The sequence below is a fragment of the Halichoerus grypus genome, chromosome 6, assembly GCF_964656455.1.
Source record: "Halichoerus grypus chromosome 6, mHalGry1.hap1.1, whole genome shotgun sequence".
In the NCBI taxonomy this organism is placed as follows: domain Eukaryota; kingdom Metazoa; phylum Chordata; class Mammalia; order Carnivora; family Phocidae; genus Halichoerus; species Halichoerus grypus.
The window spans coordinates 101,425,145-102,001,860 of NC_135717.1; the positions used below are offsets into that span (position 1 = coordinate 101,425,145).

A 576,716-nucleotide genomic window follows, 5' to 3' on the forward strand; every position below is an offset into this window, starting at 1 on the left:
CCAACTTGCTTTAATTATCTGGGGACCTAGCACTCAACCCTTTCCAGCCCACAGATTACATGTGGGCCTGTGATGGAGAATATCTGAGTGTTCTTCCTGGTAAGCATTAATTGCACTCCCATTGCCTCTCATGGAAAACTTGCCAGGGGCCCAAGCCAATATTTAGACTATTGACATTAATTCTGTTCCTCTCCCTCTCTAAGGTGGTATACAATAACTTCTAAGATCAAATTGTTAGACAAGCAAAAACATTTTCAGATTTCTGATAATTTTATCTTTCATTTTATGCCAAAGATATAAATTTACATCCAGCATTTGCTATAATCACATGGCCCTCCACAGCTACCCAAGCAAGCAGCCAGCAGAAACAGGAAGTTTAATAAAACCCTATACTTCCATAAAATGTAGGCTGAAATGTGTCATGGACCTGGGCCTTCCCCTTCCAGAGTGATAAACTAACATTTTATTTTTTAAAGTTGCCGATTAAAATCTAAATATATTTGAGTCTTTAAATGACAAAAGGGAAAGACACTTCCAATGGTTATAGTCTTTGATATGAAAATATATGTGGACATATGTTTTCATCACTAATTGCCATGGTGTTTCAAAATAATACATGTTTATATCAGCTTCCCAATTTCGCATAAGCATAACTTTGTATGATGATCTTTATGGTAACATGTATATTTTGGAATGAACTGTGACATTTCATTTATGTATTATACATCATCATGTTTGCTGCTTATCATAGAGAAAGAGTTTTTTCACAATTTCACTGTGATCTTTCTATGGAACATATAAAATTTTCTTAACTGCAATTCTATACTAAGCAGTGATAATTTAGAAAATTAATATGATCCTGAAATATATACCAGAGGTTGTAGATAAGGCTCTAAAGTAAACTGCTCTTTATGCTTTGTAGGGACTATGCCCTTTATTTCTAATATTCAGTTGTACAGGATTGAAAATAAGTTGTAGATAAAGAAAGAAATGAATGTGACTAAAGAGTTAGAAATGAAAGCAGTGAGGAATTCAAAGGAAGTATTTAAAAGTTATCTGCCATAGACACTCTTTAAAATTTAAATACAGAATGTGCAGTTTTTAACTGGATTAAGTGGGGGCACATGGCTGGCTCAGTTGGTAGAGCATGAGACTTTTAATCTCAGGGTCATGAGTTCAAGTCCTACCCTGGGCACGGAGCCTACTTAAAATAAAAATAAAATAAAATATTTAAATAGATGAAATGAAGAAGATATTCTCATCCTGTCTTCTTAGAAATTACACAAATAAACAAGAAGAATAGGAAATAAAAACCTAAAGCTCAGTTCCATGACACTAAGAGATATTTTTAAGTCTGAACCCTGATAAGAAAAAGGCTACCAAATCTTTTGAAACAGGGATGCAAGAAGATGCTTAGGGAGGGTCTAGAGGCTGTGGATCTTTTAACTGAAGGTAGGCAAAGCCCAACTCTTCATTGGGACAAAATAGTTAGATGAATTGTCTAATAGCAAAAGCCTCCTTGGACAAGGAGCCTCCTTAGACAAAGTTTGGTAAAAAGAAAGAGAAGGTAGGGCTGGGTGAGGAAATAGAAACACAACGAGAAGCCATATTATCAAAAGCAGTTTCTTGGTGAGGCAGGGTAGAGAAAAAAGAATGCATTGTGAGAAGCCCTGAAATATCAATCTCTATCAGCTGGAGAGAGTAGCTCATTAATATTCACAGACTAGTATTATCAGAATTCCTTATGGTCTAGAATATAGCCCTAGTCCCCTTCAAACATATCACCCTACAGATAGATAGTTCTGGAAGAAGTAACTTCATTCAAATAGGAACTTTTAAAAACCTGCCATAGAACCATCCCAATATATTCTATATAATTATTTAAAAACTGAACAATGTTTGCCATGAATTTTAAAATGTTAAGAAGTTATTGCTTCCATTAAATAGGAATTCTAAGTATAGACATGAGAGGGTAGGAAAAATAAGGTGAGGCAACAGAATGTAATGTAGTTTGGATTGGCAAGCTCAAAAGAAGTGGAAAAGAAAACAAAGCCATCACAGAAATAAAGACCACACTGGATGCAGCACAAAAGAGAATAGATTATACCGAAAACACAGGAAGGGATATTAAATATTGTAAAAGGAGGGGCACTTGGGTGGCTCAGTTGGTTAAGCCTCAGACTCTTGATTTCAGCTCAGGTCATGGTCTCAGGGTCGTGAGATGGAGCCCTGCGTCAGGCTCCACACTCAGTGCGGAGTCTGCTTGAGATTCGCCTACCCGTTTACCCCTCCCCCTGTGCACACTCTCTCACTCTCTCTCAAATAAATAAATAAATAAATAAAATCTTAAAAAATATATTGTAAAGGGAACAAAATAGAATAGAAAGTTAAAAAGAGATTAGAAGAATTAGAAAATGTTAGACCTGGAAAACAAATATGAAAGATCTAATAGAATATCAACACTAGAAATAATGTTGTCCCCAAGAATGAAACATAAATTATGAAAGAATAAAAATACTTAAAGATATAATTAAAGAGAAGTTTGTAGCAATAGAAGTAGCCTTAGATATTTAGATTAAAGGGTCATGTATAACATGAGCTAGGAAAAATTGTCTTAGAAAACAAACAGAAACACACCCTGATAAATTTTCTGGATATTAAAAATAAAGAAAAAATTATTTGAGTCTCTTGTCAAAAAATAATAATTAAGGTGAACTACAGGAAAGTTTATAGAAAGAATAAATGCTAGAACACAGACAAGAAATAAAAGTGTAAACTAAGAATTTTATATCTGTCCAAATTTATTCAAGAACAGGTAAAGATAATCTTCTAGAGGAAAACATTCAGTGAACCAAGAACTGAATGGAGAAAAAAAAAAGTAGTGGAATGGTGCATTGAATCCATGTAATCGTTAAACTCAAACATAAAAAAACAAAAGAGAGAGTTTATATTTTGGAGGATATAAATATTTTAAAAACTGACAATGTAGCGAATAAGCAATTCACAGATAACAAAAGACAAATATGCTTAAACACCAGAAAAAAATGTTCAGTCTCATGAGAAAAGAAATAGAAAGTTGGTAATGAACAACAAAAGACTCCAAACAGCCAAAACAGTCTTGAGAAAGAATAAAGCTAGAGACATCATACTTCTTCACTTCAAACTATATTGCAAAATTATAGTAATGAAGATAGTATGGTACTGGCATAAAAACAGACTCATAGGCCAATGAAACAGAATCAAGATCCCAGAAATATATCCATGTATGTACGATCAACTAACATTTGACAAAGGAGCCAAGAACTCTCAATGGAGAAATAATAGTCTCTTAAATAAACCATGTTAAAAACCTGAATATTCAAATGCAAAAGAATAAAATTGAACCCCTATCTTCCATCACTCACAAAAATTAACTCAAAGAGTGTTAAAGACTTACATGTAAGACCTGAAAACATAAAACTCCTAGAAGAAAAAAAGGGGAAGATCTTCTTGACATTGGTTGTGGTGATGATTTTTTGGATGTGACACCAAAAGCACAAGCAACAAAGCAAAAATAAACGACAAAAGGATTGTATCAAATTTAAAAAACTTCTGGCGGGGTGGGAGGGTGGTGCCTGGCTGGCTGTCAGTGGAGTGTGTGGCTCTTAGTCTCAGGGTTGTGGGTTCCAGCCCCATGCTGGGTGTAGAGATTACTTAAAAATAAAATCTTAAAAAAAAACCAAAACACTAAAAAGCTTCTGTACAACAAAATAAACAACAAAATGAAAGGGAACTTATGCAATAGGAGAAAGTATCTGCAGATCATATATCCAAGAAGAAGTAAATATCCAAAACATAAGGAACTCATGTAACTCAATAGTCAAAAAGCAAATCAATTTAAAAATGGTCAAAGAACATTAGACATTTTTCCAAAGAAGGCATACGCATGGCCAATAGGTACGTGAAAATGTGCTTAACATCACTGATCATCAGGGAAAAGCAAATCAAAACCACAATGAGATATCAACTCACACCTGTTAGAATGGCTAGTATCAAAAAGACAAAAAGTAATAAGTGTCGGCGAGGATGTGGAGCAAAGGGAACCCTGTGCACTGTTGGTGGGAATATAAATCAGTACAACTACTATAGAGAACAGTATGGAACTTCCTTAAAAATTTTGAAATAGAAATACCATATGATCCAGCAATTTCACTTCTAGATATATATCCAAAGAAAATGACATCACTGTTTTGAGGAGGTAAGTGCACCCCTATGTTCATTGCAACATTATTCACGATAGCAAGACATGGTAACAATATAAGTGTCAATTGTCAGATGAATGGATAAAGAAAATGTGATACACACTCACAGGAATATTATTCAGTCATGAAGAAGAAGGAAGTCCTACCATTTGCAACAATATGGGATGAACTTGTGGACATTGGTAAGGACAAAATATTGGTAAGCAAGATATAAAACAGGTCAAAAAGTACAGGTCAATGATGCAAAAAAAAAAAAGGGAAAAAAAAGACTTAGAGCATATTAAACACAAGATAAACATCTCTGTAAAAAAACAAATTCAATAGAATGAAAGGGCCTGAAGACTTGGTCGGCTGGGTTCCAAAATAGGAAGCACATGCCAGGAGGTGTCATAGTTTAGCAGTTGGGAATGTGGGCTTTGGTATAGAATTGCCTGGGTCAAATTTTAGTATTTTGCCTGTTAGCCACATGACCTGGAACAAGTGTCATAACTTCTTCATGCCAGGAATTAAAGATATGGTAAAAGATATACCATACAAATATTAAGCAAAGCTGCTATATTAACATTAATATCAGACAAGATAGAACTGAAAGCAAAAAGCATGATTAGAAATGAGATTATACAACTCATAACAAAAGTAATGATCCATGAAGAACATATATCATGAGCTTCGAATTATATTCAATAGACAAAAACCAAAAGAGTTATAGAAGCTTTAAATAAAATTGACATAGCTATATACCTCCAATAAAAATATACATTTCTTTCAAGTACATATGAAATTTTTTTTTTTAATTGGCCATGTGTTAGGACACCCAGGACATCTCAATAAATTATAAGAAATTAATATATATAGACCACATTCTCTGACCACAATGCAATTAAATAAGAAAACAACATTAAAAAGTAGTTTTAAAGAACCCATATGTTTGAATTTTAAAATATTTCATGTGTTAGGCAAATATTTAAATATAAATAACAATAAAAGTAATACTATATAGAATACCTGAGGGATATACGAAAATTGGTACATGGTGGCTAGAGTAAAGCCTTTAACATATTTAAAATAAAAAAGATTTAAGCAAATCAGTTAAACATTCAATTCAGGAATGTAGGGAAAAAAAGGAAAACAATAAAAATAGTACACATGATAAGGAAATAATAAAGATAAGAGCACAAATTAAGTAGAGAGTAAAGAAATAATATAGAGAATCAATAGGCCTAAAAATTTGAAGTTTGATAAAAAAATTTATAAGTAAAGAGTACATATAATTAATAATAGAAAGGAGACATAAATATAGACACAATACAGATATAAAAAACAATAGGAATATACTAAATCAATTGAAAATTTAGATGAAACAGTAATTTCCTAAAAAAATTTAAATTAGCAAAATTCACTGCAGCAAGAATAGAAAACATGAATAAACCAGTAACTATTAAATTAATAGCAAGAAATCTCTTGCTCCAAAGACACCAAGCCAAGCCATCTTTATAGGTGTGTTTTAATAAACTTTCTAAAAACAGATATCTGCTACTTTATATAAACTGTTTATGATAAAAGTAAAAGAAGAAAACCTTGCTGGCTCAATCTATGAAGTTAATTTGCTGTTAGTTAATTTGCTGTTGATACCCAAACTAGTCAATGACTTTATTAAAAAAGGAAACTACAGACTAATTCCTAAATGGACATAAAAATCCTAAATAAAATATTACAAATTAAAATTAAGTTTATTAAAACTACACATTCATCATGTTCAAATAGTATTTATTCCAGGAGTACAAAGCTGTTTCAGTATCAGAAAAATCTTATCAGCCCATACTAGCACATAATCAAATCATAGATACAGGAAAAGGTAACAATACTGATACATTTATTTATTTAGTCAACAGATACTGATTTAGCACCTACTTTGTGTTAGGCATTGCCCCAAGTCATAGGGAATATCACATAAACAAATATTCTCTGCCTCGTGGATTTTACATTCAAGTGGGTGAATCGAAAAATAATCAAACCGATAGCTAAATTGTATAATGTCATGACATAATAATTGCTACAAAGAAAACCAAAGCAGGATAATGAAATAGAATGTGATGAAGAGTGCTGTTTGAGCAGGTACTTGGATGGAGTGAGGAAGTGAGACAAAGTTTTTAGTGAGAGAGCACATCAGGCAGAGGGAACTGTGAGTGTGAATGCTCCAAGATAGGAGTCTGCTTGGATCAAGGATTAAGGAGGAAGATTTAGGAGCATGCTTGGTAGGCATAAGAAGAAATAACTTGGCTGGAGCAACTGAGCAAAAGATAGAAAATGAGATTGGAGAGATTGCTAGAACCCTGATCGTATATGGTTTTGTGTGCCAAAATAAAGACTTTGGATTTTTTCTAGATGTAATGGAAGAACCTTGGAGGGTATTCAGAAGAAGAGTGACAAAATCTGATTTCTGTTCTAAATAAGCTCCCTGGCTACTGTGTAGAGAATAATCTATACTAGTGCAAGCATAATTTATGTGAAAGCCAGTGAAAGGGGATAAACTATTTCCAAGAAAATGGCTGTACCCCAGATGAAATGCATTTGTGGGTTCTACTAGCGTAGTTGCAGTGGTGAGTGTGATTAAATTGATTCATATATAAAATCTGGTAGCAAATGTATTGGTTGGGGTTTTCCAAAGAAACAGAACCAATGGGATGTATCTGTGTTTTATCATAAGGAATTGGCTTGTGCGATTATGGTGGCTGACAAGTTTCAAGATCTGCAGTTGGCAAACTAGAGACCCAGGACAGTTAATGGTGTAGTTCTAGTCCAAGTCCAAGGGCCCAAGAACCAGGAGAGCCTCTGATATAGTTGCAGCCTGAAGGCTGGTAGGGTCTCAAGCCAATGTTCCAGTTTGAGCCTGAAGGTAGAAAAAAAACTGATGTCCTATCTTGAAGGCAATCAAGCAGGAGGCGTTCCTTTTTACTCACTGGAGGATTAGCCCTTTGTTCTATTCAGGGTGTCACCTGCTTAGATCAGGGCACCCACATTAGGGAGAACAATTTGCTTTACTCACTGTTCTGATTGAAATGTTAATCTTGTCCTGAAGCAGTATTGTAGACATACCCAGAATAATGCTTCACCAAAAAGTGTAGGCACCCCGTCCAGTCAACTTGACACACAAAATTAACCATCACGGCAAACTAGGAATAGTCTCTAGTAAAGAATATCTGTGAAAAACCTACAGATATCACTCTTCAAAGGTGAAATTTTAGAAGTGATTCCAGCAGTAAGACAAGGATATCACTATAACCATGTATAGTCAAGAGCGTGTTGAAGGTCCCATCCAATGCAATACAAGAAGAAAAAGATGAAGTGGTACAAAATTTGAAAAGGAAACAAAAAACTGTCCTTATTTGTAAACTATGTGATTTTAAACAAAGAAAATCCAGGAGCTCTTCAAGCTACTAGAATTAATAAGCAAGTACCATAAGTTTCCTGGACTCAAATCAGCATGCTAAGATCATTGTCATTTCAACAAAGCAGCTAGAAAATTAAATAAAGAGAAAAACATATAAAATCTGTAGTAATAAACCTAGTACATGATAGTTAAGGACTCTAAGAAGAAAATTAAATCTATTTGAAGAACAAGATTTAAATACAGTTATGCACTACTACATTCAAGAATTGTAAAGATGTCGATTTCCCTTCAAAATACTCCATGAAGTTAATAAAATTCTAAGCAAAATATGAGACTTTATGGAACTTGACAAGCCAATCTTAAAATTAATATGGAAGCACAAAGAATCAAGAATAGCCAAGATAAATTTGAAGAAGAGTAAGTTGGGGGGAGGGGGAAATTTGTCAGAGCAAATAAATCAAGAATTTATAGAGCTATAGAAAATGAGACAGTGTGGTATTGGCATAGGAAGAGTCAAATAAACCAAAGGAACATAATAGGGAGCCCAGAAACAGATACTTGCATATGTGGAAACTTGAACTATGACCAAGGTGGCACTACAAATCAATGAGAAAAGGCAGGACTGTTCAATAAATGGTACTGGGACAATTGGTTAACCATATGGAAAAAATAAAATAAAATTGGATCCCATTCTCACACCATATACAAAAATAAAGTCCAGATGGATTAAAGATCTAAATGTTAAAAGCAGTTTTTGGTAGAAAATATGGAATGTCTTCATAACATTTAGATGTGGAAAAACTTCTTAGACAAGACATAAAAAGTAGAGCCAAAGATTGGTAAATTTGATGACACCAAGATAAATTAAAAAAAAACCTCTTATGTTTAACAAAGACACAAAAACAAAGTGAAAAAAGAAACCACAGAATGTGAAAAGATATTTATAACTCATATAAATGACAAAGGAATTTATTTATTTTTCTAAGTAACTGAATAGAAGAATGAACAAAGTCCATTATCGGGCAATTCAAAGAAAAAGTACCCTAATACTAAACATATGAAAAGATGCTCAACTTACCAATAATTGGGTGGGGGGGAATAACAGTTAGACGTCATGTCAAATTGGCAAAATTTAAATAATGACAGTACCAAGAGTAACAGTAATTCTCATAGACTGCTAGTAAGCCTGTGAATTGGTACCACTACTTTTGAGAGCAATTGTGAAATATCTCGTAAAGTTGACATCATAACTCCAACTTAGCAGTTCTACTGGTAGGTATATAACTTGGAGAAAATTTCACATGTGTGGAAGGAGATGGGTGTAAAGATATTGCAGGTTTCTAATGAAAACAATTTAAAAGCAGAAATGTCATTCAATTGAAGAGCAGATTAATAAATTGTGATATAGTCATATAGTGGAATACTATATAGCATTTAAAAAGAACACACTAGGGGTGCCTGGGTGGCTCAGTGGGTTAAGCATCAGACTCTTGGTTTTGGCTCCGGGGTTCCAGTCGTGATCTCAGGGTCATGAGATCAAGCCCCACATCAGACTCTGTGCTGAACACGGAGTCTGCTTGAGATTTTCTGTCCCTCTCTCTCTGCCCCTCCCACTCCTGCTCTCTTTCTCAAATAAATAAATAAATCTTTAAAAGTAATGAAGAGAATGCACCAGAGATACATGTGTTAAGATAAATTATCAAAAGCATAGGTTGAAACACAAAAAGCAAGTTGTGGGATGATACGTACAATAGCATACCATTTAAGTAAACTTTAAAAACCAGTCAACATTGCCACATTATGCAGTATTACCTATATTGATGAATACATGAATACTGAGTGAAGATATAAATTATACGTGGGATTTATAAAACATTAAATCTGTGACTATGGTAGGAAGTCATAAATTATATATATTTATATACAATTATATTTGTTATTATTTATATATTGATTATATATCACATTTATTATATATACATATATCAAACACACCACACACACACACACACACACACACACACGATACTCCCCTGGCATGGTTTCAATAAATTAAGAACTGATTGGGAGTGGTTATTAAAGCACACAAGACAAGAGACACACCACTTCTCAATACAAATACCACACAGGATCCCTATCTTCTAGCCCCTCACTTGGCATGTGAAAGGCCAGGACCATTTCACATTTGTCTTTTTATCCTCAGCATCTGAATAAATGAATAAAGGAAAGCTTCTCAAAGTATCCTCTACATTTAGAATGTGAGTGTTCACAGTCTGCCATGTTTCCAGGGTGAATATCAGAGTATATCTGAGAAACCTGAACTATCTTTATAGAAGACGATTTGTTAGCAAGTCAGATGCTGCAGTTTTCAAATTAGATATATTTTATTTTTTATTTTTTTAACGTTTTATTTATTTATTCATGAGAATCAGAGAGAGAGAGAGAGACAGAGGTAGAGGGTTCGGAAGCAGGCTCCCCGCCTAGCAGGGAGTCCGATGCGGGACTCCATCCCAGGACCCTGGGATCACAACCTGAGCCAAAGGCAGACGCCTAACCATCTGAGCCACCCAGGCGCCCCTAGATATATTTTAATTAAAATGATTTAAACTGGAAGTATCAAAGTCCTAGAACAATTTGCTAGAATAACTTTTTCCCTCTCAGCTGGAAATAAACTTGGAACGTAAGGCTTATACTAAAATGAAGGAGAAATTTCAGAGTCTGAAAATAAATGAGCTGAACAGAGTTCTCCTTTGCTCAACTTCTGAAGACAAACTCCAGCTTTCATAAAGTACAAACTCATTACTGGAATTCACTGAGTTGGTTCTCTTTGCCCCTGTTTACTGTGTGGCATCAACTTGAGAAGCTTGATTGAAACCGTTGTGTCAGAGGCCTTGATGAGTTCATGCCCAAATGGGTTTTAAGGTCTTAATTCTTCATTCAACTAGTAATTAAAATCCAAAGCTTAACTCAGCTAAGACTTTTTTTCTTCCATTGAACTGGTAACATGCTTGTCGTGGCAGGGGGTTTCTAAAGTCTTTAAGCCCTGATTAAAATATTTTTACAAACACAATACACAATCACCTGATAATATGTAGTTGGTTGTTTTTTGTTTTTTTTTAATCTTGTGGTAAAAATGTAAGCTGATAACAGCAAATTTTTCTTTTCTACTAATTTAATTCTACCAATTAATTTTACTGAAGATTTATTTCAAAAAAGTGATTCATACTATAGAAAATTTAGAAATTCCAGAAAAGTAGAAAGTGGATAATAGATTAAAACTCCGTAGTCCCCTCACTTAATGATAACTCCTATTTTAAAGTTGATGCATTTCCTTTACTTTCAATTAACTGTTTCTGAATGTAAAACCCTTTTGGTTTGGGTTTTACATCATTATAACACACCACAGCATCATTTTTGGGTTTTGTTTGTTTTGTTTTTAAGGAAGTGATACAGCTTAAGACTTTCAGTCCAGTAGGGCTTACCTGATTTTTTTTTCTTGAAGCAGGATAAATAAGTCAGACTTTGGTTGCATTTGCTTTGGCGTGATTCTTGATTTGTTTCGTTAGCTCATTCTTTAGCTGTATGTTGTGGCAGAAAGAACAGGGACTTTGAAATCTCACCAACCTGGGTTTTGAATTACAGTTTCACCTCCTGGTAACTATATGTCTTAGGTGTGTTCTCTGTAACAAATATGTACATGGGCCATTTGTGTGTGTGTGTGTGTGTGTATGATAGACACATTATTCAATCCGAAGCAATGTATTTAAGCTCTGGGCACCCCTATTCTTTATTCTGTAAAATGAGAGTCACGCACCCTCTCTTGCAGGGCTAATGAAGGTACTAAAGGAAATGTATGAGTGCATCACCAAGTCTAAATTTCACTGCATAATGCCGATTTTAGTCACTTAGAAAAATCTTCATTGATTTTAAACACATTAGCTTCAAATTAAACACACGAGCACTGTTAATGACAGACATAAATGTAGTTAACTCCAAAGGAGCTAATTCACTTTGAAGAAAGTATTTTAAGTAAATCAATAAAAGGGTTTCTGAAAGATTTCACATTAGCTGCTCTTTGCTCAGAAGATCTGTAGACCAGAAAGCTGAGACAAAGAGGAGGAGGAGGAGGAAGAAGGGAGGGAAAGAAAGATGAAGAGAGATACAGAGAGAGACGGAGAGACAGAGACCCAGGGAGAGAGCGAGAGAAGGAGGAGCAGGAGAAAGAGGAAGAAGGAAGGACAGGAGGCAGGGAGAAAGGAAAGAAAGAAGAACGGATTTGACTTTAATAGGGAGACTAAAGAAGTGGATGCTGTATGACTTGATTAGAAGAAATGCAAGTGTCTATAAATAGCCAAAAGATGTAAATCTTAAGAGAAGAGGAACGAACATCAGAAGAGAAGGAAATATTAAAGAATAGTTGCATTGGCTGGTGGTAGTAAAGGATGAATTGGGTTCCACAGCTAGGTGGGGTGGTCATTGTGATTGTATTCCAATACACAAACCTTTAGGAACAAAAGCGAAAGGCGAATTGCCCTTTCCTGGCATGGAAATCTGGAAAAAGTTTGTGTTACCTCAAGTCCACTGGGTTAAATGCCTTCTGGGCATAGTCTAACCCTAGTGACAGCCCATCATTCAAAAAAGTCCTAAGGTTGGCCAAACGGTCACACCCCACTCCCCTCCTCCATCTCATTGTTTTCCCCAGAACACCACCTCTGACCTGAAAAGGAGCTTAGAGCAGGTGAGGAAGGGAAGCAGCTGTCTGCCTTCCTCCCACTGAAGTAACTACCGATTGCAGTGAAATAAATAACCTCATCATTGGATCTGTCTTTCTGATCTTTTCAATAAACAACGAAAAATACACATTTTATAACAAAATATATTTGTTCATCAATACTCAGTGGCATTAACTTGGAGTTTTATTTTCTTTGCTGTTTCTAAAAAAGAGCATATAAAATGGAAGGGTTAAAATGCACACAGTGTGCAAAGGCTAACAAAGAGGTGAAGGTAGGGGCTTGGGTCTGGAGGCACACAGGCTTGCAGGGATAGGATCCCGTGGATCAGAGACAAGACAGCCGGTACTCAGCAGCTTCTCCTCAGGTCCCTCCTCACAGAGGCAATGCCGCTTCTACTATAAAGAAGTGGAAATTCTTATGATAAGGTTTTCAATGTAACTATCAAACCGCATGCTTGGTACTCCTTGCCTAATTCTCTGATTTTGTGAGTTTCGGTTTTATCTCTTCAAGAGGATTGCCAGCTCTTGATGGCACATTTGAATATCTTCTATTTTCCTTCCTCTTCCTTTGCCTTCCTCAGATAGGGTTGACTTGGTTTTAGGGAAAGAATGGACCCAAATCATGACTTTTCCTATCCCTTAATCAGTTATTTTCACCAGTTGTAAGTCCAGGCTATTATTTTGTTTTTTCTGAAATGTGAAAAGCTTCATCTTTACTTAGAGGACTTTAATCTGAAGTAAGTCTCCCATATATTGTAAATTATTTCCTTTTATGAAATTTGGAAAAGAGTTTAAAAGAAGGCATTGAAAATAAAAAAATTTAAATATACAGAATCTTTAAGTATAGCTAAAATAAAATTACATTAGTAAGAAAGTAACATTAAAACAGAAAAGCAATTTCTGCATGAAGCCAAAAAAATTTTTTTAATATTTAAATGCAAAAAGGTTCAAGTAGGAATGTAAACAAAAAATGAAAAAAAATGTGTAAGAATGGAATACATTTAGGGAATGATAACTTTTAAAAGAAATATATACAAGAAAAAGGCAGATATCATAACAGTAGTTTGGGGATGCCCTATTTCTAAATGTTTTCTTTAAGAATGATTAATTATCAAAGGAATGTTTAAAATGAATTATTGCATACATGTATTACTTTAAACAATCTATTGTGAATACCATGTATCAATCATTCCATACCTTTGAAGTTTATACTTTGACATCCTTGAAGGGATGAAGAAAAATCAAATTCAAGCCCGAGGGTATAAACGGGAACAGGGAAAGGTCAGGTTGAATTTTTTTCCATGTTAATGATGGTGAGAGTGGGTTTAATTCTTTATTGAACAAAATGGACCTTTGTTTTGATACAGTTTTTCTCCTTTAGAAAATTGGATGAAAACAGCCGACTTAACAGCAGACGAGAGAATTTCTTGCTGTAAGGAACAAATGTAATGCTTAATCAAATTAAGAAGTGCCACAGAAATCCACACAGATAGGATAGAACGCCAACTGGCTTGGGCACAAAGCTCCCAGCTTTGTTGAAAACATCCAGATGCAGTGAAAATATGACATTTCTTTAAATATCTTCCTCTCTCTTTTTTGTTGTATTGCAGACATTTTGGTTATGGGTTCCCCCACCATGCTCTCTCCCCAATTTACTAATAGCATACAAATATTATAGTTCTAAATTCTTTGGCCTGTTACGACTGGCATAACTTGTTTATTCTTCTTCCAAGAAATATTTTATGTCTAACCTTTCTTCATATTCTGATGCATACTGATAACAAAAGGGTCTCCAGTACTTTTTGTTTCAGATTAGAAAAGAAAAAAAAAAGATATCACACATCACGTACAGTCCAAAATAAACAGAACTGAAAGACTTTCAAGCATCTGGTTTGCTCTAGCTTTCAAAGTACTGAGACTTTAAAGGAGATTCTTTTTAAAAAGCGCTTCAGTAATGGAGTAAATTAAAGGAATAAAGATTTCTATCATGAGGAAAAAAACAATTTTTTGAACATTTCCCTTTTTTAGTCACTTATGTTCAGTAATTTTTTTTTCTCTATTCTTATTTAAAAACTTGTGAATAGAAAGGTCTTATTTCAGGGGCGCCTGGATGGCTCAGTTAGTTAAATGTCCCGACTCTTAATTCCGGCTCAGGTCATGATCTCAGGGTTGGGAGATCGAGACCCTCCTGCTGGGCTCCTCGCTGGGCATGGAGACTCCTTGAGGTTCAAGATTCTCTCTTCCCCTCTCTCAGCCCTTCCCCCGCAACTCTCTCTCTCTAAAAGAAAAAGTTCTTATTTCAAATTATTGCAAAAATGTTTTTCCCTGATTAATTAAAATGGTTCTCTAGATTAAAAACTGATGATGATAGAGTTTATTGATTTAACACTATTTTTAGCTTTCAATTGAAAAGTAATATATCATTAGTCTTAACTATTTTGTGACATAGAGATGTAGCACAGGCATTTTTTTTCCCTTACGGTCATTTTTTCCCTTCCCCCCCCTCCCCAATTTCCAAATTATATTACTGTGTTAATTATGAAGCACTTGGTTTTTTTTTTTTTTTCCATTCCTGTAAGGAAAAAATTGCAACATCCAATTCCAAGATTTATAGATTTCTCACTTTTAGCAGAAATAATTTTGAAACAAAAATTGAAATAATCCAGATCTCATTGCATAAATAAAAATACATTATTGTGTGTCAAGAGGTCCCTCAATTATTTTATTTCACTTTTTGAAACTAATCACTAAGTAACATAGGACTTTCCAGTAATTGTGGGTTCTTCAGATTTTAGTTGCTGATTACACTGTTTTTCAAAAGTTTGGGTAGCTATAATATTGTGATAGGCATTCAATTAAGAAAGAAGAAATCAAAAAGTTTTTATCTTCTAAGCATCTTATAGATGAATTGCCATCATTAATCACAAAACAAATTGATACTGAATTTTAATACTATAATAAATGTACTCTTTGATTATAATTTTTATTATTATATGTAGAAAAGTTTTATCTTACTATACAAACCCTTTGCTAAGTTTCATGGAGAATTTATCTTTGTGTCTGCTGTAACACTCAGGTGCAGCCATGTATATAGTAGGTGCTTAATAAAGAACTGTTCTTTGGAAGAATGTAAAGCCAATATCATTTCACATAAAATGATCTCATGCGAACCTTCCTGTTCACTTCCCAGAAGAAAGATTTTTTTTGAATAACTCTTGTCTCCTCCTGGCCTTATTTCAACTGTAAACACTTCCTTTGGCAGCCTTCAATGTAGATTTTTCTGCAACTTTGCTTGCTGATGAATTGACTCACATTTAATGTTTCCTTAATTCATGCCACCATGCATTCATTCATTCCCTATTCCTCCTGAAGATACCATTAAGCAGGTAAGGACGATTGTCTGTCAGATTTATACCAATGATCCAAAAACCAGTATCTTTTACTTTCCTCTGCTTCCCTAACGCTGGAAGAAATTAAAACAAGCATACTCCAAATGTGATAAAGGCAAAAATTACGTATTTGTACCTCTTTCCTCTTAATATCTGATTTTTTCTGAAATGAGTAAGTGGTTTCCAGTATAAAAAAGTACCAAATGCTTTGCACCACCACATCTTTTTTTTTTTTTTACATAATACTTTTCATTAAAAAATGCTGCAGAATTCTGAACTCTAAAGTAACTACATTTCTAGAACTGAAATTCTAGAGTTATGGAAGAGAACCCCTGCGTTTCATTGTGCAGTACTCACTCCGTGCCTCTGAGAACTAAGTAATGATTGAGGCCAATGGTGGGAACAGCAAACACCTATTCCTGCTGTCACCCCGAGGAGAGTGATAGTGTGCTGATCCGGTAAGAACCAACGCAGAGGAAAAAGCCATTCAAATGTCCTGGCATTCACCCCTACCCCTCCCCACTCCCTGACTCACTGCTAACTTGGGTACACCTAGCTATTTCAGGCATCATGTTATTCAAATGAAACTGCTAACCAAGGGATTTGCTGATCACCTACCTCACAGAAGTATTGTGAGCTCAGCTATTAAGCTATGGTGAGGCAATCTAGAAACAGAAGATGCTGCATAAGCATTAATGGTACTGACTCCATGAGGAAAGGGAGCACGCTGCACTTTACATCTGAGGCATTGTTTCCTTCTTTCAGTCTTTTGTGGTCATTTCCTGAAGGAAAAAAAAAAAGGACCTTTCCAGGGTTACCGGGTCTGAGGCTGCTCCTGGAAGGTCACTAAGGGAACTGAATTTAAAGACCATAAAGCCATGGACGATATTACTTTCTTAAATGGGGAAATAGAGTTGTTTTTTTTTTAAGATTTATTTATTTTAGAGAAAGAGAGAGTGCATGTGAGGGTGGGGGGAGGGGCAGAGGGAGAGAGTCCCAAGCACACTCCCTGCTGAGCTTGGAATTGGAGCTCCCTCCCACGACCCTGAGATCATGACCTGAGCTGAAGTGAAGAGTCGGAGGCTCAACAGACTAAGCCATCCAGGTGTCCCGTTTTTTGTTTTTTTTTTAATTAATAGAATTTTTTTTTTCAGAGTATTTTTAATTTCCCAGAAAAATTGATCAGAAAGAACAGGGAGTTCCTACCCACACACAGCACAGGGTTTCCCCAATTATCTATGTCTTGTAGTAGTGTGGTATGTTTATAATATTTGATGAACTGATATTAATACATTTATTGACTAAAGTCTATAGTTTATATTAGGGTTCCCTCTTTGTGATGTACACTCTATGGGTTTGAAAATCAATTTTTTGAGTGAGCTAAAATGGGGGAGGAATGCAGTTGAAATCGCACAAACAATATTTGAGGAGACAATGACAAATGAGACCACAGCTGGGTTTTAGAATGGAGACTGCTTTACATGATTCATTTATACTGTAGTGGAATATGCTAGAGAAGAGGCGGAAAGGCTGGAATGAGAATGCATGTCATCCTAGTCAGGATGATGCAACAAAATATTGAAAGAAATTTATGATGAAAGAATATTCTTCTGGGGAACGTGGAGTCCTACAACATTTATTTCGAGCAAATGAGTTAGAAGTCCTTAAAACTCTCCCTTGCAAGGGGTCAATAAAAACCTAAAATCAGACTTAGGGTGAGCATTGGAAATATACCAGGGTCACAGAAAAAGGAATTTAAAGCAAAGAATATAGTAGGGTAATTTTGAGAGTAATACATATCTGTCAAAAATAAGAGCTTAAAAATATTTGAATTGTGACTTTATGAAGCTAAAAGAAATCTTTGAGAAAAGAAATGTTCACCAGCATGCTGACTTTCTTATTTGGGTACCATTTTTCTTGTACAGAACCAGCCTTAATCTGTCCAGGGCAAACCCTTCACCTATTTCCCTCCATGAAATATCAGCTTATGATTTATTGTAACTATCAATGAAATAGAAAGCATTGTGAATGAAAAGTGTTTTTGTGAGAATTCTCATTCCTCAAGTTCATGTAGGGAGCTTACTTGCTATTAAGTTAAAAACAATCTTGAAGGCTGTAATAATGAGATCACACGAGAAAGAATAAATAGACAAAATGCCAGGCTTTGTTGGATATTAAGCAGTCATCACCTGTAAGAAGCATTATTATCTTATGCATCACCAAAGAAGAGAAAGCTTTCCCAATTATAATTGTAATAAGAATCTTTATTTGAAATGTGTAAATATGAAAAAAAATTGCCCTAGAGTTGATGAAATATAGCTTATGGAGTAATCTGGAAGAGAAAGAACTTGATTCTTTCAGACTCCGTTTAGAAACGTATTCGATTGCGGGTAACATATTTAAGGGACCCTTAAATAGTTTTGCATTTAATCCTCCACTACAGTTTTCTCTCTTTTTTTGCCATTATATTTGATCCTATTAAATATTAGTTATTTGCCAAAAAGAACATCAAGTTGCTCAATTTTGAGATACCCTTCTTCTCAACAAAATTTTAGTTTGAATCAGTATCAGTTTCACTTAATTTTCAAGTTCCCTGAACTCATTAAGCTTTGGTTTTCCAATCTGTAAAAAAGAGTATCAAAATAGTGCTTATTTTAAAGGGTTATTATGAGGGACAAAAGAGCACAGTGCCTGGCATCTCATAAAAAATAATAATATTGCAATTATTACTTGGCATACAGGAACCTTCTTTCTCTACCATTTTCTAGCCATATTAACTTGAACAAATTGATTATTCTCTGTGCCTCAATTTCTTCATCATAAATGAGAATAATGACACTGGTCTTTCAGGTTCCTATAAGGGTTCAATGAAGTAACTAAAACACAATATATCACCTTCCCTACGCGACGCCAGCCATATTCTCCTGATTAATTCAAAATGGGATACTAGTACATGACATCTATTGAGTACTTACGTGTTCAAACACTGTATGGTCATTGACTCATTTAATCCTCACAGTAATCTTAGGAGGTGGCTACAATTATCCCCATTTTACCGGCAAGGAAACTGAAGAACAGGGTAGTTAAGTAACGGTCACACGGCTTTGGCAATGCTGAGCATGGAGTCCAGGCAGCATGGCCCCAGAGCTTGTATGCTGCTCGAGCTACTTCCTCACTGGCTTTGACTTTACCATTGGGAATAATACAAGGGAGCCTTATGGGACGAACAAGGCCTTCTGCCAGGCTAAAACTCTGGGGAAATAACAATAAGGCAAGATATGAGTGGCCACCACAGATGTGCTTTTCAGTGGAAGGCAAAGGCAGGGCCTAGGACACCCTGTTAAAAGAGGAGGATTGCTCACAGCTACAGCATTTGGCATGAAGCTAAAGTTGAGTCACTGAGAGCTCTGCACAACCACATAACCTGGGGAATAACACGGAAGGTATTTAACAATCTGTATGAACACGTAAACCCAGTGTAATAATGAGCAATCCGTGCCTAAAGTTAACAAAAAGAGAAATAGTTCTAGGCAAATCTGGACATTTATGAAGATAGCCATGTTTCAAGATGAAAGGAATGTAATACTTGTACTTGGAAATATTTAATAGACAAGTCAAATGAAGTTCAAGGGAAAGCAAGCAAATCTGCTAAAATGGTATAGGGAGATGGAAAGATTTAACAACCCAGGGCTCTGAAAATGACAAGAGAGCTGGTAAGAATGGCAGAAGTATGAAAACTGGAAAATCGTGTTAGCTTATGAACTCGGACCTCCCATTGTGCTTGTAAGTCATAGTGCAGAGTTTTCAGCTTCCATGTTTCTTTGTTTCCTGGGTATTTATGTGGGTTCCTAAGCAAGATTGTAAACTCTGATGAGTTCTGCGATGTTGTGGAAAGCCCACTAACTTTGGGATCAGAAGAGAGTTATCCGGGGCACCTGGGTGGCTCAGTCGTTAAGCGGCTGCCTTCGGCTCAGGTCGTGATCCCAGGGTCCTGGGATCGAGCCCCGCATCGGGCTCCCTGCTTCGCGGGAAGCCTGCTTCACCCTCTCCCACTCCCCCTGCTTGTGTTCCCTCTCTCGCTGTGTCTCTCTCTGGCAAATAAATAAATAAAATCTTAAAAAAAAAAAAAAAAAAGAAAGAAGAGAGTTATCCAAGACCTGGCCTGCCTCCCCAGCCAAATGCCCACAGACACACACTTCCCCTCTGGCTGAGTTTTCTCCCTGAGAAATGAAGATAAGAATATCTACTTAAAATAAGAATGCATGTGGAAGAACTGTATAAAACGTGTACTCTGTCACAAAAACGAGGTATACAGAAGCAGGGAATCCAACCACAATGACAGGAGATTAGAAGAAAAACACTTGAGGTGTGAGGGCCTGAGGTCACGACTTTGTCACTCGACAGGTCCGTGACTTTGGCGCAGAATAATCCAATGATGCCACTTCACCTCTCTCCACTTTCTTCCTCATCTGCAGACCGAGCTCATGGTACTTTACTTCCGGTGGACGTCTGTGAGACATACACCAACCCTACACAGTAGGTAGGGCTTTCTAGCCAAGAGAACTGTGAAATAGTGTTTTTTTCTGTCATCATTGTAATGATTCCCATAAAGTCTGTAAAAGTTCTGGACAGGAAACAAAAATCAGTCCTTGCTGGTTGATGAATGTAAGTGCATAATTATCTTAGCAGAGGAGAGCCATATGTCAACTAGAGAGAGGATCTCTTATCTACCCAAGAAGTGCATGTGATAAAATGCCTTCATGGGGTGGTTGGTCCAGATGATCTCTCGATGTCCCTTACAATTATTTGGTTCTGGGAAATTGAATAGAGACTGAACAAAGAACATAACAGCAGAAATGAAATTACTGCTTTTCTGTAGACAGTGCTATTTGTCTGAAAATTGTAAAATGTAGATGGGAAGGAGGAAATAACAGGTCTGTGATTCATGACACTAAATGCTAAGAAAAGGTGGGTTTTCTTTGTGGCTATAAAACAAACAAAAAACTATATAAACCCAGTGTTTAAATGTTAATTTGCTACAGCACATCATATGTTTATAGCAAGAATTTGATAAAAGCATCAGATTGAAAAGAAATTAAAAAAACAACAATCCCTTTCCCATTGCTCCGTGCTTATAAAGAAGACACCCAGCCATCTCCAACAATGCATATTTACATTTCTGCAGGGAATACCCTGACCGCTTTTGCTGTAGGGACCATGAGACAATGCTTCCATGATGGGTAATATGAAATATTTTAAAACAAAGGAAAACTTTGTGGTTTCTTAGATAAAGAAAAGGATACCCTATCTTTTTTTTTTTTTTTTTTTTAATTTATTTATTTGACAGAGAGATAGAGAGCACAAGTAGGCAGAGCGGCAGGCAGAGGGAAAGGGAGACGCAAGCTCTCTGCTGAGCAGGGAGCCTGATGCGGGGCTCGATCCCAGGACCCTGGGATCATGACCTGAGCCGAAGGCAGCCGCCCAACCGACTGAGCCACCCAGGCGCCCCAAAAGGATACCCTATCTTGCATTTCTTATACTTGCTGCTATGTGCTTGGTTTATCTATTAGCCAGCATACCCTGGGTGCTTTATAAACTGGCCTTCAGACTTGCTCAGCTATCCACATTGTAAAGCAGAAGTTTGAAAATACAAAATGCTTAATATGGTACCTTAGATGTTACAGATTTTAGGGGAAATTTGGCAAACAATTAAATTAACAAGGTATTGATAATTCATCTGAAATAATATCCAGGCACAGGGACTGTTTCTCCCCAACCTTTCTTTCGCCAGACACACTTTTATCCACTTTGAGTTTACCTTATCCTGTAGCATAAATCAGAGAGGAAAAAAGAGCTCACAAAATTCCATAGCATTCCATTTTACAAACTGTAATAACTAGGCTGTTCTGTAAAATGTCTGGTCAGGGAAAAGGCTGAAAGTACTGACTAAAATGAGGTCTGAGTTTCTTCTGAGAATTAGAATTCCTTGGGCTCTTCCAAATCCTAGATGACATAGATAATGGAAAATTAATTTTAATGCTAATGATATGCTTAAACTGGCAAAGATCAGTAGTTATTATGGCCTGGTTTTTGTTCATGTCTTAATTTTGCCATTCTAAAAGTTTGAGCAGGTTTTAAAGTACTTAATACAGCACTCCCAGACTCCAGTGTTTACCTTCCTCCAAAAATCCATCTTTCATGATTTCACTTTCCTTCCATATACAGAAGTTAAGTAAGAGGGCTTTGGAGCAAGACTATAACTGAACTCAAATCCCAAGGTTTTTGCTAAGCTGTGTGACTGGGGGCAAGTTATTTGACCCCTCTGTAGAATGGGATAATATCTCACAAGACGGTCATTTTATGAGTGAGTGAGGAGGAAATGAGACGGGATATATAAGATGCTCTAAACAGTGTCTGGATTAATTTAAGGTTTCTAACAGATGTTAGTTATTATTACTCCATCTCATAAATGAAAGTATGTAAACATTTAAACTTTTTTCTAGCAGATGTTAAAAGTACTTTTGAGTTTTCTCACTTCTGGATTATAATAAAAGTTGGCCTATTACAACTATGTGAAACTGAAGAACTCCACCCAAAGGAAATAAATTATATATGCAAACTAAAAAATTTTTAATGGAACACAAATCTGAACAACTTTAGTAAACTGTTGGATTTTTTATTTCCAAACTCTTTTGTAAACAAGTCTATAAAGCATGCCTTAAAAACCCTTATAGATACCTGAGTTTGGAATTGATTTTGGCAGTGGTGGTGGGAAGGACACTTTTGAGTAAAATAGAATTTTAGAATTGAAAAGGGCCTTAGATGTGCACGTATAACATGGACCCTGGACTTGGGACTGCCTGGGTGAGAACCCTGACTTACAAGCTTTGAGACCTTGAACAAGTTACTCAACCCCTTTGTCACTTAGTTGTCTCGTCTGCAAAATGAGGATATTATTAGTATCAACCTCATGGTGCTACTATAAAAATTAAATGAGCTAACATATTTGAGAGTGGAATAGTGCCTGACATCTCCAGTGAGTTCCCACTAAATATTTGCTATTATTATTTATTATTATTACTATTTTACAAATGGGGCTCTCAAGGTCGAGAGAGGAAGTGAATTTCCCAAGGTCATTTTTAGTTAATGGTAAGGGGTAGTGTCCAGTATTTCTGACTTTCTGTCTGTTGCTCTTTTCACTCTAATGTCAATTTACTCTTCATCTTGGCCTTGCCTCTAGATAGGCTTCAGTTCTCCCACTCTTGTCATCTGTGGCTTAGCCAGTGCAGATCTCGTCATTGATCTTTATTGCTGGTGATGTCCAGAGATTGACTTTGGACAGTGAAAGGGCCAAGGTCTATACTAGATAGAATTTGAAATTTCTGCTCAGTTCCCATTCATGGCCTTTGCTTAATCATGAGATATGAAAACAAACAAACAAACACAAAAACCAATACTGCAGCAAAGCAAGAGATGAGTATTAAGAAAAATATTCAAGAAGAAATACAAACTGTAGCTATCCCTCAAAGAATTCATGAGGTACTTGAGCAGACTACTTAGACCTCTCCCCGAACCTGCTCAACAGGGCACACAATAAGAGCATTTGCGGTGTGGAGGAGCTGGGGGAAGGGCCTGTTTGCAGTTTCCCCTGAGGAAACTTCTCTGTAGGAAATAAGCGGCAAAGAGAAAGGGAGGCAAGAAATATGTTAAACCTCATTTTCTGTTTATCTCTTTGCACACCCTCACTTCACCACCCACTATAGCTCCTACCTGTTTAATCTCCTATGTCACAATTCCAGGTGCACTCATCAGCATGCAGAAAAAACACATAAGAAGGTGGATATATTTGCATATGAAGATGGATAAATCAAATCTGAAAATGGATAATGCTATGAGCAAGTCATCAGTGTATGTTTGTAAACAACTTTTCAGTTAGACCTTGAGAACAAGGACCATGATAGTCTTTCTAAAAACTAGTGTGGCTTTCTTTTTTTGAAGTAAGTTTTTTTTTTTTTTTTAAGATTTTATTTATTTATTTGACAGAGAGAGACACAGCGAGAGAGGGAACACAAGCAGGGGGAGCAGGAGAGGGAGAAGCAGACTTCCCGCGGAGCAGGCAGCCCGATGCAGGCTCGATCCCAGGACCCCGGGATCATGACCCAAGCTGAAGGCAGATGTTTAACGACTGAGCCACCCAGGTGCCCCAGTTTTTTGGTTAGTTTTGAGCAAATTTCCTGAATTTATTTGGAATGTTAGAAATTGGGTGTCTGCTAATAGGAAGTTGCTTAAGCTTGGATGTTTGTACTAAGATTTCTTTAGCACAACTTCTCCAACTTTTTCACCAGAATAAACCTAACCACAGCCAAGAGTGAATACCAACAGTTAGGGACAAAACCTGAAGAGCTCAGCCAGAAACAGAATTTTTTTTTCAAATTTCCCATATGTATAACATAGACGTTAAGAATATAGATTCTTGAAGCCAAATGGTCTGATCTTGAATCCTTGGGACACCACTTATTAGCTCGGTGACCTTGAACAAGCAGCCTATGCTTGTTCTGCCTCAATTACTTTATCTGTTAAGTGGGGGTATTTTTTTTTTTTCAAGAGTTTATTTATTCGAGAGAGAGAGAGAGAATGAGTAGTGTGAGGGGCAAGGGAGGAGCAGGCTTTCCACTGAGCAGGGAGCCTGATGCGGGGCTCGACCCCAGGAGGCAGACACTTAACGACTGAGCCACCCAGGTACCCCAAGTGGGGGTATTAATAGTACCCTCTCCATGGGGCTGTTATGAGGATGGAATGAATTAATTCAAGTAAAGTACTCACAAGAAGGCCTAGCATAAGGTGAGCACTCAGGAAATGTTAGCTCTGTTTTAAAGATAATCACTTGCATTGTATGCTATGATATACTCTGGTCTGTTTAAAATAAAGATAATGGATTCCTACCCTCAAAAATTGTCAAGTAATTTATCCATGTATTCAAGAAAAATATATTGAGGACTGATGCAATGCTAGGCATTATGAGAGAGACAAAAGATAAATAAAACACACAGTTGCTCTCAGTGAACTTAAGGTCCTCTAGAGAAAATGCATGAAGTAGAGAAAGGTCCAATAATAAAAATAAATATTTATTTAAAAAATATGTATTGGGGTGCCTGGGTGGCTCAGTTGTTAAGTGGCTGCCTTCGGCTCAGGTCATGATCCCAGGGTCCTGGGATCAAGTTCCACATCAGGCTCCCTGCTCAGCGGGAAGCCTGCTTCTCCCTCTCCCACTCCCCCTGCTTGTGTTCCCTCTCTTGCTGTGTCTCTCTCTGTCAAATAAATAAATAAAATCTTTAAAAAAATATGTATTGACCAACTACTACATACCAAATTTTGTGTAAATTAGCTAGACTCTAAAACAGTCCTGCATGGTAGATATTATTTTCACCATTTTACAACTGGAAACAGGAGCTCAGGGAGGTCAGGTAACATGCCCACATCACATGATTTGCAGGTAATGTCGCAGGTAATTTGCAGTCACATAATCTGCACAAAAATTTGAAATCATGTCTCTCTGTCTGATTTCACAGCCTGTGCCTTTTCTGCTGCACTTCCATAATTCCAATTCGTTAAATTTGTGGTCTTGGCTTGGAAGTTGGAAGCCCTAGATAATGACTGGTAACCAAGGAAGGGCCGAAATGGGAAACGTGTAGGGATGTTTAGAAAATGGGAGGAAAAAAAGATCTCAAAAGAAAATCCAAATCCTTGGCTCCATATTGGAAAGCCTAAACCTGGGCAAGGACAAAGGAGAGAGGTGGGTTTGGTGGTGCCTGCTGGGTGGCATCTGCTGGGGACACTGGGCAGAGAAGTGGTACTGATCACCTGGACTCAATGTGGGGAGGGTCTTGTCCAATCAGCAGCCTTCTGTGGGCACAAGCGTGGGGGGTGGCAGCGTGGTATCTGCAAGTTCCAGCCTGGGGTAAACAGTGAGCCAGAAAAGCAATTAAAGCAGAAACAGATGAGGATAATTAGAAGGGACAGCTCCAAAGGGTAGAAGGAGGCAGTGAAACTATAACAGAGGATTGAGCTATTTCTGTCCATCCCTTGATGTCTGGAAAAATGGTCTTTTTGGTCCAGACTATGGTACTACGCCCTAAATAACACTGCAGCTGTTCTCAGCACTGTCCCCCTAGTTTGGATTCAGTGGCGTCTCCTGGATTCTGTTCCCATATTGCCCCGAACAGGACAATGGCCTTTTGAGCATGTGGATGTTCCGCAGATCCTAACTCTACTGCGTCAAAATTCAGCTTCTCATCTCTTCACACAAAGCCTTCTCCTTTCTCAGTATTCACCATTTTAATTTAATGGCACCAAATCAATCCACTCATCTAATGCTGAAGCTAGTTCTATGTTTAAATAATAAAGTGCTTCTCTCAAGCTTTCTGTTTCTGTGTATATGCTCCCCCTCTCTTCTCTATCCAAAGATCAAGTGAGTCGATTCTCTGAAGATATGTCACTGCCATTATGGGGGTGGGTAAGGAGCTGTTGGCCCACAGCGTCCCCAGGAGGGCACTGCTGGCGTGTTACACCAAGGCCAGGAGCTTGCCAGGGTTCCTTCCCCATAACTTTATAACAATCTCGGAGGAAATACTGGAAAGGCGTCTTTTGTGAGAGAAAAGAGGGTCAGAAAAATTGGGGACATCCAAAAGGTTCCAAAAAGAGAAATGAAAAGGCACTAAGAAAAATAAATACTTCCCTCTTTGTGATTCTGGGTGGAGAGCTTGGTCATAAGGAAATGGGCTTAGAAACTTTTCCACACTGGCTACAAAAAGGTGAAAGCTGAAAATGCAAATTGGCCAGTCCTTTCGTCTTTCATTCTGCTGTCCCCCCTACTCCTTTAACCTCTTAGATGTGTATCTTCATTAGACATGACAGGTCATAATTGCATAATTTGGCTTTTCACTAAAGCCCTTATAAATTGAACTTTTACTGATGTAGCCCCAAAGCTTTGGCGCAATATTTATATTATGAAGGCCTTGACATCATTTCATATAATTTAGTGTTCTTGGCAGACTCAAGAGCCAAGAACAAAACCTAGGGTGCCATAGGTCAGGCCGGAAGTACGTTGGCAGGGCTGTCTGTGGGAAACTTTTTGTGTATCCGATCAGGTGAAGATTAAAGGTGCTACAAATTTCTAAATTGCATTTTCCCCAAGTTTGCTGAAGGTTTTAAAGGTTAAATCATACAAGTCAGAGTGAGAGACCCACCCCTGTGAAATAAGTCGATATATGAGTTGCCCTTTTGAACTATGTTGCTCTATTAATATATTTTTTTTAATTTGCCACAGTATCCTGGGTAATTTATGTCAGCTGCTCCAAGCTGTAGTGTCCTCAACCTGTGTAGCGGGGGCAACAACATGGCCTCATTCCCTCACCATTTTGAGGATTAGACTAAGCAATCCTAGCACATGGTGTATGCTCAAATCACATTAGTTGGGTGGGCGCCTGGGTGGCTCAGTTGGTTAAGCGACTGCCTTCGGCTCAGGTCATGATCCTGGAGTCCCGGGATCGAGTCCCACATCGGGCTCCCTGCTCGGCAGGGAGTCTGCTTCTCCCTCTGACCCTCTCATGCTCTATCTCATTCTGTCTCTCAAATAAATAAATAATAAAATCTTAAAAAAAAAAATCACATTAGTTGGGTAATAATAATAATTCTACCAGTGGACTACTCATTTTGAGACAAAGGAAAGAACCCTTGGAAAACTCTATTTCTGCTATTACAGGAAGGGGTAGGGAAAGAATATCTGCAAAGTTCCCTTCATAGAAAATGCTTGGGTTTTGCCTTGTCTTTCTTAGCCACCCGTTCTATTCCTTTTAAATCAAAGTACTTTTTTTTTTTTAATTTAACAGGGTTTTTTTCTATTTATTTTTTTTATTATTATGTTATGTTAATCACCATACATTACATCATTAGTTTTTGATGTAGTGTTCCATGATTCATTGTTTGCGTATAACACCCAGTGCTCCATGCAGTACGTGCCCTCTTTAATACCCATCACCCGGCTAACCCATCCCCCGACACCCCTCCCCTCTAGAATCCTCGGTTTGTTTCTCAGAGTCCATCGTCTCTCATGGTTCGTCTCCCCCTCCGATTTCCGCCCATTCATTCTTCCCCTCCTGCTATCTTCTTCTTCTTCTTCTTCTTCTTTTTTAACATATAATGTATTATTTGTTTCAGAGGTACAGGTCTGTGATTCATCAGTCTTACACAATTCACAGCACTCACCATAGCACATATCCTCCCCAATGTCTATCACCCAGCCACCCCATCCCTCCCACCCCCCACCACTCCAGCAACCCTCAGTTTGTTTCCTGAGATTAAAAAAGTACTGTAGGCATATAATCTGAAGAGTCAACTAGGACTTCTGGAATGATGGTGGAAACAGCAGCTCCCTGCGTGATCTCCTCGCCACCCAAATCACGCTCCCCGGGTAATCCTTTAACTGTTTAGTTCTGGCACTACTAAATTACATGCTGGTGGTGGTATTTTTCTCTCTTTCCTTATATTTCAGTATTAGAATGTATCCATTGGCTTCTAAGTACAGGAGACAAGATGGCTGCTTTTTAAATTTTACACACACACAGACACACACACACACACACACTTCTCCTTCTTATCTATTAGGAGACTTACATTATATTTAGCATCTCTGTTTTTCCATTTTGGTCACCATTGAGCCATATGATGTGCTGTGATTACATTCGCCTTATTACACAACATTTTAGTTGTCCTTAGAGGTAAAACATACCACGTTTTTGGCTTGTTTGTTCTTCTTTGTTTTCTAGGTACCTATTATTAATGTACACTCAAATTCTCAGCCTTATCTCTCTATAAGACTGCTGTAAATACAGTCTCAAACATATCGGGTAATTTATCAATTCCTTTTTTTACTCTGAGTCATGTCCCTGTCACTCTCTGCTTCTCTGCTCCAATCTAAATGGGTTGCCCGTTGGGAGTACTACCTAGCTGCTCTTGGAATTTCCTTGGCCATTATCCTGGAATTTCTGTCTTCTCTTGGAGCTCCTTGTTGTGGACCCCACATCTTCCTTGTTTTTATTTTGTTCCCTGTTTTAGTGGCATATATATATATATTCAATATATATATATATATATATATATTCCAGTAGCTGTCTAACAAAGATGCAGGCAAGGTATATTGTTTGAGCCCTTACAAGGCAGAAACTGCTGGTTGCTACCAATACTTCTCTTCTCTCAGAGTGATAGAGGATTTAGCTGAGCCCATGACTAGCTGCCCAGCATGAAGACTACATTTTCCAGCCTTGTGAGCAGTTATGTGGGAATACTGTGAATAACTCCTGGAGAATAAACTCGGAACAAAAGCATAGGGACCTTCCATGAGAGAGAGCTGGAGTGCACCCTTTTTCATCCCTAGAATGTGGGTGCCACCCTGAACCATGGGGACATAGCTCAAATCTAGGGATGATGGGGCAAGAAGTTGTAAGGAGTCTGGGTCCCAGAGGGCATCATAGAACAAGGCCTCCATGCATAACTCTGTGCTTTTATATAAGAGAGAAATAACTTCTATCCTAAGGAATAACCTGACCCTACGATTACACCTTTCATGTAAGAACATTTCTTTATCTTTACACTTGACTGGAAATTTGGTTGAGTTTAGAATTCTAGGTTGGAACATTGTCCCTCAACATTTTGAAGTTTTCTCTAGCTGCCTTCTGGCTTCTAGTATTGTTGTTGAGAAATCTGTTGCTATTTTGATTCTTAATACTTTCGATACAAGCTTCTTATTTTTAATCTCTCACTCTGGAAGCTTTTATGCTCATTCTGATATTTCATGATGGCCTGCTTTGATATGGGTCATTTTTCATTTGTTGTGAAGAGAATTTGAGGGCCCTCTTCAAAATAGAAATTCATGTATTTCTGTACTGGGAAACTTTCTTCTCCCTTCTGTATCTATTTCTGGAACTCCTATTACCTGGATATTGGACTGTTTAGATTGATCTTCTAAATTTCTTCTATGCTTTTCATATTTCCCATCTCTTTATCTTTTATAAATCTATATTCTTACCTGTCACCCTTCTATTGAATTTTTATTTCTTCAATCATTTTTCATTCATAATACATTCTTTGTTCTCTAAATATATCCTTTTCAAATAGCGACCTATTTTTTAAGGATACTGATCATTTTTTTAAATATATTTTTTCTCTTTCCTGAATTATCTGTTCCCTCTGAATGTCTTTTTATCTTTTCTTTGCTTTGGTCTCTGTCTGTCATGCTGGAGCTTTCTTCAAATATATATTTGGCCATATGTTCATATTTAAGAATGATCTACTAAGAGCAGACTCTGAAATCTGTGTGTGTAGGGTTGGGGAATAGGAGTTTCTCAGAGCGCACAATGTAGGCTTTCACTTACATCTCCTATTTTAAATATGATTCCTCATCCCTGACCACCACCTGGCCTCCTCTCAACCCGAGTCTCTGTTCAATTTCTCCAAAGACTAAACTTCTAGTTTTTCTCCAAGTTTGAAAAAAAACTAATCACCTGGTCAAATGAAATTAGAGGGGGGAGTGGGGATCTAATTTCTCTTATAGGAATGTCAACTGATCCACTGCCTTCGTTTTCAAATCTACCATCTACCCACTTCTTCTGTGGTGCCTCCAACTTCAGAGAATTTTCAAGGGTTCTGCACTAGGTTTCCGCTTTCTCTTCTCTATTAAGTCAGTTACCTCTCATAGAATGTTTTCTATTTTTGAAAAAAATATGTATTGACATTCTGTGAGCCACTGATTGACAATGAATAGCTCTGCCCTCTGAGAGCTTGTGTTCTAGGGGAGGAGACAGATAGATAGTAAAAACATCAAATATGTCTAATGGTACTAAATGCTAAGGAGAGAAATAAATTAGGGTGAAAGAGAGAGAGACAGAGTGACGAGAATGTTATTTTTATATGGAATGTGCAGAGAAGATCCTTCCCATGAGGTAACATTTGAAGAGAAACCTGAAGAAAGGGAAGGAGATAAGGAGATTATCTAGGGGAAGTAGGTTCCAAGCACAGAGACATTCAAATGTAAAGCATCTGAAGTAAGAGCTCTCTTACTTAAGGAGCAGCAAGGAGGTCAGTGTGCTGGGAGAGGAGGTGATGTCCGAGACTAGCAGTGAGTGTGTGGGATCTTGTAGCCATGGCAAGAATGGTAGACTTTATGTCAAATGGTGGCTGTTGATGGGTTTTGAGTGGTGAGTTCTATGATTAAACTTGCACTTTATACCCAATGTCATCTCCTCTCCTGTTTTCTTGGTCCTTGTGAACTTTTTATTCTTTGTGATTTTCATGAGGTATGCAAGAGTTCAATCCACATACTTGACCAGAAGTCCTAGCCTCCTTATTTTAAGAATCTTTTATTTTTTTTAAAGATTTTATTTATTTATTTGAGAGAGAGCCTGAGAGGGGTGGGAGGCAGAGGGAGAGAATCTCAAGCAGACTCCCCGCTGGGCACAAAGCCGGACTCGAGCTTGATCTCATGACCCTGGTATCATGACCTGAGCCAAAATCAAGAGTCGTTGCTTAACCAACTGAGCCACCCAGGCGCCCCTTAAGAATCTTTATAACTGGGAGTTATGTCAAAAGTGGAATGACCTGCGTTGAATGTCATAAGCACAGATGATCACAGCCATAGCACAGATGATCTAAACCAAATGGATTTTGCTTCCTGTGAGTCCCTGTGGATCATCATTGTGAAAATGAGCTAATGAGACAAAGTACATTCTTGGAATGTCTCACAGTCCAGTGGTTCTCACCTGGGGTTGGACCTACCCTCAAGGGGGCATTTGGAAATGTATCCACTCATCCAAAGGAGGCATTGGAAAAGTGTGGAGACTCTACAGTTTTCTTGCTAAATGGGGGTTTCCCTTCCCGCTGCCATGGTTGTGCCACAAAGAATTATACTGCCCCTAAATCCAATAGCACGCCTATTGAGAAAGCTTTCGTCCTTCCCCCAAGAAGGAATCCAAGAATCCCAAACTCCTGTATCATTTGAGGATGTGAGTGAATCTGAGGTGCCTGAATCTGGCTCTAAGCATGTGGTTCCTTAAGTGTATTGTTTTACACGTGGAGGTATACTGGATTGTTACATTTGAGTTCAAGCCTTCACTTTCTCTAAGTCAGACTGTGAGCTTCTTCAGGAAAAACAAGTGGGTCTTGCATTCACCATGGTTGTAGTCACATAGTTTCTGAATAAATACTTGTGGGTAAACCTGAGCTCTGATACTAATTTTATCACTGAGGTATATATCTTTAATTTTGCCAAATCAGACTTCTCTAAATTAGCTTTTCTTTTTTATTAAATCTTTTTTTTTTAAGATTTTATTTATTTATTCATGAGAGACAGAGACAGAGAGAGGCAGAAGGAGAAGCAGGCTCCTCACTGAGCAGGGAGCCCAATGCCGGACTCGATCCCAGGACCCTGGGATCATGACCTGAGTCAAAAGCAGACGCTTAACCGACTGAGTCACCCAGGCGCCCTATAAATTAGCTTTTCTAATGAAAAATCAGTATGGCACATATTACTCTAGCTCACATGTAATAACACAACCTGCCTTCTGTCTCCAAACTCTGTGAGGAATAATTGCCATATGACTACAAAGCACCATGAGAGTGTGAAATATTATGTCAGAAGGAGTTGAGGTAGGTCGTTATTACATAATGCAGTTCTTCCTATCATGGCTTGGCTGTAATATGGAAGGCCTTGGAGGTGAGCCGCAGAGTGCAGACCGTGTCATCAACACACATCAACTCTAAATAATGAAAACTCACCACTTATAATCATAGATACAGCTGAGCCCACAGGAAATACCTAATCTGCAATCAATCTCCTCCTCGCTGTGGTCTGGCAGGACAGGTGATACCTGTCTTCATGAATTTTTGTGTGGGGAATTCATTTTTATTTCAGCATCAACATCACAAACCTTTATTGGCCAGTTGGAAACAGGTTGATGGTCTGTCATACTTTATTTGTTTTTATAACAGCAACAGACCATCCATGGCCCTGCGATTTGTTTATATGACAGCATTTTTCGTGTAAAAAGTTATTTTCTTTTAAAGTACTTTCACAATCTTTCACTTGTTCATCTTCCAACGGTATTGTGAAAGGGTTAGTAAAAAGGGACTAGATTTTATGACAAATGGAGATTGGAAAGGCCAGGGTGTTAAATAACTGGCTTACCAATATCACAGGGAAGTGGATAAATAAATGGTTAACAACCTTATGGCAAACATCACAGTAAAAACATCACATTCTTTGTGAGATTACAGTGCCATTTCTTTGCTAGAATATAAACATTTGGTTTGGTTTGTCAGTCTAGCCATTCCAAAAATCCTTATCAAGGGCTTGCAACATGCCAGTGCGTCAGGCACTGTGGCAAACCAGGATGTGGTTTATGCTACATTTTAAATCGCTTCTGAAATAACTAGACAATCCCTACCATTGTGTAAAGTATCTAAAAACAGAATAAGTTAATTACCTCCATATTTTAGAAAAGATATAGATTGTGTGTATAATTAATAGAACTCACAATTGATAACAGAAAGAAGAGGAAGTGTTAAAGAAATGAGGTAAAACACTGAATTTTAATAGCACTAAATGAATAAGAATAGTAAATGCAAAATGACTCGTTTCAGTATCAATATAGTGCCCGTTTGGACTCTGTTGAATATTCAGAAATTAAGGTGAAAATATTGCAGAATAATGGTTATTTAAAAAAGAAGCAAGAATACCTAAATATATTCCAGATTAATTAAAGATTTAAGTTCATATCAGAAGTGATAATATTAATAGAGGTAAATTGCTTTATAATTTTGAGTCAGGGATGCCAACAATCATAAAGGAAAGGATAAATAGATAAGTAGATAAGCATTATAAATTTCTATGATCAAAAGAACACCTACACAGACTAAAGGCAGACTGCACGTAAGTTTCATGTTGGCCTAATATGTGGCAGTCATTAATACACCTAAGATATGAAAAGCATTAACAAAGTAATAAAAAGATGTATATTCCAATAGAAAGGTAAGCAAAGACCCTAAACAGGCAATTCACCAAGCAAGAACTATATATGATCAATAAACGGATGAATAGATATTTTCCCTCATTAGTAACCAAAGAAATGCAAACTTAAATGACATTTTTCATGGATTAGATTTGCAAAGGTGAAAAAATTTGAAAATATCCAGTGTTGAGGAAATTGTGAGAAAATGGACATGCTCATCGGTGGGAACAAATCAATACATTCTTTTTTTCAGACAGCAATCTGAAAATAGATTCCAGATATTTTTAGATGCATTCCCTATGCCTATTCCTTATTAGGAATTCTAAAGACAAACAAGTGCATTAAGAGATAGTTACGTTAATATTCAAAGCAGCATTATTTATAATGTTTTAAAAAGAGAAAAGTCAAGGGGTGCCTGGGTGGCTCAGTCAGTTAAGTGTCACTCTTGATTTCAGCTCAGGTCATGATCTCCAGGTCATGATCTTGGGGTCGTGAGATGGAGCCCTCCATCGGGCTCGCGCTGGGCATGGAGCCTGCTTAAGATTCTCTCTCTCCCTCTCCCTCTGCCCCTCCCCTACTGCCTCTCTCTCCCTCTAAAAAAAAATTTAAAAAAAGAGTGAAAAGTCATGCAAAAGGAGATTACTTTAAAAATTATTAAGTGGCCATTAAAATGATCTTCTATATTTATATTCATCTTTTCCAAAATAATCTTTTTGTTGCACAGAACTCTCTATATTCTCAAACAATTCAAGAGTGAACATGCCCCCAGTACCCAAAAGCTCCGGAGATAACTCCTATTAACAGACATACAGCCTTTCAGGAGATTTTATGTAAATATAAATATGTCATTAACACAAATGACAACCTGTTGAACACTCTGTTCTGTAGGCTGGTTTTTTACTTAAATATGTTGTAGACATCTTTCTTTGGCTGAATAGTTAATATATGGTCATTAGTACAGAAAAATGTTTACAACATAAGGAGAAAAAAAGATTACAAAATAGCATCAAAGCAGTGATTCTCCAATGGAGAGGTGGAAAAGGTGGGAGAAATGACTAGATCATTGATTCTTCTCTGTCTTGCCTCAAAAATTTGATTTGCCTTTGCATGAGTCATGTTTGAGTAAGGTAGGGAACCATGTGTACTTTGAGAAAGATCCCCACATGGCTCTGAATCAACAGCCCCATCCCCTCTTTCCAACACAGACTCTTCCCAGGTTGAGAATTGTGGCTGTATTTATTTTTTTAGGATAATAATGTATATGAATACAAGCACAGAAAAAATATCCAGAAGAATGTTGACTGCAATTATCTTTGCAAAGAAGATATTCAGGTGATTTCAGGGTTTTTTTTTTTAATATTTTTTGGATTTTGTATTTGTTGGATTTTTAATAAAAAATACGATTTTCATTTTAAAAAATGAAGCAAACAACTTGAAGTGCTTGAAAACCACTGCTGGAGAAATCAGGTGACAGCAGCCCAATATGCAACCACAATCAAAACAAGCTAAAAAAAGTTCCTAACAATGGATATCCTTTGTACTAAACCATAATTACATGTTTTAACCCAAGAAGCTAGATAAAGTCAAGTGTATGGCATAAATGATCTAAAGGAGCAGAAAAAGTTTAAGAATCTACAGTTTGAAGATGATGATTGAATGTAAAAAAAAAAAAAATGTAAGTTTCTAAAATCATGAATCCTATTAAAAGCATATAATCATCCTATTAAAAGGGGGAATGTCCCCATAAAATTTGTTAGACAGGAATTTAGAAGAAAAACCTGTATTTTATATGAAGGACAGAAAACTTGGAATTCATTACTTCCAGAAGAGAATGGAGACTACATACATAAATGGGTTGAAGAGAGAATTATTGCATGATAAAATTAACATTAATTAAAAGATAATGGAGAACTGGAGCATATGACTCTAAATACTTTGGTTTGAAATTAGGAGATTCAACCACACAATTCTCCGTGATATATCTCTTACTACTCTTGCCAGAGACAGAGACCTGAATCAGATGAATCTGGGACTGACCAAAGGCTTTTATTTTTCATTATAAATTCCAAATTAATGGAATATAAATTAATGATAGCTTACCATTTATTATTTGTACTTAAAATTGGTAATTTAAGGATGCAAGTGAAAATATTAATGGGATAGTTTTTTATAGCTGTGCTAGGAAAATTAACATATAATGCAAAGGCAATGCTCGTCTATTTTTTCTTTTCTATACATGTGGTGTTCAAGTTTGACTTGCTGTTAGTAGAATTCGACTATGCTGTGCCTGGTGTTTCTGGTTTCTGGAATTGGCAAAATCACTCCAAATAAAAAGAGCAAGTGACCCCAAGTAGAGAGAGAAGAATTATCAAGGAAGTTCTGAGCAACTATTACAGATAAAGGGGAAAGATAGGGTTAAAAGTGGGGCATGGCAAGGGAGGAAAATGGAACAGTGTAAAAAGTGTTTGAGAGGGAAAGATTTGGCCAGGCCTATGGCTCATGGAGGTTCCTTTATTTCTGTTTCCTATTCGGAGAACTATTCTTCCAGCTTGTCACTGTTTTTTTCAACCTGACATCACCTATCATCCAGAGAAGGAAATTTCTTAATTTAAGTGGAAATGTCTTTTGCAAACTGATCCTAATCTTCACTTTTGACTATTCTTCTTCTCCCCATTCCCGTCCAAGAATTAGTAGAAATCTTCTTCCTGAAAGATATATCCGTCATTACAATTACCCAGGTATTGGGCTGTTTAAGTTCCTAATTCTTTGCTCCAATAGTTCCCAGAATTATGACAAGTCATTCTTTTGTTCGCATGCTTCTTTCCTCGTTCCCTTTTTACATGAACACACAAATGTCTTTTCCATTTAGAAGCTCACCCGATCTCGGCTCTGTTCCCCCACAATCCCCACCCCTGTTGAAGTCATAGGTTTCTGAATATGACCCGGTAGTCTAGACACACTGTTGATGTGTTTATTGTCACGTACAGGATCTTATAAAATCAGAGACGTGCGTGTAGATGCAGGCCTGCTGGAGGATTTTGCAAGGGAGACGGTGACGCACGCGTCCGTGTTTTGTTCACTGGCCAGAATTGACCCCACAGGCTGTGAGATTGCTTGCTATTTTCCAAATATTTCTAGTGGAAGAATTAACAATGAGAAAGCCGGGCCTAATTGCTCTTATTTCATCAGTTAGTAACAATAGGGCAACATTTCTTTTAGTTCATATTCTTGTCTTAAGAAACCATTTCTTTTGTTATAAAGGAGTCTGGTTTTTAAATGTTTACTTTATTATGCAGTTCTCTGTTTCTCTGAAACTCAGCTTTTAAAAGACTTAAGACAACTGGTCCGTAATATGACATAGAGTCCAGATGGCACAGGAAAGGGATATCAACCACTTTCAGCCAGCTGTTCTCTCTCTAGTCATTGTATTTACTCGTTATTCATTCAACCAACATGCACTGAGCATGTATTACACACCGGGCGTAGTTTAAAACATCGAAATAAATGGGGCTCCTGGGTGGCTCGTTGAGCGTCTGCCTTCAGCTCAGGTCATGATCCCAGGGTTCTGGGATTGAGCCCCACATTGGGCTCCTGGCTCGGCGGGAAGCCTGCTTCTCCCTCTCCCTCTGCCTCTCCTCCTGCTCATGCTCTCTCTCCTCTCTCTGTATCTCTGTGTCTCAAATGAATAAATAAAATCTTAAAAAAAAAACAAAAAACCACCGAAATAAAGACATTCCTCAGGGACCTCAAGGATTAACGGAGCTGCCCACATGTTACAACCTAGGACACAGTAAGAAAAATGGGAATGGAGATGTGCTTCTGTGCTTAGGGATGGGGAAGGTCACAGGAAGATGCACATGCATGTAGAGGGGGGTGATGTTTAAGGAAGTTTCAAATACTCAACAGGAATTTGCCAGGTGCACGAGAGGGGAAGAGCATTCCAGGCAAATGCATCAGCCTGTCCAAAAACTTGGAGATGTGAAAGAGATGGGCATGTTTGGGAAACTGCCAAGAGGCGGTTAAGGCTGAACCATTGTGAGTTAGGGCAAGTAGGCAGATAACGATTCACAGGGGAGGGAGCAACCAGATTGTCAAGGGCCTTTTATGTTCATCAAAGAATGGAGCAGATATATCTTTTTTTTGGGGGGGGGGGGAAGTCAGTGAAAGGTGTTAGGCAGAGAAGTGTCATGATTAGTTTTGTGCTTTAGATAACCAGAGGCAACCGTATAGAATACGGATTCTGGAGGAATGGAAGGTGGGAAAGCCTGCAGGCAGGGAGGTCAGATTGGAGGCTCCTGCAACAGAATAGGTGAGAAATGATGAGAGTGTGAAGTCAGACAGAAACTGTGGTCATGGAGTGGATTCCAGAGATATCCATAGACTCAGCCAGACTTAATGACTGACTTGGGTAAGTGAGTAACAAAGAGGAAGTGATCCTGAAGCTTTTAACTTGGATATTAACTTAAATGAAATAGAGCAGAATTAGAAAGAGGATAAAGGGGATTTAATATTGGATATGTTCAGTGTAAGGTGTTGGGGATATATCTAGATAGAGGTCTGTTAGGAGCTTAGGAATGCAAATCTGAAATTTAAGGGAATGGTCTGTGCTAAAGACAAAAAGTCAAGAGTCATAAATCTATGGTACTTGGTGTTACAGGAGTGGATGAGACTCCCATGGGAGTGTGCGTAGAGACTAGGCAAGAGCAAGGACAGAATCCTGGAGGAAAACCAGAGTGTGAAAAGACCTAATGTAGAAAAAAGAAGCCAAAGGGGGGTAGGAGAGAGAGCAAATAGAGACAGAGATAGAAGGTGGTGAAGTAATTACCACATAAAGAAAGGCAAGCTTCAAATGGAGTTTGATAAATATTTTGAATTCTATGAAAAATCTGTCGCAGTAATAATTGACAAGCAAGCGCCCATTATATTTTGCAACTACGGGGCCTCAGAGACCATCACAAGAACAATTTTCTGAATGAAGGAGGGAGAAGCCAGATTGCAATGGATTCACGAGAGGAAAGGAGGGAGGCAGTGGTAACGTCAGGGTGGGTTACTATCAAGAAACAGAGGTAGATTAAGGCGAGCTTTCTTTCCCTCTTCTTTTCTCTTGTTCTTTTTCTCTTCTCTCTTTCCTTCTCCTCCTTCTCCTTCTTGTTCTCTCTTTTTCTGAGAAATGAAAGACTTTTAGGCTAAAATAAAGGAAGAGGTGCTATTCCAAAGAGATGCTCTGTTTTGGGGAGGCTACTACAAACATCTGCTTTTGAGGACAATTCTTGCATGTTAGGTTTTTTCTCATCTATAGTTATGTTTCCAGGAGCACTGAGCTGTAGAAAACCAGCCTGTATGTCAATAGCCCTTTGTCCTAGAGCAAGATTCTGCTGTATTTACAGAGAAGACTATGTGGAGTGAAGCCAGCCGCTAGAAATTCCAAGAATACTGAAATTGACAATCACTCAGTAAAATTAAGTTCTTTCAATTCAATGTGTAAGAGTGTAGTACCTATCATAGTATTTTGAATTATTTTCTTTATTTAGTCCACTTGATAGATCAAACAGTACTTCTAAAGCTACTCAGTAAGGATTTATTTTGTACAAAGTTGAAAGTGTTATGGGTAATTTTATGACAATTATGTGTAACACACTTGAGTCTCTTCTCAGGTTTCTTACATATGTAAAAAGAGACGAAATGCATAAAGGGATTTGAATCCATATGGTTCTTATATTTGGGAAACTTAAAACTTCTTTCAGTAATCCTCACAGATTTTTAGGTTATTTTTTTTTTTTCTGAATTCCCTATCATCACTTCAGGTGGAAAGTAAGATATGTGTCATTATGACAAATTTTGCCTCTATCCCAGGAAACCTAGCTTTTGCAGACAGGTTTGGCTGACTGCATGGTTTTCTAAGCCCCACTAAAATGAACTACTCTGTTAACTGCTTTTCTGCTCACAGCCTCGATTTTACAGGTGAGGAAAAGTCTGTGTATAGCTTCGCAGAATTTTAGGGCAGAGAGCAATCTTGAAGATTAGGACTGTTTGTTGCTAGTAACCAAACAAGGAGAGTCACAGGAACTGGTAACAGAAAGGGTGTCTTTGAATCCAGGAAGTTCCTATCACTTATCTCTTGTCTCTGCTTCATTCTTCTTTGTCCAATTCTGCTTCCTCTGGATCCCGGTCCGTAAGGTAGAACACATGCCACAACATGAAATACTGAATCTCTTTCTCTCCACCACAGTTACAAAGCCCTGGGGAAGAGACACGGATTGATGCTCACTCACAGTCCAACCAGCTGTGGGCTGGACGTGATCACATTGTCTAAAATGGCTTTCAGGAGTATACCCCCGTAGTGTGGAGTGGGGTGGGAGTTAGTGAAGGGGATGGTTGTAGGCTCAGCAGATATTCCAGAATGTGCCCATCAGAAAAGCTACTCCCACTGTGCCCACACCCCCTGCCACAAACACACCATTTTATAGGTAAGGAAACATTTCCCAAAATAGTATTTGGCCAAGGTTATAAAGTGAGAATTCCCAACGCAGTGCTATTTTGGTATGTGACTTAACTTTGACAGTAGATGTATTGGTACTATACCAAAACACCAGTTTGCTTCTCTCCGTATCACTCTGAAATCTCCTTGTCCCCTTTTCCTTGCTTTTTCCTATTTGTTTCTCTCAAAGAAATTAGAGAAAATGCTGCATGTAAGTTAGACAATTTTTCAAAAGATCTAACCCTGGTAATATATTGATTTATCCATTCATTTTTATGCTCAACAAGGCACGTTTTACATACAAGAGGGAGAGGGAGTGATCTCTAGAACATTGAGGACAAAAAAAAACAAAACACATGACCTTTTTTTTCCTGAAATAAATTTTCTAAAGAATGGAGAAAATAGATCTGCATATGAACAAAATAGAGAGCACAAGCAAATATATAGTAATGTAAGCCAAACTGTGTATAAATTACTGAAGAAACAGAAAATAAGGACAAAGGATGGAAATCTTCAGTAAAACTTTCTGAAGAAGGCCAGTTTTTAACAGATCTTGAAAAAGATAGTGATCATACCTGAGAGGTGGCCACAGGTCAAATCAGGTCTATTTCTGTTTTGTTGGGCCAGTGTAGTACTTAAAAAAACAAAAAACAAACAAACAAAAACCTTAAGTTGTAATACCTTTTCATGGGACCAGCTCTTTCCAATTTAACCACACTCTGTACCACTCCTTATATTTTATTCCATCCTTTGATGAAAGAAATGGGCAAATCCTTTATTCTTGGGAGATCGATATATACAAAGGCAAGGAGATGCGAGCTATGGATATGTGCACATAAAATAGGGACATAATAGAAACTGGCCTGCATGAAGCTAAGAGACTATGTGACCATCCGCGGAATTCTATAAATGAAAATGCATAGTTTCGGAAGGACCTGGTGACTAAGGCCCTTAAGGACTAGGGTCAAAGAATTTAGATTTTTTTTTTCCATTCAGCAGTTGTCTGTCACTCTAAGTTCTTGAGTTACCTGAGTGATTTGAGAAAAGGTACTTGACTACTGTCTAATGGTTAAACTTGAAGACAAAGGTATGAGCTCAAAACCTTTTCCGTCATCTCGGTAGGAAATAACAGTTTGGGACAAAGTGATTGTTCTGACGGTAGAAAGCCAGAAAGGAGAACTAGCAGGTAAGAGACAATGGAATTAGACAGGAACAATACAGGAAAAAGAAGTTAAGAGGCTGCAGTTTCCACAGAGGGGAAGACAGATGGAGGGCAATGGCAGGATATAACATTCTGTTACCAAAGTGATGAAATAAAGAAAAGCTGGTCTTCATACGAGCACACAGCAGCTCTCAGCCCTGCTCGTGGGTCTCTTTCCTGCCAGCACGTGACTCGTGGCTCGAGCTACTTGACTCTGCCGCTTGTCAAGCAAAGAACAGGCAGCCGCATGGGGTCTTCTGTATTTTATTCATTACAGCTCCTTTTATTTGTTGTTTTAATGTATTTAATTTACTAAATGATTACAGATGTTTTATATTACAATGCTAATAAGAAAACTATGAAAAGATGCCCAACTTCTTTTAAGTCTGGTAGAAGTGGAAACATTTTTCCTTTTGCCTGTTCAAGTTTCAGTTGATCCTTTTTGAAAATGCTGACCAAAAATGGAGGGTCCCTACTGATTTTAAGTAGAGGGAAAGAGGAACAAATTTTATGTGACCTTTTGAAGAAGTCATTATAGATTCTGCTTAGAGAAGGTTCGAGACGTTGAGAATTCAAAAGCCCTGTGAAGACGATCACACAACGCATTACTATTCTTTTCTGGGATCTTCATTACTATCTGAGAATTTTAAATATAAGGGAAATGCTTATAACACGCCAGCATTATTTGGTGTTAGTAGTTGTCGGAGTGTGTGAATATCTTAGACCCAGCTTTTGTGGGCAGTACACTTCATGTTGAACAAAGGGAAATAGTCTCCCCGAGAACTGTATTTATGTGTGATTCATATATGTGGATTAGAACACTTCGGGAAAAACTCAACAAAGAAAAGCAACTTTCCCTCCGGGCTTCATGATTTACACAAATTAAATTTGTCACTGTTAAGACAGATAGAGCAGGCTCACTTAAGATTGTGCGCTCCAAACCCTGGGCTGATTAAAGCTCATGAGAGAGCCACAGGTAACTACGTTAGATTTTCTTTGAACTCGTCTTCTAATTGGAGCCCTGTCACTGCAGAAAGCAACTGACATTTAATTAAGGGACAGGAAACTCCCAAGTCTAGTTTTGTCCTGGAGCTGCTCTGTGGGTTGTCTCTCAGGACTCGAACAGCTGTTCAGTGAAGGTTTTGGTGCAGACGCTGAAGGTTACCCCCGCGAGGCACCTCCCAGTCACGATACGGCCCAGTGGCTCATTTCGAGGTAGGCTCACTCTCCACCTTCATAGACGCTGTGTTACACTGGTAGACCCCTGCTCGCTTTGATGCAGTTTTTAAGGGCACCTTCAAATAAGGGCCCAATTTAATCATGAGAGAAGTTACGTACTTTAACACAGAACTCAATTTTTCTTTCTGCTCTTCCAGTTGTAAACTTCCTAGTTGTTTTTGATACTAACTACCCCAAAATAATCAGGTCATCTGAACCTAGTGGGGAAAGCTGAAATGCAAATATCTTTGCAAAGAGTGAGGAAAATATAAGATGTTATCAAAATACTCTCAACAAAAACAAAGTGCTCCAGACACACTTATAAATTTCTGTAAGATTCATGCCAAGAGGATAGCAGAACTGCGCTTCTTCTAACGGCTCCTTGGAGCAGGCCCAATGTGCTGTCTTAGACGGGGACAAGTATTCCCTCGGTAGCGGATTTCTTTCAACCGCTCTCCCATGCCTGAGGAGGATCTTTTACCCCCTGATTGGCTTAGATTACATGGAACACATCTGATTTTTGGCAATCCAATATACTAATCTGCAGAGCAGTGTGCTGTGTAAATATACCTACTGGGCAGTGCCTCCAGGTCATAATAAAAACATCGTGTGAATCTTTTCATAATACGAAAAACTTAATTGACGATGAATAATTTCTACTTTGTCATATGATCTAGTGTGTTTATGACTACTTGCAAGTTGAACTGGACTAAATTTTTGGAATGGCTAAAATCCCGAAGGTTCGATTCAAAATGACAGAGTCACGCGGTGGTCACAGCGTGGGTTTCAGACTGAATGATGTCAGGACTACCCTTCAGGTATGAAGCAAAGATTTTGAGGGCTACTCTTGTTGGCTTGCCTTCAAGAGTACATGTGCTGATGGACATAAAATGGAGCAGAGGAGAAAGGTGACATATCACCTCTAACATGTAAGAAGCCATCAGACAGCTGAAAGGGATGTTGGGTGCCAGCACTGAGCTCCTTCAACTGTTCCATTCTTTGGGAAATATAAGGGGGGGTGGGGTGTTGCAACGGGAATCATTTTGACCAGATTGTTGGCGGAGGCTAAGAGCTTCACGCTGTACCGACATGGGTGACTTGCATTACCCACGGATATTCAACTTTTTTTTGGGGGGGGGATATGTTTGCATATGGAGTAGATATGATTAGTCAATATCCCCAAATCACCAATTCTGACCTTCTCAACGTGACTGATGCTTCTAAAAAACTGGATATTTGACTTCAAATAAAGAAACTGGGATAATTCACTCTTCTTCCTAATATGTTGTTTTAAGTAAATGCAGCTTAAGAATCTCTCTGACATATTGTTACCATGTTCCTGTGTGCTATAAATGCAACAGACTGGTTCAAGACCAAGTCCTAACCGCAACCATGTATTTCCTTTGTTTTATATATTTAGGTCAGACGCTAAACATAGCTTTAACATATTTTCTTTGTGGTTTAATTTCCTTTGTGATTATTTCTTTTATTTAATGAGAGTGTAAAAGTGTCCCAAGGACTAAAAACAAATTGCAGCTCGTTTTTAACATAGGCATTGAGAGGTAACTCTGTGAGTTTGCCTTTGGGTCAAACTTTCAGGATCATTTCGGGTTAAAAATGCAACAGTGAGACATTTACATTTTCTTAACAAAACATAGGGGACTATATTCATGTGGCATTCTTTCATACCCCCTTGGGCCTAAGTCTTATAACAAACAAGGAATGAGAAAATGTGGGCTCCACAGTGACTCTCAGTGTATCTCTGGTCTGCGCCTCCCCAGAGATGCCCAGGAGGCGCCTGCACGCGGCACCACCCCGCAGTTCATAATGACTCCCTGGAGATGTGCAGGGATTCCTGGACATGTAAGAAGGAAAGGCAAACTAAGTCATCAGGGCAGCACCCCAGGACCACCGTGAACTTCATAGCAGTGCAAAGAGTGATGTGTGTCCATCTCCTAAGTGTTAAAGCTGCAAAGAGGTTTTTCATTACTATCCAGTTTATTAATGTGTGTTTGCTTCTGGCACTTCATTCAGTTTCTGCCCCGATAGTGAACACGTCTGTTTTAATGGTATGTGTAATTCTTTCTCAGTAAAGGTGTTGAAATATTTGCTTCTTAAACAAGACAGAAGCTTTCTTTTTCTTTTTCTTTTCTTTTCTTTCTTTTTTTTTTTTTTTTTAAACATTCACTTACCTGTTTGGTGAGTAGCAGAAATACATGTTTTTTATACTTTGGCCTTTATGAACATAATGTAGTCATCAAATCCTAAAAGGCATCCCTAATAGAATATCCTTTGATTCTATCCACAACTTAATATATTTAACACCTGGATAAATTTAGAGTTCTTTTGAACTAAATGAAATCACTGAGAATCTAACAGTTACCAGACAGCTGTTAATAGTTTTAACAACTACTTGCAGTTGCCCAGAGGGAAGAAAATGTGGTCCATTTCAGGTCCTTATATAAAATACAGTAAATTACAATGGGCACAATAGTTTAACTTTAATAAAGGGGAGACCTGTTTATTTTAATAGGACTAGTATTTCAATTGTTAAAAAATTAAAAATTATCATTTTAATTTCCTTGAATTAAAAATAAGAACCCTGGAAGAAATAGGCCCATGGAAAAAAATGGTTGAAGAATATATTTTGAAATGACATAGATATGTGTATTTCTAAAAATGTATTTTATTTGAATCACAAAGTGCAATTTTTTCTAAAATTGCTGAGAGTCAATATTATGTTAAATTAATGGCAAAAGTAAACAGACAGACAATTTTAAACAGTCTCTGTCTTTTTCTAGGAAGATGTAGGATATTTGAGAAAAGGAAGACATAATTATTAAATGAATATTAGTCCAAAGTATACAAAATTATTAACCAAAATCAGGCACTCACATAGCTTATTTTTCATTTTAATATTAATAAAACTTTCCTAAATTCTTGTTTCTTCATCCAAGAAAGGTAGAATCCACTGTACCACTTACCTAATTTGTGAAGATGTCTTTTTTTATATGAACAAATAATTGCATACAAACATGATTACACAGATTTCATTCACAATGCTTAAGACTAAACCATGCTGATTTTAATAAAAATATTTCCCTAATAAAATCTTATTACTAAACTTTTTTCATGAAACATGTGTTTCCACGACTTCCAAAGACCTGGTAATCGTTCATGCAAATGAAAAAAAAAGTGTATGTTTTCCATACATGCATAAGTTGTTCCACAAACATCTGGTAACGAAACTTTGCAAGCTGCTAGATTATGAGCCAGCCCAGGTGTTCACTACAACATCTCTAGAACTCAGCAGTTGCCTGCAGTAATTTGTTGCAACTCGTATTGGCATTTTTACGGTTATGATGAGGCAAAGGGTGATGACATCATGTTCTAATGTTACGAAGGTGCTGTGAATTCAGGGTGAAAATTCCATCAATGAGTGATTGTTATGGAAAGGGACTACATTGGTGGCCATCGCGTTTTGCCAACTGAAACATCTGGGCACAAGTTAGTAGTGGCGCACCTTGTAAATAACTTAATTGAAATTAATAGCCAGAAGTTTGCAGCACCCTAGGTAGTTTATAAGTACCAGTTCTTATTCTATGGCAATGTTTTGCGCTTGAGAATCCTATATTCTCAGATTCTGTTTTAGCAGCTTGGGATGAAAGTGAAAAGTATAGAAAATGCATGATGAAACAGCAGGACTGCAAGGAAAGTAACGTTATACGCAGAGAAGAAAGCATTGCTATCTGTATACCTGCTTTCACCGATGAAGTGTTTTCTCACAGGAGTAATTTTCAAATTAATGTATAGAGCAGCTTTTGAAAAGAGGGCAGTTGAGTTATTAGATATAGGTCTCTATTTCTCCAGAAAGAAACATCTAGTGTTTTGCCCACGTTGTAAATATTAAATGCTTATTGTGTTGATACAAACAGGAGAAATTATTATATACTATAAAACCACATATTTGAAGAGACAAAGGGGTTGTTCTGTGGAAAAACTAGGAGACTGAATAGGAAATATGGGTCCTGTTGTTGCTGTACATATTCTGAAGCATTTAGAATAATTTTCTAAGTTATTCACAGTTTCATGCATCATAAATCCAAGGAAAGATAACCAAACAATTACAAGGATACTCTAGTCAACAAAAATGAATTAGTCAATAAATATGGATGTCAAGTCCTTGCTTCTTCCCTTCTTAACTCCTCTTGCCTTTGAATTTTTGCTTTCTAAAAAACATTCTGCAAAAGTAAAGCTGTTTAAAGATTTTAAATGTTGACAGTTTAAAATTCACATGAAAACCCAATTAGTAAACTAAAGTATGCTTTTGCCTTGAAAGTACCACAACTTATATATTACGATATAAACTTCCATAATGCCTCAACATTGCAAAAACTTTTATAAAATCTGTTTTAAAAAATAACTATTGTTTTATTCTGTATGTTCAATATGAAGTTCTACATAATTAACTTTTTTTAGAGTTTAGTGCGGGAAGTTTTTCTAACTAGTGTGATATTTGTTATTATTTAAAGAAAAGCTGTGTAACTCATATATTCTCTATCCACCCACCTTGGCTGCCTAGAAGGTTAAAGCTCATTTTTTTTTTTTTTTTTGATAAATCAGTCGTTATCCTGAGCCCACACTTTCTGGTACAACCAAATTGCTTTTTCTGCCCTTTTCCCTTTTATATTTCTTGGCATTTGTACTCTTATACTTGCTTTGATAATCAGATTTATCTATGTTTTCTATGTAAATTAAAGTAGATAGGGTTTAGATAATACATACTCTAGAATATTTAGGACTATCAGTTGGTATTCTTTCATATAAAATATTTACAATTCAAAAAATCTATTCTTCCTAGAGCTGTGGGATATTTCAAATTTGAAATTTTTTCTCCTTATAGCTCACTATAACAAAAATTATACTTTATATAACAATGTTTTACTTTGTTTTTGGTAACAGAGACCCTTATGTTCACAAATGAGCTTTTGATATAACAATACAACCTAGCTATTCCCAAAAAAGATTTGAATTCTTTTTTTGAACGGAAAGAAAAAAAATTGTATCTCTATACTTATTCATAAAAGTAATCTTGGTGCTTTGTCATAATGGACATATTGTTCAGGCAGAGTGAGTTCAACGAGCTATCCAAACGCAAGAAAGAATTCCATTTAATCTTTGCTTTTGTTAGGAACAAGCGTGGAGAGTATGGGCAAAGAAGCAGCTTTAACTTATGGTTTTAATCTTAAACGTTTGAATCCCTGTAAGTTTCCCTGAGGTTAATATTTTAATGGTATCAGATCAAATTAAATAGAGAATATATGGAAGGAATGGCAGGCAATTAAGAGAGCCATACAAAATCAATGACAGTTGTTTTTTAATCAGATTTCCACTCAGCTGTTTTTCACTACAAATGAATGTATTTTACAATAAAAATGTATAAATCTTTGGAGCGATAGATAGAGCTATATGATCTTGGGATTTATCTTTACAATTTAAGGGATAAAATAACTCCCCGTCCTTAAGGAGTTTGCTATTAATAACAACAGTTACATTTATTAAAGCTATAAAAGAGCCTGAAGTAGAAAAATGAGTCAGGGATTTTGCTAACGAGTTGCAGAACTGACAGACTTTTCAAGAAAGTTGTTAGGAGGCAGTCCCGAGCAGTGCTAGAAATGAACAGAATGTGACGCAAATACTGAAGGAGCAGGCAAGCTAAAAGAGATCTCTCAACTGAAAATAAATGAATAGTTTTAATTCTTTGATAAGGCATTTTTATTGCCATATTCCACCATTGTTTTGTTTTTTTTTTCCCCCCCAGACATTGTAGTAAGAGGATGATTTCAATCCAAAGCAGTTGCAATGGCCCTGAGAAGGTCATAGAACATTTGGGGAGTAGGAAGATTAGTAGCCTTGCAACTGATTATGAAGATCTAGTCTTTCATTCAATTAATTTAGTGGCACCTATGATGCCTCAGGCCCTCCCCCTGCTCTCTGGATATGGAGGCCAGTAAGGCTACTGCCTTATCCTGTGCTTTGTGATCATTATAACTATCCTAAGTTATTGAAGTATGTTAGATTAGTTACATTTTATTTTAAAAGACAGGTAAGTACAGAGACAATAAAGCTGATCTACAGTGTTAGATGTCAAGATAATAGTTATGCTCAGCAAAGAGGGGAGATGGGTAGAGAAAAGAAGGATATACAAAAGAGGCCTTTGGGATTCTGGTAGTTTGCTTCTTGATTTGTATGTTGGTTCTATGAGTGGTTCCATATTCACTTTGTGAATATTCATTGAGTATACAGTTATGATTTGTGCACTTTCCTTAAGTTATATATTAGTAAAAATTTACATGGAATTAAGGAGAAAAAGAGAATTGTTTAATACATATTTAAAAGATATGCCTTCCTTTTCTTTTTTTTACCAAGCTTTCTTATCTTTTTGTTACTACTCATTCCTCTACAACATTCTAGTACACTCCATATGATTGGGCTCTCTATAAGATTGTTAATGACAGAATCACCATCTCTTATGGCTACTCTTCAATCTTTACCTCCTGTGATGGTTCTGGTCCTTTTGACTTTCTTACCATTCTTTTCTCTAAATTAGAATAGTTCAAAAAAATTATTTTTTTCTCCTAATTTGGCTTTTGTAACACCATACTCTCCTGGTTCTTTTTCTAATCATGAGATTGTTCCCACTTAGTCCCCTTCACTAGATTTTCTTCTAACCATTCCTTAAAAATTGATGTACTGTTTTCTCAATCTTTTCTCCTTGCTCTACCTTCTTCCAGGGGAATTTGATTCAGAGATTTTGTTTTTGTTTTTGTTGTTTTAACTATAGTCTATTGATAATGCTCAAATCCTTATCTCCACCACCAAAAACTTGGTATCTAGTTCCATATTTTAGATTGTCTACTTGGCATTTCCACCTGGTTTTCATATAAATAGCCCGAACTAAGTAAGTTCCAAACTGAAATTATTGTCTAAACTCCAGAAGTCTGATTTTCCTCCTTTATTTCCTGTCTCAATTAGCATTTCATCTTTAAGCCAGTCATCCAAGGTAGATATTTCTGAATAATTCTTTATTCCGTCCTTTCTCTCTTTCAACTCCCACATGAATAAGCCACCGTGTTTGTTATTAGTACCAATTAAATATTTCTCAAATTGAACCTCTCTTCTCAATTCCATTGAAATAGGTAGAGTCTGGACCCTCATTATCTTTTCTCCTCCCAGAATATTTTTATATCCTCATAAGTAGGTCCCCTGCGTAAGGTGTGAACATCCTTCGTACCTGCGTTTCACATTGCTGCTGCGGTCGTCACACAGGTCTGATGGCTGTATGCGGCACCATTCAAAGGGCACTTCCTGCAGCCATGGCAACAGGGCACAGCTGGCTAACTCCTCTTTTAACAAGTTCTTTTTGAGATGCAAAAAAATTGTTAATCTCAGCAACAGCACAGGAACCTATGAAAGAGTACCATTCACCTGTCATAACATTCAAGAGATTTCCATTGGTTATAGTGCAAGTGTTGCCATATTTTAAAAAAGGACATCTCCTATGTATTTTAAATAAAATTCAGGAGAACCTGATCTCTCTAAAATAACAGAAGAAAGATCAGAGAGCAAGTCTGTAAACTGAGACAAAGAGAGGTAATTAAAAAAAAAAAGGACAAAATTTCATAGTGGAATTAGAAAAAGGGGGATTTAATAAATTAAAAATGCAATGGGATTTTTAAAAATCTTAATAAGAAAAGAAGCAACATTACAGAAAATAAAATTAGTATTTACAAAACAAATATAGAGGGGCACCTAGGTGGCTCAGTCAGATAAGCATCTGCCTTTGGCTCAGGTCATGATCCCAGGACCCAGATCATGATCCCAGGGTCCTGGGATCGAGCCACACATGCCTGCTTAGTGGGGAGCCTGCTTCTCCCTCTCCTCCCTGCTCGTGCTCTCTCTTGCTATCTCTGTCTCTCTCTGGCAAATAAATAAAACCTTTAAAAAACAAAACAAAACAAACAAACAAATATAGAGAGCAAGGCATGGGAGTGAAGATGATAGATCTATATATTTTCTTTCTAAACAAGAGTGTAAAGACAAGTCTTGCGTATTAATCTTTGCATGTTATCTCCTTGTTCCTTGGAACAAATTTCTAATTGTATAAATACTGGGTCATAAGGTATGAATTTAGAGAAGTTTAGAATGTGCTACCAAATTATCTTTTTTTTAAAAGATTTATTTATTTATTTTAGAGAAAGAGCACAAGTGGGAGGGGCAGAGGGAGAGAGAATCAAGCTGATTGCAAAGCCAATGCGGGTCCCAGTTCCACAACACCAAGATCACAATGTGAACTGAAACCAAGAGTCAGACGCTCAACCCACTGTGCCACCCAGGTGTCCCCCAAATTATTTTATAAAATGATTAGATTATTATTTTACCAATAGTGACTACAAAAATAAATTGCCTCATGTCCAAGCTCATACAACTATTACAAATCTTTTAAAAAAATCTTTGCCATGCTGTTTTAAATCCCATTAATGATTACCTTTAATCTTAGAAAATATTTTATATTAGACATCTCTTAATAATGTTTTGACATTTGCACTAGTTTTGCGTCAGTAATTCCAACAAACATTTAAATTTAACGCAATGTTGAACGGTCATTGATGCTCATTTCAATTCTTTTTTATTATAATTTCTTCTCTCTTTTATTGTTCATTTTGATGCATTTCCCATTGGACAGGAGCATATCTTTGAAAATGTTTTCATTCAGAAAATTTAGATGGTACACTTTCTGAGCCCCTGCATATATGAGAACGTCTTTCTGTTGACTTGTATGTAAAAAACAGTTTAGCTGAGTTTAGAACTTTTGGGTAACAAAATGTTCTCTCGAAAGGAGGATACGTTGTTTTCTCTTTTTCAGTGTTATAGTCAAGCCCAAGGCCAATCTGATTTTTACTCCTTTACAGGCAATCTGTGTTGATTGGCTGCTATGTTGTAGAATATTTTCTTTTGTCTTTGAAATTTAAAATTTTTATCCTACTATGTCCATTTTTTATTAATTTAGCCTGATCCAGCTATTGAACTATTTCCATTACAAATGTACATGTTTCTTCAGCTTTGAAAAGTTTATTCATTTCTATTATAATATTGGTTAAATTGAGAAGAGCACAGATCAGTATTGACTCATAAAATTGGGGGAGGAGTATTGGGCCCAGAAGTTTTTGTGAGTTGTTTCTAATTATCAAGCAATAGGTAATTCCCATGTGATAAATTTAAATTCTTTCAGAATACAAGAAAAGATAGAAATGTTCTCAATTTATTTTATAATGCAAATATAATCTTGGTAGCAAAACCAAACAAAGATACCATAATACAATATCACTGCAGAAATCTTTTATAAATATAATACAAAAAACCCAACTAAATAAAATAATTTTAAAGTTGACAGTATGTGACAAAATACACCAAAATGAGGTAGGTGTTTTTTTTTTTTCAAATGTGGCTTAATGCTATAAAACCCATTCATATAAGTTATCACATTAAAAGAAATTAGATGTTCATTGCAATAATGCTGATCTTAAATTGGACTGGATAGTTGTTCACTTGGCATTACTTCTCTACCCTTTTATTGCAGAGGAGAAGCCAGAGACTACTAATAAGAAGCATTGACATGAGATTTATAGGGCACAAGAGAAGGAAAGGTCATTATTCTCTGGAGGCAGTTGCAAACTGACAAATGAGCAAACATGAGATTTATACTGGCTTTCTCGAGAATTCTTGAGAACCACCTGCTGTGGTGTGTTACAGGCTGAGATCTTTACTTTTGAACTCCCTGACCTTTGTGTCTCCTGCTCTTCAAAGAGAAGTGTAAACCCAATTCCTATATTAAACTCTTTGTACCTGGATTACATGAAGTGCCTTCTGTGTTCCTGGTTGATCCCTGACTGATATAATACAGATAAAATTCAAAATCCAATGCTTAATCAAACTTATATAATATATATTATATAATATACCAAACTTAACAATATGTAGGAAGTACATAACAAAATTAATAAAACTTTTCATAGAGAGATAAATCTTAACTAAATGGAAAGTACCTAATTCTTGGATGTTGAAGATTCAATATTATGAAGATATCAAGTGCCTTCAAATTAACTCATATATCTAATATGATTTAAATGAAAATTCTCATCAGAACTTTTTTTAAACTTGATAAAAATGTCATAAAGCTTTCTTGAAAAAATAATGAGCAACATTAAATTATTTATGAGAAAAGAATAATGCATAATTGGCCTAATGAATATTAAAGCAAATGATAAAGTTATAATAATTAAAAATGTAATATGGTGCCAACCATGTTACCATAGACATAGATCAATAGAAATAGAATAAAAAACACATAAATAAAACCTAGTATACATAGGAATTTAATAATAACAAAACTGTATTTAAATTTTTTGTTGTCTCTTACACCAGATTAGTAAACTCTACTGCTTGTGTTTCAATTTTTTAATTGACAGCTCCAATCTTTACTCCCTCATCTTGGAGCTTGACATTTTGGGTGCCTAGAATAAATTGTTTACAATTCCTTCATCCAAATAAATGGGCTTTTTAGATATGGTCCTTGTTCTCAGCCTTAAAGATATATTTGAAATTGAAAGACTTAAGAGACTATGGACTCTGAGAAACAAACTGAGAGTTCTAGAGGGGAGGGGTTGGGGGGATGGGTTAGCCTGGTGATGGGTATTAAAGAGGGCACGTACTGAATGGAGCACTGGGTGTTATATGCAAACAATGAATCATGGAACACTACATCAAAAACTAATGATGTAATGTATGGTGATTAACATAACATAATAAAATTAAAAAAATGCAAAAAAAAAAAAGGCTTAATATTGTTAAGATGTCCATACTACCTAAAGTGACCTACCTACCCAACATGATCAATATCCTATCAAAATCCCAACAATTTTTTTGAAGAATTAGGGAAAAAAACCCTTAAATTTATATGGAATCTCAAGGGACCCTGAATAACCAAAACAAAAGGAAGAACAAAGTTGGATGTCTCACACTTCCTGATTTCAAAACTTACTACAAAGCCATGGTAATTAAAAGAGTGTAGTAGTGGCATAAAAACAGATATATAGACAAATGGAATAGAATGAAAACTTCAGAACTAAACCTTTCCTTATATGGCCAAATGATTTTTCACAAGGGTGCCATGACCATTTAATGGGGAAAATGACAGTCTTTTCAACAAATGGTGTTGAGATAACTGGCAAGACACATACAAAAAGAATGAAGTTGGACTTTTATCTTACATCATATACAAAAATGAACTCAGAATGGATCAAAAACCTACATGTGAAGAGTTAAAACGATAAAGCCCTTAGAAAAAAACATAGGAGAAAGTCTTTATGACATTGGATATGTCAATGATTTCTTAGCTATGACATTAAAAGCACAGGCAACAAAAGAAAAAATAGATGAATTGGACTACATAAAATAGTGTGTAAACTACATAATACTACTGTGCATCAAAAGACATGATAAATAGAGTGAAAAGGTAACTTACAGAATGGGAGAAAATATTTGCAAATCATGTATCTCACAAGGGGTTAATATTTAGGATGTATAAAGAACAACAGCTCAACAACAAAAAACCCCGAAGAACCCAGTATGACAATGGGCAAAAGACTCAAAAGATATTTCTCCAAAGAAGCTATACCAATGGCCAATAAGCATACGAGGAGATGCTCAAAATCACTAATCATTAGGGAAATGCAAATTAAATCCATATGAGATACTACCTCACACCCATTAGGGTGGCTACTATCAAACAAACAAAAAATAACAAGTGTTTGCAAAGATACAGAGAAATTGGAACCCTTCTGCACTGTGAGAATGTAAAGTGGTACAGTTGTATGAAAAACAGTACAGAGCTTCCTCAAAAAATTAAAAATAGAATTATCATATCATCCAGCAATTCTATTTCTGGGTCTGTATCCAAAAGAATGGAAAGCACTTCTTGAAGAGATATTTGTATAGCCGTGTTCATAGCACTATTAATCACAATAGTGATTGGAAACAACCCAAGTGTCCCCTGACAGATGAAATGATACACACAATGTGGTATATACATTCAATAGACTATTATTCAGCCTTAAAAAAGAAAGGAAGTTTTGAAACATGCTAAAACATGGGTAAACTTTGAGAACATTATGTTATGTGAAATAAGCCAGTCACAAAGAAACAAATAGTTGATTCCACTTCTATAAGTTAGTTACCTAGAGTGGCCAGATTCATCCAGACAGAAAATGGTCATTTCTAGGTTCTGCGGGGAGGAGGTAATGGAGATTTGTTGTTTAATTGGTACAAAGTTTCAGTTTTGTAAGATGAAAAGAGATCTAGAGATAAATAATGGTGATGGTTGCACAACAATGTGAATGTATGTAATGCCACTGAATGGTACACTTAAAAATGGTTAAGATAGTAAATTTTATGTGTATTTCATCACAATTAACTAATTATATGCATATACAAACAAAGATATATTGGAGAGCTATCTATAAAAGGGGAGACCAGAGATGTTTAATTCTCTTACACTTTCTGATCCTTGGATAATAACTATAATCTCATTTCCTGGTTACTTCCCTTTTTTCCCCTTTAGCAGAATACCAGCCAATATTGTGACCTTTCCCATTGCCAAAAGTCTTGGAACTAGTGGAGTTTTCCACTCCCTCCTTGTTTTCTAACAAGCCAGGGTGCTCAGTGTGCTTTTTAAACCAGACACCATCCTTCCCCTCATATGGCTTACATTCCAGTTGGGGGTATATAAGCAGCAAAAGGGGCGATCATAACAAAATGTGGTGGTGTCAATTTCTAAAAAGTTCACCTGAAGCCCTGGTGGTATGAATTCCAAAGGGCTTCCTACAGTGACTTAGTACATGGAGGTGACGAAGCAAAGTGGTGATAAGAATAGCATAAAGCCTTGAAGCTCTAACTTGACCAGACATACACTAAGAAATATCATGTACAATATTCCATCAAGATAAAAGGCTCATTTTTGTTTTAAATTATATAAGCATGAGAGCAGGGTGGAGAGGACATGATTAACATGTGAAACACTCCTTTGTGGTTGACATGGAAAAAAATTTAAAGCTGTAGGGTCCAAGTATGGACAAGAGCTATTTGATTAGCAGGTGTTTCAAGGGGTCAAGAGTGAAAGATAGGAATATGGAACTCAAGTGTGGGAAATTTACTACTAGGATTTTTTTTAGTGGCTAAGAAAAAAGTCCATGACACTTATGATGTCATTTTATTTGAGTAGGAAAAACTAACAGATGAAATCAAGGCAACTACAAAACTTCCTGTACGATTGATTGAAAAATTTGTAACAAAAGCAGATGCTTCAACTGGAAAAGTTTCTTTCACAGCTTCCTCTCCTGGTTTTGTAACTGTCAACCAAGTTGGGCAAAAATATTACAGTGTATTTGGGCAAATTAGACTCCACCATAGGCTTTTCAGTTAATACATAAAAAAAAATTAAAAATATTAAAGGAAGTCATATTTAGTTCTCTTTGTTTCTTCACCAAGATTATTATTGATTCCTTTAAATGTTCTATCATATTTTTTTATTAGAAAGAAAAAATGCACAGAACAGGACTGTATCAGTGAAAGCCTGCAATTCTTTCCTTTTTATTAAGCACAAATTCACCATTTGGTAAAATTAAGGTATTCTTAAATTTTTAGCCACAATAAAGTTCAACAAACCTTATTTTCCTCAGTGGTGGAAGAACACCTTGAAGTTCCTCCCATATAACACAATGATATAATGTAAGTCTGTTAACTGTGAGTGCTCAATAAACTCTTAAAATTTCACATTAAAAAACTAAAAACATTTTAAAGATTTTATTTATTTATTTATTTATTTATTTGACAGAGAAAGAGAGAGATAGTACAAGCAGGGGGAGCAGCAAAGAGAGGGGAGCAGCAGAGAGAGAGGGAAGCAGGCTCCCCGCTGAGCAGGGAGCCCAATGCAGGGCTCGACTCCAGGACCTTGGGATCATGACCAGAGCTGAAGGCAGCCGCTTAACTGCCTGAGCCACCCAGGAGTCCCCAAAACTTCAAAACATTTTGATAAACAAACATTTATTGCTTGAGTAGACTTTTGGTGTTTCAAGAATAATGAGTCCTCCAAATTCATCTGAATTAATTTGGAAAAACAAAGAAGAGTATTTAGCTTCATAAAGATTTCTTTTTAAGATTTTATTTATTTGAGAGAGAGAGAGCATGAGCAGTGGGGGGGAGGGGCAGAAGAAGAGGGAGAAGCAGACTTCCCATTGAGCAAGGAGCCCTATGAGGGGCTCCACGAGGGGCTCCATCCCAGGACCCTGAGATTATGATCTGGGCTGAAGTCAAATGCTTAACTGACTGAGCCACCCACGCACCCCTAACTTCATAAAGATTTTAACTAGGATATTCTATTTAATGTTTTTGGTAATATATCAATTTTTTTCCTAAACCTGCTTTTCCTGGGTCCTGTATTTCAATGAATGAAGTCATCATCCTCCCACTTCAGCTCAAAATCTCAAACTCTTGTTTTGACTTCTTTTTCTCTTTACTCCACCCCATCTTCTTAGTTTTTACTCATACCAATTTTACATTTACAGACCCTCTTGCTTGCCTCATTTTCAATCTCAAAGTATGCAGGATTATTGAAATCGCCTTCTAACTCAACTCCCTACCTTTGGATTCTTACTTATCTAATCCATCCTACACAATACTGTCAGATCAATTTTCTTAGTATACAGCTCAAATGCTGATGTTCTGCTCCTACAACTTCCCATTGTCAGCTTAGTTTTTGGAGTATCCTATCTTGATATTCAATACTCTCAAGGACCTATTCACAACATAGCTCTCTAGCATTGTTTCTACTACTATCTCTTACATTCTCTGAGCTCCTAGGTCCTTTAACCCACTATATCCATAATGTTTCCTTTATCTAGGATGTGCTTTTATCACCTTCAATATGTCTAAGAATTTTGCCTCAGTTGCAAGACTCAGCTCAGATTCTGAACCCTTCCTAAAAGCCTTCATATCTCCATCCTCTGAATTTTCATAGCACTTTATATGTATCTCCCACTTTGTATAATTTTGATCATGTCTTTAATTTTTCATTTACACTTTAATCCCTTGATAGATTTCAAGCTCCTTTTGAGCAGGCTTTATAGGTGCTTTATCTTGTTATATCCCACACTCCAATTGTTCAGTAAGTGTTCAACTGAATTATTTAATTAATTGAAAACCCTTGAGATTTCAGGTGTGAGATGTGTTAAGGAAATTTATTCACCTTTGAATAATATTATGCATTTGTAAGTCTAAAGAGGAGAACTGAGTTTAATAATTCCAAAACTATTGTCATAAATTTGAAACTGTAACACAGGGTTTACTGGAAACTTATTTTAAAAAGTTATATCTCAAAAAAAAAAAGTTATATCTCATGTGGTGATTGATTAATTTCTCAATATTAAGAATTCCATGTAGGGGGCACAGATACAACAAATCTAACAAAACAACTTCCATAATCTATTATCTTGCCTGTTTTCTGTTTCTAATGATTTGACATTGTCTGTTCCAAAGGAAACATCCAATATAGGAGGTAGTAGAGCCGATTACTGCACACTGCCCTCTGGTGAGCCACAAGGGTAATCTAGAGGGGAAAATTTAGGGTTGAGAGTATAACTCATTCTCCATGTCCAGGATGCCAGCTGGTGCCAAAGAATGATGTCACATTTTGTGATGTGATCACTTCTCTCAGTTGTGCTCTCCTGAGTCTACCAATTCTTTCCATGTAGGTCATCAAACGGCCATCAGCTGGTAAAACTTTCCTCCTCACTTAGCCAAAAATGGATCCAGAATCGTTGTAATGAGTCTTACTAAACCAAGAATTAAAAAAAAAAAAAAATTACTATTACTTCCACCACGACATTTCCCTGCATCTTCAAATATCGCCAAAGCATTGAGTGAAAATAATGATAAAAAATATTCTCCTCAGTTTGTAAGGAAAATGGACTCCTAGTAATTGCCATGCTAAATTCTATGTTCTCATTAACAAGTCTTATTTTATATATAAAAATATAGAGCTTTCTCATTCTTAAAGAGAAGGCCAAAAACCAAATAACCAACTTAACAGCACTAGAAGTACTGTTTGACTTGGAAGGACCACAAGCATATCTGGCTTTTGACCATATTAATACTACCATGCTGGGTGATATTCATTTATTCATTACCACCTGACCAAATACCATCCATGACTAAAGGGATAATTAAAAGTTTCAGAACAGACATGGAACTGCTCAAAACTCATATTCTAGAAAGGATACAAATAACCCAGTGACCAATGAAGTGTTTCATTGGCTTCTGCAATCAACTGTATTTACTGTTTGTATTCAATGACGTTTGTTATTTTCTTGTCTTATTCTCAACTTTAGGCAACTACATTTTGTATGAGTGATACCAGTAATGGGTAATCTTCAAATAAGTGGAAATTTCCTTTCTGAAGAAGAAGGAAAAAGACTTGCAGAAACATGGAATAAGTGGCATCTTGTTTTATGGCATGCTAATGTTTAAACAAGAAAATTTCCCTTTAATAAAAATTTTGACTCTTCAAACTCCAAGAAACTGACCTTGCTTTAGAAGCATATTCTAACCTTCTAAAATAAAAGTGTGATTTTTCCTTATGTTCTTTATTATGTAAAGTTTACATTATACTCGAACTAAAATCCTTTTTTGACTCTCAATCTTTTCATTTTCTGAGTCTGTTTACATGCAAAGTCAGTAAACGAGTTTTTACTTATTGTTAATTTATTTTACTTTCAAGTAAAAAAAAAAAAACATTCTGTGGGAGGTTTTACACTGGTTTCTGCTGAGTTGTTGCTTAAATGTAGGTAAAGGGATTCCTGAATTCAGAGAGAAGTTTAAATAAAATAGCATGTAAGTTCCTTTAACCTCCAAAATTTTATGTTTCCAATGATATCATACACTGGTGAACAACTGTTTTAAAACTTTAAATATTAATTATATATGTAATATGTATTTAAACCCAATCTTTGTGCTGTTGTATATTATGTAACTGAAAAAGTACCATGAGGAGAAATGGTATAAATAAAATTTGTTTTTCACCACAGAAATAATGTTACTCAGGCTTTGATTAAGTAACTACCAACTCTGTGTGTAGTGACCGTTTAATCAAACAGGATATATCCTGTATTTTGCATTGTAGTAAGTCTACTTTCTAAAATAAACTAAATATTTATAAATCAAGTAGGGAAACTGATAGCATTGTATATGAATCGATACAATCTTACAATCTATTATATAAAGTTCTCCTTTTGCTTTTTCTTGTAACTATTTGTTTTTAATGGATACCAACCAAAAAGTGAAAAAGAACCACCATGGTCATAGAATTTAAAAGACTTATTTAAAAATGACTTTGATTATTATGATGCCATTTATGATGTTGATACCTTTTCTTCATATAGAGCTTTCCGATTTAATTTAATTTTTTTTTTTTTTTTTTTTTTTTGATAGAGAGAGAGAGTGTACATGGGAGGGGAGGAGCAGAGGGAGAGAGAGAATCTCCCCTCATGGGGCTGGTGGGGCTCCATCTCATGACCCTGAGATCATGATGTAAGCCGAAATCAAGAGTCAGATGCTTCACCTGCTGAGCCACTCAGGCACCCCAGGGCTCTCCAATTTAAAAAAATAATAATAAACTTTATTTTTTAGAGCTGTTTTAGAATCATAGCAAAATTGAGTGGAACGACATGGAGTTCCCATATCTCCTTGTCTCCACACATGCATAACCTCCCTCCTATCAACATCTCATACCAGAGTGGTATATTTGTTATAATCAGTAAACCTACATTGACACATCATTATACCCAAAGTCCATAGTTTATATTAGTCACTCTTGGTGTTATAAATTTTATGTGTTTTGACAAATGTATAATGACATGTATCCACCATTATAGTAACATACAGAGTTTACTTATTTATCTACTCACCTTCTAAAAGACATCATGGTTACTTCCAAGTTTTAGCAATTGTCCATAAAGTTGCTATAAATATCTGTATGCAAGTTTTTTTGTGTGGACATAAGTTTTCACTCCATTTGGACAAATACCAAGGAGCATGGTTGCTAGAATGTATGGTAAGAGTATGTTTAGTTTTGTAAGAAACGGCCAAACTGCCTTCCAAAGTGGCTGCCTTATTTTGCATTCCCACCAGCAATGAATGAGAGTTCCTCTTGCTCTACATCCTCACCAGCATTTGGTGTTGTCAGTGTTTTGGATTTTGGCTATTGTAATAGGCATGTAGTGGTATCTCATTGTTTTAATTTACAATTCCCTAGTGACATATGAGGTTGAAGATCTTTTCATATTCTTATTTGCCATCTTCTTTGGGTCATGTTTTTTAATTGAGTTGCTCATTTTCTTATTGTTGAGTTTTAATAGTTCATTGTATGTTTTGGATAACAGTTCTTTATCAGAGTGTCTTTTGCAAATGTTTTCTCAGACTGTGGCTTGTCATCTCATTCTCTTGATATTGTCTTTTGCAGAGTAGAAGTTTTTAATTTTCATGAATTCCAGATTTACAGTATTTATTTCATGGATCATGCCTTTGGTGTTGTATTTAAAAAGTCATCACCATACCCAAGGTCACCTATGTTGTCTTCTAGGGGGTTATAGTTTTTCATTTCACACTAGGTCTATGGTCCATTTTGAGTTAATTTTTTGTGTGTGCAGGGTGTAAAGTCTGTGTCTCAGTTCATTTTTTTGCTGGATGTTCAGTTGTTCCAGTATTATTTGTTGAAAAGCTGTTTTTGCTCCATTGTATTGCCTTTGCTCTTGTCAAAGATCAGTTGAATATATTTATGTGGGTCTATTTCCAGGCTCCATTCTGTTCCACTGATTTGTTTTTCTCTTCTTTCACCAATACTGTTCTGTCTTAATTACTGTAGCTTTACAATAAGTCTTGAAACCGGGTACTGTCAGTCCTCCAACTTTGTTATCCTTCCATATTAAGTTGGCTATTCTTGGTCTTCTGCCTCTCCATATAAACTTTAGATTCAGTTTGTCAATATCCACAAAATAACTTGCTGGGATTTTGACTGAAATTGCATTGAGTCTATAGCTTAAGTTGGGAAGAACTTACATCTTGACAATATTGAGTTTTTTCAACCACGAACATGGAATATATCTCCATCTATTTAGTTTATTGATATCTTTCATCAGAGTTTTGTAGTTTTCTTCATATAGATCTTGTACATATTTTGCTAGATTTATATTTAAGTATTTCATTTGAAGGGGTGATAAAATAAATGTTAAATGTATTTTTAATGTCAAATTCAACTTGTATATTGCTGGTATATAAGCATGCGATTGACTTTTGTATATTAACCTTGTATCTTGCAACCTTGCTATATTCACTTATTAGTTCAGGAGTCTTTGTTGATTCATTCAGATTTTCTATGTAGACAATCATGTCACCTGAAAAGACAGTTTTATTTCTTACTTACCAATCTGTGTCTTTTTCTTGTCTTATTGCATTAACTAGGACTTTCAGTGTATGTTGAAAAGCAGTGGTTGGAGAGGACATCCTTGCCTTGTTTCTCATCTTAGTGGGAAAGCTTTGAGTCACTCACCACTTAGTATGACGTTATTTGGAGAAGTGTGGTGGAGCATGGATTTTAAAGTAATAAGACAGAAGACAGGGAGACCACCTAAGAATTTGTCCAGAAAACTGGAGGAATACCTGAATTGCCATAAATATTAGAATGGAGAAGACAGAAAGAAGATATAGCTGAAACTATTTAAAAAGTTAAGTGATCAGAATTTGGTGAACAGTAACAATGAAGGCAAAAGGAGTTTTGGGAAGCTCTCAGTTTTCTACCTGGGGTACTATGTAGCACGATCAAAGAAGACAGAAAGTCTAGAATAAAAAGCAGGTTTGGGGATAAAAAAAATTCATGCATGCCCTTTTGAACATATTGGTATGTAGAGTCTGCGATGTCCTGAGGCAGTCGGAAGAAAATGTCTGTCAGTCACTAAAATATATGAATGCAAGGCTTGGGGAATTAGTCTGAACTGAGTATCTAGATTCTAATGTTACTACCTAGTCTGTCATTAATTTAAAATTGTGTAAAAATGGGGTGCCTGGGTGGCTCAGTCAGTTAAACGTTGGACTCTTGATTTCAGCTCAGGTTGTGATTTCAGGGTTCTGAGATTAAGCCCCACATCAGGCTCCATGCTGAGCGTAGAGCCTGCCTAAGATTCTCTCTCTCTCCCTCTCCCTCTGACCTACCCCCCCCCACCCCCGACTCCTCTAACTTGGGCTCTCTCTCAAAAATAAAATAAATGAAATAAAATAAAATAAAATAAAATAGAATTGTGTAAAAATGCAATAGAGAAAAGAGTTAAATATTTTGGGGCCTAATTTTTACATAGGAGATAGGAAAATGGATAAGGTAAAAACAGTTTCTCATTTATTTAGGAAATGTTTATTTAATTATTTCTTTTGTGAAAGACATTGTTTTAGATGTTAAGGATACAAAAATGAAACAAATAATCCTTATCTTCAAAGAGTTCACAAAATATTGGCAAAGGTGTAAGTAAATTATTGAGATATGAATATATAAAAATATATATAAAATATAAACATATAAAAATAATATATAAAAATATAGCTTGAGAATGGCTATAATAATGGCATAAATAATATGTGATCAGTCTTCAGAGAATGAGCAACTAATATAGCCTGAAAATTTCAGATTTCTGAGGAGGAAGAGTATGCCTGGAAGAGGAAACAGCATGTTCAAAGGCACAAGGATGAGAATGCTTCAGCCATTGGAGAAAATTGCAAGTGGTTGAATGTGCTAGATACAGAGATGCACTACCAGGTTTTCTTTCAAGGAGGACTTCTCAACTGTGGGAAGTACAGCTAGAAATCTATAGCTGTCAGCTCTTTTAGAATATGCTCAGGTGCGGAGAGCTGTCTTTCCAAAGGTTGTACCTTTCTCAGGGCAATCTGCATCTGTGACTGAGAGAAGTGGTATTACAAAGATCTGGTCATTTTGACTTGATGGAGAACTCTGAAAGGCATATTTGTTCCAGACCTTCCTTTTGGGTTGGCTGAAGCTCTATTATGTCTTCATCACAGTTAATCTTCTCCCTCTGCCCAATCCTGCTTCCTTTTCTCTTCTTATTAAGGTATGACCCCTAATAATTCTATAATAATAAATTCTATCCCAGCTTATGCTTCCTGAGGATGCAACCTGATACATTTAGTACCAAAAGTTGTCCAAGAGAGATAAGATAGGATTTTGGCCTGAGCCATTCCTTGCCTTCTGGCAATAAAAACCTTATCAGTGGTGGTACATGGAACACAGAGAGCCCTTGGCACGAGGTCCAGTTGTTAAAATTTTCAGTTGGTGAATTGTGCAAATGAATCAGCTATTTGAGATGTATGGAGAATATAGTAGCTTAGAAAGATAATAAGATTGGATGGCTATTGTTAAGCAGCTCTACAGAAGGATAATGATAAAAAACTGGGTGGAAAGTTAAGGAGGCCTCTTTGGTTGCATACAAAGAAGCTCTCATTTCCTGCAAGGAGAGGCTGCAGAAAGCTCAGGACCAAGACCAAGACTTTATAGTCAGAGTGGCTGAATTACAAAGACGGTTAAATGCCAACCAAGACAGATGGTCCATGTTAAGCAAAATTGAAATGCTAGGATTGCCATGACGGAAGGGTGGTAAAGGGGGTAAAGGCTCAGGAAAATAGGCAGGCTGGAATGGATACACAAATATGGCCAGCAGTATGAATATGTTCATGGGAAGACCCATTGGACATGCAACTTACCAAGGCCATAAAGAATATGCTGGTGAGAAAAGCACCAGCGTCTCTAAACAGTAGATTGGTGATGCCAGAGTTGATAGTAGGAGAGGTCATTATAGAACTTGACTCACTGATGGCAAAGGAGATGATTGGACTCTGAAACAAAGAAGCCAGGAAGTGGCACTTAACTGCCAGAAGCCAGAGGTTTTCAATGATTCCAATGACCAACAAGGTCAGAATGGCAGCCAGGACTCACAGGGTTATGGAAAATGTTAATAGAATGTGACAACCCTAGGGGCAAATAGATGGGCAGTAACAGTGGAATCACTCAGCATGTACTTGTGGAAGAAATCAAGGATGGATACCTGGGAGGCTGAGTGGCCACCACAATGTAAGTATCATAATCCCTAGCCCAGGTTATGGATGAGTCAGTTTTCAGACCCAGAATCCATTAATCAAAATGGCTAGGTCCCCATGGAGATGAACCCTGTTATACCATGGCAATATACCTGGTTATGATTCCCATAGTTTTTCTCAAAAGAGATCAAAGTCTATTTACTCAGGAAAATATGTACCCAAACGTTTCAAAAATAGTTGGACACTGAGTCTTAGTTGACTTCCTGATACCAGGCAGCCTAACACATCATCAGGGCCCCCCAATTAGAGTAGAAACATATGAAAGGCAGTTAAAAAGATGGGAGTTCTGTCTAAGGTTTAGCTTATAGTGGGTTCACTGGCTGCAACAGAGACTGCATGGCCCACAAAGCCTAACTATTAAATATCTGGTTCTTTACAGAAAAATTTGCTGACCCTGGATCTAAAGGATGCATGAGTGGTGGTCCCCACTGGATGGGTCCTGGAAGAAGACCATAGACCATCTCAAGCTCAATCTGATCACAGCTACTGATAATGCCAGATGTGGTATCTTTGTTAGAGTTAATCCACTTTGTTAGAGTGAATTAATACAGCCTTAGGTACACAGAAGGTAGCCAATGGTTTGGTGAATGCATTTTTTCCTAACTCATTCAGATTATAGGATCAGAAACCAACCAGTGTACATTCACATGGGAAGAATAAATACATATTAACAAGCAGTAGCAGTAATGAAATAGAGGAGAGAGGGTTAAAGGGTTTCTTACCGTACTGGATGAGAGAGGGATTGATGGTTGTTTTCCAGTATAGATTATCCCCCTCCTCTTTTGTAATAGAATCCCTGAGTTTTAGCAGGTCACAAAAACTGCCCAGCTGAAGAGGGCATTTCTCAGCTTCCCTTGTAGCTAAGCATGGCTATGTGGCAAAGTTCTAGTCAATGGGATGTGAACTGAAATGAAATGTATGTCTTCTGTGCCCTCCACTTAAAAAGTAGAGGTATTACCTTCCCTTCCTCCTTTCCTTTTTTCTTCCAGGTAGAATGCAGATGTAACGGCAAGAGCTGGAGCATGTTAATTAGACCACACGAAGAAAGCCATGTGTTAAAAATGGGAGCGTAACAAGATGTAAGGAGGGTCAGTTGGATCTCTACGGAGCCACCATACCAGCCCTGGGTTACTATGCTTATGTTTGCATGTGAGATAGAAATCAAGACCTCTCTTGTTTAAGCCATTACTATTTTCCAGGCTTCATTAAAATTGCTGAAACTTAGTGTCCTAACTAATGCAGATTGTACAAAAGCAATTAAGCAAGGTTGAATAAAAAGGTTTTGTGGAGAATGGATAATGAGTTTGTTCTGGAACATGTAATTTGCCTGTGGGACATCTATGTGCATATCCCATAGGCAGCTGTAAAGTGTATTCGGACCTCAAGAGATAATTCTGGGCTGGAGAGTTAAAAAAACTTCCATGGTATCAAAGGTGGATAATACGAATGAGTTTTGTGGACATGTAGGATGTATTAATGTAGACTGAGCAAGAAGACTTTATACAGAAGACACCAGTGTATTCCAGAATCATTTGTATTAAGGAGACAAAGTCTGTGGAGAGTAGAAACAATTACCCACATAGAATGGCTAAATCTGAGTGAGAAGAGAACAAAGGATGGAAACTTGCAGACAGCTAACTGAAGAAGAGGGTAAAGGAAGAAGACTCTATGAATTGGAATGAAGACCACAAGAATGGTCTGAAGAGTCAATCAGCAGAGAATAATTTTGTTGAGGTTGATGGGGGAGTGAAATTTTATAAAGAGACAGTGACTGGTAGTCTAAATGCATGTATATTTTATATACATATAATTGGGAACTATTTATCTATCTATCTTACACTTACATGTAGTGATTGTAAGGCATATTCATGTCACTACAGATTGTTAACAATAAGTCTTTATGCTATTATAAACTTGGGGAACATGTTGCGTATGCAATAGATAATCACATAGACATCAAGGATTCATAACATTTTACTGGAAAACATTGCTCATACTTGTAACAGGATTCATACAATCCATATTTTACTCAGGAGCCTGATTATCAAGTATTTTCATAAGAACCTAGATTTGGGGTATCTCATAAACCGAATTTTACAAAAAAAATAACTTTGTTAAGGTAAAAGCTAATTTTATTGTTGCTTAATCTTTAGGTAGTATTATTATCTAAAGGCATTATTAAATTTGTTACATTGTAACTTTTGGTAGAAAAATTAGGCAAACTATTATAATTATGTTGGGGTTTAAGATACACATCTTAATTGGGCACCTGGGTGGCTCAGTCAGTTAAGCGTCTGCCTTCGGCTCAGGTCATGATCCCAGGGTGTTGGGATTGAGCCCTGCATTGGGCTCCCTGCTCAGTGGGGAGCCTGTTTCTCCCTCCCCCTCTACCCCCACCCTGTGCACGCTCTATCTCTCTTGCTCAAAAAAAAAAAAAAAAAAAAAAAGATACACATCTTAAAGATTCTGATAAAGGTATTACAATCTTAAAATCATACAAAATCTTATAATATGAATAACAGGCAAAACAATGCCTTAGCTTTTAGTGAATTCACCTTTCCCCCCGAAAAGCAGTGGGTTTGTGGCTTATTGCCAGAAACAGATTTAGACACTGCAGGTTTGATACACCCTGTACCTTAATATCCTTATAACTTTATATTCTTATAACTGTACTTTTGAACTTAGAAAATTATTATCAAAGCAAAAATTGACTAGTGTCTTATTTATTTATAATTTACATTGCTGCCAAGTACTCCTGAATTGACAATATAAGAAATGCACAGGCAGAGTCAGACTCCACTTATGTGCCCTCCACTTAAAAAGAAGAGGTATTACCTTCCCTTCCTCCTTTCCTTTTTTCTTCCAGTTAGAATGCAGATGTAATGGCATTCTTTCAGATGTTGGGATGATTTTTCCCTCCTATGCTAGGTTAAAGTTTGGAATAAGGACATAAAATTTTCTTTATCATTAGAATTATTTGATATCCAAGACTTAAAGGAAGAAAAATAAATGGAAGAGTCTTCCACTGTTCATATGTAATACTTGGCTTTTCCTGGTCAACTTTAGTGATCAAACTCTCAGGAGAATGCTGAGTGGGCTTCCATCATGTTCTTTTAAACTCCATTTTTCAAACTTCAGAGTTTTCTCATGATATGTTAATTTTGTGATGCACCAAAATTTTTGAAAAAGTTTAATTTAAACTCAATTTATCTTTGCTGTAGCAGCTCTTGCATGGCTTTTTGCCCAGAGTATTGCTTGCTCCATCTGCAAAAGTGGTAGAGTAACTTCTAAGGAAGCAATATAATGGTTTAATATAGACGCAAAACCTAGCTCACGTTTTGATTTTTCAATATCATCATAAAAAGTAGTGTTTAGCAGCCAGAGATGTGACATGTAAGCACTGGGAATTATGTGAATAATCTAGGTGTTAGAATTAATCCAAATTATAAAAAATATTCCAGCATTGATTTTTAATGTTTTTAGGAGGTTAAATTTCACTGACTTTTTTTTTTTAAGGATATAATGAAGAGTAAAGGAAGTAGAGTGGACACATGTGCTTTCCATCTACAGTCACCCCATCTCTGAGTAATTATTTTGAGATCATAGTTAAAGGCAACTGATCATGTAAATTAGTTTTTATCAATTTATTGTAATGATTATATGGATGAAATGATGGCTTCTTTTGTGTCTCTTTCTGGCTTGGGACTTCTTTTGTGTGTTAGGCACTGAGATAATAATAGAAGCAGTTCATATTTTTTAATGACATATAGTTGACATACAATATTATATTAGTTTCAGGTGTACAACATAGCGATTGAACATTTATGTACATTACAAAAGAATCAGAACAAGTCTAGTTACCATCTGTCACCATACAAAGTTATTATAATATTATTGGCTGTATTTCCTATACTGTACTTTACATCCTCATAACTTATGTATTTTATAACTACAAGTTTGTATCTCTTTATCTCCTTCACCTATTTAGCCCATCTCCCCACCCCCAACCCTCTGTCAACCACCAGTTTGTGTTCTATATTTATGAGTGTTCCTGTTTTGTTTTTTAGATTCCATATATAAGTGAAATCATATGATATTTGTCTTTTTCTGTCTTATTTCATTTAGCATAATGCCTTCTAAGTCTATCCATGTTGGTGCAAATAGCAAGATCTCATTCTTTTTTATGGTTGAGTAATATTCCATTGTATATGTATATCACATCTTCTTTATCCATTCACCTATTTATGGACACTTAGGTTGTTTCCACATCTTGGCTGTTGTAGATAATGCTGCAACAAAGTGGGGCTCCATATATCTTTTCAAATTAGTGTTTCTTGGTTTTTTTTTCAGATACCCAGAAGTGGAATTGCTGGATTATATTGTACTTCTATTTTTAACTTTTTGAGGAACCTCCATACTATTTTCCACAGTGGCTATACAAATTTACTTTCCCAAGAGTGCATGAAGGTTTCTTTTCTCCACATCCTCACCAACACTTGTTATTTCTTATCTTTTTGATACTAGACATTCTGATAGGTGTGAAGTGATATTTCATTGTAGTTTTGATTCACAATTTTCCCTGATGATTGGTGATGTTGAACACTTTTTCATATGTCTGTTGGACATCTGTATGTCTTTGAAAAAATATCTAATCAGGTCCGCTGCTCATTTGTCAATCGTATTTTTTTTGGTGTTCAGTTGTATAAGTTCTTTATGTATTTTGGATATTAACTCTTTATTAGATATATCATTTGCAAATATCTTCTCCCATTCAGTAGGTTGCCTTTTCAATTTGTTGATGGTTTACTTTGCTGTACAAAAGCATTTTTTTTTTTGAAAAAGCTTTTTAGACATTAAGGGAATGATTCTTGCCCAGTTATTAATCAAGCCAAAATGTGCAAACCAAAATGGTAGCTAATGACAATGTGCAAATGATTGTGAGGTTAGGGATCATGTATCTCCTATATAATGGAGATTTCATAAATGGGTTAGATGCTGCATAGAATTCAAAGGAGACCTGATTAGAGGAGGGGGCAGTAAGGTGCTTATTAAAGACTTTCACAGTTTACTCTTTCCATCTTTTATATGTAATGTTACAAATACATATTTGAAGTAGTTTCCATTGGTTTAATGTGAAAGCTGAGTATCATATGAATCTTAAAGAACTGCTCTCAGGGACAGTATATCATTTTCAATCTCACTCTGGCATGAAAACATTGACAAAGGGAAAGGGAAGAAGGCAGAAAAGTTCTCTTCCATTTTAGGAAAATGACAACTCATTTTCTGACATTTAATATGAAGCTAGAGATACAAAATCCTTCTACGAGTTAAAACACTTGGGAAAACCTAATTCAAACTGGATTAAATAATAAATGGAAATTGTTTAGATAAATGAAAAGTCCCATGGAGGTGAGAGAAACTTTAGAACTGATTTAATCAAAGCTTCAGCTCCATTTCTCTGAATTATATCAGCTTTGTTCTACAATCTGTATCTGCTTTTATCCTCAGACTGTTTTCCTTCATGGTCACAAGATGACTGTTAAAAGCAGTAGGAATTACATGCTTCTTCACTTACATCCTCAGGAAGATAGAGGGTTCCTTCTAACAAGCACTGAACAATGGTCCTGAGTTTTGTGCTTGTTGGATGATCCTTGATTCTTATGGTTAGGGTAATGCTATGATTGACTTAGGACTGGGTCTGCGCACCGCCCCCCTAACTGTGGCATGGTTGGGTGTAACTTCTGGCTTGAACTGATCAGGAATAACATTAGAAAAGTTTAGGGCTAATCTCACCCAATATACCTGAATACTACACAATGGGGAAAGAGTGAAATTCATGTTTGGATAACAACTACCACGTCCACTGTAGTGTACCCTTTTCTGACCAAACACTGTAATTAGTAACTGTAATTATTGAACATCTTCTTTCTGTCTCTCCAAAATGTTTTAGCTTCATCTGGAGTTCCTTATGTTCTAGCAACCAGTGACAAGTTACCTACTCCCAACAAGTGCAAAATGCAATGGAAGAGAAAGGACAAAGTAATTACAATGAAAACTTTCAATTATAGAGAGTATATCTGGGGGGCTCCTGGGGGGCTCAGTCATTAAGCGTCTGCCTTCAGGGCTCAGGTCATGATCCCAGGGTCCTGGGATCAAGTCCTGCATCGGGCTCCCTGCTCCGTGGGAAGCCTGCTTCTCCCTCTCCCATTCCCTCTGCTTGTGTTCCCTCTCTCGCTGTGTCTCTCTCTGTCAAATAAATAAAAAATTTTTTTAAAAAGAGTATATCTGGAAACATTACATAGTAGTCACTGATCCTTGTTATATTCTACAGACAGGAATAGTGAGGGCTCCTGATGGCAGGGGTATGGGTTCTCTGGACAGGTACTGTTTTGCTCTCAGTGTCCTTTATGGCCCCATCTGAGCTGGTCATTGGGGAAGATGCTCTTTTTAAGAGGTCACACTATTTTGGCAGCTCATTTCCTATTAGGTTGAATGTAGAAGTCTGAGGATTGTCTTCAGATTAAATAGTCACAAGTTATTATCAGTCAGGCTTGAGGTTTATTTAACAATATATTTTCCCATTCATATTAGGTTTTTGAACTATTTCCTTATTGTTACTTCTATATGCAAGTGACAATGGCCAGAGACCATGTGTAGTCCAACTTTTGTATCTTGGAATTTCTCTTTCCTAGTAGCCCTTCATACTCTGCCAGTCTGAATTTAATTTAATGGCCCATCCTGAGATCTCAGTTTAATAGCATCTGTGTTAGGAATATTCTAAATATGAACTTGCAGTGGGGAGGAAAAGGCACAAATAATTTATTCCTTATCTCCATAATTAACATGATGTCTGCAGTCACCTCCATAATGAACATGATTCTCCCTTCAGTTAAGCAGAAATTAAACTGTTCCATCTTTGGCATACTGAAGAGTATTAGGAGTTTAGACATCTTTGTTTGAGGTCAGAATGGTGCTGTTCCTAAAAGTGCAGGCTACAGAGTTTACTTTTTATAGCCTTGGTCATGCAAGATAGGGACTATCTCTGAAATATTTTATTCAATCTATATATCATGAACACCACTGGTTCCTCAATGAGAGTCATTACACTAAGAGAAAACCCATAGTTTCACTTATGAAAACCCATTTATAAGATCCATTGATTAGCAAAGCCTCAGGTGTTAATGGAAGATAGTGATACCAGAAGCATTTATTGTTGCTATGTTTGGAATGAAGACTTTCTGATTAAACGCCAGCTGAATACATCTAAAGTGCGAATTCTAGGTTATGGCAACTGACAACCATTAGAGTATAAAGTAAGGTAAGTAACACATATGTGCAATTTAAAATTCAAATAGACTTAACCAACATTTCAGTAGCAAAAAAAGTCAAACTCTATGTTGATTTGATTTGAAGGCTCACATAATGGAACAGTGTAGTACAGGAGGAGAAAGGGGCCAGAAAAATGCTTATTTAAAAATTTCACAGTTTGTACTTTACATCCTTTTGCTTATATACAATGGTATAGATCTTTATTTATTTGATTAGGGTTTCAGCTCCATTTCTCTTTCATTTTCTTGGTCAAAAGATGACTGCCTTCAGCAACAAGGATCATATGCTTTCTCATTCACACCAAGAGGGAGAAAGGGAGGCACATCACACAATTTTGGGGCAAAAGTTCTAAGACTGGTGCTCAATCCCAAACCATTTGTGGCCAAGGGAACATCATGGGTCAGAATTAACCTGATTGGATTAACTTTGGGATAAGGGTGAGGTTAATTCGACCCAAACTGCTCAGGTGTGTGCTGCACAATATGGGAAGAGGGGAACAAATTTTGAGAAGGTAAGTGTCCACTACAATAATTTTCAAAGCACATAAAGACATAAAAATTATATTATTTTCTTGCTGGAGTAAACAAAACAAAACGAAACCTAACCCTAAACATAGGTAATGAAGACTTTGATTCCATAATTGATGTTTAACGGTTGACAACTTTCAAGCCCTCATCATTCCCTCTTGCCCCACATCTGGGCAGGCTGATAAGAAAGCCCGGGTGCTCCCTTCTTTGGTGCCAGTGGTAATTCAGGCCACACAAGCCCTGGCTCCTGTGTAGGAATTTTCACCCCAGTATCATGGCCCTAGCCACCATAAAAACCATAAGGGCCAGTCTTTCTCCCAACCTCCCTGCACCCCCTCCCAGCCATTTTGGACTTGTTTGGGAAGTCTGCCCTGCTCTTCCTAGAAAGTCTCATTATGTGACTAATAAACCTTCTTACACCCTCTTGGTGCATGCATGGTATCAGAAATCTTGAAATATGAACCAAATTTTAGGTGGGCATCCATCTCATTTCTGTGGGTGACTGCAACAGCATATCAACTTCAGTAGTAGTAAATTGTAGTGTTTCACTATTCTTATCAGCAAGTGTATCACCTGCCTCCTGAATCCCCTACCTCTTTGAATAGCATTGGAAACCTGGAATACATCGTCAGTTCTTGCCTATATTTTTGCTTTCAAATCCTTTTTGCCAATCTCATGGCGACCTACCACCTCAACTCAGGCTCCCATAATTCTTCATCTTAGTTATTTTATCAGTCTTCTAACTGGCTTCTCTGTTTTTCCAGAGAAAAACCTGTTCCCTATCTAATAATCCATCCCGTGCACTGCTGCTGAAGTAATTCCCCCCAACCTCGCTTAAATAATCCATTAATCTCCATCCATCTTGACGTATCTACAGTTCCCACTTCTCCTGCCACATTCCCACACATCACCACCTTTGCTTCCACTATACCTACCTACACACTAACTTACCTCCACAGTTCGTAGGCAAGGAGATACATACCAAGGTACATATGCCTTTGTCTGGAACATACTTTGTTTCTCAGCTTGGCCAATTCCTACTGATCCTTCAAGATTCATCTTGAGCTTTACATTTTATGAGAAGTACGTCCTGTTTAATGCAGGTTGAATAAAGTGCTCCTCCTCCATATTTTAAAAATAAACTTGATTTCAGTGCTTGTTATTACTCTATTTGATTGTTGATATCTTTCTCCAAACTTGATCCTCTTGAGGGCAAGGAACCATGTTTCTCAGCTCAGAAGGTCACAGTCTATTAGGGTAATGGGCCTGCAGCCTGCAGATACATACATAACAAAGATAAATAATAATACAAGATGGCTTATGAAAAATACCCTGACAAGTAATAGAGCCATCAGTTCTAATATACTTAAGTTCTAAGGAGATAAGAGGCACTATGGAGAAATTAGGACCTTCACACATTGCTAGTATACTGCCACTTTGGAAAACAGTCTGGCAGTTTCTCAAAAGGTTAAACATAGAATTAGCATATGACACAGCAATTCCACTCCTAGGTATATATACCCATGAAAATGTTATCTTGACACAATAAATGCTTCCTATGAATGTTCATAGAAGCATTATTCCTAATAGCCAAAAAGTGGAAACAACCCAAATGTCCACCAACTGATGTATGGATAAATGAACTTTGAAAACATGGTGCAAAGTGAAGGAAGCCAGCCAGAAAAGACTACATATTGCATGATTGCATTCATGTGAAATGTCCAGAATAGGCAAATCTAAAGACATAAAGTGAATTAGTGCTTGTCTAGGCCAAAGGGGCAGGAAATAGGAGGAATGGGGAGTGACTGACAAAGGGTATGAGATACCCTTTTGAGATGAGAAAAATGTTCTGAAGTTGATTGTAGTGATGGTTGCACAATTTATTGAATACCTTCTAATCACTAAATACTGTGATATTGCTGCATATACGAAGACAAATGAGTAGATTGAGAGAGATACAAATGAAAAGCGGTCTTAGTGGTGTAGTAGATAGGTAAATAAATTTGGGTAAGGAAGCATCATATCTGCTATAATAGAAACCTGTTCACTGTGCACACGACAATGGTGGACAGAAAAAGTGGGTGTAGAAGAGTGACATTTGTGCTCAGTATTGGAGCTACTCACTAACCACATAAGCCTGTACTAACTGGAGAATTGTTAGGATTACTTGCTGACGTTTTCCACATTCAGTACACAGCAGAGATTATTAAAGGCTTGAACCAATTTTGTTCAGTGGAAAGATGAGAAAAATAACATCCAAAATGTTAAAGAATGCCTGTTATATGATGGTGGGAATATTCCAGAGACTTATGCTCAATGTTCCCAGATTACTTGTCTGTCTTTCTCACTCTCACTAGACTGTAAACTCCTTGAAGGCAAACATCTTGAATGTATCCAGTCCATTTTCTCATTGCCAGCAGGCCAAGTATACATTTAATAAAAAATTGTTAAATGAACGGTCCTCAAATCCCTCCCCTGTCAAAGATGGAAGAATCTTTAACAGGTGACCAGCTATTTGACTGTTTAACAGTTACTGACACTTTGAAATGGACAAAAAAAACTATATAATCATGCTTCCTTTCAAATAAAACCCTGATAGTTATGTCATTCTCTTTTCTTTTTCTTCAGGAGACATTATTTGACTGAAGGCTTGGCAAAAAGTGGGTGGCTTGGCAGCTGAAAATAAACTCTCTCTGAAACAGAGATGGCATGTATAAATTGCTATGATCTGGAGTTGGGGCGAAGTACAAAAATATTCTTGAGCAGTCTTTGACTGATGTCCTATGGTCTGGAGAGGGTCTGGGCTTAGGTGCATTCCCGCGCTTGAGAGTTCAGATACGCGAAGATGAAATGGAATAGTTGTCCAGTCAACTGTTTCTTGAGTACTTACTGTCAGGCATTTGGCTAAATTCGTTTTTACTGAACTCTGCCTGGAAGTGGTGAAAAGATCAGGCATGGCTCTTCTCAGGGACAATCCTACAGAATCCCAGATGGGAGTATCATTTTGGGGATGGTTTTATTTGCATGCATTAGGCATCGAAACTGGGCCTGTCACTCACGAGGAACGACAACTTATAACTAACAGGAGGTAGCTCCTGCGTCATCCCTTTTCAGAAGGCAACCCCCGTGGACTAGTCAAAGCCATTGGAGGCGTGGCTCTGAAGATGGGGCCCCCCTCTCAGCTCGGGCCACGTGACGCACGTGAGGGCGTTGAGTGACAGCCGCAGCTTTGGGCGGGCTTTGGAGGAAATCAACTTCCGGGGGCAGAGGTGTTCGAAGCCGGGTGGTGCGTGGGCTAGCCCAACTTGTGTGGCTGGGGTCGCGGGCCCCCCCCCCCCCACGGGTTTGGGGTCGTGCCCCGGCTGTGCGCGTGAGGGGCCGTGTGCTGGGTGGCTCACCTGGCAGCGTGGGTGAGCGGCGCGGCGGCGGCAGCGGCGGCAGCCAGAGCGGGGAGCAGGTAAATGGACGCTCGCCTTCCGGGCCTGGGTCTGGGGGCCGGGGCCGCGCGAGGCCGGCGGTACGCCCCGAGGCGGCCTGGGCGCGGGCGGGGAGCGCGGCCAGGCTTCCGCCTCGCGCCGGCTCCGGCCTCGCCCCCGGAGGTCGCCGGGACCGGGAGTCGGAGGCGTGACCCGCCTCGGGCTGGGACGGCACCGCGCTAACCCGGCCGCTGGTGCCGACCGGTACTTGCTCTGCCGGCTGGTTTCGGCCCCTGCACGTTCCAGAATCGAGTATTTCCGAACGTCTACGGACAAGTACACGTGATTATTGTGTCACCGAACCTCCCACCGAACGGAGACTTAGATCCTTGCCGGGTTTTCACCGATGGCGCCTGATTTATGTTTCCCCCTCTACTTTGCTTTGTACACCGGCGTAACGTCCGTCTGCAACGTCCGTCAGCCACATTTCTTTTGTAGTTACCCTCGGCCACATGTTGCAATACAAGTGGCGTTTTGGGATTAAGGCCGGAGCCAGTAACTTTCCAAGTGGTGAGGCATCCTTCATCCCTCTAAGTGCGCCCCCTTCCCCACAATAAAGATGTTTCTTCCGTCTGCCCATGGTGTGTACTGTGGTGGAAAGCTTTGGACGTGAAACCTATTTCTGGCTTCACTTTAAGGAGTGGTAACACTATTAAAAGCAGTGCTGGATGTTTTTTTGGTAGGATGATGTTGCTGCTGCTTCTCTCACTTGCTTCCGTGGTGGGAGTTGGGGCAGAGCCTGATTTCCTGGAGGGTGAAGTCCTGGCCACAGCTGTAGGTGACTCAGCGGCCCCTTAAGAATTCCGACTCCTTTCCTTCCCTTCCTTTTCCGAACTGTACAGATACTGATGCCACCTTCCTCTCCAAATATTTATCCGGGCGGTAGTTGGGTGATGGCTTTTGGGAGTAGTGTTTGCATGTTCCTTGGTGGAGTGATTGGAGTGGGCTAACATTTCACCTTACGGTTTAAGGCAAAATACCCAGAATATTTAGCTGGGTGGGAGAACAGGGAGTGACAATAGATTCATTTTGTTCTCTGACATCAGAGAGCTCTATGCTTCTAATCATCCTATTTGCCCTGTGCTACAATTTCTGTTGCAGTGAAGGAATTGGCGATGCTTACTGTACCTGTTAGGTGAATGGAGAACGGGGGATGCCAGGGAGAGAGCACCTTTGTGGTGCTGGTGAGCCAGAAAATTATGTGGTCCACAATCGCCCTGGTTACAAAGTTGGCTGGCTAGGAAAGTTGTTCCGTGGGCTTGGAAATCTTACTATGAATTGGTATCCTAGCAACAGTATAAGCCAAATGGAATAAACATAAACAGTGATGGAAGTTACAATTTACCTCTTTTATGACATGGAAAAATGTATCTTCTTATTGGAGTCATAAGCTCAAAACTTCTTAGAGCTTTTTGTAATCATCTTAATACTTAATACCAGTCAAAAAGAAACTGCAGAGTCATCACAGAGGGACAGCACTTATTTAATATTTTTTTTGGTGACAGTAAAAAGGAAAAGGAATTAGCTGATCTGGAGGTTAAGTGGTTAAATAGGAATTTGCCTAGTAAGAGGCATTTTTATCTTGTACCCCTCGCTGTAGATGTATGATTTTTAAAGTATGTAGGATTGTTATAAATAAAGCTGTTTGAAGGTTTATTATATTTCTTTTTTTTTTCTGTCATTTCTTTTTTTTTTTAATTTTATTATGTTATGTTAGTCGCCATACAGTACATCATTAGTTTTTGATGTAGTGATCCACGATCCATTGTTTTCGTATAACACCCAGTGCTCCATGCAGTACGTGCCCTCCTTAATACCCATCACCGGGCTAACCAATCCCCCCTCCCCCCTCCCCTCTAGAACCCTCTTTGTTTCTCAGGTCCATAGTCTCTCATGGTTCATCTCTCCCTCCGATTCCCCCCGCCCATTTTTCCCTTCCTTCTCTTAATGTCCTCCATGTTATTCCTTATGTTCCACAAATAAGTGAAACCATATGATAATTGACTTTCTCTGCTTGACTTATTTCACTTAGCATAATCTCCTCCAGTCCCATCCATGTTGATGTAAAAGTTGGGTATTCATCTTTTCTGATGGCTGAGTAATATTCCATTGTATATATGGACCACATCTTCTTTATCCATTCATCTGTTGAAGGGCATCTCGGCTCTTTCCACAGTTTGGCTATTGTGGACATTGCTGCTATGAACATTGGGGTGCATATGGCCCTTCTTTTCACTACATCTGTGTCTTTGGGGTAAATACCCAGTAGTGCAATTGCTGGGTCATAGGGTAGCTCTATTTTTAAATTTTTGAGGAAGCTCCACACTGTTTTCCAAAGTGGCTGTACCAACTTGCATTCCCACCAACAGTGTAAGAGGGTTCCCCTTTCTCCACAACCTCTCCAACATTTGTTGTTTCTTTCCCTGTCCATTTTTGCCATTCTAATTGGTGTAAGGTGGTATCTCAGTGTGGTTTTGATTTGGATTTCCCTGATGGCTAATGATGATGAACATTTTTTCATGTGTCTGTTAGCCATTTGTATGTCTTCTTCAGAGAAGTGTCTGTTCATCTCTTCTGCCCACTTTTTGACTTGATTATTTGTTTTTTGGGTGTTGAGTTTGAGAAGTTCTTTATAGATTTTGGATACCAGCCCTTTATCTGTAGTGTCATTTGCAAATATCTTCTCCCATTCTGTGGGTTGCCTCTTTGTTTTGTTGACTGTTTCCTTTGCTGTGCAGAAGCTTTTTATCTTGATGAAGTCCCAAAAGTTCATTTTTGAGCTTTTGGAGATGTATCTTGAAAGAAGTTGCTGTGGCCGATGTCAAAGAGGTTACTGCCTATGTTCTCCTCTAGGATTTGGATGGATTCTTGTCTCACATTGAGGTCTTTCATCCACTTTGAGTTTATCTTTGTGAGTGGTGTTAGAGAATGGTCGAGTTTCATTCTTCTGCATGTGGCTGTCCAATTTTCCCAGCACCATTTATTGAAGAGACTGTCTTTTTTCCATTGCATGTTTTTTCCTGCTTTGTCAAAGATTTTTTGACCATAGAGTTGAGGATCCATATCTGGGCTCTCTATTCTGTTCCATTGGTCTGTATGTCTGTTTTTGTGCCAGTACCATGCTGTCTTGGTGATCACTGCTTTGTAATATAGCTTGAAATAGGGCAACGTGATGCCCCCAGCTTTGTTTTTCTTTTTCAACATCTCCTTGGCGATTCGGGGTCTTTTCTGATTCCATACAAATTTTAGGATTGTTTGTTCCAGCACTTTGAAAAATGTCATTGGAATTTTGATCGGGATGGCATTGAAGGTATAGATTGCTCTGGGTCGCATAGACATTTTGACAATGTTTATTCTTCCGATCCATGAGCATGGAATATTTTTCCATCTTTTTGTGTCTTCTTCAATTTCTTTCATGAGCGTTTTGTAGTTCCTAGAGTATAGATCCTTTACCTCTTTGGTTAGGTTTATTCCGAGGTATCTTATGGTTTTTGGTGCTATTGTAAATGGAATCATTTCTTTAATTTCTCTTTCAACAGTTGCGTTGTTAGTGTATAAGAAAGCAACTGATTTCTGTGCATTGATTTTGTATCCTGCCACATTACTGAATTGCTGGATGAGTTCTAGTAATTTGGGGGGGGAGTCTTTTGGGTTTTCCACATAAAGTATCATGTCGTCTGTGAAAAGAGAGAGTTTGACTTCTTCTTTGCCAATTTGAATACCTTTTATTTCTTTTTGTTGTCTGATTGCTGTTGCTAGGACTTCTAGTACTATGTTGAACAACAGTGGTGAGAGTGGGCACCCTTGACGTGTTCCTGATCTTAAGGGAAAGGCTCTCAGCTTTTCCCCATTGAGGATGATATTTGCTGTGGGTTTTTCATAGATGGATTTTATGAGCTTGAGGAATGTTCCCTCTATTCCTATACTCTGGAGAGTTTTAATCAGGAAAGGATGTTGTATTTTGTCACATGGTTTTTCTGCATCAATTGAGAGGACCATATGGTTCTTCTCCCTCCTCTTATTAATGTGTTCTATCACATTGATTGATTTGCAAATGTTGAACCACCCTTGCATCCCGGGGATAAATCCCACTTGGTCGTGGTGGATGATCCTTTTAATGTATTGTTGGATCCTATTAGCTAGGATTTTGTTGAGGATTTTGGAATCCATATTCATCAGGGATATCGGTCTGAAATTATCCTTTTTGATGGGGTCTTTGCCTGGTTTGGGGATTAAGGTAATGCTGGCCTCATAGAATGAGTCTGGAAGCTTTCCTTCTGTTTCTATTTTTTGAAACAGCTTCAGTAGAATAGGTATTATTTCTTCTTTGAATGTTTGGTAGAATTCCCCAGGGAATCCATCAGGTCCTGGACTCTTGTTTTTTGGGAGGTTTTTGATCATTGCTTCAATCTTTTTACTGGTTATTGGCCTATTCAGGTTGTCAATTTCTTCCTGTTTCAGTCTTGGCAGCTTATAGGTTTCCAGGAAGGCATCCATTTCATCCAGATTGCTCAGTTTATTGGCATATAGTTGTTGATAATAATTTCTAATAATTGTTTTCTATTTCCTTGGTGTTAATCGTGATCTCTCCCCTTTCATTCATAATTTTATTAATTTGGGTCCTTTCTCTCTTCTTTTGGATAAGTCTGGCCAATGGTTTATCAATCTTATTAATTCTTTCAAAGAACCAACTTCTAGTTTCATTGATCTGATCTACTGTGTTTCTGGTTTTAATTCATTGATTTCTGCTCTAATTTTAATTATTTCTCTTCTAATGCATGGCTTAGGCGTCGTTTGTTGCTTTTTCTCTAGTTCTTTAAGGTGTAGAGTTAGTTGGTGAATTCGGGATTTTTCTATTTTTTTGAGTGAGGCTTGGATGGCTATTTATTTCCCCCTTAGGACTGCCTTTGCAGTATCCCATAGGTTTTGGACCGATGTGTTTTCATTCTCATTGATTTCCATGAATTGTTTAAGTTCTTCTTTGATTTCTTGGTTGACCCAAACATTCTTGAGCAGAGTGGTCTTTAGCTTCCAAGTGTTTGAATTTCTGCCGAATTTTTTCTTGTGATTGAGTTCCAGTTTTAGAGCATTGTGGTCTGAGAATATGCAGGGAATAATCTCAATCTTTTGGTATCGGTTGAGACCTGATTTGTGACCCAGTATATGGTCTATTCTGGAGAAAGTTCCATGTGCGCTCGAGAAGAATGAGTATTCTGTTGTTTTAGGGTGGAATGTTCTGTAAATATCTATGAGGTCCATCTTGTCCAGTGTGTCATTCAAAGCTCTTGTTTCCTTGTTGATTTTCTGCTTAGATGATCTGTCCATTGCTGAGAGTGGAGTATTGAGGTCTCCTACAATTAACATATTGTTATCAATATGACTCTTTATTTTGGTTAACAGTTGGCTTATGTAGATGGCTGCTCCCATGTTGGGGGCATAGATATTTAAAATTGTTAGATCTTCTTGTTGGATAGACCCTTTAAGAATGATATAGTGTCCTTCTGTGTCTCTTATTACAGACTTTAGTTTAAAATCTAATTTGTCTGATATAAGAATTCCTACCCCAGCTTTCTTTTGAGGTCCGCTGGCATGGAAGATAGATCTCCATCCCTTCACTTTCAGTCTGGATGTATCTTTAGGTTCAAAATGAGTCTTTTGTAGACAGCATATGGATGGGTCCTGTCTTTTTATCCAATCTGCAACCCTGTGCTGTTTTATGGGAGCGTTTAGGCCATTCACGTTGAGAATGATTATTGAAAGATATGAATTAATTGTCATCATGTTGCCTGTGAAGACGTTGTTTTTATAGATTGTCCCTGTAAATTTCTGTTGTAGATCACTCTTGGGGTCTTTCTCCTTTTATAGAACCCCCCTTAATATTTCTTGCAGGGCCGGCTTAGTGGTCACATATTCTTTCAACTTCTGCCGGTCGTGGAAGCTCTGCATCTCTCCATCCATTCTAAATGAAAGCCTTGCCGGATAAAGTATTCTTGGCTGCATGTTCTTCCCATTTAGTACCCTGAATATGTCTTGCCAGGCCTTTCTGGCTTGCCAGGTCTCTGTGGATAGGTCTGACGTTATTCTGATGTTCCTCCCTCTGTACGTAAGGAACCTCTTCCCCCTAACTGCCCTTAAGATGGTTTCCTTGGTTCTAAGATTTGCAAGTTTTACTATTACATGCCGGGGTGTTGGCCTGTTTTCCTTGATCTTAGGAGGGGTCCTCTCTGCCTCTAGGACTCGAATGTTTGTTTCATTCCCCAGATTAGGGAAGTTCTCAGCTACGATTTGCTCAAATATATCTTCTAGCCCTCTCTCTCTCTCCACTCCCTCCGGGATTCCAATGATTCTGACATTGGAACGCCTCATGGTGTCACTTGATTTCTCTGATTCTATTTTCATGGATTCTGAGTTGTTTTTCCCTGGCCTCCTCTTTTCCCTTTTTATCTATTATACTGTCTTCCAGATCGCTTATTCTCTCTTCTGTCTCAGTTACCCTAGCTGTTAGATTATCTAGATTGGATTGGATCTCATTGATAGCATTTTTAAGTTCTGCCAATTCAGCTTTCATTTCTGCCCTTAGAGACTCTATGTTGCCATTAATTGATTTCTCCATTCTAGCCATTGTCTTCACAATTGCTAGCCTGAATTCCATCTCCGACATCTTGGTTATATCTGCATCCATTTGTAAATCTGCAGCATAAGTCATAATCTCTGAGTCTTTTCTGTTTTGGGGGCTCCTCCTCCTAGTCATTCTGTTGATGGGTGTTTGAGGGAATGTATAGAGTCCAAATTATTGACCAGAACCCAAGCAAGATGCACCTGTTTTCTTGGGACCTTAGGGTTGCTGGCCTCTTGTTTTCCCAGCCTGTCTTCTGCGGGAGGGGCCTGCCGCGCTGTTACCCAGGCAACCCTGTTTGGGCGGAGTTGCCCTGCGCCCCTGTGGTGGGGGATGGGCTCAGTGGGAATCAGTCTTTGGGGCTTTTGTTCTCTGGCGCCTTTCCCTGGCGGCTTTCCGCGTCTCTTCCGCGAGTCAGAGCAGAAGAGACCGTTTCCAACCCTCTGCCTCAGAGCAGAGAGACCGCAGTCTGTTCTTCAGTGAGCCCTCCAGGCCACACCATCTCCATTTCTGTCCGTGCTGCTATAAACTGCAGCGTCCTGGGTTGTGCGCCCCTCCGCAGCGCTCCCAGTCCTGCCTCCAGGTCAGGGCACAGTCTCTGCCCTTTGTGCTTCTAAAACCACCAGCCGCTCCCAGTTCGCGCGCAGGCACGCGACTCTGCCGCTTGGGGTCCTGTCCCGGGGACTGCAGTTCGCGTGTGCGCGACCCCGCTGCTCGGGGTTTCCACCCCGGAGGTTGCAGTTCACCGGCACGACCCCGGCACACCAGGTTTCCATCTCGGAGGCTGCAGTTCACGTGGGCGCGACCGTCGCTCCGGGTTTCTGTCCAGGCAGCTGTGGTTTGCGTGCGCGCGACCCTGCCGGTCTGGTCCTCCACCCCAGGGGCTGCCCTAAAGTCCTTTCCCGATGCTACCGGTCTGTGAGTCTGTGCCCCTCCGCAGCGCGCGAGGCTGTCACTCACTGGCGGTGTAGGATCCCCACATCCACGCACCCTCCCGCTGCCATTTATCCTCCGATATCTGCCCGCGGAATCACGGCTCTCCCCTTCCTACCTCAAAACCAACCGCCTGTGATATTCTGTTTGTAGAGATCCAGATCTTCTTACATCTCAGGCTGGTTTCGTGGGTGCTCAGAGTGGTCTGGTAGATATCCAGCTCAATTCCGGGGACCAGTTGAAATAGGGTCCCCTACTCCTCCGCCATCTTTCCCCCCTCCTATTATATTTCTCTTAATAGAATTTGGGGTGGCAGTGCATTGGACTGGGTGAGAGTATTGACATTAGTAAATTGGAAGGGGAGTGTTAGGTAACTTGTTTCCAAATTCTGGCTCATAATCACAGTGCTCCTTTATCAGATAAGCCTGTTCCTTGTGACTTTTGGTCTTTCTTGTAAGCTCATCAGATTTTGTTACTTTCTGTCCAAACAACCAGAACTTAATGAAAAAGGCAACTCTCTTTAGATTAATTCTTTTATCAGTGTCTGTTTCTTCTTACTGATAAATCTTGATGATAAGTTGGTTTTTTTGATTTGCAGTATTTCTAAGGATATTTTGGTTTCCTCAGTCTCCCCTATCCCCAAACCCAGTGAGATGGGTTTAGCTCATTTAATCTGATGTGTATTTTTCAAAAGGGCATGTCCTATGTCCTTTAAAATTTAGGTTTATTGAACTATATAATTTATAATTAAAATTATCATTCGATCAGAAGTTATATGCAGATTTTTGACATGAGGGGGTTGGCACCCCTAACCCTTGAGTTGTTCAAGGGTCAGCTGTATTTAATTTTCCTGTCTGACTGCACTGGCTAGGACCTCCAGTATGCTGTTGAATAGGGCATGTAAGAGCAGGCATCCTTGCCTTGTTTTTCATCTTGGTGGGTAAGGCATGCAGTCTTTTACCATTAAATAATTAGCTGTAGGTTTTTTATAAACAGTTTTCATCAGCTTGGGGAAGTTTTCTTAGCTTCTAGTTTGCTGAGAGTTTTTTTTTTTTTTTTAATATGACTATTGTATTTTTTTTTTTCATTGTGTAAATCATAGTTGTATGGAAGAAAATTGGGAAATAATCCAATGGAAAAAAGCTAACCCATTTCTGTTAATATGAGATAACCTCTGCTAATATTTTGCTGGCTTTTCTTTCAGTCTTTTTATTTTACAAACATTTAAAAAATAGAACTGTAAATATTGTTTTATATTTTTCCCTTTACACTCAGCATTATAAGTGCTTACTATGTCATGAATTTTTTGAGAACTTGATTTGTAAGTTCTTGATTTATAGTTAAGATAGTTAAGTTTTCCCAATTAGAATTAACATGAAACATCTTTTTGTACACAACTCTGGTAAGATTCTTTTAATCGATTTTTAAAAATGTGGTTATTACTCAAAGTGCATGAAATTTTTTCAGATTCTTAATATACACTGCCTGTTTCATTTGATGTTCTTAGAATTTTTCCTCTGGGTTATTTATTGTAATAAATTTTGGAGCAAAATTTCTGGGCATCACTTTAAGGTAGAATTCTAGAATTTTAGAAAGTCATGTCTAGTTCAAACCATTTCTTTTATAGGTTTAGAGTCTAAAATAATTAAATGATTTTTCCACCAACATTGTTATTTTGTTGCCAGTGATCTAGATAGAATTCCTGATGCATTTTGTGTCATGTGAAATACTACTCACATTCTACTTTTGATAAAAATTATAGTAGTCTTTGAGTCTAGCATCATGCAGAGACTCTATGTTGTTTTATTGAATTCCAACCAGTACTTTTTGAGGTAGGTAGTATTTTTCCCATTTCATAGCCAGGGAAATTGAGTCTCAGACAAGTGAGCAAACTTACCCAAGGTTGCATTAATAGTAAGTGGTAGAGCTGGGGTTTGATCACAGGTCTTCCTGAATCTTGTTTTATTCATAGACTACCAACACTAAGTTCTTGTAAGCTTTTTGTATATATTGTGTTTATTCTGAATCTGTCTTAATTTTGATGCTTAAAATAAACTAATTAAACAAATTAATAATTCACCATGAGACAGTATCAGTCACTTCTAAAAAGTTTACCCAAATTTATGTCTTTTTATGTTTTTAAATTTTAAATTTAGACATTTCTTTACCTGTACCTCCTTTCCTTCTCTGTCAGATCCTCAAAAAGTGGTACAAAGACTTTTGTTAGCTATATGCCATAGAATCCTATTAAAAAATTAGGGATACATTACGGGTACCTGGGTGGCTTGGTCGGTTAAGCGTCTGCCTTCAGCTCACGTCATGATCCCAGAGTCCTGGGATCGAGTCCCACGTCGGACTCCCTGCTCAGTGGGGAGTCTGCTTCTCCCTCTCCCTCTGCCTCTCTTCCCCACTCATGCTCTCTCTCTCTCTCTCAAATAAATAAATAAATGTTTAAAAAAAAAGAATTAGGGATACATTTAATGTTACTAGCAAGGGATATCACAATTTGTAAAATTTTGAAATGGAAAGCATTTTTTTAAATTACAGGTTTAATAGATGAAGAATAGAGATGATGCTACTCACTTTAAGATGCAGCATATAATAATTCTCATAAAGCTGTTTTCCTTAGAAGGATATGTACATTTCGGTATTTACATAATGCAGTCCAAACATAGAGTCATATAGACTAAGTATATGAATGAAGTAACCACTATTTTGTGAAGTGTGAAATCACTTTTTCCTGGTATTCAGAGACAACGTTCTTTTCCCTTTGCCAGCCTTGTGTTCATTGACCGTGTGCATCTCCTACCAAAAGTAGGCCTAGATAATGGAGAGACCAGCCAAATCACCTTTTATGTTGTGTCCATCCTGTGGTAGGAGAGGGTCTGCATGATCATTTCAAGATGCTTGACTTCTGTATTACGAGAATTCAGAACTTCTACAGTTGTAGTAGACAGTGTTGCAGTATTATGCAAGATCCATTAATCTCTGCCTGTGCTTCAGTGATAGACAGGGGCTTGCATGAATAATACTAAAAAGCTACATCAATACAAGATGGTTAAAAGTGAGAGTAAGGATCATTATTTTAATTATGAATTTGATAAAGACAACCTTTATTCACAGTTTGCCCAAATTAGGTATGAAAAATTGAAAATAAGCCTATAATACCTGAATGGCATTAAATGGGATACTTGCCATGAATCACAAGACAAATTGAAATGGGTATTTATTTTATTTTCTGCAGAATGGGAAAAAAGTGTTTATTAACTGCTGATGGTTTTCATGAGGCATTTAGGTATTTTAGGTTTCTTTTGTCTGTTATGCAGAAGAGGTACATTTTATTAATTTCTTTTTAAGACTAGCTTCTGCTTAAAGTGACTGGTGTTGTAAAATATCTCTTGCTTATTTAGTTTATTTGATTTTTTTTCCTCCAGTCAGATTGGTTAAGGGTACTCGTGTGGTACTTTTTGTTGCAAGAATCTTTTGTAGGAGACTTTATCTTCATTGATGCTTTGAGTTTATTTTCTGTAGTTCCAAAGTTAGGTGTTAATGATCTTGCTTCTCCTGTTATCAACAGGAGAAGAAAGTAGTGCCGCAAGGTTATTCTCAGTGTCACAGTCATGAACATAAAAAGTGATTTCCATATGACTGATGAGAAGTCCTCTGACCACTTAGAATCTAGTCAGATTGCAAAATGTTTTATCATGTGATTCCTACAGAATACTTTGTGTGATTCCTACAAAATCAAAAGTTCTACTTCAGAGTAAAAAATCTTATGAACAAGTGAGACAACACATACATGAAATTTTTGGAGATTTTTTCCTCCCACATAGAAGGGCCATGGATATTATCATCATAGTTACTTTCATCTGATCAAAATAATTCAGCAGGTTGTTCAAGTGGTGGATCGGGAATCGTAAGCCTGGGATCTGATTCTTTAATCAGCATATACTTTTTTCCCACTTTATAAAATGTTTCAGAATCCATCTGTTGGTGACGTGTGTGTGTGTGTGTGTGTGTGTATTTTGGGAAGTACACTTTGGGAAGTACACTTTGGGAAGTTTTTGGCCATTATTTCTTCAAATATTCTTTCTGCCCCTTTCTCTCCCCCTTCTTCTGGGACTGCCCGTAGTGCATATGTTGGCATGCGTGATGGGTTCCCACAGGTCTCTGAGGATCTGTTCATTTTTCTTCATTCTTTTTTCTTTCTGTTCCTCAGATTGGTTAGTCTCAATTGAGGAAGCCCAAAAATTGGCCTGTGGGTTGGTTTGTCTATCACCTATTGAGTGTATTTACTGGTGTCTAACATACCACGTTAGACATATGGAAAAGAAACAGGTATTTAGAAGGACAAAGAGCGATCAAGGAAGACATCAAGACAAAAGCTTTACGTAGTAACTAAGTTGGGCATTACAAAGGAGGAGTTATTGATAGACTGAGAAAGAGGGGTTGGGATACTAGAAGTTTCAATAGATGTGAATGGCAGGTTCAGTGGGAATGATAGCCTACTATTAATAGAAGGATACAAAGTTGTACTAAGAAAGTAAATTTTAGAGGTTAAGATCCTGGAATTGAGGCAGTTATGTCAGTATCACAAATATAGTGACTACCTGTGTTTATGGACCAATTACTGCAATGATATATTGTGATATATAGAGAAATATATAATAGAGGCAATAATAGCCGCTGTTTTTAAGTATCTGTAATGTAGCAGGTACTGCACTGGACACTTTCAAACATTTTTTTAAACACTTCTTTTTGGTTATTTTATTTTTTTTTATTGAGGTGAAACTCACATAACGTAGAATTAATCATTTTAAAGTGTATAACTATTCACAATAGTGAATAGTGCTGCTATGAACATTTGTGTACCAGTATTTGTTTGTGTACTTGTATTCAGTTTTCTTGGGCATATATGTAGGAGTAGAATTTCTGGTTAATGTGGTAATTCTGTGTTTACCATTTTGAGAAATTGCTAAGCTATTTTCCCAAGTGGTTGTAGATATTATATTCCTACCAGCAATGTATGAGGATTCCAGTTTTTCCACATCTTCATCAGCACTTGGTATTTTCCTTTTTTTTTTTTTTTTTTGGTTATAGCCATTCTAGTGGATGTGAACTGCTGCCTCATTGTTTTGATTTGTATTTCCCTAATGATGATATTAAGCAATGTTTTAAGTGTTTTTGGTTATTTTTATATCTTTCTTGAAGAGGTGTTTATCCAGTTCTTTTACTAATTTTAAAATTGGGTTGCTTGTCTTTTTGTTGTTGAGTTTTAAGAATTCTTTATATATTCTGGATACTAGACCCTTATTAGGTGTATGATTTGCTAATGTTTTCTCCCATTCTGTAGATTTTTTTTTAAAGATTTTATTTATTTATTTGAGAGAGAACAGGCAGGGGAGGGGGGCAGAGAGAGGGAGAGGGAGAAGCAGACTCCCTGCTGAGCAGGGAGCCCGATGCTGGGCTCTATCCCAGGACCTTGAGATCATGACCTGAGCCGAAGGCAGATGCTTAACCAACTGAGCCACCCAGGAGTCCCTGTTTTCCGTTTCTGGATAATGCCCTTTGATACACAGAAGTTTTAAATTTTGATTAAATTCAATTTAGTGAGTTTTTCTTTTGTCGCCTGTGCTTTTGGTGTCATATCTAAGAATCCATTGCCAAATGAAGGTCATGAAGATTTGCCCTTATGTTTTCTTCTAAGAGTTTTATAGTTTTAGTTGTTGTACTTACGTCATTGATCCATTTTGAGTTAACTATTGTTTATTATGTGAGGTAGTGGGTCTATGAAATTTTTTTATTAAATATTTTTGTTAAATATTTTATGTATTTTGCTCCTATCTCCTTTATTTACTCAGTAAAACGTTTATGAAATTTATCCATGTCGATACATATGACACTAGTTTTTTCATTTACACCGCTTTATCATTTGAATGGCTTTTTACTAATTATTAATTTCATCTCTCTAAATGGACTTCAACATGGCAATGAAGGAATTTTTCTAGGGTCTGCCGTAGCATTTGCTGGTTCTTATGGTAAGAACATCTTCAAGTTAGATACTACTAAATTATTCTCTAAAGCCATTGTTCCCATTTTGCTCTCACTATTAATATCTGAGAGTGGTTCTTCATCCTTGCCAATAATTGGTATAATTACTTTTGTATTTTTTGCTAATCTGATGGGTATAAATCTCATTGTCACTAACATACCTCTGTCCCTGATTACTAGTGAGATTGACTAGTAAGATTACTAGTCTAATTACTACTAATTACTTTTGTATTTTTTGCTAATCTGATGGGTATAAATCTCATTGTCACTAACATATCTCTGTCCCTGATTACTAGTGAGATTGACTAGATTTTTCCACATATTTATTGATCACGTGGGTAATTCTGTGAATTGCCTATTCATGCATCTGTCATTTCAGTGGCATTTTAGAAGAGAATGGTAGTAAACATGGATGCTCAGTGCTCCATATTTAACTGGAAGTGCCTCCTACTCATTCTGGCTTCGGAGGCAAGTACTCAAGCCTTCTATTTATTAGGAAACCTTACCTGACCTTGCAGAGAAGTTCAGATTCCTTTTTCCCCTCAGTCTTTGCAACACCTATGTGGTTGCATATTTTTTTACAGCTTATTTCTCTCTCTTTGCCAGACTGTAAGTACAATGAGGAAAGGACCAGTTTTGCTTACCATTATATCTTTAGCACCTAGCAGGGGTCTTGAACATCAAAGGTGCTAGTTAATATTTATCGAGTTAATGAACAGAAGGGAAAATGAATGATGAATAAGGGGAGCTGATAGATAAGACATTCTGAAGAAGGATCCAAGGCATCGGAGGAGATGAAAGCATGGGGATGGGCATGAGATCTCAACACTTTTAAACTTTATTGTAGTTTACATTATCTATTGATATTTTCTTTCTTAATCTAAGACAGTGGCTTTATTGATCATTATATTCTTCAGTAGCATGTAGTTGGTTTTCATTAAATAATTATTGGGTGAATGAAAATGAGATCTTTGACTTACAGATTTATTTCTTTATTTGAGAGAGAGAGCACGAGCATGGAGGGGAGGGGCAGAGGAAGAGGGAGAGAGGATCTTGAAGCAGACTCTGTGCTGAGTCCAGAGCCCAACGTGGGGCTTACTCTCATGACCCTGAGATCATGACCTGAGCCAGAACCAAGAGTCAGACACTTAACCAACCACACTACCCAGGTACCCCTGGGTATGTATATATGTATTACTCATTTTTTCACAAAGGGGTGTCAGGTTAGGTATTTCCAAGCTGCATCTCTCTATTTTCTCTTATTCCTCTTATTATATTTGAATTGTGTAGTTTTGGGCTAGGTATTTATTTACTTATCACCAGACAGATATGCCATGTTTGGGTAGTGTATATTGCTGCTGAAGGCTCACCATAAAGTTGTTGAAGGTGATAGAGTGGGTTTCTAGAAGTATAGCTAATTCTTCTGTGGTGTCTAGTTAATATAAAATATAAAAATACCAACCAAAAACATCTATATAGAATTAAAGAAATACTTATGTGCAGTTGAATGAACTTAGTAAATAAAACTTAACTAATGTCAGTGCCATCACCCAATAGCTAGCCTTTTTTGGACTTGATTATATATTTACTCATAGAGAAGTAGCATCAGTTGACATTTCTGTAGGATTCTTACAATGTGGCATATAAAAAATGTTGGTAGTACTTAGATTGCCCTATGGGAAAGCCTTGGATTTTTAGCTAAAATGGTGAAGAGGGAAAGTCCTTCAAATATTGCTCATAAGGATTCAGGTTTGTCAGGGATATACTCAATTTAAGTGTGCTTCAGACATGAGGATTATTTTTTTCATTAACATATATTATGTTTTTCTGGAAGAATTAGAATCTCTATGCATTACCAGTCTTTCATAGATAATTTTTTTCTCAATTACTAAGTATTGGAAGTGAAAAAATTATAGGTGATTGATACTAAAGTCAGGATCAGATGAAAAAAATGATCTTGATGATAGTGGTACTTTCATTTCAAGAAGAAATTAAAATTAGCGATTAGAACAAGCTTTATATCATCTTGGAAAAAAATGAGCAAAAGAGTCCTTTATGTGTTTCCCTTGGTAAACATGTCTGTTTCTGTTAAAGGGCACAATTAGCAGATTAAGACTTTTGATAAATGCATAAACATGGATTTAACAACTGTCAAAACTGAATTTATAAAAGTTAAAATAATGGACAAGGGGGATGTGTTGAGAAGCAAAATTCAGTTCAGTAGAAATGTTTATTGAGCCCTGACTATATTTTAGGTACCTGTACTAGCCACTGGAGGATACAGAAATAAATGTTACTTGGTCTTCAAGAATCTCACAGTCGAGTAGATGAGAGTAATATAAACTAATAAATTGTAGTGAGGACATAAATTGGGAAGGAATGGGTTTCTGAAATTTGATATAGGGGCATGTGGGAAGACCCTGATGAAGCTGGAGATATTGAACCCTTAAATGCATTCCTCATTTGGGTGTGTTACTCTGGCCCATTTACTGAGTGACTCAAAAAATGAGTTTTCAGTGAGACCCGGAACATTTAATCTGCAATAGGTTCAGGTTTCTGTGCAAGCTGCTCTGTTGCTAGGGTCATATGATCTAGAGATTCAATGGTGTTTCAAGTGTCAGTGGTAGACAGGGATGCTATTTAGAGCCTTTGGCAGGCCCCGATAGGTAAATCATAGTGCAGATCCTTAGGATTTAGACCAAAGCCTGCCCTTCTCTGCAGATAACTATGCCTTTATAAAGAAATAGCTGTTGGTTTGCTGCTGGGTCTTAGATTCTGCTTAACTGTGGGCCACCAAGTTACTATGTGACCTGAGCTACCCAGTACTAAGTGGGTGGTTATCTGACCCACCGGGCCATAAAGTTGGGCATGCATAGCAGTACTCCATTGTCAAATGGAAGCACTATGTATCTAATCAGGCCTGAGCAGGCCCTGAAGACACAATGCGTTGCAAGAAGAAGGGGCTCAAATTCCCATAGTCCCTGCTCTGCTAGCATCTTCCTTTTTCTGAGACTGCACCTATGGCTTCATGGGAAGTTCCCTAAGGTTAATTGACAGGAAGAAAAGACTCAGATGTGGTTTACAGATGGTTCTTCATGATATGCTGGTACCACCTGAAAGTGGGCAGCTGCAGCCCTGTGGCCCCTCTTTGGGGTATCCCTCAAGGACAGTGGTGAAGGCCAATCCTTTCAGTGGGGAGAACTTTAGGCAGTGCACCTGGTTGTTCACTTTGCTTGGAAGGAGAAGTGGCCAGATGGATGATTGTATTATTTCATGGGTTATGACCAATGAGTTGGCTGGATGGTCAGGGACTTGGGAGGAACATGATTGAAAAACTGGTGACAAGGAAATTTGGGGAAGAGGTATGTAGATAGACCTCTCTGGACAAAAAATGTGAAGATGTTTGTGTTCCGTGTAAATGCTTACCAAAGAATGACCTCGGCAGAAGAGGATTTTAATAATCAAGGGAATAAGATGACCTATTTTGTGGATACCAGTCAGCCTCTTTCCCCAGCCAACCCTGTTATTGTCCAGTGAGCTCATGCATAAAAATGGCCGTGCGGGCAGGGATGGAGTTTACACATGGGCTCAGCAATATAGACTTTCACTCATCAAGACCTGTGTGGTTACAGCCAATGCTGAGTGCCCAATCTGTCATCAGCAGAGAGTAACACTGAATTCCTTATATGACCCATTCCCTGGGGTGATTAGCTAGCTAACTAGAGGCAGGTGGATTATATTGGAGGGCCACCATCATGGAAGTGGCAGTGATTTGTTGTTACTGGAAGAGACACTTACTCTAGGTATGGATTTGCCTTCCCTACATGCAATGCTTCTGCCAAAACTACCAATCTGTGGGCTTACAGAATGCCTTATCCACCATTATGGTATTCCTTACAGCCTTGCTTCTGATCAAGAAACTTATTTCAGAGCAAAAGAATTACAGCTTGTGGAATTCATTGGTCTTATGTTCCCTACCATCCTGAAGCAACTGGCTTGATAGAATGTTGGAATAGCCTTTTGAAGACTTAAGTTACAGTGCCAGCTAGGTGTGTCAATTTCTTGCAGCACTGGGGCGAGGTTCTTAAGAAGGTTGTATATGCTCATAATTAGTATCCAGTTTCTCCCATAGCCAGGATTCGTAATAGGTTCAGGAATCAAGGGGTGGGAATGGAAGTGACTCCATTCACTATGACTCCTACTGACCCATGAGCAAAATTTTTAGTGCCTATTTCCATGACTTTATGCTGTGCTGGCCTAGACAGAGTTCCAAAGGGAGGAACGCTTTTACCAGGAGACACAACGATTCCATTGAACTGGAAGTTCAGACGGCTGCACTGCCGGTTTGGACTCCTCATGCCACTGAATCAACAGGCAAAGCCACTACTGGCCGGGATGACTGATCCTGACTACCAAGGGAGAAATTGGACTCCTACTTCACAATGGAGGTAAAGAAAAGTATGTCTGAAATACAGGAGATCCCTTAGGGCGTCTTAGTATTACCGTGCCCTCTGATTAAGGTCAATGGAAAACTAAAATAAGCCATTTCAGGGAGGACTGCTGATGGCCTAGACCCTCAGGAATGAAGGTTTGAGTCAGCCCATCAAAGAGTCATGACCAGCTGAATTGCTTGCTGAAGACAAAAGAAATTCAGAATGGGTAGTGGAAGAAGGTAGTTCTAAATACCAGCTATAACCATGTGACCAGTTACAGAAACAAAATCTATAATAGTCATGAGTATTTCCTTTCAATTGTTATGAATATGATTGTGTGTATGTATGCACACATATGTATGGCTACATATGTAAAATATCTTTGTTTTTTTTCCTCTCATTTCCTTATCATGTAGCATAAGATGCATTGAGTGTATACATAGTATTTTAAGTAGTGTTACTTTTCCATCATAGTATATAAAATTTGAGGTATCAAGAAGAGTAAACCTAATTCAAGGACTTCTCCTCTTCTGGGGAAGAGGTTAGTATGTTTCCAGGTATACACAGGATAGTTGTATCATCTTAGTCATAATTAAGACCTTGTTATTGTCTTTATTTGGAGATTAAGTGTGGTTTAAGGAGATGTATACAGGTACTAAGTTGACTAGGGATGGACTTGTGATGGTTAATTTCATGTTTCAAATTGGACCGAGGGTTTTTATTGTTTCCTGTCTCACCTTTAGGTCTTTAATCCATTTTGAATTTATTTGTGTGTATGGTGTAATAAAGTGGTCCAGTTTCATTCTTTTGCAGTTTTCCCAAAACCATTTGTTGAAGAGGCTGTCATTTTCCCATTGGATATTCTTTCCTACTTTGTCGAAGATGAATTGATCATATAGTTAGGAATCCATTTCTGGGTTTTCCTTTCTGTTCCATTGATCTATGTGTCTGTTTTTGTGCCAGTACCATACTGTCTTGATCGCTACAGCTTTGTAAGATAACTTGAAGTCTGGAATTGTGATGTCTCTAGCTTTGCTTTTCTTTTTCAAGATCACTTTGGCTATTTGGGGTTTTGAGATTCCATAGAAATTTTAGGATTGTTTGTTGTAGTTCTGTGAAAAATGCTTTTGGTATTTTGATAGGGACTGCATTAAATGTGTAGATTGCTTTAGGTAGTATATGATATGGAGAACAAAGGTCAAAAACTGAAATGCAGATAAAATTAAATTTACTTATAACCTGCAGCCTATTGACAAATACTTGAGGCTGGCAGAGTGTAACTTTCCTCCAGGATCTCCCAATCTTTTTTTTTTTAAAGATTTTATTTATTTGTATGTCAGAGAGAGAGAGAGTGAGCACAAGCAGGGGGAACGGCAGGCAGAGGGAGAAGCAGGCTCCCTGCTGAGCAGGGAGCCCGATGAGGGACTCGATCCCAGGATGCTGGGATCATGACCTGAGCTGAAGGCAGACGCTAACCCACTGAGCCACCCAGGTATCCCCAGGAACTCCCAATCTTAATGTTAATGCTTTGCTCATGGGAAAAACAACCTTAGCTTGACAATAGGTAGGCCTCCAGGATCCTATGAGTCTTTAGCAGATGAAAATCTATTTGTAAACTTCCCTTTGTATTTACTTCCCCCAACTCCAAAGTATAATCAGTTGCTTCTCACAATCCAGGGACAACTCTTTTCTGCCCTTGGGTCCTGTCCCTGTGCTTTAATAAAACCACCTTTTTGCACCAGAGATGTCTCAAGAATTCTTTCTTGGCCATCAGCTCTGAACCCCAACATCTCCACATCAGTATAGACGTTTTAACAATATTTGTTCTTCCAATCCACGAGGATGGAATGTCTTTCCATTATTTGGTGTCATCTTCATTTCTTTTCATCAGTGTTTTGTAGTTTTTAAAGTACAGGTCTTTTAACTCTTTGGTTAGGTTTATTCCTCAGTATTTTATTATTTTTGGTGCAGTTGTAAATGGGATTGTTTTCTTAATTTCTCTTTCTGTTGCTTCATTTCTGGTGTATAGAAATGCAAAAATTTCTGTACATTGATTTTGAATCCTGAGACTTTACTGAATTTGTTTATCAGTTCTAGCAGTTTTTTGGTGAAGTCTTCCAGGTGTTCTGTATATAATATCATGTCATCTGCAGACAGTGACAGTTTAACATTTTTCTTAATGATTTTGATGCCTTTTATTTCTTTTTGTTGTCTGATTGCTGTGGCCAGGACCTCCAGTACTATGTTGAATAGAAGTGGTGAGAGTAGACCTCCTTGTCTTGTTCCTGACCTTAGGGGAAAAGCTCTCAGTTTTTCCCTATTAAGGGTGATGTTAGCTGTGGGTTTTTCATGTATGGCCTTTATTATGTTGAGGTATATTCCCTCTAAACCTACTTTGTTGAGCGCTTATATTATGAATGGATGTTGTACTTTGTCAGATGCTTTTTCTGCATCTATTGGAAGGATCATGTGGTTCTTATTCTTTCTCTTACTGATGTGATGTATTAATTATGTTGATTGATTTGCAAATATTGAACCACCCTTGCGAACCAGGAATAAATCCCACTTGATCATGGGGAATGATTTTTTTAATGTATTGTTAGATTTGTTTTGCTAGTATTTTATTGAGGATTTTTGCATTTATATTCATCAGGAATATTGGCCTATAGTTCTTTTTTTGGGTTGTCTTTATCTGGTTTTGGTATCAGGGTAATGCTGGCCTCATAGAATGAATTTGGAAGTTGTCCTTCCTCTTGCATTTTTTGAAACAGTTTGAGAAGAATAGGTATTAAGTCTTCTTTAAGTGTTTGGTCCAATTCACCCATGAAACCATCTGATCCTTGACTTTTGTTTGTTGAGAGTTTTTTGATTACTGACTCAATTTCTTTGCTGATAATCAGTCTGTTCAAATTGTCTATTTCTTCCTGTTTCAGTTTGGGTAGGTTGTATTTTTTTTGGAATTTATGTTGGTATGTAGTTTTTCATACTATTTTCTAAAATTGTTTATATTTCTGTGGGGTTGCTTGTTATTTCTCGTCTCTCATTTGTGATTTTATTTATTTTTATTTATTTATTTTTTGGTCCTTTCTCTTTTTTTCTTGATAAGTCTGGATAGAAGTTTATCAGTTTTATTGATGTTTTTAAAAAAGACTGCCCTGGCTTCCATTGATCTGTTCTATTTATTTTTTAGTTTTTATATCATTTATTTCTACTCTAAACTTTATTATTTCCTTTCCTCTGCTGGCTTTAGGTTGTTTGTTGTTCTTTTTCTAGCTCCTTTAGGTGAAAGGTTAGGTTGTTGATTTGAGATTTTTCTTGCATCTTGAGGTAGGCCTGTATTACTATAAACTTCCCTCTTAGAACTGCTTTTGCTGCATCCCAAACGTTTTTGGACTGTTGTGTTTTACTCTCATTTGTTTCCATGTACTTTTTTATTTCTTCTTTTATTTCCTGGTTGACCCATTCATTATGTAGTAGCATGTTCTTTAACCTCCATGTATTTGTGGTCTTTTCAGATTTTTTTCTTGTGGTTGACTTCTAGTTTCATAATATTGTGGTTAGAAAAGATGCATGGTATGACCTTGATCTCTTTGAAATTGTTGAGGCTTGTTTTGTGGTTCAATATGTGATCTTTTCTGGAAAATGTTCCATGTGTACTTGGAAAGAATCTGTGTTCTGCTGTTTTTGGATGGAATGTTCTGAATATATCTGTTAAATGCTTCTGGTCCAGGGTGTCATTCAAAGCCATTCTTTCCTTGTTGATTTTCTGTTTAGGTGATCTGTACATTGATGTAAGTGGGGTGTTAAGGTCCCCTACTATTATTGTATTATTATCAATTAATTCCTTTATGTTTGTTATTAACTGTTTTATGTACTTAGGTGCTCCCATATTGGGTGCATAAATATTTACAATTGTTATATCTTCTTGTTGGATAGTCCCTTTTATTATTGTATGGTGTCCTTCTTTGTCTCCTGTTATAATTGTTCTTTTAATGTCTGTTTTGTCTGATATAAGTATTGCCACTCTGTCTTTTTTTGATATGCATTTGCATGGTACATGTTTCTCCATCCCCTCACTTTCAGTTTGCACATGTCTTTAGGTCTAAAATGAGTCTCTTGTAGGCAGCATCTAGATGGGCCTTTTTTTTTTTTTTTAAATCCATTCTGTCACTCTGTATCTTTTGGTTGGAGCATGTACTCCATTTACATTCAAACTAATTATTGATAGATATGTATTTGTAGCCATTTTACTTGTTTTTTGGTTGTTTCTGAAGATTTTCTCCAATCCCTTCTTGTCTTTCTCTCTTTCATAGTTTGCTGGTTTTCTTTAGTGATATATTTGGATTTCTTTCTGTTTATTCTTTGCATACTTATTAGTGGTTTTTGATTTGTGGTTACCATTAGGTTTGCATATAACATCTTCGGCATATAGCAGTCTATTTTAAGTTCGTTAAGTTTGAACACATTCTTTACTCTTCTCCTCCCCACATTTTAGGTAATATGTTGTCATATTTTACATCCTTTAATTTTATGAGTTCCTTGACTGATTTTTTACAGAAGTATTCCTTTTTACAAATTTTGTGTTCTCTGCCTTTACACTGTCATTTTTGAGCTTTGCTTTCAACTCAAAGAGTCCCCTTTAATATTTCTTGCAGGGCTGGTTTTGTGGTCATGAACTTTTTTTTCATTTATGTTTGTCTGGGAAACTCTCTATCCCTCTTTCTATTCTGAATGATAGCCTTGCTGGATAGAGTTTTCTTGGCTGCAGGTTTTTCCCTTTGAGTACTTTAAATATAGCATGCCACTTCTTTCTGGCTTGGAAAATTTCTGCTGAAAAATTTGCTGATAACCTTATGGGGTTTCCCTTATATGTAACTGTCTTCTTTTGCCTTGCTGCTTTTAATATTTTCTCTTTATTACCATATTTTGGCATTTTAATTACAATATGTGTTGATGTGGATTTGCTTTTTTGGTTTTGTTGGGAGTTTTCTATGCCTCCTGGATCTGGATATCTGTTTCCTTCCCCAGATTGGGAAATTTTTCAGCGTTATTTATTCAAATAAACTTTCTGCCCCCTTTTCTCTCTTCTGGGATACCTGTAATATGAATGCTCTTACTTTTGATCGAGTCACTGAGTTCCCTAAGTTTATTCTCATTTTGCATAATTCTTATTTCTCTCTTTTGTTCAGCTTGATTACTTTCCATTACTCTGTCTTCTAAGTCATCAGTTCGTTCCTCTGCTTCTTCCATCCATCTCTTCCTTCCGTCAAGTGTTTTTCTCATTTTGTTTATTCAGCCCTTTATCTCTGCTACTTTATTCCTTATCTCTGTGTTAATGGACGCACTGATGTTCTCTAGTCTTTTCTCAAGTCTAGTTAGTATCCTTATGATCATTGCTTTAAATTCTCTATCAGGCATGTTACTTACATTTATGTCGCTTAGATCTCTGGTGGTGGCCTTGTCCTATCCTTTCATTTGGGATAAATTCCTCTGTCTTCTTATTTTGTCTAAGTCTCTACCTGTTTTTGTGTTAGGATTGTTAGCCATGTCTCTTGTTGTTAATGGCTTTATGAAGAAGAGGTCCTATAGTGCCCTGCAGTGTAGTTTCCCCTATTCCCCATGCCTGGTGCCTCTGGGAGTATCTTCAATGTATGCTGCATGCACTCTTCTGTTGTGTCCTGACCACTTTATCCTTCAGGCCAGTTGTCTCTAGAGGCTCTCTTTGCCTCTTGTGGGCAGTGTTTTGTCCCTGGGCTGAATATGGCATGTTTTTTAAGTAGGTGTGTTCTGGTCTGCTTGTGAAATGAGACCTGTCACCACCTCTGGTATGAGCAGGGGTATGGGCCGGTTGTCTGAAGGAGGGTTCCTGCTGCGCTGGGAGTGAGGCAAGGGTGACTGGTAGCAGCGGTTCCACCCTGGAGCAAGGGGGTTGAGGAAGCTTGGTGTAAGCATGTTAGGTGGTGAGTATAAGCCCTGAGCTGGATCCTGCAGGTGTCTGTGAGTTTATATTGGGTGAGGGAGGGAAATGGTGCCTGCCAGTTCCTTTGTTTCTGGGGCTCTCTCTCTGAAGGCTGCCTCTTTGGGACATGCTCAGAGATGAGCAACTAACCTCCCTACTGTGTGCCCTTGGTGCTCTTTAGATCGCTGTTTCCATGCTATATGTCTGTGGGCTCTTTGCCTGCCTTTTCTCCAAGAGCAATCCCAATGTCCTCTGGGCTCTCCCTGAGCCAAACACACTGACTTTTAAAACTCCAGGCTGTAAGCTCCGCTGATTGCAAGAACTCATGAAATTCAGCCCCTCTCACTTTCCAAGCTAATAGCTATGGGGATTTGTTTTCCTTGTGCCCTCCCCTATGTGTTAGTCTGTCTCTTGCCCTTCTCTGCAACTGTGGCTCCCTCCTGACTGCAGCAGCCAGGGTCTGTTTCTCTCCCAGCCTGCTTCTCTGCACTTACTACTTTCTTTGATGTGGTCTCTTCTCTACCTTTATTTGTGGAGTTGGTTCTGCCAGTCTTTATGTTGATTTCTGGGATATTTTGGATGATTTGATAGTTATCTGGTTGTGTTTGTTGGATGAGTTGAGCCTCGGGTTCTCCTACTTCACCACCATCTTGCCCTCTTCTCTTTGAGCTTTTATTTTTCCCCACAACCTCATTTTAGATTATTGAAAATAGTCATTATGCCTCTGTCCTTCTTGTTGAAAGCTAGGCATTAATTAAATATTTCTGGTGACAGATTAGTGAATATAGTAAAATGGAATCCTATGCCAAATAAGATACTGCTTAAATTAAAAAGAGGAGAAACCCATGAGCAGTGGTACTCAGTACTGTTTGTTTTCATTTTTTTAAAAGTAAAGTAAGTTAAAGGAGTAATTATGAAGACTATAGGATTTCCCTGTTCATAAAACATTTTGAGGGGAAAAGAATGATTGTTTGGATACTTACAGCATTTAAAGCTGGTTAATTACCACACATTCTTTCCATTGTGATTGTGTAGCAATGCTGAGGTCTGGAATCATGCAAATCATTTCAGAACCTCTTTTTCTCTTTTTTTAAATCAGCTCTCAGTAGAGTTCTTTCTCTCTTGGTTCTCAGACTTAGAAGACATATAGTGATTTTCTAAGCAGAGAAAATCTTGGTTCTTCCTGCAATTCAATTACTTTAACATGTTTTTAGTAATTAAAAGAAAATACAGATTGTGCTTCAGAAATATCACAGAACTGTTATTCTAATCAAGAAAGGTATGCCATCTTTTTGGGAGAGTAAATGTAATGAATTTTCAAGTTTGTCAACTCTTTAGGAGGAAGGCTAATAATTGAATAAACTGAATAAAACACCATTAATTGGTTATATATATATATATATATAGGTATATTGGTATGTGCATATATAGTGATATATATATAGGTTGTATATATATATATATGTATATACACACGTTGGTGTATATATATATATATATATATATATATATATATGTTATATATATCGAGAAGCTGAGGCATGTGTTTCTGTATGTAGGAACTGTAGCATTCTTTTAAGTAGTTATCTGTTCTTAGCTGTTCTTAACGTAATGGGAGATTGGTCAGACCGATGCTGTTCTAATTGTTCTTCATCTGTGAAACCCAGACTGAAGTTTATTGATGACTTCAAGTGTGTGTGTATGTTGAGAGAGAAAGTCATTGTGAGGGATGTAAATAGAATGTTACTTTCATTTTAAGAGATTCTTTGTTTTAGCCTTTCAGAATATCATGAAACTACTGTTGTAACTGGGACACAGAGGTGCAAAGAGCACCTGGCTCTGTGGATCCCAAACAGAGCAGGTTCAGCCACTTGCCGCTGACAAAATCCAAGGGCAGAGAGATGAGTGGTGGTGCAACAAGAAAGAAAATTATTTCAGTGAGGCTAACACTGGAAAGACAGCAGACTAGTGTCTCAAAGACTGTCTCCAAAATGCTGAAAATACTTAAAGGTTTAGATAAGGAAAATGAAGGACAAAAGTCCATAGATACATGCAAGTGGGCATTAAATGTCAGGTTGATCATTGTCTTGGGATCAATCACATGTGGTCTTGCTGGTGTCAGGACAGTCCCTGTTGCTTGAGGGAATAGTTTCAGTTCCCATCACAGAATGCTTTGCCTGCAGGGTCTTTTGCCTGAGTTGAGTTAAGCTGGAAAGGAGAACTTAAAGAATTAGAAAATACAGACTGAGATCAAAATAGAGGGAATTGAAGTCCTCTTTCACTATCATAGGCATCAGAGTTGTAGTGATTGTGGAGGAACCAATGCTTAGGAGAATCGCACTTTTGTTCATATCACTACCGTTGCATTCCAGTTACCCATAGTTTGTGTATCTTTTTCTCATGGTAAAAAAATTATGGTAAGAAGATTAAGCTCATAACATATTACCAGGGAATATGCCCAAATGAGCTAGATGATAGTATGGTGGTACTCACAGTAGAGATGCTACCACAGGATAGGTCACATAATTGAATACATGTTTATATAAACACACACATATATACCTATATATGTTTCATATTAAATTGCCTGGGAATATTGAAATCCCCCAATTTGTTATATCCTTTAAATATCCTAGTGTAGTACTAGTTTGCGCATAAGCCAAGTTTGATTGTGCATTTTTGAGTTGTATGTGGTTCTTTGGAAAGTTTTAAGAAATTTTCTGGAATAGCAATTTTGAACTGACTAATCTGTTCATAGTTGCAGGTGTGGTTCAGATTTTTTCCTATGTATTTGAGAAGTTGAAGTCAGTAAGTCAATCAAAAATAATGTGTTTATTCATGAACTATTGTTCTGTGCAAAAAAAAAAAAAAGGCAGACTTTTCAGAATGGCTGGAAAAGACAGAAGATGAGACTGGAAATGCACATTTGAGCCAGTTTATTAAGGAACTATAGGATCTTTACTGGTAGAGTACCAGCCGCATAATGGTATGATTATAATATATAATCATTCTGTTACGCAACAATCTAAAAAAATAAGGTTTTCTTTTTTTTGTGTGTGTGTGACAGAGGGTAGTGGTATGTAAAACTTAAAGTAAGACAAACTTTTACTAAGCAGAAAGATGATTATAATTTGGGTAGGCCTGATAGCTTCTCTAGTCTCAGGCAGCCTAGCTTACTGTATAGAGCTTTAAAAAGCCTGATGTAGTGATGTCCCCTATTTCACTTTTCATCTAAGGTTACCTTTTGGTTTTCTTATTACATCTATCCCATCCTTGTTCAGTTTCCTTGGTTTTCCAGTTTGATGACTCCATGGTCTGTTCTCACTTCATCTGTCCTGTGTTTGATCTTTTGGACACCTGATTTTAAGCTTGGCTACATTAAGCACTCTGAGACAGTTTAAATACTGCACATCTTTTTTCTCTAGTTCTCAATCCTTCCCCACTTTGGTTTTTGTAACAGTTGTAGTTCTGCCTAAGAGGTAATCTTTCCTTTCTCCTCACTTTCAAGAAATGCTCATTAGCTGGAGTACCTGCTTAATGTGCTCTTTCTACTCCCACCTGTGCTAGAGGAGGGGACTTCGCACTAGTGACAAGTGTTGAGGCTGCGATGAAATCTCAAACAGAATTCCTTTTCACATCATAAATCCAATACTATTAAAAATATTAAATAAATTAAAATAACCAATAATACTTTCATGGCTTTTTACACATATTTACATATGAGAAACTACTACTGCATTCATGATCTAGAACATTTCCATCACTTTGAAATATTTCCTTATGGCTTTTTACAATTGATCCCATCCTAGCACTCCTCGTTCCTGACAGCCTGATTTGTTTTTCATCACTGAAATTTTGCCTTTTTTTAGAATTTTATTTAAAAGGAGCATTATGGATGTCATTTTGTGTGTTTGCTTCTTTCACTTGGTGGAATAAAGATTCATCCATGCTGTTGTGTATGTGAATAGGTTAAATTTTGTTGCTGAGTAGTATTCCATTGTACGGATATACCACAATTCCTTTATCCATTTACTAGCTGATAGACATTTTCAGTTGTTTCTGTTTTTTGTTTTTCCTTTTTATATTAACATTACACGTATTTTTTAAATTTTGAAATTGTGGTAAAATGTACAGGACATAAAATTTATCACTCTAATAATTCTTAATGTACAGTTCAGTGGCATTAAGTACATTCACATTGTTGTGTAACCATTACCACTATCCATCTCCAGAACTTTTAATGTTATTATAATTGGTATTGTTTATTTTAATTTTCAGTTATTAGCTTCTGGTGTATAATAAAATACAGTTGGTTTTTTTAATTATTGATCTGGTATTCTTCATGTAACTTTTTTGAGGATTCCTTAGGATTTTCAACATAGACAGTCATGTTGCCTGTGAATAAAGATAGTATTACTTCTTTTCCAGTCTGCATGCCTTTTATTTCTATTTCCTATCTTATTACACTGGCAAGGACCTCTGATGAGAGCATGAAAAGCATGCATCTTTGACTTCTTAAGGATTTTAGGGTGAGGCATTAGGTCTTTGACCATTAAATAATGATGTTAGCTGTGAGTTTTCTTTTTTGGAGATAGTCTGTATCAGATTGAAGACATTTTCCTCTATTCTTTGTTTGCTAAGAATTTTTTATTTTTATTTTATTTATTTTATTTATTTTAAAGATTCTATTTATTTATTTGACAGAGAGAGCGAGAGCAGGAACACAAGCAGGGGGAGTGGGAGAGGGAGAAGCAGGCTTCCTGCCGAGCAGGGAGCCTGTTGTGGGACTCGATCACAGGACCCTGGGATCATGACCTGAGCTGAAGGCAGACGCTTAACAACTGAGCCACCCAGGCGCCCTGATTTTTTTTTTTTAAAGTATGCTCCACACCCATGATGGAGCCCAATGTGGGGCTTGAACTCATGACCCTGAGATCAAGACCTGAGCTGAGTTCAAGAGTCAGATGCTCAAGTGACTGAGCCACCCAGGAGCCCCAAGAACAGAATCTATCTTTAAATATTATATATGCACTTGAAAGAATGCCTAATCTGCACCTGACTGGTAGCGTTTTTCCAGAAATTTTTGTTTGTTTCGAGTTTTTATTTAAATTCTACTGGTTAACATATAGTGTAACATTGGTTTCAAGAGTAGAATTTAGTGATTCATCACTTATGTACAACCCCCAGGGCTCATCACAAGTGTCCTTCTTGATACCCATTACCCATTTAGCCCATCCCCTGCCTACCTCCAGAAATGTTAGTTAGCTTAAATTGGTTGATAATGTTGTTGAAGTCTTCTATATATTTACTGATTTTCTTCCTGCTTATTTTATCAATTATTTTGAGAAACTGTTGAAATCTCTAGCTGTGGTTTTGATTTATGTATTTATCATTTCAGTTCTGTCACTCCTTGCTTCATTTATTTTGAAGCTGTTATTAGATGCATATACATTTAAGATTGTTATGTATGCCTAATTAATTTATTTCTATATCATTATGAAATCTCTTTATCCCCAGTAATATTATTTGGTCTGAAGTCTAATTTTTCTGGTGTTAATATAACCACTTCAACTTTTTTTTTGTTTTTTGTTTTTTTGATTACTGTTTGCATGTATATCTTTTACAGCCCTTTATTTATTTTTTAAAAATTTTATTTATTATTATTTATTTAATTGACAGAGAGAGAGAGAAACAGAGAGGGAACACAAGCAGGGAGAGTGGGAGAGGGAGAAGCAGGCTTCCTGGCGAGCAGGGAGCCCAGTGCTGGACTCAGAGATCATGACCTGAGCCGAAGGCAGCCGCTTAACCAGCTGAGCCACCCAGGCGCCCCCACAGCCCTTTATTTTTGTCTTTTTTTTTTTTTTCCTTAGCCAAAATGAATTTCTTGTGGCATATAGTCAGGTCTTTTTATTGAATGTGACAATTTCTGCTTTTTAACTTAGCTGTTTAAGATCATCTGTACTTAATATAATTATCAATATAGTTGAGTTTAAGTATATCATTTTGCTATTTGTTTTCCTTTTTCCCTTTCTGCCTTTTCTTCTTTTCCTAACTTATGTTGAGTTTGAGGTTGTTTTTTGTTTTTAATTTCATTTTATGCCCACTATGGCTGTATATTTTGGTTAATTAATTTAGTCATTTTTCTAGGGTTTACAATATATACCTTTAACTAGTTTACTTTCAAATAATGTTCTATTTCATGTGTGGTGTAAGAACTTTTCAACAGTATACCTCTCATTTGTGGTATTGATATCATTTTGTTTACTTCTATATATTCAATAAAACCAACAATGCATTGTTATTACTTTTGTTTTAGGAAGTCAGTTATCTTTTAAATTTTTATGTTTAGCCACATATTTACTATTTCTGGCACTCCTTATTCCATTTGCACCAATTCAAATTCCAATCTGGTTTAATTTTTCTTCTTGAAGAACTATCTTTAACATTTCTTTCAGTGCAGGTTTGCTGGCAAAGAATTCTCTCAGCTTGTTTGTCTGGAAAAATATCTTTATTTCCCCTTCTATTTTTAAAGATAGAAACTGAATCAGTAATCAAAAACCATCAAAAAAGAAAAGCTTAGGACCAGATAGCTTTACAGGTGAATCCCACCAAACATTTAAAGAATTAATACCTATTCTTCTTAAGCTATTCCAAAAATAGAAGAGGAAGAAATGCTTCCAGATTTATTCTATGAGACCAGCATTAGCCTGATACCAAACCCAGACAAGGACACTACAGAAAAAAAATAATAAATGGATAAAATTATAGACCAATAGCTCTGATTAACACAGATGCAAACACCCTCAACAAAATATTTACAAACCAAATTCAAAATATATTAAAAGGATCATTCACCGTGATCAAGTAGGATTTATGTCAATGATGCAAGGATGGTTTGATATCAGCAAATCAATCAGCATGGTACACCACATCAACAAAATGAAGGATAAAAATCATATCATCATCTCAGTCGATGCTGAAAAAACACATGACAAAATTTGATGTCTGTTCATGGTAAAAACTCTCAGAGAATATACCTCAACATAATAACGGTCATATATAACAAACCCACACCTAATATCATACTTAGTGGTGAAAAGCTGAAGACTTTTCCTCTAAGACCAGGAAAAAGACAAGGATGTCCACTCTCACTGCCTTTACCAATATAATATTGGTAGTCCTGGCTGCAGCAATCAGACTAAACAAATAAATAAGAAAACCTTATGTAGAAAGTGCCCTCTGGGTCCCAGTAGTGCAATCCCCTTTGGTCACCAGACTCCAGGGGTGTCCCCTGTTTGGGCTCTGTGTGCCTTCCTGTTTTGACTGGGCCTTGACTGCTGTAGTTGTGCTGGTAGGTGGGGCTAGCCTTCCCCCACTTACTGCCCTCCCCCCGCCCTGCCTGTCCCTGGGGCTGTCTACCAGGTAAGGTAGGGTGTTAGTCCCTTTTGGTGGATGCCCATCCCAGCTGAGGCTGCCTGCCTGTGGGGTGTGGCAAATCAGGATTCACTCTGGAGGAGTGCCTGCTGGGATGGGCAGGTTGAGTGGGTCTGCAGGGACACACTCAGATGGGATGAGCTGTGCTAGCAAGGAAGATGGGGAGTGTTAGAACTGGCTCTTGCCTGTGTCAGGCCACCTAGGCTGAAGGAAGGCTAGAAAAATGGCTCCTGCCAGCACTTCTGTTCTGGGGGAAAGCTCCCATTGACCCCTACCCCTCTGGCACAGGCTTAAAAATTAGTCAGTAAATCTCCTTCCCCCATAACCCAGGTGCTCTTCAAACTGCTGCCTTTGTGCTTGGTCTTAGATGAATAATATAGTGCTCTGGTCCTCCAGGAGTGAAGTCTTGGTTTCCTATAGCCCTTTCGTTCTCTCAAGAGTTATACCTGCTGGCTTTCAAAGCTGGATGATATGGGGGCTTGTCTTTCCAGTGCAGGTTCCTAGGGCTGGGGGTGCCCAATGTGGGGCTTGATCTTCTTGCTCCTCAGGGAGGACTTCCACTCCTGTAATATCTTTCCCATTTGTGGGTTACCATGCAGGAGGTTTTTTTTTTCTGACCACTTCTCAGTCCCTCTTGCCTTTCTTTCTTTTTTTTTTTTTTTGAAGATTTTATTTATTTATTTGACACAGAGAGAGAAACAGCGAGAGAGAGAACACAAGCAGCGGGAGTGGGAGAGGGAGAAGCAGGCTTCCCACTGAGCAGGGAGCTTGATGCAGGGCTTGATGCCAGCACCCTGGGATCATGACCTGAACAGAAGGTAGACGCTTAAGGACTGAGCCACCCAGATGCCCCCCTCTTGCCTTTCTTGATGTGACTTTTTCTTTATATCCCTAAAGAAAGAGGGAAGAGCTGTTCTGCTAGTCTTCGGGTCATTTTCAGAACGAGTTGCGTTATATGTATTTGGAGCCTCAAGTGTGTCTGGGGGTGGAGGTAAGCCCAGGATCCTCTTAATCCGCCATCTTCCCTGCAGTCTCTTTCTGATTTTTTTGAATGGCTGTTAATTTTGATTGGATTAAGCTATTTTGAGTTTTATCTTGTTGATTGTTGAATTTTGTTGTATTATTTCAAATAGTGTATATTGTTCCAACTCTCATTTATGTTATTTGAAATCATTTGGATTATTTTGAGGCATATTTTTAAGATTTGTTAGTATGGGTCCAGAACAGAGTTTATTGTAGGTCTCATTTAACCCCACTACTAAGGAGATGTGCTCCTGAGGATTCAGCTGAATCCTCTATGTATTACAAGGTTTATCCACTCTGACTAGTAGGAATCTAAACTGTTGTCTGCTGTGTGTGAGCTCCAGATGTTGTACTCACTTTTGTTTATCTTTTCCTAGTCTTCTATAATTTTCTGTCATTTATGTATGGGTTTTAGTCATCCCAAGACTTGAGCAGACTTTTCTATCTCTGGGATTTTCAGTGTAGTTTTCTCAAGTTCTTGGCCCTGCCTTATAAACCTTTAACTCTGTCTCCTCAACTCAGTTTTGCTTGGGTTTCGCCACTATGTCTTGTAGCATATAAACTGACTCCTGTTTGTAAGCTGGGCAATTACAATGCTTACTTTTCTTATTTCCTTTCTTTCAAGTGTTACAGTCCTTTGCTACCTGTGGTCTAATACCTGAAAGCCACTGTTTCATATATCTTGTTCAGTTTTCTAGTTGTGTTAGTTGGAAAATTAAATCTGGCCCCTGTGTCTCCATTTTGATTGGAAGTAGAATATTGTCTGTATAGTGTAATTTAAGCTTTCCTTCATCCTTTGTCTTACTTTTCCTTTGAAGTAGCTACACTACAGAAGATAATGGATACTTTAGGGGTGGGTGGTAGTGAAGATGTCTGCAAGTAAACTGCTGGTGATAGTTAGGAAATGTGTGTTTTATTTTTTCTGTTCACTCTTTTCATCTTTTATTATAGTTTATATTTTATATTTTATAAAAAGTAAAGTCTCTCCTCTTGTCATATCTTTGTATAAAATTCACATGCTAGGAATATGCACCATATTTTTTGGTAATTTCCTATATTTTAGACACATTACTTCCTACTCTTAGTAAACCTTGAGAAACCAGACATTTCTCATTTCTGTATCCATAATAGATCATTGTACTTAGCAACTATTTAGAAAACACACTCATTTTGACATAATGTGAAGAATTTTAGGGGGCGCCTGGGTGGCCCAGGGGGCGCCTGGGTGGCTCAGTCGTTAAGCGTCTGCCTTCGGCTCAGGTCGTGATCCCAGGGCCCTGGGATCGAGCCCCACATCGGGCTCCCTGCACCGCGGGGAAGCCTGCTTCTCCCTCTCCTACTCCCCCTGCTTGTGTTCCCTCTCTCGCTATGTCTCTCTCTGTCAAATAAATAAATAAAATCTTTAAAAAAAAAAAAAAAAAAAGAGTTTTAGTGTACAGATTTTATGCTGTTTGGCTAATTAGAGATCCTCAGTATAGTTACAGGGTTTTCCTGTTCATTTTCTGAAATGAGTCGAATCTGATCTTTCTCCAGATCTGTATTCTTTCTGACTAGGTGACAATCCCAGAGCTTTCCATCCTTGGCATTATTATCCTTTTCATTGTGTTGAAACTATAGTTTGTAAGATAGCTGCAGCTGCACTTGGATAGTTCTACTGCTTTGGTCTTTTCAGGATTCATGCGTGTGGTAACAAATACCACCAGTAACATCATCTCTAAGGGATGAGGACTATAGATATGTACAATTTAAAATTATTTCTTTTGGAAACTCATCTCTTTTTCCATTCTTCCTTTATTTCTTCTGGAAATTATATGTGTTCTTCAAGGTTATGCAAGCTTTGACAAGCTGAGCTTTGCCAGCCTATCCAAGGGAAAAGTCAGCACCTTACATGGAGCCAAAGTAGAGGGGAAAAAAATCCCCGATTTTAATGGCATTGTGTCAGGAAATAGAAAGCATGGTGGGGCATGTGTGCAGATATATGTAAACTTGTAGCTCTGCATGCTCTTAGGTTTTTATTGTGTTCCTTTTATGTCTTATAAAGACAATATAATATAGGCCATGGTGAAAAATTTTTTTCTCGACTTTTAAAGGAGTGGTGGATGTTTTTGTGATGCTGTCAAGATAAAATTTCTATTTTTTGTTAATATATTTACTATCTGTTTGATATTTCTGTAAATAAATGAATCTTTATGTAGCTTTTGCATTTTACCCTAGGCAATGTTGTGTGCTCGCTTGTGTTTGGCTCTGCTTTCATTTGGCTTCCTTTTTCTGAGACTTGAACTATTTAATGTCCATAGCCAACCTTCTAGTGTTCCAGTGCAACTATATGCCCCTCATCTCCTACTTTCTTCTTTTCCTTGTCTCCTGAGCAAGATTTCTCCCTCTATATTTATTTCCTCTTTTGAAACTTGCCTCTTTGGTATACCATTTCACTAGGGTATTATTATATAATTTGATAAGTTGAGTAATTCTCATTTATTAATGGTACTGATGTAGGAAAAGACATTAGGGTTCGAGTTCGACAGCTAAGAAAGAATTCTTGAGATGTTTTTGGTGCAAAAAGGTGGTTTTATGAAAGCACGGGGACAGGACCCGTGGTCAGAAAGAGCTGCACCGGGGTCATGAGCAGTAGCCCATTATATAGTTTCAAGTTGGGAGGGAGTTAGGGATCGCTTAAGTCTCTAAGGAATTTTGGAATAAGGTTTCCAGGACCTTGAGGGGGCTAGCTATTATTGGGAAAAGGTCATTTATTACTGTCTAATAAAAACTGAGTCATGAGACCCTTCAGATGTATATCGGTGGGTCATATGCTTGGGAGATGATTGCCAACACGTATCTAAAATTTCCAAAGAAATTTTTATATGTTAAAGTAAACTTACAGGATCTTGGAGGTTGGGCTAAGATTACCTGTTGCCCTTAGCAAAGTATTAACATGGAGGCAGCTGAGTCCCTAGAGGAATGTTACTCTCTGTTTCAAGGACTTGTCAGTGGGGCTGTAGGTAGTAAGGAAATTTAATAATTTTTCTTCTGCCTCTGTTTCCCACATCAGTACTGCTAGTAACAGTAGGGAGTTTTGATATTTAAATTGACAATCACAGGAGGTGTTAACTTATGTCATTAATATTATAATGTTAAGCACTTTGAGATTTTATTTTCTTTAATTTTGAGAGTTTTTGGTCTTTATCTAGATTCTGTGAGGAAGAGAAATGTATTAAAACAAGTAAGTAGTCTCCTAAAACTGTAAGGTTCTTGGGGAAAATTACTTCTCTTGAAACCCAGGCCAGTAGAGGTATGTCTGTACTGTTTCCTCAGTAGCTTCAAGTCAGGTATTTTCATGGATGTTCTGTTTGTCCCAGAAAGAGAGCCTAAAGCTGAGTTTTTCACTTGGGGAGTGCTTAAATGCTCCACAAATCAGTGACTAGATACATTTCATTTTGTGCCCATGTGGTTTCTGTGGGTAGTTTGTTGTTTTAAAAACTTTCAAAGAACATTTTTTTTTCCCTGGCAATCATGTGTATCCTGTGCAAGTATTTTTCATTATTAATAATCTTGAGAAGACCAACTCCAGGTCATAATGCAGTTGGCTAAAATCATAAGGTATTATCCAGTCATCCCATATGATTTGTGTCTGGTTTGCCAAAATCCATTAATTTGAGGCTCCCAAAGGGCAGAGTAATGGTTTCCTCTCCTGTTTTTGTCACCAACCTGTTTTTGGAAATTATTTCTATCAGTTTTGTGTAAATTAACAGTCTTCCAGAGAAATTCATGAGATACTTAATTTCTTCTGGGCCTATATACTGGTTTTACTTTGGGGTGGGTATTTCCCTCCTCTGTTCTTACTCTATATAGAAATTTCCCTTTGTTTTTGACTTGAATTTCAGCTTTCCATTGTGTTTTGCTTTTCATCTTCTTCCTCATTTAGGCCTAGTGGTTAGAAGTCTTGTCTTTAATTGAATTTCGAAGTGGGTAAGTTTCTGTCGTTTTCCGTTCTCCTGTACAGTAGTGAGGGTTTGCTTCTACAGGTACACTACAACCTTTTAGTAATGAATTTGGGTTTAAAGAGAAATTGAATTAAATTCTTGAGTTACTTCAGAAGTTGTAACATCATGCTATTTACATTTCTGGCCCCACAATGAAGGTTTTTATGGAAGTGAAGTATTGTAGTGAAGTTTTTGAAAGTGAAGCTTTTGTGTCATCAGCTTGTGGGCATGAAAGGTATTTTTAGGATTTTGCTAGCCCAGAATTACAATGTTAAATAGTCCATATAAATCTAGTTAATAAGTGAATTAACCAGAAAGAAAACTTGAAGAACCCCTTCTCTGAACTTCTCCTTCTCTTAACCGAGGAGGAAACTGAAATCTAGATAGATTTGGTGACTGTGATAAGATGTAATTTAGTGGAAGTGTTAGGACTAGAGCCTAGTGCCCTGACTCCACATCTAGTGCTCTTTCTACTCCCTTGAGATCTCTTACTATCTTGTCACCAACAAAATGATAATTTATGTGAAATGTTACAGGGCTCTGGTTTTAAAATACCCAAATACATTTTATTTTTGTGATATAAGTTTGATGAGAGAAAGCTTACAAATTCATACCACATTTTCCCTTGTCCTGTAAAACAGTACTGATCATCTTTGAGGTTATTTGTTGAATATTTGAGGAAGGAAATTGTTTGGCCTTTATTTGTTTAAGCCTATTCTTCATTGTATTAAAGTAGTTTTTAAAACTTCCCAAAGCTAGGAAAACATGCAAATAAAAATCTCTTATTTAGCATTTGTTGATGGCTTTTCCTGTCTATCTTTCTAACAGAACCTGTTTTGTTCAGGCATCTAAACCTTCTTCACATGACTCAGAGAAAGGGGTCCTCTTTCCTAATTCCAGGATTGATTCTGGTAAGTCTAAGTGAAACATGGCAGTTCTCTTTCTTTGCTAGTGACAGGTTCAAAGATTAGCAGATCACAATCTCAGAATATCTTGATCTCTTGCTTCCAGCCTGTAGATGAAGCTACACATAGGCAGTCAGCTAGGAGAGTTACAGAGGATTTCTGAAGCTCTGACTTGTAGTGCTTAGAGCCTGCTGTACCTGTGGACTTCCTCTTGTATTTGATAATGGTTATACATTTCCTTATTGTTGAAGCCAGTTTGCTTTTGGAATTTCTGTTACTTCTGGATGAAAGATGCTATCTGATACATCTCTTGATACTTTATACTGTGAAAGACGATTCAATAAGAGTTAGATTTTGGCCACTAAGTTGTTGTGAATTCAAGGAATAGAGAAGACTTTAGATAGGTTTGAAACTAGGAGAATCTCTTTTAAGAGATTTGTGATTGAGACAATTATAAAATCAGAGCTCATAAGGCATCATAAACCATTGTGACTTAACTTCCATCTTTTTTTAGCTCTACTGAACTTTTCTTCCTTTTTTTAAAAATTTAAACCAGTAACCTAAGTCCAGTGGTTTCTGTTCATTTCTTATTTTCTTTGACCTCTATTATATTATACCTATTTCCATCCTTGTTCACTTTTCCCATATGACTTTTAGGGCATCGTTCTGTCTTTGTATATTTATGATCATTTCTTTTAAATTTCTTTTACTGACTTACTTTCTTTGACCTATCTCTTGAGTAGTAATGGTTTTCTATGTTTTTTATATTCTTGGCCTAATTAAAAAAAAACTTATTGTTTATTTTTTTATTTTATTTTATCTTTTTTAAAGATTTATTTATTTATTTATTTGACAGAGACAGAGACAATGAGAACAGGAACACAAGCAGGGGGATTGGGAGAGGGAGAAGCAGGCTTCCCGCTGAGCAGGGAGCCCGATGTGGGACTCAGTCCCAGGACTCTGGGATCACGACCTGAGCTGAAGGCAGCCGCTTAACGACTGAGCCACCCAGGTGCCCCCCAAAAAACTTATTGTTTAGAATAATTTTAGAATTATAGAAAATTGTGAGCTTAGTACACAGAGTTCTTATATATTCCACTCATAGTTTTTCCTATTATTGATATATTAGCATGGTGCATTTGTTAAAATTAATGAACCAATGTTTATACATAATTATTAACTAAAGTCCATACATTTTTTCAGATTTCCATAGTTTTTATGTACCATCCTTTTTTCAAACTCTTCCAGGTTCCCATACAGGTGGGATACCATATTACATTTAGTGGTTATTTATGTACTTAGGTTCTTCTTGGCTATGATGGTTTTTTAAACTTTACTTGCTTTTGATGACCTTAACAATTTTGAGTAGTACTGGTCAGATGTTTTATAGGTTGTCCTTCAAGCAATTGGGGTTGGTCTGATGTTTTTCTTATGTTTAGAATGAAGTTAGGGGTTTGGGGGAAGAGACCACAGACATAAAATGTCATTTTTATCATGTCATATCAAGGGTACATACTATCAACATGACTTAATCATTGTTCATATCAACCTTGATCATTTGGCTGAGATGGTTTTTGTTAGGCTTCTCTGCTTTACAGTTCTTTCTCCCCCTTTCCATGTGTATTCTTCAGAACAAAATCAGTGTGTGCAGGCCACACTTAAGGAGTGGGGAGTTCCACCTTCTTGAGGGTAGAGTATTTATATTAGTTAATTGGTATTTTTCTGCATGGAAAATTTATCCATTCTTCCTTCCTTCCTTCCTTCTTTCTTTTCTGTTCTTTTCATTTCTTCCTTCCTCCTTTCATCATTTATATCAGTATGGATTTGTGGATATATATTTTTCACTTTACTTGGCCTAAATTTTTAATTGCTGTTTGTACAATGATGCTTTCTAAATATGTTTATCCTGGCAATTCTTCCTACTTCTCTTTTAGAAAGAGCTCTTTCAGGGGACCTGGGTGGCTCAGTTGTTAAGCGTCTGCCTTCGGCTCAGGTCATGATCCCAGGGTCCTGGGATTGAGCTCTGCATCGGTCTCCCTGCTTGGCGGGAGACCCGCTTTCCCCTCTCCCACTCCCCCTGCTTGTGTTCCCTCTCTCGCTGTCTCTCTCTGTCAAATAAATAAATAAATCTTAAAAAAAAAAAAAAAAGAAAGAGTTCTTTCTAGTCAACTTCCTATTGGACTGCATCCTACTGGTCTTTTTTTTTAAAAAGATTTTATTTATTTGAGAGAGAGAGAGAGAGAGCATGAGCAGGGGGAGGGGCAGAGGGAGAAGCAGACTCCCCACTCAGCAGGGAGCCCAACTTGGGGCTCGATCCCAGGACCCCGAGATCATGACCTGAGCTGAAGGCAGACTCTTAACCAACTGAGCCACCCAGGTGCCCTGGTCTTTCTTTTACTGAAACCTCAAACTAAACGTGACCATATTGCCTAGGCTCAGACTAATCATTTTATATCTCATCTCCTTCATTTTATGCCTCATTACATCTACCCAAACTTGCTTTTCTAACTGCTTTCTCAAAGCTAGAAACCAGTGAAATCTTTGAGTTTTCCTTTCCTTGTTCCCACTTCCTTAGTAGCTCTCATTTGGATTATCTTTGTCTCTGTCCTTTCCCTAAAACTAGCCTATTCTACTTCCACACCATTATCCATACCGCCTCCTAGACCTTTTCCTAAAGTATATGTTACTTATTCAAAATACATCTCTTTTCAGAATCCTTCAGTGAGTTCTGTCTCTGACTCTAATTTAACTGTGATTTTAGGCAAATTACTTGGTTTCTCTCTAGCCTGTTTTCTTACTTAGAAAGTGTAGGTAATGATAGGGATCTTCTGAGCATTAAAAGTGATAATGTGTCTAAAGAGTTTAGGTATGTGTCTGGTACAAAGTAGTACACTGTAGAAGACAATTATTTTTATTATTCTGTGACCTCTTTCAAACTCCGTGAAATGAACTTTCACAATTTGGCTCCTAGCCACTTATCCAGCAGCTTCATTTGTGGATATTCTCCTACCATAGTTACCTTGTCATCCAACAATTTCACACAATTTGTTGTATTTTGGGTTTGCCATACTATGTACTTTTATATACCTGTCCCTTCTCACATGTTCTTTTGTCAGGAATGTTTTTATCTTTCTCGACTAACAGGAAAACTGGCTTCTGTATATCCTTCAGTATTGAACTTAACTATTCCCACCATGAGAGTTAATCACCACCATTTTCTATTGTCACTATACCATGTGTATAGATATGTAATGTATACTGTGTATATGTTTGCAAGTCTGTCTCTGTTAAATTGTGACCTCTACAGGGCAAGGCCTAAACTTAATTTATCATTACATCATTAGCATTTATTATGACTCTGTTAAATTTGTTACATAGACTGCCTTGCAAGTGCTGAAATCATGTCTAAGTATCCTTTACTAATGGTCATGAGGCTTCTACTTGAACCCATCCAATAGTGAGAAATTTATAACTGGAGAGGTAGTGATTACTTTTGGATGGGTCTAAATTTTAGAATTTTATTAATTTTTTATTTTTTAATTTTTAAAAAGGATTTATTTATTAGAGAGAGTGTGTGTGTGAATAGAGGGAGGGACAGAGGGAGGTGGAGAGAGAAAATCCCCAAGTAGACTCCCAGCTGAGTGCAGAGCCCAGCACAGGGCTTGATCTCACGACCCTGAGATCATGACCTGAGCTGAAACCCAAGAGTTGGACACTTAACCGACTAAGCCAACCAAGTACTCCTAGAATTTTATTTTTATGTAGATTTTAAATCTGTCTGCCTTTCGTTTTCACTTGTCTGTTCTCTGGAGCCATAGTTAGTCTGTGCATTCAGCATTGTAAAGTATTTGAGCACCAAATATGTTTTAAGTACATTTCAGAAATCTCTTGGTTAGAAATGAAAGAGACCTGAAACACTGTAACTTAAGAAAAACAAATTTATTCATTGACATTGCTATTCTCCAGACTTCTTTGATTGTTCACCTCTATCAGGTATCTGGTGTATGTCCAGTATGGGTATATTTATCTGCTCATTGTGTATGTGTGTGTTTGTGTGTGTGTGTGTTCATGTGTGTATGACTATAATAATATATTATTTACATTACAAAACAGACATAAACATAGTACTTTGCAAAAGATAATACAAAATACGTATATTTTAATTTAGGTGAAATATTTCTTCTCATATTCTGATGGATCATCTTACATGTCCCCTTCTCTTCAGGGTTGTATGTGCACAACATCTTAAAGCTCTCTGATATATGTAATCAGACTCTGTTATGGGCAGGGTTGGAGCTGGTCTTTGGAATGACTGAAGTGACTCAGATGACTTCAGAAGATCTACTTTTTCTTTTTTCTTAATGGCTTCACTCTCTTGGACTGGCTTCTCTTTGGGGCTAGGACCCTGGTTGCTGGCTTTGGGCTCATTTCTTCACAGCTTTCACTTATTCAACAAATTATGAACGGAGTGTATAGTCTGTGTCTGGTGCTATTCTAGGTATTGAAGATATAACAATGAGTATTAAAAAGAAGTATATTTAAGTGATAGTACTATGTAGAGAATTAAAGTAAAATGATGTGACAGTGATTAAGTGACGCTTAAGAAAGTTTGTCCAGAGGCGACATTGAATGAGATCTGAATCTCAAGAAATAACTAGCCCTGCAAATATCATGAAGAAGAGCATTCCACGGAATAGCTTAGGCAAAATTATTTAAGTGGGACTGACCTTGCATGTGAGGAAGTAAGATAAGGCAGTTGAGTTCATAACTTAGTAGATGGGGAGAGTTTTGTGATCAGAAAGAAAAGGGTTTTTTCCCTTCTATCTCTAGTTGGAAACATCCCAAGGAAAGATTGATTGATTCAGCTGGTATATTCTTTTTTTTTTTTAAGTCTAACAATAAGAGATTTATTTATTTATTTTTTCCATGCAGAACGTGCCCTCTTTAATACCCATCATCAGCTGGTATATTCTTAATAAGCTGTGCAATAATTGTAGTAGTTGATACCATGTTCTTTTTAAGAAATCATGTTTTTTGAGCTAAGTTAGGTTCTATTCCTAACCTAGAAAGAACTCTTACATTAGAGTTCCAAGGTGGGCTTTATATGTTTGAGTACTTAATTTAGATATTGAAATGCTGTATATTATGGATATTAGAAGCTTCAAAAAAGTTCCCCCAAAATAGAGCTCTATGGTGACTAACTGGCTTTACTACTATTACAGAATTTTAACAATACTTTTTTTATGTTGTAATTTCAGGTTTTGAACAGAGGGGTTGGAATCTGGTGTGGCTTCAAATGACAAACAAAATATTTTAATATGTACATTGCCAGGTAAAATTTCAAATGGATTTTCCATAGGGTACAAACTTTTGAAGCCAAATAATGTAAAGTGATTTTATACTTGCACACAGATTCCTGTTGAGTTACATTGGTTTTGTTAACTTATGGTGGGGAAATTGGTAGCTGATTAAGCAAACAACTAAAGAAATATCTTTGTACATCTTTTGTACAGTTTGTTCTTGTTCACTTGTCACAGGTTGTTTGGGGAAGAGTTCTGAGATTACATGCTAAGAGTTGGTATCCTAAGAGTCCAGTGGGTTTTTTCCTTGTATTTTTAAAATGACAGGTGTATTTCAAGATCTAGAATATCTTGTTTTGTTTCAAGGAATTACCCTAGAAGAATTGAAATTAGTAATTTTTAGATTTTTAATTGTACTTAAATGAAGGTATGTATGTTTTCTTCCTTTCTTCTAATTCATTTGAGAATTTTAGGAAAGGGACATTGTGTTACTATTAGGGTGGCCAATTTAGAAAGGTCTAGGTGAGTTTATTATCTTTCAGCTTGCATTATTCTTATTTATATGAGTGGCTGGAGATGTCGCATGTAATTTGAGGTCTACATCTGGTTTTATGTTGAGTGAATCTGATCTAGGCTCGGCTATCTTCAATCGTGATTTTCCCAGCTGTAAATTAGAAACTTGGCATTGAAAATCATGTGGTTTTGTGTAAGTAGAATTCAGATTGCGATGTTTTCTGTCACTTCATAATTCTAATTTTAGAGTTTCAGTTTTTATAGTAGAATAATTCACTCCAGAAAAGTCTGAAATTTGCTTGCCCATATATTGCCAGGAACATTGATGGTCAATGGTTTGTCAAACTGAATATCCTTTATTAGAAATATGGTGAAGCTTTTACTCATCCACTCATAGAATTGTAACCATGAATTTTCTATCTTTTACTTGTAAAGTCTACAGGAAACCCTTTGTATTTGCATTCTCAAATTTCTTGGAAACACAGAGCTATCTATGGAATTTTCCCTTCATTGGTAATAAAAAGGGAGGAGTGGGGGATAAGTCTACAGCATGAGCCACTTACTGCTCTTTTGACTTTCCTTAGAAAAAAATTCACCTTTCAAAATAGTGGTCTGAATTGAACAGGGTTCAATTGGAATACTGTAGGTACCAGGAAGTCTTTTCTTATAGCTGTTACCTATTTGTGTAGTGCCATCTACTAGATTATAAATGCCTTGAGGATTGAAGTTACTATATATTCATCTTTGTATTGTTACACTTAGCTCCTCACATAATTTATACAGAGTAAGTATAGTGGGTTTGTTGAATTAATTTGGATTGACTTGAATTAGAGAGGATGGGGGATTAGGCAGATGGAAAAACAGGGCTAATCTGAGGGAAGCTAAGTCTTATAGTCCTAAGATACCTTGTTTTAGTTTAAGTAATCAAGAATTGTGATGTTTTATTTACCTTTAAAACCCTATGATTGACTAGTCAGAAGTTGTAGCATGTCCTTGCTCTGTTACCAACTGGAATTTACCTTTCAATAAGCTGCTCTGTGTAATAATACTGGTGGTTAAAAAATGCCATTACATATATTGTTTCAGGGGATAGTTCTCATGAATTAATTTCTAGACTAAATTCTTCAGTCTTTTTCTGTTGCTCCCCTGTTTAAAAAACTAATGTGTAATTTGCATATATTGTGAAATGTACACATAGGAGGTGTATAATTTGTTGTGTTCTGACAAATATATAACTTTCTACTATATACTTCAATTAAGATATGAAACATTTCCATTTCCCCAGAAAGTTCTTCAGTTCTCCTTGTACTCTCTCTCTCTACACCATTTTACCCCAACCCCTGATCTACTTTTCTGATTTCTTTTACACAGACTAGTTTTACCTGTTCTTGAACTTCATATAAATGGAATTACACAGTATGTACTCTTTGTGAGTGGCTTACGTTGCCCAATATAATGTTTTTGTTTTTTTTGATTATTAATCTGTTTACTTCAGTATGACACATACAATTTACCATCTTCACCATTTTAAAGTATACAATTCAGTGGTATTAAGTGTAATCACATTGTGTTACCATCACCACCATCCATCTACAGATCTCTTTTCATCTTGCAAAACTGAAACTTCATTCTTATTTGTTAATTTAAAAGACATTTTCTAAAAAGAGGTTATAGCACAAGCTCCCTTATCCAATCAGTTGGATATTGTTTATAAAAATTTTTCTGGCAAGAGTGGTTAGTCATAAAAATGATATGTACATACCTTAAAACATAGTATATATTTATAGTCCAGTCTTTTGATATTAAGTCCACATCTTTCCTGTGAATGTAGGTCTGCTGATTGGAATTCATCATGGCCTTTAACCATTATCTTCAATATCTAGTTTGATTTTCCTTTTATGTATAGTGAGACAGTTGAAAATAGTCCCAGTGGTTACTGTACTAAATTTTTATAGTCTTGCTTCTTGAAAATATGTTTTTAAAAACAACTAGACTTTATCAGATTGTTATGAAATATTCAACTTATTCATGGAAGCAATGATTTTTAAAATATTCAAGTTACATAATTATATTAACAAATAAACTGGGATAAATATGTTTAGAACAAAACAACTCATTCTCAATAGTGTACAGTCAACCCATGGGAGCACAGGTGTAGGGTCATGTCTTAGTAGCCTTGACACTTTCCTTAACACAGTAAGAATCAAAAGTAATGGGGAATACAGGTTTATTTCATGATTAACTTACGAGTTATTTAATGGAAGACAATTAAAGAAACTTGTACTGTAGATACTAAATTGATAATTTAAAAGTTTTTTAAAGTTTCATTTTCGTACTATAAACAAGTAGTCTGCTCTCTTCCCTGTTGTCATAGTGAGTTTATTTGTGCATAAAATGAAATCATAGTTTTTATTTGAGTTATCTGTTGTTGTGCAGCAAACAACCCCAGAATCTTAGTGGCTTAAACAACTGTTTTATTTCATCACAATTTTGTGGGTCAGGCATTTGGGAAGGATTTTGATGGTTATATACTGTTGTGGTCATCTAGCACTGAGGCTACAATTACTGGAAGAGTGGGAGATTCATTAGGTATTTTTCTCTTCATGTGGTCGCTCCACATGACCTATTTTGGGTTCCCTTGCAACATAAGAGGCTTAGGATAGTCAAATTTCTTCTGTGGAGAGTGGCATCATCCAGAGCAAGTTTTTCAAAGGACCATAAGTGGAAGCCATCAGTTTCTTAAGGTCGAAGCCTTATTTCTGTCACATACTACTGGTCAAAGCCATCATGGAGCTCATTTACATTCAAGGAGAGGAGACATAGACTCCACTTCTCTATAGGAGGCGTGCCAAAGATTTTGTGGCCATTTTTAATCTGACACAGGTTTAAATGGTATATACAATTGATGACATTTTTATTTTAAATATTTATTTATAAATAAAGAGAATATTTCTTGTGGATGTCAACATTGAAGTCTGTGGAAGAACACATGGGTCTATATTTAACTGATTCAAATTATAAACGAATATGAAACATCTGGAGAGTAAAACTGGTGAAGGATAGAATGCTGGCAGCAACATCATTATAGTAATGGCTACTGTACACTTCTAATTTATCAGTTCAGCTCCTGTTTTACCAGTACGTTTGAGGAAGAGTCTCTCATAGCATTAAAAAAAAAAAAGAGGAAAACAAAACTCAGTAACGTATAGATGAATTTGAGCTTTAATCTTTTGGCAGACTGCAAATTCCATTTGGTATCTTGGTAACAGACATTTTAGACAACAGTGTGATTTGGTTTTAAGTGGACTAGGTCATTTTCAAATGAATTTAATATTTGCAAGTAACTTTTTTCTTTGTTACTTACACTAGAAGTAGTGCCATTTATGTATATAGGTTGGTAAAATTTACCATTGATTTTAAATACAGTGTCCTTTATCATCTCTAATGATAAAGGAAAATCAGATCTGAGTATCATTTCTTTCAATGACACGCTATGATCTTTTTTGATGACCTATGAAGACTCAGGGAAGGATACCTAAAGTGGTCATTAGAAATACTTTCTTTCACTGGGTTTTGCAGTGCTTTGCTCTTGGAAGTAATGTCACTTTTATTAAGATCAGCCAGCATTTAAGTGTGTGTTATGTTTTGTTAGATCTGAGACTATCTAGATCAAAGAAATTCGAATTTAATCTATATCAAATGTATGTAATTAATAATGGTGTTGAATTATTTTTTGAATAAAGCAGAAATGGAAATACTCTTCCTCTCCTTGTGATTGTTTGGTGCTGGCACCTGCTTTCCTGATGGTGCCAAAAGGAATTACTTTCAGATGTTAAATCCACTGTAATTTTAAGTGATTCTTCTCTTTCGGCAAAGACTGGCTATTTCCAGTGACTTGTATAACATTGTTATTAGTACTTTTGTTACATAATACATAGACATAAATAATTTTTGGTAGTCATTAACATATTTCCCTTATTTTATATAAATATTATGTATTAGGTAGGGGGAATTTTCTGTGGAAGAGTATTACTATTCAGCTTTGTTCTTTTATATATAATATAGATATTCTGAATAGTATAAAATTACATTTATAAGCTTAATGTCAGTGCTGTATTATAATATGCCTTTTCTTTCTTCCATTTAATCTTTCTTGGCTTGAATTATTTTATTCTATAAATTATTTCGATATCTGCTGTTTTTATGTTGAAGTATGATTTTTTTATATGAAGTAAAAAAACCCAAAAACTGAGACTGCTGTATTCAAAACAGTTCAAATGAGAGTTTATATACTACATTAGAACATGGCTCAGATTATGTAGAATGATGTGTAGTCACTGTTACCTTAAAATTGGCCATGTGGTGAAATACGAAAACCTTTCTTAGTAACTAGGGTATCTTTAAAACCTGTAAAATACAGGTGAGCCACAATTTAGGACCACATAAAAAGTGAAAATCTGATTTATGGAAATAGGACTTAGTTTCATTATAGAATGATTTTTCCCCAAAGTTTGTTAAAAAATACACTTTCATGTATAATGTATGTGTATAATATGTATAATGTTTTTGCAGTTAAGTAGTTTTCAATACTTAATACTTTTTACTTTTGTGTAAGTATAATAATGATACTTTTTTTTTTTTTCAGATTTTATTTATTTATTTGTCAGAGAGAGCAAGTAAGCAGTGGGAACAGCAGGCAGAGGGAAAAGCAGGCTCTCCGCTGAGCAAGGACCCCCATGTGGGACTCCATCCCAGGACCCTGGGATCATGACCTGAGCCAAAGGCAGATGCTTAACTGACTGAGCCACTCAGGTGTCCCTGATGATATATTTTAAATAGAATGTTGTTCACAGCTACACCTCTTTTACAAAACAGAACATTTATCTCCTTTAGTCGCTTTCATCTGAATATAGTAGGTATGGTTTCTCGAGACCGTGACTTGTATAACATTGTTATTAGTCCTTTTATTTTGTTACATAATACATAGAAGTAGAAAAACAGGTAGAAGTATATACAACTGTGGTATTCTATACTAATGGAATTGAAAATTAGTAGTTTTATTTGTATATTTGTACTGTGTTGTAAGTGATTGACTTATTTTCTTTGATTTTCATGTAACTCTGAGCATATCTCTAATAGTTATGCTAGTCTCTTCCAGTTATGTTTATACACACACACACACACACACACACACACACACATATATATTTTTTTACATTGTGGTAGGCAGAAGAATGTCCTCCAAAGATAACAGGCCCTAGTCCCTGGAATCTGTAAATGTTACCTTATTTGGAAAAAGGTTTTTGCAGATGTGATTTAGTTAAGGATTTTATAAAGAGGAGATTATTCTATCCCAGGTTTATTCATTCATTTAGGAAATAATTATTGAGCATTTACAGTATGTCAGCCATTGGGCTTGATGCTGGGGATATGATGAGGGCCAAGAGAAAGATATTTGATGAATAATATTGAAAATCTTTGAAATAAAATAATTAGGGGAAGCAAAATAGAGGATCTTGAAATAGATTACCATACATACAAGAATGTTATATATGAAAATTCAATTCAGGTGAATGGGTGTGGATTATTTAACAAATAGTTCTGGCATATTTGGCTATCTATTTGGGGTAAAATAAAGTTGGATCTTTATCTTACACCATATACAAAAATAAATTCCACATGGAAGGACTTAAAACTTCTGCGTTAAATGTAGGAGAGGACATGTGCATTCTTGGGGTGAGGGAGACCTTAACCACCACTGTAAATCTACAAAAAGATACATTTGTATGAAACCTAACTTGAAAAAGTACACTATTTAAACAGTGGGTTTGGTAAAAATATTTGCAATTCAGAGGAAAGACAAAGTTGATCTGTTATTTGAAATAACTACTTAGATATTGACTAAAAGGGAGCATATAGCAAGCAACATAAGAACCATGAGCAAAAGGTATGAGGAAGCAAATTTAAGTGGGCAAAAACATATAAAAAAATGTTGAAACTCATGAATAGAAGAATGCAAATTAAAGTACTGATAAAATATTACTCTATCAAATTGCCTCTTTCAGCCCCTGCCCTTTATTGCGGGGAGTGTGGCGGGGGGGGGGGGGGGGAGGGGAAGAAAGAAAAAGAGGAAAGGACCAAAAATAATTTTTTGCTGGCAAGGACCTAAGGGAAAAAGTTATTTTTGTACTTTGCTGGTAGAAATGTGGATTAATGAAGCCTTTTTGGAAGAATATCTGACATTGGTTAAAATGAAAAAAAAACTATATACTGACTGATGTAACAATCCTTTTTTTTTTTGAATCTAGCCCATGGAAACATACCTACATACATAAAGTTTTCTGTACAAGCATTTGTATTGGCAAAACTTTGGAAACTAAGTATATGCCTATCAAAAAAGTTATGGTTGAATAAATATGTATTTATTATGCATCTACAGCGTGAAGTCTTAGTAGCAATTAATTAGAGGGAATCAGATACACACCAGTAGTCTAGGAGGGATTTCCATTGGATATTATTATGTGAGAAAAAATAAGAATGAAAAATGTGCATGATACTTTATATTAAAAAAATGCAGTGACAATACCATTATATATGTAGATGTGTATATGAGGGTACATATTTGTATATGTTATATGAGAATAGAGATATAGGTTAGATACATATTAGGTTGTTAACTTGGACCATCTGGGTGGGTGGATGGGTGGAGCTGGCGTGGGGGGTGTAAGGAAGGGATAGGTATATGAGGTAGGGAATCATGTCCACAAAGTAAGAAAAAAGGCTGCATTAAAAACAAGTTTTATGACAGTATGATCATGTTTATGCTTTAAAGTTAAAATTATACATTTATGTATTTATATATGGGAAAAGATTTTTTTTTAAATTGCATGTAGTGCTATTAATTACTATAGTTCTTTTGGAAAGGAGAATAAATTGTCATGTTAATGGAATATTATGCAGATACAAATACCACAGTTATGAAGAGTGCAGTTATTAAGCCATTAATGGCTGTGAACTATATTTATGATATATGAAAAAATGATTTATAGTCTCATGTATAATTTAAATATATATGTATATATTTAAGTACTGGAAGAGAATAGGGTAAAATGAAAATACTATAGGGGAGAGTATAGTGAATTGTTTTTATTTTGTTTTGACAAATTTTGGAGAAAAATATAGCTTAATAAGCTACAAATCAAATTTAGAAGAAATACTCATACTAAAAATTAATATATATGGATTTTTTTGTGATAAAACAGTTTTTAAATTATGTCTTTAGGCATTTGCAGGCTGTTTAAATTTGGAGTCAACTGGGCATTTTTTTTTTATCAATATCTTATTCCAAAAACTCAAGTCTCTTCATGATTTATTAATGAGAAATCTTTGGTTTCATGTACCATTATTTCTTACTAGGAGAAAAACTTTGGGTCTCTGGGAATAATTAGCATACTTTCATACTTTCCTTTAAGTATTGTTACAGATTCAGACAGCCAATTCTGTTAATAGCTTAGGCATTGTACATTATTATTTGATGATTGAGATCTTTACAAACTCTTTGAATCTGAATAAAGGTATGAGGAATAAGGAGCAGAGAAAGAGATAGAATTTGCTTTTAGTCCTTTATCTTATTTTGAGAGATCTTTCCAAATCTCTCATATGCTTTATTGTTTTTAGGTGTTTGTAGTGTATCTTACCTCACGTTAGGTTTTATGAGAATTTGTGACCTTTGTATTTATCTGGCATGGATTGTCTGAATTTTGTTGATTTGTGTTTGTTGTCTTTAACTGATTTTGAAAAATTTTCAGCCATCATCTTTTCAGATATTTCTTTGTCTCATTCTCTTTGGCTTCTCTTTCTGGGATTTTAATTACATATATTATAGACCCTCTGATACTGTTTTGCAACCCATGACCAGCCCATGCTTTTTTCTCTGTTTTATCAGTGTATGTTTGTGTGTATTTAAATTTGGATAATTTCTTTTGATTTATTTTTAAGTTTACTGATTTTTTTCTTCTATTCTGTATAGTTTGATGATAAGCCCAAAAGAAAGTTTCTTCTCTGATATTGTGGTTTTCATTATCAGCATTTCCATTTTACTTTTATTTTTGATAGTTTCCATCTATCTGTTGATATCCACTTATGCATGTTTTCTACCTTTCTATTATATTCTTATATTAAGCACAGTTACTTTTTTTTTTTTTTAATGTTCCTGTCATTTTGATCATCTCTTGGTCTAGTTTTGTTGATTTGTCTCTTGACTTCTTTCTTTCTTTTTTTTCCTTGCTTGTCTCATGATTTTTGTCACCATTTGTAAAAAAAAGATTGAGATAAATTGTATTTATGTCACAAAATGGACATACCTCTTTTTCTTCAGGTCACTGATGTTGGTGTTTCTAAAACATACTAAATTAATGCAGTATGAAACTAAGGCAGATATGTGATAAAATTGGCAAACCAATTCAAAGGAAAATGCAGCGTAAGTCAAAACACTTTAAAAGCGATATATTTAAGTTTTATCTTAACAGTTTATACTTTAACTTTTTGAACATATGTAGAATTAAAAGAAAAACTTTTATTTTGAAATAATTATAGATTTATACAAAGTTGCAACGATAATACAGAGAAGTCCTCTTTACTTTTCCTCCAGTTTCCCAAGTGGTTACATTTCATGCAACTACAGGATAATATAAACCAGAAAACTGATATTCATACAATGTGTGTGTATAATTCTGTGTCATTTTATCACATCTGTAGATTTGTATCACTATTCCCTCATCAAAATACAGAACTATTCCATCATCAGTAAGATCTCCCTTGTGCTACCCTTTTATAGTCAGTCCTACTCCCTCCCCCTCCACCATCCCTAACCTCTAGAAACCACTCATTTGTTCCCCATATTTACAATTTTGTCATTCTGACAATGTTATATAAATGGAATCATGCAGTATGTGACCTTTTGAGATTAGCTTTTTAATTTTTTTTTTCACTCAGTATACTGCCCTTGACATCCATCCAACTCATTGCGTGTTTCAATAGTTTTCTCTTTTTCTCCTTTTAATACTGACTAATACTTCAGTGGTGTGGATGTGGCACAGTTAGTTTAATATTTACTTATTTTAGGACATTTTAGTTGTTTCCAGTTTTTGGCTATTAAAAATAAAGCTGTGTCCAATCATGTACAGATTTTTGTGTGGACATAAGTTTTCCTTTCTTTGGGAAAAATGCCCAGAAGATCTTATTCCTAGATCTTATGGTAAGTATATGTTTAATTTTTAAAGTAACTTACAAATATATTTTCCAGAGTGGCTGTACCATTTTACATTTGTGCCATCAATGTTTGAAAGATCCAGTTTCTCTATATTCTTGCCGACATTTGGTATTGTCACTGCTTTTTTTTTTTTTTTTTTTAAGTAGGCTCCACACCCAGTGTGGAGCCCAACACAGGGCTTGAACTCAAGACCCTGAGATGGAGACCTGAACTAAGATCAAGTTGCTTAAGCAACTGTAGGCGCCCCTCACTGCTTTTTATATTAGCTGCTCTAATAGTTGTATAGCGATATCTCATGGTTTTCTTAATTTGCATTTCCCTAATAACTAGTGATGTTGAATGTTTTTTAATTTGCTTTATTGTCATTCTCTTTGGTGAAAGGTTTATATATATTATCCATTTTCTAATTGGGTTTTTTTTTTTTTTTTAAACCATTGAGTTTTGAGAGTTCTTTATATGGACCTGAGTCCTTTGTCAGCAGATATGTGGTTTGTAGATATTTTCTCCCAGTCTGTAGCTTTTCATATGGCATTGTATTTCTTTTTTTTGTTTGTTTTTTGAAATACTTAAGACATATGGAAAAGTTATATGTAGTCCAAATGATTCCTGTACTCTTCACCCAGATTTCCCTAATGTTAACATTTTACCACATTTAAAAAAAAATCATTCTCTCTCTGTCTCTTTCTGTCTCTGTATGCATATATATATCTATGTGTGTATGTGTATACACACATAGGCAAAAATACATATTATTATAATTTAACTTAATAGGAAAATAGACTAAAAATAGGAAAATGGACTGAACAATTAAATAAAAATGTAAATAAAAATAAAAATAAAATAAAAGAAATAAAAAAGTAAACCAAGAACTTACTGGATTTGGCTATGATGGACTAATACAGTTTGGATTACCATCTCGCTATAAATGACTATGATACTAGACAAGATATATGAAGCATCTATTTTCAGGCATTCAACAAGAGACAGCACAGGGCTGTGATCCTTGAGAAATAGGAAACACAGGAGGTTAATTTCATATTCTCCCCACTTTCTACCTGAGTACACTTTCCCTGACCTAAGAAATGGAGACAAGCTAGGGAACTGTGATTTTGATGGGTAGAGGAAACAAAGATTAGAGTTTGGGGAATCATGAGGCAGTTGGAATTTGCAGGCAGGGTATTGGAGAGGGAGTTACAGAGAAGTAACTTCAGGAATCTGCATAGGGTTTCCTTTAAATATGTATGCACCTAATAACAGAGCTTCAAAATACATGAAGGAAAAAGTGACTGTGTAGGATAAAAAGACGTATTCACAATGGTGAACAGCATTTTTTGGGCGGGGGGCAGAGGGAGAGACTCTTAAGCAGGCTCCGTGCCCAGTGTAGAGCCCTACGTTGGGCTTGATCTCACTACCCTGAGATCATGACCTGAGCCAAACCAAGAGTCAGACGCTTAACTGAGTGAGTCCTCCAGGTGCCCCGAACAACACTTTCAGTCAGTGTGACCTAGGTGACATTTGTAGACTGCTATCACCAATAGTTTCAGAATATACATTATTTTCATATGCACATGGAACTTTCACCATGTCTTTCTTTTGGGTGCTTAGTGGAGGTCTTCATGATGGACATTTGGATTGTTGTTACTTACTTTTAATTTTTTTTGTGTGTTCAGTGGGTATAAAGTAGCAGTAGCATTTCATTGTTTTAAAATTTGTATTTCTCTGATAATCTTTGAGGTTGAGAGTCTTATTCATTCAACAAAAATACATTGAGCACCACCTCTTTGCCAGTCACTTCTAGGTTCTGGAGATAATTGGTGATCAAACTGATAACAGTACTTGTCCTTGTGGAGTTTATATTTAGTGTGTGTCAGGGAGACAAACAATAATCATAAATTCAAAAAATAGATAAAGTATGTTAAATGGTAAGTGCTGTGCAGGGAAGGAGGAATTAGGAATGCTGAGGGGAAGGTTTTATTTAAAATTGGGTAGTTACAGTGGAAGTGATATTTGAACCAAGACTTGGTGGAAGTATGGAAGTCAAGCAGCTATCTGAGGAAAGAGTATTCTAGGTAGAAAGGATAGTTAGTGCAAAGTCTTAAAGCATTAAAAAAAAACCTGGCTACCTATAGTCATTATCCAAAATCAACTTAAAAATCATATTAGGACTTGATCATTTTGTAATGATAAAAAGTTAAATTCATAAAGAATGTATAGCATCAAATATACAGCAAAAAATGGGTAGAAATGTAAGGAGAAAGTGGTACCTCTACTATAATAATGAGAAATTTTAACTCATCTGTGATTATTGATAGGTGAAGCAAAAACAAAACAGAAAAAACCCAGCAAGAATATAGATCTAAATAGTACATTTTGTGGACATAACCTAGTTATGATATACTAGGACAGAACCTAGTATATATAGAATAAAAAAGACACATAACCACAGTTAAATCAGAGATTAAAAAGATAGTGAGAAATAAAAGCCATTTAAATCAGAAATGAAGTAAAATTGTCTTTGTTAAGGTGATAATGATACTTAGAAAACCCTGAAATTACACACACACACACACACACACACACACACACACACAGAAAAAAACTGTTGGAACTAATAAATGAATTCAGCTAAGTAGATGATACAGAGTCAACACACAAAACCAGTTGCCTTTCTATACAGTAACAATGAACAATCTGAAAAGGAAATTAAGGAAACAATTCCCTTTATAGTAGCATCAAAAAGAGTAAGATACTCAGGAGTTAACTAAGGAGGTGAAAGACTTGTACAGTGAAAACTATAAAACATTTCTGAAAGAAAGATGACATAAACGGGAAGACATCCCATGTTCATGGATTGGAAGACTTAAGATTGTTAAGATTTCAATACTAACCTTACTAAGTGATCTACAGATTTAATGCAATCCCTATAAACATCCCAATGATTTTTTTTTTATTTGCAGAAATATAAAAACCCATCCTAAAATTTATGTGGAATCTCAAGGGACCCTGAATAGCCAAAATGGACCTGAAAAAAAAGAACAAAGCTGGATGACTACACTTTCTAATTTTAAAACTTACTACAAACTAAGCAATCAAAACAGTGTGGTACTGGCATAAAGACAGATGTATAGATCCACGGACTAGAAGAGAGAGCCCAGAAATAAACCCTCTCATATATGGTGAAGTGATTTTTGGTAGGGGTGCCAGGGCCATTGGATGAGCAAAAGATAGTATTTTCAACAAATGGTGCTGGGAAAAGTAGATACCCACCTGCAACAGAATGAAGTTGGACTCTTTACTAATACTGTATACAAAAATTAATTTATAATGGATCCATGACCTAGTGTGAGATCTAAAACTATAAAAAATTTAAAAGAAAACATAGATCAAAACTTTGACATTGGATTTAGCAATGGTATCTTGGATATGACACTAAAGGCACAGGCAACAAAAGAAAAAAATAGACAAATTAGCCTTGATGAAAATTTTTAAAAGTTTGTGCATCAATGATATAAACTATCAACAGAGTGAAAAGATAACCTACAAAATGGGAGGAAATATTTGTAAATAAAGGATTAAAATCCAGAATATATACAGAGCTCCTAAAATTCAACAACTGAAAACAAACCACCAGATTAAAAAATGGGCAAAGGACTTGAATAAAATCTTTTAAAAGAAGATACACAAACGAGCATATGAAAAGAAGGTCAACATCATTAACTATTAGGGAAATGAAAATCAAAACTATGAGGTACTACCTCATATTCAATAGGATGGCTATTGAAAAAAATACTGTCTTGATGATGATGTAGAGAAATTGGAACCCTTGTGTGCTGTTATTGGGAATGTAAAATGGCACAGCTGTTGTGTAAAACAGTATAGTAGTTCCTCAAAAGTAAAACTAGAATTGCTATATTATCCAACAATTCCACTTCAGGGGATATACCAAAAAGAATTAAAAGCAAGTTCTTGAAGAGATATTTGTATGCCAGTGTTAATAGCAGTATTTTTCATGATAACTAAAACATGGAAACAATCCAAATGTCTATGGAAAGATGAATGGATAAGCAAAATGTGGTATTCAATAGTCACATTTCTAGAAAAATATTACTTACAAAATTTGAGGGAGAAATTAAAAGTCTGAATCATCCTATAGTTATAAGAAATTGAATCTTCCCACAAAGAAAGCAACAGCCCAGATGTTTACTAAGCAAGTTTCTACCAAAATTTTAAGAAATGGATTATTCCAATCTGTTGCAATCTCTTTTAATTAATAGAAAAGCAGGGATGTTGCACCAGCTAGTTCTGAAAGCCCCACATAACCCTGATACCTAAAACAGATGAAGACATTACAAGAAATGAAAATTACGGATATATGTCCCTCATGAATGTAGATGTAGAAATCTCAAATAAGGTAATAATACATTGAAACCAACTTTGTGAAAAGGCATACCCTCTTCCCACGTTGGGTTTATTTCAGGTGCCCAAGAATGTTTTACTATTATATGATCTATAAATGTAAATGATGACCTTAATAGATTAAAAGAAAAATCATGATAATTTCAATAGATACCAAAAAAGCATTTAATAATCAATTTAAATTCATGGTAAGAATGCTTAGTAATTAGGAAAAGAGGGAAATTCTTTAATCTGTTGGGACAATTAAGAAAAACAGTCATCAGCAGATATCTTTTAAAATGGGGAAATATTAAAAACATTTCCTTTAAAAACAGGAATGACATAGGCATGGCTGTTATCACCCATTCTGGATATTATTGCTACATGAGAAATCATCTCAAACTTAATGACAAAACAACTAATGGATTCTGAGAGAAACTTGGACAGTGCAGAATAAGAAGGTTTGTTACTACTCCGCCCTTTATAATATATCAGTAGTATGACTCGAACACTAGACTTGGTGTCTAGGGGCTGGAATCATCTGGAAGTATGTTCATTTATCTGGTGATTTGATTTCACTTGGCAGTCTGAGAACTAAATTAGGCCATCAGTTGGAAAATTTACATATGGCTTCTCTGTGTGGTCTCTCCAAATGGTGTGGTTTGGCCTTTTTCACATCATGGCAGCTGGGTTCTAAGTGCAAGCAGTACTAGAGCACAAGGCAGAAATGCAGTGCATTTTTATGACCTATATGGGGAAGTTGCACAATGTTAGTTCTGGTGTGTGTATTGGTTGTGGAAGTTACATAATGATCTACATAGATTTAAGGGAAGAGGACAGAGACTCTACAAATCATTGGGAGGAGTATCAGCATTACATTCTTAGAAGAATATGTGAGTTGGGAGATATTTTTGTTACCATCTTTGGAAGATATAATTACTATATTGCCTCTTGTACTTAACATTCTTTAGAGGACATAGCCAATGCTTTAAGACAAGAAAAAGGAATTAGAGGTATTACAATTGGAAAGGAAGAAATAAAAGTATTATCTGGAGGCAATATGATCATTTACATATAAAATCAAAAGAATATAGGTAAATTATTAGATAGAAGAGTTTGGCAAAGGTGAGTAGCCATATATAGATAGACTAATATACAGAAGTTAATTGCATTGTTATAAAATAGTGACAAACAGCTAGGAAACATACTTTAAAAGAAGACATTAAATGATATCATAGGATATCATTATCTAGGAATAAACATAGGGGATTTATAAGACTACTTTAGGGAAAATTGTAATATTCTATTAATAGGCATTAAAAAAAGACTCATTCTATATTTGAGTCATAAGATACACCACGTTTATGGGCAAAATGGCTCAATATCATAAAGACTTTATGTCTACTGAAAGAAATCTACAGCCAGAAACCAGTCCACACATTTAAGGAGCTTTGGTACATGATAAAGATGGCATATCAGATTAGTGAGAAAATAAGTTACTATTTAATAAATGAAATTGTCAAAAGAAAAATTGGATCTCTGCACCTACCATATACAAAAGTTAAATTGCAGATTGGTTAAGTACTTAGGTGTCAAAAATAAAATATTAATTTTGTAGAAAATACAGGTGTTTGTGTTTTAGACCTAGGGATAGGAAAGGATTTAAAAAATATGACTAAAATTTGCTAAATTATAATATAATAGATTAATACAGGTAGTATCCTAAGATATTTTGTTCATCAAAAGTTACCTTAAAGGATATGAAGAAATAAGTTATAAAATAGAGGATATTTGCAATATACAAAGCTGACAATGATTGATATCAAGAATATTTCTAAAATTATATAAATCAAGAGGCACAGACAAAAAATAAAAAAGCTATAAATAGGTATTTCACAAATTATATATGATTAATAATCATTTGAAGAGATTTCAACTTCATTAATAATTGGGGAGATCAAATTAGGTACACAGTGAGATACCATTTAAAACCAAGTGTTGGAAAGGATGAGGATTCACAGTACTTTTATACATTGCTTCGACAACTACAATTTCTGCAACCATTTGGAAAATAGTTTTTCATTATCCCATGAAGCTAAATGTAGACACACTTTATAACCCAGTGATTTTACTTGTAGGCATATACCCAAGAGAAATACTGTATATATACAAAAGTGGATGTGTTGGAGAATGTTCATAGCATCTCTCCTCTCAATAGCAAAATAGACACTGAAATGTCTACTGACAGGAAAGTGACTGAATAAACTGTGGTATATTACGTAGTAAAAAAATGAATGGTAGCTGAAATAATAATGACATAATATGTGAAAAAGTTAGGTCTCCCTAATTTGTATGTCATGGGACACCCTTTAAAAATAGCTAAAATAAAAATAGTATGCTTTTTGTTAGTAGATATAGATAAAATGAAACTCTATTTTTGAAAGCAAGGGAATGATGAAAAATGAATTGAGGATTGTGTCCTGGGGAAGGGTTGCATGTAATTTATTATCAGGATCTTTAGTTTTGTGCTTGGTGGTGGGTTTCCATAAGCTGATTTTATTAGAAACAAACTAGTAATAATAATAATAAATAATAATAATAATAATAATAAAAAACCAGATGCCTTGAGGCAGGGTATGACAGGGAGGCCATGTAGCTAGAACAGAGTAAGTCAGGGGGAGTTATAGATGAGGTCAGGGAGGCACTAGGGGCCTCTAATTAGGTCTAAGACAAAAGTAAACAAATATTTAACAAGGGTTTAAAGCTATTTGTGAATAATGTATTTGAACACTGGGACACTAAGTTTATAATTTCACTCTTGTCTACCCAAAATAGTTTTGTGGTTTATTGTATCAGAATAACATATTCCAGGTAGGTGTGATTATTAGATATATCTATCCAGATAAATGAGATTTCACTGTAAACAGAAAAAAAATATAAATGAGAATATATAAAACCATGAAAGAAATGAAACACTTTCTTATTGGAGAGAATATTAAGTGTGTGATCTTCTGCACTTGATAATGTCAACACTGTTTTTACCATGTTGTATAGTATGCCCTTTTATGCCTTAATGTAATTGTAGGCTTTTTATAGGACTTATTTTTACTTTTAATGATCAATGCCAGTGCAATTCACAACTTTGTCTTTATGCTTACTTTGCTTATATATGAGGCTCCAAAGTTCATGTCTCATAGAGGCATGGATTTTTCATTCTTGTTTTGAAAGCTTTGAAGGTGAGACTGACGTGATGATAGTCTTAGAGCTTAAAACACAATTGTTTTAGAACAAGTTGTCCAGTGTGATAAATGGATTGGGGAGCAGGATGACAAGTAAGTTCTGGTAATTTTCAAGAAATAGTGATTGTATCTGAATCAGAAGGATGATCACCAGAGGAGAAAGGAAAGGAAGAGTGGGGAAAATAAAATAGGATTGAATGACATACTTGGCTACAGTATAAAGCAAAGAATGTAAGGTGACACTAGTTTCTGCATTTTAGAGGGATTAAAGAATAATATTATTGACTGAAAATGACAGATTCAGAATAGAAAGTATTTAGAAAGTTCTTTATGAAGAAGAAAGGAATTTAATTTTAGTCATAGAATAATATTTTTAGAGGATCTTACAATGCAATATCTTAGAAGTCATCTAATCATTCTGTTCATTTTACATATGAGGACACTGAAGTCGAGAGAGGTGTGGTGATTTGACCCGAGTCACATGGTTCAAATATACACTCTTATATGATTGTAGGATATGGATGTGTTGAAATTGAGGATGGTAGCAGAAACTAGGTTACGGAGGTTCATTAATTCATTCTAAGAATTTTGATTTCATCTATAAAGTGATGAGGAGTTGCTGAAAGATTTTAACTAGGTGAGTATTTAAAAGGATCATTGGGGTAGCAGAATGGAGAATGGAGTAGAAAAGGAGCAAACTGGAAACAGAACTATTTTGAAGGCTGATGGTATAAACCAGATGAAATACCATGGTGGCTTTAACTAGAGTGAAGGTATTGGGGAGGGGGGTGGATGGATTCTAAAGGTGTTTAGGACCTAGGATTTGGTAATTGACTGGATGTATGAAGTGAGAGAGAGAAGGAGGCAAAGATGACTCCAGGATTTTGTCTTGGCCAGCTGTTTTGAGATGGTAGTACCAATCACTGAGTGAAGGTATTCTGGAGGAAAAGTAAATTGACTTTGATGGGAGAGATCTTGAGTTCCGTTTTGCTTGTATTGAAATTGAGGTGCCTGTTATATTGGAAAAAAGGCTATTCAATTGTCTGTTGTTTATGTGGCTCTGGAGCTCAGGAGGTGGATCTTAACTAGAGATTTCTTAGCTTATATTTGTAAGTGAGTCCAACGGAATGAATGAGATAGTCTAGGGAGCGTATTTGAATTGAGATAAAAAGAAGGGGTAGGTTGGAGTGCTTAATTAGGAACACCATCATTTAAAGGGTAGAAATACCAGCAAGGGAGATTGAGAAGCAGCAGCCAGAGAAATAGGAAAAAAGAGGGAAAAGAAGTATGGTTGTCTTGTAACGGGATGAGAGTGTTTTGAGAAGGAAAGACTGGTCAAATGCTGTTAGTGTTCAAATAAGACAAGGAATTGAAAGTGTCTTTTTGCATTTAGTGAAAAGGAGGTAATTGGTTACAGGCATCGCTGTAAGAATAGAGCATTTATGAAGTTGAGCTGTGAAAAGGAGGGGGCTGTGGTTGGAGAAGAATGTGTAGTTGAGGATGGTTTTGCTTTTGTTTTTGTTTTGTTTCATTTTTAATGATAGAGGACCTGGAGCATGTTTCAGTGTTTTGGGAGGAGCCAAATAAGAGGAGGAAGTTAAATATTTAAGAGAAAGTACAATTGAGAGAGCCAACCAAGTCTGAGAACACAGATGAAGGAATTAGCTTTAAGAAAGTAGAGGGATTCCTCTTTCTGTGTGAGCAGAATAAACTGGAATAGTTTGGTACAGATGCTGGTAACTATAGTTTTGGTGGAAAGATGTTAAGGGACTTTTCTTAAAATGCCTTCTGTTTTAGCAGGAGGCTTGGTTATGTGCTTTGGTTACAGGAAGGAATGGGGAGGTTGGTAATTTGAGGAGCATTGAGAATCTTTGAAGTAGTTGCTGGAGAATTAGAGAAAGTGCCTTAATGAGAGAAAAAATGGGTGTGATGGGCAGCACCATGAATCCTGTTGAAGATGGGAAACATGAATTTTATAGTGAATTCTCTTAAGTTCTCAGCAGAAGTCAGGTAATTGGATATTGTTGGTGGTTCTTGGGAGCCATTGTCAGTTGCCTTGTACCACTCCAAATTTGAATCAATTGAGAAATAGAACCAAGTAATAGGAATCAGAAAAGTGCTTTTATTGTTAAAAGTTTAGTGTAAATGTGGTTTGGACTGAGGTGGAAATGAGTCTCCCACAAGTTCTCTTCTGAATTAAATTTATACATCCAGTCACAGGCTAAAAAACATGTCTTCATGCTAAGAAAATGAAGTTCTTCTCTGATGAGCTTCTTTCATGCACGTTGCACTAGAGGAATAATATGTTTATGGGCACACAGTTCCCAGTGAGGAACTCAAAGAGCTTGTACTGTGTATGCATGCTGACTTCATACATTAATCTCACCCAACAGAGAACCTATGGATGTCCTGCTCTCACTACTGTTTTTCTCTTGGGAAGTAAAGAAGAGAGAGAAAGAGACTGTAATATTTCTTAAATCTTGTTTCTATCCAGAGAAGGTCTGTGTCCTCTTTTAAAATGTGAGATGAGGTAGTATACCTACCCCCTAACATTGAGGGTCAAGATTTTGCCAGATAGGAGGAGTATAACTGATAGAGTGAGTATTTTGAGTTGACAGTAGGATAGCCATATAAAAGTATTTATTATTTGCTTGGAAATATATAACTGAACACAGTGAGGTGGTTAATTTTGGAAAATTTGGGCAGAGCATTAAGATCATGATTAAATGCAGTCTTTGAAGAACAGGATAATGAGACAGGATCGGAGATCCATCCATCAGCTGAGGGAAGGATTGCTATGAAGGAGTTGGAGGAGGTAGAAGTAACCAAAGAGGTTGGGAAATAGGTAAGGGTTTGGAGAATGTAAGTGCTGTGCAATTTTTGTTTCTTGTTATCAGCTGGGATATGTAAATTTTTTGAATGAAGGCTGGCAAAGACAAAAACTTAATGGATAGTACAGATGAAAATTATATAAAGGAAAATATTTAGTTACTAGAATTACCAGTGGTTGGGATGTCTTCCTATCTGGTTATTTATGAATAGGATATTTTTCAGGTAGTAAATATATATCTCAGTTATTTTTTTTACTTGTGACATTTCGCCATTGGCAGTAGTCTTTGTAGTATAGCAATAATTTTGTAATTCAGCTTCATATAGGAAGTTTCAAAATTATTATTAACCCTAATAATAGCTGGATACTTAAGGGAGAGGTGGATAACAATATAATTTCTCTTAAGATGTGGGCCTTCAAGCTCATGCCTTTATATGGGTAGATCTGTTTCAGTGCTAGCAACCTGATCCTCGACTACTCAAGTTCCAACATGTTTTTCTTAGAGAAATAAAAGGGAAAGGGAAGTCATGTGGGAACTATTAGCAACTCATTTGCTTTCATTTAGTGATGTATTCCAAAAGCACTGATTCAAAAATATTCTTTGAGACCCTACTATGTGCTGCTCAGTTGAAGATGCCAGAGAGTTAAAAGTAGGTAAAAGAAATGGTCCCTGCACTATCTCAGAAGAGCTTATATGAAATTAGGTCAAAAAAAATTTTCCTTGAATAGATAAGCCTGAAATTCTGATCTTATATGATTAGACTCTTCAAATTAGTTGAGTCTTAGTGGCTCTTCGTTTTTAACTTTGACTAAGGGGTGTGTGTGTTTGTGTTTGTGTGTGTGTGTGTGTGTTTGTATATTTCCTTTGTTCTGTTTCCTTTTACCAATTTATGTTTGCCCAGGACAGTCAGAAAAAAAAAAATCACTTGTCTGTTGCTTCTAGGAAACATGGCATGAAACAGGATCAAATGGAAAAATATTGGGATTATGGGGATGTTGTTTAGCCAGTAGTTTTTCAGATGGAATGGAGATTGAGTTAAGTGCTAAGTGGACAATGTTAACAGTAGGACACTTTGGGCTGATTGAATAATCTGGATGATCTTTGGAAATTGTACTTTTTGAAGTCAGTTACCTAAGTGGTTTTTTTTTCTTAGATTTTTTTTTTTCATTTTGTTTCATTTTTAGCAACTTTGGTGTTTGAGATGCACTTTTACATTTTGTATAAACTTGTAATAAATGTTAATGTTATAAAGGAGACTAACATGAAAAAATTTAATTTTTTCACTGGCTAAATACTAATTTAAAACATTTAAGCCTTTGTTTATAGTTTTGTTAAAAAAAAAAAACTTTCTTGAGTTTTTTTTTTTTCCCAAATATTTTGATAGAAAGAATAGATGTGTTGGCTCATTGTGCCATGATGTTTTTTTAATACTATCATTAAAGAAATTAATTATATATGCATACAGTTTAAAGTTGTAAAATATTTGTTATGAAACACAGCCATCTCCTATCCCTGCCTTTCTTTTCTCGCCTCTCCATTTCTTGTTTTCTAGAAGCAAGATGTTTAGAACATATAGTTGATTTTTTTAGTGTTTACCAGTGCATCCCTAAACATGTTTGTTATTGCTGCTTCTTGATTTTTCAGTTTCATACCCATCAGCTTTCCAATATGGAAGATGAAGCTTTGCTGTCTTTCACCACCCCCTCTAACACCCATACCACATAATTCATCTTCTTTCTCTTACCTTTCCAATATGGTTTTATTATAATTTTGGTGCCAGTAGTTATTCATTATTATTGCTATGTAAATAGTATTCACAGCTAAAAAATATAGTACTGTAAAAATGTTTACTTTTCCTGTCTAACATACCATTTTCTCTCTGTTTTCATTTGGTTAATGTTTTCATCACTAATTCAAATCTGAATTTGCCCCCAGTTGTTTAACATTACTCATGTATGGTAAAACACATGAGACAGACTATTAATTTGATTTGCTTGAATACTTTACCCAGGAGCTTTCTGATCTGTGCAAATTTAGGTAGGTTGCTCCCTATTCTTGCTATATAGATAGCTTGGGAACTCACTTTACCATTATTCTGGGGGAATTCCCTTTGCTTTTCACTTTAGTTAGATCACCTATTTTCTAATCCCATTTCTTCCTTGTGTCTTACTCCCTTGGTTTACTCCATAGCTTTTTTTTTTTCCCTAAGATTTATTTATTTGAGAGAGAGAGACAGAGAGTGTGTGCACGCACATTGTGGGGAGCAGCAGAGGGAGAGGGAGAGAGAAACATAAGCAGACTCTGTGCTGAGTGCAGAGCCCCACGAGGCACTTGATCTCATGATCCTGAGATCATGACCTGAGTCGAAACCAAGAGTTGGATGCTTAACTGACTGTGCTACCCAGGCGCCCCTCCATAGCTTTTTTTTTTTTTTTTTTTTTAAGATTTTTATTTATTTATTTGACAGAGAGAGACACAGCGAGAGAGGGAACACAAGCAGGGGGAGTGGGAGAGGGAGAAGCAGGCTTCCTGCAGAGCGGGGAGCCCGATGCGGGGCTCGATCCCAGGACCCTGGGATCATGACCTGAGCCGAAGGCAGACGCTTAACGACTGAGCCACCCAGGCGCCCCCCTCCATAGCTTTTTAAGAAAGAATGGGAAATAATTTTTTTTGAGACTTTGCAGTATGAGTATGACTTTAGTCTTCCCACAAATTAGTTATTTGTTGGTTTGGCTCATTTTAGAATTCTATGTATTAATCATTTTCCCTCACAATTTTAAAAGCATTGTTCCATTGTTTTTCACCTTCCAGTGATGCTGTTGTGAAGTCTTATGTCATTGTATTCTTTATCCTTTGTATGAAACCTATTTTATCCCTCTGAGGGCTTGTAGGATCTTCTTTTTGTCTCTACTGTGCTTTAGTGTGGGTTTGTTCTTCTGTTTTCTTGGATTAAATCTGGAAATCATATCCTTTAGGTTTAGAAAATTTTCTTGAATTATTTTGTTGATGATTTCTTCCCTTTTTTCTGTTTTGTTTTTCTAGAATTCCCAATATTAGATATTGCATATTCTGGACTGGATCTTTTAATTTTCTTATGTTTTTACTCTGACTTTCCATTTCCTTTTCTTTTATACTCTTCTTTTTAAAAGAAATTTCCTCAGCTTTATTATCCACCCTGCAGTTTTTCATTTCTGTAATCATTTTAATTTTCAAGACCTTAGTCTTGGTGCACACCCCTCTCTCATTTCTTCCCCCCCCAAAATTAGGGCTTCCTATTCTAATTTCATGGATGTACTATCTTCTATTGTTAACTCTCTGAAAGTACTAGTTATAGTTTTATTTTTTTGACAGTTTTCTTGTGTAGACTCTATTCCTTCCATCTTTTTTCTTTCTTTTTTTTTGCTTGGTCTCTTGTTTTTTATATTAGATACTTTCTTCATATGTAAGAGTGAATGAAGCACTACTAATAAAGTACAAACATTTGTATAATACTTAGAATGTGCCAGACACTGTTGTAAGTGCTTCATCTATTTTCACTTATTTAATCTTCATAAGGACTTTAAGAGCTAGTTACCATTATTATTATTAGTAGTAGTATTAGTATCACTATGTGACAGATAAGGAAACTGAGGTACACAGTGTTTAAGTAATCTGCCCAATGTAACATAGTTAAGTGGCAGAACTAGAATTTGAATCAAGGCAACCTGACTCGATAGTCTTTTCTTTTAGCCTTTATGCTATTCATCCTCTTATTGAAATCAGGAGCAAATTGGAAATTCTGTGTAGGTGGTTAGGGTTTGTCAAAGTAATGTTACCTGAGTGAACTGTTTTTTGTTTGTTTGTTTGTTTTTGATGGAGTCTCTCATGAGGTCCTTTTTCATGGGTTTAGATTCACCAAAGAAGAATTTTTTTTTTAATATTTATTTATTTATTTTAGAGACAGAGAGCAAGTGTGGGGAGGGGCAGAGGGAAGGAGAGAATCTTGAAGCAGACTCCCCCCTGAGTGCGGAGCCTGACACAGGGCTCAGTCCCAAGACCCTGAGATCATGACCTGAGCTGAACTCAAGAGCAAGTCGCTTAACTGACTGAGCCACCCAGGTGCCCCAGAGAAGAATCTTCTAAGATGATGACTAGAGACTGAAACATAGCTGCTGGCAGTTTGGTTGCCAAGTAATCAAAGAGGATTGGGAGAATGGGTCTCAATATTTAATATAACTTTTAGTCCAGCAGTTTCAGTGTCTTCTAATCTGGACCCTTGACTTTATCCTGTCTAGGGAATAAACCTTCAGTCTTTTGTGATGAAGAACTGTAAGTTGTCCTGTTTTGCAGATTCTGGAAGGGGATCTTGCTGTACATTTGCCACTCTTATTTTGAGTCTCACCTTTACCCAACTTTCATTGCCATGCATTCCTAAGCCTTTTGTAGATTCTTTGATGTAAATGTGATTGATTCTTATTTTCCCCAGTGGTAGTTTTAGATTCATCTTCCTTATATTTGCTTTCAAATTTTTTTGCAGTTTTCTCATTTCACATTCTCTTTGACCCTGTGTTTATGCAGAAACAAACAATCAAAACAAATCTTTGCTATCTTTTAGGAAAAGACTTTGCGGAAAAGACTTTAATAAAATTCATGTTTTTAATGTGCCATTTAAAATTCTTTGTTAGGTCTGTTGAAATAGATCTCAAATATCTCCCACCTGAAGCACTTAATGATGTGCCAACTAGATATATCACCATCTGAAAACCTTTTCCTCCCACCCTGGACATTTTTTCTTCTTTCTTAAGGCTGCTTTATAGCTCATATTCCTAACATTCTCATGGTTTTCTTATACTCTTCCCCTCCTGCCTCCCCAGACCATAACTCCTTGAGGATCTTGAGTGTTCTCTTCTACAAAGTTGCTTAATAAAAATTTGTTATATTAAGTGTTGTATATATGTTTTTCTTATAAAATATCAGCAATGTATTAAATACGGAGAATAATAAAGGAGGGAATTGATACAATAGTGCAACAGAAGAGATCAAATTCAGATATAAAGAAGTCTGAGAATTGTTAAACTAGATACTGTGAAATCTTTCAATGTAGATACCTAATCATAGCAATCACACATCTTTCCTCCTGCCATGACACAAAGAATGAACTACATGATCTTCCAACATTTGAGCCAGGCTCATGACTTTATAAGTTACATGACAGATATATTTGGTGTTGCTGTATTATATTTAATGTTAAGTCCTAGAAATAGTCTAAAAAATTATAAATGCATTTTAGATAAAGTAATGTTTTAAATGTGCTGGAGTAGCTAAATCTGTAAAGGAGACCACACTTGTAATATTTCCTTTTTAAAAACTAATTTTTAGTTTTTGTATTTAGTAAAGTTGATTTGTACATATCAGTGCTGTTAATTTTACTTTCTCCTGGTCTTTGTAATGTTCAGAAGGAAACAAACTATTGCAGGATTTGAAACTAAAATATTTGGAAAAATGTTAATGCTTTAAAATAATAATATTTCTTTAATTGTTATATTTTAAGAAATTCAAGACACATTTATCTCTTAAAATATGTTAGTATTTCTTTGAAAATAAAGTAGAGGAAAACTGTCATCTTCATTTTAATATGTAAAGGTTGCTGGGATATGGAAAACATCAGTGATCATTGCTATATTCTTTTGTAGAGTTAAATCAGTACTTAGGAAGGTGAAGGTATTTGGTTCATTACCACAGGCAAACAAGCTGAGGTGATTGTTAAACATGGCTATTTATTTTTGTTTTCAAGTTTTCTGGCATCTTACAAATAATTTATTGGGATGTGATTTACAAAAACATAGCATTACTCTAGAAATTCTGTTATTTTGAAAGTGTATTATTTGGACACAGTGTTGTAGATGCTAAAAATATTCTTTAATTGTCTCTGAGATTCATGGAATACATGTGGAAAACACAAACTTAGTGTTTATAGTTTGACTTGGTTAATTCTCAGTATCCATATCACTCTTATTTCATAATTTCTTCATGAAAAATATAATCATATACAGATTTCTATTTGCTTGCAATACAGAATTAATGTGAATTCCATTTCAAACTAACCACCATCAAAAGTTTCTGAAAGTCTGGTTTATATTTTTTAAGTGTTGTATGTGGATGACTTGCTTAGCTTTGATTTTTGTGAGAAATACATCTTTTAAAAAAGTTTTCATCAAACTATTAAATTGTAGGTAATGGTGACAACAGTGGTATCTCATTTTGGTTAATTTAATGTCCTTCCTTTTTATAATGTACTTCTGCCTCCGTATATTCCTTTTAGTGTCATTACCTACCTGAGTTTCTGTGAAAATAAATTTTCTTTGTCTATTAAAACAATCCTTGAGATTGTGTTTCATTGTTTATTTTTCTTTGACTAGTTTTTGAGTTTTATTTTTGAAGGCATTAATATTAATTTCGTTGACAAGATAAGATCTGGCTATAGATGACTACTGCTTCATCACTTAAGGCAGAGTACCTTAGAAAATGCTTTAGAGTCATTGCTTAACATGGTTTAATTTGTTTAGCTGTTTTTTTTTTAGAAGTTGGAGAAAGTTGTTTTCCTGTAACCAAGTCCATCTTGTATTAGTGAGTCAAAGAAACTATAATTAATAATTTCAATACATTCACTTTTGAAAGATAAAAAAGGAAACCAGTTATTATTGACCAGAGTATTACTTGTGGCTACTGATTCACAATTTATTGTGATTTTTTTTTTTCATTTAAATGTATACCATCTATTACTTGTTTTGCTTTTCCAGGTTTTTTTGATTTTTTAATGGTTTGTTAGATAAAAGCTTTTTCTTTTTCTTCTTTTTAAAAGTCCCAGTACTCATGGTTTTCTCCTTCCATTTTTGTGATACACATTAAGGACAAAATAAAGCATGTATTATCTTAACTGCTTGTCTCTCTTACATAGTTTAACTGTAAAGAGAAGAATTCAGGATATTCACTTGTGTTTTTCTCTTCCCTGGTCTCCCATGAATACATGACTTGATTTATCTTGATCAGCCTAGTAACTTGCTCCACATTTTTCCAAAAGTGCAAAGCAGTTTCAGCTAAAAATACACATATCAAAATGCTCCAGAAGTTGTGGCCACAGCTCAAAAATGCTGATCAATTTTGAAAATCTAAATCAACCTCGGCCATGAAACCGAGGGAAGAACCTTTGTGGTGGGGGACAGATTTCCAAAAATTCACCACAGTTCTGTTCTTAGCTGGAGTTTGTGCTGATGTTGCCAGACAACTGAGGAATAGATGCAAAAAGCAGGAAGCATTATTGAATTGAGCCCTAGCGCCAATTTGGGAAAAGCAAATTAAAATGTAAAAGAATATTTTTCCACTCCTGGCGTCTCAACACAAAATGGCAAAATACATGGCTGCTGAAAAAGTCACAGAAATTGCTAATTTTGCCTGAATGGCTAATTTTGCCAAAAAAAACCCAGTCTTTTTGCATTAAAAAATGCATACCCATGTAGTTAAAAAAAGTAGATTTTTTATCTCAAATGAAATAGTTTTAATTTACAAGTCAAATACATTTAAGTCAGAAAAGTGTTTTGACATAAATGACTGTGTGTGTGGGCTTGTTTCAATGTCTTCTGATATTTTTCAGGTGCACTTGAAGAATGGATGATGATGATTTTGGTGGTTTTGAGGTATGTGCAATTACCTTATTTTGCTTATGTAATTGCTTTAACTTTGTGGGATTATAATGGGGCATACTATTTTGAAAATGTATTATTTATCGTTGGTATTCGTGATCATTTCTTCATTTTTAATGTAACACTGGAATAAAAAAGTGAAATCAAGGAAAATGAAAACATATCCTTTTTGAAAGATAAAACTAACTATTTGAATGCATGGTCATGCCCATGGAATGGTTTAAATAGAGTTAATTAAGTGCTTCTAGTGGAAGCATTAAAGAAGTTTTAAAAATTGTCAGCTGACGATTTTGCTGGGCTACATGTCTATTAGGAAATACTTGTGAGATGAAGGATGAGTATTGCAGATCTGTCACATATTTTCATGTTTACACCTGTAATGAGTTGATTTAGTGTATTAAATACATAGCCTTTTGGTGGCTTATAGAGCTAATTAGTATGTTTGTGTTGTTAGATTATTCTCTCAGGTTTAAGTTGGATGCTTTGTAAGTGGAAATTGTTAGTTGAAGAAGCACTGTCTTTTCCTTAATCCTTTTCAGTGTGTGTTCATTTTATTGAAATATTTTGTAACCCAGTTATTTTTATGGAGCCAGTATAGTCTTGCAGGAAAATCTCTGGATTAGGAGTCAGGATGCCTGAGCTCAAATCCTGGAACTACCAAGTGAGCTCTGTGATTTTTTTTTTTTCCTTTTTAGTAAGACTTTCACCTAATTTGGAATTAGAGATTCTTTATTAAAAATAAGGAGTTTAATTAATGATGCTAATAGGAGAAACAAGATATTAAGTATATATTCAGTATTCTGAATATCATGAAAAAGTGGTGTGAGTTTTTTAAGAATAGGATCATTTCTTGTCCGTTGATCTTAATATCTGTCAGTGTGGACATTCCTGTTTTGTGCATTTCATCTGACACTGGTTTTTGTTTAGCACATTTGTATGTTTTTTGCATTTTCTTTAATGTTTTAGGTTTTGTTGGGTGATTGAATCTTCTTTTACTGAAATTAGCACTTAAAATTTTGTTAAAATTTTTTTCATTTGAGGATAATAGATGTTTCAGATATCATCTTAGTTTATTGTTTACAAGTTGTCAGTTATTTGAAGGTTTAAACTTAGTACAGTTTTCTTTACTTAAACCATGTTTGATTTATTACATCAGAAAAAAATAGAGTGAGTAGTTTTCCTCAGAGTAAAATTATACTTCCATGTTACAGTCAATGGGCCTATTCCTTTCAGTATTACATATTTACAATGTTAACCAATTATTCCAATTTAATTGGTTATTAGGGTTCTTTCTTTTTATATCTGGTTGTAGAAATATGGAAGCTCTCCATCCTTGGTTAAATAAATCTTGTTCATTTTTCATAGTTTATAGGTAATAGTTACTATATTCTATGTCACTTAGCTTCTGTGGCAGATTGCCTCAGTTGACTTCTTTTTGGCTGACAACTCAATGCAGAATCCAAATTGAAATTCTGGTTCTTTTTCTTAGTAATAATTTTGCTGTGATCTGGACAATTAAGAGAGAGAAAACTCTTACCCACAAACTCAGCATTCAGTAATTGACTGTCCCTTACTTTTAAAACTGTTTAATAGGAAAGCTTGTTAATTTAAAACATCAGTTTTAGGAATTTTCTAAATGTTGAATCTAGGAAGTCCATGTGGTAGATTATTGAAGAATATAGATGAATCCTGTTTCTTTAGATTGATCTCTATTAGGTCTTGTGCTAATTAATGAAAAAGATATACTTAGTTTAGAGTACTTAGATATAAAGTTCTCAAGGGAAAATGTGATTGAGGATATACAAAGAAAATTTTCATTAGCAGATGTATTTTAGTAAGGAAGGGAGATTTGTACTTAAAAATAACAGAGCATGCATACTGGGGGTGGGGAGTAGTGGTTGGGGTGGTAACTATGAAGACTGAAAAAAGTTGAGTATTTGGGGAGAATTTGAAAATGTGTGGTATATCACAGAGAATATGCTTGTGGGACTGGAAGGCTTGATTGCTTAAATAGCATTTATACTTTTTAGATCTTTGAAAATAAATTTGCCTCTTTTTTTTCTAGGCTGCAGAGATTTTTGATGGTGGAAATGGTGAAACCCAAACTACCTCTCCTGCCATTCCTTGGGCTGCTTTTCCTACAGGTACTACTATGCAGTAACTAGAATTTTTTTTTTTTCTTATTTAACACTTTGCCTTTTCTTTGAAAGCCTCTTTTTACTTTTGCACTTGGCCTTCTTTGATCTGAAAAATGGAATGATCCAGATTTAATTTAGGTTTTTTTCATAACAGATTATAAATTGCATAACAAATTCTGCAGTGTGGCTTGAGGCATGATTCCAAATATGATATCATGAACATTAAATGAAATTAAAGTATAATTTACATTTCCTAATTCATCTTAGTTTTAGGAAAATGAAGTACCAAATAATATTTTTAGGCTGTCCAGTTCGTTAATTAAAAAGACTTCTTATTCTCATATTCTAAAAATATCCTAAAGTAATTTAACATCTTCATCAGTATTTAAATTTAGAAGTGTTCCCCCCACCCCAGGAAGGTCATTCAAAAGTATTAAACATTAAAATTTAGCCATCCAAGAAATCAAATGCAAAAATAAATTCCATTATGAGAGATATTTTATGGAAGACCTAATGTTCAATATTAATATAATTCATGTATAAGTAATATTTTGAATTTTCTAGACTTTTTGTTTTGCCAAATCATTGTAAAGTCAGAAGTAGAAGATGAAAGTATCCTTCTTTAGCAGCTCTGCTTAGTCTTAGATCATTAGAGTTATTCAGCCTCCAAATATTTTTCCAGTGCTCATTATGCATTAGGTGCTATGGGAATGTGTCCTTTACTTCAAGGGAAGATAGGACAGGCGCATACATACTTGTAATATGAAGCAGATTTGTGATTGGGGAAGAATGATGATTTCATCATCCATTTGTTTAGCAAATGTTTATTTCATGCCTCGTATGAGTCAAGTACTATCCTTGAAGCTGGGTATATATTATTGATCTGGGCTTTGAAGGATGTTTATGATTTGAATAGGCAGAGATGGGAGAATGGGGAAAGATTTTGAAGGGAGAAAAAGCAATGAAACAAAGGTGTAAATGTGGGAAAGAGGATGACATAGTTAGGATGCTCATTCTTGTTTGAGGTATTTATGTACGTGGTTTCCTTTGCCTGGAATTTCTCACCTTGTTTCCCACCGCCGCTCTCTCCCGCTCCCTTATCATACTAACTCCTATTTGTTTTATGTGCTGTTTTTTGCTTTAATATGCCTTTTTCTGGGAAGCCTTCCCAGAGAACCCTCCCACGTCTCTTTTCTGACTTGCAGTTTAGGCTGTAAATTTTGTGGGGTCAGGCATTATGTCTGTTTGTCCTTTTGTTATGTCTTCAGTGCCGAGTATAGTGCCTAGCTTATAGTTGGTCCTCAATAAGTATTTATAGAAAGAGTAATTAAAGATAAAAAAAAGAATGAGGGAAGCCTTGGTGGCTCAGTTGGGTAAGTGTCAAACTCTTGGTTTCGGTTCAGGTCATGATCTCAGGGTTGTGAGATCAGCCCCACCTCTGACTCTGGGCTCAGCAGGGAGTCTGCTGGAGATTCTCTCCCTCTGCCCCTTCTCCCACTCGTGAGTGTGTGCGCACACGCTCTCTCTCTCTCTCTTTCAAGTAAATAAATAAATCTTTAAAAAAATGAATAACCAAATGAATGACAACTAGAGTGGCAATGGAAATTGATAGGAAAGTTGGAATAATAATATTTATGTAATGGTTTGGGATTTTCAGTGTTTGTCACATATTTGTTTATTGTAAAGCAGGTAGGGGAGGTACAATATTTATTGTACAGATGACAAAATGATGGGTTATAAAAGTTTTGGAGTTTGATACAGGTAAATATGTTTAGGAATGAATCTAGTCTGTCAGATTATATTTCAGTTCTTTTTAAGTTAACTGGCTTTTTTTTGGGTTGGGGGAAGCATCAGCAGGGCTGTCTGGCTGACTGGATGTGAGGATGAGGGAAGAGTCAAAATTGATTTTTAAAGTTTCAAGCCTTGATTCTGAAGGAATGGTATTACCTTGAACAGAAATAGAGAATTTAAAAAAAGTTGGTTTGGGACAGCGTGAAGCCTAATGAATTTGTCTTAGAGTTGTGTATTTAAGGTGCCTTCAATTCAGGAGAAAGGTTAAGGCTGGGATTCTTGGTTTGGGAGTTTTCTCATAGATATGATAATTGAAGTTGTAGGAGATAACTGGGGGAAACAGTATGTAAAGAGAATAGGGTTAAGTAGAGAACTTTAGATGTTCATAATTAGGGAACAAGAGGAAGAGAAAGAGAAGATTGAGAGATAAGGAGAGTACGGGCTAGGCATCAGGAGTAGAACATTTCAAAGAAGGTATGGTCGCTGGTGTCAAAGGCTGTGTGTGAGAGAGGTCAGTGTGATCAGAGCCTGAGAAAAAAAGCACAGTTAGAAATGGCTTTTAAGGAAATGATTTTAGTAGATTAGAAGTTGAAGCCAAATTGTACTTCTTTATGAAAGCAAGAACAGAATCTGTTTTCCTATAATTGTTGTGGCAGTGTATTAAAGAATTGTATATTGTGGACAGATGATCTAATTCCTGTTCTCCAAGAGTGAATATATGTCACATCTTTGTATATGTCTATATTTGTAGGTCAAGTCTTCAAAGCCTAATTAGAATTAAAGAACAGTTCCTCTAGTGTGCGTGTATGTTTACACAGACAGCACACCCGGTTTCTCCCTCACTCCCTTAAAAAATCAGACCTGAGGAAAGTACTTTTCTGAATTTCCTCAGTGACTTGCAGAAGCGGAGGTAAACTAACCTGGCCAGCAGCTGAAGTTAAGACATGGTAGATGTTGACTCAGCCAAATAATCTTTCTCTTTTGTTGAAGAGAGTTTCTCTTCCTCTGCCTGCTGGAGATCCACACCTCTGATTCAGGTATCCGGAAGTTTAGACAAGAGTGATCTGAACAACTTAATTAGTGTAATAATTTAATCATTTCCACACTGAAGTCCAGAGAAGATAGGAAGCTTTAAGTAGGTTCTTTTCAGTTTAAGAAAAGACTTAATATTCTCCTTTTGTCTGGTTCTCCACCCACACCCTAACAGTTTGTAATCTATATGAAAGATATTTTTAAAAGAGATTGTTAACCAAGTTTTACCACAGGTTAAAATCCAAGGAGATTACTCCGAAACATTTGGTTTATGTTTTTAAAGTACTTGGGGGAGAATAGAAATTTTCATTCTTAGGGTTAGGATAAAAGATTTTAAGTAAAGAATATAGTAGGCTTAGTGTGCCTAATGATTATCTTGCTGCAGAGCTGGCAGTTAGTTGGAGGATGATTTCATAATAGCAACTGGGGTAATTAATTTATCTCATAAACAGTGTCTCTTTATAGCCTACAATACTGTTAATGAATCGGGGTACCTCAGGACATGCATCTCACTGTTAATATTAGCGTTATTTACGTAGTGGGACCTTTTAAAGTGCTAGTTTCTGTGCAGAGCTGATGATGATATTAAAAAATTGCCAGTCAGAATAAATGAAATGCACATGTTGATTCTGTATTCAAACTATTATCTGTAAGCCCATAGCTCATCAGTGTATGGCATCTAACCTGTAAAATGTGTTTCCACACTGCCATCATCATGGGAGTTGGAGAATGTAAGCAAGAGACAAGTGAATATGAAGTTATCAATTTCCTTTTCCTCCTGCCTTTACTCTCAGTAAAAGTGTGGTAATTATTACTTTATCTTAGTGAAAGATACTCAGTGAGAACAATTGCCTTTATCAGGTATTTTCCTCTCTATTTCGTAGCCTTTCCTTTTAGCTTATCTTCCACGGTTATGCTTTCTGAAGCATATGGCCGGTCAGACTATGGTCTACATTTTGTTTTTGGCTGATGTCTGTTCTGTCACTTTGCCATTGCCCTGACTGTAGTACATTCCCTCCTCTCATATCTGCTTGAGTTTCATTTTTCTTTCAAAACAAGGTATAAGAGCTTTCACTGAATCCATATCTCACAACTGCTCTTTCTTCTGAACTACTGTAGTATTTTTTTTCTGCATCACTTGCTTGGCACTTTGGCCATTTTTTTTTAAATTGTGGTAAAATATCATACACAATTTACCATATTAACCATTTTTAAGTGTTTAGTTCAGTATTGCTAAGCATATTCACACTGGTGTGCAACCAATCTCCAGAACATTTTCATCTTGTGAAACTAAAACTCTGTAGACGTTAAAGAATAACTACCCATTTGCCCCTACCCCCAACCCCTGGCAGCTACCATTCTACTCTCTGTCTATTTTAGACAACTCATATAAATAGAATCATACGGCTTATTTCACTTGGCACAATGTTCACAGGTTCATCCATGTTGTAGCATGTGTCAGAATGTCCTTTTATAGGCCTGAATAATATTCCACTATATGTACAGACCACGTTTTTCATCCATTAATCCATTGATGGACACTTGGGTTGCTTCCTTTGACTATTGTAAATAATGCTGCCAAAAAGATGGGTGTACTAATTTATATTTTTAAAAATATTTTATCAGTATGACTGCTGTCTCTATGTGCCTACTTTATTCTAAACCTTGGTGGGTAGAGACTGTGTTTTAAACCTTTGTGAATCCTAAGCACTTAGTATAGCATTGTGCCTTGTTAATAAGCAATGCTCAGTAATTATTTCTTGATGATTAGTAGAACAGATTTGCTATCAAAAGTAACTCTTGTTTAAAAAGTTTTTATTTGGGGCGCCTGGGTGGCTCAGTTGTTAAGCGTCTGCCTTCAGCTCAGGTCATGATCCCAGGGTCCTGGGATCGAGCCCCACATCGGGCTCCCTGCTCCATGGGGAGTCTGCTTCTCCTTCTCCCACTCCCCCTGCTTGTGTTCCCTCTCTCGCTGTGTCTCTCTCTGTCAAATAAATAAATAAAATCTTTAAAAAAAAAGTTTTTATTTAATTTGTTAGCATATACTGTTATTAGTTTCAGGTGTACAATATAGTGATTCAACAACAGTAACTCTTTTTAATTATTTTTAATTCTTTGGAGGTAATTAAATAGTCTTTCAATCACAAGGTAGAGGAAGGCAAACCTAAACTTGCCTTAAAAAATGTAGTAATCTTGGAAATCTTAGATAATTAATCAAAGATGGCAAAGAAGCTATTCTCTAGGGTTCAGTTAAATTTCCCGGTCATTCCCAATACAGACAAATGACTTGGAAATAACGATTAACAAGAATAGTCAGAGATTCGTAGAAAAAGAGAAAACAGCTATTTTGTCTGGTCCTACTTTGTGGCAGCAGGTAACAGTAGAGGAGAGTAGAGGTTAGACTAAATTTTGGTTCAAAAATATTAGGGTCTAGAAGCAATAATAGTAGTACCCAGTTCTTTTACTTACTTTTTAAATTTATTTTTCTAAATATTTTTCTGAAGGAAAATCATTCCAGATTTTGCCTAGCATATAATATCAGAAAGTTTTTGAGTTAACTACTCATAGAGCTGTATTTTTTAGAAAAAGAGTTTTTTCTTTTTCTAAGCCTAAGAGATTTTTTTTTAAATCATTCTCAACTATCTTATAAATTTTTATAAGACTGGTAATGTTCTACTTTTTAGGAAACTACCTTTTCAAAGTGAATGCTTATCTTCTGATACACACACATATGCACCTATAAAAGCAAATATATATATATATATATATCAGAATATAGATATACATACATAGATAGATACTCTGATTTCTTCTCTTTTCCTCATTTTTACCCCATAATGCAATTTGTCCTCCCTATCATACCCTTTTGAAGGAAGGATTTTCTCTTTTCTTGATCTTACAGGTCCTAAGAACATTAGACTATTAGTCTTAGTTTGGGTTCAGTATGTTTTTTGATGGTTTTCTGATTGTAGCAGACCCAAAGTTTCAGAATCCATGGGATTTATTTAAATGAATTCTTTAGTTTTTTTGTTGTTGTTCATGCATTCACTAATTCACTCATGTATCAAATGTTTGAAAGTATACTGTGTATCAGACACTTAAGTGCCATGTGCTGTGGACTTTATTCCATTTTCAGTGATGCCGTATGAAAATTGTCATCTCAAATGACTGAATGTTTCATGAAATGGCATTGTTAATATTGTTAAGTGCTTTTATCAATAACTTTAGCTTCAAATATTTGATAGAGGTTTCATGAAAAGAATATTAGGTCAGAAAGTGTTGTCACGTTGCCATTGTGTACAGTGTGGGTGGTGCTGTTTTAGAGGCAAATGACTGTTCACTTTTTACTTTTTAACTGTATAAATATAAATTGTCTAGAAGGCGAGGTGGGAGGCGAAACCTTGAATACTGTCCTTTCCAATATGTTTCTAAGTTACTTGTAGCACTACACAGAACCACATTAGAATGCATTGACCATCAAAGGGAAAAACAAGTGGTCTAGATAGATACTTTAATCCAAATTAGCTCCTTCAAAACAGCTTATATAGAGGGCAAACTAAACTGTCTGTCACAAGCCGACCCTTTAGAAGGAATAATGGGAATTGGACCAGCAGATGTTGAACCAAATAACTTAGATGTGGTTCACTTTGCATCTGGAGCTATTTGCATACAAAGCCAACAGGAAAGTTCAAACATTTTTCTCAAGACATTGGCAGAGAGAAACCTGGAAGACAGATGCCTTTTTGATTTCATGGTTCAGTTTTTCCATTCTCCATTCTCCTGGCCAGGAAAACCTAGGACAACAAATCGGTCATTTTATTAATATCCCATTACTCTTCTTGCTAACCCTGTTTTTCCAGTAGAATCTGTGTTACACATCTACAAGAGCTCAGAACCTGAGTCCACACATTTTTGTTTGAGAAAATATTGTTGTGATATTTTTCTTGAGATTAATCTGTGGTTTGCACATAGTCATAGTAAACATTAACTGAATTCATTGGTCTGATCTATATTTTGAGTAAAATTTGAAAGTGACTTATATACATACTCGTTATTATAATAGACAGTTGGATAATGTTTAAAAACTTCCCATCCCTTCAACTTTGTATCCACATTAGACATTTTTGACAGGACATAAACTGGATTTCCATTGTAGTATAATAATTTTGTAGTATCTTTATACAGATTGTTTGAATGGATGATTGTCAGATAGTTTCCTTTTGCTACTTTCCATATTTTTTTCTTAACTCCCAGGTTATTAACTCACTTTCTTTTATTCTAGAACCAGTTTTTATAAATGATAAGTAAGGTGATAGCTTTTATGAAGCTGTGAGTTATTACTATATGTGTAATATTAATTTTCAGTAATTTATGGTAGTTCCTGTCTTCATTAATTGCATATAATAAGGAATATATCAGTGATATTTGTTATGACTTTGAAGATTGGGTTTATAGTGTGGTTTAGAGTCAAATAACTCTGACTGTGGAGTGACGGGTACTGGCTGTATAACTTCTCTGAAGCTCAATTAATTAATCTATAAATTGAAGAACTAGATGATATCTAAGCGTTCTTCCAGATTTTGAGTTCCATGTTTATTTTTTATTTTTTTTCTGTAATATGAGTAGCATTTACTAGGTGAATCATGGTGCCTGGTTTTAACTGCGTAGTCCAAGTGATACAGTACTAATCTAATAAATTACATGTGTTCTATAAGTAGCTATAAACATGGAACAAAGCTATTACTATGAAGTACTATAATACTTAAGAGAAACTTGTTTTTTCCTATATATTTTAATTACTATCAGTTACTATTTAAACTGATTTTGTAATATTTTGTGGTACACTCTTCATGCATTCTAATTCTGAACTTCCTTTTTAAAAAGACTGATTTGATTTTTAGGATGTTGTAGAATACATTAAAATTTTTTTAAATAGAGCTTTGTAGGGATTTTCTCATATTACTGAAAAATGAAGGTTTGGCAGCGAATCATTTTTCTATAAAATGAAGATAGTACTCTGACTCTTTATCATTATAATCCTGAATTAGCCAAAAAAAATTTTTAAGCTCTATTTGGCTCAATAACAGTAGGAATCATTGCTTAGTGCTCTTTTGCCAATTTATAAATTTCTACTTAGCTATCCTTATGAATTATATTTCTTCAGTCTCAGAAAATACACTCTTTATTGTTTTTGACAGCGAGGCACACACACATATGTAGTATAAAGGCATGAAAGAAATGGGAAATTATATTAAAATTATACAGTGGAAATTTCTTTTCTATCTCAGTCCTGTAGTCCCACTCCCCTGATATAATTTGTTTTACATTTTTTTTTGTAGCCCTCCAGATACTGTACAGATGAACAAAAACATGAGTGTGCCCTCTTTTTTTTACACAGATGACCGTGTCCTGTATATATATACTAACACCTCTTGCTTTTTTTCCCCACCGTAACTTGGAGATCTTCCTAATTCATTTTAGTGTTTACACAGTACTCTTCTGCATGGATGTACCAGTATTCATGTAACCAGTTATTTTCCTCCCAGTTTCTTACTGTTGTAAGCAGCCCTGCAGTGAATATTTTTTTTTCCTCCTGGGCTTTTCCCATTGTTTTACTTTTGACGTTCTCATTTAATATTTTAGTGAGACTTGTAGAAGTATCCATTTATTGAGGTGTTTGGAAGCTTGAAAGATTCGCATTCTATACTGTGTTTCCATATTTAGGATTGTTTCTGGAGAGAGATCCTGACACAAATTCAGAAAAAGAGATGCAGTGAATATTCTTGTATGTATTTTCAGGAAAGCTATTTTAATGTAGGTGATAATTTATATTGTTTCTGTGACTCAATGGGACGGTTATTTAAAATTAACACATTGTTTACTACTAATATAATCATAGAGCATACTTGTTCTTTAACTCTAAATAATGTCAAATTTTATATTTCTGTGATCACACATAAATAAACATTGGCCATGTTGAAGGTGATGGTAATTTTATGAGTACATTGCAAATGAAATCTTTAGCTGACTATGGACAAATTAATGGTAGCGTGGTAGGTTGAAATGTTCTTTAGTTGTCACATTATATTTTTTATGTGTAAAATAATGTTTATGGGAATAGCTACAAATTAGAAACAACCCAAATGTCAATCAAAAGTAGAAGGCTTATTATTTTGGGGGTATATTTATATAATAGAACACTTAAACACCTGGAAAATTAACAAACTTCAGTTACGTACAACAACATTGAAGAATCTCATGAACATAGGTACTGCCCTTATAATATCTTTAAGGGATCAGTAAGGGGTCTCAGTTGACAAAGTTTTCTATAATTTCTGATCCTAGTTCTGGAATCTGTGAAATCTAGAGCATCAGCCTCCTTGGAATCTGTAATTCTTATTCTTCATGAGAATGGGAGCTCCGTGTTTTGGCTAGAAAGCCAGGGTTAGGTCTGATTCAGAGTGAGCCCCATGTCTGAATCTTCTAAAGGGAGACAGTCGTCATCCTGTTCACTCAGGATGGCATGGGATAGGGAGCAGGGAGTAGACCTTAGGTATAGGGGCTGTGGATGAATAGTGCAGTGAGAGACTAGGGTAAATTTCAGTTTGACCTCAAGTCTCTGGTACGGAGGTGAGAGGCCAAGGCCAGACCTGAAGCTGATAAAACTGCCTGTATCACTACTCCTTCTCCCCCTCTTTCCCTTTACTCCTAGATTCTTGTTTTGGATTCCTAGGCCTAGCTGTAGCTGGAAACAATAAGTTCTTCTACTTTGGGAATTCTCAAGTGGCCAGAGAGATGGGGCTTGCAGGAATATGAGACTGACAGGACAGTAGAACCAGCATAGCCCAAGTTTCTGAATTGCACTGTACACACTTGGTTTGATGTCTCTGGACTGGTGTTTCTAACGAACACTGTTGTCGCTAATGAAGATTTTAAATCAGCTTGCACCTTGTGCTCAGTCAGGTTGAGTTTCCTGGCCTTTCTTTCTTTGTTTTGAAGGTTGGGTATTTGATTTCCTCAAATGGTGTCTCTAACTCTCAGTGCTGTTCTTTTCTGCAGACACTGCTTTCCTGGTGTTTCCTCTTTAGGGAGTATCATCATTTCATGAGATTTTTGAGTCTTCTGATCCTTTTCTGCTCCTGTTCCCTCCTTGTGGTTCTCTACTCCATGACCCATCCGTCAGCCAATTCTGTAGGTTCCAAGTTTTGTCAAACAGGGGGATCTTCTCACTTCTGTCTACTTCCCTTGTTACTACCCCCATCAGAGCCACCATCATGTCTTTTCTAGATGACTTCAGCAGCTTTTCCCCCTGCAACCATTCTTACTCCCTTTCCCCTTTTCTTTGAGTGACACCCAGAGGGTGAGGGCACAGTGAGTACCCAGTAAGTGTTGGTTATTCTGGAATTTCATTTTAAAGTTTAGAAGTGTTTGAGATTTTTTCATTTTTATGTATTCCTGAATATCAAAATATAGAACATTTGACTAAAATTTTGGAAGTATAATTTTGACTATTAGGATATTCCTGTGAATATTTTGTTGTAATCTCCACATTGAATACTAGAAGTTGTACTTATTATTAGGATATTCTTTTGAGTAAGTCATGTAAACTAATCGCAGTTATAAAACCCTGCACAATTTGGTCATTGCTGTTGTGCCTAATCAAAGTCTTTATTAATCCAACCTTGAGTTCTGTAATTAATTTACATTATTCTCTTGGCTTGTAGCAGTGTGTATTAAAATTTTTCTTTACTATGAAAGCATTGCTGAGGTGAAGACAAAATCATTTTTAATAATTTCATTGTGAAAATTTTCTTCATTTAAGTTAAAATTGAAAATCTTTTGAGGTTTGCTTTCTTGAATTGAATGTGATAAAGCCTAGTTTTATTGTGTACCTCTTTAGATGGATGGTTTTGGATAATGGACCTTTAATAATGGCCAAGTGATTTTAGAATAAACAACACAGAGACTGCTTAAAGTAGTTAGAAAGTGGGACAGAAAGATTAGGGATATACTTTAGAACTGTGAATAGATAGTGAAAGTTTTACTTAAACTTAGTCCTATAGAAATTTTGACCATAGAAAGTCAGGTCAGCATGGCTATTTTGATCATTTTGTATCTGTCAAGTCTAAAGTCAGAATAAAGGAAAGGGGCTAAGAGGTGATTCAACTAACTTGGACAGAAATTTTAATTCAATTTGGCTGACATAAAAGAGGTAACAAAATGCTGTAATCAAATGTTATATGCAGTTTGGTTATTAAGGAACATTTTAGCCAATAAATCAGTTTTTTTTCTTTCTCAGCCATTCCCTTAAAATTGTTGTGAACATGCAGCAATTAGAACATAAGGAATTTTTTTTAAGATTTATTTATTTATTTTAGAAAGAGAGAGCACGTGAGCTTGGGGTGGAGGGACAGAGGGAGAGGTAAAGAGAAACTCAAGCAGACTCTGGGCTGAGCACAGAGCCCAGTGAAGGGCTGATCCCAAGACCCTAAGATCACGACCTAGGCTGAAACCAAGAGTAGGATGCTTCACTGACTGAGCCACCCAGGTGCTCCATGAGGAAATTTTTGCTAATAGAATTGTTCATTTGTCTAGTAAATAAACATTTATTGAACTTATCAATCCATTAGGTTCCTAAGGGAGCAATATTAAAGTACTATAAATCCTTGGTTTTTACGATCTAAACACAAGTACTTTGCTTTGGTGGAAAATGTTTGATAAAATTTGTGAATTTTTTTTTTTTAAAGATTTTATTTATTTATTTGACAGAGACAGAGATAGCGAGAGCAGGAACACAAGCAGCGGGAGTGGGAGAGGGAGAGCAGGCTTCCCGCTGAGCAGGGAGCCCGATGTGGGACTCTATCCCAGGACCCTGGGATCATGACCTGAGCCGAAGGCAGACGCTTAACGACTGAGCCACCCAGGCGCCCAAAATTTGTGAATTTTATTTCTCCTAAATTTGAAAAGATAGACAAGCTTTTCATTGATTTTAATCCTGTTTGAAGTTAAGGGGTAAGACTATTTACTTTCTATCTTTTTTTCACTCATTTTTTACCCCTATTCAGTAAGTATTTATTGTGTACCAAATAGAGGGAGAAACAATGGAGAACAAACAAAATAGACAATTCTATGACTTTATTAAATTAACATTTTTTAAATGGAGTACAGATGAGTTGTAGTTCAACAATAGACCACAAAAGAGTTGAAATAGAGAAGTTTTTGGGGCACCTGGGTGGCTCAGTCAGTTAAGCATCTGCCTTTGACTCAGGTCATGATCCCAGGGTCCTGGGATCGAACCTCACATTAGGTTTCCTGCTCAGTGGAGAGTCTGCTTCTCTCCCTCTTCCTCTGCTCTCCCCCTGCTTGTGCTTTCTCTTTCTGTCAGATAAATAAATAAAATCTTAAAAAAAAAAAAAAAAGAAATAGAGAAGTTTTTTACTCCCAAGTCGTGGAGGAAGATCAGGGCCTGCCTCTGGAGGCTACCCAGGAAGATCAAGGCAGAGTGCAGGTAGATATCATGGTAGGATCTGGGGCACATGTCTTTCTTAGGGTTTGTGGGAGGACTGCTCTTGAGTTCCCGAGCTAAGCCTGGATTGGTCAGTTCAAACCAAAATAGCAGGATTTTGGTAAAGCTCCACGGGGGGTCTTATCTAAGGAGTGCATAGGGAAGGCCCTGAGAAGCAGGACAGACTGTTGATCATATGGGATGCTGGAGAAGTCATATGAGGAACTTAGATTTGCTGGTGACTCTGTGGGCTGTTCTCCAGGGAGTTAGATTGTCTGTGAGGGCTAGTGTCAGTTTAAGGTCCCTTCAGGCCATGTCACCAAACAAAATGGATGCCCAGGCGGAAATCACGGAGTGACTTAGCTAAACTCAACATATTAGATGTCTGCCTTCCTGAATCTTACAAGCTAGCAAGGTCACAAAAATTAAATAATTACAGATAATTAATCATAACTGGAATATTTTTTGAGGGTAGATACATGGTGTTAGAATAGTGGGAACAGAGAGAGTGAGGTGGGTACTGCCTTATAGGCAGGAAGGATGTCAGACTACTGCCTGAGTCCAAATAGGGGTCAATGGGGCAAAGGCTTATAATTATAATGTTTAGGGAGGCAAGGCCTATTTGAAACATGAAAGCTTTGAAGCAGAGAAGTGGGAGATGGAAAGAGCTTTTTTTTTTTTTTTTTTTTGAGAGAGAGAGAGCATGTCTGCATGAGTGGATGGGCGGGGGTGGTGGTGGTGGGGAGGATAGGGAGGTAAGGAGGGGCAGAGGGAGAATCTTAAGCAGACTCCACACTCAGGAAGGAGCCCAACATGGGGCTGGATCTCCCAACCCTGAGATCGTGACCTGAGCAGAAATCAAGAGTTGGATGCTTAACCTACTGAGGCACCCAGGCACCCCATCTTGCTGTTTTAAGTGTTAACTTATGGCAATGTCAACAGTCTGAATTTTATATTTATTTTATATTTTTTTCTGGTGTATTAATTTCTTTTATGATCATTTTCTTTGCTCTATTTTGTTGGGTTTATTCTTCTATTTTTCCTAATTTCTAAATATTTGATGCTTGTCTCATTAATTTTAACCTTTCTTTTCAAATATTAACATTCAAGACTATAATTTCCCCTCTGATTATTACTTTAGCTACATCTTACCAATTTCTATATTTAAAAAAATCCTTCAATTATGAATGTTTTCTAATACTCAGAATGAACAGATCCTTCAGTTACTTTAAAAGTATTTATTTTCTAAGCATGGGGGTTTTCTGGTTTTTTTTTTTTATTGTTATTGTTTCTTAACTTGATTGCTTTATGGGTAGAGAAAGTGTAATACAAAGTATTTGTAATTTAATGAGACTTTTTCTGGGGCAGAGTGCTATCTGAGGATGAACAGCATTGACATCCCTTGGGAGCTTGTTAAAACAAGAGAATCAGGCTCTGCTCCTCACCAACCATTCCAGAATCTGCATTTTAACAAGATCCCCGGTGATGCTTATTATGCACATTAGCGTTTAGGAAGCATTGCTGTCCGGGACCTCTATAGATACTACTTTGACAATTGCAGAATACACATATTTTATATAAAATTAAATTATACAAATGTTATAGTCTCTTATGATGGTGGAATTATAAACTTCTTGTTGAGGTTGTGTAACTTTTTGCTTTGTCTATCTTGAGATTATGTTACTAGGTGCATTCATATATCCAATATCTTTTTGGTGTATTGAACTTTTTATCATTATGTAGTGATCTTTTTATATCTCCAGAATTGTTTTGTCCCCCAAACCCGCTTTGTTCGATATAAATATTCTACTCTTATGTTTTTCAACCTTTTTATATCTTTATGTTTTTTTAGATATATCACTCATAAAGAGCTTAAAGCTAGTTTTTTTTTTTTTTTTTACCCATTTTTACAGTCCTTGTTTTTGAATTGGAATATTTAGTCCCTTTATGTTTTAATGTAATTACTGATGTCTCTATGTGGTTCTTTTTTCTAGCATTGTAGTTTTGGCTTTCTATTTGTACTGCCATTTTATGTTTCTTCTTTTTTCTTTTTTTACTCTTTTTGAGTTGATTTTCTTATTTCCTTTTTCCCCTGCTCTTCCAGTTGGAAATTATGAACTCTGCTTTGCTTCTTTTGGTGGTTTCCCTAGAAATTTTAACAAGCATTCTTAACTTACTAAAGCCTGAAGGAAATTAGTATCTTTATCCTCCTTTTGAAAAATATAAGGACAGTGGAACATCTGAACTTGAGTAATTTCCTCTCTGGTCATTATACTATTGTTGGCAAGTATTTTTCATGTATCCATTCCCCAGATTCTGCATATATATATATATATATATATTAACTCCACAAGGCATTGTTATTATCATTAGTGTTTTATATAGACAAAGTATATTGGATTGATCTACATATTTACCACTTTTTTCTTTATTTCTTCTTGCAACTTAGACTCTGCATCACAAATCACTTTCCTTCTGCTTGAAGTTAATCTTTGGGAATTTTCCATGGAGGGGGACCTTGGTGGCAAATTCTCAGTACATACTTGTTTGAAAATGCTTGTCCTTGTTCTGATTAGTGAAGCTATCTACAGTCTCCAGCCTGCGCTACAGTGTGAGCAGTTATAGATACATCTTTCATTGCACTGCTTCTTTGTTCATCATTGTCCAAGCTGGTGTAAAACCTACCCATGAGTTCATAATTTCTTTTTTCTTTCTCTTTCTCTCCGCCATCCTCCTCTTCCTCTCCCTTCCCTCCTCCCCCTTTTCCTTTCTTTTCCTTTACCATTTTTCCCCTTTTCTTTCCCTTCTCTTTTGATCTTTCTTCCCTTCCCTTCCTCTTCCTTTTCCATTCCATTCCTCTCCTCTTCTTCCCCTTGTCTTCTGTTCTCTCCTTTCCCTGATCCATTGCATTGTTAGATACAGGCTATAACTTTCTTGTGTTCTAGGATGGGTACATTATCTTGAGTTCACTCTTACCAGGAGAATGTAGTCTTTTGAGGTCCCAGATTTGTGGGGGAGGGCCCTTGAGTGGGCCCTGAACTTTACTTTTGTCCCCTGTATCGTTGAGGTCTTGGAGAACAAAGCTGAGGTTTACAAGCTTGGCAAAACTCTCCAAGGCAAAAACTTGCTTATCTCTTTTTGTTACATAGTTTACTTAGTTTTTGCCTAAGTATTTCTATTTTGCAAGATCCTCAGTTGATTTTTTTAAATATTACTCTATATTTTTACTTGCTTTCTGTGTATGGGTTAGCCAGGTACCTAATCTCTTATACTTTTGGAAACAGAAGTTTTAGGATTTTTTTTTTAAATAAAAAAACTCTTTACCTATATATTCTATTTCTTGGTGGCTGGATTTCATTAATTTAATTTAAAGTAAAAATATACTGTCATGAAAATTAAACTTATAGGCTCTTATTTGCTGGATTCTGATAATTACTATGTGTCTACTACAAATACATTGTCTATTTTAATGTACTTAAGTCTTGTACTGTCACTAATATATTTGCTATGGCTTAATTAAATACGATGTCAAATGTGCTTATGTTAAAAGTCTTCTTTTCTTACATCCATGAAATATGTAAATCATACATTTATAGTCTTCATTATCTTTGAGAACATTCGATATCTTAACAGTGATTGAATATTATACATATATAATTCTTATAATTTTTGAGTTACATTTCTTCAGAAAGAAAAGGCATTGTTGTTGGTCATGGTAGTACTGTTTAGAGTTGAAACCTGATGTCATTTTGGATTCATTGGGTGTAAATCAAAGAAGTATATTTATTTCCTGGATTCTTTTATGGTTAAAGTGAACTAAATAGACAATCATACTTCACAATGTGTAACAAAAATAATTAGTTGTCTTTTTTGTCTTGATGGGAAGGATCTAAATTAGATGAATTATTTACTTCTGGAAAGTAGTTCACACGTTTATGTTTCTGTCCATGAAGTGGTAAAGAGCTGGGCTTGATGGATAGGTTGTAATTTTTGCCTTTCTCACAGTGCTTAGTCAGTCTCTTAGGCTGGTTCCTTAGGTAACTTAACATCAACATAACTAAAACTTACCTCCCTTTCTACTGCTTTAAACCTGCATTCTTCTAATATTTCTTTTCTCAATAAAATTACCATTCAACCAGGTGTACCAGCCAGATAATTGTTATTCTTAAGTCTCTCTCTTTTTCTAAATTTGTTACGACTAGTTGACTGGGACCTCTGTAGTCACCATACTTCTTTTGAGTTTTTTACTTTTCAGTTATGCTGTAGAACTTGCTGTCCCTTAAACATATTCTGCAGTTTCATGTCTCCATACCTTTTTTTTTTTTAATGTAGTTGACACACAGTGTTCATAAGCTCTTCCCTTTGCCTAGAAAGTACTAGTAAGAAGCTCTGTGACCTTGGCCAAGTTAAATTAGCCTTTCCAGTACATGTTTCTTTATCTGTAAAATGGTAATCATACCTGCTCAGAAGAAATATTCTGAAGATTAAGTGTGAATTCACACACATACACATATACATGTATATTATATAATCTATGTTGTATAGCTATGCATTCATATATATGAAATCTATTTAATTATATGTACATATGCATGATTCAAGATGATAATAAATACTATTAAAGATTAAATGAGTATGTATGCCTGAGATGGTGCTATATAAATACTAACTTTCCCCCTTCTCTTGCTTTTCTTTTATCTTACAAACTACGTGTCATATTTTAGGTCTACCTAGGGATCACGTCCTTTGTGAAGCCTTTCATATAAAGTTAGAGACAGGGGCGCCTGGCTGGCTCAGTCAGTTAAGTGTCTGCCTTCGGCTCAGGTCATGATCCCAGGGTCCTGGAATCAAGCCCCACATTGGGCTCCCTGCTCAGCAGTGAGTCTGTTTCTCCCTCTCCCTCTGCCCCTCAGCCTGCTTGTGCTCTCTCTCTCTTTCTTCCTCTCTCAAATAAATAAATAAAATCTTAAGAAAAAAGATAGAGATAATCCTTTTTTTCTTATACTTAATCTTTTACATCTTCTATTACATGTTATAATAATTTGTTTACATGTATGCTCACTACAGTGTGATCTTTAGGATGGGAAACAGTCTTATTTATTTTTTTTAATCTTCTTTTTAAAAAGCTTCTAAATATGGCATGTATGAAACCCATCAAGTTATATACAAAATTCTGTGTACCTATGAGCATATGGATCTTCCTGAAAGAAAAGTTCATAGCTCCTTTTAGACTCTCAGAGTTATCTGTTACTTAAAGAAGGCAAATACTCACTAGCCTAGCACATGAAAGAAAAGTTCATAGCTCCTTTTAGACTCTCAGAGTTATCTGTTACTTAAAGAAGGCAAATACTCACTAGCCTAGCACATAGAAGCTGAAATACAAAATGGAGTGATTTTCTCTTTGTCTAAATATATGTATATATAGTCTTGAATCATTCATGTTAGTCTAAAAAATTAGGCTTAGCCTAAAATATGGTACATCATATCTTTCCTTATAGAGCTTATTTTTATCTACCTGCTACATTAGGGTTTTTTTTTTTTTTTTGGAATATAAACAGAGGGAATACAAATAAGTGCTTTGAAGATAGTAAATCTCCAAACATATTTAGTTTTTTAAGAAAAAAATTTGTCTCAGAAAGCATTGTGATATAAGCAGGTCGTCACCTTTAAAAAATCAGTGTACACAACAAGAACAGAAAGTATGTAACTCTTTTTTTCTAGGATTTGACCTTTTTAAGCCAAGAGTCATGCTTTTAGCATGTTGATAATACTAGAAGATCTTAGTAGGACATTTTGATAACCTTATATAATTGAATGTAATATAAGGGACAGAATTTTAGAGAGGTTCAGAAAGCATTCTTTTTCTTACATCTTATGTGTGAAGAAAAAACATTTTAAATAATTTTTCTCTATTACTTACCCATTTTTCTGCTCCCTTGGCTATTTCTAGTAGGTCCTTTGTCCTTATACACATCTCTCATTTGAAATTAGCATCTGGCTATGTGTTTTATGATTTAATTCACACTGAAACACTGCTTTCACAACCAGAAACTGACTATAAAGACATTCTGTTTATAAGGTAATTATATTCTGTTTTATTCTAGATGTGATTTATGTTGGATGGGTAATAGATAATATAAAATTCTTTTTATAATCTAGATGTCTATAATTCTGATTGTTGGGGTATTGGATTAGAAGAACATATAAATAGGTTAATGACTTATACCTCTTTATAAGCATCTTTCTATTAAAAACAATTGCCAATTAATGATTGAAGAGTCACAAAACCTTTAAGATATTCTATGCAATATGGCTCTCTGTTTAAGTTGGGAGATTTGTACAGCCCATTTTTCCATCTGTGTTTGTATTTTCATTTATTCATTACTTTGTTCAAGAAAGGGTTTAAAAGCATTGGATGTTTGTTGGCAATAGTCTCGTTGGTCCAAATCAACTGAAAGGTTTTTATACCCATTAAGCACTTTTGGGAAATATTTGAGTATTATATATTATGTGGACATGATATTTGTAACACCCACCGTTCAACCAGAGAAGCAGAACCAGTAGTAGATACATATCAAGAGATATTGCAGGTAATTGGTTTATACAATTTGGGGGGCTGGCTAGGCAAGTCTGAAATCCATAAGGTAGGCCATCAGGAAGGCCAGGTTCAAACTGTCAGGCACAGTTTGAAGCTGCAGGTCAAGGCAGAATTTCTTCAAGTAAAAACCTCAGCTCTGCTTTTAAGGCCTTTCAACAATTGAATCAGGCCCACACAGATTATCTAGCATGATCTTCCTTACAGAAAACCAATGGATTATGAGCTTTAATCATACAGAATACCTTCACAGCAACACCTAGATTAGTGTTGCATTGAAAAGCTGGTGACTATAGCCCATCCAGGTTACACATCAGATGACCATCACAGTATTCTTACTTAATTTTGTGTATGTCTGTGTATCTATTTAAATGTAAATTTTACTGTAATCATATTATTTCTCCAGAGTTCTGCCATTAGAAGTAGCTTTCAGTCAGGATATTGTTTAGGAAGTAGCTAAAGTTGTAACTGAAGGAACTATTTTAACCTGATCTGCTAATCTTGTTTCTGTTATTGAAGTTTTGTAAGTTTCTCAAAGCTACTGACTCTTCCTGCTGAAAGGACATGCTTTTGTTTGATTTATCCCATAGCATCCTGAACTTAATGTCAAAAATGAGGTAATCTGTTTGAATTCTTTTTACTATTCCTTTAATCTTGACAGTATGTATAGAAAGGAGTTGTAAACCTTTTAATTGAAAGATAAATTTTGAGAGATAGTGGGAGCCTTCATAGTATCATAACTTATAGGTCAAGATGTATATATAGCACAAGGTGAGAGACAACTAAAACAGTGAAAAATAACTTTATAAAAGAAGTCTTGTATGCTACCATTGTTTTTTTTTTTTTAACCTTTGATAGTGGTTTCCATCATCCTGTCAATCCCAAACATTTTTCTGTTCCAAATTAAATCTAATTAATGCGATTTAAGTAGCGTTGTGGAATAGTGCTGCTGTTCATCATAGAAGCTGAAATACGAAAAATGAAAATTGTATAATCATTGATAATTTTGCCAGTCTTACAAGATTATCCTGAATTGCTTGTAACTCTAAAACCCGATTTTAATTACAGAATGTCTTTATTTTATTGCCATTTTTGCTTTAGATTTTTAAATTCAAAATGTAGATGGCGGGGGGGGGGGGGGCGGAGCAAGATGGCGGAGGAGTAGGAGACCTGGATTTCGTCTGGTCCCAGGAATTCAGCTGGATAGGGATCAAACCATTCTGAACACCTACAAACTCAACAGGAGATCGAAGAAAAGAATAGCAACAACTCTCTGAACAGAAAAGCGACCACTTTCTGGAAGGTAGGACGTGCGGAGAAGTGAATCCGAGGCGATATTCGGGAGGATAGACGGCGGGGGAGGGGCCTCCGACGGCCGCTTCTGGCAAGTGATAGAGCCGCAGAGCACAAAATCGGAACTTTTAGAAGTCTGCTCCGCTGAGGGACGTCACTCTGGTGGCTAAGTGGGGGGTGGAACCCTCGCGGGACAGTGTGGTCTCAGGACCCTCGGGGTCACAGAAAGACTGGGGGTGCCTGAGTGCAGCAGAGCTCCCAGGTATCGGAGCAGGGAAGCCGGCTGCAGAGACGGAGCCCAGGCGCGGGCTCTCAGCTCGGGGTTGCCATAAACCGTGATCCGCGGCACAGTCGGGCCACTGCTCCTCCAGCATTGGAACCAACAAGCGGCAGATCCGGGGAGATTCACCTTCTTCCCCCAGGAGGAGCGGCGCGGGAGCGCACCGCGGGGATCTGCTGGGTTTGGAGACTCCACCCAGGCTCGGGTGCCAGAGATAGAAACGCGCGGTCACAGGCCGGGTGAGCACGGAGTGCGGCCGGAGACCGGGGAGACGGGAGTGACTGACTGCTTTTCTCTGGGGGTGCACTGAGGAGCGGGACCCCGAGTTCTCGGCTCCTCCAGGGCGGAGACTGGGAGGCCGCCATTTTCACTCTCCGCCTCCAAAGCTGTACGGAAAGCTTGCAGGGAACAAAAGCTCCGGAGAGCAAACCCGAGCAGATTACTTAGCCTGGACCGGGCAAGGGCGGGGCAATTCCACCTCCGGCAAAGACATTTGGGAACCACGGCAACAGGCCCCTCCCCCAGAAGATCAGCAAGAACAGCCGGCCAAGACCAGGTTTACCGATCAGTGAGAATGGCAGAACTCCAGCGCTAGGGGAATACTGCACATAGAATTCATGGCTTTTTTACCATGATTCTTTAGTCTTTCAAAGTTAATTATTTTTTTTAACTGTCTTTTTTTTTTTTCTTTTTTTGAATTTTTCTTTTTCCCTTTTTCAACCAACATCTTATCAATCCCTTTTTTAAAAAAACATTTTTATTTTTCATTTTTAGAGTCATATTCTATCCCTTCGTAGTAGTTCCCCATATTTTTGGCATATATATATATATAAGTTGTTCTCTCTTTAAAATTTTGAGATAGTTTCTTCTAACAGATCAAAATATACTCTACATCTCTAGTGTATGGTTTTTTTCTACTCCCCTGCCTGATCACATTCTCTCCCTTTTTTCTTTTCTTTTTTTTTTAAATCCTCTTTTTCTTTTTTCAAACAACTTATCAATTCTTTTTATAAAATTTTTTATAATTTCCATCTTTACAGTCATATTCCATCCCTTCATCATATCAACCCTTATTTTTGTACATATATAAGTTTTTCTTTCTTGAAAATTTTGGGAGGTACTTTCTTTTAACAGACCAAAATACACCCAAAATCTAGTGTGTGGCACTGATCTGTAAACCAGCCTGATCATATTTGATCACATTCCGTTTTTGTTTTGTTTTGTTCTGTTTTTGTTTGTTTTTATCTTTATCTTTATCTTTTTCTTTTTTCTTTTTTTCTTTCTTTTTCTTTTTTCTCTGTTTCCCTTTCTTTTCCCACTGCTTCAGGTCTTTTCTGATTTGTTTAGAGTATATTTTCTGGGGACGTTGTTATCCTGCTAGCATTTTGTTCTCTCATTCATCTATTCTCCTCTGCACAAAATGACAAGACGGAAAAAATCACCTCAACAAAAAGAACAAGAGGTAGTACCGACTGCCAGGGACCTACTCAATACGGACATTAGTACGATGTCAGATCTAGAGTTCAGAATCATCACTTTAAAGATACTAGCTGGGCTTGAAAAAAGCATGGATGTTATTAGAGAAACCCTTTCTGGAGAAGTAAAAGAACTAAAATCTAACCAAGTAGAAATCAAAAAGGCTATTAAGGAGGTGCAATCAAATATGGGGGTGCTAACTGCTAGGATAAATGAGACAGAAGAAAGAATCAGTGAGATAGAAGACCAAATGATGGAAAATAAAGAAGCTGAGAAAAAGAGAGATAAACAACTACTGGATCACGAGGGCAGAATTCGAGAAATAAACGATACCATAAGACGAAACAACATTAGAATAATTGGGATCCCAGAAGAAGAAGAAAGAGAGAGAGGGGCAGAAGGTATAAGGGAGCAAATTATAGCAGAGAACTTCCCTAATTTGGGGAAGGAAACAGGCATCAAAATCCAGGAAGCACAGAGAACCCCTCTCAAAATCAATAAAAATAGGTCAACACCCCGACATCTAATAGTAAAACTTACGAGTCTCAGAGACAAAGAGAAAATCCTGAAAGCAGCTTGGGAGAAGAGATCTGTAACCTACAATGGTAGAAACATTAGATTGGCAACAGACCTATCCACAGAGACCTGGCAGGCCAGAAAGGACTGGCAGGACATATTCAGACCACTAAATGAGAAAAATATGCAGCCAAGAATATTATATCCAGCTAGGCTGTCATTGAAAATTGAAGGAGAGATAAAAAGCTTCCAGGACAAACAAAAACTAAAGGAATTTGCAAACACGAAACCAGCCCTACAAGAAATCTTGAAAGGGGTCCTCTAAGCAAAGAGAGAGCCTAAAAGCAACATAGACCAGAAAGGAACACAGACAATATACAGTAACAGTCACCTTATAGGCAATACAATAGCACTAAATTCCTGTCTTTCAATAGTTACCCTGAATGTAAATGGGCTAAATGCCCCAATCAAAAGACACAGGCTATCAGATTGGATTAAAAAACAAGACCCATCGATATGCTGTCTGCAAGAGACTCATTTTAGAACCAAAGACACCCCCAGATTGAAAGTGAGGGGGTGGAAAACCATTTACCATGCTAATGGACACCAAAAGAAAGCTGGGGTGGCAATCCTTATATCAGACAAATTAGATTTTAAACCAAAGACGGTAATAAGAGATGAGGAAGGACACTATATCCTACTTAAAGGGTCTATCCAACAAGAAGATCTAACAATTGTAAATATCTATGCCCCTAACATGGGAGCAGCCAATTATATAAGGCAATTGATAACAAAAGCAAAGAAACACATCAACAACAATACAATAATAGTGGGGGACTTTAACACCTCCCTCACTGAAATGGACAGATCGTCTAAGCAAAAGATTAACAAGGAAATAAAGACTTTAAATGACACACTGGACCAAATGGACTTCACAGGCATATTCAGAACATTCCATCCCAAAGCAAAGGAATACACATTCTTCTCTAGTGCCCATGGAACATTCTCCAGAATCGATCACATCCTAGGTCATAAATGACGTCTCAACCGGTACCAAAAGATTGGGATCATTCCCTGCATATTTTCAGACCACAGTGCTTTGAAACTAGAACTCAATCACAAGAGGAAAGTCGGAAAGAACTCAAATACATGGAGGCTAAAGAGCATCCTACTGAAGAATGAATGGGTCAACCAGGAAATTAAAGAAGAATTAAAAAAATTCATGGAAACCAATGAAAATGAAAACATAACTATTCAAAATCTTTGGGATACAGCAAAGGCAGTCCTAAGAGGAAAGTATATAGCAATACAAGCCTTTCTCAAGAAACAAGAAAGGTCTCAAATACACAACCTAATCCTACACCTAAAGGAGCTGGAGAAAGAACAGCAAATAAAGCCTAAACCCAGCAGGAGAAGAGAAATAATAAAGATCAGAGCAGAAATCAATGAAATAGAAACCAAAAGAACAGTAGAACAGATCAACGAAACGAGGAGCTGGTTCTTTGAAAGAATTAACAAGATTGATAAACCCCTGGCCAGACTTATCAAAAAGAAAAGAGAAATGACCCAAATCAACAAAATCATGAATGAAAGAGGAGAAATCACAACCAACACCAAAGAAATACAAACAATTATAAGAACATATTATGAGCAACTCTATGCCAGCAAATTAGATAACCTGGAAGAAATGGATGCATTCCTAGAGATGTATCAACTACCAAAACTGAACCAGGAAGAAATAGAAAACCTGAACAGACCTATAACCACTAAGGAAATTGAAGCAGTCATCAAAAATCTCCCAAAACACAAAAGCCCAGGGCCAGATGGCTTCCCAGGGGAATTCTACCAAACATTTAAAGAAGAATTAATACCTATTCTTCTGAAACTGTTCCAAAAAATAGAAATGGAAGGAAAACTTCCAAACTCATTTTATGAGGCCAGCATTACCTTGATCCCAAAACCAGACAAAGACCCCATCAAAAAGGAGAATTACAGACCAATATCCCTGATGAATATGTATGCAAAAATTCTCACCAAAATACTAGCCAATAGGATCCAACGGTACATTAAAAGGATTATTCACCACGACCAAGTGGGGTTTATCCCTGGGCTGCAAGGTTGGTTCAACATCCGCAAATCAATCAACGTGATACAATACATTAACAAAAGAAAGAACAAGAATCATATGATCCTCTCAATAGATGCAGAAAAAGCATTGGACAAAGTACAGCATCCTTTCTTGATCAAAACTGTTCAGAGTATAGGCATAGAGGGTACATACCTCAATATCATAAAAGCCATCTATGAAAAGCCTACAGCGAATATCATTCTCAATGGGGAAAAACTGAGAGCTTTCCCCCTAAGGTCAGGAACGCGGCAGGGATGTCCACTATCACCACTGCTATTCAACATAGTATTGGAAGTCCTAGCCACAGCAATCAGACAACAAAAAGAAATCAAAGGCATCCAAATCGGCAAAGAAGAAGTCAAACTCTCACTCTTTGCAGATGATATGATACTTTATGTGGAAAATCCCAAAGACTCCACCCCAAAACTGCTAGAACTCATACAGGAATTCAGTAAAGTGGCAGGATATAAAATCAATGCACAGAAGTCAGTGGCATTCCTATACACCAACAACAAGTCAGAAGAAAGAGAAATTAAGGAGTCGATCCCATTTACAATTGCACCCAAAACCATAAGATACCTAGGAATAAATCTAACCAAAGAGGCAAAGGATCTGTACTCAGAAAAATATAGAATATTCATGAAAGAAATTGAGGAAGACACAAAGAAATGGAAAAACGTTCCATGCTCATGGATTGGAAGAACAAATATTGTGAAGATGTCCATGCTACCTAGAGCAATCTACACATTCAATGCAATCCCCATCAAAATACCATCCACTTTTTTCAAAGAAATGGAACAAATAATCCTAAAATTTGTATGGAACCAGAAAAGACCCCGCATAGCCAGAGGAATGTTGAAAAAGAAAAGCAAAGCTGGCAGCATCACAATTCCGGACTTCCAGCTCTACTACAAAGCTGTCATCATCAAGACAGTATGGTACTGGCACAAAAACAGGCACATAGATCAATGGAACAGAATAGAGAGCCCAGAAATGGACCCTCAACTCTATGGTCAACTAATCTTTGACAAAGCAGGAAAGAATGTCCAATGGAAAAAAGACAGTCTCTTCAACAAATGGTGTTGGGAAAATTGGACAGCCACATGCAGAAGAATGAAACTGGACCATTTCCTTACACCACACACAAAAATAGACTCCAAATGGTTGAAAGACCTCAATGTGAGACAGGAGTCCATCAAAATCCTAAAGGAGAACACAGGCAGCAACCTCTTCGACCTCAGCCGTAGCAACTTCTTCCTGGAAACATCGCCAAAGGCAAGGGAAGCAAGGGCAAAAATGAACTATTGGGACTTCATCAAGATAAAAAGCTTTTGCACAGCAAAGGAAACAGTGAACAAAACCAAAAGACAACTGACAGAATGGGAGAAGATATTTGCAAATGACATAGCAGATAAAGGGCTAGTATCCAAAATCTATAAAGAACTCATCAAACTCAACACCCAAAGAACAAAGAATCCAATCAAGAAATGGGCAGAAGACATGAACAGACATTTTTCCAAAGAACACATCCAAATGGCCAACAGACACATGAAAAAGTTTTCAATATCGCTCGGCATCAGGGAAATCCAAATCAAAACCTCAATGAGATACCACCTCACACCAGTCAGAATGGCTAAAATTAACAAGGCAGGAAATGACAGATGTTGGCGGGGATGCGGAGAAAGGGGAACCCTCCTACACTGTTGGTGGGAATGCAAGCTGGTGCAGCCACTCTGGAAAACAGTATGGAGGTTCCTCAAAAAGTTGAAAATAAAGCTACCCTATGACCCAGCAATTGCACTACTGGGTATTTACCCCAAAGATACAAAAGTAGGGATCTGAAAGGGTACGTGCATCCCGATGTTTATAGCAGCAATGTCCACAATAGCCAAACTGTGGAAAGAGCCAAGATGTCCATCGACAGATGAATGGATAAAGAAGATGTGGTATATATATACAATGGAATATTATGCAGCCATCAAAAGGAATGAGATCTTGCCATTTGCAACGACGTGGATGGAACTGGAGGGTATTATGCTGAGTGAAATAAGTCAAACAGAGAAAGACATGTATCATATGACCTCACCGATATGAGGAATTCTTAATCTCAGGAAACAAACTGAGGGTTGCTGGAGTGGGGGGTAGGGTGGGAGGGATGGGGTGACTGGGTGATGGACACTGGAGAGGGTATGTGCTCTGGTAAGCGCTGTGAACTGTGCAAGACTGTTGAATCTCAGATCTGTACCTCTGAAACAAATAATGCAATATATGTTAAAGAAAAAAAGAAGAAGAAGAATGTAGCAGGAGGGGAAGAATGAAGGGGGGGAAATCGGAGGGGGCGAAGAACCATGAGAGACGATGGACTCTGAAAAACAAACTGAGGGTTCTAGAGGGGAGGGGGGTGGGAGGATGGGTTAGCCTGGTGATGGGTATTGGGGAGGGCACGTTCTGCATGGAGCACTGGGTGTTATGCACAAACAATGAATCATGGAACACTATATCTAAAACTAATGATGTAATGTATGGAGATTAACATAACAAAAAAAAATTTAAAAAAAATATGTAAAATACATGTTATTAATGACACATGAGAGTAATCATCTGGGGTTACAAACACTGAATGTGAAAGGATAAACAGATGGTGAATCTTGAAAAATAGGGGCTACATAATCAAAAAAAAAATGTAGATGGCACATTGTTTCATGAAAATTAATGTTTGTTTATTGGCAATGATATATCTCTGCAGGGTACAATAAACTTTGTTGTATACTGGGTGGGGACACTTTATTTATTTAAAAGATTTATTTATTTATTTTGGGGGGTGCAGAGGGAGAGGGGCAGCTGACTCTTGGTTGAGCACAGAGCCTGAGGTGGGGCTCTATCTCACAACCCTGAGATCATGACCTGAGCCAAAACCAAGAGTCGGAAAATTAACCTACTGAGCCCCCCAGGTGCCTCGAGACATTTTTAGAGGCACATTTTGATAATCTCTTCTTTTTTTTTAGAAGTAGTCAAGCTGCATGTTATTGTTTCAATCGTTTGTTTCTTCCCAAGATTACTATTGTTAATGTAAGTCTCTAGCCTCTTCAGATTCATATAATCTATAGGTTGCCCACTATTTTCACTCGGATGTCTCTTAGACATTCTAAATTAACATATCCTTCTCAAAAGATACATCTTTTGGGTTATACTTTCTGGTTTTCTAACCCCCGGAAACATGATGAAGTGGAATGTCATCCTTGTTACCAGGCAGTAGTGCTCATGGATAAAAAATGACCCTGATAAATAAATTATGTCTTCTCTAGGAACTCTGTGAATGAGCTGTATATACTTGGTTGGAAGGCATAGTTTTGGACTTTCCTGGTATGTTAATTCTTATAACTAAACATGTCTGTTGGAGACCTTGGTAGCAATGTCCATAGATTGTTTTAAGAGATACTGACTCATATGGGGCTTGTAGCTGTCTTCTAAGCCAAGATGGGCCTCACGGTCACCTGCAAGGATCTTGTCTACTTGCACATGAGCTGGGACTTGGGTTGAGGGAAGAGACTAAGCTCTTTTATTGCTGTTAGAACTTTTCTTGTGAAAGAGAAACTTTTGACATTGTTTTATGCTGTGTTTCTATCCTTTATATTATAAATGAATCTGATGCCCCTTATGGTCCAAGGTAGTTTTAAGAGTCCAAGTGTCCAGGTGGAAATAAGACTTTCTTTAGCTATTGCAAAGTCCAGATCTGAGCTCCTCCTTTTCGCCCCTAACTTTTTCCACCAGTAGCCTTTCCCATTTTCGTTGTTGACAACTGCATCCTTTCATTCACTTAATCAAAATGTTGGAGTCATTCTTGATTCTTCTTTTTCATCTTATATGCTACATCCAGTCCATCAGGGAATCTTGTTATTATCCTTTCAAAATACATACAGTGTTTTGTCACTTTTTAGAGCTTCCACACTTACCATCCTGGTTTGAGTCACCATTATCTCTTGACTGGTTTAAACCATGCTAAATAGATCATATCTTCTGCCCTTGCCCACCACAGCCTATTCTCAACATACCTAACCCTTTAATTCATAGGTCATCTCACTTCACAGCCTTAAATTGGCTAATAGATGTCTTATCCCAAACCTTTTCTTTTTTTTTTTTTTTTTTTTTGTGGTAGCAAATTTATTTCTGAGGTAGGCATTTCTCCCAAAATTTTGGGTGTTTTAGGGTATTTTCTAAGCACATATTTGTTGCTATATGTGGAATACTAATAAACTTTGTTTACTTGATAAAAATATACCTCACCCAGATAGCTTTGGAGGATGCCTTGATACAAATTAGGTTTTCTGGATTTTTTTAACACTCCCTGCTTTTACCCTTTGTGATTATACCTTTTTGTACTTAATGTCTGTCTATAGAAATAGTGATTTCAGTCAGTTTTTCTTCATCCCCGCAAACATGGCCAGGCTTCACTTAGTTTTTGTGACTTGTGTATGCTGGGATGAAAGTAGCACACTGTTTTACATGGTCAACAATGAGGATTAAATAAAAGTACGTTATTTACTCTGAAATAATGTGTTTTTTTTTTATTTGCCTGAGCTTTGCACTGCTCCCTGTGAAATAGCAAATATTAACTATTTCTTCCTGTAAATAGCCTCTAGTGAAGCAAAATTTTTAATCTCTGAAACATAACTCTTTTCATAAACTTGAAAAGATTCATGGAATATTCTCCCAAATGGTATTATGTGATGGAGGTAGGGAAAGAACTGCTATTAGGATGAGGAAAGGTCCACTGTGGTCTTAATCTGTTACTATTTAGCAGGATAATTTAGGCAAACCACTTGGAGTTTTTCATTTTCATTAACTGTAAAATGTAAACTTTCTTCTGTATGCTGTCTTGGTTATAGGCATTGGGATGTTGTAACAAGGTGGGAATTTTGGCACACTTTCTTCAAACAGGCCTTAAAGATGGGCAGTTATTTTCTTGTTGAATTTGTCTGTGTTGAAAGGACGAACCATGAGAGACTATGGACTCTGAGAAACAAACAGGGTTTTAGAGGCGAGGGGGGTGGGGGATGGGTTAGCCTGGTGATGGGTATTAAAGAGGGCACGTACTGCATGGAGCACTGGGTTTTATGCACAAACAGTGGAACACTACATCAAAAACTAATGATGTATGGTGATTAACATAACATAATAAAAAAAAAAAAGAAAGGTGGGAACTGGTCCTTGCAGACTATATATACAAATACGTATTTTCATATTAGAATGTATATTTATCAATATATTGAGAGCAGATTCATCTCTCAGAGAAAGACTAAGCTTACTTAAACATAGAACCAGAATGTCAATTTATTAATTTACAATGAGAAACTTCTCTGCCAGAGAATGGGTTCTCTGCTTATAGCAGAAGAAATGGTTAACCACATTACAATCAAAAGGTGTGTGGTGAACATGGAATTAGAATAAAGGGAGTTAAATAAATTGAGTTTAATGACTTACAGTGAAATAGCATGTTTCTTTCACGTTATAGAAATGGATTTGCCAAGAGGAGTGGAATAATTTAAAATGTTGGCTTACATGTCCTTTTCCCTGGATAATACTTAGATGAACTCTGCCAGAATTTGTCTGCATATCTTTCCTTTTATTTAAGCTTCTCTGGCTGATCAGCCAGTCTTCTTTCTGGTTGTTTGTATTATTTATTTAAATATATTACTGGATGAATTAAAATTTTATATTTCAGTCTTTCTGCCTTTGGAATGGTTCTCTTTTACTTAGGAGACTTTGTATGTCTATATATTTTGATCACTTAAGTGATGATTCTTCTTGGTAACTTTAGTTTTTAAAGCAATTCCCCAGTCATTATCTTATTTGATTATCATACTTTTTTTTTTTTTGGAGGAACATAGTGTTGTTTGTTCATTTTCTAAATAAGGAAATCAAGGCCCAATGGTATGAGCTCTTAAGAGTAGAACTGGGATGTGAATGTAGTTCTTAAAGCTCAATTTTTCTTTGCGATTCCATGCTTTCTCTTGAGTGGCTTGAGTTTCCTTAAAGGAAACACTGAGAGGAATAAATATATATTCAAAGTATTGTGCACGTATTATCTCAAAGGTTTTTTTCCTTTTCTAAATTGTATTAGACAATAAAATATTTCTAGTTATATAGAAAATAAAATAAAGCTTTTCTTTTTCTAAATTATACCTTTCGTAGACAATAAAATAAGCTTTTATCAAGTCAATGTAAGACAATTGTGTTTTATTTTTTGTTAATTATAGATGTAAGATCACATTGCAGTTAACTGTCACTATTTTTGGTGAGTTAAATACTGCATTTTTTTTTTTTTTTTTTAGGGGGTTTGTGCAGAGGGAAGGGAAAGAGAGAATCTTTATCAGACTCCATACCCAGCATGGAGCCTGACGCTGGGCTTGATCTCACAGCCCTGAGATCATGACCTGAGCTGAAATCAAGAGTCAGACGCTTAATCAACTGAGCTACTCAGGCCCAAATACTGAATATTCTAAATCTTAGATTGATATTTCCCTTAAATGAACAATTTGTAAGGCTTCACACCAATTTCATGAGTTTTTTTTAAGTATGTGGTTTTTCAGCATTTGTATTTCTTATTAAAATTTTCATTTTTTGTTTAAGTCTTTTATGCTTACTAATAGGTATACTTTGGCACTTCATTGGATTCTTTGTGACACATTCCTTAGGTGAAGGCATATCCCTCTTTTTTATTTTAACTTTGAGATGTAAACCGTTTTTACTTTATTTCAGCTTTATGGTTCATCAATTTTAATGAATATAATAATAATCTTTAAACTACATATTTTTTTCTGGATTTAGGTATATACAATTTCTTGGAGGAAAATCTGAGAATTTAGGTGTCTAATAGCTGCTATTGCATTTAACTTGTTGGAAAAGGGGATATAATGACATCTGGCAGAGTAAGAGGTTTATATGTAGTAGGCTCAAATTTTGCTTTTGAGTCCCCACTTTGGGTTGATGGTATATGGCTTTAGTTATCTAGCTTTAAGAGTATGTTGGCATGCTAAGTTTTTTTTTTTTTTTTTTTTTTTTAAGAATAGTATTTTCATCAGTTGATAAAAAAGTAGGCTGGTCTGCTTGCTGTTGTTGAAAACTGTTACGACTATAAAGTTTATAAAAGCCACATACATGTTTTATATACATAGCCATGTAGATGTTGGCTAACTTTGATGGACCACTTATATATAGCATGCTATTTGGGTAGTATAGGTGCTTTAGACCTAAATGTGGACAAAATACCCCAGAATTCTAAAGGAAACAGTTCCATTTGTATACAATGATACTCATTTTGTGAAAACTCTGAAGTTATTATGGGGCTGTTTACTTCAGTTTAGGAGGCTGAGTTAGCTTCTGGCAAATGGGAATTATGTTTGTGATCTACTGATACCTGTCAATATGTTGCTGTGAAACTTTGTTGATATTTCTGTTTTATGATTTAGAAAACAGGAAAAGAAAAATATATTAATTTTAAGACATGATGATTAAGTCAAAAAAGTATTAACATACATTATAAAAAGATTTATAACGAGCATCATGGGCATATAGGAAGAAAATAGTGAGGATCGTAGCTCTTTCAGAGAATAAGAGAGGAAATCTGCAGTTGAAGAAAAAAAAGTACACAGAAGAAAGAGAGAATCGAAAATAATCTCCATAGCTTAAAGAGAATGGAAATTGTGGCAAGCTTTACATTGAAAGCTTAAAGAAAGAGAAGAAAGAAGAAATAATTGTGACATGCATTTCGCTAATATTCCCATACTCTAACTACATTTCCTTTGCCATTTGATTAACTAGACAGGCGGATGTGAACTTTAAACTAGTTTGTTTTACTTCATTAGTTTTGTTTTCTCTTGGGAGTAGAATATGACTAAGAATTTGAGAACTGCTGGTTTTATTTTATTCTTTTAATTGGCGTTGTTAAATTACTGTATATGTGCTAGTCAGGCATGTTTTTCTTTCTTTTTGGGCTTTTAGTAACAGAACAGTGACTTCTGCTGTTGGTATCATTTAAATATACACTTCATTGAGAACATTAGTTTTATAAAATTCTTAAGTTTTCATCTCCCTTTTTAACTTTATGTTTTTACTATTAGATGGTCTGTATTTTGTTCCTTGTCTTGTATTTCTCATTGTTGGTTTACATCCTAAACACACACAAACACACACACAAATATGATTTTATTTTTTATTATTAATTTTTAATCATTGTGGAAAGAAGAGTGTGAGCTTTGGAGTCAGACAGACATGTATTCTGATCTAGCTGTGAGATCTTGGACATAAGAGATAAACCTTGAATCTTAGATTCTTCATCGATAAATGGTAGTTTTGGTAAGGATAAACTGGTTGACACACACAAGATATTTTTATAATGTCTGGTGCAAGCTCTATACTCAGTCAGTGGTGGTTCTCTCCCCTTGCTTCATTTCACTTAGCTTAACAGAAATTTGAGTTGTTCTGTTTGGTTATATAGGGAGAAAAGGGTTTTCAAATAACACTATGCATTTTGAACACAGAGCAGAGGTTTCAGGGTTATCTGATTCTAGCCCTGTTTACTGACCTTCAGCTATTTTACATTTTACAGCTCTTTATGTGTTGTAGGTAACTGATGGATATGTAAATTCTGTGATGTCTAGTAGAATTTTGACTGACTTCCTGTTCTCCTTTGGGAAAAAAACCAATTTCACTTCCATTGCAATTCATTTTAACATTCCTTACTCAGCATAAATTTGTGCTATTTTGACTTTTCCTTCGACTGATTATAACATTTGCCTGGTTCTCCTATTGTATGAATAGAATAAAATCTTTCCCATGTATTCCCTTTATATCTCTATGAGAGTCAAATTTTACCCTTAATTGGGGTAGTACCTTTTATGTTATACTTAAAATATTTAACACTTAAAATATTTCCAAGAAATGTTTAACTAAGTGCTCTAGAGTAAATTGGTTTATTAAGCACCATTTATGTGTAGCACACTAGTATTTTACTTTAATCATTTGATATTTGGGATGCTCCCTAGTGAGACTAACTCTGCAGACAATGGGAGGTCTTTCCATAATAGCTAACCACTAAGTACTCTAGATAAGGATTTATTTATTTATTTTCTATTATTTTAATACTAATGTGATAGTCTCAGGGTAAATTTTCTAATGTAAAAGATTGCAGATCTTTCACTGTCTTGATTATAATGGTAACTCTACAATTATATTTTGAGTAAGTGAATTAGGTGAATCAAGGAGTCCCAAAAAGAGCACAAGCACTTTTTTTCCCTTAAGTATCTCATCATTTTCTAATGGAGTTTAAAAAGTTGTGTATGTATAGGTATAATTGGCATTTAACATTATGTTTGTTTCAGGTGTTCAACATAATAATTTGATATTTATATACAAGCACACCTTGGAGATTAGTGGGTTCAGTTCCAGACCACAGTAAAGTGGATATTGCAATAAAGAGAGTCAAATGAATTTTTTGGTTTGCCAGTGCATATAAAAGTTATGTTTATACTGTACTGTACTCTGTTAAGTGTACATTTGCATTGTGCCAAAAAAATGTACATACTTTAATTAAGAAATCTTTATTGCTAAAATTGCTGACCATCATTTGAGCTTTCAGCTCGTCATATGTCATCATTTTGCTAGTAGAGGGTTTTGCCTCAGTGTTCACGGCTGATCACTGATCAGGGTGTTAGTTGCTGAAGGTTGGGATGGCTGTGGCAATTTCTTAAAATAATATAACAAAGTTTGCTGCATCAATTGATTCTTCATTTCATGAACCAATTCTTTGTAGCATGTGATGCTGTTTGATAGCATTTTACCTAAAGAACTTTTTTCAGATTTGGAGTCAATCCTTTCAGACCCTACCCCTGCTTTATCAGCTAAATTGATGTAATATGCTAAATCCTTTCTTGTCATTTCAACAATTTTCACAGTATTTCACCAGGAGTAAATTCCATCTCAAAAAAACATTTCCTGTGCTCATCAATAAGAAACAACTCCTCATTCATTCAAGTTTAATCATGAGATTGGAGCAATTCAGTCACAACTTCAGGCTCCACTTCTAGTGCTAGTTCTCTTACTATTCCCACCAGGCCTGCAGTTACTTCCTCCACTGAAATCTTGAACCCCTCAAAGTCATCCATGAGGGTTAGAATCAATTTTGTCCACACTCTTATGTTAATATTCTGACCTCTTCCCATGAATCACAAATATTTTTAATGGCATTTAGAATGGTGAGTCCTTTCCACAAGGTTTTCAATTAGCTCTGCCCAGATCCATCAGAGGAATCACTACCCATGGCAGCTATAGTCTTATGCAATGTATTTCTTAAATAATAAGACTGGGAAGTCAGAATTACTCCTTGATCCATGGGCTGCAGAACGGATGTTGTTGGCAGGCATGAATACAACACGTATCTCATTGTACAAGTCTATCAGAGCTCTTGGCTGGCGAGGTCCATTGTCAATGAGCAGTCATATTTGAAAGGAATCTTTTTTTCTGAGCAGTAGGTCTCCACAGTGGGCTCTATTCAGTAAACCATGTAATAAACAGACGTGCTGTCATCTAGGCTTTGTTGTTTCATTGATAGACTAGAGTACTGGGAGAGTAGATTTAGCATAATTCTTAAGGGCCCTAGGATTTTTGGAATGGTAAATGGGCATTGGCTTCAAGTCACCAGCTGCATTAGCCCCGCATAGGAGAGTCAGCCTGTCCTTTGAAGTTTTGAAGCCTGTTATGGACTTTTCTCTAGCTATGAAAGTCCCAGATGGCATCCTCTTTCAATAGAAGGCTGTTTCATCTACAATGAAAATCTGCTGTTTAGTGTAGCCACTTTCATTAATTATCTTACCAAGTCTTCTGGGTAACTTGCTTCAGCTTCTGCATCAACACTTGCAGCTTTACCTTGCACTTTTATGTTATAGAAATGGCTTCTTTCCTGAAGCTTCATGCACCAACCTCTGCTAGCTTCACACTTTTTTCTTCTGCAGCTTTTTAATTCTCTCATCCTTCATAGAATTGAAGAGTTAGGGCCCTACTCTGGATTAGACTGGTTTAAGGGAATGTTTTGATTGGTTTGATCTTCTACCGAGACCACTAAAACTTTTCCCATTTCAGCAGTAAGGCTGTTTTGCTTTCAAAGCACTCATGTGTTCACTGCTGTAACACTTAATTTAAGAAAATTTTTCTTTGCGTTTACAATTTGGTTAATTATTTGGTGCAAGATGCCTCGCTTTCAGACTATCTCAGCTTTTGACATGCCTTCCTGACTAAGCTTAATTTCTTCTAGCTTTCTATTTAAGGTGAGAGATGTGCAACTGTTTCTTTCACTTGAACACCTAGGGGCCATTGTAGGGTTATTAACTGGACTGATTTCAGTATTGTTGTGTCTTAGGGAAGAGGGAGGCCTGAGTAGAGGGAGAGATGGGGGAATGGCCGGTTGGTGAAGCAGTCAGAACATAGAACATTTATCGGTTAAATTTGCTATGTCATATGGGCGTGATTTGTGGTGCCCCAAAGCAATTACATTGGGAACACTGCAGATCACTGACCACAGATGACCATAACACATATAATAATGAAAAAGTTTAAACATTGTGAGAATTACTAAAATGTATCACAGAGACATGAAATGAGCAAATGCTGTTGGAAAGCTGCACCCATAGACTTGCTTGATTCAGTGATGCCATGGACCTTTAATTTGTACAAAATGCAGTATCAGCAAAGTGAAATAAAGCAAAGCTCGATAAAATGAGGTATACCTGAATACTGAATATTGCAAAATGATCACCACAGTTCATTTAGTTAACATTCATATATGATTACTTATTTATTTATTTTTTTTACTTATGGTGAATATTTTTTAAGACCTATTAGCAACTTGCAAATGTGCAGTTTGGTTTTATTAGTCACTGTGTTGTACATGGCATCCCTATGACTTACATTTTAGAACTAGAAATTTGTACATTTTCACCTTACCCCCCACCCCTGGCAGCCACCATTTGTTCTCTGTATCTATTAACTTCTTTCTTTTCCTTTTCACATACATGTGAAATCATACGGTGTTGACTGTCTCTGTCTGATTTATTTTACTTAGCATAATGTCCTCAAGATTCACCCATGTTGTCACAAAAGGCAAGATTTCCTTCACTTTTATGGGTGGATAATATTCTCTTATATGTGTACGCACACACACACACACACACACACACACACATCATATTTTCTTTATCCATTCATCCTTTCATCTATTGACAGACACTTAGATTGTTTCCATGTCCTGGCTGTTGTGAATAATGTTGCAGTGAACATGGGGGTGCATATATCTTTTCAGGTTAGTATTTTGTGTTCTTTGGATAAATACCCAGAAGTGGATTTGCTGGATCATGTGGTAGTTCTGTTTTTAATTTTTTTGGGAACCTCCCTACTGTTTTCCATAGTAGGTGTATCAATTTACATTCCTGCTAGCAGTGCCAAGGGTTCCCTTTTGTTCATTCTTGCCAACACTTGTTATTTCTTATCTTTTTGGTAATAGCCATTCTAATATTACTGCTTATTCAAGTTATGAAGTGATATATCACTGTGGTTTTCATTTGTATTTCCCATATGATTAGTAATGTTGAGTACCTTTCATCTGTCTGTTGGGCGGCTGTATATTTCCTTGGGAAAATGTATATTCAGATTCTCTGTCCCTTTTAAAACGGGTTGTTTGATTTTTCCCTGTTCAGTTATATGAGTTCTTTATATTTTTTGGATATTACCCCTTATCAGATACATGATTTGCAAATATTTTCTCCCATTTGGTAGGTTGTCTTGTGATTTTGTTGATGGTTTTCTTTGCTGTACAGAAGCTTTATAGTTTAGTCTCACTTGTTTATTTTTGCTTTTGTTGCCTTTGCTTTTGGTTTCTAAAAGAAACTCTTAAGGACCCAGCTTCCATAGACTGGGGAGCCAAAAACTTCCTCAGCATATCAGTTTAACATATTGCTTTAACTTAAGTCGTGATTTTTTTTTTTTCTTCCTCTTTGGAAATTGTTTAGAATTTGCCTATGTTTGGTCACCTTGTGTGAGCCCGAGTTGAAAGAAAAAAAAATCTCAGATAGTAACTTGGCTTAAAGATATATTTATGGTTCTGAGATATTTCTTCCATATTTTTCAAAGTTATTAGAGTCATTAGATAATTGTTTGCATTTTATTAGTGTGTTTCTGTTTTTATTTTTATTTATTTCTTGGATGCTGTGGGATTTTCTTCCTGCAATGATAATGAAGAAGTAGTGGGGATCTAAATAGATTATTTTTTAATATCTCTGTTCAAAAAATTTTATTTATATGTTATGAATTTGTGTTGACCATTCTAGTGATGGATTATGAGGATTCTATCTCTGTATATAAAGATTCTATCTCTGTCTCTTTTATAAATTAAAACATAGTTTTTAGTCATCTGCATAATTCTAAAAATTGCTCATTACAATTTGTGGTATATGGTGTTGCCAAAATAGCTCTTAGGAACACACCACACTATTCCTCAAAGAGGCAAGGAGAGGTGGAGCCTGTATTTATAGGATACTCTGGAGACTAATTAAAAATAACTAAAGTGGTAGAAATGTAATCAATTTTGTAATCTCTCTTTTATTAAGGAAACAACCATTCCTATTCCTTGTGTTCCTGTATCTTAGCCTTTTTATTTATTTATTTATTTTTTATTTTTTTAAAGATTTTATTTATTTATTTGACAGAGAGAGAGGCAGCGCGAGAGGGAACACAAGCAGGGGGAGTGGGAGAGGGAGAAGCAGGCTTCCCGCTGAGCAGGGAGCCTGATGTGGGACTCAATCCCAGTACCCTGGGGTCATGGCCTGAGCTGAAGGCAGACGCTTAATGTCTGAGCCACCCAGGCGCCCCATATCTTAGCCTTTTTAAAGCTATTATATTTTTCTCCTTAAGTCTCTAACCTAGGTATCCTTGGTAATATCTTGCAGTCCATTAAATAATAAATCAAGGGGCATTTCTTGGAGAGAACCTTCTTGGATAGAGGCAATACTTTTTTAAACACTGATTTTAATCCTGTTTTCTGCCTCTTAAAAAAAACCCAACCTATCCACTTATTTTATATTTGCTAACAAACCTTCATATTTAGATGTACCATTTAGATCTTCCTTAATTTTTGCATAATTTTTGTTTTCCATAACTGAGTGATTCGTTTACATGAGTGAAGTTCAGAGTCTCAGCAATGAGCCCTGAACCAGAAGCAGTGGGTTCATACATAGACCTGAAAATAAATTAGGGTATCAGAGGATTTCAGTGAGATGACAATTTGTAAAAGGTAATCACCAGCCTCTGCGAGATGAAAAGATGGTGTAAAGGAGGGGCCTGGGTTGGATAAAAGAATGTCTGAATGAAAATTAAAGTCCAAAAATATTTTTTAAGTTAAAAGTTGTAAAAACGTTTATCATTTTATTGGTGTTTTCCTTTTGAATTATTAAGCATTGGCGGAGATTAACAGGTTTCTTTGGGTGTAGTTAAAAGTGCATGAGTATTTACACCTGTTTCTTGTTTAGACTTTACAAGAGTTATTATGCTTATGTAAACAAAACAGAGTTGACCACAGGCAAAATTACTGGAAAAAAATTGCATACTATTTGGAAACTTGGTCCTCCTTTGCTTATGCAGTGTTCTGACATAGTGGGCTTTTTTGTGTTTTAGATGAGGTCTGTCAATGAAAAATGAATGCCATTGACTTTGCTGATTACCGTTACAAAGTGAAAGATGAAGAACTGCCATTCATTGCACTTTTGATTAGCTTTATACCTATAAAAGAGTGTATGCTGACCTTGTATTCTCTGTTTTAGAAAATCAAGGATTTCACATTTGAAATGAAGCAAATTGTGTCTGTACTCTTGCTTAAGATTTAAAAGCAAGCAAACAAAATACCCAAAGAAACAAAATTTTGTAGATTTCTACTTTAAAAAATTTGGCTGTTGGGTGCACTTGATCTTATAAAGATTTTTGACATGAAGCCTGATACCAGTCAGCTTTTTTTTTTTTTTAAGATTTTATTTATTCATTTGAGAGAGCGAGATAGAGAGCACACAAGCTGGGGGAGAGGCAGAGGGAGAAGCAGGCTCCCTGCCGAGCCAGCCAGGAGCCCAATATGGGGCTTTATCCCAGGACCCAGAGATCATGACTTGAGCTGAAGGCAGATGCCCAACCATCTGAGCCACCCCGGCACCCCCCCAGTCAACTTTTAATAGACCAAAGAATACTGTAGCAGTTTGAAACTTTAAGAGTTATATTTTCTTGTCTAGGTGAGAAGATAATTATATTTTACACATTGGAATTTGTAATTTTCTACTATTAAGCTTAAAAATTCCCATTTGTTAAGCAGGCATATATAAAACGCGTACCATCGTTATTGTTGAATAATAATTTTGGTCTGCATACGTGGATTGTATTTACCAATGTGGCTTTTTTTAGGGTAAATTATTGTTATTGGATAGTCACCTAAAATGTAGGGAAGATGTGTGAATTCTAGCGTAGTGAAAAACTTAGAGGCTTAACTGAAAATATCTAGTTTCCACTTAGAGAATAATACATTTATATGTTCTTTTTTTTTGCACAACACAACTCATTTGTTTTCTCATTTTATTTTTTAAATAGGACATGGATTATGATATATTCAGTAAACATTTATATTATCTAGTTAAACAAATTCCTGAAAATCCCACAAATGCCTCATAGTTGAAAGCACATGTAAATTCTAGGCATTTTAGGTTCAGCTTTCCTTGTTTCTGGAATAAGTATTGAGATTAGCAGGATGCCGGAGAAGCTCATGCCTTCAAATCTTGTGTTTATTGGTGGCTGCTGATTCTTGACATCTTTTCATAAAAGCATAATTTGTTTTAGTAAACTAGTTGGTCCCTCTTTATCTTTAGTTTAAATTAGAGTTTTTTCCTATCTTACTTACCTAGAGCAAGTTTTGATCAGTAGGTTAATATAGCTCATGAGGGTTGAGAAATACAACCAGGAAGGGCATTGAAACAAGAAGTCTTCAGAATTAAATTTTTAGGCATATGTTAATTATTTTTGTTATGTTTGAAAATTACACTCATGAATCTGCCATTTAATTTAAGAACTAGAACATTACCAATTCTAGTACTCTTCTTCTGTCCTATTCATATGCTTTCTTCTAAAGGGAACCACCGTCTTAAATTTTGAGTTATGTTTTCCTCACTTTTGTGAAATACAGTTTTATTGTATATGTGTATATATCTCTAAAGAGTTTTGTTTATGTGCGTTATTTTTTTTTTTTTAAAGATTTTATTTATTTATTTGAGAGAGAGAGAATGAGAGACAGAGAGCATGAGAGGGAGGAGGGTCAGAGGGAGAAGCAGACTCCCTGCCGAGCAGGGAGCCCGATGCGGGACTCGATCCCGGGACTCCAGGATCATGACCTGAGCCGAAGGCAGTCGCTTAACCAACTGAGCCACCCAGGCGCCCTGTTTATGTGCCTTATAAAAATGGGTTAATACTGTGTGAACTCCCTACGATTTACTTTTTTTTGCCCAAATTTACATTTCTATGAGTCCTCCATTTCGTTGCATGTACCTATAGTTTCTCTATGTTCACTGATGTAAAATATTCCAGTGTATGATTATGCTACAGCTCATTTAGCTGTTCAACTGTTAGTGGGTATTTAGGCTGTTGTCACTTATTTGCCATCATGAACAGTATTGCTAGGAGTATTCCCATACATGTTTTTAGTGATACCGAGTCTTTATTTAGCAACTTTGCATAGACAAGACTTTTGTTTAGACTAGGTATTTTTTTCGCTTAAGAGCAATACTTTGGATCTCTTGTGTATTTTCTATTATATAATTTCTCTTTCCCCCCCTTTTTGCTCTTTTGTCCTTTTTATTTTGACTTACAGAAAAGCTGTAAGAAATGGACAAATGATTCCCATATATCCTTCATCGATTTTCTTTAGATGTTACATGTTACCATATTTGCTTTATATTTATTCTTTTTTCCTTCCTCCTCATTCTCTTATTTTTTTCTTCCTCTTCCTCTTCTCAATATTTATTTAGCATTCTTTTTGTTCCTTACACTGAGGACATATAGTCAAAATACTGTGTCCCAAACTAACTTGGGTTAGTTCTTTTCCCCACCTATCCCTCCCACATTTTATGGTGTGATAAGATTATTCATTTGAAATATGGTTTAGTTCATTTATTACCCTTTATATATTATTTTAGGATTCAGTCCCCTTATTCCCCTGCTTGTTGATTTTATTTTTATTTTATTGCGGATGTGAAACATTAACATGGTTCCAGAAATCAGAACCATATTAAAAAACTACACTCATAGAAAAGATATTTCCACCATTTCTCTCTTCTGTCTTTCCACTTCATGCCACCTGTCTTTCACCCAGTCTCACTGGTTTTGGTTTTCTTCTCCCTGTGTTTATGACAAATGAGCAGGTGCATATGTCTGTGTCTCTTCATATATTTAAGGACTGTTTGTATATTTTCTTTTTGGTGAATTGTCTGTTTACATTTTTGCCCATTATTCTATAGGCTGTTTTTTTCCTAATTTTTTCCTTTTAAGTTTTAAGCATTTTTTATATATTAGAAATATTAACCCTTACCTGTGATACATATTCTACATATTTTTTGGTTTATCAGCTTTTTAAAATTTTATTGAAGATAATTCTGGTACCCAAAAAGTTTGTATATATTCTATAGTCAAATTTGTTAATTTTTTTTTATTGTGTCTGGAATCAAGTTATGGTTAAAAAGCCCTTTCTTACACCCAGGGTAAAGAGGAACTCACTCATAGTTTCTTTTAATACTGATGTGGTCTAATTTTTTAAGTATTTGAATCTCTGATCAATTTAGAGTTTATTTTTTTGTCTATAATATGAAGTATGAGTCTAATTTCATCTTTTCCCAAATGGCTATCAGTTGTCCTCACACTGTTTATTAATAAGCCCATCTTTGCCTTAGTGATTTAAAATGCCACTTTTATCATATATCTAAGTTTCATACATACGTGGGTCTATTCTGGACTTTCTGGTATATTCTTCTGGTCCGTTTATTGCTGCACCAAATAAATACACTGTTTTATTTATAAAGGGTTTATCATATGTGCTAATATAATTTAAAATACAGTATGTCTTAATAAGGTCAGTAGTATGTTTGAATATAGTTTAATTTAGTATATTATAATGAGGGGGGTAGTATTCTACTTATACTTTTTCATTTTTAGTATTTTCCTGCCCATATTTGCATTTTTGCTTTTCCATGTGATGTTTAATGTCCATTTGTCTAGTTTGTTTATAAAAAAGCTTATTGATACTTTTATTGGAATTATATTAGGACTAATAAATTAACTAAGGGAGGGTTGACATCTTTATGATGTTTAGTTTCCCTATCCAACTTCAAGAGATCTTTTCCTTTGTCAGGTCTATCCTTGAGTCTTTTAGAAGTGTTTTAAATGTTTTTGTCATATTTCCTCTTAAATTTGTAACTATTTTATCATTGTTGCTATGGAAAATAGTATTCTTCTGTACCATTATATACTCTAAATGGTTAATTGTTTTTACAAGTAAATGCTATTTTCTGTATGCTGTGTTTAAGTTTATATCCTGCTACTTTACTGAATGTATGTATTGTTCTAGTTAGTAGGGATATGAAATAGTTTTCCTCCTTTTCCTATTTTTATGCTTCTATTTAATTTCTCTTGTCTTAACACCTTGGCTCATGCCTTTAGTGGAATGTTCAGTGGCATGGAGATAGTAGTCATCCTTGTTTTGCTCCTATTCATATAGGAAACAACTTTAGTTGTTTAGCTGCCTTTAGGACTAAGGCCTATATATCATGTTAAGAAAGTGTCCATCAATTCCTGTTTTCTTGAGTGTTTTTTACAGATGTGGGTATTCAGTTTTTGTCAGAAGCACTTGCAGAGTCTTGGAAATAATCATATAATTTTTCTCTTCCAATATATTAATATGGAAATTTTTGTTAATGAATTCCTTTATAGTGAACCAGCCTTGCATTACTAGAACAAATCTGACTTGTTCATTGCATGTCATTCTCTCAGTATGGTAGTGGATTTTTTTTACTAATATTTTATTTACAACTTTGTCATTATTTATAAGTGATACTCTAAAAATCTCTAATGATTCTTTTTGTACTGTCTTTATCAAGCTTAGCTATCAGTGTTGTGTTAATGTTATGTAATGCTAATGACATTTTGACATTTTCCTTTACTTTCAATGTTCAGCAACAATTTTAGAGCATTGGATTATCCATTCTTTGAGTTTTTGGTAGAAATTTTCTTGAGTGCTTTACCTGTGGGGTAGGTGCCTAACTTTTTTCCCAAAGCCAGTTGTTCTATTTTTGAGTGTTTTTGTTTTGTTTTGTTTTGTTTTGTTTTAGCTCTAATCAGAACAACTTATATAAGCTGTATTTCTGTGGAAAATTGCTTATTTTATCTAGATTTTTCAAATTTACTTAGAAGTCTACAAAGGAGTTTTATTACTAAAAAATTGTTTTGTTTTATTTTCCCCTTGTCATTTAATTTGTGTATTTGTACTTCCCCTTTTTTATTTTTAATTAATTAAGTACTATTTTTATTCTTTTTAGAAATTCAGGATTTTTTTTTTTAGAAATTAGATAGATTAATTAGATTTACTTTTCTTCTTAATCTACTTCTGTCTGCATTATCTTTGTTTTCTTTATTGTGCTTTTTAAATTTTCTTTACTGTTTCTTTTTAGTTTATGACCTGGGAATTTAATTCATTGATTTTTAAAAAATGGATTGAAGTGTTCAAGACTATAGATTTTTTCCTAGTCATTGCTTTATTTGTATCCCATTATTATATATAATGTTTTAATTATAGTTATTTCTTAGAAATTCTGTCATATGTTGATAGTGGGACATTTAAATTATATTATGGTTGGGTGGTAATGGAGCAGGTGAAAAGATTCCTGGATAAGCTTGTTTTGAATGTTGACAAATGATAATTTCAGTGGCAACTTCCATTTACTGAATATTTACCATGTACCTATCTGGTACAATGAAGTGATTATATACATCATCTGAGTTAAGCTGTATAGCTTTGTTCTGAGCTACACATTATTTCCCCATTTTCAGAAGAAGAAACAATGGCTTAGAGGGGTTTATGTAATTTGCCCAAGTCTGCATGATGAGTAAATTGTTATTGTTTAAATTTGAATCCATTTTTGACTCCACACCTATGACTTTTACTTAGGCAGTATATTGTGAGGTCATAGAGGTATTGAACTGTATGGCATAATTAGAACTGTTAGTAGCACAGTGTGACTGGAGTGAGGTTGGCACTTAATTTCTGGCTTGGCAAATAGTTCTTTGGGGTACTATTAACTAAGATGGAAAACATGAAGCAAAGCAGCTTTATGTAAGATAATGGGTAAGTTTGACATACCTGCTAGACAGCTTAAATGGAACTGTCTGGTAGTTAAAGTTGACCATATGGATCTGGAGGTCTGCACGTGGTTGGTGCTTAGAGATGTGAATTTAGGTGTCATTAGCTTACAGGTCATAATCTAAATAATGGATTTTCCAAGTGGTAATAATGTGGATATTGGGAAGTGGACATTGGGAACAATGAAACTTAAGATTGAGTGGAGAAAGAATCTGAAAAGAAAACAAGGACAAAATAGTCAAACTATTAGGAGGAAATCTAGGAGATAATGGTATTGCAAGTGCCAAAGGAGGAGGTTCAGGAACAAGGAGGGGCACTAGTAGCAAGTGCTCCTGAGAACTAAAGAAAGAATGATCAAGTAAGACGTGTTCATTTGATTAATAGTAACTGAAAGGAAAATTAATATCTTAAATGATGGGTCCACTGGAGTGATGAGGGGTAGGAGAGGAAGAAAAAAAATGGAAACAAATCATTTGGAGACAAGAAATTTGGTTATAAAGGGAAAGTGTGATAGGGTGGCAGTAGCTGGTGGAAATATGAGGTTGCGGTCCCAAGTGTGAGGTCCCCCTTTTCCTACTTTCCTCCCTCAACCTCTCCCTTCCTCTTTCCTTATGTATCGCTTTCCTTTCTTTCCTCCTACATCCCCTCCCTTCCATTATTCTACCTACTTTTCCTTCTGATGTACTTGACCATTTAATGTTATAGGATGAGAATTTAACTTGGGACAATATGATGTCTTAGATTATGGCTATAAATATGAGTGACATATAAAGAGATTTAAAAATGTTCAGGTATTAGATCAGAATGATATTTTTAAAAAGATTTTTATTTATTTATTAGAGAGAGAGAGAGAGAGAGAGAGCATACAAGCAAGGAGAGGGGCAGAGGGAAAGGGAGAAGCATCCCCGCTGAGCAGGGAGCCTGCCGTGGGGCTGGATCCCAGCATGCTGTGGGACCATGACCCGAGCCAAAGGCAGATGCTCAACTGACTGAGCCACCCAGGCACCCCAGGTCAGAATGGTATTTTTAAGAGTTTCTTGAACCCAGGATCATAGTCACACATACCCTTTATGCCCAGAAATAAACATAATTGTCCAACAAATTTTAATGATCTTTGAAGTAATAATGAAAATGATATCAGCACAGTGCTAAATGTTTTACATATTTTAGTCAATTTAAGTCTCATCAGCAACTCTATGCCAATTTTACAGGCAAGGAAACTAAGGGAAGTTAAACTTGCCGATCGTTTTACACCTGGTATGACGCTATGGGTCTAGAGTCTATGCTGTTAATTACAAGGCTGTATTCCCTCTTACTGTATAATAGTACTATTTTCATGCCTTTAAAAGTTCATTAGGAATATTTTTATTATAAATTATAATTCAGAATTAGAAGTAGACTATTTTGACATTTTAAAGAAATATGTTAGCATACAGAATAGTGAAGATTAGAAAAAAATTATTTCTGGGAAAGATATATCAAGTACAAACATGAATTGAAATTCCAGTTTTCTGTATTTTAGTTAAAATAGTGAAATGCCTGTGGAACAAGGTAGAATACCTTATCCAGTATGGCACATAGTATCTTAAAAACTCAGTATTGCAACATAATAATAGTGTATGTGAGATAATTGAATGATCCCATAGGGTGCCAATCAGAAATTGATATATTCCTTAGTTTTTAAATACCTAATGACCTTATAAATGTCTTTCTTTAGGGAAAAATGCAATTTCCATTGTGAGCTGCCTTCCAGAATTTGTGGTAGAACTTCGCTGACGTTGCTACTGATGCCAATGTGGAATAAAGGTCTTTATAATTTAGAAAGCCAAAACATAGAAATAGATTACTGCTAAAAATGATTTACTCTTCTTAAACTTTAAAACACATAATTCAAATATATTTGAATTTTTAGAAAGAAATTTGAGAATATAGTAATAATACGTATAATCTTTTTATTTTGCCCTTATCGGTATTTTTGTCTTACTTCATCTTAGCAGTCAGCTTTCTTTTCATGACCTTTGTATTTGAACCTAATCACAATCTAATAATAATTTGTTGTCAAACTAATTATAGGATTCTATTTCAACATTACTTTCTTGTAGAAACAATTCAGCAAACTAAAATTGATCTTAACATGAAAATTCTTTTGCTTGTTACAAAAGAAGAAGTTAACGCAGAGGCACTTGGATTAGCTATTTTATTTTTTTAAAGATTTTATTTATTTGAGAGAGAGAGAGCATGTGCGGTGGGGGCATAGGGGCAGAGGGAGAGGGAAAGAGAGACTCTCAAGCAGACTTCCTGTGGATCGTTGAACTGGATGTGGGGCTTGATCTCATGACCCTGAGATCATGATCTTAGCTGAAATCAAGAGTCAGACGCTTAACAAACTGAGCCACCCAGGCGCCCTGGATTAGCTATTTTAAAGTAGTTATTCTTCCTCTTAACTCAGTTTATTGTAATACATATTTCATTGAGTTGACTTGCCTCTGGGTCATAAGGTACATCTGTCTTGTTCACTGTCTCTTCTCCATGCTTAGTGCCTGTGGCGGGCATTGGTAGGCATGCTAGTGCTTTTCTTAACTGAATAAATGGATAATATATTTGAATGCTTTCTCTCAGTTGGAAATGCACTACTTATGGTAATGTGTTATTATGTAAACACTAAGACATTAGTAAACTGTTTTGTTGTCTGGGTCTCATGTGGAAATGTCATGATAAATTTAGAAATACTAGTTTTAGATTTTAGATAATGGTCCCCGAGGAATAGTCATAGAATCTTCATTTTGTTTCATTGCTTTTACTTCCCTTACCCTTTTCTCTTCCCTTTCCTCTACTCTCTTTCTTCCTTTCAACCTATTCTTGACTTTCTCTTGGATAATCCTTCATTTATTTATTTTTTCTTTAGTATCTGGAGTCCATCTTTCTCCAGCTTCTCCTGAGATTGTACTGGACCATGACCATGCTACTTCAGTTGACAGCCTCTCTTCTGAACCCATCATTTCATCACCAGAAAATACACACACAGACAGCAGCATTGTCAGTCAAACTGTTCCTAAAGCACAGGTAAAGACAAGTGTATTTTTATAAGAAGTTTACAGATTTAAAAAATTAGAGGTTTAAATAAAGCTTTTCGGATTGATTTTTTTTTTTTTTTTTACTTATTTTTATGAAAGAAGTATTTTTGTAGATATTTTAACTTTGAGGCTAATATCTGGAATTCAAAAGACTGAATAATATGTTTGTTTTGTGGCATAATTGCAAAGTTTTTAAGTAGCCGTAGTTACCAAAATACAGTTTAAGTATATCATTTATTAAAATTGTCTTAGCTTTGCGTTTCAAATCTTCAAAACTTCAAAAGAAAAAATAATTACAAAAAAATAATTATTTCTCTTTTCAGGGAAGCTTAACCTGTTTTTTTAGGTATTAGAGTGTTCATTTTAATTTTAGAGTAAAAGCCAAAAAGATAGCAGTCATTGGGTTTATTCATTCAAATATTTATTGATCCAGGCATTGGGCTAGATGCTGCAATTAGTCCAGATTTCCAAAGTACAGTACACAAATCTTGAGTCACCTGTTATCTTTACTAGAGAGTGATTGATGATCAATTAGTGGTTATTAATAAATTTCAAATTCTGATTTATAATTTAAAAACACAAATTCTTGATGTTTGTATAAATTTAAGGACTGGTGAATATCAGATGTGTCTATACTTAATTATATGCTTTCAAGCATAAGAAAATGTTTTAAGTTTTTTAGTGCTTTGCTTGCAAAATAATAAATGCTTTAGACTCTAAAGTTTAGAGGGAATTTTGTTTCTTAGCTGCAAAAATCAGGTTGTTGTAACAGTTTGAGGTCTTCTGTTGATTTACTTAAAGGGTGAAATAATTTCAGAACCTTTGCTACAACTTAATTTCCAAATGTGGTTTCTGGTGCCCTTTGGATGTTTTCATTATTGGTACAGTGTAAACTTTCCCCTCTTGTGTATTTTTTTTTTTTAATGTGGTTTAGATTCAGCAATCAACACACACTCATCTGGATATCTCACTTTTTCCATTGGGTTTAAATGATGAGAAAAGTAATGGAACAATTGCTCTTGGGGATGATTCTGAGGATCCTGGAGCCAATGTATCAAACATACAGCTTCAGCAGAAAATTTCAAGTCTGGAGATTAAGCTCAAAGTTTCTGAAGAAGAAAAACAGAGAATTAAAAAGGTATATTTACATTTGCCTAAAAAAATAAATGTTTGAATTGCATAGACTCGAAATTTGATATAATCCTAATCTCTGATTAAAAACTCATGAGTGGAAGAAGATGCTGTCTTCCCTTGGCTATAGATTTAAATTAGTTTTGTGAATTTATCATTTAGAAAAGTCTTTGATAAGCAATGGCTAGTCTTAGATACTTACTTTTAAAGATGAACATCTCCTACCAAATTTTTTCCTCTAATGCTTTTCTTCTGATTTATTTTTATTTACTTTGAAAACAGGTAGTGCTGTATTTCTTATACTGTAACATTGACTTGTCCCTATGGGAAGTTAGGCAGCATGGGTTATTTGACAAGAGTACTTAGATATATAGCTGTTTTGGTAAATTATTTATTTATGTTCTCATTTCTCTTTCCTATAAATATATCTATAAAAAGACCTTTGCAAATTTATAGAAAGTATATATAGATATGTAGAGATTGTGCTGATTACAGTTAGTTTAGATGCTATTCATTTATTAGTGTGAATAATTTTAGTGTTATATCAATGTTAATATAGGTCTGGAAATGAGAGTGGGCCATACAATCTGTAATAATGTTGAGCTTTAAACCATACTTCCTGTAAGTGCTTTCCTTACCAAATATTTTCTGGTGTGTTCATTGAAAAAACTGAATATATTGTATGCCATCAAATATTATAAAATTTATGCTTGGATTTTTCTTTTAGGATGTGGAATCATTGATGGAAAAGCATAGTGTCTTAGAAAAAGATTTCCTTAAAGAAAAAGAGCAAGAGGCCATTTCTTTTCAAGAGAGATACAAAGAACTTCAGGTAAACCCTGTGAATTTAAAATTTAATATGCAGGCCTTTTGCAAGAAGCATGTAATATAATTTCAAAAAGTGTTTAATAAATACTCAATGAAGGATCAGATGCTTGCTTCAATATGTAAAATATTGACCAACAATGGATGAAATTAATGATAAATGCCATTTTGAAAAGTATGAATTTGTGAGAAGCAATGAGGGTTAGTTGAGACTCAATTTGATGAAAGATATTGCTTCTGATGGATAAAACTTAGAAATCGATATTCTGATTTTTCTTACTGTTATTACATTTGAAGAGTTTGGAATCCTGTAACTTCCAAAGTGAGGTATTTAACCTTTTTCATAAATTGTAATCAATGTCTCCTCTTCTTCTCCCCAAATTTCCTTAATAAACTTGTTTCTTCTGCAGTCTTTACCATCTCAATAAATGGCAGCTCTGTATTTCCAGTTGCTAAGGCTGATACCCACATTTACCCCATGTCTGTTCCTTTATCACAGCTTGTTGGCTCTACCTTCAAAATGTCCAGGTTTTGATTGTCCTTAGGGTCCCTGCTACCCCCCTATACTAAGCCATCCTTATTTCTGCCTTGGAATACTAAAGGATCTTCTAACTAATCTTTTTGCTTCTGTCATTGCCCACTTACAGACCATTTTCCACATTGCAGCCACTGTAATCTGTCCAGTACTTAATAAAGCTGATCGTGTCCTTTCTCTGCTCTGAAACCTTCATGGCTTCTTATCTCACCCAAATTAAAAGCCAAGTAAGTCCTTAAAATGGTTTGCAAGGCACTCCATTCTCTTTTATCCCCTCTCCCCATCTTTTCCCTGACTCTCTCTCCTCAGTCATTGTGCCTTATCCCTATGTCTGGAACACTCTTCCCTCAGTTTTCTGCATGGTTTTCTTTTTTATATCATTCAGATCCCTGTGCAAATATCACCTTATCAGAGAAGACCTTTCCAGACAATGCTGACATCCCTGTCAACCTTCCCAAATTCTGTTTTGTTTTTCTCCACAGCACTTTTTACATCTGACAAACTATATATTTACTTGTTTATTTGCCTAGACCGTTTTAATGGTCTCCTAAGTGGTCTTCTAGCCTTTACCCTTGTTCTTCTCCCTAATGAGTTTTTATTTCAGCAGGTAATGTTTTTAAAAATGTAAATCAAATCATTTCCCCACCTCAATTCTCAGTCTCCTTCCAATGTAAATCTTCTGGCTTCTCCAATTTTTCCAGCTATTTACTTACACCAAACTTCTTACTTAATAAGGTTCAGGTGAATGTGTGAGTCTGTGTTGGGGAGGGCATTTCTTGGCTGTCGGAGTGGTGAGTGGAGGGAAATATTTTGTGATTCATTCACAGTGTCTCTGACTGGAATGCTCTTCTATCTGCAAAGCTTTTTCGAAAAAAAAAAGAAAAAAGAGAAACTTGAAAATAAGGGAGAGGGTGAGCTGTGTTCTTTCAGTGTCTTACGGGGATATTGTTTAATAGACTTTGGATTATTTAGGAGAATGTACTTTATTTGACTTGCTGTTTACTATCGATTGTAAGTCTCAGATATATGGACATTACATGTTAATTAATTTTTTCCCAGAAGAACGTTAAGTCATTTCTATTAGAAAAGATAACTTCAAAAGTACTCTTTATTGATCTGTAGGACATTGGCCAGTTTTGTCTCCAACCTAGCACTCTTTCTTAGTCTAACACACCATTATTTAAATTTTATATATATATATATATATATATATATATATATATATATATATATATATATAAAAGATATATACATATCTTCAAATGCTCTTTGAATCAGTCTTAACATAAGTTATTCATTTATTAATAAGTGAGTAGAATAAATCTTTGGCGTATGTTCAGTTTATATTTACATGAGTCCCATTTTAACTTTTTGAATATTATACTTTTAATAACTCTCACTGAACCCTAGCTTCCTTCAAATACCTGCTCAAATGCTACCTTCTTGTGGATGCTTTCCTTGACCATGCAATAGAAAAGAAGACACTGTGTAAATGCTTAGCATTTCCTAGCTACCTTTCCTTGCTTTTTTCCTCCTTCTCATAGCATTTTTTTTCACCTGTTACTTTGTTTTATTTTGGTTATGTTTTGTTTTCTCCCACCAGAATGTAATTTTTTATGAAGTTAGGAACTTTCTTTCCCAGTGCCTAGAGTCATATCTGGCATATAGTATGGGCCCACTTAATATTCTTGAATGAATGAATGAATTCACTAATACAATGCAGCCTGTTCCCCAAGGGCTAATTATGTTGTGTACAGCCACACTTACCAGCCCCATATTTGGAATTATAGTGTTTATTGGAAGATGCAATACTGAATAATGAGAGAACTTTATATATTTTTTTCTGCCTATAATGAGTGACTTATTCTGGGCCCTTTAGTGAGACATACACCTTTGCAAATTCAGTTTGTCTATTAATGAGAACAGTAACATACTTGAGATACCACCTAAGACCTCACATACACTTTGAGTTTTTCACAATAAAGACCAATATAAATCCCAAGTGGCATTATCATGGTTGTTGTACTGCTTTTACTGTTAACAGTGATAATATAAGAGTAACAAGTTGAGTCTTCAAAACTCATATTCAATTTAAAAAGACTTTTTATAGGAAGCAGTACTTCCAAAGAAAACTTTTTTCAGATGATTTTACTTCCACACCAAGAAGGGTCTCTCTCCTTTTCATACCACGTGAATAAAAGGGTAAACTGACTTATGGAGTATCTTATCACCTTGGCCAGATAACTGATAGGAAAAAGTACTGGGAGGTCTCATAGCCAAACTGAACTAAAAGGCAAGCATGCTATTTAGCAAAGCTTTTTGTTGTTGTTGTCATAGTTCTGTAGGTACTTGTTCTGTACATTATTTCTGCAGTCTGTTTTCTTCCTGTTGTTCAGTTTGAATAATTTTATTGTTCTATCTTATAGTTTACCGATTCTGCTTTTGAGTCAGTTCTTCGCTATTAGTTTTGTATTTTTCAGTTTTAAAATTTCTATTTGGTTCTTTTTTTTTTCTTTAAGATTTTATTTATTTTTGCGAGAGAGAGAGAGGGAGAAAGAATGAGTGGGACCAGTGGGGAGGGACAGAAGGAGAAGCAGACTCCCCCTGAGCAGGGAGCCCGATGTGGGACTCGATCCCAGGACCCTGGGATCATGACCTGAGCTGAAGGTAGGCGCTTAACCAACTGAGCCACCCAGGCACCCTCTGTTTGGTTCTTTATATCTTCTGTATCTTTGCTGAAACTTTCTTTTTTTCCTCATGTTTCAATCATGTTCATAATTACTTATTTAAGCAATTTTATGATGGTTGCCTTAAAATCCTTGTCAAATAATCTTAACATTGGTGTCAGCTTATTGTTCTCTGTTCATGGTCTTTTCTTATTCAAGTTGAGGTTTTCCTGATTTCTTGGTGTGATGAGTGGTTTTAATTATATCCTATGCATTTTGGGTATTTCATATGACTCCTTGGATCTTAATTAAATCTGGTATTTTAACGGGTCTCTTGACACTGCACAGTTAGGGGAAGGTAGATGCCACTTTGTTATTGTCAGGTGCAGGTTTCCTACTTAGCTGCCTTTGACATTCTGGGTCAAAAGGGTGCCTTTTAATCCTGGGAAAAAGTGGGATTTCAAGCCCCCCATCAGCCTTGGTTGATACCGCCCTGCTTGGTAGGAGGAGTGTGGGATGGGAAGCCTTGTTACCTCTAAACGGTTATAAAAGTTCTGACTCCCCACTCAGCTTTTTCTGACACAGGAAAGGAGGGAGAGAGAGCCTCCTTATGTCTGGATGGGGATTCAAGTTCAAAAAATGCCTCCCAACTTGGTTTTCTCTGCTATCACCTAGAGGGCAGTGGGGGTGGGATGGGAAACCTCCCCACAGCTGGTCAAGGTGGAAGTCTGGGCTTAGCACTTTGGCCTTGGCTCACAGAGATGGTTGTGGGGTCATATTTTTTTCCCGTGGGTTCGGCTATCATCAGGCCATTTATTACCTACAAGATTTTTGTTCTGCTGAGTTGCCCCTACCATGGTCCTTTGGCTAGAGAGGAAGGGCTTTTCTTGGGGTTGTTGTTTGTGCCCACTGGTATTTCCTGGTTGCTGGCCATTTCATTACCCAGTTTGGGATGTATGAGGCTAAAAGAAAACTCACAGAACGGAATGATGTATCATTCTCTTTTGTCCCAGGTCCCTCCCTAGATCTCTCTTCTTGCCACCTTCTAGAATCATCTTACATTTGTTTTAAATACAGTGTCTAGGTGTTTTAGCTGTACTTATTGAGAAAATAGGTAGATATGCATCTACTTCATCTTAGTCTATAAGTGCACTAGAAAGGAACATTCTAAATTTTAAATATTCTTTGTTGTAGCTACAGCCCGAAACTAACTTCAGTCTTAAAATACATTAACTTAAAGCAGATATTTTGAGTAAATTTTTTTAAGGAAATAGTTTACATAATCAGTTTTTGGAGTCCTTGTAAATAGAGAAAGGGCAAGTAAAAATATGGATAACTCAAACTGGGAAATAACTCATAAGTCTCTATTTTTGCTTTATACTTACCAAGTTTGTCCATGTATAGGTGTATGTGTTAGACTTTCTGGAAATGTATTTTCGATAAAAATATTTAAATTACATTGTACAGACCAGATTCATTAAGAATTTAGAAAATCTTGGGCTTCACTATTTGACCTCCTTTTCTTGTAATCCACTTCTTTCTGGGGATATAGCCTTTTTTTCAAATTGATACAAAGCTAGTTCAATCTGATAATTTTTTAGGAATAAGAGATGTTATTTTTTTTTTAAAGATTTTATTTATTTATTCATCAGAGAGTGAGAGAGAGAGAGCATGAGTGAGCACAAGCAGGGGGAGCTGCAGGCAGAGGGAGAAGCAGGCTCCCTGCTGAGCAAGGAGCCCAATGCAGGACTCAATGCCAGGACCCTGGGATCATGACCTGAGCTGAAAGCAGACGCTTAACTGACTGAGCCACCCAGGCGTCCCAGGAATAAGAGATGTTATTAAATTTGTGTCAAAAGAGGCTACTGTATGCTAAATATATATATAGGATGAAATATTAGCAAAAGTGAGTTTTTAAGTAGTGGATATTTATTAAATTTCTTCCTTGAATTTATGGCTTGCCAGTCGTTCTTCAGATATCTGAAAGTCAATATATTTTCTGAAGAGTATGGCAATCCATATATTTTCTATATTAAGACATATAACGTACAGATCTTCTAAATATTTGTGGAGCTTAATGAAATAGAAAAAGTTTTCTGTTATTTATGATGACAGGGATAATACATCGGTGCCTATCTCTCTGTGGTATCTTAAGTAAAAAAAACATTCAGGAATACAAAGAGATAGTATTGACAAGACTAGATTAAATTAGCTGAGAAAACTTTCTCTTAAAAAATGTTAGTATGCTTATGTGTTTATAAGAATAATATGTTTATTGTGAAAAATATGGACAATTCGGAAAAATAAAAATAAAACAAAATTCATACCTATTCATCACCATAAACAATCCAGGTATTTTCGTGGGATCTCAAAGTGGAGAGCTTAATTTTTCAGTTTTGCAAATAAATCTACTTCTACTTAGACCATTGTTGGGTGTGCCTTTGTTAAGGTTTTAGTCTAATCAGAGAAAGAGTAATTAATAAATGTAATGTTTGTAAAACCTTAAATAAGCTTTCTTTTTTTTTTTAAAACAATAATAACTATTGCAGAGAACTTGAACAGTGTTGTTTTATGTGATATGGTCTAATTGCCAGGATAGGTGGAGGGGTGTGAATGTGCCTGTAAGAGAAGGAAATAAGGAACACTGTGAACTCTGCAGTACAATGGGGGTGTACACTACCTCTCCTTTCCTGTTCTGTCCAGGGTGTGTAGCCCAACGAGAGGAAGAAAAGTGAGTCATGCTGCATTTGTCAGAGGTAGCTATTTAAAGGACTTCTCATGAAACTTGGAGAACTCATCTTAGTACACCTTGGATTCCAATTTCTTTTGTGTTCTTTTTCTGACTCCCATAGCAAATTGGTCTGCATGTGTGATGAGCACTGAAGAAACTTGGCAGCTTATCAGGTCTCACCTGATAATAGTAATGCTACCACATTTAAAAAATTGAATTAACAGATGCAACTGGTTATTAAATTATCATCTCTGATAGTTGTCAGAATTGGTAGCTATGACGAGCTTTGGGAATTTTCTGTATAAACTTTTTAAAGACTGGGCCTATTCTTCCAAATGCCATTTCCTATTGAAATGCCTCCTGGTTATAGTATGTTGATTTTTCTGTTTGAGAATTAATTAAAACAAAACAAAACAGTTAAGTGAAAATACAGCATTTCATTTAATAGTGTTTAAATTGACCTCATAAATGGATTTATACTGCTTCAGGTTACTACCTACATTCTGTTGCTGATTTCACAGGTTATATTAATTAAATATGAATAGATAGCATTCTTTTTTCTTTTTAAAGAATTTATTTATTTAGAGAAAGAGAATGCGAGTGGGGGGGTGGAGGGGCAGATGCAGAGGGAGAGAGAGAATCTTAAGCAGACTGCGCACTGAGCGTGGAGCCCTACCTGGGGCTCAGTCTCACAACCCCAAGATCATGACCTGAGCCGAAAACCAAGAGTTGGATGCTCAACTGACTGAGCTACCCAGGTGCCCCGAATAGATATTATTCTCAATGTTTTTGTTTACTTTTTCAAAGTGAATGCTAGTCAGGTGTTGGACACTTGGGCCCTTAGCCAGAGGCTATTATGATTATTGTGCTTTATGGCACTTGGCTGAGGGTAGAGTTGAGCAGTGGCTTGATATTTGTGAGCATTTAGCCTGATGACCCAGTATGTGAGGAATTAACTAGTTCTGCATAGGTAACCCAAATGTAGTTGCAGTCCCACCAAGAAGTAGAGTGTGCTAAAGGAAATACAGATTAAGCATATCTTGAAGACATCCTGTTCACTCACCTGTCTTTAAAAATGATTAACAGCATTATGAAGAGGAGGAAAAAAATGAAAGGAAAATAAAAATTTTATGTTCTGTTTGGTCTCATAAGCCTTTCATTTAACACTGTATATTTTAGATTAGGTAAGATACTGGGAAATGAATAAATTTCAGTTGTTAGAAAACCTACCCCCTTTATAACCCCTATAATGGGAGAGTCATTATGACAGATGCATCTAAAAATTTTCTTTCTTATTCCAAAATAAATTGAATTGTCAAATCCATTGTAAATTTGGAAGACCTTTTTGTCAAACTGTATTAGAACAATAAGCATTGAAGCAAAAGGTTTATGTATTTTTTTTTTAAAGTTTATTCAAGACAAACTGGAAGAATTATATATAAAAATAAGCAACATTTTACTGGTATTTTACTTAATATGTCAGTTATACATTTCTTAAAAAATAAGACTTTTAGGTCAAAGTAACACATTTAAAATATTGGTTTATGTAGTAGTTTTCACTAATTTCTTCATTTTTTTCTCTTTTACTTCACTGATTTGACTGCCTTTAGATTTTAAAGCAGTAGTCCTTAATCATGGCTCACATTAGAATCTCTAGGAAAGGCTTTAAAAAATGCTCAAGTCCTATCCCACACCAGTTAAATAATGTGTTCAAGTGGTTCAAACATCAAAAGTACATATAGTAAAAAACATATACATACAGTGAAAAGCCCACTCCTCATCCTATGCACAATCCACCTAGTTCCTGGTCCTCTCAACAGGTAACAACTGTTGGTTTATTTTTATCCTCCCAGAGTCTTTTATGGTGAATACAAAAGGGATGGATAGATGAATGAATGAATGAATGAATAAATGAATGAATGAATGAATGAACAAATCCTCCATCCCCTTTTTATACAGATGGTAGTATACTAAGTATACTTTAGTTAATTATTTTTACAAATTTCCCCCTCCCCTACCTTATTTAAGAGTATTTCTTGGAGGCGCTTTCATAGTGGCTCAGTAAGAGATTTCTTACTCAGTTTTCTTTTTATGGGTATCTGAATGTATTATTCCATTTTTTTTCTATTATGAAGTATTGCTGTCAAAGACTTAATTTCAATCTAATTTTTCTTTTAATTATTAACTTTCTTTTTAGACAAATTTCTCATTTGTTGTTCTTTAAAGTCAAATAATTTTATTGGAATATGTCCTGGTATTGGTCAGTCTGGGTTGATTTCTCTAGATTCACAATGTGTCCCTTTAATATATATAGATTCAGTTCCTTTTTTAGAATTTCAAGGAGTTTTTCTTAAATTATAAATTTAATTCTTGTTTTATTTCCTATTTTTTTCCCTTCTGGTGACTCGTGTGTGTTGAATCCTTTTCATTGCTTCATTTCTTTCTGTTCTAAAGGATGTTTCCCCTTTTATTTTATTTCTCTTAAGGTATTTTCAATTTAGCTTATTTGATCTTGTGTTCTTTTTAGTTTAGTGATCATTTCCGAAATGATTCATTCTGTCATAATTCTTTTCTGAAATTTCTCCTATCATTTGAGTCTTTCTGTAAAATGATTTATGTTGCTCCTTGGTTTATCACTTTCATAATATCTTTTAGTTTGCTTTGAAATATAAGTGTAGAGTTTTAAATTTCTTTTTTAATATACATTTTTGCTGGGCTTTTATTTTCTGTAGGGCTGTGGTTCTATTCCTTCTTTTACATATATAATATTCTATGGGATTTGGCTTTAGTATTCTTCTGTTATTTGTTTTTCTATGGCATTAGTTTCCTTGACCTTTTAAAAGAGAGGAGTGATTGAAGATAGTTTTATCCCCTTATGATTCTGTAGTGCTCTAATGTTTTTGTCAGATTAAAAAATTATTGCCACATTTACAGATTTTTCTGACTCTCTTCCCATCTTCCACTTCTGTCTCGAAACCCTCTTTTTCTTCTCTCTTTAGTCTCTGGCTTGGTCAGTTTGGATTCTCTTCCCAGCTATTTCTCCTCAGTCTGGAGCTTTCTCCTGAAAGTAGATAGAGTTTATCAGACCCAGCGTATCCTGGGCCATTGATACCTTACTGAGGACCACTTGTACTTACTCCCTGTTGGAATGTATGGGCCCTTCAGTTTCAGCTGCTGTCCTCATGTTGGCCTGCTGACCTCTCTGGTTACTGTCTGCTAGCTATTTTGGAGTTCCCAGGTCTGCCTGATACCCTGTTGCTTTCATCTTTCTTCTTGCACAGAATCTGTTGCCATGCACGTCTTGGGAAGATTCAACATTTATCTTTCCTTGCTCCCATTTGGGCATTCATAGAAACACTGTGACATCTGTTTTTGTGATAGCTATTGAATGTGAGTTTTTGTCGATTTTTTAGGTGCTCTGTGTTTTTGTGAGGGACTTTTGAGAGGTCTGAAAACACTCCCACCACTACCATATACCCACTATCCACTCACTGTTAATTATTATTAAAGGGAATTACCTGTGATTGTTAGGGTGACATGTATGCTTTTCTTGAGGAGACCACCTTGCATAGAATTAGGAGTAGTTTGCAGGGAGTTGGAGGTCTCAATCATGCTTGATAAAATTTGAGGGGAAAGACCATATTTTGGTTTTGTATACTATTGTTTGGTACTTACAGATGCCTACAAGAATTGTTGAAATGAAGAAGACAATGTCTAGAAAATTAAAAAAAAAAACTACTTGGGAAAACTACTGCTTTTATTCTTTGTTTTTGTTTTCAATTTTATAGAAAGTCAGTCATATCACATTTTCCCGAGAGTCACTAAATTTCTCATGCTTTATTCCATTTTTTAAGTGAAGATGAGTAACTTTTTAAAAAGTAATTTGAGGAGGAGGGTATTTGCAAGCATATCTATGGAGCTACTATTCACTTGATTCTTTGTTTTCCAACATGTAACTTGTGTTTGTACCTTTTTATGTCTATCTGTAGATACAGACCACAACACCGTGATTGATATTCCCAGTAAGGATCTTAAGTCATTCCCTCCCACCTCCCCAAAATATTAATTATCTTGAGAATAAACTTTGTTTTATACTATTTCTCTTCATTCAAAATCTTTATTCTCCACTTTAGCGGTTAGCAATCTTTCCCTAGCTTAGGTGGTTAGCAACTTTCTTTTTTAAATGAAGATCATTTTTAAAAAATAAAAATTACATTTTGTTTTCAAAATTAAAAAAGCTCAAGCTCTTGTTTATTAAAAACTGTAGCTTATTGGATACAGTTTAAATAATGAAAAATTAGGAACATTTTAAAAAGCTCCCCCCCGCCAATTTTATCGTCAAAATAGGCAGTTTGAAAAAGAAATAAATACAATTTCTTTAGTACTTTCCTAACTACTGGGAAAAATGTATACTTTAAAAACTGGATTATTTGTTACTAAATAACCATAGTAATAAAATTGACCTTTTAGTCTCAAAAAAAATGCCAAGATTGGAGACATTTTTGAAAGATAATATAGGTATAGGTTTTTGAAATTTAATGCTTGTTCATATTTTGAAGGCATTATGTAATTTTTCTTATTCCTGTTCTAATAATTCAGAAAATCAAATTGTTCTTTTATTTGTCAAAACTAAATTGAATAATTTTAACGTAGTTAGAAGAATACCATCTTCTGTTCTATAGGCTAATTGGCCATTGTGAGAATGATTTTCCTCCCTCACACAATGATAGAAATTTAAAGTGTTTGCAATACCTCCTCAAATCTATGATAACATAGATTTTTTAAAAACACACCATCAATTTAATAATAGACTTTGAGGGGACAGAAAAGATAACATTAAATGTGTATTTCAAGACATCCATATTTTGGAGATCTTAGTATAATGAACTATAATGAAATAGACATCTTAGACTTGATTCAGGACATAAAATGGGTTTTTGTGTTCCAAATACTTCTCGTATTTAGAATTTGTAAGTAGTTTAGTTAGAAATATAAGATGTTTAAAAATACTAAAACATGTAAATTGTTTTAGTTAGTTTAAACTGAACTTCAGTGATTTTGTAAATAGGGAAGTGAAGGGTTTTCTCCTGTTTTTAAATTTAAAAATAGTTCCTCAATTTAAATGAATAAGGCTCATTAAAGAGATTTCCTACTGAAAAAATATATTAATACCAAAAAATGGATTGAGAGTCCATCTTAAATTTAGGTACCTAAATTCTCAATATGATTCTCTGTAGAATCTCTTCAGCAAGCACATATTACTTCTGTATATTCACTTGGTCTTAAAATTTTTACCTATTTTTAATTGTGAGTGATTCAAGGCTGGATCCTAATTTCATGGCTATAATTTCTTTAAAAGTTAAACAGTACTTGAGATCTGTGCTAATGTAGGGGATATATGTCCACTTGAGATCTATGCTAATGTAGGGGATATATGAACACATTTCAGAAATGCTAGAGAATTGTCATTATGATATTTATTCTGCGACATTGAATTTGGTCTTTACCTTAAAATTTTAAATAACTTTTATAATTGTCTCTTCGGCATATAATTTGATGAAATATAATTTTAGTGTTTATGTATAGTCATCCCATATACTATTAGGATGTTTATAAGCACATTTATCACTTCAGGGGTGTGTTTTATCTTCTTTACTAAATTGTAAATCAGTCATCCAAGGAATATTCTTAGATTGCACACAGATTTTTTTTTTTGTACCCACTAATGTTTTTGAGAAGAGCTTAGTGATAGATTTTGTGTGTGTGTGTTTAACGGTATTGCCAAAAAAATAGGAAAACATGGACTTAGAATGTGGCTAAGCCTCATTTTCATCTAGTGGTGAGGCAAACCTGTTATTTGTGAATACTCTAGTTTATAATCTCAAGGGATGTATTTACTGTATTTCCCTACTTATCTGAGGTCAAACTCTGACCTCAACCATTCTAGAACAAAGCCACAGACCTCAGCAGTAAATGAAAAGACTGGTCTGAAGCAAATTTATCTGAAATCTATGTATTTTGTTTGACAGGTAAGTCATGGAGCCTTTGTCTCTCAACCAGACAGTTGAATATAAAGTAAAGAAGTAAAGGCTGCTATGCTTAATAGTAGCCAGAAATGAATGTTGAAGGAGAAGACACGCCCAAAGCTTAAAAATCTGAGAAACTTTTGGATAGGCTTAGGTGGCTCCTGGGTCTGTGTTTTCTATTATTTGTCTAATGGATTTTTAGTTTAGGACTTTACTCAGTCAGGAACATTAAATGTGGAAAGAGGTGACTTAAGGGATATTTGCTATGTATTAATAAATAAGAGGCTTTGACAAGCTTTACTGTCCCTTCTTCTTGTTGAGAAGGGCATGTGCTTTTTTATATATTCTGTCTGAGGGAAGAAAGATGAGGGAAGAAAGATACTGTGATTTTGAAGGGAATAGGCAAGGAATTTACTATCTCAAACCTTTTCACAATACAGAGTATAGTGGCCTAAATCTAAAACTGGAAAGATTACTATATAGAATAAATGTTCTCTGAGCATTTTGTGATTGGTTTAGCTTGTTCATTGCTACTTTATCTTCATGCTTTAGCTCTCACCTGAAAGGCTACTTCCTGAGACAGCCTTTTTCTGACATCTCTGGCTGAAATAGTTCTTCCTTTCCCCCTTCTCCTTCCTGGTTTACTTTCCTCAAAGGAGATAGCAAAATATTATTTATGTATTTGTTTTCTCCCAGAATGTAAGTTCTTGGAGGGAGACATTTTCTCATATTTAATCTTTACATTATCATCTCGTAGAATAGTGCCTGGCACACAAAAAAATGTATGTTGGTTGGTTGATTGGTTGACTGAAACATGTGGCTTGTGGAGTGCTGTGGATTCGGTCTATCGTCTCTCCTCTCCACCCCCCACACCCAAATTCACATGTTGAAGCTCTAACCCCTAATGTGATGGTGTTTATAGATGGAGCCTTTGGAAGATAATTAGGTTTCAATTAGTTCATGAGGGTGAGGCCCTCATGAGGAGATTAGTGTTCTCATAAGAAGAGACACCAGAGAGCTTGGGTCACTCTTCTCCCTGCCCTGTGAGGACACAGCTAGAAGACAGACTTCTGTAAGCCAGAAAGAGAGCTCTCACCAGAAACTGACCATACTGGCACCCTGATTTTGATTTCTGGCCTCCAGAACTGTGAGAAAGTAAATTTCTGTTGTTTAAGACACCAGTCTGTTACTTTGTCATGGAGCCTGAGCAGACCAAGACATAGAGTATAGGTTTTTATATTTAAAGCTATAGTGTATTATTTCATCATCCATTTAATACCTACTGTTGTAATCCATCTCTATGCTAAAATTTATTTGGATTCAGTTTTAAGAAGATAAAAGTATGTTTTAGTTTATCCTGTAAAGCTTCTACAGGAATTTATGGTTTTTGAAGGAGATTTTTGTGATGAAAGTATTAAGATCAGTGTATATTTTCTTTCCAGCTAATACCTGTATTATCCTTGTATCCTATTAAATAACATCTTTTAAAAAACTATTAAATTTGGTTTCAGCTGTGGATACAGAGTAGAGAGCATTTTAATAATGAAAAGTGGAGGTAAATATGCTCCTTACTCCTTCTGCTTCTAAAATTACAGACTAGCTGCCAGGGAGTTTCACAAGTTAGAGCAGTGTCTGAAATCACAGAGCAGCACGAAACCTGCAGGATCTGAAAAAGGCAGCCTTCATGGCAAACACTAACCTGCTCTTTACTACATAGGAATTTATGGATGTGGCAACAGCTCCAATCCTACTTCTGCTTTAAGAATTTACCAAGGACCTCACACATTTTTAAAATCATTGACCCGTTTCATTAGACTTTTTCCCTCTATCATTTCAAAGTTGTTCCCCACTTGGTTTTTGAAGTCTCTTTCATTTTGTTGTAGTTTCTTTTCCCATGTAATATGCTTCCTAGGCAGTTGCTTTTTTTTTTTTTTTTAGTATGTGTATATTTTGTATGTGTTTGGTTTCTGCCTTCCTTATTATTTCTTCTGTTTTACCATTTTCTTTTGCTCTTAAGAGCACATAATTTTTCTAACAACATAGTCTAGTAAAAATTTCAAATATTCTAGAAAACTGTAACCTAGTGAAATTTGCCTGTAATTTCACACCTTACAGATAACAACTTTAAGACTAACAATGTGTTCTCTAGGATGTTTTACAAATTTACGCTTTTCACCAAGAAATAAATGAGAGTGCCTGTTTGCCTGTTTTACCACATCCTTGCTTACACTGGGTTTTATCGATATTTTTAATACTTGTCAGTTAGAGAAGTAAAATATATCTCTTGCTCTTTTAACTTTTATTTTATTATTATACGTGATTTTTTTTCATATGGCTGTTTATCGTTTTCATCCCTCAATTTCCCCTATCTTTCCTCTGTCCTTATTTTTAATGATTTATAGGAACCTTTATGTGTAAAGGTTATTTACACAGATTTTTTTCTGATATATTTATTTTTCATGTTGATGGTATCTTCTGCTCCAGCAAATTCAAGGAGTAGTTTAGTCTATTATGTATGAATTTTGGGTTAGAAAATATTCAGCCTTGTTTTCTTTTAGTCTTTATATAATTTAATTTTACATTTGACTTTTGACCCATCTCGACTTTCTATTGATAAGATGAGATACGGTTCAATTATGACTTTCCCCAAATGCGTAGCTTGGTACCCTGACAATATTTATCAAATAAACCCTCTCTCCCTTCCTTATTTGGAATGCACCTTTGCCATACACTAAATTTCCATATATACTTACATATATTCTAGACTTTATTCTCATTTCTGTTGGTAAGTGTCTGTTCCTGTAGTAGTACTATCTGCATTGCTATGATTACTGTTGTTTTGTTGAACATTTAGATTTACCAGGACTCTACTTACTTTTCTTGGCTAATCTTGTATATTAATCTCCCAATTAAACTTTAAAATCATTAAACAAGTTAAATTTAAAAAGAAAACCTTGTTGGGATCTTGGTGTAAATTTTGTTAAATTCTTCTATTTATTTATATATAGAAAATTGATATCTTCCTCATATTTAATCTTTCTACTTAATAGGTATGTTTCCTCATTTATTCCAGAGTCCTCAAATATCCCTCAACTGAGTTTTATACTTTTCTTCTTATAGCTCCTGGACATTTACTGTTAATTCATTTCTAAAAAATTTAAGAGCTTTTGTTTGTTTCATGTATAGTAATATACTTCTTATCTAGAATCAGGTTTCCTGTAATCTTACCCTGGCTTTCAGTCTGGAGGGTAATGCTCTTGTGCACCTAAAATTGCTATCAATTTTGTGCCTAAATTCAGTGCAACAAACTAGAATACATATATTTCCCCAGAAACTATGTCACACAATGAATATAGAAACATATAATTTCATGGCAGAATGAATCAAAGAATAAGCAGTTGTCATACAATCTGATGAGGTTTAGAATGGAGATAGTGTAGAAGGTATTGGAAGATCACGAAGGAGGAAAAGTCATCAGAATTTAGCTTCAGAAGATGAACAGGTCTTTGTCAGGTAGTTAGGTGGGGCAGGGAGGTCTTGCAGAGGGAGCAACATTTGAGAAATCCTGCAGTTATGAAATAGCATGAGCTGTTTGAAAAATTGCTAGTCCTAGAGTTTCAGTAGAGGGTTTTTGGTTTGGTATATCAGCATAGAATATGAGGGGGAGGCGTTTTCGTAGCTGAATCTGAAAAGGTTGTTGGAGACTGTCAAAAAGTTTTTAGTAGTTGAGTAACACTGAACATACTTGCATTTTGGAAAGATATTTCTTCCAGTTGATAAGTATGAGTTGGGAGATGAGATGGAGTTAGGTAGACCTCTTTGGAGCCTGATGGAGTAATCCAAGAGAAATGTGATGGAGATCTTAATGAAGTGGAGAAATGTGAATAAAGATGGGGAAGACAGATTTTGAAAGATATCTAGGCAGTAAAACTTACCAAATTTAACTGTTGTGAGTCAGGAAGAAGATGGAGTCTAGGATGGCTTGATTTCAAGTTTGCAGAATGCTTTAGACTCTAAATTATAAACTTGCCTTGTGAAACTTTTTTTTAATGTATGCTTCATAGATATTATTTCATTTACCCTATAGCAAATTAATAACAGTGATGTGATATGAAATTGGTGGGGTAAGGGACTGTCAGAGGTGGACACAATTTCTACTTGCACTTAATCATTAAATCCTTTTATTTCTCTTCCTCAATCTCTCTCAAATTTTTAATACTTTTTAAATTTTTTATTTATTTTTTATTATATTTTATTATTTATTATTAATACTATTTAATTTTTAATACTTTAATACTTTTTCCCTCATCAATGCCATGACTCTAGCCTAGGGAGCAACCATCGATCACTCAGATTATTACATGGAATTTTGCTTTGTTCCAATTCAATCCATGCTGACCCAGAATAATTCTTCAATTGTGATCATTTCAGACTCTGTCTTAAAATCCTTCTGTCATTTTCTATTTCCTTAGGATTAACACCAACCTTTCAAAACATCATGCAAAGTCTCATTTTCCTTGCTTGTAAAATAGGAGTAATAATAGTAATACTTCCTCTTTGGGTTATTGTGAGGATTAAATGAATTCATGTTCTCAAGTATTTAAGAACAGTGCCTGGCACACAGCGCTATATAAATGTTTGTTCCTGTTTTGTTGTTCATGTTATTTTTATTACTTGTTTAGTATCTTAACTTGACATCTAGACTGTAAGAAGCATGAGGTTTAAGATGATGTCTGTCTTTCTTTGGCATTAAGTTCTGTGCTTAGTGTAGAATATAATAATATCAAGTGCCTAATAATATAGTCACTTTATGTACAAATAAGTGAATTTCATTTGGAAGCATGATAAAGCAGAGGTAGAATTGTACTATTGTTATAATGTAATAGAAGAATAAATGTCCATACTATCCTGCATTGCTAAGAAAAGGACCATTGCATTTAGTAAGATAGCAGCTCTGAAATGATTTTATTATTTGAAAAAATACATTAAATAAATAGGGAGTAAAATAAAGTAAAATAATCGGTTATGCACAAACAGAAAAGGAGAACAATGGCAACTTTGAATTATGAACCATAATTAATAGTTAGCTTAACATGTGATTTTCTTATGTAAGGAAAAGTTGATCTACTATGGGGTTTGGATGTACTTTCGCTCCTGAAATGGTTGAGAAATAAGTTTGTTCATGTGTTTATCCATTCAAGAAGTATTTATTGGGTACTTTCTATGTGCCAGGTATGGTTTTGAATGCTTGAGAACTGTTAATGGGAAAACAACAACAGTAGCAAATCACTGGTCATGGAGCTTACATTTTACTGTATGAGAGAGAGTATTTAATAAACATAAGAAGTTAATTATGATGTAGAAAGTGAGTAAGTGATAAAAAAAAAAGTAGGATAAAAGGGGGATTGGGGGTAGGGAGATCACAATTTTAAATACAGTGATCAAAGTTTCATTTAAGAGGTGACTTTTGAGCAGAGACTTGAAGATGGAGAGGGGAGAAGACAGTAGGTCCAGAGAACAGTCAATGAAAATGCTGTACAGTGGGAACTTACAAGACCAGTGTGGCTGGAGCAGAATGAATGAGGGGGAAATGGAGGAGGAAATAGTCCCCTAAGTAATAGAGGTTGGGCACGGGATGGAGAGAGCTTAATGCTTTTGATGTTTATTTAGGGAAAACTGCTTTTATAAAAATATGTTTAATTTTACATTAAAAATTGTATAGATTAAAAAAATTCTGTTTAAAGATGCCACAGTAAGAAGTACTGTAGGAAATAACAGACTATATTCTGCAAGACAGGATATCTATGGTCATTTTATAGTATGTATACTCTTGGGGCGCCTGGGTGGCTCAGTCGGTTAAGTGGCTGCCTTTGGCTCAGGTCATGATCCTGGGGTCCTGGGATCGAGTCCCACGTCCGGCTCCCTGGTCAGCGGAGAGCCTGCTTCTCCCTCTCCCTCTGCCTGCCACTCTGCCTACTTGTGCTCTCTATCTTTCTGTCAAATAAATAAATATAGTATGTATACTCTTCTTTGCAAATGAAATCTGGTCAGCAGTAGTAACATTCTTTATTTGTTTATGGGGGACTCAGACATGACTCTGCATACTCTTTGTTTCAGCTTCTTTTGTCTAAAAATTTCTGTGGCAGTCATATTTTTCCTGTCAGTGGATCTCTCTTTTTTTTGTGTGTGTGTGCTATTCGAAACATGGTGATTACATTCTGCTTAGAAGTAAAACACAAGTCCATCTATTCCTGTGCAATTGTGAGATATGGCTGTGACTCAAAGTAGGATTAGTTTTTAAGCAAGATTAAACTTGATGGGACATTTGGGGTATTTCTTATATAATTCATCTTTTGTAGACTTTCAACAGATTTAATGTTTTAATGATTTTTAAAGCCATTTTCTAAAACAATTTTAAGTCTCCATTCTCTTCATAGAAAATTTCACAGCTTTTTTTTTTTTGGTTTTGTTTCGTTTTGCTTTTAAGAAATGAGAGCTGATCAATGAAACAGATTTTATTGCATGTAGAATTCAAAGAATGTCCTTGTATCATGTGTCCTTAATGATACAGAGGCATGCTGTTAATTAGAACACTGCAATTTTACTTTTAAATTTCTATGCCTTTCAAAGCCATCACAAACTTAATTGATGTTTGAATTGCTGTTACTAATCTTTCAAAGAATACAGGAAAAATGAGTCTTAGAGATGGTCCCCTCTACCTTACATCATATCTAGAGAAAGATAGCTGGAATACATTTCAACTCAACTTTCCATTTCTGCAATTTGTAGTTCTGGTTGTTATGTTTCCTGCAAGCAGAAGTTTTTCACTGTAGTTTTTACATTTCCTTCTTTCCACAAAATTTTTGAATGTTTGTTTAAATTTTAAACATTAAAGAGAGAAGTATAAATTAAAAATAACCAAGACTAGGGACTATGCAGATAGAATGGAATATTAAGGCCAAGAGAAAACTCAGGACATGTATACTTGCTTCTAAACATTTATTAAGATTGAGCTACAGGGGCGCCTGGGTGGCTCAGTTGGTTAAGCGACTGCCTTCGGCTCAGGTCATGATCCTGGAGTCCCGGGATCGAGTCCCGCATCGGGCTCCCTGCTCGGCAGGGAGTCTGCTTCTCCCTCTGACCCTCTCATGCTCTATCTCATTCTCTCTCTCAAATAAATAAATAAAATCTTTAAAAAAAAAAAAAAAAAAAAAAAAAAAAAAAAAAAAAAGATTGAGCTACAGGTTTTATTGTCCAATTACTTTTACTAAACAGAAGGGACAATATAATTTCTAAAGAAAAGCTTACTACTTCCTTAGTAGAAAATTCATAGAAGTTGAGTAGAATTTTTGGAAATGAGACCTTAGAATTTGGATGAGAGCTTATGCTTCCAGCAGTATAGTTGTAGTGAGTAAAAGGTATAATAGGAGGATAAAACTTTTTTCTCTACCCGTACTGATGTTCTGTTGTTCATTTATGGAGAGGCATCACATTTTCTGCATGCCAATGATAAAAAAAATGTAATTTTTATTGTATTTTGTGAAGGTATTAGATATGAAGTAAACAGATGTCAATTTTTTTTAAATTAACATCCTTTTATAAATGAGGTAGTGGAATTCCACTTGTTGAATCCTGTAAGGAAATATATTCTTAATCTTCCTTTTTAAAAGGCCACTCAGCTCTAAGATAATTTTATTGAAATTAGGTGCTTAAAAGAAATTTTCCTTCAATCGATGGCTTGAAGGTAGAAAATTATAAGCTTCAGACAATGGAAAAGAAATGGGAAATGATGGTGTTTTGGGGAAAAAAACTATGGTCCATTCACTTTCCACTAACCTTTCATAAAATTGGTCTTTTTCAAAAATAGAAATGCATTTTTTATACCTGGACTCTACATATGATATTGGATGGAAAATAAAGAAGTCTTCCTGAAATAATACTGAAGAAAGCAAATTAAAATGTGAATCAGTTCCCTGTTATGTAAATAGTGATTCAGTTCAATGTTGGACTTCAAGGGCCAATAATTTTTATGAAAGTATTTCTAAAGCAAGGTGTTTGGATTGGATTTTAAAGTCTATGTCCTTTGGTTGACTTTCTTTCATTTTATTCATTTGAGAGTACTTGTTTATAGTATTGTGGCATTTACTTGGTTCCCACTAAATTCTTTCTTTTGCATCCCTGGCACAGATGTGGACATACAAGATCTAAAACCTAAAGATATAGTCCACAAGCTAAACTGTGTTTCCATATGGTATCAACCCCGTTGCATATATCTACACGTGTTATATTTTATTTTCTATCATTGAGTCTACATATACTTGGCATACTTTTTAATTGTATAGGAGCAGCATCAGTAACTGTTGACCAAATGACAGTTCTAGTTTATACAGAAAGTATAAATGATCTGACATTATTAAGAATATTTTGCCTAACATTGGGATAGCTGCTAAAACAATTTAATAGAGTGCCTTGATGGGAACACTGCTAGGTGTTGTAACAGCTAGACTGGTGAATAAGACAGCTGAGGTTATTGCTCCTTGGAGCTCATTATAATAATGGGTTATCGGTGTTTAGTTACTACCATTTGTACTTCAAAGTTTTGCCCTTTTTAAAAAACAACAACAACTTAGTCATGGGAGAAAGTCTTGACAGGAGAATATTAGTCATCACTAGTGAAGATCATAAAATTGATTTTAGCTTATCCCTTTTGATTTTTTTTTAATTTCAGCAAAAAAAGTTTATGTTCCCAGATTAGAATTTATTTTTGTGTTTTCAATTAAGTATCCAAGTCAAGACATCTGTGATCTAGTGGTTTTTAAATTTATTAAAAAGATCAGAAAATATTCCGAGGCAAGGAAAGTCATTCGTAGATTTCTTCTTCTATTTATTTCACCTTGGCCATATAAAAACTGATGAACTACAGGCTAACTACTACTTTCTAACCCCAAAGGCATGTTTAAATACTATCTTAACCCCATGCTTGTGGTTTTTGAGTTGTCAGTAATCTCCAGGATGAATACTGGGGGCCGGTTATTTGCAGCCAACATAGTATCCTCCTGACAGAGGTTCATGTGAGGAAAAAAAGTCAGGCTGGGCTAAAATTACAGGACAAAAGAGAAGGGAAAGTATTGTATTCTATGTAAATGGTGATGGTGTTGTAGTTTTTGCCATAATCCCTTTTGGAAAGTCATTTTTAAAACAGTGTGGAAATGCCACAGATCTTGAAATATAATTTTTCCCCTTGTTTTGAAGCCTAGGACTTAATGGGAATGATAGTCATAACAAATTAGTCTATTTTTGGGAGGATTACTTGTGTGCCACAGTTCTTCATCCTGAGCTGGGAGACAGTTCACTGTTTTTGTGCAATTATACTTGCCCTGATATACTTATTTAGTAAGCTATAAGGGAGGTAAAAATAGAATCAGATGTTCATTCTATTAAATATATCATTTGGGAAAGTTAGCAAAGACTGGAAGTATTAATATTTGTTTAGTATAAAATAGACCAATCCAGTTTGATGCCCGCTTGCCTGTGACTTTTCTAGGCTGTAGCTCCCCTAGTGAACTGCAAAGAGGTGGAGGGATGAGTACTTGGCTGTGATGTGAGGCATGCCTGTTCTCCCTCTGGTTAGCTCTCTCTGGTTGTCTGGTTTTGGCCCCTACTAATTTCTTGGTCCCGACACAGATTATGCATGGTTTTCCTTGGGCAGTGCTGAGATTTACCCCAGGCCATAGAGATTGCCGAGACTACTGGCTCTCTCAGTAGTCTAGGGTGCCAGTCTTTTCTCTAGATGGTCTGATTGCTCACTTAGTTTAGCAACTACTTAAGCAAGTTGAGAGAATCAGGAGGTTCTCCATAGACTGTATGAGAGGTTGACTCCATTTTTTTCCCAAACCTACTCTACAACAGCCGTCTTCAGTCTTGTTGACATGGGCTCTCTTTTAGAGGGTCTCATGCCTTCAGATGTCTCCACATCAAAAATGGGCACAGTTGTTTAATTCAGCTATGCTCACAGAGTCCAGGGGAGTCCAGAGGATGCATGTCAAGTTCTCCCAACAACTCCCTCACTGTGCTTGGCTTTGTGCCAAAGGCAGGATGAATGCATGTCTGCATATTTTACAACTTGAAAAGGATGGGGAAAGACCAAGGTGCCAGTCCCCCTTTCTTCAGATACTGCTCCTGGGGAGTGATTCTCTTGTAGGCCACTCTTTCTCCCACGTTGAATTCAGACACTAGTAAATACACACACTCCTAGGGGAGGGGAAGGAGAAGCTTTTCTCCAGCAAGAGTGTCCTTTCTATAAGACCGAAGACTCCTATTCTTTCCTTATTCCTTTCCTTACATAGACTGGTGGTGGTGGCAGTACCATAGGTATTTGAAGTTGGTAAGGGCCAATTCTGCCAATGTTTGGTAAACTCTGGGAGTGAGAGGACACATTGTATGATTGTCTTTAGTTTTGAGGCTTAATTGCCATTCTGAGATAACAGAAAAAGTCCTTATCAACATCATTTCACGGATTTTGCTCTTTTTTATTCTTTGTATATGTGTGTGTGGTGGAGGGAGGAATGTTTGCCATCGTTGCCATGCTTTTTGTTTTTGTTTTTTTATGTTGTTTATGTTGCTTGTGCCTGAGTAGCTTTGCCCAGAAATTTTTTTTAAAGATTTATTTACTTATTTGAGAGAGAGAGAGAGAGATCACAAACAGCAGGGAGGGACAGAGGGAGAAACAGACTCCCCACTGAGTAGGGAGCCCGATGCGGGACTATATCCCAGGACCCTGGGAATGACCTGAGCCGAAGGCAGACACTTAACCCACTGAGCCACCTAGGTGCCCATTTGTCCAGAAATGTTATTCGCTGTGATTTAAATATTTGTGGGTAACACGTTTTCCCACTTTATGAAATCAGCTTCCATTCCATGAGTCCAAGCGTGTTCAGTTGAGGCAGTATTTAGATTTATTAGAATACTTGGATTCTGACCTCTTAACAGATTTTGTTAAATATTTTCTGTCAGGGTCAGTGTACCTGTTTTTCTTTTCTCTGGGTTTAATACCTTTGAGCTTTGGATCTTTTCCTCGCTATAGCGGGTAGTTTTGAAGACACTATTTTCATTTACTCATCTAGCAGCCATGTACTCTCCATTCATAAGAAGAAAAAAGAATAGTGACTGCTGGAAAAAGGTTTTCTGAGACATTGGAAAGCTCGAGGCTCAGAATCCAGCACTAACTCCATTTCCTCTCCCACGCCCCACCTCTTTTGTGGCCTTGATGATGCTGAGTTTGGCTTAGGAATTAGGAGACTCCAGTGCTTATAAATATTCTCTTATAGGGAAGCTCATGGATTATTAATGTGAGTTCTTCCAGAATGGTTGATATAAGCCTTAAAAAGAGAGAATTTTTAGTCAGATGTTTTCTCAGATCTGGCAGGACACTGTGTACCTTCACATGGAACCAAGGACTAAGGGAAACAATATGATTTAACTGTCCCTCCTGTACGTGGCCACCTCACTTTAAGTAAGTTATCTTTTCTTGGGTTATTGGATCAGGAAATTAAAGGGGGTTCTGGCCAATCCATAATCTACCTGGGACATTGCAGATAGCACTTCAGTTTGTTTCTCTTGAGAATATTAGTGAGAATTCTCGGAAATTCACTAGTGGAACTTAGGTGAATAGGGGTGGGAGCAGTGCCATGATATGCTGCTCTGTGGCCCTCCAGAGTTTCTGTTCTGCCAATTTTCTTCACTAAGTTACACTATTTAAAAAGAAATCTCATTATATATTGGGAGAGGGAGGTAATATGCTATAGTTTATTCTGCCAGCTTAACTTGTTATTTAATTTTATTTATATGTGTATCCATTTGGTATTGCTGAATAACAAGTCACCTCAAAACTCAGTAGATTAAAATGGTAAACATTTATTATCCTTCATGCATTTATGGATCAGCTGGTTCTGCTGACATAGGCCACCTTCAGCTGCTTTCAGCAGGGCTCTCTCATGTATTTGCAGTCAGGTGATTAGTAGGCTGAGGCAGACACATCTAGCCTCATTTACATGTGTGGTGGTTGGCTGGCTCTTGGCTAGGGTGACAGGTGAATAGGACACATGTCTCTCATTATCTAGTAGCCTACTTCACATGTGTTCTTGTGGTGGCTGGGAAGGGTTCCAAGAACATCAAGAGGGCAAGCTCCAAAGAACAAGCACTTTTTGGGCTTCTACTTGCATCGTATTTGCTAGCAACTCATTGAACCACATAGATCTCATGACCATGTCCAGAGCCAGCATGGAAAGGCACTACCAAAAGAGCATGGATCCTGGCAGATATAAATAAGTGAGGCTCTGACTGCAAAAGCACATAATTTAAAGATTTTATATTGTCAGACTTGTTTTCCCTTTATTATTTTTTTTCTTTAACATTTGAAAGGGACCATCCTTTGATGGTCCATCCCATCCATCAAAGGATGGTCCTTTTAAACAGAGTTTTTTCAGTTCTGGAAAGTTCTCAAATTCCTTCATCATTATCTTTTCTCCCCCCTGTAATGTTTATTCTAACAAACAGTTGATTCCCATTGTTCATGTTAGTTATATTCCATAAAATCACTGCAAATACTGCATTAGCTAATACTGAAAACCATTGCTCTTAGAAATACAGGGTTAGGTGTTCGGTTCGTGAGGGCTTCTGGTTACAACAGTTTTAGCGACTATCAGTATATAACCTTGTTTTATGTGTGTTTCTTTTTAAATCATCTTATTTAATATATGTTGTTGATTTGTTAACATTGACCTCACTACCAACAACACTGTAACTCATGCTTGAATGCAACTTAACGAACCCAATTATTTCCTCTGTAGGTCACATCACAACCTTCCTGCACTTAGGAGCACTAGATCACACTTTAGCACTCTCCTTGGGGACCATCTTAAACAGTGAATCAACAACAAGCACAAATGCAAAACACATGACAGTGAATAGACTGTGAAAAAGACATTGATAGAATAAGAACTGAAACAAAAAGGTAGAGAGCATCACCTTGTTTGACCTTACTTGGGATGTGTATGTTGGGCACCTCAGATTTTTATCGTTATGTGTGTTCCACAAATGACCGCTATGAAGTGCCTAGAGTATTGATTTTGGGGTTAGAAATAAATTTTAGTAGGTGAATTCATGTATATGGAATCTGTGAATATTGCAGTCAGCTCTATTTGGGAACAAGTGGCTCTCTCAGTGTTTCATTTGCTTTTTACTTTAACTCTTATTTTTTTTTTTTATTTCTGAGACATTTTTCAGGGTATCTCATATTTCATTATTTTACTGCTTGCATTTTAGAATCTATTCTTCATTGCCTCGGTTGCAGCTTTAAATTTAGGAATCACTGAGATCATTTTTGTATGGCTTTTTCTTACCTCAATATATAGACTTTATAACTGTCTCATCTAGTTTCACATGTATATTTGTCTTTTTAAATTTTAATGAAATGTGACATAAATTTTCCAAAGTCTTTTCCTGTTTTTTTTAGTAACATTTCTGTAGAAGTCCTTTTCTATAATTACTTAGTTATTACTATTTTAAAAATATACCTGGTGATTTATTTTGGTTTGTTTCTATACTTACTTTTAAGATGGACTTCTGTGCCTTTTATTTGGAGTTGAAATGACTTCTGTCAGAATTTGTGTATGTGTATGTGTCTTTTAGTCAGTCCTACAGTCTCACATTGGGGGTAAGTGTTTATTAGTTTTATTTTGTCAGAATTCTAACAGCCTAAGGAATTTAAGGTGCTGAAGGTAGCAGGGGAGTTTTCTTCTGTGTGAAACAGTTGCTTTTCCACATCCAGTGTGGGAGTCAGTTTGTTGGCATTATTTCTGTTGTTCTTTCTCTAGATTGATTACCTCAAACAATTTAAAAGAATGGTTTTTGAAGAGAAAAACAGGTTTTATTTAAAGCATTTTTTTAAAGCACTTAATAGAGCTCATCTTTTTTTTTTTTTTTTTTGGTATTACTAACAAATAGTTCCTTATTCACTAAAGAGATCAGCTGATTTAAAATCATCTATTTTTATTTCTTCCCTGTTTCTGCATATAATATTCTCTTTCCCTTGCCCCTTCAAATCTACTAAAGGCTTAGAAACCAGATAACTAGCCTTAGTAGAAAGCTTGTAGAAGGGTAAGTGGTTTTTGCATTTGGCTTTGCAGATATTTTCCCTTATGTAAAACAAATAAATTCTGGAGCACAAATTTTTGTCACCTGTATTTGCTCCTCAGTATACATTTATTTTATTTTTTCACTTAACAAAGTGTTTTTCTGGTTTGCCTAATAAGGTAAGGAAATTGGTGGACATCATATATAGTTAGCTAATAGGAAATTTAACTCTCTGTACTGGCAAAAGAAAAAAAAAGAATGGGCCCTAAAGCAAGCAAGCGAATAGTTAAAAGAACTCCCGTCTATAAATAGACAAACATAATTAACATAAGCCTTGGAAATGTGAAATAGCTGTGCTGTGCCCTTGGTCAAGCTGTTCCGTTCCATGTGTTTTTCTTATGCTATTAGCATTTTACTGTAATACTGACTCTAATGTTTAAAAATTTTCTCTCATACAACATGACCCCTTAATGCAAGTCAATTAGCCCATCTGATGATTAAGTGGTTGATTTTTCAGTGTTATGGAAGTTAGCTATATTGAGTAAAGAGAAAAGATGAGTATGTTGGGCTCCTGTGTGTTCCTGTCCAGGGAATTGTGAGGAGTAACTTTGACAGTGTATGACTTTCATCATATATTCCGACTATAACCCAATTTCCATATAAGGTGCCTCTTCAATATTTGATTGTCCGCCGTATACTAAGTACTACACTAACCACTCAACATTCTTTCTTTCACCGAATTTCTGCCGTAAGACAGTGTGATTGGCATTAATTATCGCACTTTACAGTTAAAGAAGGTGATAGAGGTAGTAAATTTCTTGTCCTAGGTAGCACAGTTAGTAAATTATATTTCCCAGATTTAAAATTGGGTTGACCTTACCATATGTGTGCTCTTTTTACTACGTTGGGATTGAAGGTGAAATTTTACTGTAATTATTTACTTAGAGGAGATACCAAATATTAGTTTACTAATATTTCCTAGTTACTGTTCAGGGTTAAATTTTTTAAGTATTTTATTTAAATTCTTTAACCATTTTGAATAGAACTCTAACATATGGCAAACATTTCCCCACCCCCCCTTCTTCTTTTTGTTTTTGTTTTTAGAGATTATTAAATATCTGTTACCATTTGTTTGGTGAAGGGACAGCTTTTTGAGCACAATTCTTAGAAGTAAACAGTGTTGCTATCGTGGTCTGTAGAGGAGTCAGGACTGTTTGTCTCTATAAGAAAATCAACAGAAAAAAACAATTTTTTTCATCTTATACATAGCAGAGATATTTGCCATAGATTTCAACTTTCTCAGACGTGATTATTGGTTTTCAGAGAGTAGTGTTTGAGCTGCCATTAAGCAGGAGATTAAAAAACAAAAAGCAGCTCCTCTTGCTTTTTTCTTACCCCAAACCCATTCCCAAAGAAACACAGATCATTTTATCTAATTTCTTAGTAATAAATGGGAAAAACAAACAGGCAACTCCCAGTCACTAGGGCACTAATTTAAAAGAACGGGATACTCCCAGAGTGGAATTGGTTGGAATATTTTATTCTCGTCTAGTCTGGTTAGCTGTGAGCAGAAAATAATTAGTAATTGATGGCAGGGCAGAAAGAGAATCTGATTCATAGATACACTAATCAGAATAATAATTATTGGAAAATTGGGACATATCCATATTCTCCTGCTAAATGTGATTTTTGAAAGAGTTCCTTAAGTTCTATTAGAACAAACAAGATTTATATTGTATATTATTACACATATTGGACATTTTAGCAGTGGTTACAGTGTGATTTTTGTAGTTGTGGTTACATTATCTCTGAAGGAAAACTTGTAAAAGGTTTAATAATTCAACTTCACAATTTTGTTTTAGGCTAACATTTGGTGACTAATTTATTTTCTAGAGCTTGAAGGGTTTTGTTCAAATCCTAATAAATTGTTATTTCTAGCATGCATGATATTTTTTATTCCTGGAAAATGAAGAAGCATTTTGGGAATGATTGCAAACATAATCATAGAGAGGAGAATAGGGATGTCTTTCATTGTTTACGCTTTTGCGGCAACAGATAAATTCATTGTTGAATCACCTTAAAGAAGAAAAAGAAGAAACTAGTCCTTGCCAGAATGCTCTATGGGAAAATTTTTATTTCTAAAGTAAAAAGTGGTAACTATTTTAAATTTATATATTTATATGGATCATTACATGTAGATTTCCATTTTTTTAGAGTTGCCACTAACTGAAGAAGGTATTTTCCATTTTTCATTGTATTTATTCGAATTCCTTCTGTAGAAAAGCCTTTGTTTTACTAGTGCTGTGTTTTATCTGGATGATATGCAAAATACTTTTCCAGCATCATTGTTGGTTCAAGTTACTGAGTGTTTATTAAAGCCTCAGTATCAAGTAGCTTTTCCATGCCAGTTGTCCCTGATTTGAAATGGTCAGTTTTACTATCCTTTCAATTTATGGCATAATTTTGACGGAATCCCTGTTCCTTGGAGGTAAGTGTCTTTCATGCCAAAAATCATAAAATTACCCATAATACTTCCACTAAATAACAACATGCATTTGATATGTTTTTCTTTTTAATAAATATTTTGAATGTGGTCAAATTCATATGATTTGTATGCTGTTATCTATCTAACATAACTTAAACATTTCCCATATTGTTATGAATTCTTTACAGACATAACTCCATGATATTCCATTATAGGAATGAGCCATAAGTTTTGAAATTGTCTTGTACATTTAGATTATTATTTTTATTTTCATTACTATTTTAAAATCATGCTATTCCAGAATATTTTTATGTAGAAAAGCCTGTCTTGATTTATGATTTATTTTTTTAAGATTTATTTATTTATTTATTTAGACAGCAAGTGGGGGAGGGACAGAGGGATCACACTCCCCACTGAGTGTAAAGCCCAACATGAGGCTCCATCCTAGGACCCTGAGATCATTACCTGAGCCAAAATCAAGAGTTGAACATTTAATTGAGCCACCCAAGTGCCCTGATTTATGATTTTCTTTTTCGTTTATGTATTAGAAGAGGAATTACTGGATTAGAGGATAAAATTATAAACATAGAGTTAAATTGGTCTCATGAAATGTTGGGCCAAGTTAAATCATCAGTGTTTGGCTCATACTTGCCTTATTGGTCAACTTAAATTATATTTAAAAAGTTTTGTTATTTGAAACTCATAAAATAGTATCACCTTTAAATTTGAATTTTTAAAAATTATACTTTGTGTTGGACTTAAAAATATTTTCCTCAGGTACTCTTTTTGTTTCTTATTTACCTGTTGCTTCCATATTTTGAATATTTTCCTTTTAGGATTGTATTTCTTGCAAACTTCTATAGATAACTTTTTATGTCATGAGTATTAACTATTATTTTTATTGTGAACATTTTTCCTAGATTAATTACTAAATGAATGCTTAATAAGTAGTTAGTAAAAACTCACCAGACATTGTTAGGGGAGAAAGCTCTGAACCCAAGAGACAAAGTCTTGAATATATAGAATCTGCCTTTTAGAGAGGGGGTGTAGACCTGGAACAGATAGATAAATTTATAGTTTGTCAGGGCATAATAGACGGTATTGAAGAAAAATAATGCAGAATAAAGGAGCTGAAAAATGGTAGGAGTGATAAAGTAGTAATCGAAAGCCTCTCTCACAAGAGACTTTTTGGAAAGAAAGGTATAGGCCTTATGGATCTTGGGTGTATGTGGGAGGTGGGGCAGGCAAAGGAAACAGTGTGAAGAGGTAAGGTTCTATTTCATGTGTTTTTAGAGCAAGGAGGTTGGGTTGCTGGGAAGGGATAATCATAGCAAATAAGATTAGAAAGATACCACGATGCCAGATTATATAAGGCCTTGCAGGCTAAGGGATGGCCTTTGGATTTTACTTTGGATTTACATGGGAAGCTGTTTTGAACAAAAGAGTGATTGGCTGTAATTAAAAAAAATAAAATAAAATCACTTTGGTGGCTATGGAGAAAAGATAACAATATAGGTGGAAGAAAACCAGTCGGAGGCTATCACCATATTCCAGGGAAGAGAAGATGGTTTGCACCAGGGTAGTGGCAAGTGATTAGATTCCGATGTATTTCTGAGGCAGCGCTGATAGGGCTTTTTGACAGACTAATGTGCACGGAAGATCTGAGGGAAGAAAATGTTTGGGGAGGAGAGGGAATCTGTTCAGCTTGGGGAAGGCTAAATTTGAGATGACTTTTAGTCATCCAGTTAGATATATAGAATAGGGAATAGGTCTGAGAGTCTGGAGCAAGAGGCTTGGAGCTGGAGCATTTTAAACATGCAACTAGATGAGATCACCTTCGGCATCAGTGTTAGTAGAGAAGTTTGAACCCTAAGAGACTATATTCAGCCAGACTTGAGCCAGGATGCTGAGGCTTGAATCTTAGCTCAGCTATTTAATAGCTTTTAGCTATTTAGTTTATGGCATGTTGCTTACTCCTAATGACCTTCAATTTCCTCATCTGTAAAAAAAGGATAAACATAGTACTTCTGTCTTAGGGTGATTGTGAGAATTAAATCACTGTGTTGATATACATATATATATATATACATATATATATATATATATATATACACTACTTAGAGCTATGTTTGGCACATAGTAAACTCTGTATCAGTGGCTCTGAAACAGTGTGGTATTTAGGACCATTTTACACCCATAATAATTATTATGGATCCCAAAGAGCTTTTGATTATGTGGGTTATATCTATTGATATTCACCATAGTATAATATAAAACAGAAATTTTAAAAATACTAATTTAAGAAACAATAGTAAGCCTATTACATGTAAACCTATTACACTTATTACGTATTACATAAAATAACATTTTTAAATGAAAACATAACTATATTTCCCAAACTAAAAACAAATTTAGTGAGAGGAATAGCATTGTTGTATGTCTCTGCAAATCTCTCTACTCTGGTTTCATGGAAGACCTCTGGATTCTCGTATCTTCTGCTTTATTCAGTCTTTGGTAGTATCACAGGTTCTGCCATGTCTGGAAAAATCCATTGTATATTCATGAGAGCATGAGAGAAAAAAGGACAAATAACATCTTAGTATTTTTATGAAAATAGTTTGAGTTTATGAACTTTCTGAAACGGTTGCAGGAACACCAGTGAATTAGAATTCTGTGCTGTTGTAACAGCCCACATTCCTTGGCTCATGGCCCCCTTCCATCTTCAAAGCCAGAAATGGCTGGTTGTGGCTTTTTCCTATCACATCACTCTGACACAGAACGTTCTGTTGCTCTCTTCCACATTCAAGGACTCTTGTGATGATATTGGACTCGCCGGGATAATCTCCCTATTTAAAAGCCAGCTGATGGCAATGATAAATCCATTTGCTACCTCAATTCCCCTTTGCTGTGTAACCTGATATATTCACAGGTTCCAGGAATTAGGAGGTATTTATCTTTGGGGCACCATTATTTGGCCTATTACACTCAGGATTCCTTTGAAAACTGCAGTTCTGTGTAGACATTTCTTGTTATTATTTCATCATCCTTATTGTCATTACTTCTGGAATTTGAAGCACATCAATATTTGGAGACGATAAAGAGGAATCAGTAGAGGGAGAGTTGGGATTAAGTGGCCAGTGGGGTAGAAGGAGAACTGAGAAGTTGGTTTTCCTGGCCAAGAGAAGACAGTGCTTCAAAAAGGAGAGAGTGGTCATGTGTGTCAGATGTTGTTGACAGGTTACTTAAAATGAAGACTGAGAAATGACTATTGAATAGGTATGTTAGGCAGAATAATGCCCCTCTCCACCCCTAGATGTCCATACGCTAAACCCCAGAATCAGTGAACATGTTACCTTGTATGGAAGAAGGGACTTTACAGATTTGATTAAGGTTCTGGACTTTGAGGTACAGAAATTATCCTGTATTATCTTGGTGAGCTCAATTTAATCACATAGTCCTTAAAAGTTGAGAACCTTTCCTGGCTGTGGTGTATGTGCACTTGTGTGTGAGTGTGTGTGTGTGTATCAGAGAGAGAGAGAGGAAGAGAGAGAGAAGCATGAGAAGAATTTGAGGCCCTGTTGCCTGGTTCTGAGATGTAGGAACTGTGTGTAAGGAACTGAATTGTGGCAATAGTAAGGAAAAGGAACTAACCTAAAGCCTCCAGAAAGGAACACAGTCCTGATAACACCTTGATTTTAACCTTCTGAGACCTGTGTTGACTTCTAAGGTACAGAACTGTAAGATAATAAATCGGTGTTGTCATAAGCCATTAGGTTTGCAGTAATTTGTGTGGCAGCAATGGAAAAGTAATGCAGTAGGGCATTTGTTATCTTGATGGGCAGTTTTGGTCTAGTGGTGGCAAGGAAGGCCTGCAGGAGTGGATTTCAGAGAATGGAAGGCAAGTGGAGACACAATGAGTAGAAATACACTTCAGTGTATGTGGGGTATTTTTAAATAGAAAATATTATAGCTTCCAAAAAAGAAAATACTATGGCATGTTTATATCATTATAGGATTGAGTTGAATCTGAAAATTGATGATCAAGTGAAGGGGGTGCAGGGGGAGGGGAATTCAAAGTACTTGAGTAGATAAGGGAGTGTATAGGATTTAGTAGATGAGTAAGAAGTGTTATCTTCCGGTGGAACTGTCATCATCAGTTCTTTGTAACACAGGTATGTCTTGTTTTATTGCACTTTGCTTTTTGGCAAATCACAGGTATTCCTTTTTTTTTTTTTTTTTTAATACAAATTGTAAGTTTTTGGCAACCTTGCTTTGAGCAAGTTTGTTGATGTCACTTTCCAACAGCATTTGCTCACTTCATGTCTCTGTGTTACATTTTGGTAATTCTTACAATATTTCAAACTTTTTCATTATTATTATATTTGTTATGGCAACCTGTGGTCAGTGATCTTTGATATGACTATTGTAATTGTAATGAACTTTGCCAATATAAGTAGTGAACTTAATAAATGTGTGTGTTCTGACTGTTCCACCAACCACAGCCAGTCCCCTCTCCCTCTCATTCAGGCCTCCCTATTTATTCCTGAGACACTATATTTAAATTAGGTTAATTAAGAACCCTACAGTGCCCCCTAAGTGTTCAAGTAAAAGGAAGAATTGCACATCTCTCACTTTCAGTCAAAAGCTAGAAATGATTGAGCTTAGGAAGGCACTTTGAAAGCTGAGACAGGCTGAAAGCTAGGCCTCTTACACCAAACAGCCAAATTGTGAATGCAAAGGAAAAGTTCTGGAAGGAAATTAAAAGTGCTATTGCAGTAAACACATGAATGATGTGAAAAGTAAAACAGCCTTATTGCTAATATGGATAAAGTTTTAGTGTTGTGGATAGATGATCAAATCAGCTATAACATTCCCTTAAACTGAAGCCTAATCCAGAGCAAGGCCCTTTAATTCCATGAAGGCTGAGAGAGGTAAAGAAGCTACTGAAGAAAGTTGGAAGCTAGCAGAACTTTGGTTTATGAGGTTTCTGAGGGAAACCGTCTCCATAACCTCAAAATGCAGAGTGAAGCAGCAAGAGCTGATGTAGATGCTACAGCAAGTTATCCAGAAGGTCTAGCTAAGGTACTTAATGACACTAAACAGCAGATTTTCATTGTGGGTGAAACAACCTTCTGTTGGAAGAGGATGCCATCTGGGACTTTCATAGCTAGAGAGAAATCAGTGCTGTCTTCAAATGTTCAAAAGACAGGCTGACTTGGGCGCCTGGGTGGCTCAGTCGGTTAAGCGACTGCCTTTGGCTCAGGTCATGATCCCAGGGTCCTGGGATCGAATCCCACATCGGGCTCCCTGCTCTGCGGGGAGCCTGCTTCTCCCTCTCCCACTCCCCCTGCTTGTGTTCCCTCTCTCGCTGTCTCTCTCTCTGTCAAATAAATAAATAAAATCTTTAAAAAAAAAAAAAGACAGGCTGACTCTCCTATGCGGGGCTAATGCAGCTGGTGACTTGAAGTTAAAGCCAATACCCATTTACTATTCCAAAAATCGTAAGACCCTTAAGAATTATGCTAAATCTACTCTCCCAGTATTCGGTTTTATCAATGGAACAACAAAGCCTGGATGACAGCATGTCTGTTTATAACATGGTTTACTGTGTATTTGGAGCCCACTGTTGAGACCTACTGCTTAGAAAAAAGATTCCTTTCAAATATGACTGCTCATTGACAATGGACCTCGTCAGCCAAGAGCTCTGATAGACTTGTACAATGAGATACGTGTTGTATTCATGCCTGCCAACAACATCCGTTCTGCAGCCCATGGATCAAGGAGTAGTTCTGACTTTCCAGTCTTATTATTTAAGAAATACATTGCATAAGGCTATAGCTGCCATGGATAGTGATTCCTCTGATGGATCTGGGCAGAGCTAATTGAAAACCTTCTGGAAAGGATTCACCATTCTAAATGCCATTAAAAACATTTGTGATTCATGGGAAGAGGTCAGAATATTAACATGAACAAGAGTGTGAACAAAATTGATTCTAACCCTCATGGATGACTTTGAGGGGTTCAAGATTTCAGTGGAGGAAGTAACTGCAGGTCTGGTGGGAATAGTAAGAGAACTAGCATTAGAAGTGGAGCCTGAAGTTGTGACTGAATTGCTCCAATCTCATGATTAAACTTGACTGGCTGAGGAGTTGCTTTTTATTGATGAGCACAGGAAGTGTTTATTGTTTTGTTTTGTTTTGTTTTGTTTTGTTTTTGAGATGGAATCTAGTCCTGGTGAAATACTGTGAAGAGTTTTGAAATAAGAAAGGATTGTTATATCAATGTTAGCTGATAAAGCAGTGGCAGGGTTTGAGAGGATTGCCTCCAACTCTGAAAGTTCTGCTGTGGGCAAAAAGCTATCAAACAGCATCACAAGCTACAGAGAACACACTCATGAAAGGAAGACTCAATCAGTGTGGTAAACTTCACTGATGTCTTATTTTGAGAAATTGCCACAGACACCCCAATCTTCAACAAGCACCCCCCTGACCAGTCGAAAGCCATGAACATCAAGGCAACACTTTCCACCAGCAAAAAGATTAGGACTCGCTGAAATCTCAGATGATGGTTAGTGTTTTTAACAGTAAAGTATTTTTTAATTAAGGTGTATATACTTTTTTTTTAGACAATGCTATTGCCTACTTAATAGACTACAGTAAAGTGAAAACATAAGTTTATATGCACTAGAAACCAAAAAGTTCATTTGACTTACTTTATTGTGATAGTCCCTTTGTTGTGGTGGTCTGGAACTAAACCAGCAATATCTTTGAGGTATGCCTATGTTAATTTCCTCCCATACTTTTAAATGAAAAAAGGTATCATGTGTTCTTTCACTTAAGAACATAATTTAGATTATTTCATATCAGTATAGTGAGAGTCTCTTAATAATCTATTGAATAGATGTACTGTCATTTATTTAACAGGTTCCCCGCTGTAAACATTTAAGTGGTTTTTGACCTTTTATTTCAGTCACCTTGTACATGTAACCTTGTGCATTTAGACATTGTTACTCAAGATGGAAAGTCTAGGGTTTTATGGTTATTTATTCATTTACCTTCTACAGTTTTTGCAGAGTATGAGATCTAACACAGGTAATGCTTCCACCTTAAACAAGTCTTATTAAAATTATAAATACAGTTTAAAGAGTCCTATAATTCTAAACACCTTATGATGAAAGCAATATTTTTAAGTTTTTTTTCCCTGCTCCTGCCATTTTTCTGCCCCACCAACAGCAACCACTTTCATTGTGTTAAATTAATATTTATGCCCATATTTCTAAATAACACTCTTAAAATATTGCTACTTCTTGATTTTTTAAATGTTGTAAATTCTTATGGCCAATCTATACTTAGATTCTCTTCATTTTTTTAAGTATAGTTATATCATTAATTTGATTATATCAGTATTCAGTGTTTACACAGTGAATTAAATCACATAATTGATTGTCCCTTCTTTTTTTAAATAAATAAATGTATATTTAATGTTACCTTAAAGACATAGTTTTCCAAACTACATATTTTTTTCCTAAAATTCTAAGTTCTTAACAAGTGAGCTATATTATCCAAATATTCCCCAAAGTGGCTTTTCTTTGAATTCTCAGGCCTCGTTAAGTCATTTTGCCTTTATTCCTTTGTTTTCATCTTCCTCCAATTCTGGAAGAGATATCTATTTCTTCTGAGCCCCTACAGAGTATAACTTGGACAAACTTAACTCAGAATATGAATTAGACAAATGAATATTTGGTTAACAGATGGCATAGTTAAAACTGTTAAATAACTTTTTTTTTTCCATTCAGTACATGCCCTCTTTAATAACCATCACAGGCTAACCCATCCCCCCACCCTCCACCCCTCTAGAACCCTCAGTTTGTTTCTCGGAGTCCATAGTCTCTCATGGTTCGTCTCCCCCTCCAAATCCCCCCCTTCATTTTTCCCGTCCTACTATTTTTTTTTTTAACATATATTATTTGTTTCAGAGGTACAGGTCTGTGATTCAACAGTCTTACACAATTCACAGCGCTCACCATAGCACATACCCTCCCCAATGTCTATCACCCAGCCACCCCATCCCTCCCACCCCCCACCACTCCAGCAACCCTCAGTTTGTTTCCTGAGATTAAGTATTCCTCGTATCAGTGAGATCATATGATACATGTCTTTCTCTGATTGACTTATTTCGCTTAGCATAATACCCTTTAGTTCCATCCATGTCGTTGCAAATGGCAAGATTTCGGTTTTTTTTTATGGCTGCATATTCCATTGTATATATATACTACATCTTCTTTATCCATTCATCTGTTGATGGATATCTTGCCTCTTTCCATAGTTTGGCTATTGTGGACATTGCTGCTATAAACATTGGGGTGCATGTACCCCTTCGGATCCCTACATTTGTATCTTTGGGGTAAATACCCAGTAGTGCAATTGCTGGGTCGTACGGTAGTTCTATTTTCAACTTTTTGAGGAACCTCCATACTGTTTTCCAGAGTGGCTGCACCAGCTTGCATTCCCACCAACAGTGTAGGAGGGTTTGATTGTCCCTTCTTGATCAACTTTTTGTTTATCTTTAAGTGGATATTGTTTTTCGTGTATTCTTACTCATTATGATTTTTTTCATGTAATTGTTCTATTAATTTTTATTGTGAACTCATATATGTTTGATCTCAATTAATTGAATTCCTGGTCCTTAATTGAGAATTCTGTCTTTCACAGGAGTTTTATGCTTGCTTCTCTTGGAAGCAGGGAGTATCAACTGTCCGGGCACTATACTGGCACACTTTCAGGGTCTCTATTTGTACTGTAATTGTCTAATAACTAGTTATTTTTATTTAGTGCCACCCCAGGACTTGCTATTCTGATTGAAAATCCTATATAACGACCTTTGTCTCTGAGACAAGTTTGACTTTTTAGGAATGCTTCCCATTGGGACACCTCAGTGGCTCAGTCGTTAAGCGTCTGCCTTCGGCTCAGGTCATGATCCCAGGGTCCCGGGATGGAGCCCCGCATCGGGCTCCCTGCTCTGCGGGGAGCCTGCTTCTCCCTCTGCCTGCCGCTCCCCCTTGTGCACGTAGACATGCTCTCTCTCTCATAAATAAATAAAATCTTAAAAGAAAAAAAAAAAGGAATGCTTCCTGTATAAAAATTAGTTTTTTTTTTTTTTAAGATTTTATTTATTTATTTGACAAAGAGAGACACAGCGAGAGAGGGAACACAAGCAGGGGGAGTAGTAGAGGGAGAAGCAGGCTTCCTGCTGAGCAGGGAGCCCGATGCGGGGCTCGATCCCAGGACCCCGGGATCATGACCTGAGCCGAAGGCAGATGCTTAACGACTGAGCCACCCAGGTGCCCAAAATTAGGTTTTTTAAGAAAATTTTTTCCCTTTGGAAATTTCCGTACTTTCTGTAAATCAAGCAATATTGTAAATATTAAGCTGTGTGGATGATCTTGTTGTGTTTATTTAGATCTGGGGAATTCCTTGTTTTACTTTTGATAACTTCTCTGTTATTTGGATAACAATATCTATTATCTCTTCTTTGTAACACTTGTTGTTTGGGTCCTGCATCTGCTGGATTGCCTTATTGTATTTCCCTTCCTTTATTTTTTCTCTCCTTTCTGAAGAAGAGAAACTTTATTTCCCGAGTTTATACATATTATTATGTTTTGAATTCCCAAGAGTTTTGTTGGTTTGTTCTTTGAGTCATCTTCTTTTTTTTTTTTAAATAGCATTTGGTACTTGTTTTATGGATGTTATATCTTCTCTTATTTGTTTGAGGATGTTAATATTATTTTTTATTCTTATATAATGTTTCTTCCAAACTGCTTTTTTTCTTTTTCTTTTTTCTTTTTCCATTACTGTGTTCTGGCCTTTTTAGAGTCTTTCTTTAATTGACTGATCCATAGCTATCTCTTCTTAAGAGTGGGGCACAAAAGATTGACTGGAAGTTCTGTGCCAGTGAATGGGCTTGTAAAGGAGGCTTCACTTTAAGGTTTTCTGACAAGGCTGTTGACTGTCACCACTTTTCCACTGTCATTGTTTTTAAGCAGGGCTGGCTTCATGAGCATGCAACTTATGCATTTGCACAGGGCCCCTTTGATTTCAGGGGTACCATGTTTGGTTTAGTGATCTGCCTGTTGCCATCTTGAAGTTCTTAATTTTTGAACAAATGTTCTACATTTATATTTCATGCTGGGGCCCAGAAATTATGTAGTTGGTCCTATCTTTTCTTGTGGATTTTATTACAGTTCGTATAGAAGGCCCGTTTAGTCTCCTACCCTGTGAGGATAATCCAACTACATAGAGAAAGATTTCTGTGGCTTAATACTTAATATGCAAACTTTCATGAATTCTTCTCTTTTTAGTGGTGGTTTTGCCCTCATGTGTTCCTGGTGTTCCTAGTTTAGATACCTTCTGTATTGCCCTCTCCAGAGAATTGTCCTTTATTCTTCTATTGTAATTGTGTAGGGGTGGTCTCAGTCCAGGCTTGCTGTAATTCTGCTGGTAAAACATTCTTAAAAAACTCATGGTTCTTCTGTGTAAGTTGAGAGGGGGATTCATGCCATTAGACAAGTGGGTTCTCCAAAGATCTTTCTGCATAATCTTATTTCTTTCTCTGGCTTCTGTGCAGATGTTTGATTGGGTTCATGACTCACACATATAATCTCTTGAGCAAACATTGTCCATTCACACCTTTGACCTTCTTTCAGAGCAGTTTCATATGTGTGGATTTTCTAATTCTAACATCGTTTGCAATTTGGATAGACTGAGAATCTCCCAAATTATCAAGTGTTGGTTCCTTTTTGCTTAACATATCCCTTCTCAGTTATCTCTTTCCTCTTGCATTTTACCATATGCAGCAAGGAGAAACCAGGCTATACCTTCAACACTTTCTTTAGAAATCTCCTCAGCTAAAAATGGAAGTTTTATTTTCTACCCAATAATAGAACACAATTCAGCCAAGTTTTCTATCACTTTATAACAAAGATCACCTATCTTCTAGTTTCCAGTAACATGTATCTCATTTTCTTCTGAGACATCACTGGAAGCATCTTTAGCATTCATATTTCTACCAAGATTCTGTTCATGATGATATATGTTTCCTAAATTGATAACTTTTTCTACCTTACTCTTCACTTCCTTCTGAGCCCTTACGAGTATCACCCTTCACATCCATATTTCTACCAACCACCTCTTCAAAATAAGTTAGGCAGTTTTTATCTTGCACTGTAAAATTCTTCCAGCCTCTACCTACTATCCAATTCCTAAGCTACTTCCACATTTTTAGGTATTTGTTTGAGTAGCATCCCTATTCTTGGCACCAAAAACTGAATTCGTTTCCTAAAGCTGCCGTAACAAAGTTCCACAAACTTAGTGGCTTGAGAACAGACAGCAGAGATTTATTCTCTCATAGCTATGGAAGTCCTAAGTCTAAAATCAGCATCTTGGCAGGGCTGTGCTTCCTCCAGAGGTTCTGGGGGAGAATTTTCCCTTGCCTCTTCTTGCTTCTGCTGGCACCTGCTGATCTTTGGCTTGTGGCAGCATAATCCCATTTCTGCATCCTCCTCACATGGCCTTCTCCGCTGTATCTCGGTGTCTCAAACCTCCTTCTCCTTTGTCTTATAAGGAAGCTAATCTTACTACTTAGGGCTCACTCTGAAATCCAAGATGATCTGATCTTGTGATGCTTAATTATGTCTTCGTGAATACCCTATTTCCAAATAATATTACATTCACGGATATCAGGGATTAGGATTTGAACATAATCTTCAACCGACCATAAGCACCAAAGATGAATTTCAGTATATTTAAAAATGTCAAGGCAAATTGTAATACTGTGGATAATAAACACTCAGAATATAAAGACAAATGACCAAAACATATAAAGTGATTTTTCTTGTTAAGCCATTTTTCTTTTCTTCATCAAACTATTAAATATTTGAGAAGCTGTGTTATTAGAAGGGCCCTTTCTGTTACCAGAATTAAAATACAATCAAACTTTGGAGAGTAGGCTTAAAATGGAAATAGTCATAAGGAAATTAGAAGAATTTTAGAGAGGTTCACATCCTTATTGATTAGTGTGATGTTTGTAGATTTATTGTATATATAAGGCATAAGTCATTTCTTTAACCTCAGCCGGCTAAAAATTATTCTTTGGTACTTTCAAAGTAAGGAACCTCAAAGTACCTGTGTTGTACCTGGTACAGGTAGGTGCAGCCCATTTTATGATTGCAAACTATGTCTGTTCTTTCCTACCTGCCCTCTTCTCCATCCTTTCTTCCTTCCTCTTTTCCTTTATCTTTTTTCCCTCCTTTCCATGTCCATCTTTTTTTCCCCTGCTTGTCTTGAGTTAGTTTCGATCATCTGCTTCTAAGCACTTTGCCTTTGAAGACTTGAACAAAGTTGATAATAAATAGTCATTTGTTTTAAATCTGGTGCAGAGTGGAGTTTATGCTTTTCCCACTGAAGTAAATAATAAGGTGACATTGAAGTAGCAGTTGGAACAGGGCCAGTCCAATCAACAAATTAGCCAGGAATTTAGTCGGACTTATGCAAGAGGCCATATTCTCAGACTGTGCAAAATTTGGCCCTTATTCTTTAACAGATGGTAGTTGGTAGAGGAGATGTTGTTCTGACGGGGAAATGATAGTGACAACAATAATGGTACTGTAGTAAACTTACCATCCTCTTTTATGAATTTCACTTGAGTAGTTGTTTTCATCTTTAGTGTGATGAATTAGGTGTGACTTGCTTATTTATTCCTCATTTGTTAATTACTAATTCTTTTCCTTAAAGTTTTGGTTTAGACATGCATGTAACATTGTTATCTATGGTTTCCTAAGTTAGCATATAGAAAAGTCAATTACATCTATGCTAGTGTGAATAAATTGTGGGACTCTTTGCATACCTTCATCACTGTATTTGTTAGGAAACTTCCAGAACGAGTTTTTGTTACCTTGTTTTTGACTGAGAGGATTCAGCAGAGTTGATGAAATCCATGCAGTGTGTTAAGGCAGCCATTAATGGGATAAGGCCAGAGATGAAAATTAATCCCTTGAAATATTTGGGAAATCTGAAGCCAAAGGGACAGATTTATTAAGGTCTGTTTTAGTACTGGGTACAGTTTACTGTGGCAAAAGTGCTCTATTTCCATATGTAATATTACTTTATATCTGTAGACTGATTCTTACAAGTTTGTGTTATTTTTTTTCCTATTTTATATTTGGCTACATATTTGAATTAGTCTGTGAGACTGACTTGGTATGATTTTGAAGGATTTTGCCTTGTGTTATTGTTACTTACTGTATAGGGGGGCTAAGAAATGAGATAGAATGAGGAGATAAGAGATTAAACATTTATTCAGTGGGAAAGACTTGTTCCACAATGTTCTGTAATGCCAGTGAAACCTATTTTCTTTTAGAAACCAACTAGGCTATCAGAGGGGGACATGAACCATGAGAGACTATGGACTCTGAGAAACAAACTGAGGGCTCTAGAGGGGAGAGGTTGGGGGGATGGGTTAGCCTGGTGATGGGTATTAGGCATGTACTGCATGGAGCACTGGGTGTTATACGCAAACAATGAATCATGGAACACTACATCAAAAACTAATGATGTGATGTATGGTGATTAACATAACATAATAATAATAAAAAAAGAAACCAACTAGGCCTGTTGCATCTGACAAATGTGGGATCAATGAGAGATGGAGAGGTGGTGTTTTGTCATTTTTGTTCTGTTTTGACAAAGTAGATGCATATAGGATAATTGTTCTTATTTGTACTTCTCTGACATTTATAGTTAGGCCACTTTGGTGTGTTGGATTCTACAGATTTTGATGTGTTGGTAGTGGGGGGTGGATTATACCATTTTTCAGTCAGAACCTTTTCAATGCATTGGTTGGTTGTTATCCCATTATCTTTATTTTGATTTCTTGCTCTGCAAATTTCCTTTGGGAATATCTGGAAGTGTTTATGGCTGCCTTATCCAATATAGTTGATTAGTTGTTGTGAAAGGGTTGTAATCTTGTGGCTTCAGAGAAAGTGGTGAAGCCTATATTGGAAAACCTTTCTCAATCAGACATGTTCAGTCTAATTATAGACTTGCTTTTGGCCAAAGAATTTAGAAGGTGAGAAGCAACTGCTTTCTAACAGGTGGACTGTAATGGTTAATTGGTCTTTGAAGTTCGTTTCCTCCCTCTCTCTCTTCCTTCCTTCCTTCCTTCCTTACTTCCTTCCCTCCTTCTTTCCTCTCTGTTTCTTGTAATTCATTCCAAGTATGTCAATCAAATATTAGCTTTTAACTATCTATCTGGCACAGGATCCTGTTACTATACATGGATTAATTTGCTAGATGTGATTAATATGGGTTCTACTTGGTTTGTTAATGGCTAACAATAATATAATATGAATTGAGAAATGTTTATCAGTTTGTGCCATAAGCTTAGTCTTTAAAAAATTGTTTGTATAAATCTTGATTCAGATATCTGCATTGAGTTTTGTCATCAGTATACCAGTGATGATTACTTTAAAAAATTGCTTATTTTCCATTTTTTTGTGAACTACTTCTGTTTGTTAATTATGTGGTTCCTATTTACATATTTATGTATTCAGCAAATAATTTTTAATACCAGTCATGTCCAGTCATATTAAGGGTATTAGACCCATGTATATTTAATAATTTTGTCAGGGAGTTAGTATTGGAGTGATTATGGGCAGTGGACAATTGTTGGAATGGGTTTCTGGTAACCTTTGAAAAGCACCTTACTTTACATCTTTCTTGTCAGACCAAAATTTCTGGTTGGCAGTAATAAATTGATGAATGACTATGTCAGGTTTTACCAACAGTGACCAGTTAGTGTCTTACTTTCATCAGAAGGCATGACTTATGACATATGAGTCTATGTATTATTGAGTTTTATATAGAAAACAAATCTGTTGATGAAGAGTTGGGAATATACTCAAGTTAGTTCAGTCTTTGACAGGGTATTTTTCCATAAACATTGGGCTGGCTTTCAGCAGATCTGATTCAGGCTTCACTCCACCCTTTCTTGACCTCTCTACATCTCAGTTTCCTCATTTATAAAATGAATACAATGGAATGGCTTACCTTTCAAGTCTCTTCTTGTTTAAAAAGTCTATAATTTTATTTAAGGTGAAGGCATTTTCCTGAATCTTCCCTTTCTAGTGATGGTTTTGGGTTTGACATTTTGAAAGAAAATTATCATTGTGGTCAAATTTGGTTTTGACTACTTTGAAGATAGGTTGTAAATTTTTGTCTCTGTATTCTTGAAATAAAAATTTCAGGCCATGTAGGACTATCTGGTTATTCCTGTGTTTTCTTTTGGTAACTGGGCAGCCTTGTGTGTTACAGTGTGGTTGTATGATTATGGTCAGTAACCCTGAAGTAAGCAAAGGGAGGTTGGTTGATCTAGTTTCAGCCTACTGTATCACAGAATAGCATGAAGAAAATTGGAAGGGTATTTTAGAAAATGATTAAATCCAACTCTCTCATTTAACAGATAAAAAAAAACATGTCCAAAAATGTTTAATTTTTAAGCTGAGCTTGTATCAGAAAATAATGTTGATTATAATCTCATTCATTCACTCAATAGTTATGTATGTCAACCTATTAATAACCTCCTTTTTGAAGACCAGGTTTTAAATACATTTTTAATATACTTATTATGATGTTAAATAACTCTCTCTCTTTGATGAAGAATGAAACACCTTTTTCACTTTCCAAATATATTTGGCCTTCAAATCCTGTCCACGCTGTCTTCTTTATTCAGCCCTTATTCTTCAAGCTGACATTATATGCAAGGCACCATTTGAGATACATATTCAATGGCAAGTGAAATTTCACCTTCCCAAGTTGAACTTGAGATTCCTTTCAGCTATCCATGTAAAAACCTTAATAGGTAATTGGATATATAAATCTGGGGATCAGCCATGGCCAGGTTGGAGATATAAATTAAGGAGTTATACATAGATAATATTTAAGGTAATAGAATTAATTAAGGTTAATTAGAGGTTGAAGAAGTAAAAGAAGAGATCTGATTCCCAGGGAACTTCTACGTTTCAAATTGGGGCAATGAAAAGAAGCCAACAGAACAGACTGAGAAGGAATAGATAGGAAGAGAGCCATGTAAACAAAATATTCCAAGAAGGAAAGGGTGGATTTGGCATGATGATGGCCAAGACAGAGTCTGCAGAGTTTTTGAATCTTCTCAAATTTTTTTGCAAAATTAGACTAAGATAGTTTAAAAAAAAAGTCATAAACACTATATTCAATAACAAAAAATAGATGACAGTTGTTTAAATGAATTTTAGAGCACAAGCTGATAGAGCAGAACTATTGACAACAATGAGGTATCTGTGTCTCTCACATCTGTGCTGGAGTAATGGAGGAGAACATAAGGGGACTTAGGGTGGTCCTGAGCGCTTAGTGATCCAGACATAGATTGCTGCCCTCAAAGGAACAATTGCCAACAGAGTAGAAGACTTGGAAGACATATCTGAGACCAGCAGCTGAAACTGGCAGAGTGCTCTGAGCCCTCATTTCTCATAGAAATAAATACCTGGTGAAAGCACCCTTCTTAAAATACAGAGATGGGTGGTAGGGAGATTGTAAGGAGTAGCACAACACACTGAAGGAAGGAGAATGTTGCATCTCCATAATAGCTAATGATGTTGGGCATTTGTGTCTTTGGAAAAATAAGTTCGTTGCCCATTTTAAAATTTGACTTTCTGTTGCTGAGTTATGAGACTTGCTTATATATATTCTGGATACTAGACCTTTATCAAATATATTATTTGCAAATATTGAGTGGGTTCCCTTTTTGCCTTCTTGTTCGTGTCCTTTAATTCACAAAAGTTTTAGGTTTTGGAGAAATCTAATTCATGTTTTTTTTAATTTGCTTGTGCTTCTGGTGTCTATCATATTTTCAGAAACCGTTGCTTAACCCAAGATTACAAAGATATGCACCTATTTTTCCTTCAAGAGTTTGATAATTTTAGCTCTTATATTCAGGTATTTAATCCATTTTTGCTTACTTTTTATATATCATGCAAGGTGGGGTTCCAGATTTATTATTTTGTATGTGGATTCAGTTGTCCCACCATCATTTGTTGATAAGATTATTTCTTTGCTATTGAATTGTCTTGTCACTTTGTCAAAAAAAAATTGATTATGGACAGATAGGCTTATTTTGGAACTCATTTCTATTTTCCATTGAACTCAGTCTCTTATGCCAGTACCACAATGTTTGGTTACTGCACCTTTGTGCTAAGTTTTGAAATTAGAAAATACCAATCTTGCAACTTTGATCATCTTTTGCAAAATTGTTTTAGCTATTCATAATCCCTTGCAATTCTTACCTTTTTTTTTTTTTTTCCATAAAATATGGGCTGGGCGTGGAGCCCAATGTGGGGCTTGAACTGAAACTCAGGACCCTGAGGTCAAGACCTGAGCTGAGGTCAAGAGTCAGTTGCTTAACCAACTGAGCCACCCAGGCGCCCCATCCCTTGCAATTCTATGTGAATTTTAGGATCAGCTTGTCTGTTTCTGCAAAATAAAGCCACTAAAATCTCGATACAGAGTATACTGAATCTATAGATAAATTTGGGGATTAGTCATATTAAGTCTTCCATTCCATTAACACAGGATATCTTTCCATTTATTAAGATTCTATAATATTTTACAGTTTTTAGTGTAAAAGTTTTATATTTCTCTGGTAAAATTTATTCCTAAGTAGTTTTTTTCTTGCTATTTTAAGTGGAATATTTTTCTTGATTTCATGTTTGGATTGTTCATTGCAAGTATATAGAAATACACATGATTTTTGTGTGTTGACCTTGTATCTTACAACTTTGCTGAACTTGTTTATTAGGTCTAATAGTGTATTGCTTATTGGATCTAATAATTCCGTAGTTTCCAGTATATATAAAATCACATCTTCTGCAAATAGGGATAGTTTCACTTCATTTATAATCTAGTAATTTCTTAGTTTGCCTTTAGTTTATTTTTCTTGCCTAATGCCTTTGCTAGGCCTTCAGTACAGTGTTAAATAGAAGTGTCTGGAATGTACATCCTTGTCTTGTTTCTGATGTTAAAGTTTTAGTCTCTTGCAAAAATTATGATGTTAGCACAGATGCCCCTTATCAGGTTGAAGATGTTACTTTCTGTTTTTAGTTTGTTGAGTATTTTTATCAGGAAAGTATGTTTGATCTTGTCGCTGTTTCTCTGCATCATGTGGGTTTATTCTTTTCCTTTTTCATTTTAAAATGGTGTATTAAATGGATTGCTGTTGTATGTTGAACCACTTTGAGATAAATTCCACTTGGTCCTTAGTGCATAATCCTTTTAAAATGCTCTTAGATTCTGTTTACTGTTATTTTATTGAAGAGCGTTACATCTATATTTATAGGGCTCATTGCTATGTACTTTTCTTATATTGTCTTTATCTGGCTTTGGACACTGGTTACTCAATCTTTTATGTTACCAGACTGAGGATAACTGTTATATTTTAATCATCTTTTTATCCCCAGAGCCTAGCAGTCTGGCACATAGTAATAGTGTAAATTAAATATAATGCTTACTGGGAAAATTTGGTATAAAATAATGGCATCTGGGAGAATTTTAGGTGATCGGTATGTATAAATTTCATGGTACTTGGAAAGTCTATATTTTCTACCTTGAATTATGATGAATATTACTGAATAGCTCTATCATTTTTAAAAATTGAATATAACAGTCAAAATTTTAGTTCTGATATCTAAAATGATTATAGAAAGCCATTATGTCAGTAATGAGAATTTCAGCATAATCCAGCATGTTGATAGCTGATACGTTCTCAGACACTATGCAAAGCACTGAATTAATATTCCTTTCTAGAAGATATAGCCATTAATAAAATGTTCATTGTCAGTTAAAATATGTCAAAGAACATTTTGATTATTTATGAAATGTCTCTAAGAAAATACCTTTTCTGTGAATTGCTTAGTACATTGTACTCTATGCTTTTTTAATAGCACATCAATACTTTTTTGATGATTTGTGTCCTTATTCAGGACTATAGTTATTGAATTATCAAAGTTGATCATTGAAATGGTTCATATTCATCTCTAATTTGTAATTAATTAGGTGAAAGAATACATTCTCAGTTTTACTTAACGGATCTAGGTTAATATGCTCTGCTCAGACTAATTAATTCTAACTAGCTTTTTGACCTTTTTGGTTCTAAGTTTCCTCAATTCTAAACTGAACAGATTAGTTAATAATAGATATTGTCAAAAGAGAAAAAACGTAAATTAGTATTTGATTAGTTAAGTTTGGAAAATGCTGGTTTTGGTAAAGTTCAACATATTTCCTTCTGGGTTTGTCTGAGGTTTAATATGTTAATGTGTGTTGTTAATGTCCGTAGTTTGACCATATTTGCCTATTTTATATGAGCTTCTTATATATTGCTGGCCTGAAGGTAAAACGTATGTATCCCAAGAACCGCCTGGGATGATCCACTATGATATGGAAAGATGTCAGAATATCTATTTCTATTTACATATTTTTTAATCTTGAAAAGTAAGAGAAAAATTATGTTAATCCTTAGCACATGGATTGATGCTTTTTGCCCTCCCTAGGTCCTTATATGAAACAGTCACAAATTTTTTTGTGAGCTAACCTGATGTGAATGGGAGATCCAAAGTGATGAGTTGATAGTGATGCCCTTATTTGTTTCCTTGTTTTTAACTGTAATATAGTACATAACTTGCTTAACCAGGTAATTGGACTGTTATGTAATTTAGTTTTTACTGAAACAACTCTCATAGAAATGGAAAAGTGGCTTCAGAAAGATTGTTGCCATAAGCCATAATTATACCAACAAAAATCCATATTTGTAAACAAGTACCCTTGATGATTTTTTTATACTGAGGCAATTTTGGGAAATAGTGATTTAGCCACACTAAGGTATATAAAGGGATATACCAGAAAGGGAATTTAGATGTTAATAATAAAATAGAACCTGTTAAGTCAGTAAAGTATAATAAATGAGGGGAGATGATGAATGAGCAAGTGGAAGCAGTAAATGGACAAAAATTATTGGCGTTATCTTTTATCCTACATATAGTCGAAGTTTAATTTTCTCTCAAAGTCCATTGGGGTGAGGATGCAGTCATTCCTTGCAGTCACTCAGGATTTCAAGCTGGCAGAGGCTGTGCCCTCCTCAGAATCTGGCTTTTGTTGTCATCTTGGGCATTGGCATCCAGCAAGCAAGTAGGGCAAGAAAAGAGGTGTCTGGAAGATTGTGTGGAAGGTTTTTTGTGATTCAAGCCTGAAATGGTGTATATCACTTCTCCCAGGCTGATATTCCTAAAATAAATCCCCACTTGATTGAGGGGTTATTCTATTTATATATTGCTAGACTCAATTAGCTAATACTTTTTTTAGAATTTGTTTCTATACTTACAAAAGAGTGGTTCATAATTTTTTCTGCTTTTAAATATCTTTGCAGAGTTAAGTATAAGGGATATGCTATCCTTATAAAATATGTAGGGAAGTACTCCCTCATTTCCTATTCTCTGGAAGAGTTTGTGTAAGATTTCTCTTATTTCTTTCTTAAATGTTTATTAAAATCACCTGTTAAGTCATCAAGGCCTCGAAATTCCTTGGTCAGAGGTTGTTGGTTTTTTATTTATTTATTTATTTATTTATTTTTTTTATTTTTTTTTAAAAAAGATTTTATTTATTCATTTGACAGAGATAGACACAGCGAGAGAGGGAACACAAGCAGGGGGAGTGGGAGAGGGAGAAGCAGGCTTCCCGCAGAGCGAGGAGCCCGATGCGGGGCTCAATCCCGGGACCCTGGGATCATGACCTGAGCCGAAGGCAGACGCTTAACGACTGAGCCACCCAGGCGCCCCTGTTGTTGTTTTTTTTAATAATAAATTCAATTTTTCTTACACAAATAGGACTATGAAGATTTTTTATTTCATCTTTTTAAAATTTTGATAAGTTGTGCTTTTCCTTAGGAGTTTTTTTATTTTATCTAAAATTTCAGTTTTGGGTGTATTTATATCTTAATGTTTTGTTTTTTTTTTTAGAAATAGCTGTAGGTTAATGTAATATCCTAATTCATGTATGATGTAAATTTGCATTTTTCATTTTTCTCAATTATTTTATTTTTATCATCTTACTACATTTCATTTTTGTCTTATTTTGGATTATTTTTTAAAGATTCTTTTGTTACATGTCTATTTAATCTTTTTACTCTGTCCCATGTCATTCTAGATTTGTTTTTTGTATTTTCCATAGTTTTATTCCTCTTTTCACTCTAATCTCTCCCCCCCCCAACTAACTTTTGGTTCTCTAATTCTGCTTCCTGCTTCATCTACTGTTTACCTCATCTGTTGAGTTATTAATAGTGCATATTTCTCAGCTGTAAAATTTCTATCTCATGAATTCCAGTTCTCTGATGAAAATCTGTATCCTATCCATTTTCTTCATTTCTCCTCTACTTTGTATTTTTTTTAAGATTTATTTACTTATTTTAGAAAGAGAGAGAGAGCATGAGCAGGGGGGGCAGAGGGAGAGGAAAAGGGAGAGAGAATCCTAAGCTGACACCGCACTGATTGCGGAGCCCAACCTGGGGCTTGATCTCATGACACTGAGATCACAACCTGAGCTGAAACCAAAAGTCAGATGCTTTAACTGACTGTGCCCCTGAATCATAACATATTTTAAACTCTTTGATAACTAATATCTAAATCATCCATGGGCCTATTTCTTTTGTGTTTTCTGTTCTCTGTGTTTTTGGTCTCATGTGTTGTCAGCTCTGATACTTTTGTATTGAAACCTCTACAGAGTATTTGAAAATTAGAAAGGCTCTGTAGGATGTTAACATTCTCCAAAGAGAGTTCATCCATTCCTTTGCTAGGAAGATAGAATGAGGGGTTGGTCACCTTAATCCAGCAGTTCTCCAACTTTGTTAGGATATTAAACTGTCGGTATGCGTATATTACTGGAAAAGTAATAAAAAATATACAGAGGCCCAAGCTTACTGAAGTAACACAGTCCCTCCTGGCTCTTGATCCAGGTGCAGAATTGCCATATGCCCCAAGAGGTAACACCATTGTTTTGTGTTATCTCACCTCTCAGTGTGGTTTTCCTCGCAGTTATTGTTTTCCTGTCTTTTTTCATTGCTTCAGTCCTCCCTAATGCTTTTAAACAGAACTTTATTTTTTCTCATTGTTTTTAGCTGCAGCATTAGTGTTCCACAAACCACTCAATCATTCATGGATACAAGAGTCAGTGGTTTTATTTTGTAAACAAAAGAACAAACCATGGTTTAAGTTTTTTGTTTTTGTTTTTCAGGAAAAACATAAACAAGAATTGGAAGACATGAGGAAAGCTGGTCATGAAGCTCTCAGCATTATTGTGGATGAATATAAGGTAGAGGTTTGGGAGTCTGCTTTCTCTATTAAACTGTGGCATACTTTAGAAAAAAGTTTACACACATTGGCATATGCAAACATATGCAAATTATAGAATGACAGTAGTCTTATTTTAGTATAGAGTTCTTTTCAATTGACCGATAAGTGTTTGTTGAAAACATACTTAGTAGATTACAAAGGTAATGCTAGATGTTGCTCTGCATTGGAGAAGTTGTAGAATGTTTAATAATATAGAATCTGCAGCTGAAGAAGTTCAAGAACAAAATTCTATAGAATTAGTTGCTAGATTAGCTTTTATCTTTACTGTGGTTCTACCTCTTTTAGAAAAAAAAAAGGCATGATATACGCATCTGAAAAATATTGTAGGTAAAGGGTAAGATTAAGAAAAAAAATTTGTTATGAATATTGTTATAGAAATCATGATAAATGTCAGTATGAGGGACATACACAGCATTATTCTCTGATTCTATGCCTGCATAAGCTTAATCATTTAAAGCAAACTGAGGACTGGTATGTTGCAAGCTTTCAAGATAGCCTTAATTTTAAAAAGTTGGTCTGTTAGTTGTATCTGATGGATGTAATTTTGCTTTCTAGTTCACTTTGTGTCGAGAGCCAATACTGTGAACCTAACTTTCCCTTATTGGTGGATAATAACTGAAGATAAAGATTTTATTTTCATGCTCAAAAAAAAGGTCCTTTTCCCCCCTGAATTTCATGTTAGATCATTTTTCCCCCACAAATAATAGAGGAATACATTCTTGTTGAAATTAAATTCAAACAATTCTCCCCAGAAGTAACCATTAGCAGTTTGATGTGAGCCCTTCTATAGGATTTTCTCCATATTTGCGTACGTATATATGCTAATACCATATTGTATAATTTTTTGATTTGTATTTACAGAAAATGTTATTCCACTCAATCTATTCTTTTCTTTCTGTATTTATTCAATATGACTTGTATTTTATTTATTTATTTAGGATTTTATTTATTTGACAGATAGAGACATAGCAAGAGAGGGAACACAAGCAGGGGGAGTGGGAGGGGGAGAAACAGGCTTCCCGCTGAGCAGGGAGCCCGATACGGGGCTCGATCCCAGGACCCCGGGATCATGACCTGAGCAGAAGGCAGACACTTAACGACTGAGTCACCCAGGCGCCCCGACTTGTATTTTAGTATCAGTATGTATGAACTTATTTTTTGTTCTATAGTATTCCACAGTATATATATGTATGTATGTGTACATACATATATACATACATACACACACACACACACACACACACACACACACACACACACACACCATAATTGGTTTAACGGTACCTGTATAGTTAAGCATTTAGTTTGTTTTTGGTTATTCATTACTACGGTAAATTTTTTTTTTTTTAAATCCTTCTACCACATGTAGAATACAAAAATTTCTTATTGTTGATTAAACATCATCCTTCGACTTGGTAGAAATTAATGTCATTTTAGTTAGCTTATAATTTAATGTCAAAAAGCTTTTTGTGACAAGTCATTTGGATAAAAGTAGAAAAAGAAGTGGATCCAGAATTAATTTAACAAAAAGTACTTCTTTATTTTTTTTTAAACCCAAGGTAAATAGTCTAGTAGATATGTGTTGGAACATGTAAGGTCATTTTTGTGACCACACCCAATATAGAAACCTGTGCCATTGTCGAGATGGTCATTAAAAAAATATCAAGTTTTTGCAGCTGTGTTTATTGGCTCTTTTTATAATATTGTGAATTTTTAGCTCTACTAATATAAACCAGCTTTACAGTTATTGAATTGGGTAAAAGTGTAGGATCTATTTTGAACTATCATCTTTTTTTCCCCCTAGGCTAAGGGTGGGAAGAATTAAAAAGCTGGAATTTATATAATTCTCCTGGTGCATTAAGTGATATATTCTTCGGTAAATTTGTATTTTACTTATTTTTATTTATGAATTATAAATTAAATGTTTTAAAAGCATTTACATTGTGTTTGAACTTGTATTTTTCTGAACAGCTCAGTGTTTGATATTTTAAATCCTTTTTTGATTCTAGCTCCACATATTTCATTTGCTGAAAACATGTTTATTGTGTATTGCTTTCAATACTGACAGTTAATGAGTTTAAAAGCATAAGTGAGAATTTTGCAAATACATTTTACAAATTGTAATTTGGAGAAACTTGGTTGAGATCTACTCATTTCACCTCTTCTTTGTCTAGTATCATTATTTGATGTCCATTTGGAGAGGATTTAAAAGTTTCAAGCATTAGGTATTATGATTTGCTTAAGAGGATTAGGAATCAAGTCAAGTAGCCTATGAAGTTATATTTAATTTGTCATATACTTATTGTCAGTTTATATATAAACTTAGATAAACTTTTATAGCAGGGAACTTTGGTGTAAATACATTTCATATAGCTTTCCATATTGATTTATTGATGAGCTTCATATTTTGTACAATGATGTTATTGTACTGTGAGAAGGAATAAGATCTGATACTTTAATTATCATATAACATTTTACAACGAATGTGTTCTGAAAACATGGAGAATCAACTTCAAAGTAATATAGGAAGAAATAAAGTAATTCAGATAGGAAAAATAGGCAATGTTTTTCTCATAGGTTAGATGTCTTTATAATATAAGTGTTGATTTGTGACCCATTATGGAACAGGAAAAGAAACAATATATTTTTTTTTCCATTTGAAATTCAAGCATGAGAAGGTCATGTGATAATTATTGTATTATGTGTCTCTTTTTTAGACAGTAACTTACTTTTTGTTGATACCTTTTAAAGCTTCATTTTGTTAAAGTATATAAACATTTTGATGGATGATTCATTGATCATTAGATAACTCAAAAACAAATGAAAATACAACTTCTAGTTACTATTACTAAGAGAAGTTGTATGAACATTCTCTTTGATTTATTCTTTCCTTAATTCAAGAAACACTGACTTCCTTCTTTATGCCAGGGACTGTTGTGGATACAGCACTGAAGAAGATAGACAGATCTTTGGTCCAATGGAATATATATTACACACCCACCCATGCACATGCACAGACCATATATAGGTAGTATATAGTCACCGAAAACCATAGCTTCCCTTGATGCTTTGACTTTAACCTCTCCTTGCTATGCAGGTATTTGCTCAAATATGCAGCTGGACTAGAGAAATCTGTACCTTTTTACTACCATCCCTGGCTTTTAGGGATCTTATATTCTTCTGCTTGGTTATCCTGGACTACATGTGATAAGTCATTTTTCTCCCTCCAAGTTGAGTTGAGACATTGTTGAAGAATTTGAAAAAAAAAATCATTAGGAAAGATAGTGAAAAATATAAATGAAGTAAAACAAAAATGATAAAAGCCTAAAAATTAATGTAGAGGAAGATGCATTACTTTTACATTAACCTTTCCTTTCAGAAATGTGAAGTAGGGCACCTGGGTGGCTCAGTCGTTAAGCGTCTGCCTTCGGCTCAGGTCATGATCCCAGGGTCCTGGGATCGAGTCCCACATCGGGCTCCCTGCTCGGCAAGAAGCCTGCTTCTCCCTCTCCCACTCCCCCTGCTTGTGTTCCTGCTCTCGCTATCTCTCTCTCTGTCAAATAAATAAATAAAATCTTTAAAAAAAAAAAAAGAAATGTGAAGTAGACTTTTTCCCCCCTATTTTTCCTACTACTATACAGCTAAAAAAATCCTTGGACATTATGTATAAAACAGACAAAATCCTGAAAGACAGGGGCGCCTGGGTGGCTCAGCTGGTTGGGCGACTGCCTTCGGCTCAGGTCATGATCCTGGAGTCCCTGGATCGAGTCCCGCATCGGGCTCCCTGCTCGGCAGGGAGTCTGCTTCTCCCTCTGACCCTCCCCCCTCTCATGTGCTCTCTCTCATTCTCTCTCTCTCAAATAAATAAATAAAATCTTTAAAAAAAAAAAAAAAAAAAATCCTGAAAGACAGAAGACGACAGACTGACTAGGGACTCTGGGATCCAGGTAACTACATGACACTGGGTTTCCTGGATTTTCTTTTTCCCTCATTTGCCTAGATTAGGTGCTGGAGAAGTGAGCAAGCCAGAAATACCAAATGGGCACAGATAACAAATCCCAAGAAAAGGCTACTGTCTCTGTCCAAAAGACCAGGAAAGCCTCCGGGTAGCAAGACAGTAAACTCTTAGATAATAACCATTCCACTCCCACCAAATACCATAGAACTAAATGTGGCCCCACCCTCCAGCCCTGCCAACAAAGGCTTGATAAGGATTGTAGACTTCCACGAAACCTCCCCAGGCTATAGTGAGATAGCTTTCCTCTTCTCCATTGGGAGGTTTCAAAGAAGGCTGACTGGGAAACATGGACTTTCAGCCCCACTGGGCAGTAAATCCTCTCCTCCCTAAGTGTCAGGGTAGGCCATGTAGGAAGCCTAGACTTCCACCCCACCCTGACACTTCCTCTGCTATCAAGGTATCAACAGATGTTTAATGGAAAGTCAGGGCTTTCATTATTGCTCAGTGGTAATAAGGTCAGCCCTCTGAGGTGTCAGTGAAGGTTATTTGGGGAACAATAAGGTGGCACCCTTGCTTCTCTCAGCCAGAGTGACATCAGTGAAAGCTTTGTGTGAAGCTGAACTCCCAACCATGTCCAGCAATAATGAAGAGATTCTTCTTCCCCCCACCCTGAGTAAAGTGGAGAATGAATCAGGAACCTGGACTTAATACCTGGCTGTTCCCCTCTTGGAGTAGTGTCTTATCAGAGGAAGTCTGCCTAAAGCAAGATTGAAAATATCCAAATTTCAATTGAAAATAGTTCTCATACAAAGAACCAAGAAAATCTCATCTTGAGTGAAAAAAATAAGGAACAGAAGCTAACACTGAGCTGACACCAATGTTAGAATTATGTGACAAGGATTTTAAAGTATCCCTCATAAAAATGCTTTAACAAGCAATTATGAACATGCTTTGAAGCAAATGAAAAAAATAGAAAGTCCCAGCAAGAGAATAGAAAGTCTTAGCAAAGAAATAGATTATATAAAGAAAGAACCAAATGAAAATTTTAGAACTTAAAAATACAATACAAGAAGAAAATTCAGCATATGGGCTTAGTGTCATAATGGAGAAACGGGAAATAATCAATGAACTTGAAAATAGAGAATAGAAGTCACCCAGTTTGAACAATAGAGAGAAAATAGACTAAAAACAAATGAGCAAGGATTTAGGGACCTGTGGGATTATAACAAAAGATCTAAAATTCATGTCATCAGAGTCCTGGAAAAAGAGGAGAAAGTGGACAGAGCTGAAAAATATATTCAAAGAAATACTAGCTGAAAATTTCCCAAATTTGGCCAAAGAAATAAAACTATATATTCAAGAAGCTGAATGAACTCTTAAACAGGATTAACCAAAATAATAATAATACCAAAATCAAATAAAAACCACCAAGACCCACTGTGATGGTTAATTTTATGTGTTAACTTGGTTGGGCCATGATGCCCAGATATTTGGTCAAACATTATTCTGGATGTTTTTGTGAGGGTTCATTTCGGGTAAGATTAACATTTGTATTTGTGGACCTTGAGTAAAGCAGATTGCCCTCCATAATGTGGGTGATTCTCATCCATTTGTTAGAAGGTTTTAATAAAACAAAGGACCTGTCTCGTTGATCAGTAAGGTATTTTGCTAGCAGACAGCCTTTTACTTGAACTGCAGCATTGGCTCTTCTCTGGATCTCCAGTCTGCCGTTCTATCCTGCAGATACTGAATTTGCGAGCCTCCACTTTTGTGGGAGCCCATTTCTTAAAATCAGTCTTTCTCTCTATATATACATCCTGTGAGTTCTATTTCTCTAGAGACCCTGACTGCTACACACATTATAGTCAAACGTCTGCAAACCAAAGACAAAGAAAAGAAAATCTTGAAGGCAGCCAGAGAATGATGGCATTTTACTTACAGAAAATCAGTTAGATTTACATTGGATTTTTCATCACAAACCAGGGAGGCCAGAGGGAAATGGAATAACACTGAAAGGAAATAAATGTCCACTCAGATTTTTATATCCAATGAAAATATGTTTCTGCAATGAAGGGAAGAAATCAAGATGTTCTCAGATGAAGGAAAAGTAAGAGAATTTGTCCTAGCAAACCTACTCTAAGAGAATGGCTAAGGAAGTTATCCAAACAAAAGGAAATGATGAAGGAAACATTAGGAAAGAACAAAAGAAAGGACAGGGTTGTGGGTAAATGCAATAGACTTTCTTTTTTTAAGTTTTCTAAATTATATTTGTTAAATTAAAAAATATATAACATTGTCCAATGTGGTTCTTATTGTTATGTAAAGGAAAATTTTAAGAAAATTGTATTGTAGGGACACCTGGGTGGCTCAGTCAGTTAAGCGTCTGCCTTTCGCTCAGGTCATGATCTCAGGGTCCTGGGATCGAGCCCCGTATCGGGCTCTCTGCTCAGCGGGAAGCCTGCTTCTCCCTCTCCCTCTGCCTGCCACTCCCCCTCCTTGTGCTCTCTCTCTTTCACGCTCTCTCTCAGATAAATAAATAAAATCTTAAAAAAAAAGAAAAACAAGATAATTATATTGTAAACAAGGAAGAGTAACAGACATAAACTTAATTTGAACTGGTAAAATGCCAACACCAGCAATGGTGTGATCTTTTTTTTTTTTAATTTGAGAGTGTATCAAATTTATTTACTTCTACAATCTATTCCATGATAAGACTTGAGATTTCTTTATTTAGAGTTTGGTTGCAAAATTTTAAGCTATCAAAATCATTTGGAGCTAGTTTACATTTGTACATTTGTATTTCAAAAACTATAATAAGTTTAAAATGTAATAGAAAAGGCTTTTCTCCATTTGTCACTGTGATTTCTAAGAACCTGTAATGATCACCACAGAGGAAAGTTTACTAATCATATGTTTTGATTTTGAGTAAGCTAGTGATATTTTAATATTTTATAATTTTTATAATTTTTATTTTGAACAGCTTTATTGAGATACAATTCACATATTACAAAATTCACCAATTTAAAGTTTATAATTCTCTAGTTTTTATTATAGTCACAGAATTATACAGTCATCAGCACAGTGTAATTTCAGAGCATTTTCAACACCCTACATGAAATTTGATTTGTATTTGCCTTGAATATGTAAAGCCTATTTGGGAAGTATGGCTATTTTAATAGTGTTAAGTTTTCTGATGCATAATTATGAAACGTCTTTACACTTATTTTATCCTCTTTAATTCCTTTCAACGATCTATTGTAGTTTTTACTGTGTATTTTATTCTTTTTGACGATATTGTAAAATGAATTGTTTCTATTAATTTCATGTTCAGATTTTTCATTGCTAGTGTATAATAATATGATTAATAATTACAGGATTGATTTTGCATATTTGTTCTGATATATACATTCATTAGTTCTAATAGTTTTTAATAGAGTTGTTAGGATTTTCTGTATACAAGACCATGCCACCTGCCACCTGCACCTCTTTCCAATCTGCGTGCCTTTTATTTTTTTTTCTTGCTTAATTGTCCTGGATAGACCTGCAATACAATTTGAATAAGAGCTGCAAGAATATACATAATCTTAGACAACATTCAGTTATTAACCATTTAAGTATGATGTTATAAGTGAGTTGTAAATACATGGTCTTCATTAGGTTGAGGAAGTACCCTTTTATTTCTAGTTTGTTGAAAAAAAAAATTTTTAATCATGAAAGTTTGCAGAATTCATCCAATATTATTTCTGTGTCTTTTGAAATGATGATTTTTTTTCCTTATGAATATGGTATATTCCATTTGATTTTTGGATGTTAAATCTGTTTTGCATTCCTGAGATAATCTCACTTGGTCATGGTGTATACTTTTTTTTTTTATGTGTTGCATCATTCAGTTTGTTAATATTTTGTTGAGTATTTTGTATCTTTATTCATAAGGAATATTGGTTTGTAGTTTTCTTTGGGGTCTAGCAGGCTTTGCTATCAGTATAATACTTTACTCAGAATGAGTTAGGATATGTTCTTTTTTCTTTAATTTCTTGGAAGAGTTTGTAAAGGATCAGTATTAATTCTTTGTTAAGAATTGTAGAATTCACTAATATAACCATGTGATACTGGATTTTCCTGGTTGGGGGTTTTTGGGGTTTTTTTGTGTGTTTTTTAAATAAATTCAGTCTTCAGATTTTCTGTTTTCTTCCTGAGTTAGTTTGGTAATTTTATTTTTCTAGGAATTTAGTTCTTTTATCTAAATGCTCTAATTTTTAGCATGAAGTTATTTATAGTATGCTCTTCCAATGCTTTTATTTTTGTAAGGTAAATAGTGATATCTCCTCTTTCATTTCTGATTTTGTAATTTGAGTCTTCCCTCTTCTCCATTTGGTTAATTTATCTAAAAGTTTCTTTATTCTGTTTGTGTCTTCAAGTAATTAACTATTGGTTTTGTTCATTTTCTGCCATTTTCTATTCTCTTATTTACTAATTTCCACTCTAACATTTATTTTGCATAGCCTTTTGCTTACTTTGGCCTTACTTTATTATTTTTCTAGTTTGTTAAAATGGATGAGTAGATGAAATATGTAATATCTTTTTTCTGATTAATGTAATATCTTTTTCTGTTTTAATATAGGCATTTATGTCTTCCTCTTGATTCTAGTTTATTTCATCCCATAACTTTTGTATGATGTATTTTCATTTTTGTTCATGTAAAAGAATTTATAATCCTCATTGTGATTTCTTCTTTAACACATTGTTTCTTTAGAAAAGTGTTATGTAATCAGGGGTGCCTGGGTGGCTCAGTTGTTAAGCGGCTGCCTTCGGCTCAGGTCATGATCCCAGGATCCTGGGATCGAGCCCCACATCGGGCTCCCTGCTCAGCGGAAAGCCTGCTTCTCCCTCTCCCATTCCCCCTGCTTGTGTTTCCGCTCTTGCTGTCTCTGTCTCTGTCAAATAAATAAATAAAATCTTTAAAAAAAAAAAAAAAGTGTTATGTAATTTATGGCTGTTATTAATTTCTAATTTAATTTCCTTGTGGTTAGAAAATTCTTTTTGATGATTTTGACTAGGGTGGAGTGTTTTGTAGATGTCTTTAGGTACATGCAGTTGGTTCATAGTGTTAATTCTTCCATCTGCTGTTGGTAATCTGCTTAATTTTTCTATCCTTTATTTATTTATTTTATAGTGTGGATATCAAAGTATCCATTATTGTTGAATTCTTTGTTATTCCGTCAGGTTTTGTTTCATATATTTTATAGGGGGTATTTTGTTCACTGCATATGTGTTTTATCTCCGGTATGATTTTTTTTTCTTCTAAAGTCCGTTTTTTGTTTGTTTGTTTTTCCTGACATTAGTATAGCCACTCCAGCTCTGCTGTGGTTTTTATTTGCATGGTGTATCTTTTCCCATCCTTTTATCTTGAACCAATTTGTATCTTTGAATCTAAACTGCCTTTTGTACAAATATAATTATATATCTTTTAAAAATGTAATTGCTTTTTAAATCAATTAAGAGAAGAACAGAGAAGAAATAACCAATTATATTGTTTTTTAAAACTACCTACATGATTAACTTTACTGGCATGCATTATTTCTTCATGTGGATTGAGTTATTTTCTGATTTTACTTGTTTTAGCCTAAAGAACTTCCTTTAATATTTACTGTAAGTTATGTCTGCTAACAATGCATTTGTCTTGAAGTAGCTTTAGTTCATTTTCATTCTTTAAAAAAAATTTTGTATTTTTAAAAGCTTTTTTGTTTCCTTTTGTTGGATATAAGATTCTTGTGAGACAGGTTTTTTGTTTAGTTTTAACACTTTGAAAATGTCATCCCCATTGCCTTCTCTCTTTCATTGTTTCTGATGAGACGTAAGCTATTAATTTTTTTGTGTTTATCTTGTATGTGATGAGTCATTTTTCTGCTGTTTCCAAATTGTTTCTGTTTTTGTGTTCCAGCATTTTAACTGTAATATGTCTGGGTGTGTATCTCTTTTAGTTTTTCCTACATAGAAGTCATTGAGCTTCTTACATGTAGAGATTGCATTTTGTCACTGTGGGAAGTTTTCAGCCATTATTTATTTTTTTTCTTTATGGAATTCTTTTTTTTATTATGTTATGTTAATCACTATACATTACATCATTAGTTTTTGATGTAGTGTTCCATGATTCATTGTTTGCGTATAACACCCAGTGCTCCATTCAGTACATGCCCTCTTTAACCATTATTTCTTTAAATATTTTTTATTCTCTTCTTCCTTTGTGTTACTTTCACTATGTACATGTTGGTCTGCTTAAAAATGTCTCACATTTTTCTGAGGCTCTATTCATTTTTCTTCATTATTTAAGCTCTGTAGTTTAGGTTTCACAGTCTTTATTGATATTTCTTCACATTTACTGATTATGTCTTCTCTCAGTTCAAACCTACTGTTTAGAACCTCTAAAAAATAATTTATTGCTAAAAAATGCTTAACCATCATCTGAGATTTCAGTGAGCCATAATTTCTTTTCGTTGGTGGAGGGCCTTGCCTCAATGTTCATGGCTGCTGACTGATCAGGGTGGTGGTTGCTAAAGTTTGGGTGGCTGTGGCAATTTCTTAAAATAAGATAACAGTGAAGTTTCCCACATTGATTAACTCTTCCTTCTATGAATGATTTCTCTGAAATACGCAATGCTGTTTGATAGCATTTTACCTATGGAATTTTTCATTTTTGTTGTTTTACATTTCCACTCCAGAATTTCCTGTTGCTTCTTTTGTTTAATTTCCCTCCTTATTAATAGTGTGTATTTTATGAGGTGTTATTTAATTATTTAAGCATGGTTTTCTTTAGTTCATTTTTTCAATAGGTGCTTTGAAGTCTTTTTCTACTAAGTAACATCTAGGCCACATCAAAGGCAGTTTCTATTGACTCCTGTTTTCCCTGTGTATGTGACACAGTTTAATATTTCTTTTCATGTCTAGTAATTTTTTATTGAAAACTAGACATTGTAGACAAAATATAGTAACAACTTTGTGTCTTCAGTCCTCAGGAGACTTTGTGCTTTCGTTTGTTGATTGATTAGTGAAGTCCATTTCTTTTGAATTGTGCAGCTTCTGTAGAGCAAAATGGATATTTACATACTCTTTCTGACTACCAGAAATGACTGTTTTAAAGCCATGCGCTCTTTAACTATCTCTTTCCTGGACTCCCATTTTATGATTCTGACTTGTCTGTGTTTTATCAAAACTAGCTGTTAGCTTCTGTTAATTTCTAGTTGATTGCTCTATTGTTTTTGACATTGCCCTGGGGTATCCATTGATCTCCAGCCTGGTCCAGTTATACATCAGTTATAGCTCATTCCCTTTGGTAGGGGTAGTTTGTGTGACAGAGCCTTGCTATGACCCTGCCCTGTCGTAGAACCTATGGTCTGTGCACAGGCCCTGGAAGAGCAGGATGCTTAATTTGCTCTTAATTGGCTTCCTCACCCAGATCCTCCTTTCACAGCTGGAGCTATACATGAGGGAAAGAGGGTAGGCACTATTCTGCTAAATGGCTGCCACCATTGCTCACTATCGATCTTCTGTAATACAGAGTTCATGAGGAAGGGATTGTCCAATGTTTATAGCTGTTAAATATCTCTGGAATAGTTCTTTTACCTCAGGAATGTACTAGAGATGGGAACTGGCATTTGTCTTCTGAGCAGCTATCCTGCAATACAGAGCTGTGCAGGAAAGGAGAATTGTATTTTTTACCAGCTGCCCTATTTATGTGATATAAGCCTTCTGCAGCATGGAGCTATGGAAAATAGGATCTATTAATGTTCACCAGCTGCCAAGACCACCAGGAATGATTTTTACACTAATAGGTTGGGGAAGATGGGAACTGTCACTCAGCTGCTGAGCCTGTTGAAACAGTTCTTCTGGAAGGCTCAGCTGTGGGTGAATGGGTGAAGTCCCTGGGTTGAGTATCATAACTTCCCTCTGTTCTTACCAGGTTTCTGTAAACTTTGTTTAATAAATGTTGCTCAGTTTATTGTAAGCCCTTTGATAAATGTCCAGAGACTTTGAATGATTGTTTTTGCTTAAAAGATACATCAGGTTAGAAGATTCTCTGAGCTCTTAACATTACCATTCCAGAAATCCCACCCCACCCCCCTTATTTCTTTTAATCCATATTAAAATAGTGGTTACTTATTACATATGTTCTTCATTGAACAAGTTATCCTGGGATCAGTGAATATCTAGGAGCCATGACATTCTTTGTATTTCTCACTGTATATACAAGAGTTAAAGATTTGTGTACATCATCTTGTCATATATGAGTACCTCAACCTTTGGATCATTGCTGATTTCTTTTTCTAATGCTTTTATAAAATGTGACTTTTTTTACATGAGTAAATTCTGATATTATACCTCTTACGAATTTTAGAATATGCTTTTGGGTTTTGTTTCAGCAAATTACCATGGATTCAAATATTAATTTAAAGCTTAATGATTTATCTTACTTTTTTTTTTTACATTGGTAGTCAAATGAAAGGAAGAAAACCCTTAAGTTCTAATACATTTGGTTAGCATATTTTGTGTATGTAACACCACTCAAATGAAATAGCCCTTATTAAAGCTCCCAAATGATGTGATCAACAATTTCTAATTTTAAAATAGAAATAAGCTATGTTATGATTTCAACTTTTCACAAAGAATTGAAAATTCTGATTCACCTTTAATTAGCCCTGTGTAGGCATACCTTGGGGATATTGTGGGTTTGGTTCCAGACCACCACAATAAAGTGAATATAGTAATAAAGTGATTCAAATGAATTTTTTGGTTTCCCAGTGCATATAAAAGTTATGTTTATACCATGCTGTACTCTACTAAGTGTGCATTAGCATTATGTCCAGAAAATGTACATACCTTAATTAGAAAATACTTTATTGCTAAAACATGCTTAACCATCATCTGAGATTTCAGCTAGCCATAATTTCTTTCTGCTGGTGGAGGGTCTTGGCTCGATGTTGATGGCTGCTGACTAATCAGGGTGGTGGTTGCCGAAGGTTGGGGCAGCTGTGGCAATTTCTTAAAATAAGATAACAGAGAAATTTGCCACATTGATTGACTCTTTTTTCTACAAATGATTTCTCTGTAACATGCAATGCTGTTTTATAGCATTTTACCCACAGTAGAACTTCTTTCAAAATTGGAGGTAGTTCGGGCACCTGGGTGGCTCAGTTGGTTAAGCGACTGCCTTCGGCTCAGGTCATGATCCTGGAGTCCCTGGATTGAGTCCCGCATCGGGCTCCCTGCTCAGCGGGGAGCCTGCTTCTTCCTCTGACCCTCCCCCCTCTCATGTGCTCTCTCTCTCTCATTCTCTCTGTCTCAAATAAATAAATAAAATCTTTAAAAAAAAAACAAAACAAAATTGGAGGTAGTCCTCTCAAACTCTCTCATTGCTCTATCAGCTAAATTGATGTAATAGTCTTTCTTGTCATTTCAACAATCTCGACAGCATTTTACCAAAAGTAGATTCCATCTCAAGAAACCACTTTCTTTGCTAATCCATAAGGAGGAACTCCTCATCTGCTAAAGTTTTATTATGAGAGTGTAACAATTTAAATATGATAATATGAAAAAGTTTGAAATAATGAGAATTACCAAAATGTGACACAAAGACACGAAGTGAGGAAATGCTGTTGGAAAAATGGCGTTGATGTACGTGCTTGATGTGGGGTTGGCACAGCCTTCAATCTATAAAACGTGCAGTATCTGTGAAGCAAAATAAGTTGGGGCACAATAAGACAAGGTATCACATGTATTTAATGGATTAGCTGACCTTACCAATTGGAATTCAGTTCTTTTTGTAACTGCTTATTTATACAACTTCAAACTATCCCCTGCAGGAACTTGGTAAAGAAAATCTACAACCCGGGGCGCCTGGGTGGCTCAGTCGTTAAGCGTCTGCCTTCGGCTCAGGTCATGATCCCGGGGTCCTGGGATCGAGTCCCACATCGGGCTCCCTGCTTGGCGGGAAGCCTGCTTCTCCCTCTCCCACTCCTCCTGCTTGTGTTCCTGCTCTCGCTATCTCTCACTCTGTCAAAAAGTAAATAAAATCTTTAAAAAAAAAAGAAAAAGAAAATCTACAACCCAATTCCATATTTAAACAACTTTGAGATCCAAAGTTATTTTGTACTATTATTATGTATTATGTACTCATATTCTTATCTTTTTCTACCTTTAATAATGATATATAATAATTTATGTATTTTTAATCTATGAATTCCCAAAAGAGTGTTGCATTTCTGTAAAAATCTCTATGTTGGGACTACCAAGTACTTCTGTTAGTAGAGCTCACTGATTGTTTTGAAATCAGACACGCCTTGATCAAAGCCCCAGCTCCGGTACTTAGTAACAGGGTGACCTTGGGCAGTTTCTTATATATGAATTTTAATTTCCTCTTGAATAAATGAGGGAATAAACCATAGAACCTATTCATAGGAGCGTTGTGAGGATCTAGTGAGATAACATGTATTGCTTGGCTAATAATAATCCTGTTAATAAATATTAGTTGTTATAGTTACCATTGTTATACCAATTTTCTAGCATAGCAATTTCAGTGCATTGTCATTATTTTACAGCTGATTAGTAATTAGTTTACTTTTCAAAATGATACATTGTGAATTCTTGTTTCAGTTTTCTTTTTAGAAATACCCGCTTAAGGGAAAGAGATTGTGGACCAGCCCGTCATATTCCTGGGCTCCTGTTAAAAAGCCAGCATTCTTCTGTTCATTTAGAAAATAAATAGCTTGCTCCAGATTGATGAAAAGGACATGTGAAATACTGTTAAAGTACAGAAGAAAACAAAGCTAAAATTAAGCTAATGTGCTATATATGCCAACTTTCCCCATAATGTTTACTTAATTTTGTTTACTTTTTCTTCCATGTCATAATTTTTAAAATCTTTTATCCTGATAATTAACAACAGTAAAGTAAATGTCGATCTTGGAGGGCTTTCCATAGGAGCATGCCACATCTAAGATTGTTTACATAAGAATTTTCCTTTACTTGTTTAATTGGGCTTTTGTCTTTAAATTGTCATTCTTCATTATATACATTGGCTCAGACTTAACAATTCTTTTATGTCTATAGTTTTCTCTATCAGGGATTATTATCCATGATGTAGACTATCTTAGTTTTTTTTAAGATAATGCATAATTGCATTACTATAATGCTTTTTGCTTAAGAGGACTTTAACAGTTTTCACTGATCAGGATTTCTTAACCCTTTGGTTCTCACCTTTTGCAGCACATAATAAATTACTCATGATCTTTTTTTTTTTTAAGATTTTATTTATTTATTTGAGAGAGAGAGCACACAAGCAGGGTGGAGGGGCAGAGGGAGAGGGAGAAGCAGGCTCCCCGCTGAAGAGAGAGCCCGATGTGGGGCTTGATCCAGGACCCGGGGATTATGACCTGAGCTGAAGGCAGACACTTAACCAACTGAGCCACCCAGGTGCCTTGTGATGATTTTTTAAAATGCATATTCCAAGGCAGATTTCCTCTCTGGAAATTCTAAATCATTTGTTGTTGGTGGTATCTAAGTATCCATATTTTCTTTAAAGTTCTAAAAGTGATTCTACTACTCCAGTGGAAGGGGTGAGTTAATCATTGTCTTATTCCTTCATATTTATTTGCCTGTCAAAATACTCTGTTTCAGCCTGTTGCCATTATTTCCTAATTTTTGTCATTTAATATTGAACCTGTCCAGATTGTGTGTATGTGTGTGTTTCCCATTGAAATCACTGGGGAAATTCTTCTGTACAAGAAAGATGAGAGATACTCTAACAGAATTTAAGTGACTGTGGGATGGACTGCTCTTTGTTTTTGAAGGTTAAAAAGGAAGCAAAAGTTTTAGCTATAACCAAAAAACTAGAATTTATTCTGCATTAAGTTGTTTTTTTTTAAACTTATGTACTGTTTTTTCCAATGTGAGATTAGTGATCACAGTAAGAAAAATTTTCTTTATAGTGGAGGATTGGTATAATAGCAAAGAGGGACTATCTAAGAAAGTCCTACATGAAAAAAAATACAGGTGTATTTGCAAATCAGATGTAATTCTGTAACTTAGGGAATACGATGTCTTATCTTTTAAAGAGAAAATATCTCACTATCTCCACCCCTTGCACAGATGTGTTTGTTGCGTGTTTCTCTTTTCAGAAGTATCTCAGGGCGCCTGGGTGGCTCAGTCATTAAGCGTCTGCCTTCGGCTCAGGTCATGATCCCAGGGTCCTGGGATCGAGTCCCACATCGGGCTCCCTGCTCCGCGGGAAGCCTGCTTCTCCCTCTCCCGCTCCCCCTGCTTGTGTTCCTGCTCTCACTATGTCTCTCTGTCAAATAAATAAATAAAATCTTTAAAAAAATAAAAAAAGTATCTCATTATACATGCATTCAGTTAATGCACTGTATATAAGTGCTTGAGCTAAAGCTATTCTAGATGCTGACACATTCTTAAAATGATTTTCTTTTTATCCTAAATAACTTTTGGAGAGAATTTCCCAAAGGAAGTCGTAGTTGACTCAGTGTGCTGAAGTTCAAAGCTGGAACTATTGCTAACGTGCTGTTACAGTGAGTGGAAAGTGCTCAAGAAATTAAGTTCAACATGTTGTTTTTCTTTTATCTTACTTTGAGCCTAGTTCATTAAAAATTCCAATTTGACACAAATAAGATATGAATGTATTTATTGGTTAACATTTTTGTTTTGCTATTGTATACAGACAGTGACAACAGACTCCTCCCCCTTCCGTGTGTGTGTGTGTGTGTGTGTGTGTGTGTATGTGTGTGGTGTTTGCTTTAAGGTAGAGTTAGAAAAAGAGTTTTCCCTTTTGAAACTCTTCTATACAAAGTTTTTAATTTCATCCTAAAGTTATATTTACAAGTTACTTTCTTGGTTCTGTCACAACTTGTGTATTTTTAAAATTAAATTTCACTCTGTTGTTTTTGTTGTTTAAATGTAAGGAATTTAGGTATCTTCCAAATCATAGCAAGTATGAGAAGTATTGAAATTTATTGAATTTTGACATAGTTGACAGATTAGCAAAAATGGTGATCAGAATAGCCTGAAAAAGGCAAAAAGAAAATGCAGTTTTGTTTAATATTTAAATGCAAGCACCAATTAAATTATAACTGTACTGATTTAATGTGTATTATATATGTCTTGGCCCTCTTGTGGATGCCTAATCTAAACATTTTCTGTGTCAGTTTTTTGGTGATTTGAAAATTAGTTCCTGGTCATCACATTCATATTAAAACTAGAAAAGTTTTGTATATAGACTTCTCAAAATTTAGAGCTTTCTTTTCTCCCCCTGGTGTTTTGTGTGCACACATTTGGCCAGGCAAAGTCTATTTACAGAACTCATCCTTGCAGGTATCCTTATAGATATCTACACATCTCAAGATATCTCCACGAAAATAGACGTGTAGACACACACACCCATTACTCTTTTACTGTCTTTGTTTCTGAATCTTGACTGAGGTAATGATATTTAATTCTGTATATTATAAACCAGATGCTAAACCCAAAGAATGCTTGACACATGAGTAGTGCTTATAAGTACAGTCTTGACTATTTTAATGAGAAAATAAGAATGGGTAGATTCTTCTCTAGTCTAACAACATCTCATGAAGAGAATTTTCTGACATATTTGTTTTCTCTTCTTGTTATGTTTAAGTATGAGAGTATTGAATCAGATACACCAGAGTTTTAATGTATTAGGCACATGAACTTTCTGCTACTCATGGTGGAAAATGATCCAAAATTGTTACATAAACTTAAGTTTTTCTGAAATTATCTTGATTAAAATTCTTGATATATTCATTTCCCATGTTAACGAACTTTGGCTTATTGAGAGTGTCCGTCTTCTGCATTTTCTGTAGTTTAAGTATGTCTGAAATACTTTTGGGTAAGGATTGCTTTGAATTTTTAGCAATGTACCATACGTTAAATGCTAGGATGGAGTATCACATGCCTGCTGTATTCCATTTTTCAAAAGCATCTACTTGCTAGTATTTTATTTGAACTCTTGAGTTGTTTGTGCTATTTTATAAGGGAGAGCATATTGCATTTAGGAGACCAGTTTTTCCCAGGGTGTAGAATTACTTGTATTGTATAAAGTTCTGCTCCAGGGAGGGGGGGGAACAGCTTTGTTTTCAATTCTTCTGATATTTTTCCCTTGATTAAAGGTTGCTAACTTTTTATGCAGAGAGGAGAGAAATAAGTATTAAGATGTGTGAAACCTGTCATATATCTTTTTTTTGAATTCCATTGTTTTGTTAACCCAAAGGTATGAAATAAATTTATAGTTTCAGTTATTTGATTGAACAAGGATTCTCATAAATTCCAGCTTTTATCGTATGATCAGATTTTTCCTGGACAATACGGATGTTTGCCGTTGCCAATAGATTTTGGCCTAACAGGATGCTAGATACTGGTGATTGGTTTGGCACTAACAACTTGGCTTGTCCAGTCTTATCCCTCCCACCAAACTTAACCTCAGCAGAAGACTGAGAAAGTTTGGTAGTTGAGAATACTTCTTGTGTGCCTCCGAGTTTCTTGGGCTAAGTCAGAATTTTGCATGCAAAGCTATTCTTGTGGTTTTTCCAGCCAGGCCAAAACCAAAAGGCATTGGAAATCTTGCAAGAGAACTTGTTCTAATATAGATTTAAAGTTTGCTTTTTTTATACTATGACTGGTATATCAGCCTGACAGTCAAAGGAATGAAAGGAGGAATACTTCATACTGTATTGAGGATATATATTTCTAATTTTTGCTGTAGAGCAGATCTTGAAAAATACCCCCAAAGATTAAAAAAAAATTTAATGAGTAGGATTTATGTAGTTAGTTGTTTCTTAAGACGCGTAAGACCTGTCTTTTCCCATTGGTTATTTTTGGCTTACCTTCTAAAATGCACTTTGAATGCCATAGGTTCACTTTATATATCACATCAGGTTCATATTTGTAACTACTGTTGATCAGATTTGAAAATTTTATCAATATCAGTCCTACCCATCTGGGTGTTGTTGATTAATTACAGATTTTTGCTTACTATCATAAACATCCAGGCTACTCTGTCATAAGTATCTTCCATCCAGAATAATATTGTCTCATTGACTGGAATGAAGCTTGACCTGTTCTCATGGGTTAGCAAGTTTTTTCAAATCTTCCTTTTATCCAAGCTTATTCAACAGGTTTCTACATCTAGTAATAATGCTGGAAGAGTGATTATATAGTGGTATCTGTAAAGAGTATCATTTCTGTACTTATTCCAGTCAATGTAGTATATCAGTTATGTGGTTCTTAATCTCTTCTTATTCTAATGAACTGAATTGTCATCAAGGTCTATCTGGATTCAGACATTTTCAGTCTTAGTGCCTGAAAAGTGTTATGTAATTAGACTTTAGGGGCAAAAAATTGATGTGTGTGTATGTTATGGATTTATTTTTATTCATTTTTTTGGCCACCAATATTCCAGTTAGTGAAAGACTGCATACCATAGTTCTTAGAGGCAGAAAAGATAAACTGATGAAAGTTATTCATATACTCATTTAATTTTCTAAGTCCACATGAGGATATGTACACTAAAAGCTACTTTAATTTTTTAAATCTTTTGCCTGTTTGAAAGGATGTAAGAAAGGAATGGTTAGCTGTATTCTTTCCTCTGAACTATAAAACACAGACTCTGAGGAAGGAAAGCAGAGATGTAATAACCATTGAAATTTGGGAGAGTAGCATATTGAGATATCTGTGACATTTGTAAGTAGTGTGCAACCCAGTATCATAATAGAAGGCTGGTTTTGATTTTATCTATAAGTTCTTGTTAATCAACTTTGGGGATCCTTGATCTATAGTATATAGATTTTATACCAAGGATAAATTATTAGGCCATAGAAGGATTTACCCTATTATTTTCAAAATATTTTCTGACAAGATAATGTATGTATGCAATATAAAATTCAAAAGATTTGGAAGCACCGAGTTCAAGGTTATTCTATTTTTCATTTAGCAGGATATTCATGTAACCAAATGTTTTTAGTAATTAATCCACTGTAACAGCCTAATGTAGGCTAATGTTCAGCCAGCAAGCACCACTTTGTGCCATTTCCTAATAGTGAAATACTTCTATAGCAGTTAGTGTATTAACAATTCTTCTGAAACACTTTAATGATTTTGTCCCATCCTCTGGGGCTTCTCCCTTACCGCGTACAATCAAGCTGGAGCTTGGCATTGCAGGAGGCCTTTGGCTCCTGCTCTGTTACTGGAGATGGTACTTCTGATTGGTGCCCAATCTGGTAGATTTCAAATATTTTACATATCACCTCCAATATTATCACTTCTGTAATATATGGCTAACTTTTAACTGGAAAAGCACCCAATTCAAAGATCTTACCTTATCATCAGTGTTATTCTTTTTATGATCAAAAGAAAACAAAAAGGAAAATTTAATCTTTGTCAGGATGTCCTCTAATAAAATTGGTTTGCATGAACCCTCTCTTAACTCTCTCCATGTTGATAGTTTTACAGTAGGAAAAAACATTCTTTTCTAATCTTTGAGATCTATATTTAGTGAATGATGAATCTTGATTAGTTTGGAGGAAAATTCTTCACTTTAATGATCTTAAATCTAGTAATTAAAAAAAAATAATGTTGATCCTAAGTTGAATCCACATAGCATCAATTTTATCATGAAAAAGTGAGGAATTTAGTTCTCAATACCAGCAAATGGTTAGAACAATCCTATTTTGAAGTATCAATATAAAGAATTAAATTAACAGTCATAATTTCATAGAACTCCTTTGTCATTGGCAGAGAAGAAACTCTTTTTCATTTATGAGAATGAGATTTATGAGATAAGGAATCTGAGACATAGAGGAACACAGTGCCGTTATCAAACACGTAGAAGCTGAGGAGGAGTTTTACATAAAAGCCAGGTCACTCAAACCTTGATGCAGGGTTCTATTCAACAAATTATACTGCCTCCTTGGAACATTAATGCAAGTGCATTTAAGCCAAATACTTCCAACATTTAGATGGGTTTCTTTTTCTCCATGGTTCCTGGTATTTCAGAAAATGAGATGCATAGTTCTTTAGTGTAACCAGGTGCTTCGTTGTTTTAGTCACAATACTTTTTTCCTTTCCTTTTCTTTCTTTTCCTTCTTTCTTTCTTCGCTGAAACTGTAGCCCTTACTCAAGTCACAAGGAGCAATGTTGTGGCATCTGAGGGTGAGGCATATCCATATGGCAGCTTTTCAGAAGCTTAAAGTATCTGGAGGCAGACATGCAGAGCCTCTGTGCTGTACTTAATTTTAGAAACTTCTTAATTTTAATGTGTTGTCCATGGCACAAAAGAAATTTTCACTGGGAGACTTTTGTGGTGTTTGAGGTAACAACTCTTATGTTACTAGAATCCCTTAACAACAAGGCCAACAGGAATGATTCCCTCTGTCCTGAAGATTTTCTTTGGCTTTCACAGCTTCCAAAGCACTTTATAACATGGCTAGACTATATTGAATTTCCATGTTTAGATCTACACCCATAATTTAACATTTTTCTTTTTGAATTGTATAGTACCACGGCACTATAATTCAAATACATAGAAAAGCCTGAGGATCACTGCAATTCCAAATACTTGAGATCTGTAACAGGCTAAATTTTCAACAGACTCAACATGACCTTCTTAATTTTCCTTTTTTAAATGAAGGAAAAGGAAGAAAGAAATCTTCTGGTTTTTTAATCCATTTCCCCCCCATAATTTTAGGTAGTCATTTCTGTCCTATTTTCTAAAAAAAAGTATGACTAAATCCATCACTATCAAGAAACATGCACCTTCATTCTCCCCAAGGGTTGAATTTACAGGGCCTAACTTCTGCCAGCCTGGGTAGCAGGAGACCATGAACCTAAACTTGAATTTGGAGCCAATTTTGAGTAAATGAAAGCCTTGAGTCCAGATTGAAGTCTTTCTTCTAGAGAGTTATACTCCCTATTCCTTTTTACACTGCACTTTTAAATCACCTCTCAGTGATAGGTTTTAATCACATTTCTTTTTGTATCCCAACAAAATTTTCTAAAATGTCTAAATATTGTTTTCAGGGGTAGCCTAATATTCTCTTCTAAGACATCCATCCATATGTATATACCTCAACTGGATTACTAGCTCACTGATCAGAGGCCTTTAAATACATACATACATATATGTATAATATCCGTTTATATGACATACGGTACCTCAAAGTATCATTTTCTCCTCCACACTACAAGCCATCAGAGCTATAGATTGATGTTTTAGACCCCAAAATTGGCAAGAGATGTTTTTGATTAGTCAAGAGTCATTGAACATTAAGACAAGTTGGAAACCAAACTCAACATTCGGAGCCAAATCTAGTCAGCTGCCATCATTTGGACACTATGTCTTCATTTTTATAGTCTTTGTTTCCAGTTAATTTATAAAATTAAGAAGGTTAAGTATTGTAGAAGAACTGCATGGGGCTAATAGAGTGTCCAGATGAAGTTCAAGTAAGTATTACTTGCCAGATATACTTGTAATATATCTATGACACTTTTTGTGAGAATATGAAAAACACTCAGCTTGTTTTTGTTAGGATTAATCCTTCATCACCAGAGAGGAAAATTGCATTACTCTTACTTTTACTGGAAAAAAAAAATGTTTATGCATGGTACATTAATTATAAGTTCCTAATTTACTTGTATATGAGTAGCCCACAAAGATCAATGCTACATATTTTTATTTTCACAAATTGTCCATTGATGGAGAAAGCTTTGATAGCATTTGAGTGCTTTTGGTACTTTGCGGTGCTGTTCAAAGATATTTAAAAAACAGATTATAGATGCTTCCTTGTTTAAATCCTTTAGGGGTTTTTCACTGCAGTTAGAATAGAATTAAAATGCCTTTTCATGGTTCTCTACCCACTTTTCTGATCTCTGATTCACTTTTCAGGTCTAGGGGTCAATAAGAACACACGCCCTGTGGTGAGAAATTTGACCTGGTTAAGGATAAAAAGAAGTCAGCAATAGCTGAAGCATCTGATGGAATTCTCTAGTTCATATGATCCACCCTGGCCTTTTTGCTAGTTCTTGAGCTCATCAACCTTATTCCCACCCTTGGACTTTGCACTCTTTTCTTTGATGAAAATGTTCTTCCCCCAGACATTCTATATGACTGAATTTTTGTTCACTTGTGACATCTCAGCTCTATTTGTGCCTCTCCATAGAGCTCTTTCTTGACACACCTTTCTAAAAATTTTGTTTTCCATTTTTTTTTCTTTTTATCCTGTTTTATTTTCTTTACAGCCTGTAACACCATCAGAAATGGTTTGCTGTCTACATTCCAAACTTCCTTGTCCTCCCCACTCTCTGTATCCCCTTGCTAGTAATGTAAGTTCAGGAGAGTCAGGCTCTCGTCTGTTTTGTTCACTCTGTATCCCCAGCTCCTAGAGCAGTGTCTAGAATAAAGTGTGCATTCGGTAAATATTAGTTGAATAAATGAAGAATGAACAAATAATTAAGTGGCTGTAAAAATAGTTCATAAAGAGAAATCTGCTTTATTGGGTTAAAGCAGCTAAGACAAACTAGGAACAAAGAGGGTGGACCTGAATTCAGTTCTTTATTCCACTGAGTCTTTTCATGTGTATTGGGGCATGTTTCTTTCTTTTTTTTCTTTTTTTTTAATTATGGATTAAAATGCTAATTTTTTTCATTATTTTTTTTATGTTCAATTAGCCAGCATATAGTACATCATTAGTTTTTGATGTAGTGTTGAACAATTCATTAGTTGCGTATAACACCCAGTGCTTCTTAACCTCAGTGTCTGTTTCTTTATCTATAAAACAGGGATGTAGAGTTCATGGGAAAAAAATAGATGAATTAGTTGGTGAAATGACTGAGATTCATCATTTTTCCAAATGTATCTCAGTCAAGGAGGCTCTCCTTTTGAATAACAAATTCGTATGCAATATGTTGGAAAAGTTGAGGTTATATTATAAGACGTGCTAATAGTTTAATAGCCTTGCAAAATTTAAAGTAATATTTTGCTTCAAAAGAGCACTTCACTAGAAAAAAAAAACATGAAAGTATCCCTTCAGAGTTTTAACTTACTCATGTCGCAGATACCTTTTATTTTGCTTATTTTATTTTTTAGTTAAAAATTGGAAAAGATCTGAAATAAATTTTTAAAAAGCAAACTGTGATATTTTTTCAGGAAAGGTGAAATTGCACTTGATTTCAAATGACCCTTTACAACAATTAATCTATATTACTGTAGTCAAAAAGCTGAACTAAGAATATAATTACAGACATCATTAACATCAAAGTTTTAATAGTTTCTCTATGAAGAGGCAAATAATCAGGCTTGGACATGCCAAAATCATGACTTATTTCTTCAGTTCATTCAACACATATTTGTTTAATGTCTTCAGTGTGTTAGGTACTATTGTAAATGTATTGGGTAGGTATATCAGTGAATTAAACAAAGATTGTTATTCTTCTAGGGCTTAAATTTTAGACAGGCTGTTTATTCTATGCTTTGCTTCCAGCTTGCTCCATAGCTTTATACCTTTCTCCATTTGTTAAGTATGACTCAGAGGATTGATACAGAAAATTTGGGTGGCTTTTAAATATCATCTAATTACTGTTGACTAAAATTAGCTACAATGTGTTCTTTTGAGGTTATATACTAAATACCAATATAATATTAATATTTTGGAGACCATCTGGTTTTTAGACACATCTGCTTTGCAAATCTGGACAAGTTGTTTAATTTGATGGGGCTGGATCAAATCTATAAGAATTGGGCTATTTCAAAGAAGAAGAAAAATTGTGGATTTGCTGAGACAACGGACTGTATTTTAGATTGTAGTAGTCTACTTTGGCTATAGTCCTTTTAAATTTCAGCCTATATTTAATTCCATTAGAAATATATATCTACTTCTTATGGATAATGGTTGGGTGGAGTGGTTTTGACTTAGTCTGTTTGTTTTCTATGAGTCTAGTAATTGTAGAATTTATAATATACTTTTTCCTTCCAAGGATTTTGCAGTCCTTCACACACCTCATTTTATTTATTCAAAATTTCTTCCATGGGGTAGAAAGGATGGACATTTCTAGTCTCAAATAATAACTTAAAAAATTAAAACCCCTGGTAGGGATTAAATGTACTTAGCAACAAATTTGGTAAATGAATGTGGTAGTTATAATTTGAAGCTTAGTGAACTTTCTAGTGAATATTGGTACCATTCATACTATGATTCTTTTTTCTTTCAAGGTTTTATTTAAATTCTAGTTAGTTACAGTATAGAGTAGTATTAGTTTCAGGGGTAGAACCTTCATGTCTCTTCTGTAGAGGAGTGTATTTAAGTAACTGAATGGCGCTAAGAAGAGAGGTTTAAACTATATAAAAGGCTGGGCACTTCTGCATAGCTTTTCACCACGCTCCATAACCATAGCTTTGACTCTTACTTGACTCATTGTCCTATCGTGCTTGCCTCCTTGAAGTTTGGAAGAAAATGAGTATATGGTGTACAAATCAATCACTAGAAAAAAATACTGTTCCGTTGTGTTTCTTTTTTTTCTAAGATTTTATTTATTTATTTGAGAGAGAGAGAGAGAGAGCCACTCCCATGTGAGCAAGTAGGGAGAGGGACAGAGGGGGAGGGAGAAGGAAAGGGAGAGAATCTCAAACAAGATTGCAGATTCTCAGCACTGAGCACAGGGCTCAATGTAGGGGCTTAATCTCACCACCCTGAGATCATGACCTGAGCAGAAACCAAGAACTGCAAGCTTAACAACTGAGCACCCAGGCACCCCTCCATTGTGTTTCTTAATTATGGTGAGAAAAGGTTTTAGTTAATTAACTTACCTGTTTCTCCAAAGGATATAATCTACTAAAAATCTCTATAATCTACTAAAATTGGGTATTTAAAATGTGGGGTTATTTGAAACCATGGCAAATAAGAAAGTGAAAACAGTTCTTTCCATTAAGCAAAATTCTGTCATATCCAAGTCCCCAAAAAAGAATGGCATTTTTCTATCTACAGAAGATGTCATGAATATACCGAAGAGAATTATCTATAACTATAATGTTCTTTAAATTTTTTGAAGTCCAACAAATACTATATTATATTTTGCCAAAGGTAAATTATCATTTTACATTATCTAGTCACAGTGTAAGAGGTTAAATTTTGGGGCCTTATATAAATTAATCATTATGGAATCTTTAGAGGACATCTAATGTGTAAATGAAGGGCTGAAGCAGTTCTATTAAGCGCTTCTTTAAGTTTTAGTTAAACCTCAGTCAGAGCTTTATTTTCCCTTACTAATTTGCTAGTGATTATGCAACTTCAGAGTGACAACTGTTGTAGCATCATCAGACAGTCTAACATTTGCAAAAGGTTAATTATCTGAAAACTTGAGACTTACCCGAAGGTTTAAAAAAATATTTTTGTCTCAGTTTTTAAAAATATGTGCATATTTATTGAGCTCCTTAATGCATGTTGTTTCCAACCAAGTAAATCTATTTTCAAAACAGAGATTATTTAAGAGATTTGGCTTATTTTTCTTTTCTTGGTGAATGTGCCAAAGGTCTGTTTTCTATAAGACGTGTGTCTGTTTCAACTTACTATTTTGATTATGAGTAGTTTATTATCCAGATAGATCTTCAAAAATAGAATATTTGCTAAAGAATTCTTATGTATTTGGTTGAGTACATATTTTAGAATTATTTAGGATTTATAAATAGCCTGTAATATAATATTGGGAACACGTTAAGTATAACATATAATGCTTTAATAAAAAGGAAAGAAAAAAGATGATAATGTTCTAAGCATTTCCAATAAGGAAGTGAGTGGGTGGAACATCTTCAAATGCTGATTTGGCTTCCCTTAGAACAGTGTTAACGTCTTTATATTTAACCGACCCAGGTTCCAGCATTTACAGTACCCACTTAAGTTTGTGCAGTCTCCCAAGTTTTATTACTTTTTATGAATACTGCCTTGAGATTCTGACTTCCACACTTTGACTTCTACCTTTTTATATTAGGGGCGTGAACTTCCTGGGGGGCAGTTCTTTTATGTATGAAATTGCTCAGAGTTTCCATCTGCTTTTACTTGACTTGTGGTCTTGAAGATCATGCTTGGCCCATGGGATATTACAGTGTGCCGAGAGGATGTGGAGTTTTGTCAGCCAGTGAAATATGTCTGTTTTTTTTTTTTTCTTTTTCTTTTTTCTTCAGCAGCTTTCATACACTCCTCATCCTGTGTGGTCTTCACTAAACTGAATTTTTATTTAACAGAACTACTCACCCTCTTTATCATCTTCTATGACTTGGTCTTTTTTAAGGAGAGGGTGTGTGGAAGTAACATCTGAGCCAAAAAACTGTAATGTTGGCAATAGGAAAACCTAAAACTGAAAGCTTAAAGTAGGTTATATATGAATGTGTTCAATATTCACAAATGTGTATTTTGTAATGCAGAAGAGTATCATATTTCAGATATGTACAACTGTCAAAAAAAATTCTCATGCCAACAGTAGACTCCAAGTTTTGTCTGTGATCCAAATGACTTTTTTGCTTGTTTTTAGGCACTACTGCAGTCTTCAGTTAAGCAACAAGTAGAAGCTATTGAAAAACAGTACATTTCTGCAATTGAGAAACAAGCACACAAGTGTGAAGAGTTGTTAAATACTCAGGTAATAAAATTGCACATCCATTATGTATTTATACTTTTCTTCTGACTCTCCTCCCCTGAGAGCTCTATAACTGTTTATTCAGTTTCGTGCCATTTACTTTCCTTGGTGTATTTTGGAGGAAAAAAATATGCTTATGTAAACTTAATGTTAAAGTTTGGGAATTTTATGAAAGACTAAAAATAGAGCTGAAGGCCTAAAATATGTGGCTCTCCCACAAATTAATCATAATTCTTATGTTAATTTCTGTGTTTAAATATTATTCAACAAATGACAGAGGCAAAGAGATGACTATGAATGTATTATGGCATGTGAAATGATTTTTAGGAGTATAAGATTTATAAATAGTATTTGAATTTTGAAAGGCACTTATTCATGTTTGAGTTACCTTTCGTTGCATGTAGGCATTGGTCACTATTTGAATTTTTCACTGAATTTTTTGTTTCTTTTCTTGATTTAATGTTAAAGACATGATTAGCTGATTTACACTGAACAATCAGTTGAAGAGCACTTATGGAGGTGTCGTAGTATAAGTAATATATTCAAGAAGTTCCCAACAACACTTTTAAATAACATAAAATTTGGTAGGTGAAAATAAAACCAGCTTTATTTAACAGAACTTTCTTATATCATGGGAAGAAAATATACTAAGAATTTGGAAAACAAAGTTAGGGGTAGAATTTAAATGGAGACTTAATAAATATGCCACCCCGTCTCCGAGATCGGAGTCAATTGTATTAAATTTTTTCAGTGTCATTTTAATAAATGGCTTGAAAGAGGAAATACACAGGGAATTTTATAAATTTGATATAACAATTATATTCTTTTGGGTGATGAAATACCAGGTCATCAGAAGTATGAAGTATATGACTTTATAAATGGACAGAAAAATCACAGTAATGAATTAAGGTCACAGAACTGTGAACAGCAGAAAGCATGTATTAGCCAAGGCAGGCCAGGTTATACCCTAAATTCTCTGGCTTCAGACAGCAAAGATTTATATCTTATGCATTCTATATATACACTGAGGATTGTCTTGGGGCTTGGTCCCAGGTCATTCTCACCCTAGGAACTGGCCTGGTAGTGTAGTTCCTATGTGGAACATTACCTGTGATCATTGCAGAGTGAAAAAGAGCCCAGTCAAATTTTCTAAGAGTAATTCAATATTCTGGACTGGAAATGACACTTCTACTCTCAGTTTATATCCATACTGCTTCACCTCATCATAATGGGGCCAGGTAGTGAGATCCTACTATGAATCTGAAAGGGAGTGAGCAGGAAATATTTGGTAAGCAGCATTAGTCACAGCACGTTTGGCTCTTCTGGTTGCCAAATATTCCCAATCTCCATCTTACGAGCAGATTTACTCAACTGTCTCCTTGGGAGAAAATCCAAAAGTTCTGACCAGCTATGGCCACAATCTCAAAAGTCCAGAATCTTTAGATGATAGGTAGGGAATGACGTACCACAGTCTCTACATTATCAGGTGCAGATATATAGTCCCCTTTGACCTAAAGAATTAGAAACTAAAATATGTAAACAATGAATCATGGGACACTACATCAAAAACTGATGATGTACTGTATGGTGACTAACATAATAAAAAAAAGTTATAAAAAAATAGAAACTAAATTATGTGTTGTTTACCTTCAGCATATTTGGTATACAGTGGCAAGATAAAGGTATTTACTATAAATACTCTCAGTAGGAAGGATGAAGAATCAGAGATGCACAGCTATCATTAGTATGTAGCAATTCTAAAATCTCAATGGACAAGATTAAATAAGATCTCTCCTATGGGAATAGGATTGATCTTTGACCATGATTATCTGTATAGGGTTTAGGCACAGAGTTTCTAGTCCATTGTTCTTTGTGATCGTATAGATTTTAAATTTTTCAGTAACTTTGTTGGCTATATCTGAGTATTGGTGATTATACCATTTCTCAGCTTGCTTTTTGACTGTAGAAAATTGGGAGACATGGGTTATTTTATTTTATTTTATTTTTTTATGAATTCAAAGGACAATTTTTTATTTTTAAAAAATAGCCTGGAATCCTGTGGGGCTGCAGCCAGTGTACTTTTTTTTTTTATGTTATGTTAATCACCATACATTACATCATTAGTTTTTGATGTAGTGTTCCATGCTTCATTGTTTGTGTGTAACACCCAGTGCTCCATTCAGTATGTGCCCTCTTTAATACCCATCACCGGGCTAACCCATTGCCCCACCCCCCTCCCCTCTAGAACCCTCAAGTTTGTTTCTCAGAGTACATAATCTCTCATGGTTTGGGGAGACACAGGTCATTTTAGATAGCAAATAGTGACAGTTCAGGGTAATGGTTCTTTTGGCTCCTTACCTGTTTGCTTACAATCAGCTTCATTTGTCAAAGGAAACCCACAGTTATTTTAGAGACCTATTGCCTACATTTAATATGTTTATATACTTTTCACCCCTATACTTGCCTGTTTGTGTCGTTCTCTTTTTTTCTGATTAAAAATAACTTCATTTATCAAACCTGGGTTGAAGAAATTTCAATGGTCTCTTTTCTCCAAACCATTTGTTCCAAATGAAAGTATATACAGGACAGTCACAGCCTTATTGGGTCTGTGCTTGGAGACACTAATGGATTGAATCTTCAACAGTGGGTGTGGCTAACATACACTTGGTTTAAGACTTGCTGTAGGTTGAATTTAGTTGGTCTTTGTTGCTCAAAGACCCTCTCAGTTGTTTCTTTTAGAAGTTGAGGTTGAGAAGGTGGTTATTCCTGCAAGTCCTCAAATTTCTGAACTTTTTCTGTTCCCCGTAATTCAATTCTTGTGAATTGTCTTTTCTTGTGAATTCATTGCTGAACTTGTCTTTTTCTTACGATGCCTTGTCAAAAATAGCCAGTAGCAGAGCTAATAAATGAATTCATCACAGTAGTAGGCTAAAAGATTAACACACAAAAATCAGTTGTGTTTCTATACACCTTTAATGAATATTCAAAAAAGAAATTAAGAGAGCAATTCAGTTTACAGTAGCATCTTAAAGAATAATATATATAGCAGTAAATTTAACCAAGGAGGTGAGAGACTTGTCCACCGAAAACTACAAAACAGGACTGAAAGAAATTAAAAATAACCTAAGTAAGTAGAAGGACATCCCGTGTTCATCGTTTGGAAACATTGGGTGAGGAGCACTCCGGGATTACCACAGGACATATAGAGGACCAGAAGCAGTTCAGTATAATGAAATGCTATTTAAAAACTAAACACTAAAACGGGATATGATTACTAGGTAAAATCACATAAAGTGTAGAAATGGTGATCCCACACTTGTTTCTCTAATCATATTTCATTAGATGCCATTTGAAATTTGAAGTTAGTAAATTTAATTTAACAAAAATAATACTGGATGGTTCCTTAGAAATAACTTAGTTTAGCCTTTGTATGTGTGTGTGTGCGCACGTACATGCATACCTTTCTCTCTCTCTCTCTCTCTTTCTTTTTCAAATTAAGAATTTAAGGGAAAAGCAAGTAAACACGCATTCAGAGTAATTACAAGCAGGTGCTCTGGAATCTGACTGCCTGCCTTTGTCACTTAACTGTGTTACTATGGAATGTCCTTAGCCTTTCTGTGCCTCATTTTTCTCATCTTTAGAATGTATACACAAGTAATTCCTACCTCATAGGATTGTTAGGAGTATTATATGACATCAGATTTGCATAGTGCTTAGAATAGAACCTGGCACATTCTAGGTGTTCAGCTGATATGGACTGAATTATCATCATCTTTGTTATTCTTGGTCACAATATTCTTGGTCAAGGTACGGCTACTCCCTTGTCTAGTATTTGAATGCTAGGCCAACCTTTTGTGCATCCCTCTCTTCCTTATTTAATGAGGGCCTTTTATATGACTGATGTTCTGCTGGATTATATGGATGTAACATGAGCAGGACACAGTCCTTCTATTAATATTAAGCAGGTGGAAACCAACAATATGATTGTAAAACTGTGGTAAGTTATGATGAAATAAAAGTTATATTAAAAGGGTATATAATTCCTTCATATTGGGTGAGGGACCACTTATTGGACTAATGATGAGATCTTTCAGGGTTCATGGGTCTGAGTGAGGTCGGAACTGAGAATTTCGCCTGAGACAGGTAGATGGAATAGCATATTCACAATCTATTAAATGAGGGAGTATAACATAAATGTTTGACAAGGGGGGGTGAGGCTATTTGAGACTGCCAAATGAAAGATTATTTTATGCCATGAAAAGGATAATGAAGGACCTTGTCTGTCACGTTTTCTGACAGGAAATTGAGAGCTGTTAAAAGACATTAACTAGAGAAGTGACATTTATTCAGATTTGCATTTTAGAAATATTACTCTGGTAAAGTTTAAAAAACACTTGATGGGAGACAGTATTAGAAGCACATAAATCAGTTAAACAGCTATTACAGTTATCCTAGTGAGAATGGTGATGGCCCAAACTAAGGTGGGTGTGTGGGAAAGAGAGATTTTGACGGTTTTGAGTCATATTAAGGGAACAGAAACCAGAGAATTTGTGGGAATAAAAGAGAGGAAGTAAATGTTGATTGATAAAGGATATATTTACACATACACAAACACACATTTTATATACATAAATATGTATTTATATACATGAATATATTTTTGTGGATGGTGACCAGATCTTTGGTTTTGGCAGTTCACTGAAATAGGAAACTTAAAACCTGCAGCATGGTTAGGGTTGAAAATTTTGTGTTTTGGACACGTTGAGCTTGTAGTGCCTGTGGAATATTCAAGATCAGAGTACATAAGAGAGTTGAATACGGAGTTTGGAACTATGAGAAATCTGCTAATGGATGACTTTGGAAGTCATAAGTATATAGAAGGTCGGTGAAAGTATGTCTGTGGATGAAACCAGAGACTGTATAGAATGAGAAAATAATTCCACCTAGGGTCCTGAGGGACCTCAATATATAATGGATAGGCTAAGAGAGCTTATGAAAGAAACTATAAACTGGCAAGAGAAAAAGGAATAAACCAAATGCCTACTATACCTAGGTCATGGGAAGAGAGAATTTTATTAAAAAGTGAGTGGTTAACATTTTCAAATAAGTAAGGTATAGATTTACAGATGACTGCTGGATAGGACAGCAAGAAAGTGTCATTTTAAAAAGAATAGTTTTGGTGGAATGGTGGATGAACAAAGTAGATAATCAGATGAGAAAAAAAAGGAGATGAAACAATAGAAACAGAAGACAAGTCTTTGGGAAGCTTATATGATGAGCATAAGAGAGCAGTACTGTAGGTGGAGGGAGCTATGAAGGGGAAATTTTTCCCCCTTGTATTTTGGCCTGGAAGTTGAGCTTATTTAAGCACTTATGGGCAAGAGCCAATCTAGAAAGACTGAAGATTTAAAAAAGAAAAAAATTGATAGACCAGAGTCCTCAAGAAAGAAGTAGTGAGTGGAGTTTAATCTTTATTAGATGAGCAAGTATTTGCATGCATGCAAGTGTGAGTTTGTGCGTGTGGGTGGAGGGTTGTATAGGTGCATAGAAATAAATATAATTTTAAATATTATTCATACTTTTGAATTATAACATTCATGAATTTTATTTCTGAGTTCCTCTCCATCAGCACTTGTAAAATCCAAATTTCTGTGAAGGATATGTACAATATACTATTTATAATCTCTTAAGTGCTATTAACAGATATATATGTGGAATGTTACCCAAGCACACCAAATAAGCTATCTGTATTATTCCACTGTCCTTAAACTTGTAAAAAAAGAAAACTGAGTTTGTCTTTTTCCTGCAATGACTTGTCAAAAATGTCAGAAAGTGACCAAGTGACCAACACATGTTTTTAACATATTATCTTCCAGTGTTTTCCCTTAGAACTATAAGTACTCATTTGAATTGAGTACAGAATGTAAATGCCATGAGAGTTATGTCTTTATTCTATATTTTGCTATATCCCCAAAACCTATCAATTTTTTGGTATATGCTCTGAGTATAGTAAAATAGACTTGTTATTGAGAAATGTATACATCCATATATCCATTGTTACAATCAAGATATAGAACATTTCAATCAACCCAAGAAATTCTCTCATGTCCTTTTACAGTCATCCTCCCCTTAATAGCCCTAGCCCCAGGCAACCACAGATCTACATTTTCTCACTATTGATTAGCTAGCTTTTATAATTTCATATAAAATGAAGTAAATTGTGAATTTTTTGATATCTACTGCCTTTGGTTCAGCATGTTTTTTGAGATCATGTGGTTACCTGTATTAGTAATCTATACATTTTGATTGTTATGAGTAGTATTCTGTTGTATGGATATACAACATTTTGTTTATCCATTCACTTATTCCTGGACACTTAGATTGCTTAATGTTTGGGGCTTCTGTGAATATATTTACATAAAAATCTGTGTGGGAACATACGTTTTTATTATTATTTAAAAATATTTAGGTATGGAATTGCAGGATCATATGGTAAGTGTTTAACTTTACAACCAACTTCCAAACTGTTTTCCAGAGTTTCTTGACATTTTATATTCTCATTGTAATGTATGGGAGTTCTCTTTGATTTGAAGCCTATCAGCACTTGGTTTTGTCAGTGTTTTTCATTTTAGCCTTTTGTTTTCTTTTGAATGGGGAATGGCATCTCATCTCACTGCATTTATCTGAATAATGATTGATGATAAGCATCTTTTCATGTGCTTACTTACCATTTGTGTATTTTCTTTTGTGACGTGTATGGGTTTTTTTTTTGTATGTTTTAATCTTTCACTTATTTTGTTGTCTATCTTCATAATTTTAGTTGTTTTTTATAAATTCTAGATATAAGTCCTTTGCCATAATATGCATTATGAATATTTTCTGTTTCTGGTTTCCTTTTCACTTTCTTGATGGTATCCTTAGATGAATAAAACTGTTTAATTTTGATGAATTCAAAGTTATCATTTTTTCTTACATATCATACTTTTGTTGTTGTATCAAATCTTTGCCTAACCATAAGTCACAATGATTTTCTCCTATATTTTCATTAAGAAGTTTTATATATTTTCTTAGGTTATGTATGTGATCCATTTTTTAATTTGCTTGGGGATGTAATGAGATAGTCAAAGTTTCCCCTCTTCCAGTGACCTCCAATATGAATATCCATTGATTTCAGCACCATTTTTTTTTTTAACAGAAGTCTCTTCTCCTTCAAAAATTTCTAGAACTCATATAGGAATTCAGGAGAGTGGCAGGATATAAAATCAATGCACAGAAATCGGTTGCATTTCTATATGGTAACAATGAGACAGAAGAAAGAGAAATTAAGTAGTCAATCCCATTTACAATTGCACCCAAAACCATAAGATACCTAGGAATAAACCTAACCAAAGAGGCAAAGGATCTGTACTCAGAAAACTATGGAACACTCAGGAAAGAAATTGAGAAAGACACAAAGAAATGGAAAAATGTTCCATGCTTATGGATTGAAGAACAAATACTGTTAAAATGTCTATGCTACCTAGAGCAATCTACACATTCAATGCAATCCCTATCAAAATACCATCAATTTTTTTCACAGAGCTGGAACAATCCATCCTAAAATTTGTATGGAACCAGAAAAGACCCCGAGTAGACAAAGGAATGTTGAAAAAAAAAACCAAAGCTAGAGGCATCACAATGCCTGACTTCAAGCTCTATTACAAAGATGTAATCATCAAGACAGTATGGTACTGGCACAAAAACAGATACATAGATCAATGGAACAGAATAGAGAACCCAGAAATGGACCCTCAACTCTATGGTCAACTAATCTTCAACAAAGCAAGAAAGAATATCCAATGGAAAAAAGACAGTCTCTTCAACAAGTAGTGTTAGGACAGTTGGACAGCCACATGCAGAAGAATGAAGCTGGACCATTTCCTTACACCTACACAAAAATAGACTCAAAATGGATGAGAGACCTAAATGTGAGACAGGAATCCATCAAAATCCTAGAGGAGAACACAGGCAGTAACCTCTTTGACCTCGGCTGCAGGAACTTCTGGCTAGACACATCTCCAAAGGCAGGGGAAACAAAGGCAAAAATGAACTATTGGGATTTCATCAAGATAAAAAGCTTTTGCACAGCAAAGTAAAGTCAACAAAACCAAAAGACAACTGACAGAATGGGAGAAGATATTTACAAATGACATATCAGATAAAGGGCTAGTATCCAAAATCTATAAAGAACTTATCAAACTTAACACCCAAAGAACAAATAATCCAATCAAAAAATGGGCAGAAGACATGAACAGACATTTCTCCAAAGAAGACATGCAAATGGCCAACACACATGAAAGAAATGCTCAACATCACTTGGTATCAGGGAAAGACAAATCAAAACCACAATGAGATACCACCTCACACCAATCAGAATGGCTAAAATTAACAAGTTAGGAAACGACAAGATGTTGGCAAAGATGTGGAGAAAGGGGAATTGTCTTACACTGTTGGTGGGAATGCAAGCTGGTGCAGCCCCTCTGGAAAACAGTATGGAGGTTCCTCAAAAAGTTGAAAATAGAGATACCCTACGACCCAGCAATTGCACTACTGGGTATTTACCCCAAAGATACAAATGTAGTGATCCAAAGGGGCATCTGCACCCCAGTGTTCATGGCAGCAATGTCGACAAAAGCCAAACTATGGAAAGAGCCCAAATGTCCATCGACAGAAGAATGGATAAAGAAGATGTGATATATATATATATAATGAAATATTACATAGCCATCAAAAAATGAAATCTTGCCATTTGCAAAGATGTGGGTGGAACTAGACGGTATTATGCTAAGCGAAATAAATTATTCAGAGAAAGACAGTTATCATATGATCTCACTCATATGTGGAATTTAAGAAACAAAAGAGAGGATCATAGGGGAAGAGAGGAAAAAATAAAACAAAACGAAACCAGAGAGGGAGACAAACCATAAGAGACTCTTAATTCTAGGAAACTATGGAGGGTTGCTGGAGGGGAGGGAGGTGGGGGGACGGGGTAACTGGGTGATAGTAAGGGGACACGTGATGTAATGAGCACTGGGTTTTATATAAGACTGATGAATCACTGACCTCTACCTCTGAAACCAGTAATATATTATGTTAATTAATTAAATTTAAATTTAAAAATGGGGAAGAAAAGTATCTTCTCCTTCATTGTATTACCCTACCATCTCTGGAGAAAATCATTTGATGACCATATGAGTGCAGATTTCTGGACTCTTAATTTTGTTCTATTGACCTGGTATTTTTCAACCTTGGCAATATTGACAGTTATAGTTGAATAATTCTTTGTTATGGAGGGCTGTCTTGTGCGCTGCAGGATATTTAGCAGCCTCCTTCATTCCTACTCCATAGGTGCCAGTAGCATGCACTTCAGTGTGATAACCAGAAATGTCTCCAGATACTGCTAGATGGCCCCTGGGAGAATGGGGGTAGTAGTAAATCACCCTTGGATGAAAACCACTGGTGTGATCTAGTTTTCTATCTCTACGCCAATACCATACTGTCTTGATTAGTATAGCTTAATAGTAAGTCTTAAAATCATGTGCTTAAAAACTTCAATTTTATTCTTGAAAATTGTTTGGCTAGTCTAGATAATATGCGTTTTCTTATGCATTTTATACTCAGCTTGTCAGTTTCCATAAGAAAAAAAAAAAGCCTGTTCCAGTTTTGATTGGGATTGCATAGTCTATAGGTAAATTTAGAAAAAATTACCATCTTAACAATATTGGATCTTCCATAGGCCCAGGCATATTTTGTTAAATTTATTTGTAGGTATTTCATTTTTAGAATGTTATTATAAATGGAATATTAAAATTATTCTTTCAGATTTTGTATATTGGCTTTCATCCTGAGATCTTGGTAAATTCACCTTTAAATGTGTAAATTTTTTTTGTTAGTTTCCTGGGATTTTTCTCTGACCTTATAATGTCATCTGGGAATTATTCAGTATTCCATATTATTCAGAATTATACTTCGTTTGCAATTTCTGTGTCTTTCTTTTTCTTTTTTCTTGCTATTTCACTGCTAAACCCTCCAGTATAACATTTGATACATGTGGTGACAGTCAGCATCTTGACTTATTCCTTATCTTGGGGAGAAAGAATTCAGTCTTTTATCCTTAAGTGAAATGTTAATTATAGGTTTTCCACTGATGCCATTCGTTGAGGAAGTTATCTTTTATTACTATTTTTCTGAGAGTTTAAATCATGACTCAGTGTTTTGTTCATTTGTTTTTCTGTATCGACACAGTCATGTGTTTCTTCTCTTTTATATAATTAATGTTATAATTTGATTTTATATATCAAAGCACTGTTACATTCTTGGGATAAATTGTATTGTTAATGAGAAATTTTCCATTTTATATATTGCTAGATTCAATGGGATAAAATTTTGTTGAGGATTTTTGTGTCTATGTTCCTGATGAGTATCAGTCTATAGTTTTGGGGTTTTTTCTTATGGTATCTATTTCTGGTTTTGCTGTCAGAGTAAAACTGGCCTCATAAATAAGAAGCATTTCTTTCTTCTGTTTTCTAAAAGGATTTGAATAGGATTAGTATTCCTTCTTTAAATGTTTGGTAGGATCCACTGGAGAAGTCATATAGATCTATGATTTTCTTTTTCAAGGAGGTTTTTAATTACTAGTTTTCTATTTGTTCTTTATTAGTTTTAGTAATTTATGTCTTCAAAGGAACATTTAAATTGTTAAATTTATCAGGAAAACATAATGGCGTCTTATTATTCTTTTAGTGTCTGTAAGATTTATAGTGATGTTCCCTCTTCTTTTCCTCATAGTGAGAATTTATATCGAGTGGTTTAGATTTATTACTTTGCTAATCTTTTAAGAAGCAGTTTTTGGTTCCATTAATTTTTTTCTTTGTCTTTTATTTCATTGCTTGTCTGACCTTTATTATTCCTTTGAGTTTAATTTTCTTTATTTTTTATAGTTCTTAAGATGACAGTACAAATACATGATTTTAGAGCTATTGAGTTTATGCTAATGATTTGACTTCATTCTACATATTGTAATATGGCATGTTTTTATTTTCATTCTGCTTAAGATGTTCTAAGTTTCCTTGATTTTTGTACCTATGATTGACTGATTGATTGATTTACTAACTTAGTTTCATGTTTTTATTTAAATTCCAGTTATTTAAAATATAGTGTAATACTAGTTTCAGGTGGGAATTTAGTGATTCGTCACTAACATGCAATACCCTGTACACGTTAGAAGTATGTTGTGTTGTTTACATGTCCCATCTTTTGGGATTTTTTTTCTAGCTTTCTTTTTTAATTGATTTCTAATTTAAAAATTTTTGTATTGAGAATATATTCTGTATTAAATCATTTATTTTCAACTTACTGAGACATTTTGTAGCTTAATGTATATTCTACCTTTATATATATACTGTGTGCACTTGAAAAGAATGTGTATTCCACTGTGGTTCTATGAATGTCAAATTAGGTCATTATGGTTGATAATGTTTTCCAATTCTTCAAAATTCAATGATTGTATTATCTTCCTTCAGTTACTGAGAAAGGAGTGTTGATCTCTCTAATTGATTTGTCTTTCTTCTTTCATTCTGTCAGTTTTTTTCTTCATGTATTTTGGTACTTTGTTGTTGAGTGCATATGGATTTGTAGTTGTTATATCCTCCTATTGTATTGCTTGTCTTAATGTCTACTTTGTACTATATTAACATAGTTAATTTAACTGTTATGCTTACTATTTATATGGTTTTTCATTTTCCATTCTTTTACTTTAAAATTATTTGTGTCTTTGAATTCTAATGTCTTTGTTAGCAGCATATAATTAGATCTTACTTTTTATCCAGTCTCATATTCTCTACCCTTTGATTGGAGTGTTTAATCCATTCAATTTAAGGTAACTCTTGATATGCCTGGATTTAGATTTGCCATTTTGCCATTGTTTTCTACTAAGTTTGTCTTACTTGGTTTTGGTCCTTTGTTCCTTTTTTCACTCCTATCATTTAGTATACCATTTTAAATTTTGCTGTTGTCCTGTGTTTACACAGTATGGAGCTATAATTGGTATATAATAACCTTTATGTATTTAAACTGTATATTCTAATAAGTTTTAGCATGTGTAAAACCCCATGAAACCATCAACACAGTCAAGATAATGAACAAGGCTAGACTCTTAGCAGTCTTCTTGTGTCTCACTGTAATGTTTTCCTCCTCCCTGTCCTCATCATCCTTTTCCATTCCCAGAAAAGTCACTGATAGAATAACTGTATAGTATATATTTTCTAGAATTTTTATTTAAATGAAATTATGCAGTATGTACTTTTTTTGCTTGTCTTGCAACATACTTATATTAAGATTTATTCATCTTGTCCCATGTATCAATACAGTTTGTCCCTTTTTATTTTTGAGTAGTATTCTATTTTGTGGTTATACCACAGTTTAAACATTTATCTTTTTTCTTTTTTTTAAGATTTTATTTTTACTTATTTGACAGAGAGAGAGAGAGAGAGAGAGAGAGCATAAGGAGGGGGAGGGGCAGGCAGAGGGAGAGGGAGAAACAGGGAGAAGGAGAAGCAGGCTCCCTGCTGAGCAAGGAGCCTGATGCGGGGCTCCATCTCAGGACCCTGGGATCATGACATGAGCCAAAGGCAGATGCTTAACTGAGCCACCCAGGCACCCCTAAGCATTTATCTTTTGATGGGTATTTTCGTTGTATCCAGTGTTTGGCTGTTACAAATAATGCTGCTATGAGCATTTGTGTACAAGTTTTTATATAGACCTATGCTATTATTTCTCATGGATAAATACCCAGCAGTGAATGGCTAGGTTATATGATAAGTGTATGTTCAACTTCACTTGTGGTAATGGTTTACATTATACGTTTGGTGAAGTGTCTTTTAAAATCTGTTCCCCAGTTTGTTGTTACTGTTTTCTTATGATTGAGTTTTGAGAGTTCTTTACATGTTCTGAATATATATATCCTTCTTCAGATATGTGATGTGCAAATGTATTATCACAGTCTATAGCTTGTCTTTTCTTTTTCCTAATGTATTTCCACAAGTAGAAGTTTTAAATTTATATGAAGTCCAACTTGTCAGTTTTTTTCCCATGGGTCACTTTTTTTTTTTTTAAAGATTTTATTTATTTATTTGACAGAGAGACACAGCGAGAGAGGGAACACAAGCAGGGGGAGTGGGAGAGGGAGAAGCAGGCTTCCCGCGGAGCAGGGAGCCCAATGTGGGGCTTGATCCCAGGACCCTGGGATCATGACCTGAGCCGAAGGCAGACGCTTAACGACTGAGCCACTCAGGCGCCCCGGATCACTTTTTTGGTGCCCTAGCCTAATCCAAAGTCAAAAAGATTTTTGGGCGCCTGGGTGGCTCAGTCGTTAAGCGTCTGCCTTCGGCTCAGGTCATGATCCCGGGGTCCCGGGATCGAGTCCCACATCGGGCTCCCTGCTCGGCGGGAAGCCTGCTTCTCCCTCTCCCACTCCCCATGCTTGTGTTCCTGCTCTCGCTATCTCTCTCTCTGTCAAATAAATAAAATCTTTAAAAAAAAAAAAAAAAAGATTTTCTTCTATGTTTTATTTTAAAAGTTTTAGTTTATAATTTCAATTTTCCAAATTATCCAGTTGGTTTTTATATATGGTTCTTTTTTTTTTTTTAACATATGGATACCCAAGCATTACAGTCTTAATTGCTGAAAAGACTATTCTTTCACAAGTGAATTTTCTTTGTACATTATTAAAAATCAATCATATATGTGTGTGTTTATTACTTAACGCTTTATTGGTTCCATTTATTTGTCTCTCAACTCCTATACTCCTAGTCTTGAAATAAGATAGCATAAGTCCTCCAATATTATTGTTGTAACTTACATTTCAAAGTTGTTTTGGCTCTTCTTGTCCTTTGCATTTTCACATAAACCTTATCATCAGCCTGTCAATTTCTACAACAAAGCATGCTGGGATGTTATGAGCTGTGTTTACTCGTATCAGTTCTGACACCAAATGTGTGGATTTTCACATCAAGCAATTCTCCAGTTCTCTACGTGGCTGTTGTATAAGTCAACTTAATTCTGACACTACCCAGACTTAGTGCAGACCTCACAGGTTAAGGACTTAGTCCCCTAAGACTACCCCCCACTTCAGATGCCAGTTGCCAGTTCTGCACCTTCTGTCCCCTGAACCAATTGGCTATGAATCAGGGAGTTCCCATAACCCCCCTCTCAGGCCAGTCACAAATCCCTGTACCTCCTGTATTTCTGATCAAATGACTATAAATTGAGGGCTTCCACAATCCCCTCCTGAGGTTTGATAATTTGCTAGAACAGCTCACAGAACTCAGGAATGTGCTTTATTTACTATTAACAGTTTATTATAACGGATGTAGCTCAGGAACAGCCAAACAGAAGAGATGCATAAGGCAAGATATCGGGGAGAGCGAGGGTATCGTGGAGCTTCTGTTCTGTCTTCAGGTGTGTCACTCTTCCAGCACACTCACCCAGCTCACCAACCTAGATACTGTCTAAATTCTGTTGTTTCGGGGTTTTAAGGAGGTTTCATCACATAGACATGATTAAATCATTGGCCATTAGTGATTGACTCAATCTCCAGCCCCTCCCCTCTCCATAATGGGTGAAGAAGCGGGTAAGGCTGTATGATCCAACCCTCTAATCACAGGGTTGGTTTCTCTGACAATTGGCTCCATTCTCAAGATACCTAGGGGCCCACCTAGAGTCTCCTCATTAACATAAACTCAGGTATAGTTAAAGGGGATTGGTGTGAATAAGAAAAGATGCTCCTTTACTCCTATCACTGAGGAAATTACAAGGGTTTTAGAAGTTCTGTGCTAGGAAATGGGGATGAAGACCAAATATATATTTCTTATTCTATCACAGATGTTCCTTGGGATTGTGTTGAATCTAGTTGGGTGTAATTGACAACTTTACAATATTGTCTTCTTACCTAAGAACATGGTGTATTGCTCCACTTATTTCTTTTTAAATTTCCCTCAGCAATGTTTAAAATTTTTCACTGTTCAGATCAAGCACATCTTTTGTCAAATTTATTCCAAAATATTTCTTTCTTTTTTTTTTTTCCTAAATACGCTCCACACCCGGCTTGGAGCTCAACGCTGGGGGCTTGAATTCAAAACCCTAAGATCAAGACCTGAGCTGAGATCAAGAGTTGGACACTTAACCAACTGAGCCACCCAGGCACCCTGCATTTCTTATTTTTTTAATGCTACTTTGACTTTTAAAATTTTTTCAACTGCAGTTACCTAGTGCCTGTTGCTGGTGCAAAGAAATACAATCGGTCTTGTATTCTGTGATGATGCTAAAATCACTTACTAGTTTTAGCACCTTTTTTTTGGCAGAGTCCATACGATTTTCTACATAGGTGATTATGTAGTCTGAGAATAAAGATATTGTTGCATCTTCCTTTTAATTTGATGTCTTTTATGTTTCTTAACATTGTGCTGGCTAAACCTCTAGTACGATATTGAAGTGGAAGGATACCTTTGCCTTTTGCTTGACCATGGGAAGAAAGCATTTAGTCTTTCATCCTTAACTATAACGTTAGCTATGTATATCCACATGAAAGCTCTATTAAGTCAAGTATTTTTCTTTCTACTCCTAGTTTTTATTCTGGGAATAGATGTTGGATTTTGATTTAAAAAAATGTACATATATATATATATATACATATATATATATATGGTATATGTGTACTTTCTCATAACATTCTCTTAATATCCTTTAATACCTGTAGAAACTTTAGTGATGTCTCTTATCTAATTCCAAATATCAGTAATCTGTGTCATTGTTCTCTTTTCCTTATTAGTTTTGTAGAGATTCATCGATTTTTTTGAATCTTTTCAAAGAACCAGGTTTTGGTTTCATTGATTTTATTCTTCGTGTTTTTGTTTTTTTCTTATTTCTATATCACTGACTTATACTCTGACCTTGATTATTTTATTTCTTTAGTTTAATTGGCTTTCAATTTGCACTTATTCTAGTGTCTTAAAACCAGAAGCTTAGGCCACTGATTGAAACTTTTATTTTTAAACATAGGCATTTGGTGATGTATTTCTTTCTAAGTACTACTCTAGGTACTTGTGTCACTTTTTGTTTTTTTAAGAGAGAGAGAATGGGGGGAGGGGGCAGGGGCAGAGGGAGAGAGAGGAGAGAGAGAATCTTAAGCAGGCTCCATGCCCAGCATGGAGCCCAACATGGGGTTCAGTCTCACAACCCTGAGATCATGAACTGAGCTGAAATCAAGAGTGGGATGCTTAACCTACTGAGGCACCCAGGCGCCCCTTCTCACATTTTCAATTGTCATGTTTTCATTTTCAGTGAGTTAAAGGTACTTTTAATTTTTCTTTTGATTTCTTCTTTTTTCCTTGGGTTATTTAGAAGTGTGTTATTTAGTGTTAAAATATTTGTGGTTTTCCACATGTATTTCTTTTATTGATTTCTAATCTTATTCTAATGTGGACAGAGAACATATTTCATATATGTTCTTTTTTTTGAGATTTGTTTTATGGCCAGGATATGCTCTGTCTTGGTAAATGTTCCTTATCTACTTGAAAAGAATGCACATTCTTCTCTTGGTGGAGTTTTTTTTTTAATAAATGTCATTTAGATCAAGTTTTTCAGTTGTGTTGTTCAAGTCTTCTCTGTTATTACGGAATTTCTTTCTACTTGTCTGTCAATTAATGAGAGGCAAGTGTTGAAATATCTGACTATGCTTATGGATTTGACTAGTTTCCCTTGCAGTTCTATTTTTTTCTAGGAATTTTGACACACTAAACATTTTGGATTAAGTCCTCTTCGTATAATTTTCCCTTTAACACTATAAAAATGCCTTTTCTCTGAAATGTTGTTTGTTATGAAATCTACTTTGTTTAATATAGTTTCTCTACCTTTCCTTTGATTATTGCCAGAATAATATATTTTCCCCTATCCTTTTACTTTTTTCCCCCCTTTACTTTTTTCCTTTTTATTTTTTCCCCTTTATTTTTAACCTATTTCTGTCTTTATGTTTAAAATGGGTTTCTTGTAGAAAACATGTAGTTGGATCTTACTTCTTTTATCTAATCTAATAACCAGTGCCTTTTTATTGTGTTTTTGAAACTCTGCATTTAATTTGATTTTTGAGACTTTGGTATTTAAATGTACCATCTTGCTATTTGTTTCCTATCTGTTCCATGTTTTCGTTTCTTTTTTTTCTTTTTATGCCTACTTTTAGATTATTTTAATGGTTTCATTTTATGCCCTTTGTTGGTTTATCATGTACAACTCTTTGTTATATTATTTTGTGATTAATTAGGGAAGGTTGGCATACATTTGTGAAAATGGATAGATAGCAAATATTTTAGGATCTCTGCTGAAACTATTTAACTCTGCCAGTATTGTGAGAAAGCAGCCATAAACAATGTGTAAATGAATGGCCATTGCTATGTTTCAGTAAAAGTTTATTTACAAAATAAGGCTGTAGGTTAGATTTGAATTGGAGACCATAGTTTGCCAAACCTCACTGCTGTAGCAGGATAGGAACTGGCATAACTTGGAGAATTTTAGGATCTTGAGTTCTTAATTTCCTCTTTATGGTATATTTTTTCCTCAAATTTGCTTTATCATGAAAATCCCTTGGATTCTTGTTAATAATGTTCCCTTTCCTGCAGAGTCTGATACAGTAGTTCCAGTGGGTCAAAGGAATATATGAACATTATGAAATTGGCAATATTAAGCTATTTTTAGCCTACAAAACCAGCATTTTATGTGCTTCAATCTATTGTATTTTTAACAAAAATCCAGGTATTTTTGTTTGTAGAATATTAGGAAACATCATTTTGGACAATGTTTTCTAAATTTCCTTATAATGAGAATACTGGGGATATTTGTTTATTATTCAGATTAACAGGATTCTCCTCTATTAATTTTTATTCTTAATGATTCAGTTGGAGCCCACATTATATATCTTTAACAGGTAAATCAGGTAATACCTAAGAGAGAACTTTGAGAGACACTGTTTTAGTATTGCCTTTATATTGCTGATCTTCAGCACCTCTTATTCTTTTTTTTTTTTTTTAAGATTTTATTTATTTATTTGACAGAGAGAGACAGCGAGAGAGGGAACACAAGCAGGGGAAGTGGGAGAGGGAGAATCAGGCCTCCCCCTGAGCAGGGAGCCTGATGTGGGGCTCAATCCCAGGACCCTGGGATCATGACCCAAGCCAAAGGCAGACTCCTAACGACTGAGCCACCCAGGCTCCCCCAGCACCTCTTATTCTTGATTTCTCATCCTTTAGGTTTCAGAAATGTAGAGGAAATGTAGTAGGAAATTACTCCTACTTTTTAGGTATCTTTAACCTCAAATCAGTTAAACAGGTAGGTTGGAAGAAAGGACATGTAATTTTTGATATTTTTGTGGACTAAGAAGTCACTTCAAATGATGTCGTTTATTCTTTATTAGTAGTTTGGATTAGGGCAACTGTATAATTTCTTTGTGCTTATTTTTAAAAATCTCTAAATTAGAGTTAATTGTAGTATCAAATAGGTGCTATATAAGGATTAAGTGAAGCAAAGTGCCAGTATATAGTAATTATTCAATAACCAGTAGTTATAGTTATATGGAAAAATCTTTTGATTTAGTTCCTTTGTTATTTGTGGTTACAGTTATGCAAAGGATGTCCATTATCCTGAAATACAAGAAATAGTTCACTCATCCATTGTTATTTTTAAGGTTTTCTATTTGAAAGAATGTTTCATTTTTAATCTAGTTACAGTTTCTGTTAGCATTTGGTAATCGATTTTTTTGAAAACATAATTTCCGTATAAATTTTGGAAATTTTCTTCTCCACCAATTTTGGGACTTCCTGTATCACATTTTACTGCAATTTTTGGTAATTAAATAGAACAAACAAAAAATTAATATAATAAACAAGCATTAAAATTTAACACATGGTTTAATAGCAGAAGAAAAATTGTTTTTTCTAATATTCTCCTAGGTTCTCTGGCTGGGGCCCCATAAATTGAAGTGACAAAAGACCAATTAACAGGAGATAACCGTACAAATTTATTTAATATAATTTTACATGACATGCAAACCTCCATGAAGAAATAAAGACCCCAAGGTTAAACCTGAGCATTTTTATTTTATTTTTTTTATAAGATTTTATTTATTTATTTGTCAGAGTACAAGCAAAGGGAGCAGCAGGCAGAGGGAGAAGCGGACTCCCCACTGAGCAAGAAGCCCCATGTGGGACTCAATCCCAGGACCCTGGGATCATGACCTGTGCCAAAGACAGACACTTAACTGACTGAGCCACCCAGGTGTCCCAAACCTGAGCATTTTTATACTAGGTTTGATGAAGAGTAAAAAGTCATAGAAAAATATGATAGGACAAAAGGGTGGGAGTTAAAGGTGGTAAACTGGGTGCAATTTAGCAAGACCTATTCATTTGGATTCTTTTTGTCATCCATCTATCTTCAGAAATAAGGAAGCTCCCTTCTCATAAGAAGGTCTTACCGCTTGCTTCAGGGGGAAAGGAGGAGGTTAGAGAATTCTTTCTGCACCTGCCATTTCTCAAATTCCTTTAGCTTACAATACTTAGTATGTCAAGGTGCCAGAATTTGGGATAGTGTATTCTGAACCCCATCAGTTTCATTATGACATATTTGCTTCAGATCTTTTAAATTTGAGAGAGAAAGTTACAAATAAAGCCTCAGTTTCTCTGTCATACTTCCCTTCCTCTTCCTCCTCTAAAGGACAAACATTTTACAGACTTTACCGTGTTTTTACTGTTGCCTTCATGTGCCCATACTTGTTCAGTGTTTAGTTTTAGTTCTTAAATTCCCCAGTATATTGTTTTTATTTATATTTTTATTGTGATGTACTCACATATTTACAGATTTTTTTTTGTTTGACTTTTACTGCTTTCCTCCTCTCCTTCATGTGTTCAATTTATTTCTTATAGTCTTTATTAATTGTAAAGTATAAACTATTAATATTTGTTTTTCTGAAAATTTTTGTTACACCATAATTTGAATATTTCAGCACTATGTAAAATTCTGTAGCAGTTGTTTTCCCTGAATAAATTATTTCATTGTTTTTAATATGTAGTGTTTCTTATGAGATGTCTAATGTTAGTTCAATTATTGATATTTTGTAGATCATCTATCTTTTTGCTTTGATTGTTTTTAAAGCTCATTTTATCCTTGGTGTTCTAGAATTTTTCTCTGATGAGCTTATAATTTATTTTTGGATTTATTTTGTATACATCCTGTACAGGGATGGCAATGATAGCTAACTACCTGCCAAAACTTGTTGCTCTCATTTTAGCATATGGCTGCCACTAACTAGCTGCTGCTCCCTGCAGCGGTCTTTTCCTTTGCCTTTGTGGGGTTGGTATAGTTCAGAAAAGCCTCTTTTTGCCTATATCCTTCCATGAAATACCTGTTGGGTAAAACCATTAATATGAAATAATCCCTTTCAGAGTCAGCAGTTTAATTTATGTTATGATTTTTCTGGACAGTAAACAAAGTTCAAGTGGCTTAGTTTTCCAGCAGTGATTTGGGAGTGCAAGTAATGTGTGTCACTTCCTGGCCAAGATGGTTAAGAAGTAGATGGGTTTTGCTATCTCTTTTCTCTTTTGCCTATAAGAGAAAATACTAAGATTTTTGTCAGTGGCAGAACCACAGGTATAAGGAGATTGGGTTTGTGAATTATCACTTGGAGGGAATCTGTCATTTGAGACATTTCCATGATTAAAAAAGAAAACATACGTTGTTTTAAGTCAGCGAAAATTTTGGCATTATTTGTTAATAGCAGCTAGCATTACCTTATTACATCAAGACCCATTTGGCATCATTATCTTTGAAAAACTTTTATACTGCTACTCAAATATTTCTTTAGAACCCAAACCTTATCACAGAAGTATATATATTTAGAAATCTGCTGCAAAGTTTAAAAAAAAAAAATACTATCATAATAAATATCGGCAAGAAGTCAGATAGTTTGAATCCCAAGTAAAACAGTCCTTTGTGTTTAGGACCAGGTAGAAGAGTTCATTTTAGTTAAAAGTGGATAAGATTTAAATATGAATGTATGAAAATATCCAAAAATATAATTTAAAAAAAAGTACCCAACATTTAAAGAATTGGTTTAATTTTTAAGATTAACTTTGAACTGGAATATATTTAAAATGAAAGATATTTATATCTGGGTTTAATTAAGATGAAGGAATTGAAGATTTATGCTTGGTCTCCTGCATATCACATGATTCTTTTTTTGTATGGCACCAGCATTTGATCACACTAAGCTTTTTATTTCAGTGTTAGTATATTACATCTCCAGATCACAGGAATGTTTTAAAATAATCCCTGCATTCATCTAGAGGAAAATTGGTAATGATAGATTGTTACAAGACACCCACTCTCATTCTGCTTGAGCAGAGCAGAAAAATACTGTGGTCTTGGCACCTGTAGGGGAGGAAAAATTTTTACTCTACCCTTCAAGATTCTTTTGGCTGGTCTATTAATTAAATTGACATAAAACAGATTACAGGAGAAAAACAAATTTAATTATATGTATACAGGAGCCCCATAAGAATATGAAACCCACAGGCAGTCAGGCTTATATGCCATCCTGAGCTAAGGAGAAGAAGGTAGGAGTCTGAGATTTCAAAGGGCAGGAACATAATCCTCAGGAAGATGAACAAGGAAAACAAATGTTTGTCATGCTTTACAGATACAGTGGGACACAGAGAGAAATTTGCTCTCCAGGCCCTGCCAAGCTCCCCCCTCCTCAGTTTATTACCACACCTAGCCCATATTTTTTATAGTTATCTCTGATGTTCTTCCTGAAACAGGACCTGTATCAAATTCTTTTAGGCAGTTAAGGGGGAGGTAAAAGCTCTTCCTTAATCTTTTCAGCCTTGAATGACTTCAGCTCAAAGTGATCCATGTGCCAAAGTAGCACATTTTGGTGGGGGAGGCTTGTTCTGAACCCCTTCACATGTTAAAAATAGAAAAAAGAAACACAAAAGTACAAGGAGGAAAGAACCAAGGGCAGGAAAGTGGAAATAAAGCCAGGAGCATATTGTTTAATGACATATCAGTGAGATTTTGCATGTGTGAATCCTGTAGAGACAATGAGAAAACTATTTTCCCTTGTTTAAGGCATTAATGCTTTTGAACTGAAAACGAATCTTTTTGGTGGAGGGGGAAGGTAATTTTCTTACTGGCCAGAGAATTTAGAAAACAATTAAATGGAGATAAACCCAAGGTTTCAGGTATAATTAAGTAGCATTTTGGTAATATTATAGGCTAAGATAATCAAATTATTTTTTATAGTCTACTTCAAAGTTTATCTACTTTAATCTTTTTTTTCCCCCAATTAAATCTCATCTCTTGATCTCCAATTTAGGAGTCAGTTTATAATGTTAATTATTTGTTACAAAGTTCATTTTATTTATTTATTTATTTAAGATTTTATTTATTTATTTGACAGAGAGAGAGGGAATACAAGCAGGGGGAGTGGGAGAGGGAGAAGCAGGCTTCCCACTGGCCGGGGAGCCCGATGCAGGGCTTGATCCCAGGACCCTGGGATCATGACCTGAGCTGAAGGCAGATGCTTAATGACTGAGACACCCAGGCGCCCCAACAAATTTTATTGTTAATAAGGATATATTTATGAAATCATAATATACAATATGTGAAAAGTGATTTTATATATAATATTGTGATTTTATTTTTTTTATCTTATTTTTTTAAGATTTTATTTATTTGACAGAGAGAGTAGAAGAGCACAAGCAGGGGGAGAGGCATAGGGAGAGGGAGAAGCAGGCTTCCCCGCTGAGCAGGGAACCCAATGCGGGACTTGATACCAGGACCCTGAGATCATGCCCTGAGCTGAAGGCAGACGCTTAACCATCTGAGCCACCCAGGCACCCCAGTATTGTGATTTTAAATAAACTTTTAAAAATGAAAATACTACATTAAGAAAGCTGTATTTTTTTAAAGATTTATTTATTTTAGAGAGAGAGAGAGCACAAGCAGGAGGGATGGGGGAGAGAGAGGGAGGGAGAATCTCAAGCAGACTCCATGGTGAGTGGGGAACCCGACTTGGGGCTTGATCTCAAAACCCTGAGATCATGACCTGAGCAAAATCAAGAGTCAGATGATTAACCAGTTGCCCCACCGAGGAGCTGCATTGTATGTATTTTTAAGTTTATTTTTTTAGTATAGAAAAAATTTGTTTTGAGGTTTGTCTCTCTACCTGAGAAAATTCTTGCTGAGATCTATGTTAATATATAATGGTTGATGATTAATATGGAAGACCTGATTCAAAAAACCAAGAATAAAGTAGAAAAAAAAAGTGTTGACATTACTTTCTGAAGAGTTTCATCATATTTTACAAAATAAGTCTATTTTTTTTCCTGATACTATTCACTACAAAAGCTGAATATAATTATCAGGATACTTTTTGAAAATTCAGTGATCAGTGTTTTGTTTTGCTTTTTTTTAAACTTGTTGGTGAGATGATTTATCATGAAGCAGGATGGCCCTTAGAACTTTATGTATTTGGATGAGGAGTTAGCACCTAAACAGCATTCACCATCCAGTTCATGCTGGAATCTTCCAGAAATCTCAGAAGGGTACTGGTCTTTATATCTAATAAACTTCTGATTAACTTTTTGTCTGCAAAGCATTATTTCTGACAGATAGGGATTATGTCCCTATCACTGTTACTATTATTGCTGCACTAGTTTGGTATGTTTAGGTAGGAGCTATTTGGGGAACTGTCTTTTTCTTTTACCAATTGTTTCCTACACAGAAGCTTCTTACGTGTAATCAGGGTATATCATTCAAGAGGGTGATCATAGAGCAAATGTTAGTGAATATGGAAAGAGGGGTAGGGAGGCATAAGAGATATAGATGCAAGCATAGAACAAGGTGAGACAAAGGCCACCAAAGCAACATAACTAAATAAAGATCAAGACCAACAGGAGGCTTTCCTTGCCGATAGCACTCTTGCAAACATGGTGAATGTTTCCTAAAACCCACTGGACTTTCTGCAAGGAGTGTGGCAAGCACCAACCCCACAAAGTGACACAGTACAAGAAAGGCAAAGATTCTCTTTATGCCCAGGGAGAGCGCTGTTATGACAGGAAGCAGAGTGGCTATGGTGGGCAGACTAAGCCAATTTTCTGGAAAAAGGCTAAAACTACAAAGATGTGTTGAGCCCAACTGCAGATCTAAGAGAATGCTGGCTGTTAAGAGATGCAAACATTTTGAACTGGGAAGAGATAAGAGAAAGGGCCAAGTGATCCAGTTCTTAGCTTCATATTTTGTTATATTATGAAGATAATAAAATCTGGAGGTTATGTTCACTTCATTTGGTTGCATTTGGTCTTTTAAGAGGGAAATAAACTAGTGCCATCAATATAATTCCCCTTGTGGGGCAATTTATGCTTGAAAAAAAAGCCAACAGGAGAAAGAGGCCATTTTATAGGTCTATAATCATTCATATACATAATATCACATATATAATAAATATGTATATAATCATTGATATAGTTTGGTGTGTCTGGGTACTGATGAGTATGGATAAGACATCTCTCAGCTAAACTATAGTCAGGCTCCTCTAAACTCCCTTCTCTCCTAGGTCTCAATGTTGGGCTCATCCTTGACATGCTTGCATAGCCCAGTATTTACAAGAATCCTGCTAATTCAGATTAGAGAGAATCCTCCCAACCCTTGATATCTGATCAAGTTCCTTATCCCCCATCCTTACATCTAAACACCTTGACTAGCCCTTAGCAAGAATGTCCCCCTACCCTTGATGTCTCATATTAATTTTCAAATCAACCAGTCCCCTCAACCTGCATCCCTGGCTGTAAATCCCTGCTTATTCTTGTATTGAGGTTGAGCTGATCTTTTTACCGTATTGCAACACTCTTGGCATTTATCACAATGGTCTTGAACAAAGTCTTTCTTACTATTTTAACAAGTGTCAGAATAATTTTTTCCTTAACAGTATACACACACACACACTTAAACCCACATAATGTGGGTGGGCTCATCCAATCAATTGAAGGCCTTAAGAGTAAATACTACAGTTTCCCAAAAAGAAAAATTCTTTAATAATGTAACACAGAAATCCTGCCTGAGTTTCCAACCTGACTGGTTGCTGCCCTAGGGATTTGCTACTTGATAGCCCCTACAGTGTGAGCCAGTTCCTTAAAATCAATCAACATCAGCCTCCCACTTACTCACTCCCCCCTTCTCCTCTCTTCCCACTTTCTCTTTTGCTTTCCCTTACCTCTCTCCATATATCCTACTGGTTCTGTTTCTGTAGAGAATGCAGTTTGTAAATTTGTATTTATTTACTTATCTTTGAGATTGACATAACTTTTTAAGGATGCTGAAGTGCTTTATTGTGCTTTTCTATATATGCTCTGTGCTACTTGTCTATTGGAGTTTTGTCTAGCTATATAGTCCCTGAAAGTGCTGAAAATCTGTATTTGCATCTGTCACTCTTATTAAGTTCTATCACTTTAGAAAAATGTTGTTTGGATATTCCAAATACTTTTCTGTAAATCATATGATTGATTGTGATTGATTGATTTACGGAGATACTGAGGAATTCTAGTTGTTATCTTTACTGCATATTTCCATAAAATACTATAAGTATATCAAAGTGGTCAAAGTGTAGTTTTCTCATAAATTCAAAAGTTCATCCAGTTACAATTCATCACTTTCTTGGTAATTATTTTTTATACTGTAATTTGTATGGGTATTATATAAAAAGTAGGTATCAAAATATAGATTTTGGAAGAATTAATGACAGATATTACCAGCTCTTTTTTCTTTTTACTTAATTTTATGCACAATGGTTATGAAACAATAACAACAGTAATTTTATTACTTTTGTAAGAGTTAGGGTATTATTATTCAAATCCGTTCTTAGTACGCCATCAAGACCACTTGAGTCTCATTCTCATAAAATAGAAAAAAAGTATGCCTTGAGGCCATTTATCTGCCAGGAAAAACACATTTTTATTACCTGCTAATTATTGTCCCAAATGTATATAGTGATACGTTAGCAGATTGTGGCTAGCCATAAAATCATTTTTCTCTTACCACATACTTCACTTTTCTTTATTCTCCACATATAGTAAATTTAAGAAAATGAATAAAGAAGGGAAATTTTAAATTGAAATTACTACACGGAAAAGAAGAAGCTTACCTTCTATTTCTCTTGAATGCATTCTTTGAGAGAAAAGACACATGATCATGCTCATTTAAAATAATGTAAGTAATGTTCACATTAAGAAAGCCATTGAATAGTCCTACTCATCGTCCTACTCATTGCTTGGGGAAATATTTGTAATGATGATAAGGAGAAATTAGAACTTATTAACTTCTGTTGAATTTTTTTTCTCTAATTCCTGTCTGGTTTTGTTGTTGTTGTTTTTCTTTTTCTTTTTACCCTCACTAATCTCTCTTATTACAAAGATGACTCTTTTTGACAGAGGACACAGTTAAAGGAGAACAGAAGCCTTAGAGTAGTGAAAAGATTGCAATTGTGTACCAGCCTCCTGGTAATATGTATATAATTGCCTGTTAGGTGAAATGTGATCAAGGAATTGGCAAATAGAAACAGGGAAACATTTTCTGTTCTCTTCTGAGGCATTTTAAAAGAATAATCTGAATACCGTAGACTACAAATGGATAAGTACTCTTAAATTTGAAACAGAATATTTCACAAACTGGTAATTATGATGATGGTTCTTGTAATGATTCCGGAATGGGTTGTTAAAGAATGGTAACTTCCAGAAATGGGATTGATTTGCTAAGAAAATATTGTCAGGCTAAACTTACCCTTTTGGGGGACAGATTTACTAGGCTAGTAAGGAAAATGGGGCAGGAAAGTTTATCTAAGCTTTAATAAATTAAGTCTCTCACAAAATCAATTTATAAACAAAAGTATGAAATATATGGGGGGCAAAGACTTTAGATAAATTGATTAAATGAGCATACCAAATATATAAATATCTAGATTTATATCCACTTAAAAGAAAGATCTGTAGTAGAATGTCACAGGGTACTATCTTCATCTTTATTCTGCTCAGTATTGTCAGTGATTTGGATGAAAATATTGAAAGCATATTTTCACATTTGATATGACATGAAATTGTATTTAAAATATTTTAAAAGGCTGAAGTTGTAGTATTTTATCCAAAGTGAAATTCAAAGTAATAAATATTAGTGGCTTAAACTTAAATTTTAACTTCAGCATTTGTACAAGATTAGTAACCAAACTTAGCTATACCACATGTATTTAACATTTAGGAGTGTTATTTAACAGTAAGTTTTAAAAATAATGTAATTTTAGTCTGATGTAATTGAAGTTAGTTTTCTAAAAATCTGGGAAGAGGAGAGTCCCAGTCTAATTTGAGTTCATATTACTCCCTTTAATACTGCTTGTCATACTTATAAAAGAATAATCTTTTATTGGAATATTGGACATATTTAAAGGATAATGGATAAAGAGTCGAGGGACATGAAGATGTATAATATGAAATACAGTTGAAAGTATTTGAAATAAGTTGCCTATTTGGAAAACTGTTATATGCACAAAGATCAGATTTATTTTGGATCATTATAGAACTAGGGTCAATGTATTAAAACTAGAGAGAAACATTTTAACCCAATATGAAAATACAAAGTTGTATTAGAGTTCACCTAATTGTGTGACATTGATATTAAATCCGGTATATTAGACCATTTCTACCTATAAAAATGGCTGTTTCATATGGTTCATCTTAATAAAAAGGATGGCAAATGAGCAGTGTTCCTCAAGGTAGCAAATTTCTTTTCTCTAGAGTAACCTAGTCATAACATGGACAATAATTTAATGGATGGTATATCTTATCTATCTATCTACATACATACATAGTGTGTGTGTGTGTGTGTGTGTGTGTGTGTGTGTAATGTGGAGGGGTTTCAAGCATTGGATGAATAAAATTGTCTTTTAAATTCATTTCTGATCCCAAGATTTTGTGATTCTAGAAATTGAATTTTGCATTTACTATGCATTTGCTGAATAGGGATCCAGATAGACGTGGACATGACTGTAGTTGACATTGTTTTGACCTAGAATGTCTTCATTTGTCTAGATACATAAACATCTTTTACTAAATTTAAAGACATGTTAAAATATTTTATGTAGTGGTGGGATATTTACTCCAATGCTTAATGGGAAAATTTTTTAAACTATTTCTGTCTTTACATTGACAACCTTTTCTTTTTAAACAAGATTTTAGATCTGTAATCCAAAATCTTGGATATTTTTCTTCAGACAGATTGTTTTCCTTTAAATATCTACTCTGGATAAAATTAATGCTTTAGGGGCGCCTTGGTGGCTCAGTCGTTCAGCGTCTGCCTTCGGCTCAGGTCATGATCCGAGGGTCCTGGGATCGAGCCCCGCATCGGGCTCCCTGCCCGGCGGGAAGAAGCCTGCTTCTCCCTCTCCCACTCCCCCTGCTTGTGTTCCCTCTCTAGCTGTCTCTCTCTCTCTGTCAAATAAATAAATAAAATCTTTAAAAAAAAAAATTAATGCTTTAGGTAGAATTAATTTCTTGCGAAATACTTTTTATTAACTTCCTGATAAAGTATTGAAAGTGTAGTAGAAATGATAGTAAAATAACTACTTACTATAGAAAAGTTATCTTGAATACTGATTTCTACCCACAAAATTTCTTTTCTTTCCTCAGAGATGTTTATATATTGTTTTAAATGATAATAATTTTAATGAAAAAAAGGAAGCATGGGGAAAATCTTTAAAAAATGATCTTTATACTCAATCAGTTCCCTATCAAATAAGGAATTTAATAATTCAGGTTGGAAAACTATTCATTATTTTTGGTACCTTGAGATTAAAGCTCATGAATCACAAGTTTGATGTTAGATGAAGTATAGTTTTATTACCTGGACTCTTAAAGCATTGTTTCAGTGGCCGAAAGGTTATCTGAAACAAACTCTGAAATAATATTCTGTATTTAAATTCTCACCATTTGAAGTACTTTCAAGGTCTGTTTCAAGAAACGGTGATTCATTAGGTATCTCAAAATTATTTTCATAGATGCTTGTGAGTTCTCCATCTCTCCTTATTGTATCTTAGCTGTTGTAAAGCCTATAACACTTTAGGACTATCAGTGGCAATGACAGAGGAAGTAAGTAAGTAAGTGAAGTGAGGATTAAAGTTCAGATTATAAATTATCAGATTTACCACAAGTAGCTGCCCAAAAAAGCATGTATAATTACATTACAGAATATGTACATGTTCTCAATATTCTACCATATTAACTCATTTAATATTTATATTTTACTTTGGATATTAGTGGAATGAAAGAAATAGACTACCTCAAACAGAACTACATGAAGGATTTGTAGTTGTGCCCAAAACAGTAATCCTCTCAGCTCTCTTCAGAGTAGGAGGAGGACCTGGAGTAAACAGAAGTCTCTAGAGTGCCAGCAGCCTCCAGCTATTCCAGAGCAGCTTCTTCTGTTCACACTACTATGCTGTATGACCCATTTTCATTTTTCTCCCTAAAATGAGCTCCTTTATCTAGTAGCATATACTTGAGGAGTTCGGCTTCTGGTAAAAACGTGTGATTTCTCAGGCCTGACCATAGGCGATTACAAAGGCTTTACCTGTCAGGTCTCACAGGAAAAAATCTACACTCCCCACACTAGACTTGGTACAAAGCCAATGCATTATAGTCTTTGGAGGGAGTTGCGTTCAAGTATTCAGATCCCCCTGGCTAGCTGTGGACTTCACATATTTGCATTTCTAGCCCAGGCACCTTCTTTCCTAGGTTTCTTTATCTGAGGTCTTGAGCACCTGTCTTCTTCCAGTGCTTCTGCCTAAGCTTGCTCCTGAGGAGGAGAAACCTTAAAGACAGTTTTACCCACTCTGACTCAGTTATTCAGTACTTTTCCACTCCTCATCCCCCAGGGAGATTATTCTTCCTCTGCTCTGATTCATGTGGCCTTCACCTTGTATGCAGTTTCTTGAGGAAGGGGAGTGGGCAGGGGAGGGAGGGAAGAGAGGAATCAGTACATTCTCTTATACTATCACAGTAAGTGGTTAAAACCTTCTCTGTTACTTTCAGCTGTTATCCACTGTTTTGGCTGTTGCTGCTTAGTCAGCATCTCCCATACCTGAGACTCACTCCCTGCAGATCAGCTGAGTTCCTGAGGACACTATGGCCATAGTTCTCAAAATAGAGTCCTTGGGTTAGCAGCTTCAATATCTGCATCAATTGGGAGTTTGTTAGAAATGCAAGTTCTCTAGCACTACCTCAAACTACTGAATCAGAAATTCTGTTCATAGGCCCATCAATCTCTAACAAATCCTCCAGGTGATTCTGATACATGCAAAAGTTTAAGAACCACTAATAATGTTCCCATTACACATTGTTTTGTGGGGCTTCATTACCATATATTAAGTCTGCATATACCTGGGTCTGTCTCTGAGCTTTCTATTCTCATGGATTAAACTGTTCTTTTATTCTTACATAAATACCATAGTATTTGTATACTATGTTTTATTATAATGTGATATATCTTAATATGTGGTATAGCCAATCTCTGGTTCTTGATTTTTTTTTCTTTCTTTCAATACTTTAAATATTTCCCTCCACTCTTTTTTTTTTTTTTTTTAGCTTGCATTGTTTCAGAAGACAAGTCTACTGTAATTCTTACCTTTTTCTTCTTCTAAATAAAGTGGTTTTTTTTCCTTCTGGCTTTTTTTCAAGATTTCCTATTTTATTTTTTTGTCATTTGAATATGATACATGTAGAATGGAGTTTTCCTTTTCCTTTCTTTCTTTCTTTTTTTCTTTTTTTTTTTTTGTTGTTGTTGTATTTATAATCCTTGATGTTCTCTATGTTTTCTGGATCTCTGGTTTTGTGTTTGCCATTAATTTTAGAAAATTGGTGATTATTACTTCAAATACTTTCAAATACTTCTTCATTCTGTCTTCTCCTTTTGGTATTTCAATTACACATATGGTTATGCCTTTTAAAACTGCCTCACAGTTCTTGGCTATTCTAATCCGTGTTTTTGTTTTACTTTACCTTTTTTTTTTTCCCCTCTTTACACTTCGGTCTAGAAAATTTGTATTGGCCTGTCTTCATGGTCATGATTCTTTCCTTGGTTAGGTTGAGTCTACTGATTAATCCATCAGGCATTCTTCTTTTCTGTCTGTTTCTAACAGTTCCTTTTGTTTCTTCCTTAGAGTTCCCATCTGCCCATTATCCACCTATCCTTCCATGTTATCTACTTTTAAAATTAGATTCCTCAACATACTAATAATTTTTATTTTAAATTTCCAGCCTGTAAATTCCGAAGTCTCTGTCATATCTGAAAGTGGTTCCAGTGCTGTTTTTGTTCCTTTAGATGTTTTAGTTTTTAGCATGCCTTATAATTTCTTGTTAAAAGATTAACATATGGTATCATGTAATAGGAATTGAGGTAAATAGACTTTTAGTGGGAGGTTTTGTTAATTTGGCTAGGAGTAAATAGCTATGTTTAATGTTTTCTGTTTCTGTACATTGCCAGATTGTTTAGATTCCTTAAAGGTCCTTGTTTTTGTCTGCCCTGTTGTCTTTGGCTTCCCTAAGAACTCCTTCTTAGGTAGAGTCTGCATCTTAACAGCTCTTTCAGCTGTTATCCACTGTCAATATACTATAGCCCTGTTGGTTTGGTGATGAGGTATTGGGGAGGGAAAGAATTCTATAATCTTATGATTAAATCTCGGTATTTTAGAGGATCTGTGACTTTCATAAGTGTTTGTTGGCTTTTCTCCCTTCCTTTATGTGAGACGAGAAGACAAGAGGAGGCTGGAATCCTGGTAATGTCTTTCCTCAGGTGGAACATTTTATAAGACTTTGATAAAGTCTTTTCACCTAAAGAAAGGCCTTTGTTATGGAAAATGCTAAGGGCATATTTCACAATGGCTATTTTTTCTACTCCCCTTGCCAGAGCCATGAGGGAAAATTTCTTGGCTCTTCACACTGAGATCCGGATGGGTTTCTTGGGGAAAACCCCCACAAAAGTGTGGGGAATCCCCTAAGACATGAGCTTTTAAGTGTTCTCACTCCCATACTCATTTTCACTCAGCTTCCAGCAGTTTTGCAAATTTAGCACTTAAGTGTTCTTACCAGTGTATGTCTCCAGCAGTTTCTGCTGTAGGTAAGATTTTGGTTGTGACTCAATAGATTTGCCTGTCACCGTAGATTTTGGGGTAGCAGTTTGCCTTCTGACCATTCTGTGATGGATCTAAGGCATTGAACTTTGTTCAGCATTTTTCTTGTTTTAAAAATTAGAGTGATGGGGGCGCCTGGGTGGCTCAGTCGTTAAGCGTCTGCCTTCGGCTCAGGTCATGGTCCCAGGGTCCTGGGATTGAGCCCCACATCGGGCTCCCTGCTCAGCAGGAAGCCTGCTTCTCTCTCTCCCACTCCCCCTGATTGTGTTCCCTCTCTCGCTGTGTCTCTATCAAATAAATAAATAAAATCTTTAAGGAAAAAAAAAAAAATTAGAGTGATGATTTCTAAGCTCTTTACATGTCATACTGAAACCAAAAGTATGAATATATGTTTTTGTTATTTACTTTAGCAAATTTGTTTTAGCTGTCAAACCTTTTCTTGGATTAAAAGCTTCTATTGAAGACTTTGCTAACAAATAAGACTAACAAAGGTATAATGACTCTAGGTGAGGTTGGTATGGGGATGTCTAGTACTCTATTGGACAGAATTTGAAAACTATTTGTCCCTATTAGTAAACAAAACAGAACCAGGGCTGAACCCTTTGGAACACTATTATTTGTCAAGCATTCTTGTACTGATGTTACTACTTACTATTGTATTTTTGTTATATGATGTGCTCATTCATGATCATTCACAGTGTTTACTATGTGCCCTCATGTACTTCATAGAAATAAAGTTTATTTTATTTTATTTAAGATTTTATTTATTTCAGAGGGGGGGGGAGAACACAAGCATGAGCGGGGGAGGAGCAGAGGGAGAAGCAGACTCCCCACTGAGCAGGGAGCCTGATGCAGGGCTTGATCCCAGGACCCAGGGATCATGACCTGAGTCAAAGGCAGACGCTTAACCCATTAAGCGAGCCACCCAGGTGCCCCAATATAGTTTATTTTAGAGGGAAAAAAATAGAGTATGTTGTATTTTAAAATATGTGCGTAATGTGACTCTAGAAAGCAAGATGTTTTGCTTGAAGAAATTCCCTTTCTTATCTTGGGAATATATTTATCTTGCACAAGGAAGAGAAAGAGGCATTGTCTTTATATTTTCTACGTTGTTTCTCTAGATGGATATATAATCTTTAATATGTCAGAGGTGTTTGATGTGATTACTTTATTTTCTATCTAAAAGATATTAATGATATGATAATCTTTCCCAAGATGTTTTTCACCAATTTTTATTTCTTGATAATTATAAAGTTTGTGTGGGAAAATTGGCAGGCCTTTCTTAAGTCTTCCTACAACTTCAGAGTCTTAAAACTCTCAAATTTTGAGGAGGGGGGCTGGTGTCTGATATATAATTCTTTTTATTGACTTTCCAATTTCTGTCATATATATGCTTCTGACCTGTGTTTCAACTGAACCAGTAATTTAGTCCATTACTGGTCTGTGTAAATCTTACCCACAGCTATTTCCCAAGGTGGTTTTGGGTCTAACGAGTGGTTGGTGTTGATGTCCAGCAGGAAATCTTGCAAACCAGATGATTGGTGTGGTTCAAACTGTAACCTTGTTAAAGCATTGGTCAGGTTGCACTTAGGAGAGTTATTTAATTAGTTTCCCAATAATATTTGTGTACAATTTTTAGGTGACCACTACTTTTTTTTTCTTTCATCATGGTTGAGAAAAAGACAGTTGCCTGTTGTTATCAGAGTCAGATATTAATCCAGTACTCTTTTTTCTTTAAGTTACCTTTGGGCAGTCATTTTAATAACTGCTAGAACTTCTCTTGAACACCAGTATCTATATTGATACCATAAACTTAAATTAAGAGATTTCAATGTATTAGGTACTGTACTAGAAAGTTTTTTTTAATGTAAGAACATTCTCTGCCTTCAAGAAACAAAGCCTTACTATGTGAGACATAAAAAATGAATTATAATACAGTATAATAAATAATAAACTAGTGGTAGAAACAAAATACGCTGAGGTTACAGATAAGAGAGTAAGCAATTCTTCCTGAGGTTTCAGGGAAGAATTTAGAAGGTGTAACATTGTAATGGCATTTGAAAGAGTGGCCTTTTACTGGAAGAAAAAGTTAAGGATATTGTAAGTAGACAGAAATAGTATGAGTTCAAAATTAGCATAAAGTGTCTGTGTATTTTTTTCTTCAAGTTTACTGAAGTATAATTCACATACAGTAAAATCCACCTATTTTAGTTGAGCCATTCTTTGAATTTTGACAGACTTCAAAAGTTTTACAGTTACCACCTAAATCAAGATTAAAAAACGTTCTCATGACCTCCCCAAAATTCTCTCATGCCCCTTTATAGTCTGTCTGTATATGTATTTTAAGGATATCAAGTAGGATTTTTGAGGGAAAAAATTATTTGGCCTTACTTTACTGATACTGAATAATTTTATCCTTTATGGTATATTTACCAAGAATTTTTTTTTCTAGCCTTCCACATTTGGGTTATTTGGATGGTCAAGTTAACTTAGGAAACACTATTATGAACGTTAATCATTTAAAAATTTACAGGCATGTATTATTTTTAATTAAATTATAATACCTATTTGCATTAGTAAGGAGAAATGATGAAATTTAAAACCATAGTATTAAATACACTGCCTTTTTTTGTGTGTGTGGTTTTATAAGGGCCAAGTCATGACAATAGAAAAAACTGATGATTTTAAAAAAGGAGATGATGGAAATAGAACAATGGGACAAAATAGCTAAAGTGAGTGTTGTGATATACACACAACACACTTAATGAAAATAGTATTCTAAATACATAGGATTTATTCTGTCAGTCATTCTCAGCACATCTTTGTGTAATTTGCAAAAAGTAGATATATTCACTACCCTAAAGAAGCCCACAGTCTGGAATGGGAATCTGATTTCTAGTATTATATTTACATAAAACATTATTAGAAAAAACAGACATTCCATTGAATTTGCTATAAAGAAACTGTGTATATATTTAGAAAGAAACCTAAGATGATGTATATAGATTCCACTAAATTTCTGTATATGAAAATATTATTAGAATTCACTATTTAAAGGATAATGAACTTCATTACAGGATAGATACTCCATTAGTGATTTCCACTGTAATGAAGTACATATTTAAGTGTTGCAGTAAAAATTATTTCATACCCCTCTATTTTTCTGTGAAAGAAAAATGCTCTGCCCATGTCAGGTTTCTCAGTCCTGAAGTTGACTGTGATGGATACGTGTGTCTAATTAGCATAAAACTGTATTTAAAATTACAAAAAAAATTTCCAAGTATGACATTTTTAAATCTCTCTTAATTATTGATTCCTAATTATTACATTGTGGCCAGAGAGTGATGTTTATATGACACTGAATTTCTGAAATGTAATAATTACCCACTATCTGGCAAGTTTTTATAAATGTTTCATGTATGCTTGAAAAAATGTGTATTTTCCACTATTAGTATAGTATTACATATATATCCATTAATCAAACATGTTATATTCAAATTTTATGTCACCATGCCAATTTTCCACTGCTTGGTCTGCTGATTATTGAAAGAAATGCTTTAAAATCTCCTACTATAATAATAGGACCTCCAGTTTTTCTTTGCAGTGCTGTTGGTTTTTGCTTTATATATTATGAGGCTATGTTATTATGTGCATATAAATTTAAATTTGTTCTATATTTCTGGTATCATTTTGTAGTGATGTCTTTATTCTAGGAATTCCTTTTGCCTAAAGTCTGTTGTTGATATTAATATGACTAAGTCTTGTCTTGGTTAGAATTTGCCTAAAGCTCTTTACCATTCATTAATTATCAGTCATTTTGGGTTTCAGTATATCTCTAATAAGCTGGATGTAGCTGGATTTTTATTGTTGATATGGCATGACAATCTTTTTCTCTTAGTTAGACTTTATTTTTTATAGAGGTATTTTATATTCACAGCAAAACTGAAAAGAAAGTATGGAGGGGCGCCTGGGTGGCTCAGTTGTTAAGCATCTGCCTTTGGCTCAGGTCATGATCCCAGGGTCCTGGATCGAGCCCCGCATCGGGCTCCCTGCTCGGCGGGGAGTCTGCTTCTCCCTCTCCCACTCCCCCTGCTTGTGTTCCCTCTCTCGCTGTCTTTCTCTCTGTCAAATAAATAAATAAAATCTTAAAAAAAAAAAAAAAAGAAAGTATGGAGAGTTCCCATATACCTCCTGCCCCACACATGCACAACCGTCCCTACCACCAACATCCCACAACACAGTTGTACATTTGCTACCATCAACATTCTATACCACAGTGGTATCTATATTGATTCATCATTACCATCAGAAGTCTACAATTTACATTAGGATTCATTTTTGGTGTTTTACATTCTTTGGGTTTAAACAAATGTATAATGACATGTATCTACCACTATAGCATCATTCAGAATTGTTTCACTGCCTTAAAATTTCTCTGTGTTTCACCTTTTCATCCTCCCTTCTACTCTAGCCCTAGTAACCACTAACCTTTTTACTGCCTCCATAGTTTTGCCTTTTCCAGAATGTCATATAGTTGGAATACTACAGTGTGTAGCTTTTTCAAATTGACTTCTTTCGCTTGGTTATATGCCTTTAAATGTCCCCCATGTCGTTTCATGGCTTGATAATATATCTCCTTTTGCACTAAATAATACTTTAGTGTCTGAATGAAGCACAGCTTATTTATACATTCAGCTACTGAAGGATATCTTGTTTGTCTTCAAGTTTTGGTAGTTATGAATAAAGCTGCTATAAATATCTTTGTGCAGGTTTTTATGTGGGCATACATTTTCAACACATTTGGGTAAATAGCAAAGGATGAGATTGCTGGATTGAATGGTAAGAGTATTTTTAGTTTTATAAAAAACTGCCAAATTGTCTTCCAAATTGGCTGTACCATTTTGCATTCCCACCAGCAATGAATGAGAATTCTGGTTGCTCTGCATCCTCACCAGTATTTCATGTTTAGTGTTTGGGATTTTGACCATTCTGATAGGTGTGTAATGATACCTTGTTTTAAATTGTAATCCTCAAATGACATATGATGTTGAGCACTTTTTCATATGCTTATTTGCCATCTGTGTCTTTGGTCATGTGTCTCTTTTGGTGCTTTGCCTATTTTTAAATCACCTTCTTCATATTCTCATTTTTGAGTTTTAGGAGTTCTTTATATGTTTTCCTTAGCAGTCCTATCAGATGTGTCTTTTGCAAATATTTCCTTTTAATATGTAGCTTGTTTTCTCATTTTCTAGATATTCTCTTTCTCAGAGTAGATGTTTTCAGTTTTAATGAAGTCCAGCTTGTACATTATTTCTTTCATAGATTTAAGTCATCATCATATTCAAGGTTTTCTAGGCTTTCTCTTATGTCATCTTCTAGGACATTCATAAATTTTGTATTTTACATTTGGGGCTATGATCCATTTTGAGTTAACTTATGTGAAGTGGGTAAGGTCTAATTCTAGATTTATATTTTTACACATGAATATTCAGTTGTGCTAGCACCATTTGTTGAAAAGACTATCTTTATTCCATTGTATTGCCTTTGCTTCTTTGTCAAAGATCAGTTGACTTCAGTTATAAAGGTTTATTTCTGAACTCCCTGTTCTGTTCTATTTTTTAAAATATTTATTTATTCATTAGATGGGGGGAGAGGTAGAGGGTGAGGGGAAGAATCCCAAGCAGACTTCCTGCTGATCACGGAGCCCAATGAGGGGCTCGATCTTGACCTGAGCCAAAATCAAGAGTTGGACACTTAACCAACTGAGCTACCCAGGCACCCCTGTTCTCTTCTATTGATCTGTTTGTCTGTTCTTTTGCCAACAACCACATTCTCTTGATTACTGCAGTTTTATAGTAAATCTTGAAATCAATAATGTCAGTCCTCCAACTTTGCTTTTCTCCTTCAAGATTGTGTTGGCAGTTTTGAGTTTTTGTCTTTCCATATAATCCTTAGAATCAGTTTGTCAGTATCCACAAAATAACTTGCTGGGATTTTCATTGACATTATGTTGATTCTATAAATCAAGTTGGGAAGAACTGACATCTTGATAACATTGAGTCTTCTGGAATATATCCCCATTTACTTAATTGTTCTTTGATATCTTTTGGCAGAGTTTTGTAGTTTTCCTCATATTGTTCTTGTACATATTTTGTTAGATTTATGCCCAAATATTTCGATTTGGGGGTGCTAATGTAAATTATAATGTGATTTTAATTTTAAATTCCACTTGCTAGTTGCTATATGTGAAAGGGATTGAATTTTGTATATCAACCTTGTGTCCCTCAACCTTATCGTAACCGCTTATTGGTTTCAGGAATTTTTTGGTCAGTGCTTTTACATTTTCTACATAGATGATCATGTCGTATGTGAACAAAGACAACTTTAATGTCCTCTTCCAGTCTGTCTACCTTTATTTCCTTTTCTTAGCCTATTGCATTAGCTAGGACTTCAAGTATATTGTTGAAAAGCAGTGGTGAGATACAACATCTTTGCCTTGTTCCTGATCTTCCCTGGAAACCTTCTGAAAAAATGTTACTCATTATTGGGTATGATGTTAGCTGTAGGCTTTTTGTAGGTGTTCTTTATCAGATTGAGCAAGTTCCTCTCTATTCCTAGTTGCAGAGGAGTTTGAATGGCTATTGAATTTTTTCAAATGGTTTTTCTGCATTTGTTGATACGATCATACAATTTTTTTCTTTAATATGTTGATGTGATGGATTACATTGATTTTGAATATTGAACCACCTTTACATACCTGACATAAATCCCACTTGCTTGTGTAATTCTTTTTACATATTTAAAAAATTTAATTTGGTAATATTTTGTTGAGGATTTTTGTATCTTTTTTTTTTAATGTCTTTGGTTTGGTATTAGGGTAATGCTAACATTAGAGAATAACTTAGGAAGTACTCTCTCCTCTTGCTACCATCTTCTGGAAGAGATTGTAGATAACGTATAATTTATTTATTAAATGTTTGGTAGAATTTACTATTGAACAAATCAGGGCTTGTGGCTCTCTATTTTGGAAAGATTCTATTTATTTATTTTTTTAACTTATTTAAATTCAATTAGTTAACATATAGCATATCATTAATTTCAGATGTAGAGTTCAGTAATTCATCAGTTGCATATAACACCCAGTACTCATTACATCATGTGCTCTCCTTAATGCCCATCACCCTGTTACCCCATCCCCACACTTCCCTCCCCTCCAGCAACCCTCCGTTCGTTTCCTAGAGTTAAGAGTCTCTTATGGTTTGTCTTCCTCTCTGATTTCGTCTTATTTTATTTTTCCCTCCCTTCCCCTGTGATCCACTGTTTTGTTTCTTAAATTCCACATGAGTGAAACCATATGATACATGTCTTTCTCTGACTGACTTATTTCGTTCAGCATAATACCCTCCAGTTCCATCCATGTTGTTGTAAATGGTAAGATTTTATCTATTTTGATAGCTGAGTAATACTTCATTGTGTATATATATATATACCATATCTTCTTCATCCATTCCTCTGTCAATGGACATCTGGGCTCTTTCCATAGTTTGGCTATTGTGGACATTGCTTCTATAAGCATTGGGGTACAGATGCCCCTTCAGATCACAATGTTTGTATCCTTTGGGTAAATACCTAGTAGTGCAACTGCTGGGTTGTAGGGTAGCTCTATTTTTAACATCTTGAGGAACCTCCATACTGTTTTCCAAGTGGCTGTACCAGCTTGCATTCCCACCAACAGTGTAAGAGGGTTCCCCTTTTTCTGCATCCCCACCAACATTTGTTGTTTCCTGACTTGTTAATTTTAACCATTCTGACTGGTGGAAAGATTCTATTTAGATTGTCTGTTTTTTCTTGAGTTTTGGCAAATTGTGTCTTTCAAGGAATTGGTCCATTTCATCTAGCTTATCAAATTTATAGATACAGAGTTATTGATGGTATTCCTTTATTATTTTTTTAATGTCCATGGAATCTGTATTGATGTGTCCCCTCTTTCATTTCCAGTAGTAGTAAATTGTGTCCTCACTCTTTTTCTCTTAGTTAACCTGGCTAGAGGCTTATCTACTGTAAAGATCTTTCCAAAGACCCAGCTTTTGTTTATTTTCTCCATTGCTTTGTGGGGGAAAAAATTCTTTCTTGTCTGTAATTAATATGATTAGTGTCAGCATGGTATATCTTTTTCTACCCCTTTATTTTAATCTACTTGTGTTTTTATTTTTAAAGTAGGTTTCTTTAGGACAATATATAGTGTGTCTCTTATTTTGAGTCACTCTGTTTTTAAATTTTAATTTAATTTTAATTTAAAACACTTTTAATTAGTGTACTTCAACCACTGACATTTAATTTGATTATATAGTTGGATTAATGTATACTATATTTGCTGGTGTTTTCTATTTGTTGCCCTTGTTCTTTGTTCGCATTTTTGTCTAACTCAGTTTTTCTGCTTTTTATGGCTTGAATTGAGCATTTTACATCCTCTCCTTTCTGCACATATCAATTATACCTCTTCTTTCACCTGTTTTTTATTGGTTGCCGTAGACTGTGTAATATCATTTACAGCTAATCCATGTCTACTTTTAAATAACTGTATACTTCTTCACATGCAGTACAAATACCTTATAATAAGAAAATATTTCTGATTGGGGCACCTGGGTGGCTCAGTCGTTAAGCATCTGCCTTCGGCTCAGGTCATGATCCCAGCGTCCTGGGATCAAGCCCCGCATCAGGCTCCCTGCTCCGCAGGAAGCCTGCTTCTCCCACTCCCCCTGCTTGTGTTTCCTCTCTCGCTGTGTCTCTCCCTGTCAAATAAATAAATAAAATCTTTAAAAAAAAAAAAAAAATATATTTCTGATTATTTTCCCTTGTCTTGTGTATCATTCTTGTCATTCATTTCATTTATATGTATAAGGATATCGTGTGTGTGTGTGTGTATGAATATAGAGTGACTATACACATATATACACACACACATATATAAAAACATACGTAATAAAATACATTACTCTTGTTATTGGCTTGAGCAAACTGTTATCTGTTATCAGATCCGTAAAGAATAAGAAAAATAAGTATTTATTTTACCTTTAGTTCTTACTTCTCTGATGTCCTTCCTTTATGTAGAGCTGAGTTTCTGACCTATATCATTTTTCTTTTCCTTTAAGAACTTTTTAAATTTTTTTTAAAGATTTTATTTATTTATTTGACAGAGAGAGAGACACAGCAAGAGAGGGAACACAAGCAGGGGGAGTGGGAGAGGGAGACGCAGGCTTTCCGCTGAGCAGAGAGCTCAATGTGGGGCTTGATCCCAGGACCCTAGGATCATGACCTGAGCTGAAGGCAGACGCTTAATGACTGAGCCACCCAGGAGCCCCTTGAAGAACTTTTTTTAAAAAAACATTTCTTTCAAGTCAGGTGTAGTGGCAACAAATTATCTCAATTTTTGTTTGAGAAAGTCTCTATTTCTCCCTCACTTTTTAGGATAATCTCACGGACATAATTTTAGGTTTCCTGTTTTTTTTCTCATTATTTTAAATACTTCACTTTATTCTCTTCTTATTTACATGGTTTTTGAGGAGAAGTTGGATGTAATTCTTATCTTTGCTCCTCTATTAGTTAGATGTTCCACCAGTCCCACCCCTGGTTTCTTTCAGAAGCTTTTGTTTTTTTTTTTCTTTCTTTCTTTCTTTCTTTCTTTCTTTCTTTCTTTCTTTCTTTCTTTCTTTCTTTTTCTTTCTTTCTTTCTTTCTTTCTTTCTTTTTCCTTTCTTTCTTTCTTTCTTCTTTCTCTTTCTTTTCTTTCTTTCTTTCTATATATATATATATATATATATATATATATATTTTTTTTTTTTTTGGATGTAGTGTTCCATGATTCATTGTTTGCGTATAACACCCAGTGCTCCATTCAGTACGTGCCCTCTTTAATACCCATCACCGGGCTAACCCATCCCCCCACCCCTCTCCCCTCTAGAACCCTCAGTTTGTTTCTCAGAGTCCATAGTCTCTCATGGCTCATCTCCCCCTCCGATTCCCACCCCCTTCATTTTTCCCTTCCTACTATCTTCTTTTTCTTTCTTTTTTTTTTAACATATAATGTATTATTTGTTTCAGAGGTACAGGTCTGTGATTCATCAGTCTTACACAATTCACAGCACTTCACTTTACTTTTGTTTTACATCAGTTAGGATATAATATGCATAGGTTTCATTTTGGGGGGAATTTATCCTTTTTGTTGCTCTCCGAATCTTCCTGAATTTGTTGTTTAGTGTCTGACGTTAATTTGGAAAAATTCCTAGTCATTATTGTTTGAAATATTTCTTCTGTTTCTTTCTCATTTTCTTCTCCTTCTGGTATTTTCATTAAATGTACAATACACCTTTGTAGTAGTCCTATAATTCTTGGAAAATTCTCTTCTGATTTTCTTATTTAGTCTTTCTCTCTCTCTGTCTTTTTTCCTGTTTGCTGTCCAATTTTGGAAGTTTCTATTGACATATTATCGGTACTGAGTTGTAGGAGTCCCTTATATATTTTGGATATTAACCCCTTATCAGATATATGGTTTATAAATATTTTCTTCCATTCTGTAGGTTTCCTTTTTATTGTTTTCATTTGTTTCTTTTGTTGTACCTAAACTTTTGGTCTGATGTAGTCCCACTTTTTTTGGTTTGTGCTGTTGGTGCCATAAAAAAAAAAAAGTCATTTCTAAAACTGATCATGTTAAGGAGCTTTTTCCCTGTTTTCTTCTAGGATTTTTAAAGGCTTCAGGTATTGCATTTTAGTTTTTAATCCATTTTTAGTTAATATTTTGTGTGTGGTGTATGATAAGGGTCCAATTTTATTCTTGTGAATATGAATATCCAGTTTTCCCATTATCGTTTACTGAAGAGACTGTCCTTTCTCCACTGAGTGTTCTTAGCTTCTTTGTCAAATATTAGATGATCATATATAGATAGGTTTATTTTGGGCCTTTTGATTCTATTCCATTGGTCTATGTGCCTATTTTATGCCATTAGCATATGGTTTTGATTACTGTCGCTTTGTAATATAGTTTGAAAACAGAAAGTGTGATGCCCCAGTTTTGCATTTTTTTCTAGGTATTGTTTTGACTATTCAGGGTCTTTTGTGGTTCCATACAAATTTTAGAATTTTCTGTTTTTATGAAAAATGCCATGGAATTTTGATAGGGATTGCTTTGAATCTATTGATGACTTTCGATTGCATGAACATTTTAACAATATTAACTCTTCCAATTCATGAACATGGGATATCTCCATTTTTTTGTGTCTTCTTCAAGTTCTTTCATCAATGTCTTACAATTCTTTGTGTACATATATTTCATGTTTAAATTTATTTCTAAATATTTTATTGCTCTTGATGCTATTGTAATTGGGATTATTTTATTTCTCTTTTAGATAGTTCCTTGTTAGTGTACAGAAGCACAACTTAGTTTTGTATATTTGTTTTTATCTTGCAACTTTACTGATTTCATTTTTTAAAAGGTTTTATTTATTTATTTGAGAGAGAGAGAAAGAGCACAGGATAGTGAGAGGGAGAAGCAGACTCCCCACTAGGCAGGGAGCCTGATGCAGGGCTGGATCCCAGGACCCTGAGATCATGACCTGAGCAGAAGGCAGACACTTAACCAACTGAGCCACCCACACACCCCTTCACTGATTTCATTTATTCTAACACTTTTTGGTGACATCTTTAGCATTTTCTAAATGTAAGTTCATGTCATCTGCAAACAGTGATAATTTTTCTTCTTCCTTTCCAAGTTAGATGCCTTTTATTTATTTTTCTTACCTAATTGTTCTGGCTAGGACTTCGAGCATTATGTTGAATAGAAGGGCTGGAAGCCTTGTCTTAGTTCTGATTTTAGAGGAAAGCTTTCAACTTTTCATCACTGGATATGATGTTAGCCGTGAGCTTGTTGTATATGGTCTTTATTATGTTGAGTTATGTTTCTTCTATATTCAAATTGTCATGTGTTTATCATGTTTATAGTTTTTATCATTTGTTTATATGAGAACACTTATTATGTTTTATCATGATAGATGTTTATCATGTTTATTACAATAAGTGTTTATCATGAAAAGATGTTGAATTTTATTAAATGATTTTCTGCATCTATTGAGATGAAATTTAAAGTGGATAGCACTGGAAAGTCCTTCAGTGTAGGTGTGTTGTTAATAAACTGTCTTTATTTTTTTTATAATAATCTTATTTTTTCTCATTCTTGTAGTTTTGCTACACATGTAATTCTGAGTTAATACTAATTACCATTTTTATAGGTGATTATTTCTTTATGGCTGCTGATACAGAATCTCTTTTTGCTTTGAGTTCTGCTTTTTCACCATAATATTACTTGGTGTGAAATTTTTTTAAATTTTTTCTGTTATGTATTGGGTTTTAATATGCAAAATTGCTTCTATCTCATTCTCTCTGTTATTTCCCTCCAGAACTCTAATTTAATATGTTAAACTGTCTTGCTCTATCATCAATGTCTCTCATACTTCTCTAACATATTTTTAATATTTTTGTCTGTCTTTTTTGTGTAATCTCTTCACATCTGTCCTACTGTCCTTACTTTTCTGCCTAAAATGAAGCTTAAGCCAAACATTGAGCTTTAATTTTCAGTTAATGTATATTTCATTTTCATATTCCATATGATTTTTTCCAAGCATACATGTTCATTTTTATGATGTCTTATCTCTTACTCATACTTTTGACACTTTAAAAATATATTAAATGTACTTTTTTGCAAATAATTTATAGTGAGTCAGTCTGGTGTCTGCCATTTTTTTTAGGTCTGATTCTGCACAGTTTTCTTCTCACATTCATGGTAGCTTGTTTCCTTGGGTATTTTGTGTTTTATGTTTGTGAGATCATCTTCACTGGAATTTTAGGTGTAATAATTTTTTGATGCTTAGCTTTAAGGTCAATAAAATAATGGTCAGTGGAATAATTGTTTTGCTTCTGACAGTCCTTCAGGGGCAAAGTTTTAATTGTGGGTTTTTGAGATACATTGTGCGTGGGAATTTCTGCCTCAAACCTGCAAAAATGTAGCATGTGATTATGAATTATCAGGGAACCTCCCCTCCATACTTCCCCTTCACTCTAACTCAAAACAAAAACCCTTCAGGTTCTCTTTGCTTTGTGGGTTTTTTCTAGTTTACCAACTTAGGGTGTTATGTTTCAGGCCTTGTAGCTTTATATGAGTGTCCTAACTTTCCCCTTTTTAGCCCCTAGGTTTTGTTTCTATTTGTAAGCCTGGCCCATTAAAAACAAAACTGTAATATTTTAGCATTCTTCAGATCTCCTAAGAACAGTTAATGTATTCAAAAATTGTTTATCTCCATGAATTTTGTGCTTTTTATCAGTTTTGCCTACTTACATAACTGTCTTACCAGCTCAGTAATATTTAAAGGGATGTTTTGTATTTTTTATCCAACATTTTTGTACTGAGTTTTCCATGGTATATTTGGATCATGTAACTAGAAAGTATAAAATTCACTTTTTATTTATTCCTTTGTTTTATGTAAATGTAAACATTCTATAAGTGTTATTAATGAGCTTTAATAATTATATTCATACTTATTTTAAAATTGCTAAAATCAGCAAATAGCCTGGCAAGACAATAATGGTTTAAACTACCACTTTCCAAACCATACATCTCAGAGTAAAAATCTAAGATGTTCTATAGAAAAACATGTTAATGAAACACTTTTGGGAAGTCATGTGTACTTTATTCCTATCTAGTGGTTTCAAATACTCATCGCTTTAATTAAAGGTTCTACCCAAATATACACAGCTTTTAATCAGTCTTCTTTGATCCCTTAAACTCTTTTGAGAGTATCTATTAAATGTGTAGAGAAATATGGAAATGGTGGTATAGCAAATAAATGTAGAAGAAAATAACATGTTGAAATGACTTTGGAGATAAATTAGATTGGGAAAAAATATGTCAGGGCTAGATTATGGAAGTTCTTTAGTTCCAAATGGCTGATAATATCATACCATAGACCAATAGGGTCAGATTTGAAGGCTAACATTAAATATTTACCGAAAAAAATTTACCTAATCCAGACTTTCCCCATGCCTGTGTTTTTCTGTACCTTGTAATATTTAACAAAAAAAGTAAATTACTTGTGAAAAATCTTCATTTTCATAGCTTTTCAATTTTTTTCTAAAATGTAGATGAAATGTATGTTAGATTATTTAATTATTTTTAAGCATTTTAAGCACATCTTAGTCCTGTCCACCATTTCTTCCCTGTAGATCAGGTATGACATTCCTACTGCCATTTCAAGAAGTTATATTTTTTATCTTTTGAATTTTATTAGAATGATAGTAAATTTAAAAAGAATAATATTCTATCCACCAGTTTCCCAATAAAATAGTGTTCTTTTTCTTGTGATCCCTTTTAATATTTATTCAAGTATTTGTAATAATACACAGTTATAATAATGGCTTTAAATAATCTTATGGTTTTTCTTCAAGTAATTGTATTTTATAAACATAATTCTATATTGATGCATGGTGTTATGCCTAATAACCATATGATGCTCCTTTTAGTTGACATACTATCATTTGTTATACTGAACCCCTTTGTTGGACTTTTTAAATGTTTTGGCTTTTGTACTTTTATAAGGAAGTTTGCTGTATACATCTTCATGCATATTATTTTTATTCTTTTGCATTATAAGCAGCCTCCCACTGTTGTACAAGGTGTGTTTTTGAAAATATGCTAATACTGATTAATAAACTTACCTAATATATGGGCTTTTCATTCCCCAGACATTTAAAAATTATAAGATCAATAATTATGCCTTACTTTATTTATTCATTTTTTTAACATACCTTATCTTTATAGACCGATTAATCAATTATATTATTTCAGTATTGGAGACCTTCTGTAGACTGTCCTTATTCAAGGAGTATCCAATTAAGGTCAACAATTCATTCATTTCAACAAATTTAATGATTTCCATTTTATCATAATTGCATTTGTTTGATGAAACATTATGTTCCTATCACTTATGTCAACACTTTCCTTTTTCCATTATTTTATATATATAATATACATGTGTGTATTATATATATGTGTGCACACATTATATATATGTGTGTGCACACACATACACACACACATAAAATATGGATAAAACTGAATTTTTGACATAGGAAACACAATGCAAACAGTAAGAGCTGTGCTCCTGAAATTGATTTTTGTCTGGCAGATCCTCATTCTACAATAAATCAGAATATTCTTTTGTCAACTTATTTCTCAAAAAAGTCTGATTCTATACAGTTTAGGGATATTACTGTGTAGAGTATAAAAGTGGAGGTTATAAAATCGACAAGCATGAGAAATTGAGAGCTAACTAAATATTATTTTCTGATGATAAATTTTAGGAGTAGGAAGCACAGACCAGATTTAAGGACAGTTACTATGGTATCAAATTGGTTCCTGAAAAGTACTACACCAGTTGTATTATGCTTTTTGGGAAGTGTGCATAAATCTGTTTCTTTTTTTTCTTTTTTGCTAAGAGGATTATCTTACATACATGGGTCATTTATTTCAAATGACCATTTGAAGGGTTTCACACTATTATGTTGAAGCAAACTTATTGTATTGTACTTAGGCAAGTGGAAGGAATAATAGGATTCAGATGCATTTTCAAAAGCTATTTCACTTGAAAATGGTGAAGCAGAAATATTCTACTTAAACTTAGGATTGGGACATATTTTTGGCATTTAATGATATGTACACTATCCAAATATAGAAACCTCATTATGGAAATATAAACTAATCTTACCTTTTTTTATGCTGATGTATCACTCAATTTTTGTCTCATTCCTTTGTATTTCTCCCTTAAATCAAAAACCTGTTTATATAAGGCAGCTAACTTATTTGCTTACATTTTTTCATGCCTATTAGAAATATGTCTATTTAGGTGAAATAAATCTAGTGTAGCTTATATTATTGTTTTATTTTATTCACTTTAAGAAGTTTATTGACATTATTGGACTTGTGGTAACTGCTCTGAGTAGATTTAATCTCATAGTTTATCTTTTATAGGTTTTCTTTCTAAACACTATTTAATGTGTTGATCCATGAATGGGTGAAATGTCTCAGACTCACTTTACATTAAGACATTTATTAAATTTATTCAGTGTCTGTAAAGTCATGTTAAATGGAGGAATATATGAGCTTGTGCTTTAAGACTTTCCTGCCAGACCACTTGATCTTATTCAATGTTTGTGCTTTACAGAAAGTGAAAGATGGTGCTTCTTGAGTTTGCATTACAGAATATATACTACACACACATACCATGTATAAAATAAGGTGAAGTTTGTGGACCTGTCATAAATAGATAACTGTATACCTGAACGTGAGCTTCCATGACTGCTTAGTCTAAAATTTAATATACAAAACACTGTCCATGTGTGATAGTGATTAAATCTCTTTACAATATCTCTTGTGACTCATATTCCAAGAAAGAAGAGATTTTTAAATATTTTTTATAGGAATCAAGTAAAAACCATTTAACCTCCATATTTATATTTGTCTGCCTCAAACATTTTTCACTTGGAAGAACTTCTTCCAAAAGGAGGAAATAGCGTAATCTATTTCTGAATGCCTTTTGTTTTAGGCTAAATTTCAAAGGACTGTCCTTGAGACCCTTGCATTAAGTATCTACTCTATAAGATTAATCGAACTGTTTAGTTTGCATTTGTTTCTTTAATATCATAAAAAGCCCTAAAATTTTAATTTTTAAGAATCTGTCAACAGAATATTTTAAATCACCAGAACTCTTCACTCTTCTTAATGAGATTTCCTGGTATAGATTTCAGTTAATTTTCTTATGATTTCATGTTGCCAGTTGGTTCAGCTTTGTCTCTGAGTTATATAACAAATGTGTCCAGAACATCCCCACCTTGGAATGGTCAACTAGTAAGGTGCATAAGAAAGTATTTACCCTTCTTCATACCATCAAAAACCATGTGAGCCATTTCTAGGGTGCCGGTATTTTTGGACAATTAAGGAATTCTATATTGAGGCAGAAGGCAGGAGTAATACAAACAATCCCCAGATATGCTTCATACTTTATTTTAGATAGAATAAAGGAAGGCTGAAATCTTGGCCAAGCTGTTTCTTAACATTATAATTTTTAGTTTACAGTGATTAACTGCAATAATCTCTGGCCCAGATAGGAAAGTCATCCCTACTTTTGGCAGAATCTCAGACGATGAACAAACCTCAAGTCCAATGCACTTTCTACTACAGTCCTATAAAGGCAGCAAAAAGAGCTCTAATTATTTTCCTATTTGTGCAGATAATACTAGTAATAGTTGAAAAGGAGTAGTAGTCAGGGTATCAAAAGTAGAAATAGCATTTATAAAGATATTCAGTGTACTTAGAGAGATGAAAAAAATCTCAGTGAGATACCATTTCCAATTACTAAGATGACTATAATAAGAAAAAAGGAAATAACAAATGTAGAGAATGTGGAAAAATTAGAACCCTTGCACATTGCTGATGGGAATATAAAATGGTGGAGCAATTATAGAAAGCAGTTTGGTGGTTCCTCAAAAAATTAAACATAAAATTATTATGTGACTAAATAGTTCTACTAATAGGTATATACTCAAAAGAATTGAAAACAGGGACTCAAATACATTTTTACATATGAATATTCATAGCAGCATATTCAAATAGTCAAAAGGTGTTAACAACCAAGTGTCCATCAACAAATGAATAGATAAAACAAAAGTAGTATTATGTACACAATGGAATATCATTCAGCCATAAACAGGAATGATGCTCAGTTACATACTACAATGTGGACGAGGCTTGAAAACATTATGCTAAGTGAAATTAGCCAAACAAAAAGATGATTACTATTTGATTCCACTTATGTGAAATATCTAGAATGGTCACATTCTTAGAGACAGAAAGTATATTGGAGGTTACCAGGAGCTGGGATGAGGGGCAATAAGTCATTGCTTAATGGGCACAGAAATGCTTTTGGGGATTATGAAAAAATTAGCAATGGTGATGGTTCCACAGCATTGTGAATATAATTAATGCCACTTGTCCACTTTAAAAAGGTTAAAATAGAAATTTTTTGTTGCGGGGCACCTGGGTGGCTCCGTTGGTTAAGCATCCAGCTCTTGATTTCAGCTGAGGTCATGATCTCAGAGTTGTGGGATCGAGCCTGCGTCAGGCTCTGTGCTGAGCTCAGAGTCTGCTTCAGGTTCTTCCTCCCTCTCCCTTCCCCTCTGCTCCACCCCACTTGCATGGTCTCTTTCAAATAAATAAAGTCGTTAAAAAAGAAGAAGAGACATTTTTTTGTTGCACATATTTTTTACCACAATAGAAAAATGGAAATAGAAGTAGCAGTTGTAGTAGTGTAAAAATAGAATCTTATACATTGCTCAGTGTTCATCATGAGTAGTGTACTCTATAGTTACATTTTTTCTATTCTAACTTTTCATTTAAAATTTGTGTGTTGTATGGTTTTTTGGGAGTGGGGGGCTCATTTTTATTTATTTATTTCCAAAGCATTTTTGGCACTTTCTACCTAAAAAGTTATTTTGCACTGAGAGGAAAAATTAGTTGTTAATGCATTCCTTGAAGATTTTTTTTCTTATAAAATAGTTCTACAAATGAAATGTAAGAAATTGATTCATGGATTGTCTATTAATGTTCGTGAGGGCACCATCCCTAGAAACTAGTACAGTATCTTGTGTTGTTGGTAGGCACCAAGCAAATATTTCTTGTATGCATGGTTAAAAAAAAAAAGCATGAATTTATAAATTTACATAATAGATACAGAAGTTATGTATAATTTATAAATTGATATATAAGGGTAAACTTTAATGTAGGACAATTTAATATAAAAATAAGATATTAAAATATGTAGTTGAATTTCTATCTTAAAGATTGATCATCTAGACAATTTTTAAAAAGAAATAATAGAAAATGAACATCCACAGGATATTGTTCAAATTTTCTATCGAAGTTCATACCTCTAACAACTAAAGATTATGAACACTTACAATAGGTATGATGCCGTATCAAAAACATTTCATGTATTTGATCAGTTAATCATCAGAACAATGCTATAAAGTGGATTCTAATCCTCATTTTTCAGGAGATCATACTGAATTTCAGGTTTAAAAAGTTGTCATATACCGCATGACTAGAGTAGAGCTAACAAGGAGAGCTAGAATTTGAATCCATGTTTTTGTGTCCTTGGATCCATAGTTAGTGCTATTATGCTTAAAATATAGCAGAATGGTCATGGTCAGATTTCACACAGAGGGCTTATTCTCGCTCAGGTCTAGAAATAGGAAAGACAGCAGTCATGTTGAGAACAAAAATACATTGCAATCTTAATTTATATTGAAATAAGAAAATAATTTGAAAAGTTTCCAAATGGAATGTCTAGAACTACTGTTTTTAGTCTTGGATTTTCTTTTCCCTGAATTCAGGTACTCTGTGACAGGAGTAAAGCCCTGATTATAAGGTCTACTAGTTAGCAATATCCACAGAAATGAAATTGTTATGGATTATAAAAGTTAACACTGTATTTTAGTGAAAGATATTTTTGAAATTATTATTGAAATGGGGTGTGGATGTTCCTTTTGAGGCCTTTACTTTTGAGTGCCAACTAATCTTTTATATGAAAAAAAATTTCCTTTTCATAAATGAACTTTATTATCATACTTTTTCCAGCTGTTTGACAGGAAGTCTAGTTAACATTTTTGAGTACCAGATACATTACCTACATTACGTCATTTAATTGTCATAACTGTGAGTTTGGCATTAGCAGCCTTACATAATAAAAGAAAAAACCAGAGGCTTAGAAACATTTAAGTTGTACCTTTCATAATTGAAGAACTAGTGATTGACTCCAGATCTGTCTGATTCCACTGCCTGTGTTTGAGGCAAACATGATAACCACTACACTTTGGAAATAAGATTCCAGTGTCCATATTAATTCTAATGAGATATATTGCCTCCCAGAGAGATGCCCCCGAAATATAAATGGAACAGAAGAATACCCTTTTTTCATCTTACAGAAATACATAATGCAGTTTTTATAATTGTGGCTTATATGTTAACCTGTTCTTTCAGATAAGTCTCTTCCCTGAAAGTATGTGTGTCTTTGAGAAAAAGAAAATGTGTTAGCTAATACAGGCATTGGTTGCTGAGTAAAGTTTTTGGCTCACTGTGTATATTTCTTGGGATTCCAATGGGAGAGATTCAGCTACCTAAATATCTACAGTCTTGCTCCCCAGCCCCCAAATAAAAGTTAATTTGTCAAAAATGAGTCCCCTTTCCTTCTAGTTTTTGTGATCTTGCCATCTCCATTACCTTCCCTTAAGGGGCCAGATATGGGAGCAGGGGGGGAAGAGACATACCATACCATGACCAAAAAATAACTATAAGGCTAGGTGAATAGTACAAGTGTATGACTGAAACTCAGAAAGTCAAAGAAGCAGTCCTTGGGGATGTGACAGAGAGAGCCCTTAGCTGTATGTTGATTCTAGAGAATCTAGTGTAAAGTCCATGGATTTTATATTCAGGGCTTAGTGGGTCCCAGTCTCAGTTTAACTATTAATTAGTCCTGTGACTGTAAGCAAATTATATAACCTCTCTGAAACTCAGTTTGAAAATCTGTCAAATATAAGTAATAAGACAGTTCTGGGTTGTTGTGAGGATTCCCAGTAATACCTGTAAAGTTCCTAACACAGTGCTTGGCACATAATGTTGAGTCAGAAACTCAGATATAATTCAGTGTTTTTAAAAAGTGATTCTAAGTCTAGATAGATATGGTGAACTAAATGTGCTCATCTCTTCTACCTTCTGTACCTCTCCCCCCTCAAAAATCACTAAAATGACACCAAAAGGGACCAAAACAAATAAATAGAAACAATAAACTAGCAGGGATAAGATACAGGCAAATATCACTGACTCAGCGGAGGGCTAACACGTTGTAATCTTAGCCCATTGAGGTGAAACCCATATGAAGCAAGCTGCTCTGTCCGCAAAACCCTAGAATGCCTCAGGAAATAGGGGCACCAGGTGCTCTTAAAAGCAGGAGGAATGGTTGAAAATCTCCATGCACATCATTCTTAATTCAGATACTTACTGTATGCCCTAGCAGGACAGTGGCATAATAAAACCCGAGAATCTGACCTCATAAAGAACAGGAACTAAAAACTGGGAGATTAAACCAGAATCCATTTTACAGTGAGCTTTTCACCCACACGCTCTTCACCCATATCCTACCAATGAGAAGATTGGGGAATTTTTTTTCTAGGCAAAAAGGGCAGCTTAAGAGAAAATGGTGATATATAGACCTGACATTTGGGAATTGCCACCACAACCATGAAAAAGCCGTTTTTGCAGTTCTGTAAAGCTCCCCCACATACACAGAATTTCCTACCAGCATTTTTGTGTCTGAGATTTTAGTATGCATGAAGTGAAAAAGATGACCAAACATTGGAGAAACATCTTAAATGAGAAAATTACTGACTCAAACTACCCCCAAAAAAGGAACTTTGAAAAAAACAGAGATAATGTGGAAATAGAAGGGCCCTTGCCCCCAATAATTATAATCAATGCATTCAAAAAGAAGAGAAAGAACAGAAAAGATGCAACAAAAATTCCCATTTTCAAACAGGGAGAATGATGAAATAAACAGCCATGATTGGCTCATAGCAGATACCAAGTATTGCTGGTATCCCTATGCCAAGAGTGGAACAGTTTCCTTGGTTAGTTGCTCATCCAGTCCATGATTCTGTTCTCCAGGAGAATCTACCTTGTCCTTTGTCCTACTATTGATAGTCAAGGTGTAATTTCACATTTTCTTTCTGGAATACAGTTTGAGGGCATGCATCAAAATATAAATAATGCTCAATCATCAACCTGCCAATACCAACCCTAGGAATATTTCATAAGGCCATAATTGTACAAGTTCCCAAGATACATGCATAAAAATCAAGATTATATTAAAAGGGAAATACTGTAGACATAAATATGTAAGTGGGACATGGTAAAATGTGTATTAGGGTAATAAAAATAATAGCATAATTATACTTATATAGGAATAACAATACTGTTGTTCAAAAAGACTATGGTAGTTATAAACTTATTATATAAAATGTTTACATATAGCTGTACATTTACATACACAGAGAGCCTGCCAGAAGGATGTTTGCCTAAATGCTATCATTTAGGTGATAGAACTCTGGGTGATTTTTCACTACATTTTACATTTTTCACAATCAGCATATGACACTTTTATAAAAATAATATATTTTATGTTTATATTGTTCTTGATTAGCTACTTGTGGATTATTCATTTTATAAATTAACTGTTTAATTTTAAGAGTTAGCTTCTCTCATGACATTCAGCATCTTTCTGAATCCTCTCTCCTAATATTAATGAATATTTTTTCAGAAGATGATCTTATTCTAATGTTATTCTGAAAAGAACAAAATCGGAAGTATAGATTAGTCAAATTATTTTATTTATTTTTTAAGATTTTATTTATTTATTTGACACAGAGAGACACAGCGAGAGAGGGAACACAAGCAGGGGGAGTGGGAGAGGAAGAAGCAGTCTCCCCGCTGAGCAGGGAGCCCGATGCGGGGCTCGATCCCAGCACCCTGAGATCATGACCTGAGCCGAAGGCAGACACTTAACCAACTGAGTCACGCAGGCACCCCTAGTCAAATTCTTTTAAAGCCAAATGCAAGTGAGGCCTTACCTGACATACAACTTGTAATAAGTAGCTTTTAGTTACTGGGTAACATCTACGCAATACTGAGGCCACGTTTAGCTAGTAGGTAATTATTACTGTTGATAATGAGTATACCAATATGATTATTGCTGAAGTGATTCATGAGAGACCTGGCAGTTTACATAACTTCTCTAAGTCTCAGATCACTCATCCGAAATGAGGAAGAATATTGCCTGATTTAGCAGTTTGTTATGAATTTAATGTGGTACAACTACATGTAAAGCTCTTTTAACAATGCCTGAAACCTTAAAAATGCCCCAAAAATGTTAGCTACTATGACCTATATGTATAAGAAAAGTCAGTAATCTAATTATATTTTCTCAAGTAAATCGATGATTTTACTTAGAGTATTTTTTATGTAGGATACTTGTTTCCAATGGTAATTTAGAGTTTATTCTTGTAGAAGAAAGTTCAAGAATAGTCTTCTATTATAGTGTACTGTCAGAATGAAGAAATAATGTTCAGGAATAAATTTTCTGAACACTGCATTGTCATTTTAGCTAACATACCCTCTTTAACTAACCTTGGACCGCTGGAGAAACTTGGCCTACTTACAATTAATTACTCAATGATTCCCATTAGTCTGACTTATTAACGTAACAGTTCTTTTTAAGCAGAAATTATTAATGACTCTGAAAAGTTCGTTTCTTAGTTTAATTCTAATAGTTTTTATTGGTTTTCTATTTCGTTATGTTTACCCCTACCCATAAAGCCTAAATTGAATATTTTTGGTCTCATACGAGAATTGTATTTATCATTTCTAAATCTAATTATTTGCCTGGTATAACATTTTTAAACTTTTTCTCGTGTGTGTATTTTAAGTAGGATTAGGTATTTTTTTCTGATTCGATGACATTTATGTGTATCTAGACTTACAAAGAATACAAAATTAAAGTCTCAGTACATAGCATATGGTAAGTCTACTGATTTGTCAGCTGCTTTTCACAAATTCATGAGGTACCAATAATTTCTCATAATCAAGTCATAATTTGTATCACAGTTTGGATTTTTTTTAATGAAAAAGCACATCATGTGATTTTTCTTGAAAAATAAAGGTAAAAATTAACATTATAATTAAAAATAGGAATAATAGATTCTTTTAACTAGACATGGCTATTTGGTCACTTACTCTTCATGTAGACTGCCTCCCTAAAAAATAGTTTAACTCAGAACAACTTTGAAAGACATAGATCCATTTTAAAATATTGGGTATTCAAATAAGTTCATATTTAAAGAAGGCTTCAAAATCAGAGAAAGTAGAGAAAATATTCTTTTTTGCCCTTTAGTAACTGAATGAGAAATCTGTGTAAAGAGGAATATAAATTTCTTTTTGGTTTTGTTTCCTCATGAGAGCACCATTCCAGAACAAGTATCTGGCTTCTCTGTGTTGAAGATATTGATGCTACAAAAGTTGAATTTTCTTAGAAAACTCTAAATTCCAAGTGCCCAATCCATGATAACTGGCTAATGGTTGTGTGTGCTTTTTTGCTAGCACATTGGAATAAAAGTAAATACATGAATTCTGTACATTGTAACATTAGCTATCACATAAATTCCTTTCACTGTTTTGATTTTTTTTCTGAATCTATGGTAAAGTCTTAGAGTGAGAACAGTAATAAAACTTTCAGTCTCTTTAACAGTGCTTTACTAGACACACAAATAATATGTTATGATTGTTGTTCATCAAACAAATATCAGTTATCTGATTGCTTCTTTTGCTGTAAGCTAATAATTTTAGTGAGTAATTTTTCTAGATTTAATTTTGAATAAAGACATTTTATCATTTTCTGATTCATTTTCCAATTTGGAGTAGTTGTGCTTAAGTTAGATCTCATGTCATGTACTTTGCTGAGTTTGGGGCCACACAGAGATCTCTTGGCTGATTGGAAAAAGGTGAATTCAGTGGCTTTTTTTTCTTGTAAGTCTTCATTTCAGCAATCTCCCCATTGTGTCCTCTAGTGACTACTTGAGTACAACCAGGCAAATGAATTCCCCCAGCTATACTCCTTGTTGATAGATTATTGGTCTCAGAGCCATAATCATAATCCATTTATCTTTCCTTGTAGCATCAGAGGCTCCTTGAAATGCTAGATACAGAGAAGGAACTGTTGAAAGAAAAAATAAAGGAAGCTTTGGTTCAGCAATCTCAAGAACAGAAGGTAATACTTTAAGTTTGCTCAGAGTGTGGAAAGAATGTGTTCTATTACCTCAAATAATTTCCTCAGATAATACATTTACTGTCTACCCAACTGTCTTATCACTTACAGGAGATATTGGAAAAATGTTTGGAAGAAGAAAGGCAAAGAAATAAAGAGGCATTAGTATCTGCTACAAAGGTACTTCTATCTGAAATAATGGGTTTCTATGTAAGTGGAATTTAAAAACTGACTTCATTAGTCAGTCTACTTTTTTGGTATTAAACCTCATTACAGAAAAATCAAAGGGTTTTTTTCTTCTTTTTCCTGTTAAACTTAGAATGTTGCTATACATATTGTTAAATTCGCGTTACACAGGACTAGAATGACATTGAAATACCACATATTTAGATTATTATTAAAAGAGAATATATGTTGGGACACTAACAAGTACTTGGTATTTAATAGGTATCATCACAAATAATGTGTATGTATATTATATATTTACAAAAAGATGTGATTTTTAAAGCCAACTTTGAAATACCTCTTCTAAGTAGTGTATCCATAGATATTAAATATACATATGCCAACAAATCCATAGCACTAACTTTTGAGATTTGGATTTAAATTTAGTAAGCAGATATTTTGAAAGTTTCATATTTGCACATCACCGTGCCAGGGGTGGAACTTAAAGGATGACTGTGATTTTGTCTTAAAGAATTTACAATCACGTAAGTATTACTTATTATCAATAAGGCAAGGTGGAATGCATAAAATTATGAGTATATAGATAGTACTTCTGTGCCAGGAGTTTTTAACAATAAATTACTTTTGAAATTAGCTTGAAGGGTGGCTAGTATTCTGAATTGTGAGTCTGAATTTTATTCCATAGGTAAGGGCAGACACGTTGAAATTTTTGAGTGTAGGTATGACATAATTATACTTTACATTAATTTGGGGGAAATTAGAGGCAAGAAAGGCTAGAGGCAAGGAAAAAATTAATAGAGTGTGTCCAAAGTCTGTATAAAAGATAGTGAATGACAGAAGTAAAGTAGTAATAATAGTTTAAAGGAAAGAAATAGACAAATTCTAGAAATAGGAGATGGAATCAGCATATATTTTTGGTGTGGATAATACAGAAGGAGGCCAAGTTGGGAACCCCCAGAGTATTGCCTCAGAAACAATGTGGAAAGTGGTACTATTTCTTTGGTATAGAGTTTGAGGTGCCTGTGATATATTCAGATGACAAGACAAGTAGGCAACTAAATCAATTGGCAGCTCAGAGAAGAAAAGAATGACCTGAACATGCTAATATGGTTTGTTTCTTTTTTTCAGCAGACAGATGGTAATGGTAACCATGTAAATTATTGTTATGTATAATCACCTCACAAGAGAGTATAGAGTAACAAGTGGTACAAGGTCTGAGCCCTGAAAGAACTCCAAAATTTAAAATCCAGAGAAAGAAGGAAGTTACAAAGAACTGAAGAGAGTCAGTCATAACAGTAGAAATAAAAGCAGCATGCTATTGTACAAACCAAGAAAAAGATAACAGAAATAGTCAACTATGTAGAAGGTCACTTTGAGGTCAAGAAAAGTAGGGATTAAAACAAAACAAAAAACAAAAACATGTTATTTGGATTTAACAAAATGGAGAGCATTGGTAAGCATAATAAGAGAGTAGTTCCAGAGAAGAATTGTAAAGTAAAACAGGGGTTCAGAAAATGGTAACTCACTTTGATAACTTGTCTCAAATATGGCTAACTGGAAGAAAGAGAAAAGTGTTAAGGGTGGGCATCAAAAGTGGGAGGACCATGGACTTTACTGCATCCCGAAGTATGATGGTTTTCTTGAGAGAAATTCTTGTGTTTGAGTTGCAACTGAAGTCGACAGTTTTCATGGAAAACCATTTTACTGAATAACAAGGGTTATGCAGACTTTAGTATTTGGCAGACATTTTCTCCAAAGTAAACAGAATAAGCCCAGCATCTCCAGAAAACTAACAGTTTTTGTTGCCAATGATAAGTTGAACTTTAAAGCAAAATTAGAATTTTGGAAAATCTGTATCTGATTTCAGATACTTAAAGACTTTTCTGATGAGATTGATGGTGATATTAACAAATGTGACCTTCATTTTTGTTATGATATAATGAAATGTGTCAACATCTAGAGGAGATGCATAATTTACTGAATCAATATTTTCCAAATAAAAATGCTTTAAAAATTCATGCATAGATAAAGGACTCATTTAAAGTGCAAGAAAAGAAAATGTAGCAGAATACAAAAATTTCATTGCCACTATGTGATTTTCCTTATTGCGACTACCCTTTAAGAACTATCCTTTGTTAAGTTTTGGTATAGAATCACCAATATCTACAAAGATCCAAACTGGCTACAAGGTACTCCTCCCTTTTCTACTATGTATCTGTGTGAGACTGAGTTTTCTTTATGTACTTAAACCAAAAGTCATACTACAGATTTAAAACAGAAGGTAGATATGAGAACCTAGCTATCTGCTATTAAATCAAATATTAAGGAGGTCCACAGATACTCTTCTCACTTCTTCACTTTGGAAAATATAGTTATTTTTCATAAAAGATACTATTCATTAATGTACAGTGCATTTAGTGTTAACATAAAATGAATTAATAAATATTTTTATTTTGTCTTGGTTTGAGTTTCTAATACGGTAATCATAATATGTATAACTGGCATAAACAAAAGCTTTTTAAAGTACTCCATAATTTTTAAGAATGTAAATAGATTCTAAGACCAAATAGTTTGAAAACTGCTAGTTTAAGTTAATGTTTAGTTTCTGTGAAGTTTAGATGTGCCTTGGAAATAATGTATGAATATCTGTACAAAAACAAATAATTGATTTAATTTTACACCAGTTATTAAGTATGCATAAAAACAACAGTGTCAGAACTAAATCCTATAGAATTCAAGTTTTGTACCTTTTAGGTTAACCCAAATCTTTCTTATTCAAGAACTTATGCAGTTACTCATTCAAATATTTTCATTTGAATCATTATTTGTTTTGAAGCTTGAGAAAGAAGCAATGAAGGATGCAGTTTTAAAAGCCATAGAAGAAGAAAGAAAAAATTTGGAAAAAGCCCATGCTGAAGAAAGAGAGTTATGGAAGACTGAGCATGCAAAAGATCAAGAAAAAGTATCTCAGGCAATTCAAAAAGCTATACAAGAACAAAGAAAAATAAGTCAGGTTAGTAAAATTAACTCTTTGTAAGTACTTTCTTTTTCCTTATTTTTTCTCAAAATGAAGTTTCTTTATTATTTGATTTTAAAATCACCTTAGTGGACATATCAATATTAATTATTTTGCCTTTAATAATAATATTTTAAACTAATAATTTTTAACATATCAGTGTACTTCTACTATAATTTTATCTTTTTATCATTTTTTAAGAAGTCAGAATCCAAAGTTATGTTTAGTTATTGCGACTATATAAACTTCCGGTTTAATTTTTTTTTTCTTTTTTCACAAATACACACATACATAATCAATACAAAATAAATATATATAGGTAGAAAACAGTTTGATTCTGTTAATTATGTCTAATTTATATATCTGTATATCTGTAGTTGATACTGATAATTAATAGGACCTCACAGATAATCCCTGTGGTTTCATAAAAGGTATAACATATCAACAAGTATGGCCTACATACAAAATAACTTTTGTCTATTTATCTGAACAATTAAAAACTACAGTACTTTCACTTTCCATAATTGAATTTTCATGGCTCTATTGTCCATGTTTTTAGTCTTTTTGTTACATAGGTAGTGAGATACCTGAATAAATCTTCCCTTAAACAAGTTTAAAAAGCAAAAAATAACATTTATAGAAGTCTTTGTTTTCCATGATCAAAGTGTTACATATGCTACCATTGTTTATTCAACCATGCATTATAAATGTAGCTAAAACAACTAACATTTACCAAACAACCTAGAAGATTTTCGTGTAATTCGTTAGCTAATCTTAATGAAGCCCTAAAAAAGTCAGTGCTTTTAATATCCAGGATAAATATTATACATTTTTAAAAAAATGTCACTTAAATTTATTCTCGAGCACATGGTTACCCATTTGTTATAAAAATTAAACATATCTTTAGGTAGTATTTGTGGTAAGAAAACAGTAGTGTAGTGACAGATCTTATTCTTTTCTTTCTTTCTTTTTTCTATTAGAGTAATGATTACTTTCTAATTCTTCTGTTGTTAGTATCATCAAATACATATTGAGCACGTATTATATATAAGATGTTTAATTGTCAGTTCAGTTGGTTGGAATTCTGTGCTAGTAAGGTGAAGATTGTTGGTTAAGTTCTGATTTGGGAGAGTTTACTTAAAACTTTTTGTGACCACAGACCACTCCTCTAACCTCACATAGATGTGGGCTATTAGTCACCATGAAATTGGGCAAGAGTGCATGAATAAATCAGCACATGTTCATCACTCAAACAGAAAAGTATATACCATAAAGGGCATACTTCTCTGCTGGTTTGTCAGGAGCATTCTTGTCTACAGAAAACACTACAGTATATGATATACTTTAACATTTGTTTGCCACAGTTTCAGAGTACTGTGAAGATAATCCAAGCATGTCATGAATAAATGCATTGTATTTATTTTCTTTCAAGTGTTTGCATATTTTAGGTGCATGTGAGAAAGAGAGTATGTGGGTGTGGTATGTGTGTATATGTGTGTTTAACTGCTTTGTGGCTAAGAGAATTGAACAGAGAACATATATAGCAGAAAAAAATGTTTCCAGTTAACTCTCAGGTTTTCAAATGTGAGGTGGTAATGTCAAATGTATTCTGTCTTCTTAAATAGCTGCTTTCATTTTCATGTACTTGTAGTAAGAAACTACAGCCAAACAGTTGTCATTCCATTAGCCCCTTAGAGCTTCAGAGTTCTGGTCTAGAAAACTGACAAGTTACTTCTCTTGGGAGCCATATGAAGTTCATATATCTTTTGTTTATTTAGGCCAGTAGGGCAAGCAAACAAATTGACCTGGTCAAACTTACTCTTCAGTGTTTCACATTAATAATTGAAGTGACTGCCTGCCAAGTTCCAGGGGCTGTACTTATTTCTGGTGATAAAGTAGTAAGAAAAAACAACTTTCCTGCCTTCTTGTGAAGAAGACTGACAGGAAAGTATTAAAGGCATAACATAATGTGAAATAGTGATCAGTGTCATGAATTAAAATGAAGCTGTGTAAGGTCTGGAGAGTCAGGGAACCAATATATAAATAGGATAGTCAGGTAAGGACTCTAAGGAGTCAGCATTTGAGCTGAGGCCTGCATTGAGGTGAGGAGTTTACTTTGTGAATAGTTGGGGAAAGAAAGTTTCAGGCATAAATTAGCAATTACTGAGGATCTGCAGTGCGCCGGCTGTTGTTAGGCATTTTTTTTAAGACTTTATTTTTTTAGAAGGGGGGGAAATCGGAGGGGGAGACGAACCATGAGAGACTATGGACTCTGAGAAACAAACTGAGGATTCTAGAGGGGAGGGGGGTGGGGGATGGGTTAACCTGGTGATGGGTATTAAAGAGGGCACGTACTGAATGGAGCACTGGGTGTTACACGCAAACAATGAATCATGGAACACTACATCAAAAACTAATGACGTAATGTATGGTGATTAACATAACATAATAAAAAAAAAGAGGAATTAAAAAAAAAAAGTAGTAGCCTCACAACCATGGTAGCTATGAAAACCAGCAATGTAGAAGCCACTAGAGTGGGCAGACTAAATTTGGAGTTCCACAAAAAAAACCTATCTACAGGGAGTTATTACTGTTTGACCTATCTGGTAGCTTCCCAGAAAGTCCCCATTTGCTTAGAACTTGCTTAGTGGGAAAGCCTTATCCTCATGTTTGTAAGAAACAATAAGTGGCAATTGTTTAACCGCTGCCTAAGACAGAAATACCACTTGGTCAAACAAGAGCCTGGCCAAAAAACTTAAAAGGGAAATTTGGGAAATGTCATTATTATAGGTGGCTTGGAAAAACTCTGACTTTTAAAAATAATCCTGGATTTCTTGAAAGTCATACACATGCACAAGGTTGTGCACCTGCCCAGGAAAGACCTGAGAAGACCCTAATCTCTCACCACTGACTGATTTTGATTGTATTCAACAAAAAGTGAAGGCTAAGGCAGAGTTATAAACTGGCAGTATTAAAGGTGTTACCCAGCACACCTACTCCCTTGGCAAATGATGGATCACTTATCTAATTCAAGGTATTTAAGGAATTCACTGTCTAATTATTTGCTGACCACTGAGCTAATCCAGCAGAGACCTCAGTGGCTACACATGACAAAGAATACAGACTTTGCAGAATTAGGTCAGAAAAGTTTCTAGACAGATAACAGCAATGACAATGACTCCTGGGAGCTGAAGGAGATCTGATTTCTAGAGTTACTATATTACATTATTTTAATGTCCATTTTTATCAACAATAACAGATATGCAAAGAAACAGGAAGGTATGGCTCAAGTACAGGAAAACCAAAGCAGTCAATGGAAGATACATTGATGTTGGACCTAACAAGGACAAATCTGCCGTTATAAATATGTTAAAAGAATTAAAGGAGATCATTTCTCAAGATTTATAAGCCTCCTCATCTTATACATTATGTGTATGGAAGCTCTTCAGAAACTAGCACTAGAAATTATTGGACTGCTCTGTTTTTAAAAGTGCTCCTTTTTGCTGTAAATCAAGATTGCAGATATGTGGGTGTATACTTATTTTCCTTCCTACTATTACCTATACTCAGAGAGTACTTGTCATTTATTGGAGGGGAAAAAGGCCCTAACCTCCTGTCTTGCAGTTTATAATTCTCTTACTCCATATATCAAATTCAAATACCTACTTATTTGACTGACCTTCCCACTGAATTGAGAACTTCATAAGTGTCTCAATCATATTTATGCTCTGGAGGCCCTAGCCTAATATGTGGCTTATAGAATGTGTTCCAGAAAACTAATCATTGTTCTTAAATGTCAGGATCCAAAATATCATACAATTAACTCAGAAAGATGACTTATAAGACTTAATTGTATTCATCCAAAATTCTCAAGTAAATATATAGATATCATTTCATTAATTAATCACATTAATTCCATAGAAAGGCAAATTGGAAAAAGCAATTAAGTACTACAGTTTGGTCTGTAAAAAATTCCTTTAAGTTAATTAATTATCCTAAATTACCTAAGTTGCAGCACCAGAAATATAGTTTATAAATAGACTTTACCCCTAGACTACTAGTGCTAGGAATGTGAAATTTTGCCTCTTGAGCTTGTTCATACCCTTAAAATCACAGGATTTTAACTGTGAGTTTCAGATTTATATTTAATGTCCTTGTTACTACTTTTAGGAAAACACCTGGAATATTAGACAGAAAACAGTAATAGTTCTCTATGTTTAAGTTTCACTTACCTGGCTTTATTCTCTACAGATATTTTAGGCTGCTAGCTAAAAACCTGTTTTTATGGAAGTTTTTCTTCCATAATAGTCATAGTAACATAATAGTAGTGGTAGCGGTGGTGGGGACGGCAATAACTCTAACAGTACTGGCTGTCGTTAATTCACTTCTAAGTACCAGGCAGTTTTCTCCTGGTTTTTTCATGTGTGATCTCATGTAATACTCACAAGAGGCAGAAACGATTATCTCCATTTTTACAGATGCAGAAATTAAAGCTTAGGAAGATTATGTAACTTCCTCAAGTCCATAGTAACCCCTTAGAAGAGACAACGGGCTGTATTCAAATCAGACAGCGTTACTGCGGAGGCCTTGCAACTCACTCCTACACTGTTCACCCTCTCAGTGTTCTCATCTTAGAATAAACCACACACTCATCTCAGTGATCTTTCAGTGTGTAGGTAATTTCAGTAGCAAAAACTCAAAGGGGCTATTTTCATTTCCTTATTTATTCAGTAATATTTATTGAGTATCTACCATGCATCAGCCCTGTTGGAAGTTCTGGGCATATAGCATCAAAGAAGATAGACAAAGTCGCTAGGCACTCATGGAATTTGCATTCAAGTTGAAAAAAACTTAGAGTGAATAAGGCAATTCCATATAGTGATATGGGCTGTGGAAAGGGTTATGTGTTTGACTGAGAATGGGTGGTAGAGATTTTCTTTAGATAAGGAAATTAGGGAAGAAGCCAGACTCAGAAAATTTACATGTTACGATTCTACTTGTATGAAATTTTGAAGAAGGCAAAACTGATATAAGAGGAAAGAAATCAGTAGTTGTGGGGGAATACTTTTGAAAGTGATAGAAATATTTTAATCATAATTGTGGTGGTTACATTTGACAAAACTTACCAAATAATGTATTTTATAGTGATGAATCTTACTGTATGTAAATACTACTTTAATAAAGCTGCTTTTTTTTTTTAAACAGATAACTACCAGAATAAATTCTTGGATACATGGCAATTAGAGATGGTGAGGAGGGTTGAGTTTCATGGGGATAAATAATCTAAATTGTGCATATTAAATTTGAGGTGCCTATTCATAATCCTAGAGGAAATGTTGAGTAAAGCAGTTAGAAATGTGTGTCTGGAGTTCAGGTGTGTTGTCAGGGCTGGAGATCAAAACTTGGGATTAATAACCATAGAGATGGTGTCAAAGCCAAATACATAAAAAAACAAAAATTTTCTGGACATGCAGGACCCTACATGACATTCTCTTACCGAATACAGTCATCTTCTACCTAGAAAAAATATGGCCACTTCAGATTAACTGTGTAATTGTGGAAATAGTCTCATACTTGTGAGGGTTGTATTTCAGATGATATTGCGAAGGCGTTAAAGTTACTAGTGCTTTCTGTATCACACTGCTACCCAGATTAAGTGGCCAAAGCTTCATCTCCATTTTCTAGAAATTTCAGGGCCATGAGTCTAAACAGCAGCTCCACCATCTTCTGCCCACCTCCTGTCTGATTTCAGAGGCCAGCACTCCTCTGTCCCCTCGTTCTTCAGCAGCCAGTTGTGATCCATACAGCCTGAAGTACTGTCCAGGGAACTGCAAACTGTTTGAGTACTGACTGAAGGGACTGACGTTATCAAAGCTTGGAAGCTATCTTTTTAATTCTAAGAGGTTATTTCATAGCACTCAAATTTAATTAAAGTAATTTTGGAAATAAAATTTAGAATTAACAGCAACTAGCATCTTTGGCCACTAAGTCACACTAGAAATAAGGAAAAGATGGAGTGTGGCAAAGCGAAAAATGGTGTAAACTTAAGTAACTGAAATTACTCTGACAAAGGTAAGGAAGACAAACAGCTTTGGCTTTATAATTTACCTGTAGATTTTCTCTGTGTTAATACTGACATTAACTGAAGAGATAAATGTTAAACTATGACAGAAAACACAATTCGTAAGGATTGGGGCACATATTTCTCTGAATTGATTTGAGAGATAATTTGGTTTGGCCTTCATCATAAATTAAGGCTAAATCAAAGTGTGGATTGTAGATTTGTGCATTTTTTCTCTGAAATATTCAGAAGAAAGTTAATGACTCTAACTTTTTTGGTTTTCATATTAAATTAATTCTGTGTCCCTTGAAAATCGTTGTTAACAAAAGGAAAGTACATGCGTTATTGACACCAAAATGGGCAAAAAGAAAAGAGTCATTAATTTTGCTGTTCTAGCAAAGTCCTGTAAAAGAACTCCAGGGCATAAGGACGCTTAAACTATGTCTGACGTTGGAAGCTCTTCATAATAGTTTATAACCACAGCCACTGTAATTTGGGGTTATGTTTCCCCCAAAGCCACAGACATTACAATCAGTGGTTAAATTTTCTTTAAGAAGTTCAGCATTGCCACCTGACTCTTCTTTTAAAAAAGGAAATAGCATTTCTATTTTAGCTTAGCAGGCCAGATAATTTAACAACACTGAAATAATTTTTCTGTATTGACTTACTTAGTTTTGATTCATTAGTTTGTTTTAAAATTTTTATTTATAAAACTTTGATAGCCATCTAGTTAATTAAAGGTAAAATCTTAATTACATTTTTGTCAAAATTATTGCAATTAGGGACAAGTAACAAATAGTGCATCAATTATCTTCTTGCCTCTCAAGACCTTTCCCTCCTGCTATATTTCCTATTTTTATTCAGTGAGATAACTATCTACCAAGCTGCTCAGTCCAGACAACTGGAGATTTTCCTAAACTCTCCCTCTCTCATCCCCACTTTGATACCTTTTTAATCATTAAAACCTTTCCATTTTACCTGATAATAATCCTTAAGCATACACACCTCCAGCCTGCCTGCTATCACTGACTTCATTGTGGTTCTGATTGTTTACCTTGACTTCCTACATTGATTTCTTGGCTTCCAGTTTTGTCCCCTTTCAATTTTGAATAAAAAATGAATGAACTTTAAATTTTTCAGTGCCTCCCCATAACCCCATAGGATAACATTCAAGCTACTTAGCATGAACTATAAATCTTTCAGAACATGAAATATAAACTTTCAGTAACCTGGTCCCTACCTATTCAGTTCATCTTCTGCCATTCTCCTTCACATTTCATGCTTTTAGTACCAAACTACTGGTACATGTATCATGCTATTGGATGGGATTGGGCCTTTAGTCATACTGTGCCTTCACCCTGAGATACCATCACTTTCCTAACTTGCAAAACCCACTGTTATTTAATAACTTAGCTTTTTCTTTTAACTCCAGATAACTTCTTTTTACATTTCTTAAGTTAAATCAAGTGTTCTTTCTTCTTCTTTGGCATTCAGTATATAACTTTACCACTGCCCAGGCGTATTATATTTAAAGGATCTGTTTCTCTGTTTTGTCCACTAGATTTAAGCACCCTGAAAGTAGGAGCTGAGTCTTGAAAACTGCAATAGGTTATAAGATGGTATAGAACCAACACTGTTTTAGGAAGACATGTTAATCTTTAAAAAATACACTTGATCTCCATCAACATAATTTGGCTCTTTCAGAGTTTTGGTTGCTTTTAAATGGTACATTTTACCAAAAGTGGGGTCAGCAAAAATAGTGCTTTGGGTGTTACCATCCTTTAAAAACATATATTAATCGGATTGTCTGTTGGGTGCCAAACTGAGATGATTCTTCTTATTGTTATTCGAGGAAATAGTAATTACTTTTAGCTTCAGCAAATGATTACTTTGAACAGCTAGTATAGATTTGCAGTTAGGTGATGAGTGGATGCATGAGTCCAGATAGAATTTTTAGGTAAAGTAGTATACTCTTTCACTGGTCTGATGGAAGCATCACATTCATTTCCATATCCATGTTTTAAGAGTGATATTTCCAAATCAGAATGGGATCATCTTAGACATTTATTGGTGTCTCGTCAGCATCTGCTCCTCTCTTCCCAAAGTGATACTTTTTATCTCTTAGCCATGTGGTTTAGGTGAGATTTAACCTACTTTCTAATTTAGGCATAAGCCCTAATTTACTTAGGCTAATAATGATTATGTCCTACCCCTGTGTTAGCAGGTTCTAAGAATTCACACATTTTCTGAGTCAAGGCTATAAGGCTCCATTTTTGAAACTTGCTTCCTCAGGTATATAAACACTGTCATTCACAGTAAGAAAATGGGAAAGTCCTTGGAACTGTTAATAACCATCTTGGGACCATATGTGTAGAACTTTTGTGAAAATGGATCCTACACCAAAGGCAGAGCTAAGAACTGGAGATGGAGAAATTTCCATCTTGATCACATTGCTTGAACACTAATGGAAGCTTACCCTTAGCTCTTTCATGTTCTTTCATGTGAGGCTGCAAATTCTTTTCTGCTACCTGTGATCAAAAGAATAATTGATTACCAAAATAAATATGCAAAGAAGTAGGTGGGGTTAGATGTGAGTCCTAGCTTGTGCTGACATAACCTTGACCACTTTTTAAAAATGTATGAGGCTCCATTTTCAGATCTGTAAAGTGGGATTTATAATACCTGCTTCACAGAGTTGTTGTGAGGCCCTTGGAAACGTTTTAAAATGAAAACTGAGATAGATTTGTGAAACAACTTTAGCGACCATAAATGTCATGTAAAAAAGTATTGTGGGCAGACCAGTAACGGAGCAGGAAACCTTGTCACAACTATAGAAGGAATTGGAGTATTTAGTTCAGAGAAGAGAAAAATAAAGATATGGTAACATCTTCACCTATTTGAAGGACTGTCATAAAATGAGTTTTTTTCAATTTAATTGAGGGGGGACAGGTTAGAAGAAGTAGGTAAAAAAATTTAGCTCAGTATGATACAAAGCTATCAAATCACAAGGTATCTAGCAAAAAGGGTATCATTTTTATCCAGGATTGTGAAGAATGGATTGGATGGAAGATTGAAGAATGTATGTATTGAAAATATAATTTCTACTGTCATTTTTTTAGTTTAGGGATCTCGGTTTCTCTTTTTGTGTCATTATAGATACATGGCAATTTCCAACTCCACAGATTTAGAACTAGTTACTAACATTCCAAAAATCGGCCATTCTTATAATCATTGAAAATCTCTCTTAGAAATAATTACTGTAAAACCCCTTTTAAAGTATTTATATTGCCATTTTTTAAACATGTAACTTAAGTATATAGCTGTGTATACCTGCCTCTCAAACTGGTTCTGAGGATGAAATATGAGGATCAAAAATAACACTATTTTGTTAACTTTAAACACCAAATTATCATTGCTTTTGTAATTTTATTTTAATACTTTTTACATTATATTTTGCTTAACTCCGCTGTGTCTTTCACACAGATCTCTGTTAGGTCCCAGAATCTTTAATTATAAGTATCATTAATGAGTTTTATTGACCCAGCTGAAATCCATTCACTTACTTAGTGTAGTGTCCGGAACACAGTATGTGGTGGTGGTGTACAGATGGCTGCTGGTGTTTTGATATGTTATTATTACTATTATTATCATTATTATTACCACCGTCTTAACACCTAGCAGAGTGCGAAGGCTAATAAACAGTGAGTGAATGGGTGTTTATTGCGCTTACCTAAGGCAGTGGTTTTCACACTGCATCGAGGTGCCTGGGATGCTGCAGTGAACCTACGAGGGTGCTGCAGGATGTTTTAAATATTAGAGGGCAACACACGGATACTTGGGATCTTTTGGAAACCAGGTAAACAACCAGGTTGACAATACGAATTTGTCTTACATTCCTTTCTAGTACATCATATCATAGTGAAGTTAGGTTTGGGGGTTGCAAGTACCATGGAAATATCCATGTGGAACAGGAAATGAGAGTGTCATTGTCTGATCTTATGCCAAGATTTACAGAGCTGTCAATTCCTGCTATGTACAGAATTCTCATGAATAAGTAATTTAGGTTAAAGATGAAATTAAAGTATTTGAGTTTCAATTTTTGTGTATCATCTTTTCAAATGGCTGCTATGTTATGACCTAACTAGTTAGTAAATGAAACAAATAGGTATTTCTTTTGGCCTAGAGGGCACCGTAGAAAAAATTACTGAGGCAGCAAGGGAGCTGTGAACTGAGAAAGTTTGGGAAGCTTTAACCTAGGGTGTACCCACCATACAGGTGCTCTGGGGAACACAAATGTAAGTTACAATCCCTACACTTAAGTAGATTTTCTTTGCATTGGGGAAAAAAATTAACTTATTGAAGATGAATTATGCATCTATACTCTGTACCAGATACTGTATTAGAGTTCTAGTCGTAAAGAATATGGACTGTAATAAATATAATCCCTGATGTCAAAGAGATCTCAAGTTGGTAAGATAGACAAGTAAAGCAGTTATTATGATTGTGAGTTGTGGAGTGCTTTGAGATGTACAAGGGATGCTAAACTCACCACCCTGTGAGAAGATGGGGAAGGTCTAACGCATTTCAGGGAAGGCTACAGATGATGATGCTCAGACTGAGTTGTGCAGGAGTGCATTTGATCATCACAGGAGGAGGCTAAGGGTAAATGACTTCAACCAGAGAGAGCATGGCACGTCCAGGGAACTGTATATCAAATACTTGCTATGAGCACGACAAATGGTAGTTTTTGCAGAGATTACAAACCGGAATGAGACTTTGCTATTGTGCTCAAGGACCTTATAATGAACTAGGGAATTTGTCAAATGCATAAATTGCTTCAGTATGAGGAAGAGTAAGATACATGACAAAGCACATCTGGCTGAGGCATTTGATAGAAATTACAATAGTGGTTATCTCTGGTGGGCAAAAGCATGAGAAAACTTTCTGTAGTATATAGATATTCTTTATCTTGATCTTGGTCGTAGGTGAATGGGTGTATATGTATGTGAAAATCCACTGAGCTGTACATACATTTAAGGTTTGTGCATTTCAATATGTGTAATTTTTTTTAAAGCTAAGCACAAACGAAAAATAATGTCATTATTAAAATAGTTATTTACTTAAAAAATTATGAGAAACATCTAAGTGGTACTTCAAAGGAAAATCATAGTCTTAAATACATATATTAGAAAATAGAAAAGACTGGGAAAGAATGGGCTAACACCCAATTTACTAATACAGTTTGAAAAGAAAGAATAGGATAATCCAAAGAAAATAGAAAGAAATAATAAAGTTTATGATAGAAGTTTACAACATGAATTGGAAAGTTTCAAAATATTATCGTTTCTTAAACGACATAAAATTCACAAATCTTTGACAAGATTGATGAAGAAGGATGTTATTAATAAACATGTCAGAGGAATGAATAAAGTGACCTAACATAGATGCAACCCAAATTTTAAATATGATATAAGCAATATAAATGATTTAGTACCAATCAGTTGTAAAGCTTAGATGAGATGAAAACTTATCAAGAAAAATATAAATCCCAGAACTGAAGCAAGAAGAATTAGAAATGTGGAACAGTTCTATGGCTATAGAAGAAACTGTCTGTAGTCTAAAAATATTCATGTATCTCTAAAAATAAATGTTGATACACACTCTTTTCCAGTAGATGAAACTTAATTCACCTCCTCTTGAGTGTTGACTGGACTTAGTTGTTCGTGTCTAATTGAATAGATTATAGAAAGGGAAGAAATGTTAACTTTGTACCAGAGAAACCTGGCAGATACCATGTTAACCAAATGATCAAGGTTAACACTGCCAGTGATAAATTATGTTTAAGGCCACATTCCCCAGATACTATATAATGAGAAGCATGCTTCATCTCTATGGTATTCTTCCCCCAAATCATAACCCCAGTCTAATCTGAGAAAAAAGAGATAAAGCCATATTTCTTCAGAATACCTGAAAAGTGCCTTTCAAAAGTGTCAATGTCCTATTAAGGAAAGGCTAAAAAACTGTCAGAAATTAGAGGAGACTAATGAGATACGGTGACTGAATGCAACATTTTGCCCTGGATTAATCCTGGAACAGAAAAAAAGACATTGGTGGAAAACCTGGTGAAATACAAATAATATCTGCAATCTGTTTATTATTATTGTGTGATGTTAATTTCTTATCTTGATAAATGTCCCATAATTATGTAAGATGTTAATATTAGGGGAAGCTGGATGAAATAAATATGAGAACTCTTATACTACCTTTGCAAGTTTCTGTAAATCTAAAATTATTCCAAAAATTTAATACATTTTTCCTAACACATATCATGTTAAAACGAGCAAACAGAATACTTGTTTTTATCCACTCCCTTCTAAAACGCCACTGAAATGAAAACTCTAGTGAAATGGAACCCTAAATTAGAAACTGAGAAGACCAATATATATTGTAGAAACTCCTAAAGGCTTACTTGTTTGTGGCACCAGAAACTTCTGGAAGTGGGAATGAAGGTGAGGACTCAACTAGAAGGAAAGTTTGAAAGTCTATTTAATAAGCAGTTAGGCCCCCATGCATTTTTTCCACTTCTGATAGAAAACTGGGGTTATTTCTCTGGAAAAAAATAAAATGTAGGGTCTCTGGGAACAGGGATCACCAAGGCAAAGTGAACATGGGGTTGGGAGGAGAGCAAGGTGAAAAGTTTCATGCTGCTTGTGGAGAACCTTAGCCATTTTTCCTATCCCAGCTCTCAGAATGCTGACAACCAGACAGGAAATTGGAAGATTCTTTTCTGAGGAATTTAGACAGCCCAAGATAAAAGACCTAAATATATTGGTATCAGAAATTGCCCCAAGGAAATAACCAAGCCAGATTACTCTGCTATTAAGATCATAGTCCATAAACCACAACTGCAAGCACAGAGATGTTACTCAGCATTTTAGTGCTCTCCTCTTTAAACATGAGCAAATAGTCAAGTATGAACAGATAACTTCCCATGAAAAACAGGGAATAAAACATTCTGTAAAGTGTGGAAAGTTAAAAAAAAACTATCATTAAGGTTCTTAAAGGTAAGAGAAGATTTTACATCTATGAAACAGGAAGAGGATGCTATTTTTAAGTCAAATAAAAGATTAGAAATCTAAAATATAGTAGAAAGTTAAAAAAAAAAAAAGAAAAGAAGTTGTAGAAGTCTTCCAGAGACAAGGGTGTAAAAATACAAAAAAAAAAAAGGCAGAAAATAGGAGTGAAAAGAGTAGAAAATTAGGCAGTCAGCTTAGGAGGTTCATTAGCTGAATCAGAGGATTCTTGAAAAACAGAAAACAATGCAAGAAATAATGTATGTTTAGTATTATTATTATTAAAGTAAATCTCCCAAATTGAAGGACATGAGTTTCTATATTGTAAGACCTGAGTTTCTAGATAGACCTATAACTAGGTTTGTCATGAAATTTTTAAGAAATGGGGATAAAGAACATGTGTAAAAGTTCTTAGAGAAGTAAAAGCTTATGCAATTGAAGAGGTATCAGAATGTAATCAGATTTCTCAAAAACCTTTAAAACTGCAGAAATTTCCAAGCTAGAAGTCCACACTTAGCCAAACTCTAAATTAAGTTTGAGGGTAGAATAAAGTCATTTTTCAGACAAAGAAAATATCAAAACTTTTATTTCCCATGTGCCTTTTCTCAAGAATCTCCTGCAGGAAGTGCTCTGTCAAAACAAAGGAGTAAACCAAGAAAGAAGAATTCAGTGATATCCAGAATGCTGGAGTAACAGTTCAAGAGAGATGTAGTGAATTTCCAGAAATATGCCTGAGGGAGATCCAGATTAGACAGTTATGTAACAGACCTAGAGAACAACCAATCCAGTCTGGAGATATGTCCACGAGATATGTCTCCAAGAAAATAAACATAATAGAAGGCCTAATATCTTTGAATATACTGAGAAGCTATTTAGACAATTAGATAACAGTTTGGGAATCAATTCATAATGCTTATTTGCTCAGGCCAATATAATGTGGCTACAGTAACATAGGATCATCGGAAGATATTTTCACTCTTTCTTTGGCAACTCTGCTAGGTAAAAAATCCCTGAGCTAGTCTGCTAGAGAATGGGAAACCACAGGAAGGAGAAACAAACCTTTCTACCTGAGGCAACTCAGTAGTGGCAGCCACATCAGCCGCAACAGTTGATTTCACATACGTGGAAGACCCCAGCCAAGACTAAAAGAACTGCCCAGCTGAGTCCAACTTGGGCTCTTGGCCAACCTGGAGAATCATGACCTAAATCAGGGATTGGCAAGCTTTTTCTGTAGAGGATCATATAGTAATAATTTTAGGGTTGATGGGACAAGAGGCTTAATCAAGAATATTATGTAGGTGCTTACATAACAAGGGAAAAAAACTTCACAAATTTTACTGATGAAATTAAAAATATAATGATTATTTATTTATTTATTTATTTTAGAATGCATGAGCAGGGGGAAGGGCAGAGGGAGAGAATTTCAAGCAGACTCCCCACTGAACAAGGAGCCTGACACACAGCTCGATCTCAGGACCCTGAGATCATGACCTGAATCAAAACCAAGATTCAGACACTTAACCGACTGAGCCATCCAGGTGCCTCGATTATATTTTTTTTTTTAAGATTTATTTATTTATTTATTTGACAGATAGCGAGAGTAGGAACACAAGCAGGGGGAGTGGGAGAGGGAGACACAGGCTTCCCGCTGAGTGAGGAGCCCGATGCGGGGCTTGATCCCAGGACCCCGGGATCATGACCTCAGCCGAAGGCAGACGCTTAACCGACTGAGCCACCCAGGTGCCCCTCGATGATATTTTTTAATAATATAAACCTAGTGACAATAGAATTCTCTTTGGGGAGGATAACATTTTGCTTTATTGTGGTTCAAAGTTAGATAATCCCTATCATGAAAAATGGCTACAAAACTCATTAATGCTGATATGTTGTAAGATTCTACATATTTCATCTTTAAAAATGCCTAATGCGGGTAGATACTATCAAATATTGGTATCAGTCAATGAGCATGATTTTAACTGAGCATATTCATTACTTGAGAAACATTTATAGAATTAGGTTATTCTACTAATATTTTACATTTGGCATATCATTACGGTGTAGATTAATTACTTCCAATTGAAAGTTAGGTGAAAGTTTCTCAACTGTGCAGTACGTGGATTTTGAAATATAGATATTTTATGCATTTGTATCAGTGTCTGAGAAGCACTGATGGAACTGCAGTTTGAACTCATAAATTTGTGTAGGAATGGAAGGCTCACTTTTTTTTTTTTTCAGGTTTAAAAGAGAAATTTTTTTTAATTTTATTATGTTATGTTAATCACCATACATTACATCATTAGTTTTTGATGTAGTGTTCCATGAAGTCTCACTTTTTTTAACCGTAAGGCAACTTGACTTGACTCATGATTCAAACACTCATTTTCTAAGGTACATTTTCACAACCACATGCAACATTTTAAATAATATATAATTATGAAATATGCATACATTGTGTATTTAAAAAAAAGAAGCACAGTTGCCCCCAGAGAATTTCTGATACTATGGTATATAGCCCACAAACAGGAATTGAGTTGATTGCTGAAATTTGTTCCATAAATAATTTAACTGTGTTTATAATCCTTAACTAAATTACACCGAAAAAGAACAAACAACCACAGGTCATTTATTAGTTCATGATCCTATGATTACTGAAATGTATGGTAGGTTAATGGATACTAAAACATAAATATACTTCTAAGCAATAAGGAGAAATTAAAAATCTTAAATAAAATCTCACATAAACTTTTAGCCCTAAATTATATTCATCTTGACGTATTTCATTGTTATCCAGTCATCCAGGTTTTTAAGAAATTAGTATATAGAACTCTTTCTTCCACATTTAAAAACTAGCTATATAATCATTTGGATATGATTTCTTGCATAGATTTTATCTTTTTATTGCATATATTTTAGATAAAAATATTTAAGATATGATGAGAAACGTAACTGATATATTTTGACAAATCATAACATATATGCAAGTGGATGTATTTCCCTCCACAAACTATTTACTGTACAGTAGTGGTTCTCAGCTGGCGGCAATCTAGTGAGTAGATGCCAGAGATGCTGCTTACCCCAGGACATCCCCCCACAACTCCCAGCAAAGAAATGTCAATAGTACTGAGGCTGAGAAACCTGCCTTAGAGAATATACCATGTTCCAATGGTGTAACCTTTCCTAAAATACTCTGGAAAATACTCGTTTTAATTGCCTATTTGCATATACTCATTGATGGCACATCTTCCTTCCTTGTGAGGTATATTTTATGTTAGACGAATTCTCATGTCTCATAGGGAATTCAACAAAACATCTAGGCAGAAATTCACAGGCACTTTGTATACATGCACCTAAAATCCACTAATTATTTCCAACTAAGTCAGCATTTGGTCTAATTAGAAAATGGATGGCTTAAACTTTACTTTTTGTATTATATTCAAAGGAATTTATTTCTTGGCAAGTATTTTTTAAGGATGGATTTCACAACCTCGACTGTCACCTAATTCCCAACTGGAGAGGAGAATTGAATTAAGAAACTTTTTTTTGAAAATGGTTCCTTATCAGCTCAAAAAGCAAAGAGATCCTCAAAAATGTGGATTGAGCAGATAATAAACTCTCAGCCCCCCAAAAGCCAATGGAAGAACAAATTAACTAATTCTTCATGTTTTTTCTGCACCTATCCCTTTTATTTAAATTGATGTTTTTGCCTGGTCACATTCACTGATACAACCCTTGCTACTTAGAAATTCTGGTTGATATTTAATGTGACATGGATTTGTCTTTTACATTCAAATAATCCAGGTCTACAGTTCTTATCTGCAGTTCTAAAATTTCAAAAGCCCTGAAAGCTAAGGATTTTATAACTCAACTGTTGGCAAAACCTGCCTGAACTGATGTGGAGCTTTTTGTACTTTTAATTTACCCACATAGTGTGAATGTTCATACTGTCTACTATAGAACTATCAATGTGTTGTGTTTCAGGGGGCTTAGCAATATTTTTTGCCTTTCCAAAATATGAAAATTTTCAAATTTCAAATTAGTGTGATACCAGTAAGAATTGTAATAGTATATGATTTTATTTTAAATAATTTTATTTGTTCTCATTTTTGTCTTTGAACATTTATCATAGGTTTTCAACTTTAGTCTTTCCAAATAATTAAGGAAACAACTTAGTACTCTATTATTTTATCAGTGGAACTAGATCTTAATGTATTCAGTGATTGAAGATAAAATGGTAACCATTTTCAAAGTTACCACCATTCTAGGGATTTGTAGATTTGTGACTTCATTTTCTATTTTACAAAAGGAATCCAAAATATTATGAGCATACCAGTATTGAAGTGGAAAGAGGAGATATGATCAGGCAGATGATAAAAGATGATGTGTATGCTGCTAACATTTCTAGAAACATGCTGAATATCACATAATAATCTTTTTAAAATACAGAATAAAATTTGATGTCATTCTCCCTCAAAGAAGGAAAACTAAAATGTAATCAAGGATGTAAGAAAACAGCCATTTCCATGGACTGCTTATTGAAAAAAAAAATGTGTACAAAAGGTCAGAAACTATAAGAGAACTCAAAAATTATATTCTTTGACCAAAATGATTCTACTTCTTGAATTCATCTTACAGAAATACCTAACATGCACCACAAAAATACATATATGGATGTTCATCACTGCTTTATTTTATTAAAACAACCATAATACGCATGAATAAGGATTGATCAAATAAATTCTTGCATATCCCTGCAATGGAATGTAAATCATATTATGAAGGAATGTATAATGGGTTAAAGTACTCAAAATATATTTTAAGTGTAAAATGCCAGTTAGAAAATAGTATGTACAGTTTGAGCCCCACCTTCTTTATACCCAAGTGTGGAGACATGTGTGTATTGTTTTGTGCTCATAATTTTCTGTATTTTCAAATTTTCTACAGTAAATATATTCACAACAGGAAATTCTTAATATTATTTCATATTTCCTGGGTTATATACACATATCTAAAATTAATTGGGAAAAACCAAACAAAAACAAGCATACACTACAAAGTAAAGAGTCCTTAAGACTAACAAAGTGAAGCAAATACTCCCACAAAATTTCAAGGCATTTTCTAACTGATCACCTGTAAAAGAAGGATGCTACCTATATAGGTAAGTACAAGTTAAAGAAGTTTATTTTGTGGTATTCATCCAATCCATGATATGCTATTTTAAGCAGAAAATATACTTTCTGAAAAGTGTTATACTTGTTTTTCAGAATTTTAGCCTTTTTTCTCCTTATCTGAAATTCTGAAATCTCCAAGGTACTTGACTACAATTTCAGTAAAATAGGAAGTACCACTTTTCTCCCCAGATTCCTCATTTCAAATATTAGCACACAGGGTGGAATTTTTACCTCTTATTCATGGTGTCCAGCTCTCAACATCTTAACCTGGCAGAAGGACCAAACTAGCTGTAAATCTTCACCCAGACCACACTTGATTACTGTATGATGGGAAAATTAAACGTGAATAAAACAGCTAGAGCATTAGGGTGTTCTTGGAAGAATAAACACAAGTTGGAAGTCTTATGTGGATAGTGCAAAGTACAGGAAGGCAATCAATCATGTAAACATCAAATGAAAGGTTGGTAAGGAAGCCATTGGAGTCTGTCAGGCGCTCCCTGCAATAAATGACTTATTCCATTTCTTTTCCCTTTCACTCGGTTTAGAAAAATGAATTCTGTGGAATCTCTAACATCCTAAAAGATTTTGTAAATTCTTATTCCTGTTTAAAGATACACTTTGAGCGGAATGAGCTCGACCCATTGCAGAGGAGTTTTAGTTTATATGAAATGGACACAAACATGTCATAGTGCATACCTCCCTGACTTTTTTTCTTCCTCCCACAAACAGGAAACTGTTAAGGCAGCAATAATAGAAGAGCAAAAGCGAAGTGAAAAGGCTGTGGAAGAGGCAGTGAAGAGAACAAGAGATGAATTGATAGAGTATGTAAAAGAACAGAAAAGAGTAAGTATCCCCTGAAGGGTTTTACTTTGTGCTTCCATAAACTGAAACATTGGCTTTCCTACAATAATATGACATTTTAAAATATTTAAAATGTCCTTTGTCATCTAATTTAAGAATCTCCAAGATTCTTTTTCTGTTACAACTATATATTCTGATAGTTCTATCTTTAAACATAAATGCCATCTGTCAACAAAAAGCAACACTGAATAACTTCTTGCTAGACTCCTAGAAATGACCTATAGCATTTCCAACTTAATTACCTCATGAAGAAAGTAGACAGTTTTAGATTTTTAGGTTTTTTGCCATAAATTTGTTAATTTCTTACACTAGCTGTTGAAATTTGCATACACACTTTAGGCCTTCTGACTGTTAACACCACTGTGGTTCTAGTAGACTTCAATACAGTTGGCAAGTTAAGGTTCTTCTGTCATAGTTCCATTTCAGAAACATAATTCAGAATATGCTTCAAAAAATTCAGAATACATATTGAAGCTTTACAAAATAAATGTCACTTCAGTGCAGTGTGGTCTTATTAAGGTGTGAGTTTGAGCAGTGGCTGAAAATAATGGGTCAGACTTCATTTGTAGTCTTTGCAACAGATCTTTAGTCTTAAGTAAGAAAGATAAGAAACACATAAGATGTTTAATGTAATCTCTGTAATAAACATATTCTAATATAGTACATAAGAAGTTATATAATAAATTTTCTTATACACAATGGTTTATCTTTTTTTATATGTTTCGTATAACATGTTATATATTATAGAAGTAATATACTTGGGGATTATCTAATATATAATATTAGATATATATATGTAATATAAACATGTAGCATTTAGCCATATGTGTTATGTAATATATAATAAAAATATAAATAAAGCATAAAACAGTGTGTGTATGAGGAAATTTGACACATGATATCTAAACTTAATTGGTGGTCAAATGGCAAAATAAATACAAAATGTAGGATTACCCTTCAGTTGGCAGTTAAGTAGAAGGCTAGGAGTACAGTAAAAGCACATGACACCACCTTAATTCCACACTCTTAATTTGAAGTCAAATTTGGTATGAGAAAAAGAAAATTCTCCTCCCTCAATAGCTACCATTAGGTTTCAACAAAGGAGAATTTGTCAGCAGAATAGAAATTGCTAATTAAACTTTCCAGGTGAATTATCCATTCATAGAAGCATTTTGTGTGGGATTAAATTTTTGTGCATGCTATCCAGGTGTTTTTAAAAGCAGTTTCACCCAAATAAATTCCTGATAGGTGCCTAACCTTCTGAAGAGAAAACTCTGAGCCAAAAATAGTCAGTGGACTTTTTAGGAAGTGATATATTCTCAGAAAACAGCTATTTCCCATGTGTATCCCCAAAATGCTTATTTTCAGTAGTCTGATTTAAAAGTAGTCATGCAACAAAGGAACTATATTGCTTTCCACATATGCACAGCAATTGCAGTAGTGAAAGAACATACACTTCAAGTAAATTCAGGATGTCTTGTGGGTGTATCCTTTTCTTTCAGGTTTTCTTAATAATATGTGACCAGTCTTTACTTGAGCTCTAAATCTGAACAAGAGATTATAGAAAAAAGCGAACACACTCATGACATTATTTTACACTTGATCTTAGCCAAAAGGCTGAGAAGCGATCTCATGACATTATTTTAGATTAGTATTTTTTTAATCAAAATGGAAGATTTTTCTTAGAAAAATTCAAAATTCTGTTACTTTCCCATCAAAAGGAGTCATGTGGCTGCCATAAGAAATGTTTAAGATGAGAGCAAGAAATGCTCTTCTAGGAGTTATCCGGTCCCTATGTGAGCAAATTAATCCTTGAAGTGATTGACAATGCACTCTGCCAATTTAATCTGTGTATTCTTACAAATCCTATTAAAGAATTAGTATTCATTTGTATTAGGTAAACCAGTTCTCACATGTAGAAACATTCATTAAATAACAACAACAAAATCAGGACATTTGATTCTATTTGCACCAAATTTCCACTTTTATGCTTGTTCCTGTATATGATAAGGGAAATAAATGTAATACCTACCTTACAGAATTGTCACTAATAATAAACATATAATAAAATAGAACAGCTGAAGTAAGGACTCAATAATATGTGCTATGGTTTTTATCATTTTCACTGCATTATTAGGAAAAAAACCCAGAAACTCCTACTAGCATTATTTTTTTTTTTTGCTAATGAAAAATGTGCTTTTCAGATTAATATTTGGCATTCTCTTTCTTCTGAAGTTTACAGTGTGATTCTAAAAGTTTATTCCACTCTTGTTACTAGATTCACAGATTAGAACTGATTTAATCAGTATACTAGTAGGAAGTTTATTACTTCCACTTGGGGATTTGGGAGTTATTTTTATAGCCCATTGTGGAATACTTTTAATATTTGAATGTTTCCATCTCTTCAAACAGAAAAGCTATAAAAAAGGAAAATGGATAAAATATCTGAAATGGAGCACCAACTAATTACTGGACCTCTTTTTTATATAACTTTTTAAAAATTTAGATTCTCTATACTCTTCTTCTTTCCAAAACTGGGTTTCAGTATTTCAAGTTAATTTGTGTGAATATCTTTGGGCTTGGAAATTTTTCACAAAAAATAAGATATCTCATAGCTTATAAAGTCATAGTTAGAAGAAACAAAAGTTTTTTAGCAAATTCATAATCTTCTTGTCTCTTTCCAAAAGACTAAATTAGGGCAACTCATCTCTACTTCTTCCTTTGTAAGATGGATTTCTATTTGCATCAGAGAAGAACACTTTTCCAGAACAAAAATTTTCCTTTCTCCTCTCCAGCTTTTTTTAACTAGAGAGTCAACTTGAGATTTTTAGCCTTAGACACCTCAAAAGCCCTATAGACCTTAGTTCCAACTGGGCTTACATTCCAGTCTGTGAAGTAATCTTCCCCTTTTGAAGTTTTCAGAAATCTTTGAAGGAAGAAGTCTAATGTTGTGTTAGTTCCTGTCTTCAATGTCTTTTGTCTTAAACAGTTTTTCCTTTGACATCATCTTACCCTTACCAAATTCACTAAAAGGCTGAAATGAAGACTCTTTTCCCTACATCTTTTCCTTTAGTCTTTTACTTTTAAAAGATAGGGAAACACAGAATGAAAAACCCAAATGCTTAACTTTTCAAATAACTTATAGCTTGTCCTACAGTGTAAGATGCAGTAGAATCACGTATCACCATAGTGGTAACGTTGCTTTTTCCATGTGTCTGCAGTGAACAAGTTTTTAATCAGTTATCCAGTCCTTTTAAGTATTACAATTATACAAAGAATTAGAATTAAAATTATACAAAAATTAGAATTATACTGAGAAAATGTACTTTTAAATGCCATTTACCAGTTTTCCTTAAATCAATAGAGATATCAAATTTTATAAATACTATTCATCTAGTCTAAACATCTTCGATAGAACAGAGGGGCTACCTATACATGTACTAATTAAGTGAATTATAATTTACACTGAAATTGCATACTAAATTATTTACTAAGTTGGATACATAGTACTTATATTTTTAGTCCAAGTCATAGTAGTAACCAAGAATTAGTATGGAATCAAAATACCAAACAAGGAGAGCTTTTTAAATGACCAGTCAGAAAAATAATTCAAATTAATAATGGATCTGTTCCAGTGATAAATGACTTTCTTTTAAGTATTCTAAGGAAAAGGGTTTTTTTTTTAATCCTCTGTAAATTCTATCTTGTTAAGCCCAGAAAAAATAATTATTATATTGAATTCACAGTTAGCATAGAATTGAAAAGCTGCTGTTTTGTAGCCTCAACTCTACAAATTTTCCAACAGTTGATAAAAATTGTCTGTTTTTTTTTTAAAGATTTATTTATTTATTTATTTATTTGAGAGAGCGAGCACGTGCATGTGCATAGGGCGGGGCAGAGGGAGTGAGAGAATCTCAAGCATGCTCCCTGCTGCGCACGGAGCCCCGTGTGGGGCTTCATCTCACCACCCTGAGATCACGACCTGAGCTGAAATCAAGTCGGATGCTTAACCAACTGAGCACCCAGGTGCCCCTGAAATTGTCTAACTTTTTAAATAAATTTAGAAATCTTCACTGTAATTTGTACAATCCAAAGAAAAAGTAAATAGGAAAACCTGAAAAGATTTTAAGATATATTTAATTTGAGAGTCAGCTAGGTGTCTTCAAGTATAGTGATTTGCATTGGAAAGGCCATAACTGTATTTCATTAAAATTTAAATTTTGGTCCAAACTCTCTTGAATCATTATAAATTCTACATAAGAGGTTGCAAACTGTAACCCGTGGGTCAAATCTGGTTTGCTACTTGTTTTTGTAAGTAAAGTTTTATTGAAACACGCAGCCATACCCATTCATTTATGTATCATTTTTTAGCTGGTTTCATGCTGCAATAGCAGGGCAATTTGAGATTCTATCAGGACCGTCTAATGTAAAATATTTACCATCTGACCCTTTATAGAGAAAAGCTTATCAACTCCTGTTCTAGACCATCAAAATCATCTTATAGGGAAAATTCCTTCCTGTCAGGCGTTTAAAATATTTATTCTTTTGTTATGCCTCATTGTAACTAGACAGTTGAAATTCCATAGGTGCCAATCTGGGGAATATTTTTCTCTTGATATTAATTGCCAGGTAAGGTATTATTATAATATATTAAATCCGGTGATTAGTGGCATAAACTGTATTTTAGACTAAAGGAGATTATAGAAAAATTAGATAGGAAAGACCACATCCCTTGATACTTCCCTAGGGAGGAAGAATTTGTGGTTTATAATGACCTATGGCCCTTGGATTAGAATGGAGTGTTCCAGCCCATCCCACAAGTTAAGACTGTTACACATGAGCTTGCTATGAGGGAGGAAGTGTGAATAACATTCAGCAAGCAACAACTACTCACAGCCAAGCAGTGATTCCTAAAAAATAAAATCTTGTCCAAATGTAATAAAAGATTATTTTTTTTTCCTCTGAAGAACCAGAATTATGGCCTGTGTTTTCTAAATCACCTCCAGGAAAATAATCTTCACTTTAGAGGATCCTTTTAATTTAGATCTTTAGAGAAGACTAAGGAGCAATTATCTTCATTTCAAAGTTTTTGTGTTCAAGGCATTGTCAGAATTTCTTAATTTTAAAAGGACTCTTTTAATCCAGTTTTGCTACATATTCTTGAGTATTTGCCTCTCAAACTGATTATTAAAAGGTAGTATTTGGCCAAAATGAACTCTGTGATCAGTTCTACAGTTACTTGAATTAAACATGATTTCAAGACAGTTATCTAATATCTTATGGTGCCTTATTTTTCTCCTCTTAATAATATGGAAGTTGCACTGTCAGATCTCTAATGTCTCTTACAGCTCTAAAATCTATCAGCACTGTGCATAACATTTTCCTTGACAACTGATAGATCTTTTGAGGGGTTTTGAATTCTTGGCATAAATAAGTTGCATCATACTAGTTCTTTTATATATTATTTATGCATTAACATGGAAAACGACACTTTCTGGCATTTCCCAGCCTTCTGCCTCATTTTCATTCTAACTGACTAGCCTAATTAACTTATCGTACTCATTCTGGGGCAGGCTGTATATTGCCTATGCAAGAAGCATCTGCCCTTAGAACTTTTGATTTGGGTCTCATATAAGAAAATGCTTTTATCTGACCAAGGCATATTAAAATGAATATACCCTCACATGTACTTGTTGTCCTTTCATTCATACCTCATTTTTTGATGCCAAAGGGAATTTAGTCTACTCCATACTACCTGTATTTCAAGTTAACCCATAAAAAATTTACCTTCCAAATTTATAAAATTTCATCCATTTCAAATGGTACAATAACAAATACATAGAAAGACATATAGATTTGGAAATAGCCAGTGCTATTGTTATTTTCATGGAAATCAGAGTTCTTAGAGTGCGCTATTGAGGATATAACCTAGGAGAAGAGTTTGAAAGATCTGAGGTTGTTCAACTGAAGAAAAAGTTACTATGGAAATTCAATAATATAGAAACCCAGAAAACATGATCTTACTATGATCTTAGTGTTAAAGGAATACCTAGAAATGGTCAACTTAAGTGGAATCTAGGTTGTTGAAGTGAAATGTTCTGTATCAGAAAACAATACAAAACAACAACCATTTATTGAGCATTGAGTTTGTCCAGGATGCCATGATAGCTGCTTTATTTACACTGTTTCACATAATCCTCAAAACAACCCTAAAATAATATCTGCACTTTACAGACAAGGAAAATTGAGAGTCAGTGATATTTGATAACTGCCAAGATCGGTAGAAGAGAAAGTCAAGATTTTAACTTGATTCTGTCTGACTGTAAACCATGTAGGGAGATTCTCCAGTAACTCCTTAAGTCTGGTTAGATAATTTGCTTTACACGTTATTTTTCAGACGACTTTCTAGGATTGTCAGTTTCTCCATTAGCAGACTTTTAATAAACCTTTCTACTTGTACAGGCTCCATCTAGATAAATTAGAGAAATCAGCTCCATCCAGACAAATTAGGAAGAAAAACAGAAAAGCATGGAGAGTGTGCAGTCACACACCTCACTTGGGAAATTGCTTGCAATTATATATTGCATACAATTTATAAATTATTTTTAAGTAGGTATTTCACCTATTGTGAACTTTTGAGTTCCCTAGCAAAGGCTATTGGTTTAGATTATTTTAAATATTATTTCATTCCCACAGGGTTTTAAGGTTTTGATTTATATAAAAAACAGGCCTGATGTTTTCCTAATTTTATTAGGAAATATTAGGTGGTGGTAAAAGATTGACAAAGTCTTAAAATGAGGTTTCTCTAAAATGCGCAGCATGAATTGGGCTATGAAGTTAAAACCACCACCGGTTTATATAATAGCAGCGATAAGGTAGCAATAACTTTGTCTTGCTTTTTTTAAAACCAGTCTAACTTTACTGTTCTAGGTAGTATTATTATCTCTATCTTTGTCCAATTAACACTGTATTTAAAACCCGTAGCCTATTCTTTTTAGTTCTCATTAAAGTCCTTATGGGTATATTCTTGGAATTAGTACACATTTCTACTCACATACAGGCTAACGCCAAACTCCCTTAAAATTATACTTCCTCTAAGAATTAAAAAAAATGAAACAAAAGTAACATGTCATAGTTATTTCAATCCTTTAAAAATGAAACAAAAGTTACATGTCAGAGTTATTTCAGTCCTTTAAAATAGATCCAAATATACAAGTCATTATTGCAAACAAGTTTTTTATGTAGCAAATTAAGAAAACTGAGCATGATCCCAACATAATCTGTTTGAAAGCCAATTTTGTTGAATTTTGAAGTTATGTTGGCGTGGATAATATTTTTTTTAACTTCATTTTATTCTATTTCAGCATGGAGCTAAAGCAGTATAATCCTAGTATTTACTTCTCTGACACTTCTTAGTGGCTCTCAATTCTTAATTCAATCTTGCTAGGTAGAGAGAAGAAATTACTGTCTTTTACAAGAAAGATACAAGGATTGAACAATAACAAACAACTCAGGCCTTGCACTAATATCTACAAGAGCTTCTTATGAAACATTTACAAATATAATCACTTTCTCTGTGTACTTCAAACAATTGAACTATAGAAATTATGTCTATAGGATTGTGTGGGCTTACTCCATAATAGGTTAATGTTCTGTGTATTATCCTACATATTTATGAATATCTGTTGCTTCCCATTCTTTGACTTATTTTTGAAATGTATAAATTGTTAAGAGATGAGTTATTTTTTATGTGCTACTTTTTAACTGAAACTTCTAAAATGACTGTTTTCTTATTTCCTTTCTTTATCAAAATCTCTTTCAGTACAAAGGAGATGGTATTATTACTAAATGACACTTGGTAGTTGTTACATTTAAACTACTTGATTTATTATATAGTTGTTTTCCATCATATGCATCTCCTCAGCCATCAGTTCTTTCCTTTGAAAAAATAGCAAAAATAACAATTTGGTTTGTAACTAATAGTGCCTTGGAAACAGCATGAAAAAATCATTTTCTAAGAGATGCGGTATTTTTCTTCTCATATGAAAACAGAGAAAACCTCCTTGACATTCTGTTCATTGCTGATTCATATGCACTGACATGACCTCTCTGTGCTCCTGTCTTGCTTTGGAAGCTTTGTGCTCACTCTTTAAAGGAAGGCCAATTATTTAGTACATGTGAACTCAAGTCTGTAACAGAGAGGAAACAGATACATCATTTATTATAATCACATTATTTTTGAATGAAATCCATTAGATTATGGGTGAATCATATGTCTGACTTAGTCTTTGACTAAATTGTCAGACAATTTTTCTTATTTTTTTAAAATAGGAATACTAAATGGATAGGCAAGATATAATTTTACTTTTCTTTCTGTGGGATTGATGTACCAGTGTATATCTCTTATTATTTCTCTTTTTAAAGATATTTATTATCCTTTGTTCTTTTTCTAGTAGTTTTTCATTCATTCCCCTCATCATTGATTGGTTCAGCTGAGATTCCATAATCCTTAGTTTTATACATAAAACTGCAACATTGTCATGAATTTACCCTCTAAGAACTAATTTTTATCATTGCATCCCTTTAGCAGAGAATTTAAGATTAACCTAATTAAGATCCTATAAATATTTGACAGGTTGTTGGTCTATTTGAAAACTATATATTTTTTAAATTCGGATTGAATTCCTAATTTTATGCAACAGAGGTTGATTCTGACCAATTAACAGAAGAGGAGTTTATTTATTAAGAGGTTATTGGGATGGGAGAAACAGGCTTTGAAGCTCAGCTTCCAAAAGCAAAGCCCAAAACCATGACATAGAACTGACCTAATGAGGAATTCCCATTGCTGCGGCTTGCCCACCAAATGCTCCCCCTCCCAACTCATTGCTTTCCCTTTCCCACTTACACCACTGCATCTCACAACCTCTAGATGTTGGCCCCCAAAAGCCAAAGTCTCTGCCTCTATCCTCACCAGTTAAGAAGGTCCCAAATGAAGTTTCATTCATCAGATTGTTCATTTTTTCTTGAAATCTCATGGGGGCAAGCCTGATTGGTAGACCTTAGATCACATGCCTATATACTGGGTACGAAAAGAAGCTAAGAAAATATTCTTTGGGCATTCTACCTCGCAGTGACCAAACTTATAAACACAGAATATCTCCTGATATGTTAAGGGTTTTCACAAAATGCCAAAACAAGAAAATACGGCAGATGTATACTATCCTACGTTGCTTGGCTATTCAACATCAATTTATACCCTTTGTCAGTACTTAAACCTAACCTTTAAAATACACTGTTCTTCCATACTTAACCATATTAACAGTAATATCAAGTAAAATAATAACAAAATACTTCAGCTATCCCTTATAAAAACAAGATGTGTTCATAATGGGAATGGCCTAAAGTCTCTTGTAGCAAACTACCACACGGCAAGTGCAGCTGAGAGTGTGAATGATCTGATCACATAACTTCTGCTGTTTCTTTCTCAAGTCTCATTCCATGTATGTCACAGCCACTTAATATGGTTTACTACTGAGCCTGCCTGATTTAATAGTTCAGTGAATCAGCTAAACCAAGTTCATTTAGGGCAGATCAGGTCACATTTATTGTTTCCGCAGCCTGATACACAGACTCCAGTAGCACTTGGTAATGAACTAAATGCTCCCTCTCAAAGGGACAAGTTTCCTGCCTGATGACTTTGCTCCGGAACCTTAGAGATCTCTGCTAGGACTCCTTGATCCGAACTTGCCACAGGTTCCATCTATATCACTGTGATAGAGTACTAACGTCTCTAAATCCACTGGCTCTGTTGGTCATGAAGGCCAGGTAGATGCTCCAGAGCCCGGGGCAACTAGGAAGCCTCCTTTGTCCTTTTGCGCTCACTCAACAGCTGGAGGCTCTCAGGTCACTTCCTAAATACGTCAAAGCAAGATTCCCAATGGGATATATATTATTTTCAAAAAGACCCACATACCACTGTGCCTCTTTCTTAGTGGCAGGAGGCATAAGGTATAGTTAGTTATCTAACTTTGTAGAGGTTAACCTGATATGCTCAAGATCGCGGGGCCCTCAGAAACTTCACTGTGGTGTAGCTCTTACATTCTCATAATGATGTATCTCCCACCTTACTACACTCATATTGGACTTAGAGCTATGTTGTACATATCTGTACAAAGGATCTTGAATACTTACTACTTCTGCTTTCCAGGTCCTGGAGATGTAATGTCACCACCGTTGTAGTTGTCCTATGTTTTGGTGAGACAGTAATGGTCTTTGTGAAATATACTGTGGTTCAGAGCCAAGTAATTTGTATAACCCTAAGAGGAAATGATTTATTGCTCTATGAAAACAGCTTACAGGTATTCTCTCTATTGGGGAAGAAGGAAAAAGTCATGTGCAGATGAATAGTCTGAGTATACCTGGTGCTGAGCGCTAGCAACAAATGCACATCTGCAAGAGCAACTGCATATGAAACCACTATCTGATTAAGCCTCTGGTAATCTACTCTCCTTCTCCAATGCCAACTATATACTCTCTGTGTTTAATGTCCTCCTGGACTGGATGTGAGGCAGATTCAGGTTAAAATTCCATCCACTCATCATTTGATTCCCACAATCGTCCTTTGTGACCACTAGCCCACAGTGGTATTCTGGGTCCCCCGTCTTTTAGAGTTAGTTCAGAGCTATTCTACAACAGTACCCAAAAGACCTGGTATATCCCTTTCTCCAGTGCAGTTACCTTGATGGAAGAGGCCAAGCTGAGAGTTTACAGTTTACACCTGTGATGTCATTACGATACATGTCTTCAGGAACTTGCACTCTCTCCTTCACTCAAAGAGCTCTGGGTCTGCGAAGTGTCTTAGGACTAGAAATTGGAAAAGATGTTACAAATTTTTGTTTTAGTGGTTCAAGTCAGGCCTCTCTTTATTAAACCTAGATATCTTATAATTTTATTAAGTTGGAATTTTTTTGGATGCCTATCTGGTATATGGATCATTTGATCCAGTAGTCAAAGCCAATGGTCAGTGCAGGCCAGAGCATTCTGATTAAACTGAACTCTCCTAGTAAGAACAGTAACCTCCTCCTCCTGCCTCTTGCATCTAAGTGTTTCTGCCTGAGGTCGGCCACCTCAGCATCCCACTATCTACACTGAAAGCAGCGATACCCAGGAGCACTCCTGGTTTATAAAAGGTAGACAATGTTGTTCACTGATGCTGCCTTTTCCCTCCCCGGGAACATTAGGGAATAGCTCTTGGCTGTGATTTTTGCCTTGAACCGAGAATTTGGAATTGTAAACATTTCGTTATCTTTTTAAAAGCTGTGCTGTGGAATTAAAAGCCAGTCAAGAATCTTGTCTTCTTCATTACTCTTTATATTGTTGTTCCATGTTAGTAGCCACTGGATCTTCCGAAGTCTTGCCTTCATTGGTCACTTCATTTCAAGTGACTATAGTTAATAATTTGTTACTTTGCTAACTGCAGGCTGCCAGACTTGACTTTTTTTTTTTCTTTCAGAAACAGCTGGAATTTTAGAGCCATCAGCCCTTAGAGAGCCAGAACTAGCCATAGATCTTCCTGATTTTCCTGAGGCTAAATTGCCTTCAGCCACTTCTTAATAGCCATTTAGTATCAACCAGGGTTTTCCTCTTAAGCAGCAGAAGCTGTCTCTGGGCAGTTAAGCAGTAAAAAATTTATTAAAAGGAAATTGAGTAGTTGACCAAATTGTTGAGAGCTAGAGAACCAGGGTTAAGGTCAAGCTTCTAGAAACAATACCAAAACTGTACCACAAAACTTGCTTAAAGATAAGTCCCCTTTTGCTGCAACATTCCCATCAAGCACTCTAAGAGCCCGTTGCTTAATGCAACCATTGCAGTAGCCAACAGTTGAATGTGTCTCATCCTTATGAGCAAAATGGATGCTATACAGCGCTTCCTTCCTCTCATTCTGCTAAATCAAAGTCCATCACAGTTGACTCTGATTAGCAGAGCCCTGGGAATAAAGCAGGATAGATAACTATGTTTTCTGGGTTTTACCTAGGGGAGTCATACCTCATAAGGCTAGAAATTCATCAAACACAGGAAGGGTATCAAAAATCAGGGAACATTACAAGTGGCCACTACATATTTTGGAAATTTTTTCCAAGTTGCTATGGTTACAGTAGAAATATTTTTCCAGCTTTTAGTCTCATGGCTAATTCTAAATCTGATCCTTTGAAGTCAAACTACATGGGTTTCATTCTTACTAAAACAGGACTTCAGCAGTTGCCAGGTTCATCAGACATCTTGTAGAAAGTTTGCCACTTGGCCACCACAATTTCATACTTTCTCAAATAATCTGAGGTTTCTACAGTTAGGCCCAAATGATGTGACACTGTTCAGAGGCTATGCAGTATTTTGGATAGATAAGGTTTTCGTTCCATGTACTTATGCTAAAAATAGATAGCTTTAGAAGGTATATATAAATAGATTTTTTTTTTTTTTTAGGTTTTAGTGATTAAGTGATTGTTCTTGAGTTAATCAATTTTACCTTTGGTAATTTGGGGACACCTTATATACATTAGTTTTAGTACTTGTTTTCATAGAGTGATGGCCACAAAGATTCCTAAAGTAGAAAGAACTTGATTAACTTGTCTTTTTACTGAATTCACCTAGATTAAATTTCAGTTGTCTCTTGTGTCCTTGGAAACATCTTTGTTCTTGGTATATACATCACACTCTTATCAGTGGATCTCTTTCTTCTACATCCTCTCCACTTTCTTGCTATCGAACCTGTTATCCATGACCTCTGCTATTTTTTTCAACTCTAAGTGTAAAATTGAAGAAATAATAAGAAACTAGACAGCAAAGTACTTTTTATCAAATTAAGTCACATATATTCTATGTGTGTCTGAAAAAGTCTGAAAAAGGAGAGTCTTTAATCCTTAACTATGTAATAAGTACAAAGGTTTTGTTGTGTCTATTTTCACTGGTCCTTTTTACTTCTATCTTTCTTTGAGATTCTGGGCTATAGAAGATTATGGCTGCTCAAAAGCTGGCTGCCAGTCAGAACATTATTATGCTAGTAAGTTTCAAAGTTAGATCCCTCCAATCCATTTGAATCTTTTCCAGATAATGTTTTCCAATGTAGATAATTTTCTGAACATTTGAGTTGAAGTACAGTATTTTAGGATAAATCCTATATCCAACATTCAGTGTACATTGGGATTGATTCATTAAATGATTCCACTATTCTTGTCACGAAGATTTTTCATATTTTCATTTTTTTTTGCATGTATAATGTGATCATTACCTTGTACCAGGAACATATTAATCATAATTTCTTTGCCATTTTACAAGAATTTTAATGTCTGCTTTTTATTCATCTGTGGGGACATTTGGCATATAAAATAACTTTGTTGCTTAGTTTTTCCTTTATAGTTTAGAGTGCTTATTCATTTAAGATCTAGTGTGACTATAATATATTCAACACTTTGCTTTTGTCCTCAATATTTATTCCATTCCTGTGGTTCACATTTTCCTTTTCTTATGTATCATGTGTTGAAAATGAAAATATCTTGTCTGGGGTGGAGCTTAGCCACTGGACTAAACAAACATGCTCTCCTTCTGCTCTTAGTTGATTTTAGTGGTTAAATTACTAAAAAATCCTGTTTAAAAAAAAAGTTTTACATCTACCTTTTTTTATTGTGTACTTTCTTTAGTTAGTAAAATTCCCTTCCTTTCAACTCTCCCACCAAAATGCAACTTGTTCACTCGTATTTCTTTTATATTTAAGACCCTGACATTAGTAGTCAACAGATTAATGAAAATAGCATAGACATTCAAGAATCAAAGTTTTTGAATTTAGTGAAAGAAATTAAACCACTTGAACAAAGTTTCCAAAACTCAGAGGGTATCTATGATGGGCTATCCAAGGCATGTTCTTCTTGTGTCAGTGGCACAAGTGCAAGAGGAAAAACCCAAATACAGGAACACTGGAAGTTTCTGATTGTGTCACCTCTGACATCTTGTGGGCCAAACCAAGTCATACAGCCAAGCCCAAGTTCAAAAGGCAGAGAAGTACATTCCAACCACCATGAGGCCAAGCATGTTGCATGGTCAAATTCAACATCAGTGGAGTAGAAAACTAATCCTCCATGGACGTGGGGAAAAAGAATGGGTTAATAGTTGCCAAATAGTAATTTAACCTATTACACACCAACCAATCTAGGTAAGCTACCCTCTCTCCTGCTAATCCTACTTTATCATATCATGACCCCATTATATTTTCTTCCTACCCCATATCATTATCTGAAACTATTTTAATAGTTTATATTGCATTATTTATTCATTAAATATCATCAGACACCTAATGTGTATGAGGCAGTGCTCTAAGTCGCATCTAAGATGCATCTAAGCGACGCATCAATAAAAAAACAAAAATCCATGTTGATTGCCTGTCTCCCTCACTAAAGTATAAGCTCCAAGAGAGAAAGGACCTCATCTGTTTCGTTCACCACTGTATTCTCAATATCTCAGAATAAACCTGGCACATAGCAGATGTTCAAGAAAATTTTGTTTCCTGAATGAAGAAATGCCAGTAAACATTTATGTAATCTAACACCATTTGCTCAGACCCTGTCCTTATTAGGCAGCTTTCTGATTGTGATTTGTTTACAATATAGGGAAGTTTTTATAGACAGTCTTGTGAACGTGAGTTACTACAAGTCTTCTTTTGAGAGAAAGATCTGTGCTTAGTATTTTGGCAAATCTGAAGTCTGTACCTAGACAGCTGAAAACCAGTCCTTCGAGGCAGTAAACTCATGGTAAAACCACCCTGAGAAACTTAAGAGATAGACAGCATTGGCTAAGTACACTTGTAATTCACTTCTAAGCAGATAATGCAGAAGGATTTTTTTACACAGAATATATGACACCCAGTGTCTCATGAGGGTTCTTTCTGCTCCTTTTAGATACTTATCTTCTTTCCATCAAAGTTTCTAACAAAAATTATTTTAGTGATAAGGTATTAGTTTTTTTTTTTAGGCTCATACATAGCAAGCACAAAGAGTATGTGAAGAGCTAAATTAATTAATGGCTTCATTACCAGGTTTTGAATCATGAAAAGCTGTGCTACTCTTTTGCTTTAGGCTTTTAAAGCTCTGTTTCCCGAACTTTTCTCAGAATATGTATATACTGTACAAAACTAAGCAAAAACTTAACAAAGGACTGTCAGTAGATCTGTTCTATAGAGATTTGAACTGCATTATCAACAATCAAGACAAGAATGTTCCCAGCTCCCATCCCTGAAGCTGTAATTGTTTTATTTTTACACTCAACCTATTAGCGTCTAATAGTATACAATCTGCCAATCTCACATTTAAAATAAAATCAGTCAATGCTCGCTTCAGCAGCACATATACTAAAATTGGACTGACACAGAGAAGATTAGCATGGCCTCTGCGCAAAGATGACACATAAAATAAAATCAGTCATAGCAATTCTCATATATACTTTGGGTTCTTAAGACTTTTTCATGCATTAGGCTGTGAAAAATATTAGATGCCTTGATAAAGTCTTTTAAGAGCTACTACCATTTGCTAAGGAAGATACTACTATTTAACTACAATAATTCTTAATAAAATATAAGTGATGATGAACTATTGGTGATAGTACCACTCTAGAAAAATAAGAAGATATTGTACAGTCTTACACCAAGAAAGAATTTCACAATATCTTCACTGCCAACAGTATTATTGAGTTCTGTGGTAAAGATTTTACTTATTCTATTTACTCATTAACAAGTGCTTATTCAACATTTACATACTAAGTATATACTATAAATAAGATAGACATGATCCCTACACTGCCAAGGATTAGAGCCTAAGAAGGAGAAGGGAAAAGCCAGAAATTGCCACACGCGAGAGTGCTGAGAGAGAAGTGGGACAGGGCGCTACAGAGGCACCCGGAATGGGAACTAATCAAGGCCTCATGGATCAGAGAACCCTGCCCAGCAGAATAATAGCGAAGCTGAAACTTTTAACAATTACTTCTCTCTCCCTCTGTCCAATGTATAGGGAAATCGATCTTTAAAAAATATCCAGATTCTGACCACCTCGACTGCTATCACCAGTGACTAAGCCACTGTCAGCTTTTGCCTGGCCTTCTTCACAAGCCCTCTAACGAGTATCTTTACCTCTACTCTTGCACTGCAAAGTCATTTTTCACACTTGAGTCAGATTTTATCGCTTCTCTGCATAAAACCTTGAAATGGTCCCATGTCACACAGAGGAAAGCCTGAGTCATTGCAGTGGCCTCTAGGGCTCTCCATGATCTGGCCTCCTGTTTCTTCTCGCATCTCCCAAAAACACCAAACCTAACTGTAAAAGACTGCAACTTTTTCACAGAGTTTTAGTGTCACATAATACTCAATTCAGTGTTTTCAAAATTTCACAGAACTTAACCTATGGGAGAAATTGAAAAACAAGCCTCCTGATTTAGTAAGTAGAGCTAACTATGCTGTGTTTCAGATTTCATCTACATGATTTTGAGGTATCTTTTTCGGCTCTGACAGCCGTCAAAACCAAGTGTTAAACTACGTCTAGAGCCAAACCAGTGTATCGCAGAGTACTAAACCAGGATTTTCTTATTCAATCACATTAGCTTTAAATAGTACATATTTTATGACATGTATAACATATTAATAGAAAAATATGCCTTCATAAATTAATAAATAACCATTTCTTTGGGCTGTAGAGCTTCCATTTTAGACCAGTAGTTTTCTCCACATTTATGTCTAAGAAAAGATAACCGTAAAGATATTTTTTTTTTCTTTTTAAGGATTTTATTTATTTATTTGACAGAGAGAGACAATGAGAGAGGGAACACAAGCAGGGGGAGTGGGAGAGGGAGAAGCAGACTCCCCGCCGCGCAGGGAGCCTGATGGCGGGGCTCGATCCCAGGACCCCGGGATCATGACCTGAGCCGAAGGCAGACGCTTAACGACTGAGCCACCCAGGCGCCCCATAAAGATATTTTTAAAAGAGACATTGTAGTGAGGGGAGCACTTTGTTATTTGTCGAGAAAGTTGCACTGTTTCATTTCTCCTAACTAGAAAACATGTTTGAGAGGGAAAATCAAGATGGAAAGAGATGCAAAATAGTTTTCATAATTGATTTGTACCACAGTTATTTCAGTGCTAAATTTACAGTTAGTTTAAAATATACCTCATTCCTTAAGACCTTTGCTATAATACAGGACTGTGCTCATTTGTTTTGTTTTATTGTCGTAATGTTGTTAGGAAAGCTATAAGCTTAGGGAATATAGTGGAGAGCCAGTAAGACTTAAAGCAATTGAGAGAATAGCCAGATTGCTTAGGGAGTAGTCAAGAATGAAATCACCTTTAGAGCAACAATGATCAGCTATTATTTGCTTTTCTAGAGAACCAGGATTGAGATGAATTCATGAGTAAACTCATGAATAAATCAAATATCGTATTTACATGATACAGAAATATTATAAAATTTGACTCTTATTTTCAAGGACTTACGGGATGATGAGTCTAAATATATATTTAGAAATTAGTGCATTGTACAAGGTAGCATATGATTGTCATAATACATGACTCAGCCTGTCATCGCTCAGAGCATTTAGAGAAGGGAACATGTAGAAATAGGGCAGACTATGTAAAGACCGTAGTTCTTCATCTAGCATTGAAGAATTGTGGCAAACAGTGCTAATTGCCTATATAATATTAAGTCTGTCCTTCTGCCCTACTAATAGAATCCCAGGGTTTTTAAAGGTAGCAGTATACAGTTATGAACAGGGACTCCTCAAACTCTCGTCAGCCTTTAGTGGCCACATAACCCAGTTCTAGCTACTGAGGTGTCAAAGACAGTCTACTGAGTGAGGCTTTTAAGATGGCTCTTTCTCTGGGAAAAGTGGCCAGACTCCTTTGGCAAGTATGTTTTTCTTTTCCTTTCTCATCTTTCCTGTCTAGAACATAAACTGATGCCAGAAGGCACAACAGCCATCTTATGACCAAAGGGAAAAAATATATATATGCTAAAGATAACCACGTAGGAAAATAGTCTGGATCCCGGACTGTTTACTCCCAGAGGCCATGGTGCATTAAATAATAAATTCTTCTTTAAGCCACCGTTTGTCAGATTTCTGTTACGGCTGAACACACTTCTGACTGATAAGAAGGGTGGGGGTTTGCATAAGTAAAGATGTGAAGGAAAAAACCAAGCATCAAGTCACAAGCATCAAGTGGCATCAACAATATGAGCACACAATTCAGAATCAGAAATGGATGTTACTTATCTGAGTACAACGTAACGACTAAGGCCCCTGGAGTGGTTTATATTGATTCAACTGCTTTTAAGTATATAAATTGCCTTACTTATTTTGGGGAATTATTTTTAATTATTTTCTTTGTCATTACCTATGAATTATCTGAGAGACATGGCATTCTTTTATCCATTTTTCTTAAATGAAGGCAGAATTCCACAAGTCCATACTTTTAAGTATTCAGTAGTTCATAAGTCAAGTGTAGGTCCATTATTTAAGGACCTTAAATTGTTATCCCAGATAAGCCATTATAACAATTTTGCCTGTCTTCCAACAAGTTTACACCACAGAAATGATATATTCAGAAGAATTAGTCACGTGAACTAGATGTAGTTTCTTAGCAGCATTATGATGGAGGACCAATCTCTATAAAGGATTGACACCCAACATTATTTCAGTGGAATCATATTTTTAAAAGTGTGATACTATCTTATAGTTTTCTTAGCTATAATACAGTAAACTCTGATTTAAACCAAGGAAAAAGAAAATTCTCAACAGTAGTAAAATATGTAAGGCAGTGAGTGTGTTAGCTAAATTGTGTTTGAATGGAAAAATGTCAGTTTTATAAAAGGAGAAAAATTGTGCTTGTCCATTTCCATATCTGGTGTGCAGCCTCCCATCAGTTGTGCAAGCTTCTGATACCCTCTCAACAAAATCTCTTCCTAAAGTTAGCCTGATCCAGTTTTATTGCTTGTAACCAAAAAACCCTACAGATATAAAGTAGCTAGCTGTATCTTACATCTGCATGAATCCTGTAATTTAATAAAAGTAGTTAGCATTCATCTTGTCTCTGGTGAGAAAGAGCTAGTAGAGTTTTATGTAGGTAATCGTGAGAATCACGGAGATACCTCATTCTTCCACTCCCGGGGCGAAGTGAATGAATGGATAAGTTAGAGCTTCACACTAAAGAACATTCACTCTGCATTCATGGTTGAAATGAGCACATTCTAAATCTCATAGTTTGTTTTGAACTAGGCTATAAATTGTTAAATTAGATTCTGGTGTAAAAAGTACCTACTGAAGTAATTGATGGCACGTCAGTGTTTATTAAGAATAAGAATATTACCATTAAGACATGATGTTGAAACTGTCACTTCAGAAATCTTTAATGAATGAGTTCCATATGTGTTCAATACAGTGTAATCCATAATACAAATAAATCCCTTGCAACCAGCATCCTTAGACTTTACACAACATAGAATTACTAACTAATAGGTTGAGAAAAGAGGGCATACAACTAAGAAGAGAGAATAATCAAAGACCACCCTGAATCAGTTGCTTCTTTACCACCAGCTGGTAAAGTATTTCCTAGGAAAACGAATATATTATCACTAAATATTTCAGTGCCTTCTATTAGTGGTGTTTTTTTTTTTTTAGGAAAGTTTTGAACTAATTATTGAACTATGCATGAAAATGCTTATGTGTCACTTTAAAAGATTCTTACACATATATTTCATTCAACATATGTAGATCAAGAAAAAAATGCCCTGTCTGGCAGGTAATGGCCTTAAGTGAAGTTTAGCAGAGCAGCTTCTCTAGAGCTATAAATTAATCTGCCATTTTAGTTTTGGAAACTTGCTACAGATGACAGATTGCTAATGGTGCTATACAACAACCGAAACTACGCATTGTAATTGGTAGAAGCTGCTTCAATAGTACTGAAAGTAGGAACTGTTACCCATTTTAGTATCCGCTAATGGACTTCTTTTCTCCTTCTATTTTTTAACAAAAATCTGGAGTTCGGCTTAATTATTCAAGAACCAGGGAGTCTTTGACTTTCTTAAACATGTGTTTAGTTTTTCCAAATTTTCCTGCTCAAAGAATTGTTACTGTTTGCCTTGAGAATCATTTATTCTGAAATGTGGGGAAAGTAACGGAGCCTTGAATTTTGTATACGAAGTGATGGGAAAGAACATATTTTTGTCCCCTGAACTGAAATGCCATCTTAATGGCTTATTCATATCACAACCCGGCTGACCGAGGCATGATATTCCGTGGCCTTGAAAGGGTTACTCTGGGAAGTGAGCACTAAAGTAACTCAGAGATTGCCATTCTATCTTCCCACAGTGAAAAATGAAGTGGATCAAAGCATCTGTAAAGCAAAAACCAAAGTGATTATTCATTTCTTTCCTCGTTTAAGAAACACGCACTTTCACTCTGCTCCACTCCTCTCCTCTCACCCCGATGCCAGTAATTGCACATTCAGATTTACCACACAGAGTCTGACCCATAGCTATACCCAAAGAGCAACCACATCCAAGACACAGAAGGAAAGCCAAAAATAATGAAAGCCTCTGTATCTGAAAAGATTCTTATTTAAGATCTCAGGTAAGCCTATAGAATTGTGGACTTAGGCGATCAGACATCAATCAGACATTCAGTTTCTTTTCACTTGCCTTGTATTTCTTGAAGCCCTACCAAGAAGTGCTCCAACAGAGAGCAAACAGAGATGACTGCTTAAACAGCACCTTTGCTCCACAGAATTTTCTTTTGGGTAAACAGTCTTTAGTTCCTATGTAGACTTCACTGTGTGTGGATATGTATTAGGGCTAAAACCAAAAGGCAAATTAATGATAAAACAGACTTCTGAAAGCAGAGAGAAGTCACTAAATCTTATTTGCACTTACTTTAATTAAATATTAATTAGATTGGATAATTTATGCAGATGTAAGATGTAGCTACTTTCTGTGTATACAGGGTTTGGGTTACAAGCAAAAGAACTGGATCGGGCTAACTTTAGGAAAAGGGATTTTGTTGAAGGGTTATCGGAGGCTTGCAGAATCGATGGGAGGCTGTATACCGGACATGGACATGTGCGAGGGAAGTAAGTCAGGTTTGGAAATTCAGAGGCATCGGTGTTAATAATGGTGTTAGAATGAAAAAATACACTGGTCAGGGTAGCATTACTAGGAGAGGACAGAACTAACCATTTTCTGTGTTGTTTCTCCACTCAGTATGTACATTTCAGAGAGGGAACATCTGATTGGGTTGGTTTGGGTTACATGCCTGCCCTTTGGTTAGAGGAGGGTAGGACACCTAATTACAGTCCACCATACTGAATCCATCGGGTAAGAATTAATTTCCCAACTGGAGTTCAAGTTGCCATTAAGAAGGAGAAATAGGTGCTGGGAGCCAAAAAGCAACAAATATTCAATACAACTACCATTTATTCAGTGTGCATGGTTTATTACTCACTATGTTTCATATGCACTATCTTATTTAATCCTTAAAGGAAGCTTCACAGTAAGTTACTATTTTATAGGTAAGAAAATTTAAGCTTTGAGGAAGGTTAGGTAACTTGTCCAAGGTCATACCATGAGAAAAATGGCAGAATTAAGACACCAGAGAGAACAATCAGAACAATTAGACTCCATGCTCCCTCTTGGCAGATCTGTGTGTTATCACTGATGACAGTATTTCCTGAGCCAATCTCTCAGAGGTAAAAAACAAAAACAAAAAAGATTTTTTTAATACTATGTGTAAATATATTAAATCTACCAGTAGTACTATACAATGTACAAGTTCTTTACTTGAATAAAGCTTTGGGAATAAATGTGATGTAAATTCAGAATGTAAATTTGAAAATGATTTTTTTTTTCTCTGATGCAAATTCAGGGTTAATTTCTTAATATAATGAAGGGCTTAGTTTCTTAATTTAACGAATTTATCAGTGAATGACAGAGGTGAGCCTGCACATCAAGCTTGCTATCTCTTGGTTTCTAGGGAAGAGATTAATGAAGTAAAAAGTTTAGGTAGTGATTGCCATCTGTACCAGAAAAAGTTGCATGAAATGGAAATGAACTACTATACTCATTTTTACTGGTAGCATTCTTTTGGATATTTGGCAAGTCAGTTTCCTTAACTGAGTTCAATTTCCCCATCTATAGTGAAGAGATACTAATAAGCCCCATAATCCCAAGAATGTAACGAGATGATGAATGTAGTATACTTGGTGACCTCTAAACCAGGGTTTCTCAACGTTGGCTCTATTGATCCTTTGGGCCAGATAATTCTTTATTTTTGGAGACTGTACAGTCATTGTTGGACATTCAGCGTCATGCCTGGCCTGTACCCAGTAGGTGCCAGTAGCACTCACCGCCCAGTAGTGATAACCAAACGACTGACTCCAGCAGAATCACAGAGGTCTTACGGATGTGAGTCAGGTTTATTTCATGAGTAAGCCCCTAAAACAGCAGAGTTCAACCAAGAGTAAGAGAAATCTAGGACAAAGAGTAGAGGAGGGAGATGAGAATTAGTTGTGGCCTTAAGACAGACTAAAAAAGGGGTTACAGCTCATCTCACCAACTTTCCTTTTGTAGGTTTCCCCACAAAAGAAGACCAAAAGACCAAACAGAATCCTCAAGGAACTGTTACAAGAACTTATTAAGCAATGGAAATGGATTTTAGGACTAACGTACTAATTCCCCTAGTTGCTCAGATTGTTGGTGACTGGCAGGGTTCAGCTGAGTCCCTTGGCCAAAGTCATGTCCTCTCCCTGAGAGACTCCTACATTCAAGGTTTACCAAATGTTACCTCTTCAAAAAGTCCATCCCTGGCCATCTTAGCTAACATCCCTCCATGTTTTTCTCCCTCCACCTGCCATGCTCTTCTGCCAATGCCTTTTCTTCCCCTAGCACTTCATCAGTTACTGAAATTGTTTTATTTACTGTTTTAGATGGTTGTTTTCTATTTTTGTCCAAGAAGAGTGGCATGCTTGAAAAGAGAAGGAAAAAAGCCCTATGTTCCAATGCAGCCCCCAGTGGCTGATATTTTATAGTCCTTCAATAAGTATCTGCTGAATAAATGAGAGTGGAGGTCACAGTGAGGACAGCCTGGGGTGTTCCGCTTGCTGAAATAGTTGTTCTGTTCAGTAGAGTCCGAGGAAAAGCTGTACTTATTTTGTTTCTTTGTTTTATGAAGGACCCCCTGCACCATGTCTGCATCTCATATATCAACTTTATGTTGAAAAAAAATGTGTTGATGTAGTCCCTTGCTGTCATGCTGCTGTCAGGCTTCTGTCTCCACCATAACCATGAATGTTACTTGTCTCTGGCAGATGAACATGATTTTCAGCCATGAGAAAATAATAAAAGGTTCTTAGTTCTAGGGTACTCTAGGATTTTTCATAATGTTTTCAATGAAATAAATTAACTTCTGTTTTTTCATTTTACGGAATGGCTCTGAATGTCATTAAAAGCACACATGTTTGTGACTAGATGGATTTCAGTACTTAACATCTTGTGTTAATCTTATTTTTTAAATCCCACTGCCAACCACTTCTGCCTCGTTGGACCACCCATATCTGGGTTTCTGTGATGCATTCTTTTACGAATAGGTTCTTTTTTCCAGTGGATTTCCCTACCTTATCTACAAATACCTGTTTTCTACTTGCAAGGGGAAAGATACCACACTGACTTCCACGTTTATGCTCCCCAATCAATTTGAATTTTTTGTCAAATTTTTCTTTTCCTAATATGGGAAAGCTCCTTATACATGAGTAGAAAGAATATTCTCTCTAGTTCTAGAATCTGATTTAAGAGTGGAAGAGGTGCATTCCAGGTTAGAAGTACAAGGAATATGGAAGTGTCCTCTTGGAGAACTCAGAATTAATACCACTTCTCTTCCCATTACCTGCATTTCCTTTTCCAATGTCATTGACTCTATCAAGTAAGAAGTATTTACTGAGGCCAGCTATCTGTCTAGCGCTATAAAAGGTATTGATGGATAAAGCAGGGGTTGGCCAAACATGACTAATGGACCTAATCCAGCTTGCTGCCTGTTTTTTGTTTGTTTTTTTTAAAGATTTTATTTATTTATTTGACAGAGACACAGCAAGAAAGGGAACACAAGCAGGGGGAGTAGGAGAGGGAGAAACAGGCTTCCCGCCGAGCAGGGAGCCCAATGCGGGGCTCGATCCCAGGACCCTGGGATCATGACCTGAGCCGAAGGCAGACGCTTAACGACTGAGCCACCCAGGCCCCCCCCCCTTTTTTTTTAAATAAAGTTTTATTGGAACACAGCTACATACATTTGTTTACATATTATTTATGGCTGCTTGTGTGCTATAAGAGCAGAGTTGAGTGATTGTGACAGAGACCATATGGCCTGAAAAGCCTAGATTTTTTACTATCTGGCTCTCTACAAAAAAGTTTGCCAACCCATCGAGTTTATGAATTAATTGGGTTTATTGTGAAAACACGGAGTTATTGGTAAATCAATAAATACCAAATTGTATGTTACTGAAGAGAATAGATATCACAGATTAGTTATTGGTTGGGAAATAAATCTCATTTACAAAGGAGCTGATGATTTTAAAATGTTGAAATGTGAGAGATTCCTTGTACTGCCTTTCCTCGATCATTCTGTGCTTTTCTTTGTCAAGTCTCAGATATGCTATGAAATTAAAAGAAATTTAAAACTTTATTAGCAAAGCTCTATGTCCTCCATAATTCCCTCAAATAGATGTGCTGAAGAAATAGCACAGGATTCTTAAGATCGCAACATGCCTGGTGTATCATAGATCCTCAGCTATGTTTAAATAAATGACAGAACGTGCAAACTATAAAGGAAGAGAAATTCTTTTCAAACAGTAGCTAACGTTATTGAGTATTCAAAATGTGCCACCTTCAGATGGTGTTTCTCGACAGGGAAGAGACTGGCTCTTTTAAGATTAAATGGTAGCCAGAATGTCAACTCCTCCATTTAGTGTCTGACACATCGCACACTGTAAGAGCTTAATAAGTTTTTACTGTCACTATTTAGAGGAGATTGTATATTTTCTTTCAGACATAGTACTAATTATACTGAGGTGCATGAAAATAAGTAAAGCATGTAAATTAACCCTTGATTGCATCACTCTCAGATATTAAGAAAACATTTGTATTTAGGAAATACGTAACAGAGTGATTCACAGGAATGTAAAACTAGCTCATTCATCAGTGTAGGAACATCCTCTTTTAAAATTTTGTTGTGCTGATTATTAATAACTTATTGCTATCTTTTAAATAGCAGGAGAAATTAGCTATGTATATGGGGTTGTACCTACTCAGCTGCTTCCTTTTATAAAAGCTTTTTATTTTTAGTTTAACAAAAACCCTTAGCATACCACTCAGTGGCTTGTCACAAAGGAAGCACACCTGTGTAGCCAGCACTGAGGTCAAGCAGAATATTGCCAGCATCCCGGAGCACCTCCCACGGCTCCTTTCCATCACTATTGCTCTCCCAGAGGGAACCTCTCTCCCATCATAGGAACAAGCATTGTAAAGACTAATTGAGGAGATGCTAGCATGTTCTTTTAATAAGTCCACAGATTCTGTTAGGCCTTTGAGACCAATCTGTCATTTTAAGTAGAGCATAGTCTTCTGACTCTGAAATATTTTATGCTAAATATGTCAGAGTTCTTTTCACATATCAGTAATGTGCTTTGACATGTTTAATATGAAAGCCTTCAGGGGAAGGCAGTTATTTTCCTCTGAAAATAGAGAGTGAGGCGGGGTTTAACTGCATGAAGTTCATGATTCACAACAACAGCACCCACGGTCGGGTGAGGTCTCACTAGGGTGCCCGTTAGTGAGTCAGTCATGCAAACGTAGCTAGACCTGGAGATGTAGAAGGTGAACTTGAATGACTCTCTGCTCTGCCGTCACCCGGTGCTTTGAGGTAATTTTATTTTTTGCATTTTTCACTAATATCCGTGAAGGAATTCATATCTCCCCTTCCTTCTCTGTTGCAAAGGCCATGCGAATTTATCCCGACAATTACTTCTATAATCCGATTAATGTATGAATGAATATCCAAGAAAGTGCTCTGAAAGCTCTCAAGTTTTCTGTTTCATAGTTATTTCCCCATCCTAATTTTTCTGTTTTACTTTATGTTATATGTTTTTAAATTACTTAAAACAAACAAACAAACAAAAAGGAGGTTATTATAATCCTTGTTCCCAAATGTTTAGTTTGGCATCTGATGCAAGGCCTCAGTTCCAGGCTCTAGTGCCAGAAGCTGAAGCTGAAAACAAGAATGTGGTGGGCAGGCTTGAGATCTGAATTCGGGAGGAGTGTTTATATTTTCCCAAGGGCCTCATTAGCAAGAACCCAAGCCCTGAATGTTACTACCAGCACCTTTTAACTGACTGACTTCTCTGTTTTGTATAGTAGAGCGTCGTCTTATACATGCACATCCTTACTTTCTCATCCCTGTCAGCTGCCTTGTAAGCTCCAAAAGAAACTTTAACAGTAGATCCTCATCAAATTCGAAGTTGTGATTTTGTCACAGCTCATGGCGCATAATCACACAATAGAGTTTAACTTTTGAATATTTTCAAAATTAGAACCAACTGAAATGTCCATCAGTAGACGACTGGTTAAATGCATTATGTTACAGTGGAATGCTGTGCACCCATTAAAAGAATATTTATCTACATTTGTCAATATGGCTGCAAAATGTCCTGAATAATCTTGTATATTCAAATGTATTTTGCTGTATATCTCTCTCTATAGATGTTGTCTTAGAAAATATATTTAAACAAGTAAAAGACAAAGGTGATTTATTGTCTTCTCTCAGAGGTAGAAGGAGATTTTGCTTCCTGATTTATATTCCTTTGCTTAAATATATAATATATTGATTGTGTCATAGCTTTAAGAAGAGAAAACCAGTTTAAATAGACGGTTGTGTTGTTTTGTGTCTATTTTTTATACGTCCAGTATTTCAACCTTTTTTTTCCTTTGTAAAATATATTCAGAATCCTCTCCCGAGCTTTGGCTGCAGGGGCATACAGGTTTGACTTGGGTGTTCTAGACAGGAATAGGCTAAAGTTTTGCTTTCTCATTTGAGCCATGCCATACTTAGAAGGAAATGCTGACCAATGAAGTCAATGCCAAGGCCGACAGTGGTATCGAGGTCAGAGAGAGTTCTGTAGTTGTTTCCTACTCATTCGTCTGGGTCTGTTTTATGGCTTTAATAGGATTAGAGAAACATTTACATTGAGGCTTTAGGAGAATTTTCACACTACTCAACTCTCACAGAACAATATAAACCCACAGGATTAAGGATGGAATTGATCTAAAGTCAGTAGGGTAAAATGAGTGCATGCACCTGGTTCTCTCCTTGTTTTCTACTTGCTGAGGAAGCCACCCTGAGACAGTGAAGACAAAAACGTATGTGTAGGCAAGGGCATGTTTTTCAGGGAGACATGATGTGATGTAATTTAAAGAAGTTCTGCCTTTTTAAGACGAAAAGCAAGTCCAATTGCAAGTGGTTTGTTGAAAAAAAGACATGTAGAAAATAATCTGTCTCTCAAATATCTTATCTCTATTAGTATTTGTTTGATCTTCCATATATTCTTCATTCTTCAACCTTGCTTTCTCCTGCCTTTTGAGTCCCATAATGATTGGAGTTACTCTTTCTGATTGCAATTCAGAGACCCATATTGCCTCTTGTAACTTAGGTGAATATTGACTGACTTCCAACACGTACCTGAACTGGAGATAAGATTAACACCCTCAGGAAATTGAGAATGCTAAGAAATAGTATCTAATTAGGACCTGTGGCAGTTGTATTTTTCAAAAATGATCATAGCAGTGCTCCCAGTCCAACATTCTCTTGCCGCACCCCATCAATAAGCAGAGTCTGTTTTCCCTCCCCTTGAACCTGGGGCTGAACTCTGCCTGCCTCAACAAATCCGATCTAATGGATGTGACACCAGGTGATTCTGAGGCTAGATCAAACAAGGCAATAAGGCTTCCACCTACCCGTTTTTCTCTCTTGACATAATTGCTTATGAATCTAGCCATCATGCTATGACAAAATTCAAACTACCTTCTTTGGGGGGACCACATGGAAGACCCACATGCACAGGAGCTGAAACTTCCAACCTCCAGCCAACATCAATCACCGGATGTGAGTGAGCAAGCGAGCCCTCAGCTGATTCTAGCTTCTGACCTTCCAGCCGAGATCCCAAATATCATGGGGCAAAGGCAAGCTGTTACAGTTGCAACATATTCCAATCCCTAACCCACAGTTCATGAGCGTAGTAAATCGTTGTCTTACACCACTGAGTTGTAGGGTAATTTGTTTTGCCGCCATAGTAACTGGTACAGGGCCACTTCTCCACTAGAGACAGATAAGGAAGTATCTGTAGACAAGGGCAAAATTCTTTTTGGGAGATAATTTTATATCTCCATGGTGTGGCTTGGATTCAAAGAGTAATTTTTAAAAGGCAGATGTAGCTAATATTGAAACACACTGAGAAGAGTAACCAGAGGACTGGTTATTAAAAACTACCCGAGCATGCAGAGCTTCTGCATTCAGAAACCACCAAAAGGAGTCTTCGTTAGATCCAGTTAAGCCCTCCTTGTGATTCCAGGCTATTTCAGGACTTGGAATATTATCTAGACTGATGAAGCAATCCAGAATACTGCCTTTCAGAGCGATTTCAACATGTCAGTAACTAATTCTTCTGGTTTCAGAAGCACAAAATGCGCAGTGCCAGAAAGCAGTTGGGCCGGAGCTCTCCCTGTTAAATCTGACAAAGTCTAGAGCATGAATGATTCTCAAGAACAACGGTTTTCAGTGATAGGAATTAAGAAGCTGGACAGATTTTTTTCATGTCACAGATTTCAGAATGTGTATAATTTTCAAATAATTTTATAAAATACTGTTACTAGTTCCTTTACTCCCCCACTCGTCTTGATTAAATCTACGTACCATAAAGATAAAGCCACTCTGCTATCCATTATTTACTGATGCAAACATCTATTTCCCAGGATACTGTATTTTATTGATGATGATGTACATTTAAAGAATACCATAACTAGTGTACTGAGTATTTTATAAAATAACTTGCAGTTTCTTTTACTCATTTTAAATCCCTTGCACATAGGAGCACCTGGGTGGCTTAGTCAGTGAAGCATCTGATTATTGATTTCAGCTCAGGTCATGATCTCAGGGTCATGAGATCAAGCCCTGCATCAGGCTCCATGCTAGGCAGGGAGTTTGCTTTAGATTCTCTCTCTCCCTCTCCCGCTGCCCCTCCCCCAGCCCGCCCTGCTCACATGCGTGCACTCTCTCTCTCTCTACAATAAATAAATCCCTTGTACATATTATTTTTGTGAAGGCAAAAATGCCATTTGACTGTTGAAATTTTTGAAAATATAGTATTTTCCTATCTCATCTCAATTGCAGTGTGTACTTATGGATAACTTTTTTTTTTTTTTTTAAGAAAATTAGCCACCCACCTTCGTTAATCTACTTGCTAGTTCCAGTGCATGAGTAACGATGCTTGGTAAGGATTGGTTACATAAAACATTTTGAGTAACTGCCAGATTTTCTTCTGAACCTTTCTCACCTACAAATATAGGTGAGAAATGGGAATTTTAAATGGAAATTTTTATCTATTGAGATGGCTGTTTCTGTAGGAATTCTAGTTTACAGTCATTTGCTTCTTTTGGATGCATAAAAAGCAAATACAAAAAGCAAATACAATAGTGTTGCTTAGTTGACAAGAAAAGTAAATGGCTGAAATAGAAAAAAAGTTATATAATAGCTTTCATACAAACCTCACAAATGTCTCTGGGCTATAGATCACCAATTTATGTAATTTCTACCCAAATTGCCACCAATTCTGCTTTGCAAATTTCCCACAGATTTTTAAAGAGAGAAAGATTGTTGGCCTTTTCTTGTTTTCATTTGTTTAATAGTACTGGATTGTCCCATTTTATAGAAAAACCTTTAACATTGTAGCATGGCATAGGCGTACTCTCTTCTTAGTGAGAGAAATATATAATTAGGGGGATGGGTGTTTGAATCAGATTTCCTGGATTAGAACCAAAATTTGCCATTTATTAGATGTGTAAACTTAGGCAAGTACTTAAAACTGTGGGCCACATTTTGTTCATCTGTAAAATGGAGATAAAAATAGTGCTTATTTTACATAAAATTGTTACAGAATTAAATGATTTGGCACATGTAAAGTTCTTACAACATTATCTGGCATATAAAAATATTGTCAGTGTTAGCTATTAATGCTATTATTTTATTGTTGAGGTAAGTTTTCTTAGTTACATAGTTTAGATCAAACTGCCTTTGGTACAACTGCCTTTGGTTCTTGAAGTATTTTTTAGTTTAAATGCCTCTTTGTTACAGAAGTGATTCATGACAACTTAAAATATATGTACTATTGGGGTGGCTGGGTGGTTCAGTTGTTTAAGGGTCCGACTCTTGATTTCAGCTCAGGTCATGATCTCAGGGTCATGAGATCGAGCCCCACATTGGGCTCCACGCTCAGCACAGAGTCTGCATGTCCCTCTCCCTCTGCTCCTCCCCCAATTCTGTCTCTCAAATAAGTAAATAAATTAAATCTTTAAAAAAAAGTGTGTGTGTGTGTGTGTGTGTGTGTACTATTAAAAATCATGGTGAGGGGCGCCTGGGTGGCTCAGTTGTTAAACATCTGCCTTTGGCTCAGGTCATGATCCCGGGTCCTGGGATCGAGCTCTGCATCGGGCTTCCTGCTCTGCGGGAAGCCTGCTTCTCCCTCTCCCACTCCCCCTGTTTGTATTCCCTCTCTCACGGTGTCTCTGTCAAATAAATCTTTAAAAATAAATAAATAAATAAATAAATAAAAAATAAAAATCATGGTGAATGGTAAATGAACATCAAATAATGAGTGTGAAACTGATGGAGATTTAATATAAATATGTACAGGTCAGAAAGGTCCTGTCTGCTTATCAGAGTTAATCTGCAGAATCAGGTTGGCGTTTCCTGGAGAAAGAACTATCATATTTTACACATACGTAAAAATTCACAATTTTAAATTGATTTGGAATTTTATATTTCCAGACATCCTAAGTGAACCTGTTTGGTTAGGTAAAATTTACCATGCCCATTATATACTTTTTCAACATTTTTAGGTTTTTTTTTTTTTTTGCTCTTCTAGTTTGTAAATGCGAATACGCTAACAGAGGAAAAAAAAAGACACTTGCTAATGAAAGTTGAATACATATATGTTCAGGTGATCAGCATAACCTGATCATTATGATTATTTTATTTTTATTTTTTACCATTCATATACCCTTAAGCTATTACAGGAGATGGTATTCCATTAGCTGTTCTTCAGTCCCCACATTAAAATGGCCAACTTGCTGGAAATTTTAGTCTTATTCACTTAACATTTTGAGCTTATCCTCAGATTCTTGAGTTTATACCTGAAAAGTAAATTTTGGTTTTTGATTTGATGGTAGACATGCACAGTATAAAGTTGATACCTATATCACTGGGATCTATATTTGTCTCCTAGTAAGAAAAACTAGAAATAACAGCATCAGTAAGTCCAGAGGTAAGCTGTTTTAGAGCTAGGGTGGAAGCTTAACAGTCATAAAATGATTCAGATCCTTCTGTCTTTGTACTTTTTCTATCTTTAGCACTGGCTTCATTTTTCAAGGCTACAGAATAGTAGCTGGAGCTCCAGGAAACACATTTGTGATGGAGGAGAAAGGAAAAGTGAAAAAATTAAAGGAAAAAGAATTTGGGACAGGTGTCTGTCCCATTTTTAAGGAACTCTCCTAGAGATCCTACCCAGTAACTTAGACTCCCATCTCTTGAGCTACCCCTAGCTGGAAGGGAGTCTTGGGAATGATGGCTTGAGGATGTTCATATCATTCCTAGAACTAAACTGGAATTTTATTGGTAAGAAAAATGGATATTGGAGAGAGAGCTCACACGCTTTGCCATATTCCCTGACTTCTGATACCTTCTGTTTGGTGGGTAGTGTTAATTATTTTTCAGCATCTTCTATTTGAGCAGGTGCTATTGCCATTTTTAGGCAATAATATCCAAGTTTAGCTTTCCTAGTTGAAAGCAAACTTCCTTTACTTGTTTACCAGAAGGAGGACGGTGAGGGTTTTCTTACATTCCTTGATCCAGCTGGGAGGCAACAAGGGGTTTTAAGAGGACTGACTTTGTATTTTCCCACTTGGTTTCCTCAGTAGGATAAATCTGTTTTAAAATGTGCCAGACAGATGGTATTTTTTCCTTAAGGCTTCACTGATCAAGTATACACCATAAAATCCTGAATGAAGAGGAGGAGCAGTTCTATATATTTAAAATGAGAGAAAAAAGTCTGTTCACACTAACTTCCATTTGATTAAATGGTGCTTTGTTCCATTGGTTCAATTTTGAATACTGAGGATTTCCTAGTGGGAATCAGATACGCATCACAGCTGTGGAGCATCTCACACTTGTGTACTTGGCTAGTTGTATCAGTAGTAACGGAAATGTGAAGGTAAGCAAGTGAAGACTGTCTTAGTCTCAAAGGTACCACAAGGTGAGATCCATACCATACATTGCCTTTATGGATTACATTTCCCTTTTCTTTTGTTATGGACCTGGCAGGAAGTAGTCTGTTGTTTTTATATATGGCCATTGAGGTTTGTACATTAAGGCAATGATTTCTTTTTTTTTTTTTTTTTTTTTAAGATTTTATTTATTTGACAGAGAGACACAACGAGAGAGGGAACACAAACAGGGGGAGTGGGAGAGGGAGATGCAGGCTTCCCGCCGAGCAGGGAGCTTAATGTGGGGCTCGATCCTAGAACCCTGGGATCATGACCTGAGCCGAAGGCAGACGCTTAACGACTGAGCCACCCAGGTGCCCCTAAGGCAATGATTTCTTATATAATGCATTTAATGTGCCAGTTTTCCTTTAAACATTTCTGTTGCATTTTCAAGGAACTATTTGTATATTAATATAACAGGAACCTTCCTGAACCTACTGTTTAGGAAGAGAAGATAATTACATGTTTTAATGATGATAGGGCTTTTTTGCATGAGTGTGTGCAATGCAAGAAACTCTTAGGTATTTTATAGCACAACAGATATCAGGGCAAGGACCTGAGTCATAACTGAAGTCCTTATCTGAGAAGGCAGTGTAGTATTGTGGTTCAGAGAATAGGTTTGGTATCATACACACCTGGATTTGAATCCTGGCCCTGCCACTGGGCCCAGTTATCAGTCTCTAGCCTCACTGTCCTCATTCATAGAGTTCCAAAAGAATAAAAATGAGATAATACGTAGTTTGTTTCCCATTGATGCCCTGCACTTAACGTAATCTCCCCACCTTGAGCCTGGGCTGGACTGAGTGGAATTGGGTTATGAAAAGATTGTGGCTTCTGTCTTGCGTGCTCTCCCACTCTCTTGATGTGCTTTTGATCCCTCTCATTCTCTCTTGGATTGCTTGCTTTGGGAAGTGAGCTGCCATATCATTAGGAGGGACTCACATGAGCTCTGTTACAAATGGATATTTTGAGGCCTGTCAACAGCCACTGAGAGAGGTCGGAAGCAGGTTCTTGCCCAGTTGAACTTTGAATTGATCACAGCCCACCTAAGAACTTGATTGCAACCCCTAAGTAGAGACCATGAGCCAGAGGCACTCAGTTAAGCAGCACCCAGTTCCCTCACCCACAAACCATGAGATGATAAATATTTGTTGTTTTTTGTTTTAAACCACTAGACTTGGGGTGATTTGTTACTCAATAATAGACAATACAACACACAAAGAGCTTCACCTGTGCGTGGCAGGTGAACAAGAATCTCAAAACAAGAAAAGGTCATACTTAATTCAACGTTACAGGATTATTGATCATGCATTGTAAATCATCTTCAGTATTTGTGTGCACAGAGCTCTGGAATAAGCCTTATGGACAGCCACTTGTCTGTTTTTGTAGATTGAAACATAGAAGGCAAATGTTATCAGTCATCTGAGATTTTAGGATAGCATGAGGAGACAGGACAAGAGGTCATGTAATTCTTTCTTCTACTTCAAAGTAAGATGAAATTTATATTGCTGAAGGTCAAAACAAAAGAGGAGATAGATAGTAATTGGCAGATATATGTCCTTATATTGACACAAAAGAATTGTTAAAATCTTTAAAAAGATGAATTGATAAAAATACAAGAGTGTGTTTGTTACTTGAACATTTTGTTACTGAACAGTATTTGTTTAGGATCTTTAGTATTTGTTTAGGATCTTTATGTTTACTTACTTTATAAAATGTCATCCTACAGATTGCAGTATTTGCAGTAACCAAGTTCTTGAGAAAATAATGTAAAAAAAAAAGGCTGTTTCATTGTTTGGGAGCATGTAACAAATTCTATTAAAAACTTTATGTGCAATGTCATATTAAAATCATTTAGCCTGCCTTGCCAGAATCAATCCATCTTATATTTGAGAAACACTTTCCTTGCCATTGAACTCTAGAAAGTAGGATATGGAACTTATTAAAGGGTAAATATAACCGTATGGTTTAGAGCCTTAAGATAGAATTTCTGTACAACTACTATTACAGTTTTATCTACCTTTACCTTCTTTTCTAAAATTTCCCTAAATCTATGGCTTTCTTTTTTTACATTGTTTTGGAAATTTTCAGATTTTCTTTGGAAATTGTCAGACTTAGGAGTAAAGCAGTTGTTGCCAGAATCCTTTTTTTTTCCCCCCAAATTCACTGAACTTCACATATGGAAGGTCATACAATAAAGTCTAGTGCCTGCCACCAGGCAAGTAAGAGTAAAATCTTTACTCACTACTACAGTGCATCCTTTTCTGGCCAAATGTTTGCTTTAAGGTCAAAGAAGGTTGTATTCTAAGGTGGTTTTCCTGCACATCAGAGTCTGGAATGTGTATTGGTTTATTCTGTCCAGATGATTTAGTGAAGAGCAAAAATGAATATTCCCATTTCCCAGTCATTCTATGGCAGTTTGAGATAAAAAGGCAGAACAGCCCAAATATGTAGAACTTACTTTAGATGATTCAAAAACAGAGAATTTACTTACCCTAAGATATCTTAAAACAAAACAAAACAAAGCAAAAAACAATCCTTTAGTTGTGGCCAATAGGGTTTAAGATTCTTTATACCCGTTTCTCATTTACTCTAAAAGAGCATCTGTAATTCATCTTGTACATGGTAGAAAGTTATACAACTTTTTTATATGTTGACATTTTTTAACTGTATAAATAGATTTGAAATATACTTTAAAGTTGAAAAGTATTCTCAAAGAGAAAAGGAGATGTGAACTCTGGATTGAAAGTCTTCATGGGACATGAATGATGGCCTATGAATGTTCTGCTAAAGAGGTTAGGCCTACATTTTCTGAAGTTCAAGGTTCAGGCAACTGGTACTGCCTTGGTTCAAACCACTGCCCTGACTATATTGAATCTCTTAGAGTCAGAGTTATTCTAAACATGTACTTTATGTAACATTATTATCCTAAAGTTGGTTCAGAGTCTCTTTCAACGTGATTTACAGTAATGCCATAGTTATATTCCCAGAGAGGAGATTTCATGTCTAAACTCAAGCTTTATATACAATATATACCTCTTGCAATCAAATTTGCTTATCTAAAAATATAAAGAAAAGACTATTTTAAAAGAGAAACTCTTTATGGTTAGTGTACCAGTAATAAAACAGATACTATAGGACCTCCATTAATGCAACTAGTAATGTTACAGATAAGTCTAAATTTTCTTAGGTTAAAGTGATGAGAAGCAGAATTTGAGGATATAGGAAAAACGTAAAGATGGTAGTGTTTAGAGCAAAATGTTTAAATGTCACACAATAAAAGTAATCACCACTTAAGAATAACTTGGTCTTCCTCATGTCTGTCAGCCCTTATTATGATGACTTCATAAAACATACCAGACCATTACAGTTATGTTTGCATATTAAGTCTTAAAATCGATCCATAGGGACGCCTGGGTGGCTCAGTCAGTTAAGCGTCTGCCTTTGGCTCAGGTCATGATCCCAAGGTCCTGGGATCGAGCCCTGCATCGGGCTCCCTGCTCAGCGGGGAGCCTGCTTCTCCCTCTGCCTGCCTCTCTCCCTGCTTGTGCTCCCTGTCTCTCTTTCTGACAAATAAATAAAATCTTTAAAATCAATCAATCAATCCATAATCCACTTCCTTCATGTCTACATCAAGGCTAAGAGTGGTGATGTTATTGCACCCAGAATGGTTCTCAGCACCTTCTAGGGAGGAGTCTTACCCATCCACTGTCAAAAACTTAGGGAGGCCCTAGAATGTACTTGATACATAGGAGGGTTTCTTAAGCAAAGATAAACTAAAGTTAATACATTTAAATATATTCTAAAGAAGTATATTTTTTAATTGTAGGAGGACATTTAAGTTTGTGAAGTTGGTCTCTTAACCACTCAGAGCATCAGTTTTTCACAACTATAAAATGTAGGTGTTAGACTAAGTCTCAAAATACCTTTCCACTAAAATTCCATGAGTACTCATTAAGAGGAAACTCAATCAGTATAGTGTTCTTCCTATATTTGTAATTTGTTTTGAGTCTACAGGAGTTCTCAGGAAAAATTAATTTGTGGGGCATTTTCCAAAGTATGCTCTATGCACTTGCATACACACACACAATTCCAAAGTTTAAAAAGTTTGAGAAATGTTACTGTACCATAGCCATTTTAGCAGTTCACACTGCTTATGAGCATAAAAGCTCTGAGAAGTTCTAAAGAAAAGAAACTTTTTTTAAGCCTGCACTTCTCAAACTTACTTAATTAAAAAGCCTTAAAAAAAAAAAATAGGACATGTGCTACATAGAAATGGTGTTTTATACATTGTGGGAAACACTACTCTGGTATGTAAGGACCTTAACAATTTGGAAAAATCATTGTTAGTCATTTCCTAGGGCTGCTATAACAATACCATAAACTGGGTGGCTTAAAACAACAGAGATTTATTTTCTCACTAGAACTTGAGGCTAGAAGTCTGAAATCAAGGTGTTGGAGGGGCTGTGCTGTCTCTGAAGGCTCCAGGGCATGATCTGTTCTGTGCCCCTCTCCTAGCTTCCGGTGTTGCTGGCAATCCCGTGCATTCTTTCCTTTATAGCCATATCACCCCCATCTCTGCCTCCATCTTCACATGGTATTCTCCCCTGTGTCTATTTCCATGTTTCTCTGTCTCTTCTTATTAGGACACTAATGATTAGATTTAGAGGCCATCCTAATCTGGTATGACCTCATCTTACATCTTAATTATATCTGCAAAGACCCTTTTTCCAAATAAGGTGACATTCACAGGTGCGGGAGTTAGGAGTTAAATATATCTTTTCAGGGGGGACACAATTCAACCCATTACAATAATTACCCATCAAACCTCATATCCCACTGCTCCTTGACCAAGTCATATGTTAGTGTGCACCAGGTCTTAGTTTTCTGACCTTTCTCTTTTATCTACATTCACTCTGTAGATAAGGCCTTCTGTGCTTTAAATAAATGCCTTCTCCATACAGATGATTTCTAAATTTGTATCCCTTGCCCTGATCTCCCTGCTGAACTGCAGTCTTATATCCAGTATCTGCCATATCTGATAGGATTAGACAAAGTAACCCTGTCCAAAACAAAATTCTCATTTTTCTGTGGCTGCCTCACTCCAGCTGCAGTCCATCACCAATAAATGGCAATAAAGAATCACCTTCGGGGTGCCTGGGTGGCTCAGTTGGTTAAGCGACTGCCTTCGGCTCAGGTCATGATCCTGGAGTCCCAGGATCGAGTCCCGCATCAGGCTCCCTGCTCAGCAGGGAGTCTGCTTCTCCCTCTGACCCTCCCCCCTCTCATGTGCTCTCTCTCTCTCTCTCATTCTCTCTCTCAAATAAATAAAAATCTTTAAAAAAAAAAATCACCTTTGTTTCTCTTTTCCTTTCATCCACACTTCTAATCCATCAACAACTCAAGTTGAACCTATCTCAGATATGTTCCCAGCCTGACTGCTGCTAAGCTTCCATGGCCAGCAGTCTTGATTAATGTTCTACCTTTCCCAGACCAGAAGCCTCCTAACTGGGTTTTCCTCTTCCGCTCTTGCCCCACTACAGTCTGCTGTCCCCAGTAACAAAGTGCGCTCTTTATCAAGTACCGAGTATGGTCACACTCCTACTCAAAACTCTGCAGTGTCCTCCCATGACCTATAGCATCCTACATGCTCTGACCACTGTCTGCTTCTCTGATCCTCCCTCCTCCTCCCCCTAGCTCATTTTGCTCCAGTTTTATTATATGTGTTGCCAGTCTTCAGTCACACCAGATCTGAACCCACAGTTCGGACTCTGCTCTTGCCAGTTCATCTGCCATAAAATTTTCTTTCCCAATGCTTTTGTACAGTTCCTTTCTCCCTCATTCCTTTCAGCTCTCTTCATTACCATCTTGTCCATGTGCTCTTCCCTCTTCATCCTACCCCAAAATCTCTCCCCCACCCCCATCAAAGGCTACTTTGTTATTTTTAGAGTACTAATCTCTACCTGAAAAGTCATAATTTGTTCCTCAAACTACAGTATAAATTATATAAGAACAGAGAATTGTCTGATTCATCACTTTATTTCTAGTGCCTAAAATGGTGTCTGGCACATTGTAGGTGCTAGAGAAATATTGAATAAATGAGCAAATGAAAGAATGTATGAATACTCCTAAGCAGACTTTCTCCACTGCATTCAAGCCTCCTTCCTCAGTGTCTCTCAACAGTCTATCTGTGTTCTTCTAATGTGCTTTCCTACAATTTCTAACACATCTTCTCTTTGTCTAAGGAAATGCTCTTGATACTCTGAGCACCTGTTCAAGTTCTGCCTCTGTGAAGTTTTCAGGGCTACCTTCCTGCCATGATTCCCCCCATCTCTGATCTTCCATTAGACTCTGTCTTTACACAAGAGCACCTAAATGTTCTTCCTTTATTGCATGTGTGTCTCTCTAAAGAGATTATAAACTTCTTTTTTTTTAAGATTTTATTTATTCATTTGAGACAGAGAGATACAGAGAGCAAGCATGAGCAGGGGGAAAGGCAGAGGGAGAGTGAGAAGTAGACTCCCCGCTGAGCCAGGAGCCCGACGTGGGGCTCAATCCCAGGACCTGGAGATCATGACCTGAGCCGAAGGCGGATGCTTAACCATCTGAGCCACCCAGGCGCCCTGAGATTATAAACTTCTTAAGGAAAAGGACATTATAGTATACTTTTTTTGCTCAGGCCTCAGAGCCATAATTGACCCTTACAAATAAGGGTCAATCTTGACTTTTTTACTGATCAACTGATTGACTAATTGACTAATTGAATGCCTCAATCTCAAACATGTAAATGAAACAACAGCTTAAGGGTCTCTTGTGGGGGTGTATAATAAAGTCAGAAAAAGAGAAGCATTCATATCCACATAACACCATTAAAAGGTCAGCACTGTAATAAATAAGTGACTGAAGAGCTATTCCATTTATTAGAAGGTAAACAATCTTTCTTACCCAGTATGATGATATTAACTGGAAAATCTGTCTGAATAATTACAGTTTTAGATCATCGTACTTGACCTTTCTTCAATGCTCATGAAAGAGCTTATTAGTGAATGTGAAAACGGAATCCATAAAACTTATTATTACTAAACCGATAACATTTGCTTATGGGATCACTTTCCATCAGTGAATTTGATATCCATTCCAGCTTTTTTAAAAAATTAGATCACTTTTTAAGCATAGTTTAAGATACAGTGGAGGGCAGTTTGGAAAAGTAACATTGATAAAAGTCAGCTTAGTACTTTCACATCTCTTATATATCTTATTGGTAGAAGCCCCAAAGATACTGAAATCACAATTAGTACTAAGTGTATTATATATACATATAATACACATAAAATACATATATATACATATGTACAAAAACAATGTATCATATTTTCTGGGATGTAAACAGTGTTCTTAACAGTTCTATTAAAATAAGCCATTTTTGTTTGTAATTGATTTTGAATTGTGCTCTTCAGACCAGTATAAGTTCACCATCCATCAAATTGTATTTTGAAATGAAAGCTAAGATCTAGAGATGTTTTTCTTCTTTTGCTATGGCATAAAATACTAATGGAAAGGTAAATCTAGTACAGGGAATTACTAGGAAGTCATGTGTTTTTTCCTCCTAACCTTATTAATATTAACTTTTAGCAAGTCGTATGCTTTGAAATGGCTTTCAGTAGTATACAAACTGAAGTGATGCAAAGAGGAAAGAAAGATTTATAAAGCCCAGGGGTCTGTTTCAGAGACCTCAGAATTTCCAGGTTGTTTTTTGTTTTTGTTTTTGTTTTTGTTTTTTCCCCAGCTGAAGCAACCGAAAATGGAGGGGGAAACAAAGCAGTTAGAGCTACACTGTTAGAAAGAGATTGTAAACCCCATACCCAGAAATGCTTGCCACCACTACTCTAGACATAATATTGTCAGCACAAAATCATAGAATACAAATATTTGACTTACTTTGAAATGAAAGCCACGAATACAGGACTAAGCTCCAGTCTTCAAGGGGCAAAAAGAGTTGAATATTTTGCCAGAATTCTTCTTGCCTCAATAAAGGATAGGAAGTTAATGCCTAATAAAACAGAAACTGTTGAAATTCAGGAATTTGCCAAGAACATCAGCTTGATGCACTCGTTTCAGAGAGAGGATTCTGCCATCTTTATAAGAGAAAGGTCTCAAGTGTTCCTCTTCACAGACATGATTTTTGTATCATGTCCAGGAAGGACCCGCCAAATTGGAAGTTTAGCTCTGTGATAGTCCAACTTATCGTCCTTCCCATAAAGGATCAGTGTCACCGTATTGCTCCTTAAAGTGTTGAGTTCCTGTTGATTTAATGGATCCTTGACTTCAGACAGTTCTGGGGAGGCATGCTGAAAGATGTGAAGTGAACCTTGGAGCTGCCTAAACCCAAACCCAGTATGTCCATCATCTTCTAATCTACTAATTCCACAAGCAAAAAGAGAGAAGTGCTTGGTATGCTTAAATAAATCTATTAAACCTTTTTACCCTTATATATATCCCTGCTTTTAAAAAATTATAGAATATTCATTCTGAACGCATAAATCCAGATGATTATTGTCACTTAGCAACCATCACAGGTCACATGTTAATTATGTGAACTTGTGCGATAGGCCCTCAGAAGGAGAATAGTTTCCTCCTCTGTCTAATATTCATAAATTCTAAGTATTCAGTCAAATTTTATTTTAATACAACTCCTGATTATCCTAGGGGGCTTCTAGAAGACTGTGAACTATTAAAACTAACATTTATGATATATATACAATGTACATGAGTTATGAAACAATTGTAAAACACCCATGAAGCCCCCTCCAAAATGACTCCAGGTGTCTCATCTGCCTGACACCATCCTCTACATACAACTCCAGATACAACCATCCTCATTTATGATTGCATAATTTCCTTGCCTCAAAAGAAATATTCTATTGCCTATTGATATAACTCAAAATAATACACTTTTGAATTTTGCTTGGCTTTTGTGCTGTATGAAAAAGGGTATCAGACTATCTCTAGTCTGACCACTTCCTTTTTAAATTCAATTTTATTACAAATGTTCACTAATTTATATTCTTCTGAAATATTTGATGGTATGGTTGGTAATATGTTTGTCAATATGTGATACATTAAGATTTATTATCAAGTTGTAGTAATTAAGCCAGCATTATATTTGTGTGAGGATAGGTGAATTGTCTAGTGGAACAGAATAGGGAACCCCAAGACAGATTCTTGCCTACATGGAAACCTGATTCGTGATAGAAATAACATTGCAGGTGACATATGCTTTGGCTTAAGTAATCTCTATAAGATGTACTAGCTTAGATATACAGAGGTCTATGTTGAAGGATGTTCATTACAGCATTGATTATAATGGCAAAAGGTTAGGAGCAATCCAAATGTCTATCAATAGAATAATTTTTAAATAAATAATAAAATATCTATTTTATATATATGCATATATAATTATAAATGCACAGGGGGAAAGTATGCAACCATTTGAAAGAAGAAAACAGGGGAAACTGACCCTCTCATACACTGCAGAGGGGACTGATACATTTGCATCCTCACTCTGGAAAGCAATTTGGTATTATCTATCACAATTTAAAATATGCAAATCTTACGATGTAGAAATTTCACCTATTGAAATCTGTCCAAGAGATACCCTTGAACATCTTTTGAAGGGAATGCACTCAGCTTGTTAATTTCCTTGGTGCTTCAAAAACAAGACAAAACTGGAGCAAACTTACATGTCTATCCATGGGGAGAGGGGCTACATAAATCATGGAATAGAATCAAGCAATTTCTTAAAAATGAGATAGGGAAGATTTCCAGTAGTGGCAGTTGGAACAAAGTGATTGTATGAACCCTCCCATAGTTAACAATTCTAAGATCTGGACCAAATATTTTTAAAAACCCATCTTTAGCGCTTGAAAGCATCCAAAAGTGGACAGAAACCACTGGGAATGGACTGGAACTGGATATTAGTACCTTCTTCTGTACTATTTGAATTTGGATGAAGTGTAAAATTTTTAAAACTACAAATATTCATATTTCAATTTGTTTTACATGTATTAAAACAAAACTTTTAAAATTTACCTTTATCTCCTACTTATCTTTTAGATTAGGTCAGGCATATTTTCACTTTTAGAATTAAACATGGATCTGTCATTTCCTGGTAGATCGCCTTGCTCTGCTTGGTTAAAGGCTTCTTGATTCATTCAACCTCAGCAAATATTTATCAAGTGTCTAGCATGTACCAGACGCTCTTCTAGATGCTGGGGTACTATAGTCAGCAGGACAGACAAGATCTCTGCTCGCTTCAGGTTTATGTTGTAATGAACTGTCTTGTTTAATAGACATGTGGAAGTGAAAGCATATATTCCCCTGAAGGTATCATCTGAGAGAAGGGAAAAAAAGAGGAAAAAGGATAAACAGAAATCCTATTTCTGTATGTATATTAAAATCCCAAGCTGTTAGAATTGAAAGGAGTCTTACTGGTGTTCAGTTTTTTACATGTGCATTTTGCTAAATGCATTTTTTATGAACTAATTTTTAGGATATTTCAACATTTTAAACTTTCAGTTTTTTCAGTCATTTTGAATATCAGTGGATTATAGAAGTGGAATTTAACAGAATTCTGGTTTGGATTTTTTTTTCTTTTATGTTGGGGAAAGTTTGTGGAAAGATTATGTCAACTTTTACATAAGTATGACAGGTTTATACTGTGAGATGGAATTTACTTGGCTTTTTTTTTTTAGTTCCTTCATTGTTCTGTAGCTATAGGCAATGTTTGTCATTGGTTATTTTTATACCATGGGTAAGTTGATTTTTTATTGTTTTTTATTTCAATTCCAGTATAGTTAACATACAGTGCTATATTAGTTTCAGGTGTACAATATAGTGATTCACCAATTCTATACATTACTCTGTGCTCATCACAGTATGTTCATTACAGCATTGATTATAATAGCTCTTTAATCCCCATCACCTATTTCACCCATCCCCCAATCTACCCCCTCTGTTTACCATCAGTTTGTTCCCTATAGTTAAGAGTCTGTTTCTTGGTTTGTCTCTGTCTCTCTCTCATTTTTTTTCCTTTGCTCATTTGTTTTGTTTCTTAAATTCCACATATGTGTGAAATCATATAGTGTTTGTCTTTCTCTGACTTATTTCACTTAGCATTATACTCCCTAGTTCCATGCGTGTCATTGCAAATGGCAAGATTTCATTCTTCTTTATGGCTGAATAATATTCCATTCTTATATACATTATTCATATATATATATATATATATATACACACACACACCACACATATATATATAAAATATACACACACCACATCTTCTTTAGCCATTCATCTATTAATGGACACTAGAGCTGCTTCCATTATTTGGCTATTGTAAATAATGCTGCAGTAAACATAGGGGTACATGTATCCCTTTGAATTAGTGTTTTTGTATTCTTTAGGTAAATATCCAGTAGTGCCATTGTTCTATTTTTAACTTTTTGAGGAACCTCTATACTGTTTTCCAGAGTGGCTGCACCAGTTTGCATTCCCACCAACCAAGAATGCACAGGGATTCCTTTTTCTCCACATCCTTGCCAACACTTGTTCTTTCTTGTGTTGTTGATTTTAGCCATTCTGACAGGTGTGAGGTGATATCTCATTGTGGTTTTGATTTGCATTTCCCTGATAATGAGTGATGTTGAGCATCTTTTCATGTATCTATTGGAACATGGGCAAATATTTTAGGGCAGAAGGGGAGTTAGAAACTTATCTTGATGTATTCAATAATCCAGAAAGTTCTTTATTATATGACTTTTATTATTAACCTTTTGTTCACTATATTAATTTGTTATTGATACATTAAAACAATCTCTTAACTCAGCAGGAAGACCAGGTCAAGTAAGTTTCACCAATGTCAAGATTTCTTAAAGTACACCTGTCCCAAGAACTTTCTCTAACTTCAACTTCAGGACATGATCTCTTCACTTTTCCTTTATTCTGCTAAACTCTATGCATGATGTAATTATGCTGTATTTTTGTACTGTGTATTTCTTTTGTTTTTCACATCTGTTATATTGATATGATCTTTGTGGCTATTTGGTCTGTATATTCATTAAAAACTAACATCTTTACATTTTTTGTTTTCTGAAATCACTATGATCAAATTTATGTTATTTTCCAATAACTGAATACCAGTATCAATATTAAAATTGTAATGAGTATCATCTCACTTTAGCTATTATAGGCCAGAATTAGTGACTACGTTGTCTCTGAATTTAAAGCACTATTTGATTTTCTAAATCATCATCTAAAAAGTTTCTCTAGTGGGCTTCAGTGGCATAATATATTCCTTATCTGTCAACTAAGTGTATTTTTTTTCTCTTTTTCTCTCTCTTTACAAAAAAAAACAAAAACAAAAACAAAAACCCAACAGCTTGATCAAGTCATCCGCCAAAGAAGCCTGTCCAGTTTGGAACTGTTCCTCTCTTGTGCTCAGAAACAGTTAAGTGCGCTAATAGCTACAGAACCAGTTGACATTGAATAAAGAGAACATGACAAGCTAACCCCACTGGCAATGGATAAATCATTAGACCTCTAAAATACATGCTGTGAATTATAAAGATGCTTTTGTTTTCCTTCCAAACCTTGGAGAATTGATTTCCACTTCAAGGGTAAACCAAACCAATATTTAGAAGAACTATCACGAGATCTAATTTATTTTCTTTTGTTTTCTCCTTTACGTTTACTGTCATTTTCTTAGGATCAGGAGTTGTTGTAGTAGCAGCAACGGAAAGTATGATGTGACCCAAAAGCCGCTGAAAATTGCCACATTACCAAAAACCTAATTAAACTTCATAGCCTCTTGTGGCCTATTGTATTTGGCAAAAATAGTAAATATCTTTACTTATTGCTTCACAGTGACTCTTGATAAGATTCTATAATGTAATCATACATTTATTTGATTTTGAGGATAGAAACAGCATGGACTTCAACATCACTTATTTGTCTATGTAACTTCGATATAAAACACTGATATGACAAAGAGTCGTTCTGATATTACCAGACCCCTTTTCTGTAGTAGGATCTATGTATTTTCATTGGTAGCAATTAAAAATACTGAACATTATTATATTAATTCAGCTTTGATCTGATGTACTGCCTAAAGGGGTATGTGTGTGATATATGCTTATTTCCTGTTTCTATTCTTCAAAGTCACTATAAATCAATAAAATCATTTTTCTTACTAATCATATCGTGAACTTAATCTCTAGAAAGGTAATATAATTTAGCCATTTGTAGGAATTCAAGTTCAAATATAAAAGATATAAAATCCTTTCCCAGTACTTCAGAATGTACTTAAATCATGAGCAATGTACTTTAATGCAAAATCATGAGTTTTTTAACATCAAAACTAAAATGCTGTCATTAAAATGTATGCAAACATTTTGTCTTGTTTTCTGAAATGCTTCTATTTCCATGGGCTTTGTACTTTTCTGGAATTTCTCAATGAGTAATAAAAAGAACTCCAAAAACTTATTTGGTTATTAGTTTTCTTTTTTTAATCTTTTTAAAAAATTAATTAACTCTTTTTTAAAAGATCTTTCTTGCTCAAATTTCTATATCCATGGATGATGATGTTTTTAATATAGACCTCCCCCTAACCATTTAAAATAATATTTACCAACAATCTTTAATTGTTGATAACTAATTAGTTTTCTCTTGTAAATTTAAAAAAAGAAATTAAAGCAAACAGGCCACTCACTTGAAATGCAGCATAGTAAATAGAGGAGGAGGGCTTTTAATTCTGGAACAAGCCAATAACACAATGATATAGGCATATTTAAAATCATTTGACTGTCGTCGAATTTAAAATAAGATACTTAATCATTTACAAGTCACTTAAATATGAGTTAGATGAAAATGAAGCATAGAAGGTCATTGAAACTAAGATCCAGAGAGACTAAGATCCAGAGATAGTAGAAATGTCAAGGAAATATAATAGTCTGCACCTCTCTTTCACCCCCTACCACCACGAATTGATTTTTTTCTTCTACTTGGGGTTCCAGCTTTGCTATTGACTTAGACTAATTGTTGTCTGAAGTAATTCAAAACAAATTGATACTGATCAGTCTACAAGTATTTGCAGAACACCCAGCAAGCACAACTGTAAACTCTTGGATTGCTATACGGTGCTTCTTTCCCACAGAGCTGTCCTTAAAGATAACTAAGAATGATCATCTGGGCAAAGAATTGACTATTTGAATACATTAATCCTTCCAAACTGAATTAGCTGATTATCTGTTTCAATGATGTTCAAGTTATAGATCTCATTGAGAACTATTCTTTTTTTCTCTGGTTATCAAAAGGACTTAGACCATCTCAGGCCATATTCGCTGAGAGAATTAAATGCTTAAATATTGTGCCGTGACTAAAGGTGAGAGTTTTTCCCTGAAATGTGAGCCCAGAGTCTCAAAGAAAAGTAGTCAAATGTTTTGTGTCTAAAACTTTCTTTGCCTATTGTATGATTTTCTTAACTCTTTTATGTAGCATTTTCTACTTTTATTTTTAAGTGAATAAGGCACCATTTGAAAGGCTGAGAGTAAGACAGCAGTTAGATTTTTGGAATGATAAAGCCATTTTCAAACTGTGACTCCATTTTTAATAGCATCCTTGAGGTTCATTAATAGAAAAGTTCTCCCTCCCCCCAAATGAGTATCTTCTTTGCACCAAGTATTTTCACATGTTATTCCAGTGACCCTATAAAGTTACAGTATCTAGTGAAGGAGATGATATATCCACATTTATTAGTGGAGAGGTGTTTACTTGCCCACGATGACCAGGTGGAGTTGGAATTCAACCCACAGCTTTCAACACAGAGTTTTACTCTTTCTAGTACACTGGAGATACCCGGTATTCTCTCTATGAGAAGATATCTGGAACTCTAGTTCATGTACTCTCCTCACAATATTTTAATCTTAAGAAGACTACCCCCCCTTAAAAACCTAGTTGGAGTTCTGGCTCTGCCACATTCTAACTGTGGAATGTTGGAAAAGTTGCCTAACCAATTTGAGTCTCAGTTTTCTTTATGTGAGGTAGAAAGAGTGATTTTTATAGGCTTTTTGTGAAAATTGAATTAGGCTTTTAAAATGCTCCATACAGTAGACCTTACTAGTGTGGCCACCAGTTCACAATAATTCCCCTTTCTCTGGGAACGGCCCACAAAATACAGGTGTGACTGCCCACAAACAGTTGGTTAAACGGTATTATCCAGCCCCTCTGACCTTGATTGATCCACAAGTGAAGACCGGACCCCACGGGGCCTCCTGTGAAGAATCATCTAGTGAGGCCCTTCAACTGCTTTATGTAGAGAGACAGACACAGGAACTTCTGAGGTCAGAAGTCCCCTGATCCCTGCTTTGCACTGAGTCCTGGATTCGTTGAGATACCCAAATATTCTTCCAGTATGCCAACACCACTTACTTTTTTCCTCTAAGCCAGCCAGAGCCAGTTTCTATTCCGTGCAACCAAAAGAATATTAATCAAGGCAATCCAGCACAGAGCCCGCAGTGCATAATCCCTGGACACTCGGCACTTGTAAATTCTTCATTTCCTCCACCATACTAATCCACATCCAAAATGGGAACACTCTTTGATTTATTTTAAGGAATGTTAAAAATATAACTGAACCAAAGCCCCTATTGTCTAACAAAGCCAAGTAAATCACAGATACCTAAAACTATGAACAAACAGTGCCCTATTTAGAAGTCCTCTGTCACTCAGAATCTGGAGTAGAGGTTTAAACTCAGCCTTGCTAAATGCTGATTCATGTTCCAATTCAGAGGAGCCTTGCTCAGTGATTACTTTGAAATCAAAACCAGAACAATGTCCCTATGATTGGTGTTATTCTGCACTGAGTCAAGGATCTATAATTATAACTTCATTTTTAATCTGGCAGTTAAACTGAACAGAATCAGGAAACGTTATCTATGCTTTAAAGAACAATAAAAGCAAAAGAATTATCTATTCACTTACTTAAAAATATAGCTTTTGCATATTAAATCCTGAACAAGAAAAAAAAAAAAGCCATATATAAAAACCTGGAAAATATTTCTAAAACTCCAAAGAGAAAAAGGAGAGTCAGATCAAAGCACTCGGCTCCAAGGCTTCTATTTACATACTGGCAAACAACTCTACTGTGGATCCAAAGACTCTACTAACAAGAAGCAGAAAGCCAACGTGTTCGGAGTCCATGGGCCACTTACTTGTAGCATCACCACCAGCATGATATTAAGTGGGCAGAAACTATATGAGAACTCCCAGCTGTGACTGCCAGAATTGTTTTAAGCCAGGCAAAACTAAAACTGTTCCCTTTATTTAATTGAAAAATAAACACATTTTCATACACCTAATCTGCCACAATGCAGGGGCTGCTTGGGCATCAATCATTGCTATATAAACAGAAGGAAAAACTCTGGTAAAATGTTCTTTGCTATCCTCTAGTTTTTGGTTTTCTTTTTCTCAGAAGCATCCGTTCTCCACAAGTTGATTCCCTTTAAATTTTACCTCCCCCAACCCTGCACATTTCATACTCGGCTTTCCCTGTGGAGTACTTATAGAAGTAAATAATATTTTGCACTGTCATTTTTATTTTATTTTTTAAATATTTGGTTTTATTTTTTAATTTTTTTATAATTGTCATTTTAATTAATAATTTGTGTTCTTATTTTTGTATACAATCCTTCCTCATAAAGGGAGAACCCACATCTGTTTTGGGTTTATTGTGTCTTGAGGGCATTCCATGGTGCCTAGCCTGTGGTGTGGACTTCCTGTATAATTGTGAGTTCATAAATAATTAAATCAATCAAGCAATCGATCATTGCATTTGTAATACAATAAATCTCAGTCAAGCAACCAATCACTGCACTTGTAATATAGTAAGTCAACTAATTCTGAGCTAGTAGATTCTGACTGCTAATTTAAAGGATTAGCCAAAATTGCTGTATTTCTAAATGAGGGTTCTGTAGGAAAGTTAGCCTCTCATGAAACAGTAACCAGCCTTCTATGACTCAACAAAACTTCTAAATGCTCTAAAGTGAATTCTGTACTTCCAAACGCTACTGGAATGACTGAATCACTACATCATAGCAACTCGAATGGTACTCAATTGATAGAAATGTGCTACCCCAATTTAGAAAATCTTCTAAGAGTGTGAATCGGGAAGCACATCTGAAAAATGATGTGTGAAATAATTTCTTATGGTTCGAAGAGGTGCCTGGCCATAAGAGTAAGAAACAACCTTCCATTGAGAGGGCCGTAGGGTAAGTATTAAACTCACTGGTCCTGGTCCATCAGGTTTCAGTTACAAAAAGAAAGGAAGAAGAAAGTTGGGAGAAGAGATTGTACGCGCAGGATTCTGTGATCGAGAGTAAAAGACTCAGAGGGCCCAGCTGGGGTTGTGGTTGAGAGGAGAAGGGAGGTGTTTGGGAGTGGGTCAGGTCAGGGAACATCCAGAGCAATGTGGTGTGAGAGTCCTTCTGATCACAGAAGCCAAGAAATATCTGTGATAGGCTTTTAAAATCCACCTCTGACTCCCAGTTGTGATATAAACTGGTCTTGTATTTTTGAGAAATACACAGAAATCAAGAAACAAACTCATTCAAAAGGTAGGAAAACTTGACTCAGTCCTGGCAAGCATTCAGTTCTCAGAAGTCTGGGAGCTGATTTAAAAAGAAAAATCTGAAGCCACGGAATGTACAAATTACCGACTTCAACACAGCTCAGATACTGAGACAGATTATAGAAAATTCCTTGTGGCCAGATCTATAAGTAATGCGTTTTGAGTTTTTGCTCTTCTGTGTCGGTACCGTTCTGTAAAATGTTAGTTTCTGCCAGACACTGCGGAAGGCACTACCTTCTTTGAAACATTTTTCCTGTGTTCTGTTTGTATCTTTCTTTTCGCCTGCTTTCCATAACTGCCCCAAATGTAAATGTTTAATTTAAATTATAAACATGTTAGACAATGATTCAATTAGTACAATTTTACTTATTGTCTCAGTGAGCTATTCTTTAAAATTCATTCTATGTTAAAACTTTATAGGCAAACCAATATTTTTTATGTTCATGAGCTTTGCGATTGCTAAAGCTAAGCAACACATATTTTATTTTTCTTACACGTTTCTCTTTTTTGTCTCAGAAAGCAGGGAAAAGACTTTTACACTTTTTATCAAAAACTGGCGGGTCGGCAGCAGTTCTATAAAATGAAGTAAACTAGGTAGAAATATCACATCAGACTTTTCAGAAAACTCTGGTCTGTTGTTTCTAAGCAATCCAGGTAAATAACCAGCTAGCTACAGTTGTCAAAGAGTAAGATTCGTTCCCTTTTATATATAACAAAATTTTTTCAAAGTGTCCCAGTAATCTACCAATATAACCCTTTGTTAATGCTGGCAGTTCCTCACATGAAGAAATCCTGTGTTCACAGAAGTGTTTTCTCCCTATTCCTTATAATTTGAAATGCATACTCTCTATTACACACATTAAGTAGTCTACCCGGCTAGTCTAAAAATTCTATATAACCCATAATGCAGTGTTAGATAGACCTTAACCTTAAATGTAACAGGGCCGGTGCCCTCCTTATTTTATTCTCTCTTTCTGCATGATCTCATCTGATTCCATGGCTTTATATACTGTGCGTATGCTAAAAGCCACCAAATTAATGTCCCCAGCCCAGTTCTCTGGAGCCCAGAGCTCTATATCCAACTACCTACTTAATATTTCCATTTGGATGTAGTACTTCACTTAGTAAAACCAATGCTCTTCATCGCTACCCGCCCACCTCTGGCACCCAGAGAGGTCTTTTCTCTGTCTTTTGTAATATTTCCCATTCAATGAATGTCAGTTATCATCTCCCCCATTTCTCTCTCTCCTTTTTTTTCCCCTCACTCCCTACTTAAAGTCAGTCCTGTCAGCTTTACTGGAAGGTTTCTCCTGAATCCATCTACTATTTCCCATTCATTTCATTACTACCTCCCTGACCAAAGCCTTTATCATCTCTTGCCTGGACTTTTGAAATAGTCTCCTCAGTGAGCCCTTGCTTCTTCCGTTCTTGCTCCCAAATAATCACTTCACCACATTACAGCTCATGATCTCCTGAGACCTAAATTTATTGAACCAACTAATGTCTCTCTGGGAAAATGCATTCATAATTTCACTTTGGAGGCTAAGAACATAAACAATGTGTAGGAAGAGAATCAAGTCGTAAGTTGTGGTTTCGGTCACTGGGGCAGGGACCCTAACAGGATGAGGTACAGATGGTAAAAGCAAGACTTGGTTGAAGACAAGGAGAAAGTTGGTAAATGAATGGTTAAGAGACCTGCAAGTCTCCATTGGGTATGTCTGTAACCTGGGAGCCAACTGGTTCCTTTTTCCACCCTCTTTTCTTCTACTGGGCTTCAACTTTGATCGGCCTGCCTCTCTTTACTCTTACTTACTTTGCCAAGCAGAGAGTCTCTTCTTGAAGGTTTACTGTGGAACAGAATTCAACATTATAAATATCCACAGTTTCTTATATAATCCTTTCCAGATTGGTTGGGAATTTTATTCGTGATGGTGGGAAAAGTGGAAATAGAAAAGGTACCCTTTTTCCCCCTCTATTCCTTGAGGTAATCATAAATCTTTTCATACAGAATTGTGTATACCACAAAATATGCAGCTTCAGGCTATTCTGTGCTTTTTCTGACTGAGTTGAGGTGTAGTAAATAGGATGTAGGTACGGGGTAATGAAGGAATAGCCCTGGCTTGGGGCACAAAGGACCAACATTTTCTCAGCCTTGATGAGTCTTCTAGGGAGGAGAGACGGGCTTCTGAGCCCTCATGAAAAGTGTATTTTCTCTTTTTTCTCCTTGCCAGATGGCATCACTAATCCCACCATTAGGGTGCACACTGACAAATAACAAGGAAGGAAGCATAAATAAGATGGGATTGGTATCATGAGGGAAGGGAAATGGCAAAATCCAAGAGATTCCAAACAGGAGCAGTAAGAAAGAAAAGAGCCATCTCGTTGCCTACTGCCTGGCTTCAGTTTCAGCCTGTCCTTTGCTGAATAGCTATTCTAATTAGCATATATTCAATTGGCTAATAGAAATACTTGAGAGATGGAATGTGTCGGTTAACTCTTGGGCAATCAAGTTTGCTTCAACAAGCTGAGATCACTGTCAGGTGGCCATGCTTCATTCCTTTATGAAATCGAGAACATGGGACTACGGGGTTGGAGCGATTCCATTCCCATGAAGTAAGTCAAAACAAGGATGGGAGTAAAGGTACAAGATGGTCTCCGGTCTTACATTTTGGGCTCGAAGTATTTTTTTACAAACTTCTTAAAGAATAAGAGAAAATAAGGGATTCCTGGATGGCTTAGTCAGTTAAGCATCTGCCTTCGGCTCAGGTCATGATGCCAGGGTCCTGGGATCCAGTCCTGCGTCAGTCTCCCTGCTCAGCGGGAAGGCTGCTTCTCTCTCTGCCTGCAACTCCCCCTGCCTGTGCTCTCTCTCTCTCTCTCTCTCTCTGACAAATAAATAAAATCTTAAAAAAAAAAGAATAAGAAAATAAAAGAGGAAGCCTGTATCTGAGTATGCTCAATGAGAAAGAAAAAGTATAATTGGATACCTTTACTGTCAATCATTTAACAATGCTTCCTGACAGAACTTAAGGAGATGATGGAAACTGTATATTATATATGCATTGTGTAGTATGGTAGTTACTAGCCATATGTGACTCTTGAACACTTGAAATGTGGCTAATGTGACTGAGAAAACGAAATTATTTTACTTTAATTAATTTAAATTTAAATGTATATAGCCACCTGTGACTAGTAGCTACCATATTGGAGAGAGTAAATCTAGACATTCCCTTTCCAGGGAAGAAGCAATGACCAGGTTATTTCCCCCGATCTTTAACATAGTCAAATTTGTTTCCTTCCACCCTTTTTAAGATTGGGAGTATGCACGTCACCAGTACAAAGGCATGTGAAACACTCCAAGGAAAGATATGTCACTAGTTAAAGACTGTGATTCTGTGCTGTTAATATGTTATTTAATTTTATCATGAGTAATGGGTAAAAGAGACCTTATTGAGTAACCCTTCTGACTAATGTATGATTCTTGGAGCTAGGAACATTTCTAGTTTAGTGCCTGCAAGTAGAAGGGATTTCTCTGATCTTTGGCCAAAATTATCCTCAAAATCAGAAACTCGTCTTCTAAATTTGAGGAACTACTATGGAATCAGTCTTGGCTTGCTTTTGAGAGTGATGAGGATCAAAATGACTTTAATTTTAAAAACTAAGCACATTGAATAACCTCATTGTTTACTCAATTAAGAATAATTCAGGGTGCCTGGGTGGCTCAGTTGGTTAAGCGACTGCCTTCGGCTCAGGTCATGATCCTGGAGTCCCGGGATCGAGTCCCGCATCGGGCTCCCTGCTCGGCAGGGAGTCTGCTTCTCCCTCTGACCCTCCCCCCTCTCATGTGTTCTCTCTCTCTCTCTCTCTCTCATTCTCTCTCTCAAATAAATAAATAAAATCTTTAAAAAAAAAGTGATGATTTTTAAAAAAAAGAATAATTCAAATTAGTCATTATTCAGAAATTGAATAATAAGGATTCAGACTTCCAAAATGGATTTTTGATTAATGAAAAAGAATGTCTTAATTAGTTACGAGTTCTCAAAAATATTTTATTCACACCCTTTTTCCAATCATTGAGTTTGTTGAGAAGTAGCTTTTCACTTAAAAATATTTTATTGAGCTCCTATTACATGTCACGCATCGTGCTAGACATATTACAACTACTTAATGCTTTTAACAGTTCTTTTAAAGGAGAGGAAACCAAAGCTGACGGAGGTTCAGCAACTCACCGGTGATCACAGCTTGTAAACTGTGAAGCTGAGTTCCAACTCAGGACCGCCTGATGCCAAAGCCATGCTTTTCAGAGGGGAGATATTTCCTTTTGCCAGCCACATTCGCCTATTTTATTTAATCTAGCCACTCAATCTGTTTGGATTCACTTTTGTAATATATCTCCCTTGAAAGGATGTGGATGATCTTTCTCAGTACAAGCTGGAGGCACAGCCTCTTGGCAACCAGATTATGCTGAGTGGTGCATCACCAAAGCCCGCACTAAACCCTGTGGCTTCTTGGAGTGTTAGGGTTTATGCTGATGGGGCGAAGTGATGGGAAAATTATTTCCCTTCTAAGCCAAATTCCATTTAATTGCTATTGTTTACCTGGTGGGAAAAAGATTTCTGTTCCACAGCTCAAGCACATCAATACTACTTAACAGTGTGATGTAGCCTACAGTTAACACTAGCTAACTGATAAGAAAGCCCGGCTGGAATAGAAAGTCAGGACATCAGCTACTGCAAGATGAGCTCATGTAAATGTAACAATAAAGGTTCTTCCAAAAAAACTCAATCTTCTCCCACGTTCTAATCAATTCTCAAGGGAGATCGTCAGTCGAAATCAATAACTTAATAGCATGATAAGCATTATAACCTTACATTTTCAGCATAGAAAAATAGAAATGGCTGTACAGTGTAATTTAATTCTGTTCTAAATCTTAGAGATCACAACAACAGAGCCAAGGATCACTCGCTCCTTTCCTCAGATTTTACCTATTAACTGTAACTGAAATAGCCCACCAGTGATATTAACATCAGAAATCACATCACGTATTTAGTAATTTGGAAATACCCAATATTGTTCCCATTGCAAAACTTTACTGAGAGAAGATTTGTTTCTTCCCTTTCATGATTTATCACAGTGTATGCAGGATGGAGCCAGGCTGTCTGGGTTCAAGTCTCACATTCATCATTTACCAGCTTAGTATTTAACCTTGCCATGCCTCAGTTTCCTCTGCTTTAGAAAATTCCATAAGGTTGTTAGATGGTTTATACATGTAAAGCCATTAAAACAATGTCTGGCCCATAAGAGTTTATGTTCTATATTCATAAAGGGGAAAAAAGTGCTGTTTACATGATCTTTAAAATTTCTCATTATCATTACTTTTTGTTAATATTTTTGTTAATATTTTTTGTTAATATTTTTCATATTGATAGAATGTCATTTTTTAGCTTTTAGAAATGTGTGTGTTACATTGCTTCATTTGTCCTGAATGATAGTTTTTCTCTTCTGTGAAACCATGTCTTAATTTATTTGAAAAGTATTTATGATCTGTCATCTTTCAGCCAGATGTCCCATTAGCTTCTAAGAAGCTTAGAGTTCTGCAAAACATCTTCAGAGAGGGAGCATAATAATGCCTTACTGAATGACTTTTTCTTCTGGTGGTGGCAAATATTTTGAGAATTCTAAAATGCTCTTTCCTTCAGCTGTTCTCTAAAATTCAACTGTGAGCATCCGACTGCCATGCAGCCTCCATATTTCACTGTTGACTGTCTCAGGTATGTTTACCTTCAACAGTCTAATCTGTGTCCCTTAGATTAGTCTTACCCTCCTTCCTTCCCCCCCCTTCTCTCCCCCAGTCTGCTGCATTCCTGTTTGCTGTGAAGAGTGGTGACAAATACTAATCTGAACTAGACCACAGTCATATGAAGTCAGATGGAGAGCTTGGCCTTGTCTCAAACCTAAAGCAGAAGGGAAGGGTGGAACCTGCTGTCTTGTAAATAGCGAGCCACCCAGAGCGTAAGCCCTAAAAACATGTAAATAACACTACGTCCCATACGCTTTATTTCTCAATTTTGTCATGCTACCTTTGCCAGCTAGTTTGACTGAGTATGATTTGCAATGTTATTTTATTAAACATTTTTTGACAATTTGAGTACAGTTTTGAATGTAATATTAAATCCTCCTCTGGCTTGGCAGATTGCAAAATTGCACGCTCTGTCTACACATCAAATCCTAGGTCTGGAGGGGAATTCAGACTTGACCTAGTCCAGCCCATACAGAGAGTATTGCATTTGAGCTCTCCCATAACAGACGGTATTTCAAACTATCCTAAATGACAATCATACAAGAAGATTAATTATGATATTAAAGATGCTTTCACAAAAAAGTTAAACTTAGGCTTGGCTTGCACTTATAAATTCATTCAATTTCTTCTTCCCGTTCAAGGATCTCTAGACAACTCCAATGGCTGGACCAGTAAGTTTGATCATACCTCTGTGACTAAGGAAGAAACGATCATAAATTATGTTAACAATTTAGTTCTAAATTCTTTGTGTCAGCTTTATGTGTCAGACTTGAGATCAGTCCACTTTTTAATCCATGAAGGATTCTAGAGAACTCTCAGAGAATCAGCTCAATTCTGGCCACCATTTTATAGAAATTCTGGGATAACCAGAAACGACACTGGCACAATACTTCAAGGTTTGGCCTAGCATGAATTTAAATCATAATTACATTATGTTATAACATTTTTCTAAGAATTCCTTAAGTAAAAAACGTATATGACCAAAGGAAGGGAAAACTGCTTTAATTGAAGTCCCCATGATTGTAGACCATATATTTAGTGATGGAATGAAGACTTACCTCAGAACAGCATTTCACCAGCTTCCCTTTAAGCCTTCCCAGGTTCTATTATTATTTCTGTTTTTTATTTAGATATAAATTGATAAAAATAGATTGCTTTAAAATATTAGCTACATAGCATTTTAAAGTTGTTTTAAAACAAACTCACATTGATTTTTAAAGTTAGCTTCAGTGAGATTAAAAAATGCATTCAAACTGAAATTCTCCTTCACCATCAGCATCTAAGATCTGTTATTCTCTTATGATTAAGTAGTTTCTTCATCAATTTGTTTATTTTTCTTTATGTTTCTTCCCTCTTAAAAGAAGCTTATTGCTCTGTTATGTATTTCCTTGGAAACCATTTAAATGGAGCTATGGTAGAGACTTCTGGTCTGATTCTATCCAGTTCTCCTCTGTTTCTGGGACACGGGGTAGATGATGTTTCCTTAAACTGTGGCAGTGAAGTGGAGCAGCGTCACGGTACTAACAGGCTTCATCATGGGCTTCACAGAAGTGATGTGTACAGCGTCCAGGCCAAAACTTTTAACTGCTGCCGCCAGCCCCGAGCTGCCTTCCCATGCTGAGTGGCAGGGGCAGCAACCTTGTGTTGACACTGTGGATCTACATTGCAGAGCTGCCACAATAAAGGACAGTTGGCTTGGAGGGTCTCCTACATCCACAAATGATTTTAACGGAATGAGAACTAAACCTTTTTTTGTGTAGGTCACTGAGTTCTGGGAGGTTTCTATTATTGCCGCATAACCTTGTCTATCTATATAACTAGACAAGATACAACAAACCTCAGGAGAAAGTCTGGCCTTTACATTATTTTATAATATAATATAACTAGACAAGATACAACAAACCTCAGGAGAAAGTCTGGCCTTTACATTATTTTACATTATTACTTCCGTGAATATCTTACCAAGACCTACCTGGGTCTTGTTCCAGAGAAGATCACATCAGCTTCAACAACAATTAAGATTTGTCCAGTGTCTCATGTTCGTAGGCACTATACAAGATACCAGGGATACAAACACGATGAGGATACAACCTTTTGCATTCAGACTGCTATAAAACTACTTCCCAGGGTTATGTTTAACCATTCAAAGTTGGAAAATTGGACTAAAAACTTTCTCTCTTGCCAAAAGTATGTGTTAATCTGTAAATGGTGCGTGTGCGCGCGCACACACACACACACGCACACACACATTGGGTGTATATGTCCTGCATTGTCATGCATTCAGTCTATATGAATGTTATAAATATGTATCTACATTTGAAGGGGTAGGGGCAGAGAGAGAAAGATACAAGTCACCACAGTCCTCAGTGGATCTTTCACTAAATTCCAAAATCCAGACAGAATACATTTATAATCAGGGCAGTTGTGGTCTACCTGCTACTATCTTGCACAGAATAAAAAATGGCTCCCAGATCATAGGAAAAGCGCATAATTCACTTCCAGCTAGTCTATAACTGGTAATTTTCCTTTTCTTTCTTTTGAAGGATGGGTTGAAGTTGTCTGAAATGAATTAGTGCAATAAGAAAAAAAAATTGCCATTAAATTTTATTTATACGTTGTATTACATTGTATTGGCAATTCTTTGTACTAAATCAAGTCAGATTCTATTAAATTACTGTGAATGCCAGAAAACTGCTAAGCAATCACATAGATGTTTCTTGGTTGCACCTGAGTCTGTCTCTGGCCTAGGTTTGCCCCTGGGTGCTGACAAACACCCTTTGTACTTATTGTGGGTGAAAACACTAATTAATGGAAAACCTGGGCTTAGCTTTTCTTCATTTAGTTGAATAATCTAGCTCTTGAAATTATCAATACTAAAGAGATAATTATTAATGTTTCTATCATACTTTTCATGACTAAGGTGTTTTTATTTTACATGCATTGCATCAGAGTGGCTGATGGTGTTATGCTACATAATAAAAATGTAAAACTGGTTAACTTCTCTAAGACATGCTGGAATCATGTGAACAAACTACCATCCAAACTCCAGTCTGTGCGCTGATGACAGACATCACATTTTTTAATATAAAAAATCCTTTTGCAAATATTTTTCTTTATAAAATATTCTTTTTTAAAGCCACAAGGATTCAAAACTCCAGATTACTCTTGGAATTGCCTACATAATCTCTAGGAGCACTTCGGGAGTCTGTGGCTCACCTGCATTGGAATCACTGGGGATGCTCGTTAAAAATGCAGATTCCTGGTTTTCTACCTAAATGTACCAAATCAGAATCTTCTAAAGCAGGCTTCAGAAATTTTCATTTTAAACTTATTTTTCAGATGATTCTAATACACAATAGAGTTTGAGAACTTCTACTGAAGCATAATTACAGTCATTATTCCTGAGCACTGGGAGAGTATCTCTAAACCATTACAGAGATGACCCTGACTTTATCAAAGCGACACCTCAATAAGCCCCTTTATGTTTGACCTCTTCACCTCTAACAAGCATTTGAATAGCAAATTAAGTTTAGCTGATGGTAGAAGCCAAGGAGTTGTAAATGGTAAATGAACAGCAAAGGGATAATGAGAGGAATAATTTTTTCTTAATTTGAAGTATAATTTGAAGAAACACTGAACATCAGTATACTAATGGGCTAAGTTTTTGAAATGACATTGAGTGCTGGCTTCAGGAAATATTAAAAAATAGTGAATTCAGAAGCTTATGCTAAGGAAGAATTTGAATATACACAGGAACATGAAGCAGGTGACTGGTGCGGAAGTGAGGCAAGAGACTGTCTATCACTGGATGGAAAGAAGAGAAAGAGGGGTGTGGAGAGCAGCGTTTGAAAACAGAAAATAACCTTTACAAACATTCCTTAAACCCAAGGTTAAGTGGTAGTATCCTGTTTTGCAGTTTCAAAATTTGAGTCACAGAGAAGTTCCATGAATTGCCAAAGGTCAGTCGGTTAGTCAATGGCAGAACCAACCCTACTCCAGTGACTCCAAACCCGCTGCTTTTTCCACCTCATTATATTGCATTTTCTTTTGTTTTAAGCCTTCCAATTAGTTTTCAGCCCATCTGCGGATATCATATCTAAGTCAATTTGAATTAATGTGGCAGGACCTTGGGTAACCACATTAGTATTTTTGAGCCTTTCTTACTGTTTTTTCCCCTTTAGAATAATTACAAACTGCTGTGTTTTAATTACGATTACTTTTAGGATGCTCCAGATTTCTTCCAAACAGTTGGTTTTTGTATTTTCTGCCTCTACCGTTTCATCTCAAGAATCCTAAACTCTCCTGTACCCCAGTGGAATTTTTCCCTAAGAAGAAACACTGACTGATATAGTCCATCCGAATGGCAAGATGGAGGAGCACAGAAATAGACCCTACTGAATCTGAGGTGTAAATGCTTTCAGGTAGCTCCCCTGGGTTGAAAGCAGTATCAAGCAATATTCTTTTCAAAGCCAGTTGGAAGCAATTTACAGGCAAGAAACAATGTGGTCTATATAAAAACAATAATTCTGATTTCCATGTGTCATCTGTGTGTTGCACAACTGTGTAAATTATTCATAGAAACAGAAATTAGGAAAAGGAAGTAACTCTGCAATATGCTGTGATTAAAGAATCACTGAGCATCCCTTACTTGGCTGATGGTTCGCATCTAGGTTTGTTTATAAAGAAATTTGGTGTAGCTGTAATGGAATGGCGCCTTCTAGAACACAAAAAGAAAATAGATAATTGTATTATGAAGGCAGCAGTGCCTTTTCCATAAATGACCCAGTAATCAGGTTTTTCTTCCCATTAAGAGTTATCTCCCTATGGTATATTTAGTAAACGAAAGAGATTTTTTATTTTATATTTGTTTCTGAATCATCCCTGATTGCTACTCCCCTGAGATATAGTTCTCCTTCCTTCTCCTCGCTGTGTCACTACCGCCTTTTCGGAGGATTCCATAGAAGAGTTGGTCAAGAAGAGATGAACAGGGGCCTCCCTTCTTTTCATAGTTCTATCATTTCTACTTCTTTCTTTCTTTCTTTCTTTCTTTCTTTCTTTCTTTCTTTCTTTCTTTCTTTCTTTCTTTCCTTTCTTCTTTCTTCTTTTGTTGAGGTATAATTGACATGTAACAGGCTATACGTATTTAATGTTTACAACTTGAAGAGTTTGGAGTAAGTATATACCCATGAAACCATCACCACCCTTAAGGTCATAGACATACCCATCACTGCCAAGGTTTCCTCCCACCTACTTTGTAATAATAATAATAATGATATCTTTATTATAATAATAATACCTTTACAATAATAATCATCATCTACTACTGTATAATAGATCTCTTGAACTTGTTTATATAAATGAAACTTTGTAATCTTTAATTATCACTTCCCCATATCCCCTTAGTTCCAGCCCTTGGCAATCACCATTATACCCTCTATTTCTATGAGTTTGACTATTTTTGGTTTTACATGTAAGTGAGATCATACAGTATTTGTCTTTCTGTGTCTGACTTATTTCACTTAGTCACTGTCCTCCAGGTCTATCCATGTTGTTACAAATGCTAGGATTTGCTTCCTTTTTTTTAAAGCTGAATCATATTCCATTGTATGTACATATCACATTTTCTTTATCCATTCACCTATCATTGGATATTTAGGTACTTTCTATATTTTGGCCATTGTGAGTAATGCTGCAATGAACATGGGAGTGCAAAGTAGCTCTTTGAAATCCTGATTCCAATTCCTTTGAATAAATACCAAGAGGCAAGATTGCTGGATTTTGATGACTGTTCTATTTTTAATGTTTTTTTTTTTTTTTTGGTTTAATTGTTCGACCATCCACTTAATATTTCCATAGTCCAAAAAAATTCCCACAAATTAAGTCTTTCCAGGTAGGATACTATAGGTACCCCAGTTCCTAACTTTATTCTTATCCCAAGTTTTACTTTTCTCTCCAAAATATAATGTTCTTCTTTATTCCTTTACTCTTTGCAAGTAAACCTACTTTTTGGGAAACTTCACTCATCCACAAGGGTTATCACCCCAGGATTCATTCACCAAGTTCATTAAATTTCTTAATGTCTAAGCTTATTCTTAGAACCACTAAGATTTAGAAAATAAACACATCAAAATTTGTGAGCTGCAACAAAAGTGGTGCTTAGAGTGAAATTTATTGCATTGAATACATATATTAAAAAAAGAAGAAAGATATAAAATCAATAGTCTAAGTTGCTACCATAGGAAACTAAAAATAGAAGACAAAGTTAGGTCCAAAGTAAGCAAAAGAAAAGAAATAAGAATTAGAGGAGAAATCTATGAATTTGAAAAAAGGAAATCAATAGAATACAATAAATTAATAAAATGAAAAGCTGATTCTTTGAAAAGATCAATAACACAATAAGCTTCTATTCGGGCTAACTAAGAAAAAGGGAGGACACAAATTGCTAATATCACAAATGAAAGAGGGGATGTGACTACAGATCCTGTGGATATTGAAAGGATGCTAAAGAAAACTATCAACAACTCTATGTTCACAAATTTGACAGCATGGATGAAATGGACCAATTCCTTGAAAGACAATTTGCCCAGACTGACATAAGAAGAAATCTGAATAGGCCAATATCTAGTTAAGAAATTCAATAAATAATTAATAACCTTCCAAAACAAAAAGCAACAGGCCCGGATGGACTCATGATGAATTCTACCAAACATTTAAGAAAGAAATTATACCAATTCTCTACAATCTCTTTCAGAGGACAGAAGCACAAGGAATACTTTCTAATTCATTCTAAGAGGCCAGTATTACCCTAATACCAAAACCAAACAAAGACATTACAAGAAAACTATACATTAATATCTCTCATGAACATAGATGCAAAAATCTTCAACAAATATTAACAAATTGAACCCAAAAAAGTTTAGAAAGAAACACAATGACTAAATGTGATTTATCCCAAGTATGCAAAGCTAATTCAACATTCAAAAGTCAATTAATATAATCCTCATATTACATGCTATTGATAATATCACCATTGATCATATCAGTAGATGCAGAAACAGCACTAGACAAAACCCAACACACATTCATCATAAAAGTTCTCAGCAAACTAGGAATAGAGGGGAACTCCTTCAACTTGATAAAGATATATCCACAATAAACCTAAAGCTAACATCACACTTAATGATGAGAAACTCAAATTTTTCTAAGGTCAGGTACAAGGCCAAGATGTCCTCTCTCAACCGCTCCTTTCACTATTGTACTGGAAGTCCATGCTAATGCAACAAGACAAGAAAGGGAAATAAAAGGCATTTAGCTTGGGGAGGAAGACATAAAACTATGTTTATTCACGGATGACATGATGGTCTATGTAGAAAATCTGAAAGAATCACCAAAAACCTCTTGAAACTAATAATTACAGCAAGGTCATAGTATGCAATTTTAATATACAAAAGTAAATTGCTTTACTATATACCAGCAATGAACAAGTGGAATTTGAAATTAGAAACACAATACCATTTACATTAGCACCTTCCCAAAATGAAATACTCAGGTTATAAATCTAACAAATAAGTAAAAGATCTATATGATAGGAGGAAAACCATAAAACTCTGATAAATTAAATCAAAGAAAAACTAAATAAATAGAGATATGTCATGGGAAAGAAGACTCAATATTGTCAAGATGTCTGTTCTTCCCAATTTGATCTATAGATTCAATACAATCCCAGTCAAAATCTCAGTAAGTTATCTTATAAATATGGATAAATTAATTCTAAAGTTTACATGGAGAAGCAAAAAATCCAGAGTAGCCAACTCAATATTGAAAAAGAACAAAGATGGAGGACTGACACTACCAACTTCAAGACTCACAATAAAGCTACAGTAACAAGACAGTGTGGGATTGGAAAAGAATAGACAAATTGATCAATGGAACAGAAAAAAGCCCCAGAAATAGACCCTTATAAATACAGTCAAATGATCTTTGACAAAAGAGCAAAGGCAATAAAATGGAAAAAAGGTAATTTTTTCAACAAATGGTGCTGATACAACTAGACATCCACAGGCAAAAAGAAAAAAATTAATCTAGACACAGGTCTTACTCCCTTTACAAAAATTAACTCAAAATGGATTATAGACCTAAATGTAAAAATGCAAAACTATAAAACTCCTAGGAGATAGCATAGAAGAACACCTAGGTGAACCTGGATTTGGTGATGGCTTTTTTAGATACAACACTAAAAGCATAATCCATGAAGGAAATAGTTGATAAGCTGGAATTCATTAAAATAAAAAACTTCTGCTCTGTGAAAGACAATGTTAAGAGAATGAGAAGACAAGCCACAGACTGGGAGAAAATATTTACAAAGGACACACTGGATAAAGGACCATTATCAAAAATATATAAAGAACACTTAAAACTCAACAATAAGAAAACAAACAACACAATTAAAAAATAGTCTAAAGACCTTAACAGACACATCACCGAAGAAGTTGTATAGATGGCAAATAAGCATATGAGAAGCTCTACACTCATGTTTTCAGAGGAATGCATATTAAAACAATGATGAGATACCCCTGCACACCTATGAAAATAGCCAAAATCTGGAAGACTGACAATATCAAATGCTGACAAGGATGTGGAGCAACATACATTGCTGGTGGGAATGCAAAATGTGCAATCACTTTGAAAGGCAACTTAGTGGTTTCTTACAAAGCTAAGCATACTTTTACCAGACAGTCCAGCAATTGTGTTCTTTGGTATTTATCCAAAGGAGTTGAAAACTTATGTACACACAAAAACCTGCACATGGATGTTTATAGCAATTTGACTCATAATTGTTAAAACTTGGAAGCAAACAAGATGCCCTTCAGTAGGTGAATGGATAAACTATGGTAGATCCAGACAATGGAATATTATTCATTGCTAAGAAGAAATGAGCTATCAAGCCATGAAAAGACATGGAGGAAATTTCAATGCATATTAATAAGTCAAAGAAGCCAATCTGAAAAGGCTACATACTTTATGATATCAACTATATGACATTCTGGAAGAGACAAAACTGTGGACACAGTGAAAAAGATCAATGGTTGTTGGGGGTGAAGAGGAAGGTAATGAATAGCACAGAGGATTTTTAAGGTGATGAAAATACTCAGTGTGATACTCTAATGATAGATGTCATTATACATTTGTCCAACCCATAGAATATACAACACAAAGAGTGAACCCTAATGTAAATTGTGGACTTTGGGTGATTATAATATGTCCACATAGGTTCATCAATTATAACAAGTGGGGGATGTTGGTAATCAGGGAGGCTGTGTGTGTGTTTTGGGGGGAGGACAGGGGGTCATGGGACATCTCTATACCTTCCTCTCAATTTTGCTGTGTACTTAAAACTGCTTTTTAAAAAATAACTCTTTTATATAGAGAAAAGAAAAAAATAAGAAAAACCTAAATTACAAACCTTGTGATGCTGCTTCCTTAGCCTCACAGAGTCTGGTCACAGCTTTGAATCTACCCCCGAATTGGCCTAATTAAGCTCTTACACAGATGTCCCTCTGGCCAGTCTCTGCGGGGTAGCCAGGCTTCAGCTCAGAGCCGTTCCTCCCTCAGGCGCTCCCCAGTCTCTGGAAAGGTGGGTGAATGACAGTCTGTACTAATGCAGCCACTGAAGAAATGATTTAGTTCAGTTAATAAATTTAGAGTGTTAGTGTACTAACCCTTAGTAATATGATCATCTTATGATGTTATAAAATCACTCTTGCTTTCCCTGTTTCGGGAGGGGTAGGTAATACCAGAAGATTGTGTTGGGATGTGGATAAGGTTTGAAGGAGGTGTGTTGAAATCTGATAAAGATAGTTGAAAAAATAGCTCGGAGGTTGCCATCATTTAAAATTAATTGTGAAGGGGGCACACCCCTCCCCGACTTCTCAGGCAGCCTTCCATACGGAGGGAGCTTCACAGGTGTCACCTCCATCTCTCTCTGCCCCATTGGTCACTCAGCCTCAAGGCCGCTACCCTGGTTTTCAGATTGGTAAATTGGAGATAAATATAATAGTGACTAAAAACCCTGTCCTTCTTCCCGACGGAGATGAGCTTCCACCTGAGAACTTGTCTCCACCCTTCCCGGGGGGCAGTTTTCTCCCCACCAGTGAGAGGCCTGCCTCAGGCACCACCACCCACTCAGTCAACACCAGGACATTCCGCTGCCCCTGGCCTGCAGCTGTGTCTTCCGACTTAAGCCTCCGTGACAGGCCTTTATCTCTGCTTCTCCCCTGTCTGACTTTTCAAAATGTGTATCAGTCTCAGGTGGAAGCAAGATGCTCTTTATTGGGTCGCTGGCCCTCCAAGTCTCCAACGACTGTGAACTCTTCCTGGGAATCTAGTAAATACCACACACCAGCCCACACGATGGGGATAAAAATGATATAAGGAGTGTGGATGTTTCTCAAGGTTCCTACTTTGTATTAGGTAGAACAGCAAGTAGGTGAATCTTCCTGCAATCACACATAAAGGGGTGAGAGAGGAGAGTAAGAGAGTCTGTGGTTCCCCAGTCAGTGGTACAGACGGAAGAGCGAAGGAAAATCAGAGCAGAGAGATCTGGGCTAAGGCCTCCTCGGGAGGGAAGACTTCTGCTGAGCTTTAAGGAAAGGGCAGTCCACGCATTCCCAAAGTGCAGTGTGCTATTCATGGAAAGCTAAGCACATCGAGCTGGTTCTATTGCAAATATGTATTTATAATTACATCCTGTAAGTAACCGAAAACTCAATCATTACCCTAAAAAAATGTGGAACCTGCCGGGGCAGACACATTCTGTCTCACCCTCACCCCCTCGGCGGCCCGCACGACCGGTGGCCAAGTTCACCATGGACGTGTGAGCCATTTTTGCACTAAATAAGAAGAAAAAAGCTCTGAATGCTGGTGCCCAAACTCGGGCCTCTCCGCGTAACCACAAGGAGCACGCTGAGCAAAGATGGAAGTGACTCTGAGGACTCAGAGCCGGAGAGCATCGGTTCGAGTGGGCCGCGCGGGAGCAGACAGGGTGGCGGTCGACCCGGCCTGGTGCACCCCCGCCCTGGGAGCCGGCTGCGCAGCCCCCCGAGACAGCCCTGCCGTGAGCCTCCCCCTGCCCACCCCCCGCGCCGCCCCGCACCCAGGCCCTTACGAAGCAGACGGGGTGGGGCAGAATGCCAGCAGGAGGCACGAAAGCATCATCGGAGGCGTGAGAGGGGGCGTGCTGGGGGGGGGGGCGGGGGGAAGAGTTCTGAGGTCCCTAAACCCCGGTGAGCCTTGCGGATTGATCTCCTAACGCCACTAGCTCCCATGAACCCAGAAAGAAAACTGCACTTTCAGTCCCGATGGCCCTGTGACAACACTGTTCCTCTCAGCGGCGCACGGATAGTACTGATGGGCTTCGGCATGGTTTTTCTAAGAGTGGTACAGTGTCCGGGCTGAGCCAGTCACACGCGCCGGCTCAGGCCTCCCTGTGGCCAGTACCAGGCACTTGCCTTGCTGCCTGCGTTGTACATCGCAGAAAAACGAACTCTAATACCAACCTTACATTTGGGAGACGGGGGAGCCGTTTACAGGCTCCGGCGTGCTTTCCCATCCCCCTCATTTAATCCTCGGGTCACATCTGGTGCTGCTCAGGCACAGCTGGAAGATCAAGTGCTGGCAGACCACATCTGGAAGAGAGATACATCTGGCACTCTCGCGCACACCGCCTCCGTTCCTCTCACTCTCCCAAAACTCGGGACAGGGAGTCAAGACACCTGGCTTCTCAGGCGCGGGCCAGCCTTTGGCGGACTGAGTTCAAGGGCAAAGTCCCTTCTCTGGGTATAACTGCGTATTAGGTGATTTCTGAAGTTCCTTCCAGCTCCAAGATACTATTATCCTGTGACAACCTGGAGAAGTAGACAGAAAGGATATTCCCACAGAGGGAAAAAATCCACGCTTTCAGTTAAACTACACTGATTACTTGGACAGTATGTGGCTAAATAAGATTTCAGAAATTGATAGCTTGCGGACAGGATTTGTCCTAAGGCCCCATTTTATTTGGCTCCCAAAGCGTTTTATATATAAATGTGCTGCTATATCTTCATTTGGGAATATTTTACATAAAAATTCACATTTTCAAATTCTCTTAAAAAAACGGGTCTGACAACATGACAATAATTGGCTGAAATGGGTTCGTCATTATATTGCCCTTTCAGTTAGTGTTTTTCAACCTCGGCACTACTGACATTTTGGGTTGTATGATTCTTTGTTGTGGGGAGCTGTCCTTGCATTTTGGGATGTTTAGTGGCACCCCTGTCCTGCACCCACCAGATGCCAACAGCAGGAGCACCTTCCCACTGTGTGACAACCAGTTGTGACATTGCCACATGTCCCTTAGGGGGCCAAATGGCCTCAGGTTGGAGGTTTGGGAAACTTTGGGGTAGGCATTTAAGATAGCGAGCCTTGGAAAGCAGAATTTTAGAGCTGGGAAAAAGATGAAGTGAAACCTTCTTTTATGAAGTAGGAAACTGAAGCCCATCCAGAGAGGTTAAGTAATTTGCCCAAGGTGGTACAACTGGGACAACTAGCAATAGCTCTAGGACTGGGACCCAAGTCCTCTGAATCCTTGTGCAGTGTACTTTCCCCTCAACCTGCTGCCCCCATGGCCCACTGCCTACCAGCTCCTACCTGCTCTTCTTACCGGTGGGATGGTCCCTTGTCACTCTCCCACACATGCAGTCTGATCCCGGCCATGGTGTATGGGTCAAATGGAGCAGCTCTTCACTTAAAGGGAGCATCTCCTGGGTCTACGTGGTCCCTACTGTCTCACTCAGATAGGAAGGGGGATTTCATAAATATTACCTTATTCTCTGTTCGAGTGATTTAACATAGGATTTTCCTCATTCCCAGCCTATTGGGATCACCAGGCTCTGCTGCATTCTTCTGCGTTCCACATTTCCTCCTAAAGCCACTTACAAAATGTGCCGCCAGACCCAAATGTTTGTTTGAAGTCATTTGTCACTCTGAAAACTCCCCTGGAATGTGGTCGTTATACAACAGTTGGATGACATTGTTTATACCCTCAGAATTTGTTTCACCATCTCAGGTCTCATCCTTTTTGATAAAATCAGTTTTAGAACATATTAATGATTTCCCACAAGAGATATTTTCTTCACAGAATAAGAGATTCCTCTGATGTCAGAACGTTCCAGACAAGGCTCACTAGCCCAGGAGCCTCCAGTGCTTAGGTTTTAGTTGTGGTTCTACCACTGTCTGAGCATATGGCCAAAGCAAGTCTGTAGCTTACTTAACTATAAAACACTGTGTTTCAGGGGCTCCTGGGAGCTCAGCTGGTTGTGCGTCAGACCTTGGTTTTAGCTCAGGTCAGGATCTCAGGGTCGTGAGATCGAGCCCTGCATCAGACTCCGTGCTCAGCGTGGAGTCTGCTTGAGGATTCTCTCTCCCTCTGGCCCTCCCCTCACTCAACACACACACTCTCTCTCTCTCTCTCTCTCTCTCTCTCTCTCTCTCGTTCAAATAAATAAATAAATAAATCTTAAAAAAAAAACAAAAACAGAAACCCACCATGTTCTGATGGCCACTTAGATCCCTTGAATCTCTCACATTGAGGTATATTCTTATTTTATCATTAGTCAAAATGTCCATGTGAAATTTCTCCCCTTATTGAGTCCTGCTCTAATTGGTCAGACTATTTTGTTTCTGACAGAGAAAGCCCAAAGACACCTATTGTAAAATATTATTCCTTTACACAGCCACAGGGTGACTGCTCCACAGTTTAATTTGAAATTTTTCTCATTGTCAGTGAAATGCGATCTTAGTACTTAGTACTTTGCCAAAATGTCAAGTAATTTTTCACTCAGGGTATGTCCTTCTTGGATGTCCTGCTGAATGTAAGAATCATCTGAGCATGGAATGATGCATGAATCACCCTCCTCCCCTACCACCGTTATCGATTCTCCCTCCCAATGTGGTAGGACATGTCTTATGTCTTCCTAGATTGTGACCTGGAGTGATGGAGCACTGCCTTGTGACCGCTCACCACTGCAGAGTCCCACTACCCTGTGTGTGCTTATTGGCTTGGTTTCTATTCTGGATCTATTTCTCTTTGGCATAGTTTTCTACTGTCTTGGCTTCCTATTGTCTCCTTCCCTCCCCTTCCCTTCGCTTTCTTTTCCATCTGTTCTGTTCTTAGAGCCTGAGGGAAAAAGAATCCTTGCATGGAAAGTAATGATAGCAGCATGGCAGTGTATACAAGGGAGATGGGTAACATTCCTTTGTGTAATGTTTTGGGAAAGCTTGTTCATGAGGTATGCTTGGACCAGTGGAGAAGGGAGAGAGATTCGCCAGAAACCCAGATGCCCAAATTGAAGAAATGAGTTGGGCATTAAGGGGGGAGTGCAATTTGGACTCCCCCAACACACACCAAGTTGTACATGTAGAACCGAAAGACCGTCCACCAGTGATGATCTGATCAGGACTGGTTGGGGGACTGGGCCAGGCTGAGGCCCCCCAACGAAGCCTTCACTCCCTAAAACCCAGCAGGACCGGGAGGCCAGGGCAGTGATGGTCACTTTATCTCCAAACCTCAGTCATTCTTAATCAGACCCACATTGGGAGTCTCTGTGTGAAGGCACACACACCTTTTTCTTTTGTCTCTATATCAAGAATGAAATAAAATAGACTGATTTAAATTTTTGCTTATTATTAAAAAAACCTACCACATTAACTACTACCAATTGAACCTTGACTTTATTCCACCTTTTAGCAGAAGATCACAGGGAACCGTAAGGACAGTTGCTGGCTGTCTTTGAGTTTGTATTCTCTTTTTCTTTGTCAGCAAGACAAGTCCTGAATTTTAGCTGGGCACAGGGCATCCCCGGGGAAGGCTCTATCTTACAGATTGGTGTGACCACGTGACTGTGCTAGCCAATGGGATGCGAGCAGGAAGATGTAAACAACTTGCAGTTCACACCCCAAAAAAGGGAAAGATTGTGCCCAACCCTTCCCCTTCTCCTTTTTCACTTGCTGGAATGTGGAGGCAAGAGTTGGGAACAGACAGCTTAGCCCTGAGGTGAAAGATGAGTGTTGAAGATGCAAAACAGGATCCGGGAGCCTGGTCCCAAACTGGGGAGCTTCCCTCTCAGCTCTGGACTGGTTGTGTTCAGACTGTATCATGAGCGAGAAAAAAATCCTGCCTCTTTTAAGTCGCAATTATTTTGACTTTTGTTACAATAGCCAGACCTGGTTTCTAAATAATACTGGTATTCATTTTTATACCCTTTTTGCAAACAGGCATCTGGACCTCAAAGAGACAAGTAACTTGCTTGAAATTGCTTATAGGACAGTCCCCTTAAGCTGCTTAACTATGATACTTTCTCTTAGAATTCCTCTCTGAGATGAAAATGCCAGTGAAATCATGCAGCTCTTTCCCCTCACCAAAGGAATAGCCAAATCTGAAGGAGACGTGCATTCCGGAGCATCTGCCTGGCTGAGTGGATGAGGGTCCATTCTCTGTGAACTTCCATCCTGGACTCCCACCTCATCAGAGGCTGAGTTAGTTTTGAGGTTCCGATAACCTATATGGTAGGTCAGTAAATCATAAAAATGATCATTTTCACTTAGTATCAATTTCCTTACCAGCATTTTACACTTAAGGGCTTAAATGTGGAGTTTTATGTATTTAAAACAGAGTCATTTAGCACTAGAACAGAGATTATGTTGCAAGATATTTTGTTTGTTTATTTAAGATTTTTAAACACTGTATGTTAGTGAGATTTGGGTTGTGAGAGCCATCATGGCATCTCTGACTTGTTTTCTGTTCTGGGGTACCGAGGCGCTTGCTTGTGAGATGCCAGAGGTATGGTGGCCAGGGTTTCCTTCGGTCCTCTCTGACAAAAAGAGGATCCATCTTCACGGTGATCTCAGCACTTCTGATGCCCTTTGGAAATTAGGAAACAACTCAATTATACCTGTGAGCCATAACTTGATCTCAGTCATCTCCGAAGCTATTTCCAGGTTAGTCAGAATCAAAACGGCACACAGAGGGGGAGGCAGGAGCAGATTTTCTTGCCCTTCTGCACAGGAGTGGAAGTGACTGAGTAGTGAAAGCCAAAGCTGGGGATGAAAGCAGGGACCAGAAGAAATGCCAAGAGAGCCAAGATAGCAAGGAGATAGGGGTCAGAGGTCAAAACAAACAGGGATCCAACCAGGCTGGGGAGGGTTCATCCACACCAGCGCTGAAGCTTTTTGAGGCTGAGGAGAAGGAAAGTGTTAAAAGAAAATTTAGAGAGCTTTACTTGATATGAATATTTTACTGAGTGAGAAATGAACTGGTCACAATCAGGGGCACCTCAAACCCAGGAGTATGAAGCTCAGGGGCATGATGTTATGGCATGGCTTAGAAAATGACAATGATGAAGTTACTTGACCTTCACAGTGATTGGTTATTGCAGTGGGGGTTTCCAGATGGCAGGGGATTAGTTAAAAGTGCTTATCTTATACCATTTTAGGAAGATGTTTTAAGTTTCTTTGATGATTATCATTGGCATTTACAAGAAATAACCCAAGGTAAGTTCCATGGATGCTCATATAAATAAGCTAGATTGAGTTTTGCTTACTTGGCTTAAATGGTTCTGTCTGCTTGGGAGATGTTTAAGCCTGGTCTCCATTTTATTTTATTTTAATTAAAATAAATAAAAATTGTTGAGTGTCTATTATGTGCCAGTAAGTCACATTTTCACACAAATCCTGTGGATGGTATAATTATCACCATTGCTTAGCCGAGAAAGATGGTCTCAAAAAGTTAGCCCAATGGATGTCACACCACTGATGAATAGTAGATCTGGGATTCAGACTCTGGTCTAATTCCAAAGCCTGTGTTCTTTCCATCCATAGCAATGACTAGAGAGCAAGAAGCCTGCCGAGACAGGGCAGGTTGTAATGAACTGGATCAAGTTAACAGGGAGTCAGACCTGGACTTTGTGTAACCGCATGGGGACAGGGTAACATCTGGCACAAGACTTTTAGGGAGTGGGCTATCTTTGGGAAAACACATTGATAAACTGCCCTGGGTGTGGGCTAGGAGGCCTGAAGGTCAAGGTCTGGAAGATAAAGGCAAAACCAAACTTCTCTACGATTAAGTTAACTAGAATTTGGGACATGAGCAAGAAATCTGACAGAAGAGGGGAGGAGTTAGAAGAAAAGAGGGGGGCCGGCACATGATAGGAGGTGGAAGCCACAGAGAAATGTGGCCAGGAAGTGGGGTCCTGGTGATGAGGTAGCTGAGAGGTTTTGAAGAATAGAAATGGGTACTATTTTGTCATAAGTTGACTGTTTGCCGCACTGTTAACTCCAGCAGTTGCCTTAATTGTCCTAAGAAAGTGTGTCACACACACTCGCATGGCCTTGTGTTTGAAACAGGCTCATGTGGAATGTCCCAGCAGGAAAAAAAGAGAACTGCTTAGTGTAGAGGAAGAGGTGACAGCTGACAGGAGGACGGGCATAGAAAGGAGAGGGTTCCATACATGGAGTGATTCGACCTTAGCCGGCAGTGGCCAGGACACTTAGAAACAACCTCCTGCCCACATGTCAAAGATGAACAGCGATTCTGAAAGGGTTGCTGACTGGCTTACCTCATAAGGCATGAGAATTCAAAACAATTTCATGTCAATCTGAAAGGGCAAGTTGACTTTAGTTGACATCTGGTTTATGAAAAGAAGGTATTTCTGAAAGAGCTACTCAAGGATGAAGAGGGTGACCTTGGGCGGCTGTCCATTCCCATCCTTGATAGGGTTTAGGCGGAGATAGTATGGCCATGGTAGAGCAGATTCAAGTGTCGGAATGGACGAACTATACAACCAGTTGAACCCCCTCCCAACCCTGAGGGTCCTGATTCTAAGCCTATCAAAGCAACTTGAATTAAGTATCCAAGCAAACAGGAGTTGATTTGGGAGTGCACAGACCAAGCTCAGCGTGAAGGAATGAAGTCCACTCAACGGGTTAAAAGTAATACTGAACCATTAACATTCAAACAATAGATAAAGTCGCCCTGCTATTGAGACCCGCTTCTGGTTCAATGAAGATGTTCTCATGGGCTCCCTGCCACCCCATGACCAGTGGCATGGTATAGGCAGCCCAGGGTTTGTTTTCTGAGCAGGTGGGCAGATGTGCCTATCGGAATGGCAATTCAGGCCTCGATGTCTGCTGTAGAGGCATCTAATGTTGAGGACTATTTTGTCTTTTGAGATTAGATGTCTAAACCCTTTGTCCCAGCTCGTTAGTGAGGTCCAAGGGCTGGAGGCACCCAGAGGGAGTGAAAGCCCACCGGCTTCTCAAGATATGGAAGGGAAAGAGGGAAAGAAGCAGCAACAACTGGCTCTCTTTTCTCCCCTGCCTCACCAGAAAAAAACCACACCAGATGCTGCTTCAATCCTCGACTGTTTGCAAGGACAAAGTATATACCAATGGATAAAGAACAACTAAAAAGATTATACTGAAAAAAAAAAGCTTCCTGGATTTTCTCTCAAAATGTGCCCAGAATAGTATATGCCCGCAAGTTGGAGAAAATTACCTAAGTAAATATGATATCCTGCCAATGCTCAAATTTTGTCTCAACCAGGGATGAAGCTAGCTTGGGTACGCGAAATTCATAGATAAACCATAAACTTACAAAAAGCAGACTTTATTGGTTTGAATTTCGGCTTGTAAGGTATTTCGCCACCCACTCACGGGAGAATGACAGCACGTAGTCAGAAGTCACAGGGGAGGGAGGGCAGCAAATATCTTACATCAACCACAAACTAGACATCATCCCAGGAGAGTTGACTGTAGACCTCAGACAGTTTCTGATATTTGAATTAAGAATAAAAGTTCCCATATGAAGCCAGTCTAGGAAAGGCATCCTTGATGATTCTCAAAAACTCTCTCATGTGTTAGATTCCTCCACTGAGCAGGACTGAACACATCTGGGGAGGGGGGTCACACCCCCTTCGATTAGGTTCCAGAGACCCAGGAGTTCAGTTCTTGCCCCAGAGCCTCCTCCCTTCGTGGTAACTAAAGGTAAATTGACAACCTCACTTAGTAAATCTGGAAGACTGAGTCACATTTAAGCTACAGCTTGGCTTTAGAAAGGTTTTCTTCCACGAAACTGTTTTTGAATTAGGGAAAGACCTCCCGTTCTTTCATTTAACAAACATTCTGAAGTCCTTCCTCCAATCCAGATGTCATGCTGGATTCTGCAGATACAAAGATGGAGACGCCATCGATGCTTTGGAATAGCTTGGAGCCTAGTGAATAAGATGCTCATGCAAACGAGGTTAAAGCCCGGTAAGTGAGTTTATCAGGGATGCACAGCGAGTGGCATTTCAGGAGGAAGGAACAGTACCTTTCAAAGGTACCAAAGAGGGAGAGATTATGACAGTGGCAGAAGGAGAACAGGTCAGTGCCAGGGTCAAAGTGGTACCTCGTCCTCTCTGGCTACATCAGAGATTTCCTGGAAAATGAACAAAGGCATGGTGAAGCTCAAGTGCTTTCCTGCATTTGAAGTTCAACAAATCCAGAGATACTGACTCAGAGCAAAAGGAAATAGCACATCTTGACTGATTTCTTTGTGATACCCCACAACAAGTGCCGAGAGACGTAAGGATTATTGTCTCTGGAATAGTCAGGGCCACTTCACGGGTTGTGACCTGCAGCCACACAGGGCTCCGTGTTCGGAAACCTCTGGTCTTGGATACATGCTCTGCGGTTGCTATCTTGAAATTCTTTACAACATCATGGCCAAAGGGTCCTGCATTTCCTATTTCACTGGGTCCCCAAAATGATGTAGCTGATCCTGAGGAAAGGACATTTTCAGAGAATTTGAAGTAGTTCAGTATTGTATACAAAGAGGAAGGAGGGAGAGGTGGCTGATGAGGTTGAACAGGTAGGCAGGGGCATAGATTGAAAAGCCTGGAAGTCTGGGTCCTGGGACTGAGCCCTGCATTGGGCTTCCTGCTCAGCAGTGAGTCCGCCTCTCTCTCTCTCTCTCCCTCTCCCCATCACTCATTCTCTCTCTCAAATAAATAAATAAATAAATAAATAAATAAATAAAATCTTTATTTTTTAAGATTTTATTTATTTATTTGAGAGAGAGAGAGAAAGCATGAGAGGGGAGAGGGTCAGAGGGAGAAGCAGACTCCCCGCTGAGCAGGAAGCCCGATGTGGGAGTCAATCCTGGGACTCCAGGATCATGACCTGAGCTAAAGGCAGTCACTTAACCAACTGAGCCACCCAGCACCCCTAAATAAAATCTTTAAAAAAAAGAAAAAAGAAAAGTGTGGAAGTCTTGCTAAGCATTTAAAATTTGCCTCTGAGAGAAAGATAGTCATGGAAGACTTTGAAGAGGAAAGTAACACGAAGAGATTGGACTCTTAGATCACTCTAGTGTAATGTGAGTGATGGAGTGGAAATGTAACAAAGTTTTTGCCATTTAAAAATCAACACTTTTCATTGTTCAAATTTCATTTATCAGGTCTAAATTTTTGATCCATGTTAAAATGCAAAGGTCTCCGAGAGGAATAACTGCTAGGATTAATGTACATTTTAGGGTAAATTAAGCTAGCAGGATCTGTGAGCACTTTTGAGAACCAGAGGTAGGAAAGAGCGAATGGAAAACAGGAAGCCAAGGGCTCTGTTTGGAGGCAGGAGCCATAGAGAGGCTGAGCCTTAACGGGGAAGCTTAGGCTTGGGGTTTTTTTTTTTTTTTTCCCCTTCATTTTGCACAAGACCAGCCTGACCCACACATAAGAATTTGTTTCCTAAAATTCCTTTTAGCACTCCCTATCCAGAGTCCTTTAGTGCAGTGTTTCTCAGAGTGTGGTTCCCAGGAAAGCAGCACTAATATCACACGTTAGAAACACCTTCTCTGCCCCATTTCAGGTACACTGACTCAGCTGGGGTGGGGGCGGGACCCCACAGTCTGGGGCCACCAGCTCCCCGGGTGGTCCTCGTGCAGCTGAGAGCTGATGCATCATTACAAGTTATCTGTGTCCCTGAAACTCAGACCTTACAGGAAAAAAAAAAAAAAAAAAGAGTGGACATGCCTGTCTGGTATTAGAATGGATAATCAAACGTGATTTTAATACCAAGAAGAGATTCGGCTTTGTCCTAAACATGCCTTTGATGGAAGTCTATTCAGTGAGTGATCGAAGTTATAGATGATTGCAGTGTCTTCGTAGGTGGTAATTCCAGCATTCCAGAATGACTTTAAAAGGTCATATTTTATTAAACAGATTCTGAATCATGCTGCTGGAGCTAACAATGGCATTTAGCAAAACAAGATAAAGATGATTCTTTTTTTTATTCCTATGCAAGCACGGTTGTTATAGGGGAAGGATTTTTCACGTGTGCCATCATCTTCCAAGGGACAATCTGGAAAATTTCATTTCTTGGTGTCTTACATCGCACTAGTAGTACCAAGGCTATGTTAATGCGTGTCCAAAAGTTGCTTTCGTTTACATAGTCTATAATATTTCTGAAAAGGAGTCTAAGTTGCTGTTAAAGCCATCATTTCTCAGATTCTTTCCATTGTCTTCCATGAGTAATCCAATACACATGGAAGGATAAAAGAGTAAACACTTTTGTGATAATCCAAATTTTTCCAATGGAATTTTAAACAATCTGACAGTTCGGTCTTGTTAAAAAGTGATATAAAATAAATGCTTCTTAGCAAACAGTTGTCCAGTAAATATTATAATTCTGTCTCATATTCTCACAGTGGATTGTTTTCTGAGTCTTTCAGTAGAATTCTTTCAAATTAGAGCTCAATGATCTTCTTTATATTTTATCCAGGGTTTGAAATACATGAACCTGTCTCTACTTACTTGAACAATGGCCTCTATTATGGTGTCTTTTTCTTTAAATCCAAATATTATACTCAGCATTTTAGGAATTCCCTATTCCAAATACAGGCAATTAAATTGTCTATAAGTTATTCAGAGCCTTAGAAAATGAAATGAAATAGGAGTTTGTACTTTGAAATGAGTTCAAAAATGTGTACCATTTGTCAATGCTAGTCTCTGTCAAATAGTCCTCATTATCTTCTGGTTCTGCTGTTAACAGACGAAATAATCTGACACAGACTTCTCTAACAAAAATATTTCCTTCTAGGAGAAGTCTGGCCTTTCTCAGCAATCAGGAATCAAATTCTTGCCCTTGAAGATGGGAGAGAGAATAGAATGCTTCTTGGTGCCATATAAGCTGGATGAAGTTTGAAAACATCCCCCAGGATACACAGGGGGACATGCACAGACATTTGCATTGCTTTCCCCAATATTCAGGACGAACTTGGAGCTGATAGCCTGGTACTCCAGAAGAAGAGGGAACCAAGTGTGGAGCTTTGGAAACCCTGAAGGTACTGTCTGAGGCCAGGGCTCAGATGCAAGGGTCACATCACTGGCCTGACTTTCTTTGGCCTCAGGACTCGGAGTTGCGACCAGAATGAAAGTGGTCAGCATCTTTTTCAGGGACTGTTTACCCAACCCCCTTTGCACTTGCCCTTTTCACTTGGGGTCCCCAAAGTATGGTTCTGTTCTTACTCTCTCATAAACTTCAGTATAACCAGGAACTAAATGAGTGTTTATTGAACCAACGTACAGGAAGGAATGAAAGAACAGTGGTCTCCTTAATCATTTCAGGATATTTGATTATTAACCTAAATGAATTTCTAATTAGTAGGCTTGGAGACAGTGTGAAGAAAATGTTTGGGAGCAAGAGCCTCTTTCTAAAAGCAAAGAGGCTGGGGTCACAAACTCATCTCTTTTCTCCCCCACTGCCTCCTCCTCCTCCCTCCATATATTATCCTTCTTGGTGGGGGGTACAACACAACCATCAGTGCTACTGTTTTCCTCTTCCATCAGAGTCTTGTCTCGTTCCTGAAACCCACACTGTTCTGTCTTCATCCGTCAGTAAAAGGGTGGGATAGGAGAACAGGGAAATTGCCTACTGAACAACAGTTCTACTTAGATATCCTAGAGGGACTATAAATGCCATCTGAAAAAAATCACTTCCTACACCCGTACCTGCTCCTTATGCTGAAAGACCTCTGTTATTATGGTATCATCACCCAGTTGGCCAAGTGAAGAGTTTGGAGATACTTGGTTCCCTGGGTGGTAGTGAAGCTACCATGAAGGCATGCATGGGGGTTTGTATGCAGTGCAAAGTGTGGGAGGAGGAGGTATTTTGGAAATCAGAGATTACATCTCAGTGACAGTGACAATGTCTCCATGCTGCAAGAACCCTAATGCGTGTGAATGTTTCAGAGACAAAAGAAGGTTGTGCTAGACAGACATGAAGCCAGGAAGCACCACGGTCCCATCTCCTATAGAACACAGTCCAACAAGCAAACCAAAAGTAATGGGAACCGATTCATGTCTTTGCTCAGTTTCCCAGGAAATAGTCAAAGGTGGGGCTGGCGTAGATGAACTACCTTTTCATGCCCAAGAAAAGTAGCAGAGTGTTGTCCAAATCCATTCTCCCCCTATTCACCATGTTTCATACTCATCACTCCCTAATATCTTCTGAAACTCCCCCCACGCTCAACTCCCAACTTCCATTCCCACTCTCTTTCCAGCATAAATCTTCCAGCTTCTCCAGACTACCCCCAGCTATTAACTTACACCAAGCTTCTTGATAAGGTCCAGGTGAATGTGTGAGTCTGCGTTTGTGGGGGGCTCCTCCTGGAGTGAGGGAAAGGGGCCAACTCACTCACGTTGTCTCTACATGCAGTGCTCCTCCTCCAGCTATCTGCATGGCTTCTGTAAAAAACAAAAAACAAAAACAAAACAAACAAAAACAAACAAACAAAACCCAAAAACCAAACAAACAAAAAACCAAAGAAGAAAAAGAAAGCAAAACTTGAAAATAAAGAAAAAAGGGAGCAGTATGTCTTTTTAATGTGCTATAGGTACATTGTTTCAAAGGCCCACATAAGTGTTATTTAGGGGAATGTACTCTCTTTGACTGTTTACTATTGATTAAAAGTCCTAGATGTAGCGAAGTTTCTTGTTAGTTTGTAGATTCTTTTTCCAGGAGAGACCAAATAATTTCTGTCTGTTAGAAAGAGAACTTCAACGAATAGAGTTTATATAGAATATAGTAGGACATTAACCAGCTTTGTCTCTAACCTAACATTCTTTCTTCGTTGAGCACTCCATTTTTAAACTTCCTGTAAATGCCAGATTTTTGAATGCCCCTTGAATCAGTCTTAACATTTTATTGATCCTTTACTACTTACTGAGTAGAATGAATCTTTGACATATGTTCAGTTTCTATTTATATGAGAGTTGTTTTTTGGCTCTTTGAAAATTCTACTGTAACAACTCTCATGGAGCCCTAGCTTCCCTCAGATGCCTGCTCAAATGCCTCCTTCCTGTGGAAGTATTTCTTGACCATGCCATAGGAAATAAGACGCTTGGCATTTCCTAGCTCCCTTCCTTTGCTTCCCCACAACATTTATGTCCACCTGATATTTTATTTTGATTTTTTTTTTTTTTGTCTCTAGCCACCAGAATGGAAGCTCTGTGACTTTAGGGACTCTACAGCCCACTCCCTGATCAATAGCTGGTATATAATGAGTACTCAATGAACATCGAATGAATGAATGAGTGAGTGAATGAATGAATATATTACTATCAGGCATCCCTGCTCCTCAAAGGATAATTAGATTGTATACAGCCCTACACTTGGAATTTTGATGCATATTAAAAGTACTAAAGTTGTATTTATTTTTTTCTATCTCCAGTGAGTGACTTCTTCTGGGCCCTTTAGTGAAACAGTTACCCTTGCAAGTTCAGTTTTCTGAACTTGCATGTGGCACTTGAACTTGTCACAGTAAAGACCAATATAGAGGCCAATGTAAGTGGCATTATCATTATCATTGTTGTCTCACTACTTCTGCTGTTAGTAGCTCTTGTTGAGGATGACAACTTTCAGGCAGGAGGAAGGCTTCCAGAGTCTTCAAGACTAAAACTCAACCTGAAAACACCTTCCTCTTTACTGGAAAGCACTTCCTAGGAAAACAGATTTTTCAGGTAGTTTTACTTCAGGACCAGTGGGCCTCTCTCCTCGTATAGCATGTTAATAAAAAAAGAAACTAACTCATGAAGTATTTTACTAATGTGCCTAAAGAAGGGATGGGAAAATGCACGAGGACGTCTCAGAGCCAAACTGAGCTCAAATATAGGCATACATCTCAGCAACACCGCTGAGGAAAGCATCTCCTTTAAATACATGTTTGTACCACTTCAACATCAGAAAAACTTTTTCCAAAACAGTTTTTTTTCCACTGCCCAATAGCTAGAAATTTCTTAGGAATGAGTGTCTTCCCTAAAACAACAAACCGTCTTCTTTTAGCTCTGTGCCCTCAGAGAAAATAAGACCGCCTCAGAGATTTGAGTTTCCAAAGCCTCAGCACTTGCAGACAGTAAGCGGAATAACAGGAGACTTTACCCATGATCTGGTGGTACAGTGGGAAATCTGTTTCTGGAAGCTAAAATCAATGGGAAATCCTTGAGCTGGGAGACTCTGAGGTTTAGCGGCTTAGATAGCAGAGCTGGTAATATGCTGACCAAGAGAGCTGAAGAAAGCTCTACGTCAGGAAGCGCTTCTACTGAGACTACATTAGGAACACTTTACTGATGGTTAGCATTAGAACGTCTCTATCCAAGTTCAACAGAAATTACAAGACTCCTCAGATTACTTCTCAGAGGAGCAGGGAGCATCTTCCATGCTAAAATCAGAAAGTGGAGTGGCCTGGAGCCTCTTCTAGAGAAACGTTAAGAGTTACCAGGGCATTCGATTGGGTTCACCTCGGCAGGAAGACCCTAAGAACGCTTTTCAACTCTCTCCTGAATGCTCCCTCTTTAAATTCCTTATTGACTATCTCCACTTTCCCAGATCAAGTCAAAAATCTCAGCCAGCAGAAAATATCCTCTTACTATAAAACAAAAATGTGGAGGACTTCTGCCCCATGCCACCAAAAGACTGGTGAATGGGTGGTTACATTTTTAGTGTCCTCGTGTACGTAGGCTCATGCTGCAGAATGTGCACTTCTCAGGCTGACAAATTGGAAACTTCTCTTCTGTAGGTGGCAGCAGACCCACCTGAAAATTATTGCTCCTGTCAAAATAATACTGATGGTTAATAGTTACTAAGCATAGAGAGAGCGTAGTGGTAAAGAGCCTGGGCGGTGGAGTCAAGATGGATTCCTGACTCCACTGCTGATTATTTGTCCGTTTCCTAAGCCAGTTACTTAACCAATGTATGTTTCAGTTTGCTCAACTGTAAAATGGAAATCTACGAGGAAAATAACAATGGCAAACGATTTCAGTTGTTTCCGAGGTGCCAAACATTATTCCAGTGTTTTGCCTTCATTAACTAATTTAATGCCTTCAACAGCCCCGTGAGGTGGGTGCCTTTGTTAGGTGCCTCCTGAGTCTCCTGCACTCTCCTGTCTTGAGCGCCAGAGACTCTGGATACCTGTGAAGGACGATGACGTGTTTTTTGGGCATGATCTCATTTCATCCTCAGAGCACCCTTATGAGGAAGGCACTCTTCTCTGACCCACGTTACACCTGAGAAAACCGAGGCGCAGAGAAGTTAAGTAACTTACCCAGTGGTGCTGGGAATGATAGACTCTAAACGCCCTGCTCTTCAATATGATGCATCATAAGATTTCTTCCCCCGGAGCTCCCCCATTTGTTAAAGGGGAATGAAACCAACTCAAATCACATGTTTGTGAATGGGAAACATTTTAAAAGGATGGCTGAAGAGCTGCCTTCAGTGCTTGCATCAAAATAAACAGATCTGATAGACACAATCAAAATCTCTGGCTTTAATTTTGTTGTTGTTGGGTTTTTTTCCCCCTTCGGTACAGGATTTTATGATGAAGTTTCCATGAGAAAAGGGATCCTGTGGTCATGTAAAATAATCAACAAAAAGAATGTAGGAAAGGGTACTGGTAAGCCATATGAGGAAATCACTAACAAGATGTTTGTCTCCATACTGACGTGAAATTACCCAAACGTAGGATTTCACAATCTACAAGATGGCAATAAATTGCCCCTAGAGGGCGCCAAAGTGAGCTCCTTTTTTTTTTTTTTTTTTTTTTTAAATCTGTGTCTGTAGATTGATCTGGACCTCCTGCATCTCTGAGGGTTTCTGGATGGTCCTCAAAAAGCCCCTCAGGGCCTTCCTCTGGTTTGGGGTGTGGGCCACGGTCACCCAGAAAGCTAAATGCAGCCGCTGGGTGATAAAAGCCCTGCGGTAAACGGACTTCCAGCTAACCGCAGGGCAGCAGAGAGCGTCTAATGCAACCACAAAGTGGTTTGCTGGCACAGAACTTTCCCAACCTTTGGAACGAGATACCGGGGGATATTGTTTAGTCTCCATCTTGGAAATCTTTCTCTTGACGAGAGGAAAGTTCTGATAGCCATCAGTCTGAAATCAGCTGGGCACAGCCTTAGGTGGAAGCAGCGGGACAAGCAAGTGGCATCTCACCACCTCAAAACCTACGGTCTTAAAGGAGCTGCTTACGCAGTTAATTACGAGACAGGCGTGCATACGGATGCCGGCGGGGATTGACAAACTGCACGTAGACTCCCAGAGCTCTTTGCAATATGACATTTGTTTTTCTAAAAAATGTCAAGAGACATTCCATTTTAATGCAGAATCAGGAGTCCTCGGTGAACTTCGGGAGTCTTCAGGTATGCATGCAACACCTAGCATGCTGCGGTCAGCCCGACAGGGACTCCTTGTAACAGATGCCCTTTGTCAAGGTCACTGTGTTGAGTTTGAACAGAACCATTGGCCTCTTGCAATCGGGCTGCCGCTTCGGGAACCCTGTTCTGAAGGAATTGAGATTGACAGTGTTAAGACCTTGAGTTTTTTTCTTTACAGTATCGCCACTGCTTATTCTTCAGCCCTGCCTTTGAGCTAGAAATTGATGTACTTGGCTGATGAGACTAAATTACGTGAAAGAATGGCTTTCATCATATTGCTCAATTTAAGGATTTCTTTCATTTCAAAGGCAAGGTTAATTACCTCTAGAAAATGTTGAGCAATTATCCACTAATAATAGCAGGGGAGATGCTCCTGGAGCAGCCAACTCAAGGTAGAGGGGGCATTTTCGAGGAAGGCAAGAGCCTTAGATTTGAATTAATGCTGAAAAATGAAAACTATGTTAAGCTTTTAAGGACTTTAATGGGGAGAGACAAGACTGTTGCTTTAGCCTTTCAGCAGCCTTGGCTGTCAGTTTCTTCCATTTTTTCCAGGACTTGGAGGACAGGCCTGTTTGATGCACATTCCCTCTGATTTTTGCCTGTACCCGCTTATAACCTAGAGCAGAGGTGGCTCACGTCTCTGGCAATCAGTGGGATGCAACGAAGGTGTGAGCTCTGTGTTAAAGCTGAAAAAGAATCTAGTCTGGGGCTTTTCAGTTGCATCCAGGGATTTCCTATTTCACTGCATATTAAAGTACTCAGAGTTCGGAGTCTTGCTCTTGGAGTTCAGGGATGAGTGATGTCTTCCAAAAGCCTGGGCCTTTTTGCAGGCCCAACACACACACACACACACACACACACACACACACACAGAATGCTATTGTATCTCTCCCTCTCAGGCTCAATTTCAAGTCACTGAAGAATGAGAAAGCTTCCAAATAAGATTCTCTGCATTTTGCTCAGCTCAAGATCCTGTGGCAGGTGGATATAGAAAGTGGAACAATCCACACTCTGTTCTTTCTTTGATTCCTTTAGTTCTAGAAGTAAGGCTGTTTGTGTGTGTGTGTGTGTGTGTGTGTGTGTGTGTATAGGAGCTTGTTAACACACGCGAGACCTTGTCCTTACTGTGAACACAGTTCTCACGCAGCCCCAGGATTCCTCGGCACCTGGGAGGAAAGCTGGTCAGTAGGTACCGGGAGATGCTTCGAAGAGTGGGCCCAACCTGGTGCTGAAGGGGGGCCGTGGAGATGCTTCTCTATCTCAATAGAGCCTCCTCACCTCTTCGAAAAGCAGGGCTGGTGGGAGGCTGTGCACTGTTCAAATAAAATCCTGTCACCACATGAATGCATTTCAGCTCCTTTCTCTCCAGAAAGAGCAATTCCCTGATTTCATGGGCTAGCCATAAGATGATCTTAGAACCCCCACATTATAGCTCTTTAACATTTCAGTATTAAACTCACATGTGCTTAGGCCTAAATACGATAGGGTTTACAGGAATTGATCTTGAAACTGAAGCTCAGAGTTTCAAGGATTCTGCAAGGGAGAAAATTATTAGTTGCTGGGATCCCATTATTTGCGATTATGAGCACTGAGAAATCTGGGGTCTCATTTCTGATAGGTAGCAGCCACCATCACAATGCCTATTTTGGACAGCTTAGGACCTACTGTTAAATCCTACCTTTGAAAATTGAAAGTAAAGAAAAATAAGAATACATCATACAAAAAATCTGCCAGGTAATGCAAAAAGAAATAGAAAACTTTTCTAGACAGAGAGTGAAATTAGTTAAATTCACTTTACAGAAACCTCACCATCTAAACAGACTTGTTTTTCTCCTTTTTCTTCTGTGAAGTTCCAAGGGTACTTTGTCAACTAGGCAAAGCTCAGTTTCCGACCTTTGCTTTTTTTTTTTTTTTAAAAAAAAAACACATTCTAGCTTTTTCACAACTTTGAGCCTACCTGTCCCTGTTTGTTCCCAGGTATGGAATATCACTAAATGTCCAGTATTAGAGCCGGAAAGAACAGTCAGAAACTCTTTATCCCATCCTTCCATTTTATAAACAAGGAAACAGAGACTTGGAGAAGTGGAGAAACTTCGGTAAGGTCCCACAGCTAGTTAATGACAAAACTGGGAGGCAAATTCAGACTTCCTGACTCCCAGTCCAACAGAGTCGGGATCCAGATGGTACACATGACATGAGATCCTCCCTGAGATGGGACAAGCCACTGCAAGGCTCCAGGCAGAACGGACTAAATGCAGCCACAGAGAAAAGGAATGAGGCAGGAAAGGAGGAAAATTTTAGATCTTTGAGGCTCTGCCTCTTTGCTTCCTCTACACATTAGCTCTCTGGCACAAAGCCCCGTCATCCTGACCCAAGAAATCACCCTGACATTTCAGATATTGAGCTAGGAGTGTTCTTCTGTCCACAAGAGATGCCATGGGAATTATTACATTTATGTCTAATATAAGTAGATACTAATCCTAAAGTGAAATCTTTTTGTTTGTTTGTTTCACTTTTTTTTTATTATGTTGTCTTAATCACCATACATTACATCATTAGTTTTTGATGTAGTGTTCCATGATTCATTGTTTGCGTATAACACCTAGTGCTCTATGCAGAACGTGCCCTCCTTAATACCCATCACCAGGCTAACCCATCCCCCCACCCCCTCCCCTCTAGAACCTTCCGTTTGTTTTTCAGAGTCCATAGTCTCTAATGGTCCGTCTCCCCCTCTGATTTCCCCCCCTTCACTTTTCCCTTCCTACTATCTTCTTCTTTTTTTTTTTTTTTTAACATATAATGTATTATTTGTTTCAGAGGTACAGGTCTGTGATTCAACAGTCTCACACAATTCACAGCGCTCACCATAGCACACACCCTCCCCAATGTCTATCACCCAGCCGCCCTATCCCTCCCACCCCCCACCACTCCAGCAACCCTCAGTTTGTTTCCTGTGATTAAGAATTCCTCATATCAGTGAGGTCATATGATACATGTCTTTCTCTGATTGACTTATTTCGCTCAGCATAATACCCTCCAGTTCCATCCATGTTGTTGCAAATGGCAAGATTTCATTCCTTTTGATGGCTGCATAATATTCCATTGTATATATACACCACATCTTCTTTATCCATTCATCTGTCGATGGACATCTTGGCTCTTTCCACAGTTTGGCTATTGTGGACATTGCTGCTGTAAACATCGAGGTGCATGTACCCCTTCGGATCCCTACATTTGTATCTTTGGGGTAAATAGCCAGTAGTATTTACTCTATTTTCTATTTTCAACTTTTTGAGGAATCTCCATACTGTTTTCCAGAGTGGCTGCACCAGCTTGCATTCCCAACAGTGTAGGAAGGTTCCCCTTTCTCTGCATCTCCGCCAATATTTGTCATTTCCTGACTTGTTAATTTTAGCCATTCTGACTGGTGTGAGATGGTATCTCATTGAGGTTTCGATTTGGATTTCCCTGATGCCGAGCGATGTTGAGCACTTTTTCATGTGTCTGTTGGCCATTTGGATGTCTTCTTTGGAAAAATGTCTGTTCATGTCTTCTTTAAAGGCAAGTTTCTTTAAGCATTACAATATAGACTTGGTGCTTATAAACTAATGCAGGTCTGACGACTATCCAGTACTCACTCATTCATTCATTTCCTCATTGATTCCTTCAGTAGACCCTTACTGAGCACCTAGTCCATGCCCGGAGATGCAGTGGTGGTCAGGAACAGGCATGGTCCTGGCTCCCTTAGGACGTATAATTTACTGGGTGCAACAGACATTGAACAAGTATTTGCAGTGAATTTTGGAGGGACACACCACAGAACTCCACGAGGAACCAAGGGACTAGTTTGACATTCCAACTCAGTGGTTTTTGTTGAGGGTAGTTTGGAAAGTGGCGGAGACATTTTGGGCTGTTATAATGCCGGAGGGATGCTCCTAGGCTTTAGGTGTCAGGAAGCAAGGTTGCTGGGTGTCTGGTACCTTGTTGTCCAGCCCTGCAATAGACGGAATTTTTCACATCCTTCGTGACCTCTGAGTCCTTGCTGGACATTGCCAAAGGTGAAAAGCCTGCTTAATTACCCAAGCCTGGACTCCAGCTCCACTGCAGGGTCTACATCAAATGTCTCTTGCATAGCTTGAATGTACACAGAGTGTTCAAGGAATGAAACAGTGTGGACAGTGACATTTTGTTCTGTTCAGAACCGAGGAGCACTGTCCATGATTTCATGAAAGTATGCCACTGGTAGCAATGCTGCCCATAAAACACAACTCTGTCAGGTGACAGAGCTCTCTCAGTCATGAAGATGGAGCACACAGGTATATCGAAATTCATTTTATTTATTTACTTTAAATTTTATTTTATTATGTTATGTTAGTCACCATACATTACATCAATAGTTTTTGATGTGGTGATCCACGATTCATTGTTTTCTTATAACACCCAGTGCTCCATGCAGAACGTGCCCTCTTTAATACCCATCACGAGGCTAACCCATCCCCCCACCCCCCTCCCCTCTAGAACCCTCAGTTTGTTTCTCAGAGTCCATAGTCTCTCATGGTTCATCTCTCCCTCAGATTTCCCCCCTCGAAATTCATTTTAAAATATACATTACTTTCTTTTTATCACTCCATTATGTTAGGACAGTGTATTGACGATAGCTTATTTTACTTATGAATCTCATTTCTGGTTGGTTTGTGAAGGAAAGTGAACAAGATCTCAAGGACCAGGCAGAGAACTGTACTGTGTCTCCTCTCTCATGTCTGGGAATGCCTTTGGTGGTGTCCCTCCGCTGACCATTGGTGTGGCTCTCCCCACAGAATGGTTACTTGTTTAGGGCAGAGGTGCTTTCAGATCTTCTCTTTTCCCGTTTCAATGACTTTAGAAGATGACAGATGGAAGAGAAACCCAGACATTTGAAGGGCTGTATGTGTGACCGCCTACCTCTATGTAATTTTCAGCTGCTCAATCCAGAAAGCATCTATCTATCTAGATTTTGGTTTCCAGGAACACAACACTCCGAGAGAATTTTTGTAACTAGTGTATCTGCTCTGGGCCTAGAGTGACAAGAAAGAGTTCAGATGCCAGATGATGGCAGTAAATGCAGAGAGACCCAGGAGCCCACAAGGACAGGAACGTCAGCCTTTTTTCCAGTTCTACCTGTGACTGTGCTTTTCTGGCTGAGGCAGAGCAGGAGAGAGTCTGAATCAAGTATGGGCAGAGAGGTTCTGGACTGTGGACTGAACAACAACGTGTAGAGAGCTTTGGTGTCCCTGGGAATTTAGCAGCCTCGCGCACTGTGATGCTCTCAGGCACTTTTCTGGTAGCCTCTTATTTCCTAACTTTCTGCAAAACAAGGATGTAGCAATGTGGGTTGTGGCTGGCAGACAAACAACTACCTTCTTTATAGATGGAGAGAGATAGAAAGACTGTGTTGGCTTCATTTTATTCCTGTTGCTGCACAAATTCAGCCACTTAATAGGCTGGACAAGCAAGATAGAGCAGGATCTGGGGAAGACAGGCATTCATAAAAGCACGTAGCCCTCCAAGATGGCTGCCCAGAAGCTTCAGCTCCACGTGAGCACGGGGCAGACTTGGCCCGTGGGGAAGGACCTCCTGATATCTACAGTAGCTTCTAGTCATCAAGCCACCAGGTTGCTTTCTTAAAGAAGTCTGATTGAAGAACTAGACTTGCCTTAGAAGAGGCTTTATTGTTGTGGTTGTTTTGCTTTGTTTTTAATCTTTGCAATCTTGACTCTCCAGAACTGAACGAGGGCCCCTCTGGTCACAGAGTTGGAGTTTGTGATTTGAGCATTTTTAAAATAATGTTGGTGGGACTCCTATCTCCACTCTAAAAGGAAACCTATAGCATGACAACAGTTGGGATTTTTTTACTTTGGGGAGGTAGCCCCTGCGTGTGAGGTCAGCTCTCCTGGTAGCCGGGATGAGATGACCAGCTTATTTTGCCAAGGCCTTCTAAGTGTCTCAAATGGCAATGAATTTCAGTTGAAATGGACTTAATCCAAATTCGAACCAGGGGCTGAGAAGAGCAAGGCTCCGTATCCCATTACCAGAGCTATCCAGATGCTCCATAATACTGTATATTAAATCCTTATAATAAGCTGCTTTGTGAGTCTTGGTGCTGGTTCAGTGTTTTCATTGCAGTGATTACTCTATGGTCTGCTGGCCCCTGAAGCTGGAGTCCTCTTTCCCTTGATATGTTTCCATAACATCTCTCATCGGCCCAGTGAAACTTGTTGTTAAGGGCAGAGCTAATCTATTGCAGCCTGCCCGGCTGCATCATGCCAAGAAGCTTGGTGTGTTTCTTTCAGCTATTTCTGTGAGGACAGTTCACTTCTTTGGAAGAGTTTTAGCTCCATTGGGTCAGCGAACAATCCAGCTGTAAAGAATAGCTCTTGAAAACAGCCTCCCCGGCCCATCCTAAAAGTGGGGCACCCCTCACCCAGACTGACACCAAAATGAAGGTGTTATTTCATATACTGGGTTTTAATACATGTATGCATATGAGTATTTAAATATCTGTGTCTTCCAAATGGAATTTGGGGGAGCTTTTAAAAAACGTACCGGGATTTACATGTCCTTGAGTGGCATGGCTTCCTAATTCCAATTCCATGCCCACCACCCTGGCTACTTGTTGGTAGCTTATAACTTTGCTGGCCACTGGCAATAGAGAGAGGATTAAGGCAATTTCAGGCTAGTAGGATGGAATGACAAAGAAATAAGCCAGACTTTTGTGTGATATATGAAGAGGAGCCAAAAAAGTCCACAGGACCAACCAGTTTGAAGAGAGCCCAACAGAGTTTGCTCTGAATACTAGGGCTGGGGAAGTGAACCCATTTGTCAGCAGCTGGGCAGCCGGAGTATCCCAGACAAGGGATGTGTGGTGAAATCCTCTCACCCGGCAGGAGGGACTTGGACCCTGGGAGGACATCTCTGACTATACCCTTGCCCCATTCGCCTGCCCTCCACCTGGCTTGGCCCTCACCCTTGTGTTTCTCTGGCAGCTCATTTATGAGACTTTCACCATTGTGATTTGTCCCCGCCTCTATTGTGATTCCCTGGCCCCCGCTGCTTTTGGCCTCCTCTCCTGTCTTGGACCCCGTGTTGGGAACACCATTTGCTTCTCTGGCTTAGCGTTTTCCCCTTACCGATTCTCCAGCCTCCACCCCAGGCTGTCCTCCACCTGATCCCTTGTCTCTGGGCTCCAGGAGTAGGTGCCAGCTCAGTTCCAGCCACACCCTCACTTAGTTCTCCACGGGGCCAAGGGGTTTTGTTTTGTTTTGTTTTGTTTCCTCCTCGGGTCCCACCCTGACCCTCTTCCTGCCATTTTGAAAGAAAATCCAGTGCTTTGGGCCTCAATAAAACAAACAAACTGACAAATATACTAAAGAGCCAAGTCTGGGTCAAAAATCAAAGCAAAACAAAACTAAACTCTGGAGAACATTTCTTTTGTTATAGAATTTGTGCCTTTTATTCTCAGCCCCCAACATGGTAAGAGATTTCGTTGTCGTAGACACATGAGAAGCTTAAGGCCAAAGAAAAGCTGTGGAGGGTGGGGGTGGGGGGGCGCTCCAGCCATAATCCTTATACCCAGAAGAGGCCTCCATTAACTGGAGAGCTTGTGGCTTATACTTTTAGGACATTTTATACCAGCGCTGTCAATTGAAGTGTACTATTAGCCACGTATCTAGTTTTATGTTCTAATAGCCACGTTAAAAAAAGCAAAAGGAAAAAAAACCGAGATAACTTCAAATAATAGATTTTGTTTAACCCAACACACCTAAAATATGCTCCTTGCAAAATACTACATAAAATTACAAGATGAATTAGTTCTAGGGGTCTGCTGTATGTCATACAGGGTAACAAATGATACTGTATACTGCACTGAAAACTTTGTAAGCGGGTAGATCTTGTGTTAAGTGTTCTTATCACACGCACAAAAGAGCGGGTACAAGGAAACTTCTGGAGGTGATGCATATGTCTATACCCTGATCGTGGTGATGTTTTCCTGGTTTTATGCATATGTCCAAACTTATCCAATTGTAGACACTAAATATGCATGGTGTTTTGTATATCGACTATACCCCAACAAAGCTTTTACAAAGTATTAATGAGACATTTTACTTCCTTTTATTATCATACTAAGCCTTCGAAATATCCATTCACATGCAGCATTTTCAACAAAGCCTAACGTAGTCCTACCGAAACAAACATGTGTTTTCATAGAAAAATATTTTACATTTCTTAAGCTTCTTCACTTAAATTAATTACAATACAAGAAATTAAACCATTTCTCAGTAACACTAGCCACATTTCCCGTCCTTAGGAGCCACATGTGACCCTAGCTAACGTATATTACAGCACACCTTCATAAACAAAGGTGCTTACTCATAGGCTGCACCTCACATCAGCTCAGCAAAATACAGAAACTATTCTCCCCAACGAGACAATGACAGTCATTGAACAGAGAGGAGGGAAACAGGTCCCAACCTCCACTCCCCTGCTCTTTCAAAAGTCTTCACAAATGCCATCAACTTGCAAATTATTTCCTGTAATTTTTACTTTTCTTCTTAAGCTTAACTTGCTTCAAAGAAAAAAAGAGCAACTCAAATACAACACAGATGACATTTACTAGTAAATTACATATATTTTTTAATCCACAAACTTGCCATCTTGGCAACCCAATAAATTTGCCAATTAGTGTGTAAAAAGCAAACAGAGCACCGGGCTCCATAAACATCTCTTGAAGCATTAGTTCATGCTTTTGGTCTCTTTTCAGGATGAATTAGCCTTAAACATAAGACTTCATCTCCTCTAAGACTTTAACTGTTGTCTGTTCATCACATTACAGGCGTACCTTGGAGATCTTGTGGGTTTGGTTCCAGACCACCACAATAAAGCAAATATCAAAAGAAAGCTGATCAAATGAATTTTGTGGTTTCCCAGTACATATAAAAGTTATCTGTACTCTACACTGTAGCAATAGCATCATGCCTAAAAATATGTGCGTACCTTAATTAAAAAATACTCTATTGCTAAAAAATGCTAATCATCCTCTGAGCTTCCAGCAAGTCCTAATCTTTTTGCCTGTGGAGGGTCTTGCATTCATGCTGATGGCTGCTGACCGATCAGAGTGGTGGTTGCTGAAGGGTGGGGTGTCTGTGCTAATTTCTTAAAATAAGACAACAGCATGACTTACCACATTGACTGACTCTTCCTTTCATCAGTGGTTTCTCTGTAGCATGTGATGCTATTTGATAACATTTCACCCACAGGAGAACTTCTTTCAGAATTAGAGTCAATCCTCTCAAACCCTGCTGCTGCTTTATCAGCTAAGTTTATGTAATAATCTAAACCCTTTGTTGTCATTTCAACAGTCTTCACAGCATCTTCACCAGGAGTAGGTTCATCACAAGAAACCACTTTCTTTGCTCATCCACAAGAGGCAGCTCCTCATCCGTTAGAGTTTTGTCATGAGATGACAGCAATTCAGTCCCATCTTCAGGCTCCACTTCTAATTCTAGTTCTTTGCTCTTCCCACCACATCTTCGGTTCCTTCCTCCGCTGATTCTTGGACACCTCACAGTTATCTATGATGGTGGGAATCAGCTTCTTCCAAACTCCTGTTAATATGGATATTTCAACCTCTTCCCCTGAATCATGAACGTTTTTAATGACATCCAGAACGCTGAATCCTTTCCAGAAGGTTTTCAATGGCCTTTGCCCAGATCCATCAGAGGAATCCCTATCTAGGGCAGCTATAGCCTTATGCAATGTATTTCTTAAATAGTACGACTTGAAAGATGAAATTACTCCCTGATCCATAGGCTAAAGAATGGGTATCGTTGGAAGGCATAAAAACAACATGAATCTCATTGCACATCTCTATCAGAACTCTGATAACTAGGTGCGTTGTCAATGAGCAGAATTATTTTGAAAGATACTTTTTTTTTCTGAGCAGTAGTTCTCAACAGTGAGCTCAAACTATTCAGTAACACATCTTGTCAAGAGATGTGTTGTCATCCAGGCTTTGTTTTTCAACTAATAGAATACAGAGTAGATTTAACATAATTCTTAAGGCCCCATAATTTTCAGAATGGTAAACGAACTTTGGCTTCAACTTTAAGTCACCAGCTACATTAAGCTGCTAACAAGAGAGTCAGCCTGTCCTTTGCAGCTTTGAAGCCAGACGTGGACTTCTTCTCTCTAGCTATGAAAGTCCTAGATGGCATCTTCTTCCAACAGAGGGCTGTTTTGTACACATTGAAAATGTGTGTAGTGTAGCCACCTTCATGAATTATCTTAGCTAGAGCATCTGGATAACTGGCGTCAGCTTCTACATCAGCTCCTGCTGGTTCACTTTGCACTTTGTGTTACAGAGACAACTTCTTTCCTTAAATCTCATGAACCCACCTCTGTTAGCTTCACTCTTTTTTTCTGCGGTTTCCCCACCTCTCTCAGCCCTCAGAGAATTGAAGAGAGTCAGGGCCTTGCTTTGCATTAGACTCTGGCTTAAGGGAAGGTTGTGGCTGGTTTGATCTTCTATGCAGACCGCTGGAAGTTTCTCCATATCATCAATAAAGCTGTTTTACTTTCTTATCATTGATGTGTTCACTGGAGTAGCACTTTTAATTTTCTTCAATAACTTTTCCTTTGCATTCACAACTTGGCTGTTTGCTGTAGGAGGCCTGGCTTTCAACATGCCTTCCTCACTGAGCTTAATCTCTTCTAGCTTTTGATTTAAAATAAGAGACATGCAGGGCACTGGGGTGGCTCAGTCAGTTAAGTGGCCCACTCTTGATTTCAGCTCAGGTCATGATCTCAGGGGGGTGAGATGGAGTCTCCAGTGGGGCTCCATGCTCAGCGGGGAGTCTGCTAGGGATTCTCTTCCTCTGCCCCTCCCCTTCCCTAAAACAAATCTTTAAAAATACAATGAAAGACATGTGACTCTTTTACTTGAACACTCAGAGGCCATTATAGGGTTATTAATTGGCCTGATTTCAATATTGTTGCGTCTCAGGGAACAGGGAGGCCTGAGGAGAGGGAGAGATGGGGGAATGGCCGGTTGGTGAAGCAGTCAGAACACATACAACATACATGGATTAAGTTTGCCGTCTTATATGAACACACTTCACGGGGCCCCAGAACGATTACGATGGGAACATCAATGGTCACTGATCACAGATCATCATAACAAATACAATAATGATAAAAAAAAGTCTGAAATATTGTGGGAATTACTAAAATGTGACACAGAGACATGAAGTGAGTACACGATGTTGGAAAAATGGAACCAATAGACTTGCTGGATGCTGGGGTGCTATAAACTTTCCATTTGTTTTTGGGTTTTTTTTTTTTTAAGATTGATTTTATTTTTTTATTTATTTTTGCAAATGAGAGAGAAAGAGAGAGAGAGCACGCGAGCACAAGTGGTGGGGAGGGGCAGAGGGAGAAGCAGGTTCCCCACTGAGCAGGGAGCCCGATGCGGGGCTTGATCCCAGGACTCTGGGATCATGACCTGAGCTGAAGGCAGATGCTTAACCGACTGAGCCCCCCAGGTGCCCCAAACCTTCCATTTATGAAAGACACAATACCTGTGAAGGGCAACAAGCCGGGTGCAGCCAAACCAGGCATGCCTGTGCTGAGAGCCTGCTACATGCCATTCTCTGTTCCTTCAGGTTTGGAATCATCACAGGAACCACCCATTTAACATTTTCCAAATTAACTGCTTCATTTTCCCGCCCATGACCTCCACTCCTGGCCTCCTGGTCAAGTCTCCATCCCTTCCGAATAAAGGCATCTTCATCCTTGTCTTTATGATGAAACAGCATGAAACAAGGATGAAGGTGCAGGTGGCTTATTTGAAGGGTCATCCCACAAAGAGGAGAGTGGAGTTGAGAAAGGCCAAGAAAGGAGGGGAGGCCAGTGAAGGACGTTTGATTGATCTGATTACTCCCACTGGCAGCTAAGAGGCTCAGTCCCCCTGGGGGTCCTCGGGCACTGCATGGCATGTGCTTCAGATTTGTCCCTCCAAAGGGCAGAAGGCAGGGACATTTGTCCCCCAACTTGCAGTCCTTCTTGGTTGATGTGACTCTCCACCCCAAAGTCATAAATTCTCCCACATTTCTTGGTTATTTCTGTGCTAGGAATTTCCAAAACCATGAGGCAGAAAAGCAGAGGCATTTAGCAGGTACTTGACAGGACACTGACAGCGCGCATGGGAATCGTTCACCACAGCTGCGGCCCAAATCACAGGTGGCCTGGGACGATGTGGAACCAGATACCATTTGCCCGCCCAGTTGTCCAAGGCAGAAAGCCTGGAGCTGTCCCTGCTTTTGCTCTTGGTTTCCAACCTTTTCTCTCCTCCTCTTAGTGCCAAATCAGGATGAAGCCTAGCTGCTAAATTTCCTTTCCAATGTATTGCTTCTACTCTATATCAGTTACCACATCTGATTACAAACCTTCAAAATCTCTGGCCTGCAACCACTTCCTGCTCCATCTTTTGTGTCCATCCCTTCACCAAAGCTGTTTTTCTAAAATACAAATGAATTATTTCAGAGGTTTCTTACTGTTAATAGCAGAGGTGGCAAATAGACATGCCAACTCTTTTCAACTGGAAACCATTCCCTGGCAGTGTCGTGTGGAAAAGGTTTCTAAAGCCATGTCTCGTCTGAGTGCGAAAAGTAGAATGACTAATTCAGTGTTGCCAGGGATGAGGAAGGGGTGAACTGATGTGCTGGGTAGTCACCAGCCACGGTCACGTGAAACATCCACACTTCTTATGTGATGTGCAAGGATAGTCTGCACCTGACCCCAGCCCACTATCCTCTCTTCTCCCATCTCTTTCCTGCCACTCTTCTCCCCACGTCCTTCTCTCCAATCATGTAGAGCTTTGAGCCATTTTCAGACTCGGCCCTGCTCTTTTATATCTCCATGACCTTGTACTCATTGTTTCCTCCGCCTACAATTGCTTGGCCTGGCTCATGTTCCGTCATCCCTCAAGGGCCAAATCAAAATATACCTCCCTGAGAAGACATCTGTGGCATCCGCAAGAAAATGAGATCGCTATCATCCCAGTTCCTGTGATCATCCACTGCTTTCTGTTTAATTCAGGTATAATTCTTCGTGTAATCATATTTTAATGGAATATCTGTCCCCCATTCATCCACCATCAATTAAACAAACAAACCAATACTAATTTTATTCATCCAGGTTAGCACTGCATAATCCCCAACACGGAGCTTAGGCATAAAGCCAAATATATCCTCCTATTCCAACCCTCCTGATTCCAGAGTGGACATATCTGGCTCCACAGTACAGCTTTAGCCAGGAAAGCTGGTCTCTGGCAGGGCCAGCAAGACGGTAGTGGTGCCTTCATCCTGCATAGACACGCACAATGGGAAAACCCAAGCTGTGCCTTAGCCCAGGTCAGAAAACAGCAGGAGGAAATAAACACTGACCATGGAAAATAATAAAACAGCAATAATCCCAATATTTACCTTATGGGGGTTTTTTTAGGTTTTATTTTTTAAGTAATCTGTACACCCAACATGAGGCTCGAACTGACAACCCTGAGATCAAGAGGCATACGCTCCACCAACTGAGCCAGCCAGATGCCCCTATTTTATGTTTTTGATAAAAATAAAAGGAACATTTCAAAAAACGAACAAAGCAGATGGAGAAAAGCAGTGTGGAGGAAACTAAAAGCAGACCTAAAATTGGAGGAAGTTTGGGGTAGTGATAAACATGAGCTTTTGCTAGGAAAATGGGAGCTACAATACATGTTACATACTTCAAAGTAATCACTAAAAAATAGGAAATAGAATTATAAGTTCAAATCCAGTAAATAGAAAAACAGATTCAAGAAAGCATGATTATTCCATTGGAAGAGAGGAGAAGAGGAGGATTAAAAGTAGAAAGAAAAAAAAAACAAAGAGAGACTAAGGTCAATGAGAAACAAAAAAATCAGGTGGAAGAAATAAGTTGAAATTTACTATGAATAAATTATGAATAAGCAAATGGTGTAAGTTTGTCTAATTAGAGAGGGAAACATTTACATTAAAAAAATCTAGCTCTGGGGCCCCTGGGTGGCTCAGTCGGTTTAGCATCTGCCTTTGGCTGAGGTCATGATCTCAGGGTTTGGGGATTGAGCCCCAAGGCAGCCTCCCTGCTGGGGGGGGGGCGGAGTTTGTATCTCCCTCTGCCTCTGCCCCTCCCCCTGCTTGTGCTCTCTTTCACACTCTCTCTCTCAAATAAATACATTAGAAAATCTTTAAAAAATAATCTAGCTCTAAGCTATCGATGAGAGACCCAGTTAAGGTGAAATGACACTAAAGGGCAAATAAAGGATGGATAAGAATATAGCAGATGTACAAGCCCAAGGAAATCCGATATCATCAGTATCTATATACATCAAAGTAGAATTTAATGTTGGGCTGTGATACAGCCATTTAAACAAATGAATTATAGCTATGTGTAGCAATAAGAATAGACCTCAAAAACATAATATTTAGTAAATAAAACAAATTTCATCACAAATAAACAACAAGATATGATTTATATGTAATTTTAAAATGTATACAAAGTGCCACCATAGTTATTCTACATAAATATGTAAAAGAATTTTTCAAAAAAGTCTTAAAGGCTAGATACCAATTTATAATACTGACCGCCTCTTAGAAATGGAGAATATTTTGCAAAAGGGATACAAATTAGAGAGTACTTTTATTTTCATCTGTAAGTTTTTAATTTTTTTCTTTTAAGAAGACGGTGTAGTCATACAGTAGTGTAATCTCTTTTAACATATATTAATAGAAAAAAAATTAAAAGCAAATCAGTGTTTAATTGTCATTGGTAAGAATAAGAATGCCTGCCATTCAATTCTTTGTACTTCTCTGTATTCTTCAAATTTCCAAAAAAAAGAGAAGAGGACAGGGCAGGAGTAGATGATTTTCCCAGCTATTATTTTTTATGATTACACAATAGATAAAGGCACAGGAACTGAAATCCAGAATGTCAAGAAGACCTTGGAAGATTCACAATTGATCACAGAAAATTTCCAATCCTATCTACCATGGCTTGTCGAAAGTAACCAATGCTCACAGTACTTAGTGAAATAATGCAAAAAGTTTTGTTTGCTTGACATTTTTCTTAATGTTTTTCTCTATTCAAAGCCAAGTGCCTAATTAAAAGAATCTTCAATATTGTGAATTGCCAATATGCTGCTACTTTCAGATTTCAAAGATCCAGGGGAGTAATATTTCATAAGACTATAAAAAATGTTAAAAGTCCATTACCACTTAATTACATTACACAAAGTTAAGGTTCCCCACTTAATGGCTGCTGTGTAAGAAAAAGAGGGTTTTGGGAAAGTCCAGAGTGACCTAGTAAAGCAAGGACTACTACATTTTATTGCTTCATGTAACTTCACTTACAAGATATACTTGCAATAAACCTTACACAGTTTTTCATGACCATGTGTATAGGCAAAACTGAGAAAGTGGTTAATAGCTGTTTCATTTTAAATATCAGGAGTGCATTTCTGTGTTCTAACTCATCATCTGGAATATTCTGCTGCCATTGAAATCATTAACCAGCACTGTTAAAAAAAAAAAAAAAGCATTACCCTTTTTTGTCACCAAATGCCTTATATAATTAGTGCCCAATATGTCACAACTTTCCACATTGCTCTTTTCATATAATATTACAAAACGATTGTGATCTATTGGACAAGATTTTGAAATCAATTAATTAAGTATTTACTGAGCATCTATAGGTTTTCCCCTTCCTCCTACCTCACAAAATCATTTCATTCCAACTTTTTACGTGTGTGTATGTGTGTATATACATAGACCCAAATCTTTTTTAGAGGAAAGCTCTGTTTTTCATAGTTAAAGCTTTAGTAAACAACATGGGCTTTTGAAGGCAGATTTTACTTCATGATTTCTCTACACATCATTGAAATACCACTTAAAAAGTACAAAATAGTACAGAATGACACTAAAGAAATACAAAATAAAGTAAATCCATTACAATTTGGGAGCAAATAGGTAAGGATCATCAGCGGACAGGATGTGTTGATGGATTTCTGGAATACAGAAAGCAGGTGGATTGTGGGGAAGCCTCAGTCACTACGAAGAGCAAGAAATTGGTAAAAGTGAAACCCAGTTTCCTAGTGGAAGCTCAAATAAGTTCCAAGTGTGGGTTATTAGTAAAAAAGCAGGGGTATGAAATGGGGCATACATCTGGGTATTAAGTGCAGGTCTGCTGCGGAGCACCCATCCACCTGCCTACTCATCCTCCATTTTCTCCCCCCACCTGTGCACGTACAGAATAACTGATAGCAGCCGTTTCCCACAGGCTGACACCAAAGACATGCTCTGAAGAAGTTAAACAAGCTGCCTGGAAATTAGCAGGCTTTGGGTGTGGCTGTACATATTCCATAGTGAATCTTTCCTCATTCTGGCTAGTAATGGCCACTCACCAGTAACCCCCCAGTGACAAGAGACTTACCCTGACCTGTGTACACAGCTCAAGAACAACCCTCTACCTGGTAGGGAGGTTTACAGAGAAAACAGACTCTTCCTCAGTGGAGAAAATCTACTCTCAATCACCCTAATTCCCTTATTCCAAACATAAATGGACAACCAAGACAGTTGCGGAAAACTAACAGAACACAGACAAGTACTGAGAAGAAACACACAACAATTGACCCTAAAGAAATAGAGATAATTCAGAAAACTGAAGAGAAGTTTTTAATACATTGGGAAATTTATTAAATCCAAGGACAAGAAAGATTTATTTGAGTTTAAAACTAGAGTGGCCAAATTTTTCAATAGACTGCTGAAAAGAAACTCACGGACATCATCCAGATTTCAGAGCAAAAAAGCTAGAGAAGAAAATGTAATATGAGCATTCAGAGACATACAGGATTAATTCAGAAGATAAACATCTAGGAGAAATTCCAGAATCAGAACACAGAGAAAATAGAGGGGAGGAAATATTTTTTTAAAAATTTTTGAAGTAAATTCTCCTAAGCTGAAGAAAGACATTAATTTTGTTTTATTGGAAGATAGTGTAGAATACCAAACTGAAGTGAAGTAAAAAGATACTCCTTTTTGTACATAGACTGCTGAAGTCTTTATACACCGATGATAAAAGGAAGTTACTAAGAGGATCTACAGAGTGGGGACAAAATGAAGCAGGCAGTATGGAAAGGAACAAGAATCTGATTTGCATCCCAATTTTTTTTTTCAGAAATGTTGGATGCTAGAACTGGTGAAGTGATGCCTTCACAGTTCTGAGAGGAAATTCCACTAAACTGAGATGTCTACGCTGAGTTAAATCATCAATCAAATCAGAAGACAAAGTAATGACATATTGAGACATGCAAGGCCTGAGAAAAGATTCTCCCTCCTTTCTATAAAAAGTTCCTTCAGGATGGGCTACCGCAAAACCAAAAAGGGATCCAAGGAAGAGGAAGACATAAGCATCAAGATTTAGTTGCTCTAGAAGAGAAATATCACGAAAAGCATTCTTAGGATGATTCTGTGTGGCAGGCCGGGAAAGCAATCATTCAAAATTTGAACAGGAAGCCAGTTCTCGGCAGAATGTCGTTGAGAAGAAAGGAAATTTATTATAACAGACAGCAACTTAAAAAAGCTGGGTGTGCTTAGTGATCATTAGAAACACATTATTATCCTGAGAACTGTGGAAAGGAAAAGAATGATAATTAGAAATGCTAAGAAAAAAATCTGTGAAAGAAAGTTAAGGCGTAAATATAAAGGAAACTCAAAAGTACAAAAATTTTGAGCGATTAATGGGACGCAGTAGCAGAGTTTATTTGAACTTGACGTTTGAGATAAGTTCCTGTAACAGCCCAGATTTTGTATCATTGAATTACATTTCCTCCTCCCACTTCCAATCACACTGTGTATTTCTGCACCACTTAGACTTGCATGATCATGATGTCATCAATGTTGTTTATAGGTTTTCAGCCTCTAAAATCGTGTTATTGACAGTGCAGAAGACTTCATCATAGATACTGAACAAAAGATATATTTTGTCAAGTTTGATATTTTGGGAGTACTGGTAGAGTTGACAGAAATTCAGAGATAGCAGAGGAGGGACAGAGAGAAAAGAGAGAGAGAAGTGTAGGGAAATTCATTTTCTAATCTTATATCTAACTTTCCTGAAGAAGTAGAGATAGAGGCTTTCGCATATCATCTAGAGATAAAAAAATCCCCAAAGAACTAAAAATATAACTGGCAAATATCAGTAGACATAGAGGAGGAAGGGAGGTTACAGGCTATCTTGGGTGAGCTAAGTCTAAACCTTTCAAAGTGTGTAGAGGCTATTTGGAGTTATAGAGATTGTCAAGGGGACATTAAGCAGGAAATTAATGAAGCTTCGGGCCTCCTTACTCATCCAGGCTCCTTCTGGAGCCTGGAAATGTATACAAACTGTCAGATGAATAATTTTCCTTTGAAAGAGTCCCACAGGGTGAATACATTTCAGGCTCCACAAAACCCAAACCTGGCCCCAGAAGTGACAAACTGAAGAGGTTGAACAACTCACCTCTGGGGAAAGATTTGGGGAGATGGAATTGTGAGAAACTTTGTCCTTCAGGATGACTCGGTAATACTGTTTAAACTCTTGAGTATGTGTATACATTACTTGTTTGGCAGTATAATTTATTTTGAAGTATTCATTAGAATGTTTTCTCCCTTTCTGTGCTCATTATATTTCTTCATTGTGCCTCAAGGTCCATCCCTTTTCCTATTTCCCTTCTACAACTGCCTTCCCTGAAATCCCCCAGCCACTCTCCTAAACAACTAGACTTAGTCACCCACTTGGGACATGTAAACCAAAGGCTGCAGATACTTTTATTAATTCTGGTTGATGCTATTCTAAGTGTAAGACAATGAAGGTGATATTTGCAGGACAAGGTTTTTTGTTTGTTTTCAACCTCTAGACAGTAGGTTAAAAAATGCCCAAGTCTTGATGAAGAAGATGGGGGGCAGGGAGCATGGCACCTGAAAATGAGACAAGACACCACAGCGCATGCTTCGTTGCCAGTGCCCCCTGGAGGTTGAATGGATGCCTCTTTGTCCTTCTCCCTGTTCTTCTTGTCTAATAGCCAAGGGCAGTCGAGGCCCCTGGAAGAGAGAGGATTGCTTGAACACTCAGCGAGATGGTGATAGCATAGAGGGGTAGCCTTTAGCCCTGACCAAAGTAAGTGTAGACAGAGGCAGGAGTGTAGGGACACTAACTGTCCCAAACATAATCCACATGCTTATTACTGTGAGACTCTGAAGGGGACAGAGCTGAACCTTACCACCAATTCTCCCCACCTTCCCCAACAAACATATTACATATATAATATGTATATCACACAAAGCTATGTATATTTATTTATGTAAACATGTTAGATTTTAGGTATTAAAAATATTTAGATATATATTAAATTTGATATTAAAGATATATATATATTTTTAAAGATTTTATTTATTTATTTGACAGAGAGAAACACAGCGAGAGAGGGAACACAAGTGTGGGGAGTGGGAGAGGGAGAAGCAGGCTTCCCACTGAGCAGGGAGCCCGATGCGGGCCTCGATCCCAGGACCCCAGGATCATGACCTGAGCCGAAGGCAGACGCTTAACGACTGAGCCACCCAGGTGCCCCAAGTTGTTATATATCTTTAAAGATATGTATTTCTTGGTGCAAAAATATCTACCCATCTCTGGCATTTTTCAAAGGCTAGTTTGCTAAAAATGATATGATGGGGTCAAATGGTGTGAACATGTAAAAGTGTCTAATAAATTGTGCTTACTTGCCTTCAGTAAGCCTTGTGCCAATTCATGCTTCCACTGGCAGTGTGTGAGCTTACTTCCTGCAGGCAATGCTATTTTTATTGTCGGTTATTTTCAGAGGCCGCATAATGAGGGGGAAAGAATTTAGATACTATTCTGCCTCTGCTTCGTAGTCATCAAGTTTCTTTGGAAGAGCCCCTTCGGCTCCCCAGGCCTCAGTTTTCTCTCTTGAAAATTAAGCCACGTTGGTTTAGGTCTGGTGTGCTCAAAGTGTGGTCCCCAGAGCAGTGGCAGCATTTGAAACTTGATAGATGTGCAAATTTTAAGGCCCTGCCCCAGAGCTACTGAATCAGAAACTCTGAAACTAGGGCCCATTGATTTTGTTCAAACAAGCCCTCAAGGTGCTTCAGATGCAGCTAAAATTTGAGAAGTGCTGGGTTGGATGATCTCTAAGCTCCATTCTATTGCTAACAGATCTGATCTATCCATTTGAAGCAGATAAGAGAATTAGAAGAATTTTCAGTGTGGATTTGTTGGCATGACTCTTTGGCATTCATGAGAATTGAACCGGACATAGATGTTTTTGCATGGAGCTCCTCAAACATTTTCAACACCATTACGTAAGATCTGTCTGGTTTTACTAGGAAAGACAAGACCACCAAACAGCACGCTTAGAAGACCGGAAACAATATGGGGTGGGAGGTGAGAGACTGTGGTGACATCAGATAGACTGGGTCTGGGTCATGGCTCTGATGCTTACTAACTGTGTGACCTTGGGGCTCAGTGTCCTTACCTGCAAAATGGAGCTAGCATTGTCAAATTAATTAAACAAGGAGGTCATTTGAGGTGGGTCTAATGCCTTAGCATCCTGCTTAAGCAAACCAAAACCTAAATCTGTAATGCCTCAGGCTAAGAAATCAAACCCTAAGGACAACCTACAATGAACAGCCAGCTGGACTTTCCCAGATGAGGGGAAAGTCAGTCAAAATAGTCAGTGATATACCCTCCTTGCTTTGCTTCCTCTGTCTTCTCTATAAACGTCTTGCCCCGTAGCTCTTGAGGGTGGAGCACTTCTAACCACTCCTGGTTTGGAGCTGCCCAATTCTAGGTGCGATTTCTTCAAATAAACTCCTAAAATTTTAATATGCTTCAGTTTATCTTCCAATAGTCCATACCTCATAGAATTGTTGTATACATTAAATAAGGTACTACATGTAAAGCACTAAACCCAGTCAGTGTCAGGTGTGTAACAAGTGTTCAATGAATGTTACCTATTATCTACTGTTAATAAGATATTAGAGCCCAGCCAAGTTCATCTGCATAAAAGCAGTGCTTATTACAGCATAAGTCCATGGAGAAATAACACGAGGAGTTTGAAAACCAGACTGGTGAATTAGCATGATCACGAGTAGAGGGGCCAAAGAAACAGAGGGGAGCTGTAGAATGGTAGGAAAACACAGCTGTAGGAAATGTGCCATATTAATATGAAGCAGGTTCTTCAGGAAAGGTATCTTGCAGCCATTCATAACCTCTCTTTGCTAAAATCGTGGTGGGATGAGAAAGGGTAAGAGTTTTCTCCTCAAATGCTTGAACCCCAAACTTTTCTCATTCTCTCTGGCAATTTTGTGTCCCATTCCCAGTATTTTTCATCCTCACACTCTAGGATAGGGCATATTCATAATCAAGTGGCCTTATTAGCAGGGACTGTCGGGGGTGATTCTTGAGGGGTTGGAGCACAGTCTACCATCATGGCACTACACAGGGTGCTTCTAACTCAAGGGACAGAACACTTTTAGTTGCAAAAGAATTATTTTCAGGCCCAACCTAGCTTCCCTCCCTCTTACAACACCCCTCTCCTGTTCCTAGAAATGCTAACCTTAGTCTCCACGTGACAGCACTTTTCAGTCTTATTGAGTTGACGTTAGTGGATTCCTTCAAATAAGTGACATTTCTATGTTCCTTGAATTCTCACAATAGAAATAGTTTCTCAGTTTCTCTACTGATTTTGCTGAGAATTGGGATTTGGAAAAACATTTAATTGTCCTGAGAAAGGCTGGGAAGGAATTTCCTCATGGAAACACTAATCCCTATAATCACAATCTCATATCAGAGAGAGGTCACTTGTTTTAAACAACCAATGATATAAACTCACTCTACTTTGTAAAACAGTTTTATCATATGTCAATTTTTGTTGACTAAGCTCCTCACCCTCAAAGACCTAATGTCTTTGTCCCGATGGCTTATCGTGGTGCAATTCTCATCTACCGCCAAGTATTCATGATTGGCTTGGTGAAGTGGCTTCTTAAACAGGAATTCCGGTAGCCTTCCAAGCAGCCCTGTGCCCTTCTTCCCACAGCAATGTATTGATTCATTAACCTTCAAAACCCAAGTGTCTACTGATTTTGGAAAAAGGTGGTTGGTAGAGAACCTTAATTTGAAATGCTGGCCCCATAAACATTAATCCATTGTATAAAAATGTATTCACCACATAAGAAAAGGCACATGTCATGCTAGTATTGGGATCATAAGAAAGAATAAGGCCCAGCATCTGCCTTTGATGAGTTATGTAAACAAATGATAAAATATGTGTTATTGTAGAGGTATGTATCTAAAGAAGTGGAGTGGGAGAGTTTCGGTAGAATTTCACAGAGCGTGGTCTTAAAGATGGGTAGGAGTTCATGTGGGTAAAAAAGGGAGAAAATATTAGTTTCAAGGACTAGCACAAATAAAGGAATTTCTCTTGGCAAATCTTTATGGAAGTTGGTAGGAGGGACAAAGTTCTGAAGTGTTTGCAAATTAGCAAAGAGTCTAATATGGCCAGAGGGAAGTGTGCATGAAGCAGAGTTGCCATTGTTGAGGTGAAGATGGAGAGAATTTTCCATCCAAAAAGGATGATGATAGAGTCACATAGGCCCCATATGTCAGTCTAAGTTTAGACAATCTGTGCGTAGTGGAAAATTATTGAAGGTTACCGAAATTATTAAATTAGCTATGCCTCATTACATTCCCTTATCCAGCAATTTGATAGAAGAGGCTTCTGAAGCCGTTCTCTGTGATTCTTGGTTCTGCTAGTTAGAAAACTGTCAATTCAAAAAATTTATTTCAAATCCAATTCTCCTGAAGAAACCAACTTAACTACTCCGATTTCAGTTTTGCTCAACAGATATTTACTTAAGAGCATCCGCGTGCCAAGCATTATGCTGGGTGTTGTGCGTTGCAAGATGGGGAAGGGACAGTCTCCATCCTGCGTCATTTTATAAACTAACAAAGCAACAGACATCTAAGTAGATAATCATCAGAAAGTGTGTACAAAACACTATGGGCTTATCCTGGTTGGGCTTTCATGGATATCATGAAAGATTTCTTAGATTCTGTCATATTCAAGTATTTACTGCGGGTCATTAATAAATCAGAGTCAAAATTCCAAAGGTTAATAAGGTTTGCTAAGAGTAGATGAGGACACAGATGCTGAAGTAATCTCTCTGTTTCTCATCCTGCTTCATGAAAACATATTTAAAAAAAAATAGGTGATCCTCATTTGGAAACTCTGCAAAAGGGTAAGCAGTTTCAATATCAAAAGTAAATCATGAATTTTTCTGGAGTTGTTTTAGAAATACCATTTTTAGAGTAATTGGATTTTTAAAGTTGGAATTTATTTCAAAAATCAACTAGTCGAACTGCCTTATTTACCTAATGAGGGAGCTGTTCTCAACTCCTTTAAAATGTGTGTTTCAGGTGAGACATAGCACTTCTGTGTTCATATTTGAACGATTCATTCTAGTCACTAATTCATTGGTGAACATAATACCTCTTCTGTGCAGTCAGTCAGTATAATTCCCATTTTTTTAAAAAAGAGGAAACACAGAGAGGGTAAGTAATTTAACCAAGGCCACACAGCCAGACACTGTTTGAGAAAGAGCAGAATTTGAAGTTCCTGATTCCCAATCCAAGATTCAGTTCATTAGGCCATGCAACTTCCTTTTGAAAATAGTTATAAACACTGCAAGGCATTTTTTTCTTGTTTTAACAAAACATGCAGTCACTGTTTTTTATACTAAGCCCTTGAAAATCTGGGAATGAACTAGTTTCCTTGCAAATACTTTTTTTTTTTTCTTAATCTGTCCACACTGGTTTATTATTGCAGGGCTGTTCATGAATGCGAGGTTGCTGGCATTGTTTCTTTTTTTAAGGGAGCAGGGAATCGTTTACTTTTTGAAATGTATATCTAGAATAAGATTGGTTTACGCTCATATTTTGCGTAAGAAACCTTGGGCTATATTGGTAAAACACAGTGGTAGGAAAGGTTCTATTGCTAGTCTTGCTGTGTATGTTATTTCTGAACTTGTTCAAAATATTCTGAGTCAAAGGTATTGAAATCTTGTAGGAGAGCATCTTCTTACATTTTCTTTTAGTCCCTTCATTTATGTGTATTGGAAGAGAAAAACAAACAAACAAACAAAACCAAACAACTAAAAAGACAATTAAAAAAGTATTTTGAGAATCCAAATGAAATAAAAGCATTCTGGGCCCTTGGTAAAATAGCACCAAATACTTCTCCTTCCTTCCTTCCTTCCTTCCTTCCTTCCTTCCTTCCTTCCTTCCTTCCTTCCTTCCTTCCTTCCTTCCTTCCTTCTTCCTTCTTTTAAGAGAGAACATGCTTGGGGGGAGGGAGGGATGTGTGTGCAGAAGGGGAAGGGCAGAGGCAGAGGGAGAGAAGAATCCTCAAGCAGACTCCCTGCCCAGCGCCCAGCAGTGAGCTCGCTCTCAGGCTCAACCTCATGACACTGAGATCAGACCTGAGCCACCAAAATCAGGAGTCTGACGCTTAACTGAGCCACCCAGACCCTTAAGCACTTCCTTTTCTTAAGCAGAGATTGCCTGCCCGGTCATTCTGTTACTGATACTGGATCAGTCAACAAATACATGTCTCCCATCTGGCCACACTTTCCCTCCTCCTCCCCTTCACTCCTCTCCCACCCTTCTTTTTCCCAATTTCACTTTCATCTCTCTCTAGTTTCGATTACACGCCAGGAACCTTGCCAGGCACTGGGAGGTAGAGATTGGAGACATATGCCATGTTTACAAACATCTCATCATTTAGTGTTGTGGTTTCAGTAAGTTTTTTTCAACTTGATTCACATGGGAAAGGCAACTTGGCTAACACCAAACTGATGATCTATGATCATTTTTCAATAAAAAAAAAGAGATTGGTGATAACAAAAAATTAGAAGGGAATAATGTCACCAACATTTTGCTCAATTTTGCTTACTGATTAGGATTGCAGACCCTTGAGCCCAACTACCTGAGTTTGAATACGGATTCTGTCCCTGATGACTAATTTCACCTTCCAGTGCTTCAATTTATTCATCTGTAAAATGTGAATGTTAATAATTTCTATATTGTTTGGCTGCTGTGAGGATTAAAGCTGGTAGGAAAAGGCCTGATACATAGTAGGTATCGTATAAGTGTTAGCTATTATTGTGGTTACTATTATTATTAGGAATAGTCTTAAGTCATTGGAAAAATAAGGTCTATGCCCTTAAAAATAGAAGGAAGTTTTGACATTTCAGCACATTGGGAGAACCGTCATGATTCTGAGGGATGAGGACCATATCTGAGAATCATGTGTTAATTAAAAAAAAAAATCAGTGTTAGAGAGGCTACACTGGAAGCATGTTCTGGACAAGTTTCAATGGGTACACAGTGAAGAGAAAGATAAAGATCTAGCCTTATTTATATTAGTTATTCTAAGGAAAGACTGAAACTGCTCCAAGACAACATAGCACCTAAGAAAAGGGCACCAAAGAAAACACAAAATGTATTCACCAGCACAAAGCCAACAAAGGTTCTTATCCCAGAGGACTCTTGAGTTCAGGGTACAGGCATAGACTGGGGACAGACCTTATGGCCTGAGTTCAGCATGTGTCTTCTCTCTCCCTACTTCCTTTCCTTGATTCTGAGTACCTGGAGTGATACCCCTATGGAAGCTATTATAGGAGATACTCGAGTGACTTGAAGCCTAGTTGGATTGTCACCATAATATATAACAGTAGCTCTGATGTTTTTTGGTGGTAGGTTTATTTCCTTCCCCTTCCCCTTCTTTCCTTACTCCCTCCCTCCCTCCCTCTCTTTCTTTCTTCTTTTTTCTTTCTTTCTTCTTTCCTTCTTTCTTTCTTTCTTCCACCTCTTCTTATAATGTTGTTACAGGCAGAGAATTATAGGCTGTCCCTTCACCCCCCCACTCTCTTTCCAACTAGAAGTGTTGGGAGAGGCAATCTTCCGTGGGTCCCGTGTGCACTTGCACACGCTCACTGGATATGCCAAGAATGCAAGGCTCTGGCCACTCTACCTGGGACACTTCTCAACTGTCTCATAGTCTAATACAATAGTGTATTTGCTGTTACGGTAGCCTCAGGATTGTATTTGCAGTGGTAACCTCAAGGGATGAGATAACATCTCCTTTCAGGCAAAGAGTAGGCTTACTTACCATACCCTATAAAAGTGATAAATACCCCAAGGTCATTTATCCTCTCCTAAAATTCAACAAAACGCATTTTCAGAAATCCATCTAATCCCACTTGTGTCACCCATGGGATTTGGGAGTCACAGGAAATCAATGCCAAGCAGTATGAAGCTCGTGCTGCCTACTGTGCAGTGAGCAATAAAGTCCTTTGTCTCTGACCCATAAGTTTCATGTCTTATGCCAGCATCCATCCATAAAACAGTAACAAGCTAACTTGTTAGCTTGTCAATAGAGTAAAACATCAGACCCTTCACAGACCATGACAGAAAGTACATCTGGAACCTTAACAGCTCAGATGTCTTCAATACAAGGATTATGTGGGAGTCGTGTAAGTTAGCAAAAGACACTCATGACATGTAACCTCTTTCTTCTTTTAAGAAGCATATGCTGTGGCTGGAGAGATGAAACTGAGGCTAGTTCAAAACATGAGGGAATATGACAGCTCAAACTGCCTTCATTGTGGATATTCCATATTTCAATTCTCCACTCATCCCACTCCCAAGTGAACATTTATGTACTTCACTTCTTAATGTTTTTACTCTTCATTTTGATTATCGTAGCTTCAGAATCATTGAATTTTATGGTATCAGTCAAAAATCGTCTAATGAAATTACCTCACACTCGAGAAGGTCTTGCTAATGGACCCAAATACTTGAAATCTATGAACCATGGCACCAATAACCTCATCACTATAGGGGTGGCCTTGCCAATGGAGTGGGGATATTTGAAGCCCATTGGTTAGGCTTCATTTCCTTTTGACTATACTTGGAACTTCACTGAAATAATTTGATTTAGATACTTTCATTCTTCAGCTTCTTTGGATGACTTTTCTCCTCCCTTTTCTGAGTGACAGATAGTCCTTTAGAAATGTTCATCCATTTAATTGGATTAAATGCCTATTCAGGAATATGCACTTTTTTTGCTCAAATCTCTTATATGTTGATTTTTATACTTTGATAGTAAGAAAGAATTTTTCTTAGTTAAATACATTTAACCAAATTTTACCTACATTTATTTGAACTATAAAATTAATACATTCATGGCAAAAAAATAAATTCAAACACTATAGAAAGGTATTAAATGAAAAAGAAAGTCGATCTTTTCCCCTCTTTTACCATACTTCATTCTCTCTTCCCAGATATAACAACTTTTAACTGTTTCTGTGTAGGCTTTTAGACATTTTCTGAAATGACAACACATTGCAGAGGTTAACATTGATGATTTGGGTATGGTCAGAGGAAGGCCACTAGGATGGTGGAGACTTTCATACCAGAAACCTTATACTATGTTGAAGGAAATGGGAATTTAGCCTAGGGACATGAAGAGTTGGAGCAGAGAGGGCAAGGAGAGAAACAGAAGTATAGCTTTTGGAAAGTTGACATGTCCAAAGGTGATGGGCTCTGAGAATGAAAAGAATGTGGGGAAAAGGAGCTTAAGTGTAATGTTTTAAGTTTTTAAGAAAGGGAATATATTTGTATGCTACTTATGTAGATAAAATCGATGAAAATAAAAAGAAAATGAATCTGATTTCTCCAGCGAGAGAATGGTAGATTGATACATGTAGTAGGCGGATTTCAGCTCAGGGGGAGGAGGAACTTTCTTATAAGGACTTGAGCCCTTTGGGTGTTCTGACAGACGCTGAGTGAACAACCCTCAGCCAAGGCCCTTCCTGCACTAGGGGAGAGGAGGCTGTGATAAATGACCTCGAAGACTCTATGATACTATCATTCCTTAAACTAACAATTGTTGTTGACTTTGTACCAGGTGTTCTACTAGACGGCTTACTGTGGGTTATCTCATTTAACCTCACCATGACTCTGTGAGGAAAAGAAATATTATTATATACATTATTTCCATTCAACAGACAATGAAATCACAGTTGAGAGTCATTTGTTTTGTTTCATTTTGTTTTATTTATGCTAACCTGAACTTCTCCTCACCCCTGTTGCTTCCAATCCAAGTCTTGGTTTAAACATGGTGACTCACAGACACCAGCCAGTCACAACATTCTTTAACTGGAAAGATATAATATACTGAGAAAATTTGCCTGATGATGTAGTTTGCATAAATGCTCTGAGGGGAAGAGGGAGGAGTTCGTCTTGAAGAAGAGTAATTGATACCTACTGTTCGTGGATGCCATGCGGGGTGCTAGGGATGCCATGGTGACTGAGACCCCAGTCCCTGTCCTCAGGGAGGTTTCAGATTAGTAGGCGCGGCAGGCAAGTTAACAGAATATTTCAAAGTAGCAAGCGCTTGGATTGGAGTTCACACAGAGAGTGAACCTCCCTCCAAATTTTGGGGACTCAGGGAGGACATTCTAGAACGGAAGGGCTGTAAATCTGCAATTCTTAACTTGAAGGAAGAGGAAGAATTACTTAGGGTGGGAGGGGGCGGGTGGGTCTTGAGATGGGCATTAGAAGGAAAAGGAAGGGTTGAAGCTACACTTTTGGCCAACTGCCAGAAGTTTGGTTTGGCTGGAAGGCACCGTGGGACGAGTCAGAGAAGCCAGGTCTGAGCTGGAAAAGCAGGCAGAGCTTTTTATGGCCTAGCTAACGAGTTTGGACCTCTTCCTGAGGGCAATGCTTACTTACATTTATATAATAGCTTTATTATGTATTTATAACGTAAAATTGCAGTTATACTCCCCTATATCCAACAATCACCCCTTCATATTTGAGTTAACTTTAAATTGGCTACATTTGATCTAGAAGCAGAAAGTCCAGCCCTTTCCACATCTAGTTTAGGTAAGGCAAGGAATTGGAGCTCGTGTTGACATGGACACGCTGTCTCTTCAGACTACTTCACTCAACAAGCTTAAAAACTCAAACTGAAAGCAGTGTCCCCACTAACCTTCGTGGTTGAGGCTGGAGTGCAGCAGAAAGGGTCTGTCAGGAAGGGATGCTTCCACAGATTCCAGCCGTGGAGTTGATCACACAGACAGCTCATCAGTGCCCCAGAGTTAGAAGGTTTGGGGAAGAGGAGAGGCAGATCAAGGAAGCATAGTCAATTAGATGCACAACCTTGGGGGAAATCTTGCCTAAGTTTCCCATTCCTTTTGGAAGCCTAAGGGAGTAGACACAGCCCCGGTTTTTCTCCCTTATGCTACTCCCCTGAGCTGGGTCCTACACCCCAGGCCTGGGAGCCCATCATGTGCCAGTTACCCTCCTCAAAATCATGCACTTTTTAGGGCCATATCACACCTGGGGGTAAATTCTGGAAATCCATTTTTGGACGGTTGTTTCTTGTTGGTGATTTATTTTCCTGTTTGTCCCGTGAAGTATTCTGTAGAATTTGACAAAGAAAACCAACAGGCTGGTGGTCTGAGTTCTTAGAGAGCAGAAATATTTTGATAGAACAACTCCTAAATAATTCCAAAATGACCTAAGTGTCCTCTTCTCTGTCAAACATTCTATTGACAAAAAAGCCTGTTGCTTATCCTCAAATGGCTCCTGGTGAAGGATGTCCAATATTGCAAGCATTTTCCCCATTTCTAATCTTATTTTATGATTTCCAGTTTTTCATGGGAAATATATGGCATCTGGTGAAATTATCTCATCCTCTCTTGAATTTAATTCCTTCCATCAGGGGACCCATGTAGATTTCCACTGACTTCACCAAAAATGCTGCATATGTGTCTTAGATCAAACAGTACCCCGTGGGGTTCTTTATATCATAAAATAATTTTTCCACGAAGAAGCTTGCCCATGAACTATTTATATATTCTAGTGGTGAAGATCCTCCCTGATCCTGTGTGTGCTGGAGACAATGGCAGCCCTCCTTTCCCCCAGTGAAATCTTATGTTGAATAAAATAAGGGATTCGGAGGTTTCAGTTTTATAGTGAGCCAGGAGAGAGATACTTTTTGAATGTATGCATAGGACTGTGAGGTCAGTAAAAAGACTCCCAGGAGGAACATGGGACGTGTGGGGGTAGGATTGAATTTAAACAAGTTAAAAATAAATACACACACACATACACACACACACATACACAAGCATACGGGAAAGATGGATCATAAAAATAGAGGCAAATGGCAGGCTGTTAGAAGACCAGCAGGTGTGAAAGATGACAGTGAGCAGGGCTGGGTGCAGCAAAGGCAAGGTTTTCTAGGAAGTGATCCAAGATATGAGCCCTAACTAATGCATGTCCATCCATGTTACAGTACTTCATGAGAGAGAGACTTGCCACAGAGTTCTAGAAACAGAATCTCAGTGATCCAGTTAGTGGGTCACATAGGTATGGACAGGACAGCTCATCCTGGGGCTAAAGATGTGGCTTGGAGGAAATCTAAAGGGCAAATCTTTCCCAGGAGGTAGCCACTGGCCTGGGGGATGAAGCAGATTCAAACTATCAAAGCTAGTATGTATCAAGTTAGATTTACGGCCAACTGAGTACTTGTAGCTCATCTACTAGTTTAGATTTTTATCCTGAAGTGCTCCCTACTGCAGTAAAGTACAATATACATCCAGAATATCTGGTTCTACAATATACTATGTGGATCTTGGAGGAGACAGAGGAGAAAGGAAGAACTTGGGCTCCAGATTTGCGCACTAGAAAGAACCAATATTTACATGCTTAAGCAGGGTATATTTGTTTCCTAACGTGTTATAACAAAGCACCACAACCTGGGTTCTTGTCTAAGACAATAGAAATTTATTCTTTCACAGTTCCAGATGCGAGAAGTCTGAAGTCAAGATGTTGGCACTACCGTTTTCTTCTGAGGGCATGGAGGGAGACTGTTCCATGCCTCTCTCCTAGCCTAGCTTCTGGTGACATCTGCCATGCCTTGCAGTGTAGATGCACCACTCCAATCTCTGCCTCCTTCTTCATGCGGTGGTCTTCTCATAAGGACACCAGTCATATGGGATTAAGGCCCACTCTACTCAAACATGACCTCATCTTAACTAATTACATCTGTAATTATTTCCAAAGAGTTCACATTCGGAGGTACTAGGGGTTAGGACTTCACCATAGCTTCTGGGAGGATATAATTCAACATATGAAACAAGGTCAATGGTGCACACAGAAACCCCTGGAAAGTTGTGCCATTGCTGACAGTTAAGAAAACTCACATTTCTGTCCATGCAGCCTTAATTTGCATCTGAAGCTATTCTAGTCTCCAGTGAGCTGCTGAGGAATCCATATGTCTCCTCCTATTTATACTTGAAAAGTGAAAGCAATGAAAAGAAACAAAATAATTATAGAGAGAGAGAAAGAGAAGGAAAAAACCATGGATGGAAAGTAAAGAAAGGTAAGCACTTTCAAAGTACTTTCTTGCTATCACAGGTGTTGTGTCAGTTCAAACAAATCTTAGTCTGCTACTTAGATACGTGGAACTTCAAAAACAGAAACAAATATATATCTGAAACTGGAAGAGTGAAAAAGTCCTCAATAAGCATCATTGTAACATTTCAGAAGGTAGTGGGCTAGCACATGAAATTCAAAGTGAATTTTAGAATTTCTGTTTCTGTGAAAGCCTGGCAGTTAAAGAATCCCAATAATGAATGGGAGTAGGCTCCAGCCCTGGCTGTTTCATCGTTACTAACTAACCTGTTGCATCTTAACAAAATACGCCAATACCTCTTCTTCTAAGAGGAATCCAACCTTCCTTTTCCCATGTATGATGAGGCTCTAAATTATGCCTGCAAGCCCATGTGTGCAATAGGTACTACATTGTTGCCCTCAAGGGTTTAATATAAATGTAACATCATGTTGTGCAAAAAGAATTTCCATGTGATTTAATAACTAACATACTCGAAGGGAGCCGTCATTTAAAACAGCAAAAGAATGCAAGAACCATTTGGCTGATGAGAACTGAGCCAATTGGGATCAACTACCCTGTCATCATTCATGCGGCAAAACATAAATATGGATCAGATGAAAGAAAATGTGCAGGTCAAATGTGATGGGTTGGTCCAAACTGTCGCAACTGAAAGATAATGCTTTGCTTGAGTAGAGAGGAGGAAATAAGTAGACATTTTCTAAACATTAAACACGGGAGTGAAACCAAAGCATCGGAACTGAAGCAACTGCCTCAGTCTAATGACTTCATTTCTGTCTTGTAACCTGGGGAAACAAGATGTCAAAAATAATCCATTAAAAAACGGAGCAAGAAATGTACAAGACCTCTATGAAGGAAACTATAAATCTTTACCAAGGAAATAAAAGAAGGCTTACATGAGCGAAGGGGCATGCCACGTTCTTGGTTGGGAATATTGCAAAGATGTCAGATTACTCCAAAGTAATCTATAAACTATACCTAAGCTCCAAATTCGAATGGGATATTTTATGGAATTTGAAGAGTTGGTTCTCAAATTTATCTGAAAGAATAGTTAATAGGAAAAGATTCAAAAGTAGAACAATTATGAGGGCCTTGCTTAATTAAAATAGGGGGGTACCGGTATAAGAATAGAGAAATTGATCACCAAAACAGAACAAGGTTCAGTCATTAATCTTTTCATACTTATTAATTTTGATTATGACAAAGGTGGTATTTTAAATCAGTAGGAGAAATAATGCCATGGGAAAAACTAGTAATCTATTTGGAAAGTGCTATATTAAAATGCTTTATCCAGCTCACATCATTCCTTTAAAAAAAATCCTGATGGATTGCAAGTGTGAGATGTAAAAATAAAATTATAGAAGTATTAAAAGGAAATGAAAGAATTTTAAAAATCATACAGGGAAAAGGCTTTCTCCCCCCCACCCAACCTAGAAGCTATAAAATAAAATGATAGATTTAATTACATAATGTTTTTAAAGTTCTGCATTCAAGAGACATAAAAATGCAAGACTGAGTTGTAGAAAATATCCCCATTACATAATATAAAGATTAATATTCAGAGTATACTAAAGAGCTTCTATAAGTCCAGGAGAAAAGAAGCAATCCACGAGGATAAAGGTAAGGTCAAAGTAAGCACTTCACGATAAAACAAGTAAATTAAAAAGATGTTATTCAAACAACCAGCAAACATATGAAAATAAATGCTCTCACTACCAGAGAAGTTTAAGTGTACTCAAAAAAAAAAATATTTGGCCTATCAGATTAGCAAAAGTGAAAATAATGATATTATCTATTATTAAGTGTTATGACTGGGATACAGGCATGATCTGTGAGGAAGAATATTCCAAACTTTTCTTTGGAAGCAATTTGGTAATAACTTTAGAATATAAAATGTGCATATTTTTTGATCCCATAATTTGACTTTTAGTACTGTATCTATTCTAAAACAGTTCAAATATGCATAAACATAAATATACAGAGATATTCATTTCAGTGTTGTTTATAATTAGAAAAAAATTCAAGCTGAACAAAATGGCCATCAATTTGGGCATGATTGAGCAAAGGAAGGTATAGTCTTCGTGTGTAATACTCTACCCAGCAGAATGGCTAGGTTATACTGCTATGAGAAAACAAGCTCAGATTCTCTGTAGGTTAAATAAACAAAGATTTATTTTATTTTTCACTCATGATAGTCACATATTCATCCAGCTCAGCTAGGGGCTGTGCTCTGTGTCCTCCGCACACTGAGACTCAGGCGGATTTAGCAGCCACTGTTTAGAGCATTACCAGTCACTATGGCAGATGGAAAGAAAGTGCTGGATTGCAGACACTGAATCTTAAAGCTTCTATTTAGAACAAATGTGTGTTGCTTATAGGCACATTTCATTTCATTAGGTGGCCAGACCTAACACCCTGGGCAGAGGAATTGTGTCCTGTTATCGAGTTGAAATAATCAGCATACAACACTATGCAGTTATTTAACAAGAATACATCAGATCCATATGTACTATCTATAAAATGATAGGAAAACTAAGTGAAAAATATAAAATAAAAACAAGTTGCCAACTCTGTAAATAACACTCATTGAATTGTGCACTTAAAATAAGTGAATTTTATGGTATGCAAACCATCTCAATAAAACTATTTTTCAAAAAACATTGCAGAACATGTAGGTATTACTTAATATTATGTTTGGCTCACGTAACCGAGCTCAACTATAGTGGCTTAACAAAAAGAGGTTTTTGCTTTGCATACAAAACAAAACAAAAAGTTCTGAATATAGGCAGACTAGGGCTGGTCTAGCTCTTGAGGAAGTCCTCAGGATCTAGGCTCATTCCAGCTTTCTGCTCATCCATTCAGAACATACAGCTTTTATCCTCACCTTTGAAAGATGGGTGCTTTTTCCCCAGGCATTGAATCATCATCCCTGCAGGCATCTTCGAGGGATGATAGCAAATGTTCTTTTAGTTGGGCACATTGCCAGTCCTGATAAAGTCGAGGTTTCTTTGATAAGAAGGAAAGGGAGAATGGGAGAATAGATATTGGGTAGATCACTAGCTCTTCTTATATCATACCCTTTTCATTGGTAATATAGCATGAACTTTATCCCATACCATTATTTTTCTCCTCTCAAATATACACCATGATTTATTATACCATAATATAATTGTTGGAAAACTAGATTATTTCCAGTTTTCATCATCCTGCATAATGCTGCAATTAACACTCTTGTACAAAAATTCGTCTAAACCTCTGTTCCTTTAGTATCTTTTGGGGATGATATCAAGTTTACAAAGAGTTCAAGGTTTTTTTTTTTTCTTCCACTTCCAAATTATTATGTAGCAAAATTTAAAAACCTTTTAACACTTGACTGTTACTTAAGGACTGAAACAAATCTTCCCTAATTTAAGTTACTGCAAGAACTTTTAGTCCAAGACTAAAGACTGTTTATTAAGAATTAGAAATGCTCAGAAGCAACATTCAGAATAGAGTTTTGTGATGCTCTCAGTCCCAGTGTCACTTACATCTGGTGGAGGTGGAAGAAGGTGGCCATATAGTCTAACAGTAGTGTTGGCAGCTCTGCTGGTGGAGGGAAGGGACTGGCTGCAGTATCCATGGGAGGGGGGCAGGTAGCGGTGCTGGTGAAGGTGGTAGTGAGGGAGATCACGATGGTGAAGCTGGAGGTGGCAGAGCTGGTAGTGAAGGGGCTCGGCAGAGGCGGCCGACGTGGCGGAGGTGGTAGCTGGAGATGGTGAAGATATTCTGGGAACAAGATGATTATCACATTACTGATCACTGTCATTGTCACAGAATAATTTATAGGCCATTTCTTGTGCATTTTTCCACATCCTCTTGGAGCCACTTCCTACCATGACCAGCCATTGTTGTAGCAATCAGTTCCGTGTCGGCCTCCACACTTCATCAGGTGTAACCTGAGAGCGCTTTTCCCCCAGATCCTTGCTGCATACTTCTTACCTCCTGTCCTGGGGCTCCAGCTGCTGCAGCCTGGGGTGCTCATGGACCTGGGCTTGGCACTTGTGCCTGCAGACTCTAAAAAGCAGGGAAGTTGACCCATGGAGCCATCCTTGACCCAAGTGTGAGCCATCCAGACATGTATTTCATCAGGCTCCTCCAGAGAATTCCACAGAATTGAGCTCCATTTTCCCATACTGGGGCCAACTCAGTAATACATCTTCTTATTGACTTTTTCTTATTCTCTGCCCAACTTTACTCCTGCTTTTGACAGCTATTTCTAGAATTGCATCTCAAATTTTGTACCTGACCATAGCCATTGTTTTAAGTTCTGCTTTTAAGGCAACCCAGTCTAAAGCAAACCATAAGGCCAGGAAAGCTATTTCAAGAAGGGCTTTACAGAATGACACTACCAAGTTTGGTCACCCATGGTTCAGAAATATATTTTTATTTATTCATATATTGTAAATTTGGTCCATAGGATTTATCCTCCATGAGACTACTAGTGAATCTCCAGTACCTAACACAGTCTCTAGAGCTAAGTAGGTGCCCGGTAAAGCACCATAAATGAATAAAAGAATGAATTAAAAGTAGCCAATTTTAAAGCCCAAGTGCAAGTTTACACATACACACACATTTCAGTCAAGGATTGGTATCACTTGTGAAACCAAATTAAAATTAGAAAATTATGGGGCACCTGGGTGGCTCGGTCAGTTAAGTGTCTACACCTTTGGCTCCAGTCATGATGCCAGGGTCCTGGGATGGAGCCCCGCATGGGGCTCCCTGCTCAGTGGAGAGTCTGCTTCTTCCTCTGCCTCTCTCTCTCTCTCTCTCTCTCAAATAAATAAATAAAATCTTTAAAAAATTAGAAAATTACTTGCTGAATCCAGAATTACAATAGGGTTGGTATAGTATAAGAAATAATGCCATGAGCAAAAGCTGATTGATGGAACAAACCAATCCAGTATGAACAACAATGTGACTTATTTGGCATACCCTCTTTTCTGAAAAACAAAACAAAATATATAAACCTACAATCTTCTTCTTCTCAAATACTTTTTTTCTTTTTAATTCTATCAACCTATCATGTGTTTTTACTCCCCAGTTTGGTAGTAATACTACAATTTTCAAGCTTAAACTGACCTCTTTAACCTTGGCTATATTTTAAGGGTGTCTTTTTTGGTCTCTGCATAATGATAACATGACTCTAGTTCACAATAAAGGTAAGCTATTGTAGGTCCATTCCTGCAGAAAGCTCATTTCATAGACCCTACATGGATTCTTGTATTTTGACATCAAGCTTACTGTTGGGTCCTCTATAACTTATGATTTTAGTCTTATAGCCCCATGGATCACCCTCTGCTAAAGAGGATAGACTCTATCCCTTCAATTTTTTTCAGTCGCAGAACATGAAGACTGGGCAAGACCCACTGGACCACCTACCTTACTACCACACACACACAAAATTTTGAGAAATCTTTTCTCAAATTAATAATCATTGCTGAGGTTACAGTTTTAAAATATTGATTCTTATATTTTGATTTAAATTCAACAAGTAAATTAAAACAAATTTAAAACAAACATTTAGGCTGAGTTTTAGAACATATTTGTAATTAGCCACAGGACCACCTAGGACATATGGGACCACCAATAGCCCTGAGATCACCATTTGAGAACCATTTATCTGTACCACAGCAAATGTACATTCTGGCAGAGAATGAAGTGAAATAAATATGTTTCATATTTGTTAATTTAGCTTTCATCTTCTTTTTAAAAACAAACTCTTTTTTATCCTTCTTGATTGGGTTGTAAGGAGTCAGCTTTAACAATGTCACTTCCTCCAGTTCTGGGAAAACAGAATTTAGAAAAAGAAGGAAAAGGCCTAACCATGGCCTTAAAGATCCAGCGTATAGCTGATTAGTGAATCTGGTAGTAGGGAGTTAAGCATTCCATTTGTTCATGAGACAATGAACAAATTATAACATTAGGTTTTCTCCTCGATCCTGACCAAGGTGGGCACAGCTGTGGCAAAGAGTCAGAGACATTCTAGCAGGGAAAAATGGTCTTGAGCCTGGCCTTGTAAAGGACAGCTAGACTCTCTCTTCAGGGGAAGAAGAGTGTTGTTACCCAAGCTTTTCTCCAGCACACCAGAAAAAGAATGCCCGAGAGGTGAGGGTCTTGGGATGAAATTAAAGATGACTTCCATGTGGGGCACACTCTTTGCCTCGGCCAGGGAAGCACCCTTGAAGGTGTGTAGACACAGACACGCATGAGAGCTGAGAAGGCTAAATACATACCTCGTGCATGCTTTCTCTGTTCAACATTCTTTCTTCCGCTGAGTATTTATACGTTCTGATGTCCCATACCAAAGAACAACAGCTACTACCCTACAGGACCTACTATGTAAAGAAAGCCTTATTTTAAGAAGTTCTTGAAAATTGACTCAATCTTCAAAACTAATATTTGACAGAGGGTACCATTATTATCCCCATTTTATAGATGAGAAAACTGAGGCACAAAGAAGCCAAATACTTTGCCATGCTCACCCAACTTACAAGAAGGCAGAACCAGGCATCTGACCAAGGCATTCAGGCTCCAAAGCACATGCTCCCAGCACTGCCTTTTTTTTTTTTTTTTTAAATGCTTTTTGTGGGACTCCAGGAGTAAATTCAACAATAATGAAAACAATTTCCTTTCTTACAATTCAGGTTTGACTCAGCTTCCCTGTCCTGAAATGAGCGTGAATTTACAGTGATTACTTATACAATCCATCATGGGATTTTGGAAACATATTTAATGTTTGTATAGCACTTGGAGGCCCATTAAATGTGCAATAAAATGTAGACAAAGAAACATTCTTGGCATTGCTTATTGATGATGGCAGTGGAAGTTGAAGTTTCCTTTTAAGGTTTTTACTACAGCAGTGATTCCTTCTTTGTAGTATTTCCTATGGCCCATTTTTCTAGCTCTCCCATGGAGAAGAAAATAAAATGGCTGAGTGAAACCTCCCACCTACATCAAGTTAGCCACTCATAACTAACTTTCTTAATCAAAGGGAACCCTCCTTTTTGATTAATCATCTTTTTATAGTACACTTAAGAGGAAAAAGGACCAAATGAAAATATAAAGTTGGAGGCAGCACAAACTAATTCGATAATATTGCCATTACAACTGAGTAAAGAAATACATAGAACTCCCCTGGAAATATTTTTCCTGTGAAAATTTATGCCTTTTCTAAAGGGTGTGTGCAAAGGGGTGTTTTTCTTCATACGCTCTATGTGGATGTAATGAGTAAATGTTAGCTTTGTGCCTTTCTTGACCCATTAAGAGTTATGCACCATGGCAATTTACAAACAAGAGAGTGAACAGGTAGGCAGGGCCAAAAGAGGTTTGATGAATCGAGAGAACATGCAAATGATTTCTAAAACATAATCTGGGAGCTGAAATTGTCGAGTCACCCTTTATGGGAATAAGATCACCCCGGAAGTGGCCTCAGTTCAGTCGCGTTGGGTTGGCCATTATCTGTAAGGATGGGGGGCCATGGGTTCACCTACCATTTGCAACAAAGCGCTCCAATATTTTTCAGGAGTAAAAGCACTTTTCACTGGCTGCTCCCGAGTAGCTCATTGAAGTAAGAGCCAAGCGTGTAAACGACCTCCTGAAAGAACTGGCAGGCGTGAAGAACATTGAGCCCCAAAGCACTGAGTTGTTTGCGAGGCGCTCCTCCAACTGAAGCCTGGGGAGGGGAGGCCAGCGAGCAGGGAGGCAGGCGGAGGTGGGCGGCTGTCTGAGGGCGAGGGGGAAATGTTTATACAGAGCGAGTTAAAAGGTGGACAACAGACAAATCACCGTGTGGGGCTGCTGCTGGGTGAATTTGGGAGGTACCCACTTCGCTCCCAAGAGAAAAAGAGAGATGGTAAAGCCAGCAGCATTTCAGCCTAAAAGCATCTTTCCCACTTGGAGTTAAAATCTTTGCTTCTTTGCAAAGAAGGCACTAGCTCGCCTGCCCCCAATTCCCCTGGGCACAAGGAGTGCAGAAAGTTTTACTTGGTAGGTAAGTTGTTTTTATGTGAAACCATTTTGGCCAAGGTGGGGATTTTTCACTTGGGTGTCAGTGGTGCCCTTCTGATGTTTATAAAACGTAGCAAATGTACAGTTTGAACAGTTATTTTAGGTAAAAACGTCAATTTCTTCATAGAGTCAGGCACTCGAAGTTCTGTGTGTGAGACAAATTCTTAGATTTTCCAGTGTTGAGAAAACTTTCACCTTGCTTCACACAGTTCTCAAGTTGAGTTATGACCCTGACATCCCTCCACTCTCTCAAGTGTACTATGGAGGTCACTGAAAAACAACTGAAAAGAAGAAAATGTCATTTTCTATCTCGTGGGGGTGGGGAGAAGATACCACAGATTCTTTCAAAGGTGGGATTTCCCCTGATAACTGACCTTAACGTCCATTTCTCTTTGAGATGGGGTCACCTAGCTAGGAACACCCCACTGGGGGTCCCTGCCTAACACCTTGTGCCTTAAACCCGTATCAAAGCTCTTTCCACCTCAGTCCTCTGCGAACCAATCAATATTCTTTTATGAACACTACATAGTCCAGAAAAATTTGATACATGAAATCCTTTGTCTGAATCATTTCCATTGCCCCTCTGGTTTTTTGGTGACATCTTTTGTTTCACTTGGAATGCCTTAAGTGGTCTCCCGATCTAAATCTCTGGTATTTCTCTTTCTAAATTTCTTCTATTTCTCTTTTTACTTGCTCCCAAACCTGTTCAAAGTCACCCTTAACCAACTGCGTGACTATCTTGGGACTTGAGGTGCCGAGCAGTCTCTCCTTCTGTACCCTTGTGACTATTTAAGACTGATGCATGGTCAGAAATGGTTCTAAGCAACAAGTTGGACTACAGCTCAGATGAGACCCTCTCTACTCCCTCCAGACACTCAGGTGAGCCCAACTGTAATCTGTCACATACAGTATACTCTTTTATGTGTTACTTGGCTGCATTTCCCATTATCTTTCTTCAGTGCCTGATTGTCTAACCATTAGATGTCAAACCTTGTTCTCTGTAATACATGCCCTTTGTACAAATTTCAAATAATGCTGAGACATATAAAAGGAGAACACAAAAGTCCACCTTCACCAGTGTGAGTACCAGTGTAGATTGGTAGATACCACTTTCTGACGCACTTAAATTATTTGTGGAAATGGGTAGGGAATAAACAAACAGCAAATACTCCATTTTAACTTTCCAATCCAAGCTAACCGCAAAAGATTTGAGGGGGCTTCAGAGCTGGTTCATTTACCTGTTAAACAAGAAACCAGTAACATCATCTTTGACTACTTGTTGAGCTTCTTTACTTTTGGTTAAGAAAAATCTGCTTTTGCTATTCCTTCTGGAATCTCTTGGATACAGTGTCTTCCAGGCTCATCCTTGGTTATCACTGATCCTTCCCCACCACAACTTACTGCCAGTGTTTGTTGGTTGGATGCTGGAACTGGAGACCTATGCTTTCCACACAGTAGTAGGCAAGCTCATAGGCAGGTGCTCTCCAGATTTCAAACAGAATGAAATAGGCTCTGTATTCGAAAATGATGATCTGCCTTGGTCTTCACCATTGCTACTGTAACTTCTTGTTCATTCTCTCTTTTTGGTTTGAGCCCCCCTCTACAGATGCTATTCATCCTAAACACACACTCTTGAATGGTACTTGGACTGTATCCCTTGTTATATGACCTTCACCCCTGTCTTTCTTTATAATTGCAGAATCTTTTTTTTTTTTTTTTTTTAAAGATTTTATTTATTTATTTGAGAGAGAGAGAGAGCGAGAGAGAGCACATGAGAGGGGGGAGGGTCAGAGGGAGAAGCAGACTCCCCGCCGAGCAGGGAGCCCGATGCGGGACTCGATCCGGGGACTCCAGGATCATGACCTGAGCCGAAGGCAGTCGCTCAACCAACTGAGCCACCCAGGCGCCCTATAATTGCAGAATCTTAAGTTTTAATATGATGCCCGCAATCAATCACTGGTGTCTACATAGTGATAATTTCCCCACTTGCCTCTTCAAAACACCGTAATCTCTAAGGAAATGAAACCAGTTTTTCACTTGACACTACAACCAGCATTCAGAACCTTTGGCTGTGTTACATGTACATGATGAAGTTTGCTCTTGGCTGCACAATAATTACAGCGAGAATGTTTCAGAGGAGGGAAATGTATTCTTTGCCCTCGTTTCATCAGTAAGGACGGACCAGGTTCTGCTGCAGTTGCAAACAACCCCCAAATCTCAGGGGCTTAAATAAACAAAGGTTTAGATCTTGCTCACGCTCCACGTGTATCTGGGACCACATCTAGGGGCTCTGCTCCACAGTATCTAAGGAAATCTCCTATTGTATTCGCTCTCCAGACACTTGCTTCAGCTGTGATAACTTCATGAAAAGCTGCAGAGTGTGCATTGCTGCGGTGCATCTCGATGGAGATTCTGTAGTTAGACTCCTAATTAACTTACATTATCTTATCTTTGCAAAGTTGTTGCCTACCCTTCTGTCCTTTGGGGTTCCCGAGCTTAGCAGTCATTTTATTAACCTTTTTAAAGTAATCACAGTTGTAGGAGAAAACAACACACTCCCATCTTGCTTTGTCATAGTCTTAAGAACTTCCAAGGGAAGTGTAGGCCTTTCTTTTTCCCATATTTTTCTCTACCTGGCTCATTAAATTTATGAAATAGTCTGACATTGTCACAATTTTTGCTTTTCACTTTTTTAAGTCTATAGATGCTTTCTTACTATTTATACTCTGATGGAGAGACATGTTTTGCTTTAATTGCTCCACATTCTTATTTTAACTTCAACACGGTTGTCCTGGGTCCTGTGTATTATGCCATTGAAGAATATTCAGCTTCTCTACAATCTTTTTGACACTGAGGTTTTCTTCTCATGAGTGGCTTCCGTTTCCTGATTTAATTGTTTGTTTTTAGTCCTTTCTTCATGATTGTTAATTGTCTTGTTCTAAAAAAACAATTTCTCCCGTCTTTATAGTTTATGCTCTTTCTCCCTGCCTGCTGGATGTCATTAAAAACGTCATGTGTCATAAAAAGAATGACATATAACCAGTGTCTTACGTGTGTATATACATAAATATATATGCAAGTATTAATGTGTATATCTGACATTCTCAAAGATAATCACATGTATCTGGTGTGTTGTTTTCACCTAGATGAATATTTGGACTATTATTTTAAATGTAAATGGTTCTTCTACTAATTACTCTCTACACTGACACCTCTAATTCTCTATAAGATAGAACTTATAGTTTGGTTATATATAATTTTTGCAAAAACTGCCGTCAATGTATTAATTATCTAATGGTGAACCAAAGACAGACCTTCCCTACCTAGGAGCTTAGAAACTCTGTGTTTTGTTATAGACCTAATATAATTAGGTCAATTTTTAATTCATTCCCATTCATTTGCAGGAGTTTGTGCTTTGGCCCAAGGACATATACAGGGTAATATTACTCAAACACAATTGATGCCCTTTATGGGCTTTATTTCCTCATTCTACACACATTTAAAATGTACCAAGGCAGTAAGATATATGGGTGCTAAATCTGTTTCCATATCTCCATCAACACATAATATCCTCCTACATAATGTATAGAGTATGTAGGGTGGCGGTGTGTGTGTGTGGGGGGGGTGTTCAATTTGGAGGTGCCTGAGAATGCCATATGGGGGCCAGCTACAGAGCAGTCGCTTTTGCCCTAGTGGCTAGAATGATCCTTGGAAATGGTGCCCAGTTTGGATGGGGGTCAAGAGAGTCAGAAGTCTGCAGGGTGCTTCTCATCTTTTATCACCATCATCCATCAAGCCCGCTGTGTCGCAGAGAACATTTTCCATTCTTTTTTTTTGCCCCCGTGTTCTGGTACTGCTCAACAGCAACGACCTGTTGACTCTGGACTGCTAAGTACTCCTGGCTGGCAGACGAGGCTGCAGGGTGACTTAACTGAGGGAGACAGACAGAATTGTTTCCAATGTACACCTAAGGAGGCCCTCAGCAAAGCAAACATTGATTTTGGAGGAGTATTTTTTTTTTCTCTATTTGCTTGCTGCCAGGGGCCTCTAAATAGGATTCCTATCCCCCCCCATTAATATTAACCCATTTAGAGACTGAATGATAAAGTTCAAGCCAGTAGGTCTTGCAGGAGGTCGTAAGATGCCATCACCTTCCCAAACAGAGTAACTCCTAGCAAGGATTCAGTAGGTGATTGAACATGAACTGAAACCTTGGAGGCAGCTCCGAGTGCCTGGGTGGCCTCTGGTTTACTGCTGGTTCACTGGGTTCCTCCTGCCTCAATGGGCCAACTCCCAGTATTATAAATCATATAGATGTGAACTTCTTCCTGAAGTAACTTGTTTGCTTTATTTATTTGGAAAATTTCGGTAACTGCTTTCTCAACGGTCAGGCTGTTGAACTTGCCATAACTGAGGCTTACTCAAGAATGTTTAGTCTTAACACTGTGTGGTTTCCTTTACTGACTCCTGAGCCACATTTTGAAGAGAGACGTGCTGGTACTGAAGTATGGTGAATTCACTTCCAGGTAACGCAGGGGCACCTCAGAATACCTTCGGTTTGGAGACGGAGTGGGTGGCAGTGGTGAAGTGGGACGTCTCCCTAAACAAACCAGGCCCACACAACCATAAACATACCCACGCCCACATACACCTTGATGTTTTAGGGGTTGAATATGCAAAAAAGGAATGCAGTTCTAGATGGGAATTGTAGAGTGATTTTTAATATTTTTAATGTAGAGATCATCAGGTAAGTCTCCCTTCTGCAATAATCCTCTTCCACTTCCTCTCGGTGTATTGCATGTCTTAAAAAGCGTATTTGAATAAAAGAAAATAAGTGCCTTACAATGAATAAAATCATTCATTGGTAGCAGTGATGTGAGTTTACATTTGGGGCTCCCAAGCCAAACTGTCAGAAAAGACCACATTATTCTTTGTAATTTGCCAAACAGCTTTCTGGTGGAGAGCAAAGTAAGATGGGGGGGGGGGTGGACACGGGGAGGGGGTTACTACTTAAGGATATGTCTCAAATGCAGAGGTTACTTGTATGGCTTCTATACCTGGGATTAGTAGGTAAATGAGGAAATTTTGGCAAACCTTTAGGTCCGAGAAAAATTTCCTCCAGCTTTTTAAACTAGAGCATTGGTGTAACCTAAGCAGGAAAATGTAGTCGGTTTTTAACTTCGTGTGGATGCTTAGTGACATTTTTTTGTGCCTGGACTTTGGGACTTTTCCATATACTAAATTGCATTGGGGGAAAAAAGGAGGGAGGTGGGATGCACTGTTCAAGAAATTTGGTGCTCACAGTGCATGGACAAGGCGATATTTTCCAAGATTGTTGCATACCTTCTGTTAGCTTTTATGGTTAAGTGTAAGGGGACCACGGATGCTCCTTTCCTCACACCCACCCCTCAGTATCCCTAACAACCTGCAGGTTTTTAGATGGTCTGTTTATATTATACTGTCAAATGCTGAGCATCTTTATATCTGTGCTTATATTCCTTCCCTATCTCCTGATTTATTTTTTTAATCTAATTTTATTTTATTATGTTAGGTTGGTCACCAAACAATGCACCATCAGTTTTTGATGTGGTGATCCACGATTCATTGTTTTCATATAACACCCAGTGCTCCACCCAGTACATGCCCTCCTTAATACCCACCACTGGGCCAACCTCTTTAAAAATATGTATTGCTGTCCAAAATCCCATGTTCTAATAGAATATGGGGAGAATTAGAAATGCCACCTTACGATTTATCAAGGGCTCCTGAGTTTCTTTGGGGCAGAGTGTGTTATGCAGTATATTTATTCTTTTGAATGTACATCGGATGACAGTAAGGAGGCAGGATGTAGCAGATGGAATGAGGATTAAAAAAAAAGAAGAAAAAGACTTGAGAGGATTGCAGCAAAAGATGGCAGGCCAATCAAGTGCAATGGCCTCTATAGCTTTTACCCGCTCGGTTTAGACCAACAGGTGACTCGAGGGAAAAGTGAAATTTCTCTTGCGTGGTCCCTTGGATTTCCATGTGTGCAAGTGTTTGTCTAAAGGTAGGATTTTTCTCTCAGAAAATGGTGCACTTTTCAAATCTTCCAACTACTAAGAGCATAATTAGGGAGTTATGAAGAGTAGAAATAGGTTCTTCAATGGAATGGCTCCTTGGCTGAATCAGAGCTGTAAACTGAAAATATTAACACACCTGTTCTTACTATAAAAAGAGATACCAAAGCACTTTAAAACAGTGCTAGTCAAAACCTTATTGTGCGTGAGGATCATGTGGAATGCTTGTTGAATGCAGATTACTAGGTTCTACCCTTGAGTTTCTCATTCAGAAGGTCGGCAGTTGGGCCTGAAAATTTGCATTTCCTACAAGCTCCCAGGTGAAATTAAATGCCGTGGCTCCCTGGACCACATTCTGCAGAGCACTTCCTTAAACCATGGTTTTTGTTCAAGAAAATGGGAAGAGGGGGTGGAGTAGGGTGGGGGTGCATCAATAGTGGGAGTTAGGTGGGTATTTACTTAGGTGGGTAACTCAGGCTTGCACCATGGTAAAAAGATTTGGTAGAGGGACCAGATTTTAGCCCAATATACATCTGAGGCTGGAAGGTCTTCAAATGCATTGTCCTGCACGGTGCTTGTGCTTGGGGAATGCTAGCTGAGCACTGAATTATGAATTTATTTTTTTTAATTTTATTTGATTATGTTATGTTAATCACCATACATTACATCATTAGTTTTTGATGTAGTGTTCCATAATTCATTGTTTGCGTATAATACCCAGTGCTCCATTCAGTGTGTGCCCTCTTTAATACCCATCACCAGGTTAACCCATCCCCCCAGCCCCCTCCCCTCTAGAACCCTCAGTTTGTTTCTCAGAGTCCATCGTCTCTCATAGTTCGTCTCCCCCTCCGATTTCCTCCCCTTCATTTTTCCATTTGCAACGACGTGGATGGAACTGGAGGGTATTATGCTGACCGAAATAAGTCAATCAGAGAAAGACATGTATCATATGACCTCACTGATATGAGGAATTCTTAATCTCAGGAAACAAACTGAGGGTTGCTGGAGTGGTGGGGGGTGGGAGGGATAGGGCGGCTGGGTGATAGACATTGGGGAGGGTATGTGCTGTGGTGAGAGCTGTGAATTGTGTAAGACTGTTGAATCACAGACCTGAACCTCTGAAACAAATAATACGTTATATGTTAAAAAAAAAAAAAAAAAGAAGAAGATAGCAGGAAGGGAAAAATGAAGGGGGGGAATCGGAGGGGGAGACGAACCATGAGAGACTATGGACTCTGAGAAACAAACTGAGGGTTCTAGAGGGGAGGGGGATGGGGGGATGGGTTAGCCTCGTGATGGGTATTAAAGAGGGCACGTACTGAATGGAGCACCGGGTGTTATGGGCAAACAATGAATCATGGAACACTACATCAAAAACTAATGATGTAATGTATGGTGATTAACATAACATAGTAAAATTAAAAAAAGAGAAAGATGTCAATCAGATGGGAGATTGGTCATCATGAAAGAAAAGAATCAAAAGGCAAACATGGGTGTAGCATCTTCAGCAGTGTCTATAGGAGAAAGTGTGCTCTGACCTACAAATAAGAATATTTGTTCCTTCTGGAAATTCTTTTTCTTAGCATAGGATGAATTCAGCGAGGTAATTTCAGCTTGATGATATCTGCCATTCTAATCACACAGTTTAGTCCTCTGGCTCAGACTGCATACTCTCTGCAGTTTGGTCAAGACCACAAAGGGCCTCCTGGAACTTTTTACTGCAATTGCATTAAACCCATAGATCAATATGGGGGAGAATCCACATCTTAACAACATTGACTTTTCCAGTCCATTAACATAGCATATTCCTCTATTTATTAAATCCTTTCATTTTCCTCAGTAATATTTAGTAGTTTGCACAGTTTAAAGATCTTTCCATTTTTTTCATTAGATTTACTGTAGGTATTTGATGCATTCTAATGCTCCAGTAAATAGCAGTCCTTTGATATTTCATTTTCCAAGTGTTTTGTTTTTGTTTCCGTTTTTACTTGTATACAGAAATATAATTGATTTGGGTCATGTAAGAGTCTGATTCCATGTTTTGATGCTTGACTTCTGACTTCTTATAAGACCCAGTTCCTTTGTCCCTTCTGCTCCATATCTAGACATAATTGATAAGAAAATCCAAACGAGCTCCCTCCTTTGGGACATGTGGGAAGATACGAACTTGGCAAATTCCCAGCCCTCCCTCAGGAACTTGTCCCTGGTCCTGCCCCCTTGCCACTATAAAGGCTTAACCCACTCTCTCTGCTCCTCTCAAGACTGCCTGGACCTGCTTGTGTCCTTCCTGCTCTCACTAGGAGTCCCTTGTGCTAACAATAAACTTTTTTTCAAATTCTCTAGGTCTCTGGAGTGTCATCAGCTTCAACATCCTACCTCTTAATCGGGAAGAGTTATAGCTTACCTCTGGGAGGTAAACAGAAAACAGTAAACTTACCTTGTATCTAGCAACCTTCCTAAATTCACTTACAATTTCTAATCGTTTGTAAATTATTTTGAACTTTCTATATATAATTGTATATATACATCATCTGTGAATAATAACAGCTAATATTTTTCAGCCTTTCATTCTTAAAAAATTTTTTTATTGCTTCTTTGAACTAGTTAGGACTTCTAATTTCGAAGAGAACTGGTGCTTGTGGAAATCCTGACTTCTTGCCATTCTCAGGGGTTGGGGGGTGTAGCAGTCACTATTTTACCATGTTATGTTGGCCATTAAGATTTCATTTTGTAGATAACCTTTTATCAGATTAACAAAATTCTTGACTACTTCTAGCATGTTGAGTATTTTTCTTTTAAATAATAAATGTGTGTTGGATATGATCAAATATGTTTTCTGTATTTACTGAAGTAATCACATGGTTTATCTCCCTTGTTCATTTACTAGGTGAATTATGTTCGTTGGTTTTCAGGTAAATTTCACTTCGTTTTGGTGTATTATACTTTTTATATAAAACTAGATTCTGTTGGCTAAGGTTTTATTTAATATATTCATATTTGTATTCATAAAAAATGTTGGCCCATATTTTCCTTTCTTAGTTATTTTCAGGTTTTAGTATCAGAGTTTTGCTGGGTCATAAAATGAGTTGGAAGTTGGTGAGTTGCCAGTTTTTTCTCTTCTATGGGAGAATTTATGTAAGATTGGCATTTCTTCTTTCATTCGTAGGAAGAATATACCAGTGAAATCATCTACACCTGGAATTTTGTGTGTCATCCTTGTTCATGCACCATGCTAATCTTCTCTGTATCTTTCCAATTTTAGTATATGTGCTGCTGAAGTGAGCATTACATCTGGAGATTTTACGAGAAAATTTTTTTACAACGGATTTGATTTTTTTTTAAGGATGTAGGCATGTACAGATGCTCCATTTCTTCTTGGTCATTTTTAGGTAAATTGTGTTTTTCAAGAATTTGTGCACTGTATTTTTCAAGTTTATTGGCATAAAGTTGGTTATAATATGCTCTTATTTTCTTTTTGATGTGTATGGGATCTGTGTGGATGCCCTCTGTTTTTTCCTCATATTAGTCATTTGTGTTCTCTTCCTCTTGTTAAGTGTTGATCAGTGTTTTTAATGTGTCCAAAGAATCAAAGCCAAAGCTTTGTTAATTTTTCTATTTTATTCATTTCACCACTTATTTTTTTTTAAAGATTCTATTTATTCATTTGACAGAGAGGGAGAGAGAGAGCACAAGCAGGGAGAGCTGCATGCAGAGGGAGAGGGAGAAGCAGACTCCCTGCTGAGCAGGGAGTGCAACGCGGGGCTCGATCTCAGAACCCTGGGATCATTACCTGAGCTGAGGGCAGACGCTTAACCCACTGAACCACCTAGGTGCCCATCACCACTTATTTTTATTATTTTTATCCTACTTCCTTTGAGTTTAATTTGTTTCCCCTTTCTAGATTCTTAAGTTAGAAGTAAGTCATTGATTTTAAATCTTTTTTTCTTTTCTAATATCTGTATTTAAATCAATATATATCCTTCCAAGCATTGTTTTTGCTGCATTCCACCAATTTTGATATGTTGTTTTTTTTATCATTCAGTATTATATATTTTCTAATTTGCCTTGTGATTTCCTCTTAAACATATGGGCCTAATTTCCAAACATTTAGAGATTTTTCTAGTTATCTTTAATTCCATTCCATAATTTAATTCCATGTTGGTCATGGGATATACACTTATGATTTCAGTTCTTTGAAGTTTGCTGAGATTTGCTTTATGGCCCAGAATAAACTTTAAAATATGTCCTTTTTTTTGGTATTTATTTCTTCAGTTATTGAATGGAATGTTCTTTATCTGTGAATTAAGTCAAGTTGGTTAGTTGTTTTATTCAAATCTTTTATAGTCTCACTGATTTGTGTGTGTGTGTGTTTTATCAGCTCTTGAGATGGTGTCAAGAACAGTCAATGGTCTGAGAATTTATTATATTTGCAATCCAAGAAGTTAGTTTGCCACAGTTGCATGCACAGGTTTACGATTATTTGAATTTCCTTTTATGTAAACTGCTTGTGCATATCCTTTGCTCCTTCCTTATTGTGTGGTTTTTCTTTGGGAGAGAGTTGGTCTCCCTAAATTTTATCATGTAGGACCATAGCATAGATCTCCACTTATTAGGGTTGATAGTATTCTTCAATAATTTTATTAAACCTTTTCTTCAAAAGGTTTTGCATATATTTATTAGATTTGTTCCTGGGACTACTATATTTTTGTTCCTAATATAAATTTTTTCTACCTAATTTTCTATTTTTATTATTGGTTTTAGTTATGTTATTTATTTTTATGTTGAGAATTTATCTCGAAACTGTCTAATACCTCATATAAATTTGATACTTTTTATAGATATTCTATTGTATTTTCTATGTAGATATCATCAACAAAGAAGAATAATTTTGTCTTTCCTTTCAGATTATGATGGCTTTTAAAAAATAGCGTAATGTTGGGGCACTTGGGTGGTTCAGTTGGTTAAGATTCTGATTGTTGATTTTGGCTAAGGTCATGATCTCAGGGTCCTGAGATTGACCTCCGCGTTGGGCTCCACACTCAGTGGGGAGTCTGTTTGAGATTTTGTCTCTCCCTCTACACCCGCCACCCCCTGTGCTCTCTCTCTCTCAAATAAATAAATAAAGCTTTTAAAAAAATAGCATAATGTTAAAGAGAAGCAATAATAGCAGATATTCTTATTCCTGATATAGGATGAGTAATTCTAAAGTTTATCATTTTAAGTGAAGGAAGAAGGAAGGTCGAAGGAAATTCCATTCTATTTTTAGGGTGCCAAGTGTTTTTATTATGAATGTTTACCTGAGTGTTTCCCTCCATTTATTGATGAATGCATACGTTGAGAGATCATATGTCTTATTGCCTTCATTCTGCTAATATAGAATAATAGTAGATATTCTGATGTTGAATTATATAGGAATTCCTGGGATAAACCCTACTTGATTAAAGTGTATTCTTTATACACTGTCAAAATCAGGTTTTAAGTATATTTTAGTATCCTTACATCTATGTTGATAAGTGAATTAGTCCATAACTTTCTTTTCTTGGGATCTTCATGTCTGCCTTTAGCATGAAGTTTATTTTATTTATTTATTTTTTTTTTTAAAAGATTATTTATTTATTTATTTGACAGAGAGAGAGAGACAGCGAGAGAGGGAACACAAGCCGGGGGAGTGGGAGAGGGAGAAGCAGGCTTCCGGCTAAGCAGGGAGCCCGACATGGGGCTTGATCCCAGGACCCTGGGATCATGACCTGAGCCGAAGGCAGACGCTTAACTGACTGAGCCACCCAGGCGCCCCTGAAGTTTATTTTAATTTTATAAATAAATTAATAGCTTTTCCAATGTTTCTATTTTTTGAAAAAAATTTATGATATGGGGATTACCCCTTTTTTGAAAGTTTGTTCAAAGTCACCTTTGAAGCTATTTAGGTCTGATTTTCTTGGGATAATGTGACTTTTAATTTCTTTAATGGTTTTTTGGCTTATAGAATTTTATATTTCTTAAGTCAGTTTTGGAAACCCATCCTTTCATCTTAATTTTGACATAATTTTTTTTCATAGTATCTCTTATGATTTTTGAAACCTCTTTTCTCTTAGACGTATTTCTAAATTCAATTTTATTCTCTATTTTTTAGAAAAGAAGGACACCTATGTCCTTAATATACATCACTCGGTGCAACCACGCATTTTCCTCACTATTCTGCAATCCGGGTCAAAACTCTCTTACTCATTTAATCTTCTAATTGACATGTTTACAAGAAAGACTGAGTATAATTTGATGATGTACATTAATCATGGTTTTACGGTAATCGTCCCTTTATATGTAAATACAAGATTCCTTCAACTGAATTGTATATTCTTGTCAAATTTAGAGAATATTGCTATGACACCATATAATCACATTTTCATAAAACAGGTTCCAGGCAATCTGTTAGTTATAATTAATTGGACTATAAACTACATGGAAATGAGACAAGATCTGGAAAGGGAAAGATGAGAGTGGTTAAGTGGCAGCTGGATATGTAAACAAAACGAGCAGTCCTAAGAGAAAAGTGACATCTTCTCTATTAGCAGGCATAAACATGTCAAAATTAACTCTGGAATCTGTTTTGATAAAAAACCACTATAAACCAGTATGACTAAGTTAGCAGACATTTAAACAGTTTGCTCCTTGGCTGACAGGGATGCTGCTTCCTTTCTCTGACCACCAAATACATAAGGTTCAAACATTTTCATAGCAATGAAATGGCTATTTTTTCTTAGGCATTTCATACCATGGTCCACATTATCTAGGAAGATAATTTCCAGGTTACCGTTTTCCTCCGACATCAAGACAGGGTAATCGCTTCATTTTAAAATTATGACTTGATCTCATCAAGATTCCTAATCTGAAAAATATCATCAATTATTTTGGCCCTTACACAATGACTAGGAGACGTGGAACTTATTTGCTTATGATCTCTGAGAATTCCCTGAACCCCTCACACATTATTTGATAGCACATGAGAACAGATTAGTGAAAATGAGTTAGAAAGCTCCTTATGTAACACTTTGGGATATAAACCATCAAAGGTGGGGTTTGCATTAGATGACTTCTGAGGTCTTTTCCTGCTTTAATGGTCTATGATTTTATGATCCTAACAGGAAGTGAACCCTGATTTACTTTCAGAAGGAAAGGGTAGAGGGAATCTTACCATCATTTTTCTGCCTGGTGACTAAGCTTTTAATTTATATAGTTACATTATTATTTTAAAGGAAAGTGTATTGAAGAATTTTTTTAAAGATTTTATTTATTTATTTGAGGGAAAGAGAGAGAGAGCGAGCACAAGTAGGGGAGTAGTAGAGGGAGAAGCAAACTCCTTGCTGAACGGGAAGCCTGACGTGGAGCTCCATCCCAGGACCCTGGGATCACAACCTGAGCTGAAGACAGACGCTTAACCAACTGAGCCACCCCGGTGCCCCTGAAGAATTCTTTTTTATGTATCTGCTTTACCTTTGTTGTCTTACCTATACCTTTCAATGATTTTGGCTCCTCTTCTTTATATTTATTTCCCTTTTTATTATTTTTTGCCTTCATTTTTCTGTCTTCTCTTTATTGATGACCTGTTTGTTGTAAGTTTACGTTCATTTGGGTGACTTTCCTCAGAAAGAGGGTGAAAAGCATTGTTTGCTTTTACTAATGCTTATACTATGTGTCCTTCTGGGTAGTTCTATAGCATGGTATAGTGTGGGAAAGAATCCTCAGGAGAATTGGTGTACTCTTTCTGAGTAATGGTTAAGTCCTATCTCTGCTGGTTGCTGGCTGTATTACATAAGTTATTTATTCTCTCTAGTCCACAGGATAATAGTTATAGTTTCCTAATAGGGTCATTGAGAAGAATAAATGAGTTAACATATGCAAAGTGTAGGGGCCAGGGACAGGCTACCCCAAGATGGGCCACTTTGGCATAAGGATTATTTTTAGTTAAAACTAATCAAAACCCAGCAGATGCAGGAAAAGCTCTCTGCTTCCCCTTCAACTGCTTCAATTTACATTGAAAAGGAGATCCTATACTAGGGAGAGAGATATTAACAGAGACTCCTCATTCCTAAGAAACTTCTCTGCATAATAGGGCTATCTTTGTTTTTCAAAACAATGTCCTTTCACCTTCTTGCTCATGGCCTTCCTCCCATTTGTATCTTCTGACCCTACTCCTCTCCTTAGTTTATATAAGCTTCCTGTTGCCTCATTGTCTTTGGAATTTCATGTCTATGTGGATTCCCTGTACATATGCCTATTAACTTTCATTTTTCTCCTGTTAACCTGTCTCATGTCAGTCTGATTCTAAGTACAGCTAGAAGGACCATAGGGTAGAGGAAGGTTTTCCTCCCTGATAAAAGCATTGTATTTGCCACTGGAGTCAGGTTTTGATTAATCATCTATATAGAGATACTTTTGGCTTCCTGAGTTTACTCCCATAGGATGGACACTTAGGTTGTTATTTTTCAGTTATATAACAATGCAGAAATGAATGTCTTGATTCAGCCTCCTTAGGCACACACTGACAGTTTTTATCCAGCAAATAAACAAACAAGTACAATTTCTGAATCATAGGGCGTGCTTATCTTGAGTTTTAATAGATACTACTGAATTGTTAAATTGCTTTCCTGAGTGGCTATACCAATTTACTCTCTCACCCATAATGTCTAGCAATACCTACACAAATTTTGTAATTCTATTTCTCGGGGTTTCACTTCCTTGCCAGTATTTGATTCAAACTCTTGCCAACATTTGATATTATCAAACTTTGTTTAAATTTCCTAATTTCCTGGATAAAACGTTCTACTGTATCATTTGAATTTGTATATTCTTGATTATATGTGAAGTTGAGCTTCTTTTTGCTTATTTAACATTTTAATTTCATCTTTGACTTTCCCAGTTTACATCTTTTGCTCATTTTTTATTGGGTTGATTTCTTTTTTTTCCCTTGATTTGATTTTCCCTCAAACAATCTGGACACTATTTATGCTTTTTAATTTGCATAATTCATTTACCCTGAGGTCATAAACATATTTTTCTGTATTTCCTTAATCTATTTTTGTAGCTTTGTTTTTTTATTTTGACTTTTAATTTGTAAATCATTTATTAATTAGTCCATTTTGACTTCAAATACTACTTTAATCATAGATTAAACTTTTATATATACACGATTTTGCCTTGCTTTTTAACTTATTCCACTGATTGCAAAATTATAAATCTGTCTTAATTTTTATAGCTTTAAAATAAGTTTTTGTATCTGGAAAATTAAATATTTTCTATTCTTAGACTTTTCAGAATTATCTTAGCTATTTTATTCTTTTATATGAATTTCTGACTTAACTTAAAAATTTCCACAATATGTATTTTGGGATTTTTATTGGGATTAAATGGATTTATAGATTAATCTTCTATTGATTTTATATTCCTTAAAATACTGATTCATTGTATCGATAACATGCTATAGTTCTTTCAGTGAACTTTTTTTTAAAAGATTTTATTTATTTATTTGACAGAGAGGTAGAGAGAGGGCACAAGTAGATAGAGCGGTAGGCAGAAGGAGAGGGAGAAGCAGGTTCTCTGCCGAGCAGGGAGTCCGACGCGGGGCTCGATCCCGGGACCCTGGGATCATGACCCGAGCGGAAAGCAGCTGCTTAATGGACTGAGCCACCCAGGTGCCCCATCTTTTAGTAAACTTTTAATTTTCCCTCAATAAATATCTTCTACATTTTATGTTAATTTATGTATTTGTCAAGGTAAGTTACGCTAGATGCTGTAACAATCCCCAAATCTTTTTTTTTTCAACTAACTTCTATCATGAAGACAGAAGCAGTTTCTTTTTTTAATTTAAATTCAACTAATCAACATGTAGTGTATTACTAGTTTCAGAGATAGAGTTCAGTGATTCATCAGTTCTATATAACACCCAGGGCTCATTACATCACGTGCCCTCCTTAATATCCATTACCCTGTTACCCCATCTCCCCACCCCCTCCCTCCAGCAACCCTCAGTTTGTTTCCTATGGTTAAGAGTCTCTTATGGTTTGTCTGCCTTTCTGATTATGTCTTGTTTTATTTTTCCCTCCCTTCTTTTGTGCTCCTCTGTTTTGTTTCTTAAATTTCTCGTATGGGTGGAGTCACATGATAACTGTCTTTCTCTGATTGACTTTTTCACTTAGCATAATACCCTCTAGTTCCATCCATATCGTTGTAAATGGCAAGATTTCTTTTTTTTTTGATAGCTGAGTAATATTCCATTGTATATATATATACCTCTTCTTTATCCATTCATCTGTCGATGGACATCTGGGCTCTTTCCATAGTTTGGCTATTGTGGACATTGCTGCCATAAACACTGGGGTACAGATGCCCCTTCAGATCACAAAGTTTGTATCCTTTGGGTAAATACCTAGTAGTGCAATTGCTGAGTCATAGGGTAGCTCTATTTTCAATTTTTTGAGGAACCACCATACTGTTTTCCAGAGTGGCTCTGCCAGCCTTCATTCCCACCAGCAGTGTAAGAGGATTCCCCTTTCTCTGCCTCCTCGCCAACATTTGCTGTTTCCTGACTTGTTAATTTTTAGCCATTCTGACTGGTGTGAGGTGGTATCTCATTGTGCTTTTGGTTTGTATTTCCCTGATGCTGAGTAACACTCTCCCAATCTTACTTACACCGTAGTACAATGTGGACCAAGTTGGTTGGTGTTCTGCTTGACTCAGCCATTTTGGGAACCTAGAACTCTGCCATTATCAATGAGGACTTCCAGATTGCTCTGTGTCTTACCATCTAGTAGGCAAATAGAGAAAAGAGTGTGAAAGATAATTTGGGAGATTTTTTGGCCAGAATGAAGTGGTGTGCATAACTATTGTTGCATTCACAACTCAGTCATTTGCCCCACATTTCTGGAAGAGATGCAAGGAAAGAATCCTCATGTAAGCCCAAGAGGTAAATAAAATGATTTTGGTGAACTCTTAAAATTGCCTTACCCACCTACATAGAAAATCCAAGAGAATCAACTAAAATATAAATAAAACTAGTAACAGAGTTTTAAAAGATAATTGGAACCAAGATTGACTTACAAAAATAAATCATCTTCTTATATATTAGAAATAACCAATAAGAATTATAACAGCTAACATGTTAGAAGATTTTTCCTACCTGTTTCATTTAAATTGTCTCCAAACAGTGAATATTTTGGTTCTTCCTTTTTAATGTTTCTAGTCTCTGCTTTTTGTTTTAAATTCAAATATTGGAACATTCCATGATATTGAATTGAATGGTACTAACTGTCTTGTTTGTTATAATAAAATTTCAACTGGTTAAAAACAAAATAAAATGCTGGAATGCCGCTGGCTGAATTTCTGTAATGTTTGTCTTGATGGAACTCCTCTTTTCAAAATGAAAGACATGATTTTGTGATCATTCTCTTGATAATGAGCCTCTACTTGGGTGGCTCTCGGCTTTCTTTTTTCCAAAAAGACAATTTTTTTTTTTATTATTGTTGAAGTGGATTCAACAAGCAATTCTGCCTAAAGGTTTCTAGAAATTAAGCTTTTTGTTTTTGGTTTTTGGTATGGTTTTAGAAAATAACAGTTGAGTGAAAGTCCTAGTGATCATTTAAATCCTGACTGCCTAATTTAGCATTTCTATTAGAATTCTTTCTGCATTTTAGGTGCCTACATCGCCCAGAGGCTACCAAACTGCATTGTTAAAATGATTATTGTTGTTATTATTTACTATTGTTAGTGGAAATAGCAAAATTTGTTGTCAGGAACCTAGACTTCAAGCTCTTCTTTCACCATTTGTTACTTATTGAGCCAGCTACTTAGCTTTTCCTTGTCTTCACTCAATTTTTAAAAGGGAGGAAAAACGTCTTTCCTGCGGAGTGATGCAGACTGAGCAATGTCTTTCTGCTCAGTGTCTATGGTAAATCCACCCTTTTCCAAGCTCTTTACTACACTTTGAATACTGATAGCTTTTCAAACCACGTGTCCAGCACTGATCTCCATACATAGATCCAGCTCAGATTTCTAAATCTCTACTGGAATCTCTGCTTGAATGAAGGACAAACACCTCAAATATACTTTGTCTACCATCTAGCACATTGTCTTATCCCTCATGCTGGAGCCTATCACTGTGTTCTCAATCTTATTGTTTCCTTGGCACCTGACGCAGAAATGATCCTATAAATTTTAAACATTTCTCTTATCTCTCAATTAAATAATGCTACTCCATGCTTGTCGCAACACCGTTTTGAAAGTTTTTCCCATATATATTGGGAGGGTTGTATGCTGAAGCTGCCTGGACAAGACTCTCTCGGTCTTGTTGACATGCAGTTGTGAAAGTCAGAAAGAATGAATTGGTGGGTCAGAACTGCAGGACATACCAATTCTGGAACTGGAGCCTCTGCTTAGTCATCAGGCCAAGATTTCTCTCTAACATTGTTCTCTCCTGTGAAATGACTTCTGTCACAAAGGTAACACCAATCTACCTCACAGAATTGCTCTCTTCTCATCTACTTGCTCTCCATGAGTGACACCCTGCTCCTGCAACTTTAGTTACATTATTCCTCTAGTACAGCTCACTCTCTCATCCGTAGACCAGCATGACCGAATGCTGACTGCACGGTCATACTCGGACGCTTCTTAGGCATCCAAGTTGTGCTTGTTATTTCTTTTTTTTTTTTTATTTAAAAAAAAAAATTTTTTTTTTAAGATTTTATTATTTATTTGAGAGAGAGAGAGGGATAGAGCACAAGCAGGGGGAGCAGCAGAGAGAGAGGGAGAAGCAGGCTCCCCGCCGAGCAGGGAGCCCGATGTGGGGCTCGATCCCAGGACCCTGGGATCATGACCTGAGCCGAAGGCAGACGCTTAACCGACTGAGCCACCCAGGTGCCCCATGCTTGTTATTTCTTCTGTCCCATTTACTCGGATGCTAAAGCCAGAAGCTTTCTCGTCAACCTTGATTTCTTTGAATAACCCACTCATTACATCAAATCAATCACCAAGTTCCAGTCAGCTCTCTTATTATCTTCAAATCGGACCACTCCACTCCATCCCTACCAGTATTCGACTCATTTAGGTCACCATCATTTCTCACCCACACTTTTGCAACAATCCTCTCACTGCTCTTCTTGCCTCGGGTCTGGTTCACCTTCCATTCTGCCTCTAAATTTCTCTTTGTGCAGAACAATCTTTCTAAAAGCCAAATCTGATCACGTTATTTCCCTGCTCAAACCCCGAATGAAACCCTGAATCCTTCATAAGGCTTATGAGAAGTTTCAGGTTGTGTCTTTAGCTTATCTTCAAGAACACATCTTCCACCACTCACCATCCACATTTTGCCAAGAACTGCTTTGTTTGGTGCTCCCTCTCACCCCTGGGGCTCTGCAAGGCTATTTCCCATACCTAGGACAGCTTTCCTAACCCTCCTCCTATCATCCTTTACATTTTTCCCTTCCTTTTGATTTCAATTCTCTGATCAGCCTTTTTGACATTCTGTCCCTAAGACTTGATGTTTCCCCACCAATGTAATCTAAGCACCATTACTCAGTCTGTATTTTAGTATGTATCACCCTGTAGTATAACAAATTGTGATAACTATAAGCTTGAATGTCTCTTTTATCAAATAGTAGGGGACAAAGAGGGGGTTGTATTTTGATTGTTTTATAACCCCAATGCCTAGGACTTTGTCTGGCACAGAGTGTCCATTAACTATTTACTAAATTAAAAAAAAATAAGGATACCTGAAACATTTGGAAAATATAAAATATTATATGTAAATATTTCAAGCAGTGGTAATAGTACTTTTTAAAAAGAAAAGAAATTATTATTCATTAGATATTGCCACTCCTGCCTAATTTTAAACTAAACTCACAAAGGACATGTTTTTTATGGAGTATTTTTACAAATACTAAATTTCATGAACTTTTTCTCTTAGAGGTGACTTATAGATTTGAATTCCAACCAAAAAGAGAGAGCTCTTTAGTGTTCAAGACAAGAATTAAATATATAAAGAAATTCTGTCATAATTCCTAGGTCAGAACATAAGATTCTGTTTATAAAATAGCCTAGTTTTCAGAAAGATGGATTCTGTGACTATTTTGAAAACATTATATGGTGTAATGGAATTATTTAAGAGATGACACCATTTTTACTTTTGAAAACTACTATTTTGTTTATGTTCTCAGTCAAGGTCAGCATTTTCATTCACATCTTTTCCTTTTCATATACTTTTAGTTTCTGTGTTGCTTACATTCCAGTTAATTTTTTCCCAACAGCATGTCAAATTATCTGTTTTATCTTGAGTAAAACATACAAATGAAATATGCCTTTTTTATTGATTAGTGTATGAAATGTTTGAAAGGCATTTAGAGACTGCATGAAAAGATATATTTCATATAACTGCCTAAGACCATTTTCAGACTCACCATCAATAAGGAAGTGAATGAATATTCCTTAAATAAGTGAAGTTACTCAATGTATAATAAATCTGATTTCTTAAATCTATGTATAAGACTCCAAAAACTAATCAAAGCAAAAGAAAACAAACCAACTAAACAAACAAAATCAAAATCACTATTTGCTGTCCCTGTCCAGTCACCATAGAGAAGTCCTATAGACCATATAGCTATAGTCTTACAGTCTATATACCTATAGACATACCTTGTCCAGATGCCCAGAGCATCTATTCTACTTCTATTCAACCTCTGGATGGGGTGTCCTACTCTAACATGACAGAAACAAAAAGAAACTAATAGAACAAAGAACACAGTTCATGAAGCACAGTAGTCTTTTAAATTTAATTTCATTCCTCATAGAGGGAAGAGTAGTTATTACATCCAAAACATAAGAGCAAGGCATCATACAAGACAAACATATAGGGAGGAAGAACTCTTGGAAATTAAAAGCACAAAAACTGAAAAAAATATTTTAGAAGTTTGGAAGATAAATTTGAGGAGATTCCATTAAAAAAAATAGAAAAAAAGGCAAGGAGATGAAAATATGAAGTTTGATTTTAAAAAATGGAGGATTGATACAGGTATAAGAATATTTTGATCTCCATGGACCTTAGGAAGCTACTGTAGATATAACTTCACCAAAACAAGGGTCCAAATCAAAAAAGAAGAATTTATGGAATCTGGAAAACAGAAAACCTCACTACTGGTGATACATGAAGGGAATCCTCAGGATAAAAGTGAAGGGTGTATATGTGTGCATACCTATACCCAGATAATATGTGTGCATCAAACTTTCAGGGCAGCCAGTCTGCATAAAATCAGAACAGAGAAATTCAAAAGGAAACTCTAAGGAAAAAAAAAGTAAGAAGTTGAAATAATAAATTATCTAATGTAAGTGGATATTTTGAGAGGAGATTTATAATTCTTTCAAGAGTCTGGAGAAATATTAGTGATAGAGTTTCAGTTAAGTTTCAGACGGAGAAGCACAATCACTATAATGAGTATTATGGGATAATTATTGGAATTTAGCCATACATAATGTAGATCAAACTGGAAGTGTGAAGTCTGGAAGGGAGAATAGAAGAATTAGAGAATTAAGCCACCAAGCAGCCCTCATAAAGCCCTGGTACAGGTGGACGAGTTGGAACATGTAAGAAAATCCGAGAAGCCAAGTACATCTAGCCACTGAGATGGGTCCCTTAAAAGCGAGGCCGGGCAGAGATCTATGGAAAGTTCTTATTTCTGTGTCAATACCACATCTGATGGTAGACTTAAAGTCACTACTGGAAGAGGAAGAACTGGACAGGACGCAGAGGAGAGCAGCCCGACCTGCACCAGCTGGGCACCCCTGTGTTTGTCTGTCACAGTTCTGAGCATAAAAGGACCTTTGGAAATTAGTGCTCAGTGCTTCATCTCCACCTTTAAAATCTGTACAAGTTTCTCTTTTGGCTAGTTCTAACCTGAAACCGTACAGATTCATCAAATTAATGGAGCAATCCAACATAGGTAGGTAGAAGAGGCTAAAAAAAGCAAATAAAGAAACACAATCCTAGGCAACCATTAACTCCAGGGAAGAAATGTTTATTGAGAAACAAAGATAATCAAATCATTTCACATGGCTCATCTCTGAATAATATTTACGTGTAAATCATTGTAAGACTAGCTGACATATTGATTTAACCACAAATCATAGCTTCATTGAATGGATGGGAGGGAAGAGGATATTTGCTTGGAGAATGAGGTCGAAAGCAAGATTTAAGACTTCTAAATCTATATATTCCATAATAGGATTCAAAGTATAGCAAGTAAAACTGAAATTTCTTTAAAAAAAATCAAGATAGAGTAGTATGATCTTCTTATATAGACTTAAGCATATAAGTACAAGGAAAGAGCTAAAAAAGTTGAAGTTGTTTTTGGGGGGTGTGATGGGAGAATACTTTATGTTTGTTACCATAAGGCATGGAGAACCACTGACTTTTTAAACTATTTATGGGTAATAATGTGATAAAAATGGAACATTCAGTAAAAATAAGCACTATATTAGAAGGATAATGCCATAATAATCTATGTATGTGAATGGACTTAAAGCTACAAGAAGAAATTTCTAAGAAAATGTCAAGATATAATCAGTAGAAAAGAGGTCTGTACTCAAATCAATGAAGGGGACATCATAAGAAAAATGAGGCTTAATAAAAATATCATAGGTAATAAAACATTTCAGATTCCTTAGGGTCGAATCACTCTAGGTGCCATTAAACTTTTAGGGAAAACTGAACAATTTTATTCAATCAATGAGTAAAATTCACTTAGAACTCACTGATTAGAACTTCTTTATTTTGTAAAACAATAGCAGAGAACCATGAACAATTATAACCTAATTTTTTAAATGTGTTTTTATGGTTCTGCTAATAGCTCATTATTGAAAATTGAAATATGAATTAGTTAATTGTCTTAGAGCAGTGGCTAGCATGCAATTAGCTAATACATTGGTTCGTTCTGTTTGCAATTTTGAGGGTGGCTTGTAAACTAACATTGAACAAGCTATGTTTCAATTAAACTCAACTAACCATTTAGAGAATCCTCTCATAGTGAGAATTTCAGATATTCAAACAAATTCCTGAGACATCTGTCATTGAAATAATCACAGGTTTAGCCCAAATGGTAAGAGATTGGAGCCAATGTTTTTGAGACAAGCGTCTCAATTAATCAAATAATCGTTCTAGGCTGAGTTGAGTCTAACATTTAAAATATTCAAGAGAACTATAACAAAGGATTAAAATATGCTGTCAGAAGACAGAAGTATTTCCCTTTAAGGGCTCCTAGGAATTCACTGAGCTGGAAGAAGTTATTACCATAATATTGTGCAGCCTTTCCTCAAACCATATGATCAATTAACAATAATGATCACTGAGGTACAATTTTAGATTGTGACCTATGCATTCTGAGATAATATGAGCATTTTTAGGATTCTAGTCATTGGTTAAACAACATTCCTGGAAAGACATTAAAACATTCTCTTGCTTGAGATTCTTGAAGATTATATGTAATAGGGATATGGACACCTAAGTTTCACTAAGTTACATCCTTGTATCTTTTTACTAAGGTAAAAGAGTAAGAGAGAATGAAAGGAGGGAGAACACAACATACATTCAGAGAGAACTAGAGTATACAGACAAAGTAGAGAAAGAAAGCCTGGCTGTGTGCCTGCAGATGAATATCCAGTTTCTTATTCTAGATTCTGAAGGAGCCAATCTGTTTCCTGTCCTTGAATTCCGTAGGTACCCAAACATCTTTCCAATATATTTCACCCTAGCAACACCTGTGCTATAGTGACCAACCATCTCAATTTTCCAGCCACTGTCCCAATTTTAGCACAAAAGCCATGAATTCTGGGAAATCCCTAAATTCCAGACACATTGGGATTGATGGTCACCCTCATCTGTGAGTATTTGCCTCTTAAAATAACATGATGTGAGTTTTGGAAACTGCCAACCAGGAAAGCCTTAATTAAGACAGAGAATTTAAGCCACATGCAACTGATGAATGTCTATTGTATTCAAAACCTCTGTTAATGCATCTTACTTTCTACTTAGTTCTATTATTTACAACTTAGAACATGGTGTAGCTGTGGGCAGGAGAATTGCCATAAACAGAGATGGGTTAACTGTAAGTAAATAAAACAGTTCAGATTGTGATGATCCAAGTTGAGAGTAATTACAAGTATGTTGCAATTTTCAATGTCAGAATCCTAAATTATAACATTAAGTCACAGAGTTGTTTGAAGAGTGCAAAGTTTATCAAGCAATTCACTGTACTGAAATAACACTCTTCTTCCTTTTCACACATCTATAAAAAGAAAATGTTTTGCTCTTTATATATATATATATATTATGCTATATACATAACATATAGCATATATATATATTTATTTATATCTATGTATGTGTGTGTATATATATATTTATATGCTAAATCAGGGAAGTTGTGCTTTGTAGATAGGTTTTCTTCCCTCAAAATTATTTGACTATCAATATTTGGAGCTAACATAGTTTAATAACTGTATACGCTGCAAGAGAGGTCAATGAATGCAAGAGAAGTCAAAGGCATAGAAAAGCCAAAGAGATGATTACTTAAGAAATGACAGCAACATCAGCCTGAGCAGCAACAGACAGACCACCCAGAGAGGCTGTCTCTCAACGGTGGCTCCCCACTGAACCCCCCCAGGTTGAGAAAAGAAATGATGACAGCCTAGTTAAGAGGCACAACCCTCACCAGTAAAAAATTGTCAGCAGCTTTGCAGATGGGCTCAGGAAAGCTTCTTAGCCTATAAAACACTGATCTCACCCAAAGATTCCTGGTTTTCTACATCTTTATTAGGGTCATCAGTTAACGAAGAGCAGTGGGAGCCTGAAAAAATATGGTCTACTGGGGAGATCTTGTATCCATACAGTTCTTTCCCGAAGCTCTTTCATTTGATCTTCTTTGCAAACTGTGATGGAGGCAATGGGGTAACAATTCTTCTATTTTGTTGATTAGAAATAAAGAGATCTCTATTGTCTTGCTCGGCTGGTTAATACCATCGTTCTATGACTTAAGCTAATATTTACTGAGTAACTATGTGTTAGACATTAGGTTAGGAACGTGAAATGGATTATTTCACTTACTTTCAGAAAATCACTTTGGAGTAGATAATATTATTGTTCCTAATTTACAGAATAGAGGACTTGGGCTCAGAGGGTCATAGCAACCTGTGCAAGAAAGCACCAGAATTTAAGCCTGGGGCCTAAAATCTATGCTCTCCACCTAGTTTTGATTCTATAGTACAAGTCAATATTTTTGAATGTCTATTACTTGAATTATTTTGCACTTTTTTTTGAAATTTTTGGCACCAGTCTAGTGTTAAACCATTATCCTGTGAATTTACGCTAATTATTTCCACATTCCACTAACAGACATTTATTGAACATTTACTATGTGCTAGACACTGTTATAAGTTTTGAGAAAATATTAGTTTTAAAAAAGGCCACATTTTCAGGGCACCTGGGTGGCTCAGTTGGTTAAGCATCTGCTTTAGGCTCAGGTCATGATCTCAGGGTCCTGGGATCGAGCCCCATATCAGGCTCCCTGCTCAGCGGGGAACCTGCTTCTCCCTTTCCCTTTGCTCCTCCTGCTCGTGCTCACACACTCTCTCACTCTCTCTCAATAAATAAATAAAATCTTTAAAAAAATTTTTTAGAAGTCCACATTTTCTATAGTAAGATGGTTATATTCTTTGCTTTTCTTTAATTTTTCTTTATTTTTCTTAATTAGTTACACAAGGATGCTGTTTGCAATCCTACATGTTGTCTCACATATGTGAGTAGTAGGATGATAGTAGAAGTCACGGAGCTTAAATGGTTTTGACAAGAGGTTTGGAATTTGAGAGACATCCAATAGATATGAAAAATGATGGGTGTTTGGGAGAGCACTTATCTCCCACTGCTCATAGTGCTCAGTAGAAAACAACTCTGCTTCAGGAACTCTAGTGGCCTTTCTCTGCCTTCTCACTCTTCCTTCCCCAGATTTTCTGAGTTTGGGAAAAGAAACTGAAAATGCCTGGCTCAGTCTCTTCTGTATTTGGTTTGGGAACTTCTTGCCTGCTGAGAGGGTGCCTTTGAGTCTTCTCTCTTTCAAAATGAGCTCAGCTAGTAGAGCAGATTCTGCTCCTGTGTGTAGAGGTCTGCTGGTGTCCAACACTCCCTGTGATGGGTGAAGTGTCACAGCTCGTTAGGTCTAAAGCTGATGTTCATTCTCTAATGAGTTCTTCTGGTTACAAAGCAGTTATTTCCATCTCTCATTCCTGCTTCTTTCTCTTAATTTCGTCTGAACTTGGGATCATGGACCTGTATCTTCTCTGGATCTAGAAAGGCTATGTCAGAATTGTCTGTCAATTTGCTAGGTTGCTCAGATCCCACACCAGAGAGACTACCCTGTTAATTTCCAGTACATATGCATATGTATCTCAAGTCCTTAAAAAGTGTCCAGTAAATGCCTGTTGAAAAAAAATGGGCTTCAGTTTTTCTCTCTTATAATATAGAGAAGTTGGATTAATTTCTCAAGTTTCAACCAGGACAGATGCATGGAACTTAAAAAAAGGCAGGAAGGACTACCTATCCCAGTCAAGACAGAGTAACAAGGACTAATTAAGTGATCTATCTGATTTAAAAAACTGATGAATTGGACTTCATCAAAATTAAGAATGACTGCTCTTTGAAAGACACTGAATAGATAAATAGTCTCTATTTCTATTGCTGTGCCTTCGAGTTAAGATTGAAAAGATGAGCCACAGGCTGGAAGAGAATGTGTGCAAAGTACATATCTGATAAAGGATTTGTATTCAGAATATATAAAGAACTTTCAACATCAACATTAAGAAAATGAACAACCCAATAAAAATATGGGTAAAAAATATGAGTGGGCACTTCACCAAAGAAAATACAAGATGGTAAAAAGCACATGAAAAGATGTTCAACATCATTGGTCGACTACTCGCATTTCTGGGTCTCCAGCTTGGGGGGCAATATGCCTGGAGTTTCTTCTGTTTCTTTGACCTAAATATCTGCCCTCTCTCCTATATCACTCCTAGTGAATTATCCACTAGGATGACTAAAAATAGGGAAAATGTGTTTAAAATATTTATATTCATTTTAACCATATTTGGGAATTTTCACGTCTTTATATAAGTCCTAGTATCCTATTTCTTTTGCCAGAAGAATTTCCTTTAACATCTCTATAATACAGATTGTCTTGTAATGAATGCTCTCAGCTTTTGTTATCTAAAAAAGTACTGTGTCTTTATTTCTGAAAGATACTCACTGAGTATAGAGTTCTAGGTTGATAGTGTTTGTTTTGTTTGTTTTTTTCTGTCAATATTTTAAAGATGTTGCTCACTGTCTTCTTGCTTACATTGCCTCTGATTGGAAATCTTCTGTCATCCTTATCTTTGTTTTTCTAGTACATAATGTATCTTTTCTCTCTGGCTGTTCTTAAGATTTTATCATTGGGTTTCAGCAGTTTGCTCACAGTGTCCCTTAGTGTGGTTTTCTGTATGCTTTTTGTGTTTGGTCCTTGTTGAGTTTTTTAAATCTATGGGACTATATTTCCCATCAAAGTTAGAAAAAATTCAGCCATTATTCTTTCAAATATTTCCCCCTCTTTCCATGGGAACGCCACTGACATGTATTTTAGGTTAGTTGAAGTTATCTCACAGCTCACTGATACTTTGTTTCATTTTTTAAAATTCTTTTTTCTCTCTCTGTTTCTTTCAGTATAGTTTCTATTTCTATTGTTATGTCTTCAAGTTAAGTGATTATTTTTGGCAACATCTAATCTGCCATTAATGCTATCCAGTGTATTTTTCATCTCAGACATTATAGTTTTCAACTGTGGAAATTTGAGGGCCTTTTATTTATTTATTTTTATTTTATGTCTCTATTTTTTTTAACATATGGAATTCCGTTATAATCATTTTAATGTTCTTTTCTATTCATTACAACATCAGTAGCAGCTCTAATTGGTTTATTTTTCTCCTTGTTGAGGTTGAGGGTCATGTTTCCTGCACTGCCTGGTAAGTTTTGTTTTTTGGGGTTTTTTTGAACTGTATTCTATTTTAAATAACCTTTCCATTTTAGGACTGTTGTAGAGTTACAGAAAAAATGTGAAGATACCGCAGAGAGTTCCCATATACCCCATGCCAAATTTACCCCCACTATTAACATCTTACGTCAGTTTGGCACATTTATGATAACTGATGACCAATATTGATACATTATTATTAACTAAATCCATCTTTATGGGGAATAAGGGACAGAAGGAAAGAATCACAAGCAGACTCCCCACTGAGCATGGAGCGCAACGCTCTCATGACCCTCATGACCTGAGGACCTGAGCCAAAATCAAGAGTCAGACCCTTAACTGACCGAGCTACCCAGGCGCCCCCATATCTCTTTATTTTTTCTACCCAGTGTCTTTTCTGTCCCAGGATCCCATCCAGGATTACAGTTAACACTCATGTGTTCTTAGACTCCTCTTGGCTGTGACAATTTTTGACTTTTCCTATTTCCAGTGACCTTGACAGTGTTGAGGATTATTGGTAAGGTATTTTGTAGAATGGCCTTCAATTATTTGTATGATTTTTTTTTTAAATCACAATTAGGCTGGGGTTATGTCTCTTTGAGGGGAGAATTGCCATTCTCATCACATCGTATCAAGGACACATATTATCAACATGACTTAGCACTGTTGATGTTAACCTTGATCACCTGGCTGAGGTAACATTTGCCAGATCTCTCCACTGTAAAGCTATCTTTCTCCCTCCTTTCCATAATGTACTCTTTTGAAGGAAGTCACTATGCACAGCCCATGTTTAAGTAGAAGGAAAGCTGTGTTTCCCACTCCTTGAGGGTAGAGTATCTACATAAATTGTTTGGAATTCTTCTGCATGGGAATAATTTTTGATTGGATGCCAGACATATTGAATTTTACCTTTGTTCTTGAGCTTTGTTGTGGGATGCAGTTATGTTACTTGGAAACCATTTGATCCTTTTGGTTTTGCTTTTTTAAGAATTTTTAGGTGGGAACAGAGTGCTACTTAGTCTATGTCAAATTATTCTCCACTCTTAAGGCAAGACCCTTCTGAGTACTCTTAACTAATGCCCTATGAATTATGAGATTTTTCTGTCTGGCTTGTGGAAACAAGCAATATTCCTGGGCCTAAGTGAGTGCCGGGTACTATTCCCTTTAATCCTTTTTGGGTGGTTCTTTCCCTGGCTTGGAGTTATTTTCTTACATAAATGTGGTGATCAGTACACTGCAGAATACACAAGCAGGACCCTCTACAGACCTTTTGAATTCTTCTTCAACATAGCACTTGCCTCTCCAGTACTCCAGCTTGCTAATTCTAGCCATCTTGGTTCCTTCAGACTCTCAATTGTGTCCTCAACTCAGAGAATGTGCTGGACTCTGCTAGTGGTCTCTTTGCCTGTTCGGAGGCATATAAACTCATCAAAGGCACTAAGCTCAGGAAAAAAATAGTATTGATTCATTTCCCAATTCTTTGGGATCATTGTCCTTCATTACCTGAGGCCCACACAATGTTTGCAAGTATTGTTCCGTATATTTAGCCCAGTATTTTTTTTTTCAGGCAGGAGGATAAATCTGGTCTCTGTTAGTCCGTTTTGGTCAGAAGTGGAAGTCTCCTCTGTCATTTTTGTCCTCTCACTTCCAGTTATATGGAATCACCTGCCATTTCCATAATATGCTGTGGAAATATCACATGCCTCTGGCCTCTGATGATTCTGGCTATTCCGTCTTTTTCATATTTCTCCTTCATTTCTCACCTGACACATTCTTTGTCAGCTTTTACATCCTATTATGGAAATCTCTTCATTCATTCAATGTATTGCTTTGAAGGCTTACCAGATGCTATCATCTTATTTGATTCTCATGATGTTCAGTTTGACTTCTTAAAATCTGTCTAGTCGGTAAGTCGTAGGAGAGGGGTCTGAATTCTGATTATATCACTCTGCCCATGTTCCTTTCATGAGGCATAATTATTTTCCTTCATCATTTTTGAGCATATACAATGTTTCTAACCTTGAATTAGAGTGCTTTGGAAGTGGTCCTAGTTCTAGAAAACATGATCTTTATCCTCAAGACACTTAAAATACATTTAAAAAGAACACGAACACACTTCAAATAGGTAATAGGATAAGGAGGCATAGGACCAAGGGTTAAATGAGGTGGCACAGAAGATCTTTGTATCATTTCTTAAGAGACCATAATAGGATAGAATAGTTGATCAGTGCTTCATGGTTGACATGTGAGAAGAGCAACATTTTGATGAATATTGAGGATTTGACTGGATCAGATATTCCTAATTAGTTTGCTGAGGTTCAGGAGTGTTCCACAAAAGGATCAGAGGTATATCTAAGGTATAAGACCCTCATGCTCAGGGTGCCTGATGAGGACCAGAAATCACCCATTTATCCATTAGTGCCAAATAGATATCAACATCTTTTATGAAGTGAAAAGATTGAGATAAAGGGAAAATGAGATACAGGAAAAGCAAATGAGGATAATAATCAGAATGGAAGGGAGGGAGGGCAAGCTTGTGATGAGCAATCACAAGAAAGCTCAACCATGTGAAGGGCCGTGAGATTGTGGAGTGGCCCCTAGACCAGTCACTGTCAAACATAATGCCTATTTGTAATACTGTTTGTTTAAAAAAATGAATAGGAAGGAAGGAAAGAAAAAAAGAAAGTTAAAAAAAAAAAAAACTAAGATAGTATAGAGGGTGTCTTTCAAATAAAAATAATACTCTCCAAAATTCTTAAATTAATCATCTCCAGTCCAGTGTTCTTATCCGGTCTCCACATTTTTCTATAGTTTTATGACATTAGTTGAGGAAAGGGAGAAGAGTAAGTATTTGGTTTTAATTTCATTATCTTAAACCTATTTTACTGAGGTGGGACAATATTATGAAGTATTAATTAAAATATCTGAGAATATGTGTTTGAGCAGAACAAGCTCTCCTTATTTCTTTTGCCAATTCAGCAGATTAGATTAAGATCCTTAAGTTTGGGTAATGGGAAGAAGAGCTGAACTAGAAGAAAGATATTAAGGTCCTTATGCAGATCTCTCAGCCAGACTGTCATCCTGTTAGGCCCTCCCTGCTTCCCAAAGTAACCTCCAGGGGTGGGGGTGGGTAAGCTTCATCATGGCACGGGAGAGAAAAAGTGAAACGGCTTTGTGGTGAGTCTAAGGGAGATAGGTATCCTCTCAGAGTCCTGAACACTCCCCCAAGGATGTATTATATATTTGACCATAGTAAATGGTCAGATGTGATGCTGAAATTGGAAGGTCTAGAGGGTCTCATCGTGAGGGAGGTCAGGATAAAGGAATACTCTCCGGGTGCCTGGGTGGCTCAGTCGGTTAAGCATCTGCCTTCGGCTCAGGTCATGATCCCAGGGTCCTGGGATCGAGCCCCGTATCGGGATCCCTGCTCGATGGGAAGCCTGCTTCTCCCTCTCCCGCTCCCCCCGCTTGTGTCTTGTGTTCCCTCTCTCGCTCTCTCTCTGTGAAATAAATAAATAAAATCTTAAAAAAAAAAAAAGGAACATTCTCAACAGATGGGATATGAGGCATCTCAACATTCTCAACGGATGGGATATGAGGCATCTCAGTGGATGCAAAAATGGAGGAAGAACAATAGCGAGGAGGCAGTAAGGTACAATAATGTACAGTAGATTCAATAATGAGCATATCATCCGATGATGGATGCCTCTCTTTGCCCCACCCAAACTCCATCGACACAACCTGAAATACCCCAGGAACTTGGGTGCCATTCTGGGGAGGAGGAGTCATGGGGAAAATTTGAATTTACCACCAATGAATCATATCTTACTGGATTTACCTGAAATTGATCAAGATTACATTTCTTTACACTGAGCACAATGAGGATTCAAAGTAGATATCATATTGCTTTGCAAAAAAAAATAAAGTTAAGGTTTTGCCCATCTGAATACATGACTTAAAATTTTGGGCTCTCTACCTCTGCTCTGGGGAAGTCGAGTAAGCTATCAGCTTGAAGAGATTAAGAAGAGAGATGCCTGGGTCATAACTCTAACTTTTCCATCAGTTCCTTATGGTGTTTTGCCTCAATTTCTCTATTTGTAAAAGCAAATTTGGCATGTTTCCTTCTCATACACTAGTAGTACCTAGGGTAAGGACACCATGTGGTTTCAATTTTTCAGAGTGCTGGTTCAGCTGTGTAAGTTTTACCGTCAGCCTTAAAGATAGGAGAGAATTTTAAGTAAGACTTTTCCTGGACTTGGCATTTATTTTCCAAGTTTTTGCTTACTTGGTGCCTCATAATATGGTAATATATTCCTGTGACCTTGGGAATGTTGTATATCCAAGGTAGAGGCTTATGTGAAAAAGAAGACTTTGATTTTATTTTTTAGAAAATAACTTGATGCACTGCTTCACCTTTGTAATATGAATACTCCCAATGTGCTGAATCTTCAGGGTTGAAAGATACTAAATTGGTTCACTTGAGCACCTGTTATTAAAATCTATAAATGTCTAATATACATTAGATGCTTAGATGCCTCGGTTAGGATTGGCCCCTGGCTTGATGGGAAAGATTTCCTTGTACAGAACTTTCCCTGCCTCCATTCGAGGAGGGAGGCCAGCCAGAAGAGGCGGCTGTTTATTTTTGAGCCCATGTGAAAGGAGCCCATGAGTAGACACCCGCTGCTGTAGACCAAGCCTGGCAAAGGGGTCATCTTTGTTGCAAGTGGCTGAGGAATTGCCTCCCCTGCTGATGATTGGGGATATTTTTAGCTACAAACTGAAACTTTTCATTCTTGAAATTGTTTTCATTTCCACCCAAAGAGGCAAACTGCGTGAGTTGGGGGAAAAAAAAAAAACAAAATAAGAGGCAAACGCACTAATAGGAGCCGTGTGTTGGTGTAAAAAGAAACCCGATGCAATTGCTTCCCCTGGTGCTGACAACTTGGTCCTGGCACCAGGGTGGTTCTAATAGCTGTAGGCTAAAAGAATCATTTCCATAGTGCAGCCGTAATGATAATGTAAATTTCACTTAAGTATACATGATTACAGAAAATTGCCCAGAATTGCAACAGACTTTGTGCTGTACTGTTTATGGAGCGATATAGATTTACCATTTTTTTTTTCTAAATTCAACTGAAGGCAAACTTTTTTTTGACTCCAGGAGAGGATAAAAGTCTACAGCATTGTGTTAATGTGCTTGAACATTCTAAGCAGGTTTGGCACACATTTGCTGAGTGCTAACAATGCGGGGAGAGGTGGGAGAGTTTTGGCCACATTTACCAATTTGCAGAGCCCCACCTTTGAATGGAGTGTTTTCTAAAGTCTCCAGGAGTCCTCACTCTCTATGTGTTCACAGCAGATGGAAACTTTTCAAGGTACTCACTTCCCAGTGGAAGGGCTGCATGAAGATACGCTCTCGGGCATCTGCTTTGCTACGAACTCCTCAAACACCAGGTGCACATCCCTTGAGGCACTTCTTTGTCCCATCACATATTACTATGGTTTGTGGACATGCTGAGTAGCAACCCCCTCTCATATGTTTCTAAAGCACAAGCACTGTGTTTTCCTCATTGAGCTTGAGCTCGATACCTTTTACCTAGTAGGTCTTCAATAACTATTTGTTGAATTAAGTCCAACTGGAGTAGGGTAATTCCTTATATTAAAAATATAGAAACACTTCTGGCATAAAATATTTAAATAATTTTTAAAATTTTATTGGATTCTTACAATGGCAGGGCCCTCTGTCTGGAGTGGCAGAAAGGAGATGTCGGGGAATGTAATGTACTCTTGGAGTGTTTTGATAGAGCTGGTGCAGAACTAACACCCAAAAAGAAAGGGAAAGAAACTAAAGGAATCACTACCTATTCACTCATTTACTCCTAGATAAATTAATTCTCATTTTACAGATGAGAACGTTGAAATTCAGAGAGGTTAAATACATTTCCCAACCTCATGCCCCTAAGATTTGACTCCATCTCTGTCTAAATCCCAGTCCCAAGCTTGTTCTACCAGTGTCCCATGTTCCCTGAAGAAGAGAAATGCCTTGCTGGTGCCCAATGCCAGAACCAAGCTTCCATATCCATTCTAATTTACTTTTCTTAAAATAACCAAGCCATTTTCAGAGAGAGAGAGGAGCTGGAAGATACTGACAGTAATATTTCTGCCAAGAATCCAAGAAGAATCCTATTGACTTCTATCTATTGGTGATTGACTCACATTATGGGTGATTCCTGAGGGTCATGGTGGTCTGTGCTCATGGCTGGTTGACTCTTGCCTTTCCTTGTGTGTGCCCTGGGATACAACTGCTGCTTCTGGGTTATGGTGAACAACAATGTTCGTTGGTGGTAGTAGCAGCAGATAGGGGTGCTGAAGCTAGGCAGAAGTTTCTGTGTGGGTGTGGTGGGATTGAACACTCAGGGAGAAGGAGAAAAGGGGCATCACATAGATTATGCACAGGATTCTGCATAAGAGATTCATGTAGATTATGCACTGGATTCTGCATGGAAAAAGAGGACTCCTTTGCCATGAGTTGTCTTTTGGAAAAGAAGAAGAAGAAGGAGAAGGAGAAGGAGAAGAAGAAATGCAAAGGCAATGCTTCTTCACTCTACACACATCCCCTTGCCCACCAATACATACAGTAGTTAGCATGTTCATTTCATTTTCCAGGTACAAAAGCAAAAGGCCCTGTGTAATTATTCCATAATTAGCTGGAAATTACGATGTCATAAGTAAATATCTATAAATATTCCTAGACCTTCCAGCTTGCTTGGTAATTAGACTTGGAGTTCTTAAGAGAATCTGGAATCTTTGAAAATGCTTTCCAACAGTATTTGTTATTGGTGCCATATGAAACAGAGTGCGCCTGAAATGCTCTATGACTTTTGCAGCATTTTGGCTTTGAGGCAGCATTCTCCAGGTATGTACAAGTATTGCCAAAAACGAAGTCTGTAAGTTGTTTTAGCTACAATAACTCACACTACATATTGACTTAAAATAAGTACAAATTTGAGGTATGGAAATGGAATCCCTATATTTTCTCTTCCCGATCATAGTGGACACTTCACGACCGCCTACATGGGGAGAGAACCAGTGGAGGTGATCAAGTGTAGGTGCAAGGGAAGGGGGGTGTGCCCGTCTGTCAGCGGCACGGACCTCTGTGTTCCTTGATGAACTCCCCCCAACACTTCCCATCGCATCATATTGAGGTTTTCAAGGGTGAGGCAATCATTTGGTAAAACCTAATACAACAGTAAAATGAATTAATATTCAAGTTCTGCCCAGAAAAATTTTCAAGTGTAAAGGCAATATCTTATGCATCTTTGTGCATATTCTTTGCTAACCATTATACGGTTCTTGCAATCCTGTGGTTTCTGCCTTTACTAGCTTTTTGCATGTTGCTCAGTTGAGACTAGTTGCTCAATTAATAGTTTTGGAGTGAACAAGGAAGGGAAGAAATGACAAAGTCTGAAGAAATACCAGTATTTATACTAAGGAGACTGGTATTCTGAAAGTCAGTAGCTTAAGCTTTTCTAATTTGCAAATGAGGATTAAAAGCTAAAAGCTTACTTGCAAAATTTATGAGATGACAAAAAAAGAGAGGAAGTAATTTCTAAGCCCATTTGGTGACAGTGAAGAATTAAGCAGGATTTCTTGAACTTTTATGGAATACCTGGTTACTTTTATTTAAGGAAAGTTTCTTGTGTTAGATGTTTTAAAACATTTATTAGAAGTCTCATGTTAAAAACTTTGTGCTAATCAGAATTTAACATGTTGTAATTTCATTCTGATAACTTTTCAAGGTGTTTGTTATTTTTGACCAATAAATTATAGGCAAGTAATTCTCAATTTGCTGGTTCTCTTAGAGATCAAAACTGTCCCCTCATTTCTACATTGCAACAGTTCTCCAACTTTTTGGTTTCAGGAAACTTTTATGCGCTAAAATTAGTGAGGAGCACACAGTGCTTTTGCTTTATGTAGGTCATATCACTTTTTAACATCCTGGAAACTAAAACCGAGAAAGTTAAAAATATTTATTTATTATTTCATTTAAAATAACAGTAAGAAACTCATTACACAGTAGTACAAATAACATTTTTAATTAAAAATTATTTTTTAAAACAAAAAACATTAAAGAGAAAATTGACATTATTTTATAGTATGGCAAATTTGTTTAATTTTTGGTTTAACAGAAGATAGCTGGATACTTATATTTGCTTCTGTATTCAATCTGTTGTAATAGATTGTTTCATTGAGTTATATGAAGTTAGAAAAGTGAAAAGCACTTTACAGATAATTATGGATATTCATTGATATTATACCAAATCTGGACAAGAAATTAGTTTCTTAAAGGTTAGTGTTATTTAGAATCTGGAACCATTATCAATGAAGACATCCTCCATTATATTAAAATCAACTGGCCCATCTTGTGCTTTTTTACACATTCATGATCTTGTATCACTTATTGGTCATTTACAAAAAATCAGTTTATTGAGTTATGCAGATCTTCCAAATATTGACCCATTTTATTACATGATGTAAAAAAAAATCACATTTGTTATTAACTTGACCTATTTCATCTGAGAAATTGCAAGTACAGGGAAGCTGGAAAGCCACCAGTGGTGGGAAAAATTTCGTTGGCAATAAAACTATCCATCGTTTTCCTTGTTGTGACAGCCTTACTTGTTTTTTTTATTTCCATTTTTGGAGACATTATCAACCAAATGCCCAAATCTGAATAGTCATAGCTTGTCTATAAATTGGTCTTTTAAGTGAAAACTGTTCTGTAAAGAAGAGCTGATAATTCCACTCATAATTTAAAAATCACAGAAGAGTTTATCTTTGAGACAACTTTCATACTTTGATATGCAGCAGACCTGCCTTTATGAACACTTCCCATTTCAACAAATATCGCAAAGTCTAAGCAGTTGATTTTATAAAGTTTAAAATGTTTACTGCTTCATGGATGACATTCTCAAGTGAAACTGGCTCTTTTTTTTTTTTTGCCAATGTGTGAAAGTGAACAATACAACTACTTATACAGTTTGATGTCATGGCTTTAATACCAAACACAAGCAGTTTATTCATCATTGCCTTTGCAACATTGTGCGAATGTCAACCTAGTGAAAAAGCATATTCATGGCTTAGTATTATCACAAGATTAGTTCTTAACCATTAGACCCCTGAAAGGATCTCGGGACTCTCCGAGGACCCAGATGACACTTTGAGAATAGTTGTTCTATAATAATTAAATATTAAAATGGGACTAAGTTTTATTCACCAAATACATTTTCGGTATGTATTCCATAGAGACAGACAGTTAGTGGTCTATCAACGAGAAATACGTGATATAGTCTTTTTTTTTTTTCAAGGAATTGCCACTTGAGAAGCAGCTCTGTTGAGCCACAAGCCACATTACCTTTAAAGCATCGTAACTCTCTTAAAAAATATTTCTCAATTTAATGGATTTATACAAGTGAAAAACAATGAGGTGAACACAAATATTCAGTTGATGTGGTTTTTGAGATGTTCATGGTTGTGATGATGAGACAGACAACCCAAGATAGGTAACACAGTGTGAAAAGTGTTGAAAGAGAGGCCCGTACAAGATACATGGGCCCTCAGGAGAAAAGTCATCAGTGGGATCTGGATCGACAGAATTTTTGAAAATGAGTCTTCCCAGAGGTGAGAAGGGCTGCCTCGGCAAATCAACCATTTGCTATATCCCTATCCCAGAATATCTTAAGTTATCTCTCCTGACTACACCAATTGCCCTCATCAGCCCCCTCATCCCCACCTCATGTTTTAGCTGTCATTCATTCTTTGTTTCAGCACTGAAAAGAACAGTGTGTTTTTTTCTTTCTCAGTAACCTGATCTTATGCACATACACGCACCAGACAAAATAAGTGGAATTGAGCTTCCAGAACTATATTAAACTCCATTACAACCTTTCAACACAGTCATCTTAGAAATATTTCCTTCTCTGTATTCCTCTAATACCACTGAATAGCTGTGGGGCAGTGGGACACGGTGATTAACATCAATAACAAAAGAAAGGTCATCATTTGATTCTTTCCATTACAATGTTTTAAAAATTAAGACATATTGATTTCAGGGTCTCTTGGGTGGCTCAGCCAGTTAAGCGTCTGCCTTCAGCTTAGGTCATGATCCCGGGGTCCTGGGATCAAGTCCCACATCTGGCTCCTTGCTCAGCGGGGAGCCTGCTTCTCCCTCACCTTCTGTCATGCTCTTGCTTGCTCTCTCAAGTAAATAAATAAAATCTTTTAAAAAAAGAACATATTGATCTCACATGGCAGAACATTAACTAAATATTGAAAGACTATTCATTTCAAGTTGTGGTGATTTATTAGGTTTTATATAATTCTATGGCTTCAGTCTTTATTAATTTCTCATATTTTGCCACCTTCCTGGTAAAGGCAGGTAATTGTTTAGAGACAACTATGGATCAATTATGATAACAAATACATGTACAAAAATATGTGTATATAACAAATACATATACAAGAATGTATATATATATTTGTGTGTATTCATATATATTTGAATGACAATGTGAAGCATAAAAGTTGATACTTTGTGGATAGGTATTTTAGATTTGGCTTATTCTAAGTAGGAAGATATCAGTGTCATGAAGTCATCAATATAACTGAGCAATGTTGTTTCCAGGATCCCCCCAAAGGTTGATTGTTTAAAGAAATTCAAATGTTCTTTACTTCAAAGGGATTGTCTCTGGTTAGTTTTGAGATATACATGGGTGGGGAAATTTCCCTTGGTGGTTTCTTTCCACTTTCCATTCTGAATAGAGAGACATCTAAGATTCTGTTATACCAGCCAGCACTTTGTATCTTGAATCAAAAAATCTTTTATAACAGAGGCAGATAGTGGACAGATGAAATGTTTACTGCAATAATATGAGCGGATCTTTTTTCTCCTTCTTTATACATTTGTATTCTCCACCCAACTCCCTTTCTCAGGGGACTGGTCAAGATCATTCACAGAAAAACAAGACTTTGTTGAGTTTGGCTTATTCTGCTATTTAGAAGGTGCGACAATTTTATTCCTAAAATGAAAGAGACAGACTTTGTAAGCCAGAACACACAAGGGAAATCCACTTTCCTTGAAAAGTCTGGCATCTTTTTAACCTGGCACTTAAGGCAGTTCTACAAAAGGTCTACTTTCCATTTCCACACAGTGTCAGAGAAATTTAAAGCAAGTCTAAAGGCATAGCTGCATAGAATGGACCTGAAGTCATCAAGACATGAAGAGTGTCCAACCAACTTGTCCACTGTTTAGAAGTCCTTAGGAACTTCCTCTGCTTACCTGGTACTCCCTCTGCATTAGGTCTGGTGCAAAGATACTGTATATTTCTGAGACAAACTATTGGTCTTTATTTTTGTGTAATAACTTGAGACAATTGGCTGATTCCACCTGTCTACCAATACCAACATGTTTTCCCCCTAGAAAATGATACCACTTCTTATCGTTTAATCTGGCATTGCTGTGGGGTTTTCTCAAACTTGATTTGGTAGATTATTATGATATATTCAAATAGGAGACGGTAGATGCTAATAATCTACCTTACATTTTTATAGCACTTTAAAGATTGTTGAAATATTCTCAACATATTAAATCATAAGAAATTTCTCAAAATATCATTACAAATTTTATCTGCAAGTACCCTCACAATGTTGGGGCTATTTGATAAAGCAACCCCTCTATATATCCAATCAAACACCTTTTATCTTAGCCTGGAAAATAGATTTCAGACAGTTTGTTAGCATTTTGTACAAAATGATGTATACAGAGATCCCTTATTCAAAGCCATAAAAGATAAGCCATTATCAAAACTTACCTTGAATGTCTGTCACTTAAATGTTTTGGGACTATGTTAAAGGTCAAAATATAGGAAATGTTTAAACAAAATAAGCTCGGTAGGCATTTGTCCTGAGAGGCTAGGAATGTTTGTCGTATAACTGAGGCCATCATTCTTATTAGCGTCCTTTTGCAGGGGTGTCAAAACCCAGTGAAGGTTTACATTTCAAATTGTTTCTTATTAAAAGGTCAATCTGTGGAGACATTTGATTGTGGTAGCCTCTAAGGGACACCAGTGCAACTAGTGAAAAGTTAGCATTCATTGCCAGGCAACTGGTTTGATGGACGTTTCTTAAGTGAATTGAGCGCTTTGGCTTGTTGTTTGGCCAACTTCTTTTTCATGTAGACACAGTCTAAGAGAAAAATAGTTCTACTTATTTCCTTTGGCACTTATCAGGCAAATAGGTTCCTGTAGTCAAGTTGTTCTCCAGTAATAGAACAGCTAATAAATCTAACCTGAACACTCTTCTTGGGATACCAATTATTCCTGAGTGCTTGAATCTTGTTTTTATCCACTCACAGTTTATAACAAACCTGGTTTTTCTCCCATTCATAAATCCCTACTGTTCTTGGCTGTATATGGATAGAATTTGGTGCTGTCTAAAACTTTAGAGTCTTAAAAAATAAAATGCAATTTCAAGGTATTAAACACTCACTGTCCTCACGATTTGATCAGTTGCTTTTTAACTCTCCTTCACCCTAACGCTTGGTGTGTAGGCAAGAATTCTGTCTTCCTGGTCAACTCGCTAACCAATCAGATGCATGAAGAAGCCAACTTTTGTTCTAAACAGGAGTCATAACAAAGTAACCTTCCTTTTTTCTTTATGTGCCCAAAGAAAAATGGCAAACTCAGGCTGCACAAAGCTCATCTTATTGGAGTCCTATTCTATAAAATATTATATTAAAAGAAGATGAGTTCTGAGAAGTAAAAATTGCACTTGTACGGCCCTGTGCTTTCACTGCAGTTACTGTCCAGCAGAACTGTAGCATCACAGTGATAATATCACGGAACATTCTGTTGACATAATGATTCTACATACCAGCAATTCCCTTCATCCTTACATTAGAAAAGAATTCCATATGTAAGCCTACCAGTTACTTCAATGGAAGGGCCAAGTGGTTTGGATAAAACAAGATCTTAGTTGAACCTTTGCCTTAAACTGAAATTGAACCTGAATCTTGTTTAAGGTTCAAAAAGTTGAGTTAACTTTTTCCCCTTTATTTTAATTTTTGTGCATCTCTGCACTTCCTGATTTTGGTTGGGAGTAGAAACCAAAATACCGCAAGAAAAGCTATTCTTGTTGCATTTCCAGCCTTTCAAAGCCAAAAAGCACTGGAAATCTCATGAAGAAAACAGTTCCCACCTAATTTCTAGCCCCAAAAGGTTCAGATAAGTTTGAATAAACTTTGGATAATGTTGCATCTATTATTTGGAGAATATCTAAAACAGGCAGTGATAAAAAGCTTTAAGATGGTAGAAAGAGAGAAGGAACTAAGATGACAAGAAACTGGACATTTCTTCAAATTAAACTAAGGACATTATCATAAGCAAACCAGACTTTTGTTTGCTTCATGGCAAAAAAGCCAAATATTATAAATGTTGGATGAAAATTTTGAACTCAGTTTTCTAACTTCTTAAGTGTTGCCATTCACAAAATCCTCTTCAAATTTAGATTATCTTTAAACTATTTAAAACACAATCACCAAAAGTCATTTTAAAATAACTTCATTTGTTACCAGATCAAGGATCTGTGGGAATAAATGATAATGTATAATTATAATGTTTGTGGAGCTTACTTGTGTAACTGTCCACTGGTTCATTCAATTCTGTTCGATATCTACTCTTTTATTCAACGAGTATTGATTGAATACATAATATGTGTGAGATTCTATATAAAGTACTGAGAAACTGATGATGGGTAAGATATATATTTTCCCTCAAGCACTAATACTCTGGGGGTGGGGGGAGAGCCAGGTACATGAACTAATGGGATCTAGCAAAGTTTGCTAAGAGCTCTGACAGGGATAGGAAGAGATTTAGGGAACTCCTAAACAGGTCCCTAACCCAGCCTGGAAGCTCATGTAAAGTCTCTTGAAGGAATTAAGGACTCAAGGAGGATGTAGTGAACAAGATAAAAAAAAAAAAAAAAAAAAAGTTTCTCTGGTTCAAAGTCTTTTCTTCCTTCTCTTACTTTTCCAGAGAAAACTTGTCAGAATCAGGACTTGGTTGGCAGCATTAGGGGCCAAATAAGAATGAAGGTCAAATAAAGAAGGTCATTGTGAAGGTAAAATAGAGACTTGAAATTCTGGTCAAGAGTTTGGGAAGGGCACAAGCCAGGCTGGGAAGATGACAAAACTCAATGTTAGGAGCATCTAGTAACAGAGAGCAGCAACATGCAGGAGGGCAGATGCTGGGAAAATGAGCAAGGCCTGAGCTAAGGAAGATGAACCAAGGGACAGAGGTGCAGTTTCCCTTTGGATTCTGCAGGAATAAGATTGTTATTATGATCATTGATATTATTATTTAATGTAGTTTGGTGTGATGGAAAACCACAAGTTTTGGAGTCAAACAGACACAATTTTAATTCCTGGTTCCACATCTCATACGTTCTGTGGCTTCGGATAATTTACATAACTTCACTTAGCCTCTGTGAGGTGAGAATGACCATCTCCTCTCCTCGGGTTAATGCAGGAATCAAATGGGACCTGTTTTGTGAGTGGGCCTGCCATGCTCTCCAGCACACAGCTCTGCCAGGAAATGGTCATGTCCTTCTCTCTCTCACTTCAGGCCCCCCCCCCCCATTTTGCCCCTGACAAAAATCTCTGAGCAGCAGAGTGTCAACTTACCCACTCTCTAGCTCTCTCTCCTTAGAAACAGCATTTTCTTTCCCTTCTTACTGCAGGATTTGCGCTTGGAGCCTGACAGCTGTTTCTATTCCCCCGAACACCATTTTAGAAAGGAGGAAACAGGCTCAGACAGGTAAAGCAATTTGCCCAAGGGTGCAGCTGATTAAATTACAGTGTTAGCTTTAGACCTGAGCCTACGTGAATCCAACGTCTGTGTTCTTTCCAGTCATTCTCTTCTGTGTCTGTGTAACACCTAAGAGGTACACATACTGGGAAATTGATTCTGTATTTTGGTGTTTGGACAGCAAACCAGACTCCGGCAAACTCCAGCAACACTCACATTGACAGGTCCCATTTTGGTCTCCATACATTTCCTTATTCTACCGATGGAGTGAAAACAGGATAAAGAAAATCTTCATAATTTTTACCAAAACCTGGGAGGGGTTGAGAGCTAAGCTATCCCTTTCTCATTTATCCAGGCAAGTGAGTAGTTCTTTCTTTGAAGATAAATGCATATCTGTTTAAAGATATTCTATATAAGCTGGTTCAGGTATTAAAAATATGCAAGGCAAATAATCCAACAGTCAGTATTCTTGCCAAAGAAAAGAAGGAAAAAAAGGCTTCACCCCGAATACAGACAGCTCATATGTTGGCCACCAGGGAAGATCTGAAATTTAAGTCAGTCTGAATTCATTGCGTGAATTTGCAATTTTGCTCTGGATTTCTCAGCTTATTTATAAAGAGGGAGAGAATTTATCATCAATAGCACCAAGGTTGGCCATTTTCTTCTCATAGTGGATGGGTACTTTGTCCAAGGAAAAACATTTTAATTCTCTGTGATTTTGTGGCTGAGAGTTTGCCACAATAGGCATATTTCTAAACAAATTGTATGACATATATCTTTATATATTACCATTGCCTAGATTCCTTAAATGAACTTTCTTCCATGAGAGGACTCATTCACTCTAACTAAGGAAAACTTTTAAGTAAAGACACACTCATAGTTGTCTCTTTGCCAGAAACTTCAGTGTCAGGTTTCTCCAGGGGAGGATGACCACAAATGCCACTCACCAGTTTAAATTAAAGTACTCATCTATAGCTGGTGTTTGAGGTTGAGCCATATACAAATAGAATTAGGGCCAGCCTTTACCAAGATGACTCAAGAGAAATGGTCTGAGTTTTGCAGTAGGCAGGGACTCTCATCTACAGTGGCTTTCCTTGGTTTTTGTGGTGTCCCAAGCAGACTGTTTTGTGGGCAGAGGGGAGATGGTGACAGAGTTGGGGTGGGGGTGGGGCAGAATTGATCTTCCTATGCAGGAGTCTCAGAGCTCTGTACTCTTTCTCTTTTTTCATACCATGTTGGCCTGTTCTGACCTGACTTAAAACAATGATTTCTTCCATTTCGTGGGAACATTTAGAGAGAATAATAATGAAAGGTACCAGTTACAGGTTGGATTGTGTCTCTTCAAAGTTCATACATTGAAGTCTTAAGCCTTAGGACTTCAGAATGTGACCTTATTTGGAGAAAGGATCTTTATAGAAGTAATTACGTTGAAGTAGTTCATTAAGGTAGGCCCTTATCTAGTATGGCTGGTATCCTTATAAAAAGGAGAAATTGGACATAGAAATATTCAGAGAGAAGACAATGTGAAGACAGAGAAAAAACGGGCATCTGCAAGCAAAAAAGAGGTATGGAACGTTCTTCTTCACGGCCTTTTAGAAGGAGATGATTCTGCTGATAACTTGATCTTGGACTTTTAGCCTCCAGAACTGTGAAACAATAAATTTCTATTGTTTAAGCCACCCGATTTATGGTACTTCATTATGGCAGCCCTAAGATATGAATGCAGTACCATTTGTAGCACCCTTATTATGAGTCAAGTACTCTTTTACCTGTTTTGCATACATTAGCTCATCTAATTCCATAAAAACCTATTAGGTAAGTGGTTACTAACCCCATTTACAGGTGAAGAAACTGAGGCTCAGAAAAGCTAAGTAATTTACCCAAGGTCACAAACTGGAAGTGGTATAACCAGGATGCCATCTTAGAATGTTTCTGAAACTCATGTGATTTCCATTATGCCATACACTTGGGCATGGGCAAAAGACTAATACTAGATTATATCAAAATGATCTTACATATCAAATCATTTGCTTGTCATGAAATTTGGTTCTAAATTCTGAGGATAGTTCTTGTAACCACAGTTCCTGTTCAAAGGGATTCCTATGAAAGCCTGTGATAGTTTCCCAAATTTATTCCCTCACTGATATTTACTAGCACAGGTGAGATAAGATCACGGGAACTACAGTAAAAGTTCTCTAGTTTTAAGGTTTGTTGGGGTTTTTTTGCCAGACCTCTTTACATGCAATATAAATGCTATCTTCCCCAAAGAAAATTGTAGTATATGATACTCTTTTCATAAGTTTCACTGTACGTATTTGTTGATTAACCCTTTCAAATTTCTGATTTGCAATTATATTGAGGACAGTGAATACAATAATTCAGTTGATTTGAATTTGTTTGCTTACTTTCGTGTGGTTTCACATATTAATCCTTTTTTTACTGAAATACAGTTGAACTTCTCTTTGTAGATTTAATAATACTCCTTGCATTTACTTAATCTGATTTAGTAAATGCAAGGAGTATTTTATATCATAGATATATATAATACTCCTTATAAAATATATATATATATAATATATAGTTAAAATAAGTGGCATTTATTGTAATTAATGACCTGTTTGGCTTTATTCTTAACATTTTGTTTTATGTCTCCTGTTTCCTACGCTTTCTATTTTGTATTTCTTCATTTTCTGTTGAAACATTTCATTTTTGTTCCATATATTTTTTTTCCTTCTAGTGGTTTGGAAATATATCACATTCCTACTATTTTATAGATACACTCAGCATTTAATAAAAGTATCTATTGAGAATACCAATGGAGCCGAATCCTTTATCCCTTTTCCTCCGTATTTTGGACTCACCAAGAAACAGACACAGCAGCATCCGCTAGGAATTGAAGCATAATATTTACCTCAGTGCTGGTAAAACTGGCTCAGAGAAGGAGCTGAGTCTGAGGCAAAAAAAAAGCTTCCTACTCCTTCCCACAAATGGAATATACCCACCTGTCAGAAGAGGAACAGGGAGCAAGGGGCTTGCCTTGGTGTGCTAGCCTCATGGCAGGAGGAAGCAGAGAAGCATGAGTGACTTCTGCCAGGCCAAACTCAGAAAGGAGAGGCAGTGCGAGCAAGAGATAGAGTAGGATCCCCCAAAGACTAGCCGTGAGCAGACGGAACCATCAGTGACCTCCACCCAGCCTCATGAATCAGATTCTTCTGGGCTGTTTGAAGCTCTCTGCAGGCCCTGGTAACTCTTATTTAAGAGACCCTCCGTATGTCAAATCAAATGGATTTAAGCACACTCACTCACATTACTATTAATGTATTTTTCTTTTATAATTTTTGAAAGTTTTTTTGTGATTTTGATTTTCAAAGTATTTAGCTCTGAATAAATCTTAATTTATGCTCAGCTATGATGTCTTGGCAATCATTATGCAGCATCAGATATTCTGATTAAGTGAAAAAAATTAATCTATACGTTATTTCCAGAAGTATTTTTTGAATACCATATTTAGCAATTAACAAGGCTAATACGTAGTATGTTTTAGGAATATGATTACACATTTGTTAAAATTTCAACATTTCAGTTTTCATTTTTGGGAAAAACTACTTTTTTTTTTCTGGTTCCAACATATTTATAGGTCCTGGATACTGGGCCTATGATTCTTAATATATAACACAATGTGATACATAGTTCTGTGGGGAGAATTTGAAGAGGGTGGAATGATGGAATATTTTCTAGAACTTCCTAGAACATTTCTATAACAATTTCCTTAGAACTTCTCTGAAAGGATAAACATTTCTATTTTAGGGAGTGACAATAGGAAACTTGAAGAGGTAGAGAACTTCTAGTAACATTATGTTTCTCTGTTATGTCTTGATTTAACCAGTATCTATATTCCTCTACACAAAAACCAAAAGTATTATAAATTGTGCTTTTACTTTGTCCTGAGAACTCTCATGTTGAAATCACTTTTGATTTTTAAGTAAAATGATGTTTTTATTTTTATGTTATGCATCACCAATTATTTACATTTAATGATAAGATATACTGACCAATGAATGGATAAAGAAAATGTGGTGCGTGCACACACACAAACACACACACACATGCTTGGACTATTATTCAGCTTTAAGAGAGAAAGAAATCCTGCCATTTCTGACAATATGGATGAAACTGGAGGACATTATGCTAAGTGAAATAAGCTAGACACGTAAAGACAAATACTGTAAGATCTCACTTATATGTAGAATATTAAAACAAAAACAAAAACAAAAACAAAAACAAAAAAAGGCGAACTCATAGTAACAGTCTGGAATAGTGGTTACCAGAGGCTGGGATGTATGGGAAAAGAGGAGATAAAAAAGAGAGAGGGGCACCTGGGTGGCTCAGTCATTGGGCGTCTGCCTTCAGCTCGGGTCATGATCTCAGGGTCCTGGGATCGAGCCCCGCATCGGGCTCCCTGCTCGGCGGGAAGCCTGCTTCTCTCTCTCCCACTCCCCTTGCTTGTGTTCCCTATCTCGCTGTGTCTCTGTCAAATAAATAAATAAAATCTTTAAAAAAAAAAGAGAGAGAGAGAGAAAGAAAGTAGGATAGTGGTTGCCTAGGGCTGGAGGAAGGAGGTCATGGGAAATTATCGTTTAATGGGTACCAAGTTTCAGTTTTTGCAAAATGAGAAGAGTTCTGGAGATGGAAGGTGGGGATGGTTGCCCAACAGTATGAATGCACTTTATACTATTGAACTGTACACTTAAAAATGGTTAGGAGTAAGTTTTATGTTATGTATATTTTACCACAATAAAAAACAAAAAAGTAATGTGTTGCTATATATATATAATGATATATATATATAGCTGGATTTAGTTTGCTAATTTTTTGTTTGGAACTTTTTTGCAGGTATGTTTATAAATGATATTGGGCGGCATTTTTTCCTTTCTTGCAATCCTCTTGTTGAATTTTGATATTACAAGTTGGCCTTACGTAAAGAATTAATAATAAATGTTTTATATCTGGAAAAGAAAAGATTTGCTGCTGAATTTCTTGCTTTTTAAACTATATTTACTTTTGGATTCACCTTTTGTTCTGTAATTCTTTTGTGGAAGGTAGTGTGGGTCGAAGGCTATAGATTCAAAATTATATTTTCAACAAACTATGAAGTTATTGCTCTGTGGTCTATTACATTCAGTGCTACTAGTGAATTTCTGGTTGTCAGTCTGATTTTTTAATTCTTAGTATATCACATATATTTTCTTTTGTAAGATTTTAGGATATGCTTTATATCCTCAATACCTACTGAGGTAAATATTGGTGAACTCATCCTGCTCAATACTTGGTGGACTCTCTGAATCTGAAGATTTGGGTTTTCTTGAGGTCGGGAAGATTTTTCTGTTGTTTCTTAGATTTTATCCTTGCCTCAATTCTTTCTGTGCTCTTATTCTGGAACTACTATTAGGTGGCTGTTGAGAAATGCTGGCTCATCCTTTATGTCTCCTAACTCCTCATTCACTTATTCTTTGTTTTACTTCTGCATTGCATCCTCACTGGGCTTAATCTTTCAGCTCTATAGTTTCCCCTTAACAGTATCCATTCCGATACTTACTCATTCTTTGGAGTCTTTTTTTATAATCACTCTTTTCATTTCTGAGAGCTCTTGTTTGTTCTTTTTATAACCTCTCATTGTTATATCATAAATGTGAGATCTTCTCTTATTCTTTGAAGATGTATTATTCTTTAAAATTTTTTAAAGATTTTATTTATTTAGTTTAGAGAGAGACTGAACACAAATGCGAGGGGCAGAGGGAGAGGGAGAGAGAATCCAAGCGGACTCCACACTGAGTGGGGAGCCCTGATGCAGGGCTCGATCTCACAACCCTGAGATCACAACCTCAGCCAAAACCAAGAGTCAGATGCTTGACCAACTGTGCCACCCAGATACCCCTTATTCTTTAAAAATTTTTAATGACTTTATTGACATAGAATTCAAATGTCATAAAATTAATCTATGGAAAGTGTGAGATTTGATGGGTTTTAATATGTTCACAGAGTCATGCAACTATCACAATTATTCTGTGGTTGTTGGGTGGAATATTCTATAGGTATCTGCTAGGTATAACTGGTTTATAATGTTACTCAAAATCTTCTATATCCTTGCTTATCTTCTGTCCAGTCATTCTATCCATTACTGAAAGTGCAGTATTAAAGTCTTGAGCTATTCCCATTGACTTGTCTATGTCTCCCTTCAGTTCTGTCTGGTTTTGCTTTATGTATTTTGGGGCTCTGTCTTTTGGTGTGTATGTTTATAATTATTTTATCTTCCTGATGGATCAACCATTTTATCATTATAAAATGTCCTTTTCTGTCCTTAGCAACAATTTTTGTTTTCAGGTATGTTTCATCTGTTATTAGGGTAGTCACTCTAGCTCTTTTATTGTTGCTTTTTAGATGAAATATCTTTTTTCCTCCTTTAATTTTCAACCTACTTCCGTCTTTGAATCTAGATTATTCTCATTTAGACAGCATATAGTTAGATTTGTTTTCTTTAATTCAGTCTGGTAAATTCTACCTTTTGATTAGATTGCTTAATTCATTTACATTTAATGTTAATATTGATATGGTTGCTTTATGTTTGCTATTTTGCAGCTTCTTTTCTGTGTCGTATGTATTTTTAGTTCCTTTGTTACTCTTTTACTGTTTTGTTCTGTAGTAAGTGATATTTTCTAGCATAATATTTCGTTCCTTTACTGATTTTTTCACTGTATTTTATTGAATTATTTTCTTAGTGGCTGTTTGAGGACTCACAATAATCTTAACTTCTCATAATCTTCTTGAAATTTATAATAATTTACTTCCAATGAGATGGAAATGTTACTACTATATAACACTATTCCTTTCCCAACTTTTGTGCTATTAATGTTATACTAATTATATTTGTATCTGCTATAAACCCACACTGCATTATTATAATTATCACTTTATATTATTTTATGTCTTTTAAAGAGGCTGAGAGAAGAAAGGTGTAGAAGTGCATATTTATAGTTTATTATATTAAGCTTATTATTTATTATTCCTGGTTCCCTTCAACTGTTCATATTTCCACCTGGTGTCATGGCCTCACTCTAACACAGCTTTGCTCTCAACCATCATTTCTGTGCTATTATTGTCAAATACGTTACATCTCTATATGTTATATAGCCTTAGCAATTCAATTACATATATATTGTTTTATACAATCGCTCTTTAAAACTGTAAGAGAAGCAAGAAGAAACATACAGCTATACACTCTCTTCTAATTTCCTACATAATTACATTTACCAGTATAGATTGAGACTACCATCTAATGTCATGTGTTTTTAGCCTAAAACTCTTCCTTTAGGATTTCTTCTGAGTCAAGTCTGCCATCAACCAGTTATCTTAGTTTTTGTTTATCTGAGAATATCTTTATTTCACCTTTGTTTTTGAAAGACTGTTTTGCTGGCTATCAGATTTTTAGTTTTCTTTCATCATTTGGATTATGCCATCCCATTTCCTTCTGGTAGCTATTACTTCTGATGAGAAGTTAGCTGTTTATCCTACTGAGGTTACTTTGTATTTGATAAGTCATTTTTCTCTTGCTTTCAAGATTTTCTTTTTGTTTTTGTCTTTCAGCATTTTGACCAGATGTATTTGAATATGGATTGCTTTGTATTGATCATACTTGGAGTTCATTGAGCTTAGACATTTAGATTGACGTTTTTCATTAAATGTGGAACATTTTTAGCCATTATTTCTTTGAATATTTTTCTTTTTCTTTTCCTTTTCTTCACTTTCTGGTGCTCCCATTATAAATATATTGGGCTGTTTAATACTGTCCCACATTTCTCTGAATTTTTTTCATGGTTTTTTTTTTTTTTTTTCATTTTTTCCCCTCTCTGTTCCTTGGATAGTTCAATCTCTATCAATCTATCTTCAATTCACTGATCTTTCTTCTACCAACTCAAATCTACTGCTGAGCCTGTTTAATAAATTTCCCATTTCAGTTATTGTATTCTTCCACTCAAAATATCCTTTTTGTTTCTTTTTTAAAAATAATTTCTCTTTATTGCTATTCTCTATTTGTTGAGACATAGTCATCCTATCTTCTTTTACTTCTTTTAGAATGTTTTCCTTCACTTCTTTGAACATATTTACAATAGCTACTTTAAGTTTTTATCCACAAAATCTGGGCCCTCTCAAAAGCAGTTTCTCTTGCCTGCTTTATTTTCCTAGATATGGATCACGTTTTCCTGTTTCTGTATATGTCTCAATTTTTCTGTAGAAACTGGAGAGTTTCAGTAATATATTATAGCAACTCTAGATGCTGATTTATATAACCTCTACCTTCCCTGGCCTTGTTTTTGTTGTTTTCTTATCTTGTACAATTTATTTCCACAACAGTGTGCAGCTCTTGATGTTACTCTTTAGAGGGCAAAGACTTGGGCAGGTGCACATTTACTCTGACCCTTCTCCCCCAGGAGATAACAGTTGTTTTCACTGAGCTTTCATTTACTGTACCTTTTTCTAACCTTACTCTTAGGTTTCTGGATGTTCTGCCTCTATTGGCATCATACCCAGTTGTCAGCCCAGACTAACTGCTAAGTAATAGGCCTATTGTTTCTGACAACAGCCTGTGGCATATATTGTTCTTCATTCTGATCCAACCAAATTCAGGCCCCTTTGCAGGAGTACTTTTTGAGGGCAGTCTTTGAGACTTGCTCTGACCAGACTACAGTTCTTGTTAGCTGTTTTTTTTTTTTTTTTTCTTGATTTTCTTGATTTAACTCTAGTTTGTCTACTGTTTTGCTTGTAGATACCCTGGAGCTACAAGTCTCTTCTTAATTGCTTGCTACCAAAATCTCCATTTTTTTTTTCGATAGCCCCCATAAGCTTGCACTTTTCTGTGTTCTATCCCAGATAACATTATTTCATTAAGGAGAGCTATAGAGTTTTCTGTTTTTATGATCTGCCTTTTCCTCCTGGGAAGAACCTTACCTTGCTGTGGAGCTAGTGATGGGGACAGTGGCCCACTTCTTTTGAAGTGACACCCTTGCTCTAAAAGCAGAGGGATATGTAAGATAACAATCTTTGGAATACTTGCTTCTCTCAGTATGCAGCCCCTGCTCTACAAGTGACCAGGAAAAGGGTGACTAAAGGGCATTTGGGGTAGAGATTCTGTCCAACAAATTGGGTCTGGGTAGAAGAGAGCCCAGGCCTCTCAGCTGCACCTGCCTGACATAGAGCTTCTGTAACACAGAGCTAGGAATAATAAGAAATACTGGCAGTCTGCTTCTCCAGGAATAATAAGAAATATTGGCAGTCTGCTTCTTCTGGAGAGAAACTATAGCTCTAGACTGGGAGCTGTGGGGAGAGGAAGCCCTGTGTTCTTGATTACAGCCAACTGGAGTAGAGCTACTATGATGCTGAGCTGAGGGTCAGGGAGAGGGCAGGTTGTGGCTCAAATGCCATGACTCTCCCTGTTCTTACCAAGAATTAATGTATTTTCTTGAATAAATATTTCTCCATTCACTATATACCCTTAGGACACTTTTCAGATACTTTAAATCATTATTTTTTTTATAATTTTCACCAGTTACAGATGTTTTGCTAAGGAGAGGATCCACAGAACTCCTCATGGCTGATAATGTCATTCTGAACTATCATTCTTTTTTTAGAATCTTAGCTTGATTAACTATATTTGCCATGATGCTTGTTCTTCTAATGATAATCCATCTTAATTTCACAATGGAACCAACTGGGAATCTATAAAAAATATTGATGTTTTGGGCGTACCCTAGATTTTTGTTTGTGGTGCAGTCTTGGCATCAAAATTTTAAAAAAAATTATTCAGGTTATTTTTATGTGCATTTAAGATTAGGGAACACTCTTATATGTGTTGAGTTTTATGCTTCTTTTTCATGGGCTTACTTTTTCTTGTTTTATTGTGTTTTTCTTTGTACTTATTATCCCTGTTTACTTGTTAAAGAATGCTGTTTCAGCTTAGTGTAGACTGCTTCCATGACTGTGGGGAAAAATAAGGACATATTTATTCAAGAATATTCAATAAATATTCTGGACATTTCTAACAAAAGTGTCCATCTTCTGGATGGGGCACCTTATTCAATATGGATATGACCAACACTGTGGTCTCTTTGCTAAAAGTGCCTGCATTGCTCTATTTAGGAAACAAACATTTCTATTGATGAATGCTTGTGCAGTTCAGGACAGATAGGCCTGCCCAGATACCTTGAATGTTTCCCATAGAGACTTCTTCTGATCCTTACATCTTTAATTCTAAATATGCATAATCCTCAGAATATTTTATATAAATTGAATCATATAATATGCAACGTTTTTGTGTTTGGCTTCTTTCACTTAGCTTAATGTTTCTGAGGTTCATCCATGTTGCATTTTATTATCAATTCTTCATTCCTTTCTATGGCTAATATCCCATTGTATGTATATACTATGATTTATTTATCCATTTATCCATTGATGGACATTTGGGCTGTTTCTAATTCTTTTGGCTATTGTGAATAGTGATGATATGAACATGTATGTGTATGTTTTTGTTTGAAAACAAAACAAAAACAAAAAACAATTCTTTGGGGTGGAATTTCTAGCTCATATGGTAATTCTATCCTTAACTTTTTAAAGAGCAGCTAAACTGTTTTCCACCGTGGCCAAATCATTTCATATTCCTTCCAGCAATGTACAAGCATTTCAATTTCTCCACAACTTTGGCAACACTTTTTATTTTTCATTATGGCCATGTCAGTGGGTATGAAGTAGTATCTTTTTATGGTTTTGATTAACATTTCCCCAATGACTAATGATGTTGAGTAATTTTTCATGTGATTGTTGGCCATTTGGGTATCTTCTATGGAAAAATATCTATTTGAATACTGTCTTAGCCGGTTTGGGCTGCTATAACAAAAATACCACAAACCAGTAGCTTATAAACAATAAATAATTTATTTTTCATGATTCTGGAGGCTGGGAAATTCAAGTTCATGATGACAAAAGAGTCAGTGTCTGGTGAGAGCCCACTTTCTAGATGGCTGTCTTTTTGCTGTAACCTCACATGATGGAATGGGTGAAGAAATTCTCTTATACAAGGGCACTAATCCCATTCATGAGGGCTCTTCCCTCATGACCTAGTATTTCCCAAAGGCCTTACCTTTTAATGCCATCACACGGGGGGTTAAGATTTCAACATATGGATTTGGGTGGGGGGACACAAACATTCAGACCACAGCAAACACTTCGCCCATTTTTTAGTTGGGTTGTCTTTTTCTTGTTAAGTTTTACAGGTTCCTAACATATTCTGGACCTTTATCGGCTATATGATTTCCAAATTTTTTTTTTGTACTCTGTAGGTTGTCTTTTCAATTTCTTGATAATGACCTTTGATACACTTGCAGGTCAGGTAAGATTACCTAGAGAGGTTTTCATCTTGGCTAAGACCTGAAGCCTAAATAAGAGTTAGCAGGAAAAGAAAGAGTTGGGGGTTGGAGGTAACAATGACCAAAGTATTCCAAGCAGAGGAAACAGCATATTCAAAGTCCCAGAAATAAGAGATGATGAAATAACCAAGTTAATAGAAGCAATTCAGTATAGCTGGAGAGGATGGGAATCAATGCACTATAAGGAGTCTCTCACGTCAGGTTAAAAAGTTTGGCCTTTATACTGAGGACGATGGGAATCTGGCAAAATGTTTCAAACAAAGAACGAACCAAATGATCATCTTTGACTTATAGATAGATTACTTTGCTAGCAGAGGGAACAATATAATGTTTATGAGGGGGAAATGGGCACCTAGGAATATAATTTAATTAACCTGTTGAAAGAATAGAGGCAGAAAAGGAGGAGAGAAGTAAATATATAAAAGAATTTTAGAAGATGAAGTTGATGGTCTGGATGACTGATTGGATAAGAAGTATAAGGAAGAGGACAATAGGAACCATTTGAAAGATTGAGAATCAACGAGTGTTATTTACACTTGTAACCGTGACTGTATTTGATTTATTATGTATCAGGCACAGGACCTGACTCTCAGTTATTCACTTACCAACTAGTTACTTAGGGCTTATGAAGTCAGTTACTGTTCTAGGCACTGCAGATGAAGCATTTAGTAAAACAGACAAGATCCTGTCTTTTTTCAGTCTATCAACAAAGTGTATTGAAAGAAATAAAAGAACGTGACTGGAATGTAAGGAATGTTTAAGAGAGTGGTACAAGATAGAACTGAAGATGGCAGGGACCAGACTGTGCAGTGTCTTCTAGTCCGTCAAGGATTTTGGACTTTTTCCTAGAAAATCAGGAGTCCTTTGTGGCAGAACAATACCAATTGACCACAAAGATTTCTTCTGCCCCTCTTCCTTAGTAGTATGGTTGTAGCTGGACATGGGGCCATCCAGGAAGAGGCTGTATCTCCAGTATCACTTGCAGCTAGGTATTGCTAAGTTATTGCCAAAGCCAATGCCAAAGTGATATGTGCCACTTCCTAGTCTGAGCATTAACATGGGCACAGACTCCTCCATGTTCTTTCTCTTCTCATGAGTCGGAAAACTAGTGCCCATGACCAAAATTCTATAATGTGCTAATGAGAACAGAGCTCTAGAGTAAAGGTTGGCAAACTATGGCCCATGGACCAAATTTGGTTGAAAATTTACTTTTATAAATAAAGGTATATTGGAGCACAGCCACATCCACTCATTCACATAACATCTATAGCTAATTTTGTGTTAAAATGGCAGAATTGAGTAGTGGCAACATAGACAGGAGACCATATGACCCAAAAGTTTGTTGGACCCTTCTCTAAGAAATGGAAGAGAAATAAAACAGAAGGAACTTCAGCTCTGAATGATTATGTGGAACCAAGTGTCTACCAATCTAGACTTTTCTCTTTGGAGCTGTTACATGAAAGAGAAATAATCTTTTGAGGCCTCTTTTATATAAAAGCTTAATCTTTAATAATTACTCTTTTGAAGACTTTAAGCCAGGAAATGATAAGCTTTCCTGGCTTCTGTATGAAAAAGGGCTTCAAGAAGGATAAGAGCAGTTAGGAACCTTTGCAGTCATGCAGATGTGAAATAAAAGTAACTTAGATGAGGCTGGTGATGGATAGAGAAGCAGTGAAGTTGATTTACTGGACATATAATTAACAAATATGTTAATAAATATAATTAATAGTTTATAGTTAATAAAACATAGTTAATAAATACTGAACTTTGGTACATAGTACTCAATAAATGTTCATTGCATAGACCAATGGGAAAGTCTCAGGAAACTATGTGCTCTGATTGCTTTCATACTCTGTACTTAGCACTTATTTACTCTAGGCTGCCCAAGAGGGCAGGTATAAACTCCCAGATACTTCCTGCTGTCTCTAGGTACAAGACAAAGTGACTGGGAGCCCTCTGGTAGAACCTCAAAGAGAGTCTCAGGTGGGAGAAATGTGAGAAGGAAACCAACAAAGAAGCTGAGGGAATGGTGCCCCAGTACCCTGGGGGGTTGGTGGGTAGAAATGGAAAAAGAGATTCAAGTGGATCTCAGCTGAGCACTAAAGGTATCTGCTCTACCCCATCAGATAAGACTAGGGAAGATTCTGAAGAGGAAGCATTTTGTGAGGTGGATCTTCAAGAATAAGTGGGAATCTGCACAGTAGATAAGGGAGGGCTTGCCTAAGCAAAGAGTTGCAGATAGATGGGGGTGAAGACTAGCAAATGTTTCCATTTGCTCAGCCTTCTGATAATTATGAAGAGTAGCTACTTATTACACCTTGTAATTATTTTGAAACTAACCTCAGATATCATATCATTTCATCCAGAAATATTTCAATATGTAGTTCTAAAAATAAGAACTTCATTTTTTTAAAGATTATTTATTTATTTATTTGACAGAGAAACACAGCAAGAGGGGGAACACAAGCAGGGGGAGTGGGAGAGGGAGAAGCAGGGTAAGAACTTTGTTTATTTTTTAAAGATTTATTTCTTTGAGAGAGAGGGGAAGCAAATGCAGGAGCAAGTGGGGGGAGGGGCAGAGGGAGAGACAGAATCTTAAGTAGGTTCCCTGCTGAGCATGAAGCCCAACACGGGGCTCTATCTCACGCCCCTGAGATCATGACCTGAGCTGAAATTAACAGTGGGGTGCTTATGTGACTGAACCACCCAGGACCCCCTAAAAATAAGAACTTTCAAAAAAATGTAACTAAAATAACACTATCACATTTGGAAAAATTAATCGTGATTCCTTAATACCATCAAATATCTAGTCAGAGTTCAAATTTCCCCAATTGCATTTTATATATATAAAATATAAATAAACAATATATACTATAAATTAAGTACATATTTATATTTATACATAAATGTGTGTATACATGATTTCAGTCAGTGTGTTTGACTCAAGATCCAAATAAGGGCTACACATTGAATTTAGTTGGTATGTCTCCTAAGTCTCTTGTATTCTACAGGTTCCTTGTGAGCACCCACCTTGCTTTTCTTGAAGTTTATTTGTTAAAGAAGCCAGGTTATTTGCTTAATAGGGTTGTCTACATTTTGGATTTTTCTAATTGTATTTGGATTTTCCTTAATTGACACTGGGGTGTCATTAAAATATTCCTCTGTTCTGTATATTTCCTGTAAAGTGCTAAATATGTCTAGAGAGTTGATAAGGTTTAGTTTTCTTTATTTGTATGTTCCTTTGTTTTACAAGAATACTTCCTAGTGTGGAGTTGCACTGTATAATGTCCTATAAAATTAAATATGCATTTACTTAATAAACCAACTTTTAGGAATTTACCCTTAAGAAAGACCTCCCAAAATACCAAATGACTTAGTGATCCGATTTTTAGGAATTTGCCCTCAAGAAACACCTTTCAAAATACAAAATAACATATGTAGAAGGCATGTTTCTAATAGCAAAATATTGGGAACAATCTAAATGACCATGTGTAAGAAATTGGTTGACCACACCATGATACATCACACAATAGTGCCATGTGGCCATTAAAAAGAGGATGAAGATTATGAAGCGATATGGAATAGTTTTTCAGGATTTAATAACTGAAAAGAAAAATCAAGGAGCAAAACAGTAGATACACCACACTGCAGTTTGTGTAAGAAAGGGAAATATATATACATATATATTCATATACTTGTAATGCTTATTTTTATGAAAAGAAAGGGCTGATAAGTTATGAATGAAAGCAAATAATTATTACCTCTATGGTAAAAAGAGGATTAGAGAATAGGAAAAGGGATGATGTAATATAAACTTTTGACTTTTGAGTTATGTAAATGTTTTATATGCTTAAGCATGCCATGTGTATACTTAAAAATAAAATTAAACAAAGAATATATTATGCGAGATGATTTCTAATTACTACATAGAATTTTTCCCCATATCTATCCTTTCAAACTATAGTCAGACACTTTCATGTGGATCCCCTAAAAAGGAACTTATCACTTTAAATCACTCTATAAAAGTTTAGAGTTATCTAATAAAAAATAAAACCTTCAGCTGCACTTTTTTGGTGATGATAACCATTACTTAATTAATCTGATTAGTGCTTAAGATGTCTTAAATTGACATTTTGATGGTGGTATTGTCATATTTTATGAGTTGTTCAAAACTGATTTGACATTGCACCATTCCTGAAGGTCGGCTTTGAAAGAGAACCTTAAAATCACAGAGATAAGAATACGTATACAAAAATAACTTGATCAAATACTCCATAACCTCATATCCAAAGTATTGTTTTAGGAGGGGGTCTCAAAACAAAGATATTTGTAAATGGAGGTATTTCTTATAACCCAAATTAGCAAGGCGCTCCTTCCTAAACCTAAAAAAGAAAATGTCCTCCAACAAAATAAATATTGGAGGCAAAATTCATGCTTTTTCGCTCTGGATTTCAGGTCTGTTTTATGACTGTGTTAGGATGGCATTATTCTACAATTTGGGGAGCTGTTAAAAGTATTCCCAGACAATTTGAAGAGGCAGCTGAAGAGAATAACTTCTTCTATATAGTGAATGTGGACAAGGAAATGAAAAGTTTAACAGTGATACCAGGAAGTGCATATGCGAGAGCACATCAGAGTGGAGAAAGAGCTGCCCCAAAGATGGTGTGGCTATTGCTGACCGAGAGGCTTTGAAGTGGAATTGAATGGCTGAGATGATGGAACAAGTATGCAGTTGTCAAATATGCTGCGTCAGAGGTGTCAAATTTTTTCTCCTGAGTTGAAGGAATCAGCACTGTAGAGCCGGAAGTCTGTAGACATTGGCACATGTCTTATCCACTGTTGGCACGCGTGACCTGCAATCTGAGACCAGTTTTCAGTAAGCTTATGTAAAAATACAGTATTTGGTTCTGGTTTTAAAAGATGAGTGTGTCTGTTTGTGTCATCACCTTAAGTCATCAGTGACATGAGGGCCGGAGGTCTCAGAGAGTTAAGAAGACATCAGATGTCTCATATCCACGGGCTTTAGAGGAACCGTGGCCAGTTCATCTCAAGGTGGCATCACCAATAGTTTCCTTTCACAGAAGCAAAGACTAAAAAAAAAAAAAACAGGCTAAACAAAAATCTCTTCCTTGCAACTTAGATTGTCCACCTACACTATTCTCTGCCCCTGCTTGTTGTGTAATCTATTGACTATCATTCCCTTTATTGAGTGAAGAGATTGATAATAGATTTAGATTTTCCAGTCACATTTATGAGATGGGTTTTTTGTTTTTGTTTTTGTTTTTTGTTTTTTGTTTTTTGTTTTTTTTCATGATTTCCTCTTAGTCTTTGGCTTTTAACAGCTGGACTCTGATGTATCTAGGAGTGGATCCCTTTGCATTTCTCCTACTTTGAGTTCATCGTGCCTTTTAATGCTTAGATTAGTATTTGGTATTGCATTGAGATGTTTTCAGTCATTATTTCCTCAAATAACTTTTCTGCCCCTTTCTCTCTCATATCTCCTTCTGGGACTTCTATTATATGTATATTGGTATGTTTCAGTCCTTCAAAAACTCCCTGTTGCACTTATGATAATTACCTTTATATTTTATGATGGCCTTTGAAGGCTCCACAGGATTTGACTCCTATATGCATTTTCAACTTTATTTTATGTCAATGTCTTTCCTTCTCTCACATCATGCTCTGCTTACATGCCTTCACAATTACTCCTAGATCAAAATTTATGAAGGAGGGGGATGTGTGCCTGACAGACTGCAGTTGCTATTATCTGTGCCTTACATGATCTTTTCTTATTCTTTATGTGGATCTTTTGTCTTATTCCTATCATAGAGGCTATTCTCAGAGAGGTCTTCCCTGACTATCCTATCTATCTTAGCTTCTCCCCTGCCCAAATATTCTCTACTACAACATCTGATTTATTTCCCCCATGGCACTTTTAAAAACCGGCAATTTTTTTTGACATTTTTTGTATTATGTTATGTTAATCACCATACATTACATCATTAGTTTTTGGTTTTGTTTTGTTTTTTTTAGTTTGTCAAAAGTTTAATTAAAAACCATAGACATTTCACTTCCATTGTGTATGAGACACTCTGTGAGGGGCTGGTGATAGATTCATCGATGAAATGTGTTCAAGGAATTTGTGGGATAAAAGTTAATGTACACATGTATATACATAGCTAATTCTTGATGGGAGCAAACAATTAGTATGTTCACCTATGTATATGCCCAAATAGAGCTACAGCTCTGTAAAAATTAAGTAGCTACAAATTTATAAAACCCATAATTTAAACATATATTAAGTTTTGCTGTGCTTTTTGCCCCAAAACACACAGAGTTTCAAAGACTTTTTTCTTACCTAAAAATATGTCTTAGATTAGCTTTGAAATAAAATTGAAACACATTCTAATTGTCATGATTGCCCATTCTTTTTTTTAAATTATGTTATGTTAGTCACCATAAATTACATGATTAGTTTTTGATGTAGTGTTCCATGATTCTTTGTTTGCGGATAACACCCAGCAATTTTTTTGTCTATTATTTGTTTTCTTATAATTGTCTACTCTCTCATTAGAATGTAAGCACCATGATTGGAACCAAATCTGTCTTATTTATTCTTATATCTCCAGTGTCTATTACAGCGCCTAGCATATAGTCAAAGCTCATGAAATAAACATTTGTTGTACAAAAAATTAATCTTTTTGGTTGTTAACTCTAAATTCTGGAAGGTTCTCAAATGTATGTTCTAGCTTGCTGATCCAAGGCAGATTTTAATTTTGCTATTGAAATTGGGGTTTCTTTACATTCTGGTTTTTTTTAAAGTTAAAAAGTTAAAGTGCTTCTGTATGTGCTATTATTTCAATATATTTGCTCTCTATGGATCCTGACCCAGTTTCTTAATGTGTATTTTTAGGTCACAAAGAAAATGCCTTGTCATTTTTTAAAAATATGTCTTACCAAGTGAGTGCCAGAAGTGTGCTTTTCTAGGTCATTGTTCTCCCCCAATGGTGAGCTCTCCTTTCCTCCCTGGGGCATTTAGCATTATCTGAAGGCATTTTTGGTTGTCACACCTGGGAGGGGGTGCTGCTGGCACCTGGTGGATAGGGACCAGGGTTGCTGCTCAACATCCTATAATGCACAGGACAGTTCCTCAACAAAGAATTATCTGATCTAAAATGTCAATAGTGCCCAGGTTGAGAAATTCTGTTCTAGGTAATATAGGGGAGAAAGGAATGTGTTAAATGATGCTACAGAAATGCAGTCAGCAAAATCTAGAAAACAGGAAATTCAACATATGACATGAGGAGATTGCAAAGGAAAAAGAAAAATAAGGGAAGAAGGGAGAGAGGGAAGGAAAGAGAGAGAGAGATTATACTTACAGATTGAAAGAAATAAGAGACATGTCAACCAGTTTCAATGAATAGACTTTATTTTGAACTTGATTTGAAAAAAAATTGTAAAAAATAAAATACTTGAGAGACAGGGAAACTGGAACATTGGATATTTGGTGATAATAAAAAATTTAGGTGTAATAATTTAGCTGTAATAATATGTAATTATACTTTACAAAAGAACTCATATTTTAGAGATATGCACTGAACCATTTATGGATAAAATGATATGGTATCTAAGATTTGCTTCAAAATAGTCCAGTGGGGTTGAGGAAAATGGGTAGAAGGCATAAATAAAAAGAAAAGAATTAGTCATGTGTTAATAATTGTTAAATCTGATTTGTTAATTCTGTCTGTATTAGTTTTCTATTGTTATATAACAGTATCACTACAAACTTAGTGGATTAAAAGCGCACTCAACTATTATCTCACATTTTCTGTGTTCCAGGAGTCTAGGTTAGATAGGTCCCCTACTTTGTGTCTCATGCACTGCAATCAAAATGTCAATCAAGGTCGTGCTCTCATCTGAGATTCAGGGAAGGAAGAGTCTGCTTCTAAGCTTACTCAGATTGTTGACAGAATTTTGTTCCTTGTGGTTGTAGGATTGAGGGCTTCAATTTCTTGTTGGCTGTTGGCCAGGATCCATGCTCAACTCCTAGTTACCACTCACAATTCTGATCATGTCAGGTTCCCCAGGATGTCCTCTTGCTTCTGCAAAGCCCACAAAGGAGAGAGAGTGCAAAATGAAAGGCTACGGGGCACACAAAATTCTACTGGCAGGAAGTAGGCTAACAAACTCCTCAGCTGTAAACCCATGATAGCTTTCATGGAAAAGGACAGGTGACTCTGAAAACAGAGCCAAAGGCCCAGAGGAAGGAATCAAGAGCCACAAAGGAATTATTCCCAAGCACTGAAATTTAATTAAGAAACTCAGTATTTGCTTGGCTAGATTTCAGAATTGCTATGGAGCAGTGACTTCTTTGTATCTTCTATTTCACCTTATGAAATGGGAATGTCTATAGCTACTATTCTATTCCTGTCTAACCATTAAATATTGTAGGGGACAGATAATTTATCTGTTTAGTTTTACAAATCCACAGATCAAAAGGCTTTATAGAATCTCATGGAGTCTCAAGGAGTCTCATCCATTCCTTGACCTAGAGATTATGGCTTCTGAATAGATATTGTAATAAGACAATATCTGGAGGAGAGGGGGTCCTTGGAAAAGAGTGAATTTATTTTACCAGTGGCAGGAAAAAGAATCTCTAGGGACCAGAGGGCAGACTGTAGCAGACTGCCTTGTAAGATGGCTCTCCATATCCCCACTTCCTAATGTTTATGCCTTTGTGTGATCCCCTTTTAAATGTAGACAGGAACTGTAACTTGCTTCTAACCTATAGAATATGGCAAGGGTGAAGGATGCATGTGACTGCATGTACATGATTATGCGATTACATTATACAAGATAATAGCTCTCATCTTGTTGGGACCTTTCTCTCCCTTGCTGGCTTTGTGAAGCAAGCAGCCATTTTGGAGAACTTGACATGGCAGGAACAGCAGATAGCCATGAAAAGTGAAGAGTGGCTTCTGTCCAAGAGACAGCAAGAAGCTGAATCTCTCAATCTTACAGTAACCACAAGGAATTGAATCTTGTCAACAACCTGAGTGAGCTTAGAAATGGATCCTTCCCAAGATAAGTCTCAGATGAAAGCACAGCTCTGGATGATACCTTGATTGTGGTCTTGTGAGACAAAGAGCAGAGGACCTACCTAAGTCATGTCTGAACTCCTGGCCCATAAAAAGTATGAGCTAACAAATGTGTGTTTATTTAAGCTACTGAGTTTGTAGTAATATTGTTATATAGCAATAAATAACTAATACACTATGCTTATTATTTTTATGTATTTTGAAATATAAGAAATAAGTTAAAAACATTTCTTTTACTTTTAAGGACCCTATTCCATTTACTTTGTGTTGACTTTTTACAGGCTTTATTTATTTTCTTAATTTTGTTTACCATCTCTTTCTCGGGAAGAGGTCCCTCCAGGTCCTGGGATTTGCTCTCAGAGTGGACAAATGCTCTAAATCAGTTCTCTATTCCCATAAATGTTAGAAGCTCCATCTATTCCCACTGCAGCCCATTTCCTGAATTAAAGTTGGTCTTCACAACCTGTTGAATGTGATGCCCCATAACTGTTCATGTATTGTGACTCTGCAGATCCTAGGTAGGGATCTTTTCTTGCTCAGATTCTCTGGTCTTATGATAGCAGAGATTTTAATACAGTTTATAGGGTTCCTTTGTACAATATAGTACATGAAAACTGTCACCCCCAGCACCTGCTATGCCCAGTATGCTTTTTTGTTATGCCCCTGCTTACAATACTTTCCCTTAGGTGACTAAATTACCCAGGATATAAACGTTCTATACCTGCACATGCTACTCAACTTCTTGCAATGATGTCCAGGAATGTTAGTCTCTAAATGGAGATAACAAAAAAGGTTGCCAGTGTGGGAGAAAAGCTGAATGGGATGGGAGAGCAGAAAATGGCAATGATTTTGCCTGACCCACAGTTCCTAAGCATTTGTTGAATGGACTCCTGTCTTCCTGAGTAGTACACACTTTCACCCTCTGGATTGGGGAAAGTTTTTATTACCTTCCTTGGGGCCTTCAGTCCAGTTCTGATTCAGAGGATGGAGTATATGTTGTGTAATCCAAGAACATGCATTTCATCCCATTCTCATGGGTGATTCATTCAGTGGAAATTCTCCTTGCACTTTGGGCTATGGTCTTCTCTTATTTTTTATTTACAAAACTGTCATTACTTTGTCTTTTTGTTTAAAGTCCTGCTTATTTTAATTTAATGGGAAATTCAAAAAGGCTTTATTAGACATAGCGTCTGCTACTATCTTAACTTATAAACCTTAACCTCTTTTTTGGTTTTAATGAAGGGCTTTGGGATTAGGAGAGGATGTTGACCTTTTAGATGCCTTTTGTATTGAATCCAGACTTGTGCCTATCACTTTTTTCTGTCTTCTTTGATTTTAAAAAGGTGTAAAGGAAATGGCATTTCCTGAATATTGAATACGTCATATATGCCAAATATGGCTCAAGGCATCGTCACATACAATTTCGCATTTAATCTTGACAAGAACCCTGTGAGTAGGTGTTTTTCCATTTAAATGAGGAAACTCTTAGAAAATGTAAAACCTTTTTCATAAATGCATTTGTTGAAAACAGAATTTAAACCAAAGTCTTTTGACTTCAAATGTTGTCATCAAGAAATTCAATGTTCCAGTTATGTGGGCAAACTTGAGTTAATTTATCTGCTCTCACATTGATCAGGTGTGGATACCATCTTGCCTTCTATGTGTTGGGGCTTATGAGTATCCTGGGTCTTTGAACTGGGATTATATAAATGGATGAACCGGACAGGACTGCTGAACTCCATCTGGCTCACTCAGATGAGCTCCATGTAACCTGGATACCTGCCAATAGTTCTTCCTCCATTTGGACACAGTAAGGCTGCTGGCCAAGTTATCTTTCTTGGTGCTGATATATTTTGGCCAACCTAGATTCTGGAGCATAGTTAACTTGGTCAGGTGGCAATGTCTTTCTGACCTTCTCATGTCTGGCAAGGCTCAGCCTTCTCCCTTTGTAGCATGTCCCATTTTTGTTTACAAAACAAAATGTGACCTCTCACTCCCACTCAGGCACCCTTGCTTTACCATCTGAGGCTCAAATTAAGAGTCCCTCTGGATTTTCTTGTTCTTCTCTTTCAACAAGTTCTCTCTTAAGGTTCAATCCCGCTTTTCTTCTCTTGTGGTTCACTGAGTCTCACTTACTTTCCTATCTTGGTAACCACTCTTCCATGTCCTTTTCCAGCCACATTTTCAGAAATATTTAAATCAAATCACATCCTAGCTATATGTTTTCTGCCATTTCTAGGGGGGAAACTTTTTAAAAAATACTAAAGTCTGTTAATCTTAAACCTTTCCACAAGGTCTCTATCTGATCCCCTAAGTATTTGTACTATTTCTTTGTCAGCATAATTCTCAAGGGGTAGGCATCACTTGTATCAGCTCTCTTAACAGATTTTTGGCCTTTGTTTTAATGAGGATTTCAGCTAGCATTCCTTCTACCCTTGTCCAAATGCAGATTATACCTACAATATGGGTGAGGCCTTCATTTCTTGTTATTTGTTCCATAATAAAGTCCTCTTCTTTTCTGTGGGTAAAGTTGAAATATAGATGACCAAGATTCACAAGTGTAATTAACACATGGTGGATCAAAGGCAGACGAGCCACTCAATTTTGGGATCAATCCTGCTTTGGCCCAAGATGAAGGTCCATACTTAATATTCCAAGACTATATATTGTCTTTATATTCCATTTTTATATCAATTTATATATATTGTCTGAATATTCCAATATTCCCCTATTGGTTTACAGAACTGGCTGAGAAGCACAGCAGAGGGTAGCAGACTATTAACTCACTAATACATGGGTTGGTAAACTTCTCTATAAAAGGCCAAATAGTAAATATTTTAGGCTTGTGGGCCTTATGGTCTTTACTACAACCACTCAAATTTGCCATTGTAGTATGAAAGTGGTGATAGATTATATGTAAATGAATAGGCTTAGCTGTGCTCCAATAAAACTTTTTTTTTTTTAACAAAAACAGAAAGCAGGCCATATTTGACCTGTGGGCCATGGTTTGCCACCCCCTGTTCTAATGCCTGGACAACTAGAACACAGAAGCTATTCTGAAGTGAACTTTCAAAAGAACTAAAGAAAGTAGTCAAGGTCAAAGATGGACATGTCCCTTGCTAAAGCCCAAGGCTGAAATTATGCATCCTGGCTCCATCAAATGCCTCTAAGCATGTCTTTTGTTGTTATTTTTTGTCTTCATCTACAATTCTATTTCCTGTCTTCTTTTTCTCAAAATCCATGGTCGATTGCACCAGATATTAGGATCATGATGGGAGAGACCAGTAATAACATCTTTTCTCCCTATCCAAGTTCTGAACCACTTGAGAAATAAAACAAGGAAGTTGACACGCGGAGACCAACGTTTTCTTTTTGTTGCTATGAAAGATCAGATCAGAGGCTGTGAGTTTCCTAGTATAGAGTCCCAAACTTAGGCATTCTTATCAGCCTAGAACCCCTGCTCCCTGCGGGCAGCTTGCATTCAAGCAAAAGGAAGAAGGAAGGGATCTGCTTCCTTTTTCTTTCCACATTTACCTTTCAGGTAATTAATTCCATCTAGCTTGGGCAGGACTCATGGTGGGAGCCAAAAAGGTCTAGAAGTGCTGTGCCTATTGGGGTTTTCTCCAAAGGGGAAAGAAGTATTCCCCAACGAACAATGTCAGCCCAAGCTGTGAGTTTGAAAGGATTGTTTTGTGTTGACTTGAATAGGCAACAGAGAATACAATAACAGATGAAGAAAGCAGCAGGATTCTTAGGTTCAATGACATTCACACAACTATTTAAAATCTTCATGCTTTAAAGAGTGGTCCTGCTCTGTTGCTCCACAAAGGATGTGGGAAAGTCAAGAACATTCTCAAAATAATTTGTTTGATGAAGTTCCAGGTTTCTTCTTATTGTAATAATTTCTTCTGCAATAACCCCAAAGCCTGGAGAGCAGCTTACAGAGACCTGCTTACAGGTCTGCAACATCATGACTGGCAACACTTTCTCTTTCCTTCCATCAGCACCAAAGACCGTGATGGTCAAATAGAAGTCCTCAGTCAATATGGCTTAAACAAATGAATAAATACAACCTTCTGAAGTCTTGATTTCTTGTCCTCATTATCTTGTTTAAACAGTTAGCAATAAGCCTCTCTTTAAGAGTATCTGCCCATTCTCTTAAAAAACCCTTCTCTTCAGCTCATAGAAATTTAGATTCATCTTACTATCCTTCTTTTCTAACTCATTGCTCTTGGGAGAAAAGTGGGAAAGGAACAGTATCTCATGCATGAGACATAGCCAGAGGTGATGTATAACTGAACACAGTTGATAATTTTTGTAATAAAGAGGCATCTGCTAATTTGCTGCTAACTTATATTTGGAAATTGATGTTGTCTCTGAGGTCTTTAATGAGGTCAGGAAAATATAGAGGCTCCTTTAAAAAGGGAAAATGAAATAAAAAAATAAGTTTCATATTTTCCTTGGTCTGTTGCTTAAGAAGGTTACTGTAGGAAATGTAAATAGACCACAGGAAGCTTTAGAAACTCAGCTCCTTGATTGGAAAAATGGAAATTCTGTTTTTATGGAAATAAAGTAATTCTATGAAAATACAAAATACAGTTGGTTATCATTTTAAAAAGGTTAGTCTTCTGGATTATGGTTCCTTTGATATAGTACAACTCTGGCACAGGCCATTCCAAGTATATTTCTGAAAGCAAAATAAATGGAAAACTGTTTTCTCTCTTTATTAATGTCTTGCTGTGTTCTATTTGTGGAATGCCAAGAGAAGGAGCACACAGAGTTTCCCTGGATCATTTTCAGAGAGAGAAGGATGAATGGGGTAAGGGAGTAGACCCCGGAAGAAAAGAGTCACTCAACTTGAAGAAATAATGCTTCCCCAGGTTTACAGCACATTGAGATCCTCTATTCGTGAAAAACAACACCTTTCCTAGACCTTCAGTACCATTCCTCTTAAATGAAAAGTATCCAAAAGAACATGGCAAGTGGAGGAGATTTTGTTTGTTTGTTTGCTTACTAACTATAAAGTCCTCATGACCCTAGCAGGCTTATAAATTATTCTTTTTGGGTTGTTTTTTTCATTTCCCCTCCAAACACACACGTCCTGTCCTCTCGATTTGCCTTGAATGTTGTACCATCTTTTGGTGAAATTCAACTCAACTCCTTTTCTTTCTTTTTTTTTTTTTTAAAGATTTTATTTACTAATTTGTCAGAGAGAGAGAGAGAGAGAAAGCACAAGCAGGGGGAGGTTCAGGCAGAGGGAGAAGCAGGCCTCCTGCTGAGCAAGGAGCCCGATGCGGGACTCGATCCCAGGACCCTGGCATCATGACCTGAGCCAAAGCCACCCAGGCATCCCTCAACTCCTTTTCTATCTTTAAATAAACTTCAGTGTGAAAACTGTAATATCTTGAAGAAGTTACATTTAAATAGTTACCCATAGTTTTTAATCAAAAAATTTTTAAAGATTTTATTTATTTATTTGAGAGAGAGAAAGAGAGAGAGTGAGCATGAGTGGAGGGCAGAGGGAGAGGGAGAAGCAAACTCCCTACTGAGCAGGGAGCCCTATGTGGGGCTCCATCCCAGGACCCCGAGATCATGACCTGAGCCAAAGGCAGACGCTTAACTGACTGAGCCACCCAGGTGCCCATAATCAGTGTTTTTGGATCAAGGACTATATGCCAGGGCCTGGGGACACAGTGGAGAATAAGTCAAATGTTGTCTCTGTCTTCATGGGGCTTACTGGCTTTCTGGAGCATCTAGAGCAAAAGTCAGCAAACTACAGCCCATGGGATGGATCTGGCCCATTGCGGTATTTTGGAAATAAAGTTTTATTGGAACAGAGTCATGCTCATTCAGTTACAAAATGTATATGGCTGCGTTTGTGCTACTATAGCCAAATCGAATAGCTGTAATTCAACCATTGGGTTGGCAAAACCTACAATATTTTACAAATATATTACAAAAAATGTTTGTCAACCATTGCTCAGGAAGGAAAACGAGTTCCTATTACACACAGAGCTAAAGAAAGAGATAGCCATTAAAGGATTTCTGTGGAAGGGTATATCAAAGCTTCCCAGTTGACCCCCAAGATTCACTTTGTACTCTTTTCTTTGAAAAATACACCCCATTTGCAGTTGGGCATGCATCACCTGGAATATAGGCTGCATTTCCCAGTCTTCTTTGCAGACAGAGATGACCTTGCATTTCAGATCTGGCCAGCGGGATGTAAGCAGAAGTATTATGTGCACTTTTTGGAAGTTTCCATAAAGGAGAGAATGGATCCTTCTTTATGGATGGTTTATAGATCCTTTATGGACCCTGCTGGTTACAGTGCAGTTATGGTGGCTTGAACTTGAACAGCCATCTGGGACCATGAAACCCAGAAATAGTGACACAGCAGGAGAAAAGACTCTGATTTATGGAGCCAATCATGCTAATTTTGGACTACCTCCCATTGAATTTCATTTGTGTGAAGGAGAAATAAACTACTGTGGTTTTGCTAATGCTATTTTGACTTTTCTGTCAAATGCAACTAAACTCTAGGAGAATTTCTATGTAATATATCTTATATCCAGTTTCTACTCCCCCTCTTTGGTATAAACCTGTGATTTTTTTTTCTTTTTTTTTACCTTTTTAATGAGATGTACTATACATGTAGAGGTGTATATGTCATGTTTATGGTTCAATGAATTTTTACAAACTGAACACAGCAGCATAACCAGTAGCTAAATAAGAAATAGAATATTTCCAGCACCCTAAAATGCCCCACTCCTCCTTCCAATAGCTATCCTCACTTATGAATAACCACTTTCCTGATTTCTAATTGCATTGATTACCTTTTCTTGCTTTAATTTATTAGACAAATGTGTTCACACAATGAGTGGTCTCTTATATCTGGCTTCTTGTGTTCAATATTATGTTTGTGAATTTTATCCATATGGTAGAATGTAGGTGTGATAATTCATTCCCACTGCTAGATAGTGTTTCATTGTGTGATTATACCACAACTTATTTATCCATTCCACATTTGATGGATATTTGAGTAGTTTCTAATTTTTTGATTACTACAAACAGTTCCATTATAAACATTCTCATACATGTCTCTTGATGAACAGGCATACACATCTCCTTCTGGTATATACCTAGGAGTGGAATCACTGGGTACACATAGGTTCAACTATAAAAGATATTGCAAACAGTTTTCCAAAGTGACTGAACCAAGTTGCACTCCCACCAACAACGTGTGAAGGTTTTGACTGCTCTAAATTCTTACTAACACTTGAGATTTTCCTTCTTTTTCATTTCAGAAATCTTGATGTGTATTTAGAAGTATTGCATTGAGTTTTTATTTGCATCTTTCTTATGACTATCTATTGCCACAATAGTGCTACATAAAAAACAACCACAAAATGTCAGTGACATTTCACAGTAAGCATGTGCTGATCCCAAGTATAGAGTCAGCTGGGGGGCTGGTTTGGCAGGTCTGCTGTTCTTGGCTGGGATTGTTCACATACCTGTGGGTATCAGCTGACTATCATCTGCTTTAGGCTGGCTGCAGCTGGAGTGACCAGGATTACTCATCTTTCTTCTACACATCTCTCACTCTCCATCCAGCAGGCTAGCCCCAGGATTCTCATGGATATGGCACAGGTGCAGAAGCAAACAAGCCCAATTGTGCAAGTGCTTTTCAAAACTTTGTTTGCATGACCTTTGCTAATATTCCATTGGTCAAAGTGAGTCACACAGCCTAGCTCAGATTCAGAGTCAGTCAGTACTACAAAGTCACATGGCAAAGGGAATAGAGACAGGGATGGAAGAAGTGAGCCATGCTTGCAGAGTATTACACTAAATGAAGTTCGGTACCTTTCAGATTCTTATGGGCCATTTGGGTATCTTCTATGACATGGCTGCTCAAGTCTTTCCCATTTTCCTTTTGGGTTGTCAGTCTTCTTATTGATGTATAGATTTTTATGTTTCTAGATATGAGTCTTGTTGAATATATGCCTTGTGAATAGCTTCTTCTCCTCTGTGAGCTACCTATTTATCCTTCAATGATGTCTCTTGCAAAACAAAACCTTTTAATTTTAATATAGTCAGGTTATTGATTTTTCTTTATGTTTAATATTTTCTGTGTCTATTAAAATAGTCTCACTTACCCCAAGAGCATAAAGATATTTAGTTATATCTTTTTCTAATACCATTATTTTATCTCTTATCTGTAAATCATAACTCATTTGGAACCTATATTTGCGAAAAGATTGAGATAACAATCAAAGTGTACGGTTCCCTTATAGGTATCCAATTAACCAAGTAGCATTTATTGAGAAGATCATCCTTTTCTTACTGTGATATGGTCTCATTTTTGTCATAAATCAGAAAGCCATGTATGTATCAGTCTGTTTCTATATTATTTTTGATATAATCTTGAAAATATTATAGCCTAGTTTTGTCTTCACTTTGAGAGTTAATATCTAGTCCTGTTTGTGTGCCTAGAGAAATGTGGTAAAGATTAAGTTGGATGAACCTGCAGATTCTCATGCGAAATGAATTTTTAGCAGAGAATATGGCTTTGAGACAGGGCAAAAGTTTACTTCATACTATTTTTGACTGACTAAGGATCAAAATAAATGTCTCATGAGGAAAATTATTTTTTCTGGTTTAGTGTATTGGGCAAACTATTTTTAAAGTATTTGCAGCTCAAAATTTCTCTTTCAATTTAATCCACAAAGCTTCAGTGATTACATCTATTACTAGGACAATATCTGATGTGTATTATAGCTTTTGATAGTTTTCATACCAGGATTTAGGTAGGCACCAGTGTATAGATTTGTTTCCTTTCAATGTGACCAAGACTTATATAATAGAATAATTATTGTTTTGTGTAAAAACAAAAACTTTCCTATTGGTAAGAATAGTAAGAAATGTGGGCTCTGAATTTCCAGATGGAGAATCAGGTTTAAAGAATGTCACTCCAAATTTTCCAGACCATTTGAAATTGCAGCCTAATGGACCAGAAAGGGAAATTTTCATCATGATATGCCCGAGTTAATCTGATTCTCATTCAGGCCAGAACCCAAAAAATTTTTTTATTGCATATTGTCTGCCAGGACTGGTTATACACCAGAGATGGTACAGTCTACATCTAGTATAAAGCAATGTTTAAAATTTGTTATCTGATAAGATACTTGAGGCTATTTTACTAGAGAAAGAAATGGCTGAAAATGCAGGTGTCTGATTTGTAGTTACAAATGAGTAAATAAATAGTTCACTGAGAAGAGCTTGGACAATCTTGAAGGTCCCATTCTAATTTACCTGGGAAATATTTTCCTTGCTATAATTCCTCAGATAGGTTTCCTCTTTTTTAAAAAATATAAGGATGATAGGTTTTAAAATATTTTAACAAACCAGAAAAATAGATTTAATGTAAGTTACATCTATTGCAGATAAGGAACTGTGAAAAACACAAAAAGGAGGTGGCATTCAAGGTGGGATACAACTTGGGAAATGGCATTCTCTTCATATAACTTCCTCTTTGTGCCTCAATTCAAGGACAGAAAGGGAAAAGCTATTTGTCTGGGGGCTCAGTGTTTGTCCTTTTTACCCATAAAAGAAGAGACATTCCTTTATTGCCATTTATTTAGTACCTACACTCAGCTGGTGTTGTATAGTGGTCATTGTCTGTTGGTGAATGAAAAAATGCCGCCTTGGATTGCTCCTCAAAATGTTTATGTGTATATGCTGTCTCTCTCTAAATTGACTATCAATTTTCAGAAGATAGAAACTATATCTTCATCACTGAGCATGGTACTCAAAAACAAGCAGGTACTCAAAAACTATTTAGAAAGATAGAATTCAAATGATCAGAGTTAAGAAATCTTAGTGTTCTTTTCCATTTTCCAAACGACACTTATATCCAATACCTGGAGAAGAGATGTATAGTATATGGGGAAAAGCGATGAGGACTTAGGTTAGGACTGTAGGAAGCAGCAGCATTGGCGGGACAGAAGAGGCTGAATACTTGTTAGAGGAGATTTAAAGGAACTAGTAAGACAATAAAAGGGGAGACTGGAAATAGATTCGTTCAGAATCCAAGGCAGAAAAGAGTTTCAGAAATAAAAGAGTAGTCAATGATGTCAATGTCACAGAGAGGTCAAGTTGAAGGTGGCTCAAAATAGATCCTGAAATTTGATAAATAGAAGGTCACTTGTGACTTCAGGGAGAACCATTTCAATAGAACGGCCAACAGTAGTGAGGTCAGCAGTGGGGAGCTGAGGAGTAAGAAAGGGCATGGGGAAACATGAGTAGAGACATTCTCTCAAGAAGTTTTAAGTGTTTTGAAGAACAATTCACCTTGCAGGAGTTCAGAGAAGGGAAAGAGCAAGGAAACTTTATAAAGGAGGTATGATGAGGGGAAGTGAAATTTATGACTCATTGGGAAAAGAACATAAATCATAGTTTGAGGTTAAAATGGCACAGATAGGGGTGACGTCAGGAAGGTGAAAGAGGAGAGAGGTATTAGAGAATCGTGGTGATGAAGGCTTTCTGACATGATATTGGTTGGGTGCAGGGAGGTGGGGAGACCGAGGATTTGGAAATTTTAAGCCTGAGTGATGAGCAATACATGGTGCCAGGAACGGGGAACTACGAAGAATGACTAGATTCTGCAGGAGGCTTGGAATGGGTTTAATCTAAAAGCTAGTAACCATGAGGTGTCCGTGCAACCTCTTGGTGTGAATGTCAAGACCGCAGTTGGAATTGTAGGTTGGGGGGGTGATTTTACAGATCCGTTCACTGTATCCCAGTGCTTGATTTCCCAGAATTTGACAAACATGATCTCTTCAATGCATCTGTAACGACCTTCCTGTTGGTACCGTTGCTCAGTGGATCCCAAAGCAACATTTCTAGTCTCGATCACAAAAAGCCTTTATCGATAGTCTATTGAATCGTCATTTGCTATACAAAAGCCCCTGTTCTCTTGTGTCATGATGCATGAAAAGCACTTGACCGAGTGCCTCACCACAACAAGTACTCAACTCACTGTAATGTTCTCTGACCACAAGTCCCTCCTCAGCCCCTTCCTCTGGTGAAATCCTGCTTACTCTTTCTATCGGTTTGCTATTGCTGCTGTAAAACAATGCCCGGAAATGCCACCGATTAACACAATATCAATTTATTTTCTTATCGTTCTAGAGATCAGAAGTTCCAAATGGGTTTCTCTGAGCTAAAATCAAGGTGTCAGCTAAAATCAGAGCAGTATCCTTTTCTGGAGGAAAGAATCTGTTTCTTTGCCTTCTAGAAGCTTCTAGAGGCTTCCTACACTGGTCATCTCCACTTCCTCCTCCATTTTTAAATTCAGCAAGATGAGTCTTATAGCTCATCACTCTGACACGGACTCATTTTCTGCTCCCACTCTTAAGGATCCTTGTGCTGACATTGGGCTCACTCATAATACAAGATTTTCTCCCCATCTCAGAGTCAGCTGAATTACCAATCTTCATTTCATCTTCACTCTTAATTTTTCTTTTCCACGTAGTATGACCCATTCACAGGTTCCAGGGACTAGGGTGTAATTCTCTTTGGAAGGCATTATTCTACCTACCATACCCTCGCAGGTCACATGTAGGTATCACCTCTTCTGTGAGCATACGGTGACTCTCCAGGATAAAGTGAATCAAGTCTTTCTCAGCATTTCTTCCACACATAGTGACGACCTCTTATTACAGCTTTTAGCAAATTGTTCCGTATTATTTGTATAGTAGTCTGACACCTTCATTCCAGGGGAGGAAGGTCTTTGTGTTTGGCAAAAAGCAAGCTCTAAATGAAAAATTGTTGAATTAACAAATGCAGAGGAGGTAGACAGAATTTTGGTAGGGTTTTATTAGCAGGGTAAAGGGTTTATGATGGGGAAGTGAATTTGAGGGCCATTTTATGATATGATAGGGAAAATGAGTGAAAGTCAGATAAATACCAGGGCACCTGGGTGGCTCAGCCGGTTGGGCGTCTGCTTTCAGCTCAGGTTGTGATCTCAGGGTTCTGGGATCAAGCCCCTCATCGAGGTCACTGCTCAGCGGGGAGTCTGCTTCCCCCTCCCCTCTCCTTATGCTCTCTCTCTCTCACTCATTCTCTCTCTCTCAAATAAATAAATAAAATCTTTTAAAAAAAAGTCAGATAAATACCTATATTTAGAGTCAAGTTTGAGAAGTCAGACTCCATGAAATGGGAACAATGAACTAACTATAGTTCAGCAATGGCTGGAATTCATGTAATTTTATCTCATACTGCATTGCAATATAGGAAAACTCATTTATGAACCCTTACTTCATTATGAAGAGAACCTAAATTGAAAGGAAGGATATATGCAATAATACATCATAAAGAGACACTATCACAACATAAAATCCAGAAACCAAAAGTGTTTTTTCTCTCTCTCCCTGTATAGGAAGCTAACACAAATAAATAATAACAATTTTAAAAAACCTCATCCTTTTTTATCCATCACTCTTTAGGGAGATTGGTGTTTTGATTTAGATGATAAGGATAGTTCTATTTCCTTCTTAGCTTGAGTTATCCCTTGGGTGGAGTAGGTCAACGTTGGGTTGTATGAGTGTGACGCACATTTCCTTCAGGCAACAATCAATTTCCTTTTTCCAATCTGCGCTCCCCACACACCCTCTGATAAACAGTCTCGTCTCCGAGGGGAGCAACTCACCAGGAAGGGAGTGCCTGGCTCACATCTGACCAGTCCTGTTCCCAGGCCTGCTGGTGGTTGGCCCACGGCAGATGAATAAACTGTGCCCTGGTTTATAACTGTCTTTGGGTGGTTATTAGAATGAATCAATTTTCCAGGACCAAGTGGGAAGTCTAATAAATATAATGTATCTAAAAACACGTCAAAGACCAGCCTTTCATCACAATGAGCCCAGGAGGATGTAACCTCTCCGAGGCGTGTCTGTGCTTGCGGCTCTGTCTGTGAGTGCTCCCGGGATGGTTAATTTTTGACTCATACAGCTATGCCACCTAAGCTATGGGATGCTTCCATGTGGCAAGCAATAGATAGTCACTGGAGCTTCTTAAATCATTAGAGAAGTAAGAGTGTAAAAATGGAGGCTTAGAAAGATTAATCTGACATCGCCATGACTGAAGGGTTAATGGGTTTTGAAAGACAAAAGGGATTCAGTGAGGTGGCTGTGAAAATTTTGCCCCGAATGACTAAGGGCCTGGACTCCCAAATACAGAAAGAGGGTGGTGGTAAGACACGGTGAAGGAAGAAACTGACTGCTACCATGGATACGGATATGCAGAGGAAGCAGCCACCGGAGATGAGTCTTTCGTTTTGATTATGGACATTGGAGTGAGGTTAATCTGATAGGATCTATATTCAGTTATATATTTATTTATTTTATTTTATTTTAAAGATGTTATTTATTTATTCGACAGAGAGAGAGAGAGCATGAGCAGTGGGGAAGGCAAGGGAGAGGGAGAAGCAGGCTCCCCGCTGAGCAGGGAGCCCGACGCGGGACTCGATCCCAGGTCCCCGAGATCATGACCTGAGCCAAAGGCAGACACTTAACTGACTGAGCCACCCAGGCACCCCGAGTTATAGATTTAATACAATTTTTCAGTGGTCCCTAAATTAAAGTTGTGAAATAATTATAATATAAAAAAAAGTCAGGTCATTTTTTTCAAAACATTTGTTAGCATGAACTCAAAGAAAAGGTTAGCACCTAGACATACTCTTGACTCTAAGAGCAATTTCATTGTTTCAAAACCTTAGCTCTGTTGCTTTTTTATTGATTAATAGTAGCTGATACATTATTTCGGGAAGCAAGTATAAAGCTAAAAAATGGTGTCTGAAATAGGATGTTCAGCTTCGTAGGTAACAGTAATGGCATCTGAAAAAATGCACTTGTTACCAGGAAAGAGCAACTTGAAGTGATGGGCACGCACCACGTCTCTTCTGAAGTTATTCTAACTGCCTAGAATCATATAGGAAATATTTCGCAAAGCCACCGGGAGTTCTAACTAATACCTGGGAAGCAGGACTTGTAGGTGAAACCTGAGCAGGCTTTTAAAAAGTCCTTGATGGTATGAACCCATGTAACATCTTCAGGAGACTCGCGTTTCATTTACAATCTAGGTCACATTAAATTTTGTGTAAACTCTCTGGCTCGACTCCATATCCCATACTCCTTTCAAAAGTCGTATGAACACAAAAGTAAAGCTAACATAAATAAATAAAATTCTTAAAGAACAAGAGCCTCATTGTCTGGCCTGGCAAATTTACCTGAAGCTGTTCTCTCTCCCTTTCACACACACACACACACACACACACACACACACACACACACTTTTTTTTTTTTTTAATCCTTAATTGAAAAATGGAGCCTCCAGGAGCCAAAACATACACGGCAAAGCTAAAGCCGTTTGGGCATTGGCGTCTCTGAGAACCTGGCACTCGTGCCTGCCATAGCTAGTTTTCGCACTGCGAGGCTGCTTTTGATTTATTGCTGTCATAAAACAGGAATAGGTGTAGTGTTATGATGATTTGCGATTTGTTCCTAACTCAAAGGGCTCGGGTGGCCTCTTAAACTTATTATAACAACTCCCTATTAGGAAAATGGAACTGACTTGACAGGATTCATTCCTTCGGGTCACACAGAAATTGTGGGGGGTTTCCCTCCTGTGTGAGGTTTGAGGGAATGGGGAGAATGAAGAGATGGATGAGGGGAGCCCCTGGCCACTTGGTGATGCCCTTGGCCCAAAACCATCAACTCAGAGTTGGAGGGGTTGAGTTTTTAGGCATTCGGATCTCTCCTTGTGCAATTAAGAATATTTCTAACTGGTCATTTACATTCCCATTTTATTTGCTCATCTTTACATTTTTCTCTCTTCTGTGAGGGTTCCAGTGGGGCAGGTTTCCTGCCAACGTGACAACAACATCCATGCCGGCTCATGGCAGCTTGATGGGGCATCGGGGAGAGAACAGAATGACTCGAATGGGCCGCCCACGGCCTCAGCGTGAGTAATTGTAAAGGCTCCCCACCACGTGTGTTAATACTTAGAAACACAGAACTGAATGTCAACACTTGGCCTCTCCCGAGAGCACTCAGATCTGAGCACGGAGGCCGAGGGGAACACCACACCAACCTGGAGTTCAGAAAGGAAGGTATATGTTATCTGTTTTAAATCACTTGTCAAAAATGAGTTTTTCTTGAGCTCTCTTCTTTGGGGAGAAAAAATATATAGAAGAGTCTTTGGCATCCACTGCTTTGCCTTGGCGCTGAGTAGCAGCCAAGAACACTGACACAGGGCACCCATACCAGAATGGCTCACACGCTCATCATTCCTCAAAAACAAAGCATTAGCATGTCGAAGTTGGGGAGGGAGTCCTTGTTCTGTTCTTCTTATCCTCAGCAATCCTCAAAACTGGTCGACATTCCAGTTTTCTCACTGACAAAGGGAGCTTAATCTTTGTTTACCTAATAGATCTGTCACAAGGAAAAGTCATGTGAGTTCTTGCTGGGGGACATGTGTGTGCACACGCTCGCCCTTTAGGGGTGGAGAGGAGCTTTTGCATTGTGCAAAGTAGCATGGATGTAGTGGAGTTGGAAAGGCACCCCATGCCCACAGAAGAGCTAAATTAACCCCCGTGGTAAAATCTAGCCCCTGCTAGAATATTAATTATCATCTGCAGAGGCAGAAGCATTATTAAATCCTTTGGTAACGTTGCTGTGAACAAGCAACGGCTGAGGGTCTCACCCCATAGATTCCTCTGCAAAAGAGAATTTAAAGTGTGGGAAAGAGATATCTGCCATGCTTCTACTTTTCTTCCAGAGTCCTTCCAACCATTAATGTGCCGGAAGAAATGGTAGTGCTATTGGGAGGCCATAGCAATGGTCCTGGTTGGCCTGATCCCTCTGTGCACCTTGGTTGTGATTCTACATGATGGGCTGCACAAAGCCCTCTTCCCAGGTTTGATCAACTTTTATCAAATTCTCCCTCCAAGATAAAGTGGTTTACCTCTGCTTAGTTTAATGGAATTGTACTCTATCGGGAACTGATATGATTTTCCCAAATAACACCTCTAGGAAGTAGATGCAATATTTGGACCTAGGTTGTTTGGCTCCAAAGCTCATGTGCTTTAGCTTCAAACTATAGTGGCTTTTTGCAACATTATTTTTAGTAAACTTTGAAAATCTCAATAGGAAAGAATTCCATGACTGATTATTAATGATTGCCAAGAGCTTGGAAGTCTGAAGTATAAGCATTCGTGCTGAGTGTCTGCTGATCTCGATAGCACGAATTCTACAGAATTCCTGGGTTACCAAACCTAGAGGGGTATTTACATTTTTTAATATAATGCCTAGATACCTTACTCAAGATGCCTAGCAGGGTAGGATAGACTGGGGGCAGACGCAACCATGCCTCTCATTGACAAGACCGATAGCATAAGCTTTTCCCCAACTGAATTCAACAATTTTAATATCTATTCTCCCACTCCTCACTTCCTTGTTTGCTGTCTCCAGAATTTTAGAAGTCTTTGGGAACAATCCTAAGTAATCCCTCTGCAGAAAAAGGATGGGATTCTTTCTTTAATACAAACAAATGGTGGGATTCGTGCTGGATGTCCCAAATGGTCGGGAAGAATTTGTGGGGTGTGAAAATGTCTCTTGGGCAGACCAAACTTGACACCTTGCATTTCCATCTGACTTGAATTTAGATATGGAGAAAGAACATATCTTGTTGTCCATTCCCAGATGGTTCAGATATTTTCTTTGGTGGGTAGAATGATAAGCTTCTCATATGGCCAATAAATAAAAATAGAACTTAACTCATGTTAGAGATATAGCTTAAGTTTAATCGTGGATCAGCTATAATTTTGGAGTAAATGTAAATATATATATATGGATATATGTATAGAGGAGAAAATTTTAAACATGCAAGTTACAAACACACAAATTATTAACCAGCAGGAACTGGGATTTGATTAGTTATGTAAAAGGTCCATTTTCTTAACAACTTTAAGGCTAAAGAAAGGACTAGCGTGAACTCAGGGCAGTGGAATTCTATTTTGGTGCCTATCCACCATTTCTTCCATTTGTTTCTTTTTTTCTAGAGTACCTGGTCCAGACCTCTCATAGCACTATGAACATTATAGTTTACATAAGCATCTCTGCTATTAGACCCAGAGTTCCTTAAAGGCAGGAGCTCTCTCTAGTTCATCTTGAGGTCCCCAGGGCCTAGCATAATGCCTAGCACATACAAAATATCTTTGTCAACAATTACTGTAAAAATGCTCTAGAACTGCCCACTAAAACTCTGCATCACACCAGTTTAGCCTTTATACTTTAGAGCATGGTTCCAAGGTTAACTGTGGATCAGAAGACCCAGGTTAAGCTCAGCTTAGAGATTCTTTTCAAGCTGTGTGTCCAGTTGGCTTGGCTCCTTGCCGAAGGCTGTGCTCCGGTCTGTTCCTGGGACCCAAGCTGAAAGGACAGGAGCTAATCAGAAAAAAAAAAAATATTCCCATGGCAGAGGCAGGAGCAAGGGGTGGGGGGGGCTAACCTAACCACACACACATTTTCAAACGTTTGATTATGTCATGTCTATTAGTATTTTATTGGTCAGAGCAAGTCAGATGATCAAGCTCAACACTAATTGAGTGGGGAAATTCCACATCTAGCAGAAGAAACTTTAAAGCCACGTGACGAAAGGCCTGGCCACAAAATAGAGTCAGAAACTAGAAATGCTAATGTAGCCTACCACAATATGTACTCAATAGAAGCTTAGAGAATTAATGAGTTCACGTTCCTTACCCTGTCTCTTCATACCTTTTTTGAGTTCCTAACAACTACATCAAACGCTCTGGGTTTTTTTGTTTTGTTTTGTTTTTTCAGAATAGTGTTAGTGGTCAGTAAATATTAAACAACTGGAAGTCCAGCAATTATCCCAGTGTGATTTGAACCAGAGGACTTAGCAAGACAGGGCTGAAAGCTCTGCAAATATTCTTTCTGGCGGTGTATAGCGTTTCTTTTTCATGATCCAGCCTTGAGCCAAGAAGAAACAAAAATGGAAAAGATTTATAGAAATGCCCTCTGGTATTTGAGCTCATAAACATGTGGGGTCTGTTGTTTTCAGTTCTTTCATTTGAACACAACGGTTTGAACCGGTCAGTTTAACTCACTTATCCCCCTCCCAGGCACAACTAAAGGATTTTTCTTTGCTAGACAGTGGATGCCCATGACATGCCCAGCTAGAACTCCCACAGCAAAGGCCCTCCAGGATGTTGCTGCCCTGCTGGGACCCTAACCTTCCTTCCAGAACCACTGAATGACTTCTGCCACGTTTCTATGAGGCTGACACACCTGCTTTGAATATCAATTTGCCTGTGCCTCTGGATTTCCAGGTGGTGATTTTTATTGCGTTCCAAAGCATGAAATTTGAACTTGCGTTTTCCCTGATGTCAGATTAGCAAAAGCACCTTAACAGTGAGCTTTTTAAAATAAAGCAGCTATTTCTGGTGGTTACCTCATATTTTAAGAGCCCATTAGAACTATATAGAGAGTTTGCTAAAAGGCAGGGAGAAGAGTGTTAGACATTTAAAGTTTCAACTGGTCATCTCGCTATTAAAATATTAGGTGTAGACTGGCTTACATACTTTTTTATGTGACAAACCACACATCGGAAGATAGAATAATAAGCCTTGGAGGCCAGAGATGGAGTTTCCTTGTCTATTTTTCAAAGCAATGTAGGAAACTTAGCTTTATTTTGGAGGAGGCGCCTGGAGAGAAACAGCTCCGGACGGCAGAGGACCGCGCTGGTGGCTACCGTGGGAGGTCATTTCGCATTTCAAGTCACGCGGCACAACGTGATCCTAATAAACTCATAACCTGTTTTAGCAAACACGAGTAATTACAAACAAAACACCACGCAAGTTGAGATTTTACGTGCTACCTCATTTTACCAAGGCCGAAATGTAAAGCAAATAAAATAAAACTCTGCCCCACTTGCCATGCAAATTGGTTGCCTGGGGTATAATTATCCGATTAGTCCTCGCAAACCCTCGCTTGTATGTGAAAATTTGATTTAGAGGCCTCTCCCAGCACGATAGCTAACCGCGTTGCATAAACATTGCCTCTGCTGTGCAGAGCCCAGTGCCGAGACAATTTTGCAGATCTGTTATGGTTGTTCTATGCACGAAGAAATGGAACTTGTGGGAATAAGTGGGGCAGCTGTAAGCATACAAGTAACCTTTATGGCCCGCTGCTAGTCTCCTAGGAAAGCACACATTTGGGCCAATATTATATTTCTAATCTGTCACAAAATCTTTCCTGCAGGAAATTCAAAGCCTTTCTGGCACTTTCTCGAAGCTTTATTTTAAATCAGTAGGTTTCTAAGATTTTTGTTTCTATCTCTGTCAAGCAATAATACTGATTTTTTAAAAATGCTTTCATAGTGTCTTGTCAGCTGAAACGGAAGGTAAAACGTTCTGGCCAGGTGATGCCCTAGGGTTTGTTGAGTTCAACTGTTTCATTTTGCAGCTAAGAAAACTGAAGTTCTGAGGGACAAGGGCCCGTTCAGGTAACAGAACACCCAGACCAAGTTCCAGATCAGCTACCACCCTGTCAAATGGTCTGTTCACACCGCGGGCTGCCTCTCACAGGAAAACCATAGTGCAGTTTGGGCTGGGTTTTATTGGTCTGCAAACTGAACCTGAGAAGCGTACAATGGATACAACTGAGATTCTGAATGTGGTCCCCTCCCCACCCCCATTCTTCACCCAAACTATTCCCTTCAAAGAACTTATTTTTGCCCTTTCCTCAAGCATGGGCAAGTAAGGAAATAGGAACATCTTTGCTACATTCTCAGCTGTACTATCTAATAGTACCAGACACACGTGGCAATGTCAATTTAAATAAAATAAAAATTCGGGGCGCCTGGGTGGCTCAGTCAGTTAAGCGTCTGACTCTTGATTTTGGCTCAGGTCATGATCTGGGAGTCCTGAGATGGAGCCTCATGTCAGGCTCTGCACTCAGGAGGGAGTCGGCTTCTCTCCCTCTCCCCCTGCCCCTCCCCCTGCTCTCTCTCTCTCTAAAATAAATAAATACTCTTTAAATAAAATAAAAATCTTAAAAACAGTCTTCAGTTGCCCTAGCCACATTTCCAGCGCTCAATATCCATGTGGGCTAGTGGCAACTATACTGAATAGCCCAGGATATAGGACATTTCCACCATCATAGAAATTTCTATTGGATGATGCTGTTGTCCCATCAGGATATGAAGTTCGGCACTTTCCGTTCTCTGACTTTGGCCATGGCTGGGAACATTTTTCACAGTTACTGGTATGTTGAAAAACTCCTCCCTGAAGAAGTCCTATGTCTTCATCTGTTAGGGCTGCTATAATAAATACTATAGACTGGCTGGCTTATAGGTTACAGAGAAGTATTTCTTTCTTTTTTTTTTTTTTAAGATTTTGTTTATTTATTTGACAGAGAGAGACACAGCGAGAGAGGGAACACAAGACACAAGCAGGGGGAGTGGGAGAGGGAGAAGCAGGCTTCCTGCCGAGCAGGGAGCCCAATGTGGGGCTCGATCCCAGGACCCTGGGATCATGACCTGAGCCGAAGGCAGACGCTTAACAACTGAGCCACCCAGGCGCCCCTACAGAAAAGCATTTCTTACAGCTCTGGAGGCTGGGAAGCCCAAGATCAAGATGCAGACAAGTTCCGTGCCTGGTGAGAGACCTCCTTCCAGTTCACAGATGGTCCTCATCTCCCCATGTCCTCACAAGACAGAGGGGTGAGGGGGTTCTCTAGCGGATCTTTTATGAGGGCACGAATGCCATTGGTGAGGGTTCTACCCTACCACCCAGCCACCTCCCGAAGGCCCCTCCTCCTAGTGCCATCGCAGTCGGGGTTCGTTAGGTTTCAACGTACGCTCACAGGGACACAGACATTCTGTCTAGAGCATCATATCATGACTTTGTGTCACAATCTTAACACCACCTGCGTGTGAGGTTGATTCATGTGTGCAGTTTAAGTTTTCAGGCTTTTCATGTTCATACTAATATTCCTTTCTCAAACAAATAACACACATTTCCATTCAGTCAGATTCCTAAAGAGGAAAAATTAGGCGCTGTATTTTACTGGAAACATACCTTCAGACAATATAATGAAAATTCATTATTTTCATTTTTACCTTCTAGCAAAAAAAGCAATTTGTCATCTTTGAAGGCAGTATGCATAGTGATTAAGAGGGCAGACTCCAAAGTCCATCCTACTGCCTAGATAGATTCCAAAACCCAGTTCTACAATTTTCTAACTGTGTGACTTTGGGGAATTTAATTAAGCTCCCTGAGGCAAGCCTAGGAAAGCCCTTATAAGGAGGATGCCATTGTAGATGGGCTGAATTTATGAAATAATCTCAAATCAGTTTTCTATTTATCAGAGTGTCCTCTAGTTTTCAACTCCTGCCCCATTTTCCTGTCTCTACTCCAACCATCCAGCTTGCCATGTACAAAGCAGCTGCTCCTTTTTTTTTTTTTAAGATTTTATTTATTTGTCAGAAAAAGAGAGAGAGAGAGAGCACAAGCAGGAGGAGTGGCAGGCAGAGGGAGAAGCAGCCTCCCTGCTGAGCAAGGAGCCCGATGGAGGACTTGATCCCAGGACCCTGGGATCATGACCTGAGCCGAAGGCAGACGCTTAACCAACCGAGCCACCCAGGTGTTGCAGCAGCTCCTCCTTCTTGCAGATCGGGATCATCTGTGTTATGTGAATAGTGCAGGACTGCCCTACTGAGTCTGAGACCTCCAGCCTTTTTTCTTTTTTTCTTTTTTTTTCCTGGACCAGACCTGTTTGCCCTCCTAATGAAGGTGGTCCTTCTGAATGTGCATCTGACAGGATATCTTGAATGGGTATCCTACTTAACCAGTCCTGTCGTGCATGGCTCAGATGCCTCCCTCCTCCCTGCACTGTTGCTGCTGGGTAGTCCTGACTCTGCAGAGATCAGCCCTCAAAGCCTCTCTTTCCCTCTGTCTTCCAAGGCCCTATGGACTAGCCGGAACTTCACCTAAGTAACATGTCACCCTTTGCCTGGCCCCAGTAGGGGTGTGGCAAATGTTAACTGAGGCAGCAATGCTCAAAATTGTCTGAGTTCTTAGTCTGTACAAAGTTCTTTATGTAGTAATTTGTGTTGGGCACTCTGGGGAGTAGAAGTCATTTAACACATGGCCCTTCCAAGAAGGAACTTACAGTTTATTTGGGGAGGTCAAGCATACAATTGAAACATGTGTTGCAATAGTAAAGATAGGTTTCTGGATTCCATAGCTACTGGGGGAAAGGTTCCAAAACCTGGCCTACATGAAATTTCCACCAGCTTGCTAGGAGTGAATATTTCCTTCCAACAGCATTAAAACTTCACGTGTTTATGGCCATGGGAGATTCAGGTCCACTCCAGGAGAAGCTCTGGTTCCCAGGAGATAAGCTGAGTTTATGATTGTGAGGAAGGGAATGAATATAGCTATGCTTCCTGGCACAGAGGAAGAAGGGTGAGGAAAAAAGATATTCTTTTAATAATGTCGGTGGGGTCATACAAATTGCCAATGGTGAATGCTCTTAAATTGATAGTGTCAATGGTCATTTATTACAATGTGTAACTCATTAAAACTTGTAACATTAAAAAACATAGTTTTTCCTTGTAGGTAATATGTGGCTAGTGTGGTTATGTTCTTTGGTGGAGAAGGTCACTGAAGGGTTTCACATTTCTGACTCCTGAGATGGACCCCAGAAATCCATCCTAAGGGGCTGGGAGAGGTAGCTCAGAAGCTCCCCAAGGTGACTAAAATATGAGGGATCCCAGTGTAGTCTTGAGAGACAGCCTATTGGTACAACAGTGAGCGCAAAAGGAGATCAAAGAGCATCACAGTGGTTAGGCAAGATTCATCAAAGGATTGGGGCCTTGGAGCATGGCCCCCTGTGCTTTGCAATGAAGGGCATTTTGTATAAAATTAAGGCAAAACAGAAGAAAACTGGACAGGAAAAATAAGTTGCATAACCCCCCACATCACAAGGTCTAGGTTTCCTCATTATCTTAACCAAGTCCACTTCTGTATCGGGTTCCCAGGTCCTTTTCCCTTCCAGACTGCCTGGGAATGCTCCCTCCCATCCCCTCCCTCACCCCTCCCTTCCACAGGAGACGCCTTGGTCACACAGTAAGAATGGGATAGAAATGAGGGGGAAGGGATGATGTCACTCTGTGTGTGAAAGTTTGTATGATGGCTGAGGGACTTTCTAGAATGTATTTTCCATGGCAGTTTCCTTAATGGTGAAATAAAGTCAACAAATACCAATCTCACATACGGGCTGCCCTGAGTCAGATGGCCATGGCAACTTCAGTCGGCTGGGGCTGAGTGGTTGATGTTGAACAGGGCTACAATCGGGGTGAAAAAATGAAACACTCCCCTTGGGTGCATAATTTAGAGGGATGCCAAAGAAGTCAGTAATTGACATAAGTAATATTTTAATATTTAATACAATATTTAAAACACAAAATTAATGCAAAAATCCACGAGGAACGCTGGAGAAGAGAACCAGCAGAGCAACTTCAGAGAGGCCTGATCCTCATAGAGGAGTAGTGGCTCACCATGTCAGGATGGCTGAGGCTGGAAAGCAAAATCTCTGGAAGCAGGGATTAGGCAGCCACTGTTCTGAGCAGCATCAACAGAGCAATGGGGGTAGCAATGCAAAGGGAGGGCAGAGCGAAATGGTGGAGAAGAAAGCAGTGCTTCTAACCCCTGTGGGCTTAACCACTACCCTCAGAAAGAGGGGAAAGAAGACAAGCCTTCTCTGGGAACCCCAGCTACTTCTCAACTTCATTTTATTCTTGATGCTTCTGCCACAACACAATAATTCTGTAGTCATTTCCATGACTGTCTTGATCATCCTATTAAGTATTTTACGGTATGCCATGATACAGTTCCAACTGTTGTCTCACTGATACAATAGACACAGTATAACAAAGTGGTGAATAAGTTAGATTCCCTTTTTAGGCTGTTGTTTTTGTAGCTGCATGTTTGGTCAACCAGATTAAGCATTTCTTTGTTCTTCATTTTCCCGACCTGATAGCAGAGAGAAGGATACAGTGTGGTATGGTTGTGGAGGTTAATTTAGCAAATATATAATAACCGATTCAAAGGTCTGTAAATGCCATTCTTCCTAATTTGCTTGGGAGCAACCCATGAAGGGAAGACTGTCTTCTCTTATTTGGTAATAGCCTCCCCTCACACCTCAAGTAACCAGCACAGTGGAAGGCGTTGGAGGACTACTGGAAGAGTGGGCATGGACAAAGAGAAAGAGATACTGCCAGGAGGCATATATGAGGAGTACAGGTGGTGGAAGAGGTGAGAAATCCAAACTAAAGTTTCAAAGAGAAGACAGAGTTTGTTTTTAGAGTGAAAAAAGAGATTTGGTATGAAGATGTCCTATCAATGTGGCATTTGAATTAAGACTGGAAAAAATGGTACAAGGGAGAACAAAGCAGCCCTTCCAGCTCCTACTTACATTGTTCACACAGGGCTTTCATCATCCGGGCCATCAACGGGGTGAATACAGGGGGAAAGCTTTTTGTAAACCCCAAAGTCCAAAACACATATATTACCCATGTCGAATGTAACTAGACAATCTGTGAGTCTGAACGCGAGTTCCAGGTAAGCTTTAGTGATTTTCCTGTAGACCTAGGTTTAGATCGGAAGATTTTTCACACACCACCCTGCTTAGAGGTGCTTCATCTTGTGTCCCAGAGTGGCTGCACAGGAAGACTACGTTCTTACCCCCACTTCTGTTTTCTAGGTTTGGATCTGGGTTTAATGGAAGAAAACAGAGCCATTTTAAGGTGAGATAGTTGGATAGGACCTGACCTGAGGACTCATGCTGGGATGGGTGGGTGCTACCTAGACAGTTTAGGAGTGAGGTCTGTCTTGGAGTGAGCCTCCTGGAACCCAGATTTAGGGGAGGTTCTTAGCTTAGCATCATAGCTGAAGAAGAAAACAGGGTCTTAAAGAAGTGAGTTCATCTCCAACTTTTTCACAGGATCAAGACCCGTGAGGGGTTCATTCCTAAGTATTAGCTATGGTTTTGACATCACTAAATTCCTAATCTAATGAGATAGTTCCTCTTACCCCTTCTTAAATTTAATTGCATTACACAAGAATAGATTTTAGTTGGGGCTGTCAAAGGATGCTCCAGGCAAGTGGGCAATCCCAAGAAACAGAACTTACCTCCTTGTGAGATGCATAACAACTGGGTGACTGAGCAGAGGATGGTATGTGGAAGCCTGAACTGCGGGCTTCTTGATCTTGGTACAAATCAGTATGGGAAAGGTTCCGTCTTAGGTCTCTAGTGTGGAGAATGGAGTGAATACTACTGGGAAGGAAAATGGAATAGAAGTACCAATTGCTGCTTTTTTGTTTTTCTTGTTACTCTAGTAGGCTATTTTGATCAGTTTTTGTGTGTGTTTTTTAAGAGGGAGAAATTACCTTTCTTCTTAAAATTTATCCTTTGGATAAGAGTTCATTGGAAAAGTTAATATTTTCCTCCCCTCCTCTCCCTAGTCCTTCCAACCCACCTAACCATCACAATCAGCAACATACACCTAGAAGTTAGCCCCTATAGAGATAATTTTTTAAGGAAGAACATTTTCGCCTTGAGAAGAATGAAAAATTATCTATAATTCTGAGCTGAGGCAGAAGTTACTGCACAGTATCAAGTTATAATATTCTTTGGAAAGTAAAAAGCGTGCACGTGATTTTTGTGCAATATATTCAAATACAAGAAATAATAAGACACGCTTTATAACTGAATTGTGCCACATAAATATTTGGGGATGTTAAATGCTTATGTAAATCATTTTGCAACTGTTTCAGCTTGGATTTATTTTCAGGCACACAAAGTGACCTCTGAGATTTCACTAGTTTAATTGCTCTTCACATTCTAACAAAAGTAAACAAATTTCAATGGAAAAATGTCACTGCTTCGGGTAATACATCAGTGAAGACACGATTTAGTTTTCTTGAATATTAGGAGTGAGTTCAGGTTGGCTAATACATTATAAATCATTAACATAATAATTTGTGCTAAAAAATATGGTCCCTACTGTAATTAAATTTGCAGACCAGTGACAGTACACGTGACTGTTAATTTTATGTGTCAATTTGACTGGGCCATGAGATACACAGATATTTAGGCAAACACTGATCTGAGTGTTTGTATGGGGGTGTTTCTGGATGAGATTAACATGTAAATCGACAGACTGAGTAAAGTGGATTGCCCTCCATAATATGAGTGGGCCTCATCTAATCACTCGAAGACCTGAGTGGAACAAAAGACCAACCCTCCCCCAAATAAAAGGAAATTCTTTTGCAGTGAACTGGGACATTATAGCTCTTCCTGGTTCTGCAGCAGCTTCTGTCCTTCAGACTCAAACTTGGACATGGGCTCTGCAGATTTTAGACTTCTTAGCCTCCGTCATCTCATAAGCCAATATTTTATAATGAATCTCTTTCTCTAATATCCTATTGGTTTTATTTCTCTGGTGAGCTCTGACTAATGCAACACACCATGGTCAACATTTTGCTGTTTCTAGGAGTATTGTATCTAGTGCATAAGTGGTGGTGCTCAAGATTTTAGAGATCATATCATATATACAGAGTTGTCTTCATGGTTTTTTTTTTCTTTTTTTATACTTAGCATTATATTGTGTGTGTTTTTCTTTATCATACACTTATCAGAAAACAATTTTAAATACTGTTTAATACTTCATAATATAAATATGCCATTTCTCTATTATTTGACTTGAGGTTATTTTTAGTTTTTACTAGCATACATAAAGGTTTGATGAACATCTCTGAAAGCAAAATTTGGCCTCATTTCTGATTATTTTCTTTTTTTTTAATATTGATATATCTTCTTTTTTAAAAATTTTTATTGTTATGTTAATCACCATACATTACATCATTGGTTTTTGATGTAGTGTTCCATGATTCATTGTTTGTGCATAACACCCAGTGCTCCATGCAGAACGTGCCCTCTTTAATAGCCATCACCAGGCTAACCCATCCTCCCACCCCCTCCCCTCTAGAACCCTCAGTTTGTTTTTCAGAGTCCATCATCGCTCATGGTTCGTCTCCCCCTCCGATTTCCCCCCCTTCTTATGGTAGATTCCTGGGAAGGGAATTACTCGGTCCGGTCTAGGTTTTAGTCAGCAGTGCCTAGAAGTATCTGGGTCACCTGAGCAATATACCACACTCTAGTAACTGAACAACACTTCTTTTTTTTTTTTAAAGATTTTATTTATTTATTTGAGAGAGAGAATGAGATAGAGCATGAGAGGAGGGAGGGTCAGAGGAAGAAGCAGACTCCCCGATGAGCAGGGAGCCCGATGCGGGACTCGATCCTGGGACTCCAGGATCATGACCCGAGCCGAAGGCAGTCGTCCAACCAACTGAGCCACCCAGGCGCCCCCCTGAACAACACTTCTAATAAGGAGGATGATTAGTTAAGATGCGGGTAAGTGGCTTAAACAAAGATATTTACTTGACCCTCCCCACCATCAGAGTCTACTAGGAATAGAGCCCAGCTATTTGTATTTATAAGACCTCTGCAGGGGTTTAATGGTCAACCATGGCTGAGGACCCATTGAGAGGCTCATACCTGTTTTTGAAGTCTAAGCAATATGCATACTTCTCGTATCTTTTCTCCTCAATTACAACCAGCTACAATTATACTCATCAGGGATTCAGCTCCAAAATGGATTCAATGTATCATTCACGTTAAGCTTGCTTCTCTGTCACTCCTGACCTCCAACCTTCATTTCAACATTCATTTTTCCTATAACCACGCTCTTGACACTATTTTGAAGCTCTTGCCCCTGGTCCTATTGATGTTCATCCAATGTCAAGACAGTGAATAACATTCCATCGTGAACTCCCTTGGGGCAGACTGGGGGATCCCTTGCCAACCTGCTCAGAGGTTGGTTCTATCTTGAGAAAGGCTCTGAATCAAGACTTCCTTCTTTCAGAATTGACTTTCTTCTCCTTTCCCATGCCATAATTTCTTTTTCTGAGTTCATGGAACCATATAAGACCTCCTGTCTTATTCCAGTCCTCCTGTCAAGATTTGTCCTCTAGTCCTCCTGTCAAGATATGCCATACTTAAGAACCTGGATCCTTCTCCTCATCTTTCTTATTAAAACAACTAACGGTCAATATCTTTTTGGAGTCTGAATTAGAATCGTGTCTTTTGTTCCTCAATAATAAAATTATCTATGATAATAATAATCTTTCTTTTCAGGACTATTTGCAATTCAAGGAAGTATCATTAGAGAAACAGATCTTAAATTTAAAGAAACAGATTTCCATAGATGATAGTTCACAAACTGTATGGTTGTCTGGTAGGGATTTCGGGGAGATTTTTGATAAGGGTGGCACACAAAATGTCATCAAAGAAATGAAAGCTTTGTGCATTAGTGAATGAGAGAGTCTGCAATTATGATAATAGTTCACACCTGTAAGTACCTCTTAACATTTGAAAGGCCGTGTTTTTTACGTGATATGTAATAATTAAAAATTCAACAACCCACCACACCAATGCAAGATATTAATAATAGGTGAAGCCAAGAGCTGAGGGAGAGGGAGTATATAGGAACTCTATACTCTCTGCTCAATGTTTCTGTAAACCTAAAAGTGCCCTAAGAATAAAGTCTACTCATGAAAAAAAAGTTCAACAACAATATGAGGTAGGACATTTTCTTTTGCATTTTCCAGTTGAAGAATCAGAGATGTAGAACAGAGCTAAAGGCAAACCCAGATCTGTGACTCAAAGACAGAGCTCATGACCCCCACCTGTGCATGTGGAAGAAACCCACGCACACTTATTTACACTTTCCCTTCCCATTCACATTCAAAGACCTTGGACAAATGTGTCCTTGAGTTTGGAGGGAAAAAACAAAGAAACCGACCAACAATAAACAAAAACAATGTTCAGCCAAGAGTCAGCGTGTAAACCTGAAGAGGACTTGTGCGGAGAACCCAAATCTCCTTATGTTTATTCTTTCCCTTCAATGGCCAGAGCATGACCATGTTTTAGACCCTCTAATCACTCTGAGTTAGTTCTAAACAACCAAAATCAAGTGCCTCCACCTTTGGCATAGAGATTTCCTTATGCCAAGAATAAAGAAAACCATTCTTCATAGAACCCAAGGGTGTAATTGGCGAAGACGCCAGCATCTCTGTTGAAAGATCCACCATTTGTGTTTGTGATGGCAGGGGAGGCACAGAAAGCTTCTGAGAGCCTGTGATACTTTTAGCAGGCATCTGGCATTTGAGGCAAGACCATTTACCCAGAAAACTGCCTACTCTTTCAGCTTGGTAACCATGGACTCTACCCAGAAGTGATTTTGGCTCCAACTTTTCCTTTCTAAATTCCTCTAAAGACCAAGGGAGAGAGAGAGGAGGGATTTTTTTCCTTTTTGGTAAATTAAATTAAAATAAACAAGAATATCTACTTATGTAGGTTGAAAATCCTTGGATAAGTACAAAGCTCTGATTGTATGGGTAGAAAGCTAGCTGTTTGATCAATGTAAACACACACATACACACACAAAACTTTTCTTACTTTTTAAAATGGGTTGAGACCTCATGGTTCTGAAGCCAGGGCACACAGATTTTAGCTTACCTTCTCTGGTCTGGCACCTTCCTTCTGCTGGCAATAAGTTTGGCTTGTACAGTGAGATTTTGAAGAGAGGTCTGAGTCTGATTAACTGTGCCTTTATGAATAACATCCTCAGAGAATTCCAGGCCGTGTTCGGATTCTTGACTGCAGCAGCCATGGAGCGTTGGTGTATGGTTAAGCCGTTCCTTGCAACAGAAGATTCTGACAGATCATAACTCTTCCAACCTGTAGCAGTCATTGCCTTTTTTTTTTTTTTTTTTTGCAGGATGATAGTCCTAATATTTTCATTTTACTCACTCTTCAGCTGATTTGTCAGTTTACTGAGAAACAGCAAATCCATTTGGATATGCAGTTCGCTCCCTTCTGGGAGATGGCTACCCATAGATTTGGGACGTCCTTGAGGGTGAAGAGATGCCTAATTGGAGAGTTAAGACAAATAGAAGAGAAGGGGGATTATCCTTAAGAATTACGTACAGGTGAGGTATTTCCCACAAGTTCAGTTTTAGAGTTTTCCCTTGGTGAGAGTTACTAACTGTGGACTCTTCACATTATGGAGAATCAGCTGTGGTAACATTCCTGGGCCACACCCATGGTTCCCCACCTGGGCCACACCACATCCAGCTCCTAGATGGAGGAACTTTCCCAGTTGGTCTGTCTGCCAGTTGGTAAATGCAATTGAGTGGAAAATCAAATGGCAACGAATGTTTTTTCCTCCTCAACAGAGACCACCAAAGGGAAGAAAAAAAGCCATTAATCTTTCCTGTGTTAATTGAGAACACTGGATGCCATTATGAAACCATTTCCTTTGGAGTCATGCTACTCATTTGAATCCCAGTTCAAGTTTGTTGAAATTGTAATGGTAGTAGGCATTATCATGTCACAAGGTACCATATTACAACATGAATGCTTTTCATTTTACATGGTTCATAAAGCAAAATAAATTTCGAATAATCAATCGGGTGAGTTATACTTGGTATGTGAGTATGTATTTTCAGGAGAAGAAAATGTTCCAATGACAATATACTGCATTGGTAATTCAGGAAGTTTTCCCTTCACTGTGACATTCAAGATGCAAGATATCCATATTATATTCTGATTTGCTACCTCCTTTCTTCCGAAGAGGCAAAAAACTCAGTACTATTACATGTCATATGCATGTGTGTTTTGGAGGGGAAAAAGACTTTTGCCCTATTGATTTTTAATCAGCAATTTCTCTAAAAGAATCATTTCTAAAAGAACAGCCATCTTTTTTTTTTTTAAAGATTTTATTTATTTATTTGACAGAGAGAGAGAGATAGCAAGAGCAGGAACACAAGCAGGGGGAGTGGGGGAGGGAGAAGCAGGCTCCCCTCTGAGCAGGGAGCCCAATGTGGGGCTCGATCCCAGGACCCTGGGACCATGACCTGAGCCGAAGGCAGACGCTTAACGACTGAGCCACCCAGGCGCCCCAAAGAACAGCCATCTTTATGGAGTTTACTGTCCAGGAGGAATCCAGAGTAACTAAGCAACTGTCAAGGAGAGGAGTTTATTTGCAGTCCCACTCAATTTTCTTTCCTTTAGAAAATTCTCCCCTACTACCCGAGCTGCCAAAAATAACACACTAACTTCGGCACCAGTACAATGTCTCCAATCAGGATTTTTGGACACTACCTCTTGCTCTGAACCTTTCTTGTTGTCTACCTTCCCCTCCCTCACCCCATCCCCCCCTTCAAACTGTATCATTTATTCCTTCAGAAACAGTGACCAAAAAGAAAGAAACAGGATTTCATTAAGTACCAGATAGCTCATCGGAAGCAATGAATAAATACCTTCAGACTTCTGTATGAGACCTATTTTTAGCTCAGAATTTTGTATTTAGCCAAACTATCAGTCAAACGGAAGGACATAATGAAAGTTTTTTTTCAGACAAACAAGACAAGGACAAAGTTTTTTTTCAGACAAACAAGACAAGTATCTCATTGTAGTTTTGATTTGTATTTCCCTGATGCCGAGTGATGTCAGTCAGGATTCTTTTTTTTTTAATGGCTTCCACAGACCATTTCTTAGAAAGGTCCTGGACATATATGCCTATTAAAGCAGTTCTGCACCCAATTCCCAATTCTGGTGGTGATGGGGAGAGGCTGGGGAATGGTTTCCCATGCCACCAAACAATTCTGGGATACCACCTGAATGTCCTGCAATCCAACTTAATTCTGGCAGTATCTACCAGGAGATGACATCAGATTCCATAGATTAAAGGTCAGTCCTACAATACAGTTCTCTCTCTCCCCCATTTCAGGTGCCTATTTCAAACCTAGGTTGT

At 36.6% G+C, this 576,716-nt stretch overlaps 1 protein-coding gene and 2 non-coding genes across 13 annotated transcripts; 2 read left to right on the top strand and 1 right to left on the bottom strand.

Annotated features, from left to right (window-relative positions):
- Positions 1–76,117: 76,117 nt before the first annotated feature.
- On the top strand, positions 76,118–436,284 carry CCDC91 (coiled-coil domain containing 91). 11 transcript variants are annotated; one of them, XM_078075818.1, is made up of 14 exons: positions 76,119–76,345; positions 113,622–113,704; positions 146,878–146,920; positions 148,992–149,070; positions 197,065–197,222; positions 198,168–198,371; positions 199,092–199,196; positions 250,127–250,204; positions 277,799–277,906; positions 335,086–335,178; positions 335,287–335,385; positions 338,198–338,374; positions 357,409–357,522; positions 402,625–403,727. In XM_078075818.1, the coding sequence occupies exons 3-14, from the start codon at positions 146,891–146,893 to the stop codon at positions 402,733–402,735; spliced, it is 1,356 nt and encodes a 451-aa protein (XP_077931944.1). In that variant the 5' UTR covers positions 76,119–76,345; positions 113,622–113,704; positions 146,878–146,890; the 3' UTR covers positions 402,736–403,727. The 11 variants fall into 11 exon arrangements, with proteins under 11 accessions (XP_077931945.1, XP_077931950.1, XP_077931944.1 ...); XM_078075819.1 differs by lacking the exons at positions 113,622–113,704; positions 402,625–403,727 and adding an exon at positions 435,833–436,284 and having other exon boundaries at positions 76,118–76,345; XM_078075820.1 differs by lacking the exons at positions 113,622–113,704; positions 402,625–403,727 and adding an exon at positions 413,721–414,016.
- Positions 372,911–373,017, top strand: LOC118525938 (U6 spliceosomal RNA). Its single transcript, XR_004912385.1, has one exon. It is a non-coding gene; the product is annotated as a U6 spliceosomal RNA (small nuclear RNA).
- Positions 436,285–490,354: 54,070 nt separating the features above from the next.
- LOC118525940 (U6 spliceosomal RNA) lies at positions 490,355–490,462 on the bottom strand. The gene has a single exon (XR_004912386.1). It is a non-coding gene; the product is annotated as a U6 spliceosomal RNA (small nuclear RNA).
- Positions 490,463–576,716: the final 86,254 nt, after the last annotated feature.

Excerpts from the sequence above, each read along its gene's own strand:
- CCDC91 (XM_078075818.1), top strand. The coding sequence starts at position 146,891 with ATGGATGATGATGATTTTGGTGGTTTTGAG. Across the intron at positions 146,921-148,991 it reads ATGATTTTGGTGGTTTTGAG|GCTGCAGAGATTTTTGATGG; the intron begins GTATGTGCAATT and ends TTTTTTTTCTAG. Across the intron at positions 335,179-335,286 it reads AGCAATCTCAAGAACAGAAG|GAGATATTGGAAAAATGTTT; the intron begins GTAATACTTTAA and ends TATCACTTACAG.